This window comes from Podarcis cretensis (assembly GCF_951804945.1).
Source record: "Podarcis cretensis genome assembly, chromosome: 14".
Lineage (NCBI taxonomy): Eukaryota > Metazoa > Chordata > Lepidosauria > Squamata > Lacertidae > Podarcis > Podarcis cretensis.
In genome coordinates, this window is record NC_137183.1 from 38,277,863 (window position 1) to 38,798,028 (window position 520,166).

The following is a 520,166-nucleotide window of genomic DNA, read 5'->3' on the forward strand; positions in this document are numbered from 1 at the left end:
ATCTCTTGATTCAGTAAAGAGCTATAATGGGAGCAAACTCATAAATTAAGCAAAGGTTGATTAATTAAAACTGAGTCAAGCACTGTTGCTTTCAGTTTAGGATCACAAGCCCAGGCAGCTTCACATACCTAGCTGGGGATATGCCAGCCCGTTAACATGACAAAAGGTGTTGATGACCCATATCAAAGTAGGTGTTTGGGCCTGGGCAGACAGGGTTACCAAGGTGACAGGTGTGTGTGTGAGGTGACAGGAAGAAGTGTTCTTTACAGGAGGTTTGGGTTCTTTTGCAAGGTGTGCTGGGAAGAAGAAAGGGGGACAGATGAGTCTTCCATGAACTGCTGGAAAAGCCAGAACTCCATGCAGGGCTGGATGACCAGAACCATCTTGGCAGGCTTGTTGAAACAGGCTGGGAGAGATGCTTTGGACTCCAGTGCTGCACTGAGATGACCATGCTGTAAGATCTGGATTCCATCCATCTAAACTCAGGTGTAAATATTTGAAAAAAATCATATTTTTTAAAGCTCCACCGCATCTTGATTCAAAATGGCCTCCACCGCATCTTGATTCTCAAAGAAACACAAACCTTGGGTGAGCGCCTGTAACCTCCTGGAATCTTGCTTCACCTCAGCAGAGATTAGGGGTGACGTCCAACCTTGGCAGCAATATATTCTCACAATAAACAATGAGCTGTCACTGAGACTGATCTCCCTTTGCTCACATTACTGTATGTCTGCAGACACCTTGTGTGAGAAGAGCAAAAAGTCTTCAGGAAGATAAAAATGTTCTCTAGAGTCATCTTGCAGTAAGTTCATCAATGTCATTTTATTCAAAATTTTGGTTGTAAAGACTGAAAGCCCAGGAGCTACTGAGCTGGATGCTAAGCAACACAGAGACCATGGCAACAGTTCCTGTTTCCTCATGCCACTCATTGATAAAATTCAGGTTATGGTAGCTTAAGCACAAATTCTGAAAGGCAAACTTAATATTACAACCAGGCAATATTACAAGATAACATTGATTCATGATGTGTCTACACATAAGACTAACTGTGTGCAGTGTAATCAGAGAGAGAACTACCAGGAGACTGAGAGCATGAAACTATCTGCATATAGTTATTTGCAGAAACAGTCAGTGATGTATTTCTGCAATGGCAAAACTAGCCTGAATTTGAGACAGATAACTATTCTGTTTTATTTTATTTTATTATTTATACTTTGCCCATCTGGCTGGGTTTCCCCAGCCACTCTGGGGAATGTCATGTCAGGTACTGGGGCACTTAAACAAATTTTTTTTTATTACATCATGAACTTTCATAGGCAAGAACTTAATTTGTCAGATGTGTGCCAATATCCCTTTGAGGGTTTTGAGTCGATCCAATTTAAATATTTGTAACTGAAGGGATATTTATGGCTAGGGTGGTTGGATGAAAAAAAAAAAAAGAACGATCTTGTAAAATAAGGAATTTCAGAAGATGTAGCAAATGGTTATGATGTATTACTTCCAGTATCAGAGACAGTGTGCTTCTGAATACCAGTTACTTGGAATTACAAGCAGGAAAATGCTGGCGCACTCCTGTCCTGGTTATATGCTTTGCAGAAGCGTCTGCTGGGTGGACCACTGTGCAATCAGAATGCTGGACTAGACAGGTCAGGAGTCAGCAACCTTTTGGGAACATGGGCACATTTGAAAATCAGAAAAACTGTCATTTGAATACCAGAAAAGCTCTACACCAGTGACCACTGAGATAGGCCTCTGGTCTGGTCCCAACAGGGTTATTTTTGTGTTTGCTGCTGTGTTCCTCAGCAGCTTTGGTGCATAAAATGATAGGCTGTGTAGTGGATGGTGCATTAGTGTTAATGCTCATGTGTTGACCCCAATATGTTTACCCCAGCCTGAGACGTTTTGCAGCTGTAGGCAAAATCCCCTGACACTGCCATTGTTCCCACGACACTACCCCACCACAGATCTGGGTTCCTCCTCTCTGCTCCCACCATCACGCCTGCACTGCTGCCAGCCCCATCACTGCAACTGTACCCTCACCTACAGCTGTGCATGTACTTCCACAATGACACAACAGCAAGGGCAATGGGGCTGTGTTGGCAGAGGCAAAGTCTTGGCAGGGCTAGCAGCAAACACAAAAATAACCCTGTTGGGACCAGACCAGTGAGGGTAGGTGGGATCCACTGCCTGAAGCCAATGGCTTCACTTTGCCTAATGGACCGGCCACCCCGGCTGACCCCGGCTGACCCTTCCACATTCAAAACAGAACATCTGGATTCCCTAGAAAAGTTACATGCACCATTATGAAGGATGACTGTAGGAACTTGTAGTAATACTTTAGTAATACATTCCCCCAAAGCAAAAACAGAGACAATGGGAGCATTCTGACCATTGTTGTTTTTGTGTGGGATTCAACCAACAAATCCAAAGTTCAACAACTGTGCCCGGATTTTCACTTTTTGAAATATGGCAACCCTACGCTTCCCCAAATGATCAAACTTTTTGCAAGATGGAAAGCGAATGGGAAATGTAGTGGAAAGTGTGAGATAATGCTTGTCACATCATCTTATAACTTCTGCACAAACCAATCAGAGTGAATGCTCAATAAAAAGTCAACGTTGTCTAATCTAACTGCAAACACATAATAATAATAATAATAATAATAATAATAATAATAATAATAATTTATTTGTACCCTGCCCATCTGGCTGGGTTTCCCCAGCCACTCTGGGCGGCTTCCAACAAAGATGAAAAATACACTAAAATGTCACATATTAAAAACTTCCCTGAACAGGGCTGCCTTCAGATGTCTTCTGAATGTCAGGTAGTTGTTTATCGCTTTGACATCTGATGGTAGGGCATTCCACAGGGCGGGCTCCACTACCGAGAAGGCCCTCTGCCTGGTTCCCTGTAACTTGGCCTCTCGCAGTGAGGGAACCGCCAGAAGGCCCTCGGAGCTGGACCTCAGTGTCCGGGCAGAATGATGGGGGAGGAGACGCTCCTTCAGATATACTAGACCGAGGCCGTTTAGGGCTTTAAAGGTCAGCACCAACACTTTGAATTGTGCTCGAAAACGTACTGGGAGCCAATGTAGGTCTTTCAAGACCGGTGTTATATGGTCTCGGCGGCCACTCCCAGTCACCAGTCTAGCTGCTGCGTTCTGGATTAGTTGTAGTTTCCGGGTCACCTTCAAAGGTAGCCCCACGTAAAGCGCATTGCAGTAGTCCAAGCGGGAGATAACCAGAGCATGCACCACTCTGGCGAGACAGTCTGCAGGCAGATAGGGTCTCAGCCTACGTACCAGATGGAGCTGGTGGACAGCTGCCCTGGATACAGATTTGACCTGTGCCTCCATGGACAGCTGTGAGTCCAAAATGACTCCCAGGCTGCGCACCTGGTACTTCAGGGGCACAGTTACCCCATTCAGGACCAGGGAATCCTCCACACCTGCCCGCCTCCTGTCCCCCAAAAACAGTACTTCTGTCTTGTCAGGATTCAACCTCAATCTGTTAGCCGCCATCCATCCTCCAACCGCCTCCAGACACTCACACAGGACCTTCACCGCCTTCACTGGTTCTGATTTGAAAGAGAGGTAGAGCTGGGTATCATCTGCATATTGATGAACACCCAGCCCAAACCTCCTGATGATCTCTCCCAGTGGCTGCATGTAAATGTTGAAAAGCATGGGGGAGAGGACAGAACCCTGAGGCACCCCACAAGTGAGAGCCCAGGGGTCTGAACACTCATCCCCCACCACCACTTTCTGAACACGGCCCAGGAGGAAGGAGCGGAACCACTGTATGACAGTGCCCCCAGCTCCCAGCCCCTCAAGACGGTCCAGAAGGATGTTATGGTCGATGGTATCAAACGCCGCTGAGATATCCAGCAGAACTAGGAAACAGCTCTCACCTTTGTCCCTAGCCCGCCGGAGATCATCAACCAGTGCGACCAAGGCAGTTTCAGTCCCATGATGAGGCCTGAATCCTGACTGGAAGGGATCCAAATGGTCCAATTATTCCAGGCGTGCCTGGAGTTGTTCAGCAACCACTCGCTCAATCACCTTGCCCAAGAATGGAAGATTTGAGACTGGGCGATAGTTAGCCATTGTGGCCGCATCTAAAGATGGTTTCTTAGGAAGCGGTTTAATAACCTCTTAAATGCCTCTTTCAGCGGGTCTGGGAAGGCTCCCTCACGGAGGGAAGCATTCACCACCCCACGAAGCCCATCGCCCAGTCCTTCCTGGCTAGCTTTTATAAGCCAGGATGGGCAAGGATCCAGGAGACAGGTGGTTGGTTTCACTCGTCCAAGCAGCCTGTCCACATCCTCGGAGGTAACAGATTGGAATTGATCCCACACAACTTGACTAGACAAGACTCTAGCACTCTCCCGCCCTGGCCCTGCTCCCACGGTGGAGTCTACTTCTTCCTGAATCTGAGCGATTTTATCTGCAAAAAACTTTGCAAAATCATTGCAGGAGATCATGTGGCCTGTACTGGGCCCCGATGTCGCAGGTGGTTCCGCTAAATTGTGAACCACCTGAAAAAGTCTCCTGCTGCTGTTTTCTGCAGATGCAATAGAGGCGGCGAAGAAAGTCTTCTTCGCCGTTGCTATCGCCACTTGGTAGGCTCGACGTTGAGCTCTAACCTGTGTCCGGTCAGATTCGGAATGAGTTAGCCGCCACCGGCGCTCTAGCCGTCTCAATGATTGTTTCATTGCCCTCAGATCCGTGGAAAACCACAGGGCTGTCCGGGCTCCATGCAATCGGAGAGGGCGCTTCGGAGCCAAACAATCAATAGCCCTGGTTAACTCCACATTCCAGCGGGCCACCAGGGAATCGGCTGAAAGGCCATCAACATGGGATAAAGCATCCCCTACCACTCTCTGGAAACCATTTGGATCCATTAAGTGGTGGGGGCGGACCATCCGAATCGGTCCCACCTCCCTGCAGAGGGGATGGGTCGCAGAGAAGTCCAGTTGCACCAGGAAGTGATCTGACCATGGCACTTCTTTCGTTTCGCTTTTACTTAGTGTCAGATCACCAACATCCATAGAGGTAAACACCAGGTCCAAGGCATGTCCGCGGCTTTGGGTTGGGCCAGAGTTATTCAGGGGCAGCCCTGATATCAGGAGGAATAGTCAATAGACAGGCTGCCTGGAACACAGGAACATGCAATGCTGTCTAATACCGATTTGTGCCAATGGTCCATCTAGCACAGTATAGTCTACACCAACTGGCAGTGGCTCTCCAGGAATTCAGACAGGGATCTCTCCCAACCCCACCTGGGGATGCCAGGAATTGGACATGGGATCTTCTCCATGCAGAGCAAATGTTCTACCACTGAGCTATGGCCCTTCCCTAGGGGAAACAATCAATGACTTAGAAGGAGCAAGTTATGATTGTGTTGTTGCAACACACAGTGCAGGGCAAGCAAGACATCTTATAAAACAAATACTGAAAAATTTGGACTATCCTATAATTTTATATATTGCAACCAGGGCCATCTTTAACATATGCGCCGCCGGGGTGCAAGGATCCACCCACCGCCCCAAATTTAGTTTAGCCGCCCCTATTTTAGGGGGGGTGAACTCAAAGTTGGTGGTGGAGGAAAATAGCTCACCGGTAACAACGACACAGCGGAAATAACTGCTTTTGACGCTACGGAGTAACAGAGCGATGGAGGAGGGACTGGTATACAGTAGGTATACATATGGTGCCATCCAGAATTCGGCGCCTGGGTACCCCACACCCCTTGCACCCCCAGATAAAGATGGCCCTGATTGCAACTGACATGCAGTCTTCAGCTGTTGGACCAGAGCAACAGTGTGAGTGGAGCACCACAAAAGACTGGTAGAGCATCTGCTTTGCATGCAGGTCTTTGATTCAATTCCTGGCACTTCCAGGATGGAAGAGACTCCTTGCCTGAAATCTTGAGGAGCTGATGCTAGTCATGTAGGCAATACTGAAATAGATGGACTCAGCTTCCTTTCTTTCAATGTACTGGTGCAAACTTTCTTCAATGTGATCTTAGGGCTTACCTTGCACTTTGTAAGCTCGGCTTTAAAGCTCTGTGTCTGAGCACTCTTTTTTTGCTCCAGAACATTCTCCACTAAAACATGCTCTTTAAAGCTGAATCAGAGCAAACGGCAAGCTACAGAAAGTTCCAATTGCCATTTGTTGAGCAGGGGAAAGTTCTGGGGCAAAAAGAAAGAAAGAAAAAAGATTGCTCAGAAACAAAACTTTAAAGTGCAGATCTGTGCCTGAAAAGAGCAGGGTGAAATGTAAGTGTGGATAAGCTTTTAGGTTCTTTTTATATTGGGCCTTTCCCCCCTTTTACAGGTAGGCAATTAAGTTTATTTTCCTTTAAAAAAAGTAGACACACTTATATAGAAACTAATCCCATTGATTTAAATTGTACTTCCGAATCAGTGCACTTAACATAGAAGCAGACAAGCTGTGAGCCTGACATTTTGGAGAAACAGAAACCATGAGGGGGCAATTGCACTGGAGAATGATTGCATCCTCTTGCAATTAGTTTGATTTTATTTTATTTTTTAAAAAAGCTTTTCAACAAGTCCCACTACATTTTTCTAAAATTCACCTTAAGTACCAGTATGAAGGTGAATATTAAATTAGCCTCCGCTCTGGAAAACAGCCAGAGAGAAAGAAAACCGGGACATAATTAAATCTCATTAAAAAATTCCACAGAGGCAAAACACTTTCTGCTCCTAGGTGCACGACAAACTTCCCTCCACAATGTTTTCCCACAATGTGGCTGCTTTCCACAAGTAAAATATGAGAGGTACCACAAGATTTTGTGAGAAACATAATCAGCATTAGACCCACATTTCCCACATGGAGAAATTTTTACTGTGGTTGGGTGAAAAATACACCCATTGCACAGCCTTACTCTCCCGCCCACCTTCCTTTTGCAAGTCATTTTTTCCAACAGACCACCAGAAACTCTTATTAGCTGGTTAGGTGAATGATTCTGAAATAAAGAAAATGCATACAATTTTCCTTGATCTCTCAAAAGAAGAGGAGCTTCTGGCAGCACACGACTAAATGGCACAGAAGGCAAGCCATTGTTATGAGAATATCAGGTTGGTTTGGAGCACAGGAATATAGGAAGCTAACCCTACTCTGAGCCAGACCTTTTGGTCCACCTAGTTTGGGCTTTGTACACACTATACCTCTGAAGCACTTTCATTCTTCTCAAAGAATTATGGGCACCGTAATATAGGTACAGTGGTACCTCAGGTTACATACGCTTCAGGTTACATACGCTTCAGGTTACATAAGCTTCAGGTTACAGACTCCACTAACCCAGAAATATTACCTCGGGTTAAGAACTTTGCTTCAGGTTGAGAACAGAAATTGTGCAGTGGCGGCGCAGCGGCAGCAGGAGGTCCCATTAGCTAAAGTGGTGCTTCAGGTTAAGAATAGTTTCAGGTTAAGAACAGACCTCCGGAATGAATTAAGTTCTTAACCCGAAGTACCACTGTATAATGTAGGTGCATCTTCAGAATTGTTTGCACTGACAGGCAGCTGGCCTCCAGGATTTCAGGCCGGGTTCTCCCCTTGCCCTACCTAAAGATACTGGAAGCTTCTGCATGGAAAGCATTTGCTGTTCCACTGAGCTCTGGTTCTCTGAGGGGGGCCCTCCAACTCTGTGGCTTTAGGGATGGGTGGATCTTGACAATTCACTTACGATAATTAATGTACCCAAGAGGCTTGAGTAGTGTCATAGTATCGTGGACATTTTGCTGTGGCCTTGGCACAGTCCCAGGGTGATCATGATATCATTTAGAAAACCAAGAAGCCATCCTTCAGGTGCGTAGCAACCAACCACTGAATGACAAGATGAATGACAGAATGAAGTAGCAAACTTCCCCTGCCGAGACATCAGTTATGTACACATTAATGGCTTAAAATGCAGCGAGGTCACACACACACACACACACACACACACACACACGTCGCATTTGCATGTTGCCGTACACCAGCAAGATAGCTTCACCCAGACTGCATTACCTGTTGGGTTTCCTCACATTGCAGCCTGAATTCATATTCATGAAGCTGTAATTTGGTCCAGTGGCGTAGCGTGGGTTATCAGCACCCGGGGCAAGGCAAGTAATTTGCGCCCCCTAACCCATGGATTTGCGCCCCCTAACCCGTGGATTTGCGCCCCCTAACCCGTGGATTTCCCTAACCCCCAGATGTTGCGCCCGGTGCGGCCGGCCCCCCCTGCACCCCCCACACTACGCCACTGATTTGGTCAGTCAATTGCATGGTCAGCCATCTGCTGCACGCACAATGGCTATCTCAACTGTGCACACCTCCGCTTGACTGAACAATGAATGTGACTTTTGTTTCCAAATTGGACAGAAGCTGGCCTGAGGGAAGACTTACCAAACAGCAGTATTTCTTAAGAACCTACAGGGCAGATATGGATTGTGGATAATGTCACATGTACACAGCTTCAAACACCAGTAGAGGGAGTGCACTGGAGACAGAGTAAATGGTAATGTGTACACAGCCTCTATCACCTTTTGCCATCTAAATGTAATACTGACATACCTTACAGGGCTGTTACACAGATTACAAAATAGCATATGTGAAGTGCTTTGAAGCTTTTGGAAGAACATATACAAGGCATATATTATTTACCTGACTATCTAGTTCAAGAGCTTAATAGCTAAGGTCTGGTTTATTATGCGTTCAGCAAAATGAAATAAAAAAACCTGGAGGCAACAGAATGGAGTGGACAATATCAGTTTTGAAACGCAGGTGTGGGGTGTCGTTTTTGAAAGTTCACCCTGCAGATTAAACAAAAACAAAGAAAACAAAACTAGCACATGAGAGATAGAAACTCTCTTCCACTGAACACAACATGGATCTGAAAAATAAGGATGTAATTGGCCAGCTCTTAGCATCTGTCCACTTGCAAGGTTTTGGAGATATGCAAATAGGGCCACAAAGAAGTACTGGCACAAGGCATGGAATAACAGGGGTCGGCAAGGTTTATCTTGCCTGGGCTGGATCAGTCCTGCGGAGATCCCTCTGTGGGCCGGATTGCACGCGCGCATGAGTGTGTTTGCCTGCAGTTTTCAGTGTCTGCTTCTATGCCTGCGCAGACACAATTTCCAGCGCTGCAGAAGCAAGTCCCCCTGCCTTGCTGTACCAGTTTAGAGCAGCGCGCGAGTGGGCACCCCAGTTCAGGGCTGGCTCGTGGGCCGGTCAAACGACCTCCACTGGCTGCTTCCGGCCCATGGGCCTTAGGTTGCTGACCTCTGGAATAGCATGTCAGTAGAGAGATTAACATATAAACTAAGACTGGCCAAAGGTCAAACCAAATCTGTCTTGCATACAGATGGTCCCAGATTCAATCTTAGGCATCTCCAGGTAAGGTGAGGGAATATTCCTGCCTGAAAGCCTGGGATTCTGCTGCCTGTCAGTGTAAACAATACTGAGCTAGATGGACCCATGGTGTGACTTGGTATAAGACAGCTTCCTACAGCTGTATAATTTTATTGTATATATGGCATGCTAACAATAAAGACAATGTCAAGGGCCATCAGATTGCTTTCAATAACTCCACCCCTACCTAAAAAAAACCCCCTGCCTGCATCTCTTATGTGTTGTAATGATCTATTTGTTGTGCTTGATCTCATGTAGATTAGTATAAAACACACAAACACGTTTTCCAGCCATTCTTGTTTTCTGTTTACAGGATGAAGTGGTGCATGGTATATTGCTAGATACCTCTACTCACAAGTAAGTACTATTGTTTTGGTTGATCTAAGTCTCTGTCACCTCATTCTGCTGCATGTGTAGGGCAGGTCTTCTTTTCTTCGCTGTGCTTTTTAATTACTTTCATAGTGTGCTCCAGCCCTCAAATTCTACATAAGTCACTCCACAATTTTGTCAGATTATAGAGCTGATTCCCTTTGAGCATCCTTGGAGTTCTGCACTAATCATCTTTATTAAAACTTCATTTAAAAGTAAACAAATCAAAGTTAACCCTTGGGCTTGTCTGCAGGTGTTGCCTTGTGCCATCTAAGAAAATGTGTACACATTGGAATGCCTTAGTTCATCATAACTTTTCCACGTGAAAGACTCCAAGAAAAATGGCCCCTGGAAAATGGTGTCATCATAAATAGATGCCTGTATTCTTCTGTACTTCCATAGTTATTGGCATCACTTGGTACAATGGAAGAGATGCCTGCGGACGTGAGCTCTTGATGTGGAAGCACTAGAAAGATGGGTCACTTCTGTAACCTGAGAAAGCCCTGATTATACTGTGGTTTTTTAAATATATATATTATTGACTTTCAACAAAACAAACAACTACAATGAACAACAAAGAACAAAGAACTCACAGCCCTAATTGTGGTGAAGTCTGCTGAGGAAGTCTCTTTCTGATTACAATATGCTGTAAAGTGTGTAATATTTTGATTATCTCAAGGGTTTTTGCCATAATGATCCATGTTTATCTAGTGGCTGAATCTATATATTTTGGAAAGTTGTTTGTTTGCTATGCATTTGGATACCTCTTATGTGATCATGACCCTGTTTTGCAGCAATGCTCTTTAGATGAAGGAGCAAGATGCCATTTTGAATCAAGATGGTAGGCCGAACCTTTCAAAACTGCACTGATTTTAACCACACTGGTTCCTTAGAATTCCTGAGCAATGCCAGGTATGAAGATGCAGGTATGGAATAAAACTGTACCCTTCCACATTGAAGTTGCTAGTTTGAGTGTTATTTATGTGTGCTTTTTTGCAATCAAATGTGCCATTACTAGTGCTAGAAACTAAAGCTGTTCAAACATAGCATGGTAGAAGTTTTCTAGAACTTTGTAATAGCCAATCAAGCAGCATCAAATGTAGATCCTTATGAATTAGACCAAAGGTCTGCAACCAATGGTCCAGAACCCTCAGGTGGGTTGCAAGGCCATTTCAGGTGGGTTGCTACAAAGCTGTTGCTGGCAGGTTGGACTCCAGTGAAGGCTGACCAGACCAAAGGAGCACTACATGTTGTGTCTGCACTAGAGCACGTTATTCTGACGAGGCACTCATTTTATCAGTTGCCATGAGTGCTGGAACGTGGCAGGAGAAAGGCAAGAGCCTTTTTCAAAATGAATGATGTTTCTGGCCAACCGTGTGCCCCACCTTTCCTATAGCTATGCCTTTAGTGAGGGAGCACTTTATCATTATGATTAATATTATTTGTTTATTTATGCTCTTTATTCATTATTTATACACCACACCTTTACAACCTATGTGCTACTGGCTGAAGGGTCATGAACTAAAGTTGCTTCTGGGCCCTTCAGGATTAGGGGCCCTGAAGCTTAAGCTTCATTGGTTTCATAGTAGATCTGCCCCTGCTGTTAAAAGGTAAAGGGACTCCTGACCATTAGGTCCAGTCGTGACCGACTCTGGGGTTGCAGCGCTCATCTCGCTTTATTGGCCGAGGGAGCCGGCGTACAGCTTCCGGGTCATGTAGCCAGCATGACTAAGCCGCTTCTGGCAAACCAGAGCAGCGCACGTAAACACCGTTTACCTTCCTGCTGGAGTGGTACCTATTTATCTACTTGCACTTTGACATGCTTTCGAACTGCTAGGTTGGCAGGAGCAGGGACCAAGCAATGGGAGCTCACCCCGTTGCAGGATTCGAACCGCCGACCTTCTGATCGGCAAGTCCTAGGCTCTGTGGTTTAACCCACAGCGCCACCCGCGTTAGCACACTTTCATTCACTTTAATTCCTCAAACACTGTTTAAACCCCAGTAGCCAGGAACCTGGGTGCCCTGAAACCCAGGGGAGTCAGGGCACCCACAAACCCATAACAATATGAAAAGTATTTCAAAGTGACCCTACTGTAATGATCTTTCACTTTCCCAGATCCACCCACTTTTAAGCCCAACTTTCCAGACAGATCCCAAAAGTTTTGGCCTCTCTTTCCTGCTCTTCTTCTACTCTTGCCTAGGGTGGTGTTCACAACAGCTGCTGATCTACAAGTGAACAGAGGCAGCTATTTGATACTTTTCTTGCCCAGCTCCAAACACTATGTCTCTCCCCCCTTTGTATCTCTGTTTGTTCCTTGACAATCAGTGGCAAAGAGGGGGAAAATGTAAAATATAATGATGGTTAGGGTTGTTGCTGTTTAGGCCAAAGTTGTTGAGCTTTCTTTGCAAAATCTCAAAAAAAATAGAAGTTTTTGAGCTATTTTTAAGGAAATTCACCAAAACGTAGGCTTTGGTTGCTATATATTTGGATTTTCCCGGACATTTCAGCGATTTCTGCCCAGACACTACTTCCGACTGCACTATTCCAGCTATGTCCAGGAAATTCCAGACGTATGGCAACCCTAATGATGGTACGTATAAGCACTCTTGGTGCAACTCAGTTGCAGAACAATGAAATTATTTTCCTCCAATTGAAATAAAGCACCGGGTATTCATGTGGAATTATGTAATAGCTTTGATTAAGTCCAAATATTATATTCAAATTTTATGAGTGAATTACCATTAGCTTGGCCATGAAAGATATTAATACCAACTGTGTTTACTCATACTCACAAAGTAGTCATATTTTAATATAATAATCCATGTGTCCGAATCATCCTTGGTAATGTAACAAGATAAATTAATATGCTATGGATGCTGGCTGAGAATTCTTAGTTAAGCTGATAGCTTACTAATGGCAGAAATTAAAGGCTGATTTTCATCTATAAGAGCTAAGAACAGGAGGAGACGTGTGCCTACTTATTAATTTATAACATTTATATCCAAGCTTATAATAAGGTAGTAAGCAGAGGTGGCTAACAAAAGTTAGAAATTTAAAAACAATAGGGCTGAAAATAGTAAGAGAACAGTAATATAAAAAAGAATACGGTGTACTTCGGGTTAGGTACGTAATTCATTCTGGAGGTCCGTTCTTAACCTGAAATTGTTCTTAACCTGAAGCACCACTTTAGCTAATGGGGCCTCCTGCTGCTGCCGCGCCGCCGGAGCACAATTTCTGTTCTCATCCTGAAGCAAAGTTCTTAACCTGAAGCACTATTTCTGGGTTAGCGGAGTATGTAACCTGAAGCGTATGTAACCAAAGGTACCACTGTAGTAAAAATGCCTCATCTAACCTCACAGATGCAGGATCACAGGCCTGGAAGGCACCCACAAATATGATCTAGAACAGGCATCCCCAAACTCGACCCTCCAGATGTTTTGGGACTACAATTCCCATCATCCCTGACCACTGGTCCTGTTAGCTAGGGATGATGGGAGTTGTAGTCCCAAAACATCCAGAGGGCCGAGTTGGAGAATGCCTGGTATAGAACAACCCTTCAATTGTTTTTGCATGTGTGGGTGTCAGGAAGTGAGAAACTATGCCTGTTTGGAGGGAAGAGGAAAGCAGATTAGCACAGAGATCAAGGAGTCTGCAGAAAAATTAGTTCAAGAGCCAAAGGCAACGAAAAGTTGGACTGCTCTGGAGAGCATATTTCCTTAAACATCTGTTACGATTCACCAGCAAAGTTGACAGGCTGGCGGCCCCACTGGGGTCTTGCAATATTTGCTGACTTCTCAGACGATATGATATTCCTACAGGATCACAGAGCAGCCGCTCTGCTCCTCCAGCTGCAACAGAAAGGATGCATCAATGCCTTATTCTGGCATGCAGTCAGTCACAACCTGAAAGTCATGCTCTTGGGATTGCTTCTGTATCACAGGAAGAGGCAATTCACTGAGGGATCATATATATTAGCAGAGTAGCATGACACCTGACTCAAAGCTCAGATCCAGTTCCACATCTGGAAGAAGCAATTCTCACTCTGAGCCCGACACAGCATAACAAATGAGAGTTTAATGGCTGTCAGCTGTTGCAGCATATCTAGAACCCCATTTGAATTGTGTATTTATGTGCTTGTTGTCTTAGCAAAGCCTATCATGGGGGATTTATCAATCATCTGTTGTGGAACAGCCAACGATTGGAGCCTCCTTCCACCCCTGTTTTGATAAACAGCAAGCCATCCTCTTCTGTGCAAAAAAAAATAAAAAATTTTGCTGATCAATGGGGAAGTGGGGAGGATTTTTGTTTCTTAAAGGACATCTGGCTTTTTGATTTGCTGCTTGTCCCTCCAATGTCTACAATTAAAAAAATGGTTATATAATTTACGAAGTATACACAGCATCCAATTACAATAAATCGTATGCAACATCTCCAACAGTGGTTTCCAAATACTGGTAGTTGTCCATGACCTTCATTAAGGAGCTCTGCAGTGTGTCTGTGAAGAATGGTGGGTTCAGAGGCTGCTCTGCCAGTCTTAGAACCCAGCAGTTCACACAGAAGATGCGCGGAACAGACCAATACTGATGAGGAAAGGAGGCACTTTAAATGAGAGGAGCAAAGACTATACTAATTAAGACATTTAATCTTTATTCATGGAGTTGTATTTCTTATGTTGTATTTTATTGTATGACAATTTGAATTATATAGAATTCAAACTGTAATACGATAAAATACAATATACAATATATATAAAGTAAGCAATGAAAGTACAGTGGTACCTCAGGTTAAGTACTTAATTTGTTCTAGAGGTCCGTACTTAACCTGAAACTGTTCTTAACCTGAAGCACCACTTTAGCTAATGGGGCCTCCTGCTGCTGCCGGGCCACCAGAGCACGATTTCTGTTCTCATCCTGAAGCAAAGTTCTTAACCTGAAGCACTATTTCTGGGTTAGCGGAGTATGTAACCTGAAGCGTATGTAACCTGAGGTACCACTGTACAGTTAAAAATCATACAGCACCTTGCACACAACATGTTACAATTGCTATAACTTGCAGAAAAAATCTTTACATTGTCCACCAAGACTGCCAGCAATTTTCAAGTGGTCCATGGGGGGTGGGGGTGGGGGAAGTATGGAAACCACTGATCTACAATGTACAAGATCTACAAGAGAGGTTTTTAAAAATGTTTTTATTTAATTTAATTTTTTTTTAAGATAACACAGCAAAGGACAATCAAGGATGAATACAGGTATCAAATCAGAAAGAAGTGCACCAAACTATCATATTTTTCACATCAAAATATTCTTCCATAATTGTCCATGAGTACCAGGAGCTCATGCACTGCAGCATAACTAGTAAAGGGCAACCAAATAGTAGAAAAGTTATCTATGTTTTGATTCTTGCGATATGCCCACAGTCAGTAGGCTATTTTCCCCATTGATGCTAAGTTCCATATTTGTTGGTACCAGTCCACCATCAATTCAGCATTCAGATTTCTCCAATATTTTGCAGCTGACATAAGGTGGATAATAATTTATTTATGTCTCAAGTTTTTTTTTAAAAAAAGGTTCTTGGGTGGGTTTTTTTTTACAGTCCAATCAAGGCACACAATTTTCCTAATAAATACTTACAGTGTTGTTTTATTGCATTCAGGCTCCAAACATGCTTGTAACTTAACTAGCTTAACTAATTTTATATAAAGCTTCTTGGCAGAATTATTCAGCAGGTTTTTCTTTCTTATATAAGGAAAGAGAGGAGTCAGAACTATTCTTAAAGGGTCCGTGTATAGTCAACTCACAGTGCCTTGGACAGACTGCAGTCTATCATTCTTCTGTAATGGGCCAACTCTGGCTAAGATAGCATATTCATGTACTTTGTGTTCCCATTTTTCTATTGCAGGTCATTTGTCTAATCTTCGGTATTTTGCATCTAGTACCCTTCCAGCAATAATCATGTATGATAATAGTTCTTTATAACTTCTGGTTAAATCTGCTTGTACAAGCCAATAAAAGTAGGATCTAAATGTACAAAATGTCTTTGTGATTCCATCAATTGCCTTCCTTATATTAGACTAATATTTCTTGTAACACTGGACAGGCCCACCATATATGGGGAGATGTTCCTGTTTTGTTCGTACACTGCCAACATGTTGAATAATTGAATCTAGAATCAGAATTGCAGGGTTGGAAGAGGCCATAAAGTCCCACCCCCAGCAAGGCAGGAATCTTTTGCCCCAACATGGGGTTCAAACCCATGACCCTGAGATTAAGAGTCTTATGCTCTACTGCCCAAGCTATTTTGGAACATTAAATGACTGTTTGGGGGGTGTGTGTCATATGCACAGTTTTCTCTTAAATTGATTCATTGTGAAAAATTAATTTAATTTAATTTATTTCTATACCACCCTATACCCGAAGGTCATATTGTTCCTAAATCTCAGATGGGGTAGGGAACCTTTTTTAGGTGTGGGGAACTTTTGGCCCTCCAGATGTTGAAGTGCAAGCCCCATCATCCCTGACCATTGGCTATGCTTGCTAAAAGCTGATGGGAGCTTTGGTTCAGCAACTTCTAGCAGGTCAGGTTCTCCACTCTTGTTTTTCAAGCTGCCCCTGCATTCCTTAATGCATGTCCTCCTGGAAGCATGCTCAGCTGTTGCATAGGAACCTGTTGGGCAGTATTTTTGGTGTGGGGAAAATTCACAGCATCTTAACAATCAATTCCTCTCAGATAATTGTAGCTCTGTGTGGGGAATATAGGTATCCTAACAACTCTCATCACCCTTAACAAACTCCCAGAATTTATTTATTTTTTTGCGGGGGGGGGGGGGGAGTGGCATTTAAAGTGGCACCATGGTGTGATATGTAGCCCTAATTGCCTAACCTGAACTACGAGGGGAAACCTATGGCAGTCCAGATATTGTTGGACTCCCAAATTCCATCAGCCCCAGCTATTATGCAATGTACAGTGGTTAATGCATATATAAGGATGTATCTGGTGCACTCAGTTCTCGAAGCCTGTCACGAGTAGACAAGCCCATTTACTCATATCATACAACCACACTGACATATTTTTTTGTTTTGCATTTATTAATTAAATATAACAAAATCCCAAAGCCAAACAAAAAGGCACCGCCGCAGGGCCTGACATGCCAGCTCTTTGATCTGAGCTATTTTTAACACATGCTATCAGATGTGTTCGCTCTTTAGAAGGCCTCTTAATTAAAACACAAACTTGAAATTCAGACAGCTTGCCCTGCAGTCTTGGAACTGGGATCCCAATGAATGAGAGATTATACAAAGGGGAATTTTGCAGCAAAGCAAGGCACTAAGACTGCAATCACATGGACATTTACTTGAAAATAACCAAAATAACCCACACTGAATTCATTGGGTTCATTTGTGTCAAGAAGCATCAATGCTTTTGGTTGTGATGATAGCCAAGCAGAAGCTCTAGGTCACAGTAGGAAACAGAATCTTAGACCTTTGGTGTGGTCATCAAGGCTTTATGTTCTTATAACTGAGCTTTATAATAACACACCAAGATCTGTGGCAGATGTATTTATATGAAAATTAAGCAGTTGTAAGAAAAACCAAGCTTTGAGATTGCCAGTGGAAAATAGGGTGGGCATACTGTGCTGCATCTAAGTTTCTCTGTCTGCGAGTACAGGCTCCTGTACTAGTGGACCATTGAGTTTAATGTTGTACAACAGACAGACCCAGCGAAACAACTGTGCCAGTGGAAGCTCATTGTACAACAGATTGTGCAGTCTATTGTGCAGCAAAGTTACCAGCAACCTGCTCATGCATTCCCTTGTCCAGCAACATTCAGCTGGTGCAATACACTGGTACCTCGGGTTACATACGCTTCAGGTTACAGACGCTTCAGGTTACAGACGCTGCTAACCCAGAAATAGTGCTTCAGGTTAAGAACTTTGCTTCAGGATGAGAACAGAAATTGTGCTCAGGTGGCCCGGCAGTAGCAGGAGGCCCCATTAGCTAAAGTGGTGCTTCAGGTTAAGAACAGTTTCAGGTTAAGTACGGACCTCCAGAACAAATTAAGTTCGTAACCAGAGGTACCACTGTATATTTTACCAGCAGAACAAATATGCTGCCAAGTGACTTTAATTTATTGCTGCATTGGATACAACCAATTTCTTTGTTATCTTCTGGGCTGTAAAGAGCTCTGCAATGTTATTCTGACATATGTTTAGTTGGGATTCCTGCATTGCAGGAGGTTGAACTAGATGACCCTCGGGGTCCCTTCCTACTCTACAGTTCTACATGGAAGATGTGGTTACAGTGTGTTATGCTCAAATTGTAATGCATTCCACTCACCTTAAAATAGTTTGCCTTTTCTTTAAAATTACAGACACAAATGCACTGGTATCTGACAAGCTTTCTTTTCACATCAAGCAAATTGCAGCAGATTCCCCCTGACCTTCAGCATAAAGCCCTCCTTCTTAAGCTCCAATTTATGCCAGACAAATCAGACTATCCTTTAAAATCAAGGACAGCATGTGCCCAGAAGAAATAACTATAAACACTTTTAAGATTCAGCGATATAAATAGCTCTAGCAAGAGTTTCTTGGATGGCACTGACAACTTCAACCTTGTGGGGGGGGCATGATATTCTGTTCCAGATTCACTACTGAGAAAGGGACAGATTTCTCCATGTGAGAGGCAGTGTGGTGTAGTGGTTAAGAGTGATAGACTCATAATCTGGAGAACCGGGTTTGTGTCTCTGCTCCTCCACATGCAGCTGCTGGGTGACCCTGGGCTAGTCACACTTCTCTGAAGTCTCTCAGCCCCACTCACCTCACAGAGTATTTGTTGTGGGGGAGGAAGGGAAAGGAGAATGTTAGCCGCTTTGAGACTCTTTCGGGTAATGATAAAGTGGGATATCAAATCCAAGAATTGTGGGAACTGTAGTTTACCCCTCAGAGCGCTACAATTCCCAGCACCCTTAACAAACCATGGTTGGCAGGATTCTTGGCAGGGGGTGGGGGGTGGGATGCTTTAAAAGTATGCTGTGCACAAAGCCCTAATCCCAGAGTGAAGAGAATTCGGAAGTCTTCTGACTAAATGTTCTTTAGCTTTTTGGGGGGTGGGTTGTGGGGGATATTCTGATAACTTTCAGGAATACCATAGGAGATACTGGTGTTCACACTGGTTCATTAGAATTTTCTCTGCTTGTAACTATCCTCTGCATGGTGAAAGGTTGCCATATTTCAAACAGTGAAAATCCTGACACAAAAGTCGGCAAAAACGAAACCTATATTTGTTGTTGTTGAAGTGTTCACACAAAATGGCTAAATTAAAAAGTGTATTAATGCAAATTAAAATATACATGAAAAAATTAACTTGCTGCTACAATGGCATGCTTTGGTGCTTTGTTAATCCTCTGCCCACGCCACTAAGTAATGCCTGATATGGTGGACATAACACCCAAAGATGCACTGGTGAAAAACTGCTGCCCATATAGTTTGTTGCAGAAATACAATGACTGTCTAATGCTAAAAGCCTGAAGCCTGAAAACACCATTGTTTCTTCATTTTGTCACTGAAGACAGGCAGAAGGAAACTGATTGATGGTTAAAGACCATACACAAGGTACATTGAACATACTTACGTCACAATAAGGGCTTGCCACTTATTCCCCCACCCATCAACCTGCATTTTCTTCAGAAAAGGGGCTAATGCACAAATAAAACTAATAGAAAGCATTTCACCTGTTGTCTTCTTGCTGCTGAAACAAAAATAAATAACCAGGTGCCAGAGAGCTCCAAAATGGGAAGCATGCCCAGAGGTGTTTTGATAAGGCAGGAAGCTGCCAGCAGTAATTTCCAGCTGAAAGCCTTCACATTATTTGTAATTTTCATCCCCCCACAAACCACCCTTTCTTTCCTTGTAAAATAAGACTTATTGCGGGGGGGGGGGGGGTCAGTTTGGCTTGAAAGGCAGACATTCTGAATTTGAAATCTCCCCTCCCCACTACTGCCCCTTTGATAACAATTGGGATTTAATTGTTAAAACAGGAACAGTATACTTAACTGTTTATCACATCATTAGCATCAAGCTGTTAATGTTGTGCATGGCGAGACCCTAACCAGCGGAGGATGGTCCATTAGAGCAAGTGGGGAACTGCCACACCAAATTCAGCCTTCCCCCTCAGCCAGCCCCCACCTGCCTGCCTTCTTACTTATTTATAACTAGTCCAGGTGGCCAAAAGTTTCCCTCCCCTCCTATAAAGGCATCTTTCAAATACAGCTGTCCTTTCACAGCCGCTCTGAAGACAGAGGAGTGTTTTGAAAGATACATAAGAAGAGTCTGCTGGATCATGCCAAGGACCCAGTTAGTCCAGCATCACGGACCTGAGTACAGTCATACCTTGGGTTACAGACGCTTCAGGTTGTGTGTTTTCGGGTTGTGCACCATGCCAAACCTGGGAGTACCGGAACGGGTTACTTCCGGGTTTCAGCGCTCACGCATGCACAGAAGCGCTAAATCGCGCTTTGTGCATGTGCAGAAGTACTGAATCGCAACCCGCGCGTGCACAGACACGGCACTGTGGGTTGCGAACGTGCCTCCTGCACGGATCACGTTCGCAACCTGAGCATCCACTGTACACTTGAGATTCCCAGCAACTGGCATTCAGTGGAGACAGAGCATGGCAATCATGGCTAGTAGCCATTGACAACCTTTTCCTCCATGAATTTGTCTAATGCTTTTTTAAAGCATTAATGGTTGCTGTCACTACTTCTTGTGGGAGCGAATGCCATAGTTTAACTATGTGCCGTGTACTTTATCTGCCTTACTCTTCCACTTGGAGTTTAGTGTTATGGGGAGGAGGAGCATTTCTCTATCCAATTTCTCCATACCATGCCTACCCTAGCTGAAAGCAGCACCAGGGGAAAGTGCTTAGCTAACTGGCCTAGGGTTTTGTTGTCAGTTTCATACCCTGAATACCTGATTGTGTATGCACATCAATTTTTAAAAGTTATGCTGTTCTAGACCATTCATGTTGACATATATATATATATATATATATATATATATATATATTCCTATGCAGTTCAATCTAATTCCAAATTATGTCTTAACAAAATATCAAAGCCATGTCTGGTCTACAAGGAAAGCTTGCTTGCTGGTTTTGTTTTATTGGTTTACTTAATCGTGTATATGCCACCCTTTAGATTTACAGCTTCAGGGACAGATGGCTTAATTAAAAACATAACAAAGATGAACTATTAAAACAGCAGTAGTAAAACATATCAAAACAGTAAAACCAGCAGAGCTAGTAAAATGCTGTCAGTAGCATTAAAGCATGCTCAGTTGACCTTCTGGAAAACATGGGTAAAATAACAGGTCTTCAGGTATTGAAAAGATATCAAGGTTGATTTTAGGTGGGCCTCCATGAAGAGAGCATTCAACAAAAGTTTTAATCCTTTTCTAGAACCAAAATACATGTATTTGGAATTAGAACCAATGCCTATTAATTTCAATGGGTCTATGCTAAGTCCATACCCTGCAACATTTCCTCAATGAAAATTGGGACATCCCATTCCATAATTATAATTATACTGTTTATACCCCACACTTCTTACTGGGTTGCCCCAGCCACTCTGGGCGGCTTCCAACATTTATAAAAACACAATAAAACATTAAACATTAATGAAACTTCCCTACACAGGGCTGCCTTCAGACCGCTCGAGGGGTCAGATAACTCCATTACCCTCCAACATTTCTCTGATGAAAACAGGGACATCCTAAGGAAATGCGGGACATTCTGGGATCAAATAGAAGCCGAGGTGGCTTCTCTAAATCAGGGACTGTCCCTGGAATATAGGAACACTTGAAGGGTCTGTAAAGTCTGACTGATTTGAGTTTAGGAACAACAAAAGAGCAGCACTCAAAGGCCCTATCTGCACTATACATTTAAAGTAGTATCAGACCACTTTAAACAGTAATGGCCTCCCCCACCACAAACAAGCCTGGAAACTGTAGTGTGTTAAGGGGGCTGAGTGTTAGGCGGTCCCTCTTCCCCTCAGAAAGCTACAATTCCCAGTTGCCCGGTAAGAGTGATTGCTTGTTAAACCACTCTGTCCACTGTAGCTCTGTGAGCTCCCTTAACAAACTCACTTCCCAGTATTCTTTGAGAGAAGCGTTTAAAGGATTTAAACCACTGTTTAAAGTGATTTCACTTATTTCAACAGCATCAGGTAAGCTTGCTTAAAATAGCCATTTCATAACATTTTATACAATTATGAAACTGCTAGCTTGTTGTTTTTTATTAAGCTGACGGTGGAGGTAAAGCACAGTCATTGTGGCTAGTAGCCATTGATAGCCTTGTCGTCCATGAAACTGTCTAATCCTCTTCTAAAGCTAGCTAAGTTGGGGGCCATCACCCTCTTGGCAAAGGAAGATCAACATGGCCCCATCCATCGACCAAAGAAGGAGCAACTGCAAGGAACTTGCTTCCCTTCTAGAAAGAAGAACACTCTGCTCCATTTGAGGACATCCCCACCCCTGAAAGGTGGAATATAAAGAAACAAGCAAGCAACCACAGATGATATTAATGAGTCCACGAGTCAAGAATAGCACTACAACCCTTTCTACGGTGCGCCAGTAGTAAGGCTTTTGGGCATTTTACTAAGTTTTGTCCCATTTGCATACAGATTAGAATAACAGAAACAGTGTTGGAAGGGACCCCATGGGGGGGTATAATTCAACCCCTTGCAATGCAGGAATCTCAACACACGGCTCCCCATCCAATTTGAAACCATACCAGACCCTACTTGGCTTTGCAAATGTGCTAGCAGTTTTATTGCTGCACCACTAGGATTAATATAAACTATAACTTTCGTTTTCATAATGTGAACATCATTAGTGTGGCTTTGGTTTCAGCTGCTCCAGTGCAGCTGGTTATCTTTTTAAAAAACTGGCTGTGAAAGGTTGTTTCAGTAACAAAAGCACAGGTCTCAAGAAAAGGAGAGAAAACTAGAGTGCAAGCAATTTTCTTGCACTGTCCTTGGATGACTTTAATCTCTTATGCTTATGCTAATTACATAGTCGACAAATATGTGGATTAGTCATAAATGGCATCATATTTTGTGTATATATCATAGATTACTTTCCCAAGTATTGCATCAGACTATGTGATTTTCTTCATTAAAAAACAGAATAACTTTCAAGTCTGCTACTTTAAAAGTACATATGTAGGCCAGATTTTTCTAATACCAAACATCTGGGAGGTTTTCGATAAGGATGTTTCAAAGAGAGATTAGGGTAATATAGCCCAATATTTCCTCCCAAAGTAGCACATCAGCTGTTTTGGATTTCTCTTTCACTTCTGTCTTCAAGCAGAAAGCCCTGGTTTAATTCCTAGCATCTCCAGTTAGGGCTGTGAGGGGCCGCTGGCTGAAACCATGGAGGCTGCTGCCAATCAGTGTAGACAGTGCTGAGCTAGGTGGACCAGTGATTTAAGGGTCTATATTCCAAAATACAGTTGTCCTTTACTAATAGTCCTACCTCATCTGTGCATTGTAGAAACCCAGCACCAGTCCTCCTGTAACCCATGTTTTGAGTCACCTTTGGGAATGACTCAGTTAACCTGGCCCATATTTTGATCATGTCAACATTTATTACTGAGGTCAGATTGCTATCAGCAATGGAAACTCCCTTCACTCATTTGTGGCAGTGAACACCAAAGTCGTGACTAATTATTAATTTACTCTGAAAAATGCTGACTTGCCTTTAACATCATTGAGACTGAAGCATTTTTTTCATTTGCTCTCCTGAATGTACATCTCATGCTAAGTTTACAGAAGTGTTCATGGCATCCCATGGAGCCAGTGCCCGAAGGGTAAGAGAGATTTCTAGTTCTTCCTGTTTGATTCTGTTGCTCTTGGCCACAAGGTTTCTTTTGGATTCAGAGCTTGACTTGGAGTGTTTTAGCTTTCAGATTCACTACATACAATTTGTTTGCCCCATCAGTTTTGAAATTTCGTAGGATTCCTCTGCCCCCTTTTGATTTTTTAAAAATTTCCAAACACCCAGTTTTTCTTCAGTATGATTATACAGAGAATATTTTCATATTGCTGATGTATGTTGTGGGGTTTTTTTTTTTTTAGCACAACATGCTAATTTTGCTCATATGCTTTTCTTTTCTTTTTGCCATACTGAGTGTGGTTGTTGTGCTGGTTGGGGACGACTCGTGGCACTCTTATAACCTGTGCCACTCCTACCAAGCCCTTCATAAAAAAGCTGCTCCCATTTCATTGCATAACCACCTACACAGGGAGTCATGGCAAGATTTATTAGGAAAACCATTAACTCTCATGTGCAACACTATGCCTCTCTCATCTCATATCCAAGCACAAGAAAACACGGCAGATTTCCTATTTGGAAATTATAAGCCTTCGGAGGAGTGCAGTCCTGTCAGCAGAGTCAAATAACACAGATGTAGTCTAGAGAGTTAAGAAACTGATAATATTGTTACATGCCAACCCCATTCTCTGCCGAGTGGTAGCAAGATTCGTGTGTGTGTGTGTGTGTGTGTGTGTGTGTGTGGTGCTTACCCAGGGTTGTGTTTCCATTGTAAAACTGAGGCACAGAGAGACTGTAGTGACTTTAAGATATATGATTTTATTTACACATATATACCCTTGAGCCTTGATGGAAGTACAGTGGTACCTCGGGTTACATACACTTTAGGTTACATACGCTTCAGCTTACAGACGCTTCAGGTTACAGATGCTTCAGGTCATAGATGCTTCAGGTTACAGACTCCGCTAACCCAGAAATAGTACCTCAAGTTAAGAACTTTGCTTCAGGATAAGAACAGAAATCGTGCTCCAGCGGCGCGGCGGCAGCAGGAGGCCCCATTAGCTAAAGTGGTGCTTCAGGTTAAGAACAGTTTCAGGTTAAGAACGGACCTCCGGAACGAATTAAGTTCTTAACCCGATGTACCACTGTATTGCAGAACATTCCATCCCTAGATAGTCTCTTCTTGCTTCTCCCATGGCTTCAGCAAGTTTGGGTCCAGAGCAGAAGCCAGCCATGCTCCCCACTCTCTGGGTGCAGCACCTCCCAGCCAGCCTGCAATGAGTGCTGCCTGTCCTTACTTCTCACTTTTTCAAAAACCTTCTGCAAAAGGATATTTTTTTTCCTGTGGTGACATCACACCCCTGTAACCCTGACAACCTCCCCCTCCCAATTCTACTGTCTCTGTTCACAGAAGGACAGCATTTGCATTGTCAATCGCTCTTAATGGCCCAGTACTCTGATCCCTTTGTTTCTTAATGGCCTCTCTATTAGCCATCTCTTGAACAGGAAAACCCGGTATAGCCTGTATTTTCACACTGCACCTGGCATCTTCCTTTAATACTCCAAATACTAGCTAAATTATTATAATTACTAAATTTAAGCATTTAGGGGGACTTGCCCCCTCCAACTCATAACAATTATTTACTGGATAAGCTGAACAAAACGGGGTAACTTGAGGAGAAATAAAATACAGTCGTACCTTGGTTTTCAAACAGCTTAGTTCTCAAACGTTTTGGCTCCCAAACGCCGCAAACCCGGAAGTGGCTGTTCCGGTTTGCAAATTATTTTTGGAAGCCGAAAATCCGATGGGGTTTCCGGGGCTTCCGATTGGCTGCAGGAAAACTCATTCAGAAGTACTTTCCCCCTCAGCTGTCAAATCTCAATGGTCTTCCTCAGTGACTACCAACTCCCATTTATTAGAACTGCCAACCATTCAGAGGCTCTCAGTTCCTTAAATCACACACTGAATGTTCGATGCCAGGGAGGTCCAGCCCACAAGGCCCTGGGCAACATTAAAAAAAACCCTCTTAAAGCCTTAAAAATCAAAGTCTGATTACTGGTAACATGTAGTTAATTATTTACATAAATGTTTATTAGCAATATTGGTTTTGCTGTATACATACATGTTTGTTTACAGAAAAAATACCAATTAAATATTAATATTAAATATATTGCAAACATTTTAATTTACAAAATGGGAGAATTGTATATTAAATATATGGACGTTGAATGCTAGTTTTTCTTTCATCCTACTGATATTATGAGGATATCAGCATTCCCAACAGTATCAAGCCTGTGTGTTAATATTTGTCTTATTAGATACATGATATCTTCAATATTTGTAGAGCACTGAAAATGGGAGTATATATAAAGTAGTTTAATATTTAATATTTAAACTTCCACCAACACCACTTTACCCATTTTTGCAAATATTGTATATCCTCTTTTGCTGTTGAAACATAAAAAGTTAGCTGCTAAGAAGCCAGGAATAATAAAATGGGCATTTTTTATTTGGTTATATTCACTCCTGTATCATGGTCCTTATTGGGATATTATTTCTTATGCTGTTCTTAAGTATCATGGTTAACAGGGTAAGAATTCAGTGTGCAGCTTCAGTCTACCACCACAGGCCCATTGCATAGTAAGGTTACATTTAATGACATACCGTAAGTGGAATCTGTGGTAACTCTGTGGGCTGCTTATGGTTGCATTAAGAACTGTATTCTTCATTGTACTCCCTCTTCAGTCCAAGTTTATTTTGTACCTTATTATTATTATGATTACTTTTTCTGAAGGGCTCTTCACATGCAAAGTTACACCCATTTAAAGAAAGCTATGTTTTTTCATCAATTAATTCAAACTGGAACAACAGGCCACGCAGAAACTCTTTGGGCTTGATTTTGCAAACACTTATGATTTGCTAATGCATTATGCAAAAGATATGCAGTAGGATGAAGAGCGTGGTTAATAGATCAGGTGAAGCAAAGGTAACAAGCAGCCTCTCTACCTGGTCTGCTGAATTTTGCTCCTCCCCCTCAGGCTTGCATAAGCAGCAAAGTTAAGAGCTGCTGCAAGAGGATTGGATTAAAACTCAAAATTACCTAGACAATTACAAATTGATTACATATTAGAAGAGTAGTCTCTTAAAATAAATGTAGTCTCTTAAAATATGAGAACAGTGACTCTGCAGTGCTGTTGCCCTAAAGGGGGGATAGGCAGGGGAGCAGACAAAACTGCTTGGGCTAATAGCTCAGAATAAATATATCCCAAAGTATGTTTCTCATGTATTCATAGGTCAATGCAATCCCATGGGAAAATACATAATAAACACATGTTATTGAATGTGCTGCCAGTTAATTCAGATAGCTACTACCCACAATTTTCAATCAAGTATAATTCCATTGTTGCTTCTTAAGCCCATTTAGCTGGAAACACATAAGTTCCATTGGCCTCAGACTAATGTCTGAATTGGATATGGAGAATCTGGTGACCACTGGATGATGTTAAACTCCACTGAATATGCTATCTGGGACTGATGGGACTTGGTCAGGGATGAAGGGAGCTGTAGTCCAGCAACATCTGGAGGGCCATGGGTTCCTCATTTCTGCTCTGCATAAACATTAGAATAAGAATGAAAAGGACCAACAAACACCAGTTATGTTATGATAGCAACTGCCAGTTACCTGATGGCAACTGCACATCATAAACTTATATTTGTATCTTAATATGTACTTCACACAGAAGTAGCCATTCCAAATGTTATTGGACTCACAAGAAGCCAGCACAGCTAATGACCAGGGAAGATGGGAGCTAGAGTCCAGCGATATCTAGAGGGGTGTGTGCTGGATATCCCTTGCTTCATGGGCTCCTTCGGGAGAAAGGTTGGGATATAAATTAAAATAGTAACAATGAATTTAGCTGAATTAGTCCACTGTTCAGATTTTGGGCACTCACTTCATTTTAACCAAAGGCCACTTCTTTCCAAATGAGTGCCTTTCATCAGCTGAGACAAGAACTTCACTTGAGGTCTCACCAACGGTAGCCTGGCCACAGCTATCAAGGACTGACTACTGTAATATATGAGGCTGCGTTTGAAGGGCATTCAGGAATTACAGTTACTTTAAACACAGCTGTCAGGATACTCATTGGGACTGGTTGATGGAAATTTATCTCACTAGTGTTGAAAGAACTTCATTAGCTTCCAGGCTGTTTCTATGGTGCTGGTGCTTATGCTTAAAGCCTTCTATGACTATCCAGGTGCTTGAAGGAAGGCTTTTGTATCAACAACAACAACAACAACAACATTTGCATGCCGCCCATCTGAATGGGTTGCCCCAGCCACTATTGAGTTCCTTCAGGTGCTGGTAACATCCAAAATGGATAGGTGCTGAAAATCTCAGCAGTGTGGGTAATGATGGGGGAAATTCTCTCTAGTGGGTAGAATTCATTTGGGAAAAGTCTGGGTCCTGCTTGCAGGCTTCTCAGAGCCAGTGTGGTGTAGTGGTTAAGAGCGGTAGTCTCGTAATCTGGGGAACCGGGTTCGCGTCTCCGCTTCTCCACATGCAGCTGCTGGGTGACCCTGGGCTAGTCACACTTCTCTGAAGCCTCTCAGCCCCACTCACCTCACAGAGTGTTTGTTGTGGGGGAGGAAGAGAAAGGAGAATGTTAGCCGCTCTGAGACTCCTTAAAGGGAGTGAAAGGCGGGATATCAAATCCAAAAATCCAAACTCATGTGGTCAGCTGCTGTAAGAACAGGATACTGGACTAGATGGGGCATTGGCCTGATCCCACAAGAACTTTATGTTCTCGTAAAGAGTGGAGGATGACTAATCTTATGTACTTTTATTAGCATTTCAGACTGTTAATAGTTTGTACTTGTTGTCTCTGCTGCTTTTTATTTGCTGCTGCTTTAAATGTTTTTTTTTTTTTTAATTCTTACTATATTCATATAAGCTGTGTCGAAGCTGCTGGAAGCAAAAGCCTGCCAAGATACAAACGGTATAAAACAAATAAGTGCAGGCAGTCTTCTTGTGTTGCACCACTTCAGACCACCTGCAGTTGTCATTTCACCGGTCAGCAGTAACTGTACCCATAGCCATTTCCTGGTTGTCATGAGGGGTCTACGTGCAAGAGCTTTTCAGCCACATCCTTCCTGCATGCGCACTTCGCAGTGCAGTATTTAATATGCCGAAGAGCATCCCTTTGAATCTTGCCTTCCCGCCTTGGCCCTGTTGTTACTGCAATCCTATTTCTGCCTTCTCAGAAGCCAGCTCCACGAAGTTCAGACGGAGCTTACACCCAACCGCAGAAAAGGCAGCTTTTAAGACTGCAGCCTCGCGTTATTAATAACAATTAAGCACAGCTGCTCCGCTGTTCCCCCACCCCGCGCCATATACACAGCCACAGCTTTTGCGCTCCTTTCCGCCCCCCCCCCCAAAGGGAGTTCAGCTGAGCTTTCTCCTATGCGTAGAACGGCAGCCTCAAATCCCCCTAGCTCCGCGCATGCTTACTTGGAAGCCCACCTCGCGCTCACTCGCGGGGTGTTTCTGCTTCTTCCAAATTAGGACGGCAGCCGCGGCAGCGGCAGCTTTTCCTCAGAAGAGTTTCCCGCCCAAACCGCCCCCTGCCTCGCGCTGGGCGGGCCTGAGGGCGGGCCGAGGAGCGAGGGGGGCCGGGCCGCGCGCGCCTCTTTCCCTTCCCCTCGTTTTCTCCTCATGCCCGCAAAGCTGTTGTTGCCGCCGCCAACACGGCTGGAGCGGGCGGGATGGAGAAAGGAGGCGGTGGGTGTCGCCCCCCGTGAATTCTTCCTCAGTCGGTAGGAGCGGCAGCAGCAGCAGCAGGAGGAGGAGTCTGTGGTGCCAGCGGGTATGTTGCCGTCCCTTCAGTCTGCACGTCCCCAGACCCGCCTGAGGGAAAGCGAGAATAGGCTTTGCCGCTTCCATGAACCCTCATCCCGGAGGGAGGGATGGTGCTACTGTCCCCTCCGCTTTTTTTTTGCCTTTTTAAATCGGTTCTAAATTCAGCTTTCCTGAAAAAGCGCTCTGTACATGGTCAGAGGCGTCCTTGGTCTCTCGCTCAAGGCAGAATATACTAATTCCTCTTGGTTGAAAGCAGAAGGTATGAGCTTGGAGGTAGGGATGCCAAGGCTGGAGTTTGCGTTTTTCGTGATTCAAGAGGAGGTCCCTGGTTCCTTTGTGGTGGAAAGCGTTCTGGGCATGTTCAGAGGCACTGTCGTCTTCCAGTATTTTTTGTGCGTTTCGGCAGACCTGTTAACGCAAAATAAATTATGGGGCAGAGCCTTGGGGTGGGGAAGCTTTTAAAGCCCAAGGCTTTGGGGGGGGGGGGAAATGCCAGTGGTGGGCAAGCCTTGAGGGAAATGTGAGCTGAGCAAAGAATGTGAATTTTTACCTCGGTACAACAGGCCGGCTTGCTACACATGCTTGTACACTTCTGTTTATCCTCCATCCATGGAAGCAAGAGGCATTATCAGAGTTCAAGAGTCAGTGCGGTGTAGTGGTTAGAGTGTTGGACTGGGGAGACCAGGGTTCAGATCTCCACACAGCCATGAAACTCACTGGGTGACCCTGGGACAATCAGCGACTCTCAGCCCTAACCTACCTCGCAAGGTTGTTGTTAGGATAAAATAGGAGAACTGTGTATGTAACATTGAGCCCCTTGGAGGAAAGTTGGGACAGAAATGTAAAAGCAGGTAAATAAAATGCTCCAGCCAGGCTGAAAGAAAAAGGTGGAAAGCAGGGCCAGGGGAAGAGCCTTGGAGGGCCACATCTTGCCTGTGGGCCTGAAAGTCTCCACCCCTCATTTAAGTTTTGTCAGTAGGTGAGTTAAAAGCAGAGTGTCTTAATGGTGCAGCAGCCAAATTCATTGAGGTGGCAGTGTGAGGGCAATATGTTCAAGGCTTGGAACCTGGTGACTATGGCCTAAGTGGCACAAACCTGCTTTTCTGAACCTATATGTGAAGGAGAGAGATGGAGAATGTCACAAAGTCATTATTTCCCAGCCCACATTTGACTATTAGCATCTTTGGCAGGGTGCCCAGCAGGGCATCATATCTCATGGAGTCTCCACTAGATGTGCACTTGATGTACCGGTATTTTGCTTGCCAGATCACCCCCGCCCCCAACCCTTTAGCCAGATTTCTGTTAGGTCCCTGGGGCATTAACAGCAGTCAAACATGTTGGATTTCCATGGTCTCTGTTCCACTCTCTTCCCTCACCCTGCTTGCTGTTTTCCCAAAGCCATGCCATGCCCCTCTGTGCTTCTAGTCATTGCCCAGCTGTTGAAATCTAACAAAGGCTTAAAAAAACTTTTCATTTTTCCCCCTCCCACAGAAGATATCTGTCCTCCTCACCCAGCATTTGGGGGGGGGGAGTGGGGGGAGGAGGAGAGATCTTACCAATTGGAAATCATGTAGCTGCAAGGCTAAAATCCAGGACTCTGAAAAAGCAAGTACTGTACTGTTATAGATGCCCCATATTGCTTATTTTAATAGCTTGTGTCTCATTCCAAAGCATTCCAGTTGATGTAGATTTCACAGCTCAGGAGTGTACCTTATTTTCTTTTTTTTGCCGTTTTGATCCTTGGGCATTTTTTAAGTGGTTGAATATATTAAGCCAATTTTCTTCTCTTTCCCAGCAAGCCTGGTTATCCCCTTTGCCTGCTTCATGCTGCTTGCGTGTGCCTTGGCTCTTGCTATTTGGCACTAAGTACATGCATTTCCTTTCTGTGTAAATTCTTTTACTTTCATGCTGTGTGCGATTTGGTTTACTTTGCAGAAGCTTTGGAGAGAAGCAGAGAAATACTTGTTTTAATCCCTTGGAAACCTCTCTCCTTCCGCAGCCATAGCATTTTACATGGGTTTTTTTTTTTTAGCAACTATGTATTTTTGGTTTGGCGGGCTGTTGATAGCCACTTCTTTTATCTCATTTCTCTCCGCACCAGTGTACGCCCCCAAACCCAGAAAGTGTGAAGTTTTTCTCCCTCTCCCCTCTCCATTTCCCCAGCAATTAGGTCTGTGTTGTTGGAATGCTCCTTTGGGCTCCTGTGAGAAGGCAGGCTTCCTGCTTTCTTGTCCAAATATTCAGTGGGGAACATCTTGTCCGGAGCTCATGGAACAAGTGAGCAAAGCTTGCTGGTTTAATAAGGAACAGGGAAAAAGAGAAAGAGATGACCAGAATTATATGAACCTTTTAAAAAATCAAAACAGAAATTGAGTACATGCACGTACTTGGAAGCAAGAGCTAGAAAGGGCTAGAAGAGCAGGCATCTCCAAACACCCCTATTGTACCTAAAATGGAATGTAGATTCCCTGGTTCTGCACCCAGAAGCTGATTTCAGCAGGTACTGTGCCTCTGATCGCTTTGATTTTCTTGTGCCTCTTCAATAGTTCTGTGTTGTTTTTTCAGATATTTGCTGGTTTTCAAAGAGAGATTTTCCTGTTATGTTTGAAGTAGCTAATTGGGTAGCAAAACACTGATGAAACAGGATGACTTAATGCTCTTGTAATGCTTTTTTGCTGCTCTGCTTCTTCTGTACTAACAGAATCTGCTTATTTGAACAGTCAAGAGCCATAGTGTATTATGTATATGAATTGACATATACTGTGCTGGGAATTTCATCCCTTAGATAGCATCATTATTTTAAGTTCCCATTAAGGAAGGTTTAATTATCCATTTATAAAATAGGCTTTGCACTGAAATTATTTAGCTTGAATAGGAACAGGTTCACTAGTAATCACAGTAAATATTTTAGACTAATAGATTCTTTTTTAATCCATGAGGTGAGTTGCCTCTGTGCCTTCCTAATTAGAAAACACCCATTTACTATTAATAGTGGTTGACACATATTTTGCCTCTATGACTTGTAGGCCAAAATGGCTATATCAGGGGTAACCATCATGGTGTCCTTCAGATGTTGTTGTGCTAAACAACTCCTATTAGCCCTGGCCAGCAGGTCCAGTGGTCAAGTATGATGGAAACTATATCCCCACATCTTCTGGAGTACACCACAGTGGCTAACCTTGGCATATAGGTTGGCTTGCAAGGCTGTGCATCTCAAACAGCTCCTTGAAAGATGAGCTCCTTTTGTAACAGGACTGTCTTCCATGACAGTGGGAACAGGGATCAGCCCATGATGTAGGGGCCTAGGGTTAAGTTCAGTAATGTTGTTAGAGTACTAAGTTTGTTGTGCGAAACATCCAAAGCTGAAGTTCCAGACAAACATACCTGGAAGCTAGCCCCACTGATGTCAATGGCACTTTCTTCTGTGTACATAGGATTACACTATTAATCTAGGATTGTATTCCCCCCCCATCTACCTGGGAAAATACTGATGTTAAGTGCTTACTAGAGGTATGCATGCAGTCAACTGTCAAGCTGGCTATTTCAAAATGAAGTGCAGTTTCTCAACTCTGCAGCCAGCAGCATAGCTAGCCGCTCGGGTGTCAGGGCAGGGTGCGCCACGGAGCCTACAATGAGTCTGTCCGCCGCATCTCCCTCAGCTGTAGGGTGGCTGAGGGGGAGGCATCAGGTAGACACGAGCTCCATGTTGCCATTTTGGGCAGCGCAGAGCCAGCAGGTGCCCGAGCCACTGCGTCACTCCCAGGAGAGATGTGTGGCTCGGGCGTGCTGCGGGCCCTACAGTAAGTGCCACCCTCTGATGTGCGGTGACCAGTGTACCCTGCCCCCTAGCTATGCCTCTATTTGCAGCTCCAGGTCAAATGCAGTTCTCCTTTCTGTCTTCTCAGGACACTTCAGAGGACTGAAGAAGAGGCCAGATGGAGGAGTTAATCTCCCAAACCCTCCTGGTTCCCACTAGCTTGCTGCCTTCTTATCTACTGTTTTCATAGACCCAGTTTCTACCCTCCATTCCTAGACCCTTCTGTATCTCTTCTGAATCAGAGTACCTCAGATGAATGAACCATAGCTGAGTAAGAGAGCACATGCTTTGCATGCAGAAGGCCTTAGCTTCAGCTCTGGCATCTCCTGCCTGAAACCCTGGAGAGATGCTTTCAGTCAGTATATGCATCATAAAGCTAAATAAACCAATGGTCTGACTTGGTGTAAAGCAGCTTCCTACATTCCTAATGGTATCCACAGATGCTTCTACTCTTTACCACTCTGACATTAGGGCACCTCATTCAATCACACCAAAAAACTCATCACTTTTACAATATAGTTTACATAGAATTTCATTGTGTCTCAAAAAAACTGGTTGCATCTTGTCAAGTACTTCTCACCTCTCACCTTTGTGTCTGTCAATTCACCTGCTGCTTTGAGACCAATTAAAGCTGTCACTTCAGGTGATATACATGTAATGGTTTGGGGAAATAATAGTTTATGACTTGAAATTGACTTTATAAGGCTGGGCCATATAATCTGTGCTCCCCCCAATAGTTTCAGGCTGCAACTGCCATGATCCTTGATCACTGATCATGTTGGCTGGGGCTGATGGGAGTTCCAACAACAGTTGGAGGGTCACAGGTTCCCTCATTTCTCTTAAAATATTACACCGTAGTAGTACTTAATGTGAAAATACTGAGAGAGGATTAATTTTTGTTTTTAATGACTTTCTCAGCATTTATGCAATTTCTGGGTGACGAGATAAGAAAGTAAACATTCTTAAGAACTAGTGTGGTTAAGTGGTTAGACTGTCTGGTCCAGGGTTCAAATCACCACTCAACCATGAAGCTCACTGGGTGACCTTGGGCCAGTCACTGCCTCTCAGTCTAACCAATATTGCAGGCTGCTGGGATTAAACTGAGAAAGGGAGTAAGTAATTTAAAAAAAAAACAAAAACAATTTGATACAGACATGTGGCAGGTAAATGTACTGCACCTACTTATTAAAAGGGAATCTCTGTAAAATATATTGGGGTTGTATTCCGCTAACATATGGAGAATAGATCCACTGAAAGTAAGTTAGTTTCCCATTTCAGTGGGTTTTCTGTGGGTAAAAGTTAGTGTAATATAATACAGTACAACTTTTAGTACATAAAATCTGGCCATAGCATCTAAATAAGGCTTCTGCTGCAAGGCTTGTGTCAAGAGTGTTCTTGAAAAGTTTTATATAATTCTGCCTAGCTAGAGTTACTATGATATGACACTTTTCATTGCTTCTGCAAAGAGCAAAGAAAACATGGCCTTTCTCTTAGTCATCAAATGTCAGCTAGACATTTGCCAGAATCAGGAAACCTGAATTCTAGATGCCTCTGGCCACTAGAAAGATATTTTTTGTTCGTTATGGATAATATGCCAGGATAAATTTTTAAGGGATGAGAAATTTAGACGAGGATAATTAGTTTGTGGTTGTAAATGAAACTTGTATGGAAGAAAAAAATGATGTAGCTCCCAGTTAAGGTACCAGTGGATTTTTCTGAATCAGTTTCACTTGTGCTGCAGGGCTGGTTGTGGGATAAAAGCTGCCTTGGCTGCCCTGTGGGGTGATCTAGCTGGGAATGAATGATGGGGAGAGTACAATATGTTGGAATGTTTTTACCTAGTGTTTGTAATTATATTAATGTGTTTGCTGCCCTGGGCTTCTTTGGGAAGCAGGGTAGGATATAAATTTGGGGGGGGAGGGAGAATATTAACAATAGCAATAGTATTTATTATCTTGGATCTCTGGGTAGCTTTCAATAGCATTGCCCATGGAATTATCAGTAGACTAGTTGAGCTGGATGTTCAAGGTGCCATTGGTGGTGATTCTGCTACTACCTGGATAACTGATTCCAGATGTTGGTGCTGGGGACCATTTCTTGACTTCTTGGCAGTTAGGCTTTGGGATGCCCTACGAATCTCTACTCTTCTAACTGTGTAACAATTGCACAAAACGGTTGGAAGAGTTCATCCCAAGATTTGGTTTGAGGCACCACCAATGTGAGAGCCAGTTTTATCTCTTTTTCCACATCAAATTTAGGTGAGGTTCTAGGTCTCCTGAACTGCAGAGTGTGTTCAGTAACAGTTAGGATGAGGGCTTATAAGGTGAAACTTGGTCTACCCCTGGTGGATGGTTCATCCACCCAAGTGAGCAATGTTAACCTTTTCTGGAAAGGATTGCTTACTGATTCAGCATTATCACTTGAGGCCCAAGTGGCCTTTGTGACTCTAAGCACCTTTTATTTTCCGTGGCTAATATACCAGTTATGAATCTTCCTGGATGTAGATGGCATGGCCACAGTTACCTCTCATTCAAATTAAACAGTCTATTTTATATGGGAATGCCTTTGAATATGGCATCAAAAAATAAGTCTGGAAGATTTTTAACTGGGTCTGATTGATTTGGTGTATTGTATCAATGCTTTATCAGTTGCACTGGCTTCCAGTCTATTTCTGAGCCCAATTCAAAGGGCTGTTTTTGACCTTTAAAGCCCTTATTGGCTTAGGATGAGGGTAACTGAAAGATAATCCTCTCATATATTTCTACTCAGACTTTGAGATATTATTCAAAGCTCCTGTTCCAGGTGCCTCCACCAAATTATATGAGTCAGGTAGCTTTTTGTTGTGGAACCACCTGTATAGAGAGGCTTGACTGCTGATTCCTTTATGGTCATTTTGGTACCTGATGATGATGATGATGATGATGATTTCAGGCCTTTAAAAACCTGCAGTATTCACTTTTAAATCCACTGCCTATCTCTTCTGTATTTTTAGTTATGCTGTGAAACTGGATTGCTGACTGTTTTATGCTGAAATTTGTTTTCTGTATTTTATTATTTTATGAGCTCCCTGATGACCTTTGTTGTTGTGTTGCCTGTATAACTTCCACAGATAAACAAGTTCTATATGTACTATGTGAAAGATAATTAGATCAGGGGGTTTCAAACTTCCTTAAGGGAACCCTTAAACATTTCTCATAAAATCCCTGCACATTTGACATTTTTAAAAAAACTAGTACAGTATGGTGTATTGGTTAGAGTGTCTGACTAGGATTTTGGATAACATAGTTCAAATCCTCAGCCATCAAGTTGACTGGGTAAGTTTGAGCCAGCTTCTGCCTCACAGCCTAGCCTGCTTCCTCTGCTGAATTCTGCGCACCAAGGTGCTACCAGGCTGTTGTCTGACCAGCTTGCTAGCTTGCTGACCTTGGAATGTTGTAGAATGTAGAGGATTACTGTACTTTAAATAGGGTACTGACCAGACTTGTTGGACCTCCTCACTATCTGTTTGCAATGAGAGTATGTCAGAGAATTGTGCTTTGGTTCAGTTGCAACTACGTTATATGTTGGAGGAGGAGATGCGTTGTTGCAGACAAGTTGTCATTCAAGGAAGTTGCCATTATTTGACCTCTGATAAGCTTCTAAGGAACTCTGGGTTACAGTTTTGTAAGCCGTTTGCTTAGAATGGTTATGAAGTCAATCATCAGGATGTGGACAGGCTGCTTGGACGAGTGAAACCAGCCACCTGTCTCCTGGATCCTTGCCCATCCTGGCTTATAAAAGCTAGCCGGGAAGGACTGGGCGATGGGCTTCGTGGGGTGGTGAATGCTTCCCTCCGTGAGGGAGCCTTCCCAGACCCGCTGAAAGAGGCGGTTATTAAACCGCTTCTTAAAAAACCATCTTTAGATGCGGCCACGATGGCCAACTTTCGCCCAGTCTCAAATCTTCCATTCTTGGGCAAGGTGATTGAGCGGGTGGTTGCTGAACAACTCCAAGCACGCCTGGAAGAAGCGGACCATTTGGATCCCTTCCAGTCGGGATTCAGGCCTCATCATGGGACTGAAACTGCCTTGGTCGCACTGGTTGATGATCTCCGGCGGGCTAGGGACAAAGGTGAGAGCTGTTTCCTAGTTCTGCTGGATCTCTCAGCGGCGTTTGATACCATCGACCATAACATCCTTCTGGACCGTCTTGAGGGGCTGGGAGCTGGGGGCACTGTCATACAGTGGTTCCGCTCCTTCCTCCTGGGCCGTGTTCAGAAAGTGGTGGTGGGGGATGAGTGTTCAGACCCCTGGGCTCTCACTTGTGGGGTGCCTCAGGGTTCTGTCCTCTCCCCCATGCTTTTCAACATTTACATACAGCCGCTGGGAGAGATCATCAGGAGGTTTGGGTTGGGTGTTCATCAGTATGCGGATGATACCCAGCTCTACCTCTCTTTTAAATCAGAACCAGTGAAGGCGGTGAAGGTCCTGTGTGATTGTCTGGAGGCGGTTGGAGGATGGATGGCGGCTAACAGATTGAGGTTGAATCCTGACAAGACAGAAGTACTGTTTTTGGGGGACAGGAGGTGGGCAGGTGTGGAGGATTCCCTGGTCCTGAATGGGGTAACTGTGCCCCTGAAGGACCAGGTGAGCAGCCTGGGAGTCATTTTGGACTCACAGCTGTCCATGGAGGCACAGGTCAAATCTGTATCCAGGGCAGCTGTTTACCAGCTCCATCTGGTACGTAGGCTGAGACCCTATCTGCCTGCGGACTGTCTCGCCAGAGTGGTGCATGCTCTGGTTATCTCCCGCTTGGACTACTGCAATGCACTCTACGTGGGGCTACCTTTGAAGGTGACTCGGAAACTACAACTAATCCAGAATGCGGCAGCTAGACTGGTGACTGGGGGCGGCCGCCGAGACCATATAACACCGGTCTTGAAAGACCTACATTGGCTCCCAGTACGTTTCCGAGCACAATTCAAAGTGTTGGTGCTGACCTTTAAAGCCCTAAATGGCCTCGGTCCAGTATACCTGAAGGAGCGTCTCCATCCCCATCATTCTGCCCGGATGCTGAGGTCCAGCGCCGAGGGCCTTCTGGTGGTTCCCTCATTGCGAGAAGCAAAGCTACAGGGAACCAGGCAGAGGGCCTTCTCGGTAGTGGTGCCCGCCCTGTGGAACGCCCTTCCAGCAGATGTCAAAGCGATAAACAACTACCTGACATTCAGAAGACATCTTAAGGCAGCCCTGTTCAGGGAAGTTTTTAATGTGTGATATTTTACTGTATTTTTGGTTTCTATGGAAGCCGCCCAGAGTGGCTGGGGAGGCCCAGCCAGATGGGCGGGGTATAAATGATAAATTTTATTATTGTTATTATTATTATTATTATTCACACTCAGCAATGCTTTGTCATTGCCAGTTTTTGCTATATTTCAATGACATTATTTGAACTCAAGGGTATTAAGGCAGTTGGTGGAGGTAGAAAATTGCTGCCCCCCCATTAGTAAAACATTTTTTGGGGGGGGAGTGTTGTTGCTTGTAGTGTGTACATTAATCCCACATTTACCTCTGGGAAACAGCTTTTGCAAGTTATTTTTATTACTTCTAGAACCTGTGAGATTAGAGTTGATATTAGGACAAAATTAATTTGTCTGTACAAAAGGGTGCAATTTGTGTCTCTGCTTTTTAAAAAAATGAGTGTCTACTCTCTAGTTCCTTTTACTTAGAGATCTGGCATACTGTTCAAAGCATTTTTTAGTTTAAAAAACTTGAATATAATGTCTTCTATTGATTTATATAACTTGAAACCAAAATTTCTAAAACAGCTTTGCAAATGCAGTAGATATTGCCCATTCTAGTTCTACAGTGATTTCCAAAAGGCAGATTATAAGAGGCTTTATCAGTGGGTTGCTAGACTGGCAGTAGTGAGAGCAGAAAACAATGCAGCCCAGGGGGGTTAATGCACAACTGATATCTGTATAAGGGATAGTCAAAATATGGATTTTTAATAAGGACAGAAAATGGTGGGAGTGGGGAAACTAGGAATCAAGTATGTTACTGAAAAATTGTGAAAACAAAATTGCATGGTTTTTAGGGGAGGAAATATTCCTAATGGGTTTGCAAGCATCATTAGAGATGACTATTTTTAACTTATGGGCCCCCAACCAAATTGCCTCTAATTGGAAACTGAGATGTGAATAAAAATAGATGTGCACCTTAACATCTTGATGACTCTTGGCATGCAAGTGGAGCTTCTAAAATATTATAGGCACAATGAGGTATGTATTACCTCATTGTGAGATGCCCACCAAATAAACTTGGTTGTGTCTTCCTGGTTCTTTGAAATGTTATGTTGATAGACATATTTCCATTATTTTTGATTGCTTGTTTAAAATTGTATTGCAAGCAGCTGCATACCTAGACACTGTGGCAGGTAAGATTGTTTCTTTCATGCAATAAACCAGAATAGCTTTTAAAATGAGTTACTGTTTTATCTTGTTTAAGCTATTGTTGTCTCTCAAATATTAATATAGCAGCAGATTAGATCACTATGCAATGACGGGCCAAATATAAAATGGGTCAGTAAATACGTAAGTGGGCTAGTACATTTTTATGAATCTGGATTCAATACCTTTTGATGATTTTGTAAGCCTCATTTAAAGTACAATTTTAGGCTGCACCCATATGCATATCTGTCTGGTAGTAAATTCCACCTAAGTTGGTGGGACTTGAACCCAATTCTATGCATAATTAATTATGCCTAAGGTCATTAATTTATTTAGCAATTAATCAGTTTATTTTATTTATATATCCAACTTGATTTACAAGGCAGCTTACAAATCAGTCCTTTGCATGTCTACACAGAAGTAAGTCCACTTGTGTTCAGTTGCATTTACTCCCTATGAAGCATGCTTAGGAATGGTGCCTAAGGCTCAGATCCTATGCATGCTTAGGAGTAAGCCCCATTTAATATGGTGGGATCTCTTTCTGAATTAACATGCTTAGGATTGCACTGGAAATGATGATACAGCTTTTAGCTCATATGGAAATAAAAATGAACTGAAACAGAATTGCAGGATGCAGTTAATAAAATAAGCAGTAGCAAAACCCATACTGTACTGTACTGTCAGAAAGTAGGCCAACAAAAATGAAATGAATTGTTATAGCAACAATGATAGCAAAAATCCACAATAAAAATGAAAAACAATAATCGAAACAATGAAACATGACATTTGATAAGCAGAAACTAAAGACAGAGAATAACAGCTCAATTCAACAGGAGTGAAATTGGCAAAAACTAGTCCCACAGATGTTGAGCAGGTTGTATAGGCTCTGAAAACCCCCCTGCTTTAACCTCCAGGGAGGTTCACAGCCTTGGTGGTACTGTCAGGGAAGAGTTAGAAGTTTCCAGTTTCTCAGAGGGAGAAAGCTTTCCCCAAGGGGGGGAGGGGAGCAGTGAATCTAATAGAAGAGAACAGGAGGAACAAGAGGGAGGGACCGGCTGTTTCCAGGAAAGGCAAGGGTTAAGTTCTAGCTCAGATACAAGCCAGCTATAGCCAGGAGGTTAGAAAAAAGAGCGGGAAAACAAAGGGAAGGGCACGACATTTTGAGAGTGGCTGGTCATGGAGAAGCAGAGCTCAGAAGGTATCTGAAATAAGTGACTCTGAGGAATAATATTTAAGAACTGTTTATAAGATTGTTTTGTTAATACGCAATAAAAAGTTTTATAAAAGAACAAGAAGCGTTTGTGTGGTGATCTGAAGAGGACAACGACCAGGCCTGACAGGTACTGCTGAAAAGGTTGTGCCCTGTGTTAACCACCCACTGCATCCCAAATGGTGGTGCAACTTGAAGCAGCAACTCCTGAAAGATCAATATGGATGGACTTATGAAATAGGAGGCAGTCAATAGCCTTAGGTGTGCCAACTTTGCATAGGGTCTCTGTGTTACTTGCAATTAGGTATGCATGCTATCGGACTGTCATGGTAGTATTTTAATGAACATAGTGCCTTGAGTCGTATACAACACTTGTCTGAGGTAAGCTTTAGTAGGACGTATTTCTAGTAAAGATTGCTTTGCGTAGCTCCACAGTCAGAACATGACTATAGTTTGCTAAAGTCATTTTGAGCGAAGAGGCCTTTAGAGCTTGGTGGCATTGGTTCTGTACTGTATCACCTTGCTTCTATCATTGATGGTACTTTGTGTACTTTCCCTTCTAATCCTTGAAGTTATATATGTAAGAGGACTAAATGGTGGCCTTTAAGTAACTAGCTACACTACAGAAAGCATGAAATGTACTGAAAGTTCATCTTCATATAAGCTGCTGTCTTATGTACAAAGTTCACATCTTCAGAAATATGCCATTCAGCAGGACTAAATTCATGCTCCTCTTAGAGCTGTAATAATTGTTTTTATGAGCCAGCTGCAATGATAATTTCAGAGCTTGGGTGTTGTGCAGTAATTATCAGCATATGGTTTTCTTGGGACAGGGAATTGCAAGGTAGTGACTCTGTGGAGAATTTGAAGGGAGGTGGTAAGGAATTAATTTCTCAAGTAGCAGGGTTTAATTTGAGCCATGGCCTACCTCTGGAAGAAGTGATGATAAAGAATTTGCAGAGGGCATTTCTCCACAGTCAGCACACCGGGTGGCTTTCAAGCAGAGGGAGCCCTGGAACATACTTCAGAAATCAAGCAGCGTTTTAATAGCTGTGGTAGCCTGATAATGAAAATTGAGGAGGGGACATATTTCTGTGAGACCCAGAGACATGTCATTTGTACTAGGAACTGTGCTTAATTTATGCTTTCTGACAAAATAAAATAAAGGTTGCATGGACACCCCGAGCTAAACAATCTCACACTTTTACAAGCACCCAAGTTAAGCCTTCTAATAACTTCAAGTCTTTTTGCGTGCCCACAAAAAGCCTGCATTCTCCTCTTGTGCCTTCTTCCTTTGTTAGCTAGCATCCCAACAACCTACCTGTGGTGCCAGGGAAGACAGTTGAAGTGGGTGGTAGGATACTCCAGCTCCATTTTGGAACATCACTTCCTGCTAGGGAGGGCACTGGGACTTCAACTTTCAGAATCCCTAATGGGAAAATGACTATTTTATTCCCACAAGGGACAAGGTCATTGGACTCTCTGGCATTTCTAGTAGAAATTTATGTGAATAATGCTTTTTCATTAGAGTTGATAAGACTGATGATCCTAGTCCTTCCTGTGGTGGAAATAATTGACCAAGCAGAGAGGATTAGACAAATTAATAGAATCATAGAGCTGGAAAGCACCACAAGGGTAATCTAGTCCAACTCCCTGCAATGCAGGAATCTGTTGCCCAATGTGTGATAGCCAAGAGTTGAAAATTCACTATTCTATTCTACACTTAGGGTTGAATTTACTCAGTGACCTTTGCCACTTCACATCTCACTCCAATTCTCAGTTTGCAAATAATACCGTTTGGTCTTATTGTAAGGCTTAGCAGGACTACATGTGCGAAGCCCTTTGAACACTGCAAGTGTGATGTAAATACTAAGAATTATTACCACTCTCTCTTGAAGCTAAGTAAAAGGTCAGTGATTTAGGAGCATTGTAATGAGAGTTGCTGTATAAAACATGTTCTTCTTCTTTATCTGTAGATTACATCTGGCTGCATCTCCAAGTGGCATCTAATGCTATCTTCATAGAATGATGTTCTTGCTGTTACAGAAGAATGATTTTATTTGGTAGAGCCTCACAAGTGGTCCCAGAAAGAGCTGTCCAATATTTGATGTTTTCTCACTAATGGTAAGTTTCTCCAAAAGTGGTTTACTACATTACTTTATTTATATAACTAAAAACAACCCCAGGAAGTCCCCCCCCATAGAAAAGCACATTCTTTAACATATTAAATAGGTTGCTCTGTAGTGTCAGGTCCTGCTGGTTTGAGTTCAAGACTGAGGCTTGCAATTTGCTCCACAGCTGGCTCCTATCTGAGCCCATTGTAACATAGGAATTTCATGGACCGTTAAGGGTGAATGACTTTTCTGTTGTAAAAGAAGCTGTCCTGCTTTAAAATCTGTTCAGAGCTCAGGGTTTAGACTATCAAGGTGTTACTACAGATTTCTATTGAATAAGCAACACCAGTACTTTTCTGCACTGTAACCCTCCCCTTAAAAAAAACCTAGTTGGCAAAACCCCTAGAAGGCTATCTTAAGTAGTAAGTGGAGGTGGCAGGTTGTGCTTTCCCTTTCCTATGCCTGGTTTTTTCCCCCCTAGCAAAGACCTGTTGCCCCTTCCAGCCACTGTTGTTTCCTTCACCCCTCCAACATTAAATGTTTCTGGGGTGGAGAGAATGGAGGAGTTGCCTAGTAACAGTTCATGTACTGCTTCTGGATCAACTGATTTTCAGGATGTTGTTAGTGTGAGAGAGATTGTAGCAGAATGGAAGGAGAGGGATGTAACTTAGAGAAGAGAAGGCAAGATTAGGAGGTGATGGTCAGCTCTTAAGTTCTTGCCTCTCCTCTTCCTCCTCCTGGGTTGTCAGCTAGGGGCTAGACATGATGTAGAGGCTGTCAGTGGCTAATTTCTGTTTTGAACTGAATTACCTATCATGTTAAAGGCACTGCTGTTATAGATCACAGGTAGCATCTTTTAATGCTATAATACAGGCAGCAAAGTTACCATTTTGAATTGTGATATCAATACAGGAAGAGATGTTCCCTTTTTAAAACAAAAACCATAATTGAAAGGGCATGTTACCCTTGCAGACACTTATTGGATGAGGACTGCTTTCCATGATGCAATTTGCACTTGAAATAACATTTCTACAAGTCACCCCTCTGGGTAGGATTTATGCCCATGCCTAATTCAAATCAGACATGAGTGCCTAAAATCTGGAGGCATCCCATAGAAATACATCCTTACTGCCTTGCAATAACTCATGGGAATGATTTGCTGATGGACTCCCATGAGTAAAAATAATACTATGGTGAGTCTGCTGTTTCTTTATATATGGAGAACCAGCTTTTATTTAACTCTAATTCACCAATGCTTGTGGAGTGTTTCCTACTTTTCTCCCACTCCCACCATGCACATACATTCAAAACCTTCTAACCACTGCCACAAATTGATATTATTCTGTTTACAAAAGCCTTAATCTATACTTCAGTTGGTTACATTTAAGACTTATGTTTGCTGTAATAAGGCCATTGTATTCTTCAGGGGTGGCCTGGGATGTTTTGATGCTCTAGCAAAATGCCCTTTCACTGCTGCCCTCCTGACACCCTGACACCTGCAGATCCAGGCCCCCTCATTGCCTCTGCTGTCATGGCTGCACCACTACCAGCTCTGCAGTGTTAGCACTGAGAGCAGGGGTGCTGTGGTGGCAGCAGTTATGGTATGGGTGTGCAGGGCTGGCAGCGGTGCAATGGGGTGGGTGGGTTGGGAATTTGACCTCACCTCATGGAAGTGCCGGCCTTTGTATCTTTAAATGACAGTTAACAGATGTTTACATAAATCTGGTTCACAAAGTGTAGTTCTTAACACGATTTAACTTGTATGCCATTTACCCTTAGTCCATCTTTTACAGTCATTCTTACCACCAGGTGGACTTCAGCTAGTTTCTTTTGAGCCAGATTGCAGGCATTACTCACTGTGCTCAGCTTCAGAAACTCCTTGCTCAATTCTGCTCGCTGCTCAACACCCTTATATAGACTCAGCAGCCTGAGAGTCCTCAACACCACCAAGACTTTCTGCGCAGGCAGGGAGAGCTCAGGGCTGCAAGGCAGGTGGTAGAATCCATAATCTGTCCCAACTATCCAATGCCAGGAACACACACTCTAACCCCCCCTCCACTCCCAACTGGACCAAGAGCCTGGAGAGAGAAAGGGAATTTATATAGACTATAGCAACTCCCCCTCCCTGATCCTCAAGTCTGCCAGGAGTACTCAAGTGGGCACAGCTGGATGAGATCCACTCCGTCCTGTTCAACCATCCAGGTGTCAATGATACAGACCAGAACGGCCTCCTCATCTATATTCAGATCATGAGAGAGTTCTTACTCAGAGCTGATCTGGCATTCAGAAACAGTAGACCTGGGGTCTGGCTGATAGGACAACTGCAATTCCCCAGGTTGGAGGAGGGGCTGGCACATGATGCAGTCACTGACTGCATGTGCCGTATGCCCCTTACCTGGCCCCTCCCACCCATCCATCATAGCATACCTCCCTCTGCCCTAAACCACTGTGATTGCTCACTACTCCTCGCTTCTCAGGCACATCCTATGCACCTTTATTTAAAAAGGAAAAAACCTCCAAATTTTAACACCCACATGTTAAAGCCATTTAAGAACAATTTAAAACATTTTAAACAGTTGGGGTATTCAAAACAGTAGCAGAGCCCCCATCCGAAAGCCCTAGGCAATACCCCAACCCAAGAGATTGTTCCAGCTTGTTCTGCAGCAGCCTTTTTGTAGCTGGAGTGAGTTCTCTAGCACTCACAGCAAGATGTAGCATAGCAAAGACTTGGTTGGGGGGGTCACACCAGCTATCTAGCCTAATTGTCACAGGATGGCTGATATGATTATTATTTGGGGGTATTGGGGTATGCTTTTATGTTTTTGCTCTGGGTGCTCATGACTGACAGCTGAAGGCTGTGGTCCAGTGAAGGAAGGCCCACAAAGGCAGGGAAAAGGCATAGTACCAGGGTTTGCAAGTGTGCCTTAAGGCAGTAATGTGAATGCAGACCCACACAATAAATGTCTTTCCTTCACTATCCCTCAGCTTACATGTGCTTTTACGGTTTGATGTTTCTGTACACCCTCAAATTAATGGCTCATGGTTTGCCATGTCAACTGCTGTATAGGTGAAGGAGATGAATGTAGTTGGAGTGCAATTACGAGCCTGTGGCCATCTGGTTTAAGTTCCTGGAGCATAATCTGCCTGAAACAAACTGTACACAGTGTTAAAACATTCTGACAGAAGTCTAACCTTTAGCACCTGCACTATGTATTCTAAGTATGGGTGTTAAAATTTCTAGCTAGCACCCTTGGCTTTTTTCCTGTAATAATGCTGTGGAGGATTGCTTTTATCTTCAGTGAAACAACACTTTTCTTCTTGCTATTGAACTATATATATCTATCTATAGTGGATAATAGTTTAACATTTATGTGAAAGACTTAGTTGTCCAATTCTAGTGTACATTCTTTTGTGAGGTACAGGATGCTGGCTGAAGTTTAGATCTTAAAATATTGGATCTCCTGTTTACTGTTAATTCAGAATGCCAAGCTAAATAGTACAGTGTATGGATTTTCCTACATCTGCTGGTTATGTGAAATAAAATTTTGGAAAATGGCTATAAAGATAATAAATATGTAAAATCCATACCTAAACCAAATCGGTCAGCTGGATTTTGTTGGATATTAAACCTCAAAGTATTAATGTACAAATTATTGACTGCAGCTAGAATTATATTTGCAAGATTTTGGAAATTGAATAGCAGAGCTCCCATATACCAGGTAAATAGGAGATGTTATAACTAAAGTTAGTTTCTTAAAACAAAACAAAACAAAACAAAACAAAACAAAACAAAACAATTTGGTGAAACATGAGAGAATCATGGTAGAATATCTGCTGTGATATTAATGCAGCTTGTTTAAACATTTTAAACCTAACATTAAGAGATGCTGCAGTGTAATTAATTTATTTACTGTGTATGAACTGGACCCACTTGATATGGGTGACCTAATGATCCCATTTGTTAATGGTAAACATCCTCTCAGTGTAGATCCTTTTGGAACTAAAATAGCATGGGGTGGGGAGTGCTGGCAGGTTTGAGGAAGCCCCCAAGGTTCCAGAATACAAAAAAATATTAGGAAACCTTCCTAATATATGGGTATGGGGGGATGAGATAATTTGAAATTAGTTGTACCTCGGTTGCCGAACGCCTTGGAACTCGTATGTTTTGGTTCCCGGACGATCAAAAACTGGAAGTGAGTGTTCCGGTTTCTGAACAATTTTCGGAAGCCAAACGTCCACCACGGCTTCCACTTGGCTGCAGCCACAGTAAACACATACAGAGAGTTGTATACAAAATTATTCACAAGTTATATTAATTTATATATAATAGCCCAGGTATACAGATAACGGTAAAGGTAAATGACCCCTGGACAGTTAAGTCCAGTCAAAATGACTGGGGTGTGGCGCTCATCTTGCGTCAGGCCAAGGAAGCCAGTGTTTGTCCACAGACAGTTTTCCAGATAATACAGATAAAAGAAAAAAGGGACACCCAGTCTTAAGGTCTAGGTAGGTGGTCAGACCAAAAAGGCAAATGGCAATTAAGAGGTCTTGAATGTACTTGTTGACTCCACAGAAACATGGAAAGATTTTGCTAAATTTGAGTTTAGATTAGTGTCATAACAATATACAGATTCAAATTCTGTCCTAAGAAACTTAGAGATGGCCATAAGAAAGCACTGAATATTGGGATCAGTGAGTATGGCCTTAGCAACATGCTCTATCTAGACTGCATTTGGGTAGCCCTTAGCAGTTATCAAGCTAGGTTTGCTCAGTGTGGTCATAGTGCAGCAGTCTTGCAGCTGTCCCTAAATATGTCATTTGCTTTGGCTAGTTACATGTAAGACAGCGAAGCATGTGACTGGGATAGTTGCCTTTGAGGTTATAGAGAAGAAAAAACTCAATAGCTATGACCATATGAGCTTGTTTGAGACCTATGGAGCCAGGGAGCTTTGTCCATTACTTAAGATGATCTAATAATTGTAATCATGATTAGGGACTATTGAAGCATGGAAGTGCTACTGACACATGCAGAAGCCTGCTCAGCCCCCACCTTGGTCCTTTTCATGAGAGGCTCTGAAATAACAAGATGTTCCTTAAATTCCTATGAATATTGAGGTTGTTTTACTTGCTGGTTTTCTGCACTTTTTTGCTTTTAGGGTGACTCTAGTTGGCTGCCAAGAATTTTGCACCCTTTTCAAAAGGAAAGCTGAGCTTGAGCATTAGAACTGGCAACCCAATTATTCATGACAAGGAAGCTCATTCTTACATACAAGCTTCGTTTAATGAAAGGTGTCCCCTCTTCCCTTTTCACGGATTTGCTTCACATCAAATGCTTCTCCCCCCTCCCCCATTTCTCTCAGTTCCCTTTATCTGACTGACAGCAGAATTCTAAACATTAGCCTAATATGCTTTCCTGTTTTTATTTTTACATCCTCTGTTTCCAGTGATATGTCGCCTCATCGTTCCCAGAATATATTCCCTTTTGCAGATGCTTCCTGCTCAAGTGTTTGGGGGAAGAGGGGATGTGAGACTGGCAAAATCTGCATAAAGAACTACTGTTCATAGCTATATGATACAATGTTTAGAGCGATGCTGTATAATATGCCTTCCTTATTCCAGTAAAATTAAAATTAATTCTAATTAAGTGCAAGTTAACCTCTGCACCCATTGCTAATGAATGGAATATGCGATTAACTTACCTTGCGGTGATAGAGGTTTTGTAAAATCACTTTGAAGTAAAATGTCACTGCGTATGTATCTTGAATTTTTAATCTGTTTAACTGTTCAGTTCTCAGTGAATTATTTGGAAGCAGCAGTTCTCAGGAATGCTGCCTTGTCTGCAAACAAAGGGTTGTATCCAATGTTAGCCTTACTCACACTAATTTGGGCTCATTAATTTCAGTGGGTCTACTCTAAGTTATCTCTCGAGAGAAACAATCTGACACCATTCTGTGCTCAAACTATGGCTCTTGGACAAGCTTGTAATGAGCCGGTGATGTAACTGCATTTGTAGTTACTGAAGGCTGTTTTCACTACACAACAAGTTTTATACCTGCACTATAGAGTTCAAGGCAATAGTAAATTTCATAGTCCTGTGTGAAGGTACTGAAGCTGCCTGAAAGATCAGCATGTGCTTTGTCAAAGCGTAAAGCAAAATACAGTTCTGATGAAGGCAAGTGCTTTTGTGTGGAAATGCAAATCTTTGAATTTAGTAACAATGCAGTTTTGTGTTTTATTAGCAATAGAACCAGTTGTTTTTTTCTGGGATGTCAGCCATCATTTCTCTCATAGGAGCTGTAAAGCAGAATCCTCTTCTTTCACTCCCCACTTTGTACTGACCACCCATGTCCAACACTTAATAGTTGATGTCTTCATATTTCAGAATAATGAGGAGGTAAGGAATATTTTTTGGAGAAATGGAAGAAAGTGTGAGGATGACTGGGGTTAGATATCTGCCAGAAGAAGACACTGCCTAATCATCAGGGTCAATGAAAACAGATGTTTGCTATCCTTTTCCAAATGTAAACAAAAAAGAACATTAACAGAAAAGCATTTTCCTCCACAGATCTGCGAGGTAGCCTGCTTCTCACCACAGTGGCTGACAAATAGACCCTGATAAAAGAATGGAGATAATCAAGACAGGTATTCTAATGCTTGGGCACAGGTTATGTTTTCATTAACATCCCATTATTTTCTATATGCACACAGCAGAACGGTCAGAAAGTACTTTCCCAGATATGCAGTGTGAGAAAATAGAAGTGAATTCTTCAAAAATACTTATCCTGGTTTGATTGGCATGGGACTGCCCCAACATGTCACTGGCTCAACACATGTGGCAGGCTACACTTTGGACATTGTATTTTCAGCTGAACAGGAAGAGAGTGATCTGAAAGTAGGGGATATTCCTGTTGATATTTAGGATTTCAGCACCTTTTCCCCCTTTGCAGAGCCAAGGGACCTTTTAGGTTGATAGATCCAATGGGTTTCCAGATGAGACTGAGAAATTTCCCAGCTATTATGACAGGCACTTCAGTCAAAGCTCTTGCTGACCTCTGCAACATCTGAATGGTTTAGGCCATGGATAAGATACCCTCTCCCGCTTCATGGAGCCCACTTGGCTCTATGGTATTCTCCAGAGCTTAGTGTGAGAAAACAAGCTGGGAGATGGCTCAAACACCAGCGTAGGAAAACTCAGGTTCAGTGAAATGGAACATTGGTGAGAGCTCATCATTGAGCCTACCTAGTGGCAGTGAACTCCATTGTATCTTTATTGTGCCACCCAGCAGAGCTTTTCTGGGCGGGCCAGGGCCTCTTGCTGTCTGGCCCAAAGGAGGTGGCAGAATTGACGGTAGCTCTCTGTAATTTGTTTGCAAAGCATTTTGAGAATAAAATAACTTGTGCTCACAAGGATCTTGAGTCTGCTTTTACAGCAGACAAATCTGTAGATGAAGCAGATGAAGGGGTGTCAAAAGCACTGTCTGGTCCAGCTGTGCTGAATGAGTTTCAGTTGGTAAGGCATGAGGATGTGGCCAAGGTGCTTGGATCAGTCAAGGTGACCACTTGCACTCTGGACCCTAGACCCTCTTGTTGATAAAAACTAGCAGGCAGGGGATAGCTGCCTGGGCCAGGGATAGGCAGGGGTGTAGCTAAATGCTCTGGCACCCAGAGTGGCGGGGGCAGGGCGAGCCGCCCACGAGGGTGGGGCGAGCCACCCCCGGGGGTACTGCAGTGATGCCACAAGAGTGGGTGGTCCCTGCCTGTTTGAAGGAGGCAGTGGTAAAACTACTCCTCAAGAAACCTTCATGGATTCGGAAAATCTAAGTAATTGCCAGTCAGTTGCCAATTTCCTCTTCATGGGCAAAGTCCTTGAGCCAGTAGTCGCAGATGAGATCCAAGTGATTTTTATTTTGATCACTTCCCTGTGATCTTCAGATGAAAGGCAGTATACAAATAGTAGTAGTGGTAATAATAATTGTCAGGGAACTACCATCGGAGCCAGAGGGAGAGGGAGGGCTCCAGAGGGATTCCAGAGAGCGTCCCAGGAGGGAGAGAAGCAGCCCATCTTCTGGGGAAGGAAATCAGCATAGCACCAGTGGAGAAGGGGGGCAGATGGGGGAATCGGCAAGGTGGCTCCATGACTCCCAGCAACCCAGCCAGGTGTGACGCCGATTTACGCACGAGCAACCCCTAGAACCACTACAATAATGATGATGATGTTCTGTGTTTGTAGGAGAGACTGTATGTAGTGCCTTTGTAACTACTTCTGTAGTTTATTACTAGAAGACGGGGACTGTCTTTGTTATCCTTTTCCAATTTCACCCATATTTATCTTGTATACTTCTCACCAGTTACATCCTTCAATTTGTCTCACTCTCCCTACATCTTCATAGCACACCTTCTATGCACTTGTAAAGTGCTTTAAAACTAAACTCAACCTCCTTTCATACAGAGATCTCTGAATTACCAGTCTACATTTCTCCAAGGTGCTTAACACTCCTATGGCTGCTGGTTATTTTTGCTTCTTTGACTAAATAGCAAGAAGGAACAGTATTTTTTACATAGTTATGTGCCATTAAATGCAATTCTGTATGAATTTGGGGGCAGATCATAAATCTGTTCAGAGATATCTTCTAGGGATGTGTCCTCTGATTTGGGAGCCTTTTTGCAAGCCGCCCAGAGTTGCTGGGGGGACCCAGCCAGATGGGCGGGGTATAAATAAAAAAATATTATTATTATTAAGGAAACTGCTGTAGCCAAAAGTACATTGTTGCCAGTACGTGAATGCCAACCATGAGGGCTGGCATGACAATTGAGATTTTCATCATTTCCAGGACACATCCTCCGATTGCAGGAGTTGCACTTAGGCTGTAAACCTGTGCCTAGGTTGTATGCTTTTAGACTGGGGATTTATGTGGTTGAATGCTTCCCCATACCAAACTGCCTCAATCTTGAAAGCTGACATGCCAGGTGGAAGTCTGCTATTCTCCCTGACGTGCTTGGGTTTTCTATGTGCAAAAAAATTGTATGTGTGTAAGAACATCCATTTTGTGAGCTCCACCAGCAGTCAGAAGTGGTACAACCCAATTCCAAGTGCATTTAAATATTTATAAGCTGCCTTTTAAGTCCACTGAAGTCAGTGAACAAAATATAAACATAAAAACACAATAATGTAGTATTTTAATAAAATATTATGTTAAATAGCTATAATGTTGGCTACCCGTGCTTTAGGCCTTTAAAAGTCAAAACCAGTACTTTCAATTGGGCCCTAAAATGCATCAAAATAATATATGTTTTGTAGATGAAATTATTCTCCTTTAGAGCTGCATAATTCTTCAGTTTGTGTAGAAATTTTGTATTGAAAGATACATTGTTTACATTAACTTGTATGCTGAAATAGAGGAATTTATATGCAGAGTTTGTGGTGTCGTGGTGTTTTATGTGAAACTCAAAATTATGTTGTATTCATAGAATCATAGAATCATAGAGTTGGGAGAGACCACAAGGGCCATCGAGTCCAACCCCCTGCCAAGCAGGAAACACCATCAGAGCACTCCTGACATGTGGTTGTCAAGCCTCTGCTTAAAGACCTCCAAAGAAGGAGACTCCACCACACTCCTTGGCAGCAAATTCCACTGTCGAACTGCTCTTACTGTCAGGAAGTTCTTCCTAATGTTTAGGTGGAATCTTCTTTCTTGTAGTTTGGAACCATTGCTCTGTGTCCGTTTCTCTGGAGCAGCAGAAAACAACCTTTCTCCCTCCTCTATGTGACATCCTTTTATATATTTGAACATGACTATCATATCACCCCTTAACCTCCTCTTCTCCAGGCTAAACATGCCCAGCTCCCTTAGCCGTTCCTCATAAGGCATCGTTTCCAGGCCTTTGACCATTTTGGTTGCCCTCCTCTGGACACGTTCCAGTTTGTCAGTGTCCTTCTTGAACTGTGGTGCCCAGAACTGGACACAGTACTCCAGATGAGGTCTGACCAGAGCAGAATACAGTGGCACTATTACTTCCCTTGATCTAGATGCTATACTCCTATTGATGCAGCCCAGTATTAATACACTCCAGCTGAGGTTTTTAATAGGGAAGTGTTTGTCTTCGCTTGCTGCAATGCTAGCTTTCATAACGGAGAAGAATGTGAACGTGTGCCGCTCCTAGCTCTACTCTGTGCTGTCATGGACTTTTTGCTTGCAGTCTCTTTATTCAAGTGCTAAGCCTCTGTTTATGAGCTTTTGAAAGGATTATAGCTAGAAGTGGCATAATGTTCTTGGCCTGTAGAAGAACATGCTTGGAAACTTTGCATAATTAATCTAAAAGGGAGAGGGCATCCTGCCAGTGATGAGGTGGGAAGTGAATGTTGTCCTTTCTTTCCCTAGGAAGAGTAGGCAAGCAGAGAGTTTTTCTGTTAATTCTTCAGAAGGAAAGCAGTTCAAGCTTCCTTCCTGGAGACGTTTTTCACCTTTCAAAATCACTTTTGTATAGAAGAGTGCATTTGTTGGTATTTGTTAGATACTCCTTCATTAATGCTGAACTTGGTTAAATACTGGTGTTACTAGTTTTAAGGTGGTTAGTGTCCTGGGGTTGAGAATCAAAAGATTTGTCTACAATTGCCACTCAGTTTTGTCTTCAGAAATGCTGTGGGAAAGAAAATGAAACTCTTCAAACCAGTATTGGTTGCATTGCCAGTATTTTGGGGAGACAGCCAAGTGTTGTGGTGCAGGCTGCCAGACCTGGCATGAAAGCTCATGATTGACTGTGTATCTCTAACTGAATGCAAAGAAAGCATGAGTGCAAAATGCTCGGGAATTTTTGTTACTTGGAATAAGCTTGCAATCTTATCCAAAGGCAAGCTTTTGAGCTAAAAACACATTTGATAGCATTTCTGCTCAATTGGACAACATCTTTATTATGGCCAATCAACATGTCACAAAATAGTGAGCAAGCTTCTGAGATTTCCAGGACTCTATTAGGTTTGATGATTAGTTCTAATAAAGGCATTGCCTTTCTGTGGATTTTGGAGTTTTTCCTATGACCAACACAGCTACCTTTATGTTAGCTAAATTGTTCATTTAAATTTTTAACACTTCTGTTCTCAAATATATTGAGAGCAGGAAATTCTTCTATTGAGGTATTTGAGAACAATTGTAGTCTATGTTGCTATGTTTTTGGCACCTGGTGAAGACCCTGTTATTTCCCAGGTCCTTCAATCTTAACTGGTCAGTGTTTTCAGATCTTTTGTACAAGTTCAACCTTAGAGTTTCAAAATTAGAACTAACAGAAATGAAACAATGAAATGAAACAGGGAAAGAAATGATTCTTTCCCTGGGGAAAGAATCCCCAGGGTCATCTAGTCCAACCCCCTGCAATGCAGAAAACTCAACACAGAATTCATTCAGAATAAAACCATACTGCACCTTGCTTAGCTTAGAAAATGTGCTAGCAGTTTTATTGCCACACCACTAAGGTTCCTGTGTTCTCCTGTAGGTTTTTGAAATATCCATAGAATCATATGGCTGCAGTGGGTTATGACTTTCGTGCGTTCAAACTATTGTTGTAACTGAAAGCTGATTGCATTCTTTAGCTCGTTGAGGGAAGGAGGGAGATCCAGCTCTTCCAAAACAGGCAGAGTCAATTGCTGTACCAGAGACCATGTTTTCCTGCGAGTGCAGTTCTTGATAGTGCTCTGTCCATTATTTCATCTGCTTGCTGCAGTCTGATGATCTCTCCAGACAAGGTTTTCAGCAGTCCAGTTTTCCAGACTGTTCGTCCAAAGACTGTCTTCATGCCTTTGTACATTTTGTGAGTGCTGCCACTATCAGCAGTGAGTTGAATACTCTGACACAGCTTTAGCCAGTAGTCATTGGCACATCGTCTGGCAATCCACTAGGCATCACTCTTTGCCTTTCTCAGTGCAGCAGGCATCTTCTAGCACTTATTGATATTCAAGTTGATGGCTATCCTTCACTCCTGTGAGAGCTAGTTCCATATGCAGTGGTACCTCAGTTTAAGAACAGTCCTGTTTGTGAACAATTCGGTTTACAAACTCTGCAAAACCGGAAGTAGTGTCCTGGTTTGCGAACTTTACCTTAGTCTAAGAATGGAATCAGAACGGTAGAAGGGCACTGGTGGTGGGAGGCCTCATTAGGGAATGCACACCTCGGTTTAAGAACAGTTTCGGTTCAAGAATGGACTTCCGGAATGGATTAAGTTCGTAAACTGAGGTACCGCTGTAACTATGTGCTGATTGAAGAAGTACTTTCTTTACTCTGTCCTGAATCTTCCAACATTCTGCTTTGTTTGATTTCTGTTAGTTCTGATGTTATGAGAAAGGGAGAAAAACTTTTCTTTATGTACTTTTCCAATTCTTATCATGCCACCTCTTGCTCGCCTTTTCTCTAAACCAGTGGTTTTCAACCAGTGTGCCGTGGCACCCTGGAGTGCCTTGAATGTTGGTTAGGGGTGCCACAGGCAACAACACTGATCTCTGTCCCTGTTTTCTTCCCTCCCTCCTCTGATGCATTTCCCAATGGCTTGCACAGCTGTTTGTTACAGCAGCCCTGGCTACAAACTCCCCAGGTGAATGGTGCCTCTGGGGTTGGCCAGGGGGTGCTTCCCAGGTTGCGGTGGGGCAGTGTGAGAGGAGCTGTGGGGCAGGGAGGGGATGCAGCTCTCTTTGGGGGGGGGGTGCAGCTCAGAGACCATGGGTGGCAACAGCAGCAGCCCAGAGGACTCCTAAGGAGAGGGGAGAGGAGAGGAGGCTGAGGGAACACTCCACAAGGGAGGGTGTGATTGCTGCCAAATCAGCAGTCAAGGGGTGATACAGCTGGGCTCCTGAGCCCCACAGAGGTGTCACAGAGAGAATGTAGTTGGTCAAGAAAGCTGTGGACCCAAAAAGGTTGAAAAACTGCTCTAAACTATCAGGTCCAAGCTGCTGCAACTTTTCCTCATAGGGGAGTTGCTTCAACATCTTAATCACTCCTTTCTGAACCATGCATCTCCCTCTTTCCTTGTATCCATTGGTACTGTGCCCTTAGGCAAAGTCACAACAAAGAAGATCATGTTGTCTGCTGGGCAATATATCACATTGCTTTCTGCTTGTGGAGCTTTGCCTACTATGAGGGTTGTGTTAATCAGATGTTTAACTGGCTTCAGGCAAAGGAAATTAACAATATTTCATAGAATTGTAGAGTTGGAAGAGACCCTGAAAATCATCTAATCCAACCCTCTATAATGCAGGAATATGCCTCTGTCCTTTATGGGGATTGAACCTGCAACCTTGGTATTATCATCAGCACATTAACCAGATGAGCTAAACTCACCAAGGCCTTTTTCAGTATTCAATTTGTTGTAGGTAGTGGGACCTAGTATTATTTCTTTGGCACAGAGAACATTATCATGCTGGTTTAGATCCTAGTTATATCCTTATGCCTTCTGTGCATTTATTTGATTTATTTTAGTACTTATTTTCTGTCTGCATTCCAGCTGCTGTCTCCTTTTTCTTTAGCAGATTCTGTAAAATATTTCTCTGTTGTAAATAGGAGAAATTGCCAATTGGTACTTCTTATATTTACTACTGCTATTAGAAACAAGAAATGCAAACAGATGTGATTTTCTTGATATAGGATTGCTTTGGGTAAGATCCCTTTGATCAAATCTCTGATCCTAGGAAGAGACTTCTAGGTTGCAGGCAAATTTACAAGAGGTATTGTATTAAAAATTTCCTTGTACAGCAGCACAAATAAATAGAAAACAAGGGCAGAGAGCAAGCATCATGCTATGAGAAGAAATTGCATCTTTGATTTGCAGGCTCCCCCCTTGCACTCCTCAGGAAACTCAGGCTTTGCTTGCTGACACATTTGTAGACAAAGAGTTTCTTGATGCTTTTCTCTTTATAATCCTTTGCCCGTGGGCAACTGAACTAATACTCGCTGACATGCTGGAAGGCTTTTTCTCCATGTTGGTAGAATACAGAAGTTCCTGACTGTTCATGATGGTAAATGTCTTTGCATGTCTTCTCCTCTCCTTCCCACCTCCCTGAATTCATTTTTGAGCCAGGCAATTACAGTGGTACCTTGGGTTAAGAACCTAATTCGTTCTGGAGATCCGTTCTTAACCTGAAACTGTTCTTAACCTGAAGCACCACTTTAGCTAATGGGGCCTCCCACTGCCGCCGTGCCGCCACGGCACGATTTCTGTTCTCATCCTGAAGCAAAGTTCTTAACCCGAGGTACTATTTCTGGGTTAGCGGAGTCTGTAACCTGGAGAGTCTGTAACCTGAAGTGTCTGTAACCCGAGGTACCACTGTAATTGTATTTTGTATGTACAACCTGTGCAACAGGTAATTTTCTGTATTTTTATTGAGGAAAAATGTGAACCAACAATTTGTGGGCAACATAAAATCAGATGTTTATTGAAAGGCAATAAATGATAATGACCATTAGAGAAGCCCTTTTCGTGAAGTCCCTTTTAATTTCTTATTGCAGATAGGATGGATAAAAATGATATTAAAATTGTGATTTTTAAAAATAAGAAGCAGCAAATACAAAATTTCCTTCAAATGTTAATGTTGTTAAATCTGGATATAAGCATGCTAGACTCTACAGTTCATTTCTAAACTGACCAATGGAGAGTTCATTGCTAAACTATGGGGAAGTGTCATCAATTAGTGGTAGATCATTCATCTTTCATGCGGAGGATCCCTGTCCCAATATCTGGAATCTCCAGATAGAACTGTGAGAGATTCCATGTCTGAAATCCTGAAGACCCTGCTGGAAATTCCTTCTCCTCTCTTTATACTTCCCTCTTGAGTGACAAAATAAAAATTTGTCTTGGATCTGTCCTCTGCAAACAAAGGAGGAAGCATGGCTGCTTTTGTCTTCTTTAGATTACTAACTTTAGGTTAGTACCCAAGTTATGTACTACTTGTAATAAGCAATTTTTTTATTTTCTTACTTTACAAATATCTCTTTGTGATTGCAACAGGTAAAGTCCACTCTCTAGCCACACTTTGTGCACGCTGTGTACCAATCGTCCCAATAGAACCGCCACCAGTCAGCATAGACTGTACTGAACTAAATGTACCAAAAAGGCATAACTTTGTATAATGCAGCTTCTTGTATTCCTCATGCCTCTACCAGACATATTGAGTTAAAGGAGACTTTTTAAATGTAAATTAAGAACAAGCTGAATCACTTATCACATATGAATATTTGCAGTCTATCTAGGAGGGGCCAAGGCCCCCCCCCCAATTTCAAGGAGAGGGCCGGGCCCCCTCAATATTCCACGACCATGATGGACCTACCTGAGGCTGTGGTGGGCCTCATGGGGCCTACCCACAGTCACAACAGACCTTGTTGGGCCTCCTCCGACCATGAGACATCACACACACATGCCCCCCCCCTTTTCGCAGAACCTGGTGCCTGTGAGTCTACCTATTGGAGATATATTCACTTTCACTTAATGAAAACCAAACAGCCCTAGTCTGCCTGGTAACCATCAGACCATACTTTTAACAATTAGCCATGGGCATTTCATTATTATTTTGTGAGGATGGAACTGGGTCAGCAGAGAATAAAGCAGAAAAGAAGCAACCCTGGAAAAAAGGAAAGACTAGAATTGCCTATACTTGAGCTACAACAGATTGAGGTTGAATTCTGACAATACAGAAGGTACTGTTCTTGGGTGACAGGGGGCAGGTGGGTGTGAGGGTCTCCCTGAAAGACCAGGTGCACAGTCTGGGAGTCATTTGACTCACAGCTGTCCATGGAGGCACAGGTCAGTTCATTGTTCAGGGCAGCTGTCTACCAGCTCCATCTGGTACACAGACTGAGACCCTATCTGCCCACCTACTGTTTTACCAGTGATGCATGCCCTGCTTATCTCCTGCTTCGACTACTGCAATGTGCTCTATGTGGGGCTACCTTTGAAGGTGACCCCGAAGCTACAACTAATCCAGAATGTGGCAGCTAGACTGGTTACTGGGAGTAGCCACTGGGACCATATAAAGGATCTTGCTGGACTATGACTACTATCATTCCTAATCATTAACCATTCTTAATCATTTGGTCCAATAATATCTGGAGGGCCACAGGTTCCCCTTTTCTGGCTGAGGCAGATGCTGCAACAGTTCTGACCAGTCAGCCCACCTACACGAGGGTAAGGCAGGTCAGTGATTGCAGTACCAAAGATGGCTCTGAGTGAGCAACTTGCTCTTGATGGATGCTGGAGGTGTAGTGAGGCCTTGTAAATATCTTCCTCTAATCTACCTTTCCCAAGTTTAACAAGCAAACTCAGTCTACATTTGGATGCAATGTTAAGTTAGAATAGGACTCTAGCAATTCCATATTCCCATTAAATTATAGTTTATTTTAACTATTGTTTAAAGTGATGTGCAAACAAGTCCACTTTTTGGGGTTGACTTATACAAGACGTTGGATGCACATCAGCTTGCGTTTATATTACTTACAAACAGTAATACATTTTTGGTAACTAGACCAATACTTAACCTTGCATTTGAATAAGGAGAGGTTTACTCTCTCTCCCCCCCTTTTATGTATAAATGTAAATTTCCATTGCTTTATTAACTCCCCCCCCCCCCAGCTTGATCTTTTCTACTCCTGGCAGCAGTGACTGCACAGAGGTGCCCAAGATGCAGATTTATGACTTAGCTCTTTTCTCTTCTCACCCTCCTATCTCTCCTTGTGAGAGTGAGTGATTTGGTAGAAAAGCCTCATTCATTTTTCATGCTCAATGAGCAGTACAGCAGCTGACTGTGTTGGCAGTATTCTTGATTTAAATTTATAAAGACAGCCATCTGTAAAAGGTGAATTGGGCCAAACTAGATGTCCAAGCTAGATGTAATATTAATTGCATGAATGCAGTTAATATGCATGGTTTTAAAAGTACATAGCAGTTAGAGGCACCAGTGGGGCCTTCCCTTGGATTGCAATATTAGCTTTCAAGAGAACTTGGGCTATAGTAGGGAGAGAGTTAAACTTCCCCTCCTCAGCTACAAAGGTTGTGAGGCTGCTCAGGCTTCTCACAGCTGCTGATTATGTAATCAAAATGCATACATTATTTGCAGTAATGTGGTGACAATTGCTTATGGTTTGCTCCCAGCTTGGAAGAGGGCCAATAAACTAAGTTTAAGTCCTGAAAAGGAGGAGACCTCGTGGGTGAGAGGTTTCCATGTCCAGGAGATAGGTCAGTTACCAATTCTGTGTGTGTGTGTATGTATATATATATATATATATATATATATATATAATTATGGTTAGAGCAGTGTTAGAAACTGAGATATGAAAGCTAGGAGCTAAATGGCAGCTTAAACCTAGGTTATGGGCACAACAACGGAATGTCTAGGTGTGCCTTTTATAACAAGAATGCATGACTTCCGGGTCGGCGCCATCGCCAAATGGCGGACTCCCTCCGAGCTCCGGAGGGAGCCTGCTGGGTAGGGGTTGGGTCCTGCCGCGCCGGCGACGCGGGGACCCTCAAAAACCATGGGCGGTGATGCCCATGGACTTGGTGACTCGGCGGGCACCGTTTGCGCCCCCGACCCGCGAAGGAGCCTTTTTAAAGGCTGCGGAGCAGGTGACGGGGGGGGTGTGGTGCTATGAGCCCACTGCTTCCCCTGCCCAGCAAAGCCGCATGCCATTCGGTGGAGAGCAACGACTTCTTCTTTGGAAAATTTTGGATTTGGATTAAAAAGAACAACCCGTGAGTAAATTTATCGGACTTAAAAGGAAAAATTTGACTTACGAATTTGGAGCGAGCGGGGGAGGTGCAAAAAGGAAGTCCGCCCCCCCTGTTGTAGATGTCTTAACGCAAGGATTTGACAACTAAGATCGAGAGATTAACTTGTTTATTTGAAAAAATTTAATTTCACGAAGGGAAATTACAATAATTGTGCTGGAGGAGAAGATTGGTTTGTGAGAACTAAAATGTAACTCCCCCGGGAACCGGGAGCGATCCGTCATGAGAGACTGGCGAAGAGACACAGAAACTTTGACAGCTGTCAAAGTAGCTGTCAAAGCAGGAAAATAAAAGAGAACTTTGTTACGATGGCTTTGCTGGTTAGATTTGTTACAATTTGGACATAAATTATTGGAAATAAAGGCAACAAGTTATTTGACTTTTGGGTCTGATCTGGAAAGAAATTAAGTTACCATATTCCCTCTAGAGGGAGGTTGGGACATTGCAACAGTAGCAGCAAGTGGAAAAATACTATGAAATTGAGCAGGATTTGTTATCTCTTGGGAAAGCTGCAAAAACGAAGCATTATTTTGTCTACAGAGGTTTCTACACTAAAGGAGACAATGGATTTATCTATTGAAGAAAGGAAGGGACTTGACGTAAGTTTATGTTCCTGAATAAATAAAGCCTCTGTGGAGAACAAGAAGTTTCTGAATTAGAAGGTTCTTGCAGCAGAACAGGAAAAGAAACCTGAGGAATAAGAGCTGGACTAAACTCGAAGTTGGAACATTTGGGACATCCAGACTTTAAAAGGATCAAGAAACAGAATTTGAGTTATACTCTTAAACATAGAGGTCTGGATGGAAGAAGAATGATCTTTTCTGAGAGTTTCTCCGAGATTGGACTTTCAGAAACCAAAAGCTATCAAAAGACGGCAAAGTGGAACTGAGACATGGACGTGGGTTCTCCAGTTTGGCAGTAGATAGATGGATGAACTTTGGGGATCGGAACCGGGAAAAGGGGGAGGGGGATTTGGAATCCAAAGGCTGTAAAATTACATATTTTTTCTTTCTTTTTTTTCTCTCTTATTTTTTCTTGCTCTATGAAAATAGGGGAATTCGTGGAAGGGAACTGGGGTCGAGCTTAGGGAAGCATAAAAACTATAAGGAGAAATGGTTAAATAAGATAAATTAATTTTGAATAAATGGGTTATTTATAATTATAATAAGGTTTTAAAATTTGGGGTAAGAATTTGTGGAACTAATTTTATGGAATGGGAATACAAGAGGGGGAGGGGGGGAAGTCCGGGAAAGATGTCAACGAAATTAAGTGTAAACTTTATTCTTTTCTTTTTTTTTCTTTCCTTTTTTATTCTGGAAATTTTAATAAATATTATTTAAAAAAAAAATATATAACAAGAATACAAATCTGGGGGCAAATCTGAGAAGAAACAAGGGGAACAGGACTTCTAGCCGATTGCCACACTTTTAGGATCCCAGAGAAGCCAGTGAATCCACATATCACTGTCCCAGGATTGGAGATGGCCAGCCAGGAACAGGGTTGAGACCTTCTCTTATCTCCTGCAGGAACACAGGAGCAGAGGAGCTGTCAAGCCAGGCAGAAACTTCAGAACTGCCTCCTACATGTCTGTGGGGCTGCTTGAGAGAATGAGGAAGCACAAGAAAACACCTGTCTGGATTAGGCCTTGGCTGAAAGGAAAGGGGTAGAGCTTATCCAACTCCTACATAAACTCTCAGTCTGAGCTGCTTTGTTGATGAAGCAACAGTTCGGTGCTCTACCTTTCCTGACCTAGGGAATGGACAGCACCTGTTCTGGGAACACTAGGGTACAGATATCATCTGTTCTAGCCTTTTTGAAGAGCTAATATTTGCCTCTTAATCGCTTTCATAATTAAAACTCTTGCACTGGTAATTGCATTGTGAGGATCTGGCTAGGGAATCTAATGAATCAAAGGTGTCTGACAGTTTAAATTCTCCTGGATAATTAGTCCCAACACTTGATTCATTCAAGTTCTATCATTTAAAAAAATCTACAACCCCATTGCCTCCAGAGGATGTGTTTAGAAAAATATTGCAATTCTGTAAAATATCAAGATGTGATATATGGACACTGAAACATTTACTAAAACTATAGCAGTATAGTTTCAAAAAACCCCACAAAGTGTGTTCTTTTCAGCTGAAGTTAGGAGACGTGGATGGCCCTGTGGTCTAAACCATTGAGCCTCTTGGGCTTGCCGATCAGAAGGTCGGCGGTTCGAATCCCTGTGACACGGTGAGCTCCCATTGCTCTGTCCCAGCTCCTGCCAATCTAGCAGTTCAAAAGCATGTTAGTGCAAGTAGATAAATAGGTACCATTGCAGTGGGAAGGTAAACAGCGTTTCCGTGTGCTCTGGCTTCCGTCACGGTGTTCCGTTGTGCCGGAAGCAGTTTAGTTATGCTGGCCACATGACCCGGAAAGCTGTCTGTGGACAAACGCTGGCTCCCTTGGCCTGAAAGTGAGATGAGCGCCACAACCCCATAGTCGCCTTTGACTGGATTTAACCATCCAGGGGTCCTTTACCTTTACCTAGTAGATATTCAAAAGCCTGACCATTATTTCATGCACATCTCTTGTTTCCTTGGTTAGCTGAGGAACTTTTGCTCCTGTTTGTTTCTTATATCCATGTATACAATAGGGAAAATATTCTCTTAAGTGAAGCTCAATGTCCGATGAACGGCAATGCATTTTGTGAAATCCCTTATTTTAATAAAAGATTTGGGGATTCTTGAGGTTCCTCCAGAGAGTGCTAAAGGGTGCTTGCTCTATTCAAGGTTATGATATGCCTTTCTTGACAAACATATTTTTTCACTGTGTGTCCAATACAAAACAAATGCCAATTCTTCCATTGAGTTTTGACACAGCCACCATCCCAGCATCACACACCCTTGTAATCACTCTCATTGCTTCCATTCTTTTCAACTTGTATTTTACTGTGCCTATCAATGGTAAGAGTACATGCTTAGGTATAGTTATAGCATATGGAACCACATCTGCTTTCAGATGTATTTTATATTGACTTGATATTTTGCCAAGAGCCCTGACAACAGAAGGGTACATTGTTTATTAATGTTGTAGGATTAAAATGATAATTAGATTATTCTTGTACTAGCCCATAGGGCTCTAGTTGGGAGATATTAGTTGCTTCAGATGATTTATCCTTTTGAACTGGGAGTGTTGAGTCATTGAGGGGTTGTCAGATCTTGAGGGGAAGAGGTTAAAAGTTGGAGTTGAACAAGCCTGGGGAGGGTCCTATCCAAGAGGGGGGAAGTAAATCAGGACCCCAATTGTTTGAGCCTGGGGAGGAGACCAGCAGTGAAGAGGGCAGAGAGCTGGATTCAAGGGAAGGACCAAACTTGTTGGCAGTGTTCTGCTGCTGTGGCATCAGACTCCCCATGTCACATACCTCCTGCTGTGGAGCTGTCCCCAGTGGCTCTGTCACTGAGGAGCCTCTTCGTTTTAGGGAAGCAACTAAAAGTAAATTGGATGTTGGGTTGATACTGACACCACCTCCATCTCCAAGCACATGAAGAAAGTACTCACAAATTCCACCCACTTGAAGGAGTGCCCATTTGAGTGCCTAGTGCTGGAACCTATTCCTTGCCCTATGTACCAGTCTGATTTACATATTAAAAGTTCTTGGCAGAAACTGGACTGGGTGTTTAAGTTCATCATCTGGCAATGGGGGTCAGGAGATGGAGGGATGTTACCAAACAACACTGCACAGGATATTAGGACCTGGTTGCTTTGTGTCTGTCACTCCCACCAGCAGAAACATGACACCTGCAAATTGAAAAGGATGTCCTGGCAGTGGTGTGAACAGGTGAATGTGTAATTACATATCTTTTTGACTTGACATTCATTCTGTAAAGAGAACACAACCTCCTTATATCCCTTCTAAGAGGGAAACTACAGGGTAAGCTACCTTCAAGAGTCCGATGATTTTTGTCTCCGGATCACAAAATTCACTTTCAATACATCCATGAAAAAGAATCAATGTAGTAGATACTGTGTCATGAGTATCAATACAGAGACTATTATTTTAGAATCATAGAATCATAGAGTTGGAAGAGACCACAAGGGCCATCGAGTCCAATCCCCTGCCAAGCAGGAAACACCATCAGAGCACTCCTGACATGTGGTTGTCAAGCCTCTGCTTAAAGACCTCCAAAGAAGGAGACTCCACCACACTCCTTGGCAGCAAATTCCACTGTCGAACTGCTCTTACTGTCAGGAAGTTCTTCCTAATGTTTGGGTGGAATCTTCTTTCTTGTAGTTTGGAACCATTGCTCCGTGTCTGCTTCTCTGGAGCAGCAGAAAACAACCTTTCTCCCTCCTCTATGTGACATCCTTTTATATATTTGAACATGGCTATCATATCACCCCTTAACCTCCTCTTCTCCAGGCTAAACATGCCCAGCTCCCTTAGCCGTTCTTCATAAGGCATCGTTTCCAGGCCTTTGACCATTTTGGTTGCCCTCCTCTGGACACGTTCCAGTTTGTCAGTGTCCTTCTTGAACTGTGGTGCCCAGAACTGGACACAGTACTCCAGGTGAGGTCTGACCAGAGCAGAATACACTATTACTTCCCTTGATCTAGATGCTATACTCCTATTGATGCAGCCCAGAATTGCATTGGCTTTTTTAGCTGCCGCGTCACAAATTAGATGAAGTATTTCAAGAACAAGAAGCTACTGTCTCTGTAGATTTCATTGTTGATGAGATACCAATATCTATCTCTACAGATGAGGGTTTTAGAAACACGGGAGGCTGTTCTTATGTATGACAAAGTAAAAAGAAAGAAAGGTGGTATTGGTGGTCACCAGAAAAACTCCAACTTCAAACTAGATAAATATTAACAAGTGAAATTGTCTTCATATAGTCAATAATTCATATAGTCAAGCCTGAATAGTTATTCCAACAGCCCTATGGCAGCATGTTACAGAAAATATTCACTAATCTCAACAGGGCACTGCAAAATGTCTCAAGCCCCAAGCTCATAAGACAGTTTAGTAGTCATCTATGAATGAAAGCCCTGAACCCACACAGAATTACTAGACCATCAGTAGTAAATGCTAGTAGTTGGTCTACTTGCCTGAAAAGACTTCCTATTTTTGATGTTTTTGAGTATTATCTCCCTGAGAATATTCCCGCAGAAAGAGTGATTGCTGTGCTACCATGGCATTACTTTGTACTTTTGAGGACAAATAATAGTTCACAATTTAAAATTATGCCTCTGGCAATCCTTTAATACAAAACATCCAAGCACAAATGCCCTAGCTCTATCTCTAAAGCAAGAAGTTTGTATTCCAGATATGGATGCTCAAGGAACTGTCTGGTAGTGTAGTGAATCCTCACTCATGTAGTGGGGACAATGAAGAGACTTTTCCAGTTGTATTTGACTCCTCCATCACATTACTGATGCTCATTATACTAATCAGGTTGTGCTTCAATTCCACTAGAAAAGATAGATTTGTAAAATGCACAGTTATTAAAGATTTTATTCTTAAGGAGCGTAGAGAGTTAAGCAAAATTTATACAATTCCCATTATAGGTTTGAGCCCTTTCTAGATAAAATTAGATATATCTGTCCTGCTGGGTGATATCAGGAAGTGACAACTTTGTGTGGAATTATGCTATTTGTAAAAAAGCAGTTGAACAAGTCAGCAGTACTCTGTTCCGTTCACTTTATTTTCCTTTATTTTCCTTTTCTTTCTTTTTCTCCCTTCTTTGTGCCCCCCATAAGACGATTAGGTTTTAAAAATACCTTCCACTAGCAACAGTGCTGTCTCAGAAACCTTAAAATATCTCGGGATTGTAGCTTCGTTAGCAATGATTAATTGAGTGTTTGTTAATTGTTAGGAACATAGTCCTTTTCTTTCCTGAATGTTTGTACCACTTGTCTCTCAAATTTTTGTGCTGAACTCCCACGCTGCTATGATGGTGTTGAAAACAATGATTCAGAAAGTTCTCTACTGCTCTGCTTACTAGCAATGAAGCTGCATGTCTGTGACTACATTACATGCTCAGTTTAATTTCCTTGGACCCTTTTAATGTTGTTATTCTAACATAGCATAATAGCAAGGACATCAGCTGCCATTTCAAACAATACAGAAGGCAAGGGGCAACCCTGTCCTGTTCCTCCTTAATAGTGAGTGTCAATGGTCTTTATTCCTCTCTTATATTGTTGAGTGCCCTCTCCTCACTCAGAAAACTGGAGTGGAACATCCATTGAAACAAAAAATAAATAAATGGTGTATGGTCTGAAACAGTAATAAGTTCTGTGCCCTCATCTCATACCCTCCTCCACAAAGAATTAGACAAAAGGAGATGCTTGATATGGGAGTAAGAGTGATGGACCTTTGGGAAAAATTGTAATATCATTTATTGTGTGGTGTAGTACTCTCCATGAGAGTTTGCCATCACCAGACCCTTCATATCCTACAGAACCGCTCCTGTCCATGACTCAATTGTTACAAACATTCAAATCTCTGCCTATGATGATGGTACCAATGACAGAAGAGTGCAGTAATGGTAAAATATTTGTCAAAAAATTGATTTGTCAGTTTGGAGAGTAAGCTGAACATAAAGTCAGATGCTCACCCAGTAATGTCCCATTCACGCCCAAATACATCCGGTTGGTGTTAACTTTCTAAAGCCCTAAATAGCTTCACCCCTGTATCCCTGAAGAAGTGTCACCACCCCCATTGTTCAGCCCAGACACTTAGATCTAGCTCTGAGGGCCTTCTGGTGGTTCCCTCACTTTGAGAAGTGAGGTTACAGGGAACCAGACAGACGGCCGCCTTGGTATTCGTGCCCACCCTGTGGAATGCCCTTTCATCAGATGTCAAAGAAAGAAACCACTATCTGGCTTTTTAAAGACATTTGAAGGCAGTCATGTATAGGGAAGTTTTTAATGTTTGATGTTTTAGGTAAAGGTAAAGGGACCCTGGACCATTAAGTCCAGTCACGGACGACTCTGGGATTGCAGCGCTCATCTCGCTTTACTGGCCGAGGGAGCCGGCATTTGTCCACAGACAACTTTCGGGACATGTGGCCAGCATGAATACGCCGCTTCTGGCGAACCAGAGCAGCGCACGGAAACACCATTTACCTTCTTGCCGGAGCGGTACCTATTTATCTACTTGCACTTTGACGTGCTTTCGAACTGCTAGGTTGGCAGGAGATTTGATGTTTTGCTGTGGCTTTATAATATGTTGGAAGCCTCCTGCGCAGACATGAACAATCAACCACCCACTTTAAACAATTTTCCTCAAAAAGATTTCTGTTGGTGGGTCTATTGCAGCATAACAATGCCCAGCCTTTGACTCTGCCCTTGCCCTCTTTACCACAGTTCCTAGATCTTTTACAGCAAGAGATGCTAGTCTCAGCAGTTGGGAATTATTTGTGAAAGTGGAGCCACATGAGGATAAAGACTGGACGTTGTCAGGTCTAGTAATTGCAGACATAAACAAATTAGTAACTGTTGTACTCCTAACAGTTATGATAAACAAAGACATTTAACTCCCCTTTTGGGAGTACCTTCACTGACGGGAGATACCACAGGGTGGTGTGAACTGCACCCAGCCACAGAGAAACTTGGAGGTTGGTAGGAATCGAGACTCCATTACTGGATTCACTTCCCACACAGAACTTAACAACATAGCATAAAGTCTTTTTTTTAATGTATCACTAGCAGAACTTGTTGACAAGGTGTGATGATGAACATTAAAGTCTTAAGCATACCCTGAATATTCAGGCACTTCTGCCCTCTGGAGCAGTACATTTATTTATCTGTTCCCATTGCTGCTTTGTGGCTTGCTGCAACTTGCTAGTTTCTGGTGCTTCAACCCGTAGATCTTTAGGGATGTTTAGCATTTGGGTTTCATCAGATGCTGAAAGAGTTTCCGCTCTGTAATGTACCAGGAGCTTGAATGGATATCCCCATTTATACTGGTGGCCAGCTTCTCTGAGTGCTGATGTAGAAAGAAGGCTTAAACACCCTTCCGTGGGCTAGCGTATTTGGATAGATGTCCTAATAAAGTTCCACTTGTGCCTCACCATAGTGAATCTCTTTCATATTATAAAGCTCTTTATAAACTTTCTCCTTAACTCTGTACCTTTCAAAGTGTGGTATAATGTCTCTTGGAATATCTTCATTACCCTGTCTGGGTCCTGAGACCCTATGGGCAAATACAAAATCTTCCACAGACAGGGTAAGCCCCACATTTAAGCTGTTCTCCCAGTTTTCAAGAAAGGCAGCCTATATGCTCCCTCCCCTTTCTCCAGGACCCACTCCATCTCAGATTCTGTCTCTGATCCTGATCTGAATAATTCTAAGTCTGAGACAGTGGGTCATAGCCAATGTTAGTCATATTCAAAGTAGATACGGTACATTGAAGTTAATGGACACAACTAAGTTAGGTTGATTAATTTCAGTGGGTTTACTCTAAGTAAACTTTAGTTAGATACAGCAGCATTGAATGGTTTGCAGGCGCCTGGGGTGTGCATGCGGAACCTGCCCCACTAGCCCAGCTCTTGCTGCCGATGCTGCTGGAGCAACTCCCCCCAATGGAGCCAAGTGGGGCTGCGCTGTGCCACCTGCCAGCCGGCTGATGCAGCCATTGGTGGGTGAACCCCCCCCCCAGATGCCCATGGGGGGCTATGAGGATGCAACAGTCATGTGCCCTTCAATTCCAGCCTCGCAAAAGGAGGATGAGGCTGGGATTGAAGGGCACATGGCTGTTGTGTCCTTCTCATGCCGCTCTTCCAGCCCTGCACTGCTTGGTGCGGCTGGGATCAGAGCTGAATGATTTGCCCATCTGAATGATTTTTAGGTTTTCTTTCTAGTTTTGGAAAAGACTGAACAAGTGCCTTTGGTGTTAATGTTTGTTGAAACAATTGCCCAGTACAAAGTTTTTATACACATTCTCCTTTACATTAACAAACCAAAAATGATTATTTTTTTACTTTTTGAAAATAAGTTTCAAATAGAACTCAGAAATAAATATTACTATGTACCAAACATTTGTAGCATTCCAAAGATATTAAGAAGCTAAGGACTAGAGACTTTCCAGCTTTGGGTAGGATAGATCCTTCCATATTTCATTGTACTTTACAATTAATGTATGCAAAAGACTTTAGGATTGTTCCTTGGAAGAAAGCTGCCTAATGTATCACTTTATCCCATATATGCCCACTTGAAACTTTAGTCTGTAGAACTTGCAGTTATAGGTGCCATATAATAGCTCTTTCAACATTTTAATTATTTAATCAACCAGTTAAGTAATTTTTATATCAACCTTCATCTGAAGACCACAGGGCAGTTTACAATATAAAAACACAAAAATATGTACCGTAATAAACAAAAACAATACACCCACCCACCCCAGTTTAAAGGGCCATAGATTGTTTCATTAATCAGAAACCTGGGAGAAGAGGAATATTTTTGTCCAGAGCTTGAAGATAGGGAAAGTGCCAGGTGAGCTTCCCTGGGGAGAGCATTTTGCAAGTGGGGAGCCAGTGCAGAAAAGATCCATGCTTGTGTTGCCACCCTCTGGACCTCTTGGAGGTACATGAAGAAGGGCATCAGATGATGATTGCAGGATCTGGGGTCAGTTCAAATGGGGAGAGAAATGTTTCTGTTAGTGCGGCAGCACCCACACTTTGGAACTCCCTGTCTATTGACATCATGCAGGTTCCTTCACAGTACTCTTTTCAGTGCCTGCTGAAAACCTTTTTGTTCAGGCAAGCCTATCCAGACGTGTAGAATGTTGAAATATGTTTTAATTTGATTGTAAGCTTACCTTTGATTTTCATTATTTTTGGATTGTTTTATTTTTTGGGTAAACCACCTGCTATTTTTAACTGGAGATGCCAACTCCAGGGCCTTCAGCATGTGAAGCATATGCTCTCTCACCAAGCTATGATTTCTTCTCCAGTTGATGGTTGGACGATTATGAGTGAAAAATGATAAAAGCAGAGTTTCAGGATTTAAACATCCATTGTGGTTATTCACATGTCTGTCTAGAAACAAGTTACTCTAAGACATGGTCATGAAAAACTTCTTAAAATGTGCACAAAATGAAACCAATTTGAAAAATATATAAATAGTCCTTAATGTGTAAAGACCAAGCTTCGTTAGCATTTGTGGATTCTCTGCAAAGAAGTAAAATGCTTCAATACACTTACTTGGATGGCAGCAGGAGGAATTTTTGGTGCTTTGCCTCATATTGTGTATCTGAGATGTACTATCTGAGAAGGACAATCTTGCTGTACTTTTTGAAAGGCAAAGGAGCTTCATTTTTTTCTGTTTTTAGCATTAAGCATCTTGTCCTGTAACTGCCGCTTCAGCTACCCAGACTGTCAAAAAGCATTTGTCAGAAGCTGACAGTACACAGCATAAATCACCAGGGTTTGGAATGCCACGTGCTATGCCTGCGGTGCACCTATTTCTGTTGAGGATGGAAAGAAGGTATTGAATCACAACATATTGTTAGACTTCCAAAAACCTGGTGGGGAAAATAACTTGCTTATAAAATCAGCTAGTGGACTGATTATGTTTCATTTTTTTGTCAACCTTCTTGGGCATCAAGGCCAACTTAGTGATGGCTGCCTAGTTGGAGGAGAAGGCAGCAGCAAACTAGGAGCACCTTCTAGTATCAGTGCTGCTATTAGGTATTTGCTTCAGAGCCAGCCATGGTTGCTTGTCTTGTCATCTGAAGGGGTAGAAGTGCTGAAGTGTGCTGTAGTTGTTGGCTGGATGAAATTCTGTTGCAGGTACAATCTGGCCTGTCAGTTAGGAGTTCCAGTAAATGGAAGTACAGTGGTACCTCTGGTTACATTCTTAATTCGTTTCAGAGGTCCGTTCTTAACCTGAAACTGTTCTTAACCTGAAGCACCACTTTAGCTAATGGGGCCTCCCGCTGCCGCTGCGTGATTTCTGTTCTCATCCTGATGCAAAGTTCTTAACCTGAGGTACTATTTCTGGTTAGTGGAGTCTGTAACCTGAAGCGTCTGTAACCTGAAGTGTCTGTAACCCTAGGTACCACTGTAAATGTTACTCTGGCTAATTACAAGTAGTACAAAAAAGTGGGGTCATGATTTTTACAAGCAGACTGTCTTCTGCTTTGAAGGTTGCTTAATAAATGCTGGAGATTTCAAGCAAGTAGGTTATGCGTTTGATGGCTATGTGAAGAACATACTGTGAAGTGCTCTTTGGAGCCTAATGTAAATACTAAGCTTGGATGCGTGTAATAGGAGACTTTCTGAGTAAATAGAAATTTGAAGGAAAGTGTTGACACTCTCTCTCTCTCTCTCTCTCTCTCTCTCTCTCTCTCGTGTGTGTGTTAGTGGTACAGGCACATTGACTGCATGTTCAAATTGAAATGGATGTTAATTTGAGAGCCAGTATGATCTAGTGTGGTTTAGTGTGTTGGACTAGGACCTGGGATACAAGGGTTCAAATCTTCACTCAGCCGTGAAGCTCCCTGGGTAACATTTGGGCCAGTAACACTCTTTCAGCTTAACCTATCTCACTGAATGGTTGTGGGAATTAAATGGAGAGAGGAAGCAATGTATTCTACCTTGAGCTTCTTGGAGAAAATTGTGGGCTGAAAGTGCAATAAATAAATGAATAGATGCTGAAGGGGAAAAAGGGGTTGAGGTGATATAACTATTTTATACTCTTGAGCTTTGTACCTGGCAAGTGGAAGTGTGTTGTGTGATAGGTCAATGAATGATTGGTGGCAACACTGTTGCTGACTTCATACCAGCCTTCCAGTACAGGCATCCCCATACATATGTGTGATTGACATGCACGTAACCACGTACAGTATATGTGTGGCACCAGGAAATTAAATAAATAATTCTGATCTGAAATGACAGGAGAGAGGTGGAAAGTCCTCATGGCATCTGAGGAGACCCTCCCAGAGCCCGGAGAGGACGTCAGTGAGCCAAATGTCCAGAAAAAAGACTCCAAGTTCTCCAAAATGGTGTGCAGGAACTCTCTCTGTTACCCTGCTACCCCGTTCAACAGGTGTTGGGCGGAAAGCTGTATGTAATGTATTTCAAATCAGAGTGACTATTGAGTTAGAGGTTTTAGGGATTTAAGAGTCATGAAGACTGATGTCTGAATTCAATGCAAAGTTATCAAAGAGACTTGATCATTGCAGATCTCACCCTTTTGAGTGATTTGCAGAAAAGAAACATTGTGATTTTCCTGTGGGACTGCAGTTTGCCTTGGAAGAGAGGAAAAGCCCACTTTGGGAAACATTGTTCTAAATAAAATCAGTACTCAAAGCATGGCCTCACCTGATAATTTTGGCACACAGGAAGAGGCTGTGTGGAAGGAAACATTCCATGAGATACAGCAGGTGGCATTCGACTAAGTTTTACTCAAAGTAGATCAATTAAAATCAATGGACACAACTTTGTCATGTTTATTAATGTCAGTGGATCTACCTTGAGTAAAACTTAGTTGAATTCCACGCAATGAGCCCAAACTATTTAGTGTTTTAAGGCTGCAATCATAGGTATACTTTTCCTGGGAATAAACTGAACACAGTAGGGTCTACTTCTCAATAAACAGGCATAGATTTGTCCAAACCAGCCCCTTAAATTGTGCCTGGAAGCTGATTAGCATCCACTACACTAGTTCTTTAAACACCCAGGTGTAACATTTTTCCTGCTTCTTTATTTATTTTAAAGCATTCTTATCTTGCTCTTCAACCAAGAAGGTTCCTAGAGCCACTTACAAATATCATTGATAAGACAGCTTCTGTCCTCAGGTTAATGATCTAAAAGACAGGACACAAAAAGAAGAGGGATTTGTGAAGTAGGAGGAGAAAAGCAAACTCTGGCACTATTTCTTAGCTGGAGAGGAAGCAGCCAAACACTGGTTTTTAAGTAGAGTGGATGGAGAGGCTCTGCAGTCCTGTCTCTGCCATTCCATCTCCTGAGTCAGATGGAATCAGCTTAATTCAGGTAACAAGCAGGCTGCCACATTATATTCCAGCTTTAGGTTACGAACAGTCTTTTCAAGCAGCCCTATGTAGAGCACATTACTTGTAAAGTTGTTTATAATAGTGGCCAGGCCATCCTTCTCTTACAGTGCAGTCCTAACAGTACAGGTCTAACCATATTTACTCAAAAGTAAGCCATATTGAATTCAGTGGGGCTTCCTCCCAGATAAATGGGGTTAGGGGATTGCAACCCTAATCCCCAGACTAACCATTTAGCCCATCAAAAGTAGCTGAGCTTTGTACCTCAGTGACATTGCTTGAAACTTTTTTCAGGCTCTTTACAGTATATCAAAACTTAATCTCATTTTTATAGATGAGACTTTCCTTTCTACCATAGTGTGCCACGACCTATTAAAGTACTTAGAAAAGTAGGCAAGTGCAGTCAAACAGTGTCTTGCAGATAAATTCACTTTTGTGTGTGTTCCAGAATAGGGATTGATGAGTCAGTCTGTTTCCAGCCAGTGTCGATCATTTGCTCACTTATAAGTCTGATCCCATTCCATTTCCTCATTAATTTACCATTTTTTTTAAAAAAAGCCTAGGGCTTGCTGATCAGAAGGTCAGCGGTTCAAATCCCCATGACAGGGTGAGCTCCCGTTGCTCGGTCCCTGCTCCTGCCAACCTAGCAGTTTGAAAGCACGTCAAAGTGCAAGTAGATAAATAGGTACCACTCCGGCGGGAAGGTAAACAGCGTTTCCGTGCGCTGCTCTGGTTCACCAGAAGTGTCTCATTCATGCTGGCCACATGACCTGAAAGTTGTCTGTGGACAAACGCCAGCTCCCTCGGCCAGTAAAGCGAGATGAGCGCCGCAACCCCAGAGTCGTCCGCGACTGGACTTAACGGTCTGGGGTCCCTTTATCTTTACATATTTTAAAGTTATGTGTGTTGTATTTTTTTAAGCAAATAACTTAATTTGGGACATTTGGCAACTGTGAAAGGTGATGGATTCCTAAGCTCGTGGATCAGGCCAGTTTGCTCCAGAATTTCAAAATATGAAATTCTTCAAGCATCTCTATTCAATAACAGACTTTTGGGTGTGATTTATTTCATATTCTTTTCCCTTCCTTGCTGTTGCCTCCTCTGTGTTTTTCTAATATACATATGTTTGGACCTCTGACCCCAAGCCTGAACTTGGTTTTATAAAGAACTCTTGTAGAATGGGTTATTACCAATTTGAATGGTTAGTCCCCCATATAGAGGGTAATATTTTGTCTATTGTAAACATATTTTATCTTACAGAAATGCTGACCTTTTATATGTATATTTTTAACTTCTGTACATTTTGATGCTTGTATCATATAAATTGAAACATTAAAAACACGAGAGAAAAGTGGAATTTAATGCTACTGGATATTGCTCGGAATTGAGATAACTGGTGGCCATTTTAACACATGAGTGGTGAGGTGCTAGTATTTGATCACAAACACACTTCTACTCATGTAGAAAGAGATGTTTTCATATGCCTATCATAGTGCTGCAGAATATATTACAGCTCCCCACCTGTAAGTCCCAATTGTAGTTCACTCAAGTCGATAGGAAAGTGCAGCCAAGCAAACCCTGAGAAGCTTTTGCTTTACTCTTTCTTATCTCTTGTTACATGGAATATTTAGAGGCGATTTGTTGCTTCTCCCCCTTTCTTCAGACCTCTCCCTCTTGCCTTGCAAGTCTGTGGTATGTTAACTCCTCTTTCTCCCTTGTGTTGCTTAGTAGCCAACAATTTCTTCTGCGTCAGGTAATAATTATTATAGCCCTCCCAAGGTGTCTGTGATTCCTAAAAATGCTGTCTGCATCTCAAAGAGCTTCATTATAGGGTTTGGATGCTTAATGCTGATAAAGTGTGTGTGTGTGTGTTTGTTCCCTTTCTCACTGTGCCCTTTGCCCACCCTATAAACTGCTGCTCCTCTTCTCCCCCCACCCCAGCCTTGGTGCCTGATTCCATTCTGTTGTTCCTGACCTCATTTGGAATATTGCATATCTCTGGATGGCAATCCTGTGCCTGATAAGAGATGAGGGATGGAATGTGAGACTGAATGTACATGTGAGAAGACCGAGAGCAGGAGTGAATGCTGTTTTGATCCATCTCTCTGCAAGTGAATTGATTGCAAAAAGAAAAGAAGAAAATTTAATGCACCATCAAGGCAGACGTGGAGTTATTTGAATTTGGGGAGGGGGATGGAGGAGAGATAGCCCGGACTTAATCCAAAGGTGAATGGGGTCTCAGGGCTGCACTCTCTTCTCATAAAATATTAATGGAAACAAGAAGGTGTTGTGAGAGGTTTTCTACCTGCTGCCAAGCAGCTGAAGGGGAAAAAGAAAGAGATTCATTCAAAGACTGCAGGGAGCTGCTGCTGCTACCGCCGCTGCAACAGAACCTCCTAAAGCCGTTCAGCTGAAACAAGCCAGCAGGTGTCTTATGCACATAAATTGGTCTAATTTGGGTTTGTTTTTCTTGTCCTCTTGTCATCGTTCACCTCCTTGCACCCTCTTGTCTTCTGCCCTCTTTGCCTCTCCTGTGTTTTTGTGTTCTGCTATACTTGATGTTTAGGCATCTGCACCACTTTTGCTTGTGCTGGAGCATGAGAAGAGAAATTGTGTGCTAGTGGTTACTGCTTTGTACAAATTTGACTGAATGCAGGTTTTGCAGTTTATGATATCTTGGAATAATCCTGTTTGCAGAGATGAGGATATAGGAAACAGAAATAGTGATAGTTGCCTCTAAAAATTTCTGATATACCAGTGAAAGCACAGCATAGAATAGTACAGCATTGAGATTTTCAAACATATCATAGGCAATCACCCCCTTTCTCTTTTCATTCTTCCTTTGGAAGCAGCTGGCAAAAAAAATACTGTTGATACTGGATGCTGTGTTTGAAACATGGAAATCCAACTAATGGAATTAATAAAACAGAATAAAAACAGATACAGAAAAAGAATTGGTTTGCGGGGAAATTATGTGACAGGCTTGCTCCTTTATTGTGTGTGGTTGCTTTCGGCAGAAAAATAGCAGTTAACATTTAATTTTTAATATGGCACCCACAGCAGAAGGTTGGAAAAGAATACAAAACAGTTTGTTAATTTGATGTTCCTGTTCATTTACTCTTGTCCTTTTTGTCTAAAAGGTAATTAAATGTGTTGCTATCATGTATTTTCTTGCTTCTTGTATCCAGCTGTGCTGTTTCTCAACTGAACTTTAATACCTACATGCTCATTAGGGTTCAAATGAGTTTATGAAGACACATCAACCTCCCATCAATGCCTCTTTTTGCTATCCCCTCTATGGTAGCAGTTTGATCAAGGGAGTTAGAAATCTGATAAGCATGAGTGTAGCTGACTAGCTGAGGATTTTAAGAGGGACAATTGTATTCTGCTATGCAGAATTGCTCATTGGTGGATGCTGGTTGTATTTTCTAGTGCTGAAACAGAGTGCTGGGGTGCAGATAACTGTAAATAATTTCTAAATTAATTGAGACCTAATTAATAATAAAGATTTAGCATGATAGAGTAGGAAAGGGGCTGCTATGTGAGAGGGATATTGGTGCTGCTGGCTCTAAAGCACAACAGTGTGCAGGAGGAGTCCAAAGATCTTGTTATTAGTACAGTATATGTGTAGTACTTGGGTCACTAGGGTTAGAAGTATTTGACTATACACAGCCCAGTTGTTCAGGACATGTAATGATTTTTTAGCTTTCTAATATTAAAGGTTTCTTTCTCTGTACCATGGTGAAAGTGATTGAGACTTAATATACCTCCCCCTTAATTAAATGCATCTTTAAAGGCCAAATACTCTCCATTTCTGATGTAGAGGCATGTCTTTGTGAAAACCTTACACAGTAGGAACTGTGAAATATAACCACTCCGTACTAAAGGATTCCCCTTTCCCCAGATGGGATTATTTTTCTTCTTAATTCAGTTCTGCAGTAAACGCGCGTGCGCACACGCGCGCGCGCGCGCGCACACACACACACACACACACACACACACACGGAAGCACTGCTTTCATGAGTGTGTACTTAATTCCTATATGCTGTGTGTTTCTTTTGTATGAAAAATATCAGTGCATGAAAAATCATGGTCTGCCCTTCCTAAACTCCTTGCTTTCTGTTTCTCTAACTCTCCTAGCACACCTGCTCAGCACAGCAAGCACTGTCGACAAATCCTGAGAAATGCAAACACACTGGCTCTAGCATATGAACCTGTGTGTAGATTCAGGCACACGTATGCAGATGGTAGAAGGTCACACTGCGCTGGTGCCATGTCGTCTTTTGGAAAGCTTACAGAGTACTTCAGCCTAAGGAAGTCGAGGAATGAATTTCGATCAGATCGGCGGAGTAGCAGGAGGAGTGGCAGCTATTGCTGTAGTATCACCGAATGCAGGTAGTGGGCAAAAATAAATAATAATAATAAATTCTTTAGCATGCATATATGCCAGGGTAACTGGGATAGGGGAAAAGTGAACTGCTCCCACTTTCTGTGATAACTCTTCAGTTAAAACGGGAATTCTGAAAAACAGGAGTACATCTAAGCACTGAGGTCTCCCCATTCCTATAGGAAAGTATCTGATTACAAGCACACCCAAGCAATATATTCAACTTTCCTTGGTATTATATATAGTTATCTTCATAACTTGTACCAGTGGTTGTACTTCAGTTCTAAGTACATTTCCACCCCAACATTTCAAGGCAGGTTATTAATGTTGGTACTAAACCTTGTAAATATCTGATCTGATCACCAGATTGAGATCGTGAGGTGGTTGAATGGTGTTCCATTGATATTACTGGTCCCATTTTGAAGTTCAGTTGAAATACTGAGTGGCCGCCGCGACCCTATAACACCAATCCTAAAAGACCCACATTGACTCCCAGTATGTTTCTGAGCACAAGTAAGATTGTTGATGCTGACCTTTAAAGCCCTAAATGACTTTGGCTCCACCCCCATTGTTCAGCCCAGACACTGAAGAATGGCTGAGAGGGCCTTCTGGTGGTTCCCTCATTGCGAGAAGTGAGGTTACGGGGAACCAGGCAGAGGGCCTTCTCGGTAGTTGCACCTGCTCTGTAGAACGCCCACCCATCAGATAAACTATCTGACTTTTAGAAATAAATTAAAAAATTGTCCAGTAGCACCTTAGAGACCAACTAAGTTTGTTCTGGGTATAAGCTTTCATGTGCATTCATGACTTTTAGAAGACATCTGAAGGGAGACCTGTTCAGGGAGGTTTTTAATGATTGAGGTTTTATTGCATTTTTGAAATTTTGTTGGGAGCTGCCCATCCTAAAGGGATCAAGAGCTACCTGAGGTCTATAGACTTTGTGCCCTCCACCCCATTGTTTCATGCCCCTATATAGCTCTCAGATCTTTGGGGGAGGCTTTTACTTCAGTTCCACCACCATGGGAAGGGGCCTTCTAGGTGGCTGCTCACTTTTCTTGGATCAGCCTATTTTGTTACCATTAAACAGAATATTTGTTGTACATGCTAATATTGGCATGTAATATCATAGATTATTTAAAAGTCAAAGTAGCACTTTTCAGCAAGATACATTGGTCATAAGCTTCCAAGGATGATGAAATTCAGAGCTGGTCTGTAGGACCACCAAAAGTTAAGGAATGTCAGACAGTTTGTACATACTGTTGCACATATTGTTGCAGTTTTTCTCCTGATTTTTTTTTGTTATCTTAGTTTGTTGAATTTTTCCAGCTTGTATGTGTAGGAATGTTTTTCCAGCTTGTATGTGTAGGAATGTTGAGCACCCACAATAGCCATTACAGAACATGGCAGCTATTGCTGTATCTCAGCTCCAAAATAGAAACTGGAGTGTTACTGTTACTTATCTGTGTAACCATTACATGCCCGACTATAGATACTTGTGTTTCAGTGTTTATCTATACCATCTATTTTAAGATTTAATTGGTAACGCAGGAGAAATAAATCTGTGCCATGGAATTGCTCACACAGATGCTGTAGTGCATAGTTTGTGTGCTGCTGGATTACGTTTATTTCAGTATAAAGAGAATAGCTATAGATATTAATAGGTTTCTTTTAATGAGCTTTTCCTTGCCTCTCAATCTTCAGAGACTCAGTAGTGATTGTGAATCACACTGGTAGATGGCATTTTGGATCATCTCAAGATGTTTGGAGACAGACTGAAGCCTTTTATCACAGTGCTTTTTCTCTATAGCTAATTTATTTATTACAGTATGCTTAACAATATACAAGCCCAGTGTTGCCATTTTAAAATCCAAAAAGTTGGTCGACTTCAGTGAGCTTTCATGTGTTTCAGGTATTTGTTTCTTCCTGCCACAACATAATCCACCCCTACAAAAGCTCTTGGGGTCGTCTTCCTAGTTAGCTTCTGTCCATTAAAGCAGAGAAAAACTTGTTATAGGCACAACTTCCATCTTCTTTGATGTAGACCTCTGTTTCTCTTCTTCTCATGGGCTTCCATAACCTTCACTGGTGTTTTTTTTTTAATTACAGCTTGGGATACAAAATTAACATGATTACTCAAGGGACCTGAAGTTCTAGTACTTTGCAAGGATACAGTTTGCTAAATATTTATGTATTTCATCACAGTTTATTTTTGAATTGGAGTACATGATTCAAACAAGAAATCATGCATCAACCTTTGGTCTCTCATATTTGACAGTGTGTGCACTGATCCTGCTATTCTTTTGTAACCTATAATATATATATTTTTTCCTGATGGGCCACCAAACAAAATATGTCCTATTTTAACAAGAGAGTGATTGTGTCAAGGGAGGAAATGACATTTAGCTTTGGTTGCTTGATTGAGCTGCTTAGGCTTTGCATATTAAACCACAAGAAGCTTTAACTCTGCTCTTTGATGGAGGCTTTTCCTCATGGTTTGTTGTCTCATGTTTTTTGCATCACTCAATTGCAGTCTAGAAGATGTAAATAATGGGATGGGATAAAAATGATGTGGCTGAAATGCACATGCTCTTTCAAATGTGCTTATTCTGATTTACCTTGTTTTAGCTAATAATTTTTGGGGTGGAGAAACACAGGTAGGGCAAAGGGTAGAGTGGTGTTACCAAAGTAATACTTGTGAACTGCCCTGAGACCTGTGGCTATAAGGTGTTATATACCATAAATAAAATAATGATGATGATAATAATGAGGATAATAATAATAATAAAAGTAATAATAATAATGAAAAGGCTTCTGTTGTGGCCATCACTTATCAGATTCATTCTGGCTGAAATAAAATTGACTTTGCAGAATCTTTTTTAAGCTGTGCCTCTCAGCAATACTGCTTTAACGGGAGACAAGTCATAATTATACCCATAGGTACATGCCACCAGCAGTTCATGAATGATATTTTGAGAGAAGGGAGGGAAAGGGGTGGAGCTCTTCCTGCTCCAAAAAACTCCATGGAATTAATTGGTGTCTTTTGTTCCTCACTTCAGAGAGCACTTTTTAGGAATTGCCTAAGAATCTGGGTACCGTTAGAAGCTACACAGTACAATGTATTAAACATTGTGACATTGTATGTAGTACTACTCGTCTTAATTGTAAATTATTTTGCAGTATTGCAAAGGAGGTGTGCATTTCCTGCAATGTTGTTTCCCCATATCTGAAGACCATACTAGATGTGATGACTTTATTTCTTGGGCAAAATGCAGCTGTGGGGGTTGGGCATCTAAATCAGGATCATAGCAGGGTGAAAGAGCCAAATAATTTCCCCCTGTCCCAAGCTGTGATCCTGATCAAGATGATCCCTTGCTGGTATTTAGTAAACAAAACCAAGGCTGTAAGGGGCTAATCATATGCTTACTATTATTTCTATTTGGCGAGAGAGAGACAGAGAGAATTTAAATGATAGTCTTTCGTTCTGATAATGAGTGACAGTTTTTGCTAAATGTAAATTGCAAAGTAGTCCTAAAACAGAGTTATGGCTGTCTTAAACCCCTTGGGTGAAATTTATAAAATGGAGTTACTTTAAAAGAATTAGTTGTATTTCTCGAATACTATTTGGTTTGGAAGAAAGTATTGCGTTTGGCATAAGATTAGATGTGACTGAAGGCCATATTCTGGAACTATCTTGAAAGATTGTTGTCAGAGCTGCCTCTAGGTCCCAGCTCACAGAGGACCAACGCTAGGCTGTGGTAATGTACAAAAGTCTTTATTGAAGTTCAGTTTCCATTTCAAAGCCACAGCGTGCAGCCCTACGTCTTAAACCCTAGATCGGCGAAGTCCCGTCTGAGTCTCCTCCCCTATGACACCAGTTTAAGATCCTAGCCCTGCTCCACCTTTTACGCTGCTCTCTCCTCCTCTGGGTCCTCCTGCCCGCTGGGGCATTGCCCTTTTCTGGACTCTTCCGACGCTGAGTCGCTTAGCTCCTCCCCCTCCCTCCGGCGGGCTTTAGGACCCGGTTCCCAATCCTCATTCTCTGCTGTCCCGCGCTCCTGTACATTTGAACTTGCCTCTCGCGCCAACCCAGTGACCTTTCTCCTAACCGTTACACTACTTCGGTCACTGCTTCCCTCTTCCGGGACACTGGCCGGATCTGACCTCTCCTCCGTTGTCCGACTTTCTGATGGAGGCGTGGTCAGCCCTGCCTTATCTTCTCTCCCTGGTGGGGAATGCACTGGCCCTGATCCTTGGGACTCTTCCCCCCCACTCTGCTCTGGTGGGGAAGCTGGTCCTGATTTCCAACTACTGCTCTGGGAGTCCCTGCTGCCCCCTTGCTCCTGGGGCGTTCCCCTTGGGAACCCCCTACCCCTGGCCACTGGCGCCCCCTTCTGTGAATCTTCCGATTCACTGGAGAGGCTCATGGAATCCCTCGGTCCACTGTCCTCTTCTCCTACGCTCCCCTCGGATTCTTCCCCTTCGCTCTCCATCTCCTCTCTTCCCTGTGCCTCTGCTCCTGAGCCCCTGACAATTGTCTTGCAGTGATGTTGTCCTCAGGACCATATGTTTAACAAAGAGATTATGTGTTAGGGATAGCAGTCTATAATTGGTGATGTTAAGAAACCTGGTAAATGCTTAATGTGTAGTTATTTTTTCATTTATATCCCACCCTACCTCCAGGGAGGTCCAAATGGTATAAATGGTTCTCAGCCATATTTTATCCTGACAACGACCCTGTGTATCTGAAGAAGTGTGCAGGCACACGAAAGCTCATACCAAGAACTAACTTAGTTGGTCTTTAAGGTGCTACTGGAAGGAATTTTTTTATTTTGTTTTGCCTGTGAGGAAGGTTAGATTGAGAGAACCTGGCTGACCAAGGTCAGTTAGATGTACTTCATGGCTGAGTTTCCTGGTTTCCTGGGTTGTAGTCCAATACTCTAGCCACTACACCATGTTGATTTTGAGTATTAGATTTTTTTGGCTTTGTTAGAATGGACTGGATGCCCTTGGAGAAAGGACATTAATGTACCATTCTGGCAATAGCACATTATAGGAAGTATAATTAAGAATTAGTTTTGGGCTGCCCCATTGCTCTTCTGCATCCGTTCCATCATTGTGTGCCAGCTTCAGTTTAAACCACAGTTTGCTGTTGCATTTGGACTTGGACACTGTGGTTTGATGTCAGCTTACTAGCCAGATATGGTCTGCATGGGCCTGATGCCCAAATACTTGGAGGGTATGGAAATTCTTTGGAGATCTGTACTTTAAAAAGGGTAGCCTTGTAGACAGCAACAAAGAGTCATAACCAGCAAACAGCCATGCATACAGTTTTACATGCCACAAGAAAGTATTGCACAATTAGTTAACAATATATACATTAAAGATAAGAGGAGGGAATGCCCCTTGGGCAGATTAGATTTGGAAAAGGTTTCAAAACCAAACTGCTGAGTTTGGGAATACCAACCACTGCTGAAAATGGGTGGATACAAGTTAGATACAAAATTGAATACAAAGTTATAAAGACAAACTGGATGAAGAAGCCTGGGTAGGCCGTCTATTTATTCCGAGTGTGAATCCAAGTGACGCCTGCTGATGCAGTTGGCCCCGCCCCTGGGGAGGTCCTGCACAGTAACCTGCCTGTGATTGGCCTATTTGCAGGCCAGCTATGATCCAACCAGACCCCACACGCAGCACTGCCATGGGATTGCGCGGTGGGGACAGTGCCAGATTGCAACACTTCCTGCCCAATAAGAGGCAGGCAGACTTACCAAAATAAACCTGTTTATTTCCTGTTGTGTAGTGATGTTGTACTTGGTTATGTGTGCAGCCTGGTTTTGTGAATGTTTCAGTGTATGTTCATATAATAAGCAAACTCAAATTCAAAAAGCTTTGAAGACCACGAGTGCCAGTCAAATGACCCACTACTGAACAATGTTTTGATTGAACCTTTTGCACAAGCTGGTCTAGAATGTGGATACACAGTTTGTATCCACCAGGAGCCATGCATTCAGAGTTGTAGACCCAGTTTTGTAGATCTCCCTTCTAGTTGTGGTCAGACACAGGGCCTTGCGGAATAAGGCAGAGGCCCGGGCCAGGTAGATAATTTGTGTCCCCCTTTTTTTTACCCTGGGAATAACTGAAGTCTTATAAATAAGTAAGTATATTAATAATTTTCACAAAAGTTATGCTGACAAATAATTTTATTTCAAGGCTAGAACCGTATCTGCATATAAAGACAAAATGGAAAATATAGATATACAATAGTGCTTTAAAAAAATACATAGGGAATGTATGCTGACCGAGGCCCCTTTTGCAATTGGGGGCCCGGGCCAAGTGGCCAGTATGGCCCCCTATCTGTCTGGGCCTGGTCAGACAATCCCAATGCCCACCCCCAGCCTTTGACCTTCAGCTGTTTGCTGTAGACTTATTTTTATCCATACAGGCTTTTAAACTCAGTTCTGATTTATGGTTTTCACTTTTTTTAGCATTGTGTTATTTATTTCACAGAATTTATGTACAACTCCCATCATCTCTGGTCATTGACCATGCATGCTTGTGGTTCAAAGGGCCAGAGGTTCCCCACACCCGAACTAGATGATTGATAGCAACATGAGTTCCATTTACAATGCTTCTAGGTTGTTGGAACAGGAAACCATATTGGTATTAAGGGAAATTGTACACACAGGATGATTGGTGAAAAACCTGGTTCTTGTTTCAGGAAAAGGAAGTTTTGACTTGTGAGTCATCAATGCTTGAAAGAGTATTTTATGCTCCACCCACCCACTGCTTCGTTGCTGAGTCACTGTTGGGTGGATGGAAAATTGTCATCACCCTGATTTTGTATGCAAGTTGATGGAAGGAAGCAATATTTAGAGTTGAAATAATATTTACATTTTAACTCTAAAAATTGCTTCTTTCCATCTAATAAGAGCTCTTATTAGAAGTTGTGACTGGAGGAGATTCTTCTAATGTGGCTTTGCAAAAAGAAAGGGGAAAGAGGTTGAATAAAGCAGATGAGTAAAATTTCCCCTTTATTAGAGAAGTCACACTCTCAGTGTGCCGAAAAGTTTCTGTGGGAAGTGCAATCCAATCCAATATCCTAATGCTAATTGGATTTTTCTAATTAGGAGTGATGCCTTCAGTATTGTGATTCTGGGAGTAATCCTTATATTTAATATTTTATATATTTATATCCCTCATTTTATGATACCTCCTTACAGGGGGATTGCAAAAAAATTAAATGATGCAAACAATAAAATAGCATAAAATGCAGAGACATGTGAAAGTAAAGGCAATAACTTTTCATTTGTGTATTGTTTTCCAAGGGGAAATGGGCAACCATTTCAGATAATGAAAATTGTAAATTTCACTGTTTCATACACAATTTAGTAGCTTTCATGAAGGAGTAGTGTGCAGAGTGGATTCACCATAAATTCACAGAGGGTTGTATCCAGTGCTTTGCCAGGGCGGCACCATTGGCACAATGGGACTTCTGCTTTCTTCCCTGCCTGCTCCCCCCAGGGATGGTCCCCCAGTCCTATGAAGTTGATGGTCAGAGCAGGAGGGATAGAAGAAGAAAAGGAACTTCTGTTGCACTCATTGTAGTCTTATGCGCCACCAACAGAGCTGCAGTGTTGGATGTGGCCTAGAGTTGGTGAGCGTTGCCTAATTACAAGCACTCAGCTCATAATGCACACTCCATAGATTTGGACACATGGTAGATCAGCCACTTAAAGTCAGAGAGCTACATTGCTGAGAGTTGACAGCTCACCTTTTGTCCAGAAATTGATTCTTGCCCTTGCAACTGAAGGTTGTGTGAACTGGCCCTTAATTAACAGACAAGAAATGTGCTATTCATAGGTAGTACGCACTTTGGGAGAAGTGTTGTGTGCAATGTAGATTTACAGAAAGATATCATTGGAAACTAAGATTTGACTAAGCCAAAGCAGAAGCCAGTAGAGCTTATTCTTAAAGGTAAAAAGGTAAAGGTACCCCTGCCCGTACGGGCCAGTCTTGACAGACTCTGGGGTTGTGCGCCCATCTCACTTAAGAGGCCAGGGGTCAGCGCTGTCCGGAGACACTTCCGGGTCACGTGGCCAGCGTGACATCGCTGCTCTGGCCAGAGCCAGAGCCAGAGCCAGAGCCACACACGGAAACGCCGTTTACCTTCCCGCTGGTAAGCGGTCCCTATTTATCTACTTGCACCCGGAGGTGCTTTCGAACTGCTAGGTTGGCAGGCGCTGGGACCGAGCAGTGGGAGCGCACCGTGCCGCAGGGATTCGAACCGCCGACCTTTCGATCGGCAAGCCCTAGGCGCTGAGGCTTTAACCCACAGCGCCACCTGCGTCCCACGAGCTTATTCTTACTTTAGTTTAAATGGATTAGTAGGAGATTTGATAGAGATCAGTAAGCAGAAAACTTCACACTGCTTTGATGAAATATTTTAAATTGGGGTTAAAATATAAATGGTTTTGTTTTGTTTAGATTAGTTAGATTTATTTATTGCTTCACAAATTGAAAGGATGCCTAGAAAGCAGGTAAAATTCCACATGTATTTGGTATATATAAATTCTTTTCATGGGAGGAGGTCCATGGCATGTTCCTGAGTGTCCAGACAATGATTCCTAATGTGACACCCTGTGGATTCCTATCTGTGGCTACATATTTCAGTGCTTTCACTAGCCAGAGGCTGTGCTGAAAAAGATTTTTTTCATCCGACCATTCCCATATTCTGAATGCTTGCTATGTGGGAAACAGCTTTGTGTGTGTTTTGCTTTGCATTATTGGCATGGATGAATTTGAGTTTGATTTATTGAGGCATGTCATATTTATTTAGTGAGTTTTTGGTGAATACCAGCCAGTTTGGATGTTACTTTCATTAGGCAGTTGTGGTTTTAGCTGATAAGCAATGTGAAAGCTGTGGTCCGAGAGAAAAGCTAAGGGAATGATTGATAGACTCTGTACTTGAAACATGAAAACTTGAGTGCTGAAGGTGGTAACTCATCACCAGCTGAACAAAGTGAGAGTAAGAAATTATAAGGTGTATCTAGTTCCTCAGAATAAACATATAGGTGTTTATTTAATTTTATTTCCATTTTGGCTAATGGATGAAGAATAAACATGTCCTGTTCATTACCCTTGAGTCAAAGTAAATTAACAAGGGAGGAGAGGGCAGACTTTTTTGACAAGAGTTGGGGCACTGTATTTGGATTTTTCATGCATGTTTAAGTCCTGAGCAATGGGCAATTAGCTGTGTAAATACTTTCTGGAGAAACAGCACTATGGTGGTGACAATCTGAACAAATTCACTCATCATTTATTTTAAAATGCAAATTACAGTACAAATTTAAGACTTGAGAGGATTGAAAGGCTGATCCTGTAGACGGGCACTAGGCTACATTTAGAGAGCTGAATATGCAGTGTCTGCACATATGTGGTTCTGCAGATTTGCTCTGAACCCAGAATATAGTTTGAAGGCTCCTGAGACCATCACCTTGCTGAAGCTAAGCAGGCCTGGGGTGCCGTCAGTGTCTGGATGGGCAACTGCCTAGAAACATCACTCATGCTGCCTTGGACTCCATAACAGAAGAAAGCTTGGGATATAAATGTTAAAAAATTAAAAAAATTAAAACCATTACAAAGTGCTATAACATGGAAACTAGAATGTGTATTAAAATATATATATTCTAAATGCAGTAGTGGTGAAATTTGAAAGCCTGGGTCTGTATTCAGTAATTAATAAAAAAGTAGCAGCAGTCTAAGATTTATATATTGAGTTAGATTATTTCCCTGGTACCTGGGTAAGCAAGGATAGAACGTCAATAATAGATTTGGATTTTGGGGTGTAGAGGTAGAGAACCCTTCCCTTTCATTAAACTTACAAATCCTATAATTCTTTATAATTGGTGTCAGGGAACTGCCATCGGAAGAACAGGTGGTGGGAGGGCTCCAGGAGGATAGAAGAGATTCAGCAGCAGAAGAGGGAACCAGTAGGGGGGGAGCAGGAGCTTCCAGGGACAGGAAGTCGGAGGGGAGGCTCTGGGACACTTCCAGTGAGAACAGTGAGGAGGTATCAAGGCCCCCTTTAGCGACCCCCACCCCTCGCCGGAAGCTGTCACGCAGGGAATCTAGGAGACACGTTTCCGTCAAGCAGCTTTTATGCTGGAAACGTTTCCGCAAGCGCCCACTGTCGGATTCTACCAGTGACTGACGGAGCCATGTCCAAGGGCTCCGCTCAAGGCAGAGCTTTGCTACGTTAAGCAAACTTCGAGGGACTAACCCTTTTACGCACAAGTAGCTCATTGTCCCATCACAGCAATCCGACAGTCCCTGAAAGCGCTTGTGCAAGGAGAGGCATCATGAGCAACCCAACCGGAGCCGGCGAAGGGGAAGCAGCTGCAGCCGTTCCAAACCTGGAAGAAAGGTACAGGATGTTGGAGATGCAGTTAGCCCTGCAAACGGCTAGGCTTGAGGAGAGGAGAGGAGGGCTCACGATGCAGAGAAGGGAAAAGCCACCCAAGTCTCAAGGAAGGTGCCGGGACTGGTGCAGAAATTTGGGGGTGATCCCAGGAACTATCAAGCCTTTAGGACAGAAATGCAATATGCCCTTAACCTGCAGTTTGATGATTTTCCTGATGAGGAATCGAGGGTAGGGTATGTGATTGGCCATCTAGAAAAAGGGGCGAGAGACTGGGTGAGGCCCCTGATGGCAGCCAATAACGAGGTCCTAAAGGACACAAGGAAGTTTTTCCGCGCCATGGATCTGATGTTCTCCAGTGAGATTGAGCAGGGAGTGGCGCGCAGACAGTTAATGGCGTGTAAGCAAGGGAACCGATCTGTCCGTGAGTACTGGACTGAGTTCACCATGTTGATCCATAAATTAAGTTGGGATTTGTCTGCGGAACCGATACAAATGCTGTTCGAAGAAGGATTATCTTCGGCAGTAAAAGATGAACTTTCCCGGGCGCCCAGGGCAGAGTCTATGGATCATTTGACTAAATCCGCGCTGGCCATAGGAGCACGCCAGGAGGCCAGAGCTCTGGAGAAGCGGGAAGGGAAAGAGGAGCGTTGGAGGGATTTCCGCATTCCAGAGATTCCAGAGCAGCCTTCCCAGCCAGCAGAGCCGATGGAAATCGGAACAGCGCGCGCGCGCGCAGTTTCAAACCCCAGCGAAGGGCGGAAGAAGGAGGGGAAAGGCGCCAATAAATGTTTTCTCTGCCAACAGCCAGGTCACTTTGCCAGGGTTTGTCTGCAAAGAAAGGAATGGCAAGGAATGGCGGGAGCTGTTGGGGAGGAGGAGGAGGGAGCTAAGGAGTCAGTAAAAGCCAACGCCTGGCTGGAACCATCAGGGCACAGCAGCCAGGCCAAGGATCAGTGAATGTGCCCACGCCGGAACCGCCAAGACCAGCGCTAGTAATAGAGGTGTTGTTAGAGCTGGCAAACGGACACCCTCTAAAGGTTAAGGCGCTATTAGACTCAGGCAGCTCCTGCAACTTTATGAGTAAGGAGTTTGCAGCTGCACACCAGATACAAACCATCCCTTTAAAAAATCCCCTGCAGGTGACCACGATTGATGGGAGGGCGCTGTTGGGAGGAGAAGTTAACCAGCAGACTGTCCCCATGACAATGAGGGTGGCAAGACACACGGAACTGATAGCGTTTAATATAGCCACTTTGGGAGGAGCGCCCATCATTTTGGGGATGAGCTGGCTAGCGCTGCATGATCCGCTTGTGGGATGGCATCAGAGAGTGGTTTCCTTTGGGTCAGCACATTGTATGGGACACTGCACGGAAAAGGGGGGCCAAGTAGGTACCCAGGCCACGTTAGCAAAGATAGAAGCAACGGATCAAGGTAGGGTACCAAGACAATATGCAGATTTTGTCAACGTCTTCAGCGAAAGGGAAGCAAATAAACTACCCCCGCACAGACCCTCTGACTGCCAAATCAACTTACTCCCAGGAGCACAGTTGCCAGTGGGCAAGGTGTATGCAATGTCAGACAGGGAGATGCAGGAGTTAAGGGAGTTTATTGACAAAAACCTCAAGCGTGGGTTCATCAGAGAGTCACGAGCGGTGGGGGGTAGCCCAGTGTTCTTTGTGGACAAAAAAAATTCAGACAAACCAAGATTGGTTGTGGACTTCCGGGCCCTAAACGCAGTGTCCGAACCCATGACTTTCCCTATGCCCAGAATTGATGACATTCTGACCCGGGTGAGAAAAGGGAAAATTTTTACCAAGCTGGACCTGAGGGGGGCGTATAACCTGATACGTATGAGAAAGGGAGATGAGTGGAAAACCACTATGTTTACCCCCTTGGGGGCCTTTGAGTACTGCGTTATGCCTTTCAGCCTCCAGGGGGGGTCGGCAGTCTTTCAATCATTCATGAACCACGTCCTAGGACCACTGCTCTACAAGAACTGCGCTGCATTCTTAGATGATGTACTGGTGTACTCAGAGGATGAAGAGCAGCATGTGCGAGATGTACGAGAGGTACTGAGCAAACTGCAAGAAAACCAGCTGTGGGTAAAACTGGAGAAGTGTCAGTTTCACACCAGAGAGGTGGAATTCCTAGGGTACCGGTTGTCAGACAAGGGGCTGGCCATGGATCCGAGCAAGGTGCAAGCGGTACTGGAATGGAGGCCACCGAAAACTAAGAAAGATGTGCAAAGGTTTTTGGGGTTCGGAAACTTCTATCGGAAGTTCATCAAGAACTTTGCCCACTTAACGGCCCCCATCACGGATTGTCTCAGCAGTAAGAAGAAATTTGTCTGGATGGAAGAAGCGCAGCGAGCATTCGAAAGTTTAAAGAGGGCGTTTGCTTCGGAAGAACAACTCTTACACGTGGATCTGCAGCAGCCGATGAGAGTGGAAACCGACGCGTCTGACAGAGTGGTGGGCGCCGTACTCCTACAGCCGGGACAAGATACGTCAGAATGGAGACCGTGTGCCTTCTTCTTGAGGAAATTGAACAAATCCGAGAGGAACTATACCGTGTATGACAGGGAATTACTCGCCATCCATGAAGCGTTCAAGAGATGGAGACACCTGTTGATTGGGGCGCAACACAAGGTTCAAGTGCGGACAGACCACAAAAATCTAGAATACTGGAGGACAGCCCGAGTACTGAACCAGAGACAAGTAAGATGGGCGCAAGAGTTCTCCAAGTTCAATTTTGAAATTCGCTATGTGCCAGGGGCAGAGAATGTCAGAGCGGACGCTCTCTCCAGAAAACCTGAGTACTTAGAGGGGGAAGGAGCGGCGGAAGAAAGACATATCATCTCTGAGGACCACTGGGTTTGTGGGGCGGCATTGGTGGGGCAAAGAGAACTGGTAGAAGGTATGGAGAACGATGAATATGCCCAAGAAAAACTTAGGGAACTCAGGGGGACAGGTGAGAACACAGGGGGGTTTGAGGAAAAGAACGGAAAACTATATTACAAAGGGGCACTCTACATACCAGATGGGGAACTAAGAGGGCGGGTGCTCAAACAGTTGCATGACAGCCCCACGGCAGGGCACTTCGGACAGCACAAGACCATGTGGTTGGTTACCAGGGAGTTTTGGTGGCCCAAGGTGAGGGAAGACGTGCGGGAGTATGTCAGGGGATGCGACAGGTGCCAAAGAGCAAAGGGAGAGAGGTTGGCGCCAGCAGGGTTATTAGAACCCTTACCCACCCCAGAAAGGCCATGGGAGATGGTATCCATAGATTTTATGACCGATCTACCGAAATCCAAAGGGAAAACCGCGGTCATGGTGGTAGTAGATCTACTAACTAAGATGTGCCATTTTATAGCTTGTTCACATGCAGTCACAGCAGAAGAAACCGCAAGGTTGTTTGTAAAGCATATTTTCAGGTTGCATGGCGCCCCCTTGAGGGTTTTGAGCGACAGAGGGAAACAATTTACTTCCAGGTTCTGGAGGAAACTAATGAGCTTGTTGCATGTGGAGGTAAGTTTTTCCACCGCCAGGCACCCAGAAACAAATGGGCAAGCAGAAAGGGCAAACGGGGTTTTGCAACAATATCTGAGGTGTTATGTAAAAGACAGAGAAACTGATTGGGTAGATAAGTTACCTCTGGCAGAATTTGCCTACAACAACGCGGAAAACGTGTCCACAGGTATGAGTCCCTTTCTGGCCAATTATGGGTGTCACCCTCGAGCATTCCCAGGAGAAGGAGGGGAGCACTGGAGTGTGCCAGCGGCGGAACAATTTGTGGAAGAAATGGAAGCGATCCACCGGCAGCTCCAACTCAACTTGGAGAAAGCCAAAGAAGCATATAAGAAACAAGCAGACAGAAATAGGAGGGAAGGTGAAACCATAAGGGTGGGAAACCGGGTGTGGCTATCCACCCAAGGACTGCCGTTTAAGGGAGGGTGTAAGAAATTGAGACCCAAACGGTTGGGACCCTTTGAGGTCATACAACAGGTGAACCCAGTAGCCTTCAAACTCAGATTGCCCAGTCACATGAAATTGCACCCCGTATTTCACAGATCATTACTGTCACCGTACCGAGAGGGACGGGAGTGGGGGGAACGTGAGAGGGGGGTCACCCAAACACCTGTCATTGAAGAGAGAGAACGCAACATGGAAGTGGCAGGAATCATTGATTCCAGGTGGAAGGGGGATCGGGTGGAATACTTGGTAGAATGGGAGGGGGAGGAAGAGTCAGAAAACATGTGGGTGCCGGCGGAAGAAGTCCACGACGAGGTTCTGATAGAAACGTTCCATCAGCGTTTCCCAAGAAAACCGCAGCCGGTGGAGCGATTTAGGAGGGAATACTTCGGAACCACTGATGAGGAAGGGGTGTTTGAAGGGTTCCCAGAGTCAGGGAGTGAGGAGGCGGCATACTCCGACGAAGAAGAGGAAGACGGGGAAGGAAATGGAAGGCAGTGGCTAGAAGTGTTTGAATCCTCTGAGGACGAGGAGAGTTCCTTCCGAGGCTTTCCAGCCTCACCGCCTGTAGAAGGGGAGGCGGGAGGGGATAGAGGGGGGCCTGGAGGGGAGGTGGATGTCAGGGAACTGCCATCGGAAGAACAGGTGGTGGGAGGGCTCCAGGAGGATAGAAGAGATTCAGCAGCAGAAGAGGGAACCAGTAGGGGGGGAGCAGGAGCTTCCAGGGACAGGAAGTCGGAGGGGAGGCTCTGGGACACTTCCAGTGAGAACAGTGAGGAGGTATCGAGGCCCCCTTTAGCGACCCCCACCCCTCGCCGGAAGCTGTCATGCAGGGAATCTAGGAGACGCGTTTCCGTCAAGCAGCTTTTATGCTGGAAACGTTTCCACAAGCGCCCACTGTCGGATTCTACCAGTGACTGACGGAGCCATGTCCAAGGGCTCCGCTCAAGGCAGAGCTTTGCTACGTTAAGCAAACTTCGAGGGACTAATCCTTTTACGCACAAGTAGCTCATAGTCCCATCACAATTGGTTATCTAGCTGGGGCTGATGGAAGTTAAAGGTAAAGGTACCCCTGCCCGTACGGGCCAGTCTTGACAGATTCTAGGGTTGTGCACTCATCTCACTCTATAGGCCGGGAGCCAGCGCTGTCCGCAGACACTTCCGGGTCACGTGGCCAGCGTGACAAGCTGCATCTGGCGAGCCAGCGCAGCACACGGAACGCCGTTTACCTTCCCGCTGGTAAGCGGTCCCTATTTATCTACTTGCACCCGGGGATGCTTTCGAACTGCTAGGTTGGCAGGCGCTGGGACCGAACGACGGGAGCGCACCCCGATCGGCAAGTCCTAGGCGCTGAGGTTTTACCCACAGCGCCACCCGCGTTAGAGGAAGTTAGAGTCCCGCGTTAGGAAGTTAGAGTTAGGAAGTTAGGAAGTTAGAGTCCAACAAAATCTGGATGGCTACAGGTTTCCAACTCCTGTCTTGAGGCCCTTTTTAATTCCACAGTTCTGTTCTGTACAATATATTCACATTAACTTGAATTTTAAGTGCTGGAGTGGTCAGGCTGCTTCTTTGTACTGTAATAAGCTACAGTACAGCCTGCATAGAATTTAATGTTTTGAACTTGGTGTGTTGGGTATGTTTCCACCCACCTGTTACTTGAAAGCAAACACCTGCCTACAGTAAAAAACAACAGCTGCCTCATATACCCTGAGAGTAGCACCCATCCCACTTGTCCGCTTTGATAGGCTAGCTGTTCAAAGTACAGAGAGTCTGAGGTTCCACTTTTCTTGAGGCCCTTAAGCACTCAACCTGCCCCCTTGAGAGTCTCCTCCTGAGGTCTGATAAAGCCAGATCACAGAGTCACAGCCTGTATTGTACTGTGTCCAGGATGAAGGAGATCCCGAAAGGGAACGTTCCAGTACTTTTCTCTTCTCCCTAGGCTAATTGAGAGAAGCAGCAGTCACTTTGCTTTGTTGTCCTCTACTGCTAGTTTATGTAAACCGAAGTTTGAGACAGACCAGTTTATCTGTCTTTTATAAACAAACTTGTTTTAATATATTGCTTCTGAACATTTAACAATCACATAAACTGTAATTTCTGGTCCATATTTCATCTACTCATTCAAATATTTGAATAGATTAGGGAAGCACCTTATTAGTTATGCAGAAAATTTAGCATGATTTAGAGCTTATTTGATTCCTCAAACTGTTCATTCCACTTCTGTTATTTCTAAAAGGAAACCTTTATACTGCCAGTTTTAAATTGTATTGGAATAGTTGACTTTTTAGATGCACAAGGTATGAGATCCATAGGGGGTCCATAGGTCAAAAACCAGAATAGGTCAGAAAGGCAATGAAGTGCTTTCATTAGACCATAGAACATCAGTGCATTAAAATTATTTTTGCCTGTTCTCTGGTGGAGAAAAGTTATTTCATTTTACACCATGACACTCTGAGCAATATTCTGGGGTCATTCTGCTTAGGAAATTGTGATACTCAATGATGTGAAGGCACAAATTACTGTCAACAGTGGTTGCTGAAAATATATTGGATTATATTTATATCTCATGCTTCTTTCATAGAGTTGAGAGTGGCATAAGTAGTGTTCTCTCTTTTTAGACCATTCCCTGATTTTAGTTCCCTTTTTTGCTGTTTAATGAGATGATAGTTTTCATGTGTGTTCCACATATGTAAACGAAGGTTTCCATAATACGATTGTCAAGACCATAATTAATAATTGTTACTTCTCACTTAAAAACAGCTTACTTAAGAATTCTACTTGTCTCTTTGCTCATTGGGGGAAAAATAACAATAATAACAACAATAATAATAATAAATAAAAATAAAAATAAAATTTATTTATATCCCGCCCTCCCCAGCCGAAGCCGGGCTCAGGGCGGCTAACAACAATAAAACAATAAAATATGTAAAATCTAGATATGATGTATTGAAAGTGTTTGTCTGAAACCCTCCTCTATAATGTGATATGAATACTGAGCCTGTAAGCATAATTTTATGGTGTGTCCACACAAGCATTTTTCCTGTGTCAGTTGGCACTGATAAGGAAGAAGGTAGTAGCTGTAATCGCAGACTATTGCTATTTGGCTTTTGTGGACAGCACAGCTACTCCTGAGCCTGCTACTATCTGTCTATGCTATACTGAGAGTGGGGGGAAGCATATGGGTTAACTTCTAGTGGGGAAAACAATTCGCAGAGGCCTATTTAAAAATGACTTCCATGATTTATTTATTTGTTGGATTTATTTATATCACACTTTTTCTCCCAGGAGCTCAAGGTTGTGTATATGATTCTTTCCCTCTTTATCCCCCAGAGTGGGACGCGGGTGGTGCTGTGGTCCAAACCACTGAGCCTCTTGGGCTTGCCAATCGGAAGGTTGGTGATTTGAATCCCCACAATGGAGTGAGCTCCTGTTGCTCTGTCCCAGCTCCTTTGAATATATTGGGAGCAGCATCCACTGAGGTTGTAGACTAAAGGGTGGATTGGAGTAGATGTCCTGTTGTCAAGGGATGGGACTTCTGTGCTTTGCATGACTTCATCTTCTTCATATGGTGCTTGGTTTGTGTCCCCATGCCCCATCTTTTTTGAAAGCCCTCTCAGTCCCATATTTTGCCCTCTTTTTAGCCCCCCTTCTAGTCAAGCTCTTATTACAAGCGAAATTAGATGTGATCAATACAGGAGACTGAGAGGTAAAACTGTGCACCCTGATGCATTGTCATTTCATCCCAGCATCGGTGCCATCACGGAGTATTGCTAGGTTATCTCCTAGAAACAGGCAGCTGGCATGAGACATGACGAAGCGGGGGTCGGGGGAAGGGAAATGTGATTGTGCTGGAGGATATGATTTCTGTGCACAGAAATACTGTGGCTGTTAATTTCTCCATGATGCCATGTAGCTTCTGGCTGGGTCATGTCAGAGTTTCTAACTTATTTTACTAGGGAAATTCCAAAAGAAACCAGTGTATTTTGGGGGCATTTTTTTGCTAGCAAAAGAGAATACCAATTATGAATTGATTATTCTTTTGTGTTCATCATCATACTTAATATATTGAGATAGAAATATCAACTGCTAAGCTTTCTTCCATTGATGTATATGTAATTGCATTTGTGTGAAGAGAGTTCTGGCCGTGAGGACAGCTTTGTGAGATAGCTATCTTTTGGGTAATTACAGTTATCTCATGATCGTATCATGATCTTATCAGTATATCGCATGTGTGTGTGGGGGGGAAATAAGCAAATGTTGCACAGTTTAAATTAATAGATGGATCTTTAAGAAACAGTCTTTATTAGTACCTGGCTGCATTGCTTACTGCTGCTGATCCTCAGTTCAAGAATCGAGAGGTGACGTTGTCCAATAGGTGAAAATGCAACTCCAGCTATATGGGAAAAGACTGTACAGTTCATTTCAAGCTGGTTTCTGACATCTCTTTTGAATGAGTGTTAGAGATGAAAGTGTTCCAGTGGTCTCAATTTAAATATTATTAAGAATCAAACTTTCTGATTTGTTTGGGTCTTAGACCATTGCTAAAAGGATATTAAAGGTAAAGGTAAAGGTACCCCTGCCCATACGGGCCAGTCTTAACAGACTCTGGGGTTGTGCGCCCATCTCACTTAAGAGGCCAGGGGCCAGCGCTGTCCGGAGACACTTCCGGGTCACGTGGCCAGCGTGACATCGCTGCTCTGGCCAGAGCCAGAGCCAGAGCCAGAGCCGCACACGGAAACGCCATTTACCTTCCCGCTGGTAAGCGGTCCCTATTTATCTACTTGCACCCGGAGGTGTTTTCGAGCTGCTAGGTTGGCAGGCGCTGGGACCGAGCAGCGGGAGCGCACCCCGCCGCAGGGATTCGAACCGCCGACCTTTCGATCGGCAAGCCCTAGGCGCTGAGGCTTTAACCCACAGCGCCACCTGCGTCCCAAAAGGATGTTATAGACAAGCAAATGCCAGTTAGTTTAATTCAATAAAACTACTATCCATCAACTTATTATAATGTACAATAGAAAAGGAGGAAGGAGTTCTTGAGGAGGAAGTAGCCTTTGATATGTGTTACTGTCAGAGCTGCCTCCAGGTCCCAGCTCACAGAGGACCAACGCTAGGCTGTAGTTATGTACAAAAGTCTTTATTGAGGTTCAGTTTCCATTTTAAAGCCGCAGCGTGCAGCTCTACGTCTCGACCTTAGACCGGCGAAGTCCCGTCTGAGTCTCCTCCCCTTCCACACCAGTTTAAGACTCTCGCCTTGCTCCACCTCTTCCTAAGTTCCTTTCTCCTCTGGGCCCTCCTGCCCGCTAGGGTTTCATCCTTCCTGGACTCCTCTGACGCTGACCCTGACGATTCTTGCCCCTCCTTCCGGCGGGCTTTAGGACCTGGTTCCCTATCCGGGCTACCTTCTGTGCCGCTCGCCTGTACCTTTGAACTTGGCGCGCGCGCCCAGCCTGCAACTTTCCTCTTGACCGTTAACTCGCTCTCGGATGGAGGCGTGGTCAACCCTGACTCATCTTCTCTCGCTGGTGGTGCATATGTGGGCTCTGACACCTGGGACTCCTCCCCCCCCACTACGCTCTGGTGGGGAAGCTGGTCCTGATTTCCAACTGCTGCTCTGGGAGTCCCCGCTGGCCCCTTGCTTCTGGGGTGTCCCCCTTGGGTCGCCCCTTGCCCTGCCCATCGGCGCCCCCTTCTGTGAATCTTCCGATTCGCTGGAGAGGCTCACGGAATCTATCGGGCTGCTGTCATATTCTCCTACGCTGCCCTCGGATTGCTCCCCCTCGCTCTCCATCTCCTCTCCTCCCTGCGCTCCCGCTGAGTCCCTGACATCCATCCCCCCCTCGAAGCCCCCCCTTCCCCCTCCCCCTCTTCTGGCGTGGGTTCTGGGTGCTCCAATGCTGTGGGGGTGCATGCCGGATACAGTTCTTCCCCCCTGGCATGCTGCCAGTCCGTGACGGGTACATCGACGTCGCTCTCCTCCGCTTCCATCTCGTTGCCGGTGTGCTCGAACCCAGGGTCCTCCCCCAACCCGTCCATGCCCCCTTGTTCCCCCATTTCCTCTGGGGAGTCTGCGTGCCAGGGCCCTCTGAGCAGTCTCCTGCGCCACTCCTCCTCGGGTTGAGTGTCCCACCAATAAGAGCGTTCCGCACCCAAGTCTGAGATCGACCCCTCCGGCGAGGTGGTCTCTGGAGCCGGCTCCTCAGCCGAGGAGAACCCCTGAAACGTACTGGCTGAGAGTGTGGGGGTGAAAAGATATTCGTCAAAATAATCCTCCGGCATGGGCCTGTGTGGGAAGAGTGCGTGGAACTCGTCTTTGAGGTAGTGCTCCTCCACCGCATAGTACGGCACCCAGCTGTTGGCGCTGGCTGGGGCACCTTCCCTTGCGAGGAGATATTCGACCCCCTCTTCCCCCCATCTTGAGTCCAAAATCTCCGTTACCTCATTGAGCGGCTCCGCCCTCGGCGACCCCCCTGTCATGGGTGCGTCTCTAAGCGGACTGGGAGCTGTCCCTGGCTCCTGAAACCTGTGAGGTCCCTTGTAGGGCGTTAGCACCGATCTATGAAGGACCGGGTGCATTCTGGAACCCTCCGGTAGTGTCAAACGGAAGGCCACTGGGTTGATCTGTGCCTCGACTAGGTAAGGGCCTAGCTGCTTGTGTCCTAGCTTCTTCTTAGCTAAGGATCTGGCCGGCACTGCCTGGGCTGCTAACCAGACCCAGTCCCCTACCCGTATGTCCTCCCTCACTCTTCTGTGCTTGTCTGCTTGCATCTTGTATACGTGTTTTGCTAGGTCTAACTGCCTACGGAGCTGTTCATGGACCTCCTGTAACTCCTCTGCCAATGCTTCTGCTCCCTGCGGCTCCCCCTCCCCTTCTTTCTCTAAGCCCGGGAAGGTCCTGGGATGTCGCCCGTTGTTGGCGAAAAAAGGTGTCACCCCCGTGGACACGTGTTGTGTGTTGTTGTAGGCAAACTCGGCCAGGGGCAGGTAGTCCACCCAGGTCGAGGGCTGCTGGTTGGCGTAGCATCTCAGGTACTGCTGCATGATGGCGTTGACCCTCTCTGCTTGTCCGTTGGTCTGCGGGTGTCTTGCCGACGCTAGGTTGACCTTGACGTTCAGGATTCCCATCAGCTTCTGCCAGAAACTCGAGATGAACTGGCGCCCCCGGTCGGACAGGATAGACCTTGGCAGGCCGTGCACCTTGAACACGTGGTCTATGAACAGCTTGGCTGTCTGTTCCGCTGTGGCCACCTTCGCGCAAGGAATGAAGTGCGCCATCTTGGTGAACATGTCGACTACCACGAGTACTGCTGTTTTGCCCCTCGAGCTGGGCAGGTCAGTGACAAAGTCCAAGGCCACCCTCTCCCACGGTTCGGACGGGGTCTGTAGCGGTTCCAACAGTCCCGCCGGCGGTCTGTGTACTGGCTTGGCCCTTTGGCATGTGTCACACCTCGTGACGTAATCCGCGACTTCTCCCCGCATCTTGGGCCACCAAAAGTCTCTGGCTACTAATTCCACCGTCTTGTCCTTGCCGAAATGTCCGGCGCTGGGTGCGTCGTGTAGCTGTTGCAGTACTGTCGCACGGAGTTCATCTCCCGGCACGTAGATGGCCCCCTTGCGGAGGAGCAGTCCGTCGCGTATCTGGAACTCGTCGTCCTTCGCCGTGCCGCTGCGCACCTCCTCCATCTTGGATCGTGCGAAGGAATCTGTTTGCAGCTCGCGCCGTATTGCTTCCAGGTCTACGGTGGCTGAAGCGCATGCCCACGCTTTGGGTGCGAAAATGTGTTTGGCCGCTACCGGTGCTGCTGCCTCCAGATACTGCGGCTTCCTGGATAGCGCATCAGCCATGATGTTGTTGTCTCCGGGGATATATTCTATCCTGAAGTCGGAATCCGCAAAGAACTCCGCCCAGCGGATGTGTCTCTGATTCAGGAACCGCACCGTGCGCCAGTACTCCAGGTTCTTATGGTCCGTGCGAACTTGCACCGTGTGTTTGGCTCCGATGAGGAAGTGCCGCCAAGCCTTGAAGGCTGCATGAATGGCCAGCAACTCTCTGTCCCAGATGGTGTAGTTCTGCTCCGACTTGCTGAGTTTCCTGGAGTAGAAAGCACACGGCCTCCAATCCCCTTGCGGGTCTTGCTGCAACAGGACTGCCCCCACAGCTCTGTCGGAGGCATCTGTCTCCACCCTCATGGGTCTGCTGGGGTTCACATGCAGCAGTTGTTCCTCGGAAGCGAAAAGACGCTTGAGTTTCTGAAAGGACTGCTCCGCCTGCTCCGTCCAGATGAACTTCTTCTTGGAACTGAGGGTGTCCGTGATGGCCGCCGTCTGCATAGCGAAACCCTTGATGAACTTGCGATAAAAGTTAGCAAAGCCGACAAACCTCTGGACCTCCTTCCGATTGCGCGGGCTTTTCCAGTCCAGTACTGATCGTACCTTGGCGCTGTCCATGGCGATTCCCTTGTCGGACAGCTTGTAGCCCAGGAAATCCACCTCCGTCATGTCGAAATGGCATTTCTCCAGTTTGGCGTAAAGCCTGTGCTCCCGTAGTCTTTCCAGGACTTCCTTGACATCTCTCTCGTGAGCCTCCTGCGATTCCGAGAAGATCAGAATGTCGTCCAGGAAGCAGACGCACTTCTTGTAGAGGAGCCCCGCTAACACGTGATGCATGAAGGCTTGGAAGCAGTGGGAGCCATTTTGTAAACCGTCACCCTCCCGCAGTGGGAGCCATTTTGTAAACTCGTCACCCTCCCGCATGCGTATAAGATTGTACGCCCCTCGTAGATCCAACTTGGTGAAGATGCGTCCCTTCCTCACCGTCGCGAGCAAGTCGTCGATCTTGGGCATCGGGAAAGCCGTGGGCTTGGTTTTCGAGTTTAAGATTCTGAAATCAACTACTAGCCTCTTTTGGGGCGTGTCTTTTTTCTTCACAAAGAACACAGGACTGCCCCCCACTGCTTTGGATTCTCGGATGAATCCCCGCTTCAAATTGTGATCTATGAACTCCCTGAGCTCTTGCAGTTCGTCTTCAGACATGGAGTACAGTTTTCCGGTTGGCAGCGTTGCCCCCGGCAGGAGGTCAATCTTGCAGTCGTAGGGTCTGTGGGGAGGCAGCTTGTCCGCTTCCTTCTCGCAGAAGACCTCCAAAAACGCCTTGTACTTGTCGGGTACCGCTTGCAGCATGCCCAGGTGTAGCTGTGGGTCATCCTCTTGCCCCTCGTCCTCCTGGTTAGTCATGATGCAATGTTCTGCGCAGTAGGAGGAGCAGAAGGTCAATTTACGCTGGTACCATGCCAATGCCGGGCTGTGCCTGTCCAACCAGCTCATGCCCAACACTATGGGCGTGTCTGACAGTTGGGTGACATTGAAGCTGATGACTTCGCGGTGATTTCCAATTCGCATCACCATTGGCGGCGTTTGCTGTACCACCTGTCCCCCCAGCAATTCTCTTCCATCGACTGTCACTACTTTCAGGGGCATCGTGGCAGGCAGGAGCGCTATGTTATGTTGCTTGATGAAATCCACTCCTATAAAGTCTGCATTGCTACCAGAGTCAATGGTAATAGGGACTTCCATGGTGAGCCCATTGGGAAGCTGGAGTGTTGCGGTGAGCTGCACCACTGGTTTGGGCGGGAGGGGGTCTGTGGGCTGTAAGATTCCTGGGGACTGCTTCACTGATACGTTTGGCTGGTCCCCAGCGGCTCTGCTTCCAGCCAGACTTCGTCGTTTCCCTGCTGCGGTTCCCTCTGCTGAGCTGCTTCTGTTACTTTTGCTGAGGCTGCATTGTGCTTGCGGAGCCTCTGGGGGCACTCTTTTGCCATATGCTGAGCACTTTCGCAGATGTAACACTTCCTGTTCCCTCTAGGAGGCTTCACTTTGGCTGCTCCTGGTGTGAGGGCTCTGGTCGCTGACTGAGCCTTGGCACCACCTATCTCCATCGGCTCCTCTCCCCCTCCCAGTGGAGGCGTGGATTGAGTGCGCGCTGAGTCTCTGGGAAAGAGAGGAGGTGCCCTTGCTGGCGTGCGTCCCCAACGCCCTTCATCTTTGCTCCAGGGACGTTCTTCTAGCCGCACACCAATCGTCAGCGCCTTCTGGACCACTTCTTGAGTGCTCCGTGGTCTCTCCCCCCTTGCGATTTCGTCTTTCACAGCCCCGTTTAGCCCCTCCCAGAACAGGTCCCTGACGGACGCTGAGTCTTTTTCCCATCCCAGCGCGTTGACCAATGCAAAAAGGCGGGAATGATATTGCCTTACAGTGGCTCTGCCTTGTTTCAAACCGTGAATCTCTTTTCTAGCGACATCCACATCTATCTCCGATAAAAAACAATCGTCCATTGCCTTAATGAAGGCTTTTGCGTTTTGGAGGGCTGGATCATTATCTCTCCACAGATTGCGCAACCACGCTTTAGCTTCTCCATGGAGATGCGTTAGTATGAAGCCTACTTTCTCCTGCTCATCTCTAAAGTCCTTCTCCAGCAACTTTAGCGCAAAAACTACGTCTGCTCTGAAGTTAGGATATTGCTGCAGACTCCCATCGAAATGCGACACAAGGCTCCCCCCTCTTTTCCCGAGCCCGATCCCCTCTGATTTGGCTCCTGGTGGCCCCTGTTTAGTCAACATTTCCAACCTGGTTTGCAGATCCTTGCAGACCGCATCTGATTCCTCTTCTCTCCTCCGTGCCGCTAGTATTTCTGCGTTAAGTTGTACCACGGCGTCTTGCAAAGCTGCCAGTCGTTCTTCTGTAGTCATCTTGTGCTGCTTTTGTGAGCTCGCGAAGCACCAATCTTCGCCCCTCGCTGCGTCCTCTCACGTTGCGAGGTTCTTTGAAGCAGACGGGACTTACTGTCAGAGCTGCCTCCAGGTCCCAGCTCACAGAGGACCAACGCTAGGCTGTAGTTATGTACAAAAGTCTTTATTGAGGTTCAGTTTCCATTTTAAAGCCGCAGCGTGCAGCTCTACGTCTCGACCTTAGACCGGCGAAGTCCCGTCTGAGTCTCCTCCCCTTCCACACCAGTTTAAGACTCTCGCCTTGCTCCACCTCTTCCTAAGTTCCTTTCTCCTCTGGGCCCTCCTGCCCGCTAGGGTTTCATCCTTCCTGGACTCCTCTGACGCTGACCCTGACGATTCTTGCCCCTCCTTCCGGCGGGCTTTAGGACCTGGTTCCCTATCCGGGCTACCTTCTGTGCCGCTCGCCTGTACCTTTGAACTTGGCGCGCGCGCCCAGCCTGCAACTTTCCTCTTGACCGTTAACTCGCTCTCGGATGGAGGCGTGGTCAACCCTGACTCATCTTCTCTCGCTGGTGGTGCATATGTGGGCTCTGACACCTGGGACTCCTCCCCCCCACTACGCTCTGGTGGGGAAGCTGGTCCTGATTTCCAACTGCTGCTCTGGGAGTCCCCGCTGGCCCCTTGCTTCTGGGGTGTCCCCCTTGGGTCGCCCCTTGCCCTGCCCATCGGCGCCCCCTTCTGTGAATCTTCCGATTCGCTGGAGAGGCTCACGGAATCTATCGGGCTGCTGTCATATTCTCCTACGCTGCCCTCGGATTGCTCCCCCTCGCTCTCCATCTCCTCTCCTCCCTGCGCTCCCGCTGAGTCCCTGACAGTTACTCTTTTCCACACCCCAAAACTATAGAGATGAGTTTTAACGTTTGTCTGGTTTGCATTTAATAAGACAACTAAATAAATCTGAAAAGTTGCTCCAGAGTAGTTGAATGGAAAGATTTAATTATGAGTGAAAAGTCAATGAAGTACAATTAGTCCACTTTGCATTTAGGGGTGGCTGACCTGTGACCTTCCAGTTTTAGTTAGACTTCAGCTCCCATCAGTCCCAACCAGCATGGTCAATGGTCAGAAACAACAGAAATTTTAGGTAATTTCTATGGTAATTTCTATGACTAAAACTTAGTTGAATACCATGCAGAAAAATCTAGGACTGGTGTCTGCTGGGCATCAAGCTATGGAGTACAGTCTTCTACATGACTGCATGATCTCAAAATGCACATACTTATTTGAAAGCACTAGCACTTTCATGTAAAATATCCATCCAGGAATTCTGATATGGGGATGATTCTAAAGAAAAGTAATTTACCAGTGGATATTTTAATGGCACACTGACTCTGAACTGCACCATAAGCCACTCTGAATGTTAGAACGGCCCCATATCCAGTGGAATATTTTGTAATGAAATTTTAGGATGAATTACTTGACATTTGTCATGAAGTCCACAGTGGGTTACACTCTGACCACACCTACTGCATGTATAGGTGCACCCTGCACTTAATTCTGGCTTGTGCTGAAGGTGGAAAAGTAAGCCTGCAGCTCTCTTTACACTTACCTGAGAGCTTTTGCCTTAAGTGGGTCACCAAAATAAATCTGGGAGGCATTGGTTTTCCTGGTTGTTTAGAATAGCCAGGCATATGTTCAAATTAGCTCAAGGCCAAACGAGGCATGACACAGCCACATCAGTTGAAAATTAATAATAGCAGGCTTGAGGCTGCAATATTTTTCAGAATTGCATTATATGGGGAAGTGAGAGTTGTAGCCTATCCTTCACACTGCAGCCCTGAAGGAAATGCTCTCCCTCTAAAAAAGTTGTTGTAGTCCAGCAGCATATTTAGGGCTGCAGGCTGCTCATCCCTACATTAATATGCTCAAACTGTCTTGCCCCAGTGAGTAACCTGGCTGCTGAATTCTGCACTACAGTGGTGCCCCGCAAGACGAATGCCTCGCAAGACGAAAAACCCGCTAGACGAAAGGGTTTTCCGTTTTGGAGGTGCTTCGCAAAACGAATTCCCTATGGGCTTGCTTCGCAAGACGAAAATGTCTTGCGAGTTTTTCTGACTTTTCCCCCCTTCCCCCCCTTTTTCTAAGCCGCTAAGCCGCTTATCTGCTTATCCGCTAAACCGATAAGCTGCTAAAAGCCGCTAAGCCGCTAATAGCGCTAATCCGCTAAGCCGTCAATGGGCTTGCTTCGCAAGACGAAAAAACCGCTAGACGAAGAGAATCGCGGAACGGATTCTTTTCGTCTTGCGAGGCACCACTGTAGTTTCCTTACCGTCTTCAGAGGCAGCCCCATGTATAATGTGTTGCAGTAATCTAACCTAGAAGTTACCAGAGCATAGACAACAGTAGTTAGGCTGTCCCTGTCCAAAAGGGATGCAGCCAGGCCACCAGCCGAAGTTGATGGAAGGCATTCTGTGCCACTGATGCTACTTAAGCCTCAAATGACAGCAATGGGTCCAGAAGTACCCCCAAGTATCTAGAGGTACCCCCAAGTCTCTCTGGGTACCTGCTCCTTCAGAGGCAGTGTAACCCCATCAAGAACAGGCCACCTTCCATCCATCTGGTCTAGGGAACCATCCACCAACAGTGCCTCAGACTTACATGGATTGAGCTTCAGTTTGTTGGCTCTAATCCAGTCTATTACCAAGGCAAGAAAATGGTTCGGTGCATTCACTGTTTCACCTGCATATTTAAAGGAGTAGCACTGTATGTCATCAGCATATCAGCTATGTGTGACAGCATACTCCAATCATCCAGATAACCCCACTCAGGGGTTTTATGTAGATAAACAGCATAGGGGATAAAATCACATCTTGAGGAACCTTACATTAAAGGCACCAAGGGGCTGAAGAATACTCCCCAAGCAACACCCTCTGGAAACTCCATCCAAGTAGGTCTGGAACTACCACAAAGTGGTGCCACCCATTCCTAACTCGGATAGCTGCTCCAGAAAGATACCATGGTCAATGGTATCAAAAGCTGCTGAGAGGTCAATGGGGTCTCTCTTCCAACAGAAGTCTTTATATAGGATGACCAAAGCATATTCTGTGCCAAAACTGGGCCAAAACTCCGATTGAAAGGGATCTAAAAGATCTGGTCCACAATCACCTGCTGAAGAACCTTGCTCAAGAAGGGGAGATTAGTAGCTGGTTGGTCCTTACTTAGATTTTCCAGTGGTTTTACCACTGCCTCCTCCAAGCAGGCAGGCACTACCCCTTCTCAGAAGGAGGCATTAATCATCTCCCCAGCCCAGTCAGTTATCCCATCCCTGCTAGTTTTTATCAGTCAAGAGGGGCAAGGATCTAGGGCACAAGTGGTTTGTCCGATCCAAACATGTTATCCATCCTATATACTGTATTTGGAACTTAAAATAATTATCCAACTCAAAATGTTTGTATACTGTGGCCATTCTTTTAATATTGGCAAGCACCCTTTCATGTCATAGCTTTGATTCCCAAGCAGCAAATACATCTGGGCAAAATTTAGTAGCAATACAATCTTCCATACCCTCATGGTTTGCTCAGCAGGTAGGCATTGATAATGACTAGTTAATAACTTTAGGTGGAAGAATTTTGAAAATCCTTGTCAAACATTGATTATGAGTTCCACAGCTGAAAAAGCAAAACAACAGTTATTTATAGGCCTTGGTGCAGTTGATTATAACTGACCTTTGTTCAATCTTCATGTAGTCTCCTTGAGGGCCTTTGCTAGTGGAATGTCACCACCTGCAGCAAGGCTGTGTGGTAGGTATGCTTTTGGGAGGGATTTGCAGATGCTGGGTGACTCTTTTGCCTTCTACAAAGAATTAAAAATCATAATATTTGCCCATCTAGCCCAGTCCCTCCCTCTGCTGTGCCTCTCTTGATTGTAGCATCTGATGCTTTTCTTATTTTTCCTTAATGGAGATATTTCACGTGTTTCTAAATATCATCTAGTTTGGCAAGAGAGAGAGAAAGAGAGATAAAGAAAGAAAGCACAGATCTGCAAATCCCCAGAGAATATATTCCACTGTCAGAACTGGAAAGCAAAATAGGCCAACATTCTTTGTGAAATAATAATTGAGACTGGGCTCCATGCTTCTTCATGTATCCCTTGTTCTTTACTTCCTTAATAAATCATTGCCTGCAGCTGAGCAGATCAAAACATCAGTTCCCCAGAAGTGTGAGTTCTTTTCTCTGACTCCAGTGACGGTTATCTGTAAGCAGCGGTGTAGTGGTCCAGGGTTGTAGGGTTGCAGGGAGTGAAAGACCCATTGTTATTTCTGCAGCAGAGTCCCTGCTTCCAGTATCCCAGAGCTGCCCAATCAGCATGACAGGAGAGTTTTTTGGCCTTGGAAAATAAGACTTCTCGCCTTTTCTGTTGATTGAAGCCAATCCAAGTGAAAGGAGGTGAGTCAGTCATTAAGGATTGGCTTTTTGGGTCTCTGTGTGCCTTTGGGGCTAAAATCAAACTATTGGAGAGTTACAGTGCCTGTTGTGGCTGTAGAGACTGATATGGGAGAAACAGCATAATATTTAGCCACCCTAGAATCTTGGAAGCATAGAATTGTAGAGTTGGAAGATACTCCAAGTGCCATCTAGTCCAACTCCCTGCAATGCAGAAATATCATACATACAGGCGACCATCCAACAGCTCTTAGCTGTCAGAAATTTCTTACTGAAGTTAAGCTGGAATCCACATTTTGATTTGAAAGGAATAAAAAAAACCCCCATAAAATGTACCTGATTGTCTGGGAATGTCTGTAAAAAAAGGCTCAGTAAAGATCTTTGCAGCTAGCTTGCCTCCCCCTTTTGGAATCTCTCTGACTTACCGTACCTTCCAGAAGCAGTGACTGGTGGCGGTGGCAGGGTGAAATGCAAGGCTTATCTTTGTATTTTCATTAGCATGAGATTTATTGGATTTGTAGTTCTGAGTGGTCCAGGATCTTTACTAAAGGCCCTGAAACTATGTTTTGTGCCAATAGCTTTGGTAAAGCTTTTCGGTGTAATGAAAATATAAATGAGTAGTGCCCCCCCCTTTGCCCCTTCATCTTATTACTATTTCTTGAATGTAAGTTCTGGAGATGGTGTTGGGATTTACTCATGATGAACATAGCTAAATTCAAAGGGGTTTTGGAATACGGAGTAAAAACTGTTTTCAACTCAAGGTGGGTCTTGTGTTCTGAACTCACCTAATTTCAAAAATATGCTACTTCACTAGTAGGAATAACAAAAATGTAATCATAGGCACATCTGATTGCAATCTCTTTCTTTTCTCCTTTTAAAGGTCATTAGACAGAAAGCCACAGAGACCTGTACTAGGAAAGTCAAGGACTCTTCCCAGCATTCCTCAGTCCCCAATCATAAACCGCGTTCCACTTCTAGATTCAAAATTGTACAAGAAAGATATGCCAGAACAGAAGCATTACAGAAATCACTCTGCCCCTGACTGTCAAAAAGGATGTACAGTGCCCTCTACAGGTAAGTTTCAATAAATGTAAGTAATCCTGTATACTATGTTTTTATTATTAATTCAATTTATGTTCTGCCAAAGGTTTGAGAAAAGCTTGAGGACAGCTCTTTTGTAGCCGCCTTTTCAGGAGACTCCTTAAATCATGCGTAGGCAAACTAAGGGCCGGATCCGGCCCAATCGCCTTCTAAATCTGGCCCACGGACGGTCCTGGAATCAGAGTGTTTTTACATGAGTAGAATGTGTCCTTTTATTTAAAATGCATCTCTGGGTTATTTGTGGGGCATAGGAATTCATTCAGTTTCCCACCCCAAAATATAGTCCGCCCCCCCCAAGCTCTGAGGGACAGTGGACTGGCCCCCTGCTGAAAAAAAATGCTGACTCCGGCTTTAAATCATTAAGAAACATGGTTCTAAACATTTTCTAGTTAAAAACTACCTTTAGAAAACCACCTTCCACTTTAATATACTGTATTACAAACGCACCTTCATTTTCAGTTTCTTTTTTCTCTGTGTGTCAGAGTTGTTGCTTGCCCCATGTGTCTCAGCAGGCAGTGCAGTGTACCTCCGGGGGCGAAGTCAAACCACTGGAAAATCACAGTGCTTGCTGTGGCTGCAGAGATGGATAACTTGTAACTGCTGCCTCCCATGTTGTTTTTGCTGTTAGCAGCACCAAAGTAACCTCTCTGGGGCATAAACCTGAGCAGTGTGTATGAAGGTCTTGGACTGCTCAGACAACAAGACCACCCTCTTGGTCTTGCTGATGTGGTCCAAATGAAAGCAGAGCAATACATTTGGCACCAGCTTGACTGCAGGAGTTGCTGGAAGGAGGAGCACAAGGCGCCATCCAACTGTCTTAGGCCTCGTTGGTGCTGATTTTATTACTGGATTGTTTATGAAGACATGTAATTGGTGATGTATTAGCCAGGGCATTTGGGTACCCCCTAGTTTTTTGTGTTTATTCTTGGTTTTTTGTGTGAGAAGATAAACAAGTGTAATATTTTCTGCCATTTGCGAAGTTGGGTTGGGGGAATCAGATTGGGAGGGTTTGGAATAAGTAGGTTAATTTTGGGAGGGTGATCATTTTGATAATGGCTATTTTGTCTGAGAAGCTGAAGTTGGTGTTGTTCCATTTTTTCAAGTCTTTGTTGATTTGTCACCACAGGGGGTTGTAATTGTGGAGGTATGGTTTGTTGAGGTTTCTGGTTATTTTGTACCACATGGTATCACCTTAGTGATGTTGGTGAATTCTTTTTGGATATTTGAGGGAATGTGTGTTGAAACACATAGCCTCAAATACCTGACACCATTGCAAATGTGTTGGGTTCTTTGTTTAGGGTAGCTACTGTGTTTATGGGGTCTGGCGTGACCATCAGGCCACCTGCAAAAAGCCCTAAGTTATAGGTTCTGCCTTTTGTTTCCACTCCCTTGATGTCTGTTGCTGCTCAGATTCAGATTGCTAGGGGTTTCAGAGGAAGGGAGACAGTGGACATCCTTGTTTTGTGCCTCTTCGGATAGCTATGGTATTAGAGTCCACACTGTTAGTCATGCATTATGCTGAGGCTAGGGAGTAGATTTGTTTGAGGGTTTGTAAGAACTTGGGACCAAATTTCATGTTGGTTAGTACTGCTAGTAGGCATTTCCATTCTAAGCAATCAAAGGCTTTGAGAATGTGTAGGCACATAATTGTCAGTGGAAGTTTTGTTGTTTTGCAGTGTTTGATTATATTCAGTAGTTTCCTAATAGGGTCTGTTATATTGCGACCAGGGACGAAGCCAATCTGGTCTGGGGCTATTAATTTGTGTAGAATTTTTTTTAGGCGGTTAGCCAAGATTGATGTGAATATCTTGTAGTCTCAGTTTATTAATGAGATCAGGCAGCATGATTTTACTTTGAGGCTGTCTTTGAGTGGTTTTTTGGATAGATACTATTTTAGAGGAGGTCCAGGTTTCAGGAATGGGGCCCTCTTTTATGATGTCGTTAAATAGACGGGTCATGTAGGGCATCAGGGGTTCTTTGAATTTCTTATAGAATTCTGCTGTAAAGCCATCTGGCCCTTGGGCTTTGTGTGGTTTCAGTTTTTTGGGGACTGTATCTATTTCCTCTGGGGTGATAGGACTGTCAATGAATTTCTGTTCCTCATCAGTTAAGGTTGGCATGGCCAGCCCTGTTAGGAATTTTCTGATTTCCTCTTCAGGTGGGTTAGGTTGGAATAAAATTCCGCAAATTCTGAGGTTATTTCTTTGTTATGTTGCTGTCTTTTTTAGTGATGCAGTGAATTCTTATTTTGGTTGATTTTGCATTGCTTTGTAACAATTTGTTGGGTCTCTGGACCGTAATAAAGATTTATGATGATGATTTTTTTCCCTATGCCTGTTTGCTAATAGTCTGAAGTTTTTCCCTCCAGACTTGTAAAAGTGTTGTTTTGAATATAGAATATTCATCATTGTTTTGTTGATTTCTAGTGAGTTGAGTTCCCTCCTTTTTTGTTCTATAGGTTTAAGGAGTCTTTGGCTCCTGTTTGTTTGTAGCATGATGAGAGGGTTGTGATGTCTTGTTCTGTTTTGCTAATTTTTGACCGCTTTCATAGTGTTCCAAAGGAGAGGGGTTGTTATATTGTCTACATCATTTGCTTTGAAATAGTTTTGGAGAGTTTTTGTGAGACTCTCTCAGTTTAGTTTATTTGTGGTTAGGATGGGACTGAAGGGACCATGATGGGGTGGTTTGTGTTTCTGAAGAACCATGATAGGGTGGTTTGGGTTTCTGGCTGCCAGCGGCACCCCTCTGACAGCAGGGGAGGGTCCTCACAGTGCCTGTCTTCTCCTGGTATGATAACCTTTGTACAGCTCTCCGTTGGGCCTCTGCCTGCTTCCCTTGTGCCAGTTACCAGAGAGGTTGGATCAGGGCCTTTGCTGCTTTATTTTCTGTATTTTAACAGCTGTAGGCAAAGCAGCTATCATTGGTAGCAGCTGTGGGAAACTTCTCCACCTGAGATGCTAGAGAGCTTCTGGTAGTTAAACTGTTGTAGACTAGATAGAACACCAGCTCCTTATATTTGTGCAGCGTGTACTGTGCTAAGAGGTTTCAATTTTTAATGGACCTTTTTTGAGTCTTTTCTCATAAAAAATATTTATTGCCTTTTTTATGCATGTTCTTCTTTCTCAAACTGTTTTTTTGTGTGTCCATTGAATGTTCACTTAACTCTGCACCCTCCTTTTGACCTCTTTTCATGCTAGCAAAAAGATAGGTGATATACTGCATGCATCCTCATCTTACAGCTACTGACAAGGGTTTACATTACCTGTGTGAGTACACACACCAATAATATTTATTCATCTAGGCCGTACACCTAGGCAGTACACACTTAATCAAGAACAAGAAAAACATGCTGTTCATGCTGACAATCTTCACTCCAAGAAGGAAACACAGTTGCTTAAGTTAATGGAAACATGGTTTTTATCCTTCGGAGGAAAATGTTGACAAGAAGTGGAAATCTTGTAGCAAAAGTGTTAATTTTGGATCCTTATTTGATGGCTATGGGTCCTTTTCTCTCTCTTACTCCCCTGTCCTAGGAGAAGCATGGCAGCTGGAAGATGATTGTGCTGAATCTGTGAGGGATCCTGCCCTTCAGCCAAGGCTGTGCACTGCCATGGACGAGGCGCCTTTCAGATCCTTGAGAACTCGGTCCTTCTACATGAGGAAGAGCCTTTCAGTGGACAACCACTTAAGTGCCCTCAGCTATTCTATCCACCCCACAGAAACCAAGACAGAGCGGGTCAAAACAAAACTTCGAAGGCAATTTGTGAGTACCAAATGGCTTATTTCCCACATTTATTGAAAGGCTTGCAGTCCATGCATTTTCAAAATTTGCACCACTGTTAGTTATTCCTGCAAACAGCTTGCATACTCTACTGAAACTGATGGTGCAGTATATCAGAAACAGGTCTGTGCAGAGTTTGTCTGAGGCCTGGGGTGGGAGTTTTGTTAGAATAAAGTTATAAACTCTAAGCTTAGCCCTGTGAGGCGCAGGATGAGTGTACCTGACTGCCCCCCCCCATTGGCCCGTTCAGAAGTATTGAATCTTACTTATTGATCTGATATTCAGTATCTTCATGTAGCTCCCTACCATCTACATTGTTAAAGCATATAACTTTGGCATCTGAAATATGCTCTGCTTGAGTTGGGTAAATGTGTGCACATATTGTGCATATATGCACTCATCTAACTTTCCTTTAAGCTTTGAAATCTGCTGTTGAAACCCTGCATTTGTCACAAGAAAATAAGAAGACTTTTCCATTTGTTGTCACCAATTTTAATCCTTCCCAAAATTTGACTGAAAAATTTTGAACCAGAAATCTTGCAGCAGTAGAACAGTTCACATCAGTACATAAGTGGTAAAGAGACTTCAAAGCACAAGTATATCTATGAGAGATAAATATCCAGGTTGACTTGAACAGAACCGTATATGGGGGAAACCTAGAATAGAAATGGGTGCTTTTAAGCCAAAATTGCAGGAGCAATCCAGTTACTGGAGGAAAAGTGAAAGAGATGCATGGGAAGAGTTGTGGTTTGCAACTCAAAGTTCAGTATCAGTAATGTATCTGGTTTTAGGAAGGGATGAGTTTGAAATTGTAGCCCCATAGTCTGTGTGTTGAAGGGTAATGAATATTGAACAGCAATAAGCTTCTTGTTTCCCAATCTGTAGCAGAATTTATGTCACATAAATTTAGGAGAACAGATGAAAAAGCCAAGCACAAGAGAGGTGCCATGTCAAAAGAATAGCAGAAGTGGGATACTTGCTTCTAGTATCTAAAAACTATAGACTCAAGGTCACCAGAAGAAAGAAAGCAATTCAAAAACAATGAAGGATTGTAGGTGGTGCACATTTTAGAATTTTGATTCCCTAACATTGTAGATTGTCTTACATAAACAAAATGTTTAAAGGATTTTCACTTACTTGAAAGGGGAAAATATTTCATAAGACGTTTTTTTCAGTTTGTCAGTTTAATTCCAAAGAGCCCATTCCATGTTGCTTTCCAGGACTTCACTTCTCTAGATGTGAGTAAGGGAAGGTTCACCTGTCTCCTTTAAAAGTAGTCCTTATTCCCTAAGATAGACAGGCTAATAATTTAAGCGGGCTACCTCCAGCAAGTAGGGGTTGTAAAGACCAAAATAGGCTTGCTCATAGCAGCAAAACTACTGATTTACGGGGTTACTTTGGAAGAAAGCTGTAAACATTTTTTCAAATGTATTATTTTGAGTCTAATAGGAGATAGCACTGGAGCAGAAATAACAGATGGAACACAGTTTGTAAAGTAGGATGTTATTAAAATTTAATGGGCTCATTTACCACTTTCTGAGAGACACCTGATCTGAAGAGTGATATGCTCATTTCCTTACCTCATTACCAGTTTCAGGATTGTAATGAAGGGATCAAGTGTAATGAAGGGATCCACTGACAGACAATGCTTCCATAGATAGACTTTCCATTTTGTATGCAAGAACATGAAAATAATCAGAAACAATGAGAGGAAACCAGGAGCAGTTGTTACAAACCTGTGTCGTTAGAGGGCAAGGAGAAAGGCAGTAGTGACAAAACTATTTGCCTGTTTTTCCACAATGCGTTGCCGGGGTCTTTACCCCCATTCTATTTGATATTAGATATTGTTTTTCTGCCTGGTACATAACTCTGCTGCTGTTTAAATTTCCATTTTGCTTGGGTCTGACTGCTCTTTTTGGGGTACTTTGGTGGGTCTCTAAAAATCTTGGTTTCATTTTTCCGCAATGACAATGCTAGTCATGGATTATTCTGATATAAAATATAGAACTCTGCTGTGACAATTCGATGGATTCTGATTTAAGACCCTGGTTCTTCAAATTGCAAGTGAAAAAAACCACAGTTGAATGAAAGCAGCCATATTTGATACTATCATTTGTGGTGAGAAGCAGAAAGCATCAAAAGGATTTCTGATGATTAGAGTGAGTCAGTTTTGCTTTGGGGTAAGAAACCGACTGCCAGTTTCTTTTGTTGTTTTATCCTACACTAGAGGTTGGGAAGGCATTTTCATTTTGCTTAGATTTTCTGGTGGCTTTTTTCCTTTTTCCACTTAAAATATGTGGTCTAGTTTGCTTGAGTGAGTTATCTGGATGTATTTGTACACCTGCAGTGCACTTGTTCTTTGTGCCTCTGGCATGCTGTGGTTTAGACAGTGTAGATTAGTTTATGGGAAATTGTGGTGAAGGTGGATAAATGCTTCACTTCTGCAAACAAAACCTTTGACCACATGGTCTCATTGTACTTTCTTGTCCTGTGGTTCTAAGATGTTATATCTCTGGCTTTGTAGATAGCCCAGAGTTTTAAGAAATGAGAAGATGAGGCTAAACCTGAAAAGGCTAAACCTGAGATCATTTAAGCCTTTTTCAGCTTTCAAAACACCTTACCAAAAAAATAAATTGAAAGCATAGTCTGTAGTGACGGCAATAATGGCTTTGTAATATTGCTACAGGGGCAAACAAAAGGATGCAGCCCAGGTGTGCAGATGGTAAACTGCATTGGCATGCTTTAGTGGTAGCTGGGATACAGGCACATTTCTCTTTACAGTTTCTATGATTTGTTCAAGTTCCCACCAGCTTGGCTTACAACAAATAGAAAGAGCTCCTGAGTGTGCTACTCGGAAAACTGGCAGAGAGATCCATTTAGGAATTTCAATTCTAAGCTTCCAGAAAGCAGTACAGATACTGATCTCCCTCTACCCACTTTCCTGCATATTTCCTTCTGAAGAAAGGAAGGTTTTCCTCCTTCCACTGTCTCTCAGGCTTACAGATATATTTGTTAATACTGATAGTGATGTATGGTGCATCATCCTTCTGACAGTGGCACCCTGTAATCTTGATTGGTAAGTAGATAGATGGTCCTTCCATATTCATGATTCTATTATTATGCTCTTATTGTCACGGGATGCCTAGAGGGCACATCACGTTAAACTAGAAATACTACTACTACTACTACTACTACTAATTTATTTTATTTTATTTCTCACAATGAGAGCATCCTGACTCCAGAGATAAACTCTAGTGCCACCTAGTGACTGAACTATTTAATGACACTATCAGCATGCTTCAGGCTTCCCATAATCTTGGTGTTTTTTTTCTAGAACCCTAATGGTTAATTGATATCTATTTTGTAAAGCTACAAGATTCATGTGCCTCATGATGCAGCAGGTTTAGGGCACCTGCGCAGATACGGCGCTTCAGGTTGTGGGCTTTTCACGTTGAGAATAGGCCTTCGGAATGGATCCCGTTCGTGACCACAGGTACCACTGTACCACTGAAGAAAAAGCATGCTTTGGAGCACACAGAGCAAACACAACCTTTTTTTTTGCACCCTTGAGATTTCCTCTTCCTCTCAGTTCTTGAAATCAGTCTGAGTCTTGGAGTACCTTTTAACATAAAAATACCAGAGTAGGCTAATAAATCTATTTAAGAGTGTATAGAGTTGTCAGGCAATCACCTGTTTGAGCACTTGGGTCAGGAATCAATTTAATAATTAGTTTATTTACTTATTAATAGTTGCTCCATAATTCTCTAGGCTGCTCACAAAGCAAGAAAAAGGGATGTTGCAACTGGCTTATAGTTGTTTACATGTTCTGGGGACAGGCCTAGGTTTCTTCAAGTGTGGTCTGATTACTGCTTCACGTTAAAGAGGCTGTTACCACCTGCTCTACCAAGAAGGAATTTAAAACTTATTGGTGTTTTCTTTGTCCCTGAGATGAACCTATTCAACTAATTAGACTTTTCCACCAAGAAGTGCAGGTGGGGTGTGTGTGTGTGTGTGTGAACTAGCACTTGTATTGTGAACTAGTACTTCTATTATTTATTTGTTTATTAAAATTTATATATTGCTTTGATTGCAGGAAAAAACCTCAAAGCAGATTACAAAAAAAGTAACACTTGTAGAAGTATACCTGATTTTTCTATTATGGTATCATTTCTCTAACATTGGGTATCTTTTCCCAATTTCTTTCCAAACATTTCTGTTTTATTTTTGTGTGAATATAGCTGTCTCTTTAGTATCTGGGATTCATTTGGCTTTGACTGTTACTTCTGCGAGGAATGTTTGAGAGTGTAAGAAAGTAGCAAAGAAGTTTAACAAGAGTTAGATGGACAAAATATACTGCCACAGCTTCCCACACAGTGTGCAATTGATATTAGACATGGGAACAAATTATTTCAAGCTACTTTTAAGGGAAATTGTGACTGCAGATAGCAGTCATAAACTCCAATGTATGTCCCCATAGACTTATAACACTGTAATGAGCTGCATATTTATGGCATTCTTTCTACAGTTAAAATAAAATGGAATTATTTTATTAAACTAACACAAGCAAGGATATACATACAGCTTAGCAACATTAGACTCTTGATAAATTTGAGCTACCCACAGGCTCTTATTAGAAATTTCAAAATCCTTGATTTTATTTTAACTTCCTAGGTACCTTCCCCCCCCATAAATATGTATTGTTTTTACTAAAGTATACTAATCGAACCACAGAATAATTTGGGAGCTTCTAATGATACTGAGCTTTTAAAATTATTATTTTATTTAAAGACAACATCTCTTCTGTCTCACAGCTTAAGGATTTACACCAGAAGTTTCTTAGACTACAGTACCCACCTACTGAACTGGAAAAAGAAAAAAACCAGATCAGCAGGGCCAGGCTAGCCCCCAGGAATAGTTACATACACCTGATGATGTGGCCTATAGCCCACAAAAGCTAATGCCATAATAAATCTTGTTGGCCTTTAAAATACTACAAAATTCTTTTGTTGTTGTTACAAAAGATCAATACTACTATCCCTCTGGAAGTTACCTTCAGTGAAAACATCTTCACATGTGCAAATGCAGGTTGAAAGTGTTTCAGTTTGACCCTGGTGAGGGGTAGAGAACTAGTATAGACAGTGTGTGTAGTTGACTAGATTGAAATGAATTTCTTCCAATTCGGTTTGAAAATGTAGGAAGTAGCATTGGCAATTATATTTGAACTGTTAAGACATTTATCAAGAATGACAGAAAGAGGAACAAAAGACATTCAGCTGTGGTCTCTCACTATGTGCAAAGCACCCAACAGGTTATAGTGATTCTAGGTATTGCCATGGTGGATAATTCTGCATTATCTTTCTAAGCTTCCAATAGGACTGGCTTGTGTGACAGTCCTTTTTCAGCATGTGTGCTTTTGTCATTGTCAACTCCACAGTCCTTTAGGCTGATAAAGCTTCAATGCCTTTGAAATATCCAGGTTTAACTGGCTTATAGGATAAACAAACAGCTTGATACCAGTGATCAAACTGAGATTGGACTATTTTTAGCAGCATCTTTGTCTAGTCTCCCAGGTGTAATATAGAATGTTCCTGGTCCTAATGCAAAAGGGATTTGAAGGACGCAGAGTTGGTGTTTCAAGTTTTTCCATGAGTCTTTTAAATGAACTATAATTTCTGAAAGTTGCTTATTGACACCACAGCAACCAATTTTCTCAGAGGCTGTGCCTAGGAATGATTTATGTGGCCCCCGTAGAGCAACCCCAACTTGCTTAGGAGCAGTGCCATTGTAAATCGCTTTGCCACGTTATCATGGGACAAGAAGAACTGTGACAAAGGGCCTTAAATAGAGTAGAACCCTTTATTCAGTTTGAAATTGTATTTAGATTACTAATATTGTAAGTTAGGTGCAATCTGTAACTTAAATACTGTATATGATACTGTATGGAATGTTAATGAGTCCTGTGGAGATGTCATGGAGGTGATGGTCAGATCCTGAGGAGAAATGGAAAGAGTTCAGGGAATTGGAGCTGGATGACACTGTGGAAGGTCCTAGTGGGATTGGGGAGGTGAAATTGGGATTTCCAAAAAGTGTCTGAGCCCAGAGGGGAGGCCAATAATCCAGGGAATGAGATCTTGATCCAGGGGGAGGGGCCATATGGGTTGGTAGAAGAATGTTCTGCTCCTTTGATATTGGACACCCCTAGTTAGATATCTCCTGCTGTAGAGTCACCCCTGGCACTGCTTCTGTTAGTGAAGTGTAAATCAGATGCTGAGTTAGGGCCAAAACTGCCTCCATTTGCCAGCTCCAGCAGGAACATACCTCACAGACGTAACCTGCTTGAAGGAATGTGCAGGGGCATGGGTGTAGCCAGGATTTTTGTTAGGGAGGGCAGAACCTGAGTTAGCTATGTATTTTTATTGATTTGGGGGGCAGCTGGCCTTCCCCGCCCCCCTGGCTATGCCCATGTCATTTGTTGGATCAATATATTTATTTGTACTTGGCCAGTTGTCTATACCTCTTAGGTACCTGCTGCACCTTGTAACTTGCGCCTTGCCTATGTGCTGACCTGATTTGTTCACTAAAGCCTTTATCAGAATTACAGCTGCTGGCAGTGAAGACATGATAGTTTATATGATTTCTTTTCTATTTTATAATTCATTCATGTATATGTTATTTGGTTTAAGTCACTTGGAGACCTGTTTGATGACAAATGAAAAACAAATAAGCAAACAAGCACAGAAAGATTTTTGGTGTGAACTGGAGAACTAAAGGATGTAGAAACCTTTGTTTTAACGGTTCTTAGAAATGAAATTTTAATTAATGTGTTTTGTTCTGCACTCCTAATGATTTGTTCTAGGGAGTAAGTCCCACAGAACTCATGTGGGTATATGAACTTAATATCGTGTGTAAGAAGGGCAATGCCCATGCCAAAAATCAACCAGAATTCCCATGTAAAATCCTTTTTCATCATGCTTACCATGAATGGGTAGTCAGCAATTAACATAGAGTACAAGTGTACTTTAACAAGACTAAAGTACAGAAGATAGCAGTCTACTCTGGGCTATCCAGTAATAATTTATATATGAAGGAAAGCAAAGGAGGCAAGTGAGAACTACATTAGAGACTGTCTCCCTGTTCTTCTCCCATCTCTCCAAGGCCACCTGACATCTTGCTCTGTGATAAGGTTCCTGATGAGGTATCTTTGAATGTGATTGTATTAATGTGTTTTGAACTTACTTGTAAGCCACATTGGACAGATCTGTTTTCTTTAAAGTTGGAATGAGAATAGTAAACAAATGAATAGCCTATAGTTCTGGAACGCACTCCTGTTTGTAGCCTTACCAAAATTCAAACCGCAATATTTCCTTGAAATAGTATAATGGACTTTTTGCACATTACAATAAACCATGATTTATGGCTTACCATTAATGAACAGTATTACTGTGACAGAACTTTAATTAAAACCTTAACCCAGATACACTGCTATCACTAGTGAGGGGGAAAGGGGAAATGGATATAAGGGAAATGGATATAAGGGTGGGGGTGGTAGCCATTTTGTTGCTCACAGTTCATTGTTTTGTTTAAGAACCTCAGAAAGGCTTCCTTGCTTGAGTGGTACAGCAAAGGAAGACACAGTCTTTACAGAAAGATAACATTTAAGGCAGTGGTTTTCAACCAGTGTGCCGTGGCACCCTAGGGTGCCTTGAATCATGGCCAGGGGTACCACGGGCAATACTGGCCTCCTCTTCTATCCTTCCCTCCCTCCTCTGATACCCTCTCACGTCTCTGCCTCCCAGAGACTTGTACAGTTGTTTGTTACAGCAGCCCTGGCAACAAGCTCTCCAGGTGAATGGTGCCTCAGGGGCTGTCCAGAGGGTGCTACTCAGGTCCCTGTGGGCAGTGGGAGGAGGCACCTCTCTTTGTGGTGTGTGTGTGGGGGAGCTCAGAGACGAGGGGCCCAGAGGACTCCCAAGGAGAGGGGAGAAGAGAGGAGGCTGAGGGAACACTCCACAAGGAAGGGTCTTTGAAAAATGGTGAGAGGCTGCCAGTTCTGCAGGCAAGGAGTGACATAACTGGGCTCCTGAGCCCCACAGGGGTGCTGCACAAAGAATGTAGTTGGTCAAGGGAGCCCTGGACCCAAAAATATTGAAAACCTTTGATTGCTTAAACAGTATAAGCAGTATTCTTTAAACAGTATAGGCATGTGAGGGGTGGGGAAGGGACAGAATGTGCTTCTTGTCACAAGTGATTTCATACCCCATACATGTCTGTGTCCCTCGTGCACATCTGCTCTATGTAGAACATAAAATAAAAATAGAATTAAAAATGGTATCTGAGATGGAGTCCTATTTTTCCAACTATCAATATTGTTGGGAAAATGTGGTTTATCTCAGCAACACAAATGCTTCCTTTGGGGAAGAAGTTGAGTTCCCTAGCAACAAAAATGTACTGTATGCATATATTGTGCAAAACATGCCAGACATCTGGAAAAACACCCTTTAAGAGTCTGATTGATAACTTGACTTCTGCTATTAATTGAAGTAGGAAAAGTTAAAGCTATCATAACTAAAAAATTATCCAGTTGTCAAATGATGATTGAAGATATAAATTTAGTCATTTAGGTCTGACTGTGAGACAAGCTGTGGTTTGCAACTATATTAAGTCAGAGAAGCAACATCATCATCATAATGGAACAAGAATGCTGTTTGACAACATATATTTTTAGTATTTTTTAAAATAATGTTTACAAGATAATATCCTGATGTGTATAGTTGTACTAAAAGTATTTACTAAAATGGATGTTTCTTGATTCTTCTGAAGTAGTAAGAAACAGGTAGGGCAGTGCAGTGAGTCTGCTGCATTGGTGGCCAGCTTTCATGAGCACATCATCAGAGTATGTATGTATATTTGTTTGTGTAGTCAAAGCCACTATAAAACAAACATCAGGATATGTACTTGTGATTTTATGGCCTCCCTGCAGAGATGGGGATGGGGGGGGGGGGAATGACCACGCAAGACAGAGAATGTAGCAACTCAAACATACATTCCCCCACTGTCTAAGGCAACAAAACTGACCCCATTAATCATAGTGGCTGTGACAATATTTACTCTTTTCTCAGTAAGAAGTTGCAGTGGAACTTGGAGCAGAGCAAGCATACAGGACAATGTGGCCAGCCTCTGATCCAGTAAGGCAAAAGAACTCATGAGTGTTTGGCTAGCAATAGCAGTGGTTGGATTGGAATGTCTGGCATTCACCAGTGGAGGGTTTAACTGCAAGAGAGGGTTTATGACTGAAAACATTCCCCTTTTCTACACACCTCACCCTTAAACATGCATCTCCTGTGTGGGACCTGTATATTGTGCATTGACATTACCTCAACAGTTGGTGTAGTGGAATAAAAGTTCCTGGTGTGTGTGTGGAATCCTAAGGCACAGTATCTGTAAGAATTCTGTGAAGACAAGGGTTGGCAGTCCCCCATTCCCCAACTTACCAGGAGTTTGAAGATTGATGTGGTGGTGTCTTGGGCCTCCTGTACAGTGGGAAAGCACTTTGAGGCTGCAGGGGAAGACAATACTGTAAGATCCTGGGAGCCAGCTAGCATCCACACTGGACTCCCAGCAGTCAGGACTTCAGGGCAGACTCCTTTGCCTAGTCCACCTTCATTGGGACGTCCCCATATGTCCTCTATTCCTTACCTTCCTGTCTTGGTTTTTTAATGAACAGGATTTTTGTGGTTATCAGCATAGCAGTGGACAGCTGCCAGCCACTGGTTTCAGGCCAGGAAGCAATTTGACCCACAGGTAGATTTGCTTTGCTTTTGTGGGTTTCCCCCTACCCCATAGCTATTGTCACAACTTTGTAATGGCAGTAGGGAAGGACAGGGAAGGGGCACTCCACCCCATGTCATCAGGAGATCTCCTTAAGAGGTGTTAGAAGGTGACACTTCCTGTCCAGAAACCCAGCTTGTGGGTTGATGGACCATAGTACTCCCCTACCAGTGGCTGACTGGGGTCCAGTGGAAGAGGCTCCCACTGTGGGGGACCCAAACATCAGTTGGCCGTGTCTATTGACTGACAGATTATCAACCAGCAAGTTGGCTGGATCTTCAGTGCCTATGCCAAACCTGTCATCACTAAAGTTGTGGCCTAATTTTTATCTAGCATCTAACTCCTTGTCAAAGGGACGCAGGTGGCGCTGTGGGTTAAAGCCTCAGTGCCTAGGACTTGCCGATCGAAAGGTCGGCGGTTCGAATCCCTGCGGCGGGGTGCGCTCCCGCTGCTCGGTCCCAGCGCCTGCCAACCTAGCAGTTCGAAAGCACCTCCGGGTGCAAGTAGATAAATAGGGACCGCTTACCAGCGGGAAGGTAAACGGCGTTTCCGTGTGCGGCTCTGGCTCGCCAGAGCAGCGATGTCACGCTGGCCACGTGACCCGGAAGTGTCTCCGGACAGCGCTGGCCCCTGGCCTCTTAAGTGAGATGGGCGCACAACCCCAGAGTCTGTCAAGACTGGCCCGTACGGGCAGGGGTACCTTTACCTTTACCTTTTAACTCCTTGTCACTGTTTTTTGTCTGTTTCCCCTCCCATGGCTTTGCTGTGCCTGGATCTGCAACCTACTCTTCATATATGTGTTCTGAAGCCAGCTTATTGGTGCAAAGTATCCTTTCTCCATCTTTCCCACCACCAAGGAGCCCCCTTGTTGCTTTCTAAGTGTAAACAACATAAAGCCAAAGAAGGATGTCAACATCCTGTATCTTATCTGCGTTATGGGTTTCCTGTGCACAGTTGATTTGAATCTTAGGCTCTTTCACTATGGGGTGGATTGAGTGGATGGGTGTTCTCTGTGTTTTGGCTCTCAGGTAGGTGTTTTAATTTCATCCCACTTCTTCTTCTTGGTAGTCTCTGTGAGTAAAGATAGGGACAAAGCCTCATTCCTCTTCCATGCTTTCCCTGATGCTGACTGTTTTTAATTCTTCTGCTAGTGGAGGTGCACTCATGGCGAGGATATATCAGGATATCATTCAATCAGAAAACCACTGGGGATGTTCCAACATAGACTGCCCAGTTGGTGACCTACCTATCTTCATGATGCATTGTGACATCCTAAAGGGTTCTAGCCAGTGTTGCTGGAGCATAAAATTCAAGAGTTCAGGGAACTGTCCAGGTCATTGCTGATATGTATTGGGGACAATCAAGGGGTTCTGCTGAAAGTATCAAGCACATCCGTCATATGTTTTAAGTTTATTGTACTAATCAAGGCTTGCTTAAATTCTATCAGAAAGCTTAGATTTTTAGAACACTCAATTTTCTTAGACTTTGTTCACCATAATCAAAAGTTGATTATGTTTCCCATTATAGGTCTGAACAATTTCTAGAGCCAGGAAGATGTAGAAAGAGTTTATTTTTGCCCATCTAGCTGATGTAATTAAGAAGGGACAGCTTTGTTTATAGTTAAAAAGCACTTAACAAATGAGACCTGTCTCAGCTGTCTTAATTGTCTGGTGCTTGTAACTCATATTAGCAACATTAAAATGCTTCAACTCTGCATTTGGCTCTTAATCTGTCTACTTGCTGCAATGCCTCCTGTATTGCAGAACTATTTTCTTCCTTGGGATTGTTCTTGTTTTCTTGTTCTTGCCCTTTCTGCATCTTTTGTGGCAGAGGCATAAATGCAGACTTGACAGGAGGGGAATTGGTGGAAGAGTACTTGGAGAGTTAGGCTGCAGTTGGCATGCTAGTCTGTGACAGCCGAAAGAAAGAGAGAGTATTCAAATGTCAGGCAGACTATGTGTGACAAGGACATGAAGATAAGAGGAAAGGAGACAGTCTGGCTGAGACTGCAGTTGAGAGAGAATTACCAAAGAGGTTGAGTTGGTCTTAGAAATGTCCGTCTGTTTCCCAGATCAAAGAAGGACTGACAGTCCATGTAATGTTTGCTGGTGTGAATGACAAAGACAAATATCAAGAATAGTGGGCCAATTTATAACTCCCTAGGGGAGTAAGGGGGCACACTGGTTTGAGCTGTACTTTGAATCACTGTGATATTTCACAGCAAGCTGAGAACAGACTAAAAGAAGGATTTATTTTACTTTCAGAACATGCTCATAGGTTTTCCTTCCATTAGATAGTTGTCTGTGAACAGCATGCTTGAATTATGCTGTGTGTTACCTCTGTTGTGTTTGAGCCTTAAAAACACCGTTTCACTGACCTATGGCTGTCTTTGCTAACATTCTGCAACAGTTTGGAACAGACTTGTGTTTAATGCAGAGGGAATTTTGTTTGTTTGGTTTTTGAGCAGGGGAGTCATATGTATGTTGTAGCATAGTGAGGTATTCATATTCATAGACCAAAAAGAAATAAGTGTACTAAGAATCTTGGAGCAAAACAAATGTTAATGTACAAGATAACAACCATCATTTAAAACTACAATAATCTTGATTTAGCTCCTGATAACGGGATTTCCAGTTTCAGGTGGCAAGCTGATCTCTTGCTGTCACCGCTACTAATAGAAATTTAGCCACTGCAGTGATTCCTTTGGGTTTTTAACTTGCTTTAGATATTTAACTTAAAATTGAACTGACCTTCCTGGTAGTTTGTCAGCAAAGGGCCAATCATATGCTGCCAGATTCCCACATAGAGATTACAAAACAGAAGGGGATGTTATAGATTCTACCTCTTGATTATTACAGGGACATAACCTTAAGGAAAGCGGCCTGGGCAGCATACTTGCATCAAAGCTGAGGTATTCATATGAAACACAAGATGTAAAACAACAATTGACATACTTGTGTTGAGGTGGCATGACCTTACTATTTGAGGCCACATTTATGAAAAGGTAAAGAAATTTAAAGTGATACCCTCCTTTTAGTAGCTCAAGATCAGGTCAGACATCTGTGTGTCAGAAATGCAACTTAGTGGAAATAACTTCTTTGTCTTTTTTTGAGGGGAATTATGAGTGTTACATCCTCAAAATGTCACTTACATGAGTGCATATGAAGCCTACTCCACCTCTTAAGGGTATCTTTTAGATGATGATGAAGAAGAAGAGTTTGGATTTGATATCCCGCCTTTCACTCCCTTTAAGGAGTCTCAAAGCGGCTAACATTCTCCTTTCCCTTCCTCCCCCACAACAAACACTCTGTGAGGTGAGTGGGGCTGAGAGACTTCAAAGAAGTGTGACTAGCCCAAGGTCACCCAGCAGCTGCATGTGGAGGAGCGGAGACGCGAACCTGGTTCCCCAGATTACGAGACTACCGCTCTTAACCACTACACCACACTGGCTGATTTCACCCTTTTGGGATTTGGGAAACAGCCTGCAGTTTAGAGGGTGCCCCTGTTTTCCTCCTGGCAGTTGGCATTGTGGTCACAGCTCATTGTGTTCTGTGTACCAGAAATTAGTTTCTAGACAATATGTGTAGAAGAAAACTGAGGGGGAATATGCTCCTGATCTCACATGGCTAGAGAATGTACTTCATGGACTGGGCAAAATGTTCATGCATTCTTTGGTTTTTGACCAGATTGGTCAGCACCAAAAATAAGAACAATTCATCCTGTATTCTTCTGAGGCAATTTTCTAGTGCCTTATGGTACCTTAAATCAATTATTGTGTTATTCTTACAACAACCTGAGCAGGGGCAGTGGGTAAAATCTGTATTAATTTACCCATTTTTCAGATGGGAGCTTAAGGCTGAGAGACAAAAACTGGCTTAATCTAAAGCTATCTACTAAATCAGTGGTTTCCAAACTTTTTTCAAAGAGGGCCAGATTTGATGAAGTGAAGGGCCATGAGGGCCGACCAAAGGGCCAACCAAACTTGTTGACCTTTCTTTAGGATTGAAGTTGTTGACCTTTCTTTAGGATTTTACCCCAAAGTTGTTGAGCTTCTTTTAGTAAACTGCCACAGGGAGTCTGGTCTGTTTCTCTGAAATAGATTGTATCCCTCCATTATTACATTCCAATCGTGGGACTTATCCCACCAGGTTTCAGTGATGCCTATTATGTCATATTTAGTTTGCTGTACCAAGAGCTCAAGCTCATCTTGTTTATTTCCCATGCTTTGCGCATTAGTGTACAGACATTGAAGTCCATTAATCATTCCCCCGTGTCTCTTATTTAAGGATTTTTTTCCTCCCACCACTAGGTCTGCATGCTGTTTGCTCCATTTGGTCTATGACATTTGGATGATCATCTTCATCAATTGAGAGACTCCTACCTTCAGGAGCACTGTCTCCCTCCCCCACATTAGTCAGTTTAAAGCCCTCCTGATGAGGTTTCTGAGATTTTTGGCAAAAACATTCCTCCCAACCGTTGTGAGGTGCAGCCCATCGCTTGCCAGAAGTCCCATCTTCAAGAAACTGTAGTCCGTGATCTAAGAATCCAAACCGTTCCTGTTTATACCATTTGCGAAGCCAGCTGTTCAATTCCACTATTTTTCCCTCTCTCCCTGGGTCACGTCGTTCAACTGGGAGGACAGATGAGATGACAATTTGTGCATTTAATTGCTTCAATTTCCTGCCCAGAGCCTCGTAGTCTCTTTTGATCTTCTGGAGGCTATTGCTTGCAGTGTCATTGGTTCCCACATGAACCAAGAGGAAGGGGTATTTGTCAGTGGGTTTTATGATTCCTTGCAGTCGTTCAGTTACATCTTGGATCTTAGCCCCGGGGAGACAGCACACTTCCCGAGACATCTTGTCAGGCCCACAGATCACTGCTTCTGTTCCCCTCCGTAGGGAATCCCCTATCACCACTACACGCCTCCTCTTAGGTTTGGTCGGGGTTCTTCCATGTGCTGTCCGTTCCAAGGTCGCCTGCACATTCCCTGAGGACTGACTTTGCTGCTCGTCTTCATATACCTGATCGACTGTAATGAGGGAGAGATCCTCAAATGGAGTCTGCTCTTCATCTTCCGTGCTAGGAGAGAGGACCTCAAAGCGATTGTGTATTTCTAAACAATCAGAGCGAACCCTGGGCCTCCTACTTCTTTGAGTCACGTTTCTCCATATATCTGGCTCCTGTGTTGGTGAACTAGCCTCCTTCTCAGGGGAGTCCCCTGTCTCCTCCTTGGTGGAGACAGTGTGCTCTGTTGCTTCCAAGAAGAGCTCCAGCTCTCTAATTCTTTGGAGCGTAGCTACACGGTCCTCCAGTTGCTGGACTTTGTCTTCTAAGAGGGCAATCAACATGCAATTGCTGCAGGTAAAGCTGCCTGCAACCTTTGGCAAGATGGCAAACATTGTGCAGGAACCGCAGGCGACTGCAGCTGTTCCCTCACCCTCCATCTTGAGAACGTGTCTTTGGGGGTGGCTACAGCGGTCCTCCGTCATAAAAAGCATGAAGACAGGACAAATAACTCCCCCCCCCCCAAAAAAAACCTAGGTCTCCCCCAACAAACGTTTGAGACTAGCTCCCCTAAATCTAAAAGATGGATCCAATAGTTAACAGGCAATCGCTTTTCACTAAGAATGCAATCTCTAACCATACTGCTACTAGGAAACAGTACATATGTATGGTAAATATAGTCAATATGAACTTACCCATCAACAGTGTTCATGTACAGTGGAACCTCGGGTTGCGAACATGATCCATGCGGGAGGCATGTTCGCAACCCACAGCGTTCACAACCTGCAGCGCAGCGTCTGCGCATGCATGGGTCACAATTTGGTATTCCTGCGCATGCGCCGAAAGTAACCCGTTCCGGTACTTCCAGGTTCAGCGCGGTGCGCAACCCGAAATCACGTAACCTGAAGTGTCTGTAACCTGAGGTACCACTGTACAGAGAACCTACTTTATGTTTCACCATCAAGGAAGGGGCATGTTGTGGGGATGCAGGGCAGGGACTTTTTCACTGTGGTGCCCCAATTATGCTACTCCCTCCAACGGAAATTACCGTATTGACCTGAATATAAGCCTCACTTTTTTTTCTTCAAATTCTGACTGTGAAAAGTTTAAGTGCGGCTTAAATTCGCAACCTTCCAAAAATTGGCTTTTACGATATCTCTGCTGAAACAGCCATATGGTAAAACATAATGAGTGTGAGTGCCTGCAGAATTTTAAAGGAGAGGCTTATATTCAGGTATTTTCTTTTTTCTTTTCCCCCCTTGAATTTTAAAGGTGCAGCTTATATTCAGGTGCAGCTTATATTCAAGCCAATACGGTAGATTGTCCCTTTAGGCAGGCAGACCAATACATTTTTATTCTGCCAAGCTTCTAGTATATTTCAATACTGCCTGCTGTTTGTTTTAATTGTAATGATGTTTTAATTGTTGTGAACTGCTTTTAGGCCCCTTTTTAGGGCTAAAAGACCTTATCTAAACATTTATATAAATAAAAACATTAAATCAAAGGAGTCCCAAGTTCACTGTACATTTACAAATGAACATATCTGTCACAAAGCTAGCAATATTTCCTTTGGAACTTATTTAACAGAAGAATGTGGTAAACTATAAGAAGCTAGAAATCAAGAAGCTAGAATTCGATTTATACACTTTTTTTTAGGTTACTTTAAGAGCTATTTTGTTTCTAATTTGTCAGCATGGTGTTTGCTTGTTTTCTTTCTGGGGAACCTAAAAAGGCCACCTGCCTTTTTCACTGACATTATCAATGTGTTGAACTAGACAAATGTTACTAAGACTTGCTGGAAAACAAAGGAGCAGCTGAAGCACTAAACATTACAGGTTTGCCAGAAATAAAATTCTTAATACCCTTTCTATTTTGGATCAAGAGGCTATTATTCTATATAACTATTTGCTCATATGAATTTTTTAATCTAATTTAAATTTGCAAACTTTTCACTAACAAAAAGCCTTCAAAATTATAAGCACAAATAAAAGCTGGGGTAAAATACCACTTTCAACTTCAGTAAGCCCCTCTATCTTCACCAGGACAATATACATTCTCTATATGCATTTCAGCACTGCCTCATATTAGTCTCCACCAAGCACAAATTGTTCTCAAATTGCAGCATTTTATCCCTCAATAACTGCAGGCAATTTAAGTGTAACTGCAGTGCCGTTTTACCCTTTTAGCATAATTTTTTAAAAATCGGAAAATCAACATTCATTTTATTCCTCCTCTATGGAATACTGGCACTATAGGAGGAGGAGTGGCGTTATATGTCAGGGATGTGTATACCTGTGAAGAGATGCAAGATTTAGAACCTCAAAGCCAAAGTGAGAGCATTTGGGTCAAAATTAAGGGAGAGATGAATAACAGGGACCTCATTGTGGGAGTTTACTATAGATCCCCAAGCCAAACGGAGGACATAGATGATGCCTTCCTGGAACAGATGGCCAAGCATGCAAAAGGAAGGGAGATAGTAGTAATGGGGGACTTCAATTACCCGGATATTTGCTGGATGTCAAACTCAGCCAAGAGCATAAGGTCAAACAGATTCCTCACTGGCCTTGCAGACAACTTCATTGTCCAGAAAGTGGGAGAAGCAACAAGAGGAACAGCCATTTTAGATCTGATCCTAACCAATGTTGATGACCTGGTTAGTGGGGTAGAAGTGGAAGGATCATTAGGCGCAAGTGATCATGCTCTTCTGAAGTTTACTATACAGCGGAAAGGAGCAGCTAAGCATACTAGGACTCAATTTCTTGACTTTAAGAAAGCCGACTTCATAAAACTTAGGGAAGTGCTGGGTGAGATCCCATGGACAGTAATACTAAAAGGAAAGGGAGTTCATGATGGCTGGGAGTTTGTTAAGAGGGAGATAGTAAAAGCACAACTTCAGGCAATACCAATGAGACGGAAACATGGAAGGTGCCTAAAGAAGCCAGGGTGGCTGTCTAAAGAACTTTTAACTGAGTTAAGATTAAAAAAGGATGTGTACAAAAAATGAAAAAGGGGGGAAACCACCAAAGAGGAATTCAAACAAATAGCCAGCACGTGTAGACACAAAGTCAGAAAAGCTAAAGCACAGAATGAACTCAGGCTTGCTAGAGAGGTTAAAAGCAACAAAAAAGGCTTTTATGGGTATGTTCGTAGCAAAAGGAAGAACAAAGAAACAGTGGGGTCACTCAGAGGAGAAGATGGTGAAATGCAAACAGGGGACACAGAAAGGGCTGAACTCCTCAATGCCTTTTTTGCCTCATTCTTCTCCGATAAAGAAAACAATGCCCGACCTGAAGAATTTGGAGCAAATGATTCAGCAGAGGAAACACAGCCCAGAATAACTAAGGAAATAGTACAAGAATACTTGGCTAGTTTAGATGTATTCAAGTCTCCAGGGCCAGATGAACTGCATCCAAGAGTATTAAAAGAACTGGCAGATGTGATCTCAGAACCACTGGCAGTCATCTTTGAGAATTCCTGGAGAACAGGCGAAGTCCCGGCAGACTGGAGGAGGGCAAATGTTGTCCCTATTTTCAAAAAGGGGAAAAGAGAGGACCCAAATAATTACCACCCAGTCAGTCTGACATCAATACCAGGGAAGATTCTGGAGCAGATCACCAATAGTCAGCATGGATTTCTGAAAAATAAGTCATGTCAGACTAACCTGATCTCATTTTTTGACAGAATTACAACCCTGGTAGATGAAGGGAACACAGTGGATGTAGCCTACCTTGATTTCAGCAAGGCATTTGACAAGGTGCCCCATGATATTCTTGTAAAGAAGCTGGTAAAATGCGGTCTTGACTATGCTACCACTCAGTGGATTTGTAACTGGCTGACTGACTGAACCCAAAGGGTGCTCATCAATGGTTCCTCTTCATCCTGGAGAAGAGTGACTAGTGGGGTGCCACAGGGTTCTGTCTTGGGCCCGGTCTTATTCAACATCTTTATCAACGACTTGGATGATGGACTCAAGGGCATCCTGATCAAATTTGCAGATGACACCAAACTGGGAGGGGTGGCTAACACCCCAGAGGACAGGATCACACTTCAAAATGACCTTGACAGATTAGAGAACTGGGCCAAAACAAACAAGATGAATTTTAATAGGGAGAAATGTAAAGTATTGCACTTGGGTAAAAAAAAAGATGAGAGGCACAAATACAAGATGGGTGACACCTGGCTTGAGAGCAGTACATGTGAAAAGGATCTAGGAGTCTTGGTTGACCACAAACTTGACATGAGCCAACAGTGTGACGCGGCAGCTAAAAAAGCCAATGCAATTCTGGGCTGCATCAATAGGAGTATTGCATCTAGATCAAGAGAAGTAATAGTGCCACTGTATTCTGCTCTGGTCAGACCTCACCTGGAGTACTGTGTCCAGTTCTGGGCACCACAGTTCAAGAAGGACACTGACAAACTGGAACGTGTCCAGAGGAGGGCAACCAAAATGGTCAAAGGCTTGGAAACGATGCCTTATGAAGAACGGCTAAGGGAGCTGGGCATGTTTAGCCTGGAGAAGAGGAGGTTAAGGGGTGATATGATAGCCATGTTCAAATATATAAAAGGATGTCACATAGAGGAGGGAGAAAGGTTGTTTTCTGCTGCTCCAGAGAAGCGGACACGGAGCAATGGTTCCAAACTACAAGAAAGAAGATTCCACCTAAACTTTAGAAAGAACTTCCTGACAATAAGAGCTGTTCGACAGTGGAATTTGCTGCCAAGGAGTGTGGTGGAGTCTCCTTCTTTGGAGGTCTCTAAGCAGAGGCTTGACAACCATATGTCAGGAGTGCTCTGATGGTGTTTCCTTCTTGGCAGGGGGTTGGACTCAACGGCCTCTTCCAACTCTATGATTCTATGATTGTATGCAAAATTGGTATGATAGGGTTTGGAAGGTTGTACTTGTAGATAAATGAACACAACATTGTAGTGTAGTCAGATGCAATATTACCAGAGATAATTTTTTAAAACTGGTCTCTCTTCATTTCTTTCATTAATTCTGTACCAGAAGAACCTATACTACCTTTTCACCTTTTTTTGGAGAGGTGTCTTATCCAGAAATTTACCTAACTATTCTCGATTTTCTTTATTTAGATATCATATCACTTACTCTCTCCAAGGTTTAAAGAAGGTTGTTAAAAAATTACACATAAGAACATGAGTTGCTGGTTCTACCTCTCCAGATTCACAAGGACACTTTTTTTGAAACCTCTCCTCCAGAACTGCTGATGGAAGGAAATGTAAATGCTCCAGAGTAAAGGCTCTGTGATGTTTTTGATCAGAGAGCACGTAAAGATAGTTTGCTGATTTTTAGGGCTGAAGTGCTCTGTCAGTTAGCATGTTATTTGGGATTAAGCCTAGGCTATTACTAGACTTTTCTAAGTGGTCCTGAACTTCTGAACATTATTTCCATGGCATGAACAGATTCTGTGATGCATTATTCTTCTGTGACTTTGTGCCATGTATAAAGGTAGTTACAAAATATTTTGGTAAACAGATAATACATTTTGAATCAGCATCCATTAGTGATGCTGGTCTATTGAGCAGGCCAAGCCATTTTTAATTTTAATTTTTGAAAGCTTTACCTTTATAGAATAATATTGTTAATTTTGTTCTTCAACTCTAAGCTTCTGGTCGCAGTATCAGCAGTGCACTGCAAGAGGTCTCTCTAGCACCGTTCTTACTGTGGATGAGAGGCTAAGCAATAAATAGTACTTCTGCCTATCTTTTGCTCTCTTTCCTCCCCCCTCCATCTTTGAAATTGAGGATCTGTTTTTATGCCTACTTTCTGTCACTAGAGTGACTCCAAGCTACATGCTGATTTCAAATACTCTTATCTGGGCACTATTTCTTTTTTGAATAATAGTTGCTGCTAGTTTGGCTTGGCTGTAACAAGCAGATGGTTGAAGCCCTTGGCATGTTTGATTTTCAGCTATAAAGTGTCAAATTTTGATTATGCTAGTCTCTTCTTTTCCCTATCCTATAGTTTCAGTTAGTGACATTCTTTACGTGATGCAGTAATTTGCATCTTGTATCATGTTAGATAATTGTATAGTATATGGACTCTGGCTAAATAAATCTAGCACCCTGGGTCACAGACAGATTTGAAAACATGCCATTTTTTAGAATGTTGGTACATTTATACCAGTAAGACACTGAAGTTGCAGTTTTTGGAGTGGACATGTTTCTTAACTGCTTAAAATTCTAAAATGTGGACATATTAAAAGATTAATTAATTGAATTTAAGTTCCACATACCCAGTTTCGGGAAGGCATATTTGTTACCTCTTAATGGTTTCAGAGAAACAGGTGATACCTAGCCAGAAATTTTGATAGTGTGGTAGTGGATTTTGTGCTATATTCTGTTTAGTAAACTAATTCTGGGTGGTTGATGGGAGAGTATCCAGACATAAACAGAAGAAGATGGGCTCAGATGTTTCTGATAAACAGCTGTTTATTTAGCTTGATGCATTTAGGAGAAATCTCTTTCATCAGATGCTATATACAAAACTAAATTAAAATAGTGATAATACTTGAGACAACATCATAATCAGTGCTGAAAAACACACAGTACTTAAAATGATGTAGTTTAGGGCCACTGAAAAGATTAATGGCCAGGAAAGAGTACTAAGTAAGAGAGAATTATTCTAGAGTGTATATTTGTAAAGTTTGGCACCCAGGGGACTGAATGATTATTCCTTGCATAAATAAATGGAATATGGTAGAGGATATCAGACATACCAGTAAGGATACATGTATAATTTGAGGGGGGGAACTAATGTTGATATGTGATTACAACTTCCACACTATGAGTTGCAACCTGTAGTAGTAGCAGGATTAGTTTATGAAAAATGTTCTGTAACAGTACACAGATACAGTTTACTTCTCTAAATCTTCTCCGAAGATCATTAAACAGTATCAGCCTTGTACTCCCAATGACAGTATCACATTGTCTTTGCCCTCATTCTCCAGGGTGAAAGATACCGGTAGTTGGTTGCAATCTAACGTTTATTTAACCAGTTGTATGTTTTACTTGTTCCCCTGAAAACATTCACTTAATTTAATGTAAGTTATATTCCTTCCATGTTATGTCTCCTACTATATTTTTATTTCTACATTCATTGTTATAAAATATAGCAGTAAGTATAAGTCCCCCCACATAAGTCACCAGGAAACCACAATATGCAGCAGCATGGGGGGCAGTGGAACGTTTTCCCAACTGTCCAGGCACTCCTTTGGCATGCTTGGGCCAACTCTGGCAGGGTGGGCCTTCCATCACAAGGGAGCTAATCAGAGCTGGTTCTTTGGATCCTCTGGGCAGGTCCTAGAGGGCAGACTTTTGTGAAGACTGCTCAGGTCCACTCTGAATGTAAAGGAGGCCATGTGCCTGCTTCCCTCACCTTGTTCTTTGAGGCTTCCCCACCTACCCACTTCTTTCTGTATGTAGTTTAAGATAGTGGAATCTCCTTTTACAGGCAAGTTCCATTAGCAGTGTTGCTGTTGGTTGCTCTTTCAGCACTAGGCAGACCTTTCTACCTTCACGTCGATTGACTATGGTTCTCCAGGGTTTTTGGCTACCTGATTGCAAAGGTACTATTGCTGCTTCTTTTGTTGTGTCACCTCACAAATTTGTAATGGTAGGAGAGGTATTGAGCTGGATCCTTAGAAGGAATATTGTATTCTTATGATGGGGAAAAGGGCACTCAGCCCCATCCCAATGGAAGATCCCCTTAAGTGATCTTGGAGGGCACTGCTCTCCTGTAGCCTCTCCATTCAGAAGCCCAACTTGGGGGCTTATGGGCTCTAGTTCCCCCTACAAGGTTGCCTGCAAGAGTTCACCCAAAATGGTATATTGACCAGCACTTGGGCTGCTTAGCCATCAGATCTAATCACTAGGTCTATGTCAAAACCATTCTCTGTAATCAATAATTAATGCCATGCCCTTATTTTACCCCAGATATATCTCATGGCTGTTCTGTTCCTCTCCCTGATTCACTGCATATCTGCCCACAAATTGTGATAATCCTGGCTCAATTTGCTTTTAGACGTCTTCCACTTTGGGTAGATGTTTCTACTAATCACGTTTTCATTTATTACCCTGAGATTTTCTCTTTTTACAATAACAAAGAGTATATTTTATTGCTACAGACAGGCCATATTTTTCAATGCTTGTTACTGCAAATTTTACAAACCATTCTTTCAGTTCACTTAATCTATTGGCTTTACATTAGGAAATGCTAGACCCTTCTTCTCCCTTTGCTGAAAAAGAGTTTTTACTGTAACTGTTTGTTTCCTAGCTTCCCATAGAAAGATTTAAGAAGATTTTGTCATATTTTGAGTAAGGTTTTGGTGATCTTTAATGGAATATTTAACAATAAAAACAAAACTCATGGCATTATGTTTATTTTGATAACTCAACTTCTTGCCATCCAGTGGAGCTTTAAATTATTCTGATTTACCACAATCATTTATTTCTTGCATTAGTTTGTCATGGTTGAAAGCAATCATATTATCCAAATCATAAGTTATCCAGCATCCCAAATATCTGATAGGTCTTTCTTTCCATGGAATTGAATTTTTTTTTTAGCTAACTCATTTTTCACTTCTCCCTTTGTATTACAACCAAACCATTCAGATTTAATTAGGTTTATCTTAAGGCCTAAGACCTTAAAAAAAGCTCCAGTACTTTCTTAAGTGGGTGGGTAGAGAGTTTGGGCTTTTAATAATTTGAGACTGTGTAATTATATGGGCAAAGTATTACAGATTAGCAGAAGAGAACCTTCTAAAATATATCTAAAAGTAGGAACAGACTGTCATTTTTGAAGCTGTGAAAAAAATGATTTTTAAATGTGTTATAATATTGTTGCTGCAGTACAAGTGATTGACAAGAACAAGAGGTTTTCATTCTGTAAAAAGAATGAATAAGTGATTTGCTGTCCTTAGGTGGCAGCCACATTCCCACAAAGGACTCAGGAGTTTTCTATAAGTGTTGTGAATGAGAGAATCTGTTTTCTTCTAACAGGGGAGTTGCCTACAGATTGACAAACCCCCCAAAATGACACTTTTCCTTATTAATTGTTTATATTTGAGATCTGACCATTTCAAGTAATACCTTATTCATTTGTAACACCGTACCCTTTTAAGTTTTCTAACCTGTTTCCCCCTGCAGATAGAATTTTGCACCTGGAATTACAGATGGATGTTAAAAGCACTGTGTGGGTAGAACTCAGATGAGCCATATTCATAAACTGTTTTCTTTCAGCCAAATGCAAATATATTCTCAATGCAAATATTATTATTTTTTAGGTGGAGGGAAGGGAGCAGGCAGCAAAAAATAAAATAAAAATGTAATTCTTCATTCCTGCCACACTTGTAAGATACTTATATCAGCTATGAAGTTAAATTTGCTTAAAGATATGGATGAAATTTAGATTGAAAGTGCCTAATATGCAAACTTATTTTTAGTTTTGTTTAGCAGTTTCCATAATACTACGTCTCTAGTTTTGCGACTGCATAGATTTGATGCTTTTAAAAAAAATGGCTCATCTCATTTAATGCCCCTTCTGTGTACAGCCCCTTGGAAAAAGATTCTCATTGTTAGAAAGTGGTGCAGTGCCAATGGAATGTTAATTGGAGGGAAGTGAATAGCAAAGTCCACCTCCTTATAACCTTCTGCCACAACTCCCTCCTTAATTAGCAGATTGAATTTATTTAGCCTTTGAATGGTTCCCCATCCCCAATGGAGACTAGCATTGTCATTGTGGCCTTCATTGGGAATAGCAGCAGCTTGTTTAGGAATTGGTACAAAGCATTTTTTTTAAAAAAAGTATATATATTTTAAACTTGACTCATTGAAGGAGCTCAGAGCAAACAGGAAAAAATAAGACAGAGAAATATCTTTATCACCAACTCCAGTTTCTTGTGCTGAGAAAGGATCCACTGTGCCAGCCCCTCCTCCAACCTGGGGGAATGGTGGTTGTTGTATCATCCATCCCTCTTGTTTATGGCTGCTGTTGCCGAATGCCAGGTTGGCTTGGAGTAAGATCCCCACCCCCACCCAATCCATGATCTGATTGTGGATGAGGTGGCAGATCTGGTCTGTTTCACTGGGACTTGGGTGGGTGAGCAGGGTGGAATTGGTCTCTCCCTGCTGTGCCCACCTAGATACTTGGCACAGCATCAGGGCTCTCTGTCCGGTTGGAGTGGAGGATCTAGTGTATGTGTTCCTGGCTTGGGGCAGTTGGGACAGCAGTCTCCCTGCCTGAGCTGACAGAGCTGGTCCCGGAGGCAGTGTTGAGGACTCCCAGACTGCTGGTCTGGAGGACATTTCTATCAGTGGCATAATTGAGGAAGAGTTTTATATTGAGAAATGTACTGACTCTGAAAAATACTGAATAATTTAATTCATTTTGTTTTTCAGTCTCTACCTTCTTTCTGTTTGTAAACATTCCTTATACAGGAAACTGTCACCTGGGATTACCTCAGCTACAATAGTCAAAATACAGTGATTTGAATGTGTTATAAACATGCAACACCAGATCAGACCAGAGAGCACAGAACCTTTCCATAGCATTTTTCCATAGGTTTTTGTTGTTGTTGTCATAACGATGTAATTTCTGACTTATTTAAAGGGACATTCCCCCCACCCCGTGTGTAGATCCACCCCCATCCACTATTGGATGCATTTGGGACATCTATCTATATCTAACTATGTTTCTATCCCAAATGCATCCAAGAGTTTTTTTTTTTTTTTAAATGCAACTGATAAGAGTTAAAAAGAAGAGGGTTCATCCCATTCATTTCTTGTTCATTCTGAGGTAAGTGACATTTGGGAAGCAAATTTCTAGTATGGTACAGATGTCATATAGGTTCTGCAGACACCAGCCTGGAGCCATGTCTTGTCAGTGTTATAAACATGAGTGGTTTGTGCATACCGGTGGCCCTGCCAGGATGAGACAGAATGGGAATCTGATGAACTTTCCCCTTAACAAGGAGAATGTTTAGATTTTGAAACCTTATGTGGGGCTGTTTCTTCAGAGGCGTTAGTGCGTCCTTGGATTGGCTGCAGGAAAGTTTGGCAGGAATTGCAGACTTCCGTCTCCCAGGCTGCCGAGAGACTAGTTATCCAGGCCGTGTTCCTCTGAAGATGATATGTTCTCAGTTAAGCAAAAGCATTCTCAGCATGCGGCATGACACCAGAGAGGGGGGAGAGTTAGGGAGCTGGTGTCAGATTCAGAACCTACTCAGGCCAGTTCATGAGGCTCAGAGCCAATGTTCCCCCCTCTCTCTTCCTGTTGCTTTGAAATGTTTCGAGTGTTTACAAATTCTATACTTTAAAGTAATTTTTAGGGTTTAGAATACAATAAAAGAAGAAACACTCTTTAAAAATCCAAGTTTGAAAAATTCTGTGTTTCTGTATTTGTGTCTTTATAATATTTTGTGTCCCACTTTGTGGTAAAAAGGACCTTAAGGTGTATTATGAACAGGTTTAACAGGTTGTTATTGTGTTATAGATGTAGCCGTATCAATTGATTTCATTAAAACATTCAGATTATTGGAGGATATAGTATATATACTATATAGTGCTTGGTAGATTGAAGGCTGTTTGTATCAGTTTGCTTAATTAATTGTGATGGAAAAGCATGAGAAACATTTGAATCCTATGGCCCAGATAGAAGAAGCAGAACTACAAGTAATCTACCAGCTTTCCCACCTGCTTCCAACCAAAGAGACATTATTATTCTGCTGTTGGGATTCTTAAGTATCTGTAGTCTGAGATCTTTCTGATTGTGTCCATGTTGTACAAAATGCTGAACAACCGAGTCTTCTATCCCATGGTTGCTTATGCTGCTTTTGTGTTCACACATGCGAGTCTTGTACCTGCTGGATTGTTCATATTGTTATATCAGTGAAGCTCTCCAGCTCTAGTCACAAACTGATCAGAGTTGTGATTCATATGCCCTTAAAAAATATGGATTAAGAATTATCCTGGTATTCATTTATAATTATTAGCTACCTGGGGTTTGTGAGGGCTTGCCTTAGATTAGGTGAATTCTTGCTGCAAAAGGCAAGTATTTGACTCAGCCCAAAATGTTCCAGATATGCAATATAAGGCATACATTTCTGTCAAGTTCTAGTGATGCTGAGCCACATATGGGATTTTGATATTCAGTCCTGGTCAAATAGATTGTATTGCCAGGAACTGCTACTGATTTTGTATGAGTTGGTTTTTCTTTTTGCACTGGAGGGATTGAGAATCCAATGCTGTACTATTTGCTAAAGTGATCTTGACATTTCTCTAAAAGATTCACAAAATGTTTAGGGGTATGCGTCCCACCAGAAAAAAAGCACTGTGTGTGTGGAGCGAGAGAGCAGGACTAGGTTTCCTTTTTACCACTACAGCTGTATTCATACTGCAGGGTATTCAATTTCCCTGGTGTTTTCCCTGTTCATTTCTACATTGTATTTGAACTTTCTCATGATGTAAATGCCACTTATGGAAAACTAATGGAATATAGTGCATGCTTGGCGCTCAATTCTCCATTACTTGATTCCCCCACCAAATCTGTTTTCGTTCCCCTTAATCTGGAAAATTACAAGTGTAAAATGAGAAAATTGGGGGCATTATACTGGCATACTGCTGCTTTCATGGGTGAATTATGGGCGAACAGAAGTGTGCTTGTATGGAAAGGATGGGGGAGTAATGATGTTGTCCAATGATGATGATGATGATGATGATGATGATGATGATAATAATTGTTAAGTTGTGGGTTGACATAGCAGACGACACAGCGATTTCTCCAAGTAGCTCTTTATTTTGTAAGCTGGAATAGAACTGACTGCAAAAAGCTCAGCCGGCCTGCTTTTATAGGCAGCCGGCTGTCAACATTGTAGCAACAACAGCCCAGCGTTTCCCGCCTAAAATAACTGACGTGGACCTGAGTGAAAACTATCTACAGACCTGAGTGAAAACTATATACAGTATCCCCCTGCTGGCCCAGGGTGAAACTTCACTACATAACACCCCTCCCCACCGAGATAAGGCGTTAGTTACAATCGTAATGGTTTCCTTATATACATCACTACGCGTAATGGTTCAATTAGGCACAAAAGCATATCGGTTACATTTCCCATACTTAGACCAACAGTGATACATGTCCAACAACATAGTCCTTTAAATAAGTTGGGCGCTTGGAAACTCTGCCAGACCGCCGGGGACTGGTAGCCAAGTCCAGAGGGCCACACAGTTCTTGCTGAGGCTGTGGTGCGACCCTAGGTGGCATTGGAACCAACTCCCCTGGATCCGCTGCTGTGGGTGGAGCCTCCGCAAGTGGAGTGGTCTGAGTCTGTGGTAAGTCTGGCAGACCCTCTGAAGCGGCTTGGTTCGGCTCCACGCTGGCAGTTTGCGAGGGAGGTGTAGGTGGGGCCTCGCCATCTGTACGTGTCTCTTCTGGAGCCGCAAGCGCAGTTGGGGGCACCACGGTAGTGTCCAAGTCCCCAACCCTGCGCCTAAGCTGGTCTATGTGCCGTCGCCACAAGCGTCCGTCTTCGAGTGCCACCTGGTATGAGCGAGGTCCAGTGACTCCCACTACTGTGGCTGGCACCCAAGGAATGTCCCCCACATAGTTCTGGGCAAAGACCTGGTTTCCTGGGACAAATGACCGTGGCGCGTTGGCACAGCCTGGGGGTTCAGCCACGGCAAAGTCCGGGTGTAGCCGGTCGAGCGGTGACCTGAGGCGGCGGCCCATAAGCAGTTCAGCAGGACTCCGCCCTGTGGCCGCATGAGGGGTGATGTGTTGCACGAACAAGTATTCGGCGACCCGCTCATGCCAGTCTCCCTGGTCCAGGCGCGCCAGTGCCTCTTTTGCCGAGCGCACCATTCTTTCCGCTTGCCTGTTGCTGGATGGATGAAAGGGTGCCGTTAGGGCATGGCGGATGCCCAGTCCAAAAAAATACCGCTCAAACGTGCCTGACGTGAACTGCGGTCCGTTGTCAGAGACAAGGACATCAGGACACCCATGCGTTGCAAACAGGCCTCGCAGCACCCGGATGACGGCTTCGGTAGTGGTGGAGGGCATCAGGGCGACCTCCAGCCATTTGGAATAGGCGTCCACCACTACCATAAAGGTCCGGCCGTGAAAGGGGCCAGCCAGATCAATGTGCACCCTCGACCAGGGTGTCTTTGGCGTCTCCCAGGTGTGTCCCTTAGCTGCCGGTGGTGCAGGCCTCGACTCTTGGCACGCTTGACAGGCGGACACCCAGGCAGTGATGGCATCGTCCATATTAGGCCACCAGACGTAACACCGAGCCAACGCCTTCATTTTGACAATTCCCGGGTGGCCAACGTGCAGAGCCTCCAGGACGCGCTGACGGAGTCCCTGGGGAATCACGACGTGGTCTCCCCATAGCAGACAGCCGTGATGAGCTGAGAGTTCATGTTGTCTGGTTGCGAAGGGCTGGAACTCCGATGCAAAAGGCCCTTGTGGCCACCCCCTCCATACCCAGTTGAGCACCCGGCTGATGGTGCGATCCTGGGCAGACGTGGAGGCCACAGTGGCAGCCGATACAGGCGCTGCCGGAAGATCCTCAATCAGAAGGAGCGATGAAGCTGGAGCCGGGTCTTCCACAAATGCTGGAAGAGGGCAACGGCTGAGGGCGTCGGCATGGCCCATCGATTTCCCGGGGCGATGGATGAGCCGGTAGTGGTAGGCAGCCAGGAAAACAGTCCATCGCAGCATGCGTGGCGAGAGGACCGGTGGAGTTGGACGATCACCGGCGAGGAGGCCCAGGAGTGGCTTGTGGTCAGTGATGAGGTCAAAAGTCCTGCCATAGAGGTATTCATGGAACCTCTTCACTCCAGCCACAAGTGCCAGTGCCTCCTTGTCGAGCTGGCTGTAATTCCGTTCCGTTGGAGATAGCGTCCTGGAAAAGTAGGCGAGCGGTGCTTCTCTTCCGTCTGGAAAACGGTGACTAAGGACAGCACCGATGCCAAAAGGTGAGGCGTCGCAGGCAAGGACCAGCGGCCTGGATTCACTGTACTGTACCAGCACACTGTCTGTTGAAAGGAGAGCCTTGACCGCGTTGAAGGCCGCCGTCTCCCGATGACCCCAGGCCCAAGGCGTCTTTGTGCTAAGGAGTCGGTGAAGAGGCTCAGCCACTGTGGCTTTGTGGGGCAGGAACATGTTATAAAAGTTCAGCAGCCCCAGGAACGCCTGCAGCTCCGTCTTGTTCTTTGGGGTGGGGGCCTGCTGGATAGCGCGGATCTTGGATGTGGTCGGGTGAAGGCCGGAGGCATCGATAAGATAGCCCAGGAACTCTACCTGTGGAACGGCAATCTGGCACTTTTCCCTCTTTACCTTGAGCCCAGCCTCTTGGAACCTGGTCAGCACGGCATGGAGGCGCTCGAACAGCTGCTGGTGTGAGTCTGCAGACACCAAGACGTCATCAAAATATGGTACCACGCCCGGAAGCCCTTGCAGGAGACGCTCCATAAGGCTTTGGAAGATGCCAGGAGCCACACTCACCCCGAACTGCAACCGGCGGCAACGGAATGCCCCCCGGTGGGTGACGATCGTCTGGGCTTCAGCAGTGGCATCATCGACGGGCAGTTGTTGATAGGCTTGGGCAAGGTCCAGCTTAGCAAAGACCTTACCCTCACCCAGGGAATGCAGCAGGTGTTGGACAACAGGAACCGGATAAGCGTGCTGCTGAAGTGCCTTGTTGATCGTGCACTTGTAGTCAGCGCAGATTCTCACTGACCCATCTGGCTTGACAGGCGTGACGATGGGGGTTTCCCACTTGGCGTGGTCAACCGGCTCCAAAACTCCTGGGGCGATCAGTTTGTCCAGTTGTTCGTCCACCTTAGCCTTGAGAGCAAAGGGAACCCGGCGTGGCTTTAGCTTGATGGGGGCGACTTGTGGATCAAGGCTAAAGGAGATGGGCGTACCTGTATATTGCCCCAAGGTGCCGTCGAAAACCTCGGCAAAGTCTTTGACCAGACCCTCAGTCTCTGCGTTAGAGATGCAGTTGATGCTGGTGACTTCCAGGCCGAGGGCATCAAACCAGTCTAGCCCTAGGAGGCTTGGCCGCTGACCTTCGACCACCACCAACCGGAGCAGGCCCGAAAAATCCTTGAAGGCAATCCGGAACCGGCCAACGCCTACCACGGGAATGTCGTTTCCCTGGTAGTCTCTCAGGTGTACGCGGTGAGAGTCAAGTTGCCTTTTGGACACTCTGGGTACCAGTCTTTTGATGGTGCTCCATGACACGATGGACAGGGCAGACCCGGTGTCGATCTCCATGTCACATGGAGCTCCTTCAATGAGCACCGTGACGTTCAGCTTGCGTCGCATAGGCGAGTCGGTTTGGCCAATCGTGGTTCCAGACGGGCAGCGGCAGTTGGTGAGAGCGAAACAACTTTCCTTGGCAGACTGGAGTGAAGACTTGGACTTGCGAGTCGATGAAGGGGGGGTGTCAGACGGAGCCGATCGGCAGACCTTAGCGATGTGGCCCCTTCTGGAACACTTCCTACAGATGGCGTCTCTGAATCGACACTTGGCACGGGAATGGTTGCCTCCGCAGCCGGCACATTCCGGTTAGCCCTTGGACTTCTGTTGGAACTTCCTGCGCTCCCGCTTTGTCTGGTGCACGTCATCGTCTTCACTGGAGGATGCCTCATCACTGCTGGCCTCTTCATGATGCACCGGAACTGGCTCCCTAGCAAGACGCGGGCTGCTGGACTTGCGGATCTCCTGGGCGGAGCGTTCAGCAGCTTCTGAGGCCACAGCCTCCTCAGTGGCTTTCTGTAGCGTGAGGTCTGGCTTGGCGAGGAGACACCGTTGCAGATGGATGTCCCGGACCCCGCAGACGATTCGATCCATCAGGGCATCGTCTAAGTCTCCCGCCCTCCCCGGCTAAAACTGGGGCCAGAGTGGCTAACAACGGATAAAAATAGTACAGTGTACATAAAATTGCATTGTTGTTGTGTTGCTCATTGGTGTGGATGCTCATTGGTGTGGATGAAATTTAGTTCAACATGCTGCTATATTGGTCAGAAAGCCACAGTTCCATAATACAACAGGTACTGCAGTGTTAAAGGAGCATTAGAAAAAGGTTCAGTTCTTCTTCCCTTTACTCAGGGGTCGGCAAACTATGACCCAGGGCCTGGATGTGGCCCACCGGGCTCATAAATCCAGCCTGTGGACCCTGCGGACCCTGCCGCCTACTCAGTAAGTCCCCTTTCTAAACCGGCACAGCGGCTGACTTCTGTGACACTGGCATGGCTTTGGATTGGCTGCAGGAAGCTCCTGCAGCCAATCCAAAGCCATGGATGCCTCTGGGCAGGCGGCGCTGCTAGCGCTGCTTTGGATTGACTGCAGGAAGCTCCTCTGGGCAGCGCTCCTTCCTTCCCGCTGAGGCAGCCGCGTATGGCCAAGAGCCGAGTGGGAGGAAGCGGTGGTGGCGGGGAGGCTTCCTCCGCTGCCCAGGCCAGCGGCATCGGCTCTGTGCCCCGCGGACCCCTGACCAAGGCAGGGGACGACGACGATGCTGCCGAAGACAAGACGGCGGCTGCGGCATGAGTGGCAGCGGCAGCGGCGAGTCCTTTCGGGAGAGGGTGGATCCAGCCCCCCACAAGGTCCGAGGGACAGTGGACCGGCCCCCTCCTGAAAAACTTTGCTGACCCCTGCCTTTACTCATTTTTTTTTTTGCATGAGCCATTGGGCTTTCCTCAACTCTGTATTGAGTGCTGCCCCCCCTAATACTCCACCATGTCATAAATCTTTGAGGCTAGAATGCCCCAAGAGCTGTGAGGGACCTGGTACTAGATGCTTGGAAAGTGGTACTTAGTTTATTTTTATGCTCATATTCCACTCAGAATCTGAACTGGGGAGTGGTATCAGGAGTGGTAATTCTCATCCTAAAGGTGAGCTGAATACAAGGTTACAAAGTTTTATTTCCAGGCCGAGAAGTTTGAGTTCCACAAGCATCTTTAAATGAAAGGAACGATCCTTCCATAACAGCGACCAAATTTTATGTTTAAAGAATATGTATATTTGTGGAATGCATTATGAATGTACATAACCTTGTTAAAATTACAGATCTTGAAAACAGACCTAGAGCTATATACTGCCTGCCTTAGATTGCAGTTTAAACAGCAGAAAATGCCTTTGCACATTTTTATGTAATTTAAATAAGTTATAAAAATGAAACATAGCTCACTGTAAACAATAGCTAAGTTGGGAGCTGAGTTTCATAAGCAAAATGTTCTTTTATCATTAAGAACATGGATTTTCACAGGCAAAGATAGAAGCGTCTGGTTCAGATAACATTTTTCTACATTATTTGGAGATTTATAAATGCAGCAAATTATAGTCGGCAATATACAGTAGGTAATGAGTCATATGGTGCCTCTGATAGATAGATGATATGTGAGAGAGAGAGAGAGAGAGAAAGAGTTAGTTTTTCTTTCTCTTCTTCCTCCTCTCCCACCTACTCTTATTTAATGTTATTTATATTCCACCTTTCTCCTAAATTGAGATTATGGTAAAATATAAATCAGTATGTTAGCTATAGTTTAAAGAAATGTTTAAAGAAATAGTGATGATGAGTGATGATCTACAATATCTGACTCCACATACATGACAAACCAGAAACAGTTCTGTGCCTGAACACATTTTTTATTTTTTAACTGTCTCTTCTATGCAAAGGATTTGAATAAACATTGAGACAACTCTAGAACAAGTCTGTTGGCTTACTTTGCCTTGCACTAGTTGTTTTCATATGTATATCAGTAGAATAAACCTTTAAAAATTAAGAATATCCTTTTAGAACAGAAGATGTCATTGTCTAATACTTACCACTATTTTTGGCTATGCTCTAATTAAATAACTTCTGGGACCTTTGAGTTCTTCAGTTGCCACATGTAACACCACCTACATAATATCATGTGAAACCACATAGGCTTTTATCCCAACCCACATCCTCCTGGGTCCTTTTACTATTGACTTGTGTACTGGTTAAGTCACACATGGTAATTCTATTCAACGTTTCACAGAATCCCAGAATCATAGAATCTATTCCAACCCCCTGCAATGCAGGAATCACAGCTAGATCATACATGACAGATGGCCACCCAACCTCTGCTTAAAAACCTCCAAGAAAGAAGGGTCCGTCACCTTTTGTGGTTCCTAGCTGCCTCTAACATGTAAGATAGGGCCTAGCTGTCATGGCTAGTACCAATTGCTAGCCTTATTCTCCATGTATTTGTCTAACCCCATTTTAAAGACATAAAGACATTACTAAAACTTTTGGGAGTCAATTCCATAGTTTTAACTATTCACTGCATAAAGAAGTACTTTATTTTGTTTGTCCCAAACAACTATTTTCTATTCATTTTCTCCACGCCATGCAAAAATGGATGCACCTCTGTTATGTTCTAGATACTCTCTCGTTTTTTTTCCTGTGCTAAAAAGTTCTAAATATGTTTCCTCATAAGGTAGTTGCTCCAGCAACTTGATTATTTTGGTTAATCTTTTCTGACCCCTTTCCATCTCTATAATATCCTTTTTGAGGTGAGTTGACCAAAACTCCATACAGAATTCTTTCCTCAGTTGAACCACTTGTATAGTGGCATTATGATATTGGTAGTTTTGTTTTCAATTCATTTCCTAATGATCTCTAGCATGAATTTGCTTTTTTCACAGCTGCTACACACTGGACTGACATCTTCAATGAGCTATTCACTATGACCCCAAGGTCTCCTTCCTGTTCAGCCACACCCTATTATATATTTGAGGTTAGGATTATTTGCCCCAGTGTCCATCACTTTACACTACTTTCATTGCTTTGCTACTTTACTGCCCATTCACCCAGCTCTGGAAAGATCCTTTTGGAATTCCTTGCAATCCCCTTTTATTTAACCCCCCTTGAATAATTTGGTGTCATCACACAACTTAACTAGCTCACCGCTCACCCTGAACATCAGGTCAATTAACAGGATTATCTAATGAAACTACATAGTTTCTCCAGAGCCAGCAGCGTCACATTAAAAATGCCTGTGGAAGTCCCTCAAAGATTGGTATTGGGATCTCTACTTTTTGTGTGAAGCTGAATGTTGCTCGTTAAAACTAAACAGCTTACTCTTGTCATCCAGCAGTCTTGTCTCATGGCTTTTTTTTAGTAATGCAGATAGCAATTTCAAATGGTTATTTACACAGGAAAACCATTCTGATGATCTGGATGAACTTTCAATATATGAACATTTAAAAGCATATAGCTTAAAGCAACTGCTATTTTAGTAAGTAACTGTTCTCCTATTTCAATGTGACCTAGTGGTTAAGATTTTATTATTTAAACAAAGATGATAAAAACACAGTTTTTCCCCAAAAGCAAAACTAGGGACTTCTGTGGTTGTCACTTTCAATAGCTTTAAACATCCTAGGATGAAATTGAATGATTTTCTTAAGAAATCCAGATATAAATCAATCAGGCAAGTTTATCAGGCAACCAAATACAAACCAAAGGAAAAACATGCAACGACCAAACAGTACAACATAGTGCAAAGGTGTACATTAGTAGAGGTGAGAGTCACTGATCTGAGGAATTATCCTAATATGCTATCCTAAATTGGGTCACTTTCATAGGAAATCTAGCTAAACATAATAGCAAATATTTGGTTTTATCCAAATTGCTGTGGTAGCTACACTCTATAGTTGTATTCAAATGTATTTTCTTCAAATATATTTCTCTTGTAAGTTCATATAACTTGCATGTGTGCTATCCTCAACCATGCCTTCCACAGATAGAGAAATGTTCTCTTGGAATATTCTTCTGTCTCCTTTGATACACATGCTGTAATTATAGTAAGTTCAAAGGCAAGGGTTTCCTATTTTTTTCAGTTGTCAATTTTGCTGCTGTCAGCATCATAGGAACTAAGTCTTTGAACATCACTTTCCCCACTGAATCATTATAGGTGTTCAATAAAGCCAATTGTGGATTTGGCCTTAAACCCCCCCCCCCAAAAAAAACCTACGTTCAGAATTATACCCTTTTGAGCAAGACCACCACATACGGAAATACGTTCCTTTATTGTTGCATTCTTTAGCACCATGGTGATATTGCATAGTTGGTTCTATATTGTTTAACAGGTGTGAGCTACCATCATACTGTGAGCTTGGTGGCATTTTATCCATGACAAGACAGATTTAAAAGGATATTTATTCCAGAAGCCATTCCATGTGTCTGTTTTTAGAGTCCAGTGCTTCCTTAGGTAGCTTCTACTATTATTTTACAGTGGTGCCTCGCAAGACGAAATTAATCCGTTCCGTGAGGCTCTTCGTATAGCGGTTTTTTCGTCTTGCGAAGCAAGCCCATTGACAGCTTAGCGGATTAGCGCTATTAGCGGTTTAGCGGCTTTTAGCGGATCAGCTGATAAGCGGTTTAGCGGCTTAGGAAAAGGGGGGGAAAGGGGAAAAACCCCCGCAGGAACTCGCAAGACATTTCGTCTTGCGAAGCAAGCCCATAGGGAAATTCGTTTTGCGAAGCGCCTCCAAAACGGAAAACCCTTTCGTCTAGCGGGTTTTCCGTCTTGCGAGGCGTTCGTCTTGCGGGGCACCACTGTATAAATTTTATAAATTTCCAAAGAAGGTTTTTGGTGTTGTGCTCTCTTCTTCTAAGGTGAGATCTGTGACTGGAGAAGGTATGACCCAAGGATGCATTTTCACCAGTGGTGTAACAATTCAGGGTCTTCATTGACCATTGCAATATATCCGAAATAATATTATTGTATAATTATAGGATTATTGTATAATTTTAGAAGGGGCGTGGCAATGACTGTTATGGAGGAGCTCTACATGACCTCAACCTCAACCTCTCTACTCCCAAACCATAACATAATGCATAAGAAGAGAAAGTTGTCTTAGCTGAAAAATAAGAAACCATAACCAGTAACTGCAGAGTTATGTGGTTAGAAAGAAATCAATTGGCAGGAAAGAGCCAGTGCTGTATTTCCCTCTTTTTCCAGCGTAGTTGATTAATCTTTGAACATAATTGGCAACATAACACATAATTAAGTTTGAGCCCACTTAATCGGTTTCAGGAGTTTTGAATGCCGGGATTCCATGTCTGTCTTCATTAATACCAGGGTTACCAACAGACAGGTAGAAGGGGGGACTCAAGTCTAGCAGATCCACAAACTCTTTTATTATTACTATGATAGTGGCAGATGATTCTTAATAAGTCTTGAAATTCTTTTGGCGTTCATATCTCTTCTCTTTGTGGCTCAAGGGAATAATGATCTGTAATGTAGTGTTTTTCTACATTTGCTAGAATAATAAATCAGCAGGTTCTCAGCCTCACTTGCGTCTCACTGCTCTCTAATCACAAATACATTAAGTAAGCCAGTCACCCTCATAATTGTGTTAGTTTTCAAATGGTTAAAGGTTTTTGTGTTTTGTTCTTGTCCCGCCCCGCCCCCCCGAAGACGGGTTCTTTTCAATCTGTTGAGATCCCTCCCTATTTCTCCGCCGCCACCGCCATCACTCACATTCATTCATGGGCTTTTTTGTCTTTCTTTTAGAAGGGAATAAAAAAAATTATAGAGGCCTGAGCCGGCTGGCAGGCACCCAACTCTTTTGGGTGAATAATATAGCTGTTCATTCAGCATCTTACACCAGTATTAAACAGAGAACTTCCCAGATGGTCACATGAACCGTAGCACCCAGCTCCAAGCAAGCAGCAGAAAAAAGCACCCATTCTTGACTGGTAAAATGTAGTCACCCATCTCACATTTCCTTCCTCATTTACTTGACTTTTTAATACATTCCTTTGCTACCAGCACCCACATGCCTCTAATGCAAATTTTGCCCTCTCCTCAATTGCTGTATCAGTATGCATAAACCAGGTTTGAAAAGTCAATCTCTCCTCTCTCCTCCCCCCATCCTCATCTCTGTTCTCTCTCTCTCTCTCTCTCTTTAAACCATTGGTTATGACTTTACTTCTGAAAAACCTTTTGGTTTAAAATACAAAAATAAAGCATTGTTTTGCAAAAATGATATTGTTTGTAAGAAAATATTGGGTTGCAGAATTCAAGACAGAAGAAAAGTAGCTTTAACGATGCAGGCTCAGGACCTAGGAAGCAGCCCAACTGTGCATTTGCCCTTGGAAGTCACAATGATATAACTTTGCCAAGCTTGTTTGGAAGGAGATGAAAAGCTGATATGATAGTAAATCAGTTCCTGCCAGACTTGTGAAGTTCTTGGCCTTGCAAAGATATTTATGCTTGCTCACATATTTTTTTTTAAACAGAGCAGCACAAATGTGGAACGAATAGTTTGAGGCACTCTTGTTAAGCTGGAACACCACATTATTCATTTTATCAACCAGGTCTGAGCATAGTTTTACACAGACTGGTCTCTCTTGGGTTCTGCAAAGGTGATTTCAGAAAACCTAACTGCATAGAGCAAAGGGGGTGGTAATGATAATTATTTAGGGTAGGGAGTATTTAATCTGTTCTGTATAGAGCTGTAATATGCCATGTCTGAAACCTGGATTTGGTGGGATGGAATTGGACCGTGGGGAATAATTTGGCGCACTTGGAGTAGCTCTGCAGATGCCTGTGAGATCTTCATTGACCAGTCAAGGTCAGAATGTTTCCTTTGTTCATTGAAATTATGTGTTTGATAATAAGGAAGAGCCTAGCTATGGATCTATTTCCAGTGGATCTAGGGCTCTCTTCTTTTAGGAAATTAATTTATATATAACAATTTATTTAAATTTCTTGGGAAACATGTAAAAATGGATGTTGGGTAACACTGAGGTGGACAATTAAAAAAATGCACCTGGCTTTCACAAACCCTCCAGTAAATTCATATGAGTATCCAAATGTGGTCACCAAGACTGTTATTTTTGCTGCAAAAGACTAATATGGCTCTGGAAAGGAGGGGAGTGTCTCCTGAGTGGTTGTGCAGGTATTTGTGTTGTCACATGTAAATATAGATTATATATTTTTATAGATTTTTCTTTAAAACATTTCTTCCCTAACTTTCTGTTAAATATTCGAGGTGGCTTGATGACAGATACAGGGGGTCTCCAGTGCAGAGAATAATTTCTAACATTTTAATTCAATGTGAAGTGGCCTGAAAAGTCCTGCTGTTGTATATAGTGAAGACATCCAGCAAGTAGGTAAAGGTAAAGGACCCCTGGACTGTTAAGTCCAGTCAAACGTGACTATGGGGTGTGATGCTCATCTCACTTCAGGCTGAGGGAGCATGCGTTTGTCTACAAACAACTTTCTGGGTCACCCCGTCTAGTGGACTTGAACTGCCAACCTTCTGATCTGCAAGCCCAATAGGCTCAGTGGTTTAGACCACAGCGCCACCCGCTCCCACTACATCTAGCAAGTATAGCGGGGGGGGGGGGGATGTTACTACTACAATGTATGTAGGCTACAGCAGTAAAATAACTGGTTTTATTTCTTGGTTTGTTTTACATAGTTTTTAGTCTGACATCCATCTTGGATCCACACACAACAGGAATACAGACCTGTTCAGTTTTAACTTTTGCCTTTCGGCCACCAGGTGGCAACCACACAGACACCTCTTAAAACTACAGTAAGTCCACAACTTGTGTTCGCTTTACTTACACAATTGCAACATTATGTGAGTGGGTGAGTGGGGGAATAAATAAAGAGAGAGCTGCAGAAATCCCCTGTTCTCCACTCTCTATTTATACTAAGGAGCCCTTCTCTTTCCATCACCACATCTGTGACGCTTTAATGTGAAAGCCGACCATCTTGCACTCTAGGTCCTCTGTTAGCCTCCAATGACAGATGCTTTTCCGGATGTCAGCCTATGCACAAAAGGAGCGGGTGGGATGTAACAGATATGTTTTTCTTCTGCTCATTTTATTATCTCAAGCAATTTTGCCCCTGACCACTTGCATCTTAATCTAGTTGCATCTATTAGTCTTTTTAGCTCATAGACTGGTTACTTTAAACTTACACGTCAGTGTTTAAATCTGGGTCTACTACAGTGGAGAATGAGAGAGGGGGAGAGAGAGAGAGAGAGAGAGAGAGAGAGAGAGAGAGAGAGAGCGCACAAATTAATTTATTTGAGTAACAGCCTTGGAAGGGTCTGCTTAAGCAGGCTCCACTCTGGCTGAGTAGGAAGGTACTGCTGAGGGAAACGTGTAGGCAGCTTTCCGGAGGTCAGTCAGCTAGCCCTCTGCATCACTCAAATGTTTGAATTGGTTTCAGGGTTAGGGCCTAGGCAGTGGGAGAGAGACAGCTGTTAATATATGGTAAAGCAGGTGGATAAGCCTGTCCTCTTGCCCTCAGCGTGACAGGAGAGCGGGTGGGTAGCAGTCATTGCGAAATCTACCACACAGGGAGGGAAGAAGCTTGCATGCTCCTTTCCCCATATCAGCTCAGGATATTTAGAAATGCCTCTTATTAGCATTCAGTTGGGGAGCCACCGTGGTTGTACTTTGTTGAGTACTATGTACTATTATATGCTGGAAGTTGAAAGTAGTTTTGAAGAATCACAAGTATTATGTTATCTATGCTAAAAATGTTTAATGTGAATTGGTAACTTTAGTGTAAGTGAAAAATGGAGATAAGAACAAGGAGGGGGTGGGAGGGGGTGGGAGGTGAAGGAGGTGGTGGGAGGTGAAGGAATTCTTGTGTGTCCTAAAGAATGATGTTACAACCAGAAGATTTTTGTGTTTGTGTTTAAGGGTATGGATTAATGAATGGATTTGATTTATCTGAAATTATTTAAGTTGCCATTACTTAAATGTAAACTATCAAAATAGATTTTGTCCACTTTTACAATTGGCCCCTACATGTTTTATCTTTAAAGTTGCCACGTGGGTGATATAAAACTAGTATCCTGCTCTCCTTTTGTGACTTTCTTGGCCCTCAATATTTTGACTGGCTGTAGTGACATGAGAGAAGTCTGACATTTCCGGTAACTAAGAGAGAGCCAGTGTGGAGTAGTGGTTAGAATGTCAGACTAGGACCTGGAAAACCACAGTTCAAATCCCCATTCGACCATGAAGCTCACTGGGTGACATTAGGCCAGTCAGTCACTGCCTCTCAGTCTAACCTCCCTCACAGGATTGTTATGGGGATTACATTAGGAAGGGAAGAACCACATAAGCCACACTGAGCTCCTTGGAGAAAAATATGGTATATAAATGCAATAAATAAGATAAATAAATGGCTGTATTCTGCAGTTCTCCCCTTTTTGCCCATTGGCTGCATTATCAAACGTGTGTTGTACAAGTTAGGTTAGGTTGTCTGCATTGCATCACCACTTTCCTTTCAGCACCATTTTGTGACCTTATTGCAAAAGTTATCTTTGGAGGGTAGAACACTCAAACATCCACTCCATTAAACAATAATGCCAAAAACACATGCAAAGCTAGCCTCTTTCCCCAGCAATACACAGCGATGTATTGTGTTCAAACACCACAGTTTTATTGGTGGAACTGAACTTTCATCTTCAAATCAAACTCTTTCTCCTAATAGGGGGTGCAGGTGGGGCCTGAACACAAGAGGGATGGGCGGGTGAGCTCCAGGTTCAACATTCACGCTTTAATTCAAAGGGGCCAGAGAGGGCGAGGTGGGGGGAGGCTCCCGCTGCCACGTTGGGGGGGGGGGGCCCTGCGCTCCCTTGCCCAGCCCCCACCACATCCCGTCCTCGTTGGCTGGTTTGTGAAAAATGAGGTTAACTGGGAGGAGGGGAAGAGCACAGTCAACACACATAAATACAGACATACAGTTAACAAAAATAGTGTTATTGTATTCACAGCTGAATAAAAACTACTCTCCGATATATACAGCCGAGCATGTACAGGGTGGCGGGGAAAGGGGGCAGGCAAGCCGCACAAGGGATTTGGACAGGACAGGCGGGCATTGTGAGGTTATGTCATAAACGGACTTGACGTTAGAGCAACCCAAGGGGTTCAAAATGGTGCGACCCACAGAGGGAGGGACCGGGCATTTTGCGTATTGTGTGTAGCATCTTAAATTTTTCTCTCTCATTCTCTCCCCAGCCCCAACATAGTAATTATATGCAGTGCTAGGATGTAACACTGATGTTTTTTTAAATATAAAAATAATAATAATCTGGGTGTTTCTTTCAGCAGCACTTCAGAGAGAACATTTTAAGGAAGTGGGAAGCACTGCCATATCCATACAGAAAGAAAGATGTACCGGTAACTGGGCACCAAGAAGCTGCTTACTTGTTCAACCAATAAATAACTGAGATCATGCTAGGACAGCTCCATTGTGTAAGGTGCCTAGCCTTAGATTTCTTTTTCCTCCTGTTAATATATATTGGGGAAAAATTGAGAGCCCAAAGTCTTCCACTGATATTTGGGACTCCCTGTTTTCACCTATTTGACAGGGTGGAACATTTCTTTTGTTGATTTGGCATTATTTGACATTTGGATGAACTTCAGTTATCCGAGGCCCACTCAGCAAAGAGGGGGACATTTATACCAATCTTTGACTGTGGTGAAAATGTGCTAGCTTACATGCCGGGGGAGGGGGTTGCTTCCCTCTTACATAATCACTGATTTTCCCTTGCCTGCACTCATTTACTTGGCTACTTTGCAGACCCTTTAATTTGTTATATTTTAATAAATATAATCTTATTCACCACTTAGTAAGTTTTATTGAGTCTTCTTAGTGGGTGAAGGGGCAATTGTTTAATCATGGCAACAACAAAATTTCTAATAATTTATATTTTAAAGCACACTTTCACAGGTACAGTACAATACAATACATTGATTGTACACAGTATAACAAAATAGTCCAATTTTTACCTGTTTAGCACTGTCTCAACGACTAGGTAAATAGCAATTTGATTGTAATAGTGGACAGGAATGACATGTAACATTACTTTAGGTTACCTGTTCAATGGGTTTAGGCTGCCTCATTTTTCAAAATATTTAAAATTTGTAGTAGGGGTTTAAGTACAGGCAATAGAATATTGTTGTCTGGATTGACCGTTACACCAGCCTTCCTCAGCCTGGTGTGCTCTGGCCACCCTGGACCATATTTGTTATTTTTACTGGATTAGTTTGTGTGGAAAATCCATGGGATTTGTGATCATAGGTAAATAGGTAAGTTTTGGGTTTCTGGCTTTTAACTGCATATGGGCATAGCCAGGATTTTTGTTGGGGGGTGCAGTACTTTTGTTGGGAGGCAGACCTGATGTGATTGATCAGTTAGTTCAGTATTTCTATTGTTTTACTTGATGGGGGGCAGCTGCTCCCCCGGTCCCCCTGCCCCCCTCCCCCGCTATCCCCATGTAACTGCACATAATATTAGTAATTATGCATTGAGGCTATGGGCTCCTCTGGTCTTGATTTTAGGAATTGTGTTTACATTTTGGCTATCTGTTGCACACTTCCATAACCAAAGTTTTCTGTGGAATATTTATAATTCTGAAGGTAGTAGCATCATGAAAGGGCAGCTGTTGTGTGTGCTTAATACTGTGCCAGGAGAGAAAGCCTGTGACTCAAGTATGGCTCTGCCTCTCAGTCCTTTTAACAAGCATTAAGGGATTGCCTTGTCTATTTAAAACTTTAGAGCCTAGCACATCTGAAATAGCTGAGGGCTGTTACTTGGCTAATGTCTGTCACTTTGAAGAAGAGTCCATTTTACAGCCACCTACTGATGCATTTTAATAGGGAAACTAGTTAGTGGTATCCCCTTTTCTGTTTGCAGTTGGCAAAAGACTGACAAACAGGAGGCAGAGAAATGCTTGTGCCTGTTGTTGCAGCATACCACTGTGCTAACAAGCAAAATGTGTGTGCAAGGAAGACCGCTAGAATCAACATCTTCTTTGGCTGCTGAAGCCTGTGAACCTATAGAATACGAAGTTCTAGGATAGACACAACACCTCTAGTTATGAACAGTTTCAGGTTAAGACCAGACCTCCAGAACGAGTTAAGTTCGTAACCAGAGGTACCACTGTATTGGCTTAAACTGGCTCATTGTCATTCAGGAGTCAGCACTGTCATTTTGGTATGTGTACATGTGAAGAGACTGAAGCAACCTAGAGTTCAGTTGTACAGTGTACTTGGTGGTGTAGTCAATTTTGAAGTGCTTGAACTTATTGTGGCAGCTCTGTAGCTACACTAAAGGAGAGTCCAAAAATGCAGACAGGTGTGCTGATCCATTGTGTGTGTGTGTATATATATGTACACGCATGCGCACGTGCACGCGCACACACACACACACGTGTCCATAGCATAACAACTAGTTTATTAGGATCAACATGTCTGTAATTCTATGCATATTTCCCTGTGAGTAAGCTCCATTGAACTCTCCAGGATCTTCCAGTCTATTTTGGAAATGTGATTCCATCACATACTGGTATTTTAAGGTTGCACAATGCTAGTTGATTGGGAGGGCTTGCATAACAAACCTGATTCCCCAGGAGCTCAGACTTTTTGAAATAAGCAAAGTGTGAGAACACTTCATGTAACCTTCCGGATACAATTCCTTCCTAAAGCATTGTTCACCCTGATGCAAGACTTTATAAAGAAGACAGGGGGAGTGCAACCCTGCTCTTTCTGCTCTGGTCTCTTAGTAGCTTTTGATGCAATTGACCAAGGTATTCTTCTGGCCTGACTCTAGAATGGATAATTGTGACACCATATCTACAGGGCTGTGTCCATATAGTAGCATTGGGAGAGTTCTGTTCCTGGTGTTTACTCTGTGGAGTGTCACAGGGCACTATTTTGTCCTCAGTGCTATTCAACATCTATATGAAGCTCTTGGCAGCAGTCATTTGAAGTTTTGGAACAAGTTGTCATCAGTACACTGATGATACCCAGCTCTATTTCTCCAGTACATTTGAGTCAGGAGAGGCTGTGCAAGACCTGGTCTGGTGCTTGAATCCTGGAAAGACAGAAGCCTTGTGAGCAGGGAGGTGTGCCTGGGAGGTACGGTAGATAAACTGCCTGTTCTGGATGGGTTGGCACTCCCTCTGCAGGAGCAGTTAAACGGGATACTCCATCCATCTCTGTATCTAGATGTGCACGTGACCTCTGTGGTTAGGAGTGTTTTTTAACAGCTGGTATGCAAGCTATGACTATTCCTAGACCACAACAACCTGACCCCAATGTTCCATGCATTGGTAACTTCAAGGCTTTATTACTATTATGTTCTTTCTATGGGGCTACCCTTATATCTGGTCAGGATGTTTCAAATAGTGCAGAATGTGGCGGCCAAACTGCTCACAGGGACAGATTGCTTATAACATCTAACATTGTTTATCCTGGTTGCTGGTTTGCTACCAGGCCAGGTTCAAGTTTCTAGTGTTAATTCACAAAGCCTTAAACAGCTTGGGCCCAAAGTACCTTAAGGACCATGTGATTCCTCATGCTCTACTCAAACCACTGAGATATTCTGATGAGCTGCTTCTGGTGGTTCCCTAGGTTTGGCTGGCCATCACCAGGAACTGAGTCTTTAGTGTGGCAGGCCACTAAAGGTTCGGTAGGAGCAATCCTTCAGGACTCTTTTGAACCCCCCCTTTTTTTGTTTAGTTGGGCCTTAACCACATGACTTTCCATTTTTTTAATCCAATCAGCATTGATCTTTTATGGATATTTTTATGAATATCTTTGTTGATACTATTTTTATATGTTTTATTTTGCCTTGTTATTTTTTAAAATGAAAGTTCAGATAATAAATAAATAAATAAATAAGATTGTCCCTTTCAAACAGTATGTTCCATCGTGTCCACATTAGGCTGCACACTTCAGCATAATAAAAAAACCTAGTTATTCCAATAGTCAGGGCTAATTAAGAATAATGCTAGAACTGCAAGACAATAGTATAACCATAAGGTATTGCCTGTAAAAGGGACGCAGGTGGTGCTGTGGGTTAAAGCCTCAGCGCCTAGGGCTTGCCGATCGAAAGGTCGGCGGCTCGAATCCCTGCGGCGGGGTGCGCTCCCGCTGCTCGGTCCCAGCGCCTGCCAACCTAGCAGTTCGAAAGCACCTCCGGGTGCAAGTAGATAAATAGGGATCGCTTACCAGCGGGAAGGTAAACGGCGTTTCCGTGTGCGGCTCTGGCTCGCCAGAGCAGCGATGTCACGCTGGCCACGTGACCCGGAAGTGTCTCCGGACAGCGCTGGCCCCTGGCCTCTTAAGTGAGATGGGCGCACAACCCCAGAGTCTGTCAAGACTGGCCCGTATGGGCAGGGGTACCTTTACCTTTACCTCTATTGCCTGTAAAATCTGAATAATTGCTTTTAGGTCCCGGTGTCTGTTGGATGATGAACATTATGGGCCATGTAGGAAAAAGGAATAAGCATAATCTAGTTTGGAAAATAAGCATAATCTAGTTTGGAAAATGTTGGCCTTGGAGTTGAATCTTATGTATATATATCTTGATTTTACTTATCACTAAGAGACATTGTATGTAGCTGTTTCTGTCAACAGGGCAACTGAATGAGCAGAAGACACGTTGCATCTCAGCTAGGTTTTTTTAATCCTTGCATAAAGTATCTATCTATAAATAAAGAGATAAAAGGATTGTTGCTACAAGATGTCCCTGCAAATGAGTTCTTTGTATCTCTTTGGACTCTCTTGTATAAATAACTTCATTCAACAAATACAGGGATAAATGGATTGTCTGGGGATTAGTGTGTTGTGACTTCAAATGTGAAGGACTGTTATGGGGTTTTTTTTTGGTGGAGTGGGGGACAGGGGAGTTGCTGGCAGTTGTTACTGGTGTGGTTCTAGAGATGAATATCACTATTTATCCACATTCCAGTAACAACAGCAGTGTAAATTTTTCAGACATCATGCGACCTGATGGCCCGGGCTTTAATAACTGTCTTTTTGCAGAGAGATGGCTTGGTTAGATTACAGTAGATTTGTGATAGCGTCATTGATGGTGAAGTGGCCGTCTCATGTTTTGCTTTCCTAGATAAGGAAATATTTTGTTAGGCTTGCTGCTAGAATTTCCACTGGCTCTTTCTTTCAAGGAATACCAGTACTGTACTGGCTTTCATAGCATAAAGACAGACTATGCAAGTCCTTTGGTAGGAAGCATTTCTCATCCAGAGAGATTCCAAAGGGATTTAGATGGTTCTGTGGTAGGATACAGGTATTATCCAGAATATGCATACAGCATTATCTCCCATTACACTTTTATGAACAGATACTTGATGGAGCCCATACCTAAGTATTTAAGAACAAAATCAAGTGCTCTCTTTGTTGGGAAGGAGTAATGTTGTATTTCAAGGGATCATGAACATCCACACTCTTGGACATAATTGCAGAATAACAATCCTATGTAAAGTTTGAGTCAGGATCTTATATGAGAGAGAGGGAAGGAGGGAGAATTGCCTAACTGCAAGGTGTCAAAATCCAGTTACCTTGCCTGAAAAATTGGATTGATTCTAAATATTGCACTAATTTGGGTCTTCATGCTGTGGTTTTCAGTCTTTTAGTTCTGTTATAATCAAGCATTCAAGCTATCATATGAAGCCATGTCTGTTGGATTGGAAACAGTTTTAAAAAACAAAACAAAAAACAAGAACCTGATAAATACTGAAATTCCCATAGTTTCAGCAGATGGTCTTGATTTAGTCATATAAAATTGCAAGGCTCAAGACCAAATGTGAAAATTGGCAACTATGGAGTACTTTGGAAGATGCATATAAAAGGATATCTAAAGTTATTGGGAAGTGGCTTGACAGAAATGGTAATGGACTTCCAAACCACCTTCTGCTCATATCCAGGGAAGTTGAGTTTCTTTGCTCAAGCATGTCTTGGGGAGAAGATAAGGAAAATTTAAAAGCATTGACTAAAGAGATGATGGGGGTCCCAAAATATGTACCAAAGCTGAAAAGTCATGCAGAATTGATCTTGTATACTTCTATCTTCCTGTCTGTTTCTGTAGTTTACCAGAAGTAGCTACTTTCCTGCTCAGGGTATGTGCAGTTCCTGTCAGCCCCAACAGCATGGCCAACGGTCAGGGATGATGGAACAGATGTCTGCAACATCTAGAGGGCACCAGCTTGGGAAAAGCTGGGAGAGATAGGCTGCAGAACAGTTGCATAAATAAGCTCTTCTGCTTAAGAAAGCTGGAGAGGCCAGATGGAGATGCCATTCACCAACCTGGCTTCCAGAGATCTCCACATGGTCGCAGTTCGACCTGCGGCAGTCTGCAGTATGAGCAGTCTTTGCAATTTTGGGGGGTAATAGTTGTGTGGATAGGGCTGATAGTGTATAGAGTCCTATTTTAACATATTCTTAAGCATGTTGGAATTCTGCCTCGGTCAGAGGAATGTGCCACTCTGCAGGCACCGGCTGAATTCCTTGCTGACCTCCCTCCTGCGACTCCCAGTAGGAATGATGGCGAGGTCTGTAATCAGCGATTTTTCCCAGACATGAGAAAAACACACCACTGCTTCTCTCTCCTCCCTGCTATCCCCAGGGAGGGGAAACAGACACAGACAGAAATGTATCTACGTGCTTTTATTTCTGTCTTTTGCAGCCATACAGATAAACATGTCTGCACTCTTTACAACATCAGCAGAGAGAATATAACTCCACCCATGTACATCCTGTACAGGTCATGTAACACACACTGAGCTAACGTCCGGTGCTCAGTATGGTGAATGGACTGCCCCTTTCTTGCCATGGTAACAGTCACAAACATCCTGTCTGGCTTTCCAGCCACCTGCAGCTGACGTAGCTGCTGCTTGCTGCTGCATTGCTTCTTTATAGTAACATCCTCCCCCTAAAGAATCAATGCGTGCTGCGAGCAATGCATGATCCAGAGAAGAAAACAAACAGTTGTTATACACATAACATTCCCCTGTTGTTTCAGTTCCACCCTTGGAACTACCCGCCACTGGTTTTACCAATGTACCTCTCTGGTTGTGTGACTTCCAAGGAATGAGTGCTTCTGCATTACCTTGGTTAGCAACTCTCTGTTGTGCCTTTGTCTCTGACTCAGACACAGCTTCAATCTGACCTTGGTTGTTTACAACAGCAACACATGCAATAGCTAAGTTGGCAAACTCCTTTGAAGACCTCTTGGGTGGTACACCCTTCATTGCTCTCTCAGACCTACGTAAGAGGTGCTGCTCTTCTCTGCTTTCTGGTTCAGCCTCTGAACTCTCTGGAGAACCAGTACTAAGCGTAATCAGTGGTTCATCCTCTTCTGAGGGTCTAGCCATTATGTGAGATGTCAAATTAAAGCTAGCTGTCAAGTTAAAGCTAGCTGTCAAATTTGTCCTGTTTACCGTCGATGGACTTTTTGCAAACCGTTCCGAGGTTCAGAGACGTGATGCTTCAATTTTTAATTTTCCACCTTCTCCTGCAAGTTCACTTGGTCAAGATTAATGGTTTCAATTAGTAGAGTTTTAATCCTTTACATAAGACTTTCCAAAACCTTAGTTGATAACTACTTTGCTTCAGTCTATTTACAGAAAGGGAAGGTGGACTTCCTGTTTAAACCTTCCCCGTTCGGTGCCAAATTAAATTATTTAAAAGCTCAATTTCCCGTTCTACTCACGGGTTGTTGTTTAAAATCCAATTGTCCACAGGAAAAAAGTCAGCGCTCTCCAGCAGCAGCAATGTGGCTTCGCTCTGTGAAATAAGCGGTCAATTCAAAGCACCGCGCCTCTCACCCCACGTCGCTCCGGATTCCCGATACCGGGTCTCCCCGCGAGTAGGGGGGCGCTGAAGGTGCCAGCCGAATCCCAGGTTCAGACTTCTTCTGTCTGTGATTTCTAAGGGTCTCCGCCGTTGTCGTGGCGGTCAGACCCTGTTTTTCACGGAGCTGGTTCCTCCCGATCGGAGGAGCTCCGCCATTGCCGGAGGCGCTAACCCGGAAGTCCTTCTGGCTGGGTATACTCTCAAACCACATTGTGCATTGACACATATGTGCCTAGAGCTTGTGACTAGGGCTTAATGCCCTTTCTATATTAGATGGGACCCTGCTGTCCTAACCTTTTAATATTCTGTTCCAAAGCTATTTTTGTATAAAGGTGGCCTCTATGTGGGTGATCTCTGCTTTGGAGTGCCATGCTGTGCATGGAAGAGATTGTTATTTATCTTTCTTGCAGTTAATCAGAGGAGGAGATTTCTCGTAAGCAGCAGTTTCTGTGCACCTTGCTGCTGCATACTTTTTTCTTTCAAGATGATCTGTATGGAAACTAAAACCCCTGCAGTCTATTGGCAGGGTGGGGGAAAACCTAGATGATGCCTTTCTTCAAGTTTCAGAGGAATTTGAAATATATCAAAATGCAGAAATTTAAACTATGACAGCCATAAGATTTGAAGAGCTTTGTATCTGACTTTATTTTCTGTTATTACCTCCCACTAAAAAAAATGAACTACTGTATAGTGCATTAATAATATTTAAGAAATGAATGGTTCTAATCCATGGGACATTTATCTGGGCATAAGCCATATAATGTAGTGAGTCTTACTTCTGAGTAAATATGCATGACATGTTTTGCTTCTGTGGTACACCGTGTAGCTTTTTTCTACATCATTTTCTCCTCTTCTAATCTTTTTTTTTTGTGTGAATGTGTCATACCATTTAGATTGTAAATCTATGGCAGGGGGCTGTGTTGTTTTTACTGATCTTATGTAAGTGTCTTCATGAGCCTTTTCAGCTGAGTCACATAAAATGCTTCAAATAAATATAATGTTTTAGAATGAGTAGGATTAATATTGCTACCAAAATGTTGCTACTTAATGATACTATCAGAGACCACTAAAACATCTCTAGAAGCACCTAAAGGATGAGGCTTGGTGGTGAAAACAGATCCCAGAAGTACAGCTATTATTTGTATTGTTTGTGGAGGAGAAATCTGCTCTTCACAGTTTAGAGTTGGGGTGGCAGTGGTGAGGAATAAACACAAGCTTAGGGTACAAGCTGAAGTCTCCCAGGTTCCACTTGCCTTTCACTCCAGTCTTCCCCTCCAGCACTTTTTAATTATTCAAGCACTTTATTTATATAATAATAATAATAATAATAATAATAATAATACCTGATGCAATACGTATCTCATTGTTTCTGACCCCAGGAGTAGAAGGTGAAAAGTATCAGCTTCATTTCACCAATGTACTAGGACTACATCTTAGCTTTCTAGACCCTACCATTAACAGTTCTCTGGTAAACCCCATCATCAACATGTCATGCATTTGAGTCACTTGTCACTCTTAAACCCTCAACTGCAAAAGAGGCACCATAAATTATTGCTTGTACTGCCACAGCTAAAGCCAATCCTTAAAACTGGATGTAAAACTAGGGTTGCCATATTTCAAAAAGTAAAAACCAGGACACCCCCAAAATTGTTGAGCTTTTTCTTCTAACAAAAATATGATTTTTTAATTGACTTGCCTAAGATCCAGGACAAAGCACTGTCTTTGAAATTCCCTCTAGAGGTCAATATCAAGTTGGTCCACAACAATATATAAAAGTGCAGTAAAACCTAAAACATCATAAAAGCAATACGAAATAATAATTAAATTGACTGGCTAATCAAGAAAGTTTAAACAGCTGCATATGCCTTTCAGCATAAAATCAATGATGTATACAACATGATTCAAAACTGATACATTTAAATACTTTAAACCATACTACTGTGAGGATCACATAGATTTTTTAAATCTTTCTTCGCAACTGACAGTTAAAGACTTGTAACAGAAACAACATAAACTCATGACAAAGCTATTTCTGGATGCTGAACTCTTCTCTGTGGAGGATGCATTTGTTACACTTTTTTTGTAGAGAGGGGCTATGTGGGAGAGAATAAATAGAGTCTTTGCCAAGAGAGGGGTTTCTTAATAGAGACTTAACCATCTGCTACCCACCACTGAACTGATCAGTGGAAGAAGGTGGCCGTGGGGGAGGGGACTTATAATGTTTTCGTGGTGTGGGGTAAAGGAAAGTCAAAACATTTCCCGGTTTTTACATCCTCATCTCTGCTTTTTAAACGCTGGGTTTAAAGGAGAATAAAAATAACGAGGACATGGATAAATTGCTTCTTTTTATCTCTGCTGCTGAATAGATAAATGTGACATTAATTACGTGATACAGCTTTGAAAACTGTTATAGATCTTTGTTTTCTAATGGGAGTTTTCCATCTGGGACCAATAAAAGCAGTTTAGAAAAATCCTTTAAAGATAATCTATGAGTTTAAAAAAAGTTGCCGTCTTATTTTTTCCTTCCATACATGAAACTCAAAAAATCTCTCCAGTTTGTGTGTGTTAGATTGAGACAGGAGAGATGAAGATCAAAAGGTGCTTAAAAGATTTGGTTTTGGAAAGAGGATTTCTTAAGGTAAAGTTTATATGGTTATAGGAGGAGAAAACTTTAAAACAAAACACCTCTGAATCCTTCAGGATCCTATGATTTTACAGTAGAGAGTAAAATCAATAAGTGCCTTAGTTAACAGTTGTTTTTTCTAGAAACTAGCAGGCTTTTGAGTCCTTGAAAACTGTTCATAATGTTTTTGGTCAACGTGAGCTGTTTTGCCTCCTCTTCCATGCAGCCCCAGAAAGAGTGGCTCAGGGCCTCCTCTCCCTTTGGCTGCAGCCTTTTAGAGGGCAGGGCAATCCATGGCTGCTTGTGACATTTCCCTCAAGATGCCAATCACTGTTCCAGCAAATTCATCCGATAATCCTGAGTCATTGGGTCTCATCCTGCCACCAATGCTGGTTACTTTGATTTGAGTGTGTCCCAAAACATTGTTGTCTTCCTTTTACCACTGGGCAGAGCCATCAACCCAATCTGCTGACCTTTCATTAGGAATCGAAATCTATGCTCAGGTAGGTACAACCATACTTTTCTATCTCAAATTCCCATGCATTGCAGGAAAACAATTTGGACATAAAAGCAGCGAAGGATCCTGTTAAACACCAAGTGGTTAGACTTTGGATAACCAGTGATGAGACACGAGACCAGTTCATTCAGAAACACACAAAGTTGAAACTAAAACAAAGAGAAACACAAACCATGCCTACCATACTAAACACTCTCTTTGTTCTCTTGTGAAGGTACAATTTTTTGAAATGCAGGAGTGGAAGGACAAGCCACCTGATGTGCTTTTTCATTCCAGATTTGATTGTTTTATTTCAAATTGAAGTTTAATGTATTTCAAAATGTAATTTATTATCCTTCCAGGAGTCACTTGTTGTGGCCAGTGGGAGGAGGCATGAATTCAGACAACTGACACCCCCCCCCCGTGTTAGTTTAGGGATACTTTGTGTGGTGGAGTTCCATGATCACCCAAAGTCTTGCACCACTTTCAGCAGCTAGATTTTTTAAAACTTCTTGAATGTTCTTTGTCCCACAAGTGGGCCACTCAATACCGATACATTCTTAATAGGGGGATCAATGTGTATTTCTGACATAAGGTTGACTGCAAAAGTTCACCATGTGCAAATAACTGTTGTCCAGCCCTGCTCCTGGATCAGCAAGGGAGATATCCCAGTGTAAGTCAATCTACTATGGTGGCAAAGGCTTTGGAGATATTATTATTATTGTTATTTTTTTAAAAAACATCATTCAGAGCTGACTATTCATTTCTGTTATTGTTTAATTTTATCATACACAACAGTTGTCTATAGTTACAGTGGTACCTCGGGTTAAGAACTTAATTCGTTCTGGAGGTCCTTTCTTAACCTGAAACCGTTCTTAACCTGAGATACCACTTTAGCTAATGGGGCCTCCTGCTGCCGCCGCATGATTTCTGTTCTCATCCTGAAGCAAAGTTCTTAACCCGAGGTACTATTTCTGGGTTAGCGGAGTCTGTAACCTGGAGCGTATGTAACCTGAGGTACCACTGTATTAGCATTGTTGCATAGAAGCTATAGGGATATGATGGGTTGAAGGGAGTGATTATGCTACTACAAAATGCCACATGTGGTGAAAGAATCATGTTTCCTGAAGGTATGGCTGAATAAATTTCTGAACCTTTATATGACACACTGGAACTCATTTCAAGCTTCTGAGAGGCAATGATTTGAAGTTCTTATGACAAAAAGGAACACACTAGCTCAGTACCACCCCATGTTGTATAAAGTGCCTCATAGTGTGCACTCATCTCCATAGATTATGTCCATATGGTATCTGTGAGGCCACATGTGTGGGCATGTTAAGTTTGCCAAGATGCTTGTAGAGGAAGGCAAAGGACCTACGTAAAGCTATTTTTTAACATTGCCCATTTGTTTTGTATGAGTTCTGTGTAAGGACAGATAAAAGAAAATACATAATGCATTGCATAGTTATACTATGGAACTTGCTCCCAGAGGAGCAGTGATGGCCACCAACTTGGATGGCTTTAAAAGAGGATAGTAGAAATTCATGGAGGATAAGGCTATCAGTGGTTACTAGCCATGATGACTATGCTCTGCCTCCATGTTGGAGGCAGTAGCACTTCTGAATACCAGTTACTAGAAACCTCAGGAAGGGTGTGATCCAGCAGGCTCTTTTTACAGCCTTTTGTTCCAAGACTTCATTGGCCACTCTTGTAACATCAGGAGTTGCACAATATTTATTGTATACAATTCAAAAGGAAAGCCTTAAGCCTCTTGCAGCTGTGCTGGACAGTGCTCATTTTCAATGAAAGAGCTTTGTTTACAGAATTTAATGAAACTTGTGTTAATTTGGGGTGGAGAACTGCCATGCTTGGATATTCAAAAGTTTGTAGATTTCATGTGGTTTGCTATTAAAGCAAGACAAACGGGAAAGATGTATTATGATAGACAGGCTTCAGTGCTGCAAAATGTGTTGATTTCAAGTGGAAAAACGAAAGATATGCTGACCTCTGTGACTCACTGCAGCAGTGCAGAGTGATATATCACTAGAATGAAAACTTCATGGCTGACTAAAGGGCATATTGTTGGAGCTCATTTTGTCTCACATACACAACAATATAAATCTTGTTTGAGATAGCTCTTCTGACCTATCCCTCTTAGTTTTATTTCAGTTGACTGATTACTGATTTTTACCTTGCTCTTCAGCTGAAATGGTTCCCAAAGCTGCTTACATAAGATCAATAACAAATCAGGCAGTCCTTGCCTCTAAGCTTACAATAAAAAAGGCTACATGTCTCTAGTTACCTTAAATGTGCACTACACATGTATATAGAAGGTACTGCAAATATTGTATGTTTGAGTTTTCACTTGGGCATAAAAGTTGGTACAAATAGTTTAATTTTGAAAATATATGTTATTAGTTCATTGCATGTTTGATCTTGCTATTAGATTTTATAGTGGGAAGTTGTATCCTCTTTCCATCAGAACTTAAGACAGGAGCAAAGTTCCTGTTTGCAAAATCTGCCAAGTAAAGATGCAACCACTTAAGATGCTTTAAAAACAGCACTCTGTCAATGCCACACAGTTAGATTATTATTTTGTAATCTGCTTTATATTCAGTTTGGTGTGCACTTGCAGCCACCACAAAAATAGGAGTTGCTGGAATCAGAATTATGTTTCCTGCATTGGTGCCTGACTGAATATTATTGTTGGTAGGTTAAATTATTTTGCATAATATCCAATGGCCTAAAAATAAACCCTGAGTGTAGTTACACTATTGCTTCGGCTTCTGTACTTTGGAAAGATAATTACAGCAAAGTGAAGAAAATGATAACTGATTAAAATGTAGAACCCAGAATGCCAGAGGAAGTAGGATACATAGAAAGCTGCCTTATACTGAGTCAGGCTGTTGGTCCATCTAGGTCAGACGTAGGCAACCTAAGGCTCGGGGGCCGGATGTGGCCCAATCGCCTTCTCAATCCGGCCCGCAGATGTTCTGGGAACCAGCATGTTTTTACATGAGTAGAATGTGTGTTTTTATTTAAAATGTATCTCTGGGTTATTTGTGGCACATAGGAATTCATTCATTCCCCCCCCCCCAAAAAAAAAATATAGTCCGGCCCACCACATGGTCTGAGGGACACTGGACTGGCCCACGGCTGAAAAAGGTTGCTGATCCCTGATCTAGGTCATTACTGCTGATGCTGACTGGTAGCAGCTCTCTGGGATTTAAGAAGAGGGGACATTCCCAACTCTACCTAGAGATGCCAATGGGGATTGACCTGAGACCTTCTGCATACAAAGCAGTTGCTCTAATACTGTCAGGCGGCAGAGGAACCAACCCCCATGGCAGGTTGCCAGAAATGGATAGGACAAGGAAATGTCCTTATCATCTGCTTTTTATTCAATATTTACAGAGAGAGGCTTGAGAATGCAGCCTCTTGGAATAATGGCATTGTCCCAAATAAATCTCCACTTTCCTTTTCACCCACTTCCTCATTTGTCAACAGCACCCTCCCCCCTTTATGGTTGCCACTTAGGGCCATCTGTCTCCAAGCTCTTTGCTTGCCTACTTTTAAGGCTTGCCGGCTTCTGAGAGATGGTGGGTCTGGAATGCTTTCTAGTGATAATGTGTCAGCCAGCTGCTCTGGCTCTGTCTTCTCCTCCTCTCCCATTATTTACCAACTTTCCCCCTCATCTTCCTCTGAGTTGTGACTTCCCTCAAACCCCTGTTGTAATTCTGAACTGTCTTCTTCTTCTCTAGAAGTGTCAGGTTGGAGAGGTGGTCTCCACCATTCCTCCTCTGCCCAGTCCCTGACAAACACTGAGCAACATCCCTTTGCCCTTCCCTCAAAGGTTACTATCCAGGTCCTTTCCTCATAACCTTGTATATTTGGGGCTTAGTATGAGAGAGGTTCATGAATTATTTTGCATCCACATTGATTAATGAGATAGGTCAGTAAGAGTCTTCTTGTTCTGGATCTAAAAGCTGCTTGAAGATGTTTTGGGAAAATGATAGCCTTGTGCTCCACGTGTCAGCTTTTGCAGTAGAAAACCCTGCTAGGATCAGGACAGAGAAGTAACCCTTACCTTCAGGGGGTGGACTAACAAATTTAGACCTTGATTGCCTATTCCTTTCAGGGGAATTTCTGGATTTGACTGATTGATTATTTGATTGGGTGATGATTTATCTGGCAGATAAAGATGAGCTTCTTGCCCGTAAAATCCTATGAAGTCACTTGACAGGTTGGCTACTGCTTGTTGGACTGCTGTGCTTGGCAACTGCCTCCTCTAATGTTAACCTCTACCTCTGGCCCTTTTAATGTTTATTTTATGACTTATCTTTGATACGGTTGTGAGTGACCCTTGAGGTCCAATAACTCACTAGTGACATTTCAGCTGGGTATAATTTTAGACCAACAATAACAAAAATAAATCAGTCCACACTTTCTGTAAAGTATATATTTAGGTATACTGTATGTGAGCCATGAGGAGAAAAGGATAAATTTATTCTAGTTGGATTTGGCCTCTACAAACATCACCTCCATGCTGGTGATCTCCCCCCCCCACCCCACCCCTTTCAGTCTTGGTAATATACCCAGAATTTGTCTGCCAACTCCTCTCTTCCAAATGCCTGTTGCAATTTTAGTAAATTATGGAGATCCCTTTGCCCTCACCCAGCATGGAACTGAACTTTTTCTCAAACACAGGGGCTCAGTTTAAACCAGCAGCCCACCCAGAAGTTTTCAGGGGTGGGGGAAAGGAGGCAAGAGAAAGGGGGGAGATGTCAACAAAGGCACTCCCCCCACCTCACTGTAATGTCCCCCACGATGTCTGCATGGGTAGGAGCAATACAGACTCTCATTTACACGTAGGAGCAGTGTCCTATTCCTTGACACCCACCCACCCACCCCTCCTTGCAGCTCCTCCAAGCTGTTATTTTAAACATGCCAACCTTTGAGACCACCTTTCAACTCCAAAGTTTTCTCAGAAAATAAAAACGTGTGAGCTACAGGGTCATTTTTCTGCACTGCTTTCAAGGCGGTGCTTCTTCTTGCTGCACGCTCTACTTCAAGCCTGTTATTACAGGCAGCTTGCTGTAATATCTTGTTATTGGCTTAAAAATGAAAAGCAACACACACTGCCCTCTTTGATGGGCCAGTCTCTCTCCTTTCTCTCTCTCTCTCTCTCTCTCTCTCTCTCTCTCTGTGTGTGTGTGTGTGTGTGTGTGTGAGAGAGAGAGAGAGAGAGAGAGAGTGAGTGAGTGAGAGACCCTTTATTTCTAAAGGATGATGCTATTTTGCACAATTCCGCTTAGCATTTTCTTCCACTTCTTCCACCACTTCTGTGCTTGCTTTGAAATATTTGTCTTTATTGTGTGCACTACTGCATTGAAGACAGTACAGCAATGTAATGATGCATTTGTCTTCTGGCAACTGAAGCTGTCCTTGCCCATTTGTTCTTGTGTCCAAAATAGGTTTTCTAATGGCCTCATGTGAGACATTGTTTTCAACTTGGACACCTAATCTTCATCACAAATCTTTGTTGACTCATGTTTGCCAACACAGCTGTGCTGATTCATGCGCTTTACTTACTTGAGGATGTTGGGAATGGTTTACTTGGACATTGCAGCATCCTTTCATTTCTGCTTTAGTTATACTGAGGCTTGCAGTTACTAAAGTTTGGTGAGTTAGTAACCCAGCAATGCAGATGAGAGCCAGGGTGCTGTAGTAGTTTGAGTGTCCCTGCCTAGCCGTGAAGCTCACTTAGGTAACCTTGGGCCATTCACCACCTCTCAATCAAATGTATCTCAGAGGATTATTTTGAGGGTAAAATGGAAGGTGGAGAGGTGGCATAGAAATGTTATGTTATATATATAGAGAGAGAGAGCAGTGCAAAGCACTGTTCAGCAACATGGATGTATCTGGAGCTAAAATTTGCACTTTGAAGGTGTGAGAAACTTGGCTGCTTTGAGAGTAACCCCATAGGCTTTGGGATTTTCACAGGACGCCTCCATCACATAGGGAAAGGAACATTCTTTCTCCTGCATTTGTGCAAGTTGATAGTGCTCAGTTATGTACTGCTCAGTTGTGTTGTGATCTTCTCTGTCGTTTGGCAGTTAATCAGTCAATGTAGGTATCTAAATTCCTAAGTGACCCGCAGCCTGATCTTTGGATAGGAGGTTCAGCTGTGGATACATATAGCCATGTGTCGTCTTTGCTAAGCTCTTCTATATTATTGTAGCATGTGGAGCTAGAGATGGGAAGGGACAGGTGCTGTGTGGTGTTCTTGGTAAAATGTTGTTTTACTTCACCACAGTCTTATGGAAAGCTGGGCTGGCTGTTTTGCTCTGAGCTGCCATGTGTCATTGCTCTCCATAGCTTTGAAAAAAGACTGGGGGTTAATGAAAATTGAAACCTTCAGGGAGGAATGAGTCTGTGGTTTGTTCAGGAGACCACAGGCTAAAAATCTGAATCAACAAGACAAGCCTCAAACTACAACCAAAACAAGCATGTTCATACCCTTTCCCATCCCTTTCCCACTCTCGCCCTCCACTGCCATGTGCCATCATGCTGGGCTTCTACACCCTCTGATAGTGTATTCTGTTCACCAGCATCTAGTAAGTCCAAACAAAATAAATACTCCTGGCTAGAATCCAGTATGTCTTTACTTTGCACGCATTCTTGTTCATAAGCAAGATCATGTGGTGGCCTCCTGCACCTGTACCTTCTTGCATGAAATTCTATCTATATGTTACCACACCCATACTCTCTAGTTGCTATATGCACGTATTCCCATCAGACAGGGACACAGTGAATCAAGCAGAACTTCAGTTGTAGGGAAGGTTCATCAAGAGGATATACTCACATCTTCAAGTGACATAAAATATTAATACATTTATATATATATATATATATATATATATATATATATATATATATATACTATTCTTAAATTAATGTATTTTTATCCTGTTGAGATTCAAGGCAGCTTACAATGTTTTTTAAAATTATAAAAAACAAACTAATAAAAACAAACAAGTTAAAAACAGTAGTTTAATATAATGAAACACATTTAGAACCAGCATTAAAATACAAATTTCTCTGAGAGCAGTCCATTTGTCAAGATTGTCTGCACCTAGTTTTCAAAGGACTGTCTAAATATGAAGTTCTTAGCCTGCCTTATAAATGACTTCACAGCCAGAAGCTATTGGTATGAAATACCAAAGATATTGATGCTAAAAGCAATAATTTCTAAGGATCCAACTGTTGAAAAGCTGACTGCTACGTAAAGTTATCCAATTTGGTTTCTATTGAATTTTTGTCTAGCGCTCCACCTATAATTAACTTATGGCTTTGTTAATATAAGGACTCCCTAGTTTCTATTGATTCCTGTTTTCTACCTGCTGAGCAACCTGTATGCTGCTCTGAAGGATGGGGACGGAGCTGAGTAACAGCCAGTTTTCATGGTTTTAGCCATAGTTATGCCTCTTGTTCCAAGTAGGCCTTGATGCAACCTGATACCTGCATAGTTCCTTAAAAAGTGCTGTGGGAATTGTTGCTTAGGTCTATGGGCATACACAGACTTCATGGTTGTAACATCAGCCAAATACTGTATTCTTCTCTCCCAGCCCCCGGGTTTTTATCTTATTTGATGAAGGGTTCTGGAGAACCCAGAAGCTTACATGCTATTTTGTAATATTTTGGTTGGCCTAATACAGCTGTTGACCTAATATGGATTTTGGAATTTTTCTTATGAGCTAATTAGTTTTTGTGCAAAAGTGTTAAGGGTTTGGAACACCTTCCCTGTAAGTAACAGTGAAAGTTTTTATGGCCTTTTACTGTGGAACACAAAAGACTAATAAGTGGGACAGCTGGAGTTTGTGATATATGAACAGTGAATTTGCTCTGTCTTTTATATATTCTAGGATACTGGTCAGGTTGTGATCCTGAAGGATGCAACAGAATCACAACCTGATTCTGGTCAGGTTGTGATCCTGAAGGATGCAAGATGAGGTTTGCAAGGCACCAACCTTGAACAGTGCACACTATGTAGGAGTAGGGACAACTTCTGGAAGAAGGTTCTAGGGAAGGCACACTGCTTGAGGGTTCAAGGCCTATCACTTTGGGCTCATCCAGATTTCATCTTTTGCTGCATTTCTAGGCAAAGGCCCACACTTCAAACTATTGTGTCTGAGTGCCCCCCCCTCGCTCTCCCTGTGAAAACCCGCTGTTTACCACTGAATCAGAGCAAACAGCAATTCAATTCAGCATTAAAGATCAGGTTTTCCTGGGGAAAGAGGGGGGAGTGCTCAGGTACTGAGCTTTAAAACACAGACCTGTGCCTAGAAAGCATGGGGCAAAAGGTAAGTGTGTATAAGCCCTTAACTGAGAGCTGGCAGAAGTTTAAAGGAGCAGAACCCAGACTTAGAAGTGCTAGCTGGGTGGTGACCAGGCACATACACTGTCACATACACTTGAAGTTTTACTGAATGTGAAGTTGATGAGGTGCCACAGCTGCAAATTCAAGCTCCTTGATGAAGTCTGAGATCCCAGATCCAGGGGCAGGGTCAACTTCGCAGGGGCCTGTGCTTTCTGTTGCTTGAACTGAGCATTAAAAGAAAGGGCATTAATTTTCCAAAATACTCAAGAAGTAGAAACTCAACTCCGATGCCTCTCCCCTCACCTGTCCACTCTGCCCATTCATTATGCATCAAGGCAGTTAATACATTCTTGGGTTAAGTGAAGAGAAGGCTTCCAAGTGCTAATTTAATTGTTACAGTATTCATTGATTGAAATATTTATTTATTTTGCTTGCATGTGTGCATGTGCACAGAGGGAATAGGCTTCTCCTGCTGTTGGCCTATAGCACACGCTTGCGCTCGCTCACTCACTCGCACACACAAACATATATAAGACATCCATACTCACACCCTACCTGTTCTTCTTGTCCTGTTAGTAGCCTGTACTGCCTGCAGGATTATGTATATTTAGCCCTCTCTCTATTCCGACACAACTAAACACAGTTGCCAAATGTGGAAGGGCTTTGCTGGTAACAATGGCCTGTATAATTCACTCTGTTTGCCTGCCAATGCTGCCTGTAATTGTACTAGCTCTGTGCTAATTCTGTGGGCAGTCCTCTTAAACCTGGAGGTTTTAGATTTGTGACTTTAGCAGCTGCTCTGCTCTGTTTTTGTTCTGACATTCTCACATTGGACTGCTTGGCCTTTCAGTGCTCTGCTGCAGGAAATTCACGTTAACTCCTTTAAGCAGAGTGCAGGCTTGTTTGTGTGTCCTATTCTAAATCCTCCTTTCCTTCTACTATATCAGCTGAGAGCAAAATGCCCTTCTGATTCAGTTGGCCAAATGTAAAAAGCTAGTTCTTTCCCTATGAGACCTGGTATTTCCATTTCTCCCTCATCACTTCTTAAAATTTGGTGGATGATAATGTGATGAGAAATCTCTTTAGTTTTGGCTGCTTTGAGTGGTTTAAGCTCCCAATCTGCATGGCTAAAGGAATTGGACACCATATAGTTGCCCATAATAGTTTTGCTTGGAGCCCTTCATCACTGTGTCTTGACCTCAGTGCAGTTGGAGTGGGTAGAGTAGTTTTAGTCAGTCCTTCATGTGTGGCCACTGTACACTTAAGTAGCTTATATGCCCAGCATTAAGCAGTTTGCAGGGTGAAGGTGTAGGATTCATTATGGAGCATGACTGTGCGATATTGAGGCTGTAATTGCCATATATCTATCTATCTATCTATCTATCTATCTATCTATCTATCTATCTATCCCTATCAGTTGATGTCTCTTGAAATAGGTAGTTGTGATGGGAGCAGAGGTGTGGTGTGGGGTTGAAGACTTGTTACTATTTCTCCAGCAGTCACAACAGGGTCCCTGTCTCTAATGTCATAGAACAGGTGGCCCAACGCACAGTCTGAGGGCCACACACGGCCCCCTATGCCTTTTTTGGCAGCCCTTGGCAACATTAGATGCCCCCTTCCCAGCCCTTGTTCTGTCTTCTCAAAGCTGGGTAAGTGAGGTGCTGGCCTTTGGGAAGAAGGTGTGTGGGCTCTGACAGGGTCCTAGAGTCTTCCCTCCACCTTCCCAAAGCCTAGTTAGCACTTTCCCAACTTTGGGAGGGAGATAGGAGGGTCCAGGACCATGCCAGAGCCTTGTGCCTAGCTTAGCCAGCTTTGGAAAGGCAGTTTGAGAGCTTGGGGGGCATCAAATTTTTGCCTCACCCCCCCTCCTTTGTGACAAGGCAGTGTGAGGCCTGCGGGTGCAGTGTCAAAGTACTCTTGCAGCCTACCTGATATGAAATGTTGGTCTGCCCTGTCCTACAACCGCCCAACCAGCATGAAAAGGGAGCTTTTTAGCCACTGTAAAGTCTTGTCACCCTTTGGCTACAGTTGTTCTGTCCCTGCCTATACATAAGGTACTGTATGACTAAAAAATTCTGTAGAAGTGTGAAAAGTTGCATTTTCCTCCTACAAATATTGTATCTTAAGACCTACCTTGTATTCCCTTGGAGAAAATATATGTTTTTAAATAAACTGTGATAAGTTTTGACAATGCTATAGCATGCTATTTTGCGCTCTCTCTCTCTCTCTCTCTCTCTCTCTCTCTCCCACACACACTCAAACACTCCTGTAGCACGTAACTTGACTTACTTACTTGAACCCCCTTTTTCTTTTCTTTTTTCTTTTTCCCAAAGAGCTCAAGGTGGTGTACACAGTTTTCCTCCCCCTCATTTAACAACCTTGCAACTTCTTCCTCACAACAACCCTGTGTAGTAGGCTAGGTTGAGAGGCAGTGAGTGGCCCAAGGTCATCATGGCCAAGTGAGGATTTGAAGCCTGATCTTCCAGGTAATAAGTCTGACAATCTAACTAACACAACACACAGGGATTGCTCTGTAGGCATTTGATATTTTTTTGCCCATGTCTGGAGTTTAACTATGGGAAGCTAGTGTGAATTGGACTGGATGGGGTGAACTATGGTTTTGGTTGTTGTTGTTTTTTTAAAAAAGTCTGAGTCTTTTTGGGTTTCCATACTATAGAAAAAAGAATTAAGAGGACAACGGGTGCCACAGAGAAATGCACTTGAATGCTAGGAAAAATTGAGTTGTGGGTTTCATCTCTTGCCTTCCAGCAGGGGTGCAGTGTTTCTGCTGGTCTTCTTGAAAGTCAAGATGATTTGTCACACATTGGTGCCTCCAGAGTGTTGAAAGCTCTCTTGCTCCTTCCACCGTTTCTCCCTGTAACCCTGTTGCATGTACATTTCTAAGCTGTCGTCACCTGCTGGTGATCACCACATGGATGATTAGTGGCACCGCATGGAAGAGGCCTCAAGTGCTAGATAGAGAGTTGTAGAACCAGATTTTTGCCTTTACCTCCTTTTCCCCAGGTAAATATTCAGGCCAATGCAGTTTGATTCATTTGTAATATTTCAACACTCTTTTTTTTGACGGGGAGGAGAGTATTTTTCAGATTTGTAATAATCTCCTGTCCCTTTCCTAAATACAAGGTATATAAACTTTTAGTACAAAAATAAATAACTTATTCCAGGTTCAGTAATTAGTCAGGTTCTCTCTCTTCAGGTTCTCTATCTATTGACTATTTCATTATTCTTGGGAGTTTCCACCAGTTTCTCTTGTATTATATGTGTCTGCATTTATTGTGTGCTACAAATAGGAGTCAAAGTCAGATTAACACTGAAGCTATCTACAGAAATGCTATATATTCTTAGCAGGTTGTTTATACGGTGTCTTTGCTGGTAAGAGAATAATGGACTTACACTAAAGTTCTCCTGGAGTGACTGTAGGGGTTATCTGGACAGTTTTATAAAGGACCTATGCTGCTCCATAAAATTTGAGGTGAATTCTGCATCATGAGAAGCATTTATTTGCTGTGTATTGCATCATGCTACCAGCTTATGTTAGTGATGCCCAATTCTATCTGCCAGTGCTCTTGTTGATTTCCTGCCCTTGACTTTTGGGCTTCCACACACTGCCGATGTTGCTATTTTGGTCAAAGAAGTCAGAAGATCTGGGGCTTATGGAGGAATTTTCACTGATTTTTAGGGATTGTTGCCTGTTTCCCTTGCTGCATCCCGTATGTGATCTTGTTGGTTAGGAAGATTTGCTTATGCTCAGCAGGTCATCAAACAATGTTTATTCCCTGTGAGTTTGGAAGATTTGGCACTATACTACCATTTTGCTCAAAAGCAAACCACACGCCCCTTCAATCTTTTACTTTCTCGATAACTGGAAGTTTTGCTAAACTCCTGCTTTTCCTGTCAGGTAGCTGGTTTCTACATATGGAATCTGGGTTTGCCAGCTTGGTATGCATGCAGGCTATGGATTCCTGGCACGCTAATGCTGTATGTGTAGGGCTCAGATATGGTGCTAGCATCATAGATAACTTTTTATATGGCATTGTCATGTAATTTGAATCAAACCTTTGTCAAATACTAATGCCTTGTGGGATAGATGTGCCTCATAAGCCACATAGTCAATTAAATTGAGATAATGGTGTTAATGAGTTTGTTGCATCCTGTTTCCAAGCATAGAGGTCTCTATTATTTGCACCAAAAAAACTAATTGTAGAAGATGATATAAAAGCTAAATTTGAGACTATCAAGTGAATATCCAATCTGATTCTACTGTGAAGAAGTTCTAATGTCTGAATGTGAAATCAAAGTAATGAAATATTACAGTGGTCACTTGTAAATGCAAGAACTTAAGGAACAAATGTGATTATTGTACACCATCCTAAACAGACGTAGATGAAAACACTATCTCATTTTGCATAGATCCAGCTGCAATCAAACAAAAAATGAATTCAGTTCAATAAAAACATAATATGGGTAGTGTGGTTGGGATCCTATGAGGAAAGAGTTACCTTTAGTATCATTATCTCACAAGTTATGTGGCCTTCCTCTCCCCCAACTGGGCTCTTAACAGTTTATGTCTTGGCTCTAGCAAGTTCATGTCCTGTGGTGGATGTGGGCTGGAAGTACAGATTTCCTATCACTGACATTCAAGACTTGTCATCTAATTCCATCCCAAGGATATTTACTGTCATCATCCTGTGATATTAGGTGAGAATTGGGGCAGGTGCTCAGGAAAAGATAAGAGAAATTTTAAACCCACTTTTTCTGCCCAAAATATTCCACAAAGTTATTTGAACAGATGCCAGTGAGAACTCAGAAGAGGAAGTACTTTCACTGTAAAATGTCTAGTGTAAAGTTCCTTAGTGAAATCTATCAGTATCTTCTTCCATCCTTGCAAAGTTAACTGATTATAGCCTGGCTTCTGTCTTTCTAATGTGTGCAGAGATGTCGTGTATTGAATATTATCACATTTTCTATTACTGAAGGCCTGGGTCAAAATTTCCATATGCCATTCTCTGTTAGCCTCATTATCATTATCATTATTATTATTATTTAACTGCCCTGCAGCCCAAGGTCCATGGATGGGTTACAACAATCAAAACACAATGTTGGAAAGAGTTTTAAACCATTTACAATAACAGAAATAAAGTGTTAAAAGCCAGGGTAAAGAGGTGTATATTCAGCAGTGTGTGTAGTAAGTAGAAATATTGTGATTCTATGGTCAGTACCTATACAAAATAGAGGAGGGAACTTGCATTGAGGGACACTTGATCTTTGTGAATTCCAGTGCAAACTGACCTGAACCATACCACCCAGGTGTGAAATGGAACATAGCTATTCATTGTATTTCATACCCTTCTGAATGTTGAAAAGGGGTTCCTGGCTCAAAAAATATTCATCAAAATGTATTTTAAAATGTATACTTTGATAGGAACTACATTCAAAAACATATTTCAAAACAAATAGCAGATTAATGAGGAAATGGCGCAGGACAGACTTATGAATGAAAACATGAAAAAGGGGTAGCCAGTATGATGCCCTCTGTGTGTTGTTGGATTACTGCTCCCATCATCCCTAGCAAGCATGGTCCATCATCAGAGATGATGGGAACTGTAGCCCAAAACATATGGAGGGCCTCAGGTTGAGGAATGCTGATGTAAATAAATCTCGAGCTGCATCACTTTAAGGGATAGCTGTGTCTTAGATTTCATTGGTTATTTAAATAAGTGAAAATGTAATGATGATGCAGAGACACAGTGAATAAAAATGTCATTTTATGAAATTGGTATTTTGCATGATAGAGGAAAAATGAAGTAATTTTGTTAAATTCCTATTCTTACTTTGGCAGAAAAGTAAATAAGTATGTGCTGCCAATAAATAAATATCTTCATTAAAATCCTTTAGTATGTTTGATTTTTGGAGATGGCTGGGTGACATGCTGAGGATGGCCACAGAGATACCAGTGGGTTGTTGCTGGGAGGATTTATATTCTGGTAAAGGATCCAATGTCCTGTTTCTGAACTGCCTGTGGTGTCAAAGTTTATGAATTGCAGTTATTTTGACAAATTGCTTTGTAGATTTAATAGGTGTGTGATTGATGCTGTTGCTTGTAATGCTGTCCCTTTTCACCAGGTCAATTTGTATTTATAACACAGAGTAAAGGGAATTTTTAAAAAATTGCCTTCAGGAACCATATAGAGCTCCTCAATAGGAGAGTAGTTATGGCACAACAGCAAGCAAAGGACCCCTTCTTTCGAGCTCCTCATGTACAGAGTCCATTGTGCCTGCCTTCTGCTTGAGCACTGACTGTGAGGTTGTGAGTCCACAGCTCAGCTACTCTCCCTCTTGAATGGGAACACATCTCACTTGTCTGTGTACATGCCCCACCCATCATGAAAACCTATGCAAACTACAGACGGATATACCACAAACCATTCATGTAGAAATTCATTTGTACACTGGGAGAAATTCTGGTTCATGTCACTGAGGAGCAGGGTTTGCAACAGGTTCTGTGAAAGAACCCTACATCTCTTTCTTGCCCTGCATACTTCTATCACATCTTGATTACTGGGATCATCTGCAAGAGCATTGTTGGTCGTTCCCTGAATTGGTGGTGCACATTTGACAATAACAAGAAACAAAGCCTTAAGTGTCATTGGCCCAGTATTGTGGAATTCTCTGCCAATAGAGATTTAGCAGGTATTTTCTGCTTCAACTTTTAAACTCCTGCTGAAGACTTTTCTGTTCCGTCAGGCTTACGCAGGTAATTAAGAATACATCTTTCCCCAATAGTTGGCTGATTTCCGATTTTAGTTTGTTATTTTTTATTGCATGGTTTTATTTGTAATTGTTGTAAACTACTCTGATTTTTTGTGTGAATAGAGATATATAACTATTTTTATAAACAAATAAAAAGCCAAGATGACAATTCTTTAAAAATCTTTACATATCCTCTAGTTCTTGGTGAGAACAGTCCAAAGGGAAGGAAGAAGGGAGCTTGCCTTGACATACAAATGATTTGCTTAATAGCACAGATCCTCCCCTTGGCCCCATCCAGACTTTAACCAGCTATTTCTTTAATGAGGGCCCTGGTCAGCTAATTAAAGAGACCATGCCAGTAAGCTATGGCACCAGGTTGACGGTAGGAAGGCTTTTCTGAGCAGGATGTGGAGGGAAGAGGGATCATGCTGGCAGCAGCTGCTTGGCTGGGGGCCCTGCAGATTCAATTCACCCCCACAGAGCAACTGGAAATGGAATATCAGGTTTTAAAAACAGTTATAAATACTACCTCAGGAGCTGATGCAACCTCAGCAGCCGAAAGCGAGGTGTTTAAGAACAGGAGACTTGGAGCCGAGAAGCTAAGATTCCCTCTGTCTCCCTCAGCAGTCTTGTTTTCTCCTCTCCTGTTTCTTTCTGAAATCCATAGTTTATACATAGTTACATAGTAAATAAAAGTAAATATTGTTCTTTTTTATTTGCAGCAGGGTGAATTGGAGGCTATAGTCAGATTTTGCTAGACAGATCAAAGCTATTGTATCTGTAGTGTAGAAGCATATAAACACAGCAGAATCTTTATATAGAGAGCGCAAACCACAAATATAGTGGATTGTTTGGATTTCAGTTAATGGGCTATGCTAGTTTAAGTCCATGTGATCTGTCTGTTATAGTTGGTGAGTGGCAGCTTATATCCATCATCATTTCACTGTGTGCGTACAGAATATATGTGCTGCTACCCAGGAATGTATACCTAATAACTAGGAATAAACAAGTCAAACACTTGATAAGGACTATAATAGTATTTTTGTGCATTTATTTTTAAAAAATGCATATGAAGTTCATATAAAGAAAAAGTGTTGCCAAATACAGGTGATAGAAAAATCTGGGCTAAATGGAAATTTGCAGTTCCTCTTAGATTTGTAACATTTTTATAAGAGGCATGTCCTCTGCACTGATAAAGCTTTCATTTTGTTGTTGCTAAGTTCCCACAAAGATTTTGAATCCTGCAACCTAAAGAAACCAAAGACCACAATAAGGGTGGCAAAGAGAACATATAAGCCATTTGACACTAGGCCTGATAGAGTTAGGAAAGAATCTTTTGACATAGATAAAGAGGGGAAGCAGTGTCTTAATATTTATCTTGCATCCCTCTCTAGACATTGTTTCCCAGCTGCCAGAATGCCCACAAATACTTTGTTCAGGTGTCTGGTGGTAGTCCAGCAATGAGACAGCATGCATCCACACTGGCTTTGCCATTAGGCAGAGTGAGGGAGTAATTTCAGGCAGCAAATCCTGGGGAACAGGAAATAGTGACAAGGTCTTGGAGGACTAAGCTATATGTGCCTATGCTGTGCCCTCTATGCTAGTGTCCTGCTTTCTGGTGCAGTGGAAGATGCTATCCTGACACCAGTGTTAAACTCAGTTTCAGTTGCCAGCCCAGTAGACTTCTGTACTTGGAATGGTAGTAGGTGACATTGTCCCTCCTTTACTCAGGCAGGAAAATGTTTTAGGCTGGCTCAGTATATGTCATTTCCATTTCCCTAGTCTTGGAGAGCAGTTTGCCCAGGGTTGGAAGGAATTGGTGGTGTATTGCTTGCTGGAGGCTGCAGGGCGGGGCTGGGATTGGGGGCAGGCAAATAAAAAATAAAAAATGAGCAATAGCCTGAATCAGTGAGGTTGCACCTGAGGTTTGGCAACCTGGAATGATTATCAAATATGACAATACCTGCTGCCACAACTGCTCTAATAAGCCAAGAAATATCGAACAATGCAGGAAATTCCACCAAGCAATAGCTAAAGTTGCAAAGTTACTTAATTACATTGCTTACAAGTTTACCATGGAATCATACACATAGAATATATTTCACATAAGTTCATAAATATCCCCATGTCCTATTTGAGCTTTAGATGGCTGGCCTTTCTGAAGAATACAGAGAAAGGCAAGCTAAGAGAATATGGAAGCCATGCTGCCTTCTTATTCCACCCTGCTTACCCCAAAATTGCCAACAAGGTGTGAAGACATGGGGAAAGGGCTTCCAGAAGGGCAGGAGAAAAGAAAGTAAGTGATCATATATGCTCTAACACTGCCTTATGGTCAGGTGGTGATCCAGCTTTCATATGTCACAGCATTTTATGAATTTCCCTTATAAATAACCAGTACTGGTTTCCTGGCTCTCGTTACCAATGGTGCACATAGAGTTGACTTCTTTCACAATCATGGTGGGCAAAGTTTGTTGCACCTTCAGGGAGCTATAGAAGGAACATTAGGTCTCTTTAATAAACCCCATGGGTCTATGCTACATTCCATTTGCACACAGTTTAAATAAATTAAAGCTATCTATTATAAATCTGTTGAAATCTGCACATGTGGCTGTTATATTTGAATCAACAATGTTCTGCTTGATGGCTTTGCTACTGGGGATCTCTGTGGAAGCATAGCTAGCTGTGTACTGTGCGGTTGCATTTTAAATGTGCATTGTATGTATCTTGTGACTTGTTTCAAAGTATCCCAGATATATATTTGTGTCTGCAGATTCACCCAAAGTAAAAATGTGAATTTTTAAGAACATTCATAATCTAAGAAAACTATTTACTTGATCCTGCATTGCATAAGAGATATTTTTAAAGGCCTGTAAGTGAATGTCTTTTTCTTGTTTATTATGTGACAGTGCATTCCACATTCACTAAATGTGCTTAGTGTTGACAGCTGCTAATTCCTTGAAAAATTGTTAATCGCTTCACAATATACACAGTAAATATGACTAATGCATGTACTATATGTATATAAACTTTGGCAATATGTTTCTGTGCCAGAGGAGAACACAGTGCTATTACATGCTCGAGTCCAAGTTCTTTCAAAATTTCAAATTGGATTATACAGCTAACAGATATTTGCTGTGACTTAATAATAAGAATGGGACATGGGTGATGCTGTGATCTAAACTACTGAGCCCTCTGGGCTTGCCAATCAGAAGGTCGGTGGTTCGAATCCCCGCAATGAGGTGAGCTCCCGTTGCTCGGTCCCAGCTCCTGCCAACCTAGCGGTTCGAAAGCACACCAAAAAAGTGCAAATAGATAGGTACTGCTCCGGTGGGAAGGTAAACGGCATTTCAGTGCACTGCTCTGGTTTTGGTGTTCCATTGCACCAGAAGCGACTTAGTCATGCTGGCCACATGACCCGGAAAAACTGTCTGTGGACAAAACACCAGCTCCCTTGGCCTGTAAAGCAAGATGAGCGTCGCAACCCCAGAGTTGTCTGCGACTGGACTTAACTGTCAGGGGTCCTTTACCTTTACCTTTAATAATAAGAATAAGAATACTGAACAAAGTTCCCATTGACTATTCATTAGACTCTAGTGACTAGATTCTTGCTACCTTTGAAAGTCAGGGCAATATCAAATTAGTAATGCATGATTATGTCGCCAGTCAGCAATGGAGCTTGATCTGCATCTCATCAAGTGCAGTTAAGCTACACAGAGCATCCCTTATCTTGTAGATTTTCCATATCCCCAGCAGCAGAGTAGGGTCATGGGTCTGTTGGAATGAGTCCTATGCTAGGTAATGTGCATGGGTGAGTGGCAAGTAGTATGGCGGTTGTCTTCTGTACCACTACGTGAAAAGTTTGCCACCTTCTTGTTTTTCTTTAAAGGAAAACCCCAGTTCTTTTGTGTGATAAATACAGTATCTAGCACTGTGAATCATCAAATACAAGAACAGGATCCTTGAGGAAGCCTGTTAAGTTGAAAATGTGATTCACATACCCTCAAGTTTGGAAAAGCCCCCCCCCCCGCCCTTTTACTCTTAAAAATGAATGGTGGTGTTTGCTCTGGTAGGCCACCCCCCCCAACAAAGAGAGAACATTTATTAATGTAAACAAAAACTTTTCATTACATTAATTCCTCAGCAGTGTTGGAAGCTGAGATATGAAAGCTAGGAGCTAAATGGCACCTTAAACCTAGGTTATGGGTGCAACAACAGAGTGTCTAGGTGCGCTTTTTAATAACAAGAATGCAAAGCTGAAAATTAATGAACTACAGGTAAAATATTATGTTCATTTTTCACATTGTCTAGTCCTTCCTCTGCCCATCCCCCTAATATTCTTAAGAAGGTCTCTTCTCCAGTCTTCAAAGAGTAGCTGGAAGTGGGGAGGCAGAAAAAGGTCCTCCTTTTCTTCTTCTGCAGTTTTAATCTGAAATTGTAGGCCCAGTACTGCATCCAGAGCTCAGAAACTGGTCATGCTAATGAAATCCCCTGTCACAAAATGCGCCATGGGAGCATGGGAGTTTCGAACACTGTTCCTCAGTCCCATTCAATTCCCCCATTTAAAAAAAAATCTGCAAAGAAAATATACATTTAAGTGAATATTTTTTTAAAAATAACATTTGAGTCAATTTTATCACAAAATAGGCATGTTTAAATGGACTTTGTATCAAAATATGAATTTTAATATGAATTTTGATATGCGTTGAGCAAAGTGTTACATTGCAAAATCCAGAGATATGTGAAATCCAAAGGATGTTCTGATGCACAGGTTATAGTCTGTGGTGCAGATCAGGTCACATTCTATTTGAATTTGCAAGAGTCAAATTCCTTAAGCATCTCTGCTGTTATGACGTGGACTGGGTCTTTCATGGATTTGCATTGAACAAGTGGACAGTTAGAATGTTTGAGCAATATTTTCTTGGAGCAACCTCACGAAGAGTCCTTTAGGTGTCGCACTGCAACAGAAAGTGCTGCAGCAAGGATCTTAGAGTATCATCCCCTTTCTGCCCCCCTCCTTCTCTCCATCCGTCTGGCCCTCTGGAGACTTCAGTAACTCTGTCTCGATGTGTCTGGCTTTGAGAAATTCATGAAAAGCCGTGACTGCAGCATCTCCTGGCATGTGGATGGAATCCTAGTAATGGCATGTTAAAAAAAAGTTGGCCCAGGTTTTAGTTAAAGGGAGTGTGTTAGGTTGAAGGCAGCTTGGAGGATTTGGAAAGTTTACCTGTTGCCTTTTCCAAAGGTGGTGTCTTGTTTGCTTCTGCATTTATTTTCCTCCAGAGAATTTGTGTGTCATTCTCCTCTTCTCCTTACTTATAATTGCCTTCCCTTCAACAAGTAGTCAGGTGTCTGATTTTGCTGGCGCACCCCTTCAGTAATGATCACGTGTGGCTGATGTGGATATCTGTTTCCCTTTCCATGGTCTCAGTGAAGTTACCCCAAAGGCTAGGTGTGTCATTTGAGCCTTTCAGAGTTCTGCCTCAGAGCTACAACTAAATTGAATTAGCACATCGTCTATCCTTTCTTGCAAGGCTTCAGACTGGGATCATCATATGTAAGCTTTTGCAATATCCACCACATATTCTGATACTTTTAGGACCCCTTCAAACTCTCTTTTTGAGATGGATCAGCTCATCATAAAACCCAGGGTAGATAGTTCAATTGGTACAGCATGAGACTTTTAATCTCAGGGTTGTAGATTTGAGCCCCACATTGAGCAAAAAATTTGTGCCTTGCAGGGGGTTGCACTAGATGACCCCTGTGGTCCCTTCCAACTCTATATTTGTATGATTCTCGGGGGAGGGGGCTTTGTACCCTGCATTACTTACCCACAACTCATATTTTACTGGATAAAATAAATTTGCAGCAACATATTGATACTTGAAGATAACAGTTTGCATGTAATATGCCTTTAATTAGCCCATATTGTTCCTAAGATTGTTCCTAAGATATCACCAAGAAATGCCCTCTCTCCCACAAAAAAAGCATCTTCAAAGAAGAGGACTTTTTCTTATTTTGATCCTTTTAGCCCCTGAATAAGCCCTCGCTACCTCTTTTCACTAGTTAGCCATCACTTTCCAGTACCTTAGCTTGCCTCTTTTCCCCTTCCTTTTGTTGCTGTGGCATATACGTTCCCTTTCCCTAAGAATGTGTTGAGTGCCCTAGGATAGAAAGAAGACTTTCCAAACATGATTGTAGTTGATTTCGTATTTGAAAATCTTTTGCATTATTGGTCTGAGCAATAGCCAAGCTAAATTAATTATCACCATCAGAGATTGTGTTCTTGCTCTCTCCTTCCACCCCCCAAGTAGATCTGGCTTTATATTTTCCTCATGTGCCTTGGCAATGTGTACTGCCTTACAAAATTGCTCACATTTGAGTTAGGGCTGGCTGGATCATCCTGTTCCTGACCTGGCATTTCTAAGCACAGCCAGTGAGTGTCTTTGGTACAAGCTCTAGAGTACAACCACTTGAGAAGAGGGATTTGTTTGAGCAATGTGGAGAAAAAATAGCTCAAAGGGGAGAAATGTCCCAAACGTTTGGATATCAAAGAAATGACATGAAGCTCAAAAAAAATCTGACCTTTGTAATAAATTGTCTCCCCACTGTAAATCAACCTGCAAGGAGTGGAGATGAAATGAGAATTTCTGGAAATACAAGTCCACAATCTTGTTCCTTGGTCCATATTCAACCTTACCCCCTGCTGTGTATCTCAAATGTGTAACAGTGATAATATATTTGTTCTCTCTGCTCTACCACCTCAGCAGCACAGAGGTAAGAATGATAACTGACAAATGGCAAGCACTAAAGCTACACCTTTTGCCATGCCTTTAGTGGTACAGTATTGTTTTTAAATGATTTTTGCAGCTAGTCACTGGCTTCCCTTTGTCCACTAGGGGGAGCTCATAGCATGGTCCACCAAGGTAGTTTCTGTCAATTTAACCTTCTGGGTTGATAAGTTGTATCTCTAGAATTTTCTCTCTCACTTCAAACTTGTCTTCCCACAACACCTGGTACTTTTTGGAACAATTTTACTGCGGACTTAAGTAACTGTGGTTCCTTCTGTGCTTATCTTCTGTTGGTTCTCTAAATTGTGAAATGCAGTCAGTCCCCTTTGGATAGTTTGTTTCTTGCAGCCACTTTTGTTGGCTAATGGGGTGTGTGTTGGAGTTGGAGAAGGCCTCTATTACATACCGTTGACATTTTGGGGTGTACACTTCTTTTTCAGACAAAATTGCTGTATATCAAGGAAAATGTTGTCCCATCTGTTAGCTGTTGGGGCAGTGGTTTGGACATTTGCAGGTGAGCCATTTTTAGCCGTATAGAAACTTGCAACAATATGCAACAAGAGCATAGTTTGAAGCCCATTTGTTCAGTGGTTGGTCTCATTCGTATTTCTGTGGGATGTAGGATTTATACACTCGGGCTAATACAAATCTTCTCCTATGAGGTTAGCTATTTGAGCTCCTCTCTGCCTGCTCTGTGTTGTTTATTTTAACATATTAATGTGGGGGTGTGGTAGTATCCCCACTTTAGAATTAGGAACACAGAGGCGGACTTGTCCTAGGGCTCTCTGGAAGAACAGGTTTGCCATAACTTCTTAAAGTATAAAATACAGGAAAAAATTGCCTTAAAATCTGTCTTGAACTTTTAACAGAGCTAATGCATATTTCTTTGGTGGTGTTACTTGAATTAAAAGTAGTTTTAGAAAGTGATATTTCATTGCCATATTTTAACTGGAATATATATGCATTAATAACTATTAACAAGGACACATTGGATGAGAATATATATTAGAACAACATAGAAATGTTGTTTAGGCTGTAATGGGAATGTGCTGTGAGATCGTCACAGTTTTTATATAGTTTATTTTTAATAGAGTAACCTGTAGTTCTCAACAGATTACAGTCACTCACTGATAGGGTGTATCCTGAGTCACAGTGCAGCTTTAGAGCTCAGAGGTCAACAGTCGACATGATTTTCTCACTGCACCAGCTGTAGGAGAAATGCTAAGAGTATAGACACCCTTTATATATCGCCTTGATGGACCTGATGAAGGCCTTTGACCTCAGCCAAAAAGGGACTCTTCACATTGCTCAACAAGATAAGATGCCCACCTAAGCTCCACCAGATGATTGTGTCCTTCCACAAGAACATGCATGGCACTATCCAACATAACTCTTCATCCTTGGATGCTTTCCCAATAAAAAGTGGTGTGAAACCGTGCCGTGTTTTTGGCCCAATACTCTTTGACATATTCTCCCTGTTGCTCTCCTTCACCTTCAGAAGACAGTGGATGCTTCTATTCAAGGAGTGTTGGGGTCTGTTAGATCTGGCACGTCTCCACACAAGACAAAAGTGTGACAGGTTCTTATCCATGAGATGTTGTTTGCAGAGGACACAGCCTTGACAGCATGCTCTGAGGAAGCTCTATAGAGACTCATCAGCAGTATTGCCCAAGCCTTCATGGAGTTCAGCCTCACCATCAGCCTGATGAAGAACAGCATCTTGGGTCAGTATGTCACCAGCACACCACACATCAGCCATTGGTGACCACATGCCTGAGGTGGTAGACAATTTTGCCTTCCTGGGCTCCACCATAACCTGCAACCTTTCCATTGATGCTGAGCTGGATAAGTGTATTGGAAAGTTAACTACGGCAATGACTTGCCTCTCCAAAAAGGTATGGGAGAATGTGATGCTAACAGCCAATACCAGGATGAAGGTCTAACAGACTTGTGTGTTAAGTGAATCATGGGAAACTTACATCCACCAGGAGCAACGCCTTATTGCCTTCCATATACACTGCATCAGGAAGATTTTGGGGGATTACATGGCAGGACAGAGTCTCAAACAAAGACATGCTCCTTCCAAGCCCACATTCCCAGCATGTTTGCACTCCTGTCTCAGTGATGTCTATGCTGGCATAGTCCATATTCAAAGAATGGAAGATGGCAGGATCCCCAAGGATGTGCTTTAGGAGTTGGCTTCAGGCACCAGGCCTATTGGCAGACCAACTCTGTGTTATAAAGATGTCTGCAAACATTAACCCTGCCATGTGGGAGTTGCTTGCAGATAACCACAGCCCCTGGAGACAGACAGTCAGGTTATGTATCCACAGCAGTGACCAGAGGAGAAATGATCACTGACGGGAATGCAGAGAGAAGAAATGCTGTGATGCATCTGTAGCAGCAAAACTGAATGCCTTCATCTGCCCCAGATGAAATAAACATTCCTCCCCCATTTTGGTCTCTGCAGCCACAGCAGATGCTGTGCCTCTCCAACAGTTTGACTGTACCCCCAATGGCACACTCTTCTATAGTTTCTCAAGACAGATGGATGTCAACAAAATAGTGTCAAATTTGGATGCAGATTTTTTTTTTTTTTTACAGTGGATACTAGATTATGACTTATGGGGAAGCTGTGTACTTTTGTGTGTGTTAATTTAACAGCTTCTCGTATGAAATCAGAGAAAGGGTTTTCAGAGAGTTGGGCTTCATCTATACAATACATTTAAAGCAGTATTGTGCAACTTTAAACAGTCGTGGCTTCCCCTGAAGAATTATAGGAATTATAGTTTTTTTAAGGGTTCTGAGAATTGTTAGGAGATACTTATTCCCCTCACAGAGCTACAAATACCAGAGTGGTTTAACAGTCAGTTTCTCTTCCCAGGGAATTCTCTGGGAATTGTAGCTCTGTGAAGGGAATAGGGATGTCCTAACAACTCTCAGAACCCTTAACAAACTATAATTCCCATAACTGAGGGAAGCCACGACTGTTTAAAGTGGCATGATACTTTAAAGTATGGTGCAGATGGAGCCACATAGAATAGTGGCTAAATTAGAATCATGTTTTAAACATTCTTAAAGCTCTGCAATTAAAATGTTATTTGCAAAAGATAGAAGAGTATAAAGTTAGGATCAGATTGTGTGTTGGGAGCCATGAGTCCTAGAATGGAACTATTGAAGAAGAGTAGAAGAAGAGTTTGGATTTGGTATCCCGCTTTATCACTACCCTAAGGAGTCTCAAAGCGGCTAACAATCTCCTTTCCCTTCCTCCCCCACAACAAGCACTCTGTGGGGTGAGTGAGGCTGAGAGACTTCAGAGAAGTGTGACTGGCCCAAGGTCACCCAGCAGCTGCATGTGGAGGAGCGGGGACGCGAACCCGGATCACCAGATTAGGAGTCCACCGCTCTTAACCACTACACCACACTGGCTATGTGTGGGGCTATTGGCTATGTGTGGGGCTGCCCCATGTTGCTAACCACTAAAAGTGCATCATTAAGCATCTTCCTGGGTTCTTAAGCTCCAGACTGGCCCCATCCATCCAGGCTGGCCATTGAACCTTCCTAGACGAAGCAGATTTCCTTTTGGACTGGGACTTCACAGCTCAATTCCTGGTCCTGGCATGGGGTTTTTTTTTTGCTTTGCATTTTCACTCAGCAGTGATTTGACTGCCTAGCTTGATGACGCTCCATGCGCACTTAGTTCCTCAGTCTTCAGATCATTTTGCTTGTCAACAGTAACTCCAACTATTCTGAATTAGCCCAAGAAAATTATGACATCAACTCTGGAGATTAATCACAGTGCAGCCCATCTCAGGTGAAACCAAGCCCTGCCCACACTCCACTTTGCCCCTCCCTCTTGTTTCTGTCTTCCTCTTTCCATGTTTACAATATATATGTACAAGGTGTGGCCTGAGAAGAGGAGAAAATGAGAGGCAAACAATGTCCATGCTGAAGTATGTTTTCAGGCGCATTGTGTAAAAATAAGTTGATACAGACATTCCCACAATATTGTCCCTTGTTGCATTTCTTGCTGTTTCATGTTAATGGTTTACTACAGTAGCCATTGTGGTTTTGGGATTACAACGCCCATCAGCCCCAGCCAGCATGACCAATGGACATGGATGATGTGAGTTGTAATCCAGCAACATTAGGAGTGCATTATGTTGAAAGCACCTCCGGGTGCAAGTAGATAAATAGGGACCGCTTACCAGCGGGAAGGTAAACGGCGTTTCCGTGTGCGGCTCTGGCTCTGGCTCTGGCTCTGGCCAGAGCAGCGATGTCACGTTGGCCACGTGACCCGGAAGTGTCTCCGGACAGCGCTGGCCCCTGGCCTCTTAAGTGAGATGGGCGCACAACCCCAGAGTCTGTCAAGACTGGCCCGTACGGGCAGGGGTACCTTTACCTTTACCTTATGTTGACTATTCTTGGTTTACGTATGTCTACGTATGCATAAATAACAGAATTGGGACTGGGAGGATTGTTGTTGTTGTTGTTGTTGTTGTTGTTGTTGTTGTTGTTTTAAAAATAGGACTTTAGAGTTTGCAACATCAAACTTGAAAATAATAAAAGGGGTCAGAATCATTTGTTTAAAGGACCATGCTGTGTGTGCCCCCTCTCTCAAAAAGTTATTTGCAAGCAGGCATGGGAGCACACCATTTGACATAGCAAATTCTGACTGTATTAGCAACTATATTTATTGTGAATAGGTAATGCTTTATACCGCTTAAATCAATGCATTGTTCTATCTGCCTGTATGGGATGACTGCATATTCCTGCATTTCAGGGGATTGGGCTAGGTGAGCCTCAGGGTTCCTTCCAACTCTACAACTCTACATCTCTATGATTCTACTTCAGGGGTCAGCAAACTTTTTCAGCAGGGGGCCAGTCCACTGTCCCTCAGACCTTGTGGGGGGGTGGACTATATTTTTTTTTGGGGGGGGGATTATTCAAGAGCACCACGAGCCCCAGTGGCTGCTTACCTGTGTCTTGCAAGCAGCAGGGGCTGGCGGCGGTGGAGGGACGATGAGTGGCATGGAAAGGGCTCTGGAGAGGGGCTGCTTTAAATGGCGGCCACTCGAAAGGGGCGCTCAGCCAACAATGGCTCCTGTGTCTTGCGAGTGGCAGGGGCTGGTGGTGGCGGCAGCAGAGGGATGATGAGCGGCGCACGAAAGGGCTCCAGAGAGGGGCTGCTTAAAATGGCGGCCGCTCAAGTGCTGCTGCTGCTGCTGGCACCATCAAAGCCCAGCCCCCTTCCTCCTCTAGACAGGGCAGGGAGAAGCCAGGAGGAGAGAGGGAGGAAGCGGAGGTGCTGCCGCCGTGTAAGGGAGAGAGAAAGAACACATGTGCTGGCGATCCATGCGGTGATTCCCGGACCGTCCGTGGACCAGATCCAGAAGGCAATTGGGCCTGATCTGGCCCACGGGCCTCAGTTTGCCGACCCGTGTTCTACTTGCTTGTGGCTGTTGCAGATTGTGCCATTTGAAAAGATGGCAGATTCTCTCATTATATTGGCCTAGGTATTGACATGGACAGTTTGAGAAAATGTGTACCTCTTTTCCTTCAAGAAGGCCATAAAAAAGCGTTCAGAATAATAGACTACATTAGGTTTCTTCAGTATGTTCTAGAGCTCATTACCTGCATGACAGTTTCTGTATATGTATCCAAAAGGGTAGCATCAGTAGCAAAGTTTTTGGCACAGCTTTGCCCCCAATCCCTATAGTCTTGTCCTTTCGAAAACATGGCATCGTTTTGTGTAAAATGACTCCCAATCTTTTTAGTTTCTGTGGTGACTGAAGTTGTTAGCATTCCTATAGCTATACTATACTAGCTATTTTTCTGGAGCACCATTCATGAGTATTCCTGGTTCATCATAACACTCACTTTGTACTTCAGATTAAATTGCTCTGAGTTTGTGAAGGAGCAGTGAAGAGAGGAGCTTTCCGGTGGGTGAGGGGAGGTTTCTTGCATTTATTGAGCATACAATGAATTCCTATAGGGTGGAATCACGCAAGGGTATTATCCTGCGAATGAGCTCATGCATGAAACATTCCGATTATTTGTGCGATTCTAGCTGATTGTTGAACACCGGTTGTAGATTCTCTAGTAGTTATGCACAGTTGTCATTTCCATGCATTCCACTGTTAAAGGCTGATCAAGTTTCTGCTTTCACAACCCTTCTGAGCCAGCTAGGGGAACAGTTCTGGCAAGATGACTTAACTGTTTTCTAAAATATTTTTTGCTCACCTTATTTTACTTTTTTTGTTAGTTCATTTCTTGTCCTCTTCCAGGCGGGGTGTGTGTAAGTGGCTATAGGTTTTCCCGCCACACTGACCACCACACTGACACTCATGATTTTGACAAAGGTGTTGTTTTAGAGAGCTCAACTGTATTCTTGGAGCTATAGACTACTTTCAGAAATAATGTCATGCAGTGGTTTGGCATTGCATTTATAAGAAGCCTTGAGCTAGCAAGCTTCCCTCTTCCCTTCCTTCGCATGCAGGGGGCGATGATAAGAAGTTTTCATTTCTAATTTGCAGCAAACCATAGTTTGTCATTTTGCCTAAACCTGGCAAAAATGTTTTGCAGCAAATCAGAGGCAGAAGTGTATGGAGGAAGGGGAGAACAAAGCTTGCAAAGTCAAGGCTTCCTGCTCTGATAATGCCAGATGATAATAATAATAATAATAATTTATTATTTGTACCCCGCCCATCTGGCTGGGTCTCCCCAGCCACTCTGGGCGGCTTCCATAAAAACCAAAAATACACTAAAATATCACAGATTAAAAACTTCCCTGAACAGGGCTGCCTTAAGATGTCTTCTGAATGTCAGGTAGTTATTTATTGCTTTGACATCTGCTGGAAGGGCATTCCACAGGGCGGGCGCCACTACCGAGAAGGCCCTCTGCCTGGTTCCCTGTAGCTTTGCTTCTCGCAATGAAGGAACCGCCAGAAGGCCCTCGGCGCTGGACCTCAGCGTCCGGGCAGAACGATGGGGGTGGAGACGCTCCTTCAGGTATACTGGGCAGAGGCCGTTTAGGGCTTTAAAGGTCAACACCAGCACTTTGAATTCTGCTCGGAAACGTACTGGGAGCCAATGTAGGTCTTTCAAGACCGGTGTTATGTGGTCTCGGCGGCCGCCCCCAGTCACCAGTCTAGCTGCCGCATTCTGGATTAGTTGTAGTTTCCGAGTCACCTTCAAAGGTAGCCCCACGTAGAGCGCATTGCAGTAGTCCAAGCGGGAGATAACCAGAGCATGCACCACTCTGGCAAGACAGTCCGCAGGCAGGTAGGGTCTCAGCCTGCGTACCAGCTGGAGTTGGTAGACAGCTGCCCTGGATACAGAATTGACCTGCGCCTCCATGGACAGCTGTGAGTCCAAAACGACTCCCAGGCTGCGCACCTGGTCCTTCAGGGGCACAGTTACCCTATTCAGGACCAGGGAGTCCTCCACACCTGCCCGCCCCCTGTCCCCCAAAAACAGTACTTCTGTCTTGTCAGGATTCAACCTCAATCCATTAGCCGCCATCCATCCTCCAACCGCCTCCAGGCTCTCACACAGGACCTTCACCGCCTTCACTGGTTCTGATTTGAAGGAGAGGTAGAGCTGGGTATCATCTGCATATTGATGGACACAGGCTTGTGCACCCACTGTCTGAATTAGCTAATGTTTATAAAATAGTGGGGATCAATGGGTAATAAGCAACATGAAACTGGGCTCTGTTACTGTGCCTATTTGGGATCAGGCTATCAGAACTTCCTGCTTCCTTCTTTCTCAGTTATAAACAAACCTGCATATTTGGATCATTTCCCCCAGTACCCTGCTATTGCTGCTGCATGCAATAATGCTTAGTAAATGCAGAGTGGGAGAAAAGAAGTCAGTCCAGCAGCTGTAAGATGTTGTTCTCCCTTTGTCAGCTGGAGCAGGTGGGCTGGCCACTTAAGTAAGCACATTAGAACAGAAGACGGAGGCTTGGGTGGAAATGGAGATGGAAGGAACATTTATGCCATTTCATGTTGTCATGCTTGGCACATGGGTTAAACTTTGTATTCTCCTAGTATACGTCACTGCCTGAGCAGGAAAGCAGGTGTGATGGTGGTAATTTGTATTTCAGTAGTGCAAGCAATCAGATAAACAGTCATGCAAAGATTCACATGAAGAGAAAGCCAGACACACAAAGATCTTCTGACCCAAATTACAAAGACTGATCACAACCTGGGAGCTGAAGGTGTAGTTAGGTGTCTATATTTCACGTCCATCTTTCTTCTCTAAGTAGTTTGGTATTCCCACTAATATCCCCCCCCCCTTTGGATTGCAGATTTGCACGCTCGTCAAGTTTTGGCACTAAATTTTGAACTAAGCTTCATTGATTGGATTACATTATGAACAGAACTCTTTCTTCACCCTAGAACATTTAACTCTTTCTCTAAAGTGATTTATAACGTACTGATGGTATAGGTACTGACTTTGCAATTCTTACTGAATTCATTTCACTTAGCTATGAGATGTCTGTGAAATGTTAGATCAACCCTGAAGCATCTAGGGTAGAGAAAGATTTTTCTCCCTCATCATGGAAAGCTTTTATTGAAAAGCTAAGCCTGTTCCTACACCGTTCCCAAATCTCCTTGCCTGAGAACTTGCTTGATATTTGTATCATTACTTATTGTGCGGTGACCTCATAACTATGTTCAGGATGGGAGGATGAGGTGATATCACAGCCCTGGAAATTGTTCAGTGCGTGCCTGCCAGGAGTGGATGCCAGGCAGTGGGATGGAGATGCCAACTCCAGAGGGAAACTATTTAACTGAATCATAATGGAGTAAAGTCAAAAACCTAGGCAGCATTAAATATAAACTGTTAAAATGTAATGGTTTTAAATGTTTACTTTCATGTGACAGCTGCTTATAAAATCTGGCTGTTTTCCAGATGATTCAAAAGTAGCTGGGTAGTTGGTCAGAAGAGCAAATGGCCTATTGACAGGGGAGAGTGAAGATGTAGGTCCATAGTCTAGAGCTATGGGTGAGAAAATACACAGAGTGGTTGGATGTGTTCAGCAGTGATTTAGTTACCAAGACTTCATATGAAGCAACTCATAAGGCCCTGCTATGTGGCTCAAACATGGCTATGTACTCCAAGGATGGCTAGCACATGTCTCCCAAGGTTGTACTTGCAACCACACACACGGTTCCTTGTGTCCCCCAGAATGCCTTAAAATTTGTCAGTTGTGGTATATTTTTTATTTTACTTTTAAAAACTTTCCTGTTGTCATACTAAGTTCCATGGGTTTTCCAGGGGACCCAAAGCACTCTTAAATCCCCCAAGAAGCCATTATAAGTGGCAATGGCATGATGTCTAGAAAGCCACTTGCCACTTCCTTATTCACTAACACTTCTGCTGTGCTCTGAAAATCTTTGTTTAGGATTCTTCTGCTATCTTTGGCTGAAGAGCAGGAGATGGCACCCCTAAAACCAATTGCAATGCTATGATGAGGAGGAGAGGAAACACCGACTCTTGTCTTTCAGAGAGAGAGAGAGAGAGAGAGGGTGGGGTCAGAGGTATACCTAGGGATTTGGTGAATCTGGCCCCAATCGGGAGTGCAGGCCCAGAAGGGTGCAAGCCCAGGGGCACAAAAATCATCCCAGAAATGTTTCCAGTTATCATGCAGCACCAGAGCTCTTCATCGTTCTCTCTTCCTCCCCACCATCCAATTCTGTTGGGACTTTTTCCACTCAGCCCTGGGAAAAACTTCTGCCCAAGCCCCACCCCCTCCTCGAGCATCCAGTCCTCCTCTGAGCTTAGGCAGAGTAATTGTTCTCCAGGCAGGGAAGTTTGGGAAATGGAATTATCAATCCTCTCTTCTCCTACTAGATATGTGGGGTTTTGTTTGGCTTTTGAGCTTCTTCTGGTGTCTCCATTATTGTGTCACATGTGAATAAACCTATTCCTGAAAGTCCTTTCAGGGGCAGACATTGGTAACATGTGTGAGGCCAAAATTTGATACTCCCTTCCTCCTGACCCCACAGCCCAAAGCCAACTTCTCAAAGCCTGGTTAGTGAGGTGCTAGGTTTTGGAGGGAGGTGCAAGACTCTGTCAGGGTCCTAGAGCCCTTCTGATTCCTTCCCAAAGCTGGGAAGCGCTAACTAGGCTTTGGGAAGGAGGCGGGAAGGTGCCTCATTGGCTGCTGTACCCTGTCACACTGCCCTAAATCCACCTCTGCACCCCTGAGAACCTAATGGAAAGTAAGGGGCTGTAAATCTTAACAAGAATCTGTCTGTTTTATCCAAACGTTTGTTCTGGCAGCTAAAAACCAAAATTAGGGCTCTGACTCCAAAACAGCTTCAAGGGCAGGATGTTCTGTTATTTTGCATTTTAAACTTCAAATCCTTTACTCTCTCTGTGTTTATATCATGGTTTCCAATGGATTTCCAGGGGAAAGCTCCCCAGAGGGAGCTCCACAAAGAAAGGACCCTATATGGGGGTTCTGGTTTGCATTGTCTCTGGGGCCCAGCAAGTATGGAGCAGGGAAGCAACTCTGCTGCAGTAGGGAGCAGAGTGATCTCTCACCCTAGATAGCACAGCCTCTTCTCCAAGACCCCTCTGTTCTCTTCCAAAGCTCCCACCCAGAGGGGACCCTCTTCTTAAGAGTCACTTCATGGGATCCACCTCAATCTTCCTCCCTTTATTTGGCATCTACACTGTAACTGCATTTAAAGGACATTTTTGGGGAGGGTTCCATCTCATGAGTGCTCTGCTATAATAACAGGCTCATAATGACCATGTCCCATGAGGGGCAACCTAAGAGTCATTGGCTAGTGTGTTTAGAAAGCTGGAAGGAGACAGAGAAAAAAACTACTACATCTTTATCTGGAAGGCTTAACATTTGGCTGCTCCCAAACAAAGAGGTAAAACAGTTCCTTGACAAGAAATCTGTAAGAAAAAAATAGGCTTGTGGTTGTAATACAAATCATAGAATTGTAGAGTTGGAAGAGACCCCGAGGGTCATCTAGGCCAATTCTTTGCTGTGCAGAAATCTCAACTAAAGCATCCATAACAGATGGCCATCCAACTTCTGCTTAAAAATCTCCAAGGAAGGAGAATTCACAACCTCCCAACGTAGTCCATTTCACTGTCGTACAACTCTTACTCAGAAAGTTCTTCCTGATGTTTTAGTCAGAATGTCCTTCTTGTAACTTGAAGCCATTGGTTCAGGTCCTACAGATGTGCCTCTGAAGACCACCTAAATATCTCTGAGTTTTTTATCTCCCAAAAGGAAAGCTGTGCCCAACCTGGTGATAAAAAGAATAAAAAATGCAAGGAAGAAGCTGAAACTCAAGACAGGAAAAGAGGTGGTAACAAAACACCTTGCTACTTTAAATGAATTCAGTTCTCCAGGGCCTGATGAACTGCACCAAAGGGTACTGAAGGAGTTTGTGTATGTAATCTCAGAACCTCTGTCTATAATGTTTGAGAATTCTTGGAGACTGGAAACTGCAGGCAGTCAAATGTTGCCCCCATCATCGAAAAGGGGAAAAGAAGACCCCAGTAACTACTGAGTGGTGAGCTTGACCATGATACCAGGAAAGGTCCTAGAACAGTCTGTGAGCACTTAGAAAAGGATGTTGTGATTACTAACACCCAGCATGCGTTTCTCAGCTTGGTGGATCAGGGGAATGCTGTGGACATAGTATATATTGATTTCAGTCAGCTGGTAAAATGTGGACTGGGTGGGGTAATTGTTAGATGGATTTGTAACTGGTTGACTGACCAAACCCAAAGAGTACTCAGTAATGGTTCTTTGTCATCTTGGAGAAAAGTGACAGTTGGGGTGCTGCAGGGTTCTGTCCTGGGCCTGTTGTTGTTCAACATCTTTATAAATGACTTGGATGAAGGAATTGAGGGGCTGCTAATCAAATTTGCAGTTAACACCAAACGGAGAGGGATAGCTAATGCTGCAAAAGACAGAATCAGAATTCAAAATAACCTTAACAGATCAGAAAGCTGGGCCCAAGCTAACAAAATATAACTGGTTTATGCTTATAGTGTATATTGGTTTGCTGCTTATAGTGTATAATTGATTTATGTACTTAATTATTTACACACCTATGTTACATGAGGTATCTAATTAATGAAATTAAAGCATTCACAACTAAATGAACAATATTTAATTTCATTTTAGCAGTAATTCTAAGGCAAATAATGTGGTTATTGCAGGGCTTCAGATACAGCTCCTTGCCAAGGGCACAAGGGACCCTAGGTACACCTCTGGGTGGGGTGGCTATGTATGCATGCTTTTGTAGCCGACAAGTGTGGTGTCTATGCACACATTTGAGCAAACGTGCACAGGACTTGGTTACGGCTGACATGCAATACTGGGAGCCAAAAAAGGTTAGCCACCTCTGCTATCTGTGGAGTACTTCAGTCTGCACTAGTTCATGTCTATAAGTGTGGTTGTCCATGACAACCATAGATAATGCAGTCCATTCAGCTTTCTGCAAGTGAGCATGAGAGTGCCACAAAGGAAAAATATATGCAATTATACCATACGGCCTGGAAAGCTTATATCTGCCTTAAGTCTCATGAATGTGTTTTATTTAGCCATATTCATAATATATGAATCTCCAAAGGGCTTAGGGTAGCACACATGGACTTATGGCCTTTTATCCCTTTTATCATAATAACAAATTTCCTGAAGGAGTAATATTTTTCTAAGATCACCTAGTTAGTTTTGATAGTTGAGCAAAGTTTTCAGTTTAGAACTCCCACATGAAAACCCACTGCTCAACTTGAGTGCATTACTTTGCACTTTCTTCCCCTTTTCTTTTGCTATTTGTCAAGCTTTATTTATTGTGCAGCAACTAGTTAGAATCATAGAATCATAGAGTTGGAAGAGACCACAAGGGCCATCGAGTCCAACCCCCTGCCAAGCAGGAAACACCATCAGAGCACTCCTGACATATGGTTGTCAAGCCTCTGCTTAAAGACCTCCAAAGAAGGAGACTCCACCACACTCCTTGGCAGCAAATTCCACTGTCGAACAGCTCTTACTGTCAGGAAGTTCTTCCTAATGTTTAGGTGGAATCTTCTTTCTTGTAGTTTGGAACCATTGCTCCGTGTCCGCTTCTCTGGAGCAGCAGAAAACAACCTTTCTCCCTCCTCTATGTGACATCCTTTTATATATTTGAACATGGCTACCATATCACCCCTTAACCTCCTCTTCTCCAGGCTAAACATGCCCAGCTCCCTTAGCCGTTCCTCATAAGGCATCATTTCCAGGCCTTTGACCATTTTGGTTGCCCTCCTCTGGACACGTTCCAGTTTGTCAGTGTCCTTCTTGAACTGTGGTGCCCAGAACTGGACACAGTACTCCAGGTGAGGTCTGACCAGAGCAGAATACAGTGGCACTATTACTTCCCTTGATCTAGATGCTATACTCCTATTGATGCAGCCCAGAATTGCATTGGCTTTTTTAGCTGCCGCGTCACACTGTTGGCTCATGTCAAGCTTGTGGTCAACCAAGACTCCTAGATCCTTTTCACATGTACTGCTCTCAAGCCAGGTGTCACCCATCTTGTATTTGTGCCTCTCATCTTTTTTTTTACTCAAGTGCAATACTTTACATTTCTCCCTATTAAAATTCATCTTGTTTGTTTTGGCCCAGTTCTCTAATCTGTCAAGGTCGTTTTGAAGTGTGATCCTGTCCTCTGGGGTGTTAGCCACCCCTCCCAGTTTGGTGTCATCTGCAAATTTGATCAGGATGCCCTTGAGTCCATCATCCAAGTCGTTGATAAAGATGTTGAATAAGACAGAACCCTGTGGCACCCCACTAGTCACTCTTCTCCAGGATGAAGAGGAACCATTGATGAGCACCCTTTGGGTTCGGTCAGTCAGCCAGTTACAAATCCACTGAGTGGTAGCATAGTCAAGACCGCATTTTACCAGCTTCTTTACAAGAATATCATGGGGCACCTTATCAAATGCCTTGCTGAAATCAAGGTAGGCTACATCCACTGTGTTCCCTTCATCTACCAGGGTTGTAAATCTGTCAAAAAATGAGATCAGGTTAGTCTGACATGACTTATTTTTCAGAAATCCATGCTGACTATTGGTGATCACAGCATTCCTTTCTAGGTGCTCACAGACTGTTTGTTTAATGATCTGCTCCAGAATCTTCCCTGGTATTGATGTCAGACTGACTGGACGGTAATTATTTAGGTCCTCTCTTTTCCCCTTTTTGAAAATAGGGACAACATTTGCCCTCCTCCAATCTGCCGGGACTTCGCCTGTTCTCCAGGAATTCTCAAAGATGACTGCCAGTGGTTCTGAGATCACATCTGCCAGCTCTTTTAATACTCTTGGATGCAGTTCATCTGGCCCTGGAGACTTGAATACATCTAAACTAGCCAAGTATTCTTGTACTATCTCCTTAGTTATTCTGGGCTGTGTTTCCTCTGCTGAATCATTTGCTCCAAATTCTTTAGGTCGGGCAAATTCTTCAGGTCGGGAGAAGACTGAGGCAAAGAAGGCATTGAGGAGTTCAGCTCTTTATGTGTCCCCTGTTTGCATTTCACCATCTTCTCCTCTGAGTGACCCCACTGTTTCTTTGTTCTTCCTTTTGCTACGAACATACCCATAAAAGCCTTTTTTGTTGCTTTTAACCTCTCTAGCAAGCCTGAGTTCATTCTGTGCTTTAGCTTTTCTGACTTTGTGTCTACACGTGGTGGTTATTTGTTTGAATTCCTCTTTGGTGGTTTCCCCCCTTTTCCATTTTTTGTACACATCCTTTTTTAATCTTAACTCAGTTAAAAGTTCTTTAGATAGCCACCTTTACTATCTAACTTTAGATAGATAGAGAACTTTAGATAGTTCTCATGGGACTCTTTGAAAGGATTCCTTTCAAATACATATTTGATGTAATCATTCTATTGTAGTTTACAAATGCACACTCTTTGTTTCATTATGTTTTGTTTTGCACTACATTGTACGATCCAGTTCCTTTGCAAGCTGGCAGTGTGCTATGTTTTGATGCCATACACATGCCTGTAGATCAAGGAATTTTTTACTAATCAGGGTGTGGTTCATTCACCACTTCTCCACCTTCTCACAACACTCTTAAGTTAAAAATGTTGTGCAAGCATTTCTGTTACTCCCAAAGTTGCATTCTCCTTGGAGCTAGTGCTGGCATGTGTGAAGTTTGACCCAGGTTTCCATAAAGGTACAAGTTTCATAGGGTCCACCCACTTTATTATAGTATCTATGGACATATCCTAGGCAAGAGTTATATGGGGGGAGCCATTCCACCAGACTGCATCAGTGGAAGAGATAGGAAGCAGGGCTCATTTAATCAGCTTTTCTGGAGGCCCAGCTCATCATCAGGTACCTCCTGCTCCTCTACTGTGCCAGCTGGTTGTTATAGGAACAACTATTTAGAAAAAGGTGCCTGAAACTAGATTGTTATTTTCCTCTTTCCTCCCCCGCCCCCTTTCCCTTGTGTTTTGTGTTTTTCTTTATATTGTAAGCTGGCAGGTAGAGACAGTTTTGTTTTTGATTGTATGTAAGCCACTCTGGGAGCCTTTTTGGCTAAAAATTGGGGTAAAAATGCTTTAAATAAACACAGTTGTACCTTGGATCTCAAACGCATTGGATCCCAAACAAATTGGCTCCCGAACAATTGAAACCTGGAAGTGAGTGTTCCGTTTTCAAATGATTTACGGAAGCCGAACATCTGGTGCGGCTTCCACAGTTTCTGATTGGCTGCAAGACGCTCCTGCAGCCAATTGGAAGCCGTGCCTTGGTTTTTGAATGGTTTTGGGAGTCGAACGGATTCCCGGAATGCATTCTGCTTGAGAACCAAGATATGACTGTAAGAGTAAACAATCATTCTGAAGCAGCATCTTTTAAGTTTTCTAGCCCATGTTCTTTTAGAACACAGAGGTTATAGGGTGAATGAAAATAATGAATGAAAGTAATAGATGAACTTGCGTTGTTTTCTGGTGCCCTGATGGTGGCATCCCCCTTATACTAACCACTGGTGCAGATGGAGCTACCAGCACCAACCCTTGTTCTGTCCTCTCCTGAGGAGCTGTCCACACTCTTAGCCATTGAAGGGATCTTCTTTTGGGTCACCAGTGTGAATTTCTGCACATCTTGGAGTGCCACCTCCAGGAGCTCTGGGCTGACCCCAAACACCACATGCTGACAGATCTCATCCTTTCCCAAGCAGCTGTCCACAGCTCCTTGAGGCCTTGACTGGTCAGGCACTTGGTCTATCCTGGCTTTGTGCCCTTTGGAGCAGCTCCGTGGCCGCTCAGTCCCTGTGCAGTGCCCTTGGAGCAGCTCCACTAACTTTCAACTCTTTATTATGCTGTGTCCTTTGGCTGAATTGTAGTGTTGAGGAGGTACATTTTATTACATGCATAGTGCTAATACTTGAAATTCTCATAAATTTTCTGAAGTTGTAGCACACAGTGTTTGGATAATGTTAACAACAACAACAACAACAACAAACAAACAAACAAACAAACAAACAAAAACAATATTTATACTCCACCCATCCGACTGGGTTTCCTCAGCCACTCTGGGTGGCTTACAGCATATCTAAAGACATAATAAAAACATCAAGCATTAAAAACCTCCCGATACAGGGCTGCCCAGATGTCTTCTAAAAGTGGTGTAATGTTGCCTTCTCCTCCCCATTTGGGCTGCTGTGCAGAATAGGGAGGCCAGCCTAGTACATGCATATGGTATGTCTAACCCTGTTAATGACAGTCCCCACTACACTTTGCTACAGCTTGCCTTTTAAATGGTGCTAAAAGAGTGTCTACTGTGAGCCACATAAAGGCATATTTTACCCTGGCTGCAAACTGTTTGTGACAGTTATCATGAGGGGTGAGATAAAAAACAGATGAACCTGGCTCTCCCTAAATGCCTGATTGGGCTAGAATAGCCCTCTCAGGGGAAATGACTCTGCTATGACTCCTGTGCTCACATGCTTAGCTTTGGCACTTAGCTGGCATATCCAAATGAATAATAAAACTGTTGATTTGGGATGCTCTGAGAATACAGCAACAAGGGAACTTGGAAAGAATTGTGTGTGGAATCCCTCTAGGTGGAGTGGGTGTGCTTATGAGTTGCTGTGCTTTGCTCCGACGCATCCCTCCTCCCCCTCTCTTTTCACCAGCTCACTAGTTAACTGGAAAAGACATTTCTAATTTGAAAAAGGCAGCTTGTAGTATGTGTGGCGCCACTTTTAAGAGGCTTTTGAGAATTCTCTTCATTGCTGATATGAGGTTACTGCTTTCTGTTATTCAAATAAATTAAGGACACATTTTACACATCATCAGATGAAGCATGATGTTTAAGATCTTTTTCTTCTTCTAGACAAAATTTGCAGGTATGACTCATTGCTGGGATTCAGTCTAGTCTTGGAGGCCTGAACCCAATCTAAATAGGTACATATATGACAGAAATGTGGGTCTGTCCCAGCCCCGCACCTCAGCATGGAGCTACAGTCCATCTCTGTCAGCAAACACCTGCCACCTTCCCAAAAGCTTATAGTCACCCTCTCATATCTCCAGTTCAAATCTACAACAGCTGGACTGGTCCCATTCCACTGCTGAACTTCAGCTTATCGGTCTCTGGATTTGCCCTTGGGCGAATGCAGCAAATTCAGGTCTTTGCCTTACAAGCCAGTGGCCATTTCACTTGGGTAAGCTGATGTAAATGAGAAGGCTATTGGGCTTTGCTCCAAATGACTTTGGCCTGTAAAGCGGCAACAGTAAAGCTGTCGAGAATAGGCTGGTGGCAATCTGGAAATTCCGATACAGCTGACAACTGCAGCTGAGGATGACTTGTAAAGCCTTCGATTTTCTGAGGAGGCTTTGAAGAGAGACAAATGCTTTGTGGCAGACCAGAATGCTGTAATGTCATGGGATTTCCATCCTCAGGCAGTGGCTTTGTGGGGATTAGACCACTGCTTGGGAACTGCCTGCCTTTCCACTCCCTTCAGCTTGTATTTTTTCCATCTCTGGATTCAAGTTCCCCAGAGAGGCGCCATTTTGGTGCCTATGCTACTAATCAGGGATTGAGGTATGTGCTTGGGGGCGGGGAGAGTGAAGGAAGTCACTGTTATATCAAAAGTGCCTTTGCAGCTAGTGCCGGTTGCTTAGGGAGCCATGGAAACATCTGCTGTATAAACCTTAGCTGGAGCCATGGAAATCAGTGTTGGAAAAGACTCATTTGGGTCCAACTCCTTGCTGGTGTGTATTTGCATTAATTAGAATCTGCTTTCCACTGAATGTTTTGGAGAAGTATTGGAGCAATTAACAGGAAGAGCCCCCAACCACACTTGTTCCTTCAGGGACACAAAGCTGCAATGACTGACCTACTCCCATAATTTTTCAAGTCAGTTTTGAGGCTCCTATTTCAGGCTCTTAAGCATAAGTTCAAAACCAATGCGGTTCTGAGCAGGGCTTGAAGAAAGAAGGGCAGAGTGGGCATTTAGGAGGGAAAACTAGGAAGGGGGGGATTTGTAGGCTTGTTTCTTAAAACTGTGATTTGTAAGATATATTTTTTAAGGGTGCCAGACACCTCTGAGATTTAATGATAAAGCAAATTTATAAATAAATGATAGGTAGTGCACCAAGTGGTAAAGAGGGGGTTGTAAAAGTAACAGAAAGAAGCATAAATTTACCTCCATTCTGTATGAATGTCTGACCCTTTAACATGTGCCCATGGTGCTATTAATATAATAGACTACAGGGCTGCAATGTGGGGAGAGAAGGCAGGCATATCAGTGGTTCTGGAACAACTGAGTGTGGAGTTCAGTCTACCTGCAGACAATCCTCATTTTTTAAATATCCAAGATGTGCTGGATTACTGTGTGAATCCTTGAGAAATTGCAACTCCTCATCTATTGTGAATATGCTAATACCACCAATTCTGGAAGTAATCTCACATCGCTTTCCCTTTCTTATTTGGATGGTTAAATCATGCATTGTAAGTCTGAATGCTAACATTTTGATAAATAAAAATCAGTCTTACTGATATTCTTCACTTAACAGACAATTCTGTTTTCCTGGCCTAATGTAGATCTAGAGTAGAGGCTAAGGGTCCTCAAATCATGTGAAAAGAAAAATGTCAGATTTTTTAATTTCTTTCTGCTCCATCAGGGCTCAGTAGAGGCCACATGATCTCCTGCAATGATTTTGCAAAGTTTTTTGCAGATAAGGTCACTCAGATTCGGGAAGAGGTAGACTCCACCATGGGAGCAGGGCCGGGGTGGGAGAGTGACAGGACTTTGCTAGAGTCCTGTCTAGTAAAGTTGCATGGGATCAATTCCAATCTGTTACCTCTGAGGATGTGGACAGGCTGCTTGGACGAGTGAAACCAACCACCTGTCTCCTTGATCCTTGCCCATCCTGGCTTATAAAAGCTAGCAGGGAAGGGCTGGGTGATGGGTTCCGCGGGGTGGTGAATGCTTCTCTCTGTGATGGAGCCTTCCTAGACCCACTGAAAGAGGCGGTTATCAAACTGCTTCTTAAAAAACCATCTTTAGATGCGGCCAATATGGCCAACTATTGCCCAGTCTCAAATCTTCCATTCTTGGGCAAGGTGATTGAGCGAGTGGTTGCTGAACAACTCCAGGCATGCCTGGAAGAAGTTGACCATTTGGATCCCTTCCAGTCGGGATTCAAACCTTATCATGGGACTGAAACTGCCTTGGTCACACTGGTTGATCTTTGGAGGGCTAGGGACAAAGGTGAGAGCTGTTTCCTAGTTCTGCTCAGCGGCTTTTTATACCATCGACCATAACATCCTTCTGGACCGTCTAGAGGGGCTGGGAGCTGGGGGCACTGTTATCTCCCACTGGCTGAATGAGGTTCAGCAGAAGTTGTCTATGCTGAACCAACTGCACCAGTCTATGGAAAACATAACAACTGGCAGCTGGGCAGGTTGAACAACATTTCTGTGCGCGATGCCTGCGCCACACTAGTTCTGTAAAGTTGCAAACTAATCTTTAATCCAACACCTGCTCCCCCACTCATGACTTCACTGACTTCACTGCACCTGTGTCCACATATACATTGGGTACAGTGGTACCTCAGGTTACATATGCTTCAGGTTACATACGCTTCAGGTTATAGACTCCGCTAACCCAGAAATAGTGCTTCAGGTTAAGAACTTTGCTTCAGGCTGCGAACAGAAATTGTGCTCTGGCGGCGCGGCAGCAGCGGGAGGCCCCATTAACTAAAGGGGTGCTTCAGGTTAAGAACAGTTTCAGGTTAAGAATGGACCTCTGGAATGAATTAAGTACTTAACCCAAGGTACCACTGTATAAGGATGTTACAGGGATCTTTGTTTTTTCCTGTGATACGTCACAGATACTGTTTTCAAATTAGTTACAAAGGACTGTACTACCTGAATTCACTTTGTAAAACTCCCCATGAACTTTACCAAACATTCACAGCACACAAGATAAACACTATTAATACTGTATTTCTGTTGCTTTCTATTTTACTCCATCTGAAGAGCTGTAGCACTGAAAATATGACAAATATTTTCAGAAGTGTTATAAATAGGACTGACGTCCGGTGCTTGCTTGAAAATAAATGTCTGAGCCTTCATTGGGATCCTGCGGCTGTCTTTTAAAAGCCAGTCCATGTTGTTCCAGGTAAAAGTGCATCATGTCTCCCAACAAGAAATTTCACAGAGATGTTTTTCTTATACAATAGTGATAATTCTGTTTCAGAAATGTCAGCTGTTGGTCATATTTTCGTGGCCCCCATGAAGCTTCCATAGCCCTCATCAATCACCACAAAGTACTGCCATTTGGGGACTGCTTCTAACTCCCAACACTAGCAATGGTACCTCCAACAGCCCCATCACCCTCTTTACCTTCCTTTTAAAGATGGAAGCCAGGGGACATTTAACCTTTTTTTAAAAAACACAAAAAAAACCTCAAGTATCTTAAGTACATTGTCCTATGAAATTGCCAGGAATTATCTCTCTTCACATAGTAGGAGCTAGTGATGTTATTTCTGATGGATAAAGACCCATCTCACAAACGGTTGAAGACAATGACTCAGGAGGTAATGTATCTGTGTGTATTTGGAAATGTATTGGTTGCTTTTCTGTGTAAACATAACATACTCAAAGAAATATTGCATGGAAAAATGTGGATAATGTGGAAAAACACTATTGTTCATTTATTTTATTGAAATGTGTATATCTCCCTTCAGCAGAGGTTAAAGACAGGGTGATATCCAGTACTAATCATACACAGAGGTAGACCCACTGAAGTTAGTGTACTAGTCAGTGGAATTATGCTATGACTTAGGGTGATATCCAACTATCAATAAAAACATGGACATTTGCCAGAAAAGAGAGAGATTATTTATTTATTAGATTTCTTACCTACTCTTTACTATAAGATCCCAGGATGCATTGTAATGATAAAATGTACAGTTATAAAAACAAACAGTTACAATAATAAAACGAGAAAGTGCAAAAACAAATAAAAAGTTGCTTATATAAAAACAATGCAAGCATTTGAAAAATAGTTCCATCTATAAAAATCACTTAAAATTTATTTCAATACAGATGCAGACCTTTGAATTTTTAAGGCATTTTCAATTATGTTGAGCCTCCTGTCCCTTCCCTGATGCAAGGGAGATGCAGAATGCAAGGGTTTTTTGTGGTGTGTGTGTGTTAATGTTTAAGATTTTCATTTTGTAGTTCCATATGCTGGATCTTTCATCTTTTCCTGCACTTCACAGTGTTGCTCCTTTTGGGGTTTTCCCTCCTCCATGTATGGCCTTAAAGCTACTTGCCCCCTGTTTGATCTATGCTGCAGCTTACCATCATTAGAATCTAATTAAAATGTTACTGTATATGTTAAACTTCAGATGATAAAATGTTCCTGGGTATATGTTAAAATGTTCCCGGGTCAACTGTCTTGCTACAATTATATAAATTATATGATTTATTCTAGCTTCTGTTCCACCCAAGTGCTGTAGCTCAGGGGCATATAATAAAATGCAATTAAAATTATACCAGCTATAAATGGTACATATTTAAATATGGATTAAAATGTCACTGTCTGCTTAACCTTGGCTGTAAAACTGCAAGTTCAAACAAGGAAGTCTTATGGCACTTCCAGAAAATACTAAGTGTTGGAAAAGATTCTAAATAATGGAAGCTATGGAGTGGTCACTGAGAGTGCCCCTCTGTGTGTACACTGTTAGTAATTGGTGCATGGCTGTTCATTCAAGATGGCATGCTTCAGATCTCATAACATTGGTATGGCACATATGGGGAGAAGTTTGGATCACCATGCATGGAGAGTGCAAAGTATTTAGAACTTTTTAGGTTCAAGACCCCTGAACACTAGTGCAGAGATTGCGGCTGCAGTTATTGATCTTTGAAAGACCAGGCAGAATCACAGATAAATTGAGAACATAGACTCTATTTGTTTGTCCAAGTCCACTGGGTCATACTAAGCTTGAAACTGCAGCAGGGGGCACTATTCTTATTAACTTTGCCACCATAGGGAGGCTTCTCTTAAAGTTCTTAGAGCAGAAAAATAAAATATTTGTGAATTGGGGAAAATTCTATCACAAGGTTTCTCTCCTTTTAGTTGATGGCAGATAAGCATTTATACTAACTATGCCGGTGAGTTAGTTCTGTTACCTCATACACCTTTTGGGGCATTAGGTGGGGCTGGGCATATACTTTTAAGGTACATTAGAAGTATGTGGGGTATTGTTTTTGTTTGTTATTATGGTATGTATTTTGGAGTTTTTATATTGTAAACCATCCTGTGATCTTTGGATGAAGGGCAGTATACAAATTTAATAAATCATCACCATCGTCATCAGGGCATTTCACTGGAGCTCAGTTCCGGTACTTCTCAGATGGTCACCATTGCCATTCTAAGAGAATGAGTGAGTGAGTTAATGGTGACTTCTAGCACCTCTTTTTGTAGAAAATAATAATAATAATAATAATAATAATAATAATAATAATAGAGCCAAAGTAATTAACTCTAAATATTTAGCTTCCTGGTGGTCTGTCTTGATACATGGTTACAGAAATGGATAATTAATGCTCTCTTATATACCAAAACGCAGGTCTCTTATATATAGGGACGCAGGTGGCGCTGTGGGTTAAAGCCTCAGCGCCTAGGACTTGCCGATCGAAAGGTCGGCGGTTCGAATCCCTGCGGCGGGGTGCGCTCCCGCTGCTCGGTCCCAGCGCCTGCCAACCTAGCAGTTCGAAAGCACCTCCGGGTGCAAGTAGATAAATAGGGACCGCTTACCAGCGGGAAGGTAAACGGCGTTTCCGTGTGCGGCTCTGGCTCGCCAGAGCAGCGATGTCACACTGGCCACGTGACCCGGAAGTGTCTCCGGACAGCGCTGGCCCCTGGCCTCTTAAGTGAGATGGGCGCACAACCCCAGAGTCTGTCAAGACTGGCCCGTACGGGCAGGGGTACCTTTACCTTTACCTATATACCAAAAAATCTTTACTTGTGATTTAACTACATAATAATCAACTCAATATGAAGTTATCTAGCAAGTGTTCGTGGGTTCTCCCAAGATTTATTTATCCTAGATAAACTAAATCTCAAAAGCAGGGTGATTGATGTACATACACAATATTACATGGTAGAAGTGTATCATGCCCGATTTTCTTTTATGTTCGGGGGGGGGGAGAGATTTGTTGTAGGATGCACTACAAATTAGGAAGGGATTTTAGCTTTGTACTTATAAACTTTGAACAATGAAATTTTAGAATGTACCAGCACACCAATCCTGTATGGAAATAGATTACTTCTTTCTGGCAAAAAGTTGATAAAGAATTTAGATGACTGAGCTGCTCACTTACCAGGACAGCCTGGAGCCAGGTTATTTGTAGGACTGCCTACAGCTCTACAAACCTGCTGATACATTGAGATTGGCAGCAGAGGCCTTGCTTGTTTGCCTTTCTTTAAGATCAATCAGATCAGTGAGCATAAGAAGTAAGTTCTTCTCAGTGCTGGTGCCTAATTCATAAAAAAGTGTTCTGAGACATGTATGCTTGTTCCCATCTGTGATGGCTTGGCTTTTATAAAAGGGCTTTGGAGGCTCATATTTCAAGTAGCTTTTAATTGACCAAGCTGCTGTCTGTCTGTCTTTTTGTGGGTTTTAAAAACATGAATATGGGCTTGAACTATTTTTAAAATAATTTCAGCTTTAGGTATTGCTGTTGGTCATCTCTTTGGAATTTTTGATACTTGTAATTTTTGGTATTGTAAGTATTGTTTTTATGATTCTTGTATTTTGTTGTATATTTTTTAAGTCACTTTGGGTGGATAAATGGTAGCCTAAAAATACTTAAAAATTCAGCCTTGCATGTGGGCATAGGAAAACTCAATACTGGCCAGGACTGAGGGAGACCAAGTCCTTTGTCATTTGCAGATACTACACTATGCATTGTGTTGTGAAAATCAGAGTAAATTTTCTGAAAATCTGTTGTGCGTTATAAAAGTAATATTAATAAAGTATGAATTATGATTATTTTTTATAGCCTTGCACTCCTTGACAAAAAGAAATACCAAGTCATTGCTTGGTTTTTTGAAATAAATTGGTGACTTCAAATCTTGTTGAAATTTAAAACACGATACAAAGTTTATTCACTGGCTAAACGTTCTACATTCCACGTACCCTAAAAAGCAGTATGGTTAGAGACACATATGCCAAGTGAGTCAACTGATCTTACTGGTGATATATTACTACTACTACTACTACTACTACTACTGTTATTATATTTGTATTACATGTATTATCTGCCCTTCACCATCAGGTTACAGAGGGTGGGGGTGGTGTCAAAATTAAGCACAGTTAAAACAGATTACAGTCACAGGGTGGACCCTGAAAACACACACCTCAAGTGTCAAAGGTCAGGATAAAGAGGTGCATTTCCAGTATTTCCTGAAAGCAGTATAGTGTAGAAGCCAGATGCATCTCTGTGGGGGACGAATTCCACCACTTAGGGGCTGCTTTGGAGAATGCCCTCTCTTGGGCCACACCCTCAAAACTACTGAGGGAGGTGGTAACACCAAGAAGACTTGCTTTGTTGATCTGAACACATGGAAGGGTCTGTAGGATAAGGGTGGACTTTCAGATATTTGGGACGTAAGCTGATATCTGAGTAGCAGCTTCTTTCCTTCCTTTCCTGTTGAGCGTTCACATCTGCTTTCTGTGCGAGAGGAAGATGCCTCAGTTGATGAAAGACACCACACCAATAGTGAAATCTGTATTGAACTCACTGTTTTAGCTCAGCCAAGCCTCTGTCCTTGGTTGGTTTATTCACATGCATGAGCAACACAAACAGCCTATGTGCATTCTATTATTTTCCGTTTTGGAGACATCAGTGTTATGTATATACAGTGCTGTAATTGGTTGTTAATGAGCTAAAACCTGGATCTACTGTATATCTCTGGCTTTGCAGTCTCTTTGCATGGGTGGTATTTTGGAGTGACAGTCCAATAGAAGATACTCCAAGAATACTTTGCCAGGAACCACTGATTTATGATTGTCTATTGTCCATTTGGCCTGAAGTTTTTTAAAATGAGGAAAAATGTGGTTTGAGATTTGGCTGGGGTCACAGGAAAATAAGCTGCTAGGAATGGAGAGCAGACCGCAGACTGGGCTATCCCTCCTATTACAGGAGGTGACACTTGACTCAGTTTAATCAAAGGGTTTTTTACTCACTCTCCCCACGATAAGCAGCCCACAGGAATACTATTAACATAAGAATTTTGTTCAGTAAATAGCAGTCCACATGATAGCAGTCTGGGGTATTTAGAGATTTAAGTCTGCAAAACTTTCATTTCATTATATAACTTTACATTTTATATAATCAAATATGTAAGGAGTATATACATAAGGAACACAGCTAGGCTATAGCTCTAGCAGCTTATCTGGTACTTGCCTGTACAACTTCAAGTATCTAAAACAAGGTAAAAAGCACAGGAATTATGTATTTTCAAAGGTCACTTATAGCTAGTGGAAAGAAAAACCAATCTTGAATATCCACCTGATTGAGTTTTATTCATACTATATATTGTCATATAATTTGACTGCAAAATCATGAATGTGTTTATGCAAGGATCTTCAACTTTTTATTGCTCTATATCAGCTGCTGATGTAAGCAACAAACAGGCATGGGTCACTTCGCAGGAAGATTCCTCTACTAAAACAGTAAGGCCCAGATGCTTCATATGACAATAATGGCCCAGGATAATGTAGGGCAAATTTGCTGATCTTAGATACTTTTGATGGGGAGGATGATGGGGAACAAGGAAATATCTGGGCATGTTAAGCATAAAGTATAAGCAGGCACAATTTGTGACATTGCCTAATAATATTACTGATCATGGGGCACATATATCAGCCTTAGCTTTCAATTTCCCAGCTTTGTGGGGCCTAAGCCATTCTGAGATAGCCCTAAACCAGCATTCAATTTTACCATTGAACACACATTTGCCTCTTTGTGGTTCTAGGGCATATAGAGTATATTTATAATTCAGGTTTTCAGTATTAACTTTTTACTTGGTAAGATTAGAAACTTTGCTTTTTTAAAAAGCTGCCATCTGAAATTATATGGATTGGTTGAGATAAATTGTTCTGTCTGCAGATGTGGAATTTATTACTGTTCCATATGCATAACATATTCTTCTGCTTCATAATGTGTAACAGAGCTACATAATTTGTTTATTCACTAGACTGATAATGTAGAAAATGTATCAGGGAGCTGGGACCCATCACAGCTTCCTGTTTTTGCATGTGGTGGTGGGGAAAGACTTGTAGCCGTATCATCTGTTATGGCATTGAAGCAGGTACACTAAATCCTTTAGTGCCTGCGTTTAACGTAATGTGTGAGCCCTTCATTGCAGAAGGGAAAATCCTTGAACCATCTTAGTTTGAACTCAAGGAACATTGCAAATCCCAATGATATCATACCCTAATAGAACAGCCCTAAGTAGTAGTTTGCACAGCAGCGGCATATAGCAGCTATTGGTGTCTGGCTGATAGGGTGCTGAATCTAATTTGGTGCCTGGAAAGCAGAAAACATAATCTTCTGTTCAGTGTGACAGCTAGCTAACATGCTGCTCTGTACCTCAGTGTGTGCTTCTAGCCAATTTTGATATAGGAACAGGAATGAACTTGCTGCTGCTTTATTGTGGAGAATCATGGGTGAAAGCTAACAAACCTGGCAGCAATATTAAGATGAATTGTGATCCTTCTTGGCTGCAGGAAAAACTGACTCTACATAAAGGCAGTGAGGAAGGATGGAAAAAAGGCACAAGTTGAAACTAGAAGAGTAAAATACTGAAATCTGACCAGCTTTAGGCCGGTTGATGATTTCTTCATATTCCTTTGGATTAGCTAAAAGTGGCAACAGAAAGTCCTGATGAAACAGTTCCTCATAGACTATCTTGTTGTCTGTCCGATCTATCTATATCTATCTATCTATCTATCTATCTATCTATCTATCTATCTGTCTGTCTATATCATCTATCTATCTATCATCTATCTATCATCTATCTATCTATCTATCTATCTATCTATCTATCTATCTATCTATCTGTCTAATCTATCTATCTATCTATCTATCTATCTATCTATCTATCTATCTATCATCTATCTATCTATATCTAATTTTCACAGTCTTGCCTGTAATCAAGCCTGTATGATTACTAAGGAGTAAATCATACATGAGAGTAATTAATTAGAAGTGGTATGTTAGAACCGGGAAGTTTGTATAAGGGGTAGTAAGAGTTATGGTGGACCCACTGCTAACCCTCTATTGTTAGCACATGTAAAAGCTAGTTCAGTTGGTATATTTCCTGGGTTGTGTATTGGACATTCTATCCAAATCTACAAGTATTAATGAAGCCATGCAAACTTCTTTGTAAGGTGACTGCCGGGGGGGGGGGGGGATTAACCATTAGGAATTCAATGATCAAAGGAAAAAGGTGTTAGAATTCAAATGAATAGAATCCTCCCTCCCTCTATAGATGTAGAGGGCTTAGTTTACCAGGACTCCACCATTACCAGCAATCTTACCATTGACACTGAGCTGGACAAGTTTATTGATAAGACAGGTATGGAAATGGCTTGCCTTTCCAAAATGATATGGGAGAATGTGATGCTAATGACCAATACCAAGATGAAGGTCTACCAGGCTTGCATGTTGCACACAACATTTTATGGGGGGGGGGCATGGGCAACTTACATGCACCAGGAGTGACACCTCAATGCCTTCCATACGTGCTGTTCCAGGTGCTGTATTGGTCTGTACAGCCATAGCAGGCTCTGTAACACTCCAACAGTTTGACTTTACTCCCAATGGTGCGTTCTTCTGTTGTCTCTTGAGACAGATGGATGCCAACTTAGTTTAGGAAAGGAGTACGTAATGAAGTAATCACAAAGCAGAGAGGGACGGTGAAATATGCCCTGCAGAGCAAGAGAGGCTGCAAAGAAAGGATGCTGATGCTGCTACTATGAAGTAAGCTGCCACGTTTTGGGTTGCTGCTGTGAGCCTCTTTATCGAAAGCTTCAGGCTTATGTTAATAAACCATATATCATAAGGACACTAAAGCTTCCGTTGTGCCTAATTTCCCAAAGGAAACACAAACCATGGTTAAGTGCCAATATCCCTGGAATCTCATGCACAGCTCAGCAGAGATTGCCACAGGTGTCCTGTAACAATATTCAAAGAATGACTTAACAGACCCAAGTGGAAAAAAGAGCAAATAAAAGAACAGCGAGCCACCCTGGATGGATTCTTGAGGAATACCTACTGACAACAGAAAGAGGGAAGAAATTTGGAAATAAACAATAAAAGACGATATAATCCAAAGAAGAAAGAACATGTACCTGAACAATACAAAGAGAACAGATTGATCAGTACTACATGCTGTAATTTTGAGACCATGTGGCTTCTGGGAATTTCTTTAACAGTTGGATTGAGGGAAGTTTTACCTCTGAAACAGATCTTTTATTGAAGATAAGTCATCTTCTTCCTATCCCTTATATTGAGTGTATCCATAGTGGTCACAATACTGTGGAAGATCCAGAAGCAGTGATGATTCAGGGATTAGTTTGTGTAACCAAGATCCCTACACTTGGAGGGTAGAATGAAGGGATTCTGAATCCCTTGGAGTTCTCTTTTCAGTGAGGGTAAGAAAGGGATTGCCCTAATTCTAGGATAATTTGGGCTATGTTCTATTCCAACTCATTTTTTATTACTTTGAACAATTGCCAGATTTGAAAAGCATCATGGTATGTATGATATCATGTTGGATTCTGCCTTTACTGCTAGCTCTAAATAAAGCTTTGCTTATGCGAACTATTTTCCCCTTTCCACTAAGAGAGTCCGACATTTTCTGTTATGTTTGAAATTCATAGACTGGATTCTCTTAGCAGGAGAGTTTGAAATAAGAATGAGAATTTGAGGAACAACTCATTTTAAGTAAAATGCTACAACATTGTTTGATCTCATTTGTGAGATTGATCCCAAACTACTTTCAACTGCCACATTTAATTATGACTTGGGACATCTGTTGGATTTGCTTTGGGGCAGGTCTGATCCAATGGAAGAAGCCAGTGCCTTCATTGCAATTGCAAAAATGAGTGGGATCGGGGAGCTTCCCCTAGTAATTTGGAACTCTTGCAATTCCTCAGTGGTACCCAGCATCATGGAGCCAGAGTAGGGTCGCTTCAAGACTTCTAAACTTGGGGCAAATGTTTTCGTTGTAGCAGGCAGACACATTGAAAACATCAAGAAGCAGCAAACCCAGGGGAATTTCCTGCTGTTCACTATAATGGATTAAATTAAGAACTTGTCATACTGAATCTGCTAGGTGGCGCCCTGGTATAAACCCAGCTCATCTGCTGTTATGCAGTTAGTCACAAAGTGGTTCAATCTCATGGCTAAAATAGACTAAAATAGCCTAGCATCCTGATTTAGGAGCACAGTGGAGCAGTATGATCCCAGAAACCCCAATATCTTACTGGCTTCAATTTAACTACCAGCCATGGCCCTGGGACCACCACCTCCACTCCAAAATACTATTGAAAAGGTGTATCAAAAAAAGGCATAAATGTCTTACAACACTCTCCTCCAAACCCATCAATTCTCAAGACCATATCCATGTTCTAGCCTCAGAGACCTTTACATGACCTCCACATAGGGCTGTGGAGGGAAGCCAGCTCTATGGGTAAAAAGAAAGTTTTGTGCCTTTATTTTGGCGCTTGGTATATGGTTACTGTTTTTTCTGTCTGCTATCTCGTTCTATTATCCAAGAAAGAGGAGGGACAACTTATGAATGGTTGGAACATGGATAGGGTCTTGAAGATTTGCTTTCTGGAAACAGACAAAGAATTGGTCTATTGGGAACGTTTTTGCTTCAGATACATATTATTTTTTGATCCCATATCCTTCTTTGATTGTACAAAATGACTGACCTACGTATGTGCACATGGAATGTTAGGGGGTTGGGTAATAATATAAAGCGTTATAAAGTTTGCACATATTATCAAAATGAGTTAGACATAGTTTTCTTCCCAGAAACCCATCAAAAAGGGCTTCAAGCCATTTATATATAAAGGAGAGGATACTTGGTGCACTAGCCCAGGATGATCACATTCGGGGGGTAGGGGTGGCCTCATGGCTTAAGATTTAAAATTTGAAGTTGTTGGCATCCATCTGTTTTGAGAGACAATGGAGTGCATCTCCAGAGGTGAAGTCAAACTGCTGCATTAGCAGCACCAAAGTAGCCTCCCTAGGATGTAAGCCTGGCCAATGTGTATAGAGGTCCTGGGTTGCCCAACTGATAAGACCCCCCCTTGTACAAGGTAAGAAAATGCTAGATGCAAAAGATAACTGTTTTTAAACCCTTGGCGACACATTGTGTTCAAATAGATGTTGGCTCTTCCTAAGAGGCTGGTCTAACTGCTTGTGCCTCTTCAAATGCCTCCTCAAGTGTGGAGACAGGAGGGGGTTCTAGGGAATGCTGGTGGCATGGTCTCATATTGGGGTTCTGAAGGCTCTAAGAATTTTGGTATCCCTGGAGGCTGTTCCCTCAACTCCTGAACCTTGCTTCCTTCTCCCTTGCTTTTGCTGACCTTCACCTGCCCCCCAATCTGTGTCTTCTGACTCTACCAGCAACTGCCTCACAGATACTAGGAACTTTTGATGGGGGAGTGTTTTTCCTCACTGGGGGCACTGAACCCCACAACTCACTGGTCCCTTCCACAAGATCCTCCTCCTCATTCCACCACTGCCACACCATCAGCTTCACTCCCTTTCTTGTCCCCTCTCTTATCAACCCCTTCATCCTCCAATTCTTGCCAGTCCCTTACAGACACATCTCTGTGGTCATTATAGGAGGACCTTAGGACTTCAGATGTGTGACTTGCACAGGCAAGAGTAATGCACCAGTTAGTTTACTCAGCAGGGTGAGGCCTATTAATGTGAGAGCTGGAAGCACTGGGGGGCGGGGGGAGGGAAAGATTGTAGGATTGTGTTATGTATCAACCAAGTCCAGCTGCTGTCAAGGAATGGACTAAAGGGGTTTAAGAATGGTGATATTGACTGGTAGCCTTACACTTTGTTCTTGTTATGCATTAATATAGTACAACCAATACAAACCATAGTTTTTACCCACAAGAGTTCTTATTGACTCTGAATCTAAAAGAACAGCTGCCCTTGGCAGAACACGTGTAAGTGGCGTAACTACTCCCGCTTTCCATGGCTGGCACATCTGATTTCTGTCCCTCACTATATCCATATTATCTCAGCAGTTTTCTGCCTGTTCGCTTCATTTGTGAGCACCTGTTGAAGGAGGTAGAGTGAGCTAAACTAGAATTACAATATGAACACATGAAGAATTTTAACCTTTTGATTGGCCAGTTTCCGAGCCAGTCATCATCACATTGGCTGGAATATTTATTTTCATATTGCAAAATTCCATCTTAGTGAAATGTCTTGATCTCCTAAAGAATTTTGAATGGTTGAATGAAGGAGTGGAATCAAAATAAACAACATTGCCAGTGGTTTTACACATGTCATACTCAACCAACCTCAAGTAGGAGGTTGTCTCCAGAAGGGCTGGCCACAAAGTGCAATAGGCATTCCATTCTGAAACTTCTATTAACATGGGGAGGGGGGGGGATAAAACAGGGGAAAAAGAAAGCATGTGCATGTTGGAAAAGAAAGCAGGAAGTTGTTTGCTTCTCAGCAGTTTATCCATCTGCTACCCCATTATAGGGCCAAGTCAGCAGTGGTTTTGAATGCCTCCTCTCATATGTTCAGTGAGGTTCTAATAATAATATAGTATGGTTTATAATCATGAATGAACCAAACCTGGTTCCACTAGTCCCTGAGAGTTGTTGCTGATTCAGAGTTGTTACTCCCTATTCTCTGGGTGGGAAAGCTAATACAGGTAGAAGGGGAGATGCTGACCCTCAAAGTTGTGAGGAAGTAGCAGCACAGCTTATTCTTTTAGTTCTTAAATTTAATTGGTTGAATTCCTTGCCAAGGTGCACAGAAACACTTAAAAAGACAACACATAAATTCACACTAAAACGTACAACGCCTTCCCTCATCAAAAATCTATATAACTAAAAATCATTAACATAGCTCAACTCCTAGAGATACCACATTCTATAGATCAAAATGCCCACCAACTGCTTCAGTTTCATCATAAGAATCCAGCATCAGTTGTCAGAAGTTGCTACGGTTGGTTCTTTTACTCCTGTAAAGAAAAGAGGTATAGAGCAGTCACTGGTGTAAACCAGAACATAACAACCCATTCTTCTCATACAATCTTAGATTGCTTACAGTTCCCAGTATCATTTCAGGAAGTTTTCCCTTGTAACCACCTCAAGTGCCATTGAAAAAGCTGGCAAATGCACAGGACTATCCTCAAACGGGCCCTTGAGGTGGCTTGAGTTACACTTGCAGGTAAATGAGAAGGTAAATGTGTCACTTCAAACTGCAGGACAGGGGGAGTCCAGTTTTGAATACTCCTCCATATAAAAACAAATCAAAACACCTCATGCAAATAGAAAAGTGGCAAATCAGATATTCTTTCCCAGTTCCTTGCCTGCTGTGCTGTTTTCAGCATGCGGAGCAGAGGTGTAGGTCTGGGGTAGTCAAAGACTTGTTACTGTTTCTGTTTCTGTAACAGGGTTCCTGTATACCCAAGTCCTTGATCTTCCCAATCAGCATGAAAGGAGGGCATTTTAACACTTGAGAAGAAGTCTTCTCACCCTTTCTGCTGACTGGAGCCAATCAGAGTAGAAGGAAGTGTGTCAGACAGTTAGGATTGGCTTTTAGGTTTGCTCTGTTCCATATGCTCCCATGCTAAGCATTTTGGAGCACTGAAAACACAAGGTGCTTCAGTTTCAAGAGAATAATGTTCAATTTCTGTCACATTCAATGCACATAGTGTGCTCTATGTGCAGCAGTCTGCAACACTGTTTACTTGTCTGCAGGGTGCCTGTAATGGGGTGTTTGTGGATATCGGAGTTAACATGTATCCAAGACACATCTTTTCATGAATGTAGGAAACATCCTAGTTTCCCTCTGAAAGAGCACAACAGGAGTTTCTTAACCCAAATGTCCTACAAAAGGCCCATGGTGGGACTTTACAGAAACATTAAGCCCCTCGCTTGGATCTCAGCCAGGTTTAGCAGCACTACTCTTCACTGGGTCAAAAGCCTTTACTTTGGATTTTGTGACTGCAGGTGTCAGGCTAAAATGAACCTGTTCCCACATCCAAGTCCTGTTAACTCTAGTCAAAACAGCGTAGGTTTGAGTTAGGAGACAATGCTTTAGATACCAATTGAAAAATGATCTACTTTTTGACTACTGTCCTCAGTTCTTACATCTATAAACTCTGTAAAGTAGGAGTAAATATGAGCTTCATCATCCACCAGTTACAGTAACATACTGAGATAAGAATTATGTAGCATTTTGTCTGTTAAGTGTGCAACTGTGTGTTTACTCATTTATAGCAAATTATGGTCCTGTTGAGAAAGGAGCTGATTTAGGATGTGTTCCCATTACCACCCTAGAGCACAGTAAAGTTGTTTCCTTAGCACCACTATGCATTTCACACCTCTTCCCCCCTCAGCTTTTCACATCAGTATGCCTTCAATTTGTTTGTTTATGTAAACACCAGGGGTGTTGACAGGGAGGAGCTATTTCTACCCTATGCAAAAATGCTCACATCTTGGCTAGAGGTGGATTAGAAATGGCTTAAAGACTATATTTGGTATGGAGTTGGTTTGAGAAAGAACACATCAAGCAGCAGTATCTTATAACAAACTAAGAGCTCTGGAAAACGTGTATGAAGTCCCTAACTCACCGAGGGTTTGAAACTAATCAACTACCTTCACCTGGCATAGCCAGCCAGTTGAAGCAATTTCCCAATGTGTGGCCACTGTGATATGTCGACAGCTTCTAGGAGCCATAGGTGAGAGCTGAGTACAGAGTGGGAACCAAAGGTCGACAAGCTACCCCAGAAGGATCATGACATGCCCTCCACCAGATGCACTACCCCTCCTCTAATATCCCATAAACCCTACCAGAAACATAGTGAGTGCCCAGTAAATGAGATTATGAACAGAGGTGTAATATTGGGTAAAGTTTGAACCTAATTTAAATTCCCCTTTAGTTTGGGGCCAGGGTGGTAATTCAATTATCTAGGTGGAATTAAGCAGGCCTCTGTCTTCTTCACCTTAGCTATTCAGCTGTAATAAGGGGATGATACTAACCTATCTTCCTCAAATATTGTAAAGATTACTGAGGTACTTGCTCCCACAGGAAGCAGTCATAGCCAGAAACCTGGATGGCTTTAAAAGAGATTGGACAAATTCATGGAGAAGGTGGCTATCAATGGCTACTAGCCACAATGGTGATGGCCTACACCCACTATTAAAGGCATTATGCTTCTGAATACCAGTTGCTGGGAATCACAGGTGGGCAGAGTATTCTTTTGCTGGTTGACCACTATGAGAACAGGATGCTGGACTAGAAAGGCCAGTTGACCTTGTCAGGAGTGTGTGCAGGAGCCAGGCCCTGTGACTGGTAGGGCTTCGCAGAACTGGGGGTTTCCTAAGTTTGTTCTGGAGAGGCAAGACGCGGCCTCACAGGTGAGGCCCATTGGTAACTCACAGCACCTGGTGGCAAGAGCTGGGAAGGGATATAAGGCCAACATTTCCCTTTGGCTCTTTGCCACAGCAACACACTTCCTGCTTTTGGCTTCTTGACCCTCAGACCCTTGGCTTCTTGACTCCCAGCTCTCTGACCCTTGGACTCTTGTCTTCCGGACTCTCATTCCTGCACCCACCCCGCCATCTTGCCGCCGGTCCTGACGTCCTCAGCTGGTACTTCGACTGCCCGTAAACCAGACTGTGACAGACCTGATCCAGCAGGCTCATCTTATGTTCTCATGAGTAAAGCTTATTGCTTTTCAGTTCTCCAAACAAACAATTCGAACAAGGAGGTGATGGTTCTTCCAAGAAAGGGAGTCCAGGGAGTGTTCTACAATGATATGAGAAGAACTGGTGGAGCAATCAAAACTGAAATGTTTGCCAAAACCAACACACAGACTTGTGTGTTGTTTGTTTTTGTTGAAGTTGGAGAAAGGTACTTGCATCTAATTTTGTCTTGCCTAAGGGGAAAATCCCCCCCACAATGTGTATTCTACTGTACAAACACCTACAAATGAATAATACTTACGACCACTCTACCTTCAAACATAAGGCATCCTAGCTCCATTTGAATCAATTTTCTTCGATTTGATAGTCATCACTAAGAGGATCTTGTTGTTTTCAATAATGTTGAGTAATGCTAGGTATTTAGAAACCCAAGCCACACATGTATACTGTAACACCATCAGAAACTAGGAATGCTTTTCTGTTCCTCTTATTGGTTGTCCATAGAAAGTGATTCAGTGTCGTGTTATGAACTTGGGAATGACTTGTACTAGGAATTCTGAGTCTCTCCAAGCATTATAACAAGCAAAATCTTTCTGTTTGAATCGGCTTCCTCTATATACCACAACACAGCCTGGTGCTTTGAAATGTGATTGTCAGGCGGCTAAGCTAAGAATAAAGTTCCCAACAGATTTGCTAGATGTAGTAAACAAGTTCCAGATCCTTTACTCACCTTTTCAATATATGAATGTACACTCCTGTGGTTTCTGAAGCCAGTTACTCCCAGGGTGGCCTCATAACGATGATTTTGTAGATGGTTTCTTTGTGAAGGAAAACATGCTTGAAGCACTGCCAGTGTGGCTACACATGACAGAGGAAAGGGAAGGTGATTTTTGTCTAACTTCCCTATACATTTCCTTCATCTGTCTGTGCTCATTTTCAAAGTTAGTTTCATTGTTGCGCAGATGTGCAATTGCAAATACATCAACAGTTACTAGGCAAAATACAGACATGTGCAAGGTAACAACATTTAATGTGGGACTACAAATAAGTTACTGGACTGTTATTTGAGGGCTTGGGGAAACAACCTTGCATATAAAATTAACAGAGCCCAGCACAATATGTTCTGAGCACGTGCCTAGAGAAGATGTGTTAATTGGACCTACTGGGGGCAGCAAGAGGTTACACTGACCTGGTTTATTAGAAGAGTTCAAGCAGCTGTTGCTTCAGCACTGGGAAGGGGGATGGCCCATAAGCCAAACAAAGGAGATCTCAATGCATCAGAGAAAATGTAAGGTTTTAAAAGGATAACTAGCTCCTAGAAGTAATTAGGGTGATCACTTGTGCGTTGCCAAAAAATTGGAAATGCATCGAAGTGCAGGATAGATTAAGATGGCCTGTCCCCAGAGTTTTATGGAATTTGAAATATCCTTGAATGCTGCAGGGAATTTTCCAATTGATGTGATTGAAACTTCCTATACAGAAGCACCAGACAATGAAGGAGGTCAAACAATGGGTATTTCATTTTCCTATATAGATTATCTCAGGCCCTGAGATTGGTAGACGGGCCTTAGTTGGAGGCATGACACTGTTCAGTAACATGATAGGGCCTTCTTTGTAGTGGTGCCTTGTTTCTATGATTTACAGTATGGATGGCTTTAATGTTATTAAGCTTCTGGTGCCTGCCTAAAGGATATGTATTCTGAAGAATTTAAGTTGCTTTTTACTCTGTTGTTTGACCTTGTGCTATTTACCTATAATGGTTTTATATAGGATTTTATTGGTATGGTATGATTTGTTGTGTTTGTATTATGTTTTTAGATATTATGTTGGAAACTCTTCTGTGATTATCATGTACAAATATCATGTACAAATTTGCATATGGATACATACAAATTTAGAAAAAAAATATCATCACACCATGGTGGGAAAGACTGTGACCTGCTTCATCTGATGTCCTTGTGCTAACAGTGGAATGAGTAGTATCAAGGTCCATGCTTATGGTTCTTTTTCTTTTAACTGGACCTGGACTAGAGAGCCCTTCAAACAGAGAGGACTCATCTAAAGTACGCTACATGACCACCATGGACTTGATCCCAAGGCAAAACACAAATATTAAACACATCGTACAAGGATACCATAGAAACACTGCTCATTGTTCAGCAATAGGGCATACAGTTGTTAGTTTATTGGGGTGCTTGTTTTCCTTGATATCATCATTTATTTGTATGCTTCCTTTCCACAATAAGCTGTCCTCAATGCACCTCACAAAATGAAAAAGATGACATAATTCACTAAGTTACAAAATATAATGAAAAAGTTAATAAAAGCATCTCATTAAGAAATATACAGTAAGATAAAACACAAACAGAATTCCAATGAAAGCAAATATAAAGCACCCCAAGAGTAAATATTGCCTCCTGACAAAAGCTCCTAAACACCCCACACTAATAGCCTCTGAGGATTGCTGAGTCCCTTTAGCAGTGCCAGTATCTTCTGTAGCTGGAATCAGTCAGGGCCCCACACTCCCAGACATGGTGGGAATGTGTCAACAAAGCAGGGAGCAGGTTTCCTAATCTAATCCTTGAATATCAGAGTAACTGACCATGATAAGAATAAGAAGGCAAAGAAGAGTTTTGTTAAGATCTTTGGGGATCTTGGATGATTCCAACTTTTGGCCTGAAAATCTTTGTGCAGAGCTGGCATTTTAACTGTCGCACCAAAATGTTATAATAAACCGTAGCAACCCTAAGAATTGCCTTGTCTCAGGCCTAGTCTTGGCTGAATTACTGATTCTGCTATGGTATTAATTGCTGTGACAAAGTCCAGATGAATCTAGTGGAGTTCACTAGGATTACATTGCTTCTGGGGCAGAAATAAGGGAAACAAAAATGTTCAATTTTAGCTTTCTAACCTTCCAAAAATTCAACCATATCAGCAAAATACCATATTTTCCCGTGTATTGGATGAGGGTTTTTTACTCAAAAATTATGTTAAAAAACTAGGGTCGTCCAATACACTGGATAATGGCATGGGGGGGGGGGAGAGAAGCGGTGCGCTGCCAGCCATCTGATTGGCGGGAGCACGGCTTCGTCCGATGCTGCAGCGAGCGGGGGGTGCTCCCTGGGTCATTTCCCACACGTGGCAGCATCGTGGGAGGTTGTGCTCCTGCCCACTGGATGGCTGGTGGGAGCACAAATTCCCCTGATGCTTCTGCGTGCAGCAGGCATTCCCTGGATCCTGGAACAATCAAGCGGCCAGTGCCGGAAACCGCTCACCCGCCGAACGAAGCGCGAGCCTGTGATTTTAAGCAGCAATTGGCCGCTTGATTTTTTTTTGGGGGGGGGAATCCCGAAAACCGTTCACCCGCCAGAATGCAGCACACAACCGCTTGCATCACAGAAACCACCTATCCGCTGCCCGATAGCCACTGCTAATCACAGTCCTGCTTGCTGCGACAAGAGCAGCTGACTATTGGCTGCCACAGCAGCAATCAGGAGGACTTATGGTGGTGACAAACAGGTTTCTGAAACGTTTTGGCATCCCCCCCAAATAACCCCCCCCACAAAGCTCAATCCCCCCATTTTCTAAATTTTGAGGCCTCAAAAATAAGGGTCGTTTTATACATGGGAGCGCTTTATAAATGGAAAAGTACAGTATATAATATAAGAATATATTTGAGTTACAGGTGGTAAGTACTTTGGACTGTATCATGGGTATTTGAACATATTGCTTCTCAGTTCCCTATATTAGAAGGATAAAAAGATAGAATTCATGTTTGTGTGTGTGTGTGTGTGTGTGTGTGCGCGCGCGCGCTCATGTGCGTGTGTGTGTGTGTACACAAACACACTCCAAATATGCTCCTTGAAAGAACAGTTCAGCTGAGTCTCACTTCAGCATTTTTAAGACTAAAAATGTCAAGCAGCAGCTAGGAAGAAATGCCCAGTGGAAGTCCATCCAACTTCAGCTTAATCCTGATCACTAAAAGCCAAGCCAAAGAGACTTATTGTTTTGATTTTTTGAGCTACCATATTATCATCTGCAAAATACATTCATTAGGAACAAGAGCATCATAAACAACAACACAAAGCTCTAATGCTTACTTTGGATCTGCTTGTTGCAGACAGAAGAATGGACTAAATGTCCCATTCATTAGTCTGACCCAAATTGTCCTATAGTAAAGCAGTGTACACTCAGGAATGTAAAAGTTAAGATTTTCCAGTGTACTGGAAACATAGACTGTTTTGTTGAAGTAGAATTGTATCCCCAGATTATATAGTATGTTAAAAATATTACTGTGCTTAAACTTCCCTCAGTGGCTTGTTTGACTTTCAGCAGTTGCCACAATGGCAACCAGTTTCTCAGTGGTCTTTCATTTCATTTCTGACATGTCAGCAACCACAAAAATAAGTGACATTAAATAAATACAGGCTAAATGTTTATTTTATTCAGTGAGCTCTTTCTAACTGATCTCTACACATGTGCACTGTATTGACTAAAGGTAAAGGTAAAGGTACCCCTGCCCGTACGGGCCAGTCTTGACAGACTCTGGGGTTGTGCGCCCATCTCACTTAAGAGGCCAGGGGCCAGCGCTGTCCGGAGACACTTCCGGGTCACGTGGCCAGCGTGACATCGCTGCTCTGGCGAGCCAGAGCCGCACACGGAAACACCGTTTACCTTCCCGCTGGTAAGCGGTCCCTATTTATCTACTTGCACCCGGAGGTGCTTTCGAACTGCTAGGTTGGCAGGCGCTGGGACCGAGCAGCGGGAGCGCACCCCGCCGCAGGGATTCGAACTGCCGACCTTTCGATCGGCAAGTCCTAGGCGCTGAGGCTTTAACCCACAGCGCCACCTGCGTCCCTAGTCACATTCTAATGCATCATAATGTCATCATAAAATGGTATGGCACAGCAATGCTATCATTATGTTTAGTAAAGGTGAACCACCAGCAGCAATGGAGCAGTGGTAACGAAAGCATCCTCACTTTGATGAAAAATCAACCGTTTAAAAAATCAGGGAATGCTTTAATTACTATTTAACTTGCATACAATTTTCTATTTTAACAAGTCTACAGATAGTTTACATATCCCAACAAAAATGTATTTTAAAAAGTCTTAATATGATATAGGTTCCACATCTTATTCTAAGTGCTGCTGCTAATAGTGAATTCCACATTTTAAGTAACATAATTAAACTCTCTCTCAAAACAATGTATGCAAGTTCTTAAGTACATAAATGTACATAAAAAAAATAAACCACAAAAGCAAATCATATACAGGACCTCAAAATGCCACTTAAATTATATGTCTAGAAAAGCTAATAAATGTTATTAAATCCCTTACTTGTAATAAGACAAGCATCAAAATCATCCACACTACATAAAACGCATCTAAACACACAATCCCCACAACAATCACTCAACAATCACCATCTTCTTCCCTTAACCACAGGATCCATCCACTCAATACTTTCTAAAATAAAACATTCAGTACATACAACAACCAATAATCATGTACAGAAAAATCAGTATGTTGAATAAAAGCAATCCATTAATAGCAGGGGGGGAATATTAATTTCCATCACATCTCTCACCTGAGCAATGCAAACATCATCACCCCAGTTTTCTCATAGAGAGATTGAGCCCTTCCTCACCAATAGATTCTCATCTAGTTGGGAGTTTGAGCACAGCCACCAGCACACTTGATCTTCCCCTCATCACAGGGAGCATCCCAGTCAATCACATGAAAACATCTTTTCTTTTTTTAAAAAAAAAACACCAATGCCTGAAGAGCAATAAATCAAGAACACATCCTAATAGGAGTCAAGCTACACAAACAATTTGGCTAGAAATCTAGTCATTAAGATGTTACAGATAGAGCTTATTCCAAATACCATTTAACTCTAGTGTTATAATTTGTTGTGAGGTTCTGCTGACTTTCACTGCTGCTGTAGTGAACTGAGCTGCTGGAAACCACCCATTTCCAAGTACCTAATTAAGAGAGTATGACCTTTTCATATGCCATCAACAGTAGCAGGCAGTGCTGCTTTTCTAGAAAAATAGGTGCCAGTTATCCAAGTTGTTACAGTAGGTGTCACACTTATAACCAAAAAAAGAGGTGCCGGTACTTAGCACGAAGTTGTTAAAGTAATTACTACACTTTTAAACAAACAAACAAACAAACAAACAAACAAAGAAGGTACCAGTACTGCATACCCTTGAGTATCCCCTGAAAAAAATCACTGGCAGCAGGTATTCTGACCTTGTTTGTAGAAGAAGAATCAGCTGAGGGGTGGGAGGAGCAAGCACAAACTCAGTTTCAGACAGCAGTCTCCCAGGTGTTTCTCATCCACTCCAGTCCTCCTCAATAACAGCCTCTGTGCAAACCACTCCCTATTAGGTACCTAAGGGGTAGTAGGAGCAGTAGTCTCCCAAGTGTTTCTCAACCACTATAATCTTCCACACCTAGGTCCATGCTCCTGGCATTAGGGTTGAACTTTGATAGAAAAATACCAGACAGTATATAAACACCTCCAAAAAACAGTTGTTACTATAACTAGAGTACATAAACCTCCTCACTGTAGCAAATGCTGACTTGCATTGGTTGTATATTTTGTCTGTCTCAACCTATAAACTCTTCTGGGCAACTGCTGTCTCTTTGCTGGCTTCGTGACTAGAGAAGTAGGTGCCTGGCCCTCACTTCAACTTGTCACAAATAAAAATTATATAACAAAACTTATCTACTCTGTTTGGAGAGCCCTGCCTTGTGCTGAACATGATTACTGCTTCTCTTATGTATGCAGAGTTAACAGCTGATGGAGACCATGGCATTTATTACGTTTCAGGCTCCTTTCACAGTTTCCAAGTATTTCATTCTCCAGGAGACATGAATTAGATTGAGGGTTTGGATATTAAACTGAGAATGTTGTTGAACTGAACAGTCAGTGATATCATCAGTTAAGACCCCCTGTTTTTACCTATTCTGATACTAAGCTCAATTTGTTATTTCCCCTCCCAATTTTTAGTATGCTGTGATTATTTATATTGGCAGTGACTGCTCCATTGGGAAAGTGATTTTGGAAATGGGAGAGTGGAGGTTTTCACTGCTGGGAATTGGAAAGATTTTGACTCCCAAAAAGGTGTGGATATTTTATTTGGGTTTTTGGCAATCTGAATGTGGGTGGAAGTATCTGGCACTGAGCAGGGGACATTTTTCATTTTGGCCTTCATTTGAGAGTATGGCTAGAGATTGGTTTGTGTGTGTGTGTGTGTGTGTGTGTGTGTGTGTGCGCGTGCATGTGTGTGTGTGCAGGAGCAGGGGGTAAACTACTACCAAACAGTAGTAGGGTTTTTAAAAAGTCTAAATGGCTTTTGACTGGTCAAAAAGTTTGCAAAAATATTGTGAAAGTGATGTGTTCATCTTTACACTGCTTCCCCATTCAAAACTGCTCCCTCAGCTATTATACTTATTTCACATATGCTTTGGTATAGCACATTTATTGTCTTGGACCTGAGAATTATTTATGACATAGTTTTGTAACTCTGCTTAAACCTGAAATTGAGAACTATCCATTATAAGCATCTTTGGGCTGTTGATTCTGTTTGAGGCAAATAGTAAAATAGGAGTGGAGGCTTGCTTTCATGTTCACGGAATCACCTGTTACTCTATATTTGGGATGAACTTGGGTCAAGTCATCTGTGTAACCAGTATATGGTTAAATGTGAGCATTAACTGCAGTCGTCTGTGAGTCAATGCTGTCTAATTATTGAAATATAATCCCTGGGTCTGTTTTCTTGTTCTGTATGTCTGAGTAACCTAGTATAATAAATTAATAACTGCATAGAAGCTGGGTTCATCTTGCCCACTCACCAGTACAACAAAACATTGCTTTTACTGACTATGCAATGAATTCATTATCCTAGTACTATGTCCAGAATGATTATACACAGTCTGTCTCATATCTGAGACCAAGAGACATAGCATAGTGATATGGGTGCAGATGTGAACTGAATCTCTAGTAGCATTACAATGAATTATATTGCCAGTTTTAAAAAATTAACCATAGTTAAAATTAAGCATAGTTCATAATTAACCACAGTTTAGGGTTCAGATGCAACGTTAAACAAAGATTAATTGAAAACAGAAGCAAAAGCTTCCAATTTCTTCCGTGTAGCTGTGCTAGAGAAGAATGCATAAGCCTGAGGTTCATGCATGTAACAATAACAATTTTTATCATTACATTCAGACCATCTTCATATTTCTTTTATATTTGGATGGCTTATGTTGGACTCCCTAATGCCCATCAGCCCCAGACCAGCATTATCAAAAAGTCAGGGATGATGATGGGAGCTGAAATCTAGCAAATTCTAGAGGGCCACTAGTTCCTCATCCTTGCTGAATAATCTGGGAGTATTTTTGGCTCTGCAGGGTTGCTCCCACCCTGCTGTCTCCAAATTTAAATAAAAACTTTCCACATCCTTCCAGTCCTCACATTTTTATTAATAACTATCATGATCCAGTTATTCCCTGAAAACTGAATAGTAAAGTGCTAATGGGAACAGCCTGAGAAACAAGAATGACAAGCATCAGAACTATTTAGCCTGTATGGGTTTTATCTATTTTTCATTTGCTTTCCTGTGTGCTCTCAGTTTTCATTTATATATTTAACCCAGGCTGTGTTTGGGGGTGGGGGGTAAAAACAGGGGGTACATTATATCCTCCTCGGCAACTGAACCTCTCTTATGAATGTTGATAAAGAATATAGCATATAGCTATTTACCTTTCTGATCTTGCCTCAAAATCTTACAGCATGTTTTCCCCCATCCCCATCTTCCTATTTCCCAGAGCACATTCTGCCAATTAAAATGAAGCAGAAGGAAAACTGGAGCAGAGTTAGTCAGCTCTTCAAATCTGACAGGCTGTAGTTCCAAGAATAAAGACTCATCTCATTATTATTTCTCAAGTTTTTCCCCTCATCTCCCACAGTTTGGAACTGTTTTGGAAACTGCTCTAAGTCCAGCATGACGTCACCATGAGTTTGTAGTATCTCTGTCTCCATCCTAGTTAGGCACTTCCTGCCTTCTGTCTCTCTGCTTTTGACGCCCTTGTCTGGGTTCTTCTTCTTTCTCCACAACTCCTGTTCCATTTCTGTGTTCATCTCATTTTCCTCATTTCCCCTGTGTACATTTTCATTCTGGAGTCCCACCTCTTCCTTGGCATCAAAATTGGAAAGGACTCCTCCTTCTATGAATAGGGTTTATAATTCAGATATGCAGCAAGCATCTGGGGTTGATTTTCATTCTATGACTGTTAGGAAGATTAGAAAACATCCAGTTATGGTCTACAGCATCCACACATTTAAAATAATATATTTTTTTTATAAGAAAACAGCTCAGAAGTGAAAGGGATAGAGAGTAGGAGATACATAAATTTTGCATACTACTTAGCATGACTGCCTATTTTATAATGTGATTTACAAATGCAACGAAGAACCCACAACTTGTCCCACCCCAAAGGTGGGTTAATTGCATGTCTTAGTAGCCAGCTAAACAATGTCCCAGAAATGTTCCATTCTTACACTTCATTTTTAAAAATGCTAACAAAATGAATTTCATTAGGGACAAATGTAAGGTTATGCACTTAGACAGGAAAACCAGATGCATAAATATGGGAAGGAGGACACCTGGCTTACTAGCAGTACACGTAAAAAGGATCTAGGGATCTTGGTGGGTTACAAGCCTAACATGAGTCAACAGTGCAATGCAGCGGCAAAAAAAGAAAAGAAAAGAAGAGAAGAGTGCCACTGTATTCTGCTCTGGTCAGACCTCACCTGGAGTACTGTGTCCAGTTCTGGGCACCACAGTTCAAGAAGGACACTGACAAACTGGAATGTGTCCAGAGGAGGGCAACCAAAATGGTCAAAGGCCTGGAAACGATGCCTTATGAGGAATGGCTAAGGGAGCTGAGCATGTTTAGCCTGGAGAAGAGGAGGTTAAGGGGTGATATGATAGCCATGTTCAAATATATAAAAGGATGTCACATAGAGGAGGGAGAAAGTTTGTTTCCTGCTGCTCCAGAGAAGCGGACACGGAGCAATGGTTCCAAACTACAAGAAAGAAGATTCCACCCAAACATTAGGAAGAACTTCCTGACAGTAAGAGCAGTTCGACAGTGGAATTTGCTGCCAAGGAGTGTGGTGGAGTCTCCTTCTTTGGAGGTCTTTAAGCAGAGGCTTGACAACCATATGTCAGGAGTGCTCTGATGGTGTTTCCTGCTTGGCAGGGGGTTGGACTTGATGGCCCTTGTGGTCTCTTCCAACTCTATGATTCTATGATTCTATGAGAAGAGAAGGGAGGGGAGGGGAGGGGAGGGCTATTCTAGGCTGCATCAAGAGAAGTATTTTTGGTTTTTATGGAAGCCGCCCAGAGTGGCTGGGAAGGCCCAGCCAGATGGGCGGGATATAAATAATAAATTATTATTATTATTATTATTATTATTATTATTATTATTATTATTATTAGTGTCCAGATCAAGGGGCACTCTATTCTGCCTTGGTCAGACCACACCTGGAATACTTTGTCCAATTCTGGGCACCACAATTTAAGAAGAATGTTGACAAGCTGGAACGTGTGCAGAGGAGGGCAACCAAGATTATCAAGGGTCTGGAAACAAAGCCTTAGGAGGAGTGTTTGAAAGAGCTGGGTATGGTTAGCCTGGAGAAGAGAAAACTGAGAGGAGATATGAGTCATCTTCAGATATCTTAAGGGCTGTTACATGGAAGAGGGAGCATGCTTGTTTTCTCCTGCTCTGGAGGGTAGGGCTCGAGGCAATGGCTTCAAGTTACAAGAAAGGAGATTCTGACTAAACATTTGGAAAAACTTTCTGACAGTAAGAGCTGTTCAGCAGTGGAACAGACTCCAAGAGGTGGTAGACTCTCCTTCCTTGGCAGTTTTTAAGCAGAGATTGGATGGCCGTCTCTCATTGATGCTTTAGCTGAGATTCCTGCATTGCAGGGGGTTGGTCTAGATGACCCTTAGGTCCCTTCCAACTCTGAAGATTCTATGATATGAAGAAGTTTGTAGTATTGGAAATCTGGTTTCAATTTCCACTTAAGATGCAGACCCTTCCAAGTCTTGCCCTCAGTTATCTATTTGGGCAATACAGGTGGGATGGGAAATCTTATCTGTTCATACTGAGTTTGTATTATTTTAAGGGTGGTTAGGGTGGTTCATGCATCCTGTTCCCCGGCTGTGTATGAGTGATTTGTGGCTCAGTCAGTAGAGCATGAGACTCTTAATCTTAGGGTCGTGGGTTCAAGTCTCATGTTGGGCAGGATATTCCTGCGTTGCAGGGGTTGGACTAGATGACACTTGTGGTCCCTTCCAACACTAGAATATTCAATTATTCTAAGCCACAGTTTTGGTTGGTCAAGCTTCAGCTGGGGAGGCAGAGATGATGGTATCCCTGGAGAAAGGGGGGCGGATATGGTCTTGCTTGGTGGGCATATGTTCAGTGCCTGCCACACACTTACTTTTTCTTTTAATCATCAGTGCTAGTAACCTGAGTGAACTCCCTAAGATGGTTGGATGGCATCTTGTATACCTCTTTCCAGCAATTCCTGCAGCCAAGCTGGTGCCAAATGTTTTGCTCTGCATTCTTTTGGACCACATAAGTGAGGCTGAGACAGAGGTCTTGTCATCTGGGAAGCCTCGGACCTCCGAGCAGTTTGACTTCACCCCCGGAGGCGCACTCCATTGTTTCTCGAGACAGACGAATGCCAACAAACTTCAAGTAGAAGGACTGTTATCTACCTCAATGCAAGTAGCATTGTTAGGGTTCGTGGGGGTCTGAACCACAAAGTTTTTTTGCTGCAGGCCTCTCACCTCCTGCCCCTTATCTCCATTTTTTGTCAAACTTTGCTTACAGGGCAGCTTTCCAGTTGAAAGTTGGCTTACATTGTATCTGTTTCAGAGGCCTACGACCTGAATCTTTCAATGCCTCTGACATCAGCTAGCAAAAGAGGAGGAACCAATTCACTTCCCCCCATTTCACTACACCATGTAACATAACTAACACCTTTTGGAAAGAACTCTCAAAGTTTGATTTTGCATTCTAGAGTTACAGTGTTAGAGTATTTAGAAGCACAACTGATATAAAATACAACTCATGGTAGAAAGTATAATTCTAATAATGGTGCAAAATTAAGGAAGAAACAATATGTGATTAGCCAAGGACAAAAGCATAAATAACATCTTGTTGAATCTAAGGAAAATAGTATCCCATCCCCCAACAAAGCCTACTTGAAAACAACCACCACAAAATAAATAAAGCTATAACGACAAGCTTTAGGAGTTGAAGGAACAGACGCAGGTGGGAGTATCTTGTTATAAAACAGCAAGTTTGATATATTAAACATAATAGCTTAAATCACTGGAGCAAAACTAGAAAGCCAGAAAACAAAGCCAGCAAAATTCTATAGATGCAAACTAATATAAGAACAAAATTCATACATACAACACACACAACTCATAGCTTGCAGTTATTCAGATTTTTTTATTCTGATAGCATGCAAATATTCAAATCAGGGAGCTCCTTAGATTTTGGCTTTGAGACATAAGCCCCTGTATACTTAAAGTGGTCTCATACCAGGCAGTCATGGTAGAACATAATAGAATATCACAAATACAGTATAAATCATATAGAATAATTAACAAATCATCAGTGAAACAATTACAATCTATTAAACTCTGTTAACAAAGCAACAACTAAAAATAAGCTAAACATCCAAATAAACGCAAAAATCATATACTATGATTAACAAATCAAATCTATAAAACAATATTAACAACTTTACCAAAACAGCAGTCAAAAAATAAACTAAGCACTGTTAAGCACTCTTCACACCCCCGTGACTCATAATATTTTCTTCTGTTCAGCTCATTAAAATACATATACACATAATGCCCGTGGCAGCAACTCCATTCTCAAGGTTCCTTGGACTGGAGGTGGGGCAGCACAGGTGAATCCACCCCCATTCCACCCCAATGGCAGAGTCTCTCCCTCCTCACAGTTCTTCCTCTGGAAACAGCTCTCTTATGAAGGCTCTTAGGGCTAGAGGGTGGAGCACGGCAGGTGGAAAAAGCCATTACCTGCTGGTCAACAAAGAGTGTCCATCCCTTTTCATGCTAACTAGCAAGAACATTCATTTCTTAGGTTTAGTTGCTAATCTCCCCAAAGAGTCACTATTCAGTAGATGTCCACTGTTACTTATAACAGTTACTCATTTTAGAGAGAAAGAGACTGTATGCACTGTTCTTTGTGATGGCTGTGCATTGCAGTTCTACCTTTGGCATCATGCATGTATAGGAGAGGCTACTCAAATATCAGTTACAAGGAAACAGCTATGCTCACAGGTCTCTTAAGGTGAAATTCAGACCTGTCTCCACACTGGACTGTATTGGATGTCCCTGTGTCCCAGTCAAACCTTAATGTGACAAGGACCTTTGTACAATATGTAGTAAACATGCACATGCCTATTTGTGGTTGTTGTTCCCACTGTTTGTTCAGTGAGCAGAAGCACTCCAGAGAGCAAATATCTCATTGACTGTGTTGTGGCAGTGGAAACTTGGCATTTCCCTGGTGTTAGGGTCTCAGGTACTTGATCAATGTGTCAGGCTCAAAGAAGTTGAGAAAAACTTTTCAAGCCCTAAAGAATGCAGAATGCATTCATGTTTATTTTTTTCAGTAGATTTTATTTGGGTGAAACACACAATATTAGAATTTCAGGCAGAACTGTTTGGTAGGCAGAAACTTCCATATTCAAATTCTTTTATCCTTTATTCAGCCAGTAACGAATGCCAGTAAAATAAAGGCTGGGTGTGTTTTGATCTGTTGCAGTAACAGTTTTAAAGGCTTCCAGAGCACTTGAATTCTGCATGGGGTTATAACAACTTAACAGAATGAACAGTTATGGTGAGTGTGTTTATGTGTGTGTGTGTTTGTGTGTGTGTGTGTGTGTGTGTAGTGAATGGCATTTTCATTCAAATTGATTTTGAGATTACAAACAGCTAGGCATTTTTAATATGATAAAACACACTTGACATCTAGTTGCTAAAAAACATCAAATACTGAGTACTGTATTTTTCCTTGTATAAGATTCCCCCATGTATGAGACGACCCCTATTTTTCTGAACCAAAAATTAAGGAATCAATATTTTAAACATCAAACAAAAAGAATGGTACATAATGTATACAGCAAATATAGATCAGTAAATAATTATTTATGTCCACTATTCAAGTACACATAATACATCACTAAAAACTACATCTGTGCCAAACCTGTCAACTTACACCTGTGCCAAACCTCTGAACTTATGCTTGGGTTACGTTCCAGGGGTTTGTGCACAGAATCATGCAAAGTCAGAACAACACCCCCCCCCCCGGATCTACCCCAGCAGTCCAAGATCTCACAAGATTTGCCTGAGATCTCACAGGAGCTTCCTGGAGGCCTTTCATGACCAATTCAGAGCCCTGCAAGCAAGGCACAGGACTCAAAAAGCTGTTTTTGGGAAGGAAAACCCTTTGTGGAAGTAGCCTTTTAAGCCTTGCACCTGGGATGGTCACACAAGGCCACAGGATGCTCCCACAGAATCTTGCAAGCTCTCAGGCAGCCCCGTGAGATCTCAGAAGAGCCTCCAGAGCCTGGCAAGAAAGGTTCTTCCGCCCCTATTAATTTATTTATTTGTGATCTGCGTAAGGTTGTGATTGCCATAAGTAAAATAAGCATAAGTTGCCATCGACTTGGTAAACTTTGTTTTTAAAACTTGTTATCATCTTGTTATTAATCTTGTTATACATACTTGCTCATTTTTGCTAAGTCATTGGCCAATGAAAGAGTAATAATAATAATAATAATAATACCCTGCCCATCTGACTGGATTGCCCTAGCCACTCTGGTTGGCTTCCAACAAAATATAAAAACCCAGTAAAACATCAAACATTAAGAAATTCCTGATACAGGGCTGCCTTCAGATGTCTTCTAAGAGTCAAGCAGTTGTTTGTGTCCTTGACATCTGATGGAAGGGCTTTTCACAGGGTGGGGTGCCACTACTGAGAAGGCCTTTGTTCAGTCACTTTCCCTCTATAATAATTTATAATTTAAATTTATGGTTTAAAACATTTTAAAACATATTTAAAAGTATTATAGGCTGCTTGGGATAGAATAAAATTAGAACCAACAAGGTTGGCCTAAGACGTTTTGTTGCCTGAGGCAAAACAGTACATAGTGTGCCTCATCCCAAGTCAAGGTGCCTAAGTTACTTTGGCTTCTGAGACATAAATCCCCTCCAGAGTAAGTATAGAGTGAGAATAAGCTGGATGCAATTTGTTAACCCTTTAGATGACACTCAAAATCAGTTACCCAAAGCAACCTTATCCTTCTTCCTGATGCTAGGACCGTGCTGAGTTTAAGCTTGTTTGGTCACTGCTGCTTCAAGTTCTGCTGAAAAAGGGAGGATATAAATGAAATTTATAATAAAGAAATAAAGTCCATAAACAATCAAAGAATTCAGTTGAATAAATAAATATCTGGCAGGGTTGCTGCCCATGCTTCCCATTGAAGCCAGAGGAGCATTTCAGTATGGGAATGCTTCTAAGTGTAATTTAGGATAGAGCTTGTTCACATGTCTAATCCCAAGAAAGTCAAGAGGTCTGCGAAGCCACTCTGGAAGCTATGGATACCTATGGCTGTATGGGAAATACATATATGTATGAATTCTTCCTTCATTACCTACCCCCCCTTAAAACATGGGAATGACTTATGGGAACCCACACATTATGTATAAAAATATAATGGGGAGTAATCTTCATAGTATTCCCCTCAATGCAATCTTGGCATCTGTTTTCCTCTAAATGCATTTCCCTAGCACACTGTCTCATGAGCCCTGATTTGGAATAGAAAGAGTGAGCCACATTTTCCATAGGTTATAATGTATCAGTAGAATACTGTAATTTCCCCCATATTGCATGCTATTCTTAAATAAGTTAAGAGCAAGACAAGTTTTAAAATGTGTGGGTAGATTGCTTGACTTCCTATTGATGAGCATTACAAATTATATAATCTAGGTACAGTATAGTGTTGGTAATCAGAGTTCCGCTAGAAGGTTAATTAGATATTTCTTCCCAGACTTTCAATGAACATTCATTTCCCTGGATCAGTTTTGTTTATATGCAATTACTTTCTATATTTCCTGAGATCTATCAGACTTTTGAAAACCTGAAAGTTAAACACACAGAAGCAGCTAGTGTGTAACAAATTAGAATGCACAGTCTCCGCTGAAGAGTTGATAAGCTGATTATACAAATAAGAAAAGTATTTCCAGAATTCTGGAAATCCTTTATCTTTTCATAAAACAGAATCCCTGCGTTGGGAAATCTGTTTTTCTAAAACAAAATAAATAAATGATAGTAACACTTTAACATTCCTCTAGCAATCTCCATGTTGTTGTTGTTGCCTTGTGTTTAATGAGTTATTAGAACTGTTCCTGCATTCTTAAATTGACTAGCTGTCGCATACATTAAGCGGATAGGGTTGGGGTTTTTTGGGGGGGAGGGATTATTAGTTGTTTCCAAGATTGCTTGGGTGGAGCCCCTTTTATATGGCAATATTGGTATGTAGTGAATTTGATTTGGCACAGTAGTAAACTTTTAAAATTTGGAACAGATAGCTGTCTCCTATCTTTATATGGGAACATCACAGTTTCTAGTTTTATTCTGGGGTTCTTGCCATTACAAATATAATTTATTCTTTTATATAACTGTTTTCATATGATAGATTCCGAAGAGTGGATAATGATTCAGGGAAAAAGAGATTTTTTTTTTCAAGGCTGTCTTCCCAATTAATAAGATTGGGAACGTGTCCCAAAAAAAAAAAATCCCTTTCCCCCTCCAGGCTTTTTATAATGCACTCAAATTATTCACTAGTATGTCTTGTGCTTCCTTTTTACAGTTTGGTGCCTAAATATTTAATAGAGATTGGAGCCTGTATAAATAGCAAATCATTTGCTCTTGGCGCCATTGGTTGATGCTAAATGTCTACTTCTGCCTTTTTTAAAAAAAGGACAGTGAATAGGATTTGGGATCATAAACAACTTAACAGAGCAATCTGATGCATGTTTACTCAGAAGTAAGTTTCACTAGGTTTAGTGATGCTTAACTTGTAAGGATGTGTGCATAGGATTATAGCCAAAAGGTTTTAGATAAGCTCTTACAAGCCTGGAAGAGCAATTTGATATCTGTGAGGCTGAAATTCCATCCAATACCTCATCTAGCACAGTACAACTCAGTATTTCATACTTGCTTCATGTCACTGAGTTTTAGGAGGTCTGGTTTAGCACCCTGCTGTGCCATAGTCTACTTTTGTGATTTGGGGCAGATTCCACAGGGACACACATATAGAACAATGCCAAATACATTAGATCGCAATCCAGTACACACTTACCTAGGAGTAATCCCCATTGATCTCAGTGGGACTTACTTCTGAATAGACATGCATATGATTATGCTGTTAATTCTTCTGTGCCACATTTGAAAATGAAGATTGTGGATCTGTAAAAGGTGCAAAAAAGGGAACCAGAGTGATCAAGGGCTTGGAGCACCTTCCATGCAAGGAAAGATTGATCAGGGACCCTATTAACACTTATAAAATGTGACACGGCATGAAGAAAGCAAATAAAAGGGATTTTTGTTTTTGTTTCTCAATGAAGTTGATTAACAATACAGTGGTACCTCGGGTTACAGACGCTTCAGGTTACAGACTCCGCTAACCCAGAAATAGTAATTCTGGTTAAGAACGTTGCTTCAGGATGAGAACAGAAATCGGGCTCGGTCAGCGGGAGGCCCCATTAGCTAAAGTAGTGCTTCAGGTTAAGAACAGTTTCAGGTTAAGAACAGACCTCCAGAACGAATTAAGTTCGTAACCCGAGGTACCACTGTAGATCAACACTAGATTCTAGACAGACAGAAGATGGTACTTCTTCACATACTAGATAGATAACTTTGTCAATCTGTTCAAAGGCAGTTTGTTTCTGAATACCAGTTGATAGAAATCACAGGAGAGCTATGGAACTTAGATACTGTTTGTGGGGTTTCCATTGGCATCTAGTTGGCCACTCCGAGAACTGGGCTGTTAGCCTGATCCAGCAGCTGCCTCTTATGTTCCTGCATTGCAGGGGGGTAGATTAGATGACTCTCATAGTCCCTTCCAACTCTGTGATTCTGTGATCTTAGGCTCCTAGTGAGAAGCTTGCTCTGACAAAAGTTGGAAGTGAACTGGGGCCTTTGCACACCCTACATCCAATCTGCCACTCCTTGCCTCCATTTCCTTTGGAAGCACTAAAGTTTCTTAAAGGGACAGTGCTTTGGGCACTTCTGTCCTCCATGGCCTCTTACCTTGGGTGCTTCTTGTCTTGCACTGTTAGATTGGCAAGGCAGTTTGGGAGGCACTCAGTTCTTCAGAATTAAAAGATGGCACCAACGAGGACCCCATCTATAGCTAGCCTATCATCAATACCATCAGGAACCTTGTCTGGCTCCTTAGCTGGTGCCACTGTAGCATTTCCTGGTGAAACTGTAGCCTTTCACTTGGTATCCTGGTCACTGCTGTATTCTGGGATTATGACAACAATGTCTGCTAATATAAAAGTCTCAGAAAGCAGGGAAAGCAACTCCCTATCCCTTTCCCAAGGTTGATTTTCTTGTCCCATGACCAATTTCTCTTCTGTCCTATTTCCCAAAATATTCTAGAAGCTATGAAACTCTAAATGCTGCAATGTGTGTGGGGGGTGGGGGTGGGAGGTTTTGTTTTGTTCTTGTTTTATTATGTATTTTGTGTTTTTATCTTGTATTTTTATGCTGTGAACTGCTCTGAGATCTTTGGATGAAGGGCTGTACACAAATTTAATAAAATAAATAAACATTATGCAGAGTTTCATAACTTGCTGTAAATGCTGAACTTACTTTTCATAGTCACAGAATATGCCCATTCCTGTTTTAAAAGCTATGTAGTGTATACAGGTATATTGGTGATTTGGTTATGTGCCAGTACAGCACTTTATAGGAAAATAAATGGCTGCGGATTATAAACTGCTGAAGCTAGTCCCATTCGGATTAGAAATGAGGCACAATTTTAAAGTAATACAATTAGCAAGGGGACCCTGCTTCTGTCAGGATGACCCACCTTCCCAGCATTCCAAGTCTTAATGTGAAGAAGTTTTTTCTTCTTAGGAGGGAACTGTTGTTCAGTCTGAAGCTACAGGCCAAAGCTTATGACTTTCTTTAGAATGTGAACTATTAAAGCTGTCATTTTCATCTCTGGTATTTCTGTAGTGCTTTCCAGATTCTCAAAGAACTTCATGTATCTGTGTCAGTAACCAATACAACAGCCATAAGGCAAGTCATTCTCTTCATTAGTATTATATCACCATGGAGTCTGAGGCTGGCTTGCATAAGAGGATCCAGTTCATTGTTAAGATGATATTTGAACAAGGGACGTTCTGGTCCATAGCTTATTATCCAAGTTAATGTGCTTACTGGCCTTCCTAGTGTACAAGCTCATTATCCGGTAGCCAGGTTACATGAAGGATCACATCCTCTCCTACATGGACTTGTCTTTTTACCATGGATTCTGGTTGTGGAATATTCCTCCTGATGAGCTTTGCCTGTCCTTTGTTTTGGGGCCATTTTAGTGCAAGGAAGAAATCTTTAAAAAATAAAAATAAATGCCAGGCCTGTTAAGATACTTTAATCTCTCTTAAATCTTTTAAAACTTATTTAAAACTGCTGTTTTATTATTTTATGAGGTTTATTATTATATTTTATCAATTCATAACCAGCTCTGGGGATCTTGCTATTGGATGGCAGATAAATGCTGCAAATAAATAAATCCACTACATTCTAAAGTTGCCCCCAAAGCAAATTCTAAAGTTCTCACAGAACCCAGAGCACTTGATTTCCCACTGTATAACAAATGCCTGGTGTTTATTTTGCGAGAGGCAATGTTGGAGAGTTCTGAGAAATGAGCCTCTGCTATGTCTGTGCTGAATTTGTAGAAGCTGAAGCCTGGTGTACTTCAAATGGTTGAAGTTTGTCAGTGGAAATTCTGTCTGTCTGTCTGTCTGTCTGTCTGTCTGTCTGTCTATTACAGTAAATAATAAAAAAGAAATTTGTATAGCAAAATGTTTCAGCTTTGGCCTTCATCAGTTGTTCTTCATCTGCCCATCATGGCTGTGGCCTGGTCTCTGGATAATTTTCTTCCCACATGGCTCTTGGGAAATGCCACAACCTTCCTTGGCAGCTGTGGGGTTTCAGCGAAAAAGCTCATTCAAACAGCCCAATCAGAAGGCAGATTCCTTATACACACCCTGCTCCTCCTGTGCAGAATGTTGTTAGATCCCCCACCCTCTTGCCCTGTTTATATGTGTCCTGCCCGAAGGTGAGTGGTCAGGTCAGTGTGAGTACATTGCTATGGAATACTCAGTTTCCACATCTGGGGCAAGGGAGTAGTTTTTCCTGCACTCAGATTAGCCATTCTCCAGGTTTTTTGCTTACCTCATAGCAAGTAACTTTGGGCATAATGGTTAAGGCATTAGGTTGGATCCTTAGCCATTTGGGTACCCTGTTAAAGGGGTTCAGGAAAAGGTGTATCCAAGCCTGTGCAGGGAGGTGGAGCTGGGTACACTTGCCCTGGGCCTCGAAGGGCTAAGCTGGATGGGGGACCCTGCCAGGCATCAGCTGCTTTTTTGTTTGAGTTTATAACTTTATTCTAACAAGACTCCCGCCCGGGCCTCAGACAAGCTCTGCATGGGCCTGGGTGTCTCTGTCTGGAAGTCCACATGGGGGCCAATGGCAGTGACAGACTTTGGGATTTCATATCTCAGTGGCACCCTGTGTGATGCCAAAATTGAGTGCTCGCCTGTCTCTCACCTTCTGTTCTAAGTCTGTTGTGGTGCTTCCTGTGGCACCCTCTTGGCTCGGCACCCAGTGCGGCCAAACAGGTTACGCTTCCCTAAATCTGCCTGTTCCAATGGGCCATAGCATCTTTCCAAGAGGCGGCTCTGATCGGATTATCACATTTGATGTATGTCAAGGGGCAATCCTCAACCCAGGTTTGATCCACCCTACTGATTAACCAACAGGTAGACTACTTGATACTAGATACATATCCAATGCCTTCGCCAAGACCCACTTACATCTGTTATTAATAAAAAGTTGTGCCCTATTTCAACCCAATACCAATGTCCTTTATCTTATTTCTACCCTTGGTTGCCCCCACACATGCTGCGTGCTTCCTGAGCCTGTGCACGCAAATGTCATCTGTTTTGATCCTAGTGAAGCATATATTTTAGATATTTGGACCAAATTTTATGGTGGATGAGATGAAAGCCTTCCACCCATTGCTTCTCCCCACCAAATCTTATCCCAAACCTCTGTCCTTTATGGATTTCAAATCTGTTTTGATGCTTAAATCCTACCCTGTTTATTGCTTCAACCCCCCTCCAAGCTGTTCCCTCTATGAGGTTTCAAATCTGCCCTTACGGGCATGTACAGTGATACCTCAGGTTACATACACTTCAGTTTACATACGCTTCAGGTTACAGACTCTGCTAACCCAGAAATAGTGCTTCAGGTTAAGAACTTTGCTTCAGGATGAGAACAAAATCGTGCTCTGGCAGCACGGCGGCAGCAGCAGGCCCCATTAGCTAAAGTGGTCTTCAGGTTAAGAAGAGTTTCAGGTTATTATGAAGAAAAATTTGGAAGGAATGGGAGTGGGGCGGGGGTTTTATAATGGGATAGAGGCAATTTATTCAGAGCAAAAGGCAAAACTGATAGTTAATGGTGTGGTGACAGAAGAGTTTAGAATTGAAAAAGGAACACGACAAGGTTGCCCTATATCCCCTTTGTTATTTATATCGGTCCTGGAGGTGCTCTTGAATATGATTAGAGGAGACCGGTGGGTGGAAGGTATCCAGGTCGGAGCGAAACAATACAAACTGAAAGCATTTGCAGATGACCTAGTTTTGACCCTACAGGAGCCAGAGCCCAGTACTAAAAGGGTATTACAACTGATTTACGAGTTTGGTCGAGTGGCGGGATTTAAACTTAATAAGCAAAAAACTAAGGTTTTGGAAAAAAAATTGACTTCTTCAGAATCAGAAAGGTTTCAGAAAGAGACAGAATTAAATGTGGTTAAAAAAGTGAGATACCTAGGGGTAAATATAACAGCGAAGAACAGGAACTTATTTAAGGACAATTATGAAAAATGTTGGTCTGAAATTAAAAGGGACCTAGATGCTTGGTCAAGATTGAAACTTTCTTTGACAGGACGTATTGCTGCAATTAAGATGAATGTATTGCCAAAAATGTTATTTTTGTTTCAAACTTTGCAGATTGTGGACAAAATGGAGTGTTTTGGGAGGTGGCAGAGAGATATTTCAAGATTTGTCTGGCAGGGCAAAAAGCCCAGAATCAAGTTTAAGATATTAACTGATGCTAAAGAAAGAGGGGGATTTGCCCTGCCAGACCTAAAGTTGTATTATGAATCAGCAGCTTTCTGCTGGTTGAAAGACTGGCTACTTCTTGAGAACACTGATGTTTTAGATTTGGAAGGATTCAACAATGCGTTTGGGTGGCATGCATATCTGTGGTATGACAAGGCTAAAATACATAAGAATTTCAAGAACCATGTTGTCAGAAAAGCAGTATTTAATGTCTGGTTGAAATATAAAGACTTATTGGAAAACAAGACCCCAAGGTGGTTATCACCAATGGAGGCCAAGGCCGTGAAAAAACTCAATATGGAGGCCAAGTGGCCGAAATATTGGGAAATAATAGAAAAAGATGGAGATAATTGGAGGTTGCAGAGTATGGATAAAATAAAAGATAAAGTGCGAGATTGGCTACATTATGCTCAGATTAAAGAAGTTTTTAAGTTGGATAAAAAGGTAGGATTCCAGGTGGAAAAATCAAAGTTAGAAACTGAACTGTTAGAACCCAGCTCTAAGATACTTTCAAGAATGTATAATTTGCTGTTAAAATGGAATACACAGGATGAAATGGTCAAATCAGCCATGATAAAATGGGCACAGGACATAGGGCATAACATCATGTTTGCTGACTGGGAAAAGTTATGGACCACAGGTTTGAGATTTACGGCATGTAATGCCTTGAAAGAAAATATTATGAAAATGATATACAGATGGTACATGACCCCAGTCAAGCTTGCAAAGATATACCATGTGTCTGATAATAAATGTTGGAAGTGTAAAGAAGCTGAAGGAACATTCTTTCACCTCTGGTGGACTTGCCCTAGAGTGAAGGTTTTCTGGGAAATGATGTATAATGAACTGAAAAAGGTATTTAAGTATACCTTCCCTAAGAAACCAGAGGCCTTTCTCTTGGGCATTGTTGGTCAGAGTGTGCAAAAGAAGGATCGAACCTTTTTTATGTACGCTACAACAGCAGCAAGGATACTCTTCGCTAAAAGCTGGAAAACTCAAGAACTACCCACACTGGAAGAATGGCAGATGCAACTGATAGACTATATGGAACTGGCGGAGATGACGGGCAGAATCCGAGACCTGGGAGAAGAACTGGTGGAGGAAGACTGGAAGAAATTCAAGGACTATCTACAAAAATATTGTAAATTGTATGATTGCTAAGAAAGATGTAAGATTAGCAAAAACATGGCTTCAACAAATTAGTTATAAAGAATATAAATTTAAATTCAATTGGAAGATGAAAAGATAAATTTGGGATAATTAATATTTTATGATTAAGCTTCAATAAGAGTATGTCAAACCCCAAAATTTGAGACATTAAATATTGGAAAATTATATTATATGAATTAAATCAAGTTAATAACTTGCTGGTAAAATTTATGTTTAGAAAGCAGGAACAAGAGATGTGAGGAAGTCCAAAGTGGAGAATGAAATGTGGATAATGGAAAATATTATGCTATTACGAATGTCTTTTATTGGTTATATAAAATTTAATAAATATTATTATAAAAAATAAAATAAAAGCATTGGAACAGAAAAAAAAAGAAAAAAAGAAGAGTTTCAGGTTAAGAACGGACCTCCGGAACAAATTAAGTACTTAACCCGAGGTACCACTGTACTTAGTAGAGACGAAAGCAGCTGCAGAGGTGTTTTGGGATGGAGAAGTGGAACATAGGAAGAGAATTTTGCATCTCCCCATTGCTTTTTCTGTGAAGAATTTTTTTGGGGGGTAGCAAAGGGTATTTCTAATGTTTAGTTTGTCCCTTTTGCTCTAATGATAGCTTTGAAAAAAGAACTAAAGCTACATGCTTGGTAAGTCATAGAACCATTCCTAAAAAGCCCTCAGATTCTAAATATTGAGCTGGATTTCAGGGCCTGTTTTTAAAAGCATAGTAATATTTCAGCCTGAAAGGGCTTACTTTATTAGGCATGTGTGTGCGTGTGTGTGGCAAGTGTGAGAAAAATAGTCCTTAAGTTTCATTCTTTCCTGTGGAGTCATGACCAGATTTTTTTGTATAATTTAGTGGTTAAGATCCATAAAGGGCCTTTGGTATAAATAGTGCCTTCTTACTCAGTGTTTCTGCTCCCTCTGAGGCTGAGTCACATCTACTCACTTTACTGACCAAAACAAACTCGTTTTTCTCCCCTTCAGATTTTCTACGAGGCCAATATAGTGATTTTCCTCACGCGCCTTTGACAGCAGAGTCAGCTGAATTCATATTACATAATCTTTATTTCTGGCTGTACAAAAAGTGGCAAAAAACCCTCTTTCCAAAGTTTAATTTTTCATGCTGCCAACCCTGTATTTCAAGCAGCTAAAGAAATTGTAACAAGACTTGTTAATGGAGTGAATTTAATGTGGAAATTGAGATAATTATGAAACCAAAACCAGGTCATTTTTTGCAGACTCCCTTCTGAGTCATGGCCCACTCCAAGTTAGCACTAGGACTGTGAAATGTTGTTTCATAGAAGACCACCTTGGAGAAAAACCTTCCATTCTAAGGGTATCAGCAGCATTCACTTAATTTTGTTTTAAATGGAGCTTTTGTGTGTTGGCAGCATTGCTAGCATGCATACTGGTATCCCAAGTATGTCCTACCATTCATTTGCATAATATCTTCTGTGTTGAAACTAGGGTTGAATCCAGAAATTATCTCTCTGTGGGGCCCCAGGAATTTTGCTGGAGCATGTTATAATTCATGCATGAGGTATATAACATTTTGTAATTCACTACAACACAACTGTGCATTTATTATTGCTGTGTACATGCTTAGTTTCTTATGGTCATATTTAGAATGCACAGGGTGGCAGAAAATCATCAGAACTTGAGTTTAACAGCACTAATGCAGAAAAGTGCTTTATCAACGTGAAGGCTGGTTTCTGTGTCCCACTATTTTTGAGGACATAATACAGTGGTACCTTGGTTTACAAACTTAATCTGTTCCAGAAGTCTGTTCTTAAACCGAAACCGTTCTTAAACCAAGGCGCGCTTTCCCTAATGAGGCCTCTCGCTGCCAGTGCCCTTCCCCCGTTCGGATTCCGTCTTAGACCAAGGTAAAGTTCTCAAACCGGGACACTATTTCCGGTTTTGTGGAATTTGTGAACCGAATCGTTCTTAAACCGAGGTACCACTGTATTACTACTACTACTACTACTAATTTATTTATACCACGCCCATCTGGCTGGGTTTCCCCAGCCACTCTGGGCGACTTCCAACCGAATATTAAAAACAATACAGCATCAGACATTAAAAACTTCCCTGAACAGGGCCGCCTTCAGTTGTCTTTTAAAAGTAAAATAGTTGTTTAATTCCTTGACATCTGCTGGGAGGGCATTCCACAGGGCAGGCACCACTACCGAGAAGGCCCTCTGCCTGGTTCCCTGTAACGTCACTTCTTGCAGCGATGGAGCAAGTGCTGGACCTCAGTGTCTGGGCTGGATGATGGGGGTGGTGTCTGCTCAGCAATAAATAGTGAGTGAATATCTTTTCCCCGTGTTTGTAAAAGAAGAAATGTTCACTAAAATGCTCATGAATTTTTGTGAGGACTTAAAAACAAATCTCAAACTGAAGTGGGAGTGTTTCAAACTGAAGACTGGAAAAATGATAAATTGAGAGAAACCAAAACTGACAGAATTATCCATTCTTAAATACAAGTGTTTTGCACCTATTGCCTCTACGAGCAACTGACACTTTATCTCCCTATGTGCCACACATGAAGTCAATATATTGCTATTGGGAAAACTTTCTGTCCTCTTCCCAAGTAGGCAAAATCACTTTATGGAGACAGGCAAATGTATCATCCAGAAATATACTTTTGTGAAAATACCCACAGCATAATAAAAACGACTCCCTTCCCCATTATTTTGTTAAGTGATTTAATATGTGGTTCCTACACTCTGATTCATCAATGAGGTGAGTAATCAAAAAGTAACATGCAGAACCTTGGTAGTGAGTCATAAGACGCCACAAGGAACCCAGAGGCGGAGCTTGAATGCTCAAAAGGGGGAAGTTGAGAAATAAATCAAAGTACCTAATCCCCAGATAGCTCCTCAGATGCTCTGTAAATTCTCAGTAGTTCCAAAGTTAAAAAATATCAGAATCTTAGAGCTCATTTATGAGCTTAGAATCAGAATGCCAACACAGATATTGTTTGAATTCCCATTCCCCTAATTTACCTACTTCATAATGAAAACTAGCATGTCAATGAAACTAGTAGATTATAACCTTTCTCCCTGGCATTGTTATGTTTTACATGCAGAGCCTGGGATTGAAATGAGGGGCATTCAGACACACAGTGGTTTATGTGGTTTCCTTATGTACATTTTGAGGTGACACTTTCCTAGGAGGGCTATACTGAGTTCTTTTTATGCATGTCTAGATAAACCTTATGTTGCTTCCTAAATTATGTTTTCTTGGGGAAACGACTATCTTGATGGCTACAACATGTTAACCTCATGAAGGAACTTTCTCCTACTCCTATGTGTTACCTGAATGCTTGCAGAGAAATCTTCCAATACAGGTTTTTTGTGTTTCCCTGGTACAATAGTATTAGTTTTTTCCCTGCTGAAAATTATCTGCCTTGAAAGTAACTCTATAAATGTGTGAGTAATTTTTATCAAAGCAGGGTGTTTTTGTATTTCTCATACATGGCCACTAGAGCCCAGTCTGGAAGTTTGACTTTTTTACTTTCTGCCTTCCTGTTCCAAATTGCATTTGGATAGTAGAACTTTTATATTGTTAATTTGTCACTGCATCATACTGAATGAGAACAGATATTTAGTTAAATCACAGCGGAGGAAACAGAAATGTTTCTATGTAAGTATTTAGGTACACCTGCCTGCAAATATGTAGGTTTTCGACTTCAGCCAATAGGTACAGTTGTGTTGTTTGGTAATTTTAAACTCTGGGTGGAATAGTTTCACAGGGACCCCTCTTTAGATGGTAAGAAGTATTATTTTGCTTCTTTCAAAATGTGAAAATCTAGCTCTTTGTTTGGGGTTCCTCTTGCTCATTTGGCTGAGTTCAACCCTAGACTTGGCCACAAGGTCCTGTTCTGAGAGCAGCACTAGTGAGGGATAGAAACTTGCTCATCATCACAGTAGCTGAAGAGTCAGATGGTGAGTTCTGTTTTAAAAATAAGACAGGGAATTTCCAATTAAGAGAAAACATGCCTTTGCTAATGAAACTTACTTTGTGACATTCATAAATCTTTATGGAAGTGCAGTCACCTTTGAACTTATGTGGGAGTTAGTTTCCAGGGATTGCACATGAAGCCAAAATTGCATATAGCCAGAACAAACCCGGAACCACTCCCATGGCACCATCCCAGAGCCAATGTGCCAAGCAGGCCTTGCCACCTATGCATGGTGGAGAGATTTAAGCTCTCTGCCTTGATTAGTGGGCTCTGAAAGGTTCCCATGAGACCTCCTAGAGCCCACACAACAGCACAGAGCTTAAAAGCTTTCTCCACAATGGGAGAACTTGGCACAGAAAGGGGATTTAAGCAATTTGCCTTGCTTAATGGGACCTGGGAAGGTCTTGTGAAGGCTCTGGAGGTCTTTGCAAGATTTTGGACAGCCCCATCAGATCTTGCGAGACCTTCCCAGAGCTTGGTAGGCAAGAACTACTGTTCCCAGAGTTCGCTGGGAATAAGGATTGGCTCTTAAACCAGTCTGGGAATTTTAGCTCTGTGTGGAGAATTTCAAGAGAAATTGCATCAGAGAAATTTTAGATTGGAGAATACACAAGACCTGTCGGAGAGAGGAACTGACACCTCTCACACCTCTGAGTGGGAGACACCTGCTGATAATGGATCAGGCTCTGTGTCTTTGCAGCTGTCCAGAAGACCAAGACAGACAAAGGAAGCTGTTGTCATGCCAGGAGAGATAAATGGATTTACAACCAGAGGAGTTGGGAGACGATTGCAGATGGTGGAGATGGCCATTTCCCTTCCAGCTCCAAATCTACAACAAGAAGCCTCTAAACCTCTAACAACTGATGTTGGGGAAAAAATGGAAAAAGCAGAGAAAGAAGGACTAGTATTAAGATCTGCTGGAATCACTGGAGAGAAATTTATCACATTGGACTGGAAAAGGACCATCTTGGATATATTATTAATTATTATAATAATAGTAGAATAATAATTCAAGAGCTACTTCTGGACTTTTTGAGTGGGAAAAAGTGAACCTGAGATGCCTGGGATGGAAGATCAAGAAAACAACACCTAGCAGATTGAGAAGTAGCTATATAATATAGCCTGGTGTTATCTTGTAGTGCATTTTTTAGAATATTTTGTAATAATTTTTTTTTTATTTCAACATTAACATTTTACAAACTTGACAAACTTCTCCTTCCATGGTTCATTTACATATCATACTCTTCTGCATATTTTACTATAACCATTCAAATCAGTTTTCCACATCCATCAAAAATTATATTTTATGTTGAAAAAGTGTTACATGGAGGGTTGGAGCATTGATTAACAATTGCCATTTTACATGTCCACTTCTATGTCAAAAAATTATTCTCTGTGTCTGCTGCCCCACTCAATGATTCTCTTGTCTACTAATAACAAAACAAATTACATTACATAATTCTCTATTGTGCGAAAACAATTCATTGAAATCCATATAGGTAGAAGACAATATTTTTGTTGTGCTTACCCTACTGTTGAGGTGACTGAGGGGATGTGGACAAGCAGGGATGGAAGTGTGGACAGCCAGGGAGGCTGCAGCTGTACACTCAAGCCTGCACCTACCAAAATTCTAAAGTGGCCTGTGGATAAGGCAGAAAAGCAGAAACCTCTTTTGTAAGGGAATAAAAATTTCAGAGCGACTGAAAAGTGATGGAACAAGTACTGACTGCAGCCTGTGGAATTTGCTTTGAGTTTACTTTGTGGGATGCTGATCCATCAACCTCTACCACCTCCTTAGACTGCCCCTCTCCAGAAATTGTTGCTTGCTGTTGATTGTACTGCACCTGTTGCCTGTATCTCCCAAGTACTTTTGAAGGTCCAGTTTAGTGAGCAAGTTGGCAGATTTTTGTCACCAATAAACTCCTCCCCCACACCAATTGCATAATGCACAAATAAGGAGGTGAGTGGGTATTAGTGTAATGTTAGCCTCATTTGCAATTGTTGTAAGAAGCTGTTCACTTACAGGAAAACTCAATGCTACACAAATGATGATTTTTGAAAACCCAAAACCCCCCACCGGCCTGCCCACAAGCTTACTATTCCTCCAGAATAGAAGCCTGAGGTTTTGCTTTTCAATTTACTTTGCACATAGGTAATCTTAAAGCTTTAGTTGCTTAAGCTGCTGTTTTAGGGGGCAGGTCTCATTTTTGTGAGCCTTGGGGAGGGCAGGTTTATTGCTCCATTGATTAGTATTCTGCTTGGTTGCTGCCTACTGCTTTGGAGTCAGCTTGTAGCCATTGCCTGGCAACCACAATGTAAAAGTACAACAGCAGCTCTGGAGTGCAAACATGCTGCTTGCAAGTAACTCTCAGCCTCATCTTTCTCCTGCAAGGCAAAGAAGGATTAAAAGAAGGCACATGGGCACATAAAACAAGGAGAGAATAGAACTACAGGTTGAATGCACAAGAAGGTCCTTTAGGTCTTTTGGAACATTTGGGCTTCCTGAACTAAGGTTTGGTCTATCTGTTTTATATTTCCTCTTTTACTCCTCCCACCCTGTAAAGTATGTGTTGGTGAGAATATTCAATAAGCTTCTGGAAGTGAGCTTGCCAGGCATAGATTTGCTTTCCTATTTCTGACTTTTCCCCATTCTTTCCCGTAAATCTTCAGGTCAAATAACAGTAAGCCACCTTTCTCAGGGCAACAGGGCCATGGCCTTTGTACAGCTGCATGTTTATTTCTGGTATGCTTATTTCTGGGGAAACATTTCCTCCCAAACTTCTTTCTCACAAGCAGAGTAGACAGTGTTCAGCAGAAGAGAATTGATGCATCAAATAGTGGTGTCTGGTGGGGTGGAAAGCAAAGAGACCAAAAGTGCATGGAGCTGGAACCAATGACAGGTGGAACCAACTCATTCTAGTTTTGTCTCCATCCCCATCATTCAGCCTGGACACTGAGCTCCAGTGTCGAGGGCCTTCTGGCGGTTCCCTCATTGCGAGTAGTGAGGTTACAGGGAACCAGACAGAGGGGCTTCTCAGTAGTGGCACCCACCCTGTGGAACGCCCTCCCATCAGATGTCAAGGAAATAAGCAGCTATCCTATTTTTAAAAGACATCTGAAGGCAGCCCTGTTTAGGGAAGTTTTTAATATTTAATGCTGTATTGTTTTTAACACTCGATTGGGGGCCACCCAGAGTGGCTGGGGAAACTCAGCCAGATGGGCAGGGTATAAATATATCATCATCATCATCATCATCACCATCATCATCCTCTCTGGTGAGTTCTACAAAGACAACGAAGAGACTACAGAGGAGGAAACTGATAACCTGTATCATTTCATTGACTAGTTGTAAGTCAGAAGGTGGCAGATGCAGTGTGGCTGCAGGCAGTTTGAGACTGAGTGTCCCATTCACCCTAGTGACTTAGCCCCCAGTGGCATCATGACCTCTCCTCACCTAATAAGCATAATAAAACTTCATTGGGAGCAGTTGCTCCCTGGTTTCATTTGTAAAGGTAAAGGGACCCCTGACTGTTAAGTCCAGTCGCGGACGACTCTGGGGTTGCGGCACTCATCTCACTTTACTGGCTGAGGGAGCCAGTGTTTGTCTGCAGACAGCTTCCGGGTCATGTGGCCAGCATGACTAAGCCACTTCTGGTGAATCAGAGCAGCGCACGGAAATGCTGTTTACCTATTTATCTACTTGCACTTGACTTGCTTTCGAACTGCTAGGTGGGCAGGAGCTGGGACCGAACAACAGGAGCTCACCCTGTCGCTGGGATTCGAACTGCCGACCTTCCGATCAGCAAGCCCTAGGCTCAGATGTTTAGACCACAGTGCCACCCGCACCCCCCCGGTTTCATTTGTAGGTAGAGGTTAAAGATGTATGACTCTGTGCACCACAAATCAGCTGTCTCTTGTGACTGACACAGGTTGCCAAAGATAAAGAATATAAACCTTTCATATATCACAGGTACCCAGGCACATTCTTTCAAACTTAAATTGCTGTGATTTTGCTATCTCTGCTTGTTTTAGAAAGTGCACAAAAAGGAAGTGAACAGATGTGTGTATACACCCAGTACATCCTCATAACTCAAACTGGGAGTAACAGCTTGCTGAGTCCACAGTGAACTGTTACTTCTTTGCAAATGAATGGTTAATGTGTATGCAAATTGCCAGGCCTCCAAGGAATTCAATCTGTCATGTTCTCTTTTTGGACTCCCAATTGGGGTTTGCATTTAGAAATATATATATTCTTTGACTGGCAGTTGAAGGTTCTATCAAAGACTTAGGTTTCTTGGGCATGTGATGTCAGCCTGGAAAAATATGATGGATGAGTTTCACTTTGGGTAGATTACCTCATGGGAATTTCTCCCAACCTTGCAGGCATACTGGGTTGCTCATGTCTGAGGTCTCTGACAGTTTTTAGTGCTTGAAGAAAGTGCATTAATTTAGCTAGTGATTCAGTATAGTTTGCGCTTGGCAGCCATGTTTGCTTTTATGGTTGTAGCATTTTCAAGATTTCCTCCTGTCTCTCCACTCAGCCTTCCCTTTCAGTGCATTGAGAAACATTTGGAGTGAACAAGGTGGCTTGCTTGGCATGGATTTTGGTACCCCATTTCCTATAGGATAGGTGCAGTTGAGGTACTGGCAATTATGCAAGCTGAATTTCCTAACTGAAATAGGAGGCTTGACTTTGCTGGTAGCACCAAAACAAGACTGGACTTGTAGTAGGTCTAACATACAATTAGGAATAACTAAGACTTGTGACTTGTGAAGAAGGGAGCTTTCCTTATGGCTAGATTCACACTGTAGCACTAAATCCAGAAGTGGAAGAAGCTCAAAGAAGAGGTGATAAGTAGTACTGAATCAAATGCATAAATCATGAAATTATTCAAGCCTTATACTGAATACGATCATTGGTTCTGTCTGGTGTAGTGTATGTCTGTTGACTAGTAATGGTTCTGCCGACTAGTAGAGGGTTTCAGACAACTATTTTCCTAGCAACAGTTTCTTAAAATCTCTTTACACTGATAATACCAGGTAATGAAGCTCCTTGCATGCAAATATATGCTCTTCCCCTCAGCTACACCCCTTCCCCTTGCATGCTTACCATTTTTTAATCTCATGCTGATCCTGCTAGTCTCTACTCAACAACTTGGACTTGCAGTTATAAGGCCACAGGTATTGGCACATTCTCCTCATGCTTTGCATATGTCAGATATGCTGATTCAACCATAGGCACTTGAAAAATTCCTCATATGAGAGCACCCTAATCTCTCATTATACTTCCATGAAGTAGCACTCATTTATTTGTGACACAAGTGAATCAAAGAACCAATGATAAAAGCTTAACAGCTACCAGCCCCAACAATACTGTGTAATGCTTTGCTTTGTGTATTCCATGAACCTGGGGAGAAAGTAGGACTTAACTGAATCCTTTTATGTCTTCCAGAGCCTTGGATCAGCAGACAAGAAGGACTTGTATCCATCAAAGTAAGTTTTATATTCTTCTGTGTGTGGTTTCAATGGGATTTTAAATTTTAAATTTAAATGTGTTAATAATTGCAATCTTAATAGTATAAGCAAAATCTGTTTTTCTTCTGCATTGTTTGTCTCTGATATGTTAGAGCAGGGATGGCTAACCTGTGGCTATCCAGTTGTTAAGTCACAACTCTCAGAGTCCCTGCCAGTTGACTATTCCAACAGCATCTGGAGGGACACAAGATGCCTTGCATTTGTGGTGTGGTGTGATATTTAACCAGAAGAGTTCTGTTAAGAGAGATTGGCCCACAGCTATGAAGCTTCTTTCCTGTGGTCATTCATTATAGTATTTTCTGGTGGAAAGTATCACATTCCTTTTTGATACTTGGTAATAGAGAAGGAAGTTGTTAGAGTCCTTTAGCGGCATTATTTTAATTCACTGCCCTTTATGATTTGTTTTTTCTGTCTGGTTTTAAACACAATGTTTGCTTGACATTTTGGATATAGGGCAGAATACAGATGTAAATGTAACAGTATGTTCCTAAAATATTACAAATGAATCTGGATTTTTAATGTTTCCACTTGAGCATCTTTTGCTGGATATGCCTGTTATCCATTTGCTGCCCCAAATCACATGGAAATTAATTTTGTGGCATATTTTTTAAATCTTTAAATAACAACAACTATATTTAAATGCATAGAACTAATGTTTATATTGTTGTACAGTCAATTTCTTAAATATGTGGAGGAGAATAAGCAAATGTGTATGACAAGAGGTTCCCAACTATCCATATTCTTATCTACTTTTTTGTTCGGTATTCTTTGTTCTGGGTCTTCCTTTGTCACATGGGAAATGTAAACATGTAGCAGAGAAATGTGAAAATAGGGCATATTGTCCTTTGACAATGCCACACAGGCACCTGTGGCATAAGTGTGCACTTGGTGTGAGGCAAGAAGTGCAGGTACACCTGAGTTTGGTTCTCCATACCTCTCAGAATAATCTTGCTAACTAGCCATTATCATGATGTTGAAAAATGCCACCTACATAAGAATAGGCTTCTAAATCAGCATTTGGATTTTTTAAATTTAGAACTATTAGTCTACTTGCTTCGGGGCATTTTTTAATTGCTAGTTCAGGGAAAGGGAATGAGAGCTTCCAGCACCTGGTAGTTTTCACAACTGCTCCCCTTCCTATGCCGCTGGCAGCATGGTTCCATCAGGAGGTTAAGGTACACTGTCTTGAATGATGTGAACTACATTAGTCAGTCTTGGCATTTTTGCTGAGTCATGTAGCATCACTATGACATTGGGATTTTAAAGATGTACAATAAATGCTGATCCTAATGATGTGCTTATTCAGAATGGTTCTGCTCTTGGCAGAACTGGGTCTTTTCTATAAGTAGGAGACCTGCACATCCCAGTAAGTCAAGCTTATATACCTACCTACTTAGCAAGACTTTGTTACCTGCAGCTGGACCCACCTTTAGTCTCAACCAGCAACATTCAACACACACTACTATATCCACATTTTCTGTCACCTCGTATTTCTGGTATTCCCTTTTCTTTTCTTTAAAAGCAATAACAAATAAACAATGCTTGGTGGCAAAATTGACACAATAATCTTAGTTCATTTTAACTTATTGTATCTTTATCATATCTTGTAACCTTACTGTACACCACTTAGAGGTTCCAAAAGGACCTCTCCAATGGACAGTAAAATGGCAGGTGCGATTCGGTGTAAGCAAGGGCAAAGTGATGCATGTTGCCACAAAAGAAATCTCAGTTTTAAATATAGGTTTAAGGGGTCTGAACTACTGGTGAATGACCAGGAATTGGACCTTGGGGTCATAGTGGATAGCTTATTGAAGATGTTGACACAGTGTGTGGCAGCTGCGCAAAAGTCAGATTCCGTGCTAAATATCATGACAAAAGGCATTGACAATAAAACTGCTGATATCATAATGTTGTTATACAAATCTATGGTGCAGCCACATTTGTAATACTGTGTATAGTTTTGGTTACCTCACCTCAGAGAAGCTATTATTGAGTTGGAAAGTTTAAGAAAAGGAAGTTAAAACGATCAAAGGGATGGAGTGACTCCTCTGTGAGGGAAAGTTGCAGAGTTTGGGACTTTGAAGTTTAGGGGAAAGGCAAGTAAGAGGTGACATGATAGAAGTTTATAAAATTGTGTATTGTATGGAGAAAAGTTTCTCTCTCTCATAATACTAGAACTCATGAACATTCAGTGAAGCTGAACGTTGGAAGATTCAGAACAGATAGAGGAATGTACTTATTCACACAGTGAATAGATAAACTCTGGAACTTACTCCCATAGGAGGCAGTGATGACCACCAAAGTAGATTGCATTAGAAGATGATTAGATAAATTCATGGAAAAGAATACTATCAAAAGTTACTAGCTATGATGGCTACGTTCCTGCTTTCAGACTTCCCACAGGTATCTGGTTGGCCATTATGAGAACAGGATGCTGGACTTGATGAGCCACTGGCCTGATCCAGCAGGCTCTTCTTGTGCTCTTACCTTATCTTCTTCCTATGGTGTTAAGCAGTGTATAAACTGTAGAAATGAATAAAATAAAACATAATTCAATCCCTCACTGCTGGGATTGAATACTCCATTGGAGATCTGCATTGCCCACTGCAAATGCACGCCTCCTTTTTGGGATGCTCATGCATCTCTAATTAGAATCCTCAACATCAGAGTGGAAGGGAGTGTTTGATGGATTTGCCCTCCTCCCTCACCTATGCCAGTGGCAGTTCATTCTTTCTTGGCCTCAGGAGTGGGGTAAAGATTAGTTCTGCCATTTAACTGTATACTCTCTCATCGGTGTTGTACCACAAATCTATGAACCCAAACGGTTTTTATTTACATTTACGGTTACATGTAGTTATGCTGTCCCTGGAAGTGAATGTTCTAGTGAAGGGCAAACCTTGGTTGCATAGATTGTACTGTTCCTTGAACTGTAGAATTGTTAAGAGGCAAGATAGCATTGTCTTCTTTAAAGCCCGGTGCATTATTTTTGTTTTCCTCCTCAGCTTGCAAAGTCTTTTCCAGGTTAGACAATGGGCAGCTGAAAGCTTATGTATGTTTCAATAAATTGGTTGTCAACAACATGTTGCTGAAGTAGGGAAAGATACTTAGAGGTGTTCAGGAAACCTAGCCTCTGAGCTAGGCAGTGGACAAAGGAGTTAACAGGTCAATCTGTGTCTAGCACAGCATGCATGGTTAGCCTTGGGTGTCAGCAAATTAAGTAAGCTGCTGTGTCTCATATTTCATACCTTCTGTGTTGAATATTTCATTTAGAAAAGCAAAAGCTGTCCCTGGTGACAGCTGGCAATTTCTCCTGCCCTTTCTCCCTGGCCATCTCCTAATGGGGAGCATGACAAGGGTGTCACTTGCTCAACAGGCAGTTGAAATAATAAAAACTTCCTCCACAATCTTTTGCTTCTGTTCAGAGTGATAAAATCAGACTGAGACATTTTGAGAAGGGGCTCTAACACTTGGAAGCTTAACCCTACATTTTTATTACTGACAGCTGATTTAAACCTGCCTGGATTTTCTGCATACCTGCCATATCCAAGGCTGCCTCAAACCTTAATCATCAGTTAAATTGTTGCTTTAAATGATGCTGTATGGGAATTAGTTTTGCAGTATTCGGATTTGAGCTGTCCAACAGTATAGAAGAGACAGTTTGTTCAATTTATGCATGCCATTCTATTAGGCACTAGAAGAGATGATCAAGATCACTGCACACAGACCGATTTTGAAACTTTTGAGCCATGTCTACAATTAGGATGTTCAAACTTAACGTGGAGCATTGTCTTTAGTCAGCCCTTGAACCCTTGAGTCATAGCAAACTATTATTCTAAATAGTATCATTATTATTGTTCTATCATATTGTATTTTCAAGACAAGGCCATATCTCTGCCTAGAGTTTGGTTCCTATCTCAAAAATTGTTAGTTTAATCAAGCTCAATTTATTTATTTATTTGTTTATTTCTCTCTCTCTGTCTTGTGTTCTATAGTTTTGAATTGATTGAGATTACATTGGGATACTTTTTACTGCTTTGGTTGCTGTAGAAACACATGTGTCCCCCGCCATAGTTTGTAACAAACATGACCTCTTCTAAAATTTTAGTCCCATTTCAACCCACTTTTTAAAACCTGCTTGGCCAGGACTCTCATTGCCGTAAGTGGCTAGGACAAATTATTATTATTATTATTATTATTATTATTATTATTATTTACTCCACTGGCATAGAGAGGGAGACTTGAATGCTGGTTTATCAAACCATAAGGTGAACTTTTTCCTGCCATGCTGCCCTCTACCCATCCTAAAGGGACCACCCTGAAGAGCAACAACAGAGAAGTCATTCTCCTTGGCCATTCAGGTCTTGGCCTCTCTTTGAGTCAGGGGTCATTGGTGGTGGTGGTTAATGACTGGTCACTGCCAGTTAATGAGCAGTTGAAGGTGAACAAAATGAAACAAAATGAAAGAATGCATGGCTAGCAGAAAGACCTTGGTGTACTCCAGTGGATTCCTTATACCCCCAACATGAATTCATTGTAGGCCATGGCTGAAAACCATTTGTATGTGATAAAAAACCCAAGAATTAAAACGTAAAAAGCGGGTCAGGGGTTGTGTGATGAGGAATTGCATTGATGCCTACCAAAGAAGCTGGGCAGGGAAGTGTGCATCCCTATGTCAAATCTGACAACCATCACCAAAATTAATGCAGACAGTGCTATCATAACTTCATTCTTAACGTGATCAAGCAAATAGATGTAATGGGTGTGATGCTCACACTTTATCTTCAGTGAGTGAAAAATAGTTAAGTCCTCCTTCAAATAATGGATGTGCTCTTTAGTCCATACTAAGCTAAAGTAAGGATATTGTGCTTCGTGTTTGGAATTGGCCACATCTGTTCACATCTACTCTCTGTTTAGTACAGGGACATATGCAAAGGTATTGTCTTTGGAGTTTTTCAATAGTGAAGCCATGTGGCTCTAAGTGATGGAAAATATTTCCTTATGAATAGGGAAAGTGCAGCAGAACCCAAAGGGCAAAATGATCAGTGATCCTTAGTCTAGGGGTGCCAGACAGTAGTTTTCTTTGTTTTTCTGCTTGGATAGAGGTAGGATGAGTGCACAAAAATTGTAAACCTATATGGCTGCAGGAAGGTCTGAGAGAAAAAACAGCTGAAGGGGGAGGAGAGGACAGAGGGTGAAGAAAGAGCTGTGAGTGGAGGGAGGACCCTATTCCCACCCCTTGGACACCCTGGGAAACTCAACAAACCTGCTGTACCTGGGTGTAGAGAGTTCAGCTTAATGGGACACAGCTGTGGGTAGCCGGTGAAGGTATTATCTACCTTGTGTCTGCCTATAGAAAGCAAGTCTAGAGTGAGAGCCTCGGGTTATGCCTTCTGTTTCCAGGAACACATCTCACTGTGAGACTTGTGGGTGAGCTGAGAGTTTGTTGGACCTTGGGTGAGAACCCAGAGGCTGAGAGGGTATGTCAGAAGAAAAATGAAATGATATTGATTTATATATATTAGTAACTTTGTGTTAATGGAACATTTTTATATGAAACTGTGCATTTTTGTAACGTTTTCTGTTGCTGTTTCAGTTTTTTGTACACCACTTAGAGATATATTTTAATAAATTAAGTGGTATAGAAATTAAATTAAAAAATAAGTAGGCTATGGTCCATAGGGACTGGACAATGACTTGCCCAAACTGAAGGATCAGCAACTGGTTAAGAAACAGGAGGCTGAGAGTAAAATATATGGACAGTTTGCCTGAGGAGGGTTGGACATTTTTGCAAGGCAGTCCCCTTAGTTTGAAATGATGACTCTACACAAATAAGTTTTTGACATCATATGTTACTGAGAATAATACCCGCACTATGTATAATCAGGACGCAGGTGGCGCTGTGGGTTAAAGCCTCAGCGCCTAGGGCTTGCCGATCGAAAGGTCGGCGGTTCGAATCCCTGCGGCGGGGTGCGCTCCCGCTGCTCGGTCCCAGCGCCTGCCAACCTAGCAGTTCAAAAGCACCTCAGGGTGCAAGTAGATAAATAGGGACCGCTTACCAGCGGGAAGGTAAACGGCGTTTCCGTGTGCGGCTCTGGCTCTGGCTCTGGCTCTGGCCAGAGCAGCGATGTCACGCTGGCCACGTGACCCGGAAGTGTCTCCGGACAGCGCTGGCCCCTGGCCTCTTAAGTGAGATGGGCGCACAACCCCAGAGTCTGTCAAGACTGGCCCGTACGGGCAGGGGTACCTTTACCTTTACCTTTATGTATAATCATGTACTGTAAGGGGGAAATGTTCTAGGTGGGGTGGATTATCAACATTAACAAAAAAAACCCATAGTACTATATGAAGTAAACAATACTGCTGCATGAGCTTAACAAATGGGATATTACCTCTTACAAAATACTTCAATAAGAATTTTGCATTCATTTTCCCAGCAGGAAGTTACACCTGCTGTTGCTTCAATTTGAAAATAGCAGAGCTGGGGCCAAGCATCACTCACAAAATTTCTGGCAGTTTTGTCAAAATCTGCAAGGCCTATTTGAATTTAGAACATTTGCTGGCTAGCCATGGTTATTAAATCATCCCATGCTGCAGTATGATATACAGTGGTACCTTGGGTTAATAACTTAATTCGTTCTGGAGGTCCGTTCTTAACCTGAAACTGTTCTTAACCTGAGATACCACTTTAGCTAATGGGGCCTCCCGCTGCCACCGCCGCACAATTTCTGTTCTCATCCTGAAGTAAAGTTCTTAACCCGAGGTACTATTTCTGGGTTAGCGGAGTCTGTAACCTGAAGCGTCTGTAACCTGAAGCGTCTGTAACTCGAGGTACCACTGTATGGTATATTTGCATGTACAAGTGTTCCTTAAGCCTGTGCGCAAGAATTACAAAGAAGTATTCACAATATCTAGTACATTTTGTAATTTCTTCTGATAAAAATCTGCCACCCAGTTCTGGGGAGAATAAAAAACAGGACTAGAATTCTCCTGAGATTTTAAACCAACTCTAATTTCAGTTAGGAATGGGAAACAATTTATTTGGTTCTCATTTTAATGTAAACCTAACTAATTCACATTTTCTGAACTATCCATTGAAATTAGCATTTTTCCATATTTTGCAATGCAGTACTTATGCCTAATAATGCACACAAAAATGCCTATATTGCTGAAAATAACATACAAAAATACACTATTTTAAGATATATAATACTTGCAAAATGTATATATTAGGCAAAAATGCATACATTAGGGGTAAAATGCACAAGAACCCTAATGAATTTTTGTGTGGACCCTTTTTTAAAAAATGCAAAATCTGTCATGTAAATTCCTTTCCCAGTACCCAACCATTTATATTTTATTTGTTCAGTAGTCTTTATCCTAGGTTGCAATAGATCTCCTCAGTTAATTTCCACCTCTTACTCCCATTCAACTTCTGTTCACATCTGTGATCTACAACCTTCTTGTATCTGAAAAAAGCCACATTTCTGAATCATAAATCCACTCATGCATTAGGAGTTTTGATCCTCATTTCTCTTGCTCTAAGTCAGAATGAGGCAGAAAACTGGTAGCAGTTTTCAGATTGTGCTCAGCTGGTCTTTGTGCTGAATATTATATGATCAATTTAACCAGCACTTGAACAGAACACACACTTCAAAAATGGAATGTACAGTCACAATGCCTGTGCATTTTCAATGCCTCTAGGCTGCAGAGACTGTTTTTTGAATTACAATTACATGATTTGCAATTGGAATATAGTCCTGGTAAACACTTAGTAATTATGTATACTTTGTCCAGAGCTTATAATGGGACTGAGGTTGAAGCAAATTCTGATTCTGGAGTAGTACATGTAAATTTGACTAAATAAAATATCCTAGTCTCTGACCAGATGTGGTTCATAATAGCCAGAGCCACAGCTCATGATATTATTTTGAGAAAAGTAATACAAGCAATCAATTCCGATAGATGTGGAAAACACATACCAAGTCTTTATAACCATTTTGAAGCAGACTTGTATGTACTGGATGGAATTCTGTTCAAAGGTACCAAATTGGTGGTTCCCAGCTCTCTAAAGGAAGAGATGCTGAAATGGGTGCATGGTGGACATCTAGAGATGGAAAATGCAATTGGCTTGCTCCCAGTGTCCTATATTGGCCAAATATTAATTAGGATATGGAAAAACATTGCTCAGCATATCATTTTCCACCTTAAATCTGTTTTTTTTAAGATACCTAAGTCATAGTCATGTTTGATAGTGCACCTCAATTTGATTACTATGACTTCAAAGCATTTGCACAACAGTATGGTTTCGGGCACATTACTTCAGGTCCTAGATACCCACAGTGTAATGGGCTGGTGAAAAATGGTGTCAAGACAAGATCATCAAAAGAATGCTAAAAAAATGAGAGAATTCAAACACAGATCCTTACTTGGCCATGCTGAATTACAGAATGGCACCTTTGAAAGTTTGACTCTGTCCTGCTCAGCTTTCTTTGGGAGAAGGGTAAGAAACAGGTTGCCTGGTTACTTAGACATAGAGTTGAGGCACAAAGTTGATGTAAATTGTACATATGTATAGTGGGGAAATGTGGCCACTAAAGGCTGTGGCCACTCAAGAAATATCTCCTCAATCTTATGAGGTGGTGACAGAAGAAGAACAAACATATCAGAGAAACAGAAGAGATCTTCAACTGATTCCTAAACAGGAGCAAAGAACAGAATTGGCTGCAGACACAGCAAAATCAAAAGATCTTGATGGTGATCAAAGCCATCATGCAGTTGACATGGACAGAAGTGACCAAAGGAAAGCAGAAGCTGAAATGCTACCTATACCTCATAGATCTACAAAACCGAGGAAGCCAACCCAGAGGCTAATAGAGAATTCTTGATCGATAGGTTCCGTTGGTTGTTGTGGTTTTTTTTTTTTGGTAGAAGGGAAAGATATGAGGATACTATCACTTTAAGTGGGTTGTGCATACGTGAATCACATGAGACTGGAAGTGGCCTCTGGGTAGGAAAATGGTTCTGGAATAGAGTAGCTATGATTTCATTTAACAGAGACTCTTCATTTTGTAAATACAGCCCCCCCCCCGCACATTCCACTCATGCGTGACCACATTTACTCATGTCACCACAAAATAAATAAATTAACTGATTTGAACCAGGAAATGTCACCAAAACAGCATGAAAAAAGCAGGAGAGAGATGGAGAGTGGGGCAAAGCAGCTTGCACAGCTGTTCTAACTGTCTCGCCGGCCCCCACTGACTTGCTGTCCTTGGCTTTCTTCTTCCTGGCCAGCAGAGCCGTTGCGGGGTGGGTGCATCACATCTTCCTGCCTGCCCATCCCTTCCTTGCTCTCTCACTCGCTTGTGACATTTTTTTTTTACTTGGGCAGGATCTGAGAGTCCTTCTGCTAGCCATTGCCCTCACCGCCCCACAAACAGGCAGCAACATTATTTCTTGGTGTGAAGGGAAAAAACCCATCTCCAGCAACTTCCAAGACTAACAGGGAGAGTGCTGAGAGACCCCGCAGCAGCAGGAGCTATCCAGCCACCTACCCACCAACCCCCAGCTCAGCTTTCAGGTCACCAGAGGCAGGCAGGGCATGAGTGCACGAGGTGCGCGGGGGGGGGGGGAGTGTGAACAGATTTCTTTCTGGAATCAGATAGCACAGAAATGAGTGCTCAACATGCATTGTATTCCATAAGTTTTCCAGAAGTGACTTTTTACATTGTGCGAAATTTCAAATACAGTGTGGAAATAAACAGGGAATAACTGTTGAATAAACTGCTGTGTGAATGCTCTAGAACAGGTCTGCACAGACCAGGCTTGCAGAATCATCTTTTATTAGCAGCTTGATGTCAACCTGCCAGAGTTGATGCAAAATCACTGCTCAGCATGTGGTTGGGGTGCAGAACCAGATCCAAGATGGTAGTTGGGGGGTATAGCCAATTACATATTGAACCCTGAAAAGTAACTCGCCTGCATAAGTACAAATTTGCATCTGAGATACTAAAGATCAATGTTTCCCAACGTGGGGCCATATGGCCCCTTGGGCCCCCCCAGGATATTCCAAGAGGGCCACGGGTGAAAAATGGGTAAATGGGGGACCATAGCACGAGGCTAGGGGACCACAGTGGGAAGTGAGAAGTGAAGTTGTTGTTGTTGTGTTTGTTTGTTTTTTAATCCTGATTGGCTGGCTATCCGCTTGGCCAATCACAAGCTGGTAAGGGGGCAGCCCACCAGGGCCTAGCACTCCTTTTTGCCATTGGCGTTTTCTTGAAGCAGTTTTGTCAGCACTCTTAAGCATAAGATCAATTTTACAGTTAGGGAACACTGAGGCTTGAATTTGAGCTGCTTGAAAATATGCTATGGATTAGGCAAGTAAGCGTGCAAGAAAATTGCAGCCTTTGGAAACAATGGTTTTATTGTTTAACAGTTGAAATCAGACACTCTTACTCATCTACTGCAAATTGCCCAGATCAATAGATCCTGATTGGCTCAGCTTGTTCACTGTAACTAGTCATAAATATTTTCATGACAGACTACTCCTTTGCCTAAGCGGTAGATTAGTTAATCTGTTCAGACACTGCTTCTTGAAAGGCCTCATCAGCCAGCCCCAGGAATCAAGGTCCTTTTCAGAGACCTTTCTCTGTTGCTCTACCTTGTCTAATGAGGTGGGTGGTTTGGGAAAGGACCTTCTTGCTAGTGGTGTCCCAACCAAGGAATGCTTTCTCTGGGGAGGTCTGTTTTGGTATTACTTCATTTGTTCTTTTACTACCCTAGTGAAGTTGTTTCTATTCGCCCAGGTTTCTTGGTGTTCATTTATGACTGCATACACACCATACATTTAAAAGCACATTTCTCTGCTCAAAGAATCCTGGGGACTGCAGTTTTTAGGGGTGCTGAGAATTGTAGCTCCATTAAGGCAAGCTACAGTTCCCAGGATTACTGTGGTGGTGAGGTGGGTGTGTTTTAAATGACTGGTGTGTACGCAGCCTCACTTTCATTTTACCTGGTGTTTTTTGTTGTGTTCTATGATTACTGGTGCTGCTGCTTTTCAAATGTGTTTGATATTTGATGTTTTGAGTCTTCCAAATGAAGAGCAGGATAAAAAACTGTGTTTTCTGTATTCCTGCTACCCTTTGCTTTTCTGCACAGCCTGCTTATCCTATAGTGCATATTGCTCCTCACTCCTCTTGCACCAGTTCTCTGACAGATTCTTTAATTATCAACCTAGTTTTTCATGTGAGATGCTTTGCTTTCACACTACTGATTAACCCTGGCTCCTGACCTTGTCTCACCCTGGACTGTGTTTTTATCTCTGGTCCTTGGAAGAACTTTTCTGCTAATGATCCCTGCCCTTGATCTTAGGCTTAATCCTGTGACATCGCACCACTTCCACAGTACAAAATATACCTATGCCACATCATTGTTAAAGATGCACAGAGGGCTAGTCTGAAAGGCTTTTCTCTTGCCGTCTGGATACTTTTTGAAGAAGGGAGGCTGTAGAGGAGAGACAGAGAGATTTTGATGTCTTTCTCACTGTGCCTGTTACAAGAGACCAGCTTCATAGGTATCCTTAGGTAATTTAAAATACACATAAATAACCCTTCAAAATGTCTATCCTGGTTTATACTATGCAGTTAAAACAAAAACCAAGCAAAAATAAATTAAAATCAATTGTTCGTATGGAAGAAAACAATCTTCAAGTTTTCTGGATCCCATGCCATGAAGGCCTTTAAAGCTTTACCCAGCACCTCTCTGCTGTTTTTTGAACTAGTTGCAGCTTCTGTCTTCAAGGCCAGCACCACATAAAATGCATTGCAGCAGTCATAAAGGATGTTTCAAGAGCATGGATCATGGTTGCCAGACTATTCCTCTCCAGGAGAGGTCACCACTGGTTTACCATCCTGTAACTCCTGAGTCCTAAACTTAAAAAAAATATGAAATTAAAATCTCTCTGGTATTGGTATAATCTATCTAATTTTCATGATTTGACCATAGAGGATTTATTTTCAAAGGACAAAAGAACTTTCAGATTTAAGCAGATTCAATTCATTTTGTGTATTGATGGTAGACTGAATTTTTTTGCTACCATTTGTTGAAAAGGTACCATTCATTTTAATTAACCATTGTGAGAATATTAAAAAAAAATGTTTAGTACTTTAAAGTAGCGTAATTGAAATGCACACCACGCCTCTTAGAGGTGTGAACCAGTTCAGGAAAAAATGCCTTTTCTGGCAGCATGTTGCTCCTTAGTAGGCATTGTTATCTGATCTTGGCCATGAGATAACTACTCTCAAAGATCTGTACAGTCTTTGTGTCTATACATTCATTGTGCAGGGAAGAACTTGGAATCCATTGCAGAGTTTAGCTACAGAGAATCTGTTTGTATTTCAACTTTACATCTAGTTTTTAGACCACTTGGAAAACAGGAACCAACAGCTACCAAAAGGCTTGGAAACCTGGTGTGGGTTGCTAGTTTTTCAGCCCTTAAGATCAAATTTTGGTACCATTCACAGCTTGTCATTACTCCTCCCATCACTTTTTGTCCCTGCCCTCTGTCATTTCTTCTACTTCATAGTTGTTTTCCCCCCACCTGCTAGTATCTCTCTTTTTTCCTATTTGAAAAAAGAGCCACAATTTTGGGGGGAACTCCAGTATATATTTTGTAAATTGCATATTTTACAACATATTTCTTCTAGAGCAAAGTATTTCTTGGAATATTTTGATCACAGAAATGTGATATTTTAGGTGTAGAATAAATATACACATGCTTCTTCCTGAAGAAGCTATATAGAGTTGTCTCTGACACCATCCAGCTACAAGCAAATACCTGGTTTGTACAATATAACACTCAAGCAAAGAAAACTGCAGGAAGTCAAAGGGACCACATGGCAGCACCAGTGTCGAATTGTACAAAATAAATCCAAAAAAAGTTCTTGAGGGTAGGCAATAGGTGGTGGGAGAGAGAAGAAAATAAAATGCTAAATATTTGTACATCACAGTGAAGGTGAAGTCCACATCTCCAGCCAGACATCTGATGTGTCATTTTGGATTTCACAAACACAGAGGGAGCTTTTTTCAGGGCTAGCCTCTGCAGACACTGCAGCTTTAATGTCCAAGCACTCTGCGTGTTTCCACTCCCCTCAAATTCATCAATCAGCTCTCGGTAAGGCTCTGAAAGGGCCAGTTTATTAAACAAACACACTTAGTGTAAAAAGTTTATTCCAGTTAATTAGGACTTCATTGCAATGGAAACAAATTATCCAGCTCTTCCACGCCAAGTTAAACAGAAAGGGTGTGAGTGCAGGGGGAGGGCGGGGGAGAGGGTCCCATATTGAGGGGAGGCAAACAACCATCTTAAGCAACTTTATTTATGTTCTTTTAATATATTTATTTGGTCTTTCCCAAGCTGTAAGCATGGGCTACTAGAGGGCTCTGCATCTGAGTTGTTCCAAGGCAATCTCTAGAAAGGGTTGAGTCTAATCCCCATGGCCTGGTTCGCACATGCATGCTCATCATTCAGTTAGAGTGTGGGGTGGTGACTTGCATGTATAAATGGGCTGTGACAAGCTGTGTAGTGGTCAAGGACCCATTACTATTTATGCAGCAGTCCCAGCAGGGTCCCTGTCTCCAGCATAGTAGAGCCACCCAATCAGCATAAAAGGGGAGATTTCTTATCCTTTGTTTCTGATTGAAGCCAATCAGAGTGAAAGGAGGTGTGTCAGCCATTGAGGATAGGTTCCTAGGGTTAGTCTGGAGATAGTGCATGGGAAGAACACTGTGGAGTTGTTCTGTATGTTCCAAAGCTAAGTATTTAGGGACAATGAAAGCACAAAGTGCTTCAGTTTCAAGAGAATGGTATGCTAGGTCTGTTATTTACAATGGAACTTTAAGGAAAACACAAGTCACTCTGAAATAAGGCATTGGAGCACTCAAAATCATTTGCCCATGAACCTGCACTGGAGATAGTAGATCTCTCTGAAAGTCAGCACATGAAGATTTGCATTGATCATTGTGATGCATCCTTAATTATTATTATTATTGTATAATTTAAATATTCATGTATAATCTTAGAAGTGGAACAGGGCTGTGAGAGGGCATGGCTGAATTTGCCACTACACTGTTGTCCATGACAGATACAACATTAGAGATAGAACTCTCTTATCACCTTGTGTAAGCTCAAATGTGAGGTGATAACATTAAATGAGAGCTAGTGTAGTGTGGCTGTTAGTGTTTCAAACTAGGTCTGGGAAGATAATGGGTCTATTTTTAAATAAATTTTCATTTTCATTTTTTAAAAAACAACAACATACAAATTGAATAACTTCCCAATAAACATATATGTTTTTACTTCCCTCCACACCTTTTGTGATTTCTTATAATTTTAATTTTTAATACTTCATTTCCTACATTATTCCATTTATTAGTTACTCCCTGATTTTTCTTTACTATTACATTTAACTGCTTGTTTTACGTCAGTCCTGCTAATGAACGTAAATGTATACAGAAACTTTTCAGGTATTCAACAAATTTTCCCCATTCCTTGATAAACTTTCTTTCTTCTTGGTTTCTTATTGTTCCAGTAAGTTTTGCCATTTTGGCAGAGTCCATTAATTTAGTCTGGCACTCCTCCTTGATTGGGACAGAATCTTCTTTCCATCTCTGAGCATAAATTATTCTGGCTGCTGGGAAGATAATGGGTCTAAATGAAGCTCTGTCATGAAGCAGAGTCACTATCTCTAGGCCCGTTACACCTCACAGGGTTGTTATGAGGATAAAATGAAGCTGGGGCTATGTGAGCCACTCTGAGCAAATTGGAGGAAAGGCGAGATAGAAATGTAATAAGTAAATAAATGCAGTGCTTCGTACATTCATCTGTCAGCCAAATGTGCACTAATCCACATCGGAGAAAGGTGTTGCAGTGGGATGCCAAGGTCATAGTTTTAAGGATTTGGGATGCTGGACTCACAGTCTTGACTCAGCTACACAGTCTCCTGAATAGTCTGAGCAAATCATTAGCTCTCAGCCTAGCCTATCCCACTGTGAGTTGCTGTGGGGAATTTGACATACATTGTACAGTTATAGCACTATAGAAACTATTTATCGTAATGATAATGTCGGCTGCCTGACTCATCCTTTCTGTACTCTCTGTAGGCCTTCTTCACATTGACTAGGATATTGTGCTTTCTTTGTGGTCTGTTCATTCTCTGCTAATATCAAGTTGTTGAGGATTATCTCATTTGCTTGTTTACCTCACAGGTTCCCAATAATTTTTCTAAGGATCTCTGCAAGGATGGTAGGTAGGTGTTGCAGGTATATATGTTACCTGTTTTATGTCACACCAGGACCACCATTCATTGTTAAATTTCCAAACCATTACATAATCTGGTGCATTCTATTTCTTCAGCTAACCAGAAGCCCTGATTTACTCGACCTACCAATGTAACCCAGCTGAGCTTTAACATTTTGGGGCTCAATGAATGGGTAGGAAATGTGAGCCTACATTGGTGGTAGAAGCATCTGAAGCATAGAAAAAGCAGTGTCATTGGGTGACTGGGCTTTGGGCAATTAATGAACAGCTATCTGCTTTTTCTCTGTAGTATGTTCTCAGCAAAGGGACTCTACACTCATCACTGTCATTTATCATATAGCAACCAGAGAAACTTAACATTGCTTACATTTTTTTTCCTGTTCTGTACAAATCTCACCTCTGTGATAATGCCCCAGCTAATCTTGGGCATAATTTGTGTGCTTACAAAAATCCTAGTTTCCTAGAGGTCACTTCAAAGTATTTGTAAGAACATAAGATGAGCCTTTTGGATCATGCAAATGTCCCATCTCATCCAGCATCCTGTTCTTTCCATGGCTGACCAGATGTCTATAGAAAGACTGAAAGCTGGGCATGAGCACAGTAGCATTCTGCCCAGCAGCTGGTATTCAGAGGCACAATGCCCCTGACAGCATCAGTGCCAAAGGGCCTTCTGTATCCTCTGGAAGCTACAAGATACATCTACTAACCTGAAGGCACTGGCTTCCTTCTGGGCACAAAGTGCCTGCATTTTTTTGGCTTCCTCTTTTTATTTATTCTCTTTTACTCATGTGTACATGTGTACTCTTGAGAGTCCCATGGACCGCAAGAAGATCAAACCTATCCATTCTGAAGGAAATCAGCCCTGAATGCTCACTGGAAGGACAGATCCTGAAGCTGAGGCTCCAATACTTTGGCCACCTCATGAGAAGAGAAGACTCCCTGGAAAAGACCCTGATGTTGGGAAAGATGGAGGGCACAAGGAGAAGGGGACGACAGAGGACGAGATGGTTGGCTAGTGTTCTTGAAGCTACCAACATGAGTTTGACCAAACTGTGGGAAGCAGTGGAAGACAGGAGTGCCTGGCGTGCTCTGGTCCATGGGGTCACGAAGAGTCGGACACGACAAAACAACAACAGCATGTGTAAATAAGAATATAAGCAGAGCCCTACTAGAATAGAAAAAAGTCCATCTAGCCCAGCATCCAGTTCTCACAGTGGCCAGCTAGATGCTCATGGGAAGCCCACGAGCAAGACTTGAGTGCAAGAGCACTCCCCTGCTTGTGATCCCAAGCAGATGGTATTCAGAGGAAGCAGAAGGAAGGAAATCTGAAGAAACTACTTTTGGGTGTCAAGATATTGGGAAGTGCTATCTTAAACCTAAGGGTTAGTAGAATACATAATGGCATGTATCCTGCATTGTCTTCCGAGTATATTCATCACCCCATTTAGATCAGTAGTTTGTTGGTACTGAAAAGTGTGAGTCTTTGCAGTAATAGTATGGCTGTCTCCTGCCTGGGTCCCCCCCCCCACTTTGTATTTGCCTTTTGTTTCAACAAATAACTCCATAACATAATTCATTTCGCTCCTCCCCTGATAGCCCAAGTAACCAGGTAAAAGATCTAGAGTGAAGAAGGGAAGCCCACTCTCCTTGATTTATCACCCTAAACTTTTATTGCACTAGCCAAAGGCCATGGCATCATCCAAAAACATCAACAGTCACTACATATACAGTAAAGCCACAGTCAAATCTATTAAAATTCTTTTTTACATAGAATAAAAGTTGGTTTTAAATATAAAATGTACAAATTAAATATCTGAGTCCCCTGGTTATTTCACCCTAATCTTCCAAGTTGCCAAAGGTGCCAAGGCATAGAGAGCTACTTTAGACATGCCTTGATTGGATGTTACTCTTTTGTTGCATTGTGTCATTCTGCTTCCTGTGAGTTAAGTTAGATGTACACAGGATGCCATAATGCCCTGGGAGGCCCATGTGTGGATTAGAGAGAGGAAGAGAGAGCGCACACATGTAGGCATACATCTGAATACATCTAGACAGTGGCAGATTAAGGTTAATAGGCCTTGTGACAACAGCAGTTTGAGAATAGTGTAGGGTTTAGTAGTTCTTTGTATTAAATCCTGCACTGGACTTTGAGGATCTGAGATTAACTCATTAAAACAATGTTCTAGGAAGAACATTAGAATGCTCTTCAGGATTAGGATGGTAATGTTGAGTCTGGTGGCAAATTTTTTATTTTGGGCATCAGAAATACTATTTCAGCACTTCCATTACCCACTGTCCAAGATCTCCTGTTTGCTTTAGTCTGCTCTGGAACCTTTCAGTCCTTATGACTGACAAGGTTACCTCTGGTCTACTGCAGTGCTATGCAGTACACACAACTGGTGGATTGCATTCATTGTGGGAGGCATCTTGCCATATGTTCATTTCCCTGAGGCATTTCTTGCATGTCTAAGTGTGTGTACTACAGTGCCCAAACCAGTAGTGCATGAGGGAGAGAAATTTATGAATACTGATTTGCAGTGGAGGCAGAAAAGATGAAATAGAGTACCTATGAAAAAGAAGAAAGTAGGACAGCAAATTAAATCCCACTGTCAGAATGCTGGAGGCCATCTAATTTGCTGAACATAGAGCACCGAGTATGCAGTCTAGAGGCTAAGGGCCGATGGGTATGATTGTTGGCACTAGTAACAGCAACTGTCCATTTGCTATACCTGCCGTAGCTCCCTGTATTGGCAATTTTTTCAGCATACAAAAAGAAGGGAGCAGAAGAGGAATCAGAATTCCCTATGCTAGAAGGCATACAGGACTTTTTAATGAGTGGATCAACTATTTCTGCTGCCTTCTGAGACAGCAAGAATCACACCAGCAGAGTAGCAGAGTACATATAAATGGTGACCGTGTGGACATTCACTATACAGTAGACTTACCTGGCATTACAATATACAGTTTTTCTTTTGAGAAGCCTGCCTTTGCAAAAAGGATTTTGTGAAGAATAGCTCAGGGTGAAGCAATGCAAATGAAGATTTCTTACCATATTTGGGGTGCACTGAGTTTTTAGATGCCAAAGCCCTTCCATGTCTAGAGGGTCAAAAGAAATTATTATTCCAGTGTGGTACCTAGACATACATCTTGACCACATTCACACCATAGATTTAAAGCACCGTTACACTACTTTAACTAGTCATGGTTCTGTCCAAAGTATCCCAGGGACAGTAGTTTTTTTAAGGGTGCTGAGGATATTTGGGAGACCTCTGTTTTCCTTCAAAGAGCTACAGTTCTCATAGTGGTTTAACAGTCAGTCCCTTATTCTAGGGAACTCTGGGAATTGTAGCTCTGAATGGGCAACTCTCAGTGCCTCAACAAACCCAGAGTCTCTGGATTTATTTGGGAAAAGCCACGACTACTGGTACTTAAAGTGGTGTCATAGTTTCAGGGGTGGGTACCAGGAGCACGTCAGTAATAACTGACATAGCGTCAGTAAAGTTAACTCTTTATTCAAAGAAACAAACAGGCCAGGAGGCCATGCCTCATGAGCACAGTAACTCTTCCCAGTAGATCTTGCCCCCAGTGAGGCAGTTATGAGGACTGAAGGTCCCCACCTTGCCACAATTGCCTATGCCTCCTCCTCCCCTGGGCCCTTCCCAAGCAACCTGAGACTCTGTTGACATGTCTGTCTCTGCTCTGCCTTCTTCATATTCCTTTGGGTCCTGGGAGACCAGAGGGGAGGGGAGCTGGTCGCAGGAGGGCAGGGAAGACCCCCTGGCTTTTCCAGCAGCCTGCCGGGTCTCTGCCTCTTCGTCCCCCTCTTCTTCTGCCTCTGATTCTGGACTGCTCTCAGCCACAGCCTCTTCCTGCTCACTAAACCCTATTGCCTCTTTAGTTTCTGACACCTCCTCCTCCCAGTCTGCTCCCTCTTCTCCCTCTGACCACTCATTGTCAACCCACCACCAATCCCTTGGCTCTGAGCCTTATTCCCTTGGGGGTTCACCAGCAGGTCCCCCCCCCACTTTTCTGCATCCAGCTAGTTCATGGAACATAGTCCTTTAAATGTTTGATGTGAATTTGTCATCATATCGGTTGGAAAGCTAGTTACCAAAATACTTTTTACAAAAGCAAGTGTACCAGTGGAATTTTATCTGGATATCTATGCAATCTGAAAGTAAAATGATCCGAAGTCACAGTTGCTAAGTTATATGCCCTCTGCTCGGGCACCGGTTGGGAATTACTGGCATTATGGTACTTTATAAACTTTGGATATTAGTGATTATGGCATTATACCACCCTGTGGCTTCTTTGGGAGGATTTTGTTTTTTAATTGGCTAAGTGGAACAGTTAAAGCACATATCTGGTCTCTTTCATAGTAGAAGCTGGATATTTGACTGAAATCCAAGCAAAGGAGGAAAATCCTGTGTTTGCTATCCTGGCTCAAGCTTTGGTGAAACTCAACAAAGTCTTTGTGCCTTTTCTTACGGCTAATGGAGAATTCCGATGAGATGTGGGTGTTCAGAATCCATAATTATAATACTCTGCAGGTAGGAAGCAACTCCCAGAGAAATTTAAGATACATACTGGAGAAAAAATAAATAAAATATGAAAGGAACATTTCTTCACCCGTGTTTCCTGATGGTTATTACTAATGAAAACTCATGTTAGCTTGAGGGTTTTATATGGACCTGGGCATAATAAAAATGGGTAGAGTATGAAATATGTTCCACCCGGTTTGGGCTGTGGGTGTAACTCTCTGTGACTGTTCCAGCCATTTTGTGTTTTACTCCTCCAAATGAATTTGTCCTCAAGTGATGCTCATTTATTGCTAAATGTCACATCAAGTGGTGACACAAACTTTTATAGGGTGGCCATAGCAAGCAAAAGAAAAGCTGTAAACTGATTTTGATATCTTCCTTGCTCTTCCTAGCAACCTTGATAGGAAATTTCAAGAAATGTAGGTCTGTGTTAGAAAAGAATGGTTAGATTTTTATTGTGTGAATTTTCCATTGTTCTATATCATTAAAATGCCACCTTGGACAGTTAGAACTCTACAAATATGTAATAAAGATGCATGGATAAAAAATATATGATAATCAGAGTGAATGACGGAAACAAACAGCACAAAGCCCTTTAAAAGATAAACAGGCATTTTTCTTCAACCTTCCCTAACCAGCCCACTATTCGCATCTGAAATAATTAATGTCTGACAGTCAGTATCAGCTGTTTTTTGGTTTCACAATAAAACAGCTGGTCTGCAGAGTGGTCAGATGAAAATTTTAAAGCAATGTGTAAAGTACCTGAAAACAAGTTTCAAGTATATTTTGGACTCTTGAGGAGTTGTTGTCGTCGTCTTGCTTAGACCACTGGCTGTCTTAGACAAGGACTCACTTTGAATTTATAATTCTGCTGAGCAAGATGGAATGTTTTGATTCCTAATTTAGAGTATCCGTCTTGACAGGTTCCAACCTTCCAGTCTCCTGCTGAGAGAGGCTAAGAGTGTCTGGAGGGTGCTCAGAGGTGCTCCACAGGAGATTTAACTATCACTAAGCAATTTTGCAATTTAATAGTTTTTGTATGAAATTTATACTCTTTAATCTTTGCTTCCCTTCTGTCCTTTTTTAAAAATTACATTTGCCAGTCTTCTTTTCTCTACCAATTGTCAGCTATTTTTTGGAGTTGATTTTACTTTAGACTTGACCTCGCAAAACAAGTTCCTTAGGGCCACAGTAGATGCAACATGTTCACTGTCTTTCCCCTGATGGAAGTGGAATTTTTGCTGAGTGATAGATCAGTGGGTGTGATGTTTGATCTTCTGCTTCTGCTATTTGTCTGCTAAAAGAGAAATAAATAATATTACACCAACAGTTGCTTGCTCACCTATAGGGAGCCCATATCTTTTCACTCTCAGGGAGAAAAGTGACATTGCAGAAAGCAATTTCAGCAAACAAATGGAAGAAGGTGAAAGTGTTAAGCTCTCTCACACACTGCTGCTCCTCAAATGCAGCCTTTAATTGCTCCTTTTCATTTAACACACCACACAAAAACACCAGGGAAAAGACACTTAGCTCTCCATGTCATATCTAGTTTGACTACATTTTCATATGTATACCTTTAAACACTTTGACTTGCTTTCTGTAAAATGCTGAGAGTATTTAGTTGCAAGGCTGTTAAAAACCGAAAGTCTTTCAGAAATTAGAGTTCTAAGTAGCAAGTAGTACTTCTGCAGCAGAGCAGCCCTTTTTTTTATTTCACACAGTAGGATACAGCATAATCTAAGGTTTACTTAAGATATTATATATTGACCAACATTTATTTTATTTTGATATACACATGGTAAGGTGTTGTGACCAATCTTGTCTTTTGGGCATGTGTCCATCTAATACAGATGTTGTTAAACTCATTTATTAAGAAACATCCATTTCACTGAGGTCAAGATTCACCTGAAAGGCCTTGTCAGTGGAAGCCCTGCAATGGGGCTTCCTTACTCTCTGCTCCAGTGCACTCTGCAAACAGTGCAAGGGGAAGGAGAGGGGAGATTGTTCTGTCTAGCAAGCTGAAATGTTTATGCAGATGGAACATCCACACTGCACAATATTGAACTCCACCTATTATGTGTATATGACACGTTTAAAAATCCTGTGTGTTAAGAAGACTTAGATTTAGGTAAAGATGATCCTGCTTCAGCATAGGAGATTTTATTGAGGCCCAATCCGGCGACATTATCTTAATAATGCCCCTTCCTAAAAGTCCACAGACAACACTTCAGCCGTGCAATTATTCTTCATTGTTAAGGTTTTACATACCAAATAAAAATGGAAACTCTTGTCATAGTGACTTTTCCCAGGCCAGGGAGGTTTCCAGTGCTTGAGATCTTGTAGGGTGATCACCTGGGTTTCTGGCCACAGCTTTGTCAGGCCAAGTCATGTTGCTAAGGCAATCTGTAGACTTTCAAATAGCATTAGGTACACAAAGGCAAGAGTATACAGAGATATACAGAGTAGTGACAAGAATACAGAGCAAGAGTAGTGACAAGATAAAGATGGTAAAGAATCAAAATGGTATATATTAAAAATAGTGATGCAGATGTGTATAGCACAGCCCCTTTATCCAGAAAATGCCTGTCATTCAGATACAATGCATTAAAAAGCAGGCATCAAAGTGCTATTGAACCAATATCTCATTATTTTTCTTCCATTAATGCTGCTGGAAAAACCTTTGCTCAAGGCAGTAATAATCTCAGCTGCCATAATGCTTAAAGAGTTCTTAACCTATATACATGTGCAGTAATGTGTGCATGCAAGTGGACTTGCTACCTTTAATTAGTTAGCTAGCTAAACTGGCTACAAAGCCTCACTCTGTTCTTTTCTGTTTGCTGATTCAAGGGCTAAGCTGAGAATCCCCATGTTAAGAATGGTGCATCAGGGAAAAACTTGTGAGTGTAAAGAAGTAGGGGGAGGGGTAACACAACAACATTTTAATGGATTATGTTCACTAAAGTCTTGAGCATGGAGGAGATACCTATTGCTGATGTATAAAGATGTTCACTGTAAGGGAGGTCCCTATGATATTCATGGAAAAATATTTTGCTGGATTCAGATGGAGGACATTTCTGATAGGGGTGACACCTCCCCCTGGTGGTGACAAGCAGGGTTCTATGCAGTCTACTGCTTCCTCTTCAAGGGGTGGAGCCATCTCCCTCACCAGTTTCACCCTATCTGTGCTCAGTAAAGGTTTGGGCCTGATAAGCTCTCATGGGGGCTTTCTACTTCTTTGGCAGTGTTTTTAAAATTCTCTGTCTTTTTTCCTTCCTCATCTCCTCCCATTTCTCTTTTTACTGTTGTTATGGGTATGTTCCTGGTTTGGTTTGAGTGATTGCATTTTATATTTATCTCACCACTTTTTTTTTTTTACTTTTTTCTCTCTTCTCTAATTCCTTCTGGGATATTATGACTGACTAGAGGGTGGGAGTGTTTTTTCTTGTACTATGGCCAGCTGGGCAAATTTCTGTGAAGCAGCTTCTGGCTGTGGCAGGGTAGAATGGGTTTTTTTGGCTTGTCCCACCCATAAACGATCTAGGTGGGAGCACAATATACACCAGGATGCTTAATTTTGTCAAAATAGAGTATATGCTTCCAGAGTTCACACAAAATACATTACTTCTGGTAAATGAGCCACCATAGCCACTAGGGGGCTGTGAAAATTTGTGTCCTGGGCTTCTTAGACTTGTCTACCCATGTACTATCTGAAACTAGGGTAGCCATATGTCCGGGGAAATCTGGACATGTCCTCTTTTGGGGTGCCAACATGTCCATCCGGATGAATTTTTATATTTTAAAGGAAATGTCTGGGTTTTTTGGTCTGGGTGTTTTTTTTTTAGTGGCTCAGGTGGATCAGGCTTGGGCTGCTCTGCATGCCATGGCTGCTGCCAGCCCAAGCTGGGAAAGAGGCGTGCAGGGGCAGCAGCCCCCGCACACCTCTTTCCCTGGTTCCGGTTGGCAGCAGCTCAGGCTGTCTTCTTTTTTTGCTCTTCAAGGTATGGCAACCTTATCTGAAACACAAGGGGGCATTGGTTTGTCAGATGTGAAATATATTGGCATTATTTTCTGCTTTCCTACCCCACTATTTGTGGGGAATGGCTGCTTTGGCGACTTGCCGGGGAGGTTTCCAGTGCTTGAGATCTTGTAGGGTGATCACCTGGGTTTCTGGCCACAGCTTTGTCTGGCATTACAAGGTGGACACTTTCTCTTCCCTGGAAGCCCACCCAGATTTTCAAGGTATTGCTCTGATACATCTGTATCTGTCTGGAAAGGAGAGTATTCTTACTGTGAATTCTTGTTTGTGTATCTGGATAGAGTACATTCCACCCACTTCTCCTTCCTCTGCTGGGTATATGGGTTGGGGTGTGTGTGTTGCACTTTTTGTTTTGGTACATCTTGATTGGGCCAGTTGCTTTTTCTTGGCCCAGAGCATCCTTTCCTTCCTATTCTCATGTGTACTTTTTATGTTGGTTGCATGTTTGAGTGAGTTCATTTAGGGTTGTGGGAGGGTCATTGCTAATCTTGTGTGGTGAGGAAGATGGCTCCTCCCCCTGTAGAGGAGGCAGAAGACTGTAGGACCCTGCCTTTCACCACCAGGGGGAGTCGTCATCCCTGTTAGAGGAATGTCCTCCATCTGGAGCCACAAACAAAAATTCACTGTAAGAATTCCTGTTTTCACAACTTCCCACAAAGGTAATAAATATTTTAAAAATGTGTATGAGCAACTTCCTTACCCAAAAGCACAGCATTTTGTTGCTATTAGAAAGATAAACTAGACAGATAAAGGGCAAAAAGGCAACTCCTCTATGCCAAGTAACAATTGTACATACATTGTTGCAAAACATCCTTCCCAAAAGCCATCCACCAGAAATACCTCATGAAAAATTGTTTAAAAAGTTGAATAGGAGAGATTGGATGCTTTCGTTGAGAATCCTGCATTGCAGGGAAGTGGACCAGCTGACCCTTGGGGTTCATTCAAAATCTGTAATATGATGATAAGTTCTCCAAAACTCTTTATCAGGCAAGATGTTACACAAGCAAGGGCAAGCAGGGGGGGAGTACCAAAATTAAGCTAGGATTCTGGCTGCCTCTTATATTTGAAAACACAAATCCTGGCGTAATACAATGTATATGAGCCAGCAACAATGAGCTAAAGTTAATCTTAGACCAGTCCAAGATTGTGTAAAATATTACCATTCTTTCAGTATTGTTTTTGTGAAGCCTTTATTTTTTCAGGGAGAGGTATAATTTTCTTTAGTGGTATGGGTATTGTACTGTTAACGTGAGTCTGGAGACTGCAAGCAACAACAAAAAATGTTGCCAGTTTGAATAGTCACATGTTGTTGGTTTTTCTACATAGCTTAAATTCTTTCCAGAAACTGCCCCATTTATCTGTCAATGGTAAACATTTGATTTTTGAGTCTTGCTGTAGCCTCAAAGGCCTTAGATCCACAGGAGCAAAAATACCATACCATGTAATCTTGAGTTACCCATGCAGTGCCATACGTCATATATGTGTCATCACGTTTCTTCACTATGCTTTTGCAGGCATAAAAATATTGCCCAGTGGTTGTGCATGTGTGTGGCTCCATCAGAACCACAGTACATTTTCAGAATGTGAATTGAACCGTAGGCCCTTGATGAAAAGAGGCTGGTTGGGAGGTCACTTTGTTTGGTTTGAGTCACATACAGTTGCAATACCAAGGGTCTGTGATTCATACAAGCCTGTTGAGCTGGCTATTTATCCCAGTCACTGCCGTACGTTGATGTTCAAATTCTGCATGATTTCCTCAATGGTTTTTCTTCTGACTTCTTTGATCTTCTCTTCTCCTTGCTTTTTACTTTTGCTAAATCGTTGTTACCTACCCCATTTTTTTGCTTCAGCTTCTCCTACGGCAAAAACTGGGGTATACTTTAAATCCACTTTCCCAGTCTCTAATATTCTATTCACTAACCTGGGAGTCAGTACCATTGAACTCAGTGGGGGATGCTTCTGAGTAGGCACATGGGACTTCATTGCATTTTTGTAAGATTCACTTTGACAGAAGGGAATGTGTACAATCCATACTTACTAGGACTCGCTTATTTTCAAACTAATGAACTAGCAGTTCTTGGTGCTTATCCTATGTCTTTATTAGATCTCCTTTTCAAAGTTGTTTTAAGGGTATGAAGAGGCAACCTGTTGCTTCCCCAGTAGGTTACTTGCCCCTGGGCTTAATGGGTTTCCCAGAAAATTTTGAAAGAAATTTTCCATTTCCCCTTTTTGATTGAAATCTGATTTTAGTAAGTTTGCCCTTTTTTAGTTAACAAAGCTAAAGAAAAATGCTGTCTTAATTTTAAGTGCTATATAAATATCTCAGTTTTCCTCACTAGTCAAAAGAACTGAAATATCTGGTGAGGCTGTATAGAATTCTTAATGTAGTTTAAATGTTAAGTCCAAATAAATTTATAACTTTGCTTGGAAAGTATGTTTATAAGAATACTTGTAAATATTTTAAGACATAACTCAATAGTATAGATTTAATTTACAATTTTAAAGTTGGCAGGGGAGGAGAGAGATGAAGGCACTGAAACTGTTAACATACTAATTTAGAAGGCCTCAAAAGTGTTGTACTTAAGTACATGTGCTTCCTAGGCATAGTCAGCTTTGTGAATGAGGGTAATTACAACTTTGATTTTAGACTAGTTTAGTATCCATTTCAGTTGCACAATTTGGCTCCTGTTTTATTCAGTCATTATGTTACTAATTAATTTTAGGAAACAAAACATTTCTAAAAATAAAATTAAAAAATCCATGGAAAAATTAAGCAATGGAAAAAATGTGCACCGTGTAGCAATGGAACATTTTCCACTGCATTTGCAGTCCACATGTGCAAAATTTCAGCAGTTGAGTCAGTGTTACAAACACTGGATATACCGTACGTTGGGGAAAATAGCTGGTGTGAATACACCTTCCATCTGTGGCAGGCGGTAAGATGTGGCAGGGACTAGTGAGTAGATGCCACCCCAAGTGGCTGTTGGGGAAAGCAGAGACAGATACAACTCAGGAAGTACCATGTAAGTGCACAGTTAATGGATAGTACCTGGAATGGACAGTGATGATATCTGCCTTTGTGGGATTCTGCTGGCAATTCACCAACCTAATTGCTGCACATTGCCTACTTAGCCATGCCCTACTACCAGCACACCAAGTGACAACTGACAGTCGGGGTTTAGTGGACCCTTTGCCATTATTCAGTAATGGCGGCCTCTTACAGTCTGTTTGGCTACTTGGTTTACTCCAGAGCTTAGGATGAGGAAGCAAGTTGGGAAACAGCTTCAACATGTGTAGAGGAAAACTCCAGTCGAAAGCAATCAAACACTGGTGAGAGCTCAGCATCAAGCCTAACTAGTTGAAGGTGAAGGCAGCAAAGACAGCATATTTTGCTGCCTCCATTGCATCCTCATTGTGTCATCCAGTGGAGCTTCTGTGGGTCATGTGGGGCCTTTTACAGTCTGGTCCGAAAAAGGTGACAGAACTGAGGATAGTTCACTGTGACTTGTTTGCAAAGCATTTTAAGGATTAAATTACTTGCATCCACTGATATCTTGACTCCACTGTTATAGCAAGGGAATCTCAAGGGGTGTTCAGTGCACTGTCTAGCCCTGTTATGTTGGATGAGTTTGTTAGTAAGGCTCGAGGATGTGGCCAAGGTGTTTGGACCCTTGCTCCTCTTGGCTGATAAAAACTAGCAGGGAGGGGACAGCTGACTGCGCCAAGGAGGTGATTAATTCCTCATTGTGATAGAGGGTTGTCCCTCCTGCCTACTTGAAGGAGTCAGTGGTAAACACACTTCTTAAGAAATTTCCCCAGGATTTGATAAAACTAAGTAATTACCAGCCAGTTGCTGATCTCTTCTTGGGTAAGATTCTGGAGTAGGTAGACACAGACCAGATCCAAGCACTCTTGGAGGAAACTGTTTTTCTAGATCCATTTCAGTTGGAATTTAAGCCCTGTTTTTGACCAGAAACTGCTTGGGTTGCCCTGTGTAATGGCCTCTGTCTGGATAGAGACAGAGGAAATGTGTCTTTGTTAATTTTCCTCAACCTCCCAGCAGCTTTCAATACCACTGACCTTCTGGAGTGGCTGTCTGAGTTAGTTGGCCGTTTCCACAGGGTGATACTTGGGGGGTGCTCTTTGGCCCTATGGAGCCTTCACTGTGGGGTCCTCAGGGTTTGATTTTATCCTCCATGCTGTTTAACCTCTACCTGAAACCTCTAACTGGGTTCATCCGGAGTTTGTGAGTAGCTTGTCAGCAATATGCTGATGACACACAGCTATGCTTCTCATTTACATTTGCAGGTGAGGCAGTGGATATGCTGGACTAATGTTTTTGCTTAGTTATAGACTGGATGAGAGCCAATAAACTGAAGCTCAATCCAGATAAGACTGAGGCACTGTTAGTGGATGGTTCCCTAGACTAGATCAATGGGAGATGGCCTGCTTTTGATGGGGTTACACGCCCTCTGAAAGAGCAGGTACATAGTTTGGGAGTACTTCTGGAACCATTGCTTTTGCTTAAGGTTCAGGTGACATGGAGTGCCTTCAGCTGGTGGCCCAGCTATGCCCCTATCTGGACAGGGATATGCTCTGGTAACCTCTAGGTTACTGAAATATATGGGGCTGCCTCTGAAGATTGGTGTAGAATTCAGTGGCCAGGTTGTTCACAGGGGCAAGATTATATAATATAACACCAATACTGGCACAAATGCACTGGCTGCTAATTAATTTCTGGGCCCAATTCAAAGTACTGCTTTAGACTAATAAAGCCTTAAATGGCCCAGGGCTGCAATAACTCAAGGATCACCTCTCCTCATATGCATCAGCCCAGAACCTGCAATCATCATGTGAGGCCCTTTTTTGTGTGCTTCCTCCATGACAGGCCCAGAGGGTGGCAACAGAAGAATGGGCTTTTTTTCTTTCTTTCGTGGCTTCCCATTTGTGGAATGCTCTCCCCAGGGAGGCTCAATTGGTCCCTTCATTACACATATTTAGGTGCCAGGCAAAAACATTTGTCTTCTCCCAAGCCATTGGCTAATTAAACAATCAATGGCCTTTTAAATTTTTTTTTGGGGGGGGGGGCGTTATTCAAGGGGTTGTTTCTATGCTGTGTATTTTTACATTTTTATATTGTAAACCATCCTCTAATCCTCAGATAAAGGGAAGTACAGCAATTTACTTAATAATAGTAATAATAATAATTGGAAATGTATAGTGAATTAGTGGTTTTGCACTGTTAAATCCTATGTACAAGAAGACTGAAATTTCCCTTAAGTAGAATAGGTTCTCCACACATTTTTTCAGGCTTGAAAAAACTTCCCAGAAAATCAAGAAAAAAGAGTGGGAGCTTGTAACTCCCTCCCTCTCTTCCATGAAGGCTCTTCTCTAGATGCCTCTTGTGACCTAGACGCCAGGGAGCTTGCCTCTCAATTGGCTGCAGAAACATGCTCAGCATCCCAGTTTTTGAGCTTTCATGTGGGAGCCAATAGTCACACAGCGCTCATCCAGAAACTATCATTATCTGCCCCTTGCTTTTCTCGGTTTCTTTCAACTACAGCTCCCAGGATGCCTGAAGATATGCAGACATCCGAAGACAGTGGTTTCCTATAAACTTTTGGGGTTTCATGCTTTACAGGCAGGAATGTTTTTATTGCATCACAAATCCCCTTCTAGTCTCTCTACCTCTATGGCATTCCTTAGCCGTGGAAAGAAAACAGAGGTTCAAGCTATGGACATAATGAAGAAGAGAGGATGGGATGCTGAATGAATGCCACACACAGGCAGTTGTTCTTTGGGGTCAAGGATTTCTCTCCCCTCCTTCCCTTCTTATCCTGAGGGTGCCTGGTGCCTTTCATAATAGGGCTTTCACATTTGGCAGAGTTCTGGAAACCCAACATTTCTCTTACTACTGAGATTTACTGGAGAGAAGAACATATTTCAGTAAGCTGCATTTTCCTTTTGGTTACCTTCTCAGTGGACTTCAGAAACTGTTGTAATAGTAGAAACATCATTTAAATTTGCAGTTACAAAAAACAAAACAAACAAAAAAAAACCAACCCCCACACACATTGTCTAAAGGAACTTCAAGAGAGGACACATGGAGCTGGCTTGCATTGCAGAGATATTTTTGCTCATTTCGAATCCTTAGAGGAATGAAATTTCTGGCAAACTTTTTAGCACTCATTTGAAGTTGAAACATAAGGAGGGAGTGAAAATGGCCTCCATGTTTCACTGATTCCTATGTATTATAGCAGTTTTTATAATAGCTCAATGTGTACATTTGAACACATCATTTAAAACAGCAGTAGCCTACTGCTACTCCATTTTGAGCAGTACAATATTTTGCTTCTGTAATCACAAGTCCACTGCAGCAAGGATTAAGCTTCTGCTCTCTTATGTTCCTTGGCATGTAGAAAGGGCACCCAACTGTTTTTTGCCCAAGAGGGCAGGAGTAATTACACTTGACTTCCAAACTGGCCGCACTGTCTGTCCAAGCGTTACAGAGTAAACTGCAATAAAGTACTGCTGGGTCTCCCACTATTAATTTAATACCAAAATATTGTCCTTCAAGTCAAAACCTTACAATGATAGGGCATATCCACCAGACGTTTTAGCAGTAAGCGAGTGGTAAATTCCAGCATGAATTAATTTACTTCTGCTGCCAGCTTTTCCTGAAAACCAGTGTAGAAATTAGGGAAATCTCAAGTGTAGTAGCTGATTTGGCATGCTTTTTAGTATATACAGTCCACCTATGTGACAGTGCATTAACTCCTTACTCTGACACATTCCTACTACCAATCAGCCACACCAATTATAACACTGAATTCCATTGAAGGGCCAACAGAAAGTGACTGTGTCTTATTCTGGGATTGTGGGTACTGGACCATACTCACTGGAGTTTACAACCAAATATATTTTTTAAGTATGGAAAGAGGTTAGGTGGATGTCTTGCTTATTTTTGTTCTTTGATTAAATTGTGAATCTCGATTTAATTAGACTACACTGTAGTGAATGCCCAAGATCTTAGCCATCAGTTTTATCAAAGACATGAAACAATTTGTTCCTGCGAGCTCGCAAGGCTTGTGGACATCTGTGCGAAGCACAGGGCGCCCTCTGGAGCGCGCCCCGTGCTTCGGGCTGCAGGCTGTTGCCCGCAAGCCTTGCGAGCCTGCGGGCACTCCCGCCGGGCTCCCAAGGCTTGCGGATAGCTTCCTGAAGCCTGGAGAGCGAGAGGGGTCAGTGCGCACTGACGCCTCTCGCTCTCCAGGCTCCAGTGAAAGCCTGCATTCGCCCCATAGGATGCACACACATTTCCTCTTCATTTTTGGAGGGGAAAAAGTGCGTCCTATAGGGCAAAAAATACGGTATTTATCTAACTACCTACTTACTTATTCATGCTATTAAATTTATATACCACCCTTCATCCAAACATCACAGGGTGGTTTGCAACATAAAGCACAAAAAACCAACATAACAACAACACAAAATATAATACACCCTCTTACAGCCTTCTCCATGAATTTGTCCAATCCTCTTTTAAATCCATTTAAGTTTGTGGCCATCACTGCCTCCTTTGACAGTGTGTTCCATTATTTAACTTATACATGAAGTACTTTCTTTTATCTGTCCTCAATCTTCCAACAATCAGCTTCATTAGATTCAGCTTCACAAGTTCTAGTGTTATGAGAGAGGGGGGAAACCTTTTACCTATCATCATCATCATTATTAAATTTGGATACCACTCTTCATCCATAGATGTCAGAGTGGTTCACAACATAAAAATACAAGGTAAAAACACAAAATTCATAATAAAAACCAAACAATAAGCACCCTTCCCCCACCCCCTCCCACAAACACATCTAAAAGGATATAGGATGTTAGTCAAGCAGAGGCCAAAGGCCTGGTTGAAGAGGAATGTTTTTGCCTAGTGCCTAAAGTTATATAATAAAGACACCAAGAAAACCTCCCTGGGGAAAGCATTCCACAAGCAGGGAGCTGTAGAAAAGGCCTGTTAAAACAACATTACATATAGTTTTATAAAAACAAAAGGTATGAGAGGAAGTGTGAGTATGAACCCATGAGTTGGATAGTTTAATGGGACATACTTCTCTGTATGGCTTGTCAAAACCCATTTGACTGGGTTGCACCTGGCAGGGAACCTCCACAATGGGAACCATGTTGCACAGCTGTCTTACTAGACTGCTCTCGCCCCGCAGCTGAGCGAGCCCCATTGTCCCTGCAACTCGCATGCAAGTGTGAGGGACCTTAGAGCTTCTTTGCGCAGCTCAGCTAGGGGTGGAAAGGTTCCATATCTCCAGTTCATGCGCAAGGCATCAGGGTTCACTCAGCTAGAGGGCAGGAGCAGTTTAAAGACTCTGAGGGAAGAACAAGCTGTCTCGGCTCAGCAATACAGCTTGCTCCTTCCTCTGCGGTATGAGGGACCGAGCAATGGTGGCCTTACCCGGCAGTATATAGCAGGTGAAACTGCTGCTCCTCCTGAGTCCCTCTGCTACAGGTGACCCAATGTTGAAAGCGGCGCTGGTAGCAGAGGGACTCAGGAGCAACCTCAGTTTCACCTGCAATATACCCCCACATAAAGTCACCATTGTGATCTGCACCTCATGCTGGTCCTGGGTGATGCATTGATACATCGCCCAGGTCTACCCATGAGCAAAAACAGTAACATCCAGTATGATCATTACCTTTCCATGACATCATAACTCAAAAGAGTCTCATCATGCTTGTACAGGAAATAAAGAATTGGGGAAAGCATGGAACAAGTCTGACAGTGCTCTGAACCTGTTGCATGTGTGGTGTATTCTCAATTGGTTTCTTTTGCTTTTCTTATCAGGCTAAGTAGCACCTTTCTTCCCTGTTCTGTCTCAATCCTTAGTTCACCCCATCTGTCCTTGTGTAAGAGGCCCTTCAAATTAGTCCCACTACCTTTCCACGCAGCCCCGTCCCATTCAAGGTTTCATTGTGTGCTGAATTATCAGATTTCCAGCTTTTTCAGTATGCTTGCCTCTTCTCTTATTCTTTTGTTTTATACATTATGCACAAGCAAGCACATGTTTCCTGGCACCTGCCTGGAATTCCAGATAGTGACTGATTATATCAGGCAGTGTGGTCCACTAAAGGATCTTGATGCACATCCAAAGAGGAAAACCATTGAGACTCTGTGGCTAAATCTGTGTAACCACATCACTGCTTTCCTGAACTTGGAAAATGCTGGCTGAGTTGCAGCCCAGAATAACAAAAGTTTTCCATTCCTGACAGGATCTTTGGAGGCTTGGCCTCCAAAACCAAGAACAGGCTCCAGTGCAAGTACTGGGCTCAGACTAAACAATAGAATAACTCCCCTAAAAAGATTGGAAATGTTTTAAGGCATATGTTCTACCACAGGTTAGATTTCAGAGACATCCAGCATGACAACTCCAGGATCTCAACCAGTAGAGCTGATGAAATCAGAGGACTAGGAAGGGTAGTGACACTGTAAGTTGGGGACAGAGATAATCATTGGAGCTGTGTGTGGGCTCTGGCCTGTAACAGGAAACTTGCTGGAGATGAGCTCTGAGTAACTAGATGATTTAATGACTAGCTGGTTTCACAGTGTTAGTCTCCAACACTGTGATGTTTGCTTACCAAGATTTTCCCACTGCATTTATGTATTGCATAGACAGGACACAAGAAACTAAAGCAGGGGTGCCAACTTCAATAAAATATTATGGGGGGGGGGAGTAAGCTTCACCCCACATGACATGGCACATGCACACCATTTGAATGGCAATACTCATCAACTTGGGGGCGGGGGGACAGCCTAGGAGTTGGCTCCTATGAACTAAGGCCACAGTCACTCTATATATGTAAGGACTTTGACATTGTTTAAACAATTATGGCTTCCCCCAAATAATTCTGGGAGCTCCCAGAATTATTTGGGGGAAGCCATGCCAGTTTAAATTGGTGTCATAGTGCTTAAAATGTGTGGTGTGAATGTGAATGGAATGCTCACTTTAGTGTTAAGGTTGTTCTAGAATACTTGCATTTCTTTATATGGCACTTCCAGTCTCTTCTAATTTGATCAAAAAGTTTTTCTAAGTTGTCGGACAGATCAGCAGAATTAGCATTTTCAATGCATGTGAAGATCTAAAGATTTTGTTGGAAGGATATGTTGGGGAAACCATATGTTGTATCTGGATGATTTGCTCTGAAAAAAAACATTTAGATCAGTGTATGCTGAGGAAAAGCCAGGGGTGTCCATGCCACCACCACCACACACACACACACACACACACACACACACACACACCAAGGACCCCAACCCCCTAAAAAAAAATAAATCAGCCTGAGGTAACTGTTCTATTATGTCTGTCATATTTTTTAGTTTTGGTAAAATAGATTGTAAATGGCCTTGAATGCATTGGCAGAAAGGCAGTGTATAAATAAGAAAACTGTATTTTAATGTATTTTAATTTTAAAAGCCAATAAAATAGCCAATAAAATAGGTGAAGGGGTCAACCAAATGTATCCTGGGAGAATTTACTATATAAACATGCAGGGTTAAATTAAACTAAGACATACTCAGAGCGGATCCATTGAAGTCATGTCCGTTGATTTCAAGGGTCTGCTCTGAGTAGGTGGTGGTGAGCCCGTCACCCTCCAGATGTCATCAGACCCCAACACCCATCAGCCCTAGTTAGCATGGCCAATGGTCAGGGATGATGGGAATTGTAGTCCAGCAACATCTGGCGGGCCACAGCCCCCCCCCCCGACTTAGATGGATTTAATCCATAATCTCTATTTCATATATTTGTTGTCTTCCCTTATCAGCTGATAAATTCTTAGTATTTTTCTGATTTTGACAATGTGTATTGTAACAGCAAGGCCTGTTTTTTACAATTCCTTGAGTATAGTATTCTCAATATTGGGTCTAACTGCAAGAATAACTCTGACATATAACCATTTTGCAACAAAATGCTTGTGCAATAGAATCTCCATTATACAGAATGGAATAATTAAGTATTCCTTCTCTGACTAGCCTCTATAGGATGTTGTATGTGTTTCAGTCATTTGGTATAAATTAATTAAAGTAATCCAGACATGACCCAGAAATGCTGCTTACAAATATTTTTTAAATAAAAATAATAGTTATTCCGTGTTCCTCAGTACATTGTTGATTCTGAAACTCAAATTCCAACTTTATAAACATGCGAGTGACAGATAATGACTTACAAAAGACATAATTCAGTAATTAATGAAATATATGAGCAAATTCTTCTTTAGCTTTGCTTTTTTAACTTTGCCACTGATTTCAGAAGGGACCCACATCATCTGGCAGAATATTGAATCTTCGTGGCATGTTGTTCAATCTCTCACTAGCTGCTCTTTATAGGGGGAAATGGTGCTGCCGGGGGGGTGGGGGGTGGTAAGAGCAGTGATCTTCAGAAAAATGCCTAACAAGGCCAAAAGTCTGAACTACAATTATTCTTTTTCTAAAGTTCAGAGCATTATGTCCAGCTCAGTCGTTCCTGGCTCACATTTGCATGAACTCTAGCATACACAATGGAAGCAGCATACGTTGCGCATTCCGGGGAGATGGGGAATGGAGCTAAATCATTAGGACTCTTTGGAGTTGCCAGTTATTCAGTTGGTTCCAGGTTTCTTGATATAGCAGCTAACAGGCTCACTATCCTTTCTCATTGCTTTATATGTTTCTTGAGAAACAGTGTCTTGACAACAGACTATATATTCTTCAACAGAATAGACATGTTAATTGAGAAAATGTACCAAGTGGAAAATTTACACCAACAGGCACTGTTTTCTACTTCTCTTATCTTTATTTGGCTGCTCTGTGCTCTCCATATATGAGAGTTCTACATAATTTTTATTTCTATAATTTAATTTATATTTCCTAGTGCATGCCACTCTTCTTTCAGCCAAGTTGTTGCATCCTGTAACCCACATCATCCTGCATTTCATCCAGTGTCAACCATCTTGGACCCCTATGATCAATAGGTGAGGCCTTGTTGATGACACTGCCGTTGGGGCTGCCTGGTTAGGGTTGATCTGTCACATGGTCTTTTTAGTGGCAGTTCCCTGTTTGTGGACTGCCCTCTCTAGCGAGATGTGTCTGCCTCCCTCAGTACTGATTTTCAGGAGAAATGTAAAATCATTCTCATTTACCAAGACGTTTTGGTGGAAAGACACAGAGTTGCTATTTCCTAGCAACTCTTGAGATTATTGGTTGATAATATGGTTGATAATCATTTTAGTGTCTGCTGTCCTGGGCTCCTTTGGGAGGAAGGGTGGGGTATATAAATCTTCTTCTTCTTCTTCTTCTTCTTCTTCTTCGTCTTCGTCTTCGTCTTCTTCACCACCACCACCACCACCACAACAACAACTGTAATTTATGTTTACGACAACAGTGATTTATGTTTCAAAGCAAGAATAAGTTTCATAATTGTGTTTCTCAAGCATTGTACAAAATCCTGGACCGAAGTACAGAGCCAAAGTCTTTTCCTACCTTAGTCTTAATGTTCCAAGCTGTGTCTCCTAGGTTAGATCTACTCATGCAACGCAATGATTCTGTGGTGGTGCAGTCTTGAGCTGGTAGAATTAATTATACTGCTTCAGTCTGCATGTAGGGAAATTCCTCTTCCCATATGTATATACAATTTGTGTGTTTAATACATTGTAAAAGTTGTTTGAGTGTTAAAGCAATAACCACCTCAAAGCAGTTTACAAAAAGAATAAAACAATGAAACTATTGGTAAAAGCTGTTGTCAGAGCTGCCTCCAGGTCCCAGCTCACAGAGGACCAACGCTAGGCTGTAGTTATGTACAAAAGTCTTTATTGAGATTCAGTCTCCATTTCAAAGCCGCAGCGTGCAGCTCTACGTCCCGAGCTTAGACCGGCGAAGTCCTGTCTGAGTCTCCTCCCCCTCCACACCAGTTTAAGACTCTCGCTTTGCTCCACCTCTTCCTAAATTCCTTTCTCCTCTGGGCCCTCCTGCCCGCTAGGGTCTCATCCTTCCTGGACTCCTCTGACGCTGACCCTGACGATTCTTGCCCCTCCTTCCGGCGGGCTTTAGGACCTGGTTCCCTATCCGGGCTACCTTCTGTGCCGCTCGCCTGTACCTTTGAACTTGGCGCGCGCGCCCAGCCTGCAACTTTCCTCTTAACCGTTAACTCGCTCTCCGATGGAGGCGTGGTCCACCCTGACTCATCTTCTCTCGCTGGTGGTGCATATGTGGGCTCTGACACCTGGGACTCCTCCCCCCCACTACGCTCTGGTGGGGAAGCTGGTCCTGATTTGCAACTGGTGCTCTGGGAGTCCCCGCTGGCCCCTTGCTTCTGGGGTGTCCCCCTTGGGTCGCCCCTTGCCCTGCCCATCGGCGCCCCCTTCTGTGAATCTTCCGATTCGCTGGAGAGGCTCATGGAATCTATCGGGCTGCTGTCATATTCTCCTACGCTGCCCTCGGATTGCTCCCCCTCGCTTTCCATCTCCTCTCCTCCCTGCGCTCCCGCTGAGTCCCTGACAGCTGTTAAAAACAATTTTTTTAAAAATAATATTTATTAAGATTTCAAAAAAGTTACAATAATAAAAAAAGAAAAAGAAGAGAAAAATACAAAACACAAAAAGATAAAAAACAATTAAAAACAAATCAACCTTTCCATATCTTAACTTTCATTTACTTGTTTCCCTGACCTCCTCGCACCTCCCTTTTTTGTATTCTAGTTCAATTAATTATTTCAGCAAATCCTTTCCATTTTTGCTTTTATCCTAATAGTTTATCTTAATATATTATAACTTTACATTCTCACCTGTTAACAATCCATCTTTAAATACTTCTTTATAACATTACTGCTAAAGCCACATAACTTCATTCCAGCATCCTTCTAACATTCCTTAATTTTACAATATTTCTGTAAATAGTCTTTAAATTTCTTCCAATCTTCTTCTACAAACTCTTCTCCCAGGTCTCGGATTCTGCCAGTCATTTCCGCCAGTTCCATGTATTCCGTCACCTTCATCTGCCATTCTTCCCGGGTGGGTAAATCTTGTGTCTTCCAGTACTTCGTGATGAGTATTCTTGCTGCTGTTGTGCATACATTAAAAAAGTTCTATCCTTCTTTAACACCAATTGGCCAACCATGCCCAGGAGAAAGGCCTCTGGTTTCTTCAGGAAGGTATATCTAAATACCTTTTTCATTTCATTATAAATCATCTCCCAGAAAGCCTTAATCCTTGGGCACATCCACCAAAGGTGAAAGAATGTACCTTCAGTCTCTTTACATTTCCAGCATTTATTATCGGGCAAATGATATATTTTTGTGAGCTTGACTGGTGTCATGTACCACCTGTATATCATTTTCATAATATTCTCTCTTAAGGCATTACATGCCGTAAACTTCATACCTGTGGTCCATAACTGTTCCCAGTCAGCCAGCATAATGTTGTGTCCCACATCTTGTGCCCATTCTATCATAGCAGATTTCACCATTTCGTCCTGAGTGTTCCATTTCAACAGCAAGTTATACATTCTTGACAGAATCTTAGTTTTGGGATCTAACAGTTCTGTTTCCAATTTTGATTTTTCCACCTGGAAGCCAATTTTCTTGTCCAATTTGTATGCCTCCATTATTTGATAATAGTGAAGCCAATCTTGCACTTTGTCTTTTAGTTTTTCAAAGCTCTGCAATTTCAGTTTATCTCCCTCTTGTTCCAAGATTTCCCAGTATTTCAGCCATTTGGCCTCCATATTGAGCTTTTTCTGAGCCTTTGCTTCCATCGGTGACAACCACCTTGGGGTTTTATTTTCAAGTAGGTCTTTATATCTTATCCAGACATTAAACAGTGCTTTCCTAACAATATGGTTTTTAAATGCTTTATGTGCTTTGACCTTGTCATACCACAGATATGCATGCCACCCAATAAAAACAATTTTTAAGGCATTCAGAAACAATAAAAATGAGCAATAAGCTAAAAAGCTGATTACAACACATGTCAGCTTTCAACTATTTTACTTGCTTTGTTTACCCACCTGAGGCGCTTCTCTGTGTTCTCCTGCAGGCAGAAATAAGGTGGGTAGTCACAAGAGAAATAACCTTAGCAATATGGACAAATAGGGCAGCAAAAAGATGGCAAAAAGTCTGGTGCTCAGGTACCTTCTGGCAGAGTCTAGGTAGTAAACAGTGGTCCAGCAATACAGCTCCCACATGTGTGCAATTGACTCATGTGCAGTCACATATACATGCAGCACCAGGAAATAATTAAATAATTTAGTTCATACCAGGAAATTGAGGAAGAGAGCTGGAGAATCTTCATAGCTCTTGAAGAGACCCTCTCAGGAGCCCAAAGAGAACTTTGGTGAGGGCGGAGAAGAGACTGGAGGCGCAGGGGGCTTTGTTTAGGCTGCTCAACCTCCCCGCCTAACAGCTGGTGCATGCTGTAGCACAGAAGCAGCAGCTGCTTTTCCATACATCTTCCAGCCTCCAGCCCGCCCCAGAGCTTCAGTTTTAGATGTGGATATTTTTAGATACAGTATTTTGGTCTGGACTGGAGGGAGAGTGGCAGAAAGTGTTAAGAAAGTGCTCCCCGCTTACACGATTTTCACTTATGTGTGTGGGGTGCCAGAACGTAACCCCGTGTAAGTGGGGAGCCACCTGTAATTCAGGAAATGCTAGTATTCTACTTCTTTCCTACTTTTTTTTAGCATTCAGTGTTGTTAAAGGTGTTATATTTTTCAACCTGGCACCATGGGCTATATCTTGATGTTCACTGCTAGTTTCCAATTATCAGCGAGAGAAACCTTTGTAAAAGGTTATCTTCATAGAGCTGTTTGGTTAGCTTTCTGTTAAATGGGTAGATACAAACATATTTCCTCAACAATGAGAAAACGGAGCTGGCAACAACACAATAGTAGCTTACAGTCAGTCCCACGACATTCCTCTATTTCTCTGAAATGTGCAAACCTTTAAACATTCCAGAGTGTTCTAGACAGCAGTGGGTACAACTCCTCTGATCTCAGATAAAATTTAAAAAATGAACAGGAATACTCATATTCACATCACAAATTTCTGTCTTGTTTGTTTTCCAAGGCTGTTCCCATTTTAAAAGCCAATTTAACTGCAACATGATGTTTGGGTTGCCTTTTTCTGGTGTCAGAATGACAATCTGCCATTGTTTCCTACAACTATATGAAATATTACATATATTGATTAAAAAAACCTCTCATATATTTTTGTTTGCAAAATTTTGTTCCAAAACCATCAGAAATTATGATGGTTATTTTTGCACTACAAAACTAGCTAGAACTTTGGGGCTGGCTTCAGGTTGAACTGTTTTTTGTTTTTTAAGTGTAGCTTGCTTTGGAAGCCAATTTCCTATCCTTTTTTGCATTTAACTATTGGAACACTTGCTTTGCATGTTTAAGGTCACAAGTTTCACTTCTCAGTGCTTAAGGAACCAAAAGATGAGACATGAGAAAGACCTCTCTGCCTAGGTCCTTCTAAAGCTGCCATTATGTCAGAGCAGACACAATTAACAAGAGCCTGATTTAGTAGAAGACATCATATTTTCACATATCAAAGTCGAATTTCCCCCTTGGTTAAAACCAGCTTGCCAGTAAGTCTCAAGAACTGCTCCAATACCTTTGTTAGGTTCCCCATGAAGGTAACCCACAGCAACCTACCCCCCTTGGCTCTGCTCTAGGATTCTGTGCCTGCCTTTAAAAATAGACCATATCCACAGGGCTGTTAATTGTAACTCTCTGTTAAAAGAGTAATTTTGCAGATAGATAGGGCTGGACCTTGGGACTGAAGTCCACAGCTCCTCAAATGACTAGCTTAGAGAGTGGTAGAAAATATGTGCAGGGGCAAAAATGCCCAGCTCATTTTATTATTTCCTCTTTAAAAAAAACAAAACATTTTCTATGTAAAAATGGTGCTTATTTCAAAATACAGTAAATGTGTTTACCATCAGTGCAGAGCCCATTCAAAGTGATTTTAAATGAGTTTAAGGGAATTTAAAATGTGAAAAAGTAAAAACCAGGACACCCCAAAAATGCCCCCCAAAGTGATTTTTCATTTGACTTGCCTAAGATCCAGGACAAAGGGCCGCCTTTTGGAAATTCCCCTTGGATATCAATTCCACCTTTGAAATCCGGATAATATCTGGGAAAATCTGGATATATTGCAGCCCTATTTGTTCCTTTTAAAATTGGGATTAGCAAGCATTTTGTCCTCTTTGCATGAGGAATATAGAAGCAGTTGTAAAACATAGTATTGGGATGGTGGAGAAGAGAAACACATGCCCATAAGTCCAGTAAGTTCACAGTTTAAAATTACCTGGCTACACCAGGTGCAGTACCTGTGTGTATTCTTGCAACATCTAACTCTGCTGTTTCTGGAATGCTGAAGGGGTGTCTGCATTGCAGTGTATTCTAGTTATACATTATGAAGTTTTGATTCACATTGTCCACAGTGAATTTTCCATATATCTTCAAATATATTTCCCATCTCTAATCCAGGGACACTGGTGGCGCTGTGGTCTAAACCACTGAGCCTCTTTGGCTTGCCAATCAGAAGGTCAGCAGTTTGAATCCGTGTGACAGGGTGAGCTCCCGTTGCTCTGTTCAAGCTCCAGCCAATTTATCAGTTCAAAAGCATACTAGTGCAAGTGGATAAATAGGTACCACTGCGGCGGGAAGGTAAATGCGTTTCTATGCACTTTGGCTTTTGTCACACTGTTCTGTTTTGCCAGAAGTAGTTCAGAAGCGATTTAGTCATGCTGGCCACATAACTTGGAAAGCTGCCTGTGGACAAACACAGGCTCCCTCCCTGAAAAGCGAGATAAGTGCCACACCCCATAGTTGCCTTTGACTGGACTTAACCATCCAGGGGTCCTTTACCTGTACATATTTAGCCCATCTCAAATTAGGGTTGGTGCTGAAATTTGCTAAAATTGAAATAGAACCATGAAGCTTAAACAACGTTCTCTTTCAAAAGGCACTCTTTCAAGTGCACCCTATATGCAGAACAATCCTCCCTGCTACACACAGATAAGCCAACACAAATTTTGGCTCAAAACCTGATTGATCCAGCATCTTGTACATTTATCCTCAGTATTCTCTGCACTAGACCAATTTCTGCCATTCTTTTTGTGAAAATGAAATTTATGTTTCTGGTGGAGGATCTGCAGAAGAAGCTGATGCTACTACTATTTTACACTTACTGTTTTTGCTGCTTCCTACTTCTCTAAGGAGCTTTCAGGATGGGCCCATCACATTGGCTATGCATGTTGGCAGAAAACTTTAGTATGCTCAGTATTTGGTAATGCACGGTGACTTCTCCATCGCTCTCAGTCACAGTTTCATCAGAGTTTCTTTCAGATGGCAAGTATTTAAAGTGAAGGTAGTATATTGGTTCAAATTGTCATCTGGGAGTGATCAAATATAATCTCAGCTGTAAATTCTCTAAGTGTTATTACTTAGACAAGTCACTGTCTATCAAGTCCTATGCACATAACATAACTGTGTCTAATGAGCATCCATATGGGAGTGAGGAGTAAACATACTAATGCTGTAGTTGGGTCCTGCATTGCATTATGAGAATTAGATAGCTTCCAAGTCCCCTTCCAACTCTCTGATTCTGTGTTATAGATTCCTAAAACCACTGATTTACAGGTTAATAGCATAGTGAATGCATTGGTGTAGATACAGTTTAATCTCAATTTGTCATGCTATATGGCAAGCATTACAATGCAATGAATAGAGACATGTGCAAGCAGATCTGAAGGCGGGGAAGTGCAGTCTCAGCTCAACATAAATTGTAAGGATCAGATTTGTTTGATGTAATTATGCACTAGTGCCACAGGTGCACAGTAGAAATAAAAGCACATGGCTTGCGGGCCTATCCACAGTGAGCCTGCAAGCATCTGGGGGAGGGGGACCGACCCATGGAGTCTAGCAATAGAGATTCAAAGAGGCCAAAGCACTGTAGGGTAAAACACATGTGCCAAATACTTTTGGAAAGAGTTAACAAGTATGGGTGTTTCTATACATAAAACCTCTGAGCCAAAGTAAGTGAGCTAGAGTGCTTGATCTTAGAGGAAAGCATAGATATAGTGGGTGGAACGGAAGCTTGAGGGAATGGAGAAAACCAGTGGTAGACAGTTCTCTCTGGATACGTGCTCTATAGGAAGGACAGAGAAGGTTATAAGGGAAGTGTTATGGCTCCATACATCAAAGAGGAAATAGAGCTCAACAAGTTAGAAATCCCAAATGGGGCAGAATTACTGTGGCTTGTGTCTGCTGAGTAATTTAGTACTGGGGACTTACTATCACCCCTCCCTGACCAAAATGCCCACGGTGATATTGAGATTGAAAATGAGTGATGTTGATATGAACAATGAAATCAAGGTGGCATCCACATCCAAAGAAAGAAGTGTGGTAGTAATGGGTGATTTCAATTGTCCTCATATAGACAAGGTCAATGCATCCAGTTCGAATAAACAGGTAATGTTTCTAGATACACCATGTCTCACTGAAGCAGAACCAACATGGCTTCTACAAGGGCCATCTCACTAAGAGTTCTTTGAGTGTCAACAAGCATATAAATAGAGGTGATCACAGTCAACACTTGTACCTAGACTTTCAAAAACCTGGAAATACCCCACCCACACCCCCAGGCAGAGCATTTCCTACCGGCAGTGGCAGCCATGGAGAGGCAATGGGATCAGAAGCCAGGATGGCTTTTGTAATTCCAGGACTTGTTCCTGGAAAATCAGTACACTTGGAGGGTATATAATACAGACACCCCACTTACACATGATTGACTCTCGTATGGCCACGTATATACACGGTGCCGGGAAATAAATAGATATATTCAAAAGAGGAAATTACAGGAGATAGTTGGAGAGTCCTCGTGACTCATAAGGAGAACCTCCCAGGAGCCCAAAGAGTGGGTGGAGGTAATCCCAAAGAGACCGGAGGTAGAGCAGGGCTTTGTTTAGGCTGCTCAGCCTCTCCGCCTAACAGCTGATGCATGTGGTAGCACAGCAGCAGCAGCAGCAGCCACTTTTCCGCGCATGCTCCAGCCAGCCCATGAACTTCAATTCTAGTTATGAATATTTTTAGATACAGTATTTTTGGTCTGGATTGGAGAGAGAGTGGGAGAAAGAGAGCAGCAGAGAGGGTGTTTAAAAGGTGTTTAGAAAGTGTTCCTCCCTTACATGATTTTTGCTTATGAGCGGGGGAGGGGGGGCAGAATGTAACCCACACATAAATGGGTGGGTGGAAAGACACTTAAAATCGTATGTAGTTTATTACCTCAGTTTTCTACCAACTTTTCCTACTTGTAAAATGGGTCAATGATTAGTAACTAGTCTTCATAGCTAGGGAAATGTTAAGAAACTGAATAGCTTCAAGTTATCTCTAGTGATAATGGGTTATAGCCATGTTACCCAGTAATCTGGTCCACATATGGTCCACCAAGTCTCTTTAGTTGGCCCATGTTGCCCTCTCTGTGTCTCCCTCCCAACACATGTCCCCTCCCCTGATTGTTTCTCACAGTTGCACAACAAAATATAGAAGCTGAGACTAGGGCACTGGTGTGCAGGACCTGCAAATGAGTGAGACAGTTTACACTCCCAGTACATCACATCAGGGAATGGGATTGATTTAGTTGATAATTTAAGCAAAACTGGATTGTAGCTTCATTTGAAGGATATTGAAATTGTTTGAGAAGTTAAGATGTAGCTGCTTTTACCTTACCGACCCATCCTGAAATGATGAAGTATGGGTTGCTGTTGACTCTACAACTCCCTGCTGCCTCTTTCTCTCACCATCACCACCCTCTTTTTTAAAATCCCTGTACAATGACTTGTTATGTAAAACACCAGTGTGTGTGTGTGTGTGTGTGTGTGTGTGTGTGTGAAAGCGAGAGAGAGAGAGAGAGATTCTTTAGTGTTGGAATCTGAATCACATGGGGCTGTTTTATTCCCCCCTCTGCTAATCTCGTTTCTATAGAAACAAGATTGGGGGGGAACCGACAAGCGGAGAAAGGAGAGAGAGAGAGAGAGAGAGAGAGAGAGAGAGAGAGAGAGAAGAGAATTAAGGTGATGGGAGAGGAAAATAAGGGTGGCAAATGAAGAGGAAGGTCTTGTTTTGGTGGGTGGGGTTGAAATGTAGCCAGAATAGGCTATTAGGGAAAACTGGCAGCCCCTGAATGGGAATTTTGGCCAGCAGTAGTTCAGTTTAGGTTATTGTCTATGATGGAACGTGTGCATGTGTGCATCTTGGAGAGAAGGTGTTTCAAAATATTTCCTGAAGTGAATTCATCATCCTGAGCAGGAGGCATCAGAAAAAGAACAAGCCCCAAGTATTTAGCAGGTGAGTGAGAAAGCAGCAGTACCGGTGGGGGACCTAGGGAGGAAAGCTGAAGTGACACCCATTCTAGCCATATTTTTGGCACTCTTTCCTAACTGATGGCACAGCCAGCTGGCAAGGGGTCTCATTCCCCAGGATGTTGATTGGTTGATTCTCTTTCCCACCCCACTTCCAACCCACCAAAGCTCTGAGCACGTTAGCTTAGGGATGAGGGACAGAATATTGTGATTTATGTGCAGTTTGTCTTACTACTTAGATATGTGCATGCATGATGCCACTCCTGGCCATCCAGTTGTGTGACAGGGTTCTAACTTAGATAAATTTACATTGTGTTTGTTTCTTGATAGGTTGATTTAAAGGAGGGATAGCATCTTTGCATTCAGTTAACTAATTTCCTGTACAAATCCTGAAGAACTTCAATTCACCCACCCAAAAGGCTTCTGATCCATATGGCTGTGTTTCAGCAACTTGATATTATTGCCTGCATCCATCTATGTCAGGAGTAACCAATGTGATGCACTCCAGATGATGTTGGGCTACAACTCCCTCATTCCTGACTATTAGCCATGTTGACTGAAGCTGTTTGGAGTTGCAGTCCAATAACATCTGGAGAGCACCACAATGGCTACTCCTGATTTACATCTACAAGCCATGGTAAGCAAGGTTCCACTGGGCTGGTGATGAATGCAGTCAGCAGCACCCTCAGCAATTTGTCTTTCAATATCACTGTCATGCAGATTGCTAAGTGATTTAGCTAGAGGTGTATGTGCTGTAGATACCCCTCTTGCCTAAAAAGGACTATATTTTTTGAGTACAGGCAGTAGAGAGGTCCTTCAGAATTTGCTTGTTGCATGTGCACTTCTCAAAACTCCTTTATAAGTACATAAGCCCACCCTTGGGACTTATAGTCTACTCTAAGAATTATGTTCATGCATCCTAATCCTTCCAGTTTTCATTGCATAAGCACATTGCAACTCCAGAGCTGTAGTGTTATGTGCAGAACGATGTCCATGTATAAGTATATGACAGTGGCTTGCTTTGTGCATTTTTTACATATAGATGACTTAAGCTTACATGTAATAATGGCACAGATGAATGCATAACTTCATGGGCTAGTTGCTGTGTGTCACCTTCCTGACACATAGCCTTTTTGTAGCCAATTCATGATTTATAGAGCAGCCTAATGATAGACCCTGGTATGTCATCTGTAGGATTTTTAATGTGTTCTTTCATCAGAGGAATGTGTTCAATTAGTGTGATTTTATTGTGAGTTTTGTGACTTTGGATTCCTTAGCTTCTTCTTTTTTTGTAATAAAAAGGGTTATCAGTCCTTACAGCTGTTTTCGTTGTGTGATGGATTTACGTGTTGTATAACTTTGGAAGTGAAGCGGTACCAAGGTAGTAACTTAAATATAATGCACATATAAAAATTCCTGGAGTGGGAATATGGGAAGACACTGGCTTGTGGTTCCTTGGTGTTTGGGGATAACAACTCTGATTTCTTAGAGTGGAAGATTTCATTTTCCATTTCTGATACTCACTTCAGCTGGATAGAACTACATGGTTCTCTGAAATAATAAATCTCTGTTCATCCTCATAAAATCAAAAGTGTTATAACTCTGGATATGAGAGATAATTTCCATTGCCTTCTACATATATAAATTAGGAGAATATTAGGGCCTATATGTTGTCTTGTTTTGAGAGATGAGCAAGTGGAAAAATAAATGCAGCATGATGGACCAGCCCTTGCTAGTGCATATACAATATGATCTTTAGGTAGACAGAGATTGCATGCTGCTCCATAATAATGCATACCCTACTTCAGAAGTGATATTCTGAAGCACAGCCTTCTTGGTTGTGGTGCCTTGGCTCCTTTTACTTTTTAAGGTGTTATAGAAAATCTGCTTTATTTTCTTTTGCTCCAGGTGAAACCTAGTTTTCTTAAAATAAAATTTCCAATTTGCCACTGAATTTATTCTAAAGCAAAATTTAGGGCAATTAGGCTAATTCTGCTCAGGTGAAACAACTATAGTAATTACAAAGAAAGCTGAAGATAACTTTACTGAAATTAAGAAAATTTATCAGGGCTTCATATGTCTTTACTAATAGTTAGCTAGGGTAGGTGATGGTTGTTTTGACCCTGGGAAATGCAAAAATCATTATATATTGGTTTGATTTCTGAGGATAGGGTTTTCACATTACACAAGATTCTTACTTCAGGCTGAATGAAAGGGGAACTAATTCTCAGCTGAACTTCCTTCCTGAAAGAAGAGTCCTTTAAAAATGTTAATGCTTATAATGGCATACCTGCAAAAAAGGTGTGCCTGCATAGCTGCTACCTGAGCATGCACTGTACATCCATGGCAATATTTTGATGTATCTCTGGAGAACATTTCTGCCTAGGACTGGCTGTGCTCACAAGTAGTTAGGAAGCTTGACAAACTCGTTACATTTGACCTCATCAACCAACTTGTAGGACATTGTTCTAAAGTATTTCGTGCGTTTGTTTTGCTGAAAGGGTGTATCAGATACACACGAATGTTCCTTAAGAGATAACAATGCTACTTTCCCCATTTGATAGAGGCACATAACTGAACATTTGTTCCAGAGCAACTTTAAGTCAGCCAGTTACCTGAATTCAGGGCTTGTGTATGCTTTGATTCTGTGGGAGCACAGAAAAGCTGCACAATGTGGAACTGATTGTAGAATTTGGCTTTCTGAAAGGGAGGCTTTTGTTTTAAAGCAGTGTGGGGCTTTCTAGTCCTTAAGGTTTGCTTCAGAATGCATGAGCAATGCATGGTGAAATGTCAGAAGCTGGAGGAACTACTGAACGATATTTCCAGTAGCCAGGAGTGTAAATTCACTGCCTTGTATTGCCCCTTTCTGCTATCTGTGACTTGCAGAAGCAGAATAAATAATCTGAAGCAAGTGAAATGTCAGTTACAGTGTAAGGTTACTGAAACTATACAAAACTCTTTGTAAATAAATGGCCACAGCTTACTAACAGGCCCTCCTTGGTATAATTTTAAAGGTAGCAAGGCATGGTTTGAATGCACATGATGTAGCTGAGCTAAGGAGATATGTGCTTTATGTATTTTTTATCGATTCAGTCCTTAAAATTTCTATCCCATTCTTCCTCCCAAAGGAGTCCAGGGTAGCACACAATAAAACAGCCCAAGAATACACATTTTTTAAAACAAAACAAAACAAAATTAGGAAAAACAAGCTGAGCTTGAACCCTGGCAAGACGGAGGCATTGTGGGTGAGAAGCTGTCTTGTCTGAGAAATTGCCAGTTGCCTACCCTAGATGTGGTTGCACTCCTCCTGAATGAGCAAGTTTGTAGTCTGAGGGTACTTCTAGATTCAGCTGTCACTGAGGCTCGGGTAGTGAGAGCATTTTAACAACTGTGACTGGTTTGACAGCTATGGCCATTCAGTGCAGTTGCTGACAGGAGTGAGGCCTTGTTAGCATAACACCTGTGCTTAGAGATCTGCACTGGTTGCTGATTTGCTACCAGGCCAGGTTCAGGGTGTTACTATTAGCATATAAAGCACTTACCAACTTGAGACTCGTGTACCTATGAGATCATCTTACCCCACATGTGCCCACTCAACCGCTTCCATTGGCAGAATTGGCACTACAAGAGGTGCCACATAATATATGTTTTGCATTTGTATGAACCCAGTAATTTAGTGTAACAGCACCTACACTTTGGAACTCCTTGCCTATTGATATAAAGCAGGCACCGTCACTGTACTCTTCTCGCCTCCTAAAAACATTCATGTTTAGATAAGCCTACCCAGATGAAGATTAAGGTAGTTTTTATCTGTTTTAGTATTTAAACTTGTGCATGCTTCTAAGTATGGGCATAGCTTTTTCTTGATTTTATTGTCTTACCTTTTTGAAATCTGCTTTGAGGTTTTTAGCAATCAATTTTTAAGAAATAAATACAGTGGTGCCTCGCAAGACGAAATTAATTCGTTCCGCGAGTCTCTTCGTCTTGCGGTTTTTTCGTCTTGCGAAGCACGGCTATTAGCGGATTAGCGCTATTAGCGGCTTAGCGGCTTAGTGGCTATTAGCGGCTTAGCGGCTATTAGTGGCTTAGCGGCTTAGAAAAAGGGAAAAAAACTCGCAAGAACTCGCAAGACGTTTCGTCTTGCAAAGCAAGCCCATAGGGAAATTCGTCTTGCGAAGCACCTCAAAAGACGGAAAACTCTTTCATCTAGCGAGTTTTTCGTCGTGTGAGGCATTCGTCTTGCGGGGCACCACTGTAAATAATAAAAAATTTAAATATTCTCATAGGTAATAAGTTTAAGGTTACTAGGGATGGTATATTTCAGCGATCAAATGCCTGGGTGAACAGGAATGTTTTAAAATTCATTCTGAATGTTAACAAAGGGGCAGAGAAGCACATGTTGCCGGGAAGGGTATTCCATAAATAGGGAACTGCCATAAAAAAAGACTTGTTGTGCAGCACCAAGGGCTTATATAGACTTCTGGTTGCCCCTCTGCTTTCCCCCAGGGAAACCTGATCTTTGCCAGTGAATCGGAGCAGATATGGATTGGGTTTTCCATGGATTGATGTTTGCTCTGACTCAGCACCAAAGAGTGGGTTTTCCTAGGGAAAGTGGCAGGACAAATAGAAAACCATTCAGACCTCGGCCTAGAAAGCAATGGCAAGCTGAAAACCGCCTGGACCCATGCTTTCTAGGCATGAGACAAGTGGAAATATGGATGAGCACCAACTGTGCACCGCCCAGTGGCAGTACCAACACATGGTCCCATCAGGATACCCCACTCACCAATCTAGGAATTGCATTCTGCCCTAACTGCAACTTTTAGACTGTCTTCAGGTGCAGCCCCGTGTAGAGCACATTGCAGTAGTCTGTGCTGGAGGTCACTGGTGCATGATGTTGTTGTTGTTGTCGTTTAGTCGTTTAGTCGTGTCCGACTCTTCGTGACCCCATGGACCAGAGCACGCCAGGCACTCCTGTCTTCCACTGCCTCCCACAGTTTGGTCAAACTCATGTTGGTAGCTTCGAGAACACTGTCCAACCATCTCGTCCTCTGCCGTCCCCTTCTCCTTGTGTCCTCCATCTTTCCCAACATCAGGGTCTTTTCCAGGGAGTCTTCTCTTCTCATGAGGTGGCCAAAGTATTGGAGCCTCAGCTTCATGATCTGTCCTTCCAGTGAGCACTCAGGGCTGATTTCCTTCAGAATGGATAGGTTTGATCTTCTTGCAGTCCATGGGACTCTCAAGGGTCTCCTCCAGCACCAGCATGATATTGTAAGTTTCTGCAAATTCTCTGTACACTGTTTTCAGTTCCATGGAAGAAAGACAGCAGTAAAATAAAATATGTAAAGGATCACAGGATCACAGAATTGTAAGTGGCTTACAAGTTATCTAGTCCATAACTTGCACTCTTAATTAAAAGCCAGTATTCCAAAGCTCCTGAAACAACCAAGTGAATGCTGTTTGCCAAAATGTCTTGCTATTAAAAGATGTACTTTGTGGTGCTAAATGCTAAGGCTAGGTGAAATTCCCCACCCAACCCCCACACTTGTTTGGCTCAGCATTATTAAATATGTATCTTTAGTAAGCTCTGTTTAAATCAGTGCAACTTACTTCCACAATGTAAATATTATAACATCAGGGTAGTTTTGTGGAACTATGAATAACTAGTGTTTTGAAGTTGGCATAACATGGGTACGAAGATGTTTCTTTGCCTCTCTTTCCTATTTTTCTGTTCACAAATAAAGGTTTGAAGAATACTTGGAACAAAGGAAATTGACTTCTTTTTAAATGGAGAACAACTACTTTTTGGCTTTCATCTTACTGGTTTACTTCATCGTTTTGATTGCTTTGCTTACACATTTCCTGTTATAAGGATGTACTAGTATAGTGGTACCTTGGTTCTTGAACAGAATCCATTTCAGAAGCCCGTTCAGCTTCTGAAATGTTCAAAAACCGAGGGGCTGCTTCCCATTGGTTGCACTCAGCAGAAGCCATGTCGCACGTTTGGGTTCCGAAAAATGTTTGAATACAGAAGCATTTACTTCTGGGTTTTTAGCTCTCAAAAACTGAAACGTACAATAACGGAGGCGTTCAGGAACCGAGGTACCACTGTACTTTAATAACCCTTGACCTTAGGAAGGACTGATATCAGTCTGCTTCAGTTTGATTTGCTCCCAAAGAAGAGCAAATATTTGGGAGCATGTTGAGCATCTTTACCTTGGTCAGTCTTGCCGCAGAAACCTATGTAAAGCTACAAAAGAATTTATACCAGGTGAGATTTTTTGCTTATCTTATCCACTATTGTCTGCTCTAACTGACAGCTGATCTCCAAATTCTCAGGCAAAGGGACTTTCCTATCAACTACTACTTCTTCTGTTTCACTGGAGATACCATGGATTGAAACTGGGACCTACTGCATGTAGAACACATACACATGCTGCACCACTGAGCTATGTTAACTCCTCTTTCTGTGTGTCCCAGCACTGTTTACTCTTACAGCAGTTTTCTAGGGTCTCACACCATAGGATTTTTGCATCCCAACCCTTTTAAATGGAGTCTAGGGATTTGGTTTGCGTTTAACAGTGACTCTATCAAATTACACACTTTCCAAAACAATATGAGAAATGAAACCCAGCTACCTCTTTGAAATTTGCACTAATCTGAATTTTCCAATGAAGTTATCCAACCAAATGGTTACAAAAAAATACATTTGCAGGTGTAGTGAAGCTCTGTGTGGAGCAGCAGGTGGTGAATAACAACAAAAGCCACAAATTTGGGCATGGATCCCTTAATCACCTAGCCTGCCTACTGGGTGATCTGTTGTTAGCTGACAGATGGGGATTGGCTGATGTCGGGATCCCCCATGTAAGTAAGTAATTTTATTTACGGCCATAGGCCCATACAGGTAAAAACGACACATAAATAACAACTTGTGCACGTGGGGAAAACAGCCACTAAAGCACCACTATAACAATAAAATACTATAGAATAGAATGGCATACTACGCCTTAGTTAGCTTGTAGTGCTCCTTGGCGTCGCTTTTGGGTAAGGACAGCGACCAGGAACCTTGCCACTTTCAGGGTCGTATGAGTATCCTTATCCTGCAAGATTTGGGCAAGGTGGAATTTTGGTGGGGTGCCCTCTAGTTTCTGTATGATTGATCCCAACAAATTTGCCCGTGGCACATTAAACAGGGGGCAAGTGAACATAATGTGCTGGAGCGACTCCGGTGTCTCCTTATCACATTCGCACATGGCGGGGGCTTGGCCCTTTGAGAATCTATGTCTCAGGACGTTGGAGGGAGAAACGTTGAACCTCGCTTTGGTGAAGGCCAGTCTATGGGCAACAGTCGAAAGGGAGGAGAGGTATGATGGAACGCAGTAAGTTAATGTGATACCAATGTTCTGAGGCGAACAAACACCTCCCCCCAGCATATAATTTCGCTGTAGATCGATGTCATCCAGTCTTTGGCGGATCAGTCTTTGAGCAGTAATTTGGTCTAGTTTTAGGGAATCTGAAGGAGAGATTCCATAACTCAGGAGTTTGGCATGAATTCTACTAGTCCAAGGGCTAGAGAATTCATCTCGCCATAAGCATTGGACAAGGTAGTGGTTTGGTAGTCTATGCCACAATGATAACCAATAATTGAAGACTTGCTTCCACAGGCAAGTTTCTAAGGATGCGATCTTCAATTCTAGTCGCATGGCTGCGTTGCTTACGCACAGAGGGAGCATAAGGAGCCGACGTAGGAATTGATTTTGCAGTGTCTCGAGAGGAGCAAGATCTGTCATCACAGCCCAAAGCGGGGCAGCATAAGCAAGCACGGCAACCACTTTTGCCTTGAACACCTTTAGGGCTGAGGGAACGTGCAAAGCTCCATCCGAAAAAAAGAATCGGAGGAGCGCATATGACAGAGTTTTGGCCTTGTTAAGTAGGTGTTGAATTTGAGCTTTCCACCCCAAATTGTATTGAAAAATAACTCCTAGGTATTGAAATTTTAGAACTTGTTCTATTTTTGCTCCACCAAGCTTCCATTCGTGTAATCTCCGGCTTCTGGAGAAAATCAGAATCTTGGATTTAACATGGTTGATGGTTAATTGGTTGAGTTGACAATACGTGGCAAAGATCTTCAGAGCTCTGATTAGTCCAACACGTGTATAAGATAGAATTACCGCGTCGTCCGCATATAAAAGGAGGGGGCGCCGCAAGAATATTCATTTCGATTTAATATTTTGGGTGGTAACCTAAAGAAGGACGTAAGATCAGTCGTAAGATGGTGGAAGCATTTCAACACTATGCTATGCTCGTCTGAGGCAGAGCCTATGTTGGGATGGGGCCCAAGGATTTCTTTTTGAAAGAATTCCTGATACCTTTGAGCCTGGGTCTCCGACCATTTGATTCCTCTTACTTGGAAAGATTCGTTGGTTACCATCTGAGTCGCATGTCTATGAGCCTCCGACTGCCAGTTCAGGGAAAGCTTGGCTACAAGGGGAAGATGATCACTAGATTGTACATTCTCGATCTTAAAGGTGGAAATACACTTAAGTAGATCCCTGGAAACCAACAGGTAATCGAGGACGCTGTTTGATTTAACGCTCAGGTAGGTGAAATCCCCAGGAATATCAGGGAGGCACGTGCCATTTAAGGGGACCAGATTTAAACGGATGGCCATTTGATAGAGGAGTACTCCAGCCTCATTTGCTCTGTGGTCTTTAGAAGTTCTCCTCATGATATGTTCCAGATCATAATTATCAAGGTTTGGAGTAGCCCACCATTTGGCTTTGGTCAGCGAGTCCCAGTTTGCTGCTGTGCGGGCGTTAAAATCGCCACCTATTATGGCCGGGGTATTAGGAAACTTAACATAGCATGAGAGCAAATGCTCTTCTAGCGAGCCCCATTTAGAGCCAAGTTCGGGGGAAGAACCCCCAGGTGGCAAATAGACATTTGTGACTAGAAGTGAGATCTTTTCCCGATCCCCCATGGCATGAACCACTTCATGTGGTTCTTGTGGCATTAGGCCAGTAATAGAGGGCTGTGTGGCCTGTTAGTCTGACTAGGTTTCTGGATAGAAAGTGCTGCCCAGCAGAATCCTTTAAGTGGAACCTCCTATTGGATGGGACTGGGTGCCCCTTCCTCGTAAGAATCCAGCCAGATGTTCCAATATGCCACCCTCCAGGGAGCCCAGTGCAGCTGCTGATTGGCTCCCTGAAGTCTCCATGTCCTTTGGCCTCCTACACAGCTGCAAAGCACATGAAGCATTTCACAGCTGTGCAGGAGACCTAAGATGCCAATTGCCCCTCTCTCCCCTGCTGCACCAGGCCACAAAATGGGCCTCCCTGATAAATTGGGGAATTTAGGAATGTTGGGGGAAAATATGTATACAAATAAATATATATTTGGTGAAATTGCTTGCAAATATGTGTACATTATTCAAAAGGTGTACAAAAATGTGTTTATTAGGAGAAATTGGCACTAAATTGTAGGTTATTTTTTATGAGATTTTTTTTTTTTAAATTGGAGGTTGCTGCAGAATTGTGGAGAATTGAATTTAAGGCTAGAAAAATGAGAAACTAAGAAAATAGATTGACATATCTTTGCATCTCTAATTGAGACACCAGATTTGAACCTGGAACTTACTGCATTCCCAGCACGTGCTCTATCACAGACATATGAACCATCCTCATTGACATTACAATATAACAAACTAATAATAATATCCTTCGCCCTTATTTTTAGAAATAATTCCCACCCCCTGCTCAGAATACTAAGTGTTCTCTAGGGCATTGTTAAGAAGGACGCAGCTGTAAGCTGTGATGTGAGGAACCACTTTCATATGGAAAGGAACAAAAATATTGTGTGTGTAGAAAAGACTGGTTGGGCTTTATAATGCATTGTTTTTCACACTATGTTTTCACTATTGCAGGTGCTGTACATTGTTAATTCAGTACAAGTTTTCTAAAGAAATCACATACACAGTAGGCTGCACAGCCAGCATTAACTGGGCAAACTAGACACAAATTGCTTTTAAATTACAATTGGCTTTAAAGTCCATCCTGTATTGGACCCCTTCAGAAAAAAACAAACAAACTAGTACTAAACCAACTTCATGTTGACTGCAGAAATCTGCTTACTGTACTTTGAATCCTTACTTGAACACCCTGTGTGTGTTTCTGAGTGATGATAAATTCCCGAATTTTGACATGATATAGGATCATAGTTTGTAGGGGTCTAACTGCAAAATCAGCAAATACAAACATTAAGCAAATAAATAGATTGAATAGCAGATGAGGAAAAGATGTGGCTATCCCATTCATCCTGGATGCACTATTATTACACTTCACAATATACCGTATTTTTCGCCCTATAGGACACACTTTTTCCCCTCCAAAAATGAAGGGGAAATCTGTGTGCGTCCTATGGGGCGAATACAGGCTTTCGCTGAAGCTTGGAGAGCGAGAGGGGTCAGTGCACACCGACCCCTCTCGCTCTCCAGACTTCAGGAAGCTATTGGGGAGCCTGCGGGAGTTCCCGCAGGGCTCCCTAGGCTGTGGATAGCAGCCTGCCGCCCGGCGCGCAGGGCGCCCTGAAGCAGAGTGCCCCTTGCGCCGGGCAGACATCCGCAGCGTGGGGAGCCCTGTGGGAGTTCCCACAGGGCTCCCCACGCTGCGGATAGCAGCCTGCTGCCCGGCGTGCGGGGCATCCTGAAGCAAGAGCGCCCCGCGCGCCGGGCAGACATCCGCAGCGTGGGAAGCCCTGCGGGAGTTCCCGCAGGGCTCCCTAGGCTGCGGATAGCAGCCTGCTGCATGGAGCGCGCTGAAGCAGAGCGCCCCGTGCTTCAGGCAGACATCGGCCAGCCCCACAAGCTCGGGGGACAGCGGGGAGGCGCAGCGCCGCCATCCCACTGTTCCCCAACCTGGTTTTGGGGGGGAAATAAAGGAATTTTTTTTCTTTATTTCCCCCCCAAAAAACTAGGTGTGTCCTATGGGACGGAGCATCCTATGGGACGAAAATACAATATAAACTAGAATCTCTTTGCAGTGTAAATGATCTGCATGATCACATATCTACATGCTGTTAATGGTTTACCAGTGCCCAGGGCACACACTGTGCTGGGAAGATGTGGTGCGGAGAGTGAATGGAGCTCACCGTACCAGCCCAGCCCTTGCTGCCGCTGCTGGAGCAACCCCCTACCAGAGTCAAGTGAGGCTGTGCTGCGCCTCCTGCCTGCCCATGCAGAGGGGAGCCCAGCTGACTAACAGGGCACTTGGTGGATGACTCCCCCAACACCAGACAAAACTGCTTTTTTTGTATTCAAGATTGTTAGAAAATTTAGATATGGCATTCATTTGTTAGAGGCAGACCAAGTCAGGCCCACTGACTGTGGTGTCCATGGTCCAGGTGAAACATAACTCTTATATAACCATATATTTGCAGTTCAACTGCAGATTTCTTTGGCTTGCACTAGATCAAAGACAGCAGATAAGGAGGAGACAAACAGACCAGCATCACTGTTTTTTCTCATTAACTCACTTTTCAGTGCAAACACAAAATAATCAAGCAGCACCTGATGTGCCATAGACTTTGGAGAGGCAGAGGAACAGATTTGGAGCTAATAATGAATAGTGTATATGCATGCCAAACTACTTAATGAGCTATGCTTAACTTCCACATTAAGGTGGTCACTAGCAACACATTTAGGTCTACCTAAAAGGTAAAGGTAAAGGTACCCCTGCCCATACGGGCCAGTCTTGACAGACTCTGGGGTTGTGCGCCCATCTCACTCAAGAGGCCAGGGGCCAGCGCTGTCCGGAGACACTTCCGGGTCACGTGGCCAGCGTGACATCACTGCTCTGGCGAGCCAGAGCCGCACACGGAAACGCCGTTTACCTTCCCGCTGGTAAGCGGTCCCTATTTATCTACTTGCACCCGGAGGTGCTTTCGAACTGCTAGGTTGGCAGGCGCTGGGACCGAGCAGCGGGAGCGCACCCCGCTGCAGGGATTCGAACCGCCGACCTTTCGATCGGCAAGTCCTAGGCGCTGAGGCTTTAACCCACAGCGCCACCTGCGTCCCTTTAGGTCTACCTACTACACACTAATAAATAATGATTCAGATTTTTTCTAAGGAAATTTTAAGCCAAGGAAATCAAATTGAAGTTTCAAACAATATTTGCTTCACAGCCTTTGTAGTGTATAGTCATTTGGCTCCCGGAACAAATTTACCTGCTTTTGTGAAGAAAAATCAAAGTAATGCTCTTATTATATGCTCTGCTATGACCTTTGATGATTTGCCTTGCATAGCCCAGTTGGTAGAGTCATGAAACTAGATCCGGAGATGACTGTAGGAATAATCTTATTTTAATCTATGGCTATCCATGGCCATAGAATACTTGGTCTTCCTTTTTGAAAGCACCGTTTTGCATAGTTAATAGTTATAATTTTCTCCTATGCTAACCTGCCAGTCCAATGAGCTATGCCGCAAGTCATAACCAGGTTTGCAAGATTAAGATGGACTCATTTGCATATAACAGGAAGTTAACTTTAGCAGTGTTTAGTTTAAGAGAATGAAAAGATATTGAGGCCAAATATTTGGGAAGATGAGCAAAGTATAAATTAAATAAAGTGGGTGCAAGTACATATCTTTGACTTGTTCCATGTGTGGAAGAAAGTACTAAAATAGATTACCACTGTTACTACAACACAGGCAATTACCCACTTACATGGGAGTTACATTCTGGGGGCCTTGTGTGCATAAAGAAAAAGTGCATAAGTGAGGAGAAGCCTCTAAAACTAGGGTGATTTAAGAGGCACCAGAAGTACCTTTTTCTTTCATACCTTTGCCTCTAGATTGCCAGAAAGGGCAGGGAACAGTGTGTCCGAGCCCACTGCAATACAGCTTTGCACCCAACAGCTGTTGAATGGGGTTGTGTGGCAGCAGTGAGAGCTCCTGCACACCATTTTGGAATCCACAATTTCCTTTTTTAAAAAGCCTTTTAAACCTTTATTTATGGAATTTGGTTCATTGACATCCCCTTTAGGCTCTGGGAAGGGTCTCCTTGCAAGCCACGAGGACTTTCCAGCTCTCCCACCATTTCCAGGTTTGAATTTATTTATTTATTTATTTATTTCCCAGTACTACACATATCTGCGATCACACATGAGTTGATCGCACTTTAAGTGAGGGTATGTCTGTATAGTTAGGTTGATGTGCTTTGATATAAGCTTGGATCAACAGCAACCATCTCTTAAACATAGTAGTCTAATTCAGTTTGCTCTATAATCTCTGGCAGTAAATAAGACCAAAGGTTGCTTTTAAATCAGTGCAGGCTGTCTTCCTTTGGTTTTGTTTTATTACTCTGCCAAGTATAACAGTACTAGGCAGCGATCTTGTTTAGAGTGACCTGATGTAAACACCATTTACTTTCACCCAAAGTTATTATGGTCACTAATGCAGGCATTATGTTTTATTGCATGGAAAGCTGGCACAAATGTTTCCTGTAATAGATCTTAAACACACAGGGCAGTAATTATTAGGGTCCTCTTTGGGGTGTCTGGATTCATCTTGTAAACTTCAGACTATAGTTTTCAGATCACTATGAGAAATTATGTTGGACTAGATGGGCCATTGGCCTGATCCAACAGGCTCTTACGCTGGCAGCGATACCTTTTCCAAAGAACAGTTCCTCAGGAGATCACAGATAGATGTGACTGATCACAGAACATCATGTGCTGCCAGATAACCTACCTTCTTTCCTGATGTACTGAATGGCTGTTAAACAGAATAAAGGGTAAATGTGTGTGTGGTTAATGAATAGAAATTACAGTGAAATTTTACCTACCTGTGCAGTGTGTGAAATGGCTGGCTTATTGAAAGCAGTTTTTCATCTAAGCCTTTAAACCGTATCACTTGGGTATCTCTCCATTGCTCTGTTCAGCATCTGAATGTAGAAACAGTTTGGTTTTACTGAGACCTAGTTAATTGAAATATGACTCATTATCACCTGAGCTTTGACTTGGAATTGCAGGGGAGAAATTTAATGACAGAGATAGCTTTTGAGCTGTGGGTTCTGTTTTGCAGGCTTTAATGAGATACGTAATTGTTCCTAATCAGATATCTTTTCCACCAGTATTTGCTTTAGAGCTGTTTCATTTCCCCCCATAAAAAAGGCAATACCCATTCCTTCCATCAAAGTAAAAATAAATAAATGATTATTTCTAAAGAATTATATTAAAAAAGCCCAAGCCTATTCTTTCTCAGTGGTAATATTTAGACATTTGGCTTCCTCCTCCAAAAAACTGCCTTCACTCTGTCATGAAGAACAGCAAATTTATAAACTGAAAAATATATCAATAACCAGAGTTAATGAATTGAAGATGCCAATGTTTAAAAACATATCTGAATAATAGCTAGCTATTTGAGGTTTATTCCAGTATTGTAAAGAGAGAGACAGTGGGGCTGCTTTTCTGGGAAATGTTTCTGAGGTACTTTGCTTGGTTAAAGTAAGTCACAAAAATGTACTGGCTTAGATATATATGTAACACACAAGCAAGTACAAATATGGATGCATACACGGAGGACCACGAAGTTGCTGTTTTTGTTTTACTAACCTTTAGCAATTTCTTTGCTGACTCCCTCACCTTCATTCTGAATATCCCTTAAATCGGTGACTTCAAAACTTTCAACCTGTGCTTTAAGACTGAAAGATGCCACCAGACTCCTTAATAAAAATGTCTTGCCACCTTTAAAAAAATGCTTTACTTGCCTAGTTAAAATATGCAGTTTTCAACATTTTTTTTGTTTATAGTAATTATACCCCACCCTTTAGCCAAAAAGGGTCTCAGAGCAGATTTCAAATAGCTTTCGAACCAGCATTCAAATAGCTATTGTTGAATTGTTTCTCCACTTGGAAACAGTATTCCATGCAAGTGTAGAAGAAAGACACACTTTACATTTATTTGATGGAAGCCTAGCTATGTGAGTAAATCAGGCTAGTTTTACATGCAATGAACCACCTATAGTAGTAGGTGATCCTTTGAATTCATTGCTCTGCTCCTTCCTTCCTGCCATTCTCTTTGGTTACTGTCATGCTATGATGAAGTTAACACCTCTCCTTTCCCCCTTCCCCAGGTCTGAGGGCAGCCTTTCTAAGTTCACACACCGGTTATCAATTAAACAGAAGCAGGAGAAGAGAAGGAAAGCTGAGTATGCCTCGGCTGAGCTGTCTGCTTTCCGTCCCAGGTCTCTGAGCATTGAATGGTAAGAGATGCAGTGTTGGGCTCAGGACAGAACAAAATCATACCCCATGCATTGCCACACTTTGACCTTTTTGCTGTCACATTTTTCCATGCCAGGGAGAAACCAGCACATTTAAAGCAAATTGAGTTAAAGCTGTTGGCCCATATAAGAATCCATCTGAGGGCAAGTCACATTTAAAACAGCAAGCATCCTTGATGCATTTGCAACAGTGATCCTAGTGGAGATCAGAGATGCACCTAGTGTGCAGAGATGCATTTCTCCAAATACATATGTGCCTTGGCCAGTAGTGTCCCAGGGTGTTAACAGGTGCATGTCTGCATTTCACATGTTCCAAAAAGGAAATACCGTAGTAAACTCTGCAAACTCACTCCAAGTCAAACCACAGGACCAAGATTAACAGGCCACACAGTCAGAAGCAAGCTAAACAAAGAGTTGATTCTCAGAACTGCTTTGTAGCAGAATGCTTAATTTTTCAGTCTGTTGCTTCACATTCACAGCATGTGGATCATCTGAATCATTCATCACAAGTACAGACTGCAGTTTGGCACATGGCTGCTCAGTTCAAACTAAAAAGGTTCATGATGGCATGCCAAATTGCAATTTGTACTTGTGATGAACTGTTCAGAGGATGCACTCACCATCTTAAGATTTAGTTCATGCTGTAAAATAAAACAGCTGGCCATGTTCAAAAACTTCTTCATACAATCAAGAGTCAGAGGATATTACTGCACTGTTCATATCACATGAAAACCCTGTCTATTACAAAAAATAAAAAATCCTTAGATCCCTTAGCCACACCACCTACCAACAGCCCTACTGTGACACAGTCATTTATTTAGATGTAAAAGAGTGGTAAGCTAGAATCTGATAACTAAATCTCTCTCAACTGACATAACCTCATCTAAATTTTACAAAGATCAAAATGGAAATCAGTTTATGAATAGTTATCCCTGGATTGTGTGGATTTTCCCAAGCTTAAGGCAAAGCTAGGCCTTGATCAAGTCCAGGATGAGGAAGAAATTCAGTGTTGGAGGGCAAAACAAAGAGGCAATGTTGTGAAGCCAGCACACAATTTGGAATAAAGTAGAAAATGGACAGCAAGTCATCAAGGAGGGACTCAGGACTGGAACAAAGCAAGCTCAGCAAGGCCCAAATGAGGAAGAAAGTTGTTCAGGCAGGTGAGGGTGAATGACAAGTTTCTCTCTTGTGATATTTTAGACCAGTGGCACACAGTTCCCACTGAAATGGTAACTACATCTTTATGTCTTCCCTCCCTTTCCATAGCATCTTCAAAAATCTTACCCATATCCTCACCTTCCCCAATCTTACTCCATGGCTGCCTCTTGCAGAAGACAGAGAAACATGGAATGCTATAATATCAAGTAGGGCTCGGCTGGACATTTTGGTCAGCCAAAATTTGGCCCAAATTCTTAATGTTTGAAGGGAAGCTGCAGGAAAAACAACCTCTCCCAATTTATTTATCTATTTATTTATTATTAAATGTGTACATCTTCATCAGAAGATCACAATGCAGTTCATAACATTAAAAGTACAAAATAAGAACACAAAATACATAATGGAACAAAAACAAACCAATACCTCCCATAAACACATATTTGATTTCAAAGTTCAGGCAGTGGCAGTGGAAGCTCCAGGAGGTGGAATTTCAAGGGGGGAAGTGAAATGGAAGTGGTCTGAGGGCTCTTCCTTATTAAAAAAAAGAAATAAATTTATTTAAGAGCCACTTGGAATGGCTCTTATCTTTAAACAAAAATGCTTCTTAAGATGGGATGGGGGAGGGAGAAGAAAACCTTTGACTACCTCATAACTGCTGAACATCAAATGGCTTTCTCTCTATGGGTGTCACCTAATAGCTCGCTCCTTTTGTAAAGAAAGGTCCAAGGAGGTTAGGGGTTTGGTGCAGCTCTAAAATCAGGAAATGCATAAGTTCTATCAGTGGTTACAAACACAAAGTTAAATAGGTGTCCACTTTTCAGCAGCAGCCATATGTATAACATCTAGCTTGGCCCTTTGTAATGCCCATAATAACAACTATACTGTTAAAGATGTTGGATCTGAAGACTTCCTTAGTCCATAGGTGGCATAGGTGGCCTTTGGTTCTGTGAATGGGACAGAATTCTAGCCCTTACCCAAAGAATCCCTACTTCTTGCATAGCAAGGGAAATTTGATTTATTCAAATGTACAATTTAGAATTTACTGTTGCTTAGTGTGATGGTGGTGGGTAGCAAGCCTCCTTGTTAGCATGTGAGGGAGTCTCTGGAGTTAAAAGACTTTTGAGGTCTTGCTTCAGTCAGCAGAGTTATTACTGCCTACCCTGTTAGTCCATGAATTGATCTCTAGCCTGTGAAGCTCATGGGGGAAGTAAGTGATGAGTGCTAACTATGTAGGATAGATGTAGTGCCACCAAAACTTTTAATGAAGACACATTCTACTTTCTGAGTGAACAAGCCCAAACATTCTACAGCGAAGGTTGACTATAAAGCAAGGGGCCTCCAAATATTGCCCATCATTCATACATCACTGGATGGGGTGAAGATCTGAAAGTATATAAGGCACTGTACTGGTAGGTTCCCCAGCTATATCCAGGCTCATTATTTCCCCACCCCTTCTGCTGTCATCCTGGAAGAGCATCATTATAACTGACAGCTCATCAGAAATTTGTCATACATACCTAATTAATATAACATTATTATTATTATTATTATTATTATTATTATTATTATTATTATTATGAGAAGAAGCAGTGAAGCCTTGTGGTTAGAGTACTGAGCTAAAAAAAAGCCAGGAGTTGAAAGATTAAGAAGCCATCACCACTGGGATGTTACTTTACAAAATCTTTTAGTACATAACAAATGATATTATTGTTCTTCTACTTCCTCTTGAGTACTCTTCTTCCCTACTAGAAGTCTGGAAGCCTGGCAGCATCTTCAGACTTGTCTGGTCTGCCACTGTCTTTAATCAGTGTTTGGACAGGTGCAGGTTTCTCCATATCCAGAGTGGGAGCAAAGTGCTGCATGGAACCCCAATTCTCTTTCTCCTAAGAGGGCTCTCCAGGGTCTGGGTCAGCCATGATCCTGACAACTTTATAGGTATAGGTATGGAAACAGGGTATGGAAACAGGAGCAAGTGCAGGTTCATCTGCTGAAGGATGTGCTCTGGTTCCTCCAAATCTTTGCTGTTCAGCTGACACATGCGTTTTGTAAAATGAATACTTATATACTCTATTTATCAGGCCCCACCACCACTTAGTTCTTCCCCACTCACCAGAGTTCCTTGTACAGCCTCTTCCATTGCGAAGCAGAACTGTTTTGATCTGAGGGAGAAGATGGTACATGTTCCCAAATGTACTAGGCGTTCACAGCTAGGTCATCAATAAAATGTGTGTGTTTGTGGTGGTAAGCTAATACAATAAATAAGGAGGTGGTTCCTATTGTAAGTTGCCCCATCTTTTCTTTAATTTCAGCCTTGATGCTTAGCAATATTGAAATATGCACCCACATGCATATATGTAAGCAGTCCCACCCCAGTAGCTCTATAAAAGGGTCTATTCACAAATCACTTATTTTTAGTATGGTCGCCACTGGAGTCAAAGGGACTATATCAATGTAAGCAGTCTGTGACACACCTTTCAGTTAATTTTTTTCTATGGAGCCCTTCACATAAACAATTTATTCATTAAATCTTGTCCTGCTCTCTTAGGTAGATTAAGTGAGTGTCTCCTTATTCCCATATGGAAATTAAGACATATAGAGATGGAAGCTGTTAATTTTGACAGACAAAAACAATATCCAAGGCCTAGTATTCAGTGATACCGAACATGTGTGATGCCAATAAAAGCTGAGAAATTTGGCATTTCTGAGGACCTTCAAGCTCAGCATCCCCCAAACAATACCAAATTTTGCAGAGATGAGTGAGCATTCAACAAATTTAGTTGTATCTCTTCAAAATGTAATTTCAACACTGCTCCCCATGTTATAATCTTGGTAACATCTACACATGTAGCAAAAAGAGGTGGTCAAATTATGAGGTCGTAGAGTGAACTGTACCAGTGCAGTTGGGGAATGACATGGTTGCTCAGTGTTCCTCCACAAAATATTTCTAATGTGCAAGTAGAAAACTAGCACCACAGGGAGAGAGGTTGTAGCTTAACAATTTCTTTTTTATCTAGAGTTCAGCTTGCAGGGATTTTTTTTCATATAGGAAAGCATTAAAAATGTGATCCACTCCCACCAGCTTCAAGTATTGAAGTATATTTCTGCTACTCTTGTTAAAATTATTTCCACTTCATTCTGTTACATGTGTAAACCAGACCAAAGGCACAGGCATGCTCTTATGAATCTCAGTGTGGACAAATCATGGTGGGGTGTGTGAAAGTGAGCACATTTTGGAATGTGGGGATTCCTTGGTTTACCAAGATAAGGTATTGTGATAAGGTATTACTACTCAAATAATTCTGGTGGCCCAAAAATAGTTATTCTGAATGCAGATTTCCCAACTGGCTATCAAGCTGTTTCCAACCTACCCTTTCTGGATATGATTATTGAGTTATAACGTACCCAGCTTCAGGCATGCTTAAATGCTGAACATTTTCTGGATCCATTAAACACTGCACTTTATCAGTGACTGTCACCTTGAGAATAATATTGGTAATAGCACCCTGCTGATGTGTTAGACCTTTTTGTGACCTTTGATGCCATTGATCATGAGGTATTAGTCACTTTACCGTGGGGCCTGGCAAGAATTTGTGGGACTACTCTAGGGTTAATCTACTTGTTTCCAGCAGGGTTGTGATAAGAATTGCATATCTTCCCTGTGGAATCCCACTACAGATATATGGATCATTCTGTGCCAATTTCACATGTGTTAATTCATAAGCCTGTTCTGTCCCTCCTCTGCATTTAAGTAAAGGTAAAGGGGTTGAGTCCTGACAAGACTGAGGGTGCTGTTTTGGAGGGACGGGGTAGGTGGGTATGGGATACTCCCTGGTCCTGAATGGGGTAACTGTGCCCCTGAATGACCAGGTGTGCAACCTGGCAGTCATTTTGGACTCACAGCTATACATGGAGGCACAGATTGGACTACAGCTCCCATCATCCCTGACCACTGGTCCTGCTAGCTAGGGTTGATGGGGATTACAGTCCAACAACAGCTGGAGACCTAAGTTTGAGAAACACTGGATTATAGTGTCTGTTCCTTTGGGGCTCTGTTTATTGGATTTGAAGAGAATGCATTCTACCCAAAGTGTGCAAAGCAGAGTTCTTCTGGGAGGCATCTCCCATGCTGCAATTTTAAGTATAACAACAACAACAACAACAACAACAACAACAACCACAATCCCTACCCATCTGGATGGGTTTCCCCAGCCACTCTGAGCAGCTTACACATATATAAAACATAGTAAAACATCAAATATAAAAAACCTTCCAATACAGGGCTGCCTTCAGATGTCTTCTAAAAGTTGTGTAGTTCTTTATCTCCTTGACTTCTGAAGGGAGGGTGTTCCACAGGGAGGGCGTCACTACCGAGAAGGCCTTCTGCCTAGTTCCCTGTAACTTTGTTTCTCTGAGTGAGGGAACCACCAGAAGACCCTCGGAAGAGGACATCAGTGTCTGGGCTGAACAATGAGGGTGGAGACGCTCCTTCAGGTATACTGGGCCAAGGCCGTTCAGGGCTTTAAAGGTCAGCACCAACACTTTGAATTGCGCTTAAAAACATACTGGGAGCCAGTGAAGATCTTCACTCAAGTTCTCAGATCTGGTAAAAATCTCAAGCGTCAACCCACATTTTCAAGCCTGTGCCCTGTCAAAAGTGGAACATTAAAAGGAGCTTGTCCCTCCTGGGGTACAGTGACTGTTTTATTTAGCTAGTGCAGCACACATTTATGTACTTTGAAAAGTGAGGAAAACAGCTCCACCCCCCTCGAAAGTTTAGCATTAACTATACAAGTCTGCCGAATTCCTCTTGTAAAAAAAAAAAAATGGGGGGGGGAATGGCAGGGAGAGACTTGAAGTATTGAGAAACACTTATTTCACTCATATGATATTTACTAAAATAAGTACTTCATTATTAGACTTTTCTTAGGTGTTTTCCCCCCTAAAATCTGGTGCCACAAAGTCCTTACTGTTAGGGACATATGAATATGCTGTACCATCTCAGACTTTTGGTCCTTCCAGTGTTCTTGGATCTTGCCTTTGGCAAAGGCAGTTACTTAAATTTCCAGAGGCCAGATATTCAAGCTGGTTGCTAGATGAATGTGTAGGAAGATAGACATGGGAGAGGGGTCTGGGGTTTGTTTGTTTCTAAAAATATTGCAAAGCAAAGATGGCTAACTTTTTTTGGCCTGAAGGTTGATTAAAGGTTTGCCATCCCCCCAAAAGCTGCATGCTTTTAGGAGTGGTTTTGGCCAAGGTGGATCTGTCCACTCACATGTGCTCACAGATGCATGCATACTGATGTGTGGATTTTCAATTTTAGAGTAAGAAAAAAGTTGTAATCACTCCAGTTCATAGGGCAGGCAATCTCTTAATTTGGTCTTTCCTCCATATGGAGGAAGGGGTGTTCTGGAAATAGAGGGGCTGGATATCACCCCATTTTCATGAATAGATTATTTCCTGATGTAGTTGGGATTTATGGCACCAATTCCTCTTTGCAGGGCTCATGGACTGCTTTAGATGGTCCAACACCAGGAACTAGTGGAACCCGATGAATTCCTGAATGCTCTTTGGCTCCCCCCCCCCCCCCAGTGCATAGAGCAGACAATCCTGTTGAAGCTCTTGTCTTGCCGTAGAACAGTGACATGCCCCAGGCTTTTGTCACGAACTCCCTGGGTACTTTCTCTAGCATTATGGAACCCATTCTGTTTCTTGCTATACAAGGGAACTAAGGGCAGTGAAACAGACTGGATAGCTAGAATGCAAGTGGTGAAATATGTGCTGCAAAAAGCAGTGACGGATGCTGTGGCATCATGGGAGCAGTTTCAGTTTCAGAAGCAGCCTGATGATCTGGACAAGGTGCTTGCAGTGATACAGCCAACTACACTTATCCTGGCTTATTAAAGCATGCTGAGAGGGTATGATTAGATGGATCCTGTTTGTGGTCAACATATCATTACAGGAGGGAGTGTTCCTGTTGATGTGGCCTATAATGGCAGTAGCTTTTTTTGCTGTTGCATCACACTATTGACTCAGGTTTATTATTATTATTATTATTATTATTATTATTATTATTATTATTATTTTATTCATATCCCGCTCTCCCCAGCCAAAGCCGGGCTCAGAGTGGCTAACAACAGTAAAATGATACAACATTCTAAAATCAGTTCATTCTAAAATCAGTTCAAATCAGATTAATGGCAACCATTGGGCTAGAGTTCTGTGAGGATTGCCAAAGGAGGGGGTCAGGCTGTGCCCTGGCCAAAGGCCTGGTGGAACAGCTCTGTCTTGCAGGCCCTGCGGAAAGAGGTCAAGTCCCGCAGAGCCCTAGTCTCTTGTGACAGAGCGTTCCACCAGATTGGGGCCACAGCCAAAAAAGCCCTGCCTCTGGTTAAGCTTGTGGTCTACTAAGACCCCTAGATCCTTTTCACATGTACTACTAGCAGCCAGGTGTTTCACATCTTATATTTCCGCAGCTCGTTCTTCCTGCCTAAGTGCAGAACATTACATTTGTTGCTATTGAAATTCATTTTTTCTGGAGGTCTGTTCTTAATCTGAAACTGTTCTTAACCTGAGGTACCACTTTAGCTAATGGGGCCTCCCGCTGCCACTGCTGTGCGATTTCTGTTCTCATCCTGAAGCAAAGTTCTTAACCCGAGGTAATATTTCTGGGTTAGCGGAGTCTGTAACCTGAAGCGTCTGTAACCCAAGGTACCACTGTACTGATAGGTTCCTCTTATCCAATTTTCTTCCTCTAAATCTTTTTATTTAATGATTAATTATAGTTCACTCTTTTTATACTTGTAATATTTTTGCTAACTGTAGCGTTGCCATCTTTTTACCCTTAATAAAAGGAGTTTCGAGGCAGAAAGGTCGGAGAACTGTCAGAATGTAACAGAAATGATTAAAGAACCCTTGCAGTTTTCTTGTTGCTGATCTATTCTCAGAATAATGTGAATGGAAAAACTAGTATCAAAGCATGCAACCAAGTGCCTCCTATTGAAGTAGTGATAGTTAACAGAAAGCCATGTCTACCAATATATCTTCTGTGAGTGCCATTGTGCCTACGTCAGGCCTCTGACACCCTCGTACAAAAACAACAGAAAATGAAAGTGTAGACCAGAACAAGCTCATCCATCTTCTTCCATTCACTTAAGAACCGACAAACACATATGAGCCCTTCAATGTATCCATTAAGAAAACCAGACCAGAGAACATTTGTAATTCCGAATACAGCTCAGATACAAGAAGTTGCCCTGTATTTGTTCTAATATGCTCCACTTTTGCAAGGATGTCAGTTTACTTCCTAGAACCAGCTCACATTTCTCATGGATATGTAGCAATGGAGGTGATGGGTTTATTGAACATCTCCTCTGAAAAGGGCTATAATTACTCTCACTGTGACAGAGGTTTTTTCTAAGGAAATATGGGGGGACTTTTTTGATCTGGCTTTTTTGAAACATGATAACATGGTTTTGAAACCAGTGAAGTATTATTTAACAATATTTCAGGTTCAATTTATGGGACAATGAGGCACTAAATGCCCCCTGAACCCCCCACAAAATATACCTTTACTTAGTTCTTTCTGTGGCTGTTTGCACAGCTGCAGAAAAAGCAAGGCCACATAACATCTCTGGAAGATGGGGAGACTCACCTGATTGCCTAGGAACCAAGTAACTATTGCTGTTGCCTCATACTTTGCTGCAACAGCACACAGCATAGTGCCAGAATATAGGGAGAGTTGCCTGCCTGCATAGCAACTAAGCAATACTCCCGATCCTTCCAGCTGATCATAGCACAGTCCAAAAAGCTGTGGAGTAACCTAGACACAGTGCAGGAAGAAAGTGAAGCATTTCTATATTGCCTAGGCAATGCAGGGGTGCATTCCTTTCCCTTTGCCATGCTACAATGAAAAAACATTGCTCATGGTCATATTCCTTCCCTGAACAATCATCGGAGGCAGTGGGGGTGGAAGAAAATGAGACTGTAAACTATGTGTTTGCTATACTAAAAAAAATTATTGTGCATAATGTACAATGGAGGCCTTCACCTAAGAGAGAAATTGGAAAAGATATTAATTTAACTTAATTGTGACACTGGAGTACAGGATGTTGTTTGGACTGAACCCCTGACCATACTATTTAAGTGTTTGACATCAGCTCTACTTTCCAAAGTCACCTCACCTTAATAGGAAATGAATGTCCTAATCACTTGAGCAGCTTTATAAATCCCATCCACTGTTGGTTCAAACTAGCTGCATCTCCTCTGGAATTCTTCACACATCTCTCAAACTAAGTCAAATTCAGCAGTTCTTCCCCAGCACAGAGGAGTAGGCTGAAATGAAACTGAAGGCACTTTGTTTTTGCTTGTGTGTGTGTGTGCATTAAACCATTGCACGGGAACAATGGCCAAGATCTGGAGTCATTTGTTCTGGTATTTCAGCAGCTTTGCATGATTTATGGGATGTTTTTGTTCTTCTGCTTGTCTCTGTTCTAACGCGCCCCCTCGCCCTTCACCCTCTCTGTTTTCCTTCTCCATTTCCCCCCTCCTCCCCCTTCTACTATTCCCTTAATAACGTTGGAGTCTCTCTGCCTTATGAAGTAATGGTATCTGTGACTTATTGAATTAACTGTATGGAATTGAGCTTTGACACTGTCCTTGTGGTCTGCCGAAGCTTGTGATTCTTTGCGGTGTAGGTCAGAGCTTGCCAAAATGCTAAACAAAGAGCAGGGCCTGATCCTGAAAACTTGGTTAACATGGTTTAGGATTGGAATGATTGAAAATTGGCTTCCATTATGCAGAAATGCCTGGATGAGCAAAGTGGCCAATAAATAAATATATATGGATCTCTCATCCTCCCAGACTTTACGTTCTTTCCAAAAGACTGGTCTTGTTTTTAAAGCAAGGCTTTTGTCTTTTATCACCTTCCAGTTTTTAGCAAACTGGGAAGTCTTTGATCTGTTGGCAATATCCATCTCAAAATATTAGATTGTAAGTCCAAACAGGCTCATCCAGTTCTTTTCTTTGTTGTTATCCCTTTGGAGATTCTTGTCTTAGATACATGTTGTGCATCACATGCATCTCAATCAGGCTTACAAGCAACTATTGATTCACCAACTTTCTTTACTTTCTTTACACCATGGCAAAATCATGCTATACTTTGCCTGAGTCTTCATTCTAAAGGAAAACAGTGCCCAACCTGGTGATAACAGAATAAATGATGCAGGGAGGGAACTGAGCCCAATACAGGAAAAGAGATGATAAGGAAACACCTTGCTATGTTAAATTAATTCAAATCTCCAGAGCCTGATGAGTTGCACCCAATGGTATTAAAGCAGCTTGCAGATGTAATCTCAGAGCCTCTCTCTGTAATAGGTGAGGTCCCTGCAGATTAGGTGGGCAAATGTTGACCCCATCTTCAAAAAGGGGAGGCAAAGATGACCCAGGTAACTACCAAACAGTGAGCTTGACAATGATACCAGGAAAGGTTCTCAAACAGATAATTAAACAGCTGTCTGTGAGCACTTAGAAAATGATGCTGTGATTACTATGACCCAGCATCGGTTTCTCAAAAACAAGTCAGGCTTGGTAGATCAGGGAGAGGCTGTGGACAAAGTCCTGATAGAGAGATGATAGCTGTTTAGGTATAATCTGGTTAATCTGGCCAGATTGCTAGGTGGGGAGTGAAAACTGTGAATGGGTATAAGTATAATGCCCCTTGGGGGCATTCTTAATGGAGTTGATTAAATACTTAGAATAATGCAGTAATTAGATTAACTGATGTTCAATCAAATGCTTCTGTAAATCTAGGAACACATCTTGAAGATTACTTAATTTGGGATTAATGTGTTTCAACTATCCTTTCATAGTCAGTTTTATTGTATATCCCTACATTTTAAATAAATTAAACATCAACTGTGTCTTCTTTTAAAGGACTAGTATGCATGCATGAGTAGGAGTCCTAAATGAGAGAATGGGAGTTAATCTTAACTAATTAAAACAGAATCCAGGGCCTGTAATCCACATTTATTGGGCTGAAGTCCTATAGCTTCTTTATTCTTCATTGATGTTTCTTTGAAACATTGGGTTCATTGATATTATGAAATATCTATACATCTGTGTGATAGATACTTTCTTCACTGCAGGAAACTGCAAATGTTCACACTTCATACCGATTCAGGATGGCTTAGTGCAGCCAGACTCTTTAAAATCAGATTGTTCACTCATTACTCTTCATCGTGGTACAGGCTTTTATTTTCTGCAACATGAGCAGCAATTTCTGTCTGTCAAATGATAGTGGATATACTGTGTAACAATTACTCTCCCCTCCACAAAAAAGAAAAGAGAAAAGAATCTCTTTTGTTTGTCATCTGACTCCAGCAAGAGAAAATAGGCCATTTGGGAAAATAACAGATCACAATAATGACTATTTTCAAGGCAAATATTTTCCAGGTTCTCTATGTTTGGAAGCTTGAGTCCATTCTGGGATTCACTTGTCATTAAGAAAAGAGAAACATATAATCATCATTTGTGAAAGTAAGCAGTAAGGTTATAAGTGACACAATGTCATCTTACTGTTCCTGGCAAGTTGTTGCATCCTGATGGTTGCTGACATTACTGGGAGCCCCAGTGGGATTATCTCTGAATGCAACACATGTATTACTTTCTCTGCAATTTGATTGCTGTCATGTTGCCTATTTGGCTAATGCCCATTTTGTATCTCTTACAGAGAAAAAAATAGTAACTTGTTACTATGCATCATGTTTAGATGGTGATAGGAAAATTAATACATTGTTTCAGGTGATTTCAGATCATGCACTGCCGTTCTCTTTCCTTCGTCTTTGTTGCAAACTGCTTGGGAGTTAAAATACATCTATTTCCCATATTTAATTATCTAATCATTATCTATACCACGGATGAGGAAACAGTGCCCCTCTAGATTTTATTGCACTCCAACTCCCATCAGTTCCCCGTCAGCATAGTAAATGGTAAGGGATTGTGGAAGTTGTTATCCAGCAAAATAATAATAATAATAATAATAATAATAATAATAATAATAATAATAATTTATACCCTGCACACCTGGCTGGGTTTCCCCAGCCACTCTGAAGGCCACAGATTCCCCACTCTTGATTAATACTAATAGCTCTGTATCAGCCAATTATTAATAACGCTTGATTCATTTTAAATTTTGCTCTATAAATATGTGGTATGTATCTCTGTTTCTGTTAAAATATATTAAGAGTGTTGTGGAACCTACATATGCTGAAGTACCAACAAAGACTGGTGTGTACATACACACCAAAGATTGGTGTGTACAGAAGGATATTCATTTTAAATTACTACCAGTAAGAAGCATTTGAGGAGTTTACAAAAAAAAAAAAAAGGAAAATACAAAAAATCATAACCAATAAAATGAACTGATGGTGGAGCACATCAAAACACAAAAGGAACACTAATAATAAAGAAGGCAACTGGTGACAGAAAACCATCAGTGAAGGGGCCTGTTGTTGTTTAACATCTTTATAAACAAGTTGGATAAAGGTATTAATGAGATGCTCATCAAATTTGCAGATGACTTCAAACTGGGAGGGGTAGCCGCAGAAGACAGAATTAGGTTTCAAGATTACAGTGGTACCTCGGGTTAAGTACATAATTCGTTCTGGAGGTCCGTTCTTAACCTGAAGCTGTTCTTAACCTGAGGTATCTCTTTAGCCAATGGGACCTCCTGTTACCGCCACACCGCTGCCACGCAATTTCTGTTCTCATCCTGAAGTAAAGTTCTTAACCCGAGGTACTATTTCTGGGTTAGCAGAGTCTGTAACCTGAAGCGTCTGTAACCTGAGGTACCACTGTCTTTTAACAGATTGAAGAACTGGGCTAAAACTAATGAATTTCAATAGAGACAAATGTAAGGAAGAACCAGCCACACATATGTAAGATGGAGGACACCTGGCTTGCCAGTAGTACATGTGAAAAGGATCTAGGGGTCTTAGTAGACCGCAAGCTTAACATAAGTCATCAGTGTGATGCAGCAGCAAAAAATGATAATGCTATTCTAGGCTGCATCAACAGAAGTCTAGTGTTCTGAAACAGGGAAGTAATAGTCCTGCTCTATTCTGCCTTAGTCAGACCACACCTAGAGTACTGTCTCCAGTTCTGGGCACCACAATTTAAGAAGGCTTTTGACAAGCTGCTGAGGAAGGCAATGAATATGATAAAGGGTATGGAAACTAAGTCTTAAGAGGAACAGTTGAGGGAATTGGGTATGTTTAGCCTGGAAAAGAGGAGACTGAGAGGAGATATTATAGTCATTTTCAGATATCTAAAGGACTGTCACATAGAGAGTAGGACTCAATTGCTTCAAGTTACAAGAAAGGAGATTCCAACTAAACATCAGGAAGAACTTTCTGACAGCAAGAGCTGTTTGACACTGGAACAGACTTCAGTGAGGTGGTGAACTCCCATGGAGGTTTATAAGCAGAGGTTGGATGGTCATCTATCATGTATGATTTAGTTGAGATTCCTGCATTGCAGAGGGTTGGACGAGATGACCCTCAGGGTCCCTTCCAATCTAAGGTAAAGGTAAAGGTAAAGGTACCCCTGCCCGTACGGGCCAGTCTTGACAAACTCTGGGGTTGTGCGCCCATCTCACTCAAGAGGCCAGGGGCCAGCGCTGTCCGGAGACACTTCCGGGTCACGTGGCCAGCGTGACAAAGCTGCATCTGGCGAGCCAGAGCCACACATGGAAACGCCGTTTACCTTCCCGCTGGTAAGCGGTCCCTATTTATCTACTTGCACCCGGAGGTGCTTTCGAACTGCTAGGTTGGCAGGCGCTGGGACCGAGCAGCGGGAGCGCACCCCGCCGCAGGGATTCGAACCGCCGACCTTTCGATCGGCAAGTCCTAGGCGCTGAGGCTTTAACCCACAGCGCCACCTGCGTCCAATCTATGATTCTATTAAAACTCTTAGGGTAGTGAATTCTACAAGTTAGGAGCTGCCACACAGAACACCCTTTTCTGTGTTCCCACTAACCATAGCTCAGCTGACAGAGGTACACACAAAGGCCCTATTATCTACCCTGAGATCAAAGCCGCTTAGCCAATGTCACCCATTTCTCTGAATTACATTACAACAGCTGAGCCAAACAGTGACAGAGGCCTTCATCATCTTTATTGCCACAAAATCTCCAAGTGCATTACAGCATAGGCTTTGCAAAAGGAGACTCTGAAGCAATTTAATTTTCATTTGTGAAAATACTCTAAAAACTAGGCAAGACTTGCATTCCCTACCCCACCCCTCACCCAAAGATGGTTTTGGACAAAGCCAAGTTAATTTCTGAACTGAATTCTGAGAAGAGTGAGAATTAAAAGAATTGGGACACTGGAAACTTGTAGCCAAACTATTTTGGGTGTAAAATAATGAACAGGACCTCTGCCAACATGCGGCTGGAAACAGAGATGCTGACTTTGGACAGTTGTAAATCAAGAAAATAACATTCATTGCCATTCACAAAGATTTTCCTCGGGACATCTTAATCAATTACAGTGCATTATTCTCCCCTTTCATCATTCTGTTTTTGAACCTCTGTTACCTCCAGGTGACTAACTAAAAAAGGTTCATCTTGGGCAAAGATAATACTTGTATCTTGGAGATGTGAGATTTCTTGCTGGTCTTAGCAGAAACAGCTTCCCTCCTTGCTTCTGAGACATGAGATATGCCGACTTGCCCCATCCTCACCTCAGAGACTGCAGTTCTGCCAGCTTTGCCTCTTGCTCTTATTAACTTGAAATGATTCTTCCAATACAGTATTTGAGAAAAGTAGAAAAAAACATAGAACTGTTTGTTTCTATAATATGAAAGTGTTAACTTAGCTTTCAGATACCTCAGAAAATCTGTGATATGGAACAAAAGAGATAGCTCAGTCAGTAGAGCAGGAGACTCTTTATATCAGGGTCATACCTAGCGCACCAGCAGCCACCCTGTCAGGCCTGCTGGAGGCGGTGGCCGGCTGGGCCTTGGAGTTCCCTAACCTATTGGTATTGGGGGACTTCAACATCCATGCTGATGCCACTCCCTCCTCACAGGCTCTGGACCTGGTGTCTTCCATGGCGACACTAGGGCTCTCCCAGTTTGTTTCGGGCCCCACACATCAAGCAGGCCACACGCTGGATCTGATCTTTGGCGTCGGTATAGATGTGATCATGTTTCCTTCGATGAAGGTGCCATGGTCTGATCACTACGCTCTGAAAGCCAGGATTGATGCTCCACCCCTACCCTGCTTAGGTGGCGAGCCGATTTGGGCTCGCCCGCAGAGGCTGATGGACCCTGATAGATTCCGTCAAGCCTTGCGGGACCATTCTCCCCCTGGCGACTCATTGACTGAGCTTGTTGAGGGCTGGAATACCCATCTCCTGGCAGCCATCAATGAGATCACACCTAGGCGCCCTCTGCGACCCCGCAGAAACTGGGCTCCCTGGTTTACCGAGGAGCTTCGGAAAATGAAGCGGGACTCAGACGGCTAGAGCGAGTATGGCGGGGTGCCCGTGACGGAGCTTCAAGAACATCTTATAGGGTTTTTATGAAAACCTACGAGATGGCAGTGAAGGCCGCTAAGAAGTCCTACTTCTCGGCCTCCATTGCATCCGCTAGCTCTCGCCCGGCGCAATTATTTAGTATAATTCGGTCTTTAACGTCCCTCGAAGGACAGCCAAATTTAAATAATAATTTGACACATAGCTGTGAGGCATTTGCGAGCTTTTTTGCGGAGAAGGTCCTGTTGCTCCGCCATGACCTCCCTGCCAATTTGGATACAATAAAGGAACTGGAGGCCCCTCGACTGTCCTCGGGTCCAGTATGGGACCACTTCGACCGGATATCCCCAGCCGATGTGGACAGACTCCTCCGAGCTGGAAAGCCCACCACCTGTCCTCTCGACCCGTGCCCGTCTTGGCTGATTAGAGCATGTCCAGACGAGGTGCGGGCCCTCCTGGGGGATATCACCAATTTGTCCCTTGGCACCGGGACATTCTCAGGGGAACTGAAGGAGGCAGTGGTGCGCCCGCTCTTAAAGAAAACATCATTAGATCCCTTAGATCTATCCAATTACTGACCAGTTTCCAATCTTCCATTCCTGGGTAAGGTGATTGAGAGAGCGGTTGCTGAACAGCTTGGTAGGTTTCTGGATGAAACATCGGCTCTGGATCCATTCCAGTCCGGCTTCCGCGCTGGTCATGGGGCCGAGACGGCTCTGGTTGCCCTAACAGATGATCTTCGTAGACAGCTGGATCGAGGCGGGTCGGGGCTGCTGATTCTTCTAGATCTGTCAGCAGCTTTCGACATGGTCGATCATGAACTCCTGGACCACCGCCTTGCTGACGTGGGGATCCAGGGCACAGTCCTTCAATGGCTGCGCTCGTTTCTCTCTGGTCGGGGACAGAGGGTGGCGCTTGGGGGGGAATTGTCATCGCGCCACTCCTTGGTGTGTGGAGTGCCTCAGGGTGCGATTCTCTCCCCGATGCTTTTTAACATCTTTATGCGCCCCCTCGCTCAGCTTGTCCGGAGTTTTGGGCTGGGCTGCCATCAGTATGCTGATGACACCCAACTCTATCTGTTGATGGATAGCCATCCTGACTCGGCCCTAGACACACTGATCAGATGCTTGGAAGCTGTGGCTGGATGGTTACGTGGGAGCCGGTTGAAGTTAAATCCTTCGAAGACAGAGGTCCTCTGGCTGGGACGGGACGATATGGGATTGAGGGGGCAACTCCCATCTCTTGCGGGGGTGCAATTAGTGCCAGCACCGTCCGTTAAGAGTTTGGGTGTAATCTTCGATACCTCCCTCTCCATGGAGGCGCAGACTGCAGCTATTACAAAGGCGGCATTTTTTCATCTCCGCCAAGCTAAGCAGTTGGCTCCTTACCTCTCTCGCCCTGACCTAGCCACTGTGATCCACGCGACGGTCACCTCCAGACTGGATTATTGTAACTCGCTCTACGTGGGGCTGCCCTTGAGACTGACCCAAAAACTCCAGCGGGTGCAGAATGCCACAGCGAGACTCCTTACGGGGTCTTCGCTGCGAGATCACATTCATCCGGTGCTATACCAGCTGCACTGGCTCCCGGTGGAGTATAGGATCAGGTTTAAGGTGCTGGTTTTAACCTTCAATGCCCTATACGGCCTAGGACCCTCGTACCTACGGGACCGCCTCTCCTGGTATGCCCCACAGAGGAACTTACGGTCTTCAAATAAAAACATCTTGAAGGTCCCAGGCCACAGAGAGGTTAGGCTGGCCTCAACTAGAGCCAGGGCTTTTTTGGCTGCGGCTCCAACCTGGTGGAATGCTCTGTCACAAGAGACTAGGGCCCTACAGGACTTGACATCTTTCCGCAGGGCCTGCAAGACAGAGCTGTTCCGCCAGGCCTTTGGTCAGGGCGCAGCCTGACTCCCTCCTTTGGCAATCTTTACAAAACTTTAGTTTATGGTTGCCATCAATTTTGATTTTAATTAATTTTTATAATGTTTTTATAATGTTGCACTACTTCAGTGTTGTTAGCCGCCCTGAGCCTGGTTTCGGCTGGGGAGGGCGGGATATAAATAAAATTTATTATTATTATTATTATGGATGATCCTTGTGATTCTTTTCAACTCTCTGGTTCTATGAAAAACAAAGATTTTACTACAATAAATCTTGGCACAAGTTTGTGATTTTGTGGCAACTAACTACAGTCGCTATATCTCTGTAAGATGGAGGGTTATGATCCTGGCAACATTTTTGGGTGTCTGGAAGCCAGGTAATTAATAAAAATAGAGGAATGGGCAGGGGGAGACATATTCCTGTTGTGTGTGTGTGTGTGTTTCAGAGAGAGAGAGAGAGAGAGAGAGAGAGAGGAAACTCTTACGGTGCTTCACCCTTGCCAAAGCTGCATGAGTAGCCAGGATAGGAAACAGTCGCTCTAATTAGGCTGACAGTGAAGACAGAGGCACCAGAATAGCTGCATTTCCATGATTAATGAGCATTGGCATTGGTTCAGCAACAAAACTCTCAACTGTCTCCTCTCTTAGCAAGAGAATTGTTGTCCAAAATGGATGGCAGTGTCTCAGATCTCAAACAGTGAGAGGTCTTCCCTGTCGGGCTAAAGGAGATTTGGCTAAGCTGACTGAATAAGATGTGTCTATGGCAAAACCCGCCTTTCTTCCCAAGGCGGTACCCTCAGTTGTTGCAAACAAGGCATTTGGCATATGGATTCAGCAGCTGGAGATGGCTTTGAGTGGAAGGAATGAGAGAGAGAAACCAGTGGCTTTTGATATCTCAGAGATGTCTCCTGTATTTAGCTCAAGGCACGGGTACTTGTCTGTGGCACTTGGCGACAGAGTTTCAGGCTGGCTGCCTGCTGTCAAAGCACAATCTGCCCCCTCCCTCCCCACAAACCCCTTCTCAAGCTGTGACAACTCTCAGATTAAGCTGTTGGCTCCAAGCAGGCTTGTGTAACCACAGCAACTTGTACAACAACCTGTTTTAACAGCCTGTCCCTTCTCCTCACTTTCAGAGCAGTACAGCTACAGTTTCTAACTCCAAATGTTCAGAAATTGTGTGAGTTCCACAAATTTATAATAATATCCTTGAAATACTGTATCATCTTGCATTCCCCAACCTATCCTTGTGTACTTTTTGGTTTCATAACTATTATGATACATGTCTAACATAAAAATTTCCACATGTTCTCCACAATAAGAAGGAATTAGAACTTACTGTTTTAAAAAAAAATCTAAGGAAGCTGAAATTATCATGACTAAATTTACACAAAGTTAGGCTACAAGAAGCCTCTAGAAATTGTGAATGACATAGCAAAAGCCATATTTAATACATATCTCGACACAATTTTCCATGAATTGCTGGATGCACCTTATTTTTTATTTTTAAAAATCATTTTTATTAATTTTCCAATAAAAAACATCCAATTAATACATCCAATCATAATCCAATTAAAATAAAAAACTAAAATAAAAAAGACCAAATTATAATCCAAATTATAATTAGTGATTTTTCAGAGCTCCCCATAGTCTGGACCTCTGAAGCATATCTCCACATCTCAGTCCTGCCTCTCCTTGGATGCACCTTATTTTAACCGCTGTTCCTTATTTCAGACATTGTCCCTTATTTTGCACCATCATGGACCTTAGAACATAACAAATGACCCTCATTGTAAGCACTTCATGACACCAAGCTCCACATAAAAGCAAACACCCTTCTTATTCTGCCATTATTATTATTATTAATATCCCTTTGTCCACATGCATGCACCACGCCCTAAAACTACAAAGAGGGTTTTGTGGAAACTATTTCTGCATTTTGAGCTCATTATTTTCTGGCTTCAAAGACTTCAAAGCCCACTTTGTTGCTTTTTGAAGTTTTACCCTGTAACTAAGATTTCCAGAGAATTTTCTGCCATTGGATTTTATTATTATTTAGAGAAAGCTATTTAGATAAAAGTGAGGTATGTATAAATGAATGAATGAATGCACTCGATTTAAAGCATAAGAGTTTTTCTAGAACAGGTGGGGAGTGACCATTTACCCTCATCACTGAAACGCAGGTGTTCATATTTGGTGGTTTTGGCAACACCAGATGGGTAACAAATGCAGGATCTTGTACAAAATCTTGAATGCAGGATCTTGTACAAATGCAGGATCTTGTACAAAATCTTCCCTCAAGGATGTTCTTCTGTTTTGAGGATATAGCATTTTCCCAGCACTCAAGCCCACAGTATGTTAATAGTCAAATATCAACTTTTTTCACATTGGTGGTCCCACACATGTTGTTGGCACCAATCAATGCCCAAGATTTCACAGTGAGCATCCCTTCACAGGCAAGCACCACTTCTCTCTGAACCATATTGTGTTCATGTTAAAAATTGTTTTCATTTGTAATTATCCTGCTTGCCCCTTTAAATAGTTATCATTTCCCTGACATGTCATTCAGCTGTGGGAGTACTTGTCAAGCTCCAGAAAAAAGCTATAAAACCCAAGCCAAAATAATGGCAAAAACCAGCAAGGGGTGCGTGTTCTAGAGCAGTGCCCTGCTATTTTCTCAACCAGTTTTATTGTTGAAGTTCATGCAATCCTCTGTCCAGCACTGGTAAAGATCTCGTGTCAAGATGTTGTTGTTGTTTTTTAAAAAAGCAGAGAGCATTCTATTGAATTGGATCAGAGGTCAGTGCTGATACAGTGCTGATGAGGGGCGTTGCAGTCATCTGGGTATGTCCTAAATCTGCTTTTCCTTCCCTTAAAATGTGGAGTAAAAGTAATGGAGTAAGAAAGGAAGAAAATGCCATCTAACCCAACTCCCTTGCCACGGCTGGACCTTGCATTCATTCCCATAAACGCAGGCTGACCTACACAATCCATTTGTCACAAGCTGAGAAAAGAGGTGCACTGCAAGGCTGACTTAGAGAGCAATCATTCCAAAGGAAAGCAGATTCCTTTGCGTTCTGAAGATAAGAATGAAGTAAAATTACAATTTAAGACTATCTGCTTCTCATCTGTCTCCAACATTGCTACCAGTCTCTTACCTACAGTTTTGTAGATACAGGAAAAGGTGTTTTGAATCTACTGAATGGTCTCCTCCCAAACTTAGAACTCCGCCCCAAGTTCCTGCAGAAACCCCCAAGGCCAAACAATGACTTAATTAAATAGTTTGATAGGTTAGGGTCACTTTGACTTGCTGCTTAGCTCTCTGTTCAGCGTATTCCTAAAAAAAATTTAAAAATAAAAATCCCAACATGCCACAAACTAATTATAGAGTAGTTAAAGCTTATCCAACAAACTAAAACACATACTCATTTACTATAATTCTGACTCAGCCTCAATTAGGACAGATTCCCAATGCAATCATAAAACTTCCCGTTCAAAAACAAATAATCAAAGCAAGCCACATCCTAGGCCTGACAGCATGTCGGCATACTTTTAAAATCAGAGTGGGCACGTGCGCACATATACTTTCATACACGAAGGGCTGAGATGAAAACTTATCTCTAGGGTGGAGAGAATTTGACTTGAGATGCTGAACTTGATACAGAGCAGAGGAAGAAGAAGCAACAGGTTAAGGGATATGGTCTGGCAAATGATGGGTGGGGGGAATAAGTAAGAGTAATGGTCAGGAAGAGTGTTTGAAGAGGAAATTTATGTGCAAGGGCTGATACTCTTTGTCTGTATAGAATGCTAAGCATATTGAACTGGCTCACCACCAACAGCAGCATGTCTCTTTAGAAAGACTTGAAGCAGTTTCCAGCTGACCCAGGAAGGGAGGGGCATGCTGTTATTTCACTGTGGATCTGAGTGAGAACAGTAGAGAGGTTGGAATGTGTGTCCCTCGTAACCCTGGGTTGCACCGATTCCAGTCAGTCTGGTGCCGAGATTCGGGTTTCACTGTGGATTTTAAAATCGGCCATATTTAGCATGTGCTTTGCTGGCCCTGTCAGGGAGGGGGAACCCACAGCACAACTAATAAAAAAAAACAAAACCAAACAAAAACAATGTAATTAAAGGGAACTGTGTGTTCCCATAGCAAGAACATTTGCCCAACATTTCCTCACTTCGTTATTTAATGTTAAGCAGCAATTAGGGGTTGGCGATGAGGAATGCACTGGGGAAAACCCGCTGAGCTTCTCCAATATCTAATTTGAGGAAAAGGGAAGGAGACAGTCCGTCAAGCATACCATCCAGGTTCTCCTAGCAAGGATGGCATGCAGTTCAACCATACTGATTAAATAGGTGCAGTACTTTTTCCCCCTGTGCATACCAGTTGTTGATTTGTACCAACCTCATACCCCTAATATTGGAGCTTAGTCTCTAAATATACCTGTTTAGTTGGCAGGATAACATCATCCTGGTTTCAGTCCTGGACCTGACAATTCTACTAATACATTTCTGAAAGTTATACTGAGAGCTAGGTTTGTGTGGCACACTGCAAAAACAAAGGTTGTAATCCCATAAATGTGGGTAGTACATGAAGTTAAGGTGGTGAGATTTCCATAACGGGGCATGGCAGCCACCAGGCCTCATGGGGAAACTTGTCACTAGATATGCTTTCTCCAAGGTGTCAGTGCATGTTGTGCACAGTGGAGACAAGAAATGTTAATACACTTCTCTATCCTAGCCGAAGATAATATACCACTGTTTTCATTATTGAATAAAATGACTAGAGGAACTAACTATTTATCCTGTCCACCTCCCCCCCCAAATAATAATAATAATAATAATAATAATAATAATAATAATGACAACATTAAAATACTGTGTAAGCTTGCTGAATGAATGCTAGTAGTAGAGGGACTTCCTCCTTTTCCCATCATGAAAATATGAACAAAAATGGTGCTATGTTACATCAAGCCATGATCGTTTGGGTTGCAAGCATCCCAAATGCTCTTCAGTCAAGCTGTATAAGAATTCAGTGATGGACAAAGACCAAGCAGCTTTAATTCTATAAGAATCCTGTAAAATTGTCAGTTTGGTTTAAAGCCAGGTATCTATCCCTTGCTGTCTCTATCTTCTGAGCATTGAAGCTTCAGGCACTATAAATTACTCCCTCAATGGGAAGGAGAAAGGGAATGAGGAACTGCAGAGATTCCCTTTGGCATCGTCCAGACACCTGGTTGAGAGAGAAGATGCAGGAAGCAATAGCAATTCTATTTAGCTTATATAAATGACAAAATAAAATCAATTTAATTATTTGTGCTGCAGAGAAATCTCTGATAAATGAAAGAAGTGTTACGGGTAGGGCAAACTGGCATTTGCAGGCACTCATTAAGAAGACAGAGAGATGATTGATAAGCTGTGTTTGTACATGTAGAATAGAAACCACAGATGACAGATATGCCAGGTTTCCAGAAGCCTCTAAGAGAAATCCTTTCAGTACTACCGCTTCTTCTAATGGAAGGATTTCTAAAAATCCCAGTTCAAGAGACTGCTTTATAAAATCAGAAGAACCTAGTTAGTAAGAGACATCATTCTTGCGAGTCACAGTTCATGGAGGAAATGTATGGTATGCTATATATGTTTAAAGATACCCCCTAAAAAAAACAACCCCAGGACAACATAGGTTTATTTGCTTTTTTGCAGTTTTGTCTCATAAGTAAATGGCATGGTTTGGTGGGGAAGGGAGGAATTGCTAGTGATCAAGCAGGCCAGTTTTCCAATGAGAGTGACTTGTTTTTTTGTTGGCAACTCCCTCCCTGTTGTGCACAGAAAGGAAATAAATCCTTCTCCACTGAGGTTCTCCTACACTCAGCATATTTCTGGGATGTAAGAATTTGCCTCATTTATATTTGTGTAGGACACTGATGATTTCTCTCCTTAACCTCTGACATCCCTGTGAAGACCACCCACAAGACCTCCAATTAGGATTAACAATGATAGTGATGCTGCTAATTATGTGAGATGGGCACACACTTGTAGAGGCAGAAAGCCTGCAGTCTCTTCTGCCTGCAGAGCTGAATCCAGTTTGGCAAAATGGGTGCAGACTTTTGGTACAAAATCTTGTGCAGTTTAAGAGCTGTTTACTAGAAACAGTTTACTTTGTTTAACTGGAATTGGTTTAAGCTTTATGATAACATCTGACTATGAAGATGGCACACGTATCTAAAGCAGTAAAGAACGGACTTGCCAAATGTCCCCTTAGACTTTTAATGAACTCTTTCAATTGCAAATAACTTGTGCATATGTAAAAGCTGTAAGGAAATATATTGCAACTTTCTTGGAAGTAATATATTTCAAGTGGCTTGCATGATCTTGAGACGTCTCTCCCTTTCTCTCCCCTTTGCATCTCTCAAGTTTCCTCTCATTCATTATCTGAGAATAAGGGGATGTGAGCTTGTTCATAATGGATTTCCCTCACAATGAATGTTGCTAAGATTACTACTCATTCTATAGTAGACACCACTTTTAAACAGCAACAGAAAACAAACAAACCCGCAGTCTGTTGGCTCCTGCTTTGTGGTTAACTGCAGGCCTCTTCTCCTGGAGTTCTGTTGGCATCATTAGGGATGCAGGAGAACAAACAAAAATATTTTTGGCGTGAGTAGAAGCTCTATAAGTTAAGTTATTGTTCTTACAAGACCAAACATGCATGTTAACTTCAGCTCTTTTCAAAACAAGATGGTTTGCCAAATGGGAGAAGGATGAAGTAAAGGCCAGATTTTGAAACAAAATTCTGAGCCCAGCCTTTCATGGATATATAGAGATTTCCCATGCCTTCAAAATAGATTTTAATGTCATACATCCACATTGCTTTGATCAGTTTCAGATAACAGCACTGGTTGATTATTTTTCAGGCCCCCGGCAGGTGTGCTGTGGGGTGCCACAGGGTACCATCTTGTCCCCAGTACTGCTTAACATCTACACAAAGCCATTGGGAGCAGCCATTAGGAGATTTAGGGTCTGGTATCATCAGCGCAGTGATGTCACCCAGCTCTATTTCTCTCTAACACCAGAATCAGGAGAGGCTGTGCAAGCTATGGACCAGTGTGTGGACTCTGTGGTAGGAAGGATGAAGGCCAACAAACTGAGTCTGAAACCTGGCAAGACAGAAGTGCTGTGGGAGAGAGGTTCCAAAGTCCGAATAATAGGTCAATTGCCTGCTTTGGACAGAGTTATACTCCCCCTGTAGTCTAGGGTACTTTCGGATCCATCTTTGTCACACAAAGCCCATGTTACCTCAGTGGTTACAAGTGCCTTTCACCAACATTGGCAGGTAAGACAGCTGTGGCTATTTTTGGGCCAGGATAGACTGACCACTGTTGTCCATATACTGGTGATCTCCTGATTGCATTACTGAATTGCACTTTATGTGCAGCTACCCCTGAGGTTGGCCCAGAACCTGCCGCATGTGCAAAATGCATTTACTTGATGGCTCCCTGGACCAAAATACTGCCATCATGTTACACTGGCTGTCCCTGGCTCCAATGGCAAGGCAGATGAGGAGAGTGGTGAAGTGGGGGGGGGGGGGGAGGTCATTGATTATTGTTGTTGTTCGAGGTGTTTTTAGTTGAACATAGAATATTATTCGTAGGTGATGCCATGTCTCGTACGCATGCACTCCTGCAAACCCCTCCCCCATTGTGTCTTCTTTTTTGCTCTTCGGAATATGGCAACCCTAGGTTATACAAGATCTAAATGGAATCCCAGCAAGTAATCTGACTGCTGCATTTTGGGCCAATTGAAGTTTCTGGGTCATCTTCATGGGCAGCCCCATGTAGAGTGCATTGCACCAGAGCACGGGGTACAGTGCCCAAGTCATCAAAAGAGGTTACAGCTGGTAAATCAGTCAGAGCTGAAAAAAGGCACTCCTAGTCACTAAGATCACCTGAGCCTCCATGAACAATGTTGGATTCAGGAGCAACCCCAAACTACGAAACTGCTCTGTATTTTTCTGATTCTGTCAGTTTATTGGTCCACATCCAACTCATCACTGAGTCCAAGCACTGGTCTAGCACCTCAACCACCTCTCCTAATTCAGATAGAACAGAGAGACAGAGCTGGGTGTCATCTGCATATTGATGATACTTCACTTCAAATCTCCTGATGACAGCTCCAAGAAGCTTCATATAGATGTTAAAATAGCATGGGGGATAAGATGGAAACCTGTGGGACACCACAGGACAATTCCCATGTTGCCGAACAGTAGCTTCCCATAACTACCCACTTCCAGGTATGTCATGGGAGGGGAGCAAGGGCCCCCAAAATTTTCAAGGAGGGGGCCGGGCCCCCTCAAAATTAAATGGCAGCTGTGTGCACACACCACAGGGCATATTCGCATGTGCACAACAAAGCAGCATGCTGCAGAGCATGCACAAATAATGTCAGCATACCCTGTGTACATGGTGTGCTGATGTCGCGCAGCCCCAGCCTCTTCAATTGTGGGGACAAGGCAGCTTGCCCACTCCAGAGACAATAGATATACAGCAGAGGACAGTGTTTGGGGGAACATCCACAAGGAGACACTTACAACGGTCATACATAACTGAGTCCCAAGTTCTCACATGGGACGAAAACTCTGTATTCCCTCCTGTCTCACACCAGGAAAGACACAGTTCAATGCAGGGTTGGGCTTTCACTCCAAGGACATGAAACCACTTTCACGTGCCCCAGTCCAGACCACATCCAGCCTCTCACCTCAGAAATGGCCTACAGAAAACATAACAAATTCCCCAGACAAACAAGACCACACACAAACCCATGCCTGACGAAACAATAAATGGGAATGAGCCCTTACTCTCATCACCCCGCCAGTGAATTCAAGGACATATTCCAGCCAAGCAAAAACACCTGACATGTGAAGCAGGGCCAATGAGGAGTGTAGCATGTGAAGAAAGCATTTGGTATAGACAAAGTTCTGATGTCCAGATAAAGAGGATGCCTGGAGTGTCACATTCAGCCCCCAGGCCTGAGCATCACCCCGAGTCTAAGGTTAAAAAATAATGCATGAAGTAACTCTGACAAGCAGACTGTTTTGTATAATGCCGCATAAAATCCTATGCCCTTTTAAATTATGCATTTTTGGGGGGGGGAGGGTTATTGGGTTGTTGTTTTTATTTTGATTATATATTTTCTGGTTTTATATTCTGATTTTGTTTTGTTTACCGCCCTGAGACCTTCGGGTATAGGGGGTATTTAAATTCAATAAATAATAAAAATAAAAGTGTCATAGGCAGATGTGGAATATATTGGAATACTGTATAACTTCCAGTGGGAGTTACTCCTACTAAACCCAAGGGTGAGGAACCTCCGGCCTTCCAGATGTTGTTGGACTACAACTCCCATTATCCCTTGCTATTAGCATGCTTGCTGGGACTGATGAGTGTTAAGAGTCAAAACAACACAATTTCCCCCCACTCTGCCCTAACCAGTTCTTTCTTATTACTATTTTCCACCATTCTTTCTAGTCAAGTGCAGGAGGCAAAAGCAGCCTTCAGCATTAAGCTTCTTTGCCCACAATTATGTTTTCTGTATCTTTATATATAGTTTGACTTATGCCAGATTGGTTGTTGTTATTTTCTAGTTAACCAAGGTCATTCTCTACTTCTGGTGTTTCTGTATTTACTTCACTAGTTGCTTGGGGGGGGGGGGTTCCTGAATTTTGCACGAATAAAATCAGGCAGATGGGCAAATGAATTTCATTGAGCTATGTTTTCCTTAGGGACGCAGGTGGTGCTGTGGGTTAAAGCCTCAGCGCCTAGGGCTTGCCGATCGAAAGGTCGGCGGTTCGAATCCCTGCGGCGGGGTGCGCTCCCGCTGCTCGGTCCCAGCACCTGCCAACCTAGCAGTTCGAAAGCACCTCCGGGTGCAAGTAGATAAATAGGGACCGCTTACCAGCGGGAAGGTAAACGGCGTTTCCGTGTGTGGCTCTGGCTCTGGCTCTGGCCAGAGCAGCGATGTTACGCTGGCCACGTGACCCGGAAGTGTCTCCGGACAGCGCTGGCCCCTGGCCTCTTAAGTGAGATGGGCGCACAACCCCAGAGTCTGTCAAGACTGGCCCGTACGGGCAGGGGTACCTTTACCTTTACCTTTTTATGTTTTCCTTATTATTCATGAAAATTGATACATTCTGTGGCTCTGCTCATGAACAGCCAATGCCCATTGTGCACAGTAATAGAACTGTAGTGGTCCTGTGCTTTTACTGGGGTCCTTTCTTGTTCCTGGCTGAAGACCACAGTCAGTGGCAAGTACCCAGGGGAGTAGCTGGGGGGTGCAGGGTGGGCAGCTGCCCTCCCCCAACCAAGTAAATAAATAGAAATACTTAACTAACTGACCAATTGCACCAGAGATATCTCAGTTCTGCTCCCTCCTCACATAAAGCCTGCCCCCCAATAATTCCTGGCTACGCACATGCAAGTACCTACAGATCACTTTACTATGGGACTGAGAGGTCTAGAGTTGACTTGGAGCTAATTTTTTTGAGCTTTGAAGTTTGTGTTCCAAGCCATACATCCACAGAGGAAACTGTTCAGAATTAAAAGGACCACATGCCATTCCCAGAGGTATGTCCTCTTGGCAGAGCTGAGGTGCTTTATTTTGCATTTGGATTCAATATGGTTGTGGAGGTGTGTCCTCATGAGCTGCAAATCATTCCAGGGAAGAGTTCAGGTCAGAGGATGAGGTGTAGCAGCAGCAGCAAATGGAAACATCACTGTTCCCTTGGGCTCAACCTCCTTAATGGGAGTCTAATGGGATGCTTACTTTGGTGACTGCCTCCTGAGGGTGTTCATAAAACCAGTTATTCTTGCCCTCCATGTCTTTTGTTCCTTGTACTGATGAAGGGGAATTGGGATCCAGGGCCATGGCAGGTTACAGTCTTCTGGCTCCACACAGTATTTGGGTGTCTTTGGAATATTGTTTCTGATTGAATTATGTTGTTTAACATTTAAAAAACCTACAGCTGCACATGCCCTCAAGATCATCTTCGAAATCTTTACAATTTGAATCTAAAAATTAATCTGCTATTCTTTACAAATGGTTCAGTTAGTTGCATAAATGACTTAACTAGGTTTTAATAGTTCTTCTAGGACTTGGGCACACATGTGGCTTCAGGCTGAGCCAGCAAGTCTGTCACTCAATCATAGCTGTAGTGTGAGAACACAAACACTTGGGGGTAATTGATGCTAAATCCATAGCAATTTACACCTCATTAGAGAGGTGTGAACTAACTCCTAGCTACCTGCCTAATTGAATTTCAGAGAGATTAGGATGCTTGTTCTTCTTTGCCTCTATGTTGTGATGTGACTAAACTGGTGAACTGCAGCTTGAAATCTTGATTCAGCTTATGGTCCTGATTCAGCAAGACCAGACTAATTCCTGAATAGACAATAAATTCTTCCTGCTGAGCCTTGCTCATTTCCAATTTGTTCTTTGCTCCTGCTTCTTCTTCTTCTGATCTGGTTCTGTGATATTACCATGCCTTGTTTGTTCAACCCCAGATTAATCTATTCTCTGATGGTTCTCATTCAGCTTCTAAAGGGAGCTGTCCTTATTAACTGATGCTTTTTGAACTTTATGGCTCTTGGGTTTTTCCTTGGCATGGAGTATACATAGTACATAATAGCTAGTGTGATAGCTTTATAGGCTGAATCACCCGGTTCTTTCTATTTGTGTAACCAGGTTTAGATTCTTGCTTCCTGGTTTGGTGACCAGAACCTATGGTAAATGGTACTCCTTAGGTTAAGACTTGTGGTTTCATGTAAATGGCAATGCAGAAATGGGGACCAGACATCACAGTAAGCATAACACAGATGTGGCTCATGTTGAGTATCGAGAGAAAATTCTGAGGCACTTAACACGGCCCCATCTTTGGACCATGGCTTGTGTGAATAGGCCAGGGATCAGCAAACTTTTTCAGCAGGGGGCCAGTCCACTGTCCTTCAGACCTTGTGGGGGGCTGGACTATATTTTTTGGGGGAGCATGAATGAATTCCTATGCCCCACAAATAACCCAGAGATGCATTTTAAATAAAAGAGCACATTGTACTCATGTAGAAACACAATGATACTTGAACAGTCCGCGGGCCGGATTTAGAAGGCAATTGGGCTGGATCTGGCCCCTGGGCCTTAGTTTGCCTACCCTTGGAATAGGCTGTTAACAGCCCCTTAACAAGAGAGGTCAGCTTTTAAAAGTTAGTGTAAATCACATGGCCGCCAAATGTTCTACATCAACACCTCCTAATAGAGAACGCTTACAACTGTGTGGGGCTTCCATACTGACATAGATAAAGTTTAATGTTTGTATGGCACTTTCAAGTGTTCAGACTGTTTCACATGCCTTATCTTGTTGTAATCATTGCAACAACCCTATAAAGTCAGTGCTGTTATCACTCGTATTGTACTGTATATGTGGGGACTGAGGCTGAGAAAGAATGACTTGCCTAATGCCACTTTATTATTATTTAATTAACAAAATGTATATAGCTTTAAATTAATGAACAACCTATGAGTAGTTTACTCAAGCTGGAATTTCCTGATTCACAGCTCAATCTCTTAGCCACTACACTGTACAGTGGTGCCTCGCAAGACGAAATTAATTCGTTCCGCAAGTTTTTTCTTCTTGCGAGTTTTTCGTCTTGCGAAGCACGGTTTCCCATAGGAATGCATTGAAAATCAATCAATGCGTTCCTATGGAAACCGCCTTCAGACCAGGTCCAGGGACAGTCTGTCCCCCAACCTCTTCTGAAGGCTGGGGGGGGGGGGCGACAAGGGCTTTTCTTCCCACCGCCAGCCTTCAGAAGGCTGTTCTGAAGGCTGGTGGTGGGAAGAAAAGCCCTTCTCCCCACCTCCCGTCCCGCAAGCTCCGGGGACAGGAGGGCTTTGCTGCCGACCCCCAGCATTTTAAAAGCCCCCGGGACAGCGGAAGTCTTCTGAAGGCAGGCGGTGGGCGAAAGTCTTTGCTCCCCCCCGCCTGCCTTCAAAAGCCGTCCAGGATACCGGAGAAACGCGCTGCGCTTCTCCGCTATCCCGGGAAGGCCGGCGGGGGGGGAGCAAAGACTTTTGCCCCCCGTCGGCCTTCAGAAGAGGTCCAGGACCTCTTCTGAAGGCCGGCGGTGGGCGAAAGTCTTTGCTCCCGATGGCCAGCATTTTAAAAGCAGTCCGGGATAGCGGGAAAATGCAGCGCGCTTCCCTGCTATCCCAGACCGCTTTTAAAATGCTGGCGGTGGGGAGCAAAGCCTTTCGGCCCCCGCCGGCTTTCCTGGACCACTTCTGAAGGCCGGAGGGGGGCGAAAGGCTTTGCTCCCCACCGCCAGCATTTAAAAGAGGTCCCCGGAGATTTCCCTATGGGCTTTCTTCTTGCGAAGCAAGCCCATAGGGAAATTCATCTTGCGAAACAACTCAAAAACGGAAAACTCTTTCGTCTTGCGAGTTTTTTGTTTTGCGAGGCGTTCGTCTTGCGAGGCACCACTGTACCTTTAGGCATCAATAAGGACTCTTAGCTAGTAAGGTAAAGGTAAAGAACCCCTGGATGGTTAAGTCCAGTCAAAGGTGACTGTGAGGTGTGGTGCGCATTTGCTTTTCCGGCCGAGGGGGATGGCATTTGTCCACAGACAGCTTTCTGGGTCATGTGACCAGCATGACTAAACTGCTACTGGTGCACGAAGGAAGCCAGGCCACACAGAAATGCTGTTTAGCTTCCCACCACAACGGTACCTATTTATCTACTTGCACTGGTATGCTTTCAAACTTGGGGGATCACTGTGCACATGCTGTTGTGTCCCAGCCATGTTGTTAGAGAACCACCAAGTGTTTTCCCACTCTAGAACAGGTGGCAGAATTCAGAAGATCTCAGGTTAAATTTATTGCCTCTCCAGTTAAAGCAGCAGATAGAAGGTGATGTGGAAGATCACTAGTGGAGAACAATATTGGGCTTGATGGACTATTAGTCTGACCTGATATAAGGCCAGCTACATACTGTATGTATCAGATCAAATGTTAAGATTTGAATATTAGATGCTATATATCACTCCTAAGCTTTTTTTGTTTTAGGATGGTTCATGGAGTTAGAACATTCCCTACCATGCTTCTATTAGGCATATTCTGAAGGGCAAATTTCTGGCCATTTTTTGTTGTGCTTACAGAAAATCACACAACTGAATAGCACACATGGCATACTTTTTGATGGCGTGCTATTAGAAATGAGCCCTCCAGAACTTCTGTGTGATATAGATGTATGTCAACCCTTTATTTAACAATGGAACAAATGTTTCACATGTCCAAACTTGCCCTATTTGCATATGATCACATCAATAACAATACCAGACAGTGATGAACTCAGATACACTACTACCCTGATTAAACATACAGAAATATGCTTGGTGCTGTCAAATCACTTGGACCTGACCTCTAGTTACTGAGCTATCCTATTTTAGGCAAGAAACTGCTGAAACCTAAGTTCCCTCTCAAATTTCCACTCCTTTCAACCTAGGTACAAAAGAATTACTGCTTTTCTTACAGCACAGGCTCACCTACATTTGTAGGGAGACATGCTAATCTTCACAGCCTATCCCATGAGAATGCCTGGCAGGAGCAATCTCCCTTAGTTTCTGAGCTCTTAAGAAAGCAACATAATAAAAGGTAAAATAGTTGATATAATTCTGCTGCCCACAATGTCTCAGATAAAATCAAAGTGACGGAGTGAGTCAGTAAGGGTGCTATTAACACCCTCTGTGGGGCTGTCTTTGTAAATATTAATTGCCAGAGTTGGCTCTTGTTCAGCATGTGCTTCATCAGCATTGTGCTGAATCAAGGTTGTTTCATGTTAACTGTAATTTATTGATGCACTGGACATCCCCAAAAACCACTTCAGCACCTACATTTCTTAGTTCATTCCAGCCAGCTCAACAGATGGTTGGGCGATACAAATCTGTCTGGAGCTTTATAAATTGAGTCTGGATTCATGTAAGACAATCAGCCCAAAGGAAGTACAAATCAAACTGCATCCATTCAGCTTATATTTCACCACCTCAGAATGGCTGTATTACAGATCAGTCCTCATTCATGATGGATCATATGTTAATTCACATTAATTCAGGAAGGCAAAAGATGCTGTAGTACCACAGAGACATACCAGTTTATTATTCTGACCTGTGGTTTCATAAGCAAGAACTGTACACATCTGTCAAAGCAACACTATTTTAAGGTCTTGATTGGGTGACTCAAGCAGCAGGGTACAGGCTCCTTTCTCCCTGTGCCAATGGGGTAGTTTTCAAGCAAATGTTACTGTGGATCTGAACTATACTGCATTGCAGATGGCTGGAGAAGATACTGCAGCTGTCAGCCCAGCAGGATCAGGTGACCTGAGTAACCAACAGAGTCTTAGCTAGCCCTATATAATTCATCTGATTCCTAGGTTTGGGCAACTTGTGTAGGCCAAGCTGCTCACAGACTGGTTGAAAAAAAGTAAAGGTAAAGCACCAGTCAAAGGTGTATATGGGGTGCGGTGCTCATCTCGCTTCAGGCCAAGGGAGCCGGCGTTTGTCCACAGACAGCTTTCTGGGTCATATGATCAGCATGACTAAACTGCCTCTGGCACAACAGAACACTGTGACGGAAGCCAGAGTGTACGGAAATGCTGTTTACTTTCCTGCCGCAGTGATACCTATTTATCTATTTGTACTAGTGTGCTTTCGAACTGCTAGGTTGACAGGAGGTGGAACGGAGCAACGGGAGCTCACCTAGTTGCACGGATTCAAACCGCCAACCTTCCAATCAGCAAGCCCAAGAGGCTCAGTGATTTAGACCACAGTACCACCCATGTCCCTAGACTGGTTGAATCCCTGCCTAAATCTCTACCGAACTACTACTGTTTTGCCTACCTTGAGGCGGCCAGCACTGACAGCTATTTTAGTCAGTGTTTTGATTTGTGAGGAGGAAATATTCATAGTTTGGAGGGTAAGGGATAGACTTAAGCATAATATATGCATGGTTTAGATATTTGTGGTTTTAAAACTAGAGTTGAATCAATAAAGATCACTTTTCTCTACATGTGCCAAATTTTCCATTCAGAGGTTTTTTTTTTCTGTTATGTGAATTATGTCAGCTTGAAGCCTAGACTTGTGTCCTTACACAATTCTTCCATGTTACAATTTTGAACAAATCTAATTAAGACAAAAAAGTAATTGTTCACAGCTTAGATTTATTGGAGTTTAAATGTTTCCCTTTTTTTAGTCTGCTTATTATAGCAGCCTCATTTGAACCATGGCTAAGCATAATTGAGCAAACACAGTGAAAATCACAGCCACTTCACTCCTTCCCTGGACCTGCTGCTGCTATGCTTCCAGGCGCTAAACCATTCTTTGGCTTAATGTTACATGTGAATCCAGAGTCATGGTTTGTTACCTAGAGCTTGTGGTTTGTTTGGAGCAAAATAAAGGTTACAAGCCCAGGTTCACACATTTGCACACACACGGCTTAGCTGCTGTTAGTGTGGCAGCAGCAGGGCCAGGAAAGGAATGAAATGACCACCATTTTCGCTCTGTGCTCCTGCATACTTGCTTGTTCATACCAAACCTTAGCTTGGCTTAGCATTATGTCCAAATCAGACCATTGTGCATGGCTCTGGATTGGCCACCCTCTCCTTGTATTTCTAGACATTTAACATTCATCTGTCTTTTTCTTTTTGTTCATCAGGTCTTCCTCACCTAAAATGACACAGCAAATGAGAGACCCGCAGCTAGCCCAGTCTAGGAAGCAACCAGGACCCTCATCTCCAAATGCTGCTAAGAGGCTCTACCGGAACCTTTCTGGGAAATTCAGAGTTAACTACATGTCATTTGATGAAGGGAGCATAGCAGGGAGGAGTGAAAAGGATAAGCTCCGCAAATCCTATCCCGTGAGTACATTGATCTAACAACTGAAGAGCTCTGAGGGTTTTTAGAATTTTTATGTCCTGTTAGAAGAACAACTTCTGCACCATCCATACCATGGTTGCTGAAAGACTACCTGGCTGTTCCTTGCCACAGTGTGGCAATAGCTTTGGATTTTGGCTGCCTACCTACCCGCTGTTGTGTCATTAACTCTGAATGCATAGTGCGGCTGGTGTAAAGAAAAGGAGGCAAGCGGACTGCTGGACTTTGATAGGAACTTTAGAGGTGTCAAATATCTTCCTGACTCTGAGCTCTTGCAACCCACATTTACCCTGTCTCATTAGAGGTGTTATGGATATGGTAAATTTGGCTTGAGCTGCAGTGGGAAAGCAAAGTGTTGTCTTCTTCTCTTGGCCTCTGCACTGATCTACTCCACCCTCATTTCAATTTTATCTTGCTACTGTAGTGAAAGCAACTGAGCAGAGAAGACTGTGAAATGAGTGGCATACTTAAATTTGTGTGACTCTGTTCATCTCTGCAGTTTCAAGGCAATGCTGCACTCTTTGAGGCTGTTGAGCTGCAGGACCTTGATAAGGTGCAGGAGCTGCTCAAGCAGTTTAGCCTAGAGGAGCTGGATCTTAACACCCCAAACAGTGAGGGTCTTCTGCCACTGGATATTGCCATCATGACCAACAATGCACCTATTGCCAAGACTCTTTTGCTGGCTGGAGCCAAAGAAAGCCCTCACTGTAAGTAATCAGTCAATGGCCCAATCCTGTGACCCAATTTGTCCTTTCCCGTGGATGCTTAAGGAACTCTGACCACTTAGGTTTCTTGATATCATGAGCAATGGGAATTCTACTCTCTTTTGGTGAAATGTGGAAAATGAAAAGCATCTGAAAGGAATTAGCTGTAAAAAAGAGAACATATAGGACCCTGGAACTAGGGTTTCTGATGCCTAGCGTGCTCCTGTGTCTTTCATAGCTGGCTTATATGTTCCCTCAGTACAGGAAAAATCACATTGCTAGATTTTTCTGTGTTGTGCCTAAAGTACAGTAGCGCTTTCTTGAAACATGATGGTGCAAATGAAAGCTATAGCTAAAAGGTTCCAGAGCAGCATATCATCCTAGAAGCTGTAGTTATCAATCTGACTTGGTGTTAGGAATGATGCCAAGAGTGAATACCAAAGGAGGTTGGCACTGCCACAACCATAAAGAGTCACATCATCCTTGTGGCATGTTCCTAAGAGATTATTTCAGCTGATTTGCACACAATAAGAAGTGGGGCTGCAGGATAGATTCAAGCTGAGCCGTTTGTACTGTTTGAATCCTCACCCGAGGGATGCCAAAATTTACTCTCAAGACTGTTGTCTTGGAAGAGAACAGCTTTGCTGCAAGAAGCATTAATGATGCCTGATCAGGTGAAGTGAATAGAATGATGAGAAGGGAATTCACCTCATTTCAGATGACTAGCTAAGAGCAACAGGAAAATCTTCATCTGCTAGTTATTTGCAGGTAGTCTGCCTCATGAATAAGCTGACAGTTCTGGTATTAGGGTCAGGAACAGATTGCCCTTTCTTCAAATGAAGGGATTTCTGTGAATGGAGAGCAGAAGGGGAGTGACTTTGAATAAGTGTTTATTAGTACTTTTCCCCTGGAGATTGGGGGGGGGGGTATTCTCTCACAAGTTTGTGTTCTCTCTGTGTCTCTCTCACACATACACACACAAAAATAGGTTGCGCTAGATGCAGCCACTGGGGTCTCTGCTTGCTGGGTGGCCCACACAGAGAGTAGCCACAGGCCTAGCTGGCACTGTGTGTAATAATGGAGTTCAGTGAAAGGAGATAGAAAAGAGGTGTGTATTTCTTTGCTGCCTAGCCATAGGAGTCAGGCAAACCAAGAGATTCCCGTGAATAAAGTATATGCACTCTGATCCTCAATGGGGGTCTTCTCCTCTTGTTCTTAACATATCTAGACTGAGGAAAGGGAAATACCTCACACAGATTGTGCTCCAGCTGTGGGTTTGTGCATATGTTACTTCTCAAACAGTAATGACAAAAGCTGGATGAAGTAAGAGACCTGGCCATCCTATTTAATGGAAATTGTCCCTAATACAAGTGGTGAGCAGTGATATCCAGCAATAGTTTGCTGGGGTCCCTTGCCACTTCTGCCACCCTGGTCCATTGCTGTCTACTGAAGGCACCACCAGTGGGGCAGGTAAAGGGGGGGCATGCACACACACACACTGGTATGTTGGGTGCTGGTAGGGATGTGGGTGCAAGCAGATTCAGAACCCTGTGCTTGTGGGAAACAAAGTCAGACCCATTCCAATATTCTGACAGAATGAGGATATTTTCATATTTTAGTCATGAGGTCATCATTGATAACTAATATGAATAGATATTTAAATGTGAATGCTGTTAATCCAGGTTTAAAAGCAGAAAACCCATTTTTAAATACAGTATGTTTTAGCCAGTGTAGGTTTTGTTTTGGTAATACTTAAGGCTTATTCTGGTAGTGAAGGGCAGAATGCTCATCCTTTAATTACCTTTTCCTCTAAGTATTGGAAATGGAAAGAGGATCATAGTTGCCATTTTCCAACAGGTTTCTGGGGTCTTCCAGGGTATGTTAGCTCCTACTAAATAAAAATACCTTGAATAAATAAATAAATACAGTGGTACCTCGGGTTACGTACTTAATTCGTTCCGGAGGTCCGTTCTTAACCTGAAGCACCACTTTAGCTAATGGGGCCTCCTGCTGCTGTTACGCCGCCACTGCATGATTTCTGTTCTCATCCTGAAGCAAAGTTCTTAACCCGAGGTACTATTTCTGGGTTAGCGGAGTCTGTAACCTGAAGCATATGTAACCCGAGGTACCACTGTACTAGAAGCAAAATTTCAGAATTCAGTTCTAGCTTGCTATCGGAAGACTTGCTTTGAACTGGTGGGTGCATCCTGCTGTGTAACAAGACAGGATTTCGGCTCCCTGATAAGCAGCAGATTCTGGGGGAAGGGAGGGCTGGGATTCCTTTGAGCTTGGCCTTTAAATCTGCATTTAAGAGGATCCAGAATCACAAATTTGCAGAAGCAGTTGTGAAGAAGCAACTTTGTGGTTTTATCTAATAGCTCAAACTCCAGCTGCACCAACCATTTATCCCATGCTGTTTGGGAAATGAGGATCAAGCTGTGCTTCTTCGGCTTGAGGGATTGCTTAGCACGGGAGGTTTTCTGAGGGTAGAGGCAAAGAGAATCACTTCAGAAATTTTCAGGCAGGTTTATGCCTGGTCATGTGTTTTTCCTCCTCTTCTTGTGCAATGTATTAACTGTTTCCTTTTCCCTCTGTTCCGTTTCAAAAGTTGTGAGTCTAGAGAGTCGGTCTTTGCACTTGTCAACACTGGTCCAGGAGGCAGAGCAGCGTGTCAATGACCTTACTGCGCAGGTGGTGAATGAGCTACCCAGTGCAGATGGCTCAGAAAAAGAGAAACAGTTAAAAGCATGGGAATGGCGTTATCGGCTATACAAGCGCATGAATGCTGGATTTGAGCATGCTCGTAAGTGTCTGAAATAGCAGCATGCATTGACCCCTAAGTAGATCAGGGATGGGAACAGTGGGCATGTCACTGCAGGGTTTTAGAGATAGGAAATTGGGTCCTACAATATGTAATTAGTCCAGAACAGAAACGAAGAAGTGGCCTTAGGACCTGCCATAATAAACCCCATGTTGTTTGCAGCACATGGTAAAGTTCTTAATTTAGTGATTCACAGAATCTTGAAGCAAGTCACTAGTTAATGAAATCGGTAGGTCCATGCTGGATGAATGTGGCTTTCCCCTTGCTGTTCTAGTCGACCTTCATTGAGCAGATCTGAAACTGCTTCTCTCACCCAAAACCAATATTCTAGATCTTTCTGGTTGATATAATAAATGAAGGTATCCTGTACCTTTTGCCACCTTTCTAACCCATTTGATATTTTCGGAAGTATTAATTTCCTAGCTCAGATATAATTATCATAGTGACCCCTAGGCTATGAATGCCAATCCAGGTGCTAAGCTTCACAAAAGAAAACGTTTCTCTCACTTTTCTGTATGACAAGTTGACTATTTTTGGTGTCATGTTCTCACTTGTAGCAGTGGCTGATTCTTCAGGGTGGGGGAGATAAAAAAATCTCAAACTCTACAATGTCTTGACTTGCAGAGGGAGGTCTGTCTCTTGCATGGCGAGTTCCCGACCCCCCCTCCCCCGGTGGAAATAATGAGACATGACGCAATTATTAAGGTTAATGGGCTAAAAAAGGCCACAACTTTATTGGTTACAGGTGAAGAGCAGTATTGGCTTAGGCATTGGTCCTAACTGACTATATCCGACTCCAGCCTGTTTGCTTGAAGTCCAGGAAGGGTTACCCACCAGTAGGGGGAGTCCTGCTGATGCACATCAACTAGGAACTCCCCCGGGGTCACCAATAGGGGGTGTGCCTTAGGCCCTAACCTCCCTAGGCTTCGGACAGGGCCACGCCCCCCCCGAATCCTTTAACGAACTACCCTTCAATATGTGGGGCAGGTGATGGTGCTACCTCCCCTCTTCCATCTACAGAACTATTCCAGTGCCTAACCACCAGAAAGTTGTGACGATTTGCTACAAGGTAGGCGAAAACCAAGTGGCTGGTGCCAATTTGCCAAGTGGAAAAATTCCTACCAGGCCCCTCAACGGCAACCAACCAAGGTCCATAGCAAGGTCAAAGAATGAAAACCTTATAGGGTGGGAAAAACAGGGACAGCTGGTGGGGGGCAAAGAGGGAGTCCCCCGGCCATGTCCTGGCTTTATAGGGCAGGCCACACCCCCGAACCAGGCGATTGGACAGCTAGGGGGTGATGCGGCTGGGAATCTCCCCAATCGCGCTGGGCTGGCCTCCACCCGCCGCACACGTGGATGGGCCATGAAGCCCGCAACCCCACCTCCTCCTTAAGGTGGAAGTGGCTTTGTTTTGTAATGGCTCTTTTAGCTACTATCATTAGAAGGCAAACTTGGAGGAGTATGATTCGGCTAAAATTGTGGGAGGTGGGGTGCAGCTTGTGGATTTCATTAAGGGTTCCCTACCTATCCCACATAATCTGACTACTGAACCAAAGGGGGGATTCTGTGGTCTTGCATCTTCTGCTGATTGAACCCATCTCAATGCATTCAAATTGCCACCATATCTCTTCTCAGAATTTATTTTATTTTATTTTGCAAAGGAAACATACCTTCCTATCTCGCCTCATAACAGAGTCTCTGTTATTGTGATCATTCTGGCTGGCAGTTAAGTTGTAAATTAGGCTTATATTGAAGATTTATTCCTTCCACAGAGGCCTTGATACACCAGGATATGTCCCTCCTTATACCTGTGCTATCTGTTCTCAGGGGTTCCAGATCCACCCATGAATGTTCACCTTTCAGTGGCCAGCAGCACTTCTGTGGATGTTTCCTTCCAGGAGCCCCTAAGTGTCAATTCAGCCATTGTCACCAAATATAAAGGTAAATCCAAAGGATGCTCAGAACCATAGGTAAAGGTAAAGGTACCCCTGCCCGTACGGGCCAGTCTTGACAGACTCTGGGGTTGTGCGCCCATCTCACTTAAGAGGCCAGGGGCCAGCACTGTCCGGAGACACTTCCGGGTCACGTGGCCAGCGTGACATCGCTGCTCTGGCGAGCCAGAGCCGCACACGGAAACGCCGTTTACCTTCCCGCTGGTAAGCGGTCCCTATTTATCTACTTGCACCCGGAGGTGCTTTCGAACTGCTAGGTTGGCAGGCGCTGGGACCGAGCAGCGGGAGCGCACCCCGCCGCAGGGATTCGAACCGCCGACCTTTCGATCGGCAAGTCCTAGGCGCTGAGGCTTTAACCCACAGCGCCACCTGCGTCCTGCTCAGAACCATACTATCCAAGAATTAAACTTGCATGGACCTGTGAATTGATTTTTTTTCTCTTTTGGAACAATCCCTCTTGACCGGGAATCTGATCCAAGTAAATTCCTAAGGGCCCACTGATTCAGTTCCAAAATTCACCTTTTTTGAATTATTTGTTGCCTGTCATTTTGAGGTGAATAATTTATGGATATACATTGAAGATGTGAAGGTCCAAAGAGAAAAAAGGAATGCATCAGCATAGTTCAGTGGTACTGAACTGTAGTTTACAGGGTCTAAAATCTGCTTACATACAATTATATCACACAACATATATAGTACAACTGCCATAATGACTGGGAAATGGACATCAAATACTGATCCATCTATGCATCCTCCAAGCCTTAATCAGTTACCATTGCCTTTAAAAATTATATATTAATTTTATGAAGAGCTTGCATAACATATAATAAATATTTTTCAATGCAATTGTAACTTATTAAGATATGGTAAGTTATCTTTTTTTCTTTTTTTTAATGTCTTTTAAGATTTGAAGGTCTGCAGGCAGGGACTGTCCAGTCATAAATCTTTTTACAGTTCCTAGAATACTTTGGGTGCTATATGAATTATGATTATAATAGACCAATCTGATGGATTACATAATCTCAGGCCTAGTTTCAAAAGTTACACTGTCCTAGCCTGTTGGTTGTTGGGAGAGTCTGAAGATTTGTCAAACCAATCTGTTTTAAAGGCCCAGGCACCATAACCTGTATGGGGCTCACAGTGGCTCTCCCTGGAACATAGGAATCTGCTATATATTTAGACTTTACACCAGGCACATTATTTCATAGAGCTCAAGGAAGGCTGCTTTGGTGCCCTTGATTGGTTGGTTTTATGATGTTCCTTCGCAGTGATGTTAACAAAGTGAGGGATGTCCCTGTGGAAATCTTTATGAGCAGGTTGTAGGAAAGATGGGGTGGGGTAGAAAGGCCACTTAGATGTATAGATTATGAACCTGAGGGCAGAGACTGCCTTACTACTAATCTTTGTAGACTACTGTCTGAGTCTGTTTGGCTAAGGAACAGGGTAAAAATGCTTTCAAATAATTAAGGAAGGTCAGGAATGAAGTGACCGTCTCCCACTGCAGTCCTTCCTCCAGGCTTTGTGAAATACATGACCTTGCTATCAACACATCAGGCCTGATGGTGCTGTTGCTGAATGCCAGATGAGCCATAATAAAAATAAATGATTCATATTTCTGGGGGGGAAGTGCTGGCCTGGCATGTATGGGCCATTTCAGATGGCTTGGGGGACCAGCTTTCAAGCCTACTTTGTAGTGGTGTTGGCAATGAAGCAATATTTCTGCTTCCCCGTTGCATCCTCAACTTGCTGCCCAATATAGCCCAAGACCTTTCCCATGTTCAGGAACACATAGATGCCTGCTAAGAGTAGTAGCCTCTTTGAGGATAAAATTGCTTACATCTACAGCAATTTGGATACCGCAGTTCTTGAAATACAGTCTGTTCATAATTCCAGAGCACCATCTAGTTAAATACTGTTGGATGAGTTATGATTATTGAGGTCCAATGACACTGATAGGTGCTTGGAAGAGTATCATCTACTATAACTTGCCTAGTTTGCTTTATAGTTTGCTTTGTGCAGAGGGTTGACAGGTTTGTTCCTGGATGTTATAAAGGCCAGCTTGCAAAAGTGGCTGTTCTCAGTCACCTTGAAGTAGGCAGTTGTGTAGTGGCTCCTGGGAAAAAAAACCTTCACTGAACCCAGGAAATAACAGCTAGTTGTTCATAGACCCTTTGGGGCAAAATGCTCAGATGAGTTGGATAGGCAACTTGAGTCACTCTTGAATGAGACCAAGTATCTAAATGGATTTCAATTTAACGTCTAATATGGAAACACCTTTGGTCATCCTGAAGGATGATATCCCAGGAGATAAATCAGGAAAGTATGACCTTGTAGATTCTCCTGGACCTTTCAGTGGTGTTAAGTACCTTTAAACATCTTTCTGGACTAACTGTCCAGTATGGGAATGAAGGGCACCGTGCTTCTGTTCCAGTCTGGGTGGCATTTTGATTAGTCTGATCCATTGCATTGTGGGACTCTTCTTTATCCCCTGTGCTGTTTTAACGTATACATGAAACCACTGAGTTCATTCCAGGATCTGAGATGAGATGTCATCAGAATGCAGATTATACCCAGCTGTTTATCCTGTTCAGTCACCTCAGGGGAAGCTGTGGAAGTGCTGAGCTGCTGTCTAGGATCAGAAGATGAGTGGTGATAAGAGATAAGGCCTCAGTTATAAGCACCACCTCTGGAATTCCCTTCCCTCTGTTTTTATCTATTTTATTTGCACAGGCACACAAGAGATTAAACTGAATTCTTATTTATTTATTTTTTAAATAATATTTATTACTTTTAAAACTTACAAAAAAGAAAAAGAAGAAAGAAGACAAAAGAAAAAGAAAAAACAATACAATACAATATATAAACTATACAAAACACAACCTTAACACATTAAACTAAACACAATAAGCTAAACAAAACAATACAAAAACAATTTAAAAGCATACATCATACCTTTTCCATATTCTATCTTTCATTTCCTTGTTTCATAGACCTCCTCTCACCTCCCTTTTTGTATTCCACTTCTATTAGTTGTCTCAGCAATTCCTTTCCCTCTTTCTCTATTTTCTGTCATATAAATGTCTTAACATATTTTTAATCTTATTTTCCATTAAAACTAGTATACTTATTTAAGCTTAACTCCTTAAAACATTTCCACTAAGGCCATAAAATTTCATTCCAACATTTTTCTATCACTCATTAATTTTACAATATTTATATATATAAACTTTAAATTTTCCAATCTTCTTCCACCATCTCCTCTCCCCGGTCTCGGACTCTGCCAGTCACTTCCGTCGACTCCATACAGTCCATCAACCTGGAGATCTTATGTCCGAGGCTCTTAACTCTTTTCCACGTCCCTTCTGCAGGTCTTCTTCATATTCTGCTAAAGAGCAGATCTCGGGGAAACTCTGACCTAACGATGCTTTTATTCCTTCTCGACAGGTCAGCCAAATTTCCATAGTTAAAGCTAAGATCCATAAAGTATTTCAGGGCATGTTTCAAGATTCCTCCAAATCCAAAGGCCCCCAGAACTCCAATCTCCTCCTGACCCAAATCCATATCCCAAAAGTCAGTTAATCCCTGCATGGAGGGTTCTTTCCAACTTTCCTTTTCCAGTCCAGGCCGGGCTCCGATCCTCAAAATCTGACTTTTTCTAGTTTCAATCATAAAAGGCCTCAACTTATAGTCCTCAATTTGCTTCTGTAAAGCTGAGGCTCCCACTTGTATTACTTTAGGTTCGACAACAACAACTTTCTCCTCCTTTTCCACAATTTGTCCTGCTAAAGTAAATTCCTGTACCAAATCCTGAATAATTTCTGTATTGGTGCTCACTTTTTGTCCCAAATTAATCACTTTTTGTCCCAAATTATCAATTTTAGTAGTCAAAACATCCGTCTTCTTGTGAAGTTGTTCCAACGAGTAGCTTATCTTACATAATGCAGTCACTAAGGCTTCTCCTGTCAACATTCTTAAATGGTCCAAGGTCAATCCCTGATTCTCACAGTTCTTATCATGCAGCTGGAGATTCCCCAGCTCCACTCTTGTAACAGTTTCAAAAGCTCCCTCTAGAGGGAAACAGTCTCCTCTTGTATCAATCCTTTCAAGCACAGTTCAAAAAGTAAAGTTAGTTTCAATTTTCAGTTACTTTTCCTTCTTTTTAAACGCAGAAGACGACAATGGAAACAATATATTTCTCTTATTTAACTAACTGTCAACATACGTTCTCTTCACTGTCAATGAACTCTCCCAAAATGTCAATCTACTGGCAGCCCGTTTCCAGGTTCAGAGCAGTGGTAATTTAATTTTTATCACTCTCTCCTGCAGGCTACACAATCCAAAATTTCCCCCCTCTTCTCCTGCTTCCAAGGGGGGTTTAATGATTTCAATTGATGGAAGTTTAATCCTTTACATAAGGCTTTCCAAGACCTTAGCTTGCAGCTTCTTTGCTTCAATCTATTTACAAAAGGGGAAGGCGGACTTCCTGTTTGAAACCTTCCCGTTTCGGTACCAAATTAAGACGTTTGTATATCCAATTTTCCGTTCTACTCACGGGTAGTTATTTGAAGTCAAATTGTCCACAGGAAAAAGTCAGCACTCTCCGGCAACAGCAATGCGGCTTCACTCCGTGAAAAAAGCAATCAACTCAAAGCACCGCGCCACTCACCCCACGTCGCTCCGGATCCCCAAAACTGGGTTTCCCCGCGAGCAGGGGAGGCGCAAAGGGTGCCAGCCGAATCCCACGTTCACAAGCTTCTCCCGCCTGTGATTTTAGTGGGTCTCCGCCTTCGCTGTGGTGGTCAGACCCTGATTTCCACGGAGCAAATTCCTCCCGATTGGAGGAACTCCGTCATTGCCGGAGGCGCCAACCCGGAAGTCCTATGTTACCTACTTTAGGACTTCTGGCTAAAGAAAGGCAAATAAATAAATAGTCCAGGGTTTCATGTGGCAGTTCCTGTGTGCAGTTTCATCTCAGTTACTGCCAAGCTCTTCATAATTTTGCAAACTGATTTTGCATTTGAAATATTTAGACATTATGCATCCACCAAATTTGCATAATTCATGGAGATTACTGAGCTTAAGTTTTCTAGTTGTTGAATTTGAAATATTTTCATGCCTTTCTTCTAGTCCATCTCGGTTGGTGGCCACTTGTGACATGAATCCATCTCACCACTTCTCCAGAATCTGCTATTCTGAAAATTTGGTAGAAAGTGCCTTATACTTCTTCTGTAATGTGAGAAGGAAATACTGTATTTTTCGCTCTATAACACGCACCAGACCATAACACGCATGTAGTTTTTAGAGGAGGAAAACAAGAAAAAAATTATTCTAAACGAAACAGTGGATGTATGATTTTTGTGGTTCATGCAGTGGCCACAGGCATGTGATCTGACAGTGAGTTTGAAGTAGCCCAATGCAAAAATCCTGAGGATCCATGTGGATCCATGCTTTGTAACCACGTTTTTGCACCACTGCGACTCCAGGCAACAGTGGGTGCGTGATTTTTTGGTGCAAGATGTAGCCATGGACATGCTATGTGATCTGATGGTGAATTTGGGGTGACCCGGTGCAAAAATCCTGAGGATCCATGTGGATCCGTGCTTTGTAACCACGTTTTAAGTGGGGAGGGAAGGAAAAGCACTCAAGGGACAAGGAGCATGCATGGGGTGTGTGGAGAAGGATGCTGCTAATAATGCTATTTAGCGAGCTGAGTGGGAAGGAGAGAGGGACAGAGAGCCTGCTTGCTTTAAAGGAGCCAACCAGACACTCGTGTAAGCGGCTCCTCTCCTCTCCCACTTTGCTCCTTTAAAGCAGCAGGCTCTCTGTCCCTCTCTCCTCCCCACAGCAGCAATTCTCCCGCTTTGCTGTTTCAAAGCGAGCCACGGAGAAGGGAAGGAAGGGGGACCATGGATCCTCTGCTCACGACTGCAGCAGATCCCCCCGCCATCCGTAGGCATTTGCTCCATAACACACAGAGACATTTCCCCTTACTTTCTAGGAGGAAAAAAGTGAGTGTTATGGTGCAAAAAATACGGTATATGGCTGATTTATGGTAGTGTCTAAATGGTGCTGGTTCTACAATAGGCAAGTTGCTTTTTGCTAAAAGTTTTAGAAATGTCTTCCCAAGTGCTCACTCAAGTTGAATGCCATAACTCTGTCCCATCTTCAGGCTATTTGGATCCCATAAAAGCATGTCCCTTTTTGGCTTCAACACCTGCTCCCTCAACATAGAATTCCCAGCAGTTTAAATCCTTTGTGTCCTGTCATCATAACTTTGGCTTTCAGAAGAATTTTCCTTTACCAGTCTCCACCAAATCCTGCCACTTAATCTACTTTGTCTATTTCCCACCCTCTCTCTGTTGCCTTTGTTTGGTCCATCTGTTGTGCTCTCTCTTTTATCTCTGGGTTCATCAGCTTGACTGTTCATCTTTTGGCCTGCCTTTTTTGCCTTTAACTCTTTCTGTTACGTCTCCTGTGGTGAGATAAAGAGTTGAAGTAACCCTAGCTATAGAGACGTCTCTGCTGCGCTATGTGCAGCTCCTGCATTGCACATTTGGCAGGGAGTTAAGTCCTTTGAATATGAAAAAGGTGTGCCCTGTTGTTGCACTCTCTCTCTCTCTCTTTCTCTTTCTCTCAATTGACACCTTCCCCCCCCCCCAACTCTTCCATGCCTTTTTTCTCAATACATTTTTCCAGTATGCACAGCTGGTCCCGCTGTAGCTGGTTCTTCAGTTTCACAGTCAATCCCCTTACAGCAGCTGTACCATCCCTGGCAGCCTAGCTTTCTAATCTAGCCCTGACTGACTGCCAAGCACTACATCCTTTGCCTTACTGATGAAAGACTCCCAATTACTGACGGAGTGGCTGTGCTTTTCCTTTGTTTGCAGTCGAATGGAGCTGCTCCCCCACCTTCTCCCCACCGCTGGGTGAAGTGGTGATCAACAAGCTGAAAAACCTACATATCACCATCCATGGCCTCCTCTCGGTGAGTAAGTTACTGTGCTGTGTGCTGAGCCACAAGGGTACTTCAGGGAATGACCCCAATTGATCCCTTCACCCCATACTTCTTGTTCTAATTCACCAAAGTGCAAGCTAACTGCAGTGAACCTTTGCCCACCAGACAGCCAGAATATGAGGATGTCTGAATGATTTTCTTAAGTAAAGTGCCCATTTCAGGGATTGGTACTTCTTCACACAACACTGAACTTATTAAGTTAACTGCATGCAGGTAGCCATTTTAAGTTCCCTGAAATGTGTGTGGCCTATTTAGGACCCAATCATTACATTACAAGGCAGCAAGATGCAGCATTTGCCCTAAGCAGTGGCTGCAAGCAGGGGATAAGGAGCCCTAAATTCTTTTTCTCTGAAACTTGGTTAAGTGGATTTTTTCATGCTTCCTGATTGAGATAACTATGGTCTAAATAGAGTTTACTCACAAATCTTGTAGTAGTAATAGAGGTGTGGCATAAAACTGAATATGGTTTTTTGGAGTGGGGGAGATAACTGAGGTAAGAGCTCCAGCAACAGGCTTCTTGTTTCTGTAGTGTGAGAAAGTAGGTGTCTGAAATGAGGCACATGATATGCAGACGCATGTCATAAATTTATTACTAGGCTGTACCAACTGAGACTGCAGAGGAAAGACCAAATATTTGTATGTTCTCTTCTAATGAAAATCAAGCTGCACATACAACAATAATATATGAAGCAGAAGGGGTCTAACTTAGCTTTCTCCTTATCAGGACATGGCTTTTTCTTGCCACAGATGAGTGCATATTTCCATGCCTGGTCATGAGGCTTCTGGGCCAAATAGTCCAGTACAAAGGCTTGTAGTGAATATTTTACTTATATTTCAGAAACCAAAATGTCTGAGGTTGCCCCTGAGCATAAAGAAGAATTCAAGCAGTCTCAATAATTTAGCAAGATATGAAACTAATTTTTGTTCCTTTTCATGAGTTTTGAGACGCGCCTCTTGTGCAACTATTTTTGCCTGTTGTTGTGAACACATTTGTAATTTCAGGGCTGTTCTTTTGGTACCACTTTCTTCCCTTCTTCCTGCTTCCCCACTCATTTCCCCACACTGGCTATCCATATGATTTTGCAATGACATGATAAGGCTGTCAAACAATTAGGAAACATTTAATGCAGACATAATAAAAACAGTATCTTTAGAAAATAATAATGATTTGTTTACAGTTACCATTTCCCCATGAAATGCAACATGCTAAATGCCAGGAGCAGTTCATAGCTTTCAGTGTATGCATTGCATGGGAAGGAGCAGCCATCCCCAGGCTGAAGTCTCAGGGTCTTGCAGTTGAGCTTTAGTCACTAAACCGTGTGATCCATAGTTTTTTCTGTGATTTCCACCCAATAGCACTCCTTCTCACACACCCCCACTCCAAGCCAATAAATCTTATACCCCCACCACCTGCAAAGATCAAACTCTCCACCAGCTCCATGGCTAATTGGAGATGAGAATCAGTGACTCCACTCCAACCCTCAAGTGTATGGAGGTCATGGGTTGGCTGGGACCTGCCCCCCACCCCTGCAGTTTTATCTCTCTGGGAACTGCAGGACCCACACTGCCTGTCAGCTGTCCCCTCCCCATTGTGTGGTGGACAGTTTCCAAGAGCTCAAACAGGAGCCAGACTTCTGAACAAACAGCAAGTTATGGGGGAGACGAGACTGGGAGCTGCAAAGGGATATGATTTTGCAACAAATGGCCTGTAGGCTTGCTCTGCTCCCTTAACCTCCTAAGAAAACTTACATTACACACAATATACCCAATGGAAATGTTTGATTGTGAAGCTAGTTATGTGATACCGCTAGGCTGACAATCAGCTGACATGGTTCAATTGGCTGTGGCCCAAAAAAGAATTTGGATTGATTTTGATCATACATTTAATAGGAAAGACATACTCCACATGTGAAACTGAACTGATAGGAACAATCAAATTGGGGGTTGGGACTCAAGATAATTTGGTACAGACTGAAGGCTGTCTACAGTGGTACCTTGGGTTAAGTACTTAATTCGTTCTGGACGTCCGTTCTTAACCTGAAACTGTTCTTAACCTGAAGCACCACTTTAGCTAATGGGGCCTCCTGCTGCTGCTGCGCCGCCGGAGCACGATTTTTGTTCTCATCCTAAAGCAAAATTCTTAACCTGAGGTACTATTTCTGGGTTAGCGGAGTCTGTAACCTGAAGCGTATGTAACCTGAGGTACCACTGTACACTGCTTTACTGGGCGCAACCAGCAGTCATTCCTACTTTAGGGCAATATTATGCACCCAGGAACTGAATACATAACAAATATTCTTTGGCAAGGTTATGGGGCAACACTGGATGCAGAGGGGAATTCAGATTTATTTCCTGGGTATCTGCTGGACATCCAGAAAATGTATGTGGACTTGGATTAGATCTGCATATGATCTTTGGGTACTTTTCATGCAAGACAACTTCATTAAACTCTGCTTCTATCTTCACATCACAAATGATTCCCACTTAAGTAATGTGAAATAGGAGGGTTAGTAGGGTTTCCATTTGTGGTAGGAAGGATGTGGAATATGCTGAGTCCTTGGCCTGGCACACAGCACAAATATCGCGGCAGGGTTTAGAGACTTCTGTGGAGCTGCAGTGCTACCCTGAAGCCCTAATTGATTTTATTTTTAATCAGATATGATACAGACTACAGCTTGTCTGAATTCAATCAGAAATTAAATCCGCAAAAGCTGAACTTCCAAAATCTGTCAGACCATCTGAGTTATTCTGGAGTTTATCAGCAACTTTAGTCTAAACCCGTGACACAGGAGAAGACAGAAAGACTGTGCAAGATGGTGATGACCTGCACTGCTTCTGCAAGTTCATAGGCCATAGGCAGTATTGCTCCACATCCTCCCTCTCTTTCAATAATGACATATTATGGAGAACACCTGGTGACTATATTAGTGGAAGGGAAACTGAAACCACCCCTCACCCTTCTGAGCAACAAGGTTTTCTCTAGTCCATGTGACTCCTTATTCCTTTCCCTACAGGGTACAGCTTACTACGTCCAAGTATCTGCCTACAACATGAAGGGATGGGGACCTCCGCAAACTTCAGTACCACCCTTTGCTATTCCATCAAGTAAGTAGAAACATCAGAGAGCATCAAACATACACCTTATCGTTCATACCGTAAGGCTAGTTTACTGGTCTTGCTCATGTTTTAGAGCTTAGTGAGCACTCAATGGTATAGAACAAAGGGTACTGTGGCATTCTGAAGACTAAAATAATGATTATGGCACCAACTTTCATGGGCTATTCAAAGATAATTTTATGAGAATTGCAATTTTTTTAAAGAAAAAGCAGGGGTTGACTTACAAATATGCTGTCCCCATTCAAAATATGCAAGGACAGATAGGTCTAGTAGTAACAACAGTGGTGATGGAAGAGAAGGTATACCCTGGATATACTGTAAGGCATACAGCACACAAACACCAGAATATTGTGTCTCCAAATTCTGGTTATCTGAAACACCAAAGTCCTACAAATTAACATGCCCTTCAGGGATTCCCATGGCAGCATAATTTGCAATAGCAATGCTTCTTTTTATCTAAACTTCTAATTATTAAATGGTTCTCTATCCTTCTTTCTTAAACAAAAAAGGCCCATATATTTAAAATATTATTTTGGTATCCTTAATCTCCTTTCTACTCTCTTATATATTTATTTTGTTTAGGTTATTAGATTTTTTTGCTTTTCCCATCCCAAGAGCTCAAGCTGTATAACAGTATGATACTTAATATAACCTATCACTAGAAGCCAACTGAAATAAATTTTACACCATATAAGCTTGGGCTTTGGTGAGTCGTGAAGGGAACAGAATCCCTATGTACAGCTAACCTGAAGGGTTCAGTGGTTTATTTTGGGGGAGTGAGAAGCTAATACTTCACCTGTAACCTGGGTTTTTAAAGGGTGGAAGCTTTGATACATTCTGGTGGGCTGAGGGAGCAGTTTCCTTAAGTTTTTCTTCCTTTTACATAAGAGAGGTTTGCTGCCCCTGAAGCAGCATCAGAGTTCTAATTCTAATACAGGTCTCAGTAGTGCAGTGAATCAGTATGTCTGACTATTAACTAAAAGGTTGGTGGTTTGAGCCCACCCAGGGACTTCTGTGGACAGCATTCCGGCATTGCAGGGATTTGGACTAGGGATTTGGCCCAGCAACCACTTTGGTCGTATATGATGCCTAAATGGGAACAATGCTATGTCATGACATAGCTTCATTCCCAGGAGCATTGTTGGTTAAAAGGAAAGACAGCTGCCCTTACTGCAGAATAGACAGCTGATTGGAGCTCCTCTGCCACTCTGAATGGTGGAAAGTCTTTTTGCTTTATTTTGTTTTAAATAAAGGAATACTTGAGGAAGCCTTCTGCCATCTCATCTTGGATAGGTATACATACGCCTGTGTCCCCTAACATGTATCAGTTTTCCTTTTCCCCTGAGAAAGTGGCAGAAAATGCCCCCATTCACGGGCTCAATGAAGGTGATGTATGATTTTCATCCCAGTGTATTACATGAAATGCACATAATAAAGCAAAGCCGAATTCAAGTAAAAGAAAAATTCCAAACTTAATAGTTATATTTCCCCCTGTTTACAATGCAGTTAGATCATAGAATTCCTGTCACTGAGGCCAAGAAGGATTTCCATCCCTTTAACAACAGCCAAGACAAGACAAGGTTTCTGTAAATAATGCTGCTGTTGTGTATAACTTAAGAGATGTAAATTGTGTCTTTCATGGTCAATCATTCTCTAACACGATGAGACATTCATAGTTAAACAACTGTATGTCATTCTCTCCTCTGCTAATTACACATCTTGCTCCACCAACCACAAAGGCAATACCTTTAAGGACAGTCCATGTGGTCCAGGGATGCAAATCCATCATGACCAAATTGGAAGTTAATGGAGCTCAGATCGATGGATTAGGCCCTTTAGTTTTGGGTTGTATAATATAGCATGTAACTATAACATTCCAGCCTGAGTTATAAAGTAATTTATTCCTTGCTTTCAAATTTTAAAGAAAATATTTCTCCCCTAAATAAAAATAACCAACTTTTGTCACGTAAAAGTGTGCAGCACCTCCCTGGGTGTTTTTAAAGCACCTAAAAATAGCACCAGGTCCCAGCCAAAGTTAACAGAGCTGATCTTTCCATGGAAAACAGCAGCACAGGGGAGTGTATAAACCAATTAATGTAAAGTTAATGTAAAAGGGCTGCTTCCCCCACACTAGCCTGTGCTGCTCAGTAGCTCTGCCACCTCATAACTAAGAAGCACAAGGAAGAGGTTCTATTTATTTGTCTAGGTGAGTTTAACTCTCACCATTAGTATGAAGAAACCTCTGCTCAGTTGAAGGCTAGCAGCCGACATGAGGCTGCGGAAATACTGAAAAGAGCTACAACAGACCCAACCTTGTTTGTTACTATGATTTGTCGTCTCCTCCTACTGGCGGCAGCTGTTAAATTCCGTCACCCTTATGAGCAGTTCCCACCAGTGGTTACTGCTTTTGGGTTATTGCTTTTGTATTGCCTAACATAATTTGCACCTCTTAAGACTGAACTCTCATGTAAAGCTAGGAGGAATCCTAGGCAGAACTACCTGCATTTCTGTGCTAAATAAGATAAATTGTTATCAAGTGAAAGAATCGGCATCTTTAAAAAAATCTCAGCAGTCATTAAAACAAGAAATACAGTTACTAGACTTTGGATTTCAGTGATATACTTTAAAGCATGTTGGCTTGGTGAAATCCCAGAAGCTGAATACAGTTTCCAGTTATCAGGAGATGGGGCTGCAATGCTTTTCATAGCTCCATGCCTAGCAGCATGATGATTAATAGAACATAAATAAATATACTGATTTTTCTTTAATTAGTATAATTTATTCAAGATACATAATATGATTTTCCTTCCTCCAGAACTTGGAGTACCACAGTGCAGAATTGTGATTTCTAAAACAAGGACTATATGTAACCTTAGTCATACTGCAGATATAGTCTTAAATCGTTATCTTCCATCTTTGCAAAGTCAGGACTTTTTAAACATCAACCTACAGTATGAAACTGGCTGTTAATGTTTTACTGTACATACCCATATTTTTCCTCTGTGTTCTTCCCCTTCCCCCCTTCTCCTACTGTCACCTCTTTCTCTTTTTCAGTCTTAAACCAATTAAGACCGACTTAGCCTATAACACTAAGCCAAACCATATCTTAGCATGAACAAGCAAGCATGTGGGTTTCCAGTGATGTTTTTACTCCTTCCCCAGTCCTTTCCTTGTTGTGCTACCCAGAGCTAAACCATGGTGTGGCTTAATATGTCTAAATCGAGCCTTAAGGTGTCTCACTCCAGACAAACTACAAGCTGTAACCAAGGTTTGTTCTTGGTTTACCACTCATGATCTGTCTGGCAGAGACAAACCATGAGCCCAGGTTTAGACATAATGACATGGCTTAGCCCCAGATAGCATGGCAGTTGCATGACAGAGGGATGCAGCCACACTCTTTGTGTCAGGAAGCCTCATGCTTGCTCATTCGTGATTTGGTATTATGTGCAAGCCAGATCTAAAGATCGAAAATGATCATACAAAAGTTGGTAGTGGTGCTATTGCTGGTTTGATCCATTTAGGTAAGGATTGGACCCAGTTGTGGGTCTGACCTGTAAACTGAAAACCACTATATAAGACTAAGGCTTTCAAATGGTGATGATCTTCACCCATTCATCAAGTCTAGCTTTTAGTGTCAATAGATCAATTGTGTTTTGAGCAATGTTTTATCCAGAAAGCTGTTCAATAGTGTATTATGGGTATGAAACAACTGTGAGGGGGAAATATTGTAATGGACTGGAACTGCTAACAGTTTGTGCTGCTATTTCTCTATGTATTTTATTTGCTTCCCACTTCAGACTGGAGAGAATATGATGGGCGGGCACCAAGGCGAAGAGGTCAAGCTGAAGCTTTGGACCATCTTCTAAGCCAGGTGAAGATGGTGCACCAACAATGTGTGTGTCATGGTGAGTCCCACTTTTGTGTCCATAGGCAGTTTAGATACCAATTCTCTTGAAGAGCCTATTCATTGTGGGAAAGTTTAGAGTGACAGGAAAGGATATGTTGTTTATTAATATCCTTCCTAACTTGCGCTAGCAAGTTCCTTTACTTAGCAGAGTGCATTTCCCCTTTACACAACAGAAAACTAGTTGCAAACTCGTGTGAGTTTCTTAAGACAATACACAATTCAATCTGGCTTGTCCAGATTGAAATGTGTTCTAATATTTTCCTGGTAAGACCCCTTGAATCCCTCCTAAATGAATAAAGACACCACAGTCTTATTCATAAATAACAAAAAGTAAGTTTACTCACGATTGGGCAGAGCACAGTGTGATCCCTGAAGGCAGGCTTTAGGCTTAAAGTTAGGTAAAGGGACCCCTAACGGATGTGTCTAGTCGCGGACGACTTTGGGGTTGCAGCACTCATCTCGCTTTACTGGCCGAGGGAGCCGGCGTACAGCTTCCAGGTCATGTGCCAGCATGACTAAGCCACTTCCGGGTCATGTGGCCAGCATGACTAAGCGGCTTCTGGCGAACCAGAGCAGCACACGGAAACACCATTTACCTTCCTGCCGGAGCAGTACCTATTTATCTACTTGCACTTCATGCTTTCAAACTGCTAGGTTGGCAGGAGCAGGGCCCAAGCAACGGGAGCTCACCCTGTAGCAGGGATTCGAACCTGCCTTGGCCTTTTACCAGGTCACGCCTACCCACTAGTCACATGCAAGGAAGGATGCTCCAGGCCAGGAGGAACAGGAAGTTTCGACTGGCTGGACCAAACATTTCCTTGCATGTCCACTCTAGCAAAAGAAGGAATGTTGTATTTGACTGCTCTCAGTGGATTACATCCCACATTCATGGTTTGCTAAGGAATTGGAATTGATGGGAAGGACTGCTAGCATATTAAATGAAAACTCCTGTTGAAACTTGTGGAAATTCCTCTGCACGTTATAGTCTTGTCTGACCAGTACCATTCCCCCAACTAAGTGGTAAAAGACTATTAAATATACAGTGATACCTCCGGTTTTGAACGGGTTCTGTCCCGGAGGTCCAGCCAGATCCCAAGGTTTCCGCAACCCGAGGATCACTGTTCTGCGCATACGGGTGGCAGTAGACCACTTCTGCACATGCATGTAGGGGCGGGAGACCTCTTCTGTGCATGCGGCAAAACCTGGCCCAATACTTCCGGGTTTGATGCTTTCGTAATGTGAAGTTTACGTAAAGAGGGTTACGTAAGCCGAGGTGCTACTGTACTTGTATCAGGCTCCCAGTGGTTTTAAGAGAATCATTGAAATCTTTGCAGTAATCAGATGCTGTATTTTGGAGAACTATGCATGCTCTATGGAAAAGCTCATGAAGGAAATAAGCTGCTGAAACCCTCAGAAAAAAAATAATCAAGCCAACTTCCTATGCACCAAAGAAGAGAGTGTATATAAATAACCACAGGGTCAAGTGAGGCTAACAGCTGATGTCCCAGTATATTCTTGTTTTCAAAAATGAGTTTGTAAATTATATGAGAATCTCCAGCTTGGGCGAAGCTCTGCTTTCACAGCAGATGACAAGGCCTTTCTCTTGCATCCTCTCCTTGTTGTTCCTACCTGGATCTGCTGACTAATACAACTGTGGTATGCAATAAACAAATCTCGACCAGAGCCATAATACTGAACTGCGGAAACCAGCCCTAACTTATGGATGAAATATTATGAAGCATCTTAATGAAATCTTCTGCTGTCTGACTCCCCCAAATTTTAGCTAAGTTATACTTCATACCCTTCTAGAAACTATAGCTAATTGGTACCATTACAAAAGGTAAAGGAGACTGGGACTCCTCTAGCTCCCTTGCAATTTGAGCACTGGGGTTAACTGATTTTTGTATACTAGTGTGGTCTGTTAGTGGTGTTTGGGAACTGAGTTCAAATTCTACAGGCAACTGCTATAGGGACAATCTATGTGATCTAAGGGTACAAATCCAACTACGACTTTTTACTTCTCTTTGAATCTCAAACAAACATAGATTGCTGGATCTTTTGATTATCTTCTGCTTTTTAAATTAAAATACTTAGGACATCCCTCACAGGGTTATTAAGATGAGTGAAACAAGAATTATAAAGCACAATTAAAATAATATATGGAACTTTAATTGTGCTTTACAGTCCTTATCTTCTGTACATATTTAATAGGTTAAAAACTGGTTGCCGCTTGTCTGCTAGCCCTCCTTAGAGATGGAATGTTCACAACCTTTGAGGAGCAAGGCTTAGTTACAGAAGGAACAGTGGAAAGAAAGCAGGGATCCAGTTGGTAGCATGGCTGAAAAATAGAACAAAATAGCCAGCATGCTACAAAATCAGCAGGTTCCTGTAGAATGAATGTGGGTGATAGTAAAGTGTTGAGAGAAAAGAGGGACTGGAACATAGAAAGCTGAAGAAAAGAGAGGTCAAGGGGAAAAGGTTCTGGGAAACCCTCACACAAAAGCTAGGGGGAGGAAGAGCTATGTGAATTTGGCAGAGTAATAGTTTGCACCAAGGGGGAAATGGGGAATGAATGTCATATCTTCTTGGTTTTACCTAATCAGCCTAGTCTTTTATCTTGAATCTTTAGTAGATATATACACAAGGCTAGGTAATAAGAAAAAGGATGAGTTGACAGTAGTATAAATAATGGTTTGTGTAATGCCTTCTGCATGTGCTTTGCTCCTCAGAACCCTGTAAGAATCAGCCACAGAGCAGAAAACACTCTGTCTCCAAGAGTCTGAAGTATCTCTTCCACCCTGGCAGCAAATTCTTAAAAACACTGAAAAGGTAAGGTGGGGGGAGAATATGCCATCCGTCCACCTATGCACCCCCTTGCTATATTTGTTGAGTTTCCCAGAAACCGGGTGTGTGGGTCACTTCACTGTTTCCCAGGCACTTCAGGGGAACAAGGGAAATAGGGAGGAAAGCTGCTGTATCTTTCTTCCATTCCTCACTCCTCACCATGGTGGAAAGAATACTTCCCAGTAAAAACAATGATGATGATGAATCCCTCCCAAGCTAACTTTTTTCTATTTTCCCAGGGGCCTGTATCTGGCATCAATATTCTACAAGGATGACAACATACTGGTCACGCATGAGGATCAGATCCCTGTGGTCGAGATAGATGACACCTATTCTTGCCTGCTCATGCAGGACTTTCTCTGGTTCACTAAGGTGACCGCTTAGTAGGGTGACTTTTGAATGTGTGTCATTTTAGGTTAATAATAATAATAATAATAATAATAATAATAATAATTTATTATTTATACCCCGCCCATCTGGCTGGGTTTCCCCAGCCACTCTGGGCGGGTTCCAAAAGAATATTAAAATACTGTGATACATTAAACATTAAAAGCTTCCCTAAACAGGGCTGCCTTCAGATGTCTTCTAAAAGTCTGGTAGTTGTTCCTCTCTTTGACATCTGGTGGGAGGGCGTTCCACAGGGAGGGTGCCACTACCGAGAAGGCTCTCTGCCTGGTTCCCTATAACTTGGCTTCTTGCAGTGAGGGAACCGCCAGAAGGACCTTGGTGCTGGACCTCAGTGTCCGGGTAGAACGATGGGGGTGGAGACGCTCCTTCAGGTATACTGGACCAAGGCCGTTTAGGGCTTTAAAGGTCAGCACCAACACTTGAATTGTGCTCGGAAACCTACTGGGAGCCTATGTAGGTTTTTCAAGACCGGTGTTATATGGTCTCGGCGGCCGCTCCCAGTCACCAGTCTGGCTGCTACGTTCTGGATTAGTTGTAGTTTCCGGGTCACCTTCAAAGGTAGCCCCACGTAGAGCGCATTGCAGTAGTCCAAGCGGGAGATAACCAGAGCATGCACCACTCTGGCGAGGCAGTCCACAGGCAGATAGGGTCTCAGCCTGCATACCAGGTGGAGCTGGTACACAGCTGCCCTGGACACGGATTTAACCTGTGCCTCCATGGACAGCTGTGAGTCCAAAATGACTCCCAGGCTGCGCACCTGGTCCTTCAGGGGCACAGTTACCCCATTCAGGACCAGGGAGTCCTCCACACCTGCCCGCCTCCTGTCCCCCAGAAACAGTACTTCTGTCTTGTCAGGATTCAATCTCAATCTGTTAGCCGCCATCCATCCTCCAACCGCCTCCAGACACTCACACAGGACCGTCACCGCCTTCACTGGTTCTGATTTGAAAGAGAGGTAGAGCTGGGTATCATCCGCATACTGATGAACACCCAGCCCAAACCCCCTGATGATCTCTCCCAGCGGCTGTATGTAGATGTTGAAAAGCATGGGGGAGAGGACAGAACTCTGAGGCACCCCACAAGTGAGAGCCCAGGGGTCTGAACACTCATCCCCCACCACCACTTTCTGAACACGGCCCAGGAGGAAGGAGCGGAACCACTGTATGACAGTGCCCCCAGCTCCCAGCCCCTCAAGACGGTCCAGAAGGATGTTATGGTCGATTGTATCAAACGCCGCTGAGAGATCCAGCAGAACTAGGAAACAGCTCTCACCTTTGTCCCTAGCCCGCCGGAGATCATCAACCAGTGCGACCAAGGCAGTTTCAGTCCCGTGATGAGGCCTGAATCCCGACTGGAAGGGATCCAAATGGTCCGCTTCTTCCAGGCATGCCTGGAGTTGTTCAGCAACCACTCGCTCAATCACCTTGCCCAAGAATGGAAGATTTGAGACTGGGCGATAGTTGGCCATCGTGGCCGCATCTAAAGATAGTTTTTTAAGAAGCGGTTTAATAACCACCTCTTTCAGCGGGTCTGGGAAGGCTCCCTCACGGAGGGAAGCATTCACCACCCCACGAAACCCATCACCCAGCCCTTCCCAGCTAGCTTTTATAAGCCAGGATGGGCAAGGATCCAGGAGACAGGTGGTTGGTTTCACTCGTCCAAGCAGCCTGTCCACATCCTCGGAGGTAACAGATTGGAATTGATCCCACGCAATTTGACTAGACAGGACTCTAGCACTCTCCCGCCCTGGCCCTGCTCCCACGGTGGCGTCTACCTCTTCCCGAATCTGAGCGACTTTATCTGCAAAAAAACTTTGCAAAATAATTGCAGGAGATCATGTGGCCCGTACTGGGCCCCGATGTAGCAGGTGGTTCCGCTAAATTGCGGACCACCTGAAAAAGTCTCCTGCTGCTGTTTTCTGCGATGCAATAGAGGCGGCGAAGAAAGTCTTCTTCGCCGTCGCTACCGCCACTTGGTAGGCTCAACATTGAGCTCTAACCTGTGTCCGGTCAACTTCAGAATGGGTCATCCACCACCGGCGCTCTAGCCGTCTCAACGATTGTTTCATTGCCCTCAGATCCGTGGAAAACCACGGGGCTGTCCGGGCTCCATGCAGTCGGAGAGGGCGCTTCGGAGCCAAACAGTCAATAGCCCTGGTTAACTCCACATTCCAGCGGGCCACCAGGGAATCAGCTGAAGGGCCATCAACATGGGATAAAGCATCCCCTACCACACTCTGGATACCATTTGGGTCGCGGAGAAGTCAAATTGCACCAGGAAGTGGTCTGACCATGGCACTTCTTTCATTTCTCTTTTACTTAGTGTCAGATCACCAACATCCATAGAGGTAAACACCAGGTCCAAGGCATGTCCGCGACTATGGGTTGGGCCAAACTTATTCAGGGACAGCCCCATGGAGGCCATGCTTTCCATGAAGTCCCAAGCGGCCCCTTGTAAGGTCGTGTCAGCATGGATATTAAAATCCCCTAGGACAACCAAACTAGGTGTCTCCAGGAGAACATCCGCCACGACCTGAAGCTGCAGCTCGGGCAGGGAATCCTTGGTGCAGCGGGGAGGTCGGTACACCAAAAGGAATCCTGTACTGCCCCTGTTGCCCAACTTCCAGAACATGCACTCAGAGAACTGGGTCTAACTGGTTAAATAAATATGTTTAAAAGAACATTATAAATTTACATCTAAATACATATTTTGTAGTCCATTGAAACATTTACCTTTCACATCCGATTTCTAGTAAGTAAAAAACAATATTGTTACTTTACTTAAGACAAATTTAAATATAAGGAGAGGGAACCTAGCATAGGACAATATGAAAAGGCGCACAGTTGCAGCGAGAGAGGGATTCTAGTTAGGATACAAACATGTTTCCTCTATTAATTAAAAAAAAAAAATGCTGAACTTGGGGAACTCCATACCTGCTGTATGGGCAGGTATGGAGAACTGGGCAGACATGAGAATCCTAAAATGACCTGTTGCTATACTTGATGTAGGTATCGTGCATGTGGGATGAAATCCTGTGGCTGCGTCAGTGTGTCACTGTCTCCCAATCATCATGTTCCTGCATTCTGCAAACACGTCTCAAGATGCTTCTGGCCATCTCACAGATGCAGGTAAGAAAAGAGGCCTCTTCAAGGCACAGGAGTTCCAAAGATGGGTATTTTGCCAGCTAGGCACATATCACTCATATATCTGATGCTCAATCCATGGATATTTAGGTCAAAATCATTAGATCTGAACTTCAGCTAGATAGATCTAATGCCCTTCATATACAGTAGTACCTCGGGTTACATACGCTTCAGGTTACAGACGCTTCAGGTTGCAGACTCCACTAATCCAGAAATAGTACCTCAGGTTAAGAACTTTGCTTCAGGATGAGAACAGAAATCATGCAGCGGCAGCAGGAGGCCCCATTAGCTACAGTTTCAGGTTAAGAACAGACCTCCAGAACAAATTAAGTACTTAACCCGAGGCACCACTGTAATAAGCAACTCAGGCAGGTGGGTAGGATTGAAAAGTCAAGGAGATATATCCATCACTAAGAAGGCATTTGAGTTTGAGGCAGAAGCAATTGATAAGGTACAGAGTTTCTTGGGAGTGTTTCTGGCCAGGGGCTAATTTCTGTGTTCCTTTCCAACATAAACTCACCTCTTGGGGAAAATCCTAATAATAAATGGTTATCTGTTCAAAAATTTGTTTCATACCCAACATGCACATTGTGAAGCCATTATGTCGTCTCTGTGCTACATTATTGGGAGCAAAACAGACATTTCTATTTTTATGCTATATTTTGCATGTTTTAACAAGTATCTTAATAGATCAAGCTTTAATTGATTAACTAGTGCAATTCATTAGTTAAAAGTTTAGTTGCAGATATATAATGCACACCAAGTACTTGGAAGTAGTCCTCCAAAACAGATTCCTTCAATGCCAGTAAAGTAATTATTGAGAAAAGTGATATAGATTGCAGAAAATATTAACCTATTCTTCCTTTCTGCCTGACAACAGACCTCAAAGGTGGCGGAGAATAAGCAGAAATAAATATGTAACAAATATGAAAATAGGAGGTGACTGAAAATTGGGAGGGCAGTGGTGCAGACTATGTACACCCTACCAGTTTCCCGATGAAAGGTTATTCAGCCTGGTGGTATTATAAATGATAGTGACATATTGAATGGCTGTACTTGTTGGCTATCATGTATAGCCAGTTCCATATGTGGTTAAGCTTTTTCGCAAGCAAGTTTTTAACTATGTACGATGAATATTTGCATTGACAGACAGCAGAAAGTAAAGATTTCAAGAAGCCAATGGCCATCTTAGTCACTCTTCATAATGAGTAAAAAACATTGTGTTCATTCAGATTCACTAAAAACAGCTTTGCCAAAGTATTGTAATATATAAATGTATGTAAATTTAATTGGTTAATTGTTAAAATATGTTTTCATCTGTTGACAGCCCTGCTTATTATTCATGTATTGTCAGGTGACTTTGGCTTTAGGTAGCAAAGGAGCACTTCTGTCTGAATATTTAAATGCTCAATACCTTTTACTGTTACAGTGGTACCTTGGTTCTCGAACTCCTGAAACGGTTTGAAAACCAAGGCGCAGCTTCCGATTGGCTGCAGGAGCTTCCTGCACTCAAGCAGAAGCCGCATAAGCTGTTCAGTCAGACGTTTGGCTCAATTCTGGGCTTGCGGCATTGGGAGCTGATTTGTTCAGGAGCCAAGCCATTCGGGAACCAAGGTACCATGAAAAACCCTTGGAGAGTATGGAGGATATGCTATCTAGAGCCAGACTCCACTCTCCATAAATGACTTTTTCCTCTCTTTGAAGGGTCTGCTGGGAATTCAGGATCTGGGACATGTCTTTTTTGAGCCCATCAAAGACAAGCAGGGCAATATTTTAGTTGTGACCTTAAAGGAGGTGAAGACAAATCAGACCTTTGAAAGCGTCCACTGGGTCCCCCTCTCAAAGCTGCAGACAAGCCGCAAGTCCATCTCATCTCCAGAAGAGCCTACAGCTCTGGATGTGCTGCTGATGACCATGCAGGTGGCTGGTGTGTGTGTGTGTGTGTGTGTGTGTGTGTGTGTGTGTGTGTAGTGATGGAAAGGCTGTGCTCATATTCAGAGGCACTCAGTGACAGACTAAATACTTTGCATACAGAAAATCCCAGGTGCAGTCCCAAGTCTCTCCAGTTAAAAAGATTTTAGGAAGGCAGGCTAGAAAAGACCACTACCTCAGACCTTGAAAATCCACTGCCAGTCAGAGAAAAGGATGGAGAACCCCTAGGGGGTCTAATGCAACCCTTCAAGTCCCTTTCTGATCCTACGGACTCTTCCCAGGCCATACTCAGTGGCCCTGCAAAATGGATTCTGGGGCTAAATTGTGGTGACACTTGGCTTGCATTAAGCCCTGTTTAGGAGTGCAGAAGTTCAGCTTCTTTTTTGCTTAGTTTTTATTCAAGGTATGTGACACTTTGCAGAGGCAAAGGAAAAGTTGGTTTCCCAGGTGTAAGTTTTCCCACTAGGGATTCAGATAACTATTTTTGATACATCTACCCTTCTTGCATCCAGTCGCAGTTGTTTTCCCAGCTTGTTAGCAGGTCTTAGCAAAGAATCCCTTCCGTGAGTGCCCAGCCTTTCCTCCTCCTCTTGACCCCTCGTCTAGTTGTTCCTCTCTCTTTTCATTTCCTCTCAGTCAGCCAAGTGTCTCCAGCAACAAAAGGCACTCAAGCACCTGTACAAGGGTCTATTGAAAGTGCTTATTCAAAGCCATTGCCAGGATTAGCAAAGGCCAAACCACTAAAGGGCCAGTTCAACGCAGTCTCTGTTCCTGGAGATTGCAGCACTAGTCTGGATATCTGACAACAACAGTCTCCTTTGTAAAATTTCTGGTGCCTCCTGCCCCGTGCCAGTCTGTCTCCTGAGGCTTTTGGTCTTGGTTGGATCCAGGAAGCTGCAGACAAAATAGCTAGACTGAACTTTGAATTCAAGCCACACAAACTGTTAAGTTTGATCTGCTTCTTCTGCTTCTTCTTCTTCTTTTTAATCCACCACTGTTTTAACCCTTACTGGCTAGAACAGCAGCATCTTGGGATCTTAGCCTTGTTGTGGGGTCCCTCTTTCTCGGTTGAATTCTGTCAGGTTTCTGCAGCAAGATGTGCCATTTTATGGTCATTTTCTCCCTTTAGGACAAGCTGGTTTACCACCAGCGAAGCAGCCAGGCTCTCCCCCCAGGTCTCTATTTGGGTTACCTGAAGCTCTGTAGTGCTGTTGACCAGATCCGAGTGTTGGTGCCTGAACGTTTACCCAACATATTATGTCATGTGAAGATACGAAGCAACCCAAACATCTCCAGGTAGGGCTTTCAATCCAGGCCTGCAGCATAAATTGATGGACAGGGTTATTTCTTAATCCCATTGTGCTCTACATCACTTGCTCTCGGTCAGAGGGTTAGAGTTAGGGAGATCCCTTGTTGGTTTGACTACAGCTAAATGGGTACGGTCAAGAGAAATGGAAGAGAGTATATATGGACAGGGCAGGCAGGTTTGCCAGCAGGTTGAGATGGTGATGTTAAAAGAAGATATTTCCAGATATCTGATGAATTGCTCATGAAATGATGTTATATGTACTAAGTAAGGAAAAGTCACATACTGAACTGAGATCTTTTGGCTGCATATCAATCATGTGATAGCAGCTCCAGGTGGTATAACCAATCTGTAACTTCTGAAGCAACTGCAGGTTCCTATTCTGATCTCAGACTATGGCAGTGAGATATTTTTAACTCTCTCTGCTCTGCTGGCTCATGGGTCCAATATAAGAACTTTAGGGTTGTATGCCTTATACCACCTAACTTAGTGGTCCAAAAATGATTTTCCCCCCTGCTCCTAGCTCTTTGCCCTAGTTCCTTCCAAGTGAAAAAGCCAGGTTTCACGTGAAAAGTCCATATTCATTCCCATACTAAATGCCCTGATGATATGCAGACGTTGAGGGCTTCTTTAGACATCACACATTTCCTATATGAAAGCACTTCCAGAAGAAGTGTGAAAATGCACGTCCTAGCAAGCAACAACATAATCATGTGCATTTTTTCCTAGGCATTTACTGCATGTAAGCTATCTGTGCATTTATCCCTATGTCTTCTTTTCAAGGGAGGAATGGGAGTGGCTGCAACACCAAGCCAGTGTGGAGGAGCCAATTCCCACAGAGCAAAATCTCGAGACCACCCAGAATCTCTTCCTTCAGGAGCTTCAAGTGGCAATCAAAGAGCTGATGCAATTGGTCAATATCCCACTGCATGAGGTAACTTTTAGGCAGGGCTGTATTGTGTGTGTGAGGAAAAAGAGGTATTGCTGATTTTGTAGCTCAGTGAAACATTACTGTACTGGCGCCAGTTTACATTTTTTACATTTCTTCTTCATATCATGAATATTAAGCCAATATACAGATAGAAATTATTCTTTATAAGCAAGAACAATGTAGCCAAGGGTGAGCCCTACACTGAAATGATTCCCATTCTGATGCAGATTCTCTGTACTGCAGTGTAAGCAGCCCCTTCTCAGGCAGTAGTGCAAATTGTATGATAGGACTGCAGCTCAGAGAATGTCTAAAGTAGGTCAACTTTATAAATATTGGCTAAAACTATTGTACCTAGTTTTTTTTTGGCATGATTAAACAAAAGAAGCCTGCAAGATGAACCCCTGGGAGTGATTTTTTTTTAAAAGTTTTTTTAAAAAAAGGGTATTCTACCCTATAGGATTAGGAGAGTCTGACAGCAGCAGAAATGCCAGTCTAAACATTAGATCCTGCTATCCACCTCCCAAAAGTTCATTTGCTTCTTATGTAAAGCCTTGTTGGCCTTCTATGTTACTTTGCCAAAACTTAGTAAGAATGTATCTATGAACAATGGCAAAGATCTAAAAGGATGTCTTCCAGAAATATCCCAATATTAGGGAAAAGCCATTTCAGTTCAAAGAATCATCCCCCATACATGTTCAACTGGTTGCTAAGTTGTGGCTGTACATCAATAAAACATTGCCTTCTCATGTTTGAATTCTACAGGCCAAAGATTTTCGCCTGTACAGTCAGGAAGTTCTGGACTTCGGAGGACAGGTCTCATTTCTCCTTCTTCTGCCTCCCTCTGAGGATGTGTGTACTGCCCCTGGCCAGAACAATCCTTACACACCTCGGTCTGGCTTTCTCACACTTCCACTTCAGATCTTTGAGCTAGGTGAGAATGGCTACATGGGGACCCTTTGGGGTGTATCGATTTTATTGTCCTCTGCTTCCTGCTTCTTCACAAAGGGACTGTCTCATGTCATCCTTAATCCAATGAGTTTCTTAAAAAGTACTTTAAAAATCTTTAAGTGATTGGGGCCTCTAAAGGTCTTAATCCAGCCCTGGCCTGAGGACCACATATATACCAATTTTTTCAGGTTGAAGGCTACATTGACCCATGGCTAACCCTCTGGACCAAATTATGAAAATAGGCGTGGCTACAGTGTAAAAGTGGGTGTGGTCCCCTTTTAAGGACATAATGTGTGGGTGGGTGTCACAAAACCGTTTCCCCATTAAATTATCACAGTGGGGGAACCATGGGAACAGTCAGTTTAATATTTCTTTTTAAGGTGGACACATTTTTTTAAGCATCATGGCACGACACTGGGGAACTTACAGGAGCAGTCAAAGAGATTTTTTTTTTAAAAAAGGTCAAGTTTTAATATTTTTTAACTTTTTCTTTTAGTAACAAATTGAGGGTTTTGGGGGGGAGGGTAGATATGAGATACATGTTGGTCACTGCAATAAAATCAAACAAATATTGATAGTCCAAATTCATCTGTGAGCTTTTTTCTACTTTATATATAGCTCCAGTTCTGTTGGCAATGATTAGATCTGCTTCTCTGATGGTCCCCTGGTAATCCTTGACCCCCTCCTCTCCCTTTGTTTTCCAGTTCATTTTTTCACTTATGACCACGAGTTCATTAGTCAGTATTGCCAAGTGTCTGCCCTCTTGGAGCTGGAGTCACTTCTCTCTCAACAGAGCCTCAGGGAGGCCTTCTCAGACTCAGAATTAACTACTGCCAAGCAGAGGCATCAACAAGTTCAGGACTATATACAGGTATGTTACAGAGGAATAGTAGAAAGTATTAAGTGTCAAATGCTCGGCATGATATGCTAGGCAACAAATTGCTGATCCCCTGTATAACCAATCCAATATATCTTCTTTACATGGCTAATTGCTGGAATATTGCTCTCTTGCTTTGGGATTGCATGCAAAATGTTTCCAGTAAACAGGGGATTAACAATCTCACTGCCCTAGGACAGGCAAGGTCACATGGAACCAAAATGATTGTATCAGTCAACTCTTGAGTCTCTGGCTCCATACCTTGCCTTAAGACAGAGCTTTTTACAGATCCTGCTTCTTATTCCTTCATGGTTTTTTATTCTTACTTTGCCAGCTCCTGGTTCCTTATTAATTTGCTTTTTTTCTGCCTATTGTCTAAAAGGGAAGGGAAGGACAAGTATATCCAGTCATGCAAAGGTATCACGTCTTCACAATCCTCCCTCCATAGTGATGACATCCATTGCCAGTCTCCTCTGCTGGGGAAGGATGGTTCAGGGGATGTGAAACGATCATGAGTGACCTCACAGCATAGACTAGCTGGAGTTGTGAGTGATCTTATTCACCCTTTTAGGCCTTTGCATGACAGTTTCACTTTCACCTATGGCTTAGTCCACACCATAACAGTGAAAGTGCACCTGAACATGCAAGGAGAGACATGCCACACAGGAATCCTTCCTGCTGGGTGACTTTGGTGGAGGCCAGCCTTCTCTACAAGAATGACCAGCACATCAAGGGCCCTGCAAATGTGCAGACTTCCTCAGCAAGCAGAGAATGGAGTTTCCCTAGTTAATATTAAGTCAAGTTCAGCAGTGGTTCAGGAGACCATGGACAACCACAAGTTCTCCAGGTTTTTGGATGAAGGAGCAGAGGGGTTGGGCACCCTAAATCTTCAGTGACAAGAGGATTTCTATATGCCTTTCTGTGAACCCCACTGATTTACAAGATGTTGAGGAAGAAACCCACATCATCCTGGCAAGTACCTTTTTGGTCCAGTAGACCTGTTTTTCAACCTCCTTCACCTGGCATTTCAGGGTATGTGGTAGCAATGACCTATTAACCCAGAGGCATATATACCATCCAGACCCAGCCTGGCTAACACTAACTGCTTGGTAGCTGAGCGGCAGACCTTCTGCAAATTAGGGTCCTTGAAGCAGATCTTTCCTGTTCTGCTGTCATATAGATGCCCAGGCACACTCTGAGAATATATAACAACACGATCCTGGCTGTTCTAGGGCAGTGGGAGTGTTAGTTCACTGTTTACTGGATCCTGCTGCATACTCCAGAAAGAACATTAGTAGTAAGTAACCAACATCGTTTTATAGGATAGCTCCTACCCCAGAACTCTCTTTTTTTTCTTACTAGTCAAAGCATCTGGCTGGTGATGCCAGCATGCTTTCAGCTGTGTTGTGCTGCGTTAAGATTTATTTATTGTCAATAATGAAGGATCTCAAAGGCATGCAGCAGCTCTAGCCAGCAAGCCCATCTAAGTGTTAAGCTTGTCTCTTGTCAAATCCAAATTTGTCCTCTAGAACATTGACTCCAAAACTTTCCCCCCATGGACCACTTGAAAATTGCTGAAGGTCTTGGCAGACCACTTAATGCTTTTTATTCCTTTTTTATATATTGTATTGTTGTTGTTGTTTAGTCGTTTAGTCATGTCCGACTCATTGTGACCCCATGGACCAGAGAACGCCAGGCACTCCTGTCTTCATATATATATTGTATTACGATTTGAATTACATTGAATTCCAACTGTAACACAATAAAATACAAAATAAAAAAGCATGCAATAAAAATACAATTAAAAATCAATATAAATATTTCATGCAATGGATGGGCCATCTCCTGTCTTCAACCACAAATCCAAAGACACACTGTGGACCACCAAAATGAAGCTTACCTGCCTGAGATTGATCTTAACTGCCTGGCAGTTTGAATGCAAAGGGTCAAGATGTGAGGGAATTTCAATGACTGTTTAAAAAGAAATTGATCTTATGCCACTTTCTATTATGGCCTTGGGTAAATTTACTTCTCTGCAAAATCCTGAATTCAGGGAATAAGTATGGAGTGGGGATTAGAAGGGGAGTTATGAGAAATGATGCAATCCTAGGAAAGTGCTCCTGTTTGAGACATGTTCAATGAATGAACCCTATTTATCCAGATTGGCAGCACAGCACAGCAGTCTTAAGGAGTTTCAAGGAATGTGTGGGGTAGTTTCAAGGCTGTAAAAAGTTACCCATGCCACACCAAGTGACTACACCCCAGTGTGCATAAGCTCTACATGTGTATTAACATAAGTATATAGAAACCAGATCCACCCCATATGGAGGATCTTTAAGAGCATCCATCAATATGCGTGTACAACTCCTTCTCATACAAAGATGGCAAAACTTGTGGCTAGCCTGCTGCGCAACCTCCTGAATGATTTTTCAGTGTCAAAAAAGGAGCTGATTCTGTGTTTTTCTCTTGGACAGCAAATGGAGGAGATTTGGCGAGAAATGCGCTGGATGATGGATGCATTGCAGCATGCCCGGTACAAGCAGCCTTCTGGTGGCATCCCACTCACATGGTTTCTTGAAGAATCTAGCATTGTACTAAAGGAGAAAACACGATCGACCTCTTCCCATTTGGACTTCCTTCCCTCTCCTACCCCTTCTCCTGAAATGAGCCGCAAGCTCAACTCTGGTGAGAGTTTCCTTTGCATTTTTCTGGACTTTTTATAACTGCTATTCAATCCCCTCTCCTAGTCCAGCCCTCTGCTCTAACACAAGGTATCTTATCTAAAACCTCCCCAGTAACTGTCTGGACAACCTCTTCTGGAAGCATTCTGACAAGGACATTCTACCACTTTATCTCCCTAGATAGCTTATTCTCGCTTATTCTCTTTGCCCAGATGTTTTTCAAAATCCATTTTACAGATAAATCTGTTTCACTGAATAAAGACTCTTTAGGTGAGTGGTTACCTGTTTTGGATGGGTTTGCATTCCCTTAGAAGAAGTTTGGGGGGTACTCCTGGATACATCTTTGTCACTAGAGGCCCAAGTGTCCCCTGTGGCTATGAGTTCCTTTTACCAGCTTCATCTGGTTTGCCAACTATGGCTGTTCCTGGACAGGGATAGTCCATGCACTGGTAACCACTGCAGTCCATGCATTGGTAACCTCGAGGATAGAATACTATAATGTGTTCTTTGTGGGGCTGCTCCAGCTGGTGCAGAATGCTGCAGCCAGATTGCTGATGAGGAGTTTCTAGTCAAGAACATGTAACAGCATTGTTAAAAGAGCAGCACTGGCTACCCACCTATTACTGAGCCAAGTTCAAGGTTCTTGTATTGATTTACAAAGCACTGAACAACTTGGGTCCAGGGCACTTTGGGGATCGCTTGAACCTTTATATTCCAGCTTGATCACTGAGATCATCTGCAGAAGCATCTATGGTCGTTCCCTTGTTTTTAACATTTATAATTTTACTATTTGGTTTTCTGTTTATATTGTTGTAAACTGCTATAATGTATTTTTTATTATACAGCGGTATAGAAATATTTTAATAAATAAATGCATCCTTTTCTTTGCTATTGATTTCCTTGGATTTATCTACTTTATAGGCCTTTACATATGAAAGCAGTCTTTCCCTCCTTAACCACTGCATGTAAAGCTGAAGGTGCTATCACAACTTCCATTATCTATACCAAGTTATCTTTGTCACCAGCATTTTAATAAGAAAACTTCTATCATTAACCTTCCAGATATCCTGATAGCATAAATTTAGGAGTTGTCAGAATCTGATGCATTGTAATCTTTAATATAATCTCTAGTACCTCTTGCCAGCTACTTGTTAGTAACGACACCTAAACTACCGTATTTTTTGCCCTATAAGACGCACTTTTCCCCCTCCAAAAATGAAGGGGAAATGTGTGTGCGTCCTATGGTGCAAATGCAGTCTTTCGCTGATGCCAGGAGAGTGAGGGGGGTCGGTGTGCACCGACCCCTCTCGCTCTCCAGGCTTCAGGAAGCTATCCACAAGCCGTAGGAGAGCTGCGCGGCTTGCGGAGAGCTGCCTGCACCCTGAAGCCTACGGCGCGCTAAGCTCAGCACGTCCCAGGCTTCGGGCTTTGCGCAGCTCTCCACTAGCCGTGGGAGATAGCAGCCTGTTCTGGGGGCTGGGGTCGGGGAAAGCTCGGGCTTCCCCCGCCCCAGCCCCGCACCTGGGGGGGAAATAAAATTTTTTTCCTGTATTTCCCCCCGAAAAACTAGGTGCGTCCTATGGGGCGACAAATACCTCCCTTGTACATATATATTTTCTAGAAAAACGAGGAAGGCATGTGCAGAATCTGTTTGAGGATTGTGGGATAAACATGTTCCAGGCAAAAATGGTTAAAAATTGGCAGTGAAAAGAAACTGGGCAAAAGTGGAGTGGCAAGAGTGGAGTGTCAGAATCCCTTTTGCTCTAATCTTAAAAAGAAAGAGGAAGGAGACTAGATTGGGAAGAGACTCACAAAGATCACTTCCAAGTAAACTGATGATGTTGTGCTCTTGCCCATAAATGCTTTAAACAGGTTACATCCAGTTCCCAGGATTATACAGGTAACGCAACTGCCATTCAGTTTGTGTTACCAGGAAAACAACCTGGCAGAGCAAGATTGGCCATGAGCCAGAGGTTCCTCACCCCTGCTCTAGCCAATCAGAACTCCCAGGCTTGGAGTAGAAAAAGGTTTGTCCCTCAGGTCCACTTGTACAGCTTGTTTGAGTGAATTACTGCACATTCTTCCAAGATAACTCCCCGATAAAGAAGTAATCTTTTTATCATTTTCTTTCAGATTCACATGGAATCTCAGATGAAGAGGGCTCATCAGAAGTATTCTTAGCTACAGACAGTGACTATGACTCCAGCAGAGCCCAAAGCCCCAGAGAGCTTGACCTTCTTTACCCCTCTTCAGGGCCTGAGTACTGCAGTAGAAGAAATCCACGCCCTTTGAGGGACAGTGCCCCTGATGTCCTGCAGAACCATGAGCTAAAGACACCCCCTATTCCTCCAGAGGAGCCTCGGCCTCCCCCAGAGCTTTATGACAGTGACTTTGTGCTTCCTAGTCGGCAGATAGAGCTGCTGCGCATCACAGAGAAGAGACAGGCCTACTGTGTCCGCACCAGCAGCCTGGATTTCCCAAAACCCCTTTGTCATGGGGCCAGAAAGTCTTGTCCTGGCTCTGTTGACAGTTCACCAACTGAAAGCAGAACTGCAGGCCGTTGCAGCCCTGTGAGACTTGGGACAGGCTCAGAATTCAGCCCCAGGCATGGCTGTCCTGCAGGGAGCTCTGAGCCTGTCTTTCGGACACGCTCAGTGGAATGGACTCGAACCTTCCAGGAGGCAGCAGATCCAGGACATGTAGCAAACCGGGTCAAGTCAACAGGCTCCTTCGCCTTACGTGTGTGCCCTCAGTACGAAACAGGGCTCTCCAAAGAAACAAGCGTTAAGGTATCATTAAAATCCTGGTCTTGGCTCATCAATACAATAGTGCAGTACTGAAAATGGAGGCAACACTTGCAGGAAGAAGATGTATTCCTTTTTCCTAGATTTGGCTATGTGACCCTTCCCCTTCCTGATACTTTCCATTAAATGGGTTTCTCACTATTGCTTCTTTTGGGGCTGCGTCCCAGAACTGGCAATGGTAGTGTCAGTAGGCCACAGAGAATTGGAATGCTGTTGTTAATTATTCCATATGATCTGAGGATGCATCCAGACAGCAGCTCCCTGTACTTTTACTTTTGCACTTGCAAAAAGAATATGTATTATTTTTATTAGATTATACATCCTTTTCACTATAAAACCACACTACAGACACAACCTAACATGTCCCGAAACATAATGTTCCTGCCTCCGGTACCTTATTTATTTATTAGCAGGTAGTGCTGTGGTCTAAACCACTGAGCCTCTTGGGCTTGCCAATTGGAAGGTCAGCGGTTTGAATCCACGTGATGGTGGTGAGGTCCCGTTGCTTTGTCCCAGGTTCTGCCAACTTAACAATTTGAAAGCACACCAGTGCAAGTAGATAAACAGGTACCACTGCGGCGGGAAGGTAAACGGCGTTCCGTCATTGCTTCCGTCATGGTGTTGCATTGCACCAAAAGCGGTTTAGTCATGCTGGCCACGTGACCCAGATAGCTTTCTGTGGACTAACGCCAGCTCCCTCAGCCTGAAGCGAGATGAGTGCTGCACCCCATAGTCACCTTTGAGTGGACAACCGTCCAGGGGTCCTTTACCTTATTTACGGGGGATTATGTCCAGTGAGTTGTTCATTTCCACATCAGCCTGGTTCAGTTGTTGAGCTTGCAATGCTGATTGTGACTTGCAATGCTGCACTTTTATGGTGGTTTATTATGATGCTCTTAACTAAGGGCTTCATGAATAATAAATAGCCAAATTTTCAAATGGAGTAAATGGGGTGGAGATGTAAAGTGTAGATCTGAACACGGTATGGTATTACAGTGTAGCCTTCAGGGTGTAATAATATGAATGCACTAGGCATCCATTGACTTGTTAAGGATTAACCTTCCATCCACATCACAAGTCATATTGGTTCAGACTATGGACCAATAAACTTTACCATTCTAGCTAACAGCATTTGTTCTGAAGATAAATCACACTGCAGTCACTGGAGCAAAGAGCTTTGTAAAGATTCCATTCGGGTGTAGATACATAGATTGTACTGGGTTGACTACGGGACACCAGGGCATCGTCTCTGCTGTCCTCTCTTCCAGACCTTGGGACTAAGGAACTATTCACCATAACATAACATTTAAAAGAGAATGGTGATTTATGTCCACTATCAAAGGATGTTTTCTAGCATAGAAGGAAGGATGTTGATTGATTAGAGAAGCATTAGCATAGGAAGGCATTACAGATACAACTGTGGTTTAGGGATTAGGGGTGGGCCATAGGATCCTCTTTCAGAACCAGTGTCCTGAATTAAGAAACACCCTTAACCAGGGTTATCAAAAATCATGCATAAGACCAAATAGGTTAGAGTAGGGAGAGAGGCATTTGTTTCTGGGAACAGATAATAGTGTGTGAGCCCATGGCCTTCTTTGATTCTTCTTTGAAACTATGGTTGTGTGTAATGTCAGGGTTGAACTTCAGTCTGGCTTCATAGTGTCTACATTTTGGACAGTCGGATAAAATGAATAAATAGACAGGAGACAATGTTTGTTAAAGAATTATCATATAGAGCCCAAATGGGTGGCAGTCATATACTCTATATCGTTCTTGGTGGTTGTAGCCATGACTGGTATGTAGCCCAAGCCAGTGCTATTTTTCTAGAAAAAGAGGTGCTGAAACTCATCATGAATGGCTCCCTTTCTCTCTTATAATGGCAATGGTGCCCACCTGGCGAGTTCCAACTGAAAAAAAGCCTGGCCTAAGCTTGACTCAAACCTAAGCCAAACCTGACCACCTATTCTGGAGTGGTGGTGTCATGGTGAGTATGGCCATGGTGTATAGCTCTTTGCATTTAGACAATATTCCTTGGTATAGAAAGCAAGGGGAAATGATGTAGTTGGACTGCAATCTTCCAAAGCTGCTTTCATAGTATCACTATTTCTATCCTCATTTCTCACTGGTATGCTCCTAAAAAGAGTGATCAGGCAACTTTTATGCCACATCAGCAGAACATCTTCAATGTTCTGCTCTTTTTGGCATGGCCAAAAGTCCTTTTCTTGTTTATCCAGAAGGCCTGTGGACACCAATACTATATGCAGATCTCAAATTAAATCTAGGATAGCTCACCAAATTCAATTATGCTAGAGTACAGTGCCCTCAGTTTTTATTCTTGTGGGACTGGAATAAGTTTAGGAAGACACATTAATTTCTCAGTTAAGTATCTGGCTTTATTCTTTAGGGGGAGCCAGCTTATTTCGGTATACCCTCGTCTTTCTTTGCCCATTCTCTTGCTCTTACTTACCTCTATTTCTGCACAGCTGCACCTCACCAACAAGATGTCGGCAGAAGATGTGGTGAAGCTGGTGGTGCAGGAGATGAACGAGGTCTCACGCGATGTCCTGGGAAATGCAGATGCTTTCTGCTACAGTGAAGACCAATTGGAACACTTTGGACTAGTGTTCGTGTCAGATGAAGTTGAGCAGTGGCTTCCAAATGACTTCCTGCCCCTCTCGCTCCACAAGGCTTGGCCTGATGGGAGGTTCTATGTCCGGATCAAAGAGACTTCCCCTCTCCTGTTTCAGTATGGTCCAGCAACAACTGTATGAGAGGAGGAGGAATGGATTGGATTAGGAAGGAAAAGTGAAGAATATCCAACTTCCAGTGAGCAGAAAGCTCAGCACTAATGCTTCCTTCTTGAAAAGAAACTTTTGTGCCAGACACCACAGGCCAAAATAGGAGCATACTGGGCAGTGTGTTGCTCTGTGGTGTGTGTGTGTGTGTGTGTGTGTTGTTTTAACCAAAGATGTCAAGATTTGTTTGTTATGACTCCTAAGATCTGTGGGTGGGGTACAGGAGCCTTTGGGATAATGGAATTAAATTTGTGAAGACACTTTTTGCAAGGAGAAGAGCCGGTTGGGGATAAAGAAGCAATACTTAATTATATTTTTCATTCTGAATGTTGAAGGGAGGGAGAGAATGTGACATTGAAGGATTCTGACTGAAGTGGGCCCAGAGTTGGGGCCTGGAGGTGGGAGGAGCACAGGGAGCTCACAAAGACTTCATGTTTTGTTATCTGTGTTCTCATTGTACCTGGAGAAATATGAAATTGCACATAGTTCTTTGAAAAATGTATTTTCATTTTCTTAATTCCACCTTAAATATACACAGCACAATCTATAAAATATGTTCAAACTGTGCAGGACTGTAAAGCCCTTTCTACTGTTGGGAGAGACAGACAAGACTTTACATCTGGACTAGAACCTTCTCTTAGGGTTAAGATTAAGCCAACCTTTGAGCTCACCAGAAAGAGGCACTCCCTGCTGCCCCAGGCTGGCTGTGTTGTGGGTCTGGAAGAAGGTTCCTGAGAACTCTGCTTTCTTTATTTTCAGTCCTATAGTTTCTCTTTTATTTTTAAGCAGCTTTGCTTTCCCCTTTCCTCTACCTAGGCAAGAATCTAGAAAGGAGCACAAGGAAAGCATTGTTGCATATTAGGTCTAGAGTTAACTCCTCTCAGGAAGCTATTCACTTGCCTACTTTCCTCTACAGTGTAGGGAAGCAGTGCTTCTTTCTTCCATCGCCCAGCAAGCAGTTGAAGATTGTAAATGAAACACCTATCATGTAAGCCAGATGTTACCCCTCCACAGAAGCGGAAGTAGCACTGGACATGGGCTACCACTCCCATATATGCACAGTTGGTCTAAATCCCACGACTAGTCACACCACACACCCAAGCAGTTGAGAAGCAGGAAAATATCTCAACAAAGATCATTCCTGCCTTCCCTCACAGCAGTGCATAGCCCATGCAATTAAGCATTGACTACAGTACCCTTCCCCACTCTAGAAAAGGTGGTAACAAAGTTTAGTGCCAAAGTCAAGAAGATCCTCTCTTCCTTCTTTTTCCTTCTGTCCAATCCTACCAGCTGACATCTGCCGAGGCACTGATTCTCTTCTGTCCAATCCCAAGAGAAAGAAGCAGAGAATATCTGAGGAAGAAATTATTCTCCCAAGGTTCATGTGAGCCACTCTGGGTGGAGAAAGTACAAACAAGTCCTGATCTATGGACAGCAAGCTTAGAGCACCCCTTTCCACACAAAAAACTTTCCTGTACTGAAGGAAAGAGGCTGCAGGGGGAAAGCAGCTGATTAAGAGTTAAACAATGCTAACATTCTCCAATTCTCTGCTGCAGATCATGTCTGCCCGGCAGCTGTTCCATGAAGATCTAGTGTGAACGTATTTCTTTCTCTCAACCCCCCTGAGACATTTGTCTTGCATGCAGAAGGTGCCAGGTTCAGTCACCAGCATCTTCAAGTACTGTTAGGAGAGACTCCTGCCTGAAACCTTGGAGAGCTGCTACCAATCAATGTGGACAATGTTTAGCTAGTTGGATCAATTGTAGGTTTTAATATAATGTACCTAATAATAATAATTTATTATTTATACCCCACCAATCTGGCTGGGCTCCCCCAGCCACTCTATGCACTGCTTCCCTTCTAGAAGCTTAAGTTCCCATTCCATGCCCTCACAATTTTTTTGACTCCATCTTACTCCAGAATTAAGGGCAAATTCCATTTATAAGATTGTTCTCCTGTCCTACTAGAGAGTGGGATATTCCCATTCACTGAAAAACACCCTGAATTAGATTACAAAGGCTGCACACGGGGAGGGGGGCATAATCATTTGTAGCACTTTGACAGCTTAAATCAGCTCTGCAATCTGAAAGACCTTTCGTTTTACATTAAAAAGAAGTGAGAGGTACCCAATCTGAGACCAGGTGTAACTGTCCCTAGGCGAGCTGTTACTCACTTTTTAATAAAAAATGACCTGTACACTCATTCTGAGAAAAAGAGGGTGGGATGGATCTATGAAGACAGGATCCTTGGCTCAGTAACCCAAGGGGACCTAATCTCTTTCCTCAGCGTCCAGGCAAATATTGGCCATTTCCCAGATCTTTCTAAAATCATAGCATTTAGAAATCTAGCCAGCCATATCTTTTGTGATACTATAAGCTGTAAGCAACTGAAGCAGAGCATTTCCCTAATTTTTCTTTTCCAACTATCACTCAACATTCTGTAACAACTGAGCATGTTCTGGCTTCATCAAGCTACTTGCTTTAGGTTTTTCTCCTTAGTTTTTTGTAAATGTCTGTAGTTCTGCAAACTACTCAAAAATTTACAAGTGGGTGCTCTTATAGCAGGTTTGATGTCAATGACAGCCATACAATACCAGGTGATTAAAAGGGGTCCCTTGACTTCCTGTTTCCTGCCAAGGGAAATGGCTGCTTCCCATGAGATTGGACCCCCAGCAGTGCAAGAAATTCAGGGTTAATATGAGTGTAATTAGCCCTGTTGACCCCCCCAAGGGTACGGGGGGACCTGCTGCCCAACAGATCGTCCATTATCTGCCTCACGCAAAAAGATGTGGGGCCTGGGACGCTGGGTGATGCATGGCACAAACTAGGAACTCTCCAGAGTCAATCCCACAAGCAGGAGATACCTGTTTTCTAAAAATTAAAAAGATTTGGACAAAAAACAGGTGTGTTCTGGACGGAAAGTGATAAAAGAAAAATCTGCTAAACTACACAGTCACTGGAGGTTAAGTTTCGGACTTCAAAAAGGCTCCCATCTTGGCATGTTGATTAATGAGATGAGGGGCTGCCGTGTTATATTTGCTATTTCATGATTTGGTGAACCTTGCCAAGAAATAATTAATTATCCAAGGAAATGAAAGATGTGTAAAATTAATTGGCTGTTTGGCACCACAGTCCTCAGTGGAGAGCCCTAATCAAAATTGGCAGAGTAAAATCAGATATGAAAATGGCTCAGGCTAAGGAGGAAAAATGGCGGCGGTAGCAGTTGTGATGCAGAAAGAAAAAAGAGTCTCCTTTGTCTGAGGGAGGCTGGAGATACTTTTTATTTGAACCACAAAAGGGATGTACTTTGCAAAAGATGCATTTGCTTGCATGGAATATTTTCATATATGGTTTGGAGAGTGATGGTGAATTCTGGATGCCTGCCAGCTTTTCTAGGGCCCAGGAAAGCTGGCGTGGTTATTTCTTGGGGAAACCAGAAACAATATTTATATAACTGACTGACTGCCAAATACATCCCATGATACAGTTTGAAACATCATCTTATTAAGGGATATCAAAGACAACATGGCGTCATTAATTTTAATCTTGGATGGAAGCCCAAAGCCTTTCAGAGCAAGAAATGGCAGAGAAAGGAGGGGCTATCAAAAGAGGACTGTGCTTCAAAATAATATGACTGGGAACAATATGGAATACAATTTACCTCCTTATTATAGAAATTATAGAAATATGGACTCGTCAAACAAAGATAGAGAGCCACATATCAGCAATTGTTGGATTGAGAGATGGGGATAGTTAATATCAGGATTAGAAAACTGGGAAACAACCAAGAAGAAAGCAGAAAATGAATGACATTATCTCTTGAAATTCAGAACATGGGAATTCCCCTTTGAAATTATTTTAATTGGCTGTATTTTTTCTTTTTTTAATGTGGTAAGATTGGGTCTGTTTTGTTATTAATATGATTTTTTTTATTGGAAAATGAATAAAAATTATTTACAAAAAAAGAGAGAAAGGGGTCCCTTGAGAACTTCAGTGACAAGTGCACAGCAATACTTCTCAAAGTTGGGGGCCTTAGCCTTGATGATACAAACATGTTATTTATTTTGGATGTATCCCACTCTTCCTCCATGGAACAAAAGGCAGCATGCAAAGGGTTTGTAGGTGGTCTCTCCTGTCCAGGCCTAGACCTGCTTAGCTTTTGCAAAGTGGCTGCATCCTATGCCTTCATCAAGGGCCTTAAGACTAATTCCATTTGCCAAAGCAGTTCACCTTTGGGTGGCAAATCTTACTGCTGCAGAACAGAAACATTCAAAACCATCTAGGATGAATGTTAGATCTCCCTCATAATTATTGTGCTGATGGATTCTTCCACAGATGTTATGTAACTTGGAACATAATGCAATGCTTCCAATATAGTAGAGCACAGGAACTTTAGACTTTAAAAAAGTTCATTGTTTATATATACTCTAACATGTTTGGCCGGGACGCAGGTGGCGCTGTGGGTTAAAGCCTCAGCGCCTAGGGCTTGCCGATCGAAAGGTCGGCGGTTCGAATCCCTGCGGCGGGGTGCGCTCCCGCTGCTCGGTCCCAGCGCCTGCCAACCTAGCAGTTCGAAAGCACCTCCGGGTGCAAGTAGATAAATAGGGACCGCTTACCAGCGGGAAGGTAAACGGTGTTTCCATGTGCGGCTCTGGCTCTGGCCAGAGCAGCAATGTCACGCTGGCCACGTGACCCGGAAGTGTCTCCGGACAGCGCTGGCCCCTGGCCTCTTAAGTGAGATGGGCGCACAACCCCAGAGTCTGTCAAGACTGGCCCGTACGGGCAGGGGTACCTTTACCTTTACCTTTAACATGTTTGGCCAGCTATCCTTTTTGAGGGTTGTATGGTGTTTGGGCTCCCTTTGAAACTGCTCAAATTGAGACAAGGCTAATACAAAATCGCTCCGTATGGCTAAGAAGACAACATTCACACCCAAACAAGTCATTTCAGGTCTTCAAGCCGTTCTACAAATCCAAGCAATCTAAAAGCTTCATTTTCAAACATGCCAACAAAGTAAATATTCTATCCGCTCCTATAAACTAGTCCCATATCCTATGGGGAAGGAAAATATATTACTCTTCTTGCCACCAGTCCCCCCCGCTCTTGTAACAGATAGAGAGTGGTCTCTGGCACTTTCTTCCCAGGTGATTCAAGTCCACATCAGTTACCTAAGCACCAACAAAAGTCAGGAAGAAGGATGTCGAAGAGTTCCTCAAAATCCTCATGGGTTGTTTCATTGAATCTGCTATCTTGGAGGCAAGATTATGTAGAATACAAAAGTAAAGGTGAACAAACTATGTCCAGGAGCCAAAGTAAACATCAACAACTTCTCAAAGCCACGCAGCAACTCACAGACATTCAAGCCATAGAACCAGCTCTCCTTTCCCAAACACTTTAGTTATTCTTATAGTTTAAGTGATCTGCTTGATTTAAACAGACTCAACAAGTTTCTAATTCTAGTTTGGTTTTGTAAACTAGTACAATGATTGAGCTGTCTTGGACCCAGAGGAACCAGATGTTTCCATCCACTCATGAGCCATTCAGCACTCATACCAAGCAGACTCTGTGGAATTCTCAACTTCTGGAGAACATGATATTCTGCCAGGTGTAAAAGCATAGACCAAGTTTCATGATGGACTCCAGTATAAGATGTTTCTCTTACTCCATTAACAGATTGCAATGTAGGCTCATGTCAAAAGTGCTTGGTGCCTGGATTGACTGGCTTCAGAATGGAAGTTTCAGGGATTATCTCTTGGAAATCCACCACATTCTTATCACCATGGACATGAGCCTCTTTGGTTGAGGAGCTCAACCAAAGATGACCCAGAGAACATGGTTGGAGTATCAAATGAGCACCGGCAGCCTGGAACCCAGAACGATCAAACTGTTGCTCCTGCTGTTCCAACTGCAAATACAGATCAGTCCTATGCCCACACAATTACTGGGCAAAGATGTGCATAAACATGCAAGAAGGAATTCAATCAACATCGTTACACCCAGACTATAGAAAATAGACTGAATGGGAGAATAGCCTTTCCTCCAGATTGAAATACATGAGAATTCTTAATTTAACAGAAGACTGGCTCAGCAAGCAGAACACCCTACAGTCTGAATAGAATATACTTCTTTGGGTGTTCCAGCTGATAGTGATGTCAGTGATGAACCTCTTCACAAAGTTCAGAAAACAATCTGCTAGACATATTATTTACAATCACTGTCCCCTAATGTGGGATGCTCCAATTGCATTGATCTATAAAACCTCATGCATTTACTTCTATCCCACTTCTTCCTCAGTTTAGCAAGTTTGGATCTGACACAGTAAAGTAATCCTGGGGAACTTTCTTTTGGTATTGGAGACCTTGGTTTTCAGCATTAGCCCTTCTGTCAATAGGCAGAGCCTGGAAGTTGCAAGCAAGTCAGGCCTTCTGTTGCAAGGGCTGACATTTCACCTGCAGCCAAATCTTTTACCAACTAGCAGCCTAGACACTGTGGAACAGGCATTAAGGGCCATGAATTATTTGAGTAATTTCCTCTGCTCTCTTTTCTTTTGCAAGGGATTCCACCAATAAAAATACTATTGAGATACAGTACTTTGAAAGTCTTCAACTGCATTACCAAGAAGAGCTTTCACCTGGAAAAAGGGCAAAGCAAATTATGTTCTGAAGTTTCTTCACAAACTTCTAAAGAAAGGACTCAGTACAAATACCTTTAAGAGACAGGTCTTAGTCCTGAGTGAAGGCCTGAGAATTTTCATCCTCACATACATAGGTTTCCTTAAGTAATCCTTCACCGGTATATGGATATCCTACTTGGAACTTCAACTACACACTCATGATTTGATCAGTCCTCCCCAAGTTTTCACCTAGTGTTCCCTGGAGGGGATTCTTTTAAGATAGTTTTTTCCATCACTTTTGCTTGGAGAATCTCAGAGCCTGGGCTCACTGTCCACAAATAAGGATTTCTGTATTGTTCATATGGATAGGACTATATGTCGAAGGGCAATTAACTTTTTCATAGAAATTAGCTTTGCCTAAACCTTGCCCCCCATCATGGTCCACTCTGGAGAAAACTTATCAGAAGGACATTTCTATTCAGTCTGGAAAGCTATTGGGAAGGAGGATCTTTTCATATCCTTCCGGTAGTCCTTCCTGAGTGATTCAATAGTCATTGGTACTTTGTCTAGATTGCTTGATGCCATTATTGGAGCTTTGAAGGCACTGGGGAAAATTATACCATCTCAAATTACTTCTCATTTTATGAGGAGCACCACCTGCTGTAGTATTTGGGGGCAATCCCCCTTGGAAGTGATTTGCAGAACTGCAGTCTGATCATTGGTTCACATGTTTACCAGACATTATAAAGAGGGTCTTTGTCCTCAGCTGCTGCTGGCTTTGGACAAAATGTTCTGCAGAGGGTGCTAATTTCATGAAGTATGCCGGAAACAAACTATAAGTCCACTCAGAGGCGATTACAGCTTTTCTGCATCTCAGAGAGGCATGTCTCTGTATTCCTGAGGGGGAGAGAGAGAGAAATTACTTACTATAAACTCTCATTCTTCTAAAAGTAGGGAGGCTGATCTACCTACCTAGGATTGAGCTTCTGGCAATGATGTATTCAAAAGCACATAAGGGGAAACTACAAATGTCCATATAGAGTTGCCCTGTCTCTTTACTCTTCAGTTCTCTTTGTTTGGTTTTGCATGGTTGTGGTAATACTTTCCCCCTAAGTCTCCATATTTGTTCTTGATGGGGGAGAGCAGGGAACTCCTTCCCTTAGTGAGATCAAAGGTTGAACCTGTCTTCCTACCAGGAGTAGGTGCTATCCCAGATATAGAGACAAGTCTCTGCACTTGTATATGAGCAGAAATCTGTGGTAAGTACAATGTTCCCTTTCATTTTAAAAGCAAAAAAAGAAATCAGACATGCGAAATTTGACTTTGCTGTCATAGGTGTGCTTCAAGGCATTGGTTGTGACAACACTTTAGTTCTTAACTTTTCCTTTCCTCTCCTTTGTTGGTGTTTTGTTACTATGACTGTGATTGGCTGATCTTGTACATCCAATAGCATGATGTTTTGTTGGCTGCTAAGCCTCTTTGTTAGCTGCAACTATTATCAAAACTGTGGTCTGTAGTAAACATGGCTGTGCTGCTGAGAGTGATCCCATCTTTCCTTCTTGTGCCATGATGCTGTTTTCATGAATGTCTTCAAACGATGTCACTGAGATAATTCTGAAGTGTAAGTTCTGAAGGATGTTGTTGCTTTCCTAGAAAAATAATGCCTGTCCATGCACAAGCATGGAAATAGGGTTGTTAGTCTGTTGTATTTAAATCTGCAAGGAACAGATCATGGACAGAGAGCTGGATCCTCTTTTGCAGTGCTGGAATTCAGAGCAGAAAAAAACAGCCAGTAGGCCTTGAGCAGGAGGATGAGAAAATGAAACCAATCATAATCATACAGGAAAACTGACAAGTCTCCTTTCTTCCAAGCACGATTAAAGTTTTTATAAAAATGAGCTCAGCCCGCAACTGGAGCTTGTGTATATGTGTGTGTATATAAATAACATTGATCCTATCCTCTTTAATTGCTCAAGCTCTCTTTATTTGTAGTTTAGGCTCCAGTCCTGAAACGGTCCATTGGAGTTTCTCTGTGCAGAACTCCCTGCAGGATTGGTGCCATAGTGTCTGCACATGCTGCCATCTTGAGGGTTGCCTGAAGCCATCCGCATTTAAATGTTATTTTAAATAGCATCGCTGAGTGAATCCAATAACACTTTAATGCAGCACAAAGAGCAGAGCACAGCAATAGAATTTAGTCCCTACATCACCAAAGAGCACTGACCAGAAAATCAGCTAGGGTAAACTGATGAATTTGTGGTCTTGCTCAGAAATGCTTTATACATTATTTGGGTTACAGCTTTAGTTTTCAGTTTATAAATTGTTTTGTAGCCCAAACAGCTATGGAAAGGACATAATGCTCACCAGAACAATCCTTATGGGAACAATGGTCCAAAAGTAAACTACGAGTTTGTAGAATAATTCCATACATTTCAATTGCCATATCAAAGTGTGCTTATACATCACATTTACATCCTGCACTTCATCCAAGGAGCTCAAAGTGGTGGTGTTTTCACCTCACAACCCTATGAGGTAGGTTCTGCTGAGAAATAGTAATGCACCTACAGCCACTCAGTAAACTTCATGGCTGAGTGGTGTAATTTGAATCAAGTTGTATCCAAACACAACACCTTAGTCACCACACTGGATTTTACTATTGCACTCACTATCCAGCTATTTCCTCCTATATCTTGATGGAAGATAGGTTAAAGCACAAATCCATTAAATGAATTGTCTAAAGTGCCAAAGCAAGTCAGTGTCAGAGACAGGATTACAATCAGGGAGTTTCCAAATTCTACACTTTAACCAATTTTGACTCTCCCTGCCATAATTTGAATGCCTTCTTATTAAAATCCAGTGTGGTGACACACCAAAAAAGACAATTGATGCTCCCCCTGCCCCAACATGCATACAGCCAGGTAAAAATTGCTTAGGGGAGAGGGAGGGGTGCTCACTAGAAGATATTGCTGACTCTCAGGGTGGCTTGTCTTCCCTAACAGGCAAAAACAACTGCTTCCAGAGTACACAAGGCATGTCTTCTTTCAAAAGATTTATTATGGGTGGATTGGGTCTGTGACAGCAATAGCTCCCCAGCAGAGGGTAACAGCAGTGATTAAATGACAGTTCTTGTGAGTCTCTCCAACCCACAGCAATTGTGCAGGTTGCAGATAAGAGGAAATCAGTTCCCTACCACAGGACTCCTCAACAAGTAGATTTGCATAAACATATGCTCCCTGTAACATGAATTCACTATCCTGCTCACTCTGGTCTGAGACCGATCAAACAGCAAACTGGCCAGGGAGAATATAACTTTTACATAGCAAGAGATGGCAAAAAGTGTAATCATCCAGTTGGAGACTTGGTAACAGACATTCATTGTGCCAGTTATTTCAGCAATTAAGAAATGAGACAGTCAACAAGAGATTCTGATTTTTCTTAACTTCTGTCAATGTATACATTACTCTAGAATTCCCCCTTGATTACTTTAGTTGAATTATCCTACTTGTGACAATGCCTAAACTCCATCTGTGGTGCTGATTACCCTTTTCTGTCTTGATGCTGCATTTATCCCCCACAAAATGGACCTGCCTTGCGCCATTCTCAGCCTAGGCTTTGTTCAGATCTTTCTCTCATGCAATCCTGCATCTTGCATGTTCCAGCCCAGCACACTATGTCTTGATATTATATGACTCAAAGGAGTGATGGATTCTCAAACAACAACAACAAACATAAACCTGCTGTCCCTTTTGATTTCATCAGGTGCAAACAATATATATACGCCTCGTGCTGGTGCACCATGCCTAGGGTGATCTTAATCTCACACGTATTCTGAACCACGACTGAGTGCCTTACCAGTGAAAGTAGGTTTTAGCTGATGCCTTCAAGTAGATTTGCAGGACAAGGAGGCAAGGCACTGTCAGCAGGAGGCCTTTTTAGATTTTTTCACCTGCAATGCTAATAACACTGACAAAAGGGAATGCCCCCAAGGACACTAAACTGGTAATATACTCTTCTCTTGCCTATCAGACCTTCAATGAAAACAGCTCCTAAATATTGCATCTAATACTTGTTTATTTTATTCAAGAGTCATCCTGAAGCTGTGGCAAGTGAGAAAATAAACACTATAAGAATCAGTGGCTCTTTAAATAACCATGGTTATTTTCAAAGTTAAGTGGAGTTCATAGTTCCCCAGGGAAATGCATTTGGCTTGTGAATAGCTCAAAGTGTGTGGCTCAAACTGTAGACAGATGTTGTTATAACAATCCCAAGATAACAGCTTCTGGCAAATGTGAAATTATCGCATTTGTATCCTACTGTTTGTTCAAAAGAGCTTGAAACAGCATACTTCTATATATTTTAAAAGGCATCCTTTTATTTCCATTTTAATATGGAAACATACATCTGACATTCCATCCAGAAATAAGAACACTGACAACCTATCTACAAACATGACTTTTTTCTTCTTCTGAGTACGATAGGCTATTGAGTATAAATAGATCAAAAGAATAGGCCCACTCCTACATGGCTTCCTTATCACAACAAAATCCTGTTCTGGGGAGAATTGGAACCCCTTGAATCTAAATATTCATGTTATTGCATCTCAGCAAGGAACAAAGAAAAATCCTGTTTGCTGTTGCTGTTGAGGAAGCTTGTGGTAGCAAAAGTCACCTTCCTATGGGATTTAAAATGTAGCATCAATTTCACAGCTGAAAACGAGGACGCTCCTGTGAAAGAGTGGGTGGCCCCAGGGGTGAACTCAGTTTTGGCCATCACAATACAGGATGCTTCTAGACTGGTAATATTTTCAGGTGGAATTCAATCACATACCAGCGAATTCAGGTTTCCACAATTAAAGTTGATTTTGGCATTCTTTCACAACAAACCCATTTCACTGGACTTTATAAGTGACAGGAAAATACACTGGAAAATTGGGGGGGGGTTAACACTTGCTAAGTACAAAATAGCTGTAACTTTCCTATAAACTCTAGGATGAATGCTCTAGACAGCATAAGTAAAAGTGCATGCAAACCAGTGGCTCAATTATGACAAAAGTTTTGAGATAAGCCCTACATTATAGGGCAAGCCAAACATATATATGCTATGACACCAAGAAGATACTGGCTAAGTTACAGAGGCAAATTTGTCTGTTTTCAATACTATGTCAGAACTCTTTATACCCACTTATCTTTCCCTCCTTAACTTCTGCATAATACTTAAGGCTCTTCAGAGGGAGGTAAAGACAGAAAAAAGCCCTCAGGAAATGCATTAAAATGCTTTTTCTTCATTTGCCTCAGACTACAAAACTTACATTATCAATGTTTGTTTGGATGTCACCATAAGAACTGAGATCTCAAAGATCTTAAGCTATGTATTAGTAAAGGCTATTCTGTACTTTGAGCTGCCATCAAAAGGTTTGGAGAATGAGGTTTTCATCAGGACAGTCATCTGAAAAAATGTAGTCACAGCTGAACAGTAGAAAGGTAAGCATTTTCTTAGCATATTTCCTTCTGAACTAGGCTGTCACAGAGAAACAGTACAGAGTTTGTATCCAGTGATATCCAAGCCCCACTGCTTCCATCCATTCCACCAGGTTTCTGTTATGCTCACTAAAACTATGCTGTCCTTTAAAACCAAACAGTCCAGCTTGCTCAGAGGCTTCTAGCATTAGCACATAAATATCTATACATCATTATGTCTCTTTCCAAATGTCTCTGACATGTGCATCTTTTGCTACAGCACTTTAGCCTCACTGAATGGCTATTGTGTTTCCTGTACTTTCATTGCCTAGCTCTATCCCACCTCCATCTGGACAATCAAACATTTACACTCTCATATCTTAGAGACAATTTATCCCAAACCAAATGCTCCCCAGCTGCTTTTTCCTCAGCAGTTAAATGCTGCTTTTCCACCTTATTGTTATTTTAAGCACCAAGAGTCTGGTTCTGCTTGGTTCCAGTGGATCCTGTCTCCTTTTTGCAGGCCAGGCTTGCCTCAAAGCATTCCTCAGTCCCTAATAGTTCTAAACTCCTCTCTCACCAGATCTCAGGTGAGCACTGGAACTCCTCGACTTTGCCTGTCTAGCTGGCCCAGTGCATGGAGTGGTAGCATTTCAGAGAAAGTTACCTTTGAAGTTCCTGAAACTTCTTGCCTAGCAAATTTTGCTTCCAGGAGCACGTGACTACATTTTTCAGCATCATTCCAACCAGCATGCACTGCAAGTATTGACTCTTGCCCACCACTGTATACAAGGCTAAATGACAGGTGACACCTGCAACATTCACAACACGCAAAAAAGTTACTATGCACCTGGCCCCAAGTCTTTTCAGTGCCAGGCTAAAGCAGTTTCATACACCCAAGTATTGGAATGCTGATAGCTGTCTCTCACTCAAAGGATGGTTTTTAGCTGCTTATTTTATGGGGATCATTTGTGGTTATTTAATGTCAGCAAATGTATACTGGGCAGGGAGGTGTTTCATTTAGTTATTATTTAGTTATTATTGTATGTTTTCATAGTATTTATTATGGAAGTCATCTTGAGACCTTAACCATAATGTGGTGCATACATGAAGTAGTAATAATAATGCTAATAAATAATACAGTATTCAAGCCCATCACAAACCAACACAATGTCTCTACCCAATTGGCCACTACCCAGAACACCCATCCACTAGGGAAGCATCCTCAGCATGTAAGGATATCTGTTCATTTTCCAAGTACTGAAGCCACAAAGGTAATATGGTAATCTTAACCCTTCATAGCTGAAGTTAAAGCCAAAAATACTGCAATTCACCGATCTGTGGGGAGATTTAAAAAATAAAGTGGTATAAAGAGTTCAAAGCATTTTTGTTTTGGAATTATCTCAAATCTCCCCTGAATTCTTCAGCCCCTTTATTAGGAACAGAATGGGCAAATGCTCTTTACCCTTGCATGTCTGCTGCTTTTCTACTCTTCGCACCCCCCCTGCCCTGACAATATACTATGCAACATTCAAGGTTGCCATATCATGAGCAGGGATTTTATTGATATGCATTTGGGTTGTGAAAATTATTGCAGTATCTATTCAAGGGGTCTTTTATTATTTTATTACATTTATTATTCCTCCATACCATATGTACATCTCTGATGATACTAGGGGAAAGTCAACATGGAAAACAGACCTGAAATGCTGGACAAACGTTATTTCTCTTTACTGGCTTCTATATTATTAATGTGCTCCATCTTCCAAGTCTAACTGGTGTCCTCCCAGTCAAATTCTTTTGAAATTGTGAGCATTGGTGGGTGACATTATGGGGCTCAACAGCCTCTCTTTCCATCATGCTCCATCTGTGGATGGCTTTGATCTTGGTGTTTAATGAAGGCATTAATTGATAGCACCTGCATGAGGAATTCACACTGTCTCTTAAGCTGTTTGAAATGCTGGAGCCTCCACCGACTTAAGAAGAAAAAGAGAGATAAAATAAGATCAGAATCATTATGAAATTAAGTATGTATATTTTTACGGACTGATTGCTGTTTTATTTTTAGGGTCATTTCAGCCTCATTGCTGCACTATATAAGTTATGTCAATTAAACCAGCACTGAACTTTGAAATGCTCTTTTATGGAATGTGGTTAATATTCAGTAGCACAGTCTTGTATTAAAATACTAGTCTGACAGCCACAGGTGACATTACTATTGCATACAGACAAATCATCAGGCAGGAAGAGAAAGGATGAAGCTCCTCTGCACTCAGCATAGAATCTATGCACGTTGCCAAAGGAGGAAAGACGCCTCCCCCATGTCCAGCAAATAAATCCAATTGGGTGTTGTCTCTCTCCTGCAAACCGTAGCAGACTAGTATTTTCTTTTTTCTTTGCAAGCTAATAACTTTTGAGAACTTATTTATAAGGCTGCAATACAGGAACAGTGGTCAAAAAAGGAATAGAAAAATGTGTGAAAAATGGGAATTCAAGATCAAAAGCAACTTTACTAGTTTAGATTGCTTCAGAACTACATTGTTCAGTACTGAAATAACACAGGGAATACTTCTTCCAGAGTATCTTATGGCAGCTGGTTTTAGCAGCAGAGTTTTGACAGTCATGGGTCTTCCTTGGAAATAATTTTCCTACACTAAGTTTATAGGGCAAGCTGGAGCTAACGTCAGGTTGCGTATAGTTTCTATGGAAGAAATGGAAGCAAGTGGAGGCTGCAAATACGAACTTGAATAAGAGTATGAGAACCCACTTTGTGCAGATGTGGGAGTTCTCAAAGGCACATACAGCTCTCCTACCTTAAGATTAATTGCTATGGAAGAAACATCTGTGTGCAAAGATCCTCGTAATGAAATGAATGGTGTGTGTGCCTCAGAAGAACCATAACACTTTTGTTTTCTTCTATCTCATTGGTTTTAATATATGAACCATGGGGTCAAAATTTTGGCTGCTCAGTTGCAATCTAAACCACGTGCAGCATTATAGTTTCATTATTATTTATTATATTTGCCAGTCATTCTTCTTATGGAATAACCCAAAGCAGCTTACATTAAAACCGATCAAGTACAACAATAAAAACCAAAAAATACAGCTATATGGAAAAAAGCAGGTTACTTTCCCACTAAATGAGGCAACAATGCCACCCCTTAACTAAGGGCCAAAGGTCTGGGTAAAGAGAGAAGTATTCACATGGTGCCTAAAACTGGATAAAGATGGGGTCAGGTATGACTGCTTGGGGAGAGCATTCCACAAGTGGGGGAGCAGTGGTGTACCTAGGGGTTGGCTAAGTTGGCCCTTGCCATGGGTGTAGGCCCAGGAGAGTGCAAAAATTGTGCCTCTTCACTCTGGCTCAGAGTGGCTAGGAAGGAAAACAGCGAGGGGAGGAAGGCAGGATGGACCAATGGGGTAGGTGGGAAGCAAAACATTGCAGACCCGACCCTGATGGCAGCGGAGGCAGTCAATGGCAGAGCACAAAAATAGATGAAGGAGCAACCTTTTTGTGTTTCTGGTCTATGGGCTCTCCCAGCTTCGGAAGTGCCAATACAACTCCTTGCCAAGGATGCAAGGGACGGGGGTGGGGGGGATACAGCTTTTTGCTAAGTGCACAAGGTAACCTAGGTATGCCGAGGGGACCACTTCCTGAAGCACATAAGGCTTTATAGCTCAAAACCAGCATTTTGAATTGAGCCTGGAAACTAGCCAGTGCAGTCATGTCAGTATTGGGGTTACAGTATATGTTTAGACCATCATACTCTGGTCAATGATCTGGCCACAGAATTCTGCACCAGATGCAGTTTCCAACCTATCTTCATAAGCAGCCCAATTTATAACACACTGCAGTCCTCCACCCTAAGGTTACCAGAGCAGACAACAGAAGTAGCTGTCCTAGCACAGCTGTATCACAAGTTATGGCTGATGGAGGGCAATCCATACCACGAAGGCCATGGGCCTCAAGCAACAGTAATGAAGTACTCCATGCTATATACCTTCTCCATCAGAGATAGCATAACTCCATTCAGAGTATGCCACATCCCATTCATCGCGTTCTGCCCGGACACTGAGGTCCAGCGCCAAGGGCCTTCTGGCGGTTCCCTCACTACAAGAAGCCAAGTTACAGGGAACCAGGCAGAGGGCCTTCTCGGTAGCGGCACCCGCACTGTGGAACAACCTCCCACCAGATGTCAAAGAGAAAAAAAGCTACGAAACTTTTAGAAGACATCTGAAGGCAGCCGTGTTTAGGGAAGCTTTTAATGTTTAATAGGTTATTGTATTTTACTGTTTTGTTGGAAGCCGCCCAGAGTGGCTAGGGAAACCCAGCCAGATGGGTGGGGTATAAATGATGATGATGATGATGATGATGATGATGATTATCCAGTCTAGGGAACTACCTATAAATAGTGCCTTAGTCTTGTCTGGATTAAGCTTCAGTTTATTGGTTCTCATCCAGCCCATTACTCACTCTGAAAGATTAGGCTTAATAGATTGTCTAGTATTTGTGCTGTAAAGGGCAAGAACTGCTTGTGTAATCCAGTGTTCCTAGCTCGAGCATTGAATGGTACTGGTGATCTAAAATTATACCCATTTTGCTTCAGGAGCATAGACACCTCCAACAATTTTAACCTAGGTAAAAGTCTGTGGATGGCTTTGCATGTTATATTTTTTAAGATTTGGATCATGGCCTCATTCATTCACTCATTTATTGTCTCCCATTACATGATATCAGATCAGGTTAAAATGTAATTAAAAACACTACTCCTATTTTCAGGGTCTCAAGGGGCAGGTTGTGTGGGAAACTGCGTTCAACTCTGCAATCCATAGCACCACCACAAGCAGTGCTACAGCCTCTTGGAAGCACAGCACTGGCAACCATTTTGCTGTACTTTTCCAAGTTATTAATATTTAATAAGTGAAGAAGGCCTGTGTAAAAAGCTAGCATCCTGGCATCTAGTGCTTCTGATGTATTTAGTACTAATATTAGCACTTTTCATGTTGACTAGGGGTTGAATGGGTAGAAGGGGGTTTATGTGTGCCTTGTATTTAGTGGTCCTAGTTCTCCTATTTTCTGTTAACTGCAGAGATATTAAAGAAAGAGTTCCAACTAGAGATCTATTATTAATTTATCTAATACTCATTCTAAAGCTATCTAAACTAATGGTCATCACAATATTCTGTGGAGATTAAATCTATAAACTGTTTTGAGTGAATAACTTTATGGTTGTTGCTATTTTGTCCTAAAATGACTATTTATTTCCACCTCATTTAACATTTGATATACTTTGCAATTTTTTTCACAGTCATCCTCAAAACATCTATGCAAGATCATTTTCATTCTAGTTTGCAGCTGGAGAACTGGGGTTATGTACTAGTTAGTCACCAAGGCCCAACTAAGGATTCTGTGATAGAACCTGAATTTGAACAGGGCCAAACCCCAAACACCTGGGGAACAATCTACTTTGTCAGATCCACTCTCTGGGTCTGCTTCTGTTGCTAGCCTTCCAAGGACTAGACTTTTATTTGGCATATGTTTGTAAAATCTCTGACTTCAGCTGTGTCATACTAGCACCCAGCAGCCAAGGAGGGCCTCGAGTTTTTCAAAAAGATTTTGAGTCTGCAAAGCAGGCAATTCCATGGGTGGAAGATTCAAAATGACCTCAAACTGTATTAAGACCAACGATGATCACTTAATCCTAACTCAGGGTTTTGGTCTCAGCAGCTAGACAAGTCTCGAAGTAAAGCAAAGCTTAATATTCTTGATAGCTGGATTCAATTTAGGCGTGCAGCAGAGACGATAGTCAGGGAAGGAGACAAATAGTCTTCAGACAATTAAATTTAATTGTTCCATCTGAAGATTATTTATCTCCTTCCCTGATTATTGTCTCCTCCAAGTAGTGAATAAATTGGAACCAGCAATCGGCAAGAGTTACTCTATTCCCCTGAAACGAAGCTGAGTTCTGAAGAAACATCAGGCTTTCAGATCAACGTGACGCTTTGTTCTAATAAGCTAGTGGCTGCTTTAGATCTGCCACCTTTGAACATCTTTTTAGCAGACACCAAATCAGCAAAAGTACATTCCAGCATCCTCCTTTTATACCAACATTTGGCAGCTCTGAGTTAAAACTACTATATCATCTGACCCAATCAAATGTTCAAAGCTAGATTTGAATATAATGCTACTATGTGAAAATAATTACTACAAAATGGCACACACACCCTGTTACTTTAAAAAAATGATTTGAGCATAAGCCTGCGGAGGAAGACTTTAAATGCTTTGTCTTCCTAGTCCAGAGAATAAGTAAGTTCAAACCACTATCTCCTGCTGTAAAGCACCAAACCTTCTATCTCTCAAAAATAATGTATTGTGCAAAATGTTGACTATCAAAGAAGTGCTTCCTAGTAGAACTGATTTGTGGTCCTCTTGTGCAACAAACCCACCTCAAAATAATCAGATCGGAAAATGCACTGTAAAGTGAGGGATACCGACAGAGTGACACAATGCTGTATAACCTCCCCACAAAGAAATCAGGATGAATGCTCAAATATATTACCTGCCAGTGACCTGAGAGGTAGTGGGCATTAGAAGGATATAATCCACTAGCTGCTAGTGCAGAAACTGCCGGAGATCAAGTGATTAAGTTTAATAAACACCAATGGCTCTATATTCCATAGCTTTCACTGTAACCATCTATATCTGTCGTGAGGCTTTGTGTATGAATCTTTGTTCAAGGACTGAAATTGGACGTCTTGCTATGCAAAAAGTAGAAGCAGTTCTGCTCATCAGGCACTTCTCATGTTCTCACACACCATGAACCTGACAGAATTCTTAAGCTACTTGAATTCCTCTCCACACAGATGTGTGGAGCAAAGTCAGGGATTATCCATATAAACAATCTCCAAAACTAGGGTTTTTCCATAGCACTGAAACATACTACATGGCTGCAATATACAGTGGTACCTCGGTTTAAGAACAGTCCTGTTCACAAACTATTCGGTTTATGAACTCTGCAAAACTGCTAGCAGTGTCCCAGTTTGCGAACTTTACCTTGGTCCAAGAACAGAATCCAAACAGTGGAAGTGTTAGGATCGTCCTACTCGCGTGTAGGACCCTGGCAGAGACACAGGCCCGACTGGAAAGTTCTCTCCCTCCCGCTCTGTTGCACACTTCTCACCTGGATAGAAGCAGGGCCATGCAAAACTGGTAGGCCCCATTTCAATAATCTTCCCCAAAGGGACTGTTCCCCCTTGCCTCTGGGTTTGTGCTATTGGCATCCGTCTGCTTCAGGAGACCATGCAAGAGTGCCCCTTCGGGAGTAAAGTCAAACCGTTGGAGAGTTACAGCACTGGTTGCGGCTGTAGAGACCGAGACAGGAGAGGCATGTTTTATTGGGGCAGATGAAGCCCTCTGGTTTTGCTGCTACAGGTGCGCCATGGCGTTTCTCCCCTCTTCTCAGAGGTCATTCCTCTTCTGGTCAGTGCTGAGGATGCACAAGCCTAACTTGCTTCCAGGCACTGCGAGCTGCCCTCCCTTCACCACAGCCACAATTAGATGAAGGGCTCACCACTTCCCTCAGAAAGGCACCAAATGGTTTTTTCATACGGAAGGTTCCAGAGCAGATTTCCCCTCTCAGGAATTTCCCCTCAGAATCACCACAGCACGCGAAGGCTGGGACTTAAGACAGGTCTGCTTCCAATTGGCTCTCTCTGCTTCTTCTCAGATTCTGATTGGCTGTACAAGGTATCTGTCTCAGAGAGCTTTGCCTGATACCATTCTTCCTCCTCCAAAACGTTGTTGTTATACAGGGTGAGTCCTTTAAAAGAGGCCCTGTGGATACAGAGTACACATGTTCCACGCAGTGGTGTAGTGTGGGGGGTGCAGGGGGGGCCGGCCGCACCGGGCGCAACATCTGGGGGGGGTGCGCTCGCACTCGCAGCTCTCTGCCCCTACCGGGTTAGGGGGCGCAAATTACTTGCCTTGCCCCGGGTGCTGACAACCCACGCTACGCCACTGGTTCCACGGGGCCTCTTTTAAAAGACTCACCCTGTAGTTTGGCTGTATCAAAAGGAAATAATAAATGCAATGAGTTTTTTAAACAAAATTTTAAAAAAACCCTACTCCAAATTAGCTAACAGATCAAGCCGGCAATCCTATGCACACTTAGCTGGGAGTAGGCTGAACTCAATGGGGCTTATATGTGAATAGATATTGTATATGAATAGCCTGCTGAATCAGCAGTGGCGTAGCGTGGGGGGTGCAGGGGAGCCGGCCGCACCGGGCGCAACATCTGGGGATTAGGGAAATCCACGGGTTAGGGGGCGCAAATCCACGGGTTAGGGGGCGCAAATCCATGGGTTAGGGGGCGCAAATTACTTGCCTTGCCCCGGGTGCTGATAACCCACGCTACGCCACTGTGAATCAGGCCAATGGCCCATCAAGTCCAGCATCTTGTTCTCACAGTGACTAACCAGGTGCCTGTGGGAAACCCACAAAAAACAAAAACAATTTCCCTTTCCATACCATAACCACCATTATTTGTAGCCATCGATAGCCCTCTCCTTCATGCGTTTGTCTAATTCTCTTTTAAAGCCATCTAGGTTGGTTGCCACCACTGCCTCATTGGGAACCAATTTCCATCATTTAACTATGCACTCACGAAGAAGTGCTTTTTTTCAGTCTGTCCTGAATCTTCCCACATTCAGCTTCATTGAATGTCCATGACTCCTCTTGTTATGAGGGGGGTAAAAAACTTCCCTATCCAGTTTCTCCATGCCATGCATAATTTTATAAACTTCTATCAGGTCGTCTCTTACTTGCCTTTTCTCCAAACTAAAAAGCCCCAAATGTTGTGCTCTTTCTTCATAGACACAATTTTCCTGACATCTTGTTCGGTTGTAATAAAGATTTTGGCCCCACTGTGGGATGCTGGACTTTTTATCTCATGGACCAACGCTGCTATCTTTGCTTCATATGTGTCTAAAACACAGATTATTCTCGACGAAAAAGTTACTTTTGTTTTTATATTAAGAAAATGGGGCGGAGGATATTTCATAACATGGCAGTGAACAAGCAGAATCCTGGCAATACGTATTGCTAAATAGTTTTGGGGATGTTAACTTCAAAATATTTTTTTCTGCAACCCAAAGGTACGTTTTTATTCTTCCTTACACCCACAGCTGATTTAAGTCCTCCAACCCTAACATTTTCAGAATGTCAAAATTCAGTTTATATTTGCCAAGTTGTGAGATCAAGTTCTCAAATAAAACAAACAAGGTCTGTGCAAGCCATACTGGAACACTGACAATAGCATATCTGTGTATTGCATGCCCTTCCCTACATGGCAGATGCCAATTATTTTTTAGTTCATTTTATTAACTATATATATATATATATATATATATATATATATACACACACACACACACACACACACACACACACACAGGTATATACACACACACACAACAGGGAAAATATATACATCTAATCTAATTCATATGCAGCCTATGTACACAACTGTGTAATACTAAAAGGGAGATCCATTATTGCAATAAAGCAAATATCTCTGTTAACTTCAATTTCATATTTTGTTTTCCAAAAATCAATAAATGGACACCATGTTGTCTTGAATTTTTATATTATGGATTTTATTGTTGTAAAGACTAAGTCACCCTTGGGAAACCAACTTGGCCGAAGAGAAGAATAAAAATACCATAGATATATATATTAAATAAATACAATCTAGTCTCTCTTGAGTTAGGAGGAGAAAAGGAAGATTCCTGGGTTGGTGGTCAGTGTTTAAAGAAACATGCATCATTTTCTAAGGGTTTTCATTTTTTTAACCTATGTGTTTAGGATTTCTTCTTCCGAGAACCGAATATTCCAAAACTCAAAAGTGGAGAAACCGTTTATAATGTTGTGATGCTTGAGGTGGAAATTCTGATTGGTACCCCCATGGTGTTAAAAACGTAATAAACTAAATAATTCATAATATGCTGCCCTTTGGTTGTGACCCAAATCTGCCACCACATTAGGCCCATTCAGAAGGGCAGCCCTGCTAGAGGTTGCCTTCTACAAATCTGATGTATTTGGAGAAGGGGAAAGAGTGCAAAAAAGGGGTGTACATCTGCCTTTGCTGTAGACATCCACAAAGCTTATTTCAGGGTTTAACAAGTAGTGAAAAGAATAGACACAGGGTGGTATCCAATTTAAAGTTAAAGCCACGTCATGGTATGTGTGACTCACTGGTGAAATGTTTAACTCCAGGTGAATGTTGTTGCTCAAGAAATTACAATCTGTTGTGGAATGAGTTTCTGCTATCACAAATGTTGTGCTGGATTCCTCTTATGCAACATTACAACTCATCTATCGACTAGCACAACAGCCTTTGTGCTAGTAGACTGAAAATGTTGGACATAGCCTATGGTAATCATCTTGAACCTTCATACTTTAACGCCACTGGAGAAGGGCTACTACCGGTAAATCCTTTCACTTCCTGCCACTTGACCTGCATCTAGTAATGTGAAGTTCAGCCCCAAGGATAATTTCACACACTTCCCCTGCCTATAATCTGATGCATGTCCAAATGTTAAATGTTAACACAACTCTTGCATGTACTTGTATTCTTGCTGTAGCACAAAAAGGAGATGTGCAATATGCAGGGAGGCAAGACAAAACTTTCTCTGTGGTATGACAAGATAAAGGCCCATAATGGTTTTTTTAAAAAAAATATAATTTTTATTAACAAACCAATCAAATCACATTAGTTCCAAATTACACAGCCAAATTTTTAAATTTTTGTTGGGGGTACCTATGCTTCGAGCTCAGAAAGGGATCCAAACATCTCTCTTGCTGCTGCTTTAATGTTCACAGTTCTGTCGGGATAGTATTCACAGTTCTATTCAATCTTCAAGGCCCATAATGGTTTTAAAAATCATGTAATTAGAAAACCCTTATATAATGTTTGGATAAAATACAAAGGTCTTTTAGAAAGGAAAACACCAAGATGGCTTTCGCCAATGGAGGCAAAGGCCCAGAAAAAGTTAAATATGGACACTAATTGGTTGAGATATTCAGATCTATTACTGGAAGAGAAAAAAGGATTTAAATTAAAACCATTTGATCAAATTAAAGATAAAATAAATTGGTTACATTACCATCAGATAAATGAATTGTATAAATTAGATAAGAAAAATGGTTTTGCATCAGAAAAAACTAAGTTGGAAACGGAGTTGTTAGATTCTAAAGTTAAAATTTATCTAAAATGTATAATCTATTGTTGGAGTGGCATACAAAGGACGAACAAGCTAAATCTGTGATGATAGATTGGGCAAGAGATGTTGGACACAACATAATGTTTGAAGACTGGGAAAGGTTGTGGAGGAAAGGGGTTAAGTTCACTGCATGTTCGGTGTTAAAGGAAAATATTATGAAAATGATGTATAGATGGTACTTAACTCCTGTAAAATTAGCAAAGATTTATCACAATAGTGATAATCTATGTTGGAAATGTAAAGAAAAAGAAGGTACCTTTTATCATATGTGGTGGACCTGCCCCAAGGTGAAAGACTTCTGGGAGAAGATTTATAATGAATTGAAAAAAATGTTGAAATATACATTTATTTAGAAACCAGAGGCCTTCCTTCTTGGAATAATAGGTCCGGAATTGCCCAAGAAAGATGTTAGATTGTTTTTGTATGCCACAACTGCTGCAAGGATTTTGTTAGCCAAGAATTGGAAAACACAAGAAGTGCCAACAGTGGAGGAATGGCAGATGAAGATGATGGACTTTTGCGAGCTAGCCGACCTGACCGGAAGAGTCTGCGGCCAGAAGGAGGAGGAGTACCAAGAAGAATGGATGAAATTTAAAGAATATTTAGTTAAATATGCTAAGATAATTTAAACAGAAATACTTGCAAATACCAGATTGGCTTAGGATTTAAATATGTGATTTTATATAATAATATGTTTAAAGTTTATATGAAAAGTAAGAAAGAAGTTAATTTACTAATTAGTCTTGGAAAACTGTTACAATGATATACATTGAAATTCAGCCGGGGGGATTTGAAGAAGTCACCTAACAATGTTAATAATAGTGGAATAATTACAGTTAGGATTTATGTGTGTTTGTTTGTTTATAAATTTGGAAAATCAAAACTTTCTCTGTGGCGGCACACCACATGCCTTCCCCCAGAAAGCAAGATAAGCCTAGATTTTGTTGTTTTCAGTGCCAGGCAGACCTGCCTATACTTCAGGTTTTTGTAGGAGACTAGCGCTAGTGTTTTTTTAGGGGACGCAGGTGGCGCTGTGGGTTAAAGCCTCAGCGCCTAGGGCTTGCCGATCGAAAGGTCGGCGGTTCGAATCCCTGCGGCGGGGTGCGCTCCCGCTGCTCGGTCCCAGCGCCTGCCAACCTAGCAGTTCGAAAGCACCTCCGGGTGCAAGTAGATAAATAGGGACCGCTTACCAGCGGGAAGGTAAACGGCGTTTCCGTGTGCGGCTCTGGCTCGCCAGAGCAGCGATGTCACGCTGGCCACGTGACCCGGAAGTGTCTCCGGACAGCGCTGGCCCCTGGCCTCTTAAGTGAGATGGGCGCACAACCCCAGAGTCTGTCAAGACTGGCCCGTACGGGCAGGGGTACCTTTACCTTTACCTAGCGCTAGTGTTTACAGGTGTAAAGTTAGGAGCCTCCTTTGTAGCTCTTATGACACAAGCTCCACAGTCCTGTCAGGATCAGGCATGGATTGGCAGGCTCAGACTAGTGAGGAATAGGAGGAAGCAGAAGGGGCAGGGCAAAGTGTGGGAATGAGGAATGGAAGTTCTGCCCCTCCTGTGGAGTGGAGAGCCTCATTGGGGGCTGAGGAGGACACTGGCCACCAGCTGGGAATGGCTGAGCCATAGGTGGCAGAGGCTGAACAAAGAGCCAGAAAGGTAGGGTACAGCCTTGTTGCCAAAATCCAGGCTCAGTCTCTGTAGAGGGAAACAGAGCCAACCAGCCAAATGGAGTGCATTTACAAACCTGGCATTCTTGCAAGGCATATGAGTCTTGCTGGTAGGTTTGCCATGCCTCCTCTTGAAATGCAGAGGGGTGTGGAAAGCTGTTAGGACATATTTGCTGCTTCTGCTCAGTTCTGAAATACTTGCCTGGCTCCTAATCTTGACTCCTACTGCTATGTCTGCTGTTGAACCTTTACCATTACTGGCCCGAATATACAAGTAAGAGCCTCTGTCGCCTTGTTTTGGGTAGAAGGTGAGATATCTTATGGGTTCTATCCCCACCTCTTTTTATGGGTTTTTAAGAACAATGTTGTATTTTTACCTGATCTTTTATCAATTGCATGTGCATGGTTTTAATGTTTTAATTTGTGTTGTATCCATCAAGTGAGATCATATGCTGCAGGGCTGCCATGCCTAGACAAATATTTAAAAATAAATATTTTAAATCAATGGCATACAAACAAGCACTTGTAAGAAGAGGCATTCAAGTTGCTTTTAGCACCACTGGTGAATGCACATCTATATTTTTTATTTTGGTGGCTAATGGCCAAATTTCGCATGTTGGCAGATAGTGAAACTGAATAGGATCTCAAAATGGGATGGTGGCTAGAGAAGTGGGTATGGTTAGGGATGCTGCAGTTCGAAAGCACATCAAAGTGCAAGTAGATAAATAGGTACCACTATGGCGGGAAGGTAAACGGCATTTCCATGTGCTGCTCTGGTTCGCCAGAAGCGGCTTAGTCATGCTGGCCGCATGACCTGGAAGCTGTACACTGGCTCCCTTGGCCAGTAAAGCGAAATGAGCGCCGCAACTGCAGACTCTTTTACCTTTATACCTAGCAAACTTGGGGGTAGTTAATGTATGAATGTGTTAAGACCACAGATCTGTATTCCTAGATTCAGCTAGGTCACATCCCTCACCTGCATGTAAGTAAGTAAAGTTTCCTTCCTTTTTGTTCTCTTTCACCATGTGATAGGACATACCTGAGCTTGCTCAAACCACATGATTAGAGCTATTTCACCATATTTTGTATCCTAGGATTTATCTGCCTGTGTTTATTTGCTGCTGCATGGATGAATGCATGAACCTGGCCTTTGGAACTTTGTAAGTAAAGCATTTTAAAAACTTTTGGGGATGTGTGGTCTGTTCAGTGCTAAAGGGGTAGAACCGGGGAAGCTCTGGTAGCAACTCAGAACAGGATATTTAAAAGGTTTACCCTGTGCTTTGGATCTAAAGAGCCAGCCAATTCTTTTATTAATTACCCCACATGGGTGATCTATATACAGTCATACCTTGGTTCTGAAACACCTTGCAACTCGAATGTATTGGCTCCCAAATGCCACAAACCCGGAAGTGAGTGTTCCAGTTTGCAAACGTTTTTGGGAAGCCGAACGTCTAATGCAGTTTACACGGCTTCCAATTAAGTGCAGGAAGCTCCTGCAGCCAACTGGAAGCTGCACCTTGGTTTTCGAACATTTTCGGAAGTCAAATGGACTTCTGGAACGTATTCCGTTTGAGAGCCAAGGTATGACTGTATCTATTTTCTTCACAAAATGCTCATGAGCAGGATTGACCATAATGCAGCCCTGCTATTTGCTGCTTTCAGGGTGAACAATAGGCTGTTCAGGCATCTCTTGTTGTTGTTGTTTAGTCGTTTAGTCGTGTCCGACTCTTCGTGACCCCATGGACCAGAGCACGCCAGGCCCTCCTGTCTTCCACTGCCTCCCGCAGTTTGGTCAGACTCATGTTTGTAGCTTCGAAGACACTATCCAACCATCTCGTCCTCTGTCGTCCCCTTCTCCTTGTGCCCTCCATCTTTCCCAACATCAGGGTCTTTTCCAGGGATCCCTTCATGGATCACTGCCTTGCCGTGGCGAAGGGGCTTGAAGAACTCAGAGAAGCTATGAACTATGCCGAGCAGGGCACCCAAGATGAACAGGTCATAGTGGAGAGTTTTGACCAAACGTGATCCACCTGGAGGAGGAACCGGCAAGCCACTCCAGCATCCCTGCCAAGAAAACTCCATGGACAAAGACATCAGGCATCTCTAGTCGTACTAAATAGTAATGCTGAATCATAGTTATAGGAACAGCCTATCCATGAAGAAGGGAGAAGTCTGCAGCAACAGAGGGTAGCTCTAGCAAATGTGTTATAGAGAGACGGGCTGGGGATGGAAAATGCAGGGGATGTTTTAGGGCAGGACTGAGGGGCATCAGCTGGGCTTTGTCTTGCAAGCTCTGCATAACAGCTGTCTGCCCCGTGCCTGCCTCTAAAGTCAGCGCTGACAACTCCTCACTTTTATGGGAACTAATTTTACTCAGGCACATGCAAAATAAAAATAACAAAAAGATCAACAAGTTATTCCACTGGCTTTCCTGATCTTCAGCTTGGATTAGCAGCGAGAGGCTCACAAATTCTTCCAGGGTTTTAGGGCAGCTTTTCTTTCGCCCATCTTCTCTCATCTCGAGCTCAATCCAGTGTGTGTTCAGTGAGGTGCCCCAAGGATTAAGGAGAGAAAGAATCTCTCCCTCCCACTCATCCATCATGCTATCTATGGAGTGCAAGATGATGTGATGCTACAATTTACAGCCTGGGCCATACTGGATTGTTATGGAATAGTATACAGCGGGTCACAAGGCATTTCCATACTGCAGATTCCCTATGTTTGGTGCTTTCACACTAAATTGTATCAGGGCCATATTGCCTGCATTTGTGAATCTATACATTGACCTCTATCCACTGATTCAACTTTGAAACCAATAGAAAACCAGATTGACTGGACAAGACTGCTTCCAAATGGGTGGCTCCTAGTGCTGTCCTAATCATCATTGCTCTCTTCCTATGTTAATTCTGTTCCATTCCACCCAGATCAGCAGATGTGACATAGCTGTGGGGATAGAGAAGGTCCATGTCACAAGAGCAGCCATACACATTTGCTGTAACAGGAGTGGGGAAGAGAATCCAGCTACTGGGCCCATATCCTGACCTTCCTATCTCTGTGGATCATTTTGACGGGGGGGGGGGGGGGCTTCCACCTGTTAATTGCCTGACATTGCAATGACATAAGACATTTTTTTTTGCAGCCATGCCTATATTTTTTTTTAAAAAATCAATCTTTCAATGAGCACTGAAAACCTTTTCCAACAATATATTTGCAAACATACCAGTTAATGCTACAACATTATAGTACTATAATGTTAGAATGGTAATAATAAAAAGTCCCCTTTCTGGTCACAACCATCTTAGCAACATAGTTAATGGTGGTGACCAGAATGATGGTGGTGGTTTTGGTGGTGGTGCTGTGTGTGTGTGTTTAAGAACATTTTAAAGACCATTTCTTTAAAAAGGATTATAATGTTATAGGTAAAGATGGTTTCAACTTTGTGTTGCAAGGTACTGAGAGAACATTCAGAAACGTGACCTCTTTATTATTGCTTCATGTGTTCCAGGGCAGCCTTGCCACCCAAAGTGACATTTCAAAGCAAAGTGTGAGCGGGGGTGGGTGGGGTGGGGGTGTTATCCTTAGGAAAAAAACATTTTTTAAGGAATTTCTAGGGAAGCTACAAGAATTCCAAGAAAACTCAGAAATTTACAGGGGGAAATTCCACACAGTCCTGCCAGGGTCAGATTCCAGGGCTGAGCTGTGGCTAAAATTAATAGCATGGAAACCCTTCATCAAAACAGTTCTATGCTCTAAATCAGGCTTCCTCAGCCTCTGCCCTCCGGATGTTTTGAGACTACAATTCCCATCATCCTTGACCACTGGTCCTGCTAGCTAGGGATCATGGAAGTTGTAGGCCAAAACCATCTGGAGGGCCGAGGTTGAGGAAGCCTGCTCTAAATGGAATGGACTTTAAAGATGTTTCAGAAACTCCAGCTGGTCCAGAATGTGGTCACTTGAGTTTTCCTGGGAGCCAGACAGTTGGATCGTGTGGCACCATTACAGTGCCAGCTGCATTGCTTATTGCCATGCTTCTGGGCCCAGTTTAAAAGGCTGGTTGTAAACTTTAAAGTAGGAGTGGGAAACTACAGTCTTGAGGTCAAACGCAGCCCTCCAGGTCTCTCTTCCTCGCCCTTGAAACTCCCACCACAACCACACCCCTTCTCCACAGGTAGAATACCTAAAACTCCTTTAGTGTTTTTGCCTGACTGGAATGTGTCCTTGAACTCTGGCAAGACCTCTTGCTTGACTATGAATGCATGTAGAAACTACCCTGCTGCATAAAGATAAAATATAAATTTGCTGTTCTGCCCACTTTTGCCTCTGGCCCCATCCACCTCTGACCCATAGCTTAGAGGGAACAGAGCCCTTAGTCTGAAAAGGCCTTACTTGGGTCCAGTTTATCCAAAGGACTGTGTACAGCAGTACCACTTTTACAGCCCTCAACTAGCAACCGAGGCCCTTCTCATTTGCCCACCACCAGAAGTCATTCATGGCATGGACAATACAGAGAGGGCTTTCTCTGTGTCAGCCTCACACTTCTGGAACTCAGTGCCAAGGGGGCTCCACCCAACCACACCACTGTATGCCTTTCAGAAATATTTGAAAACTCGCCTATTATTGCTGGCTTTCTCTTAAGAGTTGAGTTTTTAACTATTGGTCTGGTTCTGCTGCTGAGCTTTATCATCTTTTAATCATTCTGGGTTGGGTTGGTTGGCTGACTTATTTATTTCATTCATATCCCACCTTTCCTTATACATGGTCCTCCTTCTCGTCTTCCCCATTTTATTTTCACAACAAACCTGCGCGGTAGGCTAAGCCAAGAGACAGTGACTGAGTCCCAAGGTCATCTAGCAAGCTTCATATCTTAGTGGGGATTTGAACCCTGTTCTCTCAAGTCATAGTCCAACACTTTCATCACACTGTCTCACACATTAGCTGCTAGTCTCCTTGTGTTTAACTGCCAGTATTTTGGATCACATAACGTTTCTGTGTGTGTTGTGTGTGAACTGGAAGCTGACATGAACGAGTTCACTATCAAAGGTGGTGCATGCATATTTCAAATATAGTCAGATGTTAAGTCCCTATTCTGGAGCTTACTCCCAAGGAAGTGTGTGTTTAAGAATGCAATGTAAAAACCCTGGTCATTCGAGACTGAGAAGTCTACATTATGGTACTGTCAGAGCCTTGTTCACATGCTTTCCACCCTGCTCCCAACCCTGAGAGTGCGAGGTAGATTGTGGACGGGTGGAGGCAGCAGGCACGCTCCTTCGGGGGACTTGAAAGCAGTCCTCCTTGTGTGCGCGCGCTTGCTCCCCTCCCCTAAGTATGATGGCCATGATAGATGGTGACATCAGCTAGAGACAACTCCAAGGGACCAGGGCTGGCCATTGTTCTGTGCCAGTGTGAAGTGATGTCCGTCGCCTAGGAACCTGGGGCAGGCCTACAAAGGCATGCTTTCATCTCCCTGACCTGCTCAGCTGGCAAAAAGGCCCTGTCCAAGGCACCAGCCTGGGAAGACATTGCAGGCACACAGCAGAAGGAACTCGAATGAGAGTCAGACACACACCCCACTTAAAGACCCCATTGAAAGCTCTTCTACCCCTCCTGCCCCGGAGGAAAGGACTTGCCTCCTAAACCCTTCTGTTGCATTTAATTAAAGCTAATCATCTCTCCCCCCCCCTTTAAAGTATTTCCACTGGTCCTCCTCACTAGAATGACCAGATGCAATGGGGGCTTTCAGCCTCTTAGGTCACAGAGGGAATATTGGTAGTTGGAATTAGTCATGCAGGGTGAGAAAACCTGCACCTGAAAAAAACAAACCCTCTTCTAAACTTTTAAATGTGCAGAAATGTGTCTTTGTCTTGGCATTTTGTCATCCTATCCTATGACAGAAACAAAGGAAAATGGTTTAAAACTGGCACCCAACAGAACGACGGTGGTGCAATCACTGCTGTTGTTACTGGTACTACTGGTAATTGGAGTAAGCTTCAGTGTGTGACAGGGCTGCAGTCTGAGGAGGAGGCAGAAGCTAGGAAACCACGAACTATGAAACAAGCCTATAGTCAGGGCCGAAGGACAAATTGAAAGCAGGCATGATCATGGAGCAATCCAAAAGTCAGGACGGGAGAGCTATTTAGGAAGCAGGATTGAGAACCAAGCCAGATGTCAGCACCAGGGGATAACTAAAAGAACAAGAGCTGATAAACTGGGAGAAGACAACTTCTGGAAGGATTGAATATCCAGCCTAGATAGATGAGGTCAGTCCAGGACCCGACAATCAGAAGTGTAGTGGTCTGGGGTTGGGGGCGTGGTGGTGTCCTATTTCTGCAGCAGGATCCTTGTCTCCAGCGTCCTAGAGCAGTGTTTCCCAACCTTTTTCCGACCGTGGCACCCTCCCAACCTTGTTTCCTTCCTGTAGCCCCCAATAGGTATAGCTGGGAGGGCAGGGGGCAGCTGTGGCCCTCCATTTACGCAATTTTCACCTGTGGCCCCCTTGGAATATCCTGGGGGCCCCCAGTTGGGAAACACTGTCCTACAGCCACCCAAGTGACACGTAATGGGTCCTTTTTAGCCACTGAGAAGAAGTCTTACCTGTTGTGCTGGCTGGAGAAAGAGTGAAAGGGGATTAGTCAGCCACTGAGGATTGAGCCATAGGGTCACTCTGGTGAAGGCTCGCATGGAGAGCACCAAGGAGGAGTTGTTCTGTATGCTCTACAGCTAAGAATTTGGGGACACTAAAAACACAGGGACTTCAGTTCCTAGAGAATGCTGTGCAGGTTCTGTTACGTGCAATGGAACATCAAGAATAAAACTTTGAAATAAGATACTGGAGCACTCCAAATCATTTGGCCATGCCCATGCACACAAAAATAGCAGATCTAGCTGAAAGACAATACATGGATCATTGTGGTGCATCCCTAATTATTATTATTGTATAATTATAGCAGTAGAACCTTAGAAGGCGGTGTGGCTGTGACAATCATGAAGGAACTCTGCACTTCTGAATTTGGCAATACGCCACTGCTGAGGAAACAAAACAGGGGCTGCAACTCACCGGCTCACCACACAGGGTAGCTGCACACAGACCCTAAAAGCTCCTGGTTCAAGCCCCAGCAGTTCCCAATACAGCCCCCTTCAGAATCACAACTGGCCTATGCACACTCTAATCTGCAGAGAGCAGATGAAATGTAGATCACAGGAACCTTTCACATCCAGCTCTGGCAAAAGGAAGCATAGTTCAGGTGCAGTTCCCCTCCTCCTCCTCCCATGTTGTAAAGTTTGAATCTACCCCAAAGTTTGCAGTCTAGAGGAGGGGAGGCAGAAACCAAAATTACATGTTATGTATCCTGCTTTTACATGGGGTCTCTCATCCAAGGGTCTAAAAGGGAGTTAAGTGCATCTGCTAACTTAAACTGCTAAAACATTAACTGCTTCCCAGTCAGTCCCTAGGTACAAGATGCTAATGCTTGGGAAGAGTGCAAGCTAGTAAAACGTGCTCACTAGAAAGATCTCCATACCTACCTAAAGTCATGTCTGAGCTGTAGAATATAATATTTTGAAACCGAGGTTTTAGGGAAGTAGGGGAACTTTTTGGCCCTGGAGGCCAGATCTTTATCTCTCGCATCTCTATGGCCCCATGGACCAACTTTGATGCCATTATGGTGCCTCACTAATCTGTCCAGATTGGCCTGTAGGAGTGGAGGGATACAGTCACCAAGCAGCATTGAACCATGGACACATCAGCCAATGAGAGGGGGTGCCAACATTGCCTTCTGCAGGGAAAGCAATCATGTCTCTACTTGCCCCACAGCTGGTGCCACATATGACAGGTGGGTGTGGATTGGGGGGGGGAACAGCCTTGTACATCAAAAGGGGAGGCCTGGCAAGCCAAATTTGTCCTGTGGGCCAGAGGTTCCCGACCCCTGGCTTAATGCTTTATGTTTTAAAGCAGGCATAGGCAAACTCGACCCTCCAGATGTTTTGGGACTACAACTCCCATCATCCCTAGCTAACAGGACCAGTGGTCAGGGATGGTAGGAATTTTCGTCCCAAAACATATGGAGGGCCGAGTTTGCCTATGCCTGTTTTAAAGGGATTATTTCACTGTGTATTTTAAGTATGAGTGTTTATACTGCAATGTTTTTATGGATATCTTTTCTTATGCATTAATTATAGATGCTTATATTTTAATATTTACATTAAGAGGCTTATACAATTCATAAACTGCTCAAAAGCCTATTTTGGCCTTAAGCAGAATGTGCATTAATAAATAAAAATCCTAATAACACTCCATGGAAGTGGCTTCCTTACTTGGCTCATTGGCTACTATGTTATGAAAACCTCATTTGGATCAATGCAAAACAAGTGTACCTAATGCCAAAGGGCATACCCAGGCATTTGATGGCTGAACCATACTGTTCCTGGCAGAGATAATATTTTAACTGTTTTTAGAAGCTTTTATAATGCTTTTTTTGTGTGTTTTGTGGACTTGTGATAACTGGCCCTAGGAAAAACCGGAAGAGTGAAAGTGAAAGATATAGCTTGAGCCAGGACAGCATGCTTGCTGGTTAGTATCTGAGCTGCGGGCGAACTGTGAGGAATTCCCTGCTGAGTTTAAAAAGTCACTCCTCCCAGAGCTGAATAGAGGCAGGCAGCCAGTCAGGCTCCACCTGTCAATAGCAGAAAAGGTTTGCAAGGAGCCTACAGTCCATTGTCCCTGCTTCCCTCCTCCCTATTCCGTCTTCTAAATCTAAACTATGCCATAATTTCCCAGTATCAAGCATAGATGTATGTATGTATGTAGACACTCCTGTCTACATTAACCTCAGCACTGCTTCAAGGTTTCCCCAGACCTGAGGTCAAGCTAATCATAGAAGTACAGGAGCAGTTTCACACATGAATGCAATCACTTGATGCCTTATAACTTATAATGACTCACCACAAAAACATGAAACATTGAAAAACTCCCCTATACAGGGCTGCCTTCAGATGTCTTCTAAAGGTTGTATAGCTTACATTTTTATGGTTGCCCTATATTGAACAGCAAAAACGAGGATGCTATGATGGCTTATTTTAAATACCCCTACTAAATGTAGGCTATAGAAGCTGTGATATATTGCTCAGGAGGGCAGGAAAAGAAGAGGAAAGCAAGTCATCAACCACTAGTTATGACTATTTCTCATTCAGAAAGTATAGCAAAAGACCAGCCCTGTCTTTAGCACATGCGCCGCCAGGGAGCAAAGATCCGCCCAGCACCCCCAAATTTAGTTTAGCCCCCAAATTAACTTTTATTATGCTTACGTCAGACACCACGCTTACACCTTATCTCTTGTTGTGAATGACAAGCGCTGCCATTGTGAATGACAAGTCTTTGGTGAATGAGTGCACAAAGTCTAAAGTCCTTTAGTGAAACAGTAGGTATGCATTTCGATAATACCTAGGTATATATGTATTTTGTTTTTCTAGCTTGATCAAAATTATTTATTATTTCATAACAGGTAGATAGTTAAGAGCTTAGGCAGCTTCAGTGGTGGGTGCCTGGCGCCCCCCAGAATTCAGCGCCCGGGTGCTTTGCGCCCCTGGGTAAAGATGGCCCTGCAAGAGATGTGTGGGCAAATTTTTCAAAATCCACTGGGACAGAAATTTTACCCCTGAGAAAGAGGACGTGTCCTGGAAAAAAGAGGACATATGGCTCAGAGGTTGCATAACTCCATACCCCCCAACATTTCACTGATGAAAATAGGGACATCCTACCATACCCTCCAACATTTTCCCAAAGTCCTGAACCCCTGGCCTACCTGGCAGCAAGTCAGTACATCGAATCTCCAGTCCAGGGTCAATCCACATGCCCGAAGTCCAAACCAAAGCACAGTCCCACAGAAATCCTGAAGCATCCAAGCTGAAATCCATCAACATGGGCAGTTGAACAGACCCAGCACCTCAGCTCTGCTGCCCTTTTATTCTTTGCATGCTGATTGCAGCATCTGAATAAACACATGAGACGTAACCGGCTGTGTTCTTAGATAAATAAGGTATACTATTCATGTATCAAATCATAAATTTCAACGGAAGTAACTCATAAAGTTCAACAAACGAACAAAGCAGAAGACCCAGTGGATCAGATCATTCTTTAGTCAGTTCATGCATAAGGTCCATCTGTGTAATAGTGTCTATTCCACCTGTCTGTTCATAACGTCCAAACAATCCACATGAAAGGTTGTTACAGTTCCACAGAATCCTTTCACAGAGGATTCTGTGGAACTGTAACAACCTTTCATGTGGAGTGTTTGGACCTTATGATTGCAGCATCTGGGCTTGATGAGGTATGTGACCCTCACCTGTTCCAAGCCTACTCCAGCTGAGGAATCACACCCCTCCTCCCAGAGCTAGCTAGTGAGCTGGGTTGTGGGCTCTTGCTTTCCTCTGTCTCCTGGAGTGTCCTGCCCGCTGCCTCAAAGCCCACTGTGTTCGTGGAGACAGGGGCTCCTCTGGCTCTGGTGATGGGCCCTGTTGCTCTGGTTCCTGTGCACTGGCCCCCATTCCCTTGTCATCCTCTGTCACCCTACGAGTATTTCCTTCTCCATCCCCTGTTTTCCCTAGTGTGTCCCAGCTACACCCCTTGCCCAGGGACCCTCTTTTTCCTCCCCTTTGTCCTGCCACTCATGACATCCGATGAAAATAGGGACGTCCTAAGGAAAAGCGGGACATTCTAGGATCAAGTCAGAAACTGGAATGGCTGTCCCTGGAATATAGGGGCACTTGGAGGGTCTGAGATAGCCACGGTCACTGTAATGTGAAGCAGTGAATACCATGAATTTGCTCTTTGGATCTGGTGATGACAATTAAATTCAAAGGCTGGAGGTGACTGAGCCAAGAAGTAGTAGTAGTAAAGGGGGGAAAACATTCCTGGTTTTAGTGGCTTGCAACACAAACAACCTATGAGGAATGACAGTAATGTTTACTCATTTTATATACCGCCTTTCTACCTATGTATCCAAGACAATTAATGGCTTGCAATATAGTAGGCATACTGCAATGCTGTGTGGATATGTGCAATGCACATGCACACCAAAATATAGCAACAAACCAGATATGTGGGTGTAGCCCAAAAATTCTGAAGGGTGTTCTGTCCTGTTTTAGAATGAGGTGAGTTGGGGGTAAAAACCAACATTAACTCTAAATCATAGAACATAATAAATATACAAAGCAGTGAGGGGCTTAGTGGTGATTTATAGACTGTAAAAAACACACACACCCTACCATGGGCCAAGCCATCCTAAGCAAATATAATGTGAATACATATAATCCTATGGACAAATAGTTCAATTTCAATTCAGTTTCTCGTTTTTTCCAATCTTAGATTCAGCTCTCCACATTTCTGCATCAATTTGTAGGGTCCTTTAAAAAAAAAAAAGATTCCTGTGAGAAGCCATCATTTTGGTGAATTTCCCTTAATGAACATTTTTGTATAGTTTTCACTAACATACACGTTTTTGCAAGGAATTTCACTTAATATAATGTGTTTTGTATGTTGTTTTAACTAAAGGCTGCAGACAACCAAGCAAATAAGCTGTTGTGAATTCAAAGGGAGTTGTTTCTTTGTTTCTCCATATATGGCTGCGTGCCACTTATGACTACTAGAGTTACGTATCGGCAAGTGGGCTAATAAACACTTTGGCTTTATTTGCAGAGTTGGTGTCATTGAACAATATGTGTGTTGGCTACAAGAAATGGCAGCTCTGCAAGTTGCCCAACAATATGTAGGCTGTACTGCTTTCTAGTTTTCTTTTGCTGGCATCAGTCCCTCTTTATGTGGTGTACATCTCTTGAAGACATGCTGCTTCCCCCTTCCTTTCCTAGAGTAAACCTCACTCCTTGAAAGTGGGTTGAAAATAACACCGAAACCAGAGGTCTGAGGATGCTCTGCTTTGGAACAGAACCCAGAATATCCATCCTCTCTCTGAGTCCGCGGCTGTTTGTCTCCAGTGTGGAGATCACCCGTCTAAATGAAGGGATAGATGTACACAATCAGATTAGCATATGTAGTTCAGTGGTCAAGAACATATGAAGTCATAGATTCAGTTCTCAGCATCTCCAGTTAGAAAATGTTTAGGGTACTGTGGATGGAAAAGGGCTTCCCTGATGAGTTGATATGCAGAAACGGATGGACCACTGGCCTGCTTTAGTGTAAGGCAGTTTAAGGTGAATTACCGTATTTTTCGCTCTATAAGACGCACCAGACCACAAGACGCACCTGGTTTTTGGAGGAGGAAAACAAGAAAAAAAATATTCTGAATCTCAGAAGCCAGAACAACAAGAGGGATCACTGCGCAGTGAAAGCAGCAATCCCTCTTGCTGTTCTGGCTTCTGGGATAGCTGTGCAGCAGCATTTGCTCCATAAGACGCACACACATTTCCCCTTACTTTTTAGGAGGGAAAAAGTGAGTCTTATAGAGCAAAAAATACAGTAAGAACATAGGAAGCTGCCTTCTACTGAGTCAGATCACTGTTCCATCAAGCACAGTCTTGTTTACACTGACCAGCAGCAACTCTCCAGGGTTTCAGGCAGAGTATCTCCCAGCCTTATCTGGAGATGCCAGAGACGGAACCTGTGGCCTTCTGCATTCAAAACAGATGTTCTTAGACATGGCACCATCCACACAATTAGAAATGGTATGTATGGGGGTTGTTGCTGTTCTGTTTTAGAATAAATAGCAAGCACAGTGAGCTCATTCTGGATCAGAACCTTGATAAGGGTGGGTAGGATGCCATACATCCACTGTGGTCCCAGTCTTCTCCTTCTGCCCATGGCTGCTAATTGCAATTATCCTACCACTTAGCTGGCCCCTACAAAAATTCTATTTCCTGCCCTGGTTTCTGGCAGGGGGCGGGGGTGGGAGAAATCCATTTTGGACACAAACAAGGCTAATGGAAGAGCTATTTTACAAGAGGCTGCAACATTGCTTGACCACCATCTCCCACCCATTCCCTGGACCACCTTGATGTACTGATCAAATCACTTCATAGGCCTCAGTCACAAAGGAAGCCGGGTGTTTCTCAGAATTTATCAACTCACTAAGTGGGCAACCCTGGCCCCAACTGAGTTAACATCTGGCAGAGGTATGTTGCACGTTCTCTCCAGAAAGAAGAGATTTAATGCACAGGACTGGGATTTGAGGCTATCACATACTAGAGAATCTGGCCTTCACAGGCTGGTCCCTTTGCTGGCCACGCAAAAGTAATTTTTACAATATTTACCTAGAAGATTATCTGGTCTGAAGAGGCCTTGCTTTGGTAAAAAAAGGTAGAACTTAATTATCAGTCTACTGTTAGTTGAGAAGGATTGTCCCTAGAAAGCAGAGATATCTCAGCAGGCTTCATTAGCATCCCACAGAAAGCTGTTGGTGGTCTCAGATCATTGATCTTTCCATTCACTGACTGTGGTTCCTTTTCCAAAGCAGGAAGCTGTTGTCTTGGGTGCTGTGGACATGTTGTGATTCAAACTTCCATCTCCAAGGCAAGGCAAACAGTCCATGGAATTTTTCAAAAAATTAAAATGGTGCTACTGCTGTGTTGTTAACTGGGCTTGGGTGTCCAAAGCATATTCTTCCTCACACATATCTTGTGTGATTGTTACCTTGCTTTCTGCTACGTACAGGATACACTCAAACATACATTCAGCAACCCTCCTGCTCGCCTCCATTTTGAACAGGGATGGGGAATCAATGGTCCTTCAAGTATTCCTAGACTACAACTCCCATTATTCCAAACAGGGGTGCCAACTTGAATAAAATATTGGGGACAGGTAGGCCCCACCCAGCATAATCAATCACAAGACACAGTGCAAACACACTGTTTGAATGGCAATGCCTATCAACTTTGAGGAGACCCAGCCTGAACCACAGCTATCCTTCAAAATTCACACCTCTCCCAATTTTACAGTGCCATTTAATGTGTGCAAAAATGAACGTGCTGTGATAAAGTGTGTATAACAATGCATATATTCATAAAAATAACATAACAGAAATTAATTATATTAGAAAAAAATCACTTTATTTAATTGAGTTATACTACCTTTTTCTCAAGGTACCTAAGGCAGTTAATAATTTTTAAAACAGGCACTTTATGAGAATCCTCTCATGCCAAGTGGGCACTGACAGTGTGTGTGTGTGTGTGTGTGTGTGTGTGTGTGTTCCCTGACTTGGGCTCCCTTCCTTCTGCCTTCCCTGGGGGCACACAGGGTGTGGCAGCCCCAGGAATAGTCAGGGAGGAGCTGCCCCAACAGTTCTCTCCGACCGCTGATGGTGTGTGTACTCTCTGGCCTGGGTTGCAAAAGCATTAAAATGTGTACGTTAGGGGTGGGGGGTGGGGAAGTGAGTTTTCATGCAGACTAATGTGGAAAAATGAACTGAAGACTGGAAAAACGAGAAGGATGCTGAAATGGACAGATTCACTCCAACCCTAGCCATGGGCCATGCCACAATGCTGGCCCCAAGGGAGTTGTGCACTGATGCCAGGCCTGTGTGCTTATATGAGCGGATGAGGAATCAGTGGATGCGATCACCCCAACTTGCATTGGGTGGTCAGTCCAGATGTAGTCAGCCACCCCAAACAAACAAAGCTGACAGACAGGCTATTTCAGAATGAGATTCCCACAATGCTTTACCACCATTTCCCACATAGTGCTTGGAGGCTGTGACACCTAGCGGCTGGGTAGCACAAGAGTAAAACAAGTCTGCCCAACTGGAAGACTTGGGTACTTGTGGAAACAGAAAAGAAAAGCAGCTGTCTGTGGGAGAACTGGGTTGGTAAAGTGCAGCGGTGAACTACCGGGAGGGACCATAACTCAGTGGGTAGAGTATCTGTTTTGCATGCAGGAGGCTCCAGGTTCAATCCCTGCCATTTCCAGGTAGGGCTGGGACAGAATATTATCTGAAACCCAGGGGAGCTGCTGCCAGTCAGTGTAGACAGTACTGCGCTACATGGGCACCATGTTCTGTCTTGGTGTAAGACAGCCTTCTGTGTTGTTCCTATACAAAATAAAAATAAAGGAAAGTGTTTAACATCATGTATGGTTGACTCAAATTCAGCAAGTGATCTTTTTCACCTTTTCAGCTGATTGGGCTGCCCCTTCTGTGCGTGAGGAACCCTGCACCATTCTTCTGGAAAGTAACTGAATCATTCTGTCACACAAGTACAAATATATTTTATTTTTGTTGTATTTCATAAAATGTCATAAAATTTATGTCCCATGATTGTTAAAAAAAAAAAAAAGCAAAGCTCCAAGTGATTTATGAAAAGAATAGTTGGAACAACTATTAAATGGTTGAAACTATTTAAAATATTTAAACATAATTAAAATGAACAATAAGCTAAGAAACGGATTAAAGCACATGTCAACATTTTACATATCTGGATCGGCGTGCCTAAACAAATTTGCTTTTAGCAGGCACCAAAAAGAATACGGAGAAGGCACCCACCTGATGTCCAGTGGCAAGGAGTTCCAAAGTGGGGGTGTTGCCACGCCAAAAGAATGATTTCTTAAAAAGGTAGAATGAGAATTATGTGGCACTTGTAACAGTGCAGATCGAAGCGATCCAGTGGGCATATATGGGGTAAGGTGATCTTGCTGGTCCCAAGCTGTTAAGGGATATGATAACATACACCAAGTGACAGAAGGGTCACTGGAAGGAGTCAAGGGCAGACCTATGATCCGCTGGACAGTTCCCTTTTGGGTGGAGAATCTGAGCTTGCAAGAGCTTTTAATAATTGGATACATCTACTTCTCCCAGCACACTATAATGAATAAGTGATGGAGGAACCTGTGAACCTCCAGATGTTGTTGGAGATTCCTCATTGGCCAGGCTAGTTGCAGCTGTTGGGAGTTGAAGTCCAATTGGGGATGCTGAGAAGGCAGCAGATCTGACCTGCAAGGAGCTTGTCACCACGGTGGCAGTGGCAGGTGATGCATTTCTTGGAGGCCGGATCTGCTGCCCCTGTAGATCCTGTTGCCTGAGGCAGTTGCCTCACCTTGTTTCATGGGTGGGCCAGCCCAGAAACCTGAAAGCAGGATCTGAGCATGACAGCATTCTCCTCTCCTGCAGTCTCCAGCTACTGGCATTCAGAGGCATGGTGCCTCTGACAGTGGAGAACATCAGTTGTGGCTAGCAGACGTTGATGAATCTGTCTAGCTCTCTGGATGCTTTAGGCTGGGCCTTAAATTCAGAGATACGCTCCAAAATTGCATCTCAAGTATTTATAACAGGAGCTTTTCAAAGGCTGAAAAAAGAGAGAAAATTTAATTGTCAGCTGTGCTTGGAAATGCAGTGTTTGGGGGGTTGGAATTTTGTGGTGGTGAAGTGGAGAGAAACACATTTGTGAGTGCATAAATTTATGCAACGAGGGCTGTCTATTTGTTTTTGCAGAACCCAGCCACATTAGAAAAGCAGATGTGCAAGATGTGTGAGTCCCTATGCCGGCCTCTCTTTGTTAATTAAAGTGCAAAATGTTACTCCTCCTAAATCAATATATACCATAAGATGAAAAAAGTCAACTCAAAGGAAAACCACCCAGCAGCCTTCCTGCCTGGAGTGTCTCAGCTATAGATAAGTATTTTGAGGCTGAGGCTTTGGGAATCAGCTTTGAACCAAAGCTCCTGTACTAGGACAGGGTCATGGATCAGTGGCAGTGCACCTGCCTTGCATGCAGAAGGGCCTGGATTCAATCCATGGCATCTTCAGATAGGGCAGGAAAAAGACTCCTGCCTGATGAACCAGTGAATGGGGACAGTGCTAAAGCTGGATAGGCTAATGGTCTGACTCTGTATGAGGCAGCTCCCATGTACTGCATGGCAAGGTATCACTAGCACCACTCATCAGAATGAGCAGGATCATCCCCAGAACACTGCAAGGTTGGCCAGACATTTTCTGAAGTCAGTGAAGTAAAACATATTGCCACCTAAAGAGGTAGCGGAGGCTTTAAGATTATTGAGCCCAGAATCTAAACTTACCCTAATTGTACCACCAGATGCAATGTTATTTAAATGTAATTTATATATTTAGGAGGGATGCGGGTGGCGCTGTGGGTTAAACCACAGAGCCAAGGGCTTGCCAATCAGAAGGTTGGCGGTTCGAATCCCCACGACTGTGTGAGTTCCTGTTGCTCGGTCCCTGCTCCTGCCAACCTAGTACTTTGAAAGCATGTCAAAGTGCAAGTAGATAAATAGGTACCACTCTGGCAGGAAGGTAAATGGCGTTTCCGTTTGCCAGAAGCTGCTTAGTCATGCTGGCCACATGACCCGGAAGCTGTACGCCGGCTCCCTCGGCCAATAAAGTGAGATGAGCGCCGCAACCCCAGAGTCGGGCACGACTGGACCTCATGGTGAGGGGTCCATTTACCTTTTATATGTTTAGGATCACTCTTCTTCCAAGGAAGCTCAGGATGGTGAAAAAGTGCAATTGTAGACAGAAATATTAACAACTAGTTATTTATTTCAGTCCTAGAGGTGCTTTTGAACATGATTAGGGAGGACCGGTTGGTGCAAGGAATACAGGTCGGAGTGAAACAGTATAAATTGAAAGCTTTTGCAGATGACTTGGTAATAACATTACAGGAGCCAGAATCTAGTATGAAAAGAGTTTTGGAACTGATATATGAGTTTGGTCGGGTGGCGGGATTCAAATTGAATAAGCAAAAAACTAAGGTTTTGGTAAAAAATCTGACATCTTTGGAAGCAGAAAGGTTTCAGAATGAGACAGAGTTAAATGTGGTTAAAAAAGTGAAGTACCTAGGGGTTAATTTGACTGCTAAAAATTTGAATTTATTTAAAGATAATTATGAAAAATGCTGGTCAGAAATTAAAAAGGATTTAGAAATTTGGTCAAGATTGAAACTTTCCTTGCTGGGTCGAATTGCAGCTATAAAGATGAATGTATTGCCAAAGATGTTGTTTTTGTTTCAAACTCTACAGATTGTGGACAGAGTGGAATGTTTTGGAAAATGGCAGAAAGATATTTCTAAATTTATCTGGCAGGGCAAAAAGCCCCGAATAAAATTTAAAATATTAACTGATGCAAAAGAAAGAGGGGGGTTTGCCCTGCCAGATTTAAAGTTATATTATGAAGCTGCAGCTTTCTGCTGGATGAAAGATTGGTTACTTCTTGAGAACACTGATGCCCTAGATCTGGAAGGGTTTAACAATGCTTTTGGTTGGCATGCATACTTGTGGTATGACAAGGTAAAGATTCATAAAATGTTCAAAAACCATATTGTCAGAAAAGCAATATTTATTGTTTGGACAAAATATAAAGACTTACTAGAAAGTAAGACCCCGAGATGGCTATCACCAATGGAGGCTAAGGCCCGGAAAAGACTCAATATGGAGGCCTGTTGGCCGAAATATTGGGAAATAATAGAAAAAATTGGAGACAAATGGAGGTTGCAGAGCTTGGAGAAATTAAAGAATAAGGTGCAAGATTGGTTACACTACGCTCAAATTCAAGAGGTTTTTATATTGGATAAAAAGATAGGATTCCAGGTGGAGAAGTCGAAATTAGAGACAGAACTGTTGGAACCAAAGACTAAGGTACTTTCGAGAATGTATAACTTGCTGCTTAAATGGAATACACAGGATGAGACTGTTAAATCAGCCATGATAAAATGGGCTCAGGATATTGGGTATAACATTATGTTTGAGGACTGGGAAAGGTTATGGACCACCGGAATAAAATTCACGGCATGTAATGCCTTGAAGGAGAATATTATGAAAATGATATATAGGTGGTACATGACCCCAGTCAAGCTTGCAAAAATATATCACCTGTCTGATAATAAATGTTGGAAATGTAGAGAGGCTGAGGGGACATTCTTTCACCTCTGGTGGACATGCCTAAAAGTGAGGGTCTTCTGGGAAATGATCTATAATGAACTAAAAAAGGTATTTAAATATACCTTCGTTAAGAAACCGGAGGCCTTCCTCTTGGGCATTGTCGGCCAGAAAGTGTCAAAGAAGGACAGAAGTTTCTTTATGTATGCGACAACAGCAGCAAGAATACTTATTGCAAAGTATTGGAAGACACAAGACTTGCCCACACTGGAAGAGTGGCAGACGCAATTGATGGATTATATGGAATTGGCTGAAATGACTGGCAGAATCCGAGACTTGGGAGAAGAAACAACGAAAGAGGACTGGAAGAAGTTTAAGGACTATTTACAAAAACAATGTAAGTTGTATGAATGTTAAGTATCTGCACGATTTAGAAAATCTCAGTTCCAGCAAATAGATTTTGTAAAATAGAAAATTAAGTTATAAGTAAGGAAAGGTCGAAATTTAAGGCAACAATATGTTTAAATTTAAGGTATGAGTAAATGATAAAAATTATCTTAAATTTAGAAGTATAATATTTGGAAAGTACAAAATAAGGTATGAAACAAGGTAATAATTTGCTGATATTTTTAATATAAATAATGCAGGGTAAAGGAGATGTGAGGAAGTCCAGTTAGTTATATATAAAAAAATTGTATTGAATGGTTGGTTTTTTTCTTTTTCTTTTTTCTTTTTTATTTCCTTTTTTCTATATGGTTTTTTGGTGTATTTGTTCTGGCTTTTTTGTGTACTATTTTTTTGGTGAAGGGATCTTGTATGTATATTGTGTACTATGAAAATTTAATAAAATATTTAATAAAAAAAAGAAATATTAACAACTAGTTTCAAAAAAACAAATGCAAATATTGCTGCTGAGGATTAAAAACCCCAGAATCAAGCCACAAAAACCAGGGGAAATAAAAATGTCTTCGGTTGATGTCTGAAGACCAACAATGACAACAGCAGATGTATGTCTAAAGGTAAAGGTACCCCTGCCCGTACGGGCCAGTCTTGACAGACTCTGGGGTTGTGCGCCCATCTCACTTAAGAGGCCAGGGGCCAGCGCTGTCCGGAGACACTTCCAGGTCACGTGGCCAGCGTGACATCGCTGCTCTGGCGAGCCAGAGCCGCACACGGAAATGCCGTTTACCTTCCCGCTGGTAAGCGGTCCCTATTTATCTACTTGCACCTGGAGGTGCTTTCGAACTGCTAGGTTGGCAGGCGCTGGGACCGAACAGTGGGAGCGCACCCCGCCGCAGGGATTCGAACCGCCGACCTTTCGATCGGCAAGTCCTAGGCGCTGAGGCTTTAACCCACAGCGCCACCTGCGTCCCATGTATGTCTAGGGAAGGATAATTCCAGAGTCGGGCGCACAACAGAGAAGGCCATTTTATGTGTTCCGTCCCCATAAATCCCAATGGGGACTGCCAACAGAGCTCACACACCAGCACCAATCACCCTGCTGAACTTAAGGACCAAGCAGTAGTAGTGGACGAGGTGCTTTTGCAGATATTTGGACCCCCAGCCATTTAGAGAAAGGGTGGGGAATCTCTTCCAGCCTGAGAGTCACATCTCCTTCTGGGCAACGTTCGGGGGGGGGGGGGACATGCCAGTAGCATTCTCAGAGTTCAAGGGCACATTCCAGCCAGGCAAACATATTTGGGGGGCAAAGCAAGGCCAGGGAGGGGGTGCGGGCCAGGGGAGAGTCCCAAGGGCCAGATAGAGAGACCTGGAGGGATGGATTTGGACCTTCATCCTGAGGGTCCCCAAATCCTGGTTTAGGGCTTTGTGAAGCAGTACAGATACCGGTAGCAGCCATTAGGACCAGAGTTGCCATCCAAGGATGCTCAGGAAAGGGGCCAGTGAGATGGTGAGGCATCTAATCATAGCCTGCATTTTTATTAAGGCTTGATCAGGGCCTGTATTTTAAAATGAGCTTAAAGATTTTCAAATGTTCATGCCAGGCAGAAGACCAGCTGCCTAAGAACCTTGGCAAGATGTTTATTCTCCTGGACAAGGGGCCCCCCTGATTTATAGCAGAAAACAATTCTCAAAGTCGTAAAAAGGGAATTACAGGCTGACAGCCAAGGTTACACTGACCCTACATATTACAGAAGATAAAAAAGCAGAGAAAAACATAATTAAGAGTTGATAAATAGTAAAATAAAACCATGTGCCTCCCATTAAACTTGAGCCATATTTTCCTAAGGTTGAAAGGTCAAGAGCAGTGAAAAAGGCAACTGGCTTGGCTGGAGAAGAGGTTTTCTTTCTATCTTGTTTTGAGGCTGGAAACTGTTCCTTCCTTTTTTACTTTGAAAAGGTTTATTCTTCTAAAAAGCTATCTATGTTATGTATTAAATATATTGGCTTAAATGTAATTATGCAAAGGAATTAGAAGCTAAGAAATGTTAAATCCTTATGCTAGATTCTTATTTCATATAGTTGGAAGAGATCACAGGGGCCATCAGCCACCAGCCCAGCCCCCCTGCCAAGCAGGAAACATCATTAGAGCACACATATGGTTGTCAGGCCTTTGTTTAAAAGACCTCCAAGAGAAGGAGATCTTTCAATGATGATGTGAACTCAAGATCCTTGACATCTGTTTAAGATAAAAATTTAAGATTAAACCATTTCTTTTGGAGGGCAATAGGGCGAGGTGAGCTGGTAATTAAGGTTCCTTGTTGAGACACATGTAAGATATATTACTACTTATTTGTCATTTATAGATAGAAGAATATATAGCTTTTTGTTTCCCATAAAAGGGCAAGAGGAAATGGGTGTATCTTTTGTGATTGGTTCTAGCAAACAGCCAATAGGAATTTCAACCAGGCTGATTGGACAGAGGCAGCCACAGGAGGAGCAAGGGGGCTGGATTAAGGAAATATAAGTGCTGGCCAGAATGGCAGGAGGCCAGGCCAGAGCTTGGTAACCATATACCACTGTGCCTCATATTTATTTGTCTGACAAATAAATTATTATTTTAATTTCTCTATTGCTGCGTTGAATATTTCATTCCAGCTAAGCGTTAACCACAAGCAGGGTGCTACAATGGCAACACCAGCCTTAACAGAACCCAATGTGTCCATTTATCGCATACTCTGATGTTATTGGCTGGCTCCCATTATCCACACTCAATTGCATCTACACCTTCTGAAACAAAACAACAAAAAGACCCAGCCACCCACATCCTTGTTGTCTCTGGAGCTGGTACTGAGTTGGAGGGGTGGAGGGGGGGGGAGGCATTTGGCACAAACACTTGGCTCCTTCCCTTGTATTTCCCGGCTGCCCTCCCAGTCCCCCTCCCTCCTCCGTCCTGGTGCCTTTTTAAACTCCAGGCTCCAGAACCATTGTTCTTCCTCCAAGGCGCTGATATCACTTTGATGATGATCACTGGCAGAGTTTCAAATCGATGTGATATATATATATATATATATATATATATATATATATATATATATGCCAAGAGTTGCCATAACGTAATGCAGATTTTTGTCACGGCTCCATGGCTTCTGCTTTCAATTTCCAGTGAGAACGTGGGCTCTATGGTCTTCTTAGTCAGATGAAGAGCAACTCCCATCTTGACTCCAGTCCCTCCCTTTTCACACAAACACACACAGCCATAGATCGGAGGAATCTGGTCCTCCCTATTGGGAGGCAAAACAAAGGAATTTGGGGGAGGAAGGGGGCAGGAAGAGGGAAAGTTGTCAGCCTCTGTAGGTCTGGCTGAGGAGCTGTGTTGCGTGCTGAGGTCCCCAAGACACCCTAACCCAATAACGCACACATCACACATTATTTTTGTTTAAGGTTTTTGGCATAATTTTGGCCACAACTTTATTATCATACAAATTGTGAGTGGTTGCTTAGGCATTGGTTAGACTAGCTGTCCCCCCCCCCCCCGCCTTGGGGGACAGCACTGACTCCCTAGTCAGTGTGGAGGAACAAGATCAGGGACAGCTGGAGCTGCGACACAGACCCTCAGCTAATCCCCGCATGCTCCTTGGAACTTACGCGGCCCGCACCCTGCACCAAGGGTTTGGACGAAGGGGATGGTAAGCTCCAGAATTCCTTTAACGGAATACCGGTTCAGCAGCAGCATTGGAGGGGCAGGCACAGCCAATCCATACCCCTCCACCAACCAATTTTAACCAATGCCTAACCGCCAACCTTACAAGTTGTGACGATTTGCTATGCAGTAGGCAAAACCCAATTGGCACACACTAATCAGCCAAAAGGAAAAATTCCTACCAGGCCCCCGCACCAATGCGAACGACCCCATGACAGGCATAGCAAGGTCAAGCGAAGCCCAAGCAAGGGAGGGCGGGCGGGAGATCCGGTGTCCACAGCGAAAGAGAAAGAACAAGCTGTGGACCTTGCTTAAATAAGCTCTGATCCCACCCCTAAATTGGCAACATCAATTTTACCCCAGTAACTGCATCCACCAATCTGATTCAAGCCCCTTGATCCAAACTTGCTTGAATAACCATGAGGGTGTCTTGCTTGGCCCCATCCGCAACCCGTGCTCTCCTTTAATGAGAACATGCTTTGTGACCTATTTCTCTCTCTCTCTCTAGGTTTTAGGCTTCTGGGGAGAAATGTTGGAGGGTATAGAGTTATCCAACCCCTGAGTTGTCTGAAGGCAATCCTGTACAGGGAAATATTTTAAATGTTTAATGTTTATTATGTTTTTATATATGTTGGAAGCTGGGGCAACCCAGTAAGATGTGTGGGGTATAAATAGTACAATTATCATTATGGAATGGGATGTCCCTATTTGCATCGGAGAAATGTTGGAGGGTATAAGGACCTGATCCATAGCCAGCTGAACGAACTCCATGGTAATTCCATAATTAATCTAGGGTAACCACCAGAGATCCAACCACAAAAAGAAAATTAGAAAGCCCCATTGCCAACCTTAGCACCTGAGAAGGTATTGTGGAGAAGGAGGTGGCCTTTCAGATATTTGGGCCTTAGTAGTTTAAATCTTTTTAAGAACCTTTTATAAAAATTAACATCACGTTCACAGCATGAGTGAGAAAATATCACTCTGCCCTGTTCATCATTAGCCATCCTATGAGGAACTGTTCTGTGTAGGCTGTAAGAAACCCTAGGGGGAAGTTTCCTATTTTCCACCCCAGGCCCTTCATGTTCCAGGACTAGCCTGGGCCCTATGGCTCCCCACCTCCGCTGCATTTCTACCCCATCATCTCTCCCTTTCTCTCAAGCCCCCTCCCCATAATGAGCTGTTGTCTTCTGCAGCATTCAGAACTAAGCAAGCGTGGAAAATGGCAACAATAAAGATGTAGTTCTGGGACAGCAAAGCCCCTTGTTTGACAAGGCTAATTCCACACCCACCCACCTCATTTTCTTTCAGCCATTTCCCCTCCACCCCCTTCCTCTTTATTAAATGAACTAGCTTATTTATTGCCAAGGGACGCTGGCTTCCTTTCCCTCCTCTGCTTCCACCTCTCGCCTGCACTCCCACTGCAGGTCCGTATGCAATTCGGAGAGCTAATCTTCTCAGGCATGAAACACCATGCCTTCCACTATGCCCCTTTCCCTTTTGGCTTTTTCTTTAAAAAAAAGAAGAAGAATTGAAGCGTGGGGGGGGGGGGGAAGGATGGCCAAGCTGGAGCCTTAAGAATACAACGATTTTATTGGGAATGTTGTTAAAAGATACCAGCCCCTCTGTTTTTCTTCCCTGTTCAGTGTATATATTAGCACATGTATTGCAAGTCAGCACTGTGATTCAGAGGTACTCCTCCAGTTTAAGTCTAGTGGAAGAGCTGTAGGATTCAACTCCTGTCAAAAGAGCGACTGTGTCCAATTTTGGACTTTCTAGGTTTCTCGTCCCGTCCCCCCCCCCCAATCTTATGTTCAGTTCTACACATTTCCACATCAGTATGTGCACTAAAAAAAGTGCTCATGAAAACGTATCAGCATTTAAATGCAAATTTCTCCTAATATATACATTTTTGCCTAATATACACTTTTTTTGCCTAATGCAGTGCATTTTGTAGCTTATATTACACACACACACACACACACACACACACAGTCACCCCTGTATGCACACTTTACCCCAGGATATGCATTTTGTACCACATGATTTGGCTAGATAACTGTACTACAAAATTCAGAGAAATTCAAATTCCACAGAATGGCTGTGTTTCAGTTTACATAACGGTTCAAGAATTGCAAATTAGGTAGCTTCTCATAAAAATGCAAACAAGATCAATTTTCTCCTCCAACCCTGGTCACCTGCTCATGGTCTTCTCACTATGGTGAGATAGTGTGATATATGATGCACTTTTATTTAAATCACACTAATTGTTTAGGGGACGCAGGTGGCGCTGTGGGTTAAAGCCTCAGCGCCTAGGGCTTGCCGATCGAAAGGTCGGCGGTTCGAATCCCTGCGGCGGGGTGCGCTCCCGCTGCTCGGTCCCAGCGCCTGCCAACCTAGCAGTTCGAAAGCACCTCCGGGTGCAAGTAGATAAATAGGGACCGCTTACCAGCGGGAAGGTAAACGGCGTTTCCGTGTGCGGCTCTGGCTCGCCAGAGGAGCGATGTCACACTGGCCACGTGACCCGGAAGTGTCTCCGGACAGCGCTGGCCCCTGGCCTCTTAAGTGAGATGGGCGCACAACCCCAGAGTCTGCCCGTACGGGCAGGGGTACCTTTACCTTTACCTTTAATTGTTTTTAGATCTACATCTATACACATACATGCGCATATGGATTTTTTATGTTAACTCTCACCCTATTTTGGGGCAATGCAAAAATGGCAGCTCTGCTAAAAGGTGTGCTGTATGCTATATCTTATGTAATCTATAGCAGCCAATCTTTCACTTCAAAGCCAGAAAGATCTAGCAGAGGAACACAATTGTCCTAAAAGCTGCAATGTGTGAAGTTGCCAGCTGGGTATGCTACATGTTGTCATACAGTTCATGTGCATGTGTGTACCATAGGGATGTGATACACAGACTGCATCCTGAGATTTAGCTTCTAGGCACTTCAGTGAGAGGAGCATCTGACCCCCGTAGAATAACAAGTCACACACTGAACTTTTTAATACAAAACACCCACAAAAGGCAGTAGTGTAGTAGAGCAGGAACAGGAGGGGGTAGTGGATGCTGAGACTTTATGCAGAGCAGGAGGAATTATGTCATATTCTGGAGCACTAAAGTAACTGATGGATCTTCCTCAAATGAGGGGATAACAAGTCTTTCAAGTTGTACTGTTGTTTAGGCTACGTTAGCCTAGCAGAAGTGAGAAAGGAAAATAATCAACGGGAGGCTGGATACTTCTTTCCATTGATGCGGTTCATAACTTCATGCAACCCGTTTAACACTTATTTACAAGTCTTGACACTTCTTTGCAAGGTAATACTGCTTTGCAACGCTATTTGCATGTCTAACTAAAAGCTAAAGGTTGCATTTTGGCCAGTTGAAGATCTTTTGTTAAGAGCTGCATGCATGTTTCAAGCTGAAACGCTGCAGTAAGTAGCACTGCATTCAATGGCGTTTATGCCCAGGAGCTTGCTCCCTGCATAGGATTGCAGTCAGGCCACATGGCAATCCTAACCACGACTCAGTAAATTCTACTGAATTCAATGAGGCTTACTCCCAGGTTAGAACTGCATCCATGGTAATCACTACATCACCTCCATGCTGTCAAGCACGGGTGACAACTTGAATGAAACACTGGGCAGTGGGGGCAGGTAAGCCCCGCCCCACATAATAGATCACATGATACAACACACACACACCATTTGAATGGCAATGCCCCTTAACTTGGGGGGGGGCCTCAAATATTTTATAGGGAGGGCCGAAGGGACTTTGGCCCCTAGTGTTCCTATGCTGTCAAGTGATCCTATGCTTTGCTTTTCGGGGTCTGTGTATGTGGTAGGAACACCCATCCCAGCCTGGGTCCAGCTCCAACTCAGTTTGGGAATATGATCAGTGTTTAATCAGAGTTTTTAATTAAAAGCCCTAATTAAACATGCAATCAGGAAGGAGGTGGAGGAAGGAGATGTTGTGTCTCCTCCCCGCTTCCCCCGCAGGACCAAGAGCAGAAGGGTTCGATCCTGCTGGGGTCTGCTTTCCCAGTGCATTCCCCACAGATAACACAATGGCAAGGCGGACCCCTGCACCCCATTTCCCCTCCACCCCTTGACAGCCCCACATGGCTCCAGGCACCTTGAGGTGACCCTGCACCGCCCAGAGCTGTCTCAGTGCAGCTCGGCCCAAACGCCTGGATCTCCCCAAACAAGTCCAATTTGGTTTTGGCTGAATCCAGTGCACAGGCCTAGAATGTATGTGTGTGATCAACACAGTTGCTTTGCAACTGGGGGCTCTCTTGGGGTCAGGGCTATGAAGGCTGTCATTATGAGTTCCTAAACTTCAAAATTTATTACTATGCCACTGCCCCCAAAACAAAAATAGGGTCTGAATAGGAAGAGGGATTTCCCAGGGAGAGGGATGAGAAAATGAAGACTGTGCCTAGTAAATAAGAATGGTTTGAGCATATGGTGTTTTATCGCTCTCTGGCAGCTATTCCAGCTGCCCCTCCTGCTGCAGGGTTTTTCCAATTTAACAAGTAATAGTATCATGTTAGATTATGGCTGGTCTTGCAGGGTGCTTGAAACAGACAGCAATGACAGTCCTAGGAGACAGCAGAGCTTACCACTTCTAACCACCTTGACAGAGTGGCCTTTTCAGTGGTAGAACCCTTCACATGCCCTCCCTCAGTGCAGAAGAGTATGAGTGCCTGCTGCCATGGGGTAATGATACCAGGCTGCCAACTTGGCCATGGGGTAGTAATACCACGGGAAAATGTACTATGCCTGGTGCCTTTGTCTATGTACAGTAAGACTTGGGTGCACAGCACACAGAAACGTATCAGCAGATAGTAGAAGAACCATAGTTCAATGGGAGGCCACATGCTTTGCAGGTAGAAGGTCCAAAGTTAAATACCCACCATCTTCAGATAGAGATGGGGAAAACCTGTCTGAAGCCTTGGAGAGCCATTACTGATCAGTGTTGACAATATTGAACTTGATGGTCCGATGGTCTCACTTGGTGTGAGGGAGCTTCCTATGTTCCTTGTCAGGGCTGGCCCAAGACATTTTTTTCTTCCTGGGCCAAGGGGCAAGAGGGCACCCATACACCTTCCAGTGTCCAGAACTAAGCTGGATCGGCAGCTGAATTTTATTTCAATACTGGTGTGACGAAGCTGTAGACAAGTGACTCTAGTTTCTAGGCTTTCCTGGCCTTACTGTGGCCAGGTATGAACAATGCTGGGTGAGAAATTCATGTGGTGGGGTGACAGGAAATGGATCAGAGTGTGTGTCCCACTCTTTCTGTGGATAGCAAGAGGGGAGGGCCCAGTAGACATCTAATTTGAAGGCTCCACAACCTACGGAGACCAGCAGCTAGAAGCCTTTGCCACCCCAGGGGAGGAAAACAAACAAAACAAAACAAAAAACAGAAGAGATAAGTATTCTAGACTCTGGGTGGGAAAGATGTCAGGCAGGGACAGAGTGGTGGGGAGAATAAGAGAGAAAGTAAACTTTGGGATGGGGTAAGAATTGATTAAGTGAGGTGACTAAACAATATTATTTGAAACTTATGTTCTCGGTGATGAGAAAAGGCTGGGAATTTCTGTAGGAAAAACAGCCTCGCCAGGCTTCCTCTAAAACTCCAAAGCAGACTTAAGACTCAAGGTTGCTGGAAGTTGCCAACCTGTCTTAAAGGGAGAGCAGAAAAGCAATAGGAGAGTGTCCTCCTCTAACAGTAGATTCCCTGCTGCTTCCCTGAGCTATGATGGCCCTTCCCCTTCGTCCTTGTTCTTGGCTGCCCCTCAGGGGTGCCAACTACAATAAAATATGGGGGGGGACACAAGTAAGGCCCACCCCACATAATCGATCACAAGATGTGGCACACGCACACCATTTGAATGGCAGGAGACAGCCCCCTCAAATATTGGCTCCTATGTTGCCCCTTAATATTCATTGTCCCTGTTACTTCATTTGAATTAGTCCATTGTGCAGTGGATTCCATGGGCAGCCATTTGTCCGGCGACTGTTTTTTGGAGTCTTCCAGTCTTCTTCCTGACTTTCTTACAAGTATCTTTGCTGGCCCACGAGAAAGAGCAGCAACATGTGAAAGCAAAGCAATAGATGATCAAGACCAGCGTATCCATGAGGGAGCCATCTGTTCTTCGTGACCACCTGCAGACCCACTTCCTCCAGTCTCCTGTGGTCTCTTTTTTGCCCTGCCCCCTGGTTCCCCTGCCCCCGCCAGGGCTGTAGATAAGAGATTGCAGTATTATGTGAGCAGTATGATATGTATTATTATCTGGAAAGACTAGGGCACTTGCTTTTATTATTACCTTGAAAAAGGTTCTCTACATTTCAGTTTGAGAAACTCTTGAAAATATGATGCCATTCTATAACTGTATTTGTAATATTGATGCTTCTTTATACCTGTTTCGTTTGTATTGATTTGTGTTGTTCTGAATAAAACTGTCAGAGCTGCCTCCAGGTCCCAGCTCACAGAGGACCAACGCTAGGCTGTAGTTATGTACAAAAGTCTTTATTGAGATTCAGTCTCCATTTCAAAGCCGCAGCGTGCAGCTCTACGTCCCGAGCTTAGACCGGCGAAGTCCTGTCTGAGTCTCCTCCCCCTCCACACCAGTTTAAGACTCTCGCTTTGCTCCACCTCTTCCTAAATTCCTTTCTCCTCTGGGCCCTCCTGCCCGCTAGGGTCTCATCCTTCCTCGACTCCTCTGACGCTGACCCTGACGATTCTTGCCCCTCCTTCCGGCGGGCTTTAGGACCTGGTTCCCTATCCGGGCTACCTTCTGTGCCGCTCGCCTGTACCTTTGAACTTGGCGCGCGCGCCCAGCCTGCAACTTTCCTCTTAACCGTTAACTCGCTCTCCGATGGAGGCGTGGTCCACCCTGACTCATCTTCTCTCGCTGGTGGTGCATATGTGGGCTCTGACACCTGGGACTCCTCCCCCCCACTACGCTCTGGTGGGGAAGCTGGTCCTGATTTGCAACTGGTGCTCTGGGAGTCCCCGCTGGCCCCTTGCTTCTGGGGTGTCCCCCTTGGGTCGCCCCTTGCCCTGCCCATCGGCGCCCCCTTCTGTGAATCTTCCGATTCGCTGGAGAGGCTCATGGAATCTATCGGGCTGCTGTCATATTCTCCTACGCTGCCCTCGGATTGCTCCCCCTCGCTTTCCATCTCCTCTCCTCCCTGCGCTCCCGCTGAGTCCCTGACATCCATCCCCCCCTCGAAGCCCCCCTTCCCCCCTCCCCCTCCTCTGGCGTGGGTTCCGGGTGCTCCAATGCTGTGGGGGTGCATGCCGGATACCGGTCTTCCCCCCTGGCATGCTGCCAGTCCGTGACGGGTACATCGACGTCGCTCTCCTCCGCTTCCATCTCGTTGCCGGCGTGCTCGAAACCAGGATCCTCCCCCAACCCGTCCATGCCCCCTTGTTCCCCCATTTCCTCTGGGTAGTCTGCGTGCCAGGGCCCTCTGAGCAGTCTCCTGCGCCACTCCTCCTCGGGTTGAGTGTCCCACCAATAAGAGCGCTCCGCACCCAAGTCTGAGACCGACCCCTCCGGCGAGGTAGCCTCTGGAACCGTCTCCTCAACCGAGGAGAACCCCTGAAACGTACTGGCTGAGAGTGTGGGGGTGAAAAGATATTCGTCAAAATAATCCTCCGGCATGGGCCTGTGTGGGAAGAGTGCGTGGAACTCGTCTTTGAGGTAGTGCTCCTCCACCGCATAGTACGGCACCCAGCTGTTGGCGCTGGCCGGGGCACCTTCCCTTGCGATGAGATATTCGACTCCCTCTTCCCCCCATCTCGAGTCCAAAATCTCCGTCACCTCGTTGAGTGGCCCCGCCCTCGGCGACCCCCCTGTCATGGGTGCATCTCTAAGCGGGCTGGGAGCTGTTCCTGGCTCCTGAAACCTGTGAGGTGCCTTGTAGGGCGTTAGCACCGATCTATGAAAGACCGGGTGCATTCTGGAACCCTCCGGTAGTGTCAAACGGAAAGCCACTGGGTTGATCTGTGCCTCGACTAGGTAAGGGCCCAACTGCTTGTGTCCTAGCTTCTTCTTAGCTAAGGACCTGGCCGGCACTGCCTGGGCCGCTAACCAGACCCAGTCCCCTACCCGTATGTCCTCCCCCACTCTTCTGTGTTTGTCTGCTTGCATCTTGTATACGTGTTTTGCTAGGTCTAACTGTCTACGGAGCTGTTCATGGACCTCCTGTAACTCCTCTGCCAATGCCTCTGCTCCCTGTGGCTCCCCCTCCCCCTCTTTCTCTAAGCCCGGGAAGGTCCTGGGATGTCGCCCGTGGTTGGCAAAAAACGGTGTCACCCCCGTGGACACGTGTTGTGTGTTGTTGTAGGCAAACTCGGCCAGGGGCAGATAGTCCACCCAGGTCGAGGGCTGCTGGTTGGCGTAACATCTCAGGTACTGCTGCATGACGGCGTTGACCCTCTCCGCTTGTCCGTTGGTCTGCGGGTGTCTTGCCGACGCTAGGTTGACCTTGACGTTCAGGATCCCCATCAGCTTCCGCCAGAAACTCGAGATGAACTGGCGCCCCCTGTCAGACAGGATAGACCGTGGCAGTCCGTGTACCTTGAACACGTGGTCTATGAACAGCTTGGCTGTCTGTTCCGCTGTGGCCACCTTCGCGCAAGGAATGAAGTGCGCCATCTTGGTGAACATGTCGACTACCACAAGTACTGCTGTTTTGCCCCTCGAGCTGGGCAGGTCAGTGACAAAGTCCAAGGCTACCCTCTCCCACGGTTCGGACGGGGTCTGTAGCGGTTCTAACAGTCCCGCCGGTGGTCTGTGTACTGGCTTGGCCCTTTGGCAGGTGTCGCACCTCGTGACGTATTCCGCGACTTCTCCCCGCATCTTGGGCCACCAAAAGTCTCTGGCTACTAATTCCACCGTCTTTTCCCTGCCGAAATGTCCGGCGCTGGGTGCGTCGTGTAGCTGTTGCAGTACTGTTGCGCGGAGTTCATCTCCCGGTACGTAGATGGCCCCCTTGCGGAGGAGCAGTCCGTCGCGTATCTGGAACTCGTCGTCCTTTGCCGTGCCGCTGCGCACCTCCTCCATCTTGGAGCGCGCGAAGGAATCTGTTTGCAGCTCGCGCCGTATCGCTTCCAGGTCTATTGTGGCAGAAGCGCATGCCCACGCCTTGGGTGCGAAAATGTGTTTGGCCGCTACCGGTGCTGCTTCCTCCAGATACTGCGGCTTCCTGGATAGCGCATCAGCCATGACGTTGTTGTCTCCGGGGATATATTCTATCCTGAAGTCGAAATCCGCAAAGAACTCCGCCCAGCGGATGTGTCTCTGGTTCAGGAACCGCGCCGTGCGCCAGTACTCCAGGTTCTTATGGTCCGTGCGAACTTGCACCGTGTGTTTGGCTCCGATGAGGAAGTGCCGCCACGCCTTGAATGCTGCATGAATGGCCAGCAACTCTCTGTCCCAGATGGTGTAGTTCTGCTCCGACTTGCTGAGCTTCCTGGAGTAGAAAGCACACGGCCTCCAATCCCCTTGCGGGTCTCGCTGCAACAGGACTGCCCCCACGGCTCTGTCGGAGGCATCCGTCTCCACCCTCATGGGCTTGCTGGGGTTCACATGCAGCAGTTGTTCCTCGGAAGCGAAAAGACGCTTGAGTTTCTGAAAGGACTGCTCCGCCTGGTCCGTCCAGATGAACTTCTTCTTCTTGGAGCTGAGGGTGTCCGTGATGGCCGCCGTCTGCATAGCGAAACCCTTGATGAACTTGCGATAAAAGTTAGCAAAGCCGACAAACCTCTGGACCTCCTTCCGATTGCGCGGGCTCTTCCAGTCCAGTACTGATCGTACCTTGGCGCTGTCCATGGCGATTCCCTTGTCGGACAGCTTGTAGCCCAGGAAATCCACCTCCGTCATGTCGAACTGGCATTTCTCCAGCTTGGCGTAAAGCCTGTGCTCCCGTAGTCTTTGCAGGACTTCCTTGACATCTCTCTCGTGAGCCTCCTGCGATTCCGAGAAGATCAGAATGTCGTCCAGGAAGCAGACGCACTTCTTGTATAGGAGCCCCGCTAACACGTGATGCATGAAGGCTTGGAAGCAGTGGGAGCCATTTTGTAAACCGAAAGGCATAACCCTATACTCATAGGTGCCCAAGGGCGTGAACATGGCCGTCTTCCACTCGTCGCCCTCCCGCATGCGTATAAGATTGTACGCCCCTCGTAGATCCAGCTTGGTGAAGATGCGTCCCTTTCTCACCGTCGCGAGCAAGTCGTCGATCTTGGGCATCGGGAAAGCCGTGGGCTTGGTTTTCGAATTTAAAATTCTGAAATCAACTACAAGCCTCTTCTGGGGCGTGTCTTTTTTCTTCACAAAGAAAACAGGACTGCCCCCCACTGCTTTGGATTCTCGGATGAATCCCCGCTTCAAATTGTGATCTATGAACTCCCTGAGCTCTTGCAGTTCGTCTTCAGACATGGAGTACAGTTTTCCGGTCGGCAGCGTTGCCCCCGGCAGGAGGTCAATCTTGCAGTCGTAGGGTCTGTGGGGAGGCAGCTTGTCCGCTTCCTTCTCGCAGAAGACCTCCAAAAACGCCTTGTACTTGTCGGGTACAGCTTGCAGCATGCCCAGTTGTAGCTGTGGGTCATCCTCTTGCCCCTCGTCCTCCTGGTTAGTCATAATGCAATGTTCTGCGCAGTAGGAGGAGCAGAAGGTCAATTTACGCTGGTACCATGCCAATGCCGGGCTGTGCCTGTCCAACCAGCTCATGCCCAACACTATGGGCGTGTCTGACAGTTGGGTGACGTTGAAGCTGATGACTTCGCGGTGATTTCCAATGCGCATCACCATTGGCGGCGTTTGCTGTACCACCTGTCCCCCCAGCAATTCTCTTCCATCGACTGTCACTACTTTCAGGGGCATCGTGGCAGGCAGGAGCGCTATGCTATGTTGCTTGATGAAATCCACCCCCATAAAGTCTGCATTGCTACCAGAGTCAATGGTAATAGGCACTTCCATGGTGAGCCCATTGGGAAGCTGGAGTGTTGCGGTGAGCTGCACCACTGGTTTGGGCGGGAGGGGGTCTGTGGGCTGTAAGATTCCTGGGGACTGCTTCACTGATTCGTCTGGCTGGGCCCCAGCGGCTCTGCTTCCAGCCAGACTTCGTCGTTTCCCTGCTGCGGTTCCCTCTGCTGAGCTGCTTCTGTTACTTTTGCTGAGGCTGCATTGTGCTTGTGGAGCCTCTGGGGGCACTCTTTTGCCATATGCTGAGCACTTTCGCAGATGTAACACTTCCTGTTCCCTCTAGGAGGCTTCACCTTGGCTGCTCCTGGTGTGAGGGCTCTGGTCGCTGACTGAGCCTTGGCACCACCTATCTCCATCGGCTCCTCTCCCCCTCCCAGTGGAGGCGTGGATTGAGCGCGCGCTGAGTCTCTGGGGAAGAAAGGAGGTGCCCTTGCTGGCGTGCGTCCCCAACGCCCTTCATCTTTGCTCCAGGGACGTTCTTCCAGCCGCACACCAATCGTCAACGCCTTCTGGACCACTTCTTGAGTGCTCCGTGGCCTCTCCCCCCTTGCGATTTCGTCTTTCACAGCCCCGTTCAGCCCCTCCCAGAACAGGTCCCTGACGGACGCTGAGTCTTTTTCCCATCCCAGCGCATTGACCAATGCAAAAAAGCGGGAATGATATTGCCTTACAGTGGCTCTGCCTTGTTTCAGACCGTGAATCTCTTTTCTAGCGACATCGACATCTATCTCCGATAAAAAACAATCGTCCATCGCCTTAATGAAGGCTTTTGCGTTTTGGAGGGCTGGATCATTATCTCTCCACAGATTGCGCAACCATGCTTTAGCTTCTCCATGGAGATGCGTTAGTATGAAGCCTACTTTCTCCTGCTCATCTCTAAAGTCCTTCTCCAGCAACTTTAGCGCAAAAACTACGTCTGCTCTGAAGTTAGGATATTGCTGCAGACTCCCATCGAAATGCGACACCAGGCTCCCCCCTCTCTTCCCGAGCCCGATCCCTTCTGATTTGGCTGCCGGTGGCCCCTGTTTAGTCAGCATTTCCAACCTGTTTTGCAGATCCTTGCAGACAGCATCTGATTCCTCTTCTCTCCTCCTTGCCGCTCGTATTTCTGCGTTAAGTTGTACCACGGCTTCTTGCAAAGCTCCCAGTCGTTCTTCTGTAGTCATCTTGTGCTGCTTTTGTGAGCTCGCGAAGCACCAATCTTCGCCCCTCGCTGCGTCCTCTCACGTTGCGAGGTTCTTTGAAATTTGAGACAGGACTTACTGTCAGAGCTGCCTCCAGGTCCCAGCTCACAGAGGACCAACGCTAGGCTGTAGTTATGTACAAAAGTCTTTATTGAGATTCAGTCTCCATTTCAAAGCCGCAGCGTGCAGCTCTACGTCCCGAGCTTAGACCGGCGAAGTCCTGTCTGAGTCTCCTCCCCCTCCATACCAGTTTAAGACTCTCGCTTTGCTCCACCTCTTCCTAAATTCCTTTCTCCTCTGGGCCCTCCTGCCCGCTAGGGTCTCATCCTTCCTCGACTCCTCTGACGCTGACCCTGACGATTCTTGCCCCTCCTTCCGGCGGGCTTTAGGACCTGGTTCCCTATCCGGGCTACCTTCTGTGCCGCTCGCCTGTACCTTTGAACTTGGCGCGCGCGCCCAGCCTGCAACTTTCCTCTTAACCGTTAACTCGCTCTCCGATGGAGGCGTGGTCCACCCTGACTCATCTTCTCTCGCTGGTGGTGCATATGTGGGCTCTGACACCTGGGACTCCTCCCCCCCACTACGCTCTGGTGGGGAAGCTGGTCCTGATTTGCAACTGGTGCTCTGGGAGTCCCCGCTGGCCCCTTGCTTCTGGGGTGTCCCCCTTGGGTCGCCCCTTGCCCTGCCCATCGGCGCCCCCTTCTGTGAATCTTCCGATTCGCTGGAGAGGCTCATGGAATCTATCGGGCTGCTGTCATATTCTCCTACGCTGCCCTCGGATTGCTCCCCCTCGCTTTCCATCTCCTCTCCTCCCTGCGCTCCCGCTGAGTCCCTGACAAAAACATATTACAAAAAAAGCAGAAGGAAAGACAGGATATTTGTGGCATGCAGGAATAATAATAATAATAATAATAATAATAATAATAATAATTTATTATTTGTACCCCGCCCATCTGGCTGGGTTTCCCCAGCCACTCTGGGCGGCTTTCACAAATACCAAAAATACACTAATATGTCATACATTAAAAACTTCCCTAAACAGGGCTGCCTTAAGATGTCTTCTGAATGTCAGGTAGTTGTTTATCTCTTTGACATCTGATGGGAGGGCGTTCCACAGGGCGGGCGCCACTACCGAGAAGGCCCTCTGCCTGGTTCCCTGTAGCTTTGCTTCTCGCAATGAGGGAACCGCCAGAAGGCCCTCGGCGCTAGACCTCAGCATCCGGGCAGAACGATGGGGGTGGAGACGCTCCTTCAGGTATACTGGGCCGAGGCCGTTTAGGGCTTTAAAGGTCAACACCAACAGAAGAAGAAGAAGAAGAGGTTGGATTTGATATCCCGCCTTTCACTCCCTTTAAGGAATCTCAAAGCGGCTAACATTCTCCTTTCCCTTCCTCCCCCACAACAAACACTCTGTGAGGTGAGTGGGGCTGAGAGACTTCAAACAAGTGTGACTGGCCCAAGGTCACCCAGCAGCTGCATGTGGAGGAGCGGAGACACGAACCCGGTTTCCCAGATTACGAGACTACTGCTCTTAACCACTACACCACACTGGCTCTCACTTTGAATTGTGCTCGGAAATGTACTGGGAGCCAATGTAGGTCTTTCAAGACCAGTGTTATGTGGTCTCGGCGGCCGACCCCAGTCACCAGTCTAGCTGCCGCATTCTGGATTAGTTGTAGTTTCCGGGCACCTTCAAAGGTAGCCCCATGTAGAGCGCATTGCAGTAGTCCAAGCGGGAGATAACTAGGAAATTGGAACAAGAAATATATTGGGTCAGTTTAATGCAGTGGCTGAACAGTTTGGCCATCAGCGCTGTGCCTTGGGCTCATGTGTTATCATCATGTAGTACACAAGTACCAGGTACCAGGTTCAGTCGGCAGCATCTCCAGGTATAGCTGGGAAAAGCTCCTGGCTGACATCTTGGGGAGCCACTGCTACTCAGTGTAGAATAGATAACACTGAGCTGGATGGACCAATGATCTGACTCTGTATAAGGCAGCTTCCTGTGTTCCTATGTTATGTTATGTTATATGTTATTTTCTTTACTCCCTTATGTTCAGAATCCTTTCCTCACATTTTCCTTTAAAAAATTGTTATTTTTTAAAATGTAAACATATCAAAAGTACAAAACAACAGTTGATAAAATGTTCACGCCATAATACCTAGCTGTTATACAGTATAATACAATCCCATTTCATAATGTTATTAATACTAAAACTAATAAAAACTAACATAGTAGTCCCTTGTGCCATCACTGCAAATATTTTGGAGGCAAAGTATGGTTTGTCCAAACCACAGTTTGCTGTGACATTCAAACTGGGCAAACCGTAGTTTGCCCAGTTCGAATGTCATTATTTATTATTATTTATACCCCACCCATCTGGCTGGGTTTCCCCAGCCACTATGGTTTGCTCAAACCAAGAAAGAAGAGAAGGGACCAGAGGGAGGAATAAGTAACATGCAAGCTTGAGCCAAGGCCATAATATTTTAGTACGTCATCTTAATCCCAGGCACTCCCTGGTGAGCCTTAATGGAGTGGCAGGACCACCACCGCATATGGAGACCTTGCCAAACATGCCAGCTGGGGTAGAAGGTGGTAAAACACAGTGACTGGACGATGCCATCACATGTTCAACAGATCCCAGACCATCTCAGCCCCCGTACTCACCGTCTTTCTAATGCTCTGTTTCAGGGCTGCTTGCTGTCTGCTGCCAGTGGGCTCCGAATTACAGCAATTCTGCCTGCCAACCCATTTAGCAAGTGCAAAGGAGAGCTTTGCACAGGCAGAATAATGCTGACAGAGTGATGCTGTGTCATGCTGCAGGTAGAGGCATAAATTTGGTACAAAGGGGGTTTGAATTGGTCTGCCAGCCATTATGTTTGCAGCGGCTCATTGCCTTTGTTGTTGCATTCTCGCTCAGAATTTGATACAAGCATCCATGAAGGTTACCTCTCCAGCATATTCAATGATATCCCTATAAATGGTCTCTGGAGGCCCTGCAAGAGCTTTGTTGAAGGACTGCTGCTGGATCCATAAAACGTAGTTGTTGCATATTGCAAACAGGTTTGCAGATATAGAGGCTCGGTGTCTGTGCCACCTATTCAGAGTAAAACCATGTAATCATTTTCCCTGTTTGGGATGTTGACAGAGGGAAGATGGGCAAGAAATGTCCTTCATTTCTAGAGCTGGGAGGGAGAAATTGGTTCCTCTTTGCCAGAAACGCTAGCAAGCCCAGAAGGACTGACCGCAAAACAGCTCAATCCTGTTTGTTGGTGTGGGGAATATGAAGGAGCGGGGAGTCTACATTCACCCACTGATGGCCTGGAAAGCTTTGTAAAGACTTGGAAATCTCCTTAGACTTGATTTGGCCACTGCACTCTTGACAATCTGGCAAGCTAGTGTGTCCTGATTGCTATTTGGAACCAATTTTCCTCTCCCAATGAGCCCGAGATTTGCATTGCTTCAGTTAGCTAATTATTTTTAGATGCACATACATTCCTATATTTAATTACAGATAAATTTCAGGATTCATTGGGATTTGGCAGCCTAAAGTGAGAGTGAGCAGTGAAAGACTCATGAAGACCAATCACTATAAATATAGTCAGTATTAAAAGGTTATCGTAATGAAGGCTGTTTTTTTAAAAAAGAGTACAAGGGTGGAGCCTGCAATTCTCAATTTCTAAAAATGAAAGGTGATGGGGTTCAAGTCCAACGGCAGTTCATACATTTTGAGTGCTTCCCCTTACTCTGTGTGTGCATGGGGAGGCAAGGCTCACACATCATATAAAGCATCTTCTCTGTGTTGGAGAGGAATTTGATTTTATTCACATTTTAATGAGAAATTATCTAATTCTTTTCGGAGAAAGCATGCGAACTGAAATGCAATTATCCTTTGAAATCAGCACTTCTCTGAATTCTGACACTGATCTCTAGTAAAAAAAAAAAGTGTATAAAAGTGCATACATTAGTGAAAATAGCATACACAAATGCATTATATTAGAGGAGCCACTTGCAAATAAGTGTATATTAAGAGAAATCTGCATTAAAATGTTGATGAGTTTTTCTGAGGATATTTTAAAAAAATAAAAATTGAAAACTGCTGCAGTAATGTGGAGAATTGAATTTAAGATTGGGAAAACAAGAAGCCAAAATTTTCTGGTTCTTCCATCACTACCTGCTTCACAAACCAGAGAAGTAAGCATTTCATAAAGGTTTTATAACAGTTCACAGACTATTTGTCCATTTAGTCTCGTGTTATTTATTCCCTGCCTGATTCTCCAGAGTCTCTGGCAGAGGTCCTTCCTTCCCATTCAGGGAGCCTCTGATTGTATTTTATTTTTCTCCTCCAACATTGGAATGATTCTTATTCCTATATGCAGAAAAGGTCATCGGACAATCCTACTTTCACAGCATCCCTGGACTTTCCTCACACTGGCCATTTTTGCCTATGCCTGGAGGGCAGCAAGGAAGGGGTTAACTCAGTCCCCAGGTTCTTCTATGGGGGGGGGGGACCCTGGAAAAAAAAAGACATGATGTCATGCTCTCCAGCCTGTCCTTCCTCCCACTCCACTGGCCCCCTGACTGCCCATCAGTGGCCTGAATAGGGAATTAGTTTTGCCCGCATTTAGACCTCTTAATTAGCTATTCTTTTCGCTCAGCTTGGGAAGAGGAGGGGTAAGAGAGACACCCCCCTCCACTCCCCCAACTGTGCTTGGCCGTTCTCCTGCCACAGGCCAACAAAGGGGCCCAGCAGGCAGTGCCATTGGAGGGCGCTGGAGACGCCAGGGCCTGTCAAAGTGCGTTTCCCACCTTCCAGAGCCAACCCTTTCTCTCCTCCAGCCAGGAGACAGGCTGCCTTAATTGGGCTGAAAATCTAATCATTTGTAACTCCCAGGCCTGGGAAGGCAGAATGAGAGAGGGCAGAGGACCAGCTGTGGGGAAGTGAGGGACAGAATGGGGAGAAGTGTGTGTGTGTGTGTGTGTGTGTGTGTGTGAGAGAGAGAGAGAGAGAGAGAGAGAGAGAGAGAGAGAGATATTCTGTAGGAGAAACATAAAATAAGGGAAAGGGGTGAGAGCTGCCTTATGTTGAATCAGGCCATATGAACATTAGAAGATGGTCCATCCAGTCCAGCATCTTCTTCTCACAGTGGCCAACCCAATGCCTATGGGAAACCCTCAAGCATAAGAACAGTCTCCCTTCCTGAGCTTAGCAGCAACTGGGGTTCAAAAGCATTACTGCCTCAAATTGTGGAGGCAGAGCACAGCCACTGTGGCTAGCAGCCATCAGTCGCCTTGACCTCGGTGAATTCATTCCATCAAATATATATATAAAATTTCCACATCAGGATCCAATACAGTGGTACCTCGGGATGTGAACAGGATCTGTTCTGGAGCCCCGTTTGCATCTTGAATGGAACATAAGACGTGACGGCGCGGTTGCACATGTGCGGGTCGCGTTTTGCCGCTTCCATGAATGTGAGTGATGTCATCTTGAGCATCTGCACATGCGTAAGCGGCGAAACCCAGAAGTAATGCGCTCCATTACTTCCAGGTTGCCGTGGAGCGCAACCCAAAAGTGCTCAACCTGAAGCACATTCAACCAGAGGTATGACTGTATATAATAAGTTTTTCTTTTCTTTTATCAACTTCCCATCCCATTTTCCATGATGCTTTTCTTTTCCACCCTTTGCCGCACTGTATCTTCCCTCTTTTATATCGTAACTCTAATACAGTAATATCTGATTCTCTCTGTTGCTCATAATTCAAATCCTGCTCGCAAATTCATCGTCTTATAATATTTCTTTAAGTAATAAAAAAAGGCTTCCATTCTCCAATAAAACAATCATCATTAAGCTCTCTTATTTTAGCTGTTAACTATGCTGATTCAGTATATTCCATCACTTTCACTTATCCATTCTTATTTGGTGGGAACTCCTTCATCTTTCCATTTCTGAGCAAAAAGAGCCCTAGCTGCTATAAAAAGGTAAAGGTAAAGGGACCCCTGACCGTTAGGTCCAGTTGTGGCTGACTCTGGGGTTGCGGCGCTCATCTCGCTTTATTGGCCGAGGGAGCCGGCGTACAGCTTCCAGGTCATGTGGCAGCATGACTAAGCAGCTTCTGGCGAACCAGAGCAGCGCACAGAAACACCATTTACCTTCCCGCCAGAGCGGTACCTATTTATCTACTTGCACTTTGACGTGCTTTCAAACTGCTAGGTTGGCAGGAGCAGGGACCGAGCAACGGGAGCTCACCCTGTCACGGGGATTTGAATCACCGACCTTTTGATTGGCAAGTCCTAGGCTCTGTGGTTTAACCCACAGCACCACCTGCATCCCTAGCTGCTGTAGTTACATACTGTCAGGGAACTGACATCGGAGCAAGAGGAGGAGGCAAGGCTCCAAAGCGATGCAGGAGAGGGGACCAGCAGGGGGGAAGGAATTCAGCGTAACACCGGTGGAGAAGGGAGGGAGATGGAGGATTCGGAGAGAGGTCTCCAAGACCCTTCAACCGAGACCAGTGGGGAGAGCGCGGACACGCCTTTGCCTTCCCCTTACTTGCGCAGACGAGTTCCGCGCAGGGAAAGTAGGAGGAGACTTGGTGTCAAACAGCTCTTATGCTGGAAGAGGTTCAAGAAACGCCCACTGACGGATTCTGCAAGTGACTGACCGGCCACGGAGTGTGGGCTGTCAGCCAAGGCACGGTTGTCCAGGCAACCTAACCAAAACTGAAGGCAACTTACGCACAAGTAACCCCTTACAACCATTACATATACATAAACAACTTAACAATCTTTTTTGGAATTTCTGTCCCTATGATCCTTGGCATCCCTCCCTTTTTTAAAGCCAACCAGAAACCATGATTTTGTTATGGGAAAAGCAGAAAATATGTTTAAAGCAAAAATCACCACCCTTTGATTATAAAATGCTTAGTGGAGGGGAAATAAAGGGTGCTGCAATGACCAGCATCAGCCCTGGTGGGCTCTGGTTCAGGTGCTGATTCTGGGCCTATTTGCTGCTACCCACATAATCTGTCACTTTCCAAGTTGTCCTTGGGTAGCTCAGTGGTAGAGTATCTGCTTTGCATGCAGAAGGTCCCAGTTTCAATCCCCAGCTACAGCTGAGAGAGTCCCTCTATCCAAAACCCTGCTATGTCATCATGGGCAGAACTGAGCTAGATGAACCAGTGGTCTCAGTAGAAGGCAGTATCCGTTGTTCCATTTGGGTGGCCCCTGGGTGCCATTTGGCTGTTTTATCTGAGGCATCAAAATGCCTTGGTCTTTCCTGCTGGGCTGAGGCACGGAACAGCTCCACCTCTTGGCAAAGTAGCCTTTTGTGGGTCCCAGCCTTTGTCAGTGGGTATTCCTCTTCGAATCATCTGGTAGCTGTGGAAGTGCTGGGCAGCTATGGTGTTCCCATCAGGACTGAACAGCTGGGTCTGGCAGCTGTCATTTTTATTTCCCAGAAAATGCCTGAGTGGCGCCATGTTGAGGGGCACTGTGGGAAACTGAAATGGTGGCCCCTGGACCAAGTTCCTGACTCTGGATTAGAGTGCCAGCGGGGGTGGGGTGGGGTGGGGCCCTGCTGGTGTGATGGGGCCCTGAGGATGCCACATGGTGACATCAGACCTGGGTGAAGAACAAGTGCGAGATGTTGACGTTTATTTGTGCGTGATACCTCAGCAGCGGTTTCCACAACCTTTTTATTCATTTTAACGTATGCATGGCATGACTCATTGCCTGGGGAAAGCAAGCGCGGTTCAATCAGACAGCAGGCCATCTACATACCAGCTGTGGCAAGACTACCTGACCTGCAGAGAGGTCTTTGTGAACCCTGGCGTTTGCCAAGTGCCCTTGGCTTTTCGTTCTGACATTTACCTGCGGCTGTTGGAATCCTGTCATGGCACTGGCATGGTTTTTCACAAGCATTTGCCATTCATTAATCGCAGCTTGGCCTGGCGCCTAGTGATGAGTGATTAGGAAGTTGCCTTCTTTCAAAGGAATGAAGATGCATGTGGAGATCCCCAGTGTTTAGTTGTTAAGTGCGTGTTACAATTTGCATCCATGGTTTTGCAGGTGTGCGCTCCAGGCCAGAGGTTTTTTTTTATGGGCGGCACAGTTGCTCCAATGCATACATGGATCTCTCAGGTTCACCATTTATTTCAATGATGGCAGAATGAAGTGTGTGTGTGCATTCCTCAACAAGCAAGGATCTCTTTCCTGCACTGACATGAATGCTCCACTTATATGAACTCAGGTTAATGTGGGCCTCTGGATCAAAGCAATTGTCCGTGTGCTTCAGGCTCTAGACTTAGGTAGACTTAGAGCCAGTGTGGTGTAGTGGTTAGGAGCGGTAGATTAGTAATCTGGTGAACCGGGTTTGCGTCTCCGCTCCTCCACATGCAGCTGCTGGGTGACCTTGGGCTAGTCACACTTCTCTGAAGTCTCTCAGCCCCACTCACCTCACAGAGTGTTTGTTGTGGGGAAGGAAGGGAAAAGAGATTGTTAGCCGCTTTGAGACTCCTTCAGGTAGCGATAAAGTGGATATCGAATCCAAACTCCTCCTCCTCCTCCTCCTCCTCCTCCTCCTCCTCCTCCATGGTGGCTTTACAGGGGCTTTTTTCTTCCTCCTGTTAGTTTCATATCAATATTCATTACAGAGGAATGCATGTTTATCATTAGCACCGCATACATTTCAGAAAAGAAAAGGAATAAAACAGAAATATATAGCATCTTCCTTAAGTTATAATAAGGGGGTAGTTGGGTGTAGGTACCTATCTTTAGAGGTAAAAAGGTAAAGGGACCCCTGACCATTAGGTCCAGTCATGGCTGACTCTGGAGTTGCGGCGTTCATCTCGCTTTATTGGCCGAGGGAGCCGGCGTACAGCTTCCGGGTCATGTGGCCAGCATGACTAAGCCACTTCTGGCGAACCAGAGCAGCACACGGAAACACCGTTTACCTTCCCGCCAGAGCGGTACCTATTTATCTACTTGCACTTTGACGTGCTTTCGAACTGCTAGGTTGGCAGGAGCAGGGACTGAGCAACGGGAGCTCACCCCGTCGTGGGGAAAGGGCCATAAATTAATGGTACAGCATCTCCTTTGGATTCAGAAGATTCCAAGTCACATCCCTGGCATCTCCAGGTAGGTTTGGGAGAGACTCCTCTTTGAAACCCTGGAAAGCTGCTGCTTTTTACTAACTGAAATTGATGTGACAACTTTGATCATTCATGGACTGGGAAAGCTTGGCCACGAACACTTTAATTAGGGCATAACCTTTCACAGACCAGCGTCCCCCTCCTCAGGTGCATAAAGTGTTCTCTTCACTTGACTGAGGCATTTATAAGCTGGGGGTGGTGACAGGCAACTGGTGGGAAAGGGAGGCTGCAGAAATGAAAAGAAGTGAAATCGGTGTGCAACGAAGCACATGCAAAATGTGACACTGATAATGATGTAAAGGCAAAAATAAGTGACTAAGTAGGTAGTGATGGCGATAATGCAATTTTCCTGACATTGGTAAGCTGCTTAACTAACATCCTGTGATAAAAACCCATAATCTCGATACAAGTCACAAATGGTATAAATGATAAATTGTAATTCAGTCGTTTCACACTGGAATCTCTGTCTGAAAGTTTCTTTTTTCAGGCTGATATGTTCCGCTACTGTTTTCTAGATAGCAATGGTTATTCAAGGGTGATTGCAAGCATCTTCTTTCAAACCAAAGTTCCATCTGCTGGTTGTAACATGTGGCAATTGCATGCTCTCATGCTGCAATGTGCAACTGTATCTGCACATTATGTGCACATCTGCTGCACCAGGGATTGGCGCCAGGAACTTTGAGGGTGATGAAATCACATGGTATTCCACAGGTTCACAGAACTTCACTGAATAATATTGATTATATTTTATCAATGGTGCTGAGTTTTTAATGTTTTTATACATGTTGATGTTATGACCATTATTGTAATTTCACTTCATGGCTTTAGTGACCTGAAGTTTGGGGACTATAAATGGTTCTGCATAAGGTTGTTCTTCCTGAGCTTTCCAAGTTGTGCATCTTTCTTTCCAATTTTCATATTCGTCGTAAGGTCAAATTTAAATCTCATCAAAAGCTTTCAAATGCTCCCCCCCCCTCATTTTAGCCATTAGGCTTTCTTTGTAAAAAGAATCAGAATATTTATTATTGGAACTTTTTTTTAACCTTGATTTTTGTGTTATGTGCATACAGTTGTACCTCGGGTTACATATGCTTCAGGTTACATACGCTTCAGGTTACAGACTCCGCTAATCCAGAAATAGTGCTTCAGGTTAAGAACTTTGCTTCAGGATGAGAACAGAAATCATGCTCTGGCGATGCAGCAGCAGCGGGAGGCCCCATTAACTAAAGTGGTGCTTCAGGTTAAGAACAGTTTCAGGTTAAGTACGGACCTCCGGAATGAATTATGTACTTAACCTGAGGTACCACTATATATCACTTGGCTGGGGTCAAGACAGAAAAGGAAAACCCAAATCCATCCCCACCAGCCTCTAATAGGGATTGATCTGTCCATTTTGGTTGTCTCCATTTCTCTCCCCCCCCCCCGTCTTAAATTAAATTATCCACATTTCCCAACATTCACGTAGACATGAACATTCAGAAGCATTTTGGTGCAAATTTATCCTAATAAATGCATGTTTATATGCAGTTTTGACATGTACATTTGTTGGGAAGCATTTCCCCATAATATAATGCATTTATGTGTATTATTTTCACTGGTACCTTCCATTTCCTCTAACACACGCATTTTTGTAAATATTGTTCAGTTGGAGAACTGCATCGCAATATTCAGAGTAGTGGAAATGTTTACGGAGAGCTGTGTTTTGGTTCGCATTCCTGCTTTGCAAAGTGTGAATTTAATAGCCTCAACTATAAAAGGTGTTCTGAATTGAAGTTCTCCTCCATCCCTAGCCTCTAATCAGGTGGTAACCACCATCAGAAGCGTGGACCAGGTCGACCATTGGTCAAGATGCATTCTATTGTGCCAAGTGGAGCAAGAGCAGACACAGGCAAAGAACATCTGGCAAGATTATCCACACACACAGAAAGCTTCCCTTCTGAGCACAAATTGCTGGGTCGGGGAGCTTATATTTCAAAAGTGCTCCAGTGTACCATCCTGAGTTTGTCAGAGATCCTGCACTAGAAAGCTAAACAACAAAAGAAACTTTCCCTCTGTCTCTTTTTTCGACCAGCCATCAACCTCTTTATCACCAAAAAATATCAAACTTACTGTATCCATTCAGCTGCAGTCAGCTGGGCTCCTGCTGTTGCTTTTTATATATATATATAATATTTATTGGTGTTTCAAAAAGTTACAAGAATAAAAAAGAAAGAAAAACAGAAAATACAAAATACAGAAAAAAATAAAAACAATTAAAAACAAATCCATCTTTCCATATCTTATCTATCATTTGCTTGTTTCCTTGACCTCCTCACACCTCCCTTTTTTGTATTCTAGTTCATTAGTTGTTTCAGCAAATCCTTTCCCTTTTTGTTTTTATCTTACTAATTTTTCTTAATATACTGTAACTTTACATTCTGACCTGTTAACAATCCATTTTTACTTAATCCTTTATAACATTACTGCTAAAACCACATAGCTTCATTCCAGCATCCTTCTAACATTCCTTAATTTTACAATGTTTCTGTAGATAGACTTTAAATTTCTTCCAATCTTCTTCTACCGACTCTTCTCCCTGGTCTCGGATTCTGCCAGTCATTTCTTCCTGCTGTTGCTTTTTAAAGACTTGAGTATGCTTCTCATATATTATCCACCTGTCTGAGGTTGAGAATCCTCAAGAACTGTTAGATGCTACTTTTTAATGACCAAATGCAACCTAGGTAGCTGCCTTTTAATGAGACAAACCCTTGGTCCATCTAGTTCAGTATTGCCTGAGCTGACTGGCAACAGCTAGGGGTGGGTGAATCAGTCCATTTCAGCTTCTCTTGGTTTATCATCCCCCCCCCCCCCACTTTTAAGTTCAGTTCTCCACATTTCTACATCAGTCTGTGATTATTATTTTTTTAATGTCCTCACAAAAATTCACCAGCATTTTAGAGTGAATTTCTCCTATTATGTGCAATTTTGCCAAATTTTCATTTTTGCTAAGCAATTTTCGCTAAGATTGTGACCAATGTAACATTTGTAAGCTTCTTTACATAATATTTTGTGTTTTGGCTAATATTATTTGAACTCCGATTAATATTAAACTAGTTGTGTGTTAATTGGCTTGATTATCCCTACAAAAAATATTCAAGAAGTATGCCACAGGTAGTTTAAACGCTTTATTTTTGTTGTGTTTTAAACAATGTGACCAATGTAACAGGTTTGCAACCTCAAGAATTTATTTGTAATTTGGATGACTGTTTTCTCTAACAGTATAATTATTATTTTTTAAAATCCATTGGTGGCAATAAACTGTGGGGAAAAGGTTTTCTGGCAAAACTGCCCCTCAATGAGGCCAAACTTAGATTAACAAAACATTTAGGGGTATGTGTACCCCTGTGTCCCCCCCCCCGCCAGAAAAAGCACTGCCTGTGACCAACATAACATGTGGAATTCATTGACAGTCACCCACAAATAAATCTCTCCAAAGCAAGACACTATGCATATGACACCTTACTATGTACTCACAAGTTGTAAGTCAGCACCTAGTCTTTGTGGAATGTTGTAACGCCTGCAGGAGCTTACGCTTGGCTGCTGCAACACCCTAATGTTTTCTTTCTTTTCAACCCAACATTTGTAATCTTTTGCAGGAAAGACAAATGTCACAGAAGTCCTTTAAAAAAAAGAAAGAATTGGATTTCGTATTCTTGAGCGTCGTACCACCATCACCTGCTCATCAAACTTTCATTTCAATTTCTCTGTCTCAAACTAGCCAATAACAAAATTGCTGGCTGACACCAGCGTTCAGAAGCCATTTCTGTTTCTGTGCTTTTCTTCAGGATAATCATATTTTCCATAGGGACATTATTCCATGTATTCATGATGTTCCATTTAAATTAAAAAAATTAAATTAAAAATTCATTTACACTTTGTGTTCAGGTCTGCCCTCAATTCTTAACAAGGCTTTTCTGCTCTCTGTGGCAAGGCAAACAAACTTCCACTCTGGAGGTGAATTTTTGCATTTCTAGATTGGGGTGGAGGACTTGGCCCGCCATTTGGCCTGGGAGGTCATTCTGGGCACCCTTCCTACACCTTCCAACATCTGACATCATGTAGGTAAGGATGGAGCTTGCCCGAAAGTTGCTTTGTGCAGCTCCTAAAGTACCCACCAATCATTCATTCTGCCTTGCTTGCAGGGAGATTAGACAACACTGATTTGGCATTAAATCTGGTTTGTTATCCCACACTTTCCACTGCATTTCCTCATCAAAAATCCGCACCTGGAGGGGGAACATACCAGTGGTTGGTGGGACCAGAGGCCAATGGGCAGAACAACTCATGTGAACATTCACACACTCCGATTTACCCTCTGGCAGCAAGACGCATTACTTGATTGTTCAATGGAATCTTCCACTAACATTTCTCATGCCATTCACATAGTGCTGACCATCAGTCACTTTCCACAACGCATCAGAGATGCAGCAATATTATGTTGTATCAGCATGCGTGATGGGGAGGATGTCATGTTGCAGTAGGTAGGTAGGAATCTCATGGTTCTACATTTTTTAAAAGGTGGCAACCGGACAGACATGAATTCAAGGGTAGTCCCTGTAAGTCACATTAGGAGAAGAGGACTTAACATTTGATGGACAACTTCAAAGCTCTTCCTGCTCAACCTTATTAGGGTAAGGTAAAGGTAAAGGTACCCCTGCCCGTACGGGCCAGTCTTGCCAGACTCTAGGGTTGTGCGCTCATCTCACTCTATAGGCCGGGAGCCAGCGCTGTCCACAGACACTTCCGGGTCACGTGGCCAGCGTGACAAGCTGCATCTGGCGAGCCAGCGCAGCACACGGAACGCCGTTTACCTTCCCGCTGGTAAGCGGTCCCTATTTATCTACTTGCACCCGGGGGTGCTTTCGAACTGCTAGGTTGGCAGGCGCTGGGACCGAACGACGGGAGCGCACCCCACCGCGGGGATTCGAACCACCGACCATGCGATCGGCAAGTCCTAGGCGCTGAGGTTTTACCCACAGCGCCACCCGCGTCCCTCTTATTAGGGTACTTTCTTTTTAAAATGGACTTAGAGCCCTTCAGACTCCTTCAAATAGAATACTGTCCTTGGCAATGCAGGACACATGGTCACCTAGACCCCAATAAACAGACTCTTGGAGCATGTGCTTTAAGGCGGCCAAAAATCTTTGAACTGACCTTTCCCCTGGTGTTGGAAGGAAGTGCTTCCAGGTCAAGGGGCATGACCTTTAGTCCCTGCTCCTCTCATTTCAGAAATTAAGCACGAGAGGTGTGGGTGTGCATGCACCAAAAATTATGTGGAACGGCCCCTGCCACAATGGCAAATTGTTGCAAGGAGAGCAGAGAGGCTTTAAAATATATGGCATGCTTTTTCTGGCCAGTCAGATGATGGTAAATCTGATTCCCTTCTATCCCAAAATCTCACCGTCTATTTTTACTCCTTTGATTGTTTGCTTTAGGATGATACTTGTCATTTCCTCTCCCTCTTGTGTCTCTTGGGCTCTGCTCCTTCGTCCAGACTCTGCTTTTGAACAGCTGTCGTGCTTCACTCAACTTATCATGCAGTCCGTCTGTCTCTCTCTCTCTCCTTCGCTGCTTAAGCTAGATATTCTTCCAGAGTATGATTTTCCTTCAGTGACCTTCTTTAGTTTCCGACTGCAAGCTGGGGTTTATTTATCTCAGTCAAGTGTATTTTTATTTAATTTGTTTATCTAGCAAGATTTATATACTTCTATATAATTGTCATATTCATCATCAGTTATATCTAAGGCTTATTAGTCGCTTGGTACCTGAAAGGTCTCCAAACAACTTACATTTACAAACATAAATGCATTATACTGTGTGGGGGGGGGGGAGGAAATTATATAAAACTAACTATATGTCTTACAAAAACTAATACAAAATGTTCATTTTAAAAGCAATAAAAACAGACTTTAAAAACAGTATACATAAATAAAATAATCAAAACATAAGTAAAATCAACACCAGTGATTATGTCATGTCATGTTCCATGTGGCCCTGGAAGGTTGCTCAGAAGTAAATGCACCCCTTGGACTCCCGCCTGCATTATGTTTGTATCCCAGTTTACAGCTGAGGACCTGTAAGCAGGGCCTGAATGCATCTGATATTGAGATGTGAACTGCCTCGGACTCTGGAGGTGGTGCATAGCCATCATGCCTAGTAGCCACTGGTAGCCTTATCCTCTCTGAATCTGCCTAACTCTCTTTTAAACCCATCCAAGATTGTGGCGACATCACTACCTATTCACACACCTGCTGTGTGAAGAACTTCAGTGGTACCTCAGGTTGCATAAGCTTCAGGTTGCAGACTCCGCTAACCCAGAAATATTACCTCGGGTTAAGAACTTTGCTTCAGGATGAGAACAGAAATCCTACTCCGGTGGCGCAGTGGCAGCAGGAGGCCCCATTAGCTAAAGTGGTGCTTCAGTTTAAGAACAGTTTCAGGTTAAGAACGGACCTCCAGAACAAATTAAGTTCTTAACCTGAGGTACCACTGTACTTTATTTTGCCTTGATGTGTTTTCCAGCAGTCAGCTTCATTGAATGGCCTTCTAGTACAGTGGTACCTTGGGTTACATACGCTTCAGGTTACATACGCTTCAGGTTACACACTCCGCTAACCCAGAAATAGTGCTTCAGGTTAAGAACTTTGCTTCAGGATAAGAACAGAAATCGTGCTCCGACGGCACGGCAACAGCAGGAGGCCCCATTAGCTAAAGTGGTGCTTCAGGTTAAGAACAGTGTCAGGTTAAGAACGGACCTCCAGAACGAATTAAGTACTTAACCTGAGGTACCACTGTATTATGAGAGATGGCTGTGTTCTACCTCCACCGTGTTGCTGAATGCTGGTTGCCATGAATTGCAAGTGCGGAGAGTGCTGCTGTGCTCAAGTCCTGCTTGTGGGCAGTGGCGTAGCATGGGTTATCAGCACCCGGGGCAAGGCAAGTAATTTGCGCTCCCTAACCCATGGATTTGCGCCCCCTAACCCGTGGATTTGCGCCCCCTAACCCGTGGATTTCCTAACCCCCAGATGTTGCGGCCGGTGCGGCCGGCCCCCCCTGCACCCCCCCACGCTACGCCACTGCTTGTGGGGCCTCTGGTTGGCCACTGTGAGAACAGGACGCTGGACTATTGCCATTGGCTTGGTCCAGCAAGGCTCTTCTGATGTTCTTATGATTGGCCTGATCCAGCAAGCTTATGTTCTTAAGGAGGAAAACTCTCTCCCTACACCTATTAGCATTTGGTCAAGCAAAAATGCTGCTGCACTGGGGGTGGGGGCAAAGGCAGGTCATAATTCCCCCTGGAAGAAGTTAAATTTTCTGAGTAAGTTTGAGCTCCAGCATCTTTCTTTGCATATTTTTTAAAAATCATGCACTGTTCTCTTGCCTGCTGCCCAAGCTCACTTGCTTGCCTCGCTCTGGCCTGGTGGCTGAATGGTTACTTCATGCCTTTTGGAGGAAGTGACTGGCATCGGGAAGAATGTTTCTTTTCCCTCTATGGTGTCAGCAAAAGCCAGCTGTGTGTCTAATCTTTGGATTTCGTTCAATGTTGATGTCAGTGGGGAGCAATGCAGAGGTTAAGGAGGTGAGGAGGGGTTGGGTTTGTCGCCCCCCCCTGTCTTGGCACACATGTTGCCTCAATACTGCAACATCTTGAGTCGAAGATTGCGGGACGGAGCCCCCAGGTTGACAGGTTTATTTCTACAGCCTCACCTTCCGACTCTGAAAAGGGGTGGGGTGATGATAGGAAGTGGTGTTCTCATTTTAAGGGCATTTCAGGGCATGCCTCTAATTGAAGAGATCAGCTGCTACCATAACTTATCACCAATAGGATGACAAACTTTAAAATGGGCTTGTTTACTTTCCAGTCTTGATGCTAACACCCAATATCAAGATGATGGTCTATCAAGCTTGCGTGTTAAGCATCCTGCTTTATGGATGTGAGTTGTAGGCAACTTACAACCATCAGGAATGACACCTCAACACCTTCTTCGTGTGCTTCATCAGGAGGCTTGGGGGAGGATGGGAGGGCAGAGTTTCAAATGAAGATGTGCCCTCCCAAGCCCACTTTCCCAACATGTTCACACTTCTGTCTCAGTGACAGTTTTACCTCACCTCCAAAGACACACTTCTCCATTGCCTCCGGAGACAGATGGATGCCAGCAACATCCTAGTGACAACCTTGGTGACTCCCATTTCACAGATAGCAGAAATGAAGACTCAGAAACAGTGGTGTTCCAAAGGTCACCTGGCAAATCTGCAGCACTTGAATCCTGGTCTCCCTGATTTGTCCAGCACCAACATTGGGCACCAATTCAGTGCTATTCTTTCTTGAAGGGAATGCAAACAGTAGCATGTAAAGTAACCACCTTGGCCTAGCCCACCTGATTTCCTGAATATCGACTATTTTGGAAGAGCATGGGCATCAGGTGTGCGTGCAGGAGCCAGGCCCTGTGACCAGTAGGACTCTGCAGGACTGGGGCCTTCCTAACTTTGTTGTGAAGAGGCAAGGCGTGGCCACACAGGTGAGGCTGATTGGTAACTCACAGCACCTAGTGGCAAGCGCCAGGAAGGGATATAAGGTCAGCATTTTCCCTTCGGCTCTTTGCCACAGCAACACGTTCCCTGCCTTGCTGTGTTTGGTTCCTTGACTCCTTGCTCCTCGGACCCCTGATTCGTGACTCCTTGCTTCTTGATCCTCGGACCCCTGCCTTCATGACTCCTTGCTTCCTGACCCTCGGGCCCTTGGCTTCTTGACTCCCAGCTCTCTGACCCTCAGACTCTTGGCTTCCCGACTCCTGGCTTCTGGACTCCCGTTCCTGCTCCCACCCTGCCATCTTGCCCCTCGTCACGACGTCCCCAGCCAGGACTTCGATTGCCCGTGAACCGGACCGTGACAATGGGATCATGAAGCCAGGTATTAATGATTCCATAATTTACATGTGGAACTGGTCGGTTTAATCCTGCCCCTGTCGCAGTTTATTTCCTCAACAACTTCAATCTGAAAAAAAGGTCAACAACTTTGGTCAGCCCTTTGTTCGGCCCTTCACTTCATCAAATCTGGCCCTCTTTGAAAAAAGTTTGGACACCACAGCGCTAGAGGTAGTCCTCACCACATAAGTAGATTCTACAATTCTATCATGCCTTCGAAAATTTCCAGTAAATAGTGAGAAAGTGATGTAATGTGCCAGTGCTGATGCTGGACAGATCTGAAATATGAGGGGTCAGGATTTGTCATGTGGTCCTTAGCCCACTCATGTTTCTCAGTCTTCATTTCTCCCATCTGGGTTCCTCTGTGAGGAAGGCAACAAATGCAATAAATAAGTAAATCCCATGATTAGCAGCAGTTCAAACGATGCCAAATAAACAGCTGTAATTCCTTTTGCTCCACTGGTATGTTTTATACAGGTTGTGGACTTCTGCTTTTCTTGGTTGAGAATTTGGGCAGAATTGCCCCAATTTTAGCAAGCTTCTTTCCAGAGCACAATGCGTAATGGCACACCATTTTCTATGAACGGTTGGCTAGGAGTTTTCCTATTCATTTCAGTCATGTCTATTCAGAGAGGTACGCGAATATCAGAAGAGGCCTCCTGGATGAGACAACAGCAGGGCCAGCCTGCCCATGAGGCAGAGGGAAGAAGCCTGCCTCAGGTGGTGGAACCCTGCAGGGCAGGCGCCCTACCCCTGCTGCCACCACCAGGGTTGCACAGCAGTGGCTTCCAGCAAGATCTCACAATGAGACTTTGGGGGGTGGGGTTTGGGGGGTGGCACCTTCCTGTTTCACCTCAGGCAGTCAAATGGGGACAAGCCACCCCTTGGACCACAGGCCTATCTAGTTGAATAATCTGCTTGCACAGGGGTGAGCCAGATGCCTCTGGGAAGCCCACAAAGCAGGTGAACACAATGGCACTCTCACACTGTACATGAACGCAGTAATACTCTCACGGTGACTCTGATACTGGAGGCAATACAGTGGTACCTCAGGTTAAGAACTTAATTTGTTCCGGAGGTCCATTCTTAACCTGAAACTGTTCTTAACCTGAGGTACCACTTTAGCTAATGAGGCTTCCCCCTGCTGCCGCGCCGCCGGAGCACGATTTCTGTTCTCATCCTGAAGCAAAGTTCTTAACCCGAGGTACTATTTCTGGGTTAGCGGAGTCTGTAACCTGAAGCATCTGTAACCTGAAGTGTATGTAACCCGAGGTGCCACTGTATATAGTAAGCATGACTACCAGTAAATGGTTGCCAATATGTCTTATACTCTTGCGATTAGACAAGCTGACAACCATCATCAACAATACCAAATTCCACAGTTCAACGAGGCACGATGCAAACGTCCTTTTGTCTGTCCTGACCCTTTCAACACTCAGCTTTATCAGATGACAATGTGTTGGTTCTAGTAATTGAGGGAGAAAAAAAACATTTCTGCTTTTCCCACAACATAAATATTTATATACATCTTTGCAATGCCCCTCCCCTTGATTTACCTCCCACCCCATAGCAGCTGCACTCTCAAATGAGATTCCCCCCCCCCATTGAGTTATCTACTATGATCCCAAGATTGCTTTCACCCACCACTAGTTCAGGATCCCCCTCCAAAAAAAACACATTAGAGCATGTGTGATGCTCAGATATTTTGCCCCACCATGCCTCACTTCACACTTGCTTACCCTGAACCGTGTTTGCCATATTCTGACATCACCTTTTTTCCCAGGATTGACTGCACCTGCTTAGTGGCGTGAAAGTCCGATTTCTAGGAAGTGACTTAAGAGTCCTTCGTTCTGGAACATGAACTCATCGGCTTTGGTGTGTGCCAGACTTCTGTGCTGTAATGATGGCAAGTGTGCCATGAAGACAAGTTGGCAAAGGGTTTCCTCCTCATGCTTTTTCTCCATGTCTGATGCTTTCCAGCCCACACGAGCTGAAATAGACCCTTGCTGCCTCAACAATGGCTCTAGTGAATAAACTAGGATTAATATTATTTATTTATTATTAACTGCATTTATTTCCCACTTTTTTTTTCCTCCAAGGAGTGGTGTACATGGTTCCTCCCAGGGCTTTTCTTCAGCCGGAACTCACCGGAACTCAGTTCTGGCACCTCTCAGGTGGGCACCATTGCCATTCTAAGAGAATAAGGGAAGTGTTCATGGTGAGTTCTGGCCCCTCTTTTTCTAGAAAAATAGCACTGGTTCTCCCCCTCCTCATTCAGTCCCCACAACAAAACTGTGAGACAGGCTAGGCTGAGAGGTAGTGGCTGGCCCAATATCACCCAATCTTTATGGTTGAGTGAAGGTTTGAACCCTGGTTACCCAGGTCATTGTCTGACACTCTAACCACTATACTACACTGGATTGATCCTTCTGGAAGGTTCCAGAAGCACTGATGTAGCCACTTTTGTAGCAGACCACCCCAAATATTGCAGTGAGAGGGTTCTAACCATTATTAGTCATACTCTTGAGCCGACTCTTTGAAATGAATGGATATAACATGCTTAGGCCCCTGAATTTCAGTAGGTCTACTTTGAGGGAAATGTAGTTGGATGCAACCCAGAATATACTGCCACTGCTTCGACTTTTGCAATGTGAGCGTTGGACGATTTGGATCTATTTTATTGCTGATGTATTAATTGTTGTTGCTTCTCCATTTCAGAATTTCTGGCAAAGAATGAGGAAGTAGCTGTATTCAATATTCTACCCCTCCTCCTCACAATGAAATGATTTAAGATTTCCTGTAGATTCAAATAGCCATAATTTTTCACTTTGCTCTTCTTCCCTGCTGATATCCACTTTCAGATATCTCATGGCTAGAGGGCATGTCAAACATCTGTTGGTGCATGCTCTTGGACTCAGCCCTTTACACATAATGCTTTATTATTTATATAAAATATTCTATGCCCACCCCTCATTATAAAAGATCCCAGGGAGGGGTACATGAATAAAAGCACAAAAATGCAATACTGTAGCAGCCTATCACGAAATAACAGGAGCAATAAAGCATAATTAAGGCCAGTGCTGAAGACTAAAGGCAGATCCACACTGTACATCCAGTGCACATTTAAAGTGTACGACGTTTCCCCAAAATAATCTTGGGAACTGTCATTTGTTAAGGGTGTTCTCTGCGAAGGATAAAAAGCTAACAAAACAAGAAGAAGAATGGTCAAGAAGCTGAAACAGGAGACTTTCCCCCCTCTCCCAGTACATTTCCGAGCACAATTCAAAGTGTTGATGCTGACCTTTAAAGCCCTAAACGGCCTCGGTCCAGTATACCTGAAGGAGCGTCTCCACCCCCATCGTTCTGGCTGGACACTGAGGTCCAGCGCTGAGGGCCTATTGGCAGTTCCCTCGCTGCGAGAAGCCAAGTTACAGGGAACCAGGCAGAGGGCCTTCTCGGTAGTGGCGCCCACCCTGTGGAATGCCCTCCCACCAGATGTCAAAGAGAAAAATAATTACCAAACTTTTAGAAGACATCTAAAGGCAGCCCTGTTTAGGGAAGCTTTTAATGTTTAATAGGTTATTGTATTTTAGTGTTTTGTTGGAAGCTGCCCAGAGTGGCTGGGGAAACCCAGCCAGATGGGCGGGGTATAAATAATAAATAATAATAATAATAATCACAGAAGAAGAAAAAAAACTTGTGCCAAGGTGACCAGAGGCAGGGCTGAGAGTGGGATGGCTCCGCCTCTTCCTTGCTTGCACACCACAAAAGCAGCCCCTCACCCCCACTGATCTCTCTCCACAAAAGGTGGTGAGCGGATCGGATGGAGACACAACCATGAGGCAGAGACAAATGCAGGCATAATAAAAAGGCTAGGGTGGATCTGCTGCTTATGTCTTCAGAAGAGGCAGCCTCTCTTCCCTTATTTCCCTGCTGGAGCCAATCACTCCACGGCTGCTTCCAGAGACAGACACAGGCAGACACTGCAGATCCATAGCAGCCCTTTTATTCTGCCTGTGTCTCTCTGTCTGCTTTCACTGATCCCCCTTTTTTTAAAAAATGGGTGTGCTTGAATACATCCTACACACACCCTGCACATGCCTATGGGTGTAGTTTGGAGGTTTTTGCACCCAGGAATTGGGTAGGCCGCCTATTCTGAAGGGGGCTACATTCCTTTTGAATGAGCAGGTGCATTGCTTGGGGGTTCTCCTAGATCCAGAGCCATCACTGGAACTCGAAGTAGCGTCAATAGCAAGAACTGCCTGTTATGAGCCTTGACCACTTCACCAGCTACAGCTGTTCCTGGACAGAGATTGCTCTATCACAGTGATCTGCTCTGAAGCGGCAGAATGCAGTGGTTCGGATGTTGACTGGTATGGCCAATCCAGAACCCTATAACATTGCTTCTGAAGAACCTGTCCTGGTTGCCAATCTGCTTCTGAACCCAGTGCAAGGTTATGGTGTTGACATACATAATGCTCTAAATGATTTGGGGGCCCAAATATCTAAAGCAAAGATCGTAAGCCTATGGATCAGGCCCACCAAACCATCATGCCTGGTAAATTCAGCCAGCATGCCCAATGATTAGGAATGATGGAAGTTGTAATTCCAACAAAATCTGCAGGCCCTCTGCTTTACTGGACTTCTGAGGACAGTTAAAAGACTTGTGATAAGTTTATCCATGTATGCTGAGTTGATGCTCCCAGATGACTTGTTAATTGAGCATCCCTCCAGATTCGTTTGCGCAAAGTTTTGTGGGGAGATGAGATAAATGAGCATTCATTCTGATCTGTTTGCAGAGATGTTGGGCGACATTGTGTCAAGCACTAGTTATCCCACCCTCTCCAGTGCATTTTCCCATCACTTCCCCCAAAATGTCTGGTTTTTTTGGAGGTGAGCAAGGGAAGCAAATTTATTGTGCAAGAATGCCAAATCCACACCAGTTGTCCAGCCATACAGAATTTGGCTTTATAGTCCTAGCAATGTGTACAGGAAGCAATCCTTGGATAACTCCAGTCTACTTGCACACATCCCCATGGCAGACTGTTTAATGTATTCCTCTCCATCCCTTAATCCTCACCTCCCCTGCAGCAACTGCACAGTTGGCTTTTGGAAAAAGGATAGTCATGGGCAAATTAAAGGAAGAAGCGAAAAAGAACCTCACGTTAATGTGATGACTGAAGCTGCGGGTCGCCCAACAACTGTAGCTGTGTTGTTTATTTCCTTTTCTCCAAGGGCAGGACTTTACAGTCATTAAGACCAAATCTCCCCTTCTTTGTCTGCAGCTGCTGCCGTTCCAGTATCTCCAGGTCTTTGGGCAGCTTGGTGCTTTCAGCATGTTAAGTTACTGCCCCTGGAATTATGAAGTAATCCAGAAAATGTGATTCTATGAATTTACACCCCGGGAACAAATGGCAGAGACAAAGAGTCATGGCTGGAGGAGGGAGGGGGGAATGGAGGAGGGTTGTTGAGCAGCACTGTTGTAGTTTTAAAAGTTAGCTGGTCCAAGTAATCTATGGGAAACTTTATTATTATTCTTTTTAAAGCGATTGTTAGATTTTCCTCTTTTTCAGAGATATGGGATTATAGCCAGCAGAGTTATCCTCAGAGTAGACCCATTCAAATGAATGAAGCTTAATCATGGTCATCGTGACCGACTCTGGGGTTGTGGCGCTCATCTCGCTTTATTGGCCGAGGGAGCTGGCATATGGCTGCCGGGTCATGTGGCCAGCATGACTAGGCCGCTTCTGGCGAACCAGAGCAGCGCACGGAAACGCCGTTTACCTTCCCGCTGGAGCGGTATCTATTTATCTACTTGCACTTTGACATGCTTTCAAACTGCTAGGTTGGCAGGAACAGAGACCGAGCAACGGGAGCTCACCCCGTCGCAGGGATTCGAACTGCTGACCTTCTGATCGGCAAGTCCTGGGCTCTGTGGTTTAACCCACAGCACCACCCGCGTCCCTTCTGAGTAGGACTAGTGTTGGGTAAAACCCTGTGGGACCAATCTTACCTCTCCCCTACCTGATGTAACTTTCCTCTCCACGCCTGATGTAGCTGCCTGCAGAAGTATGTGAAGAGGAGAAAGTGTGTTTTGGAAGATGTTCACGTGTGATTATCTGAGGTTGCACTGTTCAGATTCCTTCCATTCCTTTTCAGTTTAGGGTGGAAACCGTAGAAAGGTACCCAAAAATGTGGAAGGATTGTGGGAAAATGGGGGAAAAAAGACAAGAAAGAATAACTTTAATGGGATATGACAAACCAAAACTGTTTGGCATTCCCTGTCAAAATAGTAGGCTTGATGTTGAAACGGCATCAGTTGTCTCTGGCCAACATATTCTCACGAATAACATTAAATATATATATATATGTTTAAGCGTCAATGCCAAATGATTTGTTTCTTGTTTATGTTTTCTTAACTGGGAACCCCCAAAAGCAATCAATCAGTTAAACGTTCCCCACAAACTTTTTTTTAAAAATGTTGATTTTGATAAATTAATATTTTCCACATAATTCTTCTGTTATAAGTGGAAAATTTCTGTCTGCTGTAACGAACATCTCCTTTGATGTGGAAGAATGTACCCATTATTCTACACACCAATGTTCTGTACCATCAAAGAAGAAAGAATGGCCAATTGGCACTCGCAGGTCAGCTATGGCTCACAGAGTGCTGTTATCTGGCAACATGGTGTGCCTACTTCGAATCACAATGAAATTGGGGGGGGGGACAGCTCCCCAAGTACTTTTTAAGTAGCTCATATAAATTAATTTGTGTTTTTTCAACAGATACAATTAAAACAGCACTAGTGCTAAAATACGCTCAGCATAAAGCAGAAGAAAAAAGAAGAAAATCTAAAACCCACAGGTCTAAAAGGCTTTGGTAAATTAATCACAGAAATTAAACACAGAAAAGCCAATAAACTTGGCATCAGGTTTGCCTCTTCAGGGAGAGTGCTCCATAGCTGGGACTCAATAGCAACAGATTAATTAATTAATTAATTAATTAATTACATTTCCATCCAGCCCTTCTTTCCAAAGGAGACCAGGGTGGCAAAAGGCAAAATGTAAAATAAAAAAAAGTAATTTAAAATTAAAAAACATATTTTAAAACAATTAAAAACATCTAATTAAAATAAATATCAAGCAAGCACAGTTGCTTAGGTCAAGAGTGCAGTGGTAAGCACCTATAAGCCATCAAATGCCTGGGTAAAGTCAATAATGAGGGGGAAAGACACACCTCACCAGGAAGAGCATTCTGTAATTGGGGAACCACCACCAAGAAGTCCATGTCACGAATCATCACCAACCAGGCAGCAGCCAGAGGTGGCGGCACCTGCAGGGCCTCCCTTGTTAATCATGTGCCCCAAAATGGTTTCTGTTGCAGAAGTCGCTTCTTTAGGTACTTCTTAGGACTTCATATGCTAACAATAACACATTGAGTTGGGCTAGGTAGCCCATTTCCCCCCACTCACCCCTGAAAATGTAGGGACTCAGAGAGGAGCCTTTGAGAATGATTTCAGTAGCCAGGCAAGACCATGTCAGATAAGTATACCTGGGCTGCTAGACATTTGGGGATTTAAAGGTATGCACCTATAAATCTGAATCATATCCAGGATTGGGTGGGCATCCAGTGTAATTGTTTCAAAACTGATGAAAGGTCTTTGATAGGCCAGGTTCCACTCAGCACTCTCACGGCTGTATTCTGTTGGGATAGGTGAGCTGGCCTTGGCTTGATTTCCACATTTCCCATGTTTCTTAATGTCACTTGTTGACATTAAAATCTCTGGATGCTGGTGTACATTGAGGTCTATGTCTCTGCAAAACCTCTTTGCACTGACTCTCACCTTGAAGAGAAAGGGTAGTGGTGTAGAATTGAGTCCATTTACAATTTGGGTTGATGCTCAAAGTAGCATGAGCCAGATTCTAAATAGGTTTGGCACAAGTGCTGAATTGCAATTCACTGTCCAACACACACAATTCTGAAATTTGGCACTGCGGCTGTTCTACACCCAGCAGAAGTAGGTTTAATTTGAAGTCAGAAGAACTGGCTGAGCCCAGGAACAAATTTTGAATTCCAGAGCTCAGCCCTGGAATGCAATAAAAAGGAAAAAACCACTCTTAGCGCGTGCAGAGGGCCCCTCCTATATCACCAGGAAACCTTTGCCAGTCTAGACACAAATTGGATTTGGGGCAAGGTTTCTAGACTTTCCCAGTGCCCCTGGGATATGCCAGGATTGGAGTCTGGCATGAAGGCATCCCTGAACCTCAGATATTTATAGAACACTAATTTACACGTGTTGAGAACACAATTCAAGGAGGAGAGATCTGTCAACAGTTCTTAGCTATGACAGCTAGGTGAAATATCCCTGTATCCAGGCAACATTCCATATAAAGGTAAAGGTAAAGGTACCCCTGCCCGTACAGGCCAGTCTTGACAGACTCTGGGGTTGTGCGCCCATCTCACTTAAGAGGCCAGGGGCCAGCGCTGTCCGGAGACACTTCCGGGTCACGTGGCCAGCGTGACATCGCTGCTCTGGTGAGCCAGAGCCGCACACGGAAACGCCGTTTACCTTCCCGCTGGTAAGCGGTCCCTATTTATCTACTTGCACCCGGAGGTGCTTTCGAACTGCTAGGTTGGCAGGCACTGGGACCGAGCAGCGGGAGTGCACCCCGCCGCAGGGATTCGAACCGCCGACCTTTCGATCGGCAAGCCCTAGGCACTGAGGCTTTAACCCACAGCGCCACCTGCGTCCCCATTCCATATACTAGTCAACTAATTTGAGTGTGGACCCAGACATAGCAAAAATAGCAGCCTTTGTGCATAAGAAGTAGGTGTCAGAAGGGTTGGGGGATCCCTATGATTTACAGAACTACCCCCCAAAAAAAGAAAACTAAAAACAAACCCTTTAAGGTCTCCCCGCTCCCCGCAAAAGCCCTAGCCCAATGAAGACTGAGCGTGCTCAAGTGGCCATGGAAAACTGAATGGTATTTTGGGGGCGGGGGAGGGGGATAGAACAGGACAGGGCTGGCAGACTAGAACATTGAACAAGAGCACTCCACACTGCAACACTTTGTTGCAGGTCCCATTTGCAAATATAAAATGCTTGTGACATTCCCAAAGGCATCTAGCTCACCACTGTTGGAAACAGGATACTGGGCTAGAGATGGGTCCTAATTCTGCTGCATCAGGGTTCTTACTCTATTGCGCTCTCTCAGTTTCCAGAGCTGAACTGTGCCATGCAAGCAGATATAGCAGCTGACCCCAGAGAGGATGTGACTTCTGAATAAATTAATGGCACAAGTTAACAGAATTTGCCAACAGTGCAAAGACTTTCAAATGTTTACTTTCTGCCTCCTCAACCCCTCCCCCCAATTTATTCTGTTTTAAAGAACAACCCAGGTTATTACTAAACTCCTGAGTACACACCATACATCTGCAGCACATCCTGGTGCAACCAATCCACAACGTCCTTTTTGTTATTAGGAAAATGGCAGGGAAATACTCTCAAAAGTGTGGGATAAGCAACTGGTTTGCAGGAAGATGTATTAGCACTGTGCAAGCAAATCTGAATGAATGCTTATTGTGGTGTAACATGCCCACAAACAAGACAGAATGCTCAGTAAAGAAGACTGGACATAGGCTACATGCACACTATACATTTAAAGCATGCCCTCCAAAAAATAATCCTGGGAACTGTAATTTACTCCTCAACTATAATTCCCAGCACTACAGTTCCTAGGATTCTTGCAAGGGGTGCACTTTAAATGTATGGTATGTATGCTTTAGGGACGCAGGTGGCGCTGTGGGTTAAACCACAGAGCCTAGGACTTGCTGATCAGAAGGTCGGCGGTTCGAATCCCTGGGACGGGGTGAGCTCCCGTTGCTTTGTCCCTGCTCCTGCCAACCTAGCACGTCAAAGTGCAAGTAGATAAATAGGTACCAATCCGGCGGGAAGGTAAACAGTGTTTCCGTGCACTGCTCTGGTTCGCCAGAAGCGGCTTAGTCATGCTGGCCACATGACCCAGAAGCTGTATGCCGGCTCCCTCGGCCAATAAAGCGAGATGAGTGCCGCAGCCCCAGAGTCGGCCACAACTGGACCTAATGGTCAGGGGTCCCTTTACCTTTTTACCTCTAAAGATAGGCACCTACACCCAACCACCCCCTTATTATAACTTATGGGAAATGCTATATATTTCTGTTTTCCTTTACCTTTACCTTATGTATGCTTTAGATCCTTTTGTACAACAGCAGCGATACTGTGGCAAAGCACCAGCAGCCTTTGTAGAACTCAGGGCAGGCAGCAGCAGGAGGAGGATGGAGGCAAAACTAGAATTAGTTGGCTCTGACCTGTCAGTAGCTCTGGCTCCACTTACTGTCCCTTCTATCCTACTAGTCCCAATGGGAACCTGCTTCCACAAGCTGCAGCCCTATAAACACTTTCAGGAGAGTCAGCCCCCTTGACTTACTACTGAGGAAACATGTACGGGCATGAGACAAGTGGACTCCCAAGTCCGCATCTCCCATGTTGCAGCAGCACAGAGATGGAGAATTGGAGGGTCATCTAGCCCAACCCCCTGCAATGCAGAGATTTCAACATGTGGTTCCCCATCCAATTTGGAACCATACCGGACCCTGCTTAGCTTTGCAAATGTGCTAGCAGTTTTATTGCTGTACCAACCAGTGGCCCTCCAGATGTTGCAGAACTACAATCACCCCTGGCCATTGGCTATGCTGGCTGGGGCGGAAGGGAGCTGGGGAGCCGCGCAATATCCGTTGGGCCACTGCTTCCCCATCCTTGGTGCGGAGGAGGAAGCTGAAAAGTGTCCTAGTCGGGGCAGCCCACGAGGCTCTCTGCTGAGCTGGCCCTCTTACAAAAAACCGGGAGAGCCGAGACCGCAGGCATCTTTCCCTCCGCCTGGTTTTTCTAAACAAGTGCCTACAGCAGCGCCCAGCGGTCGGCCAGCAGCTTGTGCTGAGTTTCTCATCTCTGTTGCCTCTTGGTTTTCTCCATCTCCTTCACACCCCCATTAACCCTTTTGCTGCCCACAAGCTTCGATGGAGGCAGGAGCTGAACCGAGACTAGGAAATGCGCTTATCAAAATGATCCCTATTCCATGCTGAGGGGGAAAGAGCGAAGACCATGGGACTCCCCCAGGACTTTAGTGTGGAGTAAGCTCAAATGCACAGGACTGAGCCTTCTCTGTGCCCCCACCCCCAGATTTCAAGACAGTCAAGTCACCCTCTTTCATTTCATTTCATCCTGATCCTAAACACATGACCTTCAATCCTTTGCTGTCGGTGGAACTTACTTCTGAGTATCTGAGTGAAACTGCAGTGAAACTAAATGCAACTTTAAAAATGGCACCACTTCTCAAATTTAGTGAAGGGGGGTAAAGCAGGGAGATTTCAGGGACCCAGCATCCCAGAAGATAGAACTCTGGGCCTCCTGGTAGGGTGGCCTACTGGGGCTCCTCTGTTGTGCGAAAGAAGTGGGTGTTGGTGGGCTGAAAAAGGAATGAGTCTGATCTGCTGGATATTATTATTATTATTATTATTATTATTATTATTATTATTATTCCCTGCTTTTCACCACACGTGGCTTACAAGAATTAAAAGATAAAGAATACACAATTTAAAGCATAGATTCAACCATCAAAAAATAAGAAATAACACTGTTTAGAAAGCAACGGCACAATATTTTGCTAGCAAAGGTTCTTTCGCAGCTGTTTCAGAATCTGTTCTGTGGATTTTTGTAGCGTTTTCTATTGTGATGCATTGTTCTTTTTCATTTTCATGTTACGGTGTATGTTTTTAAAACTTTGTGAGTCACTCATGGGACTATTTAAGTAGCAAGTGACTTATAAACTGGAGAATAATACTTCTTCTTCTTATTATTATTATTATCATTATTATAACACTTCAGTGCTCTTGACAGTGATGAGACATTGAGGTGAGGCAACCAATGGTACAAGCAGTATTCTGACACACAGGCTTGTGAAGATGAAATCCAAAGCATGATTTAAACGTTTAATGGAAATCAAATCTTGCAAATTAAAGGCTGTTGCCTCACCAGAAAGCCACAAAAGGACTTGCTTGTTGTATGTGGTGTGAGCAACACACAGAGGCAAAATGTTCCACTTCAGATGCCTTCCAGAAGTCATATCTGCCACAACGTATACAAGGTCATTTTAGCTACCTGCTTTCATATTCATTTTTAAAGCTTTTATTTTACTGATCTGTTTTAATAATTATTATTCTGTGGATTCTAGCTGTGGGTTATCTATCTACATTTTTGATTATGTACACTGCTTAAGCAGTTTATCAATCTTTCTAAGTAAATAAGTAAATTCCTCCTCCCTCTGTGATGGTAATATCAGTGCTTCTTATTGCCAGGAAGTGTACCAGGGCTCAGCTTTGGGGGCATGTGATGTTATATGGAGACAGGGCATGTGCAGAGTGCCTTGAATTCTGCCACAAGTAGTCTCCACCCTCTCCTTCCTAGTCTAGGATTGGAGAGTAGAGAGAAAATAAAACACCCAGCCTCCTCCCTTCTCTATTGGGAAGAAGCGGAGAAGAACCGGAGGAGGATACAAGGCAAAGACACAAGGCAGACGCGTGCAAAGAACAAAAAATCGCTTCTCCTACACTCTTCCCCCTACCCCGCCCGCGCCGCCCCTGCATCCTGACAGTTGGGAGTGCTCCACCGGAATCCGGTCCATTATTATCTCAAAGGTTGGCTGGAACATCAAATGCGAGACAAGTGCTTTTTGTAAATTCCAGGGGGTAGCCGGCTTAGTCTCTTTAAAGCAAAATAAAACGCTTGAACTTTACGCAGAGCAGACGTGTCACAGGCTGTGTATCTTGCATTTCACGCCCCCACCCCACCCCCATACCTCTGCGTGTGCTTGTGTGCTGTCTGTCTTCGTCTGTACACACACTGGGGTCTGCCCACTGGGGTTGTCCACCAGCGCTCGAGCCACAATAACAACGCGACCCTACAGTCTGCCCAGAGAGAAATGCGTATAGAATCCGAAATCGGTGCCTCAACAACGCTGGAGTGATATAAATACTAAGAAGGGAAAGGGCACCTAGCTTAATCCCCAGAATCTGCACGTCTGGCTGGGGGAGACTCCTGCCCGGAACCCTGGAGAGCCGCTGCCAGCCAGTGTCGACAACACTGAGCCAAATGGGACAATGTTCTGACTCAGTATAAGACAGCTCAGCTTCGTATGTTAATAATAATACTCATCATCTTCTTCATTAGTAATACTTTTCGCATGGAAACCAACCACACACACCCCCCCCCCGCTCTCTCACCGCACACGCAACCTTCCTTGCAAGCCTGCAAGAGAGAAGGAGCCCGGGAGCCCCCAGTGCAGGACCCCAGTGCAGGAACATGGTGCGTCTTTAGGACCCAGCGGCGGGTCTCGCGCGCGCTTCAATTTAGGGCCGGCGGAGCGGAGGGGAGGGAGCGAGCGGGAGCTGTCAATCAGGCAACGTGGTGAAAGTGACAGAGGTGGGCCGTTCCCGTTGACACTTGGCTCCATCCGAGGGGGGATATTTAATTTGGGATTGAGCGAGGCGAGCGCAGCAGTCGCGCGCTGGCTGGGCAGCGGAGCCATTGGGCGCAGGAGCGAGCGAGCGAGCGAGGCGCTTGGGCGAGGAAGAGCGCGGGCAGGAGCGCACGAGAGGCGCACGGCGACCAGGCGCTCCGCCGGAGAAGCGAGCCAGCCACCCCGGCAGGGCAGGGAGCGAAGGAAGGACCTCGCCGCCTTTCCGGCGCCCCACGAGGAGGCAGCCAGGCGCCGCCGCCGCCGCCGCCGCCGCCGCACCAGATTCAGCAGCAGCAGCAGCAGCAGCAGCCAGAGGAACGAGGCATTCCTCCCGAGCCGAGCCTTGGAGACGGGGCGAGCTGAGGCTGCTGCAGCGAAACCTCGCTCGCTCGCTCGCTCCCTTCTTCCCGCAGAAGAGCACGAGAAGGAGGCGAGCCCCCCGCGCGCACCCAGCCCGGCGCCTTCTCCGCCCCCCGCAGCTCCCCCCCCCCCGACTCCCGGGATCCTGAAGCTCCTGGAGAAAGAGATCAGCCTGGCGACGGCGGGGCGACGCGTTTGACTTTTGCCAATTGGCTGGCTTGAAAAACAAACCCCAACCCCCGCCAAGGCGAGCGAGGCAACTCTTTCCGATCCTCGCGCTCTCTCGGCTCCCGGACTCGCCGCCCCTCGGAGTTGCATCGGGGGGCGATCTCCTCGGAGGCTTTTTGAGTTTCGTCCTTTGGGGCAGTGGCTCGTGCTTCGCCCCCCACCCGCGGCTTTTGGGATTTTATGGGGTGCCTGCGCTTTGGAGTGGCGCGGAGGATGACCTCGGAGATAGGTTCGGGGGCAGCTGGATCCTACTAAGGGAGCGCGGAAAGTTTCTGCTCTCTGTCCTCCGCGGTCGAGCAAGATCCCCGCTCCCCCCGCTGCGCTCGGACACGCTGCACCTTCTCGAAGAAAAGACGTCGAAAATGAAGAAAAGTTCTCCTGGGGCCGTTTGGCAGTTTCCTTGGGGATCTGCGGCTGTTTGATGAGATAATAATAACAATAACCGCAACAAGAAGAAATTGACTGCACTTCGAAGGGGCGGGGGAGAACAGAGAAAAGTGGGGAGCCCCCCACCCCACCAAAAAATTGGCCCCATTTTCTTGTGACTCTCCCTCTTTTTGTAAAAACCCTCTCTTCCAGCCCCCACCTCCACCTCCCACCCCTTTGCTACGCCCGCTCTCCCCCCCACCCCTTTTCCACAGTTCCCCATCTATAAAAGAGGGTTTTATTCCTGGGCTCCAGTCTCACGCCAAACCCTGTCATACCGTCTAGACATGTTGTCGTGGGTCTAAGTCCAGCTGTCACCATGGGGATGGAGGTCGGTCCGCTGTGAATTTTTTGGAGAGAGAGAGAGGAGAGAAGGAGAAGGAGAAGCAGGGGGGTTGGAACGGCCAAGAGCCAGAAAGAATTGGGTTGCCCTTTGGGGAGTCTGCTTCGCAAGGAGGGGGCGGCCGCTTCCCGCCCACCCCGATTCTCCTTTCCCTGCCACCCCATTTTCTCTCCCCCCCACCTCTCCCCGCTCACCATGCTTGATTAGTAGCAGGGAGGGAGTGCCAAGGGGGGACCTTACATGCGTCTGTCATCTAACCCCTTGGCGATCTATTTAAAGCCAGAGGCCTTGCTGGACTTTGTCTCAGCCTATTTATGAACCCCCTGGACTTGGCAAGTGGGGCCGTGGAGTATTAACAATCGGCGAAAGGGGGCAGGCAAGGAAGAAGCAAGTCCACGGTAGTGCCTGGGTCCTGTCTGGGGCTGCTGGTGGGTCCCCCTGTCTTACATTGCGCCCTGGGGCTGAGGAGAGCATGACGGCCCCCCAAGCTCTCCTGCTCTGCTCTTGCTTAGCACTGCTGCTCCAGCCAGGCTCCTGCCAGCCCTACCTGCGGCTCCGGCCCTCCCCCAGCGACAGCCTGCCCGTCAAGGACATCATCGAGCATCCCGACCCGGAGTATGACCCCAAGGAGCAAGACTTGGACGAGCGGACTTTGAGGAAGAAGCTGGGCAGCAACTTTGACCCCAGTTTCATGTCCGTGGTGGCCCCAGCCCAGGCCAACAACTTGTCTGCTTCGGATGCCCTGCACCGGTTCAAAGGCCTTGGCCCGCTGCCCAACGAGCTGAAGAAGCTGGACCTGGGCGAGACTCCCTATGGGACCAGGCTCAAGATGGGCAAGAAAGCCCGCCGGAAGTTTCTGCAGTGGCTTTGGGCGTACACCTATTGCCCAGTGCTGTACACCTGGAAGGATCTGGGACTGAGGTTCTGGCCTCGCTACATCAAGGAAGGGAACTGCTTTGCCGAGAAGTCCTGCTCCTTCCCCGAGGGCATGTCCTGTAAGCCAGTCAAGTCAGTCGCCAAGACCTTCCTGAGATGGTACTGCCAAGGGTGGTCGAAGCAGAAATATTGCACTTGGATACCTGTCCAGTACCCTGTGATTTCAGAATGCAAATGCTCCTGCTAGCCTCAGCTTTGGGGTGTCTTGCTGGATCTAAGAGACCTCATTGCTCCTGTGTGTGTGTGTGTATATATATATATATATATATATATATATATATATATATATATATGCGTGTTGCATGTGGATATGTGGATCAGCTCTAGCAGAACTGCCTTTCAGAACAACCCCAGTCCCTTGAGATGGGGTGGAGTAGACACTGTTCTGGAAATCTCACACGGGGGACTTGTCCAAGAGGCCTTGGCATCCTGAGAACCTCCAATCAGATTGTTGATGGATATGACAGGTGTCAGTAATCTTGCAACTTTGATTAGGGTTTTTTTTTTTTTTTACGATTGAATGAAGAACTCGCTTGTCTCCTGGTAGACCTTGTGCTCCCAAGATAAGGGGACATAGAAACTTTTGACACACGAGACCTTGCTTATTCATTTCTCAGTCCACCCTGTCCCAGCAACCCCTTGCACTGTATTTCTTTTTTTAATTATTTTATTTTATTTGAAATGGGGAAAGCAAAACCTGAAAGGAACTGCAGTGCAGGCCCAAGAAAAGCTAAGCACTACAATAAGATGTTTATTTTTATACATATATATATATAGCATTCTAACAAGAGGAAAATTACCATCCTTTGTAAATATAGAGAATTTAAAAGGGGGGGGAAAGATCCGCTGTGTTTTTCTGGTTATTTTTATTATAATTATAATTATTGTTGTTGTTATTGTTATTATTATTATAATTATTATTATTAATAATAAAATGGTGATGATGCAGGACCACATGTTGAGCACAACCCTTTCAAAATGGAACACTTTCCTTCAGTGTAAGGGAAGGGAGATATTTTCCCCAGAAAGATGGTTTATGATACCCATCTTTTCCCCACAAACCCCTTGGGAAGGTGTTTAATTTCCGTTTCCTGTATATTTTTGTTTGTTTGTTATCTTCTGAACTTGTCACTGATCTTCAGACTAATATTCAAAGTTGTCTAGGTTTTTAAAAAAATATGTATATTGATTAAGGAGATTTTTTTTAAAAAATGTATGAAGTTATGAAAGAGTGATGGATTGTTTTGTTTTGGAATACATATAGTAATGTAGAGACGTTAAAAAGAAATTTCTTGTGTACAGTTTATTTATTTTTTAATGTTTGTGTATAGGAGGTGTTGGGGGGGGGGAGCTGGAGATTATGCCAGAAAATATTGAAAATGTTTACTTGAATATTCCTTTTGCAACATATCAGTGTACATATCAACCATGACTGATCAAAACATTTTTAGCAATAAACTCTGTCTTTGAAAAAATACTTCCACTATGTTCTACAGATTTCTGAGAAAATGTCCCAGCGGGTTGTGTCTTATATAAACCCTGTGTATCAGACAGAGATCCCAGCTGGTATGAAATCCAAAGAAATCTATTAATGCTAAACAAGCTGTGTGGTATATTTAGGCCTCGATAAGTGTTAGACCCTCAATTTTTTTAAAAAGGTAAAGAACCCCTGACAGTTAAGTCCAGTCGCAGACAACTCTGGGGTTGCGGTGCTCATCTCGCTTTACAGACCGAGGGAGCCGGCGTTTGTCCACAGACAGTTTTTCTGGGTCATGTGGCCAGCATGACTAAGCCGCTTCTGGTGCAACGGAACACTGGAACCAGAGCAGTGCATGAAAACACAGTTTACCTTCCCGTTGGAGCAGTACCTATTTATCTACTTGCACTTTTTTTTTTTGGCATGCTTTCAAACTGCTAGGTTGGCAGGAGGTGGGACTGAGTAACAGGAGCTCACCCCATCATGGGGATTCGAACCGCTGACCTTCTGATCTGCAAGCCCAAGAGGCTCAGTGGTTTAGACCACAGCACCACCCATGTCCCAGACCCTCAATTTATCATCATTTAAATGCCATAGTATCTGTGAAAAGTTGATAGAAAATGATGAGGCATGATTTAGAATAGAGCCCTGCAGATGTTGTCGGACCACAACTTCCATCATCCCTGACCACTGACCACTGGCCACTGGCCATGCTGGTTCCACCTGATGGGACTTCATGAGCCAAGGGTCATCATTGTCCCACCACTTTGGAAAAACAAGGGTGATGTTCTGGCAGATCTCTGGCACTCTTTCCCCCTCCCTGCTGTGCTTTCCATTGGAGGCAGTTGGGCTGCAACCCTGTAAACACTGAGAGTAAGCTCCACAGGGAGACTGACTTCTGAGGAAGCATGTGCTGCATGTCCGTCTCATTCGGCAAATGGATTCTTCAGTTTGCATTTTCCCTCTTGCAGCAGAACAGTGGAAGGAGAAGCAATGGCTATCCCGATGTTGCTGATCTGCAGATCCCATCATCCCTTACCATTGCCCTTGCTAGCTGGGGCAGATGGGAGCTGACCACCTGTTGGGCTACAGGGTTATCACTTATGCCAGGAGGCCAACAGTATGTAGTGCCAGAGCCAACAACAGGCAGAGCCAACTAATGCTAGTTTTGCCCCAATTCTTCTCCTCAAAGGTAAAGGGACCCCTGACCATTAGGTCCAGTCGTGGCTGACTCTGGGGTTGCGGCACTTATCTCGCTTTATTGGCCGAGGGAGCCGGCGTACAGCTTCTGGGTCATGTGGCCAGCATGACAAAGCCACTTCTGGCGAACCAGAGCAGCGCAAGTTTACCTTCCTGCCAGAGTGGTACCTATTTATCTACTTGCACTTTGACATGCTTTCGAACTGCTAGGTGGGCAGGAGCAGGGACCGAGCAATGGGAGCTCACCCCGTCACGGGGATTCGAACTGCCAACCTTCTGATCGGCAAGTCCTAGGCTCTGTGGTTTAACCCACAGCGCCACCCGCGCCCTTACTGAGTTCTATAATGGCAACACCGCGCCCTTACTGAGTTCTATAATGGCAACACTGCTGAGGCTAAGCAGCAGGAGGAAGCTGACAGCCAGTGCCACACCCTGGACTGGTTGCAAACAGGAAGGCAGGCAGGCTGGGGGCAGATGGGGGGGGGGGCGCGGTAGGGCAGTACTCCACAGGGTCCTAATGGACCAGTCTTCAATGATGAACTGGTAAAGTGCTTAAACTAAACAGAAGAGCCCATGTGTTGGAATGATGACTTGCATCCTTGGAAGGAATTTGTTAGCCTGGGGAAAAGTTCTACTGTACATTGAGTAACCTCATGCATCTCCCAGCATATGACTATTATCAGCCTTGTATGCAGCTCTTGTGCAGTGCAAGCTACGCAGACATAGGCCCCATTGCTCAATAAGACTTACTCCCCAGGAAGTGCACACAGGAGAAATCCAATAGCTATTAGCCATGATGGCTCTACAGACCATGGGTGTTCCTAAAATGCTTCCCATCTGAATTTCCCTGTGGTCTAATAAGCTTTTCTTGTTTCCGAAGCGGAAACTAGCCACATTAGGAATTCACCATAATTCCATGTTTTATTTTCAAATTTTGCAGTGCATTCGTTTGCAATGTGTGAACACTTTGGTGTGGCTTCCAATTCCTTCCATTCATCTGCTTCTCCCCCCGCCCCCCAGTTCTGTATTAGCAGTGTGTGTGCATGCACCGATAAACCACTGAAGGGGGAAGAAACTGGCCCTTGATGCCATTGTACATGTTTTACTAATGCACATTGTTGATTGGCCTATATGCCACTTAATCGCAAAACGGGCTTCTAAGTAGGCTTGCATACATAGTCTGCATGTACCAAAAATCAGGGCTGGGCCACCCATGAGGCAAGGCAGCCACCTCAGGTGGCAGGAACCACTTGGGCATCAGATTCAGATGTAGATCATTATTGCCCCTTTGTTACTGCTTTGGAGCTCCACTCACCCCTTCTTCTCTGGTGCGGAGGTGGGGTTCCATTTTGTGGCTCACCTCAGGTGCCTAAATGTCTTGGTCCGGCCCTGCTGAAGAACATACGACACAAGAATCATCCTGATGCGACTGTACGACTGGTTGTATCAAGATCCTTTCTCATGTGGTATTTTATTCATGGGCAGGAGCGCATGCACATATCGTTCAAACATTGTACAACAAGAACCTGGGTGCTATTAACTATACAACCATATCAAAATTTATTTATTTATTTGTATGGTTTCAGGGACATGCCCAATGTGCACATACATAAGAAGAGCCCTGTCATATTACACTATGGCTTCTCTAGCCCAATAAGCTGTTCTCACAGTGGCCGACCAGGTGCCTTATGGGAAGCCAGGAAGCTGGGCATGTTCACAACAGCATTCTGCCCACTTGTGATAATTCCAGCAACTGGTATTCAGAGGCATTGCTGCTTCTGTCAATGGACGTAGAGCATAACCATCACGACTAGTAGCTGTTGATAGCCTTGTGCTCCATGAATTTGCCTTATCATCTTTCAAAGCCATCCAGTTTGGTGGCCATCACAGTAACATGGAGAGCAGTGGGGTAGGTGAGACTTATTGGCTCACTTAACACAATGTATGTACCGCTTAATCAGCAGAAACCTCTACTGATAAAATCAAATATTAAAAACGAGTAGGTATCAAGATTAAATCAGCAATTTAAAAATGAACATGCATAAGAAAGCCACATATCTTCACAGGCTTGCTTAAACAAAAATGTGTTTTCAGCAGGCATTGAAAGAAATACAACGAAGGGGCCTGCATAATATCAATAGGAATAGGGTTTCTGGAGAGTAGGTGCTGCCCCACTAAAGGACTGGTTCCTTGCAAGTGTGGTACAGATATTATGTGGCGCTTGTAAAAGTGCCAATTCTGCAGATCAAAGTGCTTGAGTGGGTCAATATGGGGTAAGGCACTACTTCAAGTAAACTGGTCCCAAACTATTAAGGGCTTTATATACTAATAGCAACACCTTGAATTTGGCCCAGGAACAAATTGGCAGCCAGTGCAGATCTCTGAGCAGAGGTGCTATAAGCTAACGGGGTCTTGCTCCTGTCAGCAATCGTGCTGCAGCATTCTGCACTAATTGCTGTTTCTTGCATCATATGCAAGGAAAGCACTGGGTGCATTGCAGGAATCCAGATACAAGTGTACAGCACACCCTACATTCTCCAACCCCAGAATTAATTTTAGAAATGCTCCTGGTTAAATTAGAAATCATAAGCTTGGAGCACAGGGGCAGAGCCAACTCTCAGAGCAAAAATAGAGTGATGGGGGAGGGGGCGGAAATGTGCACATCCTAATAGCCACCCTCCAGTTTCAGAGGCATTATGCCAATGAATACCAGCTGCTGGGGAGAAACATTGTGAGAGGGATGGGGATTTTTTGTGCCCTGCTTGTGAGTTTAGACTACTGTAGGAAGCAAGGTGCTGGATACAAGGACCTGTGATCTGGGACTCCCCCTGGGCTTTCCCCATGTTCTCGGTCCTGTATACCTGAAGGAGCGTCTCCACCCCCATCGTTCTGCCCGGACACTGAGGTCCAGCGCTGAGAGCCTTCTGGCGGTTCCCTCACTGCGAGAAGCCAAATTACAGGGAACCAGGTAGAGGGCCTTCTCGGTAGTGGCACCCGCCCTGTGGAACGCCCTCCCACCAGATGTCAAAGAGAAGAACAAGTACCAGACTTTTAGAAGACATCTGAAGGCAGCCCTGTTTAGGGAAGCTTTTAATGTTTAATAGAGGGACATGAACCCAAGTGTACTCTCCTCTTGGGGGGGTTTCCAGCAACTGGCATTCGGAAGCATTGCAGCCTCTGAATGCAGACACAGAGCTCAGCCATGATGGCTAGTAGTCCTTGAGCAGCTTCTTCTCCGTGAATTTGTTCAATCCTCTTTTAAAGCCATCCAAGTTGGTGGGCATCACCACCTCCTCTGGGAACAAGTTTCACAGTGTAAAGAAGTACCGTATTTTTCTGTGAATAAGACTAGGGTTTTTTTTAAACTTTAAAATAAGGTTTAAAATATGGGGGTGTCTTATACAGGGATAGTGTGTATGCCCATTTTCTAAATTTGGGGTCCTCAAAAGTAGAGGGCATCTTATACATGGGGGTGTCTTATACATGGAAAAATACGGTGCTGAATCCCCCAACATTCAGCTTCATTGGATGTCGGCGGTTTTATGAGAGGGGGAAAATGGTTTCCTATCTGCTTTCTCTATACATAATTTTGTGAACTATCATGAGCCTCAGTCCTCTTGCACAGGACCCTGAAACTCCTGCCAGTGGAGATTCGGCCATTTCAGCAAATGGGGGTGCTGCCCTGCCAACCCCAATCTGCTTTCAGCTGACCCCCACTTGCCTGCCTTACTTACAATCCATCCAAGGGGTGTCGCTGCCTGTCAGCTTTCTCACCCCTAGTCTCAGTGTTGCTCCTCAGCAGAGGATGGGAATGAGGCTAGAATTAGCTGAATCTGCCTGTAACTGCTTCTGGCTCTATTTGTTAATGGGGTGGTGGTGGCGGAATTATATTTGTAGAATCATAGGGTTTGAAGTGACCACGACGGTCATCTAGTCCAACCGCCTGCAATGCATGAATCTTTTGCCCAACGTGAGACTCAAACTAACAACGTTGGGCTGTTGAGCTCCCTGCATTCTGCCTTACTGGTTCCAGTGGGCACCAGTCACTGCGGGGTTAACAGTGCTGTAAATGGAAGATTACAGTGACAATCTATGAAGTTGTGTGAAAGAATGGGCATATAGTATGTTGCGTGCCAGACGTTTCACACAAATTGACTAATGGAAGATGCAATGTGAAAGCAGAAGAGTTCAACAGGGTACCAGTTCACTCCTTTTTCACCACACATCTGTGCATCCATCTCAGACCTACTCCTCCCAGGTTGGCACTACGCAATTCTTACCCAATTTTTCAAACAACTTCATGGACTGTCACGATAATCTTTGATTTACAACCATTTTACATGCTCGATTTTCCAGCTTAGGGGACTGCAAACAGATTTTTAATGGAATCAAATAACACAGAAATGAGTGCCAAATGTATTTTGTTAGTTTTCTAGAAGTGGGTTTTACATTGTGTGGAAGCTCACATATAACGTTGAAATTAACAGTTAGGGAAATGTCGGGGAAATGGAATAAACTGCTGTGTGAATGCAGCCTGAGATTGAGGAGGAGGAAATTGACAGGTGGTGTCAAACCTCGGATGCATTGTAAGGCAGGCAAGCAGGTGGGGGCAAACTGAGAGCAGGGGGGTTGGTGGGGTGGGGCTCCATTTACCCAAATGGACCAGCCTCCAGTGCAGTTCCCAGTGGTTTAACAATCAATCCCTCTTCACAGGGAACTCTCGGATTTGTAGCTCTCCTAACAACTCTCAGCACCTTTAGCAAACTACAGCGTCTACTATTCTCTAGGGAAAGCCCTGACTGTTTAAGGTGGCATGATACTGCTTTAAATGTTTAGTGCTGATGAGACCTATGTTGTATCAAGCAAATGTTATCCCACACTTCCCAGTGCACTTTCCCATTGATTGATTGATTGATTGATTGATTGATTGATTGATTGAGTTTATATTCCGCCATATACCCAGAGGACTCAGAGTGGCTGACATAAAAAGATCACAGTATATAAAATAAGAATAAAAGCAATAACCCGGCCAAAAGAAGAGCCACATTTTAAAAGGGTATTGGATGTGTTTTCCTTATGGCAACAAGTCAGTTTTTGAGTGGAAGTGGGTGGGCTGAGCAAGAGCATCAAAACAACTTCAGCTGTGCAACCTGAATTTGCCTGTGTGGGGTTCCTCCAGACACCCTATTTATTGAGCATTTCTCCTAATCTGCTTGCACAAAGCTTACGTGGAGGTTACATTGTATCCAGCTTTTATAGAGCATTTGTTCTGATTTGTTTGTGGGGCAGTTAGACAAAAATGAGCATGTGCCCTGTAGTTGTCTTGATTTGCCTGTGGGTATATACATCTTCCTGTCATTCATTCATTCATTCATTCATGCCACACTTTTCAATGCATTTCCCCTTCACTTTCCAAGTCACAAAGAGTCTGGTTCTTTTCCCTTTTTCGACCGGATCTGTTTCAGAGCAGCAGAATCCTTTAACCCACTTGGGTTGAACAAACCTAAATTTTGGGTATCCTCCCTCCCATGGGACAGGGACAGTTTAGAAGTGCCTTACGTTTGTTGACATGGTTGAAGATGGCCCGATCCGGTTTATATCAGTACAAAAGCACAATTTGGGTGTTAGGTGGGTTGATCCTCAACTTGATATGGTGTGATGGCGTTTGGTTACAAATGGTCCCTAAACATTGTACTTGGTTCTGTAGGATATATGTCGACGTGGGAGGAGGCAGGGGCTAGAAGCTGTGCAGAAAACTGCAGGCAGAAATGAGGATAGAGGAAGGAAAAGAAAATCACATGCTAAGGATGGGGGAACAGTTTATGCACCTTTCAGCGAAGTTCTTAATTTGTAACCCTCCCTGCTTACTATTAATTTCAGAAAGTGGTTGAATTTACCCACTACTCTGTGTGTGTGTGTGTGTGTGTGTGTGTGTGTGTGAGAGAGAGAGAGAGAGAGAGAGAGAGAGAGAGAGAGATTTGAGAGGGGGAATATAACTTTTTCTATTGCAGTGCACAAACGACTAGGGAAGCTTGTCTTGTAAGAGGAACAACATCTGTGGTGTGGACGCTGAACATCTGTAGGAGGGATTTTTTCCCTTTTTTCTTTCGGCGGAGAGGGTATTCTGGGAAAATATTTCTGACCTAATCCCAGCAGTATCTGGTGTGGTGGGATTTGGTTACAAATGGCCCCTTAACGTCTTAGTGCGTTTTGTTCTGCTAGGTTCCAGGGGCACCCAGAGACTCCTTGTATTGTGCTAACCTGGGAAATAAACCTTGGGTGGAATTGATGGCTACATTTATTTGTGGGGGATGGTGGAGGCTTTCCCCTCTCCCACCCCACCCATCCCTGGTGCCTGCTGATTGCCAGAAGGATAGGAGAGTCTAAAAGTCTCCTAGGTCCTTTGTGGCTTTGCCCCTATGCTCCCCAACCATCCCTCCAGAGGAGGGCAGGAAAAAAGGTACAGTGGCAAGGAATGAGAGGCATAAGAAACTAGGATGATCTTAGACAAAAGAGTTCCTTAGATTTGTTGGTGCAGATTGCTGAATGTGGCTGGTGAAAGAGGGATGGGAGAGAAATCTGATTCTGTTTGCATTTTAATAAGAAACCACCTTCTAGAATTAATACGTGAACTGAAACGGAGATATTCTTCGAAATGTACACTTTTCTGAATTTCACGATGCACAACCAATTTCACAATGCACAAAAAAACACATTATAGGAATTATATTAGGGGGAACTGCTTAAAAATTTGTGCATATGAGCCAAAATTTGCGATTGGACAACGAGAACTGAGAGAAAACAAAATGCATCAATGGACTCCCTTCCATTTTGGCATTCTTGCGAGGTTTAAGCAGCAAAAAATGCTGCTCCCTGTTTTTTAAAATAATGTAGTCTGCCTCCCCGCCCCGGGCCCCCACAACGTAAATCTTATTTATTTGGCAGTGTGAATCTTGCCGCTTCACAAGAGCAACAGAAAAACTCTCTTCTCAGTGGCTCAGAAGTGTGGGAATCAATTGGCCCTGCTCTTTTGCTTCTGTACACACAATGTCACAAATTTCTTATCCCAAGACTAGCCAACAGGGTGCCCACCAGACATTGTTGGACTACTGTGCCCATCATCCCCATCCAGCAGAGGCAACACTCAGGGTCTGGGGGATGGTAGGAATTGTAGTCTAGCCACATCTGCAGATAAACAGGTACCTAAGCACAAATGCTAAAGGATTAATTTGTGTTATATAAATCCTGTTTGGAAGATAACCAGCAGCCAATGCAGATATTTCAATATTGGTGTTATGTGAACGCTGCTGCATTTTGCACTCATCAAAGCTTCCCAACTCTTCCCAACTCTACATTTCCATGCAGCGTGCATTACAGCAACCTGACCCTGGAGGATACTAGAGCATGGATCAGTATTAGCAGGCTATACTGACCCAAGTGAGAGCCATGGTTGGTGCCTTAGCTGATGTCAGGCATAGGAACTCCTTCTACCCACTGTGATCACTTGAATCTCCAGAGATAGCAGTTGTTGGAGGAACACCCATAAACTACCCACCTGATCTGTAAATGGGAGTGCAACCCCATCCACAGCAGGCTTCCTTGACAAAACCTGGACCCAAACCACTCATCCACAGTTCCTCCAACTTCCTTGGAATCAGTTTCACTGTATTATCTCTCATCCAGTCCATTACCACCTTGGCACATCAGCAGAGGACCTCTCCGGATACAGATAGAGCAGAGAGAAGGTGGTATTCAAGTAAGTTTTAGCCAGAGTAGATTGCAGCTGGAACCAGACAAGCGTTTCCTCCCCCCACCAGGGTGGGTTATTATGAGACAGCAGCTGCTGCCCCTTGAGTGCAGGCTCATTCCACCACCACCCTTTGCTTCGGCAGGCTTTGCAAGGGCTTGCAATGTGGGGAAAACCTACAAAACAACACTGGTGCAAAATGTGTGTGTGTAGATCAGTGGCAACGAAAACCTCTAACATATCACTTCCAACTCACTTAAAAGCTGCTGCCTGCCTCCAGCTCTTCATTTGCTGCACAGTCCTTTTTGATTTTTCATTTCCTCCCCTTCCCTGCCCATTTTTATTGCACACACCCCTGCCACTTTCCCACATGTTGCAAAGCACCCTCTTCTGCTCCCTTTGTGTTTCCTCCTTACTCTAGGCCCTGGGTTCTCCAGATTCTGCCCATCATGTCATGCTCCCTGCCTCTCTTTCTTCCTCTCCTTTCTCTTCCCTCCAGTATTTTTCAAACGCACACACACACCACCCTGTTTTAGGATGAAAGGGCTCTTGATGAATATGCGCTGTGATTTCAAAGTGTGTTTTCCTGCAGCAGCAGCGATGACAACAACAACAAAGCCTTTGGGGAGGGGAGCCCTGGCTTTTCTGGCTGGCTCACATGGTGAAGTCTCAGGGGTTTTTGGAAGCCCCCTTGCTATCTGCGGCGCCACTTAGCCGACAGAACAGGATGAGGCGGTTAGCTAGAGGATCAGCAGCTTAACCCCTTCTAACTTACACAGAGCAAGAGAGAGAGAGAGAGAGGCTGCGAGGGATGAAAGTGACTTAAAAGGAACAACAACCCCCTGAATGGTGCCCAGAAAAAAGAAGAAGAAAGAAGGACTCATATGCTAAAAGGAATATTTAAACCAATCCCACTGGCTTCTAAAGGACTTCCTCGTCAAACAGTCTGAGATCAGGAGCCTGGTCCCACTCCCGGGGCGAAGAAAAAACTCTTTGCTGGGGCATAGCCTTCAACACTTCTCAAGCAAAAACAGGGACCTGGTTGTAACTCACTGATGTCAGACTCTAGTTCTTGTCAGCCATTGGGAATCCCATTGCTGTTGGACGCTAGTCCCCATCAGCTTCAGCCAGCATAGCCAGTGGTCAGGGATGATGGGAGTTGTAGTCCAGCTGCATATGGAAGGCCTGCAGAATCCCTGGTCATGTTGTAGTGCCTTGTAAGATAGGACAGAAGCCTGGTGCTGAAAACAGGGTTGTAATGAGCACCAGCCCTGGCTCAAATCAAGTTGTGGCTCAGATTGATGGAGGGCAGCAGAATGCATAGCATGTCAGCAGCAGGGCATTCATTTACTCTCATGCAGAACTCTTCTGGAAAAAAATTGAGCAAATCTTTACTTCCAATGAAGGAGGCAACGCTTTGTGACCTTCCGCTGATTAATAAAAGCTCATTAAGAAATTGAGGAGAAGGGTTCAGGATGGGATCTATCCATCTATGAATCTTAGGTATTTGCCTGGCCGGCTCTACTGTTCAGCAGAGAGGGGCAACCACCTTGATCACCTGATTTAGGGTGCTTCTGCCTTAGGTGTCAGAATAACTTTGCTGGGCTCTTATACTGTGTACTTTGGGTGATAGTCAATGCTAATCCTAATCAGAGTAGATCAGCCTTTCTCAGCCTCGGGTCCCCTGATTTTGTTGGACTACAACTCCCATCATCCCTGGTGAGCAGGACCAGTGGTCATAGATGATGGGAGTTGTAGTCCAACATCATTTGGGGACCCAAGATTGAGAAAGGCTGCAGTAGATCTATCAAAGTTAACAAACACAACCAATATAGGTCCATTAATTTCAATGGGTATAACTGATTAGGACCATAGACTTGGATGGGGGCAAAGAGAGGTACCATTTGCTGCCCCTCTTGGGCTGGCCCTGGATGTTTGATCCCCCCCCTTCAATCTTTAATGCTTTAAATTCATGAGAGGGAAGAAAGCCTATGCCCAGTGTTTATGGGATGGCTTGTGCACTGGGATTTATATCTGTGGCCTGTTGCCATAAGTGTTTTGTACAGCTCAGCGACTTTTATGAGCTGTGGTTGGTAAATTTTGGAGAACTGTGTTCCAGGCCCCAGAAATTCTGCATGGCTTAATTTTAGTAAGCCTAATGAAGGGCCTTTGTCCCCCAGAGAGTGAGGCAGGCCTCTTTATGAAAGCACAAGATATTACATAAGGCATTGGAGTACATTGCTCTATGCACCCCAGGCTTTTGTCGTTCTTGAGACATGCTTCAGTTGGGTCAAGCGACAGACTACCACATGGAAAACTATACTTCCCATGCTCAGTTGATGTACTGTGCTGGAGGGGCAACACATTACAGTGGTACCTCAGGTTAAGAACTTAATTCGTTCTGGAGGTCCGTTCTTAACCTGAAACTGTTCTTAACCTGAGGTACCACTTTAGCTAATGGGGCCTCCTGCTGCTGCCACCCCCCCCCCATGATTTCTGTTCTCATCCTGAAGCAAAGTTCTTAACCCAAGGGACTATTTCTGGGTTAGTGAAGTCTGTAACCTGAAGCGTCTGTAACCTGAAGCGTCTGTAACCCGAGGTACCACTGTATTCTCTGCTGGATTTTTGCCTCTCTGCTATCTAGTCTTGACCAAAGGGGTGGCATTACCAGAATTCATCACCATATGATTCCATATATGAATTTGTCCAGTTTGTCATGGTTCGCTGTGTTGCAAATGAAGTGCCATCCCACCCCTGGAAGAAATTCTCCCGCTTGGGATGTCGAGTGAGATTTTGCACAGGTGTGTGGTCCTTGTTCAGAAGCTGGGCAGACATTCTTTCACTAGCTCCCACAGGACGTAGTGATGATGGCTAACTTGGATGATTTTAAAAGAGGATTAGAGAAATTCATGGAGAAAGCTATCGATGAATTCTAGCCACAATGACTATGTTTCTGAATAGCAGCTGCTGGAAACCGCAGGATGGGTGACAGAGCTCTTATGCTTAGCTCCTGTTTGCAGGTTTTCCACAGGCATCTGGTTTGCCACTGTAAGAACATGATGCTGGACTAGATGGGACAGCTCTTCTCATATTATATTAACTGCTTACTTCTGATACAGCTCTAGCTGCTTTTTGTGAATTACATGACCAGACCACCAGTCTTTTGCTTTGTTGGGTTTTCTCTCTCTCTGCTATGAGTCAAATCATTTCCCATGATTATTTATTGCAAATGTTTGTTGTTGCTGCCCGTTGTCGAAATCTGAAACCCCCTCTCGTCCCCAGGTTGGTTTGTTTGGGGGAGAAAAGTTGCATTTGCCATCATGTGGGTGGAAAACCAACCTAACTCTCCTAGGGAGAAATGCAATGTTTATTTATTTACTGCATTTATATCTTTTTTCTCCAAGGAGCTCAAGAGCTTGCTCTCCTCCTCTTTTTATTCCGCAACATCTCTGTGAGGTAGACAAGAGGCTCAAGGTCACAATGGGCTTCCAAAGCGTCTAAAACTTGATTCCATAGAGTCAATATAAACAAGCCCCCCTGGTCACTCTACACTGAGGGGGGCAGGAGCATAAACAAGCTCCACTGGACAGCTGCTTTGGGATGCAATGGAGGCAGAGAAGTGGTCCTTCTTTGACATCCACACTCCTGTGCAGTAAGCAGGATGATGTTGCTTCACCCAGGCTTGGTCAGCTGTGCAATGTGCCTTTTGCCACTTGTGCTCTAACTGTTGTCTGGCCTGTTTCATTGCCCTCTGGTATACCAAAGTGCAGAATGGGCACCACGTGCGGGAGAGGGCGCTTGGGAGCAACTGGGTCATAGAATCATAGAGTTGGAAGAGACCACAAGGGCCATCGAGTCCAACCCCCTGCCAAGCAGGAAACACCATCAGAGCACTCCTGACATATGGTTGTCAAGCCTCTGCTTAAAGACCTCCAAAGAAGGAGACTCCACCACTCTCCTTGGCAGCAAATTCCACTGTCGAACAGCTTTTACTGTCAGGAAGTTCTTCCTAATGTTTAGGTGGAATCTTTTTTCTTGTAGTTTGGAACCATTGCTCCGTGTCCGCTTCTCTGGAGCAGCAGAAAACAACCTTTCTTCCTCCTCTATGTGACATCCTTTAATATATTTGAACATGGCTATCATATCACCCCTTAACCTCCTCTTCTCCAGGCTAAACATGCCCAGCTCCCTTAGCCGTTCTTCATAAGGCATCGTTTCCAGGCCTTTGACCATTTTGGTTGCCCTCCTCTGGACACATTCCAGTTTGTCAGTGTCCTTCTTGAACTGTGGTGCCCAGAACTGGACACAGTACTCCAGGTGAGGTCTGACCAGAGCAGAATACAGTGGCACTATTACTTCCCTTGATCTAGATGCAATACTCCTATTGATGCAGCCCAGAATTGCATTGGCTTTTTTAGCTGCCGCGTCACACTGTTGGCTCATGTCAAGTTTGTGGTCAACCAAGACTCCTAGATCCTTTTCACATGTACTGCTCTCAAGCCAGGTGTCACCCATCTTGTATTTGTGCCTCTCATTTTTTTTGCCCAAGTGCAATACTTTACATTTCTCCCTATTAAAATTCATCTTGTTTGTTTTGGCCCAGTTCTCTAATCTGTCAAGGTCGTTTTGAAGTGTGATCCTGTCCTCTGGGGTGTTAGCCACCCCTCCCAGTTTGGTGTCATCTGCGAATTTGATCAGGATGCCCTTGAGTCCATCATCCAAGTCGTTGATAAAGATGTTGAATAAGACGGGGCCCAAGACAGAACCCTGTGGCACCCCACTAGTCACTCTTCTCTAGGATGAAGAGGAACCATTGATGAGCACCCTTTGGGTTCGGTCAGCACCCTTTGGGTTCGGTCAAGAGCCCAACATGTTTCACTGTTTCACAGTGAGTGCTTTTAGCTTTTCCTTCCATGATGTGCCATCATGATTCTGTACAGATGGATGATATTATTATTATTATTATTATTATTATTATTATTATTATACATTGAAATGGAGCATTAAGCAATCTAGTTGTTCTCTATTGATTCAAGCAACCTCAATGATCTGAAATAAGATGCTGCCATTATGGGACCAGGCAGAATCTGGGTTTGGATCCTAAGGCAGGTGGAGCTTTCCTCTGCTCACAAGTCTTACAACATGTGCAAGAACATGAGAAGAGCTCTGAGGGGCCAGTCAGATGCCCATGGGAAGACCACAAGCTGGACATGAGTGCAGCAGCACTTGCTCCAGCTATAGGTGTTCAGAAGCTTTCGATGCTGGAGGTACTATACAGCCACCATCACTTTAAAAGGGGATTAGACACCAAGATGGGTGGCTTGTCTATGTGCGCCTGCAAGTGTGACCTCATCAGGACGTGCCACCTGGAGGCGGGGCAAGCCGAACCCGGAAGTGAGAGTGTTGAGGCAGGAAGTTCTTCCCAGAGATGCAACTGGTTTTTATCCTTGTTAACTGCTTAGAAGTCTATTTTTGCATCAGGCGGTATATAATTTTAGGTGAGAACTGTAAGACCGTTAAGCCCAATAGTCTACATAAAACTACTTCAGTGCAGTACTGGAGGAAGGAGGCCTTTTCAGGTTGGGGCAAAACTGAAAGGCACTGTGTGCAAACACCTGAGATTTGACTGGATCGGGATGAGACAGCCTCAGGTTGTCCTGGGTCAGGTCAGCCCACCCTGAATGATCTGGGGCCATCAAAAGATGGAGTCGCTGGGCAGTGGGGTCGGGGAAGGAGAGGCAGAGGCAGCCTCTGTAGGGTTTGCCTCACAAGTGTACTCTCTGCAGGGAACAAGTTGACAAAGCAGCAGCCAGCAGGACTAAATTCTCTGCCCATTAGCTGGTGAGTGGAAGTTTCAAACCAGTTCAGTGCGCTCTCTCTCTCTCTCTCTCTCTCTCAGCAGTCCCTGGCATACTGCTCTCTTAAGGTTGTGTTCTTAGGCCACAAACCACCGAAGTTGCTTTCTGCAAAGACTTGCCCTCCTCCTCAGGCAGAGGATGTATCATAGACCTTGCTTCTGCCAACAGTTCTGAAACAGCCTGCATTATGTAACTGTGCCTGCCCATCACCAGAATAGCTCAGACAGTAGAGCATGAGACTCTTCAACTCAGGGTTGTGGGTTTGAGCCCCACATTGGGCAAAAGATTCTCGCATTGCAGGGGGTTGAACCAGATGGGCCTTGTGGCCCCTTACAACTCTACCAATTCTGTGATTCTGTGTCCTCAGGCCTGTTCACTCCACACCAGCTTTGCTTCGTGATCCATCTGCCTTTGCTCAGGTATTTCCCCTTGCAGAATGCCACCTCCGTGCCCCATCTCCAGCTACACCTGCTGAAGAGCTGCCCTCCTCACCCACTGAGGACGCAGAGGGGGCCAGGGATGTCTAGGTCTATTCCCCCTTTTTATGTGAGTGTTAGCTTAGACCAGTGAGAAAAAGGAGTAGCAGAGAGAAAGGGGGCAACCCATACCCCAGCCCCAGTTTGGCCCTGGCACCACCCACTTTTGACTCCGGCTGCCCACTGCTGGTATGCAGCCCCAGACAGATTATCCCCAGGGAATGTATCTCTCAACAGAAAGTGGGGGCAGGGAGAAGAGAAAGTGGAGAAGAAGGGAAAAAAACCTTGCTCCTCCAGAGCGGAGCTGCGGAGTGGGCTTCTCATCCCTGGGAGAAATCTGCCATCTCGTGGCAGAAAGCTAAATTGCACTGAAATGGGGGAAACCCAAACTGCACTGAGATGGGGACGTCCTCTTAGCGTGTAGCACCCAGCTGTGCTTCGCTTTGAATGGCTGCTACCTCCTCCCATGTTCCACCTTAGGACTCTGACCAGGTGCAGACTCCATGGCTTCGCCATCACCCAGCTCTTCCTCCTATAGTTTTGTTTGCCATCTAGTTCTTCCTTTTGTAACCTGGTGCCCTCCAGGTTGTTTGGGACTGCAACTTCCATGAGCCCCAAGCGGCATGGTGATGCTGATAGGAGTCATAGTTTAAAGCAGCTGGAGGGCAATGAACTGGCAACAGGTGTTCTAGCCTTATGAAGAGTTCTGTGGAACTTAAGTTTTCGTGCCTATTTTGTGGCATTTTTGTTAGCCCTGGTAAAAGCATTGCACTAAGAAGGATTTTGGATTTTTTTTTTCTGATGGGCCAGGATGGTTACCTTTACATTTTAAGGAAATTGCTCTTTCTTGGAATTGCATTTCACACAATAGGCTTGCAGGATGCATGTCCACCATACACACAGGTCTTTTGCCAAATAGTTTGTGATAGTGGTGATGGGAGGGGGAGAGAGAAAGGGTACCCTGAGTGAACCATTGTAAATCCATGTAATATGTCTTGTTATTGAGGGCCATGTGACTTGGGGGGTTGTGTTCTGTTCTGGTCTTGCAGAGGAGCCCGTAGGGCAAGGCTGCAGCACCATGGAGAGCTCCTGCTGAGCAACTTGCTCCAATAAGGGCTGGAGGTGGCTCTTTTAACCCCTCTGCCTCCAGTCCACCTTTACTAAACTGACTTCCACTTGTGCTGTGCCTAGAACACATGGCTCCAAGCAATTTTCCAGTTGGCCCATGGCTCCAAGCAATTTTCCAGTTGTAGGCATGGGTTTGAGCAGTTTTCCCCTTGCCCCACTCCTTTCCAAGGGAAAACCCACTCTTTAGTGATAGATCAGAACAAATGGCAATCCGGGGAAAACCTGAATTGCCATTTGCTCTACTTAAGCGCTAAAGAGTGGTTTTCCTTGGGGGAAAGCAGTGGGACAAGAGGAAGAATAGTTCTCCCTGTGGAGAACTAGAGCAAGAGTGGGGAACCTTTGGTCCTCCAGATGTTGCTAACTCCAACTCCCATCATTCTTGGCCATTGACCATTCTTGCTGGGTATGATGCTAATTTTAGTTTAGCAACATCTGAAGGGCCAAAGGTTCCCCAGTAGTCTCTTAAGAGCCAACCTCTGGTGTGTAGATGGGTACTTCGCCTGTGTGTATGGCCTGGTGCACTCTGTGTGCTGTTACACTGGCAAGGAACTGTGGGAATCACTTAGTTCCTTGGGCCCAAGGAAAGGATGACTTCTGGCTCTGGTTCAAAGGGTTCTGTGGCATCTGGTTCAGTGGGTCCCTGCCTGCTAGGGCAGGGCCAATGGCCCCCTACATCACCAGCATCAGGCTCAGAGCCAGGAACTTGGTCCGGCTCCTTAGGTGGTAGGACCAGAGCTTCTGATTCAGTGTCCTTGGCTTTGCTGAAATTTGGGGTCCTGACAGGTTGATGTAGCCAGGCACATGTGGTGCAAAATAATGATTCCCCTGCATGGGCTGAGAAATCAGAATCTTGCTGAATACAAGCAGGCAAGAAACAGCTTTCTTCAAAGTCAGATAGAAGTGTTTAAGATAGTGCATAGCATGGAGAAAGCAGATAGAGAAAATTTCCTCTCCCTGTCCCATAGCACTAGAACTCATGGACCTCCAATGAGTCGGTGTCAACAGGATGGTGTGCTAGATGGACCAACACTCCGATTTGGTATGAGGTAGCTTTCTATGTTCCTATATTCCATCCTATTTGTGGGCAAAGAAATTGTGTGTAGGGGGGAATCGTTTTACAAAAATTTCTGCAAGGAGAGGTGAAATTGTCATGCAGACTCTCAGGAGTGGAGCTTATTATTAGCAGGAACACTTTTTCTTCCTTTTCCTATATATCTATATCTATCTCTATCTCTATCTATCTATCTATCTATCTATCTATCTATCTATCTATTGTGGGGGTGGGTGAGAAAAAGCTTGATTTTATTCCTGCCCCCTTAAGTTGCAATTCTGCTATCTTTTTTTCTTCTTCTTTGATTGATTATTAATTTATTGTACTTTATTGAAGTTATCTTGCTTGCTGCTTATGCCTTTGTGGCATCAATCTGCCATTCACTGACTTGGTGGCATGTGGGATGAAATGTAAGTAAATGCCACAAATTGTTCACATCCGTTGGATCTGCGGTGTAGGCACAAAAGGGCGTGGGATGGTGTTGGCCACATTTCCTCCTAGTGAAAGGACACAACCATTCTGAAAACAAGTCCCCATGAACTCCTTGGTAGTGTATAAGCAGCTGGCATTCAGCTCCAAGCACCATATCCCTGGGGCACCCTGATGCATATATATATGTCTGTGTTGGACTGATCAGGAGCCAAGATGATCTGAAGATGCTCTCTCCCCCTCTCTGTCTCTCTTTCTCCACGACCTCTTTGCAGATGTGAAATCTGAGACCGGATAGTGTTTGGCAAGCAGTCGTTGAGGAGAGAGAGTCCAACAGTACATATCTGTTTGGGGACATCATGGAACGAGGTCATACGCTTCTCCCGGTCCTTCCTTCTTTATGCTGCTGAAAGAGCAAATATGAGGATGAAAGCAAACCGATGCTGCAGCGAAATGGCTTGAAGCACTTAGGTGAACATCAGAAGCAAGGCTGGCCCAAGAGATGTTGCAGAAGGTGCCCCCTCAGTCAATATATCATGCATGTGGGGAGTGCTGGAAACTGTACTTTGTTAAGGGTGCTGGGAAACGTAACTGTGTGTGCTAAACTGCAGTTCCTGGGATTGTTTGGGAGAAGCCATGCATTTTGAATGTATGGTGTAGATTTGACCTCTGTGACTATTAAGCATGCTCAGTCCTCAATTGGTTGCTTTGCCGTTGGCGAAGGTGCCTCCTTAGGCTCCCCCAAGATTTCTCAACTTGGGTTCCATTTTTGTTAACACTCACTACCTGCATTGACTGTTAGAGGGAGGAATAGAGGATTTACAACATGGTAAAGGTAACCATTAGGTCCAGTCGTGGCTGACTCTGGGGTTGCAGCGCTCATTTCGCTTTATTGGCCGAGGGAGCTGGCGTACAGCTTCCGGGTCATGTGGCCAGCATGACTAAGCTGCTTCTGGCGAACCAGAGCAGCTCACAGAAACACCGTTTACCTTCCCGCCGGAGCGGTACCTATTTATCTACTTGCACTTTGATGTGCTTTTGAACTGCTAGGTTGGCAGGAGCAGGGACCGAGCAATGGGAGCTCACCCCGTCGCGGGGATTCGAACTGCCAACCTTCTGATCGGCAAGTCCTAGGCTCTGTGGTTTAACCCATAGCGCCACCTGCATCCCTTACAACATGGACATCCCTCCAAATAAATATATGTATTTGCCAGAGTTTGCTGGCATGTGATTGAATCTGATCCAAAAATAGTAGCTAAGAGTGTGTGCTGAGAGCCCCTGGCTCAAATGTTGCCCCAATGGGTAGCCTTAGACAAGCATGGTATCTCTTGACTTCTGCCCCCCCCCCCGCACCTGCAATATTGGGATTTCAAATGTGGGTCTACCTTACAGGGTTGTTGTGCACGATTGAAGTGCCATAGCTCAGCAGCATAGCATCTGCATTGTATTCAGAAGGTCTCTGGTTCAATCCTTGGATGGGGTGGAAATGTCCCTAGCCTGAAACCTGAGAGAGGCACTGCATGTCAGTGTAGACGATATTGAGCTAGACGGACTAGTGACTTAGAATAAGGCCTCTTCCTATGTTCCAGTATCACTAAGATTCTGGGCACGAAGCATTTGGGGGATTGTTATTGTTATGGATTTCATGCATTTTATTTCTGCATTCTGAGCTGCCTTGGGAGGGCTTTGCCTTGGAAGGCACGTAAAATAAATAAAACCAAAGTTAAAATAAACAAGGCTGAGCGGCATCTTTAACTGCCCTATTTCTGCTAAAAGAAACTCTTGGCACAACAGCAAGGGGAGGTGGATTTGCTGTAATGTAGAGGAAGCCGTTCCTGCCTCTGAACTCCTGCCTCTGCGTCTAAGCTTCTGAGCCCTTCTCCATGTTTTAGGTGTTTGGAATTCATCAGCTTGTCTCAGTTGCTGGCAGAAAGGCAAAATGCATTCATAGGACATCACAGCTTGTACCTGCAGCGGGAGTCCAGCACAGCACACAGTGGGAGCTAATAAATGCTCCGTGCCAGTGTGTGAATCAATGAAACTCAAGTCTCCATTACTCTCACCTGTTCCTGGCCTCCTGTGCCAGTGTCTTGAAGAAAGACATCTTCAGTTGCCTGAAACAAACTGCCCTGCCTTGTCCTGGCCTGACACTGGCCGTGGAGTCATCAGAGGACGGAGCAGAGACCCCTACAAATCAAGGACCTTGAGGAGCAGGCAGGGCTCCCTGAATCCAATGCTAAGGAGCCCCTTAGGTTGATAACTGAAACTATCAGAGGCGGAGGTGGAGCCACTGGCACTCCAAAAGCTTCAGATTCAAGCCGAAGAGTGATGGCTCAGTCCAGGTCAAGGAACCAAGAGTTGTTGGTCTACTTGTGAGAAAGAGGTCTGCTTGTAAGCAATTCCTGATACTCCCAGCAACTGTTTTTGGGGTGTGATTAGTTAATAACTTCCCAGTGTGCTGGAAATGACACATCTCTTTCTCTCTTAGGGCTGCCAGCATAGCCAATGGTCAGGGACAGTGGGCATTGGTGTTGAAACCGTGTGGCATTCTAGATTTGGTTCCACACCCTGGTGTTATTCCACCCTTGGTTTCCTGTGGCAAAACAGGTATGGAGTCCTTAAAGTTTACGTAACTTTTTGCAAGATCTTCTTTTGCAACAAGAGCTAGGCAGTGGCTTACAAATTCCCTTGTTACAAGAAATGAGTTCTTGTGCCAAAAAGCACAACTGGGGCATCTTTTCCGCTATTTCTACCATATATGAATGTTGCTTGGAATTTGGAAGAGAAATTGAACGTGTACTAAAGTAGACAAAAAATCCTCCTCCTCACCCCTATTTGGGTTTGTTTGTTTGTTTGTTTAGCATCCAGCCTGATGGGGAGGAGGGCGAAACTGTTTAAAACCCTATTTGTGTGAAAAATCTCTTTTGCCTTCAAAGAGTGCCTGATAAATTTCAGCCCAAATCCTGCGGCCTGCAGAGCGGCAGAGACATCTAGTGGCCAAAATGCTTATTTCTACCCAAGTAACGCTTTCTTTACTCTAGTGATGGGGAACCCTTTGGCCCTCCAGACGTTCTCTCACCGACCCTAGTGGCCAGTGGCCAGGAATGTTGAGGGCTGTGCTCTGGAGGGTCACAGGCTAACCACCCCTGCTCAGATCAGTCTCACTGCTGTGCAGCAGCAAGTCTGAACCATTGCTAGTGCTTTGTCCACCATTTCTTCGCAGCTCAACTCTTTTCATGTTTACTCATGTGCAAATTCATTGGCGTTCTATTGTGCTTACAATAGTAATCAGTGTAAATAGGATTCCAGCTTCTGATTTATAGGCCAGCCTTTTCCCTGGCAAACTATAGCAGCCAAGGACAATTCCAAACAATGCTACCTGTTACATCTGGGGAAATAAGCAAGAATGGCTCACAAAGGCTCGTACAACACTTACTGAGAAGTGATATAGGAAACTTTGGGCTGTGCCCACACTAGCTCACTTCTGGATCAAAAATGTAGGGTTCAAGCCTGGAACCATCCATGCTTATACTCAATATTCTGCTTCCACTGTAATTGTTTCTAGATCCTGCCATCCGACAAGGGGGGATGTGGTTAGTTAATAATGCATTTGAAAATGCTCCCCTTGATTAGATTATCCATACCTTTCGCTCCCTGCTGAACATGCCACAGATGAATCAAGAAGGAAGTGGTGACTGCAATATTGGTATATGCCCACCCATATCCTTAGGCAGGTGTGGCTAGCTCCCCCACCCTCTGCCCCCAATTCCTGGGAACTGCTTGTGTCTCTTTTCATCTATTTTCAATGGACACATTGCCAGGTAATGCAGAATCAGCCCGCAATGAGCTCTTATTTTTTGAATGGAACCAGTTTCTCAAGAAGTTAGTTTGTTAGTGTTGTTAATGTTGTTTTCTGGATTATGAGTGCTGTAATGCTTTGTGGATTTCATAATATGACTTTTATTGAGGTTGTGCTGTTTAGCCTATTTTTTTAGTTGCTTTGTTAATAGTGTTTTATAGAAGGCGGTTGTTTTGCTTATGATTTGTAATTGATTTACTGATGATTTGTTAATTATTTTATATGGTTTGTGTTGTAATTGTGATGTTCTTTTGTATTATTGTTATTTGCTTTTGGAAGCTTTGTGACTTGTGTGAGTGAAAAGTGGTACAGAAACATAAGAAATGAAATGAAATGAAGTGCTTTTTAGAGGCAAAAAACAAATTGCAACAATTAAAACTATTAGCAGGATTGGAATGACGCTTGTAGTTAAAAGTTGGACTATGGTTTTATGGGAGATTTAATAGAATTGGATTAACAGAGAAGATGCAGGAGAAAAAAATTAATATAAGGCCCACAACACGGGAGGAGGGAAGTCAAAGGGGATTTATGGATATTGTCTTATTTGTTTTCTTTATGATTGTTTGTAAATCTGAAAACCCAAATAAACTTAATTAATTTTTGCAGTAGATCTAGATTGTGTGTGGACTACACAGGAAAAAAGACAAGTACTCCCCATTGGTTCTAGAATAAAACATGTATACATAGGCTTTGTTGCTATAGCATTCTCTTTGTGGCTGAATGATCTTTGGGGAACTCTGCATGATGAGGTGGGAAACATTTTTCAGCCCAAAGGATGCATTTGTATCTGGGCAGCCTTTCAGAGGCCACAGGTCAGTGCGGAGAGTGGGGAAGCAAAAACGAATACAGCAACAAATCTAAATTTTAACATTGTACAGTAAACTACCTTCTATGTACACCAACACACCCTTCCTTGTTAGTTGCTTTGTAAAAAAAAAGGAATGTTTCAAAGCAACTTGGCAACAAAATAACATACAGACTGGTAAAACCAATTAAATGCCAAATTTAAAGTAACCTACAATCCGAAATTCCTAAAATGCTCATCCATCAATACAGCAAGAAGGACAAATGCTAACCTACCCATGGGCAGTGCCAGATGGAGGTGTGTTTGTGCAGGCCCCCCCCCCACATTTCCCCCCTCATTGCTGTACTCTGTCATTAACTGCCCTTCCTGTGTCCCCTCACATTCCCCCCCCCCCCGATGGCATCACTGAACCCTCTCCATTAAAAGACAAGCACCACTGTAGAGGCTAAGTTGACCACAAAAGCCTGGGTAAACTAAAATGTCTTCACTTGGTGCCTAGAATCTGACAGCAATGGTACCAGGCGTGTTTCCCGAGGGAGAGCATTCCAGATGGGGACCTAGAGGCAGGATCCATTTCACAATAAATCATCCGTGAAATGAAATGAGGATGCGAAGCAGCTCTAATCTGCATTGATATTTTGTCCATTATAAGCAATTCCCATAATTTGTCAAACCACCTTTTTAATAAGTGGTCCCTGGCGGTATTTCCATCGCAAAGGCAGTTGAAACCTGGTTGTTTTGGAGTGGAACCAGAATGTAATAAATCCTTCAAATTCTGTGTAGAATCATTTGCACAAACTTCCTTCCCATGCATTAGCATTTGTGCAGGGCAAAAGAGCAATCTTGATGTGATCATACGCATGATTGCATCGGTATTCCCTTGGTGCAGAGTAAAAGATGCAGGCATGCACTTTTATGCATGGTTAAGACTGCATAAAAAACCAATGCTGAACACCTTTGCTTGAATAAATATTAATTCTGTGTGCTTTAGAACTGTGTGTGTGTGTGTGTGTGTGTGTGTGTGTAATGCTACACACACACACACAAATATCAATGCAGTTTTAAGCAAGATGGCTTTTTTATAGTGTTTTAATGATGCACAATGGCTCACCTGTAGATGGTAGGAAGGAGGCTATGGAAGAATGTTGGCATGTTTTGTGGAGCACTGCCTGGCAAAGGTTGCTTTTGCTGATGGTGGCCAGTCTCACTTTCTTGAGATGTACGCACACAAATGCCCACATGCAGATGGAAACACACATTTGCCATGTGCGCATATTGCAGGCTCATATAAAATATCCATTTAATACATGTAATGTGTGCTCTGAAAAACTGCCAGAGGATCTTTGTGCAACCAGCAGGGGGTGAGCTAAGCTCACAGAAATCCTTTCTAGTGCATTCAAGGTTGTTGGTTGTGACTGAGAAAGGTAAAGGGGATTTATTTTTCTTATTACAGCAGCTTCTACCAGCGCAATCAGTTGGACACTGAGTATAAGGAAAACTTATCATCTGACTGCTCCCAAAGCAGATAGTACCAGGTTGCAAACCCAGATTGCTTAGCATCCTGTATTGAGTTGTGGCAGACTATCATTAGGTGGAGATACACCACAAACATTCAGCCCTGCCTTTGCACAGACTGTTGCCCATTTACACATGTGCACTGCAACTTACTAGCCTCTTGAAATGAAACTTGCACATAGCAAGTAATCTGAGTGAACTCAACTACATTATTCCTCTCTCTCAGGTCTTTCAGGCAACCTGTTTGTTGAGCATTCATCCTGGCTTGTTTGTACAACAATTGCAGGGAGGTTGTAAAGAGCCACTGTTTGCTTAACATTCGTTCTGATTTGTTTGCACAGAGGTTGTTATAACCTCATCTAGTGTTGCCACAAATTCCAGTGCATTTCCCCATCACTTTTCTTATCGCAAAAAAAATCAGGTGTTTTTTTTTAAGTAAGTTTGTAGCACAAGAGCACTTAAGTCAACCCAAATTTTCTGGTAGTATATCACAGATTCATACCTGCAAGATAGTGACAGTCTGGAAACTGCCACACTCTCTTCCTTGCAGCTTATATTTAGTGTTGGCATGGTTGATATTTCCTGAGGGACTTGGAGTGAGGGGACACTGAACAGCCACAGAGCTGCCTTAGTGCAGTTGTGTCTCCAGTCCAAGAAATGTTGCCGCCTGAGACAAAGGAGAAGGATGCCAACTCCCTCACCTCCTGCCCACTCTGTTCCATATATAGAAGCCAACTGGTCTGGCAGTTGCTTGGACACCTGCTGAATGGATCAGCTTCGTCCACTACACCGGAAACAGCAAAAGAAATCAGGTCAAAAGAGGGGAATAGGTATAGAGCACAGAGGGGACATATGTTGCCTGAGGTGGTTGCCTCACTTTGCGTAATGGTAGGTTCGGCCCTATTCATGTCACTGCAATACCATATCATAAGCTTCGTGCTTCTGTATCACAAAATCCGCTGCTGGGTTCCCCCTTTGCCTGAGAGGATTCAGTTTAGTCTTGGATACCTGCCCTCCCATCATTCCTACGCTCTGCCACCCAAGGTGCTTCTGTCCTTTGCTTTTGCCATTGCAGTCTCATCAGCTGATGAGAGAGTTGAAAATCGGTTCCTTCCTTCTTCCTTTTGAATCCAGCAGTGGGACATCTCTGTAAAAAGGATGTCTATGTGTGTGCACATGGCAGTGGTCTGCAGGTTGAAAGCAGCATATCAGTATGAGTGACACATAGCCTGTGAGTTGCTGACTTGCATACCTCTTGTAGTCAGCCTCTAAGACGGCACAGGCATGTTCCAGTTGCAGCTGGTGCTCCTTGGCACTGGTAGGGCAGAAGGCTGGGAGGCCAACTGTAGGTGGCACCAGAGCCAATGACAGGCAGAGCCAACTAATTTCCTGCTCATTCCCACCCATTCTCCTCCCTGCTGAATTCTACAAGGGCAACGCTGAGACTAAGGAGGAAGAAGCTGGTGGCTTGTACCACCTCCTGGACTGGATGTATTTAAGAAAGCAGGCAGACTGAGGTTGGTGGGGCCAGTGCTCCATTTGCCCAAATGAACCAACCTTCTCTACTTGTTTTTGCTTCAGAGGGTTTGAAAATTGCAGGGAGGCAAGTTTTGGTTAAACTTTCCAACAGTATCAGCTGTTCAGCAGTGGAACTGGCTGCCTCTGGGAGTGGTGGGCTCTTAATTTGAGGCTGGACGGCTGCTAAGGATGCTGTAGTTACCGGATCTTGCACCAATGTCCCTTGCAACTCAGTTCAATGAGCTTTTGCTGCATAGTTCCTCTGGAAAGAACCTGTGTGTAGCTTAGCCAGTACAGCATGAAACTCTTAATTTCAGGGTCATGGGTTTGAGCCCCATGTTGGGCAAAAGATTTCTTGGGATTCCCTTCCAGCTCTACAATTCTATGATTCTATGAAGGAGATATGTGAATGCTGAACCATTAATTCCAGACTCTTGAAATAAGTGTACAGGGAACTGAGAAGATGTGGGGAAATCTCAATCTCTTTCTTTAAGATTCTATCTCTCTTTGTGTGTATGTGTGCATTGGTGTAGCCGGGGGGGGGGGGCAGGGGGCTGCCCTGGGATTATTTGGGAGGAAGATTAGGGCAGAAATCGAATAGGAAAAATAGGAAGCTGCCTTGTACCGAGGCAGACCATTGGTCTACCTAGCTCAGTATTGTGTACACTGACTGGCAGCAGCTCTCCAGGGTTTCAGGCAGGGCTTTCTCCCAGCCTTACATGGAGATGCTAGGGATTGAACCCAAGACCTTATGCTTGCAAGGCAGTTGCTCTGCCACTGAGCCACAGCCCCAAACAATATCCTAGCCTCTTTTTCCTCCCCGACTGATGCTTTCCTCCTGTTTCTTCCATAGGCACTTCCCAATTGGATGTCCAGCCTGTTCACAACTTCCTGATTCCTTGAGCTGACAGAAAGTTAACAGGTGGGGAACCTCAGCCAGGTTCGTTTCTTCTTTCAGTGGCTGATTTTGGAGGAAATTTAGACAACTCTGTCTCTGATCACAGTAGCACTTGGTGGAGAGGATTCTATCCCTGCCTCAGAGGCCTCGGTAGAACTGGAGCAGATTATGTGTGTGCCCTTAATCCATGGAGCTGGTGGTACCAGCAGTCCTCTAGTGCCTTATATAAATTACCTCTCGTGCTTTCCAGCTCCTGTTTCATGTGATACTGATTGCAGGGGTTTTGTAGTAGAATCTCACGCAGGATTTGGAAAGAGTGTGTGTGTGTGTGTTGAATCTGGAGCTGGTGGCAGCAGCAGTCAGGTCAACGGGAGCCCCTTCCTAGTGCGTAGCTAACATTTCAGCCTCAGTGAATGTTCAGAAAGTGCAGTTTGCATTGTATCCCCCCTTTCACTTGCATAAACAGCTGATTAAATTACTTCCACCTGCACCAATGGCTCGTTTTGCAGGTGACCACCATAGGGGGGGGGGATGACAGGGAGGAAAAGAATAAGGGAGAGGGAGAGAAGGGGGAAAACATGGACTGAGATCCACTGGAGGGGACCACTTGCATTATGAATATTATTTCTGAAGATAACAATGTTAGAAATCTTCAATTTTCAGGGTGTCCTTTTTTTGCTCCGAAGGACAGATCTGGTTAAAATGTTTTCAGGCAGTGCTTCTAGATCAGGAATAGGTAGATTAAATCAAAAGACACATCTACGCCAGCTTTCTGTTCTCACAGTGGCCAGCCAGAAGCCTCTGCTGGGCTCACAGACAGGAACTTTATTTATTTAATTCATTGCATTTATAAGCCCACCTTTTTCTCCAATGAGCTCATAGTGGCGTACATGGTTCCCCCTTCACTGAATCCCCTAGCAGCCCTATAAGGTAGCTCAGGCTGAGGGATGGTGACTGGTCCAGGGTCACCCAATGAGTTGCATGGCTGAGTGGAGATTTGAACCCTGGTCTCCCAGGTCCTAGTCCAACACTCTAACCACTACACCACACCAGCTCCCACAATGTGATATGAGAGCAATAGCTCTCTCCTGCTGCTGTTCCCTAGCTAGTAGTGTTCAAAGGCATGCTGCTTAGGATGGAGGAGGTCTAACCTTCTTTTTAAAGCCATCCAAGTTGGCAGCCATCACTACACCTTGTGGTATTGAATCCCATCATTCAGTTTTGCACTGTGTGAAGCATAGGGATAGGTGACTCATATCAATTTCGGTTTCTTACAGTTACTCATTTTTCAGTCTTTAGGTTTGTTCTCTGCATATCCACATCCATTAGTGTTTTGTTTTGTTTTAAAAAAGAAGCCCTCCTGAAAATAAATAAGCAATTTAGTGCAAAACTCTCCTAAAATACACATTTGGTTATGTAGTATTGCCTAATACACACATTTTTGCAAAGCAACTCCTCCAATGTCATTTTCACTAATTTTTGAATTTTTCTGCCACCTTTACACCTTTTAAATACATATTACATGACTGGAAAGCTGCAGTGCAATATTCTGAAAAGTGAGAATTTCAAAGGTTGGCTGTATTTTGGTTCCCATGTTGTTTTGTAAACTGTGAATTAGGTAGATTTGTCTTTAAATACAAACTGAATGGAATTTCTCTCCCCCCCACCCCCATCCTTATTTGGATTGTATTGTTAATGAACAACAAATAAATTTATAATAATTTCAGTTGCGGATTAAGAGTTCCTATTCTCTTTTTTCCTGGACTGGTATCTCTCTCTCTCTCTCTCTCTCTCTCTCTCTCTCTCTCTCTCTCTCTCTCTCTCTCTTCTTTCCTATTTCATAAATCATTAGAAGGCACAGTAGAGTCCCTGGATTCTAGCTACAACCCTGAGAAGACTAGCTTCTTCTTCTTTTAAATGCAAGTTTGTAGTCCTGGTAGTTGCAAGTATATTTGGGGACAAAATATTGTGAAAAGACTTATAGTTTTGTCAGAGACGAAGTAAGACGTGGAAATGACAGCTGCCCCTCCACCCCATGGTTATAAGTTCTGGCAACACAGATGTGGCCACCAATTTGAGAAGAGACTCTTACATTTCTCAGACTGGCTTGTCTGATGAAGCCTTCATCTGTCCTTCATATACGTGGTTTTCGTATTTCATGCTTACTCAGAAGTAACTCCCAAGTAAGTGTATATAGAGTTGCAGCTTAAGACTGCAGTCCTGTATCTACTTACCTTGGAGCAAACCTCAAAAATGTAAATTACTTTAACATGGAGATAGGGAATCTGTGGCCCTCCAAACATTGCGGGACGCTGACTTCCATCAACTCAGATCACTGAACATGCTGAGGCTGATGAGAGTCCAACAGATTTCTGGAAAACCACAGCTTTTCCAGAACTGGTGCAGTTGCTATGTGGGGTTCTTAATAGATGGTTTCAAATGCCATTTCCCCTCCCATCCCCCTTGCTAGCTGGTGTCTTAAGAATTGCTAGACTGAGCCAGACCAAAGTTCCATCTAGTATAGGCAGTTCCATCTAGTTCCATCCAGGATAGTCAGGGCTGGTCCCAATCTTGGCAGAATGCCCTCCATGGACTCCTTTGTATATTGTGCCTTCCGCTTTGGTAACGCAACAATGAGCTACCATTTTAACCAGGGGTAGGCAACCTAAGGCCCATGGGCCAGATGCGGCCCAATCGCCTTCTCAATCCGGCCTGTGGACACTCCAGGAAACAGCGTGTTTTTACATGCATAGAATGTGTCATTTTATTTAAAATGCATCTCTGGGTTATTTATGGGGCCCTCCTGGTGTTTTTACAAGAGCAGAATGTGTGCTTTTATTTAAAATGCATCTCTGGGTTATTTATGGGGCATAGGAATTTGATCTTTCCCCCCCCCCCAAAAAAAAATATAGTCTGGCCCCCCACATGGTCTGAGGGATGGTGGACTGGCCCATGGCTGAAAAAGGTTGCTGATCCCTGATTTTAACTCTCCCATAAATGCCCTGGAATGCTCTAAAATTCCCACAATAAGAAATTTAAAATGGCCGTTTGTAGTTGCTTGCCACCTGGCAAGGTGGCTAGAAGGAAGGCTTCAGTGCCAATGGGGCCCTAGCAGCTTCCTGATGGTGCCAGTCATGGAGATCATTATTCCTTTATGTTTTTTTACCTTCAGTATCTGGTCATCAGAGAGGATATACTGCACCTGAATGTGGTGGCACCATTCCTTGCTAACTTACTTGTCACCAATCAAATTGGTGTGACTCTTTTAGACCTTTTGACTGTTGTAGCAGCATTTGCAACATCCTGTAGTTCTGTATGGTGTGAAGGAGGAAGCATCTGGCTGTTGATTCCAGATCCTGAGCGTGCAGCAAAACGAAAGTGAGCTAAAATATCTGTCAGATCCAGGTCTGTGCTCAAAGGCTGACCACATGCGGAATGCTCAGTGCAGTTTAAATAGGAATCTGCTATTCGATGGGCAGCTGGGGGTATGGCATGTTGAATTCTCCTCCATGCATCTGCAGGGATTTTTGTTCACCACATGGCACCAAATCTGCGATAATGTGACTTTTCGAGTCCTACAAAATTGTTGTCGACAGATCGTCTCATAGTTTTATCTTGATCATGAGCATATATTGCTTGCTAGGAGACTATAGGTGGTGTGGCTTTCCTTGTGGTTTAAATCATAGCAAACGGAAGGGTAGCACATCATGGCAAAAGGTTAAGTTTTGCCATGATGACTGTTTTAAAGGGAGCAATGCTCCCAAAGAGAAAAGCTGAGGTAGAATGTGAAATAGTGCTTTTCTAGAACACAATGTCATGTGTCCATAGGTGGCTCTATGAGGAGGTGGGGAAGATATTTCAGCCTGAGGCTGCATTCCCTTGTGGGCAACCTTCTGGGGGCCACATCCTGGTGGTGGGTGTGGCTGCAGGCCAAAATAGGGTGGAGACACAGGTGGGACTCTTGCCTAGGTGCAATAAGGCAGGCTCAACATAAAGGTAAAGGTAAAGGTAAAGGTACCCCTGCCCGTACGGGCCAGTCTTGACAGTCTCTGGGGTTGTGCGCCCATCTCACTTAAGAGGCCAGGGGCCAGCGCTGTCCGGAGACACTTCCGGGTCACGTGGCCAGTGTGACATCGCTGCTCTGGCGAGCCAGAGCCGCACACGGAAACGCCGTTTACCTTCCCGCTGGTAAGCGGTCCCTATTTATCTACTTGCACTTTGACATGCTTTCGAACTGCTAGGTTGGCAGGCGCTGGGACCGAGCAGCGGGAGCGCACCCCGCCGCAGGGATTCGAACCGCCGACCTTTCGATCGGCAAGTCCTAGGCGCTGAGGCTTTAACCCACAGCGCCACCTGTGTCCCTAGGCTCAACATAGAGGTTTCTAAACACAAAGTGGCAAAATAAGAGGACAGGCTCCAGCTGGGCAGAGGCACCCAGGGAGGGAATGGAGCGGGGCCAGTGAGTGCTGTGGTGTGGGGAAGTGGTGTGGGCACCCTTGTAGAGCTTCTGTGAATCAGTGTAGACAATACTGAGCAAGACACGCCATGAGACTGAGTCAAGGCAGCTTCCCATGTACACAGCCTGTGGGGAGACTTCCATGCCTGCCTTTCTGGAATCGCAACTTAAACCGACCCAGAAGTTCTGCCCCCTCTGACCTTGGACGGCCTATCCACTAACCCTGTGTTTCAAAGGGCTCTGTGTGGCTAGGCTGTGGTGACAGAGAGGCATTGTGCACACATGTGGAGGGATGCCGAGCCTTTTCTTTTTCTGCACGTTGATGCACTTCAGGCAACTCTCCATTTGCGCGGGGTTAAGTTCCAAGGCACCGCGCAGGTCAGTGAAATCGCGTGTATTTGAAACAGCATTGGAAAAGCCAACAAACCCCCTCTAAACCTCTGGAAACCCTTGAGAAACACTTAAAAAAACCAGCAGCACTTACCAGACACCCAGTTCCACCCCAATCACTACCTCTAAACCTTCTTCCTCAAACTCAAACCCTCCACAGGTCTCAATGGTCAGCTTGCAAGTACCCTGTTTTTTGCACCTCCCCCACTCCCTTTCTGGGTTTTTTTGGGGCCGTCTTTGCCATTTTGAAAGCTACTTCTGGGCTTGGTGTGATGTGTGTGTGCGCAGTAACATGTCAATTGGACACACATAAATTGGTTGTGACCTGTACTGAAATCTGTTGCTTAAAATATTATTGTTACACTTTATTAGTCACTTATCTAACAGAGTAACCCAAAGCAGCTTACTTTAAAATACCTGCTAGGGCTGCATTATGGTGTTTGATAACCAGAAATCCAGGAAGCTGCCCCGTAAGACACCTTTCACAAATACACATATGAAGAAGTGATAATTTGCTACCTAATTGTAATATGGGACGTGTGCACTAGTGGTTTTATTTTTCCTTTTTGCTTCTTCCATTTTAAAAATGTGTCTGCCCTCCCTTGTCTTTGGCTCTCCCGCCAATGCAGTTACACGTTGGTCACATCTGCCATCTGTTCTGTGAGTCACTCCTGCATGTTTGCGCATACAGCAGTTGACCATCGCTTGGGTCTGACGTTGGAACCTCACTGCATTCCTCAGGATGGTGGAGTTACAATGAGCATCCTGGAGTAATTTGTCTGCCACATGTGGACATTGCCGGCTGCAAGGCCGGCGGGATGCACCGTTTAACAGCAGGGTTGAGAATCCCGGGCTGAGCAATAAATCTCGGGCGGGTTTTTATCAAACAAAGGCTGGGATTTAAATCGGGGGGCGGGGGGGGGGAGAGACACCTGGCCTTCAAACCTCTGGACAACCTGGGTGGCCCTTTGGGCAACTTCCATCCTTTGCAGCCTCAGTGTGCCCTTCTGTAAAGTGGGGGTATGGGGTGACCAAATTGCACAGAGGTTGCTAGGAGGTGGGGGAGGCATGAGTAGGGTTACTGCAAAGCAGGGCTAGGGATCTGTGCCCTTCCAGGTGTCTTTGGGCTTCCACCAGTCCCAGGGGTCAGGGAATGAGAATTGTAGAGCTGCAATGCAGGAATCTGGGGCGATGGGCTAGAAACGTCTGGAGGGTGATGGGTTCCATGCCCCTGCTGTAAATGGTCTGGACCCCTTTGAAATTCCGGGAAGTAACTCAATTGATGAAGAGGTTGAAAGTGCTGCACCACCTGAGATGTCAGTGGCTCAGGTGTGACGCTGCAGCGTCCCTTCAAAGCGCTCGCAAACCTCCTTCCTTTTCTGCTTGCAGAAATCCACACACACACACACACACACACACACGCACGCACCTTCCCAGAACTGGCATTTCCTCTCCTTACCTATCCATCCTGGTGTTAGCTAGAGGGGGAAGGCTTCCCCTGGCCGGCCCCGCCTTTTTCAATTTCCTAGAACTTCCAAGAACCCAACAGCCTGTGAAGCCAAAAAAATAAAGGAGAAATAAAACCAAGCCCTGTCTTCACCTCTTCTCTGACTTTCCAAAAAGCTGGAAGTGCAGCAGCGCCTGACAAGCCCTTTGCCCCCCCCCTCCCAGCCCTTGAATTCACTTTCCCCCGAGACTCCCTGTTTTAATTTCCAAATTCCTTTCCCCATCCTCACCTCCTTGCAAGAATAGTTTATAATCTCCCCCTTTCTCTCTCTTTTCCTGCCTTGCGTGTCCCCTCTGGCTGCTCAGCGCGGCACTTTTCTCCCCAATTCTCCTTCCTCTTCCACCTTCCCTTTAGCGGTGGGGTGGGGTGGGGGGTTCGGTGGGCTAGCCAGCCCCGGCTAGAAAAGGAGCTCCCTTTTACAGAGAGGACCGAAAAGGCAGAGCAAAGGAGGTGGAAGGAGGAAAAGAGAGAGAGAGAGAGAGAGAGAGAGAGAGAGGGAGGGAGAGAGAGAGGGAGGCGAACCCAGGAAGGCAGGGCATAACTTTCTCTCTCGCACTCACATGCATACACACACACACA

General features: G+C 43.4%; 2 protein-coding genes and 5 long non-coding RNA genes across 18 annotated transcripts; 3 read left to right on the forward strand and 4 right to left on the reverse strand.

Annotated features, from left to right (window-relative positions):
- Positions 1-25,472: 25,472 nt before the first annotated feature.
- Positions 25,473-29,251, reverse strand: LOC307202469. Its single transcript, XR_013832888.1, has 3 exons — positions 29,121-29,251; positions 27,343-27,478; positions 25,473-27,219 (listed from the first exon to the last, which is right to left on the reverse strand). It is a non-coding gene; the product is annotated as an uncharacterized lncRNA (long non-coding RNA).
- Positions 29,252-29,322: 71 nt separating this feature from the next.
- On the forward strand, positions 29,323-392,973 carry LOC307202410 (ankyrin repeat and fibronectin type-III domain-containing protein 1-like). Of its 12 annotated transcripts, none has more exons than XM_079952309.1 (26): positions 29,323-29,475; positions 42,896-43,043; positions 49,599-49,675; positions 77,928-78,182; positions 108,606-108,799; positions 112,360-112,589; positions 255,814-255,854; positions 316,322-316,450; positions 350,789-350,990; positions 351,506-351,713; positions 354,319-354,513; positions 356,359-356,472; positions 363,371-363,468; positions 366,513-366,603; positions 370,413-370,520; positions 373,252-373,351; positions 373,606-373,738; positions 376,783-376,902; positions 378,622-378,837; positions 379,979-380,145; positions 380,939-381,089; positions 381,849-382,017; positions 382,739-382,905; positions 385,386-385,596; positions 387,726-388,381; positions 390,880-392,973. In XM_079952309.1, exons 4-26 carry the CDS (start codon positions 78,061-78,063, stop codon positions 391,165-391,167), a joined length of 4,110 nt encoding a protein of 1,369 aa, XP_079808435.1. In that variant the 5' UTR covers positions 29,323-29,475; positions 42,896-43,043; positions 49,599-49,675; positions 77,928-78,060; the 3' UTR covers positions 391,168-392,973. The 12 variants fall into 12 exon arrangements, with proteins under 12 accessions (XP_079808435.1, XP_079808442.1, XP_079808441.1 ...); XM_079952313.1 differs by lacking the exon at positions 29,323-29,475 and adding an exon at positions 29,705-29,727; XM_079952314.1 differs by lacking the exon at positions 29,323-29,475 and adding an exon at positions 29,722-29,741.
- Positions 379,149-390,969, reverse strand: LOC307202472. Its single transcript, XR_013832891.1, has 3 exons — positions 390,864-390,969; positions 380,042-380,165; positions 379,149-379,743 (listed from the first exon to the last, which is right to left on the reverse strand). It is a non-coding gene; the product is annotated as an uncharacterized lncRNA (long non-coding RNA).
- On the reverse strand, positions 391,025-399,571 carry LOC307202467. The gene is made up of 3 exons (XR_013832885.1): positions 395,995-399,571; positions 391,863-395,615; positions 391,025-391,159 (listed from the first exon to the last, which is right to left on the reverse strand). It is a non-coding gene; the product is annotated as an uncharacterized lncRNA (long non-coding RNA).
- On the forward strand, positions 399,296-399,770 carry LOC307202478. The gene is made up of 2 exons (XR_013832898.1): positions 399,296-399,424; positions 399,565-399,770. It is a non-coding gene; the product is annotated as an uncharacterized lncRNA (long non-coding RNA).
- Positions 399,771-471,542: 71,772 nt separating this feature from the next.
- Positions 471,543-475,569, reverse strand: LOC307202490. The gene is made up of 3 exons (XR_013832911.1): positions 475,451-475,569; positions 474,591-474,779; positions 471,543-471,618 (listed from the first exon to the last, which is right to left on the reverse strand). It is a non-coding gene; the product is annotated as an uncharacterized lncRNA (long non-coding RNA).
- A 7,441-nt stretch (positions 475,570-483,010) lies between these two features.
- On the forward strand, positions 483,011-486,750 carry LOC307202684 (noggin-2-like). The gene has a single exon (XM_079952852.1). The coding sequence runs from the start codon at positions 484,810-484,812 to the stop codon at positions 485,458-485,460; it is 651 nt and encodes a 216-aa protein (XP_079808978.1). The 5' UTR covers positions 483,011-484,809; the 3' UTR covers positions 485,461-486,750.
- Positions 486,751-520,166: the final 33,416 nt, after the last annotated feature.

Bases quoted from the DNA above. Each gene is read 5' to 3' on its own strand.
- LOC307202410 (XM_079952309.1), top strand. From the start codon at position 78,061: ATGTCGTCTTTTGGAAAGCTTACAGAGTACTTCAGCCTAAGGAAGTCG. The intron at 356,473-363,370 runs GTAAATCCAAAG...CTTTGTTTGCAG, and splicing joins CATTGTCACCAAATATAAAG to TCGAATGGAGCTGCTCCCCC. The intron at 373,739-376,782 runs GTGACCGCTTAG...TACTTGATGTAG, and splicing joins ACTTTCTCTGGTTCACTAAG to GTATCGTGCATGTGGGATGA.
- LOC307202684 (XM_079952852.1), top strand. From the start codon at position 484,810: ATGACGGCCCCCCAAGCTCTCCTGCTCTGCTCTTGCTTAGCACTGCTG.